This window comes from Larus michahellis, chromosome 2, assembly GCF_964199755.1.
Source record: "Larus michahellis chromosome 2, bLarMic1.1, whole genome shotgun sequence".
NCBI lineage: Eukaryota > Metazoa > Chordata > Aves > Charadriiformes > Laridae > Larus > Larus michahellis.
Window position 1 is genome coordinate 132,849,861 of NC_133897.1, and position 576,716 is coordinate 133,426,576.

The 576,716-nt window shown below is 40.9% G+C and overlaps 4 protein-coding genes and 1 long non-coding RNA gene across 17 annotated transcripts in view; 2 read left to right on the forward strand and 3 right to left on the reverse strand.

The window, feature by feature from the left end:
- Positions 1–22,048: 22,048 nt before the first annotated feature.
- On the forward strand, positions 22,049–34,910 carry LOC141739605 (uncharacterized). Its single transcript, XR_012585753.1, has 3 exons — positions 22,049–22,297; positions 29,064–29,295; positions 32,730–34,910. It is a non-coding gene; the product is annotated as an uncharacterized LOC141739605 (long non-coding RNA).
- Positions 34,911–62,357: 27,447 nt separating this feature from the next.
- On the forward strand, positions 62,358–216,879 carry SULF1 (sulfatase 1). 10 transcript variants are annotated; one of them, XM_074577243.1, is made up of 24 exons: positions 62,358–62,451; positions 73,131–73,243; positions 110,970–111,037; positions 113,307–113,404; positions 148,128–148,187; positions 148,510–148,744; positions 154,383–154,622; positions 166,439–166,590; positions 168,600–168,769; positions 179,456–179,606; positions 180,616–180,791; positions 181,350–181,478; positions 181,741–181,797; positions 182,796–182,925; positions 199,429–199,645; positions 202,567–202,813; positions 204,779–204,875; positions 204,961–205,055; positions 205,481–205,546; positions 206,032–206,204; positions 207,928–208,070; positions 208,177–208,300; positions 209,180–209,213; positions 214,454–216,879. In XM_074577243.1, the coding sequence occupies exons 6-24, from the start codon at positions 148,573–148,575 to the stop codon at positions 214,482–214,484; spliced, it is 2,604 nt and encodes an 867-aa protein (XP_074433344.1). In that variant the 5' UTR covers positions 62,358–62,451; positions 73,131–73,243; positions 110,970–111,037; positions 113,307–113,404; positions 148,128–148,187; positions 148,510–148,572; the 3' UTR covers positions 214,485–216,879. The 10 variants fall into 10 exon arrangements, with proteins under 10 accessions (XP_074433344.1, XP_074433338.1, XP_074433342.1 ...); XM_074577241.1 differs by lacking the exons at positions 62,358–62,451; positions 73,131–73,243 and adding exons at positions 88,839–89,179; positions 90,426–90,518; XM_074577237.1 differs by lacking the exon at positions 214,454–216,879 and having other exon boundaries at positions 209,180–209,412.
- Positions 216,880–220,889: 4,010 nt separating this feature from the next.
- SLCO5A1 (solute carrier organic anion transporter family member 5A1) lies at positions 220,890–307,377 on the reverse strand. Of its 2 annotated transcripts, XM_074577245.1 has the most exons (10): positions 307,267–307,377; positions 305,096–306,493; positions 271,695–271,827; positions 263,953–264,179; positions 255,283–255,447; positions 250,264–250,462; positions 236,677–236,836; positions 232,656–232,897; positions 230,408–230,472; positions 220,890–229,180 (listed from the first exon to the last, which is right to left on the reverse strand). In XM_074577245.1, exons 2-10 carry the CDS (start codon positions 306,051–306,053, stop codon positions 228,735–228,737), a joined length of 2,595 nt encoding a protein of 864 aa, XP_074433346.1. In that variant the 5' UTR covers positions 306,054–306,493; positions 307,267–307,377; the 3' UTR covers positions 220,890–228,734. The 2 variants fall into 2 exon arrangements, with proteins under 2 accessions (XP_074433346.1, XP_074433347.1); XM_074577246.1 differs by lacking the exon at positions 307,267–307,377 and having other exon boundaries at positions 305,096–306,553.
- Positions 307,378–382,651: 75,274 nt separating this feature from the next.
- On the reverse strand, positions 382,652–390,078 carry PRDM14 (PR/SET domain 14). The gene is made up of 8 exons (XM_074573633.1): positions 389,844–390,078; positions 389,544–389,744; positions 389,187–389,246; positions 388,949–389,106; positions 388,494–388,764; positions 386,750–386,952; positions 385,094–385,195; positions 382,652–382,879 (listed from the first exon to the last, which is right to left on the reverse strand). Exons 1-8 carry the CDS (start codon positions 390,076–390,078, stop codon positions 382,652–382,654), a joined length of 1,458 nt encoding a protein of 485 aa, XP_074429734.1.
- A 9,360-nt stretch (positions 390,079–399,438) lies between these two features.
- Positions 399,439–576,716, reverse strand: part of NCOA2 (nuclear receptor coactivator 2) — a 194,462-nt gene continuing 17,184 nt past the window's right edge. For 2 of the 3 annotated variants that reach the window (XM_074577248.1, XM_074577247.1), the window contains exons 3-24: positions 522,797–523,018; positions 477,039–477,140; positions 475,958–476,130; positions 453,639–453,742; positions 448,611–448,788; positions 446,991–447,176; positions 445,052–445,153; positions 444,821–444,961; positions 441,272–441,419; positions 437,963–439,232; positions 428,744–428,954; positions 425,486–425,695; positions 423,240–423,455; positions 422,452–422,581; positions 419,291–419,456; positions 417,056–417,334; positions 416,118–416,195; positions 415,352–415,586; positions 413,262–413,439; positions 410,763–410,961; positions 405,153–405,242; positions 399,439–400,301 (exon numbers count right to left, since the gene is read on the reverse strand). In XM_074577248.1, coding sequence (XP_074433349.1) covers positions 400,290–400,301; positions 405,153–405,242; positions 410,763–410,961; positions 413,262–413,439; positions 415,352–415,586; positions 416,118–416,195; positions 417,056–417,334; positions 419,291–419,456; positions 422,452–422,581; positions 423,240–423,455; positions 425,486–425,695; positions 428,744–428,954; positions 437,963–439,232; positions 441,272–441,419; positions 444,821–444,961; positions 445,052–445,153; positions 446,991–447,176; positions 448,611–448,788; positions 453,639–453,742; positions 475,958–476,130; positions 477,039–477,121 — 4,389 coding nt within the window. In that variant the 5' untranslated portion in view covers positions 477,122–477,140; positions 522,797–523,018 and the 3' untranslated portion in view covers positions 399,439–400,289. Of the gene's footprint in view, positions 400,302–405,152; positions 405,243–410,762; positions 410,962–413,261; positions 413,440–415,351; positions 415,587–416,117; positions 416,196–417,055; positions 417,335–419,290; positions 419,457–422,451; positions 422,582–423,239; positions 423,456–425,485; positions 425,696–428,743; positions 428,955–437,962; positions 439,233–441,271; positions 441,420–444,820; positions 444,962–445,051; positions 445,154–446,990; positions 447,177–448,610; positions 448,789–453,638; positions 453,743–475,957; positions 476,131–477,038; positions 477,141–492,546; positions 492,645–522,796; positions 523,019–576,716 lie in introns of those variants that run through there. The other variant, XM_074577249.1, reaches the window with a different exon arrangement.

Genomic DNA, 576,716 nt, shown 5'->3' on the forward strand with positions numbered 1-576,716 from the left:
ACAAGCATCACATCTGGGGCCAAATTCAGAGACAATGTCAGCTAGTATAAACCACACTTTGTTAATTTGCCTATGGTGCCTTATATTGATAAAATCTCAACCCCAGAAAGAAAGATTAAGAACACATGAGAAAGCGTAAATTAAAGGGTGTGGGTCTCATCCTCACTTACTCTTAAAGCGATTTACTTCTTAAGTCACTCTGGCAAAAGAAAGATGCCTGAAGGCATATGGAAGTACCCCCTGTAATTTTCCCTTATTCAGTGGGCTTTCTCAGTCAGGATAGAACTGAGAGAGTCAGCATCAGGCTGACACACAATGTGTGGTATAGCAACAGATAATGGATACACTGGTATGTGGCCAGACTGGCCTTTGCTTGTAAAGGACCCACAAGGAACAGAGCATGAAACCGAGCAATGATGAGGATATCACAGCTTTTACTAGAGGCAGGGCAGCCCCACGAGGTAGATCAAACTGGGGCGGTTTTAACTTCTCTAACATACCTTTACATCTAATCACATAAGCTTGATTTCCACTTTCCGTCTCACAGGCTGGTTTACTGTGTCTTGGGATTCAGCTCCCTTCATCTGAAGGTGCTTCAGCCCACCTTGTTATCCTTCCTCTTGGCTGGGCCTTGAGGCCACAACAACTCTAAACTATGCTCTTATTCCACACAGGAGGCAAAGGAGTTTCTTTGAACACGTGATTAAGCTTCAGGCATTTTATCACTCCTGTCAGATTCCTCTGACCACTTAGAGACATGAAGAAATCTGAACTTGCAGCCTTTCCTTTGTATTACAGTTGCTGGAAGGTAGGGAAGTAACTTGGGTTAGTCTTTAGTATTGATCTATTTACCTCTAATTCTATGTCAGTGCTAAACAGATGTCATTTTGTTCTTTGTAACAAAACAGGAGCTCTTTCACACAAAGCGACAGCATTTCCAGTGGACATACTGTTCTAGTTGGAAGTGTAGTTACACAGCATATCTTTTGGTAAGTTACTAAAGAGGATCCTAAGGAATTTTTTTGCTAACTAGACTCCAAAACCACACGCTATTTGATTTTAAGTGAAAGAGCAGAAATAAAGTACAAAATTCATTCTTACTCTGCTGCCCAGAGAGGTGGTGGAGTCTCCGTCTCTGGAAACATTCAAAACCCGCCTGGACACGTTCCTGTGTAACCTGCTGTAGGTGACCCTGCTCTGGCAGGGGGGGCTGGACTAGATGATCTCCAGAGGTCCCTTCCAACCCCTACCATCCTGTGATTCTGTAACAGAAATTTTCCTCAGAGTATTTTTCACAGTTTGAGAGCTGTACCTGGCTATCTCAAACTTCTTGACAACTTTAAACATAAATATTTGTGGACTTGCATTGTGTTCTGTCAGTCTAAGTATCACACTAATTATAATTAAGGTGCAGCATAAGTAGCGGACAAAGTCAACTAAAGCAAATGATTTATCCTTGAAATGACAAATTTCAAAGGCTAATGGAAATTCCATATTACCAGTGAGCACACAATTCAGGCTGAGAAAAGGAACATATGCAAAATCTATACTGTCGATATTTTTTAAGTGGTCATTTTTTATCCTAAGTGGCAGAAATATTTGTGAGGTACCATAATAACTTTAGACCTAAGAAGCACGAACACAGCCATGACAAAGACAGTCCTATTAGAGTTGTGTTGCAATCCTAAAGGAACAGTGTCTTCCACCTGTCTTTCCCTTAGCTCCACTTTTATTCACTTTCAAATTTGTACACAGATATTACCTGCACGAGCTGGTGAGTACAGTGTTAATGTTAAGTAAATGTCTGTGCAACTCATAGACCACTGATGATGTAAAAGGCTTTTCTTAGATTATGCTGCTGTAGAGTCTTTTAGGATTACAGTAGCAACAACTGAGGTAGCTGCATCCCTGCTCTCTTTGGGTAGCTGTGTATTCCAGCCAGATGAATTGTGTTCAATAAAAAAGAAATTGAGTAACTTTATCTCATCAAGTTCTACACAACCCAGTTTTGAGTGTAGTTTTTCTTGGAATACTTGTTTTATAATAAAATCGGAGACAATTAAGTCAACTATCAGATAATTTTATCAAGTTTTAACTCTTACATTTTCTCTCACTAGGCCAAAAAGAACAGATTTACACAGTGACATCTGGATACTTTAATTCAAATAGATCTAAAATACTGCAGTATTTTGCTTACATAGAAATCCGTAATCACTTGGAAAGTTAAATGAGAAATCATAGGTTTCAATTCCTAGAAATGAGCTATTAAGGGCATGTACTATAGTTAAATAGTACATATATCATAGTATAACAGTAATTATATTCCTAACTAAGCCAATGTGTTGGCTTCTTCCTTGTCATGAAATTCTAGCTTCACTTCCCAGGCTCTAGCATCTCCAGAGGATCGAGTGTGAAGTCTTCTTTGCACTCTTCAAGTGGAGATCAGGTAACATAGCTTAGTTGATGCTCCGTGGCAAGAAGTGACATTACTGTTGCTGGGGTTTTTTCTACAGTGTTCCAGTACCATCTCTAAACCAAAACTCATTTACCTCTTTGAAATTTAAATTTTCTTTCATTTTGTTTAGATGAATCTATTTATTTTCCTTCCCGACTTTTACGTCATAAGTGTATTGACATTTTGTCTATCATTGTGAAAGGTAAGACACACAGGACAGGTTTAGTCTCTTTTTCCTAATACAGTCAACTTTCTAGATGGCAATTCTGCCCATTGCCATAGCAGCATTCTTCATCCAAATGTCTACACAGAGATAGTCACATCGATTTTATTTTCATTTTGCCTACATTAGGATGAATCCTAACACTGGGGATATTATAATGCTACCAAATAGAACTTCCAAGGAGAACACCATGCTTCTTCTAGGGCCATTTTTCTTGGTGTATTACACCTCCTGATGATGTGAAAGGTGTACCCTTCCATTCCCATTCTGAATACCTTCCTAGCAAAAGATAATTAAGAAAAGCAAACACTTTCTTTTTAAAATATCAGTCTTCTATAGCTACATCAAAAGCTGAATGACTTCCAAAAACTGAAGAAAAAAAAAATTGTTTTCTTAAAGCTGAAATATTACCAATTCTTCTCAATAACTCACATCTTCAGAAAAAAAAAAAAACTTCAGGGAACTTAACTTTCTGAAACATCAGCAAGTTATTTTAAACAGGTCTCTTAGTTTCCTCCACTTTGCTGAGTATTGGGATATTTGAATCATTTAGCTTCTTTAACTGAATTATTTTGCACACCACAATCCAGATTTTGCAGTATCAACAGCTCATCATGAAAGAGAGCAAATGCAGCATCAGGAAATAGCTAAAGCAAGAAAAGAAACAGATTTGTTTTATTTTACACACATATTCCTTAGAAATCAGTGATCAGGGTAAAGAAAATTCAGAACACTTATAAGCTTTCCTAAAAAATGTTTGGATAAAATGAATTTCATATTTGTGAAGTTTTCCACAGACTGTTGAAGGCTTAATAGTAACCGTTGCCAAAACCTTAATTTCAGTCAGTTTTACTGCACTTGACCTATTCTGAAAACTATTTTTCAAAGAACAGATTTAAAATACAGTCAACAGTCAGGCTTCGAAAGTAGCAGGAATCATTATCAAAGCAGCATCTTTTTACAGTCCAAGATTGTGTTTCCTTCTGTTTAGAAATACAATTAACGTTAATGATGAATACTGGGTGTAGGTGTATATGTTGTATACATGTGTATGTAAGTCTATAAGAGCAAATAGTTTTGCATGCAAAATGCCTTCTGCCAGGCTTACAGGAACAACGAACAATCCAGACAGTCTTCACATTGTGAAGGATCTCACAGTTTCATAACTCTAGACAGTCGTACACTCTTGTAGGGACGTATGGGTAAGAGAGGACTTGCCCATTTTATAGCTCTCAAGGATAAGAAAAAACACTACAAGAGACATGAAAAAGATAACATACATAACTTACATGTGAAACTCTTTTTACTCTTTTTAACTGCTAGTACTGAGGATTGTAACCCTTATAATATCTAATTGCTCAAGCTGAATAAAAATGTGATTTTACAGAAGATTTGGGATGGTCAGACTCTTACCTTTCTGTTTGGAAAATCCAAAACGCACGATTTTCTCACAGCTAGAGGTTCCTTCTCACAGCTGTGGAATGGAAATGTCATCTTTGCATGTCATCTTTGATTTCTCTCAACTTCCTGGAGTTTGTTTATGTTCTGTGTGTATATCATAAATGTAGTACACGTCCCTTTTCTGTTCCCCAACTTTCCCTAGAATACCACATAGCTAGCACTAAATTAAAAGAAGCTTTCCTCAGTTTAAAGTGAAGTAAAGCTGGAGGGAGATGTGCTTTGGAGTAATAAGGAAAACATGGAGACTGAAAAGTATTTAACATTACTTACTGCCATGTTTGCAAATGTCAAAGACCACTAGCAGATAGAGGGTTTTTTCTGTGTTTAAAGACTTTATTGTCCACAAGAAAGACATGAAATATTTTCATGAAGATGTCAAGGGACAGCAGGATGGTCGTTAATACCAGGGTACTGAATGGGAAGGAAAAAAAGCAGCGTCAGGAATGCTTGTCATGCTGCAATGCAAACATGACCTGGAGTGCAGACCCCAACAGCAACAGGGAATATTGCAGAAACTGGGTGCACAAGTTAACTCCTTTTCTGCCACCTTGGTCTCTTCTCTTTTAAGTACCTTTTAACTCTCCCCAGCTGGGAGAAGCCAGGATGTCAACAATGAACACAGTCTCAGATATCACAAGTGTAGGGAAAGAATGAAATGGTGAATGACTGGCCTGTTAGCCAGCGGGGTGAAGATACACCTGCTCCCATCTCTTTTATAACACTCTCCTAAAGACTAAGGATTTTAAAGAATTGGGGAGATGTACCAACACTTTCTTACACAGTATTAAAGCACCAAAGGTAGACGCAGTCAAGTAGAGCCTAGTTTTTACTGTTAAACACTGGGAATGTTTCGGATACATGATCTTCAGGGAAGCTGTACAGCCCAAAAACCAAATCCAAAACATCTTCAAGGTGTTCTGGCCAACAGCTTCTGTATGGGAAACAGGAGTTCACAAAAACAAATCTTTAGACTAAATAACAGCAGCTATTTCATCCGAGAGATCTGTTTGACAGATACACTAAAATAGAGAACGGCATTAGCCAAAGACTAACAACCTGGCAGTTCTATCAAAAAAGACAGGAAGGGATGGGTGAGCAGGTTTTACTTCCATTGTGCTGGTTTCTGCCTTCTCTTAAAGATCAGAAAACAGTGAGACATGATAATTTCAAGCTCTAATGAGAGAACTCTGTTTTTAAGGCATTGGCGATCAGCTGCTGTGTTGTCTAGTAGCTTTCAATGTCAAACAGGTATTTCTTGTCTAGACCTTTGTATATGGGCTACAGCTGTGCTTTCATTAGCACGGTTTCTCAGTGCCTGCCAGTAACACTCCAGGGGACATGAGTGGCGTCTGCCACATGGGTTTTTTTCTTCTTATCATCTCCCCAAAGCGGAAATTGTTCATGAGGTAAAATTGTTTTGTCTGGAAGATTTTACTTCATCATATGTACGTGCTGCAATGTGCTTGTGTCAAGTAGAGCAAGGTCAAAGAAGTGATGGCTCCTAGTTCCTGTGGGAGTTCATTTCACTGTCTGGCACCAGAGCTGGAAATCTCTTGTCTCCTGCAAAGACTCTTACCCTTGGGGTAAAAAGTTGTATTGCAATTGACAGTCTGCCAACAACTTAAATGGGAATATACCTGTTTAGTAATATGCAGTAATTTTTAATTTACTGACTTAATTCATTCTTATTCTTCAATTAATGATCTGTTCTTTCTTTTTTTTAAACAGAATACATTCTATGAGGATTTTCTCCTTTTGATCAAAGCATCTGAATGACTGGATACACAGTGATGTGGTGAGATTTTACAACTATTCAGGGCTGTCCTGCAGAGCTCACAGTACTATTTTTGTTGTTTTACAACTTGACATCCATTTTGGTTTCCTCTCTACTCTTTTCCAGGAGAAAAATATACGTCCTAAACTGAAAAGGCTGAAAGGACTAGAGAAGAAAAGAGTTTCAAGGTTCTAAGTAAATAAAGATGAACATATGACAAAAAAGATAACTGAATAAATACAATCATATTGGTCCTAATTTTTGCACCACTTTTCATCCTGAGCTCACTTCTACTGATTTACTTATGGTTCTACACGAATAAAGCAAAAGATTCACTTTCAACATGAGGTGTTTACTGCAATCAGTAAAGATGGATATCACATACTATTAAGACAATTGCATAGTTATGTTGAAGAATTAATGAATCACTAAAACGCAGAGTGAAACAACAGAGCAGGTATTGTTATTGGATCCAAAGTACTGCAACTGTGGAGAAATATTGGGACAGAAAGATATTAGAGTCACCTTTCAGCTAATGAAAGCTGAGCAGCTTCCAAAAAAGAAAAAAAAAAAAGGAAAGAAAAAGTGTTAATGAGAAAATGTAAGTTAATCTACCAGACTTGCAGTTCCCAGCAAAGTAGCAAAGTATAAGCAGTGAGCACACATCTAATTGTCTCCTCGTTGTTACAGGTTTACCAAAGTAAAATTCCAGCCCAATGAATGCAGGCAGCACACTGTGGTAGGGGGCATTTATCTAAACGAAGACATGCTCCTGTATCACCACTGGTTCCTTCCTTACTTCTTATCCTGCAGTCAGGTTGAGTACAAAGGTTAAACACTGTGCTGTCTTCAACGTGTGCCCTGTTGAGAAAGAATGTCCATAGTCAAAACACAGGTAGATCACATCGAATATATTATACACGTACCCCTCACTCTATATATGAAAAATACGGCAGAAGCACCAGATTTCCTTAGCATGGACAGAGAAGGCCGTGAGACTGCGTGATACACCTTACTATGCACATCATACAGAATCACTCCAGCATCATAACAGACGTCTAATCAAAACTGTGAATCACCTAGATCTACCCTTTTCTCACTCGAAGAAGAGGTTCCTGCTTCTATACTAAAGAAAGCAATTATTTATTTCCTTTTTCTACATCTCTGAAAATACAACTTTGAACAGTGAAATAGAAATATATCACAGCCACATATAAAACTGTCTAAAAAGTCTTCTTTTCTTTCAAATATTTCAGTGTTTTATGGATTTATACTAATCACACCCGTTTGAACTTTGGGATATATAATTTTGGATAAATACCAATATTTTACTACCACTGTCTGTTAAGAGTTTTGATACAGGTCACTTTAATGTAAGATCTAGGGAAAATGAAGTAACAAAGACTTCATTTTTATAGGACTTTAGACTGTTTAGAATATGTTATTCATATATGCATATATAAAACAGTAGTCATAGTATTGCTATAGCAGAAGTCGGACCAAGATCAGACAGCTACCCTCATTTCAGTTATATGTAAGAAGTGATGTGCCTGTCAAAATCTCAAGCCAGGTTATAGCCAAGGAATAAAGGCATACTGTGAGTCTGCTCAGGAGGAAAAGTAGTTGAGCAGAGGCCTTTTCTGGCTGATGCTCTAGGTATGTAATAGAGGAGGAAGACAAGAATAAGAGACATGAAAGAAACAAGACAGAAAAAAAAATCCCCAAACCACAGTAGGTATTTTTACATTGTGTTTTGAGAGATGTCCAGATAGTGAACATAGAAACGTGGCTCCAGGTATTGCTTCCGTAAGAAAATGAGACACCATCTCTTAAGCGTAGTTAGTGGTTCAGTATACTGTTGACATGCTATTAGCTCAGCAGTAGACAGTTTGGGTGCTCTCAGGCACACCTGCACACGTAGCTGTAGGCTGCCTGCAAGCCTTTGTGCAATCATTATACCTCCTGCCTAGGAGCTGCCTGTGTAAACTGGAGGCAAGCAGACCTGGAAATATGCCATGCTTCTGGCTTCTTGGAGACTCCTTCTTAAGACTGATATTGACAAAGCCAAAGACTCTGGTAACAGGATCCCGAAAAAAAGCAACCCTCCAAACCCCTCTAGAGAAAGTTTTTGTGTTGGGTGGCGATTGCCAGAGATTTGGTTTAAATTATAAGGGATTTTTGAAAGTAAAAAAAGATGGACAAAATACCCTGAAATGAAAGCAAATCTTCTTTTAAGACAAATTAATCTGAGGCCAGGGAAAAAAAAAGGGTGCACAAATATCACTAATAGTGGCACAAATTTTGAGATACAATGAGCACTTTTTCCTACCATCTCACAAAACCAATAAGAAGTAATAACATTTAACTGCAATAAATAAATGCTACATGTGTCTTATAAAAATCTGGCCACAACTGTGCAAGAAAGGAGAGTGACACCCTCAGCAGAGCTATGCAGCTTTAGAGGAGCGCAGGGCCCAGAACCCGGCACACAAGACATATCTTGCCTTTCTCCAGCTTTGCTCCTTCTTGTGGGCTAGCAGAAGACAAAGGGATAGCATTTTCTGTGATTTTAAGGCGTGTAATTAACCTGCTTCTATTTACTGGATACACAAGTGCTCCCGTGAGAGTGAACTGTGCTCCTTTGAGGAGTGTAACAAATAAACAAAATGGACTGGCTGTTTAATCAAGTAACTGCCCTAACGATGCCCTCCTAGGCACAAACATTGGTGGGTTTGAGAGAGAGCTTGAATGTTGTTGACTTTTGGTCGTGTTACAAAGGCCATTTATTTACTCAGATTTCTTCTCAGCAAAGAGCTGAATGGACAGAGTCATTTCCTCTGATCATTGAGGAGAGTTTTTGACATTTTGGATAATTTGATTATATTTTACTACTCCATAGCTTTTCTTTTCTTAGTTTATTTGAAAAAGCAGTATCTTTTAAGATGTATTCCAACTCACTAATCAAATAAAATCATTTTAAGAAAAGTGTACATTTTTTCTGCGTTTAAGGATTTAGTCTGTAAGAAAATTCCAAAGAAAATTTAAATATCAGTTCAACGAGTTGCCTAATTTCAGATCAGCGTGGTGTATGGAGGGCCAAATTTACAGGGCATTCACTAAGCCAACATAAACCCGTGGCCAATTGTATTCAAAAGGAGAAGTTAAATACTCCAAAGAGAAAAAAAAGATTACTTGCTAAAAAAATACTTATTAAATTATGAGATTATCATGCTACCTTAAAAGAAACAACAAAACAAAACAACAAACTTTCTTCACAGGCTTTAAGCAGCTATAATCATAAAGTAAGCAGTCCTCAGCAATTACCCATCGATAACACCGCCCCAGCAGAAATGTAAACTCAGAGAGATTAATTCTTCACAGTAGCAGAATAAACACCACAGTCCTACGTCACCCTTCCTTCAACTCTGAAGCCTGAAACTAGTTTTTTTTTATGGCATAAAGCTAGAAACTAGCAGGCAGGTTCATAAAAGACAAATCAACCCAGTTGATGAGCGAAGAGGCAAGTTAACAAGACGGGCACCAAATTTTGCCCCCACAGAAGCTGCTGCTCCATGTACTGCTCCCTACCTACATCCCGCAATGGGTTGCTGTTGCAGTGTCTGTATCTGGAAAGGAGGTACAACATCCCGTTGTGCAAAGCTTATTAAACCCCTTGCACTGCTAATATCTTTCTCGTACACCTTTGACTGCATTTCATTTCTGTAGCTGCAATAAATGGCTCATAATCATCTAGTAATTAATGTAACACTATAATCCTTCTCCAGCTCATGAAAAAAAACCAACAGGTACTTCCTTAGGTAAGAACGATGAGATGAACAGCAAAGTTATCCCCAAAGATGCTTCTCCTCAGACAGCCGTCGTCATTTTCCTCTTACTTGGTTGGAGCGTGTCGCGTCTACTCTTCCTGTATCAAGCTTTGAAGTGGCTGATCTTAGTGGAACTGTTCACATGCTTGAAGTGGGCAACTGCTGAATATCTGCGGGAAGTGGGCTCTATGTGTCAGTAAGACTCAGACCTAGAGCTCTACCAGCTCCTTGTCACGTTTTAATCATTTAATTTCTAAGTGCTAGAATGCAGTACCAAGCTGTCTGTGGTCTGTCTGTGGTACCCTGTCATCAGTCTTACTCCATTAGGACTTGGGTCCATGTTTGCTTTTAATTGCCACTGCAGTGTTTTCCAGTGTGTAGCTGATTGTCTTCTCATCTAACAGACTATTGCACATAATTTAGGGCTGTGTGATAAATCTGCCTTCCCGGTAAATGGCTTAGCTAATGGTTCATCCAACCAACTGAACACAGATGCAGCTAGCAGGGCAGAGCCAGGAAAATGTGGTGGGGTTTGTTGTTTCTTTTTTTTATAATGTGGTAATTTATTAATGACGACTGCTCATATTCAGGACTTACATAACTCATCATGGAATCCTAAAGTATTGTTCACAAGTGCATATGAAGGGGGATATAAATATATATTGTCCTTAAACCCAGAGCGAGCGTAAGTCACAGTACAGTGTCCCAAAACCTGATCTCATCAACATTTTTGTCAGATAATGTGATACAAATAAAACAACACAAACCAGCTGCTTGCCATTGTTTGCAGACAGTTTAAAACAACTAAAAAAATTGAATGAAAACTTCCTGTAGCTTTTGTAAGTGGAGATTTTTCCTGTGCATAGTCACCCAGAGTAACGGTCTGTATTAGAGGGTCTGTCATTGGCATAAGGATAGAAGTTATGGTCTCTTCTGCCTATCCTTGATGGCTGTCCAGCAGGGGATAAGCCGGGAATTTGTACTGCACATTTGCTAAGTTTATGGATCAAGTCCGGTGGCTCTCCTGACATTCCCTCTTTTACTAAAACAAGTTGTAACAGCCAAGGTTATGCATAAGCTGTTAATGAGGTCATGTAATTGTTGCTCTGTTACTCTCAGATGTTACAGGAACCACAGTTCATTCTGTCCTTTTTGTAATGCATTTTGTGATAGTTTAACAGTGAAGACTCTACGTCTGACCAAATTTCATGCGGGCATGGGAGAATTATAAAAAAATATAAACGTCATTAGCAGTGGAAAAACGCAGTACAATGCCCTTTGTGTAGAGTATCTGTTCCTTCTCTCAAGGAGACTGAAAGATATATATTTCATCATCCCTAGTTTTCTTAATTTGTTTATATTTATTTTAGTGCTTGCTGACTGTTCTCTTCTCACACCAACTCTTAAATGACAATATTGAATATAAATATCATGTGAAAGTCTTCACATAAGATGATATCTACGTTTGTATTGCTCAGGGAGGTGCTAAAGGAAGCGGATGATTATTGTTGCTTATAATGGGCTCCATTCCAGAGGATCAGAGGAGGCAACAAGATTTATTTTATTTTATTATTTTATTTTATTTTATTTTATTTTATTTTATTTTACTTTATTTTATTTTATTTTATTTTATTTTATTTTATTTTATTTTATTTTATTTTATTTTATTTTATTTTATTTTATTTTATTATTATTTTTTTCCAGAGGGGAGATTGCTAACCACTTCAACAAACCTACTGCCTTGCTCAAAACCTTGGCACAAACTTCAAGGAGCTATTCCAGCTGCTTCTGATTGAACCTTACCATGAAGAGCAGAGATGAAATAGACTTTCTGGGATTATGAGTGTCTGCCTCCTTTCTTTCCTACTGGACTACACAAATGGCCTTTCACATTGGCTAGTTTTCAAGCATGGAAAGACAAGGTGTGCATTAATCTATGGGTGAAATGTATTTTATTGGACCTAAGTGTTTTGTCTATATAAACAGAACAAAAAGATCTAGCAAGGAAAATAAGCAAATACAGTATTTTCTTAAATTATCTTGACATGAGAATTTAGTGTATCCAAGAGAAGCTTTGTTTACTTTCTTTACCAACTCATTCCTTTCAAGTCAGCAAAACTAAAGGTATTTGATTTGTGTCCGATATTCCCAGAATAATATGCCCAGTTGCAGAAATCTTTTTTACATAATTTCTTTTAAACTTGCTAATGAGTCACGTTCATTGCTCTCATTTATGCTTTATGATGACATTTCAGAAGTTGTGTTGTACAGAGTCACACACTTAGGCTCACAGCTATGCAGAGGCAGTGCAAATTGGCACCACCATTATGTCTGCCAGGAAAAGGCATGTTTGCATAGCATATAGAAATTTATTTGCAGTCAACAAAGCAATACAACAAGAGGTGTCCACCCAGTTGGGTAGGATACTCAAAAAATACCTTTACATAATGAAAGGGAAACTGTGTCAGGCAGAACTTCATTTGCACTGGAGGCAAGGTTAAGAAATGGGTTATTGTCTTAATTAAATCCATTTGCAGGACTGGAGGCTCAGGATGTCCTGAAGGCAAATGCAGAAATTCAATTTAATTCTGACAGCCTCCAGAGACAACACTGAAGCCCAGGTAAGGGCGAAGGGTGTTTGAGGGTGTCGGGGTATTTCAGACACAAGTCTTCTCTGCTGTCTTTAGTTCAATAATTGCTCAACTCCCTGTACTTCCCGTATCACCACCCTTTTCTGGCAATAATCCTGGTTTTTCCTTATGGGACCATGTGTACCTTATGGGACCAAGGTACCTGGGACCTTCAATGTACTCTTGTCTTCCATGTGTAAGATGCCCACTGAGTCTACCATGATCTAGTAGACCTACATTTTTGTATCTCCTAAGATTAGTTTAATTATTTTGGCAGCTTTATGAATGGTACAATGTCAAAATGTCCTTTTTACCTATTGATTTCAATTACATCAGACTCATAGCTTAAAGAGCAGTGAGAAGAGATATGGGGATTCAATTTGCAATAAAAAGCATAGAGAAAAGAAGGCAAGCACTAGACAAGACTAAGATTTTGTTAGTACTGTTTATTACTAGATTTGAGAGTCTAACATAAATCTAGCTCAAACAAAAGGGAGTTCATTCAATAAGTTCATTGGCTCTAGGATCAATATCTAAAAACATAATCTTCTTATTTTTCAGTCTACCAGCCGGTTGAATTGAAACAGTTAAAAAACAAATCGACAGTGAGTGTAAATGAGGCATTGGTTCAGAGACACGTGAAACTAAAATCTAAGAAAGTCTAAACATTCTGTGTTAGCAAAACTTTCATGTTTACCTTTACAGCGTGTCCAACATTCTTAAATGTTGTGGTTTATGATATGACAAAGTGTTATGTGGGTCCAATAACATTTGACGTGCCACAGATGTCAGTAAAGATCTAACATGTTCTCTCTGTTAGCTTATTGCCATTTAAAACTACGTTATACTACTTACAACAAAATCTGAAAGTATCGTTACTGTAGTAGTACTGTACTATTTACTGTAGAAGTGGAAATAATTAACTACAGTTAATTCCCTACATCTAAGGTTACTTCATGACAGCAAAATCCTACTACTAAAGATAACACTAAAAATTTCCTTTATCAAGTTCCAAAAAAAATATGGTTTATCCAATGGGCATGTTTCTGATGCACTATTTGTCTCAGATGTTTTCTCTGATTCTGGGGTAAGAACCAGTTTCCAGAGGGTGCCCTACATTCTTCAAGAAAACAGCCTGGACAGTCAAGTTGTGTTTTAAAAACTGCGAGTCTGGCTGTGATGAAATCCCAGTGTTTACAGTCCAATACCAAGAATTAGAAGTGTTGGTATCACGGAGTTATGGCTGCTCAGATCAGTCACTGACAGTTAAAGGAAATAATTACATCTAGCTTAACTGGAAAAGATGATCATTCTTGTTTTGATATTACTGGTTTGGGTTGTTGTTGTGTAGTTGCTATTTATATTGTGTATTTTTTGTGTTTCCGTTCCAGTTAAGCAAACCTTCTCCCTGAAAAAAATGGAATGTTTTGTTTCTGAGTGAAGCACTGAGAATAAAATTGAAAGTGAAAAAAAATTCAGAAAGAAAATTAATTGATACTTGAAAAACTGAAAAAAACAATTTAAGAAATGACAACAGAAATCAGTGAGATCAGACTCAGTGATTAAATTGTCATTCTTTCACTGCAGAAAATCCTAAATACTGGGACAATTTCATAAAACATTTCAGGTTGAGCTAATTTTTGTTTCTTGAAAAGAATATAATAACAAAAGAATTTTGGCATAAATTTTGGCACAGTTCTACCAGTAGTCTTCTTCTGAATCAGCAGAAATTGAGTCCTCAAGACCAGAAACTCTATCACAAATGATCACAGTTTGAGGGAAAAAGTTAATCTTTGGGCCCTAGATAACTTAAACTTATAAAAAGACGCTCCAGTTGTGCTGAAATGGTTGTTTCCATTTGGAATGGATCAGCTGATGTGAGTTTTTTTGCTCTATTTTACTTAACAGTAGAAGGTAGGCAGATCTCGGAAAGGAACATTACAGCTTGGTGGAAGAGGCCAGAGTGCAATTTATGGTAATAAGAAACATAATTCCAATCAAGGGTGCCTGAATCCAAGCAGGCACCGACATTGTGAAACTTCTTCATAACTGCAAATAAGTATCCTCGCCAAAGGACTGGATATATAGCCCCTTGCCAAACTCCTGAAATGTTTGATTGTTTAAAGGGTGAACTTGCTTAAAAGAGGAATGCTCAGTTCTAAAAGCACATGGAGGCAGTCTGGATTAATGATCTTTGGGCCAGATTTAAAACACATTGATGAAGCCATGTGTGGAGTCTTGTACTGTACTGTCCCCATTCCTTGGCTAATGTAAAATTTCAGTCTCTAAGCCTCTTAATTTGGCACTTTTCATGAGATGCATATTGACTTTAAGATGAAAAAAAATAAGAGTAATAGAAACTTTTAGGCAATAAAAATAATTGCTGTTCAAGCAAGAATTTTAGAGTCAGTTACTCCTTGACAACTTGTCCCTGACCATTTAATTTTTGGCTTTAAACCATGCAGGTACTTTGCAAATTGTTAGAGTTTTTATGCACTGGGGCAATTTCAAATGAACCTATTTCCTCTGCTAAAACTAAAGAAAAATGTCTTTGTACAAAAATAAAAGTTTTTGATGCTTGTAGGAAAAAAATATGAGTAGTTATTTGAAGTAATGAACAATTTCTTATGTGCTAAAGGCTTAAGCTACTGTTGCAATCATTTTCTATGTTTTACCCTCCAATAGAACCATTTTTAATGGGGGTGTTTCAGACATTCAGTGCAGATCTTATTACCATGTTCAGCAGTTACTCTGGAGAAGCGAGCTCTTTGTCTCTTCTCCAAAGTCATCCATCGCTAACCTCAAACACTTAAACATTTCCTAGAGATCTTAGTATTGTATTAGTTCTAATGCCTCACTTAAAATGACCGGAACATTTAAAATGTGATAAGCATAAGAGAAATACAGGAAGCATGAATGATCTGGGATTTCCAGATACTACTAGATTATAAATGACAAAAAGCATAATTTGGAGAAAACCATGGGTAGATTGACTTTAACTGTCCCTTTGTTAAAATCCAGGACTTTGCTTCCTCCTAGCATTTCTTTAGCAGTGTGCTTGGCACTTATCATCTATATTAAGTTCTTCAAGAACTGGTGTTCTCTAAGCATTTACAAAGCAGCTGTTAAAAGTATTTTAATTCCTTATATTACTTTCACAACCCAACTTAAGAATTACTCATATTACAGCAGCACATTGTAATGAACTAGTCATTTTTATCATCCTGAAGTTATGTAGTGATACAAGCTAAAAACCCCGTAAAACTCATTTCTGTTTGCATTCCTGTACTGCTGAATTCTAACACCCTCCAACCTGCCAAGGAAGCATTCACTTGCAGCCTAAACCAGAGGCCTTCCCAGTCCTCTTTTTGGTTTTTGTTGTTTGGGTTTTTTTTAATTATTATTTTATTTTTTAAAATTTAACTGTGACGTCTGGTTCTTCTTCAACCTTCACTTATTCCAGGAAACTTGGAGATAGCAGCTATAATTCTTAAAGGAATAAATAAGTCCTAGTAGTCTCTTGGTATTTTATATCTCAAAAAGGAGAGAAGTGAATCTGGTATTACAACACTGCAGAGGTGTCAGATACCCAAATCCAATAAGATATATATTTCTGTTGCTAACAGGATTTTTCTCCTTTCTGGTTCTTCAAGTCTTCTCCAAAACATATAGTGTCTATTGTCCAAAATGGCATTTGGGTTCTGGCCCCTTAACTTCCAAGAATCCTATCTTAAGTGATTTGGGGTTTTTTTCTGGATACTTGGACATTTTCACATTTTTCAATGTAGATACAAAGGTATTTGAGAGCCCTATCCTGCTAGATGACAGTCACTTTCATGAACATAATGTTGGTATTTAGAAAGACTGGCTGATCTTTATGACTAACTTTTACTGTGTACATTTTGAAAGTTTCTTTGGAGAGATGGGTCTTGATAAATGCTTTCTTTTTTCTTGTGTGCTTTTCTTTGTGGGTGTTTTATGTTTTTTTATCATTTTACAACACTTAACCTTTTGTGCTTTAACCTTGTATTTATACCTCCAGATAATGTTTTAAATTTTCCTTTTCTTCCCAATCATAACTACTAGCTGAAGTCAGAAAAAAAAAAAAAAAAAAGGAAATGGTAATTCATTTTGATATAAACAGTAGATATGTTAATTAACATTTCCCCCTGAGGGAAAGACGTGTTTTCAAAATGATCCAAACATCGTTCTCTGGCCAGCTCACAATTCCAGAGTTCAGTAGATCCAGCTTTCATGGGATAATGCAGAAGGTATTTCAGAAAAGCTTAAATTTATAAATCCTTATATTTTGCTGATTATATATGTTTACTACCACATAGCATGAAGAGAAAAGGGAATAAATCTCTATGATAATAACTTATTCTCTGAATTGTAAATTGTTCAACTTTCTGTACTTTTTATAAGTCAATCAAGAGGTCTTTCTCTTGCAGGGGGTGGATTGCTCATACTCTTTTATTGCTGTCTCACTGATATCAAACAGAATGGAGTTATACAAAGTGATGTTATGCAGTGAGACACAGGGATTTATTAAGCGGCTATGTATGAGAAACAGGAAATGATATAGCTTCATAAATATCTAAGATCTTGTTCCCTGATTGGAACACTTTCTGAACCTCGCTTTCTTTGATTCTACCCACTGTTGTATCTAGTGATCAGCTGAAAGAAACCTCGATAAATATTACTGCAAAACACTATTATCTCAATACCTTCCGTTCCATTTGAAAATATTTTTTCATCTTTTATGCTCTAACTTTACAAAAAATTTCCTAAGGTTCAGATGATAATTTTCAGATGATAAACATAATTCTTAGTGTTAATGAAGGCAAACAGAGGTCATTATTATTGTGCAATTAGTCACAGAGTACAAATAATAAATAAGAATTCAAAGTCCATATTTCATTTGAAGTTGTGAGTAGTTTCTCTTGGGTATTTTTTGAGGGTAATTTTATTTATCTGTCATTAGCTTGTGTTTGTGTGATTCTGCATTTCATAGAGTTGTACAAACACACAAAACTCCCCATACAAAGCAGGGACCTGTTCCTCTTTTTTATCTCCCTCCATCTGTTATTTCTCACCTGAAGAAGAAAGCTTAGGAATAGTGCTTTTTTTTCGTTCTGGTGGTTTGTAGATATCCCCAGATAGTTTTAATGTCTTCTTTGGACTTTAGCAAAAAACAATAGTTAAAAGCACCCCCCTCCCAACTTATTAGCGAGACATTTAATTTGTTTTATTTGGCAACAAGTTGACATTCCGAGCTTGCACGAAAAGTTGCTCGCTGCAGCTGAGTGGGTGAGCGAGTAAAAGAGCAAGAAACTTTGTTTTTAAAATATGGGATGAAATACAGATCAAACAATGTTTAGTGCCATATTAATCCTTTAGACTGAGGCACGCCAGAAATGGGTCTTTCGAGCTGTGGATAGGAAGGAGGAGGAGAAGCAGTCAGCTAGGAGCAAAGAAGTTACCTGCGAGCAATAGAAAGAGACTGTAAAGACAGGTACATTTAAAAGACTTACTGGGATGAAATAACATCTGGGCAGAACAGCCATCAGGAAAACTGCTCCCATATGATATAACTGTCAACCCTTTCCCAGCACAGGGGAAAGATGGGTTGACTAGTTTCCAGAAAAAAATTTAGAAGTATTTTCTGAATTACAAAACCTAATTCATCTTCCTGGGAGGCACAACACAAACAAGGTTACCCAGTGGTCCATTGAGCAAGACCTTTGTTTCTAACTGTAGCTAATGTCAAACGCTGTCTGTAACAAAGAACCTTGTGGTAGGTAGCTAGCTACCAAATAACATAGCTTTAGGAAAAATTTCTTCCTGTAGACATTAGGCTAAATTTTAGTATCTTTTTTGAAGCAGCACTTTTATTTGCTAGTGGGTAGGTTAGTTTTTCCCCATTCTTTTGCATTTAAGTCAGGAATTCTTTCATCCATACTTCTTTTTTGAATTCTCCCAAGTTTTTTTACCTTAGTGGTACCTTGTAGTGACATGCTCTAGTACTTGGCAATGTAACTTGTAGAAATGTAATTGTTTTTACTGATTTGGGGTTTTCTTTTATTTCCATGCAAAAGATGCTCTCTTCTTCTATGGAAATGGGAACTCTCTTGGCTCTATCTGCCTGCATTTAGCCATTCATTATTTTGAATCTCTCCAACTGAGCCTCTCCTATTTTTCTCCTTTCTAAATAAAGAAGTCCCAGGCTTCTTCAATCACTCTTCATGTGGAAGTTTCTCCGCACCTCTGATGTCTCTTATCAGGCACTTCTATTAATAGAGAATTAGGGAACTGGAAATTTAAACTAGAACAAAACTTTATGCCTGGGTTCTTGTTTGTAAAAAGAGGGTAAAAAAAATCCCAACTTGCTCAAATATTTACTTAACAAATCTGTGTGTGGATTTTGTTATTTGCTCACACTTTTATTTCCTTTTTGCCTTTTTTTTTTTTCTGTATTGGACAGCCTCTGCTGTCTCCATTCCCGTGCACAGCCCACCTTTGGGCAGAAGCTACCAGGATAAAACTAATCTCAAGGGACGAATTTTCTCTTCCCTTTTCTATTTCATAACTGCCATAGCAACATCAGTGTTTCATAGGTGTCATTGGTGTTTTGTTGCTCTCCACCCTAGGGATTTCCTGGGAGGCCTGTACAGTCATTGCTGCTTCTCCTCTCCCACCCCTACCAGCTCTGTGCCCAGCAGGGGATGCAGTCAGTAGATAACTGCTGGAGCCTGACATTTCCAAACAGGAGGTGTATGGCCTGCTATTGCTGTGAGATTTCCATACCTTATCCTCTTTCAGTATACTCTCACCCTGTTGCTAGTATTAGTGTTGCTCGTGAACACATTAAAAGAAATGCGGTTATGATCAGGCTTTAATATGTCACTGCTTATTTTATCAAGATCATACGAGGTCAACAGAAGAAATTCAGTCACAGAAGTTAGATGTAGTCTCAGTACGCAATCCAAAATGGAAGTCCTAAGCAACAGGGGAGTTTAAAAGACAAAACGGAGGTTACAATTTAATACAGATATAATCCACACTGTTTCAATGAACAATGTACTTCCTCGATTCCTTGAGGACTGAGACTAAGTTTTTCTAAAACACTCAACAGATTTTCCTTTTGACCTGGTGCTTCATGGATCCAGTCAGCAATGCTAACTGAATACCACCCAGAAAATCTCAGCACAGCAAGTTTAAAAGAAGTACACTGCTAGCAATTTTCTTCAACACGAGTGACAGGGACAACATTCTCGCAGCACAGAAGAAGTGGACATGTTTCGTGGCATAGCCAAGACACTATTTTTTCCCTAATGCCTGCCAAATCATTCAAAACAAAAGGAGGCAGCTGGCAAGACTTCAAAAGGAGTTTTGTGGATGAAGTAACACAAGCTGCACTACTTTACCTGGCTAAGCTCTAAGAGACCAACAAAGATAAAACATACAGCTTTTGGGTCAGCCAGGAGCCTCTTTGCAAAACTACAGATGGAAAGTTGCCTGGTCATTGTAATGTAACAAGGTATTCAAAGCTGATTAAACAGTACATTGTGCTTTAATTTAGGATGTGCATTTCTTTAAGAGATAAATCAAAAGCATGCTTTAGGTTTGAGAAGAAATATCTTAGGAAAAAGCAAAAGAATCCTTACTCTACATGGATATTTCCTTGGTATAAGGGCTTGTTATCATTTTCTTCTGCATTTTATTCAGCCTACAGTTATTCTTAAGTATTGAAACTGATAGCTTAAAAAAGCAAGTATCTACATAATCAAGAGCAGAACTGGCCTGCTCTTCTGAGGAGCTTGTCCTCAATACAAAATTTTGACAACTGATTGTATTCCAAGTTGAACCAAAAAGGCATCTCTAGCGGTTTTGAGGCAAAGCTCAAGTAGTCACTAATAGATTAAATATGATCCCAGGGAGGTATGAAGGTAAAATACCAATTGGATCTGATGGTATTTAACCATATTCTATAGCCGTGTGAAAGGAGAAAAATCATTAAGACTCAAAAAAAAAACAACGGATGGACTCTAAAGGCTTATGATAATTTGTCAACATGGCCTGTTGTTTGTAGCAATGTCTTAAGGCAAGTAGGGATTTAGAGGACGGAGCCTAAAGGGAATAGTAGCTTCATCCAGCTTCAGCAATGGCATAGGGTAGGGCATGGAACAGTTATTGACAGAAAGAACAGGTTCAGATACCAGAGCACAAAAATGCTCAAGCCTTCATAAGGGCCACATGAAGAAGGCTGCTAAAATCAAGGAGAAACTTACATTTGATTGACAGGTAGAGAGAACTAACAGAAAAAGTCAAAGGAAAGTATTTTGGAGCAGGAAGCAACAGGCAAAGTAATAGTTACTGCTAACTTCTGGCTACCTTACAACAGCTGAAGGAGAGCTCCAAGGCCAGAGAAGTTACAGCAGCAACGTACAGATGCCTATATATGCACACATGCACAATGCACACGTACACACGCACATACATGTGCCGACACATTGCTTTTTTTCCTTATTGTCCCCTCTGGTAATTTCAATAATGTTGCAGGCCTAATAATGAAAAGCCTCCTGTTACAAAGTCTGGAAATTTGGCCATCTGTAGTTGATTTCCACTAGATGATATTTCTGCAGAAGAATGACAAGGTGAAGCTATAAAATCAGTTAATCTTATTTGTAAATTCTGCTGTGTCATATCTGTAATCTGCAAAATTGACCCAGAAGAGCTTTACAATGAAGTAATAGATCATTTTCCCATCATAAATTAGTGCAAACTCACCCAACGCCAAACATATTTCAAACTTTGTTTCATTCTTATAAAGAATTTTGTCTTTCGTTATGTTATAGCTACGTACCCTAAGCACACTTGGAAAAATCAGATTCAATATTTCCACCAGCCTTTTTCCCTGTCAAATGCTCCATAATTACAGCTAAAAGTTAGAAATAAATAGAACTCTTTTGAATCCCCTGAACCCATTTTGTGGCAGGGAGGAAGGGAAACCAAGTTGAAGAGCAATGTCTTGACCAGCAGGCTGGGGAGGCTTTCACAGACTGTGCCCTCTGTTAGGAATGGAATAAGTAGGCATCATAAAATACGGTCTTAAACTTGTGTCCAGCACACAATGTGCTCTGTCATATTCAGCAGACTGCCCACAGCATATAAGTAAATTCTTCAGATTTAGTAATAAATAGTTACATTTTTGACTAGCTCCTCTGAAGAAAAATGGCATTCCAAAAAATAACCGAGCAGCGCTTTGTATTTGATGACCTTGCTTATAGGCTCTTTTAGCACCACATAAATCCAGCAATTGCATAGGATTATTTGGCAGCATGAGTGCTAGAAATGGCCAGGCTGGTACTGAAAAATAAAGTCTTAAGAAAGGCTTTATAATATTTATGGAAGGAAAGGCTGACACCAGCAGAGAACTCTACGTGTCCTTTGACTAGTAGGAGAGGACAAAGTGTGTCAAGATGTTTAGCATCTTTCCCACCAGCCTTGGAAGAGGACCGGCGAGTCTGTTTCATTCAGTCATTCCTCAGCTCCTCCTTGTGCCCAGCCCTACGGTCTCCGATGACATAATTGAAATCCAAGAAGAGTCAACTGCTGGGGACATTGACTTGGGGGTAGTTTACACTCCCTTAAATAGAGATTGAGGGCATGGACTCAGAGTTCATTGAAATGAAAACGGAAAACTCTGCAGCTCTTAACATTTTTTTCAAGCACATTTTTTCCAGAGTTGGGAGAAGCGAGAGGGTTTTAAAAGCAATGTGGCCTTCTGCCAACATCAGAGACGTGTTTTAGAGTCACAGGACGACCTGGTATGATACTGGGAAGTATTCAGTGAAGCTCACAGGACTGCACTACAGCAGGTGCTGTGGTTGGGACCAGGCGTGACAGACAAGAGGCTTTGCACATGTAAGTCAAATCGGAATTGGAGATTGACTGTTATTCATCAGCAGCCTATCAATGTTAAGGTGAAAAAAATAATAATAATCATATGAGCTATTTTCACCCAACAGTGTGGGATGTCCTCTGGAGTGTTTTTGGAACAGGTTAAAATTCATATAAAACTGTCACAACTATCTGATTAACTTCTAGCCAAAATCTTCCACATAAAAAATTAAAGATGAAAGTATATACATCTTCAGAAGGGAAGAGCTTCAGAGACCAAGGGCACATGCTTTGCACACATGCATGATACTTTATTATGCTTTGATCAGCATTATATTATGTTTATTGGAAAAATCATATAAATATGTCTGAAAGGCTTTTAAAAGATGTTTGTCCTTTAGCTTTAGAAAGTGAGGATGGTTTAGAACTGTTCTGATGCAACGGGAAAGATTAGAAAGTCTAGGGGTGGCTTGGATGTTTTCAAACGGGTGCCTTTTTAACCATGCCAAACACTTTACAAAGTCTTGCTGAGATCACACTTTCACAATGGGGATGATGGTTCACATTGGATATATTTTAAACTTTTCTAGCTTTTTTCTGCATCCCCTCCACAAAATTAAGGGGTCCAGTGAAGTATAGCAGCATTAGAATGATGTAGGTGGAAAATCAAGCTCCTAGCTGTGTAAGGGTGACACTGATAGTTAAGGCAATGTCATGCATCGATATTGTGCTAATGACTATGTGTGAGTTGTGTACGTGAATAACTGTGCTTCAGAAAGGTTTAGCTTACTCAGGGACAATAATCCCTCCAAAGTCCTATAAGTCAGGAAATAGCTGTAGCTCAGTTTCCCTCCCAAGGTATCAGAGGAAAACCATGTCTGGGGGAGCTGGGGAAAGAGAATATTTCTTTGTTTTACAGCCAGTGTTTGCTGAAGTATATTGGTCCCCAGTATGGGGAAATTTTTCTGTCTTATTTTTGGACAGCATTAATTTATTTTGCTGTTATAAAAGTCCAACCCTCGTGTAAAAGATATTGCTTGGTACTTATAGCAACAGCTCTACCAATAAGCCTGTTACAGGCAAAAGTTTTCACTGAGAGAGTGACTATTGTAACTTTGATCTCCACTGGAGACTCTGCAAACAAACTCCTCAGGTTTCAAATTTACTGGCAGTCTGGCACATCACTGCCATAAACACTAGGACAAAGAGAAAAGATTTTTTATACGTCTGCATATAGAAGGATATTAATTATAAATAATGAGTTGAGACTGCCTGCAGAGCAGCTGTGGTTCTTTTAATGAATATTGTCTTCCAATGGCTGAAATAAAATGTCAAGACTGGTGGAGATTTGCAATTGGAAAAGCTATATAAGCTATTTATAAAAACAAATCAACTGTAAAAACACATTTGCTAAATGTTTCTGGCTTCTATAGTGCAGCTGTACACTGAATTTCTTAGTAAAACATCTATCCTCATCACTGGTATGACCTCCCAGAAGTAATGTATGTGCAGTTTACTTGGTGAAGATTCGAGTTGATTAGAGTTCTCTTCTGAAGCTGGAGAATGCCTTTGTATTTTCTATAAAGCTAAACCCAACAATATTAGCCACGCTGATGATTTTGAAGAGATGCATTAGGGGGTGGTAGGGCTTGTACTTTACCGAAGGGTTTTCCCAAAGGTGATATGAAGGTGATGAGGACAAAAGAGCTTTACAAAACAAACCTGTTTTAATGATTCAAAATTTCACTTAGACTAAACTCACATGAAATCACGTCATTTCAGTCAAGTTATCATATTTCTGCAAAATTTCAGCAAGATCCACCATGGTGCCTTAGAAATAAAAGGGCGAACAATATGACAGCGTGACTGTCCCACACTGCAGGTGTGCAGGTGGTGGGCAGGACGTGGGTGGGAAATGGCTGCTCTGGCCAGGGCGGCAGCCAAGGGAGACCACGGCCCTGTGAAACCTTTCCGTAACCTGCCGGGGGACGAGCAAAGGCTTCCCTGGCCTGGCATCACTGCTTTGGGAGAACCTTCTCCTTGTTTTGGTCTTCCTCAGCAGGCCCCAGCTGGTGTCTTCACCTGCCCACCAGGATGTGGGATGCTAGGGGTGCCACGATGTACCCTCCACTTGGCCCTGCCTCCACCAGGGACAAGGGGGAGCCCCAGGGGGGGGTCACGGCTCGCAGCGGAGGAGCAGAAAGTCCCATGGAGAGTGAGAGATTCCCATGGAGAATGAGATTGCTCCAGCAGAAGTTTGTGCTCTCGGAGCTTGGTGGTTGGGGTTGCACTTCAGCTCCACTGCCACCACTGGCCCCACTGCAATCATCCCCCCGGCTCCCCGTCACTCTCCCCGGTCCGGCTCCTGCATCCCTGCCCTGCATCCCCGATGCAAAGTGGGTCTGCCAGCTCCTTCCTCAGCATCCTCCGCGGTTTTGGGGAAGGTCAGCGGGATGCATCCCTCTGCCACGGCATCCACAGCAGCAGCGGTCCTCCTGGGGACTTCATGTACTTGGGAACAGAATTGGGCCTGTTCCAGCATGCAGTTATTATGCGTTTCTTAAGGAAATTCCCAGGCAAAACCTATAAACAAACAAGCAAAAAAAAAAACCCCAAGGATGTTAGCTTGTCCTTATTAATTGCCCAACTGAAAATGAACTTAAAGTAATGCTTATTATGGGGATGAGCTTAAAATAACGCTTAAAAGAGACAGGATGGGAAGGAGAGGGAGCACTGAGGGAGTTTTAAAGAATTGGATGCATTCGTCTTCATTGTGGAGAAAATTAAATGTTTCTGCTTTTTTTTTTTTCTTTTGGTTGGTTTGTTTATTTGTTCTTTTCCCAGTAAGTCACCACCAGATATTACATGAAGTTAGCCACAGCTCAGCACTCTGTTTGGTGGAAAATATTTTTGCTTCGGAGCCGATAAAAAATTAGGAGTGCAGTAAACATTTTAAACTTAGAACTCCAACAGATACAGTAAATCACATGTTGTCTGCGTGTCGGCGCAGGAATCCCTGGAGCTGCAGCAAGTTCCATCCCCACAGCAAGTTCACCTTGGGACAGTTCCCCAGGGCGACTGTGGCTTTTGTAAGGTGCCTTTTATGGTTCATTGTATTTTCCCCATGAGACACAGATTGCAGTACTGGCTGACAGGTAAAGCTGGCCGGATTTTAAGCACCTGAGTTGTGCCAAACGTAGGAGGTGAGTAAAAGTAAGGTCCCTGGCTGAGTTCCTTGAAGGTCAATGGAAACAACAGACAAATCCAAGTGTGACTCTTTCCTTCCAGATCTAGTTCTGCAGGTGGCTCGCTCTCTCTGATGTTTATACGGTGAACCACCACCCTAACACAGGCACCGCAGTTTGATGTCCTCACTCAGGTGACACCTACCCTGGCTTTTGTGACTCAGTGTTCACTACGGACGGTGGTTACTGCTGGTGCACTGAGTATCTCCTGGTCTGACAGCTGTCAGCCAGAGGACACCAGTCAGCAGGAGAGACCTGTAGCTGTCTCATTTCTAGATGGTAAATAGGATTAAAAAGAAGTTGAAAACCCCCATTCCTGTCTTTTTATTGTTTGGTTCTTTTTGTTTTGTTTGTTTGTTTGTTTGCTTTTGTTACTTCTCAGCTGAGTTCATAAACTCAGTTACTGTAACTATTTCAGAAATATTACCTAGTTAGTGGTGGGATGGGAGGTGGCCCGCAGTCTGTATGGGAGGGATGTGGTCTCCTTTAAGATGTGATCCACAAAATGGAAAAGTTTGTGTAAAGGGAGTTGTCTCTGTTCTGCGCTTTTTTGAACAGGTGCCCACATTACAAACACCGCCACAATTGGCAGTATTAGCAGAGAGGTTAATAAATTGGCTGATCCCAGCTATTCTTTCCAAATATCCTTGTACTTTGAAATGTAACAGTCCTGCTCAGTGAGAACAGCTCAATAAGATGCACTCCTGCCTGCACTGTCACCTCTTCTGCGTGTAAGAGAGTTTTAGTATTTGCTTCATTTTCTATATTAGAAGCCTTTATGTAGGTTAAAAGATTTCTTCATCCTTAAACTCCTTTCATATCTTTTTGCATTTTGGCTCATATTAATTAAGACATAGAGGGGCACCTCATCACCCAGTTTTACATGACCTTTCCAAGTTTGCCCATAAACTAAGATTGAGTCACACCACGGGGATGGGGGAAGAGGGAACAGTTCTGCGACAAAGCCAATTTAATACAGCCATATCTGTGTAAAGCAGAGGCTGGCAGGAGTAAGCGCCTCAGAGTCTAAGCTTGTTAATTAATTAAGTTATTAGCGAAGTTTTCAAGTAGGCTGTGCACTAAGGAAATGAAATGGCTGTGAAAGAATAGCAGGAGAGCGATCTTGTTTCTTTCCACAATTCAAAGAAATTACAGGCTCCTTTCACTGATGTTCGCACACAGTGAAACTGGAAGTTTCATCCCAGTTTGCTTTCAGTGCGGAAAGCATTAATTCTGACCTAGAATTGCTGTCTTCAATAATTTGAGCATAATATTTGCACTTTTTTTAAAAAATTAGCTACTATTTAAATGCATATAAACATACTGGTTTAAGCGTACTATTCAGTAGAACCCCGAGTGGGGGTTCTAACTTTTGCGGATAGCTGATCACAAATATGATAGTATTTTCTGTTCATTCTGAGTGCATCCACTGCTAGTGGAACATCTTTTTACACGCTAATAGCTAGTGCTAGGGCCATATGTATCTAATGTAGTATTGCTTTCCTTGCTTGCTTGCCAGAGACAGACATGTCAGAACTGTGAAGGCCATTTTTCTTCACATTTTCCTTGCCCTAACTAAATTCTGCTCCACTTGTTCTAAGTCCACACTTATTGGTACACATGTTGCTGAGACACATGGGATTCAGTGATGCTTTTGGGGTTGATGACATCCTCCTCTATACTTTTTTCTGTGTGCGGTGTCACACAGACAACACTGCAGCTAGAAAGAGATAAGCATGGGGAATGTAAAAGCTGCTGGCTCAAAACCACTGGTATGATATTATCTATGGAGAAATGAACTGTCAGGAATTTGCCAGGTGCTGGTTCTAGCACCCATTGTAGGTATCAGCTTTCCTGCTCCTTAAGGTGGTGTCCAGATTTGTGTTGGACTTTCAGATTCAGTAATAATAGTAACAATGATAGATGTCTCTCCTGTTCTTCTAAAGGCCAGGCACCACTGCCATTTTCTAGATGGAGACGTATTGCTCTTCAGGTTGAATTATTGCAACTCATTTTGTCACATTTATGGAAGGTAGAGCCAAAATAATTAATTACAGAAGAGAAAGTTAATACAAATGAGCTTAGGGTGACCACTCCCATGGCAGTACTTTGAAGGTTTTCCTTTCTGTTGTTCCTTAAGCAATATTTCTTCTGCTTATACTGCATGGGAAATATCTCACTGTCTTAAGTGAATTTTAGTTTGCACTTTTTAGGACAATTCGAATAAAATATGTTTCCACTAATTTTTTAAAAAACACACATTTAAGAATATTTTAGCTCTGATTTTCTTATTATAGAGCATAACATGTACAAGTATACATATTACAGCTCCGTGGTAAATGGAGACAGGATATTAGACACGAACACGGAGGTCACACAGCACTGGAAAGAACTGGCAAACGCATCTCTAGCCAGAGGAAGGAACCAGCTGATACTGGAAACAACTGCTGAAATCGGTATCTATCTCTACGCATTTCAGGCATGAGTAGCATTCAGAGTCATGTGAAAGCAGTTGATGTGATACTTTGGAGAAGAGGGGATCAAGGACAAATTAAGGACACTTCAGAGAATTTACTGTAACAACTTTGTTTTCTTTTTTTTTTTTCCTAAAAAGATCTGTCAGTTAAACTTAGATCACAATAAATCCAAAAATATCTTTGACAGAGTCAGAAGAGATTGGATGAGCTATGCTTCCAAAATACAGGTCTGGAGGCTACTAGATGCCAAGCAGGGAAACAAGAAAACGTAAAATTATATGACTGCAGCAAAGGTGCCAACACACCTAGGGAGGTCATAATTTAGCTGTCTGGATTCCAAGAATACACATTTGAGTAGCACATGGTTTCTTGTTTCAAGACAGGCATCAAAGTAGCAGTTCTGATATATTAGCAGACAGGCAGACTGAGGATGTCAGTAAATGCAGCAGTCTTTCATGAGATGCATTTCTCCGATGTGGCACGTTGATTAATATGCTAATTAAAAGTGAATGTACAGAGCAACAGGGATCGTGGTCTTGTCTACCCCACAGCTCCGCCATCGCTGGAGCTGGCAGAGCACCCTGCAGCACATACTGTTCAAACTGACAGAAGGAGTTTTTCTGGCATAGTTACACCACCTCCCTAAGTGATGTAAGTTGAGCCAATATAAGCTCTCCCCTTCTGGCAAAGCTGCGCCCGCACCAGGCGTTCTGCAAACATAGCAATATCTGCTGGGGACGTGAATATTTCACACCGGGAACTGACATAGCTATGTTGGCAAAACATTATAATTTACAACAGGCCTAGAAAAAAATGCATTTATCACCCCATCCTCAGCCATTTGTAAAGCATTAGAGTCCTAAATACTTAACTTTCTGATAATGCTTATACTTCACAGACAGAGATTCTGATTTCAGGGAGAAGGTTACCGTGTTACATTCACTAAAAATGCGGCACTGCCTAATTCTTGACGATTTCTATGACTAAGGTGTCTAGTAGCTTTGCTGATAGCATCTAGAGTATTTATAAAAGATGTAAATAACCAAATACAGTTTGCCTGCTCTACAGAAGCGTAACACTTCAAGTGACTGACTGCACCTTCTGTTGGACTGGAATCTGGCTCTCCCATCCTCAGTCGGGCTCAGCTGGAAGGACGGCGAGTACAGCCATGGTTCCTGGGACCGCCCAACCTAACTGCGTGTGAACCCTCCTGTTCAGAGTTACAGTCAACACCTGTAGCGAACCAAAAATGGGATTTTTTTGAGAAGAAAGTATTTTTACTTTACGTAATCTTATCACAGTAAGTGATGTAGCAAATCGTTTTTGCAACACAACCATGGTGATATTTGTGCAAAGCCCAGGTAGACCTGGTTTGATCGGGCACCTTCAGTCTGGAAAAAGTTCAACCTGTCTCCTTGCAGTCTGTAGTTCTCTTATCACCAGTTCCCGATTTCCATAGAACGTCAGGAGCAGGGAGGCAAATGTGAATGTTTGTATTTGCATTTCCCCTTCTGCAGCATCAAAGGTTACCACCAACTTGCTGGGGGTTACCCTCTCTCCCGCCAGCTAGAGGTGATGTGGCTGGGAGGGTTGTCTCGCCCGTGTCAGCCAGAAAGAGATGGGTAAGCAATAATTCACTGTTTAAACAGGCTTTAACTAAGCTGGCTCATTTTAAGCAGCAATTCTAGCAACAGCTCAGCCAGAAAATCAGGAGTGGGAGGGTGTGTGTAACCTCTAGGAAGAGGGTGGTGACAAGTAGCTGGCTGAGGGCTGCATATGGAAACCACTTCTAGTGGCACAGCAGCAGCCAGAGAAGAAAGTATGACTATACGGACGGTTAATACTGCTGGCGGCTTGCTACTGGCTTTATCTGGATGGAAATCCTCTAGATCCCTCACTTGAAAACTGCCTACAACTCTAACAACAGGGCAGGGGGTGGAATTTCTAATATTCATGGGATATCTCATATCTTTCACACGAAAAAGAGAAGGCAAGAAACTTTCTTAATCAAAAGTAAGGGCAGATGTGGGCAGGGTATCAAAAAGCATCTCTGCCAGCGAAACCCATTAGCCTTGAAGTAATCTCCTAAGGGAACCGAAGACGTTCCCATCACTTGGGATATTTAAAACTAGGTTAGACAAAACACTAGGAAGTGTACAATGTGGGACAATCCAGAATCAGCAGGGAGAGGGATTAAATAGTCTTAATAAGCCTTTAACATAGATGCTGTGATTTCAGTGCCAAGAATTCACATGTCCCCCTTCTCTCTCTCCTCCCTGTGGCTGCCATAATGTGAGATAATGAAATCACTGTAAATGTGGGCAATTAACTGTTCTAATAGAATTTAATAATGTAATGGTCATACATTATTCTTCCTCTTAGTCTCAACTAAGACTCCCCTACAGTGGATTTAAGTTGATTTTTAGCAGAACTATTACAGTCTTGCGGTACAGAGATTTAGTAAGGTTACTTTGTGCTTCTATCCGTTGGCTTGGGTTTCAGACAGTGATTTTGTTTTTAGCTTAGCGTGTCTTTTCACACACACCCTAAATTTCAAAATTCCTAAGTTGTGTATCTAAAACTTCCAGCTTTTCCTCCTGTGTTTAATCACTCTTTATTATTATCCCATACCCTTCTAAATCTGTAGTCTTTTAGGAGTGTAGAACAGACAAGGGGTTCATTTCAGTAAGATAAATAGGTAAAAGATGTACTTTGTAGCATAGAGATGAGTTAGTATTTATATCTCTGTTCTGTAAATGTTAGGTCACTGCTGAAGTATTCAGATCAACAATGTATTGTTTATAAACATTGTCTGAGAAGAATTTATTGTTTCACAAATACCGCTGTTTGCTGTGCTCTCTGATAATTTTTCACATTTTCATGGTGTGTCAATTTGATAGTGTGTCCTTAGGTCCAGACAACTGCTTGAATCATGTTCACACTGGAACAGGGTGTACTTTGTTTAGTTTCACTGGGGGAAAAGCCACTGCACTGCGGTTTAGAGGTCCTACCAGTACAGATAACTCAGTGAAACCATGCTTCATGGTGCAAGTAAAAATGACATACAGTGACTTGCAGTTGACACAACCTTTGAAATCCTTTCAGTTTATGCTCTGATGGAATTCCTGTGAAGAATTACTTTCTATCTGTATTTCCAAAAAGCCGAAGCCACAATGCAAAAGAAAGAGGCTTCAATAACATGCTTCATTCTGTGGCTTCTTTGTGTAATTTTGCGTGATAAGTATTGTGCCTGTAAATCACTGCTAGTCAATTTTGGTCTTTTGAGTATTTAACGAATTCTTTAAGTAACACATGACATTCAACTTGGTGTAAGGCTATCCGCAGATAGCTGGGAATTCATAGCTAAAGTAAGAATCCTATACAGAAAAATGATGTTTTGTAACAAAGAGGTATTTACCATTCTGTGGAGTTACAGCTGCTAACGTGAATTATAGATGTAGGAGTGGGGAAGGAATATAGTGATTGAAAAGTGAAGTGGGCTCCATTTTCTTTTTCACTCCCAAGTGGTGCTTACAGAGACAGATTCTGTTCTGTACCGTCATTTTCAGTGGGACTGAGCAGATGGCTACCTGCAAAACCTTTAAATGGTACACACATAAATCTAGAAGAAGCCCTCACCATAATTCTATGATCCAGATTGAATTTTCAGTATGTAACATTGTTAGAAAGAAAGCTCTGTTCTTGGTAATTGATTTTTTTAATGTCTTGAGAATTAATTTTCACCGGGAAAGTTTATGGCAGCATTTTTACAAATGAAGTAAACAACTATATTATACTGTGAGAGCTGGATCCTGACATACCTATCCATTTTAAGAGAAGTCATTCTTCTCAAACATCTTCAATTTTAACCTAACTTTTTGGATGACAAAGCATTGCTGAGAGTTTGTGAGAAACTTATTTTATATAACGTGCCAATATTTTATTATTATTGATCTGACATACAAATAAAGGTCAGTGAATTTTGAACAAGGATGAATTTAGCCTTTAAACTGCATCTATAACAATATGATTACCAGCGTATTTTTCCCTTGCACCTTAAAACCCAGTATAAGTTAATATATTGGCATGTATAGTTGTTTTTAACTTTCTGCATCCTATTCTCTTGAAAAAGAGAAAAGAGAACACATGGCTTACAGTTTTGCTAGTAAATTTAAAAGTGCCAGCAAATGCTCTCTGGCACTGAAAAGGCTGGCATGGAGCATCCCGCATCTACCCGATTACATTGTTTTCTGAACAGTGACCACCTGCAAACTGCCTGTCTCCACACTGTGCCAGCTCCCAGACTCTGCCCAACAACTGCTGGGAGAATTCAAGCTGGCCCAGGCTTAAAGCACTGCCATTTAAAGGTGTAAATTTGTGCATAACACTGTATGCCATTTTTCCCATGTTCAAAATGAGTTACGAGCTAGCACCAAGTCTTTAGAATTTGCTTTGATACATGGGATGGGAGATCGCAGATAACATCTCAAGCTCTTTTTTTCTTTTTCTTTTTTTGTTCTCTTGGTATTTCAAAAAAACTCCTAAAGATAAAAAAATAAGCCAGACCACACAGGTGTTCCTTTGCAACATGCTCAATGTATAAGAACAATTACAAAAAGACATGCAGTGATAACCTGTACCCTACTCCTGTATAGGTAAGTGACAACACTGCAAATGAGTTGATAGAAGGATAGTATTTTTTTAACGTAAATGGGCTGTTCTGTTTCTGTTTAGGTTCTCAGACATGGAAGCAGAGGATTTTCTACTTGTCTTAGTAAAATGGAAGCTGTCTTTGCCGCAATAAAGTGCTTGCTAGAGATTATACATCAATGCTCAACACCAAATGGAGTTATCCATTCTCTCCTCTGATTTTATTGAACTTAAGAAAGGTTGACATTTGAGAAAATACTTTATGTCTCAGTGATATTTGTTTGTCTTAAGACCCCCTGTCACCCTTGGCACCACTGCAGTGATTCAAGGACTACCTGAAGATTTTGCTGTATCTAGAAATCCCTCCTCCTGGAGAGGGATGCTCCTACCCATAGCCCTTTCTCACACCTACAGCACACACCTCTGGAAACAGCCCGCAGTAATATTACTGTTACTGTCGTGCCATTGCAATGGTGTAGTAATTTACTTAGAAGACAGATGCTTTTTGTGGTGCAAGTCAGGATCGTGCCTTTGGAAAAGCTCTCTTCGTGTTTAAAAGTGTGGCGAAATGAACTTTAATGGTTTTCTAAATAGCTTACTGATTCCTACTTTAAATTAAATGTAGTTTAGATTTAACTATTTGATATTATTGTAGATGTGATAATGAAGGATTTCTAGCTTGAAATAGTGCTGTCTATGCTAGAATTTCTCCTGAGTCTTAATATAAAAAATAAGACAAGAGCAGGCACAGCTTGCCTGTCTTCTGGAGAAGTGCCCTAGCGCTGGCATAGCTGTGTGAATCCTTGGGAACTGCCATGAGTTCAGGTGGCTCCAGGGTACGATGAAGAACCTGTCCAGGCACATATTTATTTCAGTTGGATGGTTTTGCTTACAAAGTTGGGATCACAAAATATCCATCTGGAAAGCATACTGAAAGCTGAAGGAAGCATAAACAGTGTTCCTGATGATTCTGGGAGAAACCGTCTAAGGAAATTTGGTAAGAATCCAACTCACGTTTGTATTTCTTTAACCCCTTTTCTTTAAAATGCTGACTGGTAGAGTAAGCCAGAAAAAAATCAGCTGGGGTGTCCTAGGAAATTTCCTAGATATTTAATCTAGGTCACTAAATCACATAGCAAAACAATGAACTCAGACAAGGAAATAAGATAAAAGTGGGTTAAATAACAAAATTAAGAAATTGGGTTTTAATCATCAAAAGTTCACTGTAAACTTAAGAAGCATGTGGAGAGTAGCTAGTCAATCATGATATTTGCACATGAAAGATCTTCTAACTGTATATGCAGCTAGAAGTGAGGTGATATTACAGTGAGGGGATCAAAAATCACCCTCCATTGTAGGCAGTCTTCATCTTGAAGAAGTCGCCTGCAGTGCCCAAGAGAATGAGGCTGCTTTGGGCATCGTGTCTTTCCTGTTAATATGACATAGCCAGCTGCTCGTGTACAGGGATTTTAGTATGATGGGACAGATGAGGTCTGCCTTGAAGGAACTATGCAAAGAACAGACCCACTCTGAGGGACTGGAAGGGTGCGTTAGGCTGCTCCTACGCTTGTGTCCCTGGCTGACCTCTGGTGCATGGTTGTTCCATTTAAACACAAAGGATATTTTGTCCTGGCAGCCCTTAAAGCCTTGTCTGGGAGCTAAGAATCAACCCACTACATCTCGTGCTCCGTATTCTTATGAGTGATCGTTCTTCGGCCCACACTATAATCACAGTTTATTTTCAGATCATTATGCTCTGCCACACTTGGACAACACAGTTATCCTCAATAGGATTTATATAGATGCCTCTGTGGCTTTCAGGTAGTCTTCTTCCAATGTTAGAGATGTGAGAAGGCGCTAAACCTATTGTTTTATTTTAGCTGTGCTGACTGTAGAATATGTAATTGAAGTATTAAAAATGTTTTTCCCTCCCATTAAAAGCATACAAATTTAAATACCTTAAGAGCAGAGTGATAATGGAAAAGAAGTCATTTTCATATAATCTGTTCTTGGAGTAAAAGTTCTCTTCAAGCAAGTTGGTTATTAGTTTTATTTTCTTTTTAAAAAAAAAATTCTTTGCATACAAAATAATTGAAGATGTAATATCAGTCTTTTAATAGCTTTAAAACAATAAGATATGGTAAAAAAATAGGAAAATGGCCCGATTATGTCATCCATTTACTGAAATAATACTACTTGCAATACAGGTGATTAAAATCTTTTTTTCACTGAAATCAGTGTGAAATTTTCCATGACTTTTAAACTGAGCTGTGGCTTGCATCCTTTTTCTGCTTTGAATGTTTTTCATGTTGCGTTGCTCGGATTTACACTTAAGAAGACTCCTGAGTTTTTCCAGCTGAGTAGATGTATATTTAATACACAAGTATGTGTGTCTGTGCAGAAACAGGCTCATAGAGAGTTGTCTGCTTGCTTTTTCGGAGAGAGTCATTAAAATGTCAGTGTCTGCCAGTGTATCAGAGAGTTAATCAGAGTTACCTCTGATTTCAGCGACTATAGACTGCTGTAGCATTGTAATACCACTACCTGAGTAATTCCTGGTAAACAAATGCTGGGTTGACAAGGAACGTTCCCAGCTTAGGTACCATGTTATATTGTTAAATTATTGAACAATCCATTTGTGCCACTCAGGGAAAAAGCTTCAGGCACAAGGGTGAGGTTTTTGGTAGCGTAGCACCGGTTTGCCTCCACTCTCACTGAAGGTGATGGGAGCATTAGCCAGGGCTTCAGAAGAGCCAGGCTCAGCAGTGCTGCTCGCAGAAGTCACATCCTACGATTCGCTCCTTCTACTTATTCCAAAAGGAAAAAAATGCCTTGACCTATGCATAACTTTCTTGTGCTTAATTTGCCAGCTGGTGAGTGTCACATGTTTAATTCGGGCAATGTAAATAGTAATCTCTTTAATAGTTAACATTTTCACTGACAACACAGTCGCTGAGCTTAGACAGCTGATCGCTGCTGCTGTAAAGCTAAGTCCTTAAATATTATCAAACTAATACCCTTGTATGGTCACACTGGATACAGATTAGTGAAAGCCATAATCCTATTTAATTTAACACAGTCCTAGGGATTTTCCTCTACAAAGAATTTGGTCACATGCATCCTGCATAATATTTTGCATAGTTCTTAAATATATGGCCCCTCTCTAGGAGCAGGGCTGTCTGCCAGTTTTAATGGCACTTATTAAATCCCATTGTACTCAACACCACAGTCCAGATGCAGGTATCTGCTAGAAAAAGCTCCATGGTTAGTAAGAATTTGTTGTGGCTCCCAGCTATGCCACAGCTCATTCTCTGAAGTCAGCTGTTTCGCCCTCTGAAGAGGAGGTTATCCCTCAGCAAAGTTAAGATGACGAGGGACTACAATTAATTTTACCCACAGTGCAGCCCAGCCAAGTCCCTGTCGTCTAAGAACTCAGACGTATAAAAACTGACTGTGCTTGAGCTGTCACGGATTCTGAGGTCTGTGGTTAAGCAACTCATTCTGAGTCACAGGAAAGGACTGATTTTTATGTGCTGAGCAGTAAGTCCATTTGCCTTCAACACTACGTGATATCTTTGACACTGCAGCAGATTAGACTTGTAGAATTAGAGATACCCCATGTACAATCTTCTTTTTTTCCCCCCTATGTAGAAATATTGTCTGAATGAAAAAAGGAGACTTAGGCCCTCTGTCAAGGTCTCTTAGCTAACACCATTGCTTATCATCCACCAGCTGTAGACTGCAAGGACCACATGCTGGGCGTCTCACAGGTACATTGCAGACCTTGCAGGGCACATGGGGGTACAGCTCTATTGGGTGGCCCTGGGCCACCAGAAGTCTAGAGGAAAGGAGGCATGCTGAAAGCAGTAAGCTACGTGGTCAGCTGTGTGTTCAGACAACAAACATCAAATCCCAACAGGCTGAAACCACAGGATGCTCTGTCACCTAGTCGGAAGCTGGATTTCCAAGCACAGCATCCATTCAGCTCATCTTTCAGGGCTCCCAGTTCAAGTTTATTCCTGTTATGCAATGTTTGGAGCATTTGAGAAACGCTGAAATTTTGATCGACAGACTGCCGGGTAGTGAAGCAGCTCCAGACAGAGAGCAATCTTCTACCTTCATTTTCCTGACAATTTCCAGGCATGTTGGGACAAATATGTGGCCTGGGTGGTTTCCATGTGGCCTTGCTCTCCTCAAGAGTGCTTGGTAGGTAAAGGCAGCTTAGGCACAGAGACTTCTCCACCTTCTCTAGCACCATGCTGGAGGTAGAAGCCTTCCCCTCCAGGAAGCAGAGCAGTTCAAGTTGATTAGGTTTCCAGGTTATTTTCAGTAACTTAGGCACCACCTGAATGGCTGTTGGCTTAATGCACAGAGTAATTATTAGTATTATTACTACTATTACTATTAATAATAAAATAGTGCTTCTTCCAAAAGCGCCTGAGGAGCAAGCTAAGGGAAGCTTCATCTTGCTAGGTGCTCTGCAACATTGGGCTGTCATTCAAGAACACAATAAATCCTGCTTCAGGGCTCCCACTACTGGATCAAAAGCACCAAAGCCACATCAGCCAAAATGCTGACGCTGTATGAAATAATTCTGCAAATTCAACTGTATTTTTAAATGTTGGTAATTTAGCTTTATATTGGTTGGCTTTATGCCAGCTTCAGTATCATCTTCCCCTCACCATCCAACGTTGTACCAAACCAACTGCCGCCTGTTTTCTCAGCACTGGTGCAGAGTCAGCATAAACCCCAGATCAAGTGCTCCCAAAGTGCAGTTTTGTGGCCTCTTCTGGATCAAATCTTTGCTACTCACGGATCAGGTGTTCGTATTTGTGGCAACATGGTCTCAGAAGATCCAGTGGTTTTCTCCTGAAGAGCTTGCAGAGAAGAGGCTGCATAGAAAAGTGAAGGGGACAGAAAGATTAGAGCAAAACTCATTGCTCATTTTTGGAAGGGCAGTAAAGAAGGAGTGAAAGATTATAAGAATACACACATGGAAAGGCAAGGGAGGGCGAGGGCACAGAAAAGCAAGGAGAAATAAGAAAAGGGAGGTAGATGGCAAAGCTGTTAAAAGGTCTGGTGGAGAAAGAAGAGAGGGAAGAAAGAGACAATCAGAAGGGAACTGGAAAGTTGGGCATAACTGTGGGAAGTTGCTGTACAGTGCATATCCCCTGCTGGGGTTCCTTCGCTTCTCTCTGCACTTGACTGCAGCTTTTGGCTTCTCCTCTTTGGGTTTCCCCTGAGGACCCAGAAATGGCACTCCTCTTGCCCACGGGTAACAGAAGTACCTCGCTGAGCCTCAGGACCAGCCTCTGCCACATCCAGACCTGTAGTCCCTCATTTGATCTACTCTTCTTGCTGGTCTTTGCTGGTTCTTACACACCCTGTTCTAGTCTGGTGGAGATAAGGAAGGCATAAAGGACAGCAGCTGCCTGAAGAGTTTGCTCATCACAAAAGGGTGAGCCTCTCTGTCTTCTAAAACTGACACCTTAGCAGAAACACAGAACTTGATGACATTTAGCTCTTGTTACAAATCTTTACACATATAGTTAAGACGTGTCAAATCTACTGCACTCAGCCATGCGTCGCAGAGTTTGGCTTATTTACAGTATGTTTTCACGTGTCATACATCTTTAAGTAGACTGGAGTATGGATTGGTTTAATTTTTTTCCATTGATGGTTTCTGCATGTAGATTAGAAGAACTGTTAGTGCTTTGGCTTATCTAGTGTCACACCATGAAGAAATTATTGGCAGTAATAATCATTATTACGCCCTCCAGCTCCTTCAATCTGATTATAAAAGTTTAGATTAGTGACATGTGTTTTGGCTTCTGTGTCAAGATCCAGCATGAATCTTTTTTTTTCAGTATTTCATGTGAAAACTAGAAGGCAGCGATGTGTATGCATCTTTATACTGAAACCTTTTATAATAAATAGGGTGATTCTGGATGGGTATGGTATCATCTGATATCAAGATTACTAGGCACCTTCATACAGTTATATCATCTGCAATACCCATCTTCTGCCCTGTTCTGCACTTCTTTTCCCTTACCTTCTTCCACTACTTTCTGCCCCCAGCTGGGGGTTGTGCTGTCCCACAGCTGCAGCTCCCCTGAAGGAGCGGAGAGCAGGTCTGGAAATAGACCATGCTCTTCCCTCACCCTTCTCAGGGGTGCATTGTAGCAAACAAGAGCTTCCACAAATGTGAGGCGTGTGGGCTGCAAAAGCAGCGTTTGAAGACCACACTGACAGCTTGTTTTCTTTAAAGCAAACTCCTTGTGCTGTTCCTTAAAGTTGTTGTGATATTACTCTCAATATCTGTATTGGAAAAGACTCAAGTCATAGACTCATAGAATCATTTAGGTTGGAAAAGACCTTTAAGATCATTGAGTCCAACCATAAACCTAACACTGCCTAAACCACGTCCCTAAGTGCCACATCTACACATCTTTCAAATACCTCCAGGGATGGTGATGCAACCGCTGTCCTGGGCAGCCCATTCCAATGCTTTATAACCCTTTCAGTGAAGAAATTTTTCCTAATATCCAATCTAAACCTCCCCTGGTGCTACTTGAGGCCGTTTCCTCTTGTCCTATTGCTTGTTACTTGTGAGAAGAGACCAACCCCCACCTTGTGACTACCTCCTTTCAGGTAGTTGTAGAGAGCGGCAAGGTCTCCCCTTCTTTTCTCCAGGCTGAACAATCTCAGCTCCCTCAGCCGCTCCTCTTAAGACTTGTGCTCTAGACCCTTCACCAGCTTCGATGCCCTTCTTTAGACATACTTCAGCACCTCAGTGTCTTTCTTGTAGTGAGGGGCAAATATTACAATCTGTATCTACAAGAGGCCACATTTTCCTGCCTACTTCATTTTCTCCTGCTAACCTGCTGATTTTTGTATAACTTTTAATGAGTTTAGGCATGCTGTCCCTGTTTCACAAGAAAAAAAAAAACTTCTAGTGGTGGCTCAGTATTTTCATCTGGCATCTTTTACTTTGCAAAATGTGTATAATCACAAAATGCTGCGGTGATACACATCGCACAAGGAAAACGTGGCTCCTGAATTGTCCTGACAAGCAAACTGAGGAATTGTCTTGTGGGGAAGGGGGAGGAAGGAAGAAGGGATCATGGCAAACAAATTACTATATATCTACCACAGTTGAAATATCTCTGATTTACTAAAAAGAAGAGAAAGGTAGCAATTTAATTTAGAAAAACTTCCAAATCTTTTTGAGTAATTCTAAAAATCTGAGGCAAGTAAATCCAAAAATAAAAATCTTTTAATAAGTAAATAATCAGTGATTTATTATGTGTGTTACAAAACACACAGAATATTACACTGCAAATAATGTCTTCTGAACTTGTGAACTAATAGTAAGACCATTAGTCCATATTCTTTGTTTCTTTTCTGGTTTTGCAAAACCCTCAGTACATAAACGTTTTTCTACATTAACAAAAGAACTTGTTTTACTGAAAATAGTAACTAAGTGTTAGTTGCAATTGGTCTGAGCTGAATGCCCTATAACTTTATTTTTTCTGAACACTGAAGCAAATTATGAAATTATATTCCTTGAAATATATGTGGACTTTTTTTTTGCTATCTAAACACTGATTTTACAGCTTTTTACTGCTTCTATTGGAAATGAAACAAAAACTGCAAAAGGTTAAAACTGAAGGGGTTTTGCAAGTTAAGAATAAGCTCAGAAGAAACTACTGTGATCAGGGTTATCTGTCATTGTGATATATATCTATATACACACAAACACACACATATATATATTCCTGTCCTCAAGATTTACATGGCTTTAGCAAAATTCCTACTCCTCGCTCCTTCTGGGTATTGAGGAACTTGTTTTATGTGATGGCCCTTTACCTTCCCTGAGCTCCCGCGTGTGTTTTCGGAGCGGTGGACCAGAATTTGCAATTCTGCGGGCTTCCTCCCCTCACCTCCCTCCTTCCCCCTGGGACTTTCACATTTTCTTCTAGAAAGCCTATTTTATTCAATAAATCAAGCTTAGATTCAAATGGGTATCAAAACGTGCTCGCAAAGCTGGGAGTGCTAATAAAAGAGCCTGCGGGTGCCTGAGGCGGTGACAGTGCTCTCCGGGGGAGGACAGGTAACTGGTCAGCCTCACGTACCGCCGTGATGCACCGCCGGCACTGAGGGAGAACGCGGGGGGGAGGAAGGAAAAGGGCTCCCGTCAACCTCTCCAGCTCGTGCTACAAATCCTGCAATAACATCTGGTCTTTACAGATTTGAAAAGAAAAACTTTTCTTTTACATAAGGATACAAATTGGGAAACATATTTCTTTACAAGCCCTTGAAAATGAGTGTCACCCACCACATATATTATGTCCCTGAACCGAGCTAAATTGAAGCCAGACATATATTTCTCTTTGATGACTCCATCAAGGTATGTTTTAACTCCTCTCCCCGGTCCTTTAGCCTCTCAAAAGATACATGTGTAGATAAGAAAGCAGCCTCAAACCAATGCAAAGTAACAGCAGCCAAAGAAGTGGCTTTTAAAAGAAAAATCCAGCTTTGTAGCTCTCTCTTCCTGCAAATAATTTCCTTCTCCAGTTATAAATTTCACCTTCTTAAAAATCTTCCCTGGAAGAGGCAGAGGAGACAGGGAGACAAACAGTTTGAGTAACGCTATGTATTCTGAAAGCAGAGAAATTTAACTCAAATTTTCCCGGCATCTCTCTCAGGTGTACAAATGATCACGTAAAGCACCTCTACTTTGCCTCGTTACGTGTAACTCAGACATTTTTGGCATCTACTTGTACTTGTCAAACACCTGGTGACGTTTGACAGACTTGCTCCACGGAGAGTCTGAGTATTGTACAATGGTTTGATAGCATGGTTAGTGTTAATGAGACTACTGTTACTTAAGAAATGCTTCTTATTCTCTATTACCCCTTACTGAGTGTCAAAGCCAGCCTACTAGTTTATCTATATTTGGCAAATACTGCCAGGTCTAAGAACCAACAACTGCTGTGAATTACACTTTGAAATGCTGGATCTGGTGAAAATATACCAGATACCCTCATTTGAGGCCAAACTTAACTTTGCTTTTGCAATTGCTCCCAAAGACGTCATCATTTTTTCAGATGTAGATAAATGGCTATAATGGCCCCTTATAAGATCTGGAAGACTTGGATGAATCGGGAGAAAATGCACTTCCTCACCAATTCCCATCTCCATAGAAACTCCGCGACTCTGCTCTGTCTTCTGCCTATACAGATTAGGCAGCCTGGTTTTCCAATAACAGACAGTGAAGTCTGACGCCTGCATTGTCTTGCAGAGGGGTATCTTAAAGAGCAGAATTTAAGGATAAAAAGAAAACTTCGCCAAGTGCTTAGCATCGCCTCCCCCAACTCTCAAATTCTTCCTGGGGCTTTTCAGGTTCCTAAGAAAATTTCTCGTGAGAATCATCAGTATTTGCTGCCAGGGTACCCACAACTACTTTTGCTCAAAGGATGCAGTGTCATTGAAAGACTAGTGCACACTACCCAGTATCACAATTGGTGTCACTTTTGAGGAAGACAGGGAGTCATCAGGAGCAGACTATGGGATGCCGATTTAAACACAAAGCTTTTTTTTTTCAAGTTCATCGAATAGTTTATGCATGAAGGGATGTGCTTTTTCAGCAGTTCAGATAAGCAGATAAGGATAGTATTTTTTTTAATGAAGTGAAATATACGGAAGAACGTATTCATTGATTATTGTTAGGAAAAGAAGAAGATATTAAACTGCAGTAGATAAACATCAGCATGCAAAGTTCTTTTGTTAATAAGAATAAATTGATAGATTTATAGACTTTAAATTCTGGCAAGATCATTTGATTGTCTCATCAAACCTGTAAATCAAAGCCATTAAATCTCACAGTATTAGCTCTGAGCTGAATAGAGCTAGACAAAACATGTTGGTAAAGCAGTACATGAAACAAAAGATGCAATTCAGCTTGACAGAAGCTTTATAGCTTTGGGTCAAATCCTTAAGTTTTAAAAATGGAGAGAACAACTAAAATTGAAGTGCAGTTTTCCCCAGTTTTTCAGCTTTGGGTAAGTGTACTCCATTTTGGTTTATCTGTGAAAATGGCATGCTTGTTTTCTTTGTTCTAGACTTAGTCCATAACACACACGTGGCAAAATCATAACTCTCAGAAAAACATGCAGTTTTGACATGAAGATTTCAAGCAATGAAAGTTTCTAAAACTTCTCTTGTTTCGGAAGTTGATCACCCATTCTGTATGAAAACCCAAAGTGCATAATTTCTCATATAAATATGTCCAGCTTCAGCTTTCAACCTTTATCATACCTTCTTGACCGTTAAAGGGCTCTCTATTTTCTTCTCATAAATGTACTCATGCACTGTAGTCAAGTGACTCTCAATTTTCTTTCTAATGGACTAAATCTGTTGAAGTATTTAAGTCTTTTCTAGGAGGGTATTTTCTATGGCTCTTGAACAAGTTTGTGCCTCTGCTTTTAAAAGCTCCAATTTTTTCCAATATATCTACCTGTCTAATGAATTCATCTTTGCTGTAGAGAAAAATAAAGTCGTCACCCATTTTTCCTACATTTATACATCCACGGATTATATTAACTCTTTGGCCACAGCATAACAGTGGAAGCTTATGTTCTATTGCTTGCCTATTTTGACCCTAAATCATTTCACAAGGGTTGTTTTTTAAGCTAGTCTAAATAAATTTCAAAATGCCTTTTTGATATATGCCCTCGGTTTCTGTCTGCAGTAGCCAACCTCATAACAGTTTTGTCTTTTGAAAAAAATTGTCTTATCCAGCACTTGAGATCACTTTGTACACAAGCTCTGTCCTCATTGATATATACCAACATTTGTGTTATGTGCAAATTTTATCTCCAATACTTTGTATTTGACGATTATTTTGACAATTATTTCCACTTTAGGAGCAAGAAAGTTACATACTTTGATTTCTTTACTCATGTGTATTTAACCCCAGTACTTCTACTGCTTCTTCTGCATCCTTTTCCCCAGTGCTCCTTGTGCCTCTGTGAGATGTGTTCCTTGTCCCAGGCTCTCTGATTCCTTGCTCATATTATGCTCATGTTCTTGTCTCCTCCACAAACTCTTCATCTCAGATGCATTTTCAACACAAATTCTCTTGCTTTTTTCTCATGATAGTATTTTCAGATACCTTCCCTGACCTGTAGTTCAAATTGCAATATAGAAATAGTATTGCTGGGATAAAAGATGAAAAGTTGTGCACTGATCTCACGCTTCACCTACGAACACTTCCCCCTCACGCCAGAGCCCCAGTGTGGGGCAATTTATGCTGTATTGATTCCAAAGAGGAAGAATTACTGTCTGACAGCTATACCACATCCTTTATTAGCATCCGAAGTAGAGTTGGGATTTCGCTAATGAAGCTTAACTATCTCCTTTTGCAGCTGCTGGAAGAAGTAGTCACTTCTGAGGTGCAATTAATATCAGGGCTATGTCCTCTTGTCACATTTAAGCACCTGAAGCACATTGTCCTTGGATTATCTGGGCCTTTGCCTGAACACCACGTGGGCAGAGTTGTTAATTATTTTTCTGTCTCTGCTCTGTCATTATTTCAGCATAATAAAAATATGGAGAGAGATGGGATTTTTTACAGTTTAGAAGAAATTCATTATTCTTTTTGCCTTTGCATACAGGACTTTTCCCCTACACTTTCTGCAGTACTGAAATAACTAGGTAGCTATGCAGTGTTACATGTATTAGGCACAAAATAAAGGATCCTGAGGCATCCAGATACCCTGATTCTTGGTATGACCAATATCCCCAAACCAGAAGGCATATGTAGTTGTTTCCAGCAGCAGCCATTGGACTATCCTTTGTACTTACATATCCATTAAGAGTTTCTCTCTGAGTGACCAGATAACATAGGACAATGTAACAAACTTTCTTCTTTTGTTATTTATGAGCAGCACATGATAGAAAATATTACAAGGCTAATATGAATTATTATAATAGTCTGCTTGTCTCCCTTCTCCCTCCTCTTCACTACTTAGCCTTTTAACATTACAAAATGTCTCTGGCACGAGCTGTCAGAAAGCAGTACACCAAAGCCGCTATCACACGTGAGACTGTCTGCACACATTAATAAGGAATTTGCCACTACTGTTAGATATCCTTGTTCTCATTCTTTTTTTTTCTTTTTTTTCTTTTTTTTTTTTCTGCTTAGGGAACTCTGGGGTCACTAGATGTTATCATCTAAACACGCTCATTCTTCGCACCTTCCCTCTGCATGCTCAGGGAATTCATGTGAACATCAACTTTGTTATTTCTCTTGCACAGCCATGGGTCAGCTCTGGCACTCCTTGCAACCAGGAGCAAACATGGGATTCATCACTTCTACATAAAAGTACTGAGCTAGATACGTAATTGTAAGCCTGTGTTAGAAAGCAGTATTTTCTGAATCAGTCTGATCATAAACGCAGCTTGGTATTGGCTTTTCTATTCCACTTTGTCTCTTCATTCCTGTTTTGCTCCATCAATGAGTACTGGGATTTATTTTTTTAAGAAGTGCTCACAGTATCAGGGTCCCTTTCTCCCTACCATGCCCCCTATGTAGATATCATGTCAGATTATCCCTTAAATCAGCGTTCTTTAAACAGCAGGGGACAAACCAAAGTGCAAAAGGGAGTTGGAAGGACATCCTACTCACAGATCTGGAATGTACTCCTTCCTGGGGATGGAGGGAAAATGGGAAGATATGGGAGGAGGGTATGGGAGTGAGGGGAAACCCTTCTGACTCGGAGTGGTTGGGCAAGACGGACGTGTAACCTGAAGTAGCTACTCAAGTGTTAGTTTTATGAGTGATTTTTTTTTCTGGTTCTATTTTTCTCCCATTACCTAATAGCAAATAAATGTTAATGGTTCTCTCCTTGGAATACTCCCCCTTTACAAAAAGGGTAAGCCGTGGAGGTGACATCACTGCTCAGTTTTTCACTAAATACAGCCAGGTTTTCGATGGAAAGTTTTGAACTGCTGGGCTCAGACTTCTGGGGGAATGTATGTAATCGTTGCCACAGGGATGGGCTAGGACAGAGGGAAGAGCTGGTAGTATTCCTATCCAGGTCAAAGCACACCCAAGTGCCTGGTATGATTCCAAGCTGGATTTAGAGAAGGTACTAGGAGCTTCCACTAGCAATCAAAAGTGATAGATTACATCACCTCCACCCAAAATATCCTGATTTGAAAGGATTTTATTGTGAACTGCAGCACAGGTCTATAAAAATTGCACTGTCTTTTTTTTTTTCCAGTGACTTGTTTTTTCCTCCACTTTACTAGTGAAAATTCAAACGGTCTTGCTTTCCAATTTAAGATGGCTTCAAATGTTTTTTAGCCTCTAGAGAAAGCTCAAACAGCAACCGTATATTGGTCTTTCCTCAGTTGATGCCTATCACTGCCCTTTCCTCATAGTGCTGCTCCTGCGCTCTCCAGGCCAGCTTTTTAATTTGTACTTAGAGCAGGCAGTTACCAGAAGAGTTTCTCTAGGGGAACCTAATCTACAGTAGTTCAGCTACTTTGCTAAGAAAGCTTTTCTCAGGTACTCTTTCAAGATACTTAGGAAAAAGGAAGATTTTTTTGGAAATTGCATTTTCCATAATTTTTTCAGCTTATTTCAATTTCTGCTTTGGAGAAAATAGTCATTAGGAGCTCACAGATACATATATGATTGCTACATTCCCCAGAAAACATTTAGCACTGAGTCAGTTATGTCTTTTGAAATATTTATCTTGAAAATGGTTGCAATGGACAACCAGAACTTGCTCTGAATATGCTACAAAAAGAGTTTCTTTTCTTTCTGTGGACAACTGGAATGGAAATCCTTCTATTGATTGGTTGGGCACTTATACAATTTGTTAATGATTTTCTTAAGGGACGCATCGGTGGTATTGATTTACAGCTGAGGAGAGGAACGGGTTCATTACTCTGTTTAAATGTGAGTGCCAAAAAGATGACTGTTAAAGGTACCAGAATTTGGCTAAACACAGTCTCTTCATGGCAGGCTTGCTTGTATGTTACTTCTCCCAGAAAGCTAACCTAAATGCTATATGCCCGATTTCCCGTGTGTTTTCATTCACCATGACAACTAGCTAAATGTGACCTTAACTTGTAAAACCATGCGTTGCCATCTGTACTAAAAGAGAGTTAAAGATGAAAAACTCCTTAGCATTTTTTCTCCCAAAGGAAAGGTAGGAGTATTATGTGATTTCCTCTACCTTTGGACAACGAGGTAGGAAAATACTATTTAATTAAAAATAAGACAGAAAGAAAAGAGGTGCATTTGGGTTTAAGGCATGAAAAGTCAAAGTCAATGTCAAGGCATATTTTACTAGGTAGTTACTAGGACTGGTCGAACTATTTCCATTGATACTGGTTTTCTATGGAAAATAGGTTTTTAACAAATCTTTTGTACCTGAAGTATTTGCTTTTTATAAAATTCTCTCCACCCTTCTTTTTTTAAGGTTCTCAAGTATTGAGTTAGAATCCATTTTCCAAATCAGGTTCACTAGAACTGCTGTGCAAGTCTCTTGTGTCCCATCTGAACCAGGTTTGCAGCCAGATGTCACCTCCTGTGAGCAATCATAGGGACCCCCAAGGTTCAAATTGCCTGGGAAGAGGGGAAAAAGAAAAGGAAATACCTTTGGGGTTTCAACTGCAGGTAACCAAAAAATGCCTTTTTTTTTCTTTTGCCCCTCCCCCCCCCCCAACTGGGGAAAGCTTTCAAGAAAATTAAAGTTAATGAAGGGGAATTTTGAGAAAGTTAAATGTTGGTAACTTCCCATATTTTTTTTTTCCAGAGAGCCTACTGGAAAGCTGGAATCAATTTTCTGATCCTCCAGAGGATTTTAACATGTATGTCCCATTTTCTAAAGCAATGTCCCAGCCATCAAAATTAGATATGGGATGTTCTTCAGCTAAAAGTTTTCTACTTTGCTAAAACAATTATGCTTCTCATATAGGGTATTCTGAAGTAAACACCCGTCAGTTGTCCATAGAAAATGGTCCCATCCTGCATAATGCAAAAGAAAGTGCATTTCTGATGCAAGGTGGGAGTGACTCAGGCTAGCCTTGCGTCAGAAAAGGGCTCTGCTATTCTTTTACCCAAAGCTGTCCAATTTTTAAGCCTTCTTAAATTGTAGTTTGAACACTCGCAGTTGAAACTTTGTAAGTGTTTGGCAACTCTGTTTCCAAATAATATTTTTAAATTTGAGTTGGATGTGTAATTGAAATAGACTGTTTTGGGCTGTTCAGACTATCAAATCCATTTAACCACGTCCTTAAGGATTTCCTGCCAGGTCCTGGCAACATGGAAAAAGAAGGTGTTGTATTTGAATGGAAAAGAAACAAGGCTTGTATAGCTGAGCAGCAATGGGAAAACTAGAAAGAGATGGCAATAGGAATTAAAGAGGGAAAGAGATTGGTTGGAAAATAATACTGGAAGAAGAATTGGAGTGGGAAGGGGATTTGGACCTAAGATAACCTGGGCTGACTGGGTTGCAGGGTAAAGAAGGTGGTGGCGAATAGACAGAGGTCTGTGCATGCCCCAGCGCACCTTTTTCTAGAGGATAAGAAAAGCTCACAGTGCGTCAGTCTCACTTGACTGCAGACAGGACACAGCCCTTACAGCCCGCAGCACAGCTGCCCGTGCTGGATGTGCTCCAGCTCGTGCAGATCCCATAGCAGCAAGCAGTTTTCCATACCCACAAGTATCAGAAGTTATTGCGATGGCACTAAGCCTTTCAGCTCTGGGGAGGTCCAGCACAGGTTTTGATATGAGAACAGAAGGGAAGCCTTCTATTTTCAATCAAGAGTTTTGTGAGTAAATTCCCAAGGTATTTTCTTTTTTAAATACCAGCTTGGAAGAATATAATGTTGTAAAGCTAAGCAAAGAAAGATGAAAATTGCCGGAAGGTAGTTTGCCTGAAAAACATTTCTCTGGTGCACCGTTCCGTGGCACATGGCCTGTACAACCCCATCCTCCTCCGATTCAACGGGCTCATAGGGGCATCCAGAGGTGGTCACACTGACTAACACTGGCCATCCACCCCACTGAGGAGTCCAGAAATGCTCTTTGGAGGTACTTACCTCTCTTCCTTGACTACGCAGGAGCTTGGTTCCCAACTGTAAGGTAGATGTTTAAGTGTGAAGGTATCCAGATGATCTTGACTCTGCCGTTATCCCACAGGACATCACCTTCACTATATAGAAAAGCTAGACCTTGTCTGAGAAATAATCAAAGCCATTTAACAAAGACACTGCTGTTTGTGGGACTCCTCTGTTTGCTAAGGGCAAATCGGGTAGGAATGGCAAGAGGAGGAAAATGAACCTTGTCATTAAATTTAGGATTGCTCTGTGATTTGTGGCCATTCAATGAAGCCAAGTTTTTTCAGATGGCCACTCATTTTTGGAGTGCCTTTCTGGAGGGTTGTGGGCAGATTTGTAGAGAAAAAAAATACTCACTCTTGGAGCTGAAGTAAACAGTTATTCATGCTTCGAATAGATGAAGCTCTCCTTGATGTGAAGTACTCTCAAAAATGTCAGGTCTTTAAACTACATGCCCAAAATACTTTTGGCCTTTTGACCTTAAGTTCCCCCTCTATGAAATGATGATAACACTTGCCTTTTGCAATGTGTCCCTGTCCTCAGAAACATGCTGTAAAAATAAACTCATTTTGTTCACAAAGCCTTTAGGTAAAACATTGTGAGTAGAGCCATGCAAAAGTTCTTGGGGAATTTAATAACTCTGTCTTTAGAGCAGGATATGAATTGTGTATAGTAAATAAGGCCTGCAGGCACAAATATTGCGTAGCTGCTCATTATTTGAACTCTGCCCATCCCATGCATTGAATGAGAAGAGAGGAATGGAGAAAAAAGTTGATTTTACTTTTTATATTTGCTTTTACTTAGACGATTTTATTCCTGATACTTCTCAGCTTCTGAAAGCTTGCCTTGCCAGCTCTTGTGGACTTTTAAGATATATTTAACACGTAATTAAAAGAGCGCTCTTCAAATCAGCAGGGGGTTTGCTTTGCATGTAGCTCCCAAATCGCTCCTGTCTACATCCATGTTTTGATTCAGATCAGATTCTAGGCAGCTGAAAAGGGTCCATAAATATATCTGTTCCTCAGAACGGGCCTTTTCACTGCTCCCCTGTCTTGATGTCAAGGAATCTCAGCTGCCGTCACTAAGAAAATCTGTGCTGATAAGAAAACCTTGTTGTATTTTTTGGCACTGAAAGTAGATACAATTCCTCATAGAAATGAGTGCTTAAATTAACATAAAATAGAATTTTGAAGAACACTTTTTTATTCCCCACCATTTTTTATTTTATTATTTAAAGTTATTTTATTCACTCCAAAGTTTAACTTAAAGGTCTTTGCTTGAAGTGTCCTCTTGTCTTTGACTTGTAGTGACCATCGTCCTGAAAGCAGCACTGTTCATGGTGCATCCTCTCATATGAAATAGAGAACTTAGCATTCCTAAAACATAGAAAAGAAATAAAACAAATAAACAGAACAAATCTTTCAAAAACACAACTATAACAAGGTGAGATGTTATTTCATGTCATTCTTTTCTACGATCTATTTAGACAGAAATCTTTCCATGCTCTGTATAGCTGTAAAATAGATGATACTGATAAATGAGTTTGAGTTAGTTTTCTTTCACTGGTCTTGCTTATTTTCCATCTTTTTTTTTTAAGTAAGAGTCAAAGATATACTTCTCTTTGGTCCCTGAAAAGGTGGGGAGAAGCCCTCTGCAGAAATAACTAGCTGATACGATGAGGTGAATTGCCTGCCTGCCACAAGGGTAGCCAGAATGACTGGGGGTGAGCCCTGCCTGGGCTGGTGCAGAACCACAAAAAAGTCAGTCAGGTTTTACCTGTTCAAATTTGAAAAGATAACCTCCAGTACAAGTTCTTATCTGAGGTATTCAAGTTTGCAGCCTGGTTTTCTTGAAACAGCTGCATCATGTCATGCATCATCACACATGCACCTCTCTACTGAAGGCGGAGGAATTTCTGTTAAACCTAAACCCCTGCTTATTATACACCAAGCCTGCTAAAGCCAAAGAATATCTTCCTCCTGAAATCCCTTTTTCCCAGTTAGCCATTTCAGACGTCTTCAGAAATAACCATCTGTAGCACAGATGCTACCAGTTAAAGATCAAGTGGTAGACTTAATGCTGAATTTCACTTTTATGTTTAGACTTGTACGACCAGGTCTCATTCTCTAGTGGATTTATATGATTCTATTTTCCTCTTAAAAATATGAGAGAGAAACCCTCACAGATCCTTAGCTGTGGTAGTATGAGTACACCACTATAATTAATGTCCTGGTCTACTCCCCTTTTTTTTTTTCTATTTTCAGTGTACAAGTCCTGTGGAGTTCACAGATTGATTCGATTGCAAAGTTAGATTCCCACTGTGATGGCAGTTTTCAAATCGCTGGGCCTTTCTGCCTGTCCTGCCAGCCAAGGAACAATGGGCGCTAATTAAAACCCTGCTTAAAAGGTTCCCCTTTACTTCAGCATTTGAGGCTTTCAGGGGGCAGACAGGGGAAGGATGCCTTGTTCTGTTTATGCATATGCAAGCACTTAGTGAGCTGGGGCTGACTGTGGGTCGAGAAAACACTACAAAAGCCTGGTGCTTATAGGAAAGGGCTGGATTTCAACCTGATGAGGTTAGTTACAGACTAGACTGAAGAGGGCCCAGCTGTATTTTCTTTCCAAAATTCGAGGCACATTTCAAAATAGGGCTTGCTTTTTTTATCATTTGCTTCTACTGAAATATTCAGATGTCTGTCTTGTACTAAGATGAGCAGTTTTCTTAAAGTCCAAGGATATGAAGTAATAGAGTTTTCTTTATTTTTACTAATGAGATTAATATTTTAAACAACTGGTTTTGCTAATCAACTGGGCTGCCTGTGCCAAAATGTGGAATAACAAAATATGGAATAACATGCCTTTTCTACATCAAGGGTTTGTTTCTTGAGCCACTATCTTTTTTGTAAATGGAAAAGATCCCATCAGACATTTCTGTTACTCAGTGGTATAACTGAATTCTAAGAAGTATGCAGACTTCTGCCATTTTTGAGGAGGAAAAATGAAAAATGAAGTCTACCTTAGAGCTTTATTTGTAAATGTATATAAAATTGCTCAGTACCCGAATATGGCAGATAAGAAGAATCAGCTTCATTATGTCAAGCAAATTCAATATGCTTTGGTTTTCAGCAAAAGCAGAGAACAGCATTGCAAATAAACTCATCAATAAGCCACACAGGTTTTTGTTTGATGTCATTTGTAACTGACAACTTGATCAATCTTACATTGAATAGTCCCTTAGAAATACGAGAGTAATAGGAGCAGAATCTGTCTCTCGTCTTTTGTTGAATAGCAGTTCGCTTGGTGGCATTCACAAACCTGTCCTAGCTTTCTTCAGCTGTTTTTCTTGTATAAAACTATCTCACCCATTGAGATAGCAGAAAATATTTCATGGGACAAATTGCATGTCATTGATAGTGAATGGTCAAAATGACCAATTCACAGATAACCTCAGAGTTTGACAGGTATTATTCTAAACTTTTTTTTTTTTTTCCAATCTCTATGAAGAATGAGTGCTTGTGCAGAAATCAGTAATGCCTTGCAAATAACTCACCCACCAAAAAGACTATTAGTTTACCTTTTTTTCCTGTCTACAAATATTGTCTAAGAGGTTATCTCTATAGCTATTTTAATTAAAGGAACCGATAAGATTCTTCTCATTTTTAACTTTACAGCCATATGCTGTATTAATTAATAATGCTTAATAGAGCTACTTGGATGCTGAAGACTGCTTAAAAGACTAAAGATGCCTAGGATCAGGGCATATGGCCTTTGTTGTGAGCCACATGCACCGAGGAATAAAGGCAGCTAAGCCCAACCTCCTACTCTTACTCTGTCACTCAGTGGCTGTTCACACTGTGATTCCTGCTGCGGGGAGAAGACAACTGCTTTTTTTCTCCTTTTTTTTTTTCTTTTCTCTTTTTTTTTTTTCGCAATTGTTTTATTTCTCCATAGAAATGGGGAGGGGAGTAAGAACGTTTGGGAGAAACCTGCCTCTGCCCCTGCATTTTCTTTCCCTATTTACCCAGCTGGGCAGGCAGAAAGGGAAAGTTCCTAGAGAAAAGGGGTCAGGGCCTGATCCAGTGCTTGCCCCCCAGCCACCCTTCTCATGGGCACAGCTAAATCCATAGGAATGCAAAAGCAAGGTGCTTCTGACAAAACAGCAGTCCCAAGCCCGTGTGGCTTTGTGGACTGGCAGGAGCTTTGCTGGTGCAACGCTTTACACGGCTATTCAGTTCTGAAGGGGTACGGCCGTTGTGCACCCTCCAAGGTCTGATCCCGTACCCACACACACCACTCTGCTTCACCAGGACAAAGAGACAGGAACTGCCTGAGGAACCTCTCAAATACCTACAACGGGTGCTAAGGACCAGTTCGGCAGGCGTCTCTGAAGACCTCTTGAACAGGCGCTTCAGAGGATGAAGATGATGATAGGAACACCTCAGCCAGGCTGTTACTCCTTTATTCTCTGGAGCTTTTTCAGGGAGGCTTTTCACTGGAGCTCTTTGAGTAGGAACTGAAATAATCAAATCATAAAGGCTGTTGCCAGACTTCTATTAACAAAGAGTGAACAGCATTTTGCCTGGTCACAGGAGAAAGCGGTGATTTCTCAGTTGCCGGGGCTACAGGCAAGAATCCAAAAAAAAGATTAACAAAACCCTGTTAGTGGATAATCCCTGGAAAGGTACTCTAACTGAAGACTTCTCCCTCTTCTGTCAGCATCACCCAGTCTTACCTGGCTTCCTGCTTTGGTAGTTAAACCTTGAGAAGGTGCTAATTTCAGCTAGGCAGCTGGCCAGCAGCTTACAAGCTTGCTGTAAAGGAGATGTACATCTTAGTGCCAGGTGCCTTCTGATCTCCTTCTCACCTGCTCATCTTCGCATCTGCTGCTGCCTCTTCCACCTCAGGAAAAGGCGATGCCCGCTCAGGGCTTCATTTCTCATCAGATAAATAGATCCGAACGGCCTAATTCGCCTCAGTCCATCTATCTCCATTTTCCTAAAGGATCATACCATCTGTTTCTCAGCTTGATGCTAGCTAGCCAGGAGCGGATAAGAAGATTTTCTCTGGAACATGCTACTGATTGCTCCTGGGAAACTAAGTCAGGGATTCCTGGGAGACTTCCACAAACTAGTCCCGACTGCAGTAAATGTAAAACTGGATACTGGATCTCATCTGTCCTGTGATCTTCACAAAGATACTGTGTGAGATGGTAGCAAGAGAGGGATTTTCACCATTTTCACAGCCATTTCGCACACAACAGTTGGACTGTCTTATCTGATGGGTCCCAATCACCAAAAAGCTCTAAAGCCAAACTATCTCTGTTACATACGCTCCTTCTCTGCTCTCTGCCAGCTGTGGACAGGTTCAGCATAAACCCGACAGTCACCTCTGGAGCAAACTTTCAGTCTTGAAAGGTGGGGAGAGAGGGGCGGAGGGGAAAAGTATTTCTGATTTCAGGGTCAGTCCATACACGAATGAATTTCATGATCTGTGAGCAGGGGACTACGCTGATGACCCAGGAAGTTGCTTCCAGACAGCTGTAGCACATACATTTGTTTGGCGAAGGAAAATAAACCAACTGTTAGACTTGGGTAAATCCAGTCTGATCTAAAGAGGATGCTTGAACTTTCCTGCATGATTGGCAGAATATTTTATTAAGATGCTGCACACGGGCTTTAAAATACTGAATTCTCACCCTTTTATGACATTCTCCAAAAAATGATAGTGTGTCTCTGATAAGTAAATCTCTGTTTGCTTAAGGACAGTAGATTCAAGGTTAGTCACCAAATTCTTTTCAAACACCTCATTTATACAGCGGCTGAGCTTCAATCTTGAATGAAGTGCACGGGTGCCACAATTAACATAATTATATGCCAATCAATTTCTTCTATACCCTGTGCCTCATTACGACTAAACTTTAATACCACCTGTGAGACTGGCAGGGGGGTCATGTCCACTCTTGGACAGGAGAACTTGTGCTGCACAGAACTGAGCCGGTCAGGAATCCTGCGGGATCTTTCTCTCGTCCCAATTACCTCTGGCTCTGTGAATCAGTGTGACTGCTTAGATTGCTTGATGGCAGAAAGGTCAAGGATGTGTGGAGCCTTCTGGGAGTCAAGGCAGCGCTGCAACATTTCCTAGCCCAGCTCTGAAAATGCACACACTTTACTGTGTGCTCGTGCTTCGGACTCTAATGAACTAAAAGCTTGTGATTACAGTAGTGCATATTTTAACCTAGATCTGTCTAATTCAAACAGGTGGTTAGATAACCTACCATTTAGCCCAGCCTTTGCCTTCCGATGGAGTCTATCCAGGAGCTAGATACGCTGGATGGTATTTGAAGCTGGCTTTGAAATGTTCTGAGTTTAATCACAGGCAACCACATCAGCCTTATTCTGGTAAGTGTAGTCCACAAGACAGATGAGCTTCCACTGAAATTTCCATCCTCTCTGTTCTTAGAGAAGGATCTGAAAAAAGTTCTTAAGGGTCTGTATGCCAACGGAAAAGTATTTATTGTCATTCCACTCTCTGTTATTAATTTTTACCTGTTGCCATGGAAGTATTCATGATTTTCAGCAACCAGTGTTTTGCTGGGTGATGGTGATGTGCTGTGAAGTGTGTTTGTTTATGTTTCTGATAGCCTTTGGAAGCTTATGCCTGAGCATTTTTAAGAACCCAAGAACGACTTTTATTTATTCTACAATTTGCTAAAGTAGTGCAGAAGAAAAGAGCTTTTGCACTGGAGCAAAATGTGGCACCATTTTGTGGCTTTAAATGGGTTTCTCAAGTGTATGTGGAGGAAACTTTCAGCAAGGAGTGACAGTATGTGGGTGGATGTTGATCAAATAGGTGAATAATTGTAATAAATTTACACTTACCACATCAGTTATAAGCATCCTTTCGTTAGTTGCGAAGAAATATTTTCAGAAACCGTGCCACTTAATTTAAATGTGATTTGAATACAGTTAAGTAGATTCTTCTAGGTTTGGTAACAAAATGCAGGTGATATGCACAAAATAGACGTAGTGAAGTCGTACAGCTTGCTGACAGTGGAGATTTCACATACCCATACCTTACCTTGAATTTTATTGTTTCGTGCTCTGGGAAGCCTCAAAAAATGTATCAGAGAGTATTTTGATAATCCAGGTGCATTTATACATAATGACGAGACAAATGCCCGTGCCTATAATGTCTGTAGAGCTTTGCATAGTGGAAGTTTGTTCAACAGTGACATCAGTAGAAGTTTTTACTAAAATATCAAAACCTGCTGCCTAAAACTGGTAGCAAGTGCTCAGACTGAAAAAAAGTCTAACCAAAAAATAACAAAAAGCTGCCTTCTGTTCCCTGTTAGTGCTGAGGACCTTAGCACTGCGCACATAGTATATAAATAAACCACTGTGATCAACACCTGAGAGCTTATAAATGTCTGCAATGTATGGTGACAATTTGCAGAACTTCTGCATTGCTCCCTCTTGCCCACTTACAAACTATTTGGATAATCTGGAACCTGTTAGGCAATACCGTATACCATTGTTTGCTGGTCTCCTCTAGGCTTGCACAGCGCAATAATAAACACTGCAAGGAATGCTTCAGCTTATATAGGGGAGCGGCAGAGACATGCAGCTCTCCTTCGCTTTTTGTGATGCAAGCGTGCCTGATAAAATGAGTCACAACTGAACTGCTTTAGCCACCTGGTAAAACCATGCCTGCTTCCAGCTACCAGTCTTACATCTTAGTAGTTCACTGTTTTCACCCAGATTTGCAGTATCCTTCATTCCATGCGTCTGGGTGTTTGTGTTACTGGGGTTTTATCACTCGGGGTCTGTTTGCTGTGGAAAACTAGGTCTAGAAAACTGTATACGTTGGGCTCAGTTCACCTCGACTATAACACTATGGATTCAAGCATATTTGGCGGCCAAATTCCCCTGAAGCTGTTTGCGGTGAGCAGATGGAAATTCCGCAGAGGTCTCTGGACCTCATTCAGAACTGACCTGAATGATTGTTACTCATCAGGTGTAACTGATCATTAAAAGGCTTTTAAGTGTTTCCAAGCTGTTCCCCAATTTATCGCACAGTTTGGATTTAAAAAAAAAAAAAATAAAATCAACTTCCAATTGAAGAAAAGGAACAGTAAACAGAACAAAGTCCTGTTCACCTTCTACACTCCTCTCTCCTTGCTTCTTTCCTGCTCTTTTCTCCTTCTGTGCTGTTCCCTATCCATACTCCCTTCACATATCCCTCCCATCACTAATTCCTACACCGTCTAAAATGCCTTTGAGTCCTATTTCAGTTCTGGTGTTCAATAGATGTGAGTCCCATTGATTTATGCCAGGGCTGAATTTTGTCCTCATAGCATACCAAATTGCTTCTGCACACACATGGAATGCCAAATCAGTGTACAGGCATACTACTTTGTAACTACTTTATTACTCATTTACACTTGGCATGAAATTTATACACTTATTTATGTCACTGCTGAGTCTGGACTATTATATAAATTTGATCCTGTATGAAGCTGGCTGGTTTAGAAGACCGGCAGTGGATACAGCACCCATCCCTTGTAAATTATTGGCTCAAATTCTAATCAAGTCATTAAACCAAACTAACCAAAACCTCTTTCTGTGCGATGCCGTTGTGAAAATGAGGTTGGTCTCCTCCCAGTTCCCAGTACATGTGTGTCAACACCACAGTTGACTCTAATTAGCACCCTTGCTGGCTACGAAGGCTCCCAAGCCAAGGATTTAAGCAGGCAGGGAGACAGAACCCTTTGTCCTGGCCTCAGGTCACGGCAGGTTGATGAACAAGCAAGTCCTACTTCTGCCTCAGCTATAGCTGCCTTCTATTTTCTGGGACTAGCAGCCTGGCACCTTCCTCAAGCGTGTTGTTTTCATAAAAAACATTTAACTCTAGTCTCATGGTATAATATAGGGACTTTCTCTCGTTTTCTCTCATTTTTAGGGAAGTTTTAGAGTTAATAGGACTTTGGTCTGAGCAGGGATTACAGGATTTTGACCCCTCTGGGATCTTTGTCCTAGATTTCAGCCTTGGCAGGTGGAGCACTCTGTAACCAGTTGACATTTTAGCGGCTAGTTTGTGAGTCAAATATCTTGTTTTATGTTTTCCTTTTTGGTTTGGATGAGTTTATATGGGTTTCTGAAATATTTGGGAAGTTGCATGAGCTTCGTGGTGCCACTGCACCTTCCTTGAGCCAAAGAAGTTGCTTTCCTCATTGAGAAATCTCACTTCAAAAGAAGTTGTGGTGCTTTTTAAATTACAGTTTCAGATGGCTTTTATTTCCAAATGTCTGCATCACTCAGAAAATCTGAGTTTATCCTGGTTTGTGGTACTTCTGATTTATTTTTCCTGTTTAGAGGGGTCTTTTTTTTCTACATGTGTCCACTTTCTTCATACACACACACACAAAAAAAAAATTGGAGTGACCTCTGGTCTTATTTCGGTTTGAGGAAAGAAAATAAGAATGTAAAAAGATTCTGGATCTCAGCCATTGCAATGAAAAACATCTGCTGAAGCCTTTGCAAGCATAAATTTATCTTACCATGGGCATGATTACTAATTAAAAGTCAGATTCTTTTTTCTAATGAGTTATTTTGGCTTTGTAATCTGAAAAAGAAAAGGTAGAAACCTGTTGCACTTTGGTGCTGCTGTAAAGCAGAGATGAACAAATTTTATTCTGGGCGCTACCTGATGGTGGTCCAGAGAGCTGGATGATCACACTGTGCTGGCTCCTTTGCTCTCTTTCTCACTGCTAAATTACATAAAATAGTTCCCTACTGTTGTGTTTCCATGTAAGCAACCAAACAAAGTACTATGGAGGAATTGCGGAGTCCCAAATCAGAGGAGCAGCTTCTATGACTCTCAGTGTGAAAGGCAGTTTGAGGCAAATCTGTAAAACTACTATTCATATTTCAACCAATCTATCATACCCGAGGAATGCAATGTCTCCAGAGTTGCAAGGACACCAAATTCCTATGGCCAAGGATAGTTTTGGCAGTCTGGCTATGAATGCGTATTACACAGTCTCGCTGGGATACCAAACTGTTTTGGGATATGTGTCGGAGTCAGGACTTGCCCTCGCCTGAGTCATAACAGCGGATCTGAAGAGACAGAAGCGGCCAGACCTGGAAGGGCGTCAGCCCTGCTCCGGGGCTGGGCAGGGAGCCCTCAGGAGAGGAGTCTGCGGAGGTCCCTGTGCTCTCTCCCCCCACAAGAAATTTTGGTGAAGAAACAGAAAAACACTCTTCCCCACAACAGGTCCCATCACACAGCTTTCTTCGGTGTGGAATTTGTATATAATTGCACTGATGAAACCATTCCCTGGGATTTATTTTCTGGGACTTCTACAGATTTAACAAGGAAAGTGAACTGTGGTGAATGAGTGCTCTGTATAGTTCTGTTCAAACTAAAAATGTATCTTTTACAGAAAATACCCTCTTCATGCCCCTGTATTGTTGTTTTGTATTGATGGGGTTTTTTCATCCCCCAAACCCATATCTATATCTAAAGGCATAAATCACTTTCCAAGATACACCAAATTCAACGGTGTGCTATGCTGCCTCAAACAGTTGGCTAACGAATCTGGTCATGGACTGACTTAGCAATGTTTGATAGAAATTGTAAATGATGCCTGTTTTTATTGGAATGAAGTAACATTTAAGCATAGGTAATACAGATGATAAACTTGCAACACCAGCAAACTGAAAAACACATGGGACCCATACGTGTGCCAATTCAAATACAGTTTTATTAAACGCACCTGATTTTAAGCTACCTTTTAGTATTCCATTTAGCAGTTTAATGAAAAACAGTTATAACATAGTTGGGGTTTTTTTCTGTGTTCAGAATTCAGCAAGCTACACAGCTGACATGCATATCGAGTTAGGCAGACGGCATCAGAAAAATACAATGAAGGTCTTTACTGTAAGCAAATATAGGACATCCATGTGGCCTTCTAAGCCAACACATCATTTGCACAGTCTGCTGAGAACATCCGAAGCAGAAGCTATCAGTGTTTCCTTGACACCTTTTAGCATAAAGACTGTATCATGAATTAAAGAGCTCAAGCTGTTGACTACAAGGGCTCCGGCATTCCGACTAGAGAATGGTACCTAGCAGTGTCCATTCTTACATTAACATCTGCAGCCATTGAAACGGCCACTTGCTCCTGAAGGCAGGGGAGCAGTCTATTATGGACATGTTACAGAGTCCTCTTTCAGCTGCTGTTTGGCTGAAGTGCCAGGTGCAAAAGATGTGCTCAAAAAGAGACTATAGAAGAGGGTAATGGTCACATCGATTATAAACTGATAATTGCTCACTCACTATTTCCTCAGCATTCAGCCGACTAGCTGTTTCAGCAATTATTTTCCTGTTCTTTATTTCTATTAATGGTGTGCCCAATATTGGGGACTGTTTCTCTCCTTTATAGCTCTAACCCGCTATTGAAATCCTGGAAGTGTAATGTATAGCATTAGCCCTAGTGCGTATGATTAATGTAATCACAAGCTTAGCTCTGGAAGGAATCCACCCTGTAGTTTACATTAGCTGTTAGATGACCTAAAATTCTCCCCTCTCCCCCATCCCCGTGCAAAGAACTGGTTCCATGTTTTTACTTTTCTGTTATCCTTACGATTTTGCTAAGTCTGATGAAAGAGCTGACTGCCTGCCATTTTCCACATTCGCAGTAACCTTATAGTTCTGAGTTCTGTTTTTAGATGCACAGGGATGATGAGGGTCACAGAGCACCATACGTCTTTGTTAGATTAGCTACTGCATCTGTGGCTGCTGATTTATATAGGTTAGAATACAACAGTTCAGAAAGATATTCACAAAAGCCTGCAAGCATCTCTTTTTCTTTTTTTTTAATTGACAAATCTTCATCTTTTTTTTTTTTTCCAGCTGAGGTATTATGAGGAGTGACACCCTTTGTGTAAGTAATCAAATCATTGCTTTTTAAAGATAGGCAAATCACGACCATTGAATTTTGTTAGTTATAATTTCTTTTCTCAAGTAAGAAATCTTGGCTTACATAAGGATTTCAAGATCAAATGTAAGTTGACTATATTTTATTTAGGCTCTATAAATGTAGATTCTGCTTAAAAAAAAAAAAAGTTATACAAAATTTAATTCCATGGCACCATATACCAGTAAGTAAAAGAGGCTAAAAGAAACAAAACCTGCAATTCCCCTTTCTCTGAGAAAAAGAAAATGAACTATTTGAAGAGACCAATTATGGAAGCTGAGATCAATATAGCATTAAAACTCAGTTAGGATGAAATGCCAGACGATGACAGATTATCATATGAATTAGATCTTTGCTAGAAGGAACAATTATCACAGCACCTGTTAGAAGCTTTCTGTTGTTATTTCGGTACAGCAAATCTCCTCTTATCGATGAACAAAAACCTCAATAATATTGACTAAAAAAAAATGCTGGCAGATTCCCTACTGTGGTAAAGAAGTTGGGGATCAGTGTAACAGAGAAAGTGCCCACTAAAATGTGGCAGGTTGCAGGTGGGAGATGAAACTGATCAAATTGTTTTTAAGATTTCTCTAGAATATGAGATTCCTCACAGTTATCCACAAAGCCGGTGACATTCATGAGCCCAGAGCAGTTTTCTCGATAGCTGCAAGAAGGCTTTGAGTGGCAGTAGCTACATACTACCGTGGGTAGTTTTGAGATAAAGACTGGATTCAGCCAGTGAATTAAGATACCATACAAATCCCCAACAACAACTGGAGTCAAAAATGATTCCCTCCCATACAGATTAAGCAGAAATAAAAGGCAAGGGTCTCTGGGGTTATTGTTTGTGCTGTTGGAAAGGGGACTGGTGAAACTCAGAAATACACAGAGTCCATGCTCTGGCCTGCCTTGCTGTCAATGTATGCTAATTGTTTTATTTCTAACCTTAGAAAACTCAAGGCTAGCAAATCTGGGGCAAGCTAATCTGTCTAATCCTGTGTTTCAATGTCATTCAGCCACAAACAAAATTTGCTGCGTGAATCATTTGTCGTTTTTGATGAGCGTTATTAAATCTATTCTGGCCATATCAGAATAAGGGATGAGTCTACCCCAAAGAAAGTCAAAGCAGATCCCTTTACTACAAGCACTGTCAAACACCTGCTTCTTCTCCAGGCAGGCATCTCCCTGCCTCCCTGGGCAGTCTGCTTGCTGTCGGATGATGGGGTCTTACTTTGCCCCTTCCATTTTGAAGTGCTGCTTTCTGATGGCAGCTCACAAGCCTGGGAGAAGCCAGCAGCCCTTCCTCATCCTTTCAGTACAGTGCTGTACAGAAATTCCCATCCGCACTGCCCTGTGAGGAGGACAGCATGTACAGAAAATAAACATAAATTTTCTCGTGGCTATTGCACCCAAATATAGGGCAGGGAGCACAATCCTTACCTCGGTGCTGTGGTGCCAGCGGAGCGGGGCTGCCGGAGGGAGCCTGCGCCGAGGAGCTGGGCTGCATGGCAATGCCACCGCCTGGCCGCTGCATTGTGTGAGTGCCCTAATTGGAAATGCCAGGTCCCATCCATCCAGCAAAGCGTGCTGAAAGCACAGTCGCCTGCCCGGGCTTGGGACTGTCATACCCTGCTCCTGGCTGAGACATGAACTATAATCACGGCCAGACAGTATAGGGGACTACTTGCGGTGAGTACTGCATGTGGCAATACGTGGGAAGGGGTTTAAGCCCCTTGTTGCAGTTACATAGGATGTTGTTCTGTGTTCGCTCTCTTTCCTGAACTTTTAACCTCATCCTACCTCTATCCATGCTCAAAATGACAGCCAACGAAAAGGGAGGGGGCGGGGGAATGCTTTCCATTCCTTTCTCTGTCTGAATATGCAAATATACAAATATGCTTAAGCTGGCCATAGGCTTTGGTACCGCTTTCTCCCCTGCTGAGTGACTCCATCCTTCCAGGCAATGTGGCGATCCCCATGAGTAAAAGGGAGATTATTTCAAGGTAAGGTACTTTATTGTAGGACAGATGCCAAAAGAAAGCAAGAAAGCACTTAGTTTTAATGGACAATGGTTTTACTGATGCTCTCAACTTTGAGCTAACATATGGGGCGTTATGAGCTAAGTCATCCAACTGTATGTACTCACATTTCCAAAAAAGAAAACATTTTAAGGAGTATAACCTCTTAATGTTACTGGAGAAGGCTATTCGCTTTCCAGTTCACTTCTTGCTGATTTGTGGATATTAAAAATGAAAAGCCAAAAATAGTTCTTAACTTTGCCAGCAAGATCCACATCAATGCATGTCTGTCAGTGCTACCCACTTAGCCTGTGGTTCCTCTGAGTTACTCGACAGAGGGTCAGAGACATTCTGACAGCTCCACAATGGGAGTAAGATGTGGTGACGAGCTCAAGAGCCAGAGATGTCGACAGGATCACCAAATATCCAACGGCCTTGAAAACCAGAACTCTGAGCTGTGGAAACACAGTAAGTTTGTCTAATGTAGGAAAGGCAATCTTGCATGAAATGGGTCCTTCAGACAGAATCAGAGGATACCTGGAGATACTGGGGTGCCTAAGCATTTATGCATCCTATTTATGGACTGCCGGCCTACCCAAAAAGGGCTGAAGTCACTGTGCAGCTGACTATCAAACTTTAATCCATCATATTTTTACAACCGAGAGTTGTTAAGTGGCAATCTTTTTACACTCCTCAAAGAAATTCCAGTAGAAAAAAAATCTAAATTAATTTTTCTCCATTTGGTATTTTCTCCTAGTAAGTATCTGTGGCACTGTATGGTGCATTTTCAGTGGAATAAAATTATTTTGTTTAGTTCACTACTTTCTTTCTCAAAGTACCTCATAGCCTGCAAGGAAGATAACAAAAATCATAATCATTCTTGGTTTATATTTCGCAAGAGCAGGGGTAACTATGGCTTAGGGTTAGGTTTGGAATTTATGAATATATACCTTGTAATCTGTATCTACACTTTTGCCCTCTGGACTTGTGCAGTTAAATTTTAGATGACACAGGCTTAGATTTCCTCTTTTACCACAGACTTGGTTAATTACGTAAGTCTGCTGTGCACTGGCTTCCCAAATGGTGTTGAACAATGATGGTGGGTCATTTCAAATTTCCAGAGTTACAAATGGGAGGTAATGGTAAGTTCATCACATGCTATGTGAAGCCTATGATTCTGTTAGCTGCCTGTGATACTGGCAGCTAAGCAGCTAAAAAGGCTTCGCATGTTGAGGAAACTTAGAATGGAAGGTTGGCATAAAGTGCACTTAAAAATCTATGATGTTTTGTCTAGATACTATTATTACTTCATGGACCCACTGTGAAATACCTAATAACTGTAGAGGGAAGGCTGAAAAAAGGAAAATTTTTTTTGCCTCCTGGGCACTCAGAGCGTAGCTATAGTTAGCAGCTACTTGTTGAAACTGAAATCTTGTCTTGGTTAATGAACTGCAGTATAAGGTATGTAAAATCCAGCAGGGGCATGATTCCATCATGGTTGCCGCATCTGACGGAGACAGACCTGAAGGTGTGGAGTTAGGTAAAAACTTCTCACCACTAGCAAGGAGGAAGGTCCTGCTCCTCTTTTGCAAGTCTCTCCGCTTGCCTACTCCCCACCATGTTATCCTGCCGCTTTATTTTGGCACTCTCTTCCATGAGCCAGCTCAGCTCCCCACGCGGACGGGAAGGGGAGCAAAGGCGTGGGCAATTCTCTTCTGGTTTTGGTGAGTTAAATCTCTCAGCTAATGGACTCTGCCATGAGGCAAGTGTGGGAGGAAGGCAAGAGATGAGGAAGGAAAGAGGCAGAGCGACAGCCCGTGGAAGGAGCAGGGCAAAGGAGAGCAAGCAGGAGGATGCCAGCTTAGCGTGTGAAACCACAGCTGGAACGTGGGCTGGGGGCGGAGAAGTACCACCATGCAACACTCTGCCCAGCTTCCTTGACCTGAAAAAAGCCTCTTAGAAAATCTGCCACTGTGTTGGGAATGCTTATACTTCAATAATAACATGTCTTTTGTCAAAAAGATGAGTAATTTGGATCTGGGACAAAGCAAAAGGAAATTTTGATTTGTCTTGCAGACAGGATGTGAGTGTTTATTTGAGCAACGGATACTTCTGTTTTTAAAGAATTGTGTGATACGCTTCTTGTTCCGCTATGGACTAAGGCAGCCAGCTACTCCTATATCTTTTTGAAGCTACCATACTCTTCTTTTCACCTCCTGACTTAAAGATGGTCCCTGGAATAGGCTGCAGGGCAAAACTTATGAACTGCGTGCAGAAAAGTGTAGGTGTCCAGCTGACAGTCCACAAGTGTGATGCAGATGTTTCAAATCATATTTATGTCCCACAAATGTCTATTGGATAAGCAGCAACTGAAGTGTAAAGTCCCAGATAGAGGGATTATATTGAAATCCATATGGCCTAGTCACCAAATCTTAAAAATACATATGGGTATTTCAGTCACAATTAAAAATGCTTTGTTTATGCTCTTATACTATCAGTTACGCACAAAGCGATCATGCGGTGCTTCTTGCCAAGCTCTGATTTTTAGTTATTAGAAAGATTTACAAGGAGAGGTAAAATACTGTGGGATCTTAAGGGTTAAATTAGACAGTTTCAGGTAAAATAGGCTAAATATCCTTCATAGATCTAGTGGGTGGAAAATCTGACCACCTTCCACCATAGTCTCCACAGAAAACTTGCTGGTTTCCTTTTCCTACAGAGATATGCAGAGAGCAGTAAACTAGCGCTAAATCACTCTCAGGCCCTGCCATTTACTTACTGTCCACGTTGCAATCAGAGGTACGTACATATATTAGAGCTAGAGTTAATCTCAGGTCCTGATAACAGTGGAGCATCGCTGACAGCAACTAAATAGGCAAAGTCCTGCTGTCTCGTTGCTGCGGTAAGTACCATCCCCCTCTCACCAGCGACTTTAAACTTATTTGGTATTCTGCAGTCGAACCTCCAGCTGTAGTGCAGATGTAGCCTCTGATGAGCCTGTTTAAAGTCCTGCTCCCACTGTCCTAGTGGCTTTTCCTGGGATGGTTTGTACTGCAGTGGTATCCTAAGCAAGAAATCATCCTCAGCGTTTGCCTGGATGCCTTTCAGATGGCACAATATTGGGAAATCTGGGTGACACTTCAGAGTTTCTGTAACATCTCAGCCCAAAAAATGGGTGAGGAGTAGGTGCAGAGGCAGCTGTCACAAGTCATCTGCCGCTGTCTGCAGAGGAAAGCAGAAAGGGTACCCTGCGCCTTTTCCCATTCCCCTGAATTTAGCCAAAGAAAATAACCTAGAGGCAGAAGGAAAGAAGAAACTGAGTAGTTGTTCCTGAGACTGTGGCAGCTAGCTGATTCAGTGAAGAGAGGAAGATACATTTCTTTAAACTGATAGTGGTAAAACACCATTATGGGACAGTAATGTAAATTGTATTATCGGTATGTGAAAAAACCACAATGAAGACAGAGCTTTTTGGGGTCAGAGCCAAGAGAAACTTCTACAACAAGGCTCCAGTGGGGCCACGGCGTTGCAGTGGGAATGGGCCCCAGCTACGCTTTCCCCACTGTTCAACAGCTTCACCCCAGTCAGCTGCAACCCCTCAGCGGGGTCTAGCACCACTGTTTGCCCTCTCCTCACTCCACTCATGTATCTCCAAAGCAGAAGCTGTTTTATGGAGGTCTCCAGGATCACAAGTTTTGTGTATTAGGGTAAGCATAACTAAGTCCCCAGTACAGTTTAAGAAATTGCAAGTTGGGTACTTAACCAAGGCAGAAAAAGTCAACTGCGAGGAAGGGTTAAACTGCAGATCGTCACAGACACCTATGGCTCCAGGCCTCATTTGGAAGTGTGCTGGGCTCAAATGCTGTGTTCAAGCACATGTCCATCAGACAGACTACCAGAGAGACAGCATTTGCAAAAAATATGACTGCCTGATTTTTCTGGGACATAGGATTCATATGCTCCTCCGTGAGTTTTAAATTAGTTGGAATGTCCAACTGCTTCCTTTCATGAGAAATGTTTTCTGACAAGAGCATTGCTGACCCATCCGTTTGCAGCTAGGAACACTTTGGCTGGATACTGTTATGATGTATAGAATAGCTAATCATTCTTCTGCACACAGTCATTTTTTAATGAGCAGCAAGATCCTGACAAGAATAAAATAATTCCTCCAAACCAAGAACTTAACTCACTTTGAAATTAAATCAGAAACCCCAAATGAATGTACCGACTAATCTGTATGAATGTTCTGCCTAGGATGGATGACCAGTTGGTCTAAGCATACTTCATTAACCGTATGACAGCAAAACCTACTGTAGATGGAGTATTTAAAAATTAAAGGGTCCAATATTTCCCAGACATTTTATTTTTTTTCCCTGAGCCTAGGTCCTTACTAATTAGGGAAGTCCAGTTTTATAGGTGGAGCAATACCAAAAAAGTACCAATAAAATTTTTAAAGCTCTCTAAAACATTTTAATACCTTATTTCATGTGGTATATACAGAGTTATGATGGTTTGTAAGGTATAAAGTTTTTTATTAGCTCTCCATTGGGAAGACGGCATAAGTCAATCATCGCTTTGCAACTCATTTAATGCACATCACCACAGCATTTGACTAGCATACATATCACAAATTGAAGTCAGTAAAATATTTGACTCAGCAGCCCATTACACACTTACACAAAGAGAGAGTTAACTACAAACTAATTTAGGGAATTAGTGGTCAGTTGCAAAACACAGCATAAACACATACACTTTTCTCCAGATTATGCTATATTATTCCCAAAAGCTTCTAGGTTTCACAGTGTTTCCCCCAAAGAATGTGTGGTACAAAAATGGTAAAAGTAAGTGACTTGTGCTTTAACATCTTTTTATGAAACAAATGGTAAAACTGATACGGGAAACATTCATTTTCCCCCTCTCCCTTTACCTCCTTCCTCCTTTCCTCATCATTTAGAGAGTTTCACTTCAAATAAGTTAAGCAGGACTAATAGGTTCCTCTTGCAGATGCCTGCTACTTTGTGTGCTTGATGTCATCTGACAAACTCAGAGGCTGTAAGACCTCAGTCGGCCTGGCCTCGAAGTGCGTAGTGATGGTGACACCACACATAGTGCGATCGTTTCTCAGGCAATCATTGCTCTTGATTTCCCTCTTACGCAGGAGGCTAAATGCAGGGGGGGAAATGGGGCGACTAGCAGAGCATCCCAGGAGGCATCTGTATGTGTCCAAAAGAGAAGAGAGGCTGGGTCATTCTCTGTTATTCTTTATGTCATCAGCAGAGCATCAGGAGATTAATCATGTTTTCAGCTGAGAATTTCCTCTGAATTACAAAGGTCTTGGTTAAAAACCTCCTCCTGTTTATCATGGAACAGACACAGATGGCTGTAGTATATAGTGTTTTGTTGTTTTATGATATAGCATACCAATCTTCTATAATGAACTTGAAGCTTGATGTGTGCAGCAGTGCAAAAAAAAATTTAAAAAAAAAGTACTGAACAGGAGCAGATGAAAGCCCCAGATATACAAGTGTTTGTGAAACAAGGATTTTAATTTAGATCTTCAGACATTTAAGGAGTAAAGACTGTTCCTTCTAGTAAAATGATAAGAATTATTTCAAACTATTTCTATTAATATTGGTCTGTACCAGCTGTATTTATAGAAGGCACACTTTTCAAGGCTACGTGTGGCCAAGAAGTGAAAATTTGCTTGATTGACATTGGAACAAACAAATGATCTCCTGGAGTTGTTTTCATGGAAATGTGAGAAAAGCCTGCTGGTTACATCGTTTACCTGAAATCTGGAACACCAGATTAAAAATTGCTATGCTGTCCAATTTGAAACAGGGATATGAACAATAGACTAGAGAAATGTGATAACCATTGGGGTTATAAAACCAGTCTTGCATTGGCTTGGATGTTCAATCGTTTATAGAAAACTGAATATTCCCAATAAGAGACTAAAAACTTGGCAACAGAGAATAAAAATGTATTATTCCTTGACAACCTTTTGAAAATCTGTCTACAACAGGCTGAAATATATATATATTTGAAAATTGCAGAGTTGCAAAAAATTCCAGTGCACTGAACATGCTCCATCCTCACACAGCTCTGATATGTCAGCTGGGTCAATTGCATACCTTCCCAGAGCTGCAAGAGAGGTACCGGTCTCCCCTGACATTACTTGATATTTACTAGACTGGAAAAAAGATTGCGTATGAATTTAACATATTGTTTGCCATAAAACAAAGGAGAAAGAGGAAGAAACAACCTAACTAATATAGAAAGCTACAGATTTTGAAAGAGGCAGGAATAAGCATGCAAAACATGCTTGTAGATGAATGAGACTTATAGGAGTCAAAGGACACTGGGATAGCTTAGAAATAGAAGAGCGATTTTAAAAATGGTATAGTTATGAACATTCCACCCCTCACTAGGAAATAAATAACCATAAGAGTATATTTGACTTCTCCGTCCCTTAGTAGCTGGTCTACAAAGGGCGTGATATCCTGCTTCATTTTATTCAAGAAGCTGGGAACCCAAATCTTCAAGAAGCTGGGAACCCAGACTTCTGCTGGGGAACATCAAAGCGTTGTCAGTTTTTCAATTTTCCTTTTTTCAAAAAATGGTCAAAAAAACAGGTAGATGTTACCAAAGCAGTTCAAACCACATAAAATCTCAGGCCAATTTGGCCTTTGAGCCACTGAAACCAAAGCCAATCCATCTCAGGCTTCAGCCAGAATGACGATAATATGAGAAACTTCAGGATTCTCTTGCATACGCCCAACTATAGTCTTAAACTTGTATGTGACCCATGCCTTACTAAATGACACCTTAATTTGAGAACTTCTAAGTTCTTTGAATACTTGATCATTGACTCTAAATGTTCTTTTAACTTCTTCTAACTTCCTTCTTAAAAAAAACATCAAAGTACAAAACATATTTCAAAGAGCCAGTCCTTTATCAGCAGTTAATAGCTCAGTTCTGCTGTGCATACGCAGACAAAATCCTCATTGAAGTCAGTGTCTAAGTTCAGAGAGTTCCTTTTCACTGGATCGCTTTAAATAAGTACGGAATTGCTGTCCCAGAAAGTATATGGCTCAAATTAAACTGCTACAGCAGTTAGGTTCAGGGGCTACAGCCTGGGAACTGGTGGGATTTATGACTGGGCGGGTCCATCAAAGCCATATGGTCTGGGAAGCTTAGGAAAGCCAGGGTAGATGTGGAAGAAAACTGGTGGCGAGGAAGGAAACTTGGGTGCCATTGTGGTGATTTAGAAGCACTTCTCATTGTGCTGAAGCAACAGCACATAGTGTATACTCTGGGTTGGGCTGAAGCTGTACGGAAGTGCCCACTGAAAAGATACTGCAACTCCATCAAGGCAAATGTTTGCATTTGCTTAGCAAAGAACAATAAGGAACCTCATCATCCAGACAGTTTTTGGCCCTGAGGGCTGACAGGTTGTCATCCCTCTAACTAAGGGTACCAAGAGGTGCCTGGAAAGGGGAGATGTGCATTGTGTTCTCCCCAGCTGTGTTCCACCATCATGAATATCTTGCAGGGAAGCTGGATATAGCTAGAATTTTAATGCCTTCAGCAGTGAGGATTTAGCTGCAGCTTGCTAAGATGCTACCCTATGACTGCCTGCAGCTACCTAACTCTCCACGTCTGCTGGAAACAGCCTCTTCCCACAGTTGCTGTTTGTATCTGAGGTTGTTGGAATAATGAATGGGGAATCCAGCACATTATGCCAAGCAGGTGGTGAAAGTAATTCAACATATTAGCCCAAGACCACAAAGAAAGTGATCTTAACTCCTACATAGGACTGTGAGCTGGGCAGATGAAGCATGGACCCGCTGTAGTTTCTCCCTGCAGGATGCTGCCCAGGGCAGCTGCCTGTGCTGCCAGTTCTCAGCCCTCACCTGGAAATTCTTGGGTGGATGAAGCAGTTTCATCTCTCCTTCAGTAATTCCCTGCAGGTCTTTGCTTAGACAGTAAACTCAGGGTTTCAAGTGAGTTTCACTCAGCAAATTATATTTAACACCATAATATGAAAGCCGTGCTTACAGTATGAGGACAGATATTCACCTCCGTGGTAAGCCATGGCTCTTTGCCATTTTACACCATGGAGAGCAATTTATAAAGAGAATGTATTCAATTATCAGATAAATAAATCCAGTGATATTTATAATCATTTAAACATTATAATCATTATTAACCTCATCTTCCTTCTGTAAATCACGAATTTTTTCTGAAAATAAATTTGCATGTGATCTTTCATATTTACTAGAGTGTGAGATTAATGCAAACATGTTATTTTTATATATGATGTATAATAGATGTCTTTTTTTTTTTTTAAAACTTGTGCTTATTGTATAACTCTTCCCAAATGACTCCATTTGGAAGCACTGCTTTCATAATGACCACATCTCAGATTAGGTTTTTCTTTAATGCTCAAGTTAAAGGACTACTTGGTGAACACTTGCAGTCAGATGGATTAACAAAAATCTTAACTACGAATCACCTTTGGAGTTGGCAACATCTTGTGCTCTATAGCAGAAAACTCTGAGGAAGCTTCTCCACAGTAGCAACAATATCAGCTGTGAATTAGTACAACAGGTATTTCCAAAGTCATACAATCATTTTGTGATTTTGGGTAATGGGGTTTTTTTTGTTTACTTGAGCCAATCATGGCGATGCTTTTGTTAAATTTAACTGTGGACTGAGGCTTGTGCTGCACCGTAGAGAACTTCTCCACTTTTTCCCTCTGAGAAAACATACAACTCCTATCCCACTTCATGCACGGTTTCCCAAGTTTGAGCACGTGTTTTCAGGCATGGAAAAGGCTGGTTTTGCCTTATTAAGACATTGACATGAATATCCCTGGAGGAGCAAGGAAAAGCTTAAACATTGAAATGAGGCTTCGGGATGAAAGTTCTCTCATTCATTTATTTGTTGGTTGTGTGTGTGTGTGTGCGCGCGCTACAAGGGAGATTTAATGAATACCGCAAGTCAGAGAGTGGATATGAATGTAGGTATTCACATACAGCGAAATATTTATATACTTTTCGTATGAGCTTAGTGTTGAATCAGAGGTTAGAGATGAACATTATTCGTTAGTGCCAAAAGATATCTACCTCCATTTAAGAAAACATATATATCTACTCTCTCGCTTGAAAGGCCAAAGAATTGAATTCTCTGTGTAGATCCCAGGTCACTTTTGTGCCTGCTATAATGCTTCTGGATGTTCTCTCATGCCCTGTTCTGTCCTCAACCCTCACTGCTCACACTGTCATAAAACTGTTACAGGAAAACTCTTCTTCCCATTTCAATGACCACTGGTTTTAAAAAAAAAAAAAAAAAAAAGAAGAAGAAAAAAAATCCTAAGACCTTTCTAGATTTATACAATTTGACGTGAACTAACAATCCTGTGTATCACCTTCTTCCCAACTTCCTCTGAACTGAGCGTACAGCGTACAGCAGAATTCGAGACTGGCTAATGCAAGTCTCTTAAAAGGGGCCCCTTGTGTTCTTTGGGACATGAGGAGATTGTAGTTTCTCAGTAGTGAGCTCCCTTGGTGAATTGCTTCAGCTCAGAAAACACGTGTGAAGCACCTTGCCAATTCACTTCCCGCACCACCCTCCAGCACTGCTCCTGATTCTGCTGGGGACTGGGGAGCTTTCTTCCTGGGGGATTCCTAACCAAAAATTGACCAGTCCTCTTTTAAGTGTTCTTTGTAATGAACTAAGCAGATAGAACTCCTTAAGTTTCTCCCTGCAAGCTGTTTTCTCTGACCCTTGATTTACTTATTCAACTTTTTCTGTATGTAAATGTCCTTTCTAAAAAAGTCACCTTCCAGACACTTACCTGAATTTTACTATAATTAGTAATAATCGTGGATGAGTGTTTTAAACTCAGTGGCTTGGGGTGTTTCATGCTCTGGGTGCCCAACGTGAGAGGACAGAAAGGGCCTGGAGCTTATGGAAACACATGCTTCTCCTTTTGAAAGGTCTAAAACTTATTTACATACAGCACAATCAAAACACAGTTAACCTCTGGTACTGATAACAGTGATCAAAAAGTCACATAAACAATGAAAGACTGGGGAAGAGGCCAAAGTTTTGGATATATACATATGAGGGCAAGTAATAGTTCCTATTAAAAGATCCCATGGTACTTTTCATATTCACTGAGACAAGACCTTATTTTTTTAAGCCTGCATCTGAATGACCCAAACACAGTAATCATGGATGCGTGTAATTTTTTTCCCCTCCTCCTGCTTGATCCCAAATTTAAATCATAATGCTGAACTCGTGACGTCACTCTCAATCATTTCCACATGGCTTCACTTGTAGGATCAAAAAGAAGGTGAAGCTCTCTCGTGCCAGCAGAAAGCTGATTTGGGGGATGGCAAGATAGTTCAATGAAATTTCTAGTAATGACAACAAGACTTCAAAGAAGCCTGCAGGTAAAGTACTATTCTTTTTCAGTAAATGTTTGTTCTGCCTCAAATTTGCCACGTTGGGAGAGGTTCAGTTTTAAAGCGGGCTGTGCTGGTAAGGAGATCCCAAATCTTCAGATGCTCCAGTTCCTTTAGAAAATCTTTCCTGAATTTAAAATCCACAGGTGAATTCCAGAAAACAAACCTCAGTGACAAACAGGGTAAGACAACAGCATGTTGGGTTGCCCAGCTTCATACTTCCATTTTCTCTGGTACGTTAGTTTTCTAAAGGTGGCATTTTGGCTCCGGTCGAATGGAAGGGCAAAGGTTACCGAATGTGAGGCTGTGGCTGCTGGAAAAAGAGAACAACCACTACAATGGTGGGGAAAGGCAGGCCACCAGCGCTCAGCACGGAGAGATGTGGGAAACTGGCAAGTAGGAAGAGGATGTCATTTTCTGAGAAACCAGGAAATGAGCTCTGCGTTCAAGCATTTCTATTTATGGTATAAGAATTGCAAATATCGCAGGAGATATTTGATACTGAGATGAGGAAATATGTGTCAGGCCTTTTAGATTTAAGCCTTTGTCTTTGCATGGGCTGCTTTTGTTCAAGGAAGCAACAATGGAAAAGAAGGGATTTGAAAAGAAAAAAAAAAAAATAGGCTTCTGCCACAGCATTTCCCAAACTATTTTTCCCGTGCCCCTCTCCCAAGTGAACTCTACCGTTCGTGACCTTTCTCTCCCCCTTTCCTCCCCAACTCATCCAGCATCCAGCATTCAGGATTACAGCCGCTCATCTCAGCTTGCAGCCCTGCCAGTACCTCTCCTACTCCCCCCGTCTTTCCCAGAGGGTGAGTCCTAGTTTGGGAACTGCTGTTTCCACTGGATTCCAGTTCCTGGCAACCTATCTGTAAAATACTTTGACCAAAAGGGAGCTGTTCCCCAGAGACTGCGATGCTAATTCTGCTGTGTGGCGCTGGTGCGAATTCAGAGTAAATCTCCTGGCCGCACACCAGCATTGTCCTGCTGGGCTTGTCCCCGTATGTGTAAAATGGGAAAACCTCTACAACGCATTTTTGAAGTGTAGCACCTCACTCTTTTGCCCCTGAGGTTAGCTGCACTCTTTGGTTAGCAAAATGTCTCTATGCTTATTTCTATTCTGCCACAGCCCAAAAATGTTCTCCCTCTTCTGCCAACAGCCTTTATTAATTCAGATACTTTTCCTTCAAGTTTCATTAGTTATATGTTTTAAAGACGAAATCAAGCATTACTTGGGGGGTTGACAGACACAGTTTTCACTGCTGTTTCTGGAAATGTGCGGGTGTAAACTGTGTAACGCGTCTATGCCAGAGTCTTTCCCAGAGCTAGTTCTTGTCCCCGCTTTTCATTTACACTGGTGGCTCACCAGAGCCACTGACTTGCCTGAGTGAGTGGCTGCACATCTCCTGGAAGCCACTTGCTCATCCCTTACAAGGCGGAGGCAACAGCAATCCTCAGCGCTATTTGTTTACCTATCCAAATATAGATTTTAAAGGCTTATTATAGTCATTTGACTTCGAAACATCTTGGCCCCAGAATACTGGGTAATTAAAACAAATAGACAATTTCATGGAAATTCTGCTCTTTTCTTCAAAGGTTTCTGAGTTACTGAATCATGTCCTCTCTAAACCAGTGTATCCTTCTCCCGGTGTCTGTTTATTATTTCAAGGCTGAAACATATGCATCCAAAACAAGGAAAACAATAGTGAGATGCTTTGTGGAGAGTATGGAAGTGGAGGGAAACGATTAGAAGCTGTGATCTCAGTGGTAATGCTTAGATATAAGGCACTTGCTTGCTCATTGACCCTGAAGGGGGGACACCAGTGTGACAGACACACCATTCCTGCATCTGAGACCCACTTAGCTTCCCTGCCGTGCACCGAAGTTGGGAGAAATTGCTAGGTGTCATCATGGCCCATGTCATCCACGGCACCTTGCGTGCTTCCGCTTTGTGACAGTAGGTGAATTAGGAGTATACAGAGAGATGTGGGGGTTTTTTTATGCCTGAAACCCGAGAGCTGCTGCTAGTGGCCGGGGATAAGTCTATCATGAACAAAATATGTCACAGTTCCAACCCTACGCAGATGAGAGGGTTTTCTGCCTGTCTCCCCTGCAGTACCATTTGTGGTGGGATGTGGATGATCTCCCCACACGCAGCCCGCGCTGCTGCTGTGCCAGAGCCACCGGCTCATCCCGGCAGAGGATGCGAAGTGGCTCCGCAGGGACGGCAGAGAGGACGTCCATCACAGCTCCTGTCAGGCCAGCACTTGAACTTGCCTGACATGTAGGTGATTGCTAAATTTGTCTCCGAGACTTCTTGCAATGTACAAAAAGACAGTGATAGAGCTGCGCGGAAATATGATCTGATGTAAAGCCCCAGCGGTTTTCTACTTTTTAGAAAGGTTTTGTAATGTGTTTGAACTGGCTGCCTAGCTATCTTTGGCTGCGATTGCTAATCCTTCAATGTCCTTACCCGGTGTCCTTGATACTCTAAATTAGCTAATATTTTTAGAAGATTTTCATTTTTATTTTCGATTATGCAATGGATATATCACCGGATATTTTTCATGTCAGTATGATTAAAATGCTTAATCCCCTCAGAGAAATTTGCAATGATTTAAACCACTGTTAGAATTCAGCTTTAAGTTTTAGGAGAGTAAAAAACCCAGTAAATTTAGGAGGCAGTGATTTTTTCCAAAAGGTTTTTTTTCACTCTCCTAAAACGTTGGGACAGATTCTTTGCAGAGGCAAACACGATGCAAGTGCTATATGGATACAGGGGGACGTCATGTGCATTCATACAACTGGGGTGTCCCAGTAGTGGGGTCCCAGGCCAGCAGAGGTTTTCTAAGCAGCTGAAGGGACTATGACAGCAAAGCAGTGGTGTGCCCTGATCCAGAAGTGGGGACAATCAAGAGACCATATAGAATCATAGAATCACAGAATCACAGAATCATAGGGTTGGAAGGGACCTCTGGAGATCATCTAGTCCAACCCCCTGCCAGAGCAGGGTCACCTAGAGCAGGTTGCACAGGAATGCGTCCAGGCAGGTTTTGAATATCTCCAGAGACGGAGACTCCACCACCTCTCTCGGCAGCCTGTGCCAGTGCTCTGCCACCCTCCAAGTAAAGAAGTTCCTCCTCATGTTTAGGTGGAACTTCCTATGCTCAAGTTTGTGCCCATTACCTCTTGTCCTGTCCCCGGGCACCACTGAAAAGAGCCTGGCCCCATCCTCCTGACACCCACCCTTTAAGTATTTAGAAGTGTTGATAAGGTCCCCCCTCAGCCATCTTTTTTCCAGACTGGAGACCCAAATCCCTGTCTTTCTTCATAAGAGAGGTGTTCCAGTCCCCTAATCATCTTTGTAGCCCTTTGCTGCGCCTTCTCCAGCAGTTCCCTGTCCTTCTTGAACCGGGGAGCCCAGAACTGGACACAGTACTCCAGGTGCAGCCTCACCAAGGCAGAGTAGAGGGGGAGGATGACCTCCCTCCACCTGCTGGCCACACTCTTCTTGATGCACCCCAGACATTCCTTAACACATGCATGTGTTTAGGAAGAGCCAAAGTGGTCCAGATCTCACCCTGTGGACAAGACCTGAAGCTTAAGTTGGGATGGGAAGCACTTTCAACAGTGACTGCTGCTTTGGCAAAATGACCAGAATTAAACTTCAGTGAAACAATCTTCAGAAAACCCAGTATATGAAGGACCTTGCCTGGAAGGTCTGTAATGTCATTCTGCTTGTGGAAATAAAGAACCTCAGAAAGTGCAATCTTTGCATACAAAAGATGAAATGACCTAATCAATACATTATATTCATAAAGGAATCCTTTCTGTCAGTCAACTTTCTCCACATTTTTCAATATTCCTGACTTCAATATGTAGTGGAACTTACATATGTTCATATCTTGATCTAATAACTATGGACCTGTATTAAATAATCATTTTTAATTTGCCTAGGTGAGGTTCAAATTTAGGCCTATGTTTCTCCAAAGTATTATTTGTATCACTTGTTTTTAATATGTTCTTTATTGTACAATCCGTATCAGAACACTTTCCAGGAAATTTCTATGGTCTAAACAAAGGTCTTTGTGATTATTAATATTCAAAATATAAAAAGATGCTCTGTTCTTTTTGCCTTTCTGTTTTTTAATTATTCTCTTGAGAGAGATACTGAAATTTCAGAATTACAAAGGACTTTCAAGTATATGGGAGTCAGATTTCTCCTTGGAATTGTACAGATAGTTATTTTCAAATCCAAGTGGCCTGTGAAGAGTGTCTGGGTTGTTAGAATGAATTGCTAAGTTATACGTACAGGTGCTAAGTGTTATTACGTCAAAGGGTAACTGCAGGAAATGAGATCACCCAAAGGTACCGCAGGCACTGCAATAATAAGAACTGGGTACTGCAACCCTATTTATCCTTTGGTTTCAAATCTCCCCCTGTTAAAACCACTCATTAACTATTCTGTTGAATGCTGTGAAGGAGACCAGGCTGAGGTGGAGGGATACAATGAATTCGGACTGAGTTTTCAATTAAAATCCACAGTCTGTTCTGTTTCTGATAATCTCTAAATTCTTTTGAAGAAATGATCATTATAACTGTGTTTAATCTGTTCTCAAAACAGACTGTGAAATAGCCATTGTGTATGCACCTTCTGTTTTTATAACTTCTGCGCTTTGATATTGTAATTGATGCAAGTGGGTGCAATTAAATCTTTATTTGGAAACTTGCACCAAAGCAAGTCATTCAGAAAAAAGCCACCAATGTGCTTTGACTCTGGATTCTCACACATATTTGCACTTACAATCAAAGCTTTTGTTCTGTTAAACTAACAAGGGCTGTTTAGCATAAGAAAGAGTTAACACAAGCTGCCTTAGGTTGTGCTAATTTCAGGAATAACACTCCAATGGCAAAAAAATCTGCAGGAAACTATGCTGTCCTAATAAAAACGACCAATTTTTATTTTAATAGGTAACTCACCCCAAGTGGAAATGTTTATTGTTAAAAATGATCAGTGATATGCCAACTACTACTGTCACTTAGTGATCAAACACCTCTCTCTTGATTTTTTTAAGTGAAAGAAAGATCACAAAAGAGCAGAGCAGATCTTTAGCTCAAACTACTTCTAAAATAGTCAACAAACTCCAGTACTTTCACTTGTTGGGCTTTTACATCAGCGTGTGAGACAGGCAGGGATGGAGATCTGCAATTAGCTGCAACTCATGGTTTGTTAGCATGTCTTTATCACTAGCGCTGTGACACAGCTATTGATCAACTATCCCATTACTACGTATGATTCAGGTACTGCTGTCTTAATACTTAGCTGTGGATTCATTTCCGTGAAAGGATATTTTGTAGAAGGGTAAGCGTGATTCATTTCAGTGAAATGATTTGTCTGCTTGGTCCCAACTGCAGGGCCAGGCTGTAAAAGTACAAAGCTCAGTTCACGCTCTCAGCTGCTTCTGGATCTGGAAAGACTACAGGTCAAAAGCTTTTTTCTTTTGCTCAGAGACTCTCAACTAAAAGGGAAAATCTCAAACACAATAAAAGATGGTATGTGTATATTTATATATTTATAAAACATAATTTCGTTTTCTTCTCAGCAAGTTCAGGTAGAACATTTTACCACCCATGAAGCAAAGTCATGATAGCACATAGTGGGTGTAGTCAGGCTTACAAGCCCTTACAGCAAGTTTAAAAACCTCTGTATACATTTATCTGGAAAATACCATCTTGGCCTTCTTGAGACCCAAAGAAGACAACTTCAAAAGGGCACTCTTTGGCAGAACACATCTCCAGCACAAGCCAAGGTTATTTATGGGGTTCCCATGTCAGGCTATCTTCCTGACAGGAAAGGTCAGCCTCCTCACGTCTCTCAAACAAATATGGTAGAGACGCTAACCTCAGTCTAAGTCTATTGCTATGAGGAAATCAAACTCAACTCCACTGAAAACTTCTTTATTGTCGATGAGACAGGTTTAAATAACACCTGGGCTAGTGCCTGAAAAATATGCTTGCTTTCTGATGATTGCCTTTTGAGGTAATTCAGCATCTCAGGAACAGGTCTCATCTCCTGTAGTAGCACAATTACCCATTAGCAGAGCACTTTCTTTCCCTAGTCCCATCCTTCGGTAGATGATGGTTCTCCAGTCTGACTCATGTGGAGTTTGTGTGGGTTCCAATATTTGATTTGAAGATCAGCCTAAGACCATTTAAGATGAGACTGTCTCCCAAAGGTGATGTATTTTTTCTTCTCTCCCTTGGCAGTATGTTTCTGTGCCCTTTCTTGTGTCAGCACTAACACTTTCATAGCTCTATGGTCTGACTAAACCTGACTGAAATTCAGCCATTTGAAAAAACAGAAAGCGGTCAGCTAATGTTTATGTAAAGGAGTGAACAGGAACAAGAACCGGGAGGGGCAGAGCAAGGGAAAAGGATGGATTGTCACTTCCAGTGGTTTGTGCTGGATGTGAACCTGCCCTCTGAAGCTGCATCATCTGCAGCTGGCGTGCAGCTCCCAGCTGCCTCTGCGGAGCCAAGTGTTGTCAGGCTGCATATTCTGTCACAAATTCTGATTTTTCAGTATAAAAGTGACTTTCTGATAGCATTCAGTTTGAAGAAAATACTAGAAAGGCCTCAGATTTATTAAAGTGTGGAATGCAAACAAATTTCGAAACTGGTTGCAAAAGGGCATTTCTGTCCTTTTTTTAGAACCACGTGTACAGCCTTGGGAGGAGAATGAGCCAACTATAAAAAATATTCCGAATTCTCCAGGACGGTACAGAAGGAAGAATGGCTCTGCCTTTTATACTAGGCTAACTAACCAGGTTCCGCCTTCCCACTGATCAATACCAGAACGAAGGAAGAGGAAAAATATTTTCCCTCCCTTCAACCAAATGTGGAATTCAAATAAAAACAAAATAAACCAGACAGGCAGATATTACAACTTCCTGCTCCAGTCCTTTTAAAATTCAACTTCACTGACACAAGCTTGGAAAAGATTCAGTGTCCAAAATTACCACTGAGAGTAAATAATAATTATATTTGCCATAAGGGGAGGTTTTGGGCAAGTGTCAGCCTAAGGACAGCAGATGGGACTATCTTTTGGGAGTTTCCCTTTGTTGCTGTAGTAGGTTTTGTTTGAACAGAGAGAAGAAGAGGAGAGGAGAGGGGAGGAGAGGAGAGGAGAGGAGAGGAGGGAAGGGAAGGGAAGGGAAGGGAAGGGAAGGGAAGGGAAGGGAAGGGAAGGGAAGGGAAGGGAAGGGAAGGGAAGGGAAGGGAAGGGAAGGGAAGGGAAGGGAAGGGAAGGGAAGGGAAGGGAAGGGAAGGGAAGGGAAGGGAAGGGAAGGGAAGGGAAGGGAAGGGAAGGGAAAAAGAAGGGAAGGGAAAAAGAGAAGAGCTGAAGGGCTACTCAGGCCAACAGTGGCGTCAGGAGCAGCAAATGCTTTTCCAGCCAGACTTCCATTTTGCCCCTTTCAATCCTGCCCCTTTCCTCTCTCCTGTGTCCCTTTCCCTTTAGAGGTTATATTCTGGGAAGTGCCAAGGGACTGCCTAAGTAGAGACAGGGAGCGTGACTGCTGTGTTAAAGGGCAGTGGGGGAGAGCTGTGGGTACCGAGAAGGGGGAAGCCATGAGGGTGAAGATCCTCCTGTGCCACAAGAATCGAACAGAAACTGAACAGTGCAGAGAGGGCCAGACTGTCAGAAGGGTCAGGAATCTTTCTCACCCACAGCCTTTCAGAAATGCCACAGGCACCAGCCTCTGCAGCCCAATGTCTTTTTTCAGACTCTGTCCTTTGTGAAAACCTCCCTGAAATGCATCAAACCCTGTTAGCATGCCTTTCCTGCAACTGTTCCCCTAAAACCTTTTGTTAACCCCTCCAAAACCTTTCCCCTTCTTTGAAGACCCTCCATCTCCTTGCTGCCCAGCTTGAATGCCCTCAGCCTCTTTTGATTTCCTGAAATTTGACTAATACCTTCTTGTTCTCCAAAGTACAATGACTTTTTCCATCCCGTCTCCCCCAAATCTTTCTGTCACTACTCCAACACTGAATTTTGCCTATCCTTTCTTCATCCTTGGGACAACACAATTGCACCTAGTCCATACAGCCAAACAATCTGCTGCTCACTAGGCCCCTTAGATGGCATCACTCACACCTGCCTAAACTAGCTCTGCTTGGAAAGAAATGACATCTGTCTTTATCACTGAAGACCCCCGTCAACATCAATATAGGACTTGCACCTGTTCTTCGGACATTTTATACATCCAGAGGGATTGTTCTAACCTGCAAAATAATCATGATGTCTTCCAGCAACTCTCCACTCCACGTTAACAATTCCCTCTTGGCCTTTTTCAATATTACGTTTCAGTTTTTACTCTGTCACTTTTTCAGTTTTCTCTACAATGAATTTTTTTTACTGACACAAGATGTGATGTTTTCAGGAGATGAACGAGAGGTTTTGGCAGTAGAATGAAGACATTCTGGGATTTTGGCACCTAGAAAGGGAATGACAAGTGGTTTGGGTCAGTGGGATAAGCACATGAACTTCCTTTTTTTCTTTTCTTAAAGTAGCCGTCTACATTTAAATTGTTATCTAACGGTCATGTTTATAAACGTACTGTTATATGATGTTTGTATTTGTTTTTCAATCTATCATAATCCTTAATTTAGGGCCAGCAACAAGAATTTAGATATAGAATTATATACATATGATCCTATACATACATATATTTTAGATGTGCATATATCTTTAATTCTACATGTCAATATTATCTATACATGTCTACACATACATTTTAGGGATGGATATTGGCATTTAAGTAATTCCCATGTGTAGGAGAAGATACTAATGGCACCCAAGACAACACTAGGAAAACTTGATTCCAGCAAATGCATTCTCCCATGTGATGAATACTGCCTTATCATTCTTTTGGTAACTTGGGGCTGTATTATGACTTTATGACTTATATGTGCTTCCCTTAGGTGTTATGTCTACCTCAAGATTTATGGTCAAGAGGGCCTTGAGTGAGTCTGCCAGCTATTACGGTTGCATTAACCTACCCTTTTACTCATAGGTGCTTATGTTAGGTGCCAGTTTCCTTGAGGTTAATTGCCTCAACAGGTGCAACTCTGAAGTTAATTATATATAAGAGGCAACCTAAGCACATTGGCCTGTTTTCTCAGTGAGAACAGAAGTGAGACTGAAAGGTCTCTGCTACCATATAAGAATTTCTATACAGAGGTATAGCTGGTCCTGCAATGTGTCTGGTCTTTCTGCTCCCAAATATTCTCATCTTTATGTTTAAGATGAGATCACAAAGGGGTTAAATGAAATATTTTACTAAAGTGTTATGGGATTTGCTGATGCTTTGTTGTTATAAAAATAAAAGGGCTACAGGGGCTGTTTCTTCCTTGACTCGCTAGGAAAAAATGAATCTGTATGTTAAACTATGTGTATTCCCACGCTCTGTTCAGAGCAACATCATGAACATAGTTGTTTTTTTAGGCAAGTGGTACCTTGACTATGTGCAACATTAGAGGCATACTCAGAGAGGGAAATGGTAAGTCTGAGCCTTTAGAATGAAAGTTTTACTGATCTTGATGAGTTTAACCTAGGAGTCATTCAAGTCCTTCATTCTTTTTCATTGCAAGTTTTTCAGGCTGGAAGTTTTGAGTAAAGGTGAAGATGAGAATGAGAATTATGTAAGAGGGAGGGACTTAAAGATGACCATTGGTCATCAGTTTACTAATAATTAACATTAAAAGCTATGAGACATTCTGGCTTCTAAATTGCTGGCATTTTTTCAATTTTTGTTAAGTATTGGATGGTTTACCTCAAATTTTTTCAGTAATGAAACTGAACTCTGTCCAAAAATGTGAAGTCAGCACAAGTTCTGAGAGCACATTGCTCGCTGAGTTCTCACACTTTAAAGCCTTATAGAGTCCATATATACTCTCCCCTTAGCACTTTCCCCACTGCTGAACATAGGATCACCTACCTTGTGCTGACTGGTTAAGTCTGTTGATTTTCCTGCCTCTATTTGCCTCTGTTTTCCAACTGTCTGGTGTGTTGAGCTCTTCCCAGACTCACTGATCACTTGTTTACTGTGTTAGAGTTGGAACTTCTGGCCAACTGGCAGCTGAGAAGGGAAGAACCACAGCTTCTCAGTGTATTAAATCGTCATATTAGGCTCTAGCTTGGAAAAACTTTTGCTGGCTTTGTTTTCTTTTTCCCTAAGCATGACATGACAAATATGTGGGGTTTTCATTTTTGGGGGTTTTTTTCTTCTTTTTTATTTTGGGATGTTTTTAAAAAAGTTTAGCTATGACAAATCTAACCAGCTCTCCTGCTAGGATAAGAAATGTCTTTTTTTCATTATTGCAGTGGCCTTGCTTGGTACTGAATTGCTATGGAACCACTAATAAGGGAGCTACCTCAGATGACACAGTAACCGAGGAGAATGAGTATTTTGGGAGGGGATGTAAGTGAAGCAATACAAATTTGGGACTGAAGTTCATTACAACCATTAATCTTCTTCTGGGGGCAAGTGATAGCGATGACAACAATCTGACAAATTGTAAAGCCCTGTAATGAATTGAGTCAATTATGAACTTTTGTCTCTCTCACCTGCACTCTATCCTCTGTTCTGGTTACCCCTCAGGGGAACTATTTTTAGCATTGCAGACCTGAGATAAATTGTAGTTGGGTATATCTTCCATACCATCTGATTCCGTTGCAGGGAAGATGGAGGGGGGCAGGAGAGCTTCCTTTAAAAACTGAAGAAGGCTAGTCTCTTCCATCCTACAACAGCTATGCGCAGGCAGTTAATCGTGAGCCTAGAACTGCACTCTTAATGCATTTCTAAAGCAGTCCTCAGTATGGATTCACACTGAGAGAGTAGAGTACATGTTTGTGCCTATATACATTACCCCAGAAAATATTGAAATTGTTCTGGGACACCCGAACTAGCATCCACGCTTCTAGGATACAGAATCATGCATTTCCCAGTACTTGCACTGTATGTAACTCACTGAATCTTTCAGTATTTTTTGCATATTAGCCTTATCATATTTTTAAAAGAGAATAGTCGTTGTTGGAATATTATGTTCAAATGAACGGTTTGAACAGGCACAGTGAGGAGAAAGCTACTCCAGTGGGTATTTGGTTCCATGTCCTACAAGTTATCTATTTCTTCTTATTCTGACCAGGTTTTAGAAGAAAGAGTTGATCTTTAACTATGCCACTCAAAGCTCTCCAGGTTTGGTAGGTGCACTCTGAGAGCCCAATGAAGCAATTCAGAGCACTGAAGTGAAGGAATGCCTGGCTCCTGAATCAAGTTTGGCCTTGGGCATGGGCTTTCAGCATGGGGTAATGCACAGAGGTGCCAGGGGGACGCTTTTAAAAGACCATGCCTCTGTGGAATTTAGGTGACACCAGGTTAGGAAGCAGCTGAGCAGAGTTTTGCACAGAATATAGTTTGGGATTTGACACCCAAATTTTACATGAGCCCATGTCTGATTTTGGAATGCCCACAAATGGAGAAAAATAAAATTAACTGCTGACTTCAGTAGCAGCTGCTGTATACTCAATACTTTTGATCAGACCATTTTTACTTAGGTTCCTGAATAGGGATTTGTGAGCCAACCTTTAAAAATCTTGGCTGAAGTTCTTAAAAGGAATTCATCTCTCTTATACTACCCATGATGAGGCCCCAAAACTACCAATGGCTAAATTCTTTAAGAAAGCAAGAACAGCTGTACCACACTAAATCATGGGTATACTGGGCTTGGCATCCTCTACTAGTGGAAAATAGTAGATGCTTGGGGTAGCATGTAAGAATAGGGCAAGCACAGAATGATTCTTGTCCAGGGTCCTCTCCAGGCAGTTCAGGCATTCCCTGTACCAGAAGTTCTGTATTTGTACTTAATTGCTTTGAGTAACTTTTTTTTTCCATTAACTTGCCCAAACACAAGTAATCTTTTTCATTCCACCGCATCCTGCAGCGAGGAGTTCCAAGTCTTCACTGTGCTCTGTATGAAGAAGCGTAACTTTCTGTGCTTCTTTGAACCTGCCATTTGCCGTGATCTTTAAAGAGAAAGATTTGTTGGTAATTCCTTATTTACCTTTTCTTTGCCACTAAGGGTTTTAGAGGCCTTTTTATTATATCGCATCAATATATCACCCAAGTTCAACATGAGCCTCTGCACGTGTACATTTTAGGCTAGAATTTGACCATGGACTTGTCTGTAGATTTATAGCCTTGTTCTAGAACCTCTCCTGTTCCTATATAAACTCTTCAAGACTAATTGAATCCAGGGTAGACTTATAATGATTTAAGGAAATAAAAGAACAGATTCTATTCATATTGGCAGCAGAGATAGACAGAAGTTGCTGCAGTAACCATGAAAAATCCCCTTTAATTACTTTTGAGACCTGAAAATGATGGAGCTGAGAATTACATGAGGTTCTTGAGCAGAAGTGCATGTGTGGGAATGTGTACGTATGTCCGCACAGACACACAAAACTGCCAAGGCCATCAGTGCTGGAGGAAAGGTGGCGAGTTTAGTCTAGGCAATGCTGAGTGAAGATCAGCGGCCTGGCTTAAAGACACTGCTGGCGACCATGGAAACTAATTGGAGCTAATAAGTAAAGGGACATATTAACTGTGGGAACAAAACAGGAACGACTATTTCTTGATATCACAATTACCTACGATTAATCTTGCATATTAGGATTGTCCTGAGTTTCTTGCGTAAAGCTTTATTCACTTTATTATAAATCTCATCTGAGTGGGTCAGTCTGACCTCAGCAGGAGTTCACGGGTTTGAGAGTCAACTTGAGAACCTGTTTTATGACGTATTATTTTAACAGTATTTCAGGTACTTCTCTTCTTAACAGTATTTCAGGTACTTCTCTTCCAGTGCAGCTTTCATTTCAGCCTTTAAAACCTAAACTCTTTGCAGATGGCAGTCTGGATAGAGGAGAAGCGGCGGAAAAGTCTGTTATAAGCTGTCACAGCAAACTAAATCTGGCTGCAGTCATCAGAGTAGCGGTTAAATTATCCCGCAACATCAGCAGTAGCTTTTATGTGAAAACATGATCATGTGCAATGTTTGAGGGCTATTGCTAACATTGGTTTTGGAGATGAAAGTTTGTATTTCAAGTTGTTGAAGAGTCTTTGAAGATAAGTGTGTGTGTGCATGTGTCTCTATGTACAAAGCACGCAATTAGGGGTCCTTTTACCATGTCAATTTTACACTTTTGTGACTTGACAGGCATCAGCAGAGGCATCCCTGACTTACGCAGGCATAAAAAATAACAGACCTAGGCCTGTACATCATATGAGTGCTCAGTATCTTGTTCATGTATATTTATACGCAGATAAAATACACAGCGTCATGTAAGCATGCAACACAAAATAAACTCATAGTACTGTACATAACTGTCGTTCATGTTGGTTAGAAGTACCTAGAGGTTAAACCTTGTTGAGTTTGCATCTCATCTCACCAATATGAAACAGAGCAGTTGTGAGCTGAGCTGCGTTTTAGACAGTGAGTCAGTACGCAGGATGATACAGCACAATTTTGGGGGCTTTTTGGTATTCCACATCTCTGATCACTATACATTTTTAATGCAGAGTTACTAATACAATACTGGTAAAAAGTACAGCTAAAGAGAATGCAAATTAGTTTTATAATGTCTCCAGGGCTTTCTGAGTGTGTAAGGTTATCCAGCCTGTTTACAGACCACAGTCTGCTAGAATAAAACAAAATCAAGCCAAACCCTTGCCCTGAAGACATAATTGGCAATGTTAAGAATCTTACGATACCCCAGGGACCATAGTTGCATCCCTACTTCACCACATACTATTGTTGAAAATATTGTTTAGGTGTTTATTTATCTGGAATTAGCAGATTAGGGAGCAGTGTTTTAGTGAATACTGAGCATATGTGAAAGCAGTTCCAGATTAATAGGTGGAAACAGACACCATATAATCACTTTTGTGAAGAATTTGAGTAAATGCAGTTGTGACTACAGTTTCTTCTTTTTCTTTTCTTTTCCAAGTCAGCTCTGATAACAGCAAACTGGGCACACAAACCACAGCTCTTTAATCTTACTTTTTATTAAGTATTCATTTTGCCACTCGTGATTCAGAAATAGCCTTGTGTAAGGTATTAAAGAACAAGTAAGCCAAATCAACATTTCAAGACTCTCATATGGCTTTCATATAGCTGGGGAGAGTGTGTCTTTTCACAATTGCAAACCTTTCTTCAAGTTGGATGTTAACACTTTCAGAGTAACTTTTAATGCCAAAACAACGTTCCTCCCTTTCAGTTCAAAGAAAACACAACATCTGTCATAATGTGAAATGTAGATTTAATGCAAGTGTCAAGTCAGGCACTTGGTAATGAGGTAAAAACCCTTGAGATTTTAAGTCTCTCTTCCATGCTATCCTATTACAGGGAGGGGAGAGAACTGTTTCTTTGGCACTTAGCAGCTTTTCTGCGTCCCTTATCTATCCTTCCCGGACGTCTTCTGTAAATTAGCGTATTTTTCCTGGCAGTGTCCCTGAGAGGGAGGAAGGTGGGATAACGCTCGCTTTGTGGACGAGGTAAACTGAGGTACAGACTGGACACAGTCCAGACCTGCCGGGGCACTGCCCAGAGCCCCCGGCCCCGGCTTGGCGGGGGAAGTGGAGTGGGGGGGGTGGGGGATGTGACGGGTGCCATGTCCGGATGGGACGAGCAGCGAGCCTGAAACTCTGGGACTGCATCCCGCAAGAAAGTCCGAGGCGGTGGCGGAAGCGGTGGGGAAGGCGCGGGGGCGGGGGGTGGCAGGGAGCGGGGGGGAAGCAACAGGCTGGTGGCACCGTTTCCCGGAGCGGGGCGGCGGGGGGGGGTGGCGCGGAGCCCGGTGCGCGGAGCCCGGTGCGCGCCGCGGCGCGGCGGCCGGAGCTGTCACGGCACCGCGGGCGCGGAGCGGGGGGAGCAGTCGCGGGGCGGGCGGGGAGCGCGGCCCCGGGCACGCCGGGGAGCCCGGGCATCTACAGCGGGTCCGGGGGAGCGCGGGGTGGTGGGAAGGACTTGGGGATATCTGTGCAGAAGTAGAAATATTCGCCCTTTGGATGCCCCCTCGCCACCCCCCCCCCCCCCCCGCCACCCCCCCGCGTCCCCGTTTTCCTTCTGCCTCTCTCCTGCCGTTCCCTCAGGAAGGCTGGAGGCAGCCACGGGGTAATCGCGGCACGGTAAGGAGTTGGGATTTCGGGATGCAAATGACACATTGCGGTGCAAACGACTCCCGCATTAGCACTTTGTCAGGATCCCGAACCGCATCTTTTATCTCTTTTCGAAAAGCGTCTCTCGGAGGAGATTGCCCTCAATAGACCCGCCATAAAGAGATTTTAGTGTTGCTCTTGTGCTTCTGTGCATCCCACCGTGAGGGGGTCCCAGTGGTCCCTTGGGAATACAAGGAGTTGTGAGAAGTAACACAACTGGCCACCAGACTAATCCACTCCCTCTACCTTCCCCCTGGTACCTCCCCCTTCGGCTCTTTTTTTCAATAGCAGCCCTTTCTCAAAATCTCAGGTTACTTTGCTAAAGAGTTCTCAGCCCTATAGTTTCTGCCCTTGTCTCTGCCTCCAGCTCCTTAAGAGCCACCCAGCCCCAGCGATTGGATTGGGCAGCCCGTCTTGACACACCACTGTGCCGAGTGCTTGAGGACGTGTTTCAACAGATGGTTGGGGTTAGTGTGTGTCATCACACTCGAGTGGGGATTAGGGGAGAGAGGCAGCCTTGCTGGAGCTGTGTGGTCTTCCCCAAGTGTGAGCTGCAAGCAAAAGGAGAACTACCTAGCTTTGGGGGAGAAGAGGGAGGAATCGTTTCCAGCAGCTCGGAGGGAAAAATAAACCCCCACACTTTGCTCAGGTAAAGTAAAAGGCACCTCATGCCTCTTTCTCTCGCTTTCTTTTTCCTTCACGGTTTTCGGAGGAATGCTAGCACAGCACACTTGTCAAAGCCAGTTGCTGCTGCCTTATCAATGCTGCTATTGTACGGCTGACAGATAACAGCGAGCACAGCCTGATGCTTGGCTGTCTTCATCGCGCTAACACTCTTAACGCGGCTAAGGTCACGCTTTTGAAGGTGTAGATTAAGCAAATCTCTTCTTGGAGCGGTGTCTCTCAGCACGGCGGGAGCCTCCTCTCTCTCCCCCTCTCTCTCCCGCAGGCTCCGCTCCCCTCTCCCGCACACACGTGCTGTGCCCGCACCTCCAGCGCCGGGCCAGCGGTAGCCCGGGGATGTTTGTTGCTGTGGCTGCGGGATTAAACGCCTTCGGGTCTCCATAGATTCGTGGAAACTGCGTGGTCGGGCTGGGGGAGAAGGGGGGGTTAGCGGAGGGGAAAGGAATCGCGGCAGAGTATTTCCTAGGTTTTGAGGAGGATGCTGGAGCAGCGTGCAGCCTGTCTGGGGCTCAGCTGGGAGGCAAACCAGAACGGTTTTGAAAGTGCATTTGAGATGTCTGTAAAGTTTGAAGACTCCTTTATAGAGACCTGGCTGGGCTTCTGATGATCCGTATCGAGATGGTTTGGCTTACACATGGGCTTAAAGTTAAGAGAAAATCAGGAAAGTAGGGAAAGGCAGGGTACAATGTAGTGCTGCTCCTGCAGCTGCAGCAGAGCAGATGGATGTAATTCATTTGCAGATCTGTTTGTGAAAGTTTTACAAGTCATTGAAAACTAAGTAGCATCACTATAATGGATCATTAAAGTCTCACTATATTTATAGATTCTACACTAGCGACCTGAAGTGTTAATTAAAAGTAAGCAAAAATTTATGTTTAGGAAGGAAAGGGGGGCAGAAATGTAATTAGAAATTAGTTATGGAAGTACTCTGCTATCATTTTCATTTAATTCGACTATTAAGTTCATTGATGTCAGGATGAGGGGAAGCCCAGCAAATTAACTAAGAAGTCAGAAATGTTATCACTAATTACAGTATGTTAGCTTATCAGAGAATTAAGATGTTCTCGTTGTTTTACTCTAAATGTTCTAGATGGAGAAACTAGAGGATGCGTTATTTTGCTTTTTTTTTTTAAATAAAAGATTTACAGTATAGATATACTATCATCCTGTGTAGAGTAACAAAATCATTTGTTTCTTTCGCACTATAACAGATCTTCACACTAACTCTCACATACCTGTGGTGCTTATGAATTATCGGCCTCCTACTTGTGAAAGAAATCTAACACTGTCCTCACCATTTACAGGTGAGATATTCTATAAATAATACTGTATATAATGTGTTCTGAAATAAGACCTTTTTAGTAGGCTGAGCAAGGGGATTTAGAGCTGGTGCTTTGTGATTTTGGCATTCAACTGTGTAACGATGCCCATAAAACCATGTTTCAGGTTGCCTCAAACCAACTTTTTTTGTTAACTTCTTTTTTTTTTTTTGAGCATGCTTATTTGGCTTCTTTACAGGTTGTTCTCAGCTTGTATTTTCAAACACACTCTTCAGTAAGAATGTGTCCTCAGAACTGACCCACAGCAATTTGAAACAGAATTGAAGCAATTTGAAACAGCATGACCAGACGAGGACGCATGTGAATAAATTTAACCGCTTTGTTTTTTCTCTCAGTTCACTTTTCCTGATTGTAAAAAGTGACGGAAACTTTTACAAGCTTAAAAATGAAAAGCAAAACCAAAGGAAACCCTCACTATGACTCTATGTTAAAGCCTCGTATATTGGATTTCCCCTCTTCAGTCTTCCCAGGGAGAAGCCCAGTAAGCCAGCTTCGGTGCACAGAGGTCTAGTCTTCCAGCAAAGCTAAGGTGCAGCACTGTGGCGTGCACCGCCTGCTGCTGCCACAGCCTAACTGAAATGCATCCCTCTCTGTGGCTATCGTCAGATCGCAGAGCAGATGATCTATAAGAAAACAGATTTTTCAAGAAAGTGCTAACTACACATGCCCAGCTTGTTATTGTTTTACTAGAAAAAAAATAACAACAACAAAAAAACCCACCCAAAACAACAAACGAGTTTCTCTAGGACTGCCAGAAACTCGGAACAGCAAATCATGTTTTTCCTTCCTTTATAATGATGGGGCTGTTTAAAAGACAATGCCCACGGGGCAGTCCAGCTTCTTGTCAAAATGTAATCTACTGTTCCAGATGGTAAACATTCAAAGACATATTTATGGTGACTTCTACATACCTTCCTTTGACATTGGCTTTTTTTTCCCTGAGAGCACTTGTACTGGGTACACACATGAAGTTCCCATTAGCATCCTAGCAGCTGTAAAAGTGTTCAGAACTCACAAAGATGTTCCTCACAGTGAGATAAAAATAATCTGAGGAAAAGATCTGAGACCAGTACGACCTCAGTAGATCCATGATACGCTCAAGGTAAAAAATTCCAGAGGTACAAAAAGATCCATAAACTGCTGCATGAAAGCTGCAACACATTTTTGTTGCAGCTAATTCATCTTTGCTTGATATGGAATGCTGAACATACCAGGCATGTCTGTACTATCAACTGTGTTTGTGATGGGAGGGAATCTGCACTGCACAAAAGCTGGTGGGTTTCTTTTTCCCCCAGCTAGTGAAGACTAGGTGGGATACTGGTTGTCTTCATAGACTTGTTTTCAAAGTGTCACCTTTTTTTTATTTTTTTCTTTTCCTCCTTGCTGCTCCGAGCAGTGAGGCAGACCCCAAGAAAACGTGTTCTGCCCTGAATTGTCTTAGTTATGTGTCAGTTTATTGCTCTTCAGGGGCTTCCTCTTCTTAGCACTTGATAATCGAGGTGGGTGAGCTTGTTCCATCATAATATGCAACTTCAATTTCTGCTGCTTGGCATGTCTCCTTGGCCTTTCATTGATTTTTGTCTCTGTTTCAGAGGGAAAAAAATTTAATTATGATTGGTGTAATTTCACATTGAAAAAAAAAACCCTTGGTGAATTTCCAAATGGCATGTAAATACATCTTCAAAAAGTAGGCTAAATGAGAGGTCATTAGGGAAAAAAATGCACATAGGAATCCAGAAATATCCTAAAGATGGCAAATATCAGTGTGAAAATTATTGTAACAGCTCTCATTCCAGTCAGGAACTGATAAAAACAGTTTATTAAAAATGTTGTGATGGTGGGGACAGTGTTTCCAAATGTGGAAACCATTATAAAACCCACACTCAGTGGAAGTTACACAGCTATGGAAAAAAATATTTTGAAAGATTTGCAAATTCTATTCTGACCAAATCACTTTATTGCAGACTATTTTCACAATTTGCTGTTTATTATCTTGCTTTGTTTAGCTGACATACTGTATTCGATGTTATATGTTTGTTCATGCAGGATCAGGAGTTTGGGCTTTGTGTGATGGCAGGACTCGTTCTTACGCAGGCCGAGGCTGGACACTTGTCGCAGATGTCATGGGAGTCATGGGTTCCATGATTTCCTGGGCTTTAGAAAGGGCTTTGGGGGATTTGTGTTTGAGAGGGAAGGCAGACTGATGCGATAACAATTGAGAAAGCTCCTTTCTGAGTGCCTTGAGAGCTGCAGTGTTCAACAGAGAACGAGGGTCCCGTGACAACTCTGCGGTGACACAGAAAGAATCCAATTAGTGGCCACTCCTGCTGTTGATACTAGATCTCTCCTAAAAAGTTTCCACCATTACCACCCTCATTGTAATCCCATCCACGACACTGATAATGGGATCAAGAGTGTGTTTTCAGAATGCCTGTTTAAATTTTAACTGCTGTCTTAGGAGATTTTGAGGATATTAAATTGAAGGCGCTGACTAGCACAGCTCACAGGAGATCTACGTGACACGCGTGTCACCCAGTAGTTGTCTTTCTCATACTAGGTTTTCCTAACACCTCCATGACAGGCAGAGTTGCTGTAAGCTACAGACGGAGCAAGGGGGCTGTATATCCATAGCGAATACTGCATTGTGTTGTGGCTGTCCCTGCACTGCCACTGCCCGCAGACCTTGTCCCTACGCAGTTACGCGTGCGGAAAGCAGCGGGAGGAGGGAATGGGGAGATGATACGATCCCCTTTGCTGTGCCCCAGTAGTGGCAGCAAGTCAGCCTGCTTCTCCCTTTAACAAATCCTAGATCATCACTGCCTTCCCAGCTGGGCCAGCAGCATAATATTCCCCCCTGCCTCCCTCTTTCTTTTTTTTTTTTTTTTTTTTGTCTTTCACTTGTCTTGCTCCAACACTAAATCACCGTTTCCATATGATCAGAACGCAGTAACTCTACTGTTCTTCTTACCAATCAGGGCACGTTCAACACTGTCTTATGCTTGTGGAGGACGCTCTAAAGCGGAAAGACTCAAGGCCTTCACCAGTGTCACCTCAGCGTGCAACACAGTAATATATGAATTGCCAAACCACACACTTTTTAGCTGAATTATTTTAGCGTATTTCAGTTATGTCAGTAGACTCCTTTTGAGAGCCCCTGCAAGATCTTTGCTTTAGTATTATTTGTTCATGCTCAAAAGTTATTGTTAACTGGTTAGACTAATTCCTTTTTAATTTTTGGTGTCTTAAGACTTTTATTGTCTGAGAAAACCAATACTTGTTTCATCTTCTGGTTTATGCGTTGCACACAGCAGATTTGTTATTGGTGATTTCCTAGAACTTTAATTCCCACTTTGAGAATCTGCTTAAAAGGTTTGGTAAGCCTTTGTTACTGTGTGTGCTCTATTGATCCTGGAGCTCTGAGCCTTCCCGGCCTTAACCATCACTGGAGATATGGTTACAGTGAAAGATTTTTGTAATAGTTGACCTTTTCACCCAAGATTCTATCATGACTTTCCTAAAATTTTGTTTCAATTTATTTTACAGCAAAAATTAACTTACAATTGACTATAATTCTACATTTCATCTTTTATAGTTTCCTATGAAGTTGATAATGTTGCTAGAACTCCAAACAAAAAGTACTCCTTTTCCTCAGTTTTATCACAGGCTAGTGTGACGATACCACCATTATATTCTAGAAGATTTCTAGATGTGGTACCATGCTATGGAAATCCAGACTGTTTTGTAGATCATTGCTAGATTATCCACAGAAAATTTCATGGAGTTTCTAAATGGAAGCAAAACACAGAACATCAATAATTGTGTGGGGTTTTTTTTTAATAAAAAAACCTCTCCTGATGTTGTCTGAGTTTAATTATGGCATTGCATGTTGCCATTTCTCTATGATGTGACTAACCCATCTTAGCAAGAAGAGGAGCTGCTCCATGGCAGCTGTATTTTTGTGGTGCTTCACAGGAGGTGAACTCTGCTTGGAAAGCCCACAGAGAAGATGGGGAAGCCTTTGGCACTAGAATTCTGGAGAATAAATGTAACAGGGAGCTGAACATAGGGATTGTTTTTTCTCAAAAGCATCCATAAAAACAGAAGAGTGGTCTGTTCCAGTATTGTAATTGCAATGTGCCAAGATGTTCATTATCCTAGCATGTGCACCGTTTTGTCTGTTTTCACTTAAAAACAGAAAAGTGTGTTAGCAAGCCCATAAACGTCTGCAGAGCTGCCAACTCTCCTGACTTTTATCAGTAGTCTCGTGATATTTAGCCTCCTTTGTAAAGCTTCAAGTGTTAGAGGCAAGATATAACGTGAGAAGTTCAGATCTCTCCTTTCTGTTTTTTTGGTGTTTTTTTTTTAAATCTAATCCTCCTGGTTGTTGAGGAAGCTGACTTGCATGCAGCTCCAGAAACATGAAGGAAACTAACGGAAATCCCAGATCTCACTATGTAAATGCATGCAGACTTTGGGAATAGGGTGGGTTTGTGTACGTTACGCCTGGCAATTAAAAAAAAAAAATCCAACCCTTTTTCCTGAGGTTTACTGTAATCAGCTTCCCCCAAAATTTCTGATCATTTGTCTGATAACTCCCATTTTGTTAAAGAGGTTTTATTGCAACAAGACTCCTTGACTCCACTCAGCCAGTGGAATAGCTTGGTGCCCTGGAGAAACCCATCCTTGATCCTCCCATCCTCTGCCTCCAGCAGTGTGTTCCCGTCTCCTCCCTCATGCCAGGTTTGGCTCTTGGCTCACCTCCTGGCATGCTGAAGGAGCTCACTGGAGCAGCGAGAAGCTGCGTTGGCTGCCCACTTAGTGAGTTGGTTCAGCTCAGCAAGCGGACAGAAGATCCACATTGTGCAGCGGAAGCAGTTGGAGCTGGTGGCTTGGGGTGAGGGGGAACAACGTGGCCACCCCCTTAGGGGGATGTGAGCTGTAAGATCACTCAGGTGTCACAGGTGGCACCTCACCCTGCGAACCAGGGCACTCTGTTTGTCTACAGGAGAAGGTGCGATAACAGTGCCAGTGTTGCCATAAGCAGAACGCTAAATGTACTCATTTTTAATGAAAGTGTATCTGTTTATATGGAGAGGATTGCTGCAGTGTTCATTGAGAATACGGAAAGGCCCTGCTTACTGTTTCTGACTTTTTTAAGTCAACAAGTAGGCTTTGGAGAGAAGCTAATAAGAAGTGTGGGTAGAAAAGAGGAAAGAAACACAGGTGGCTGCTGAGCTGCTGCTTTTAAAAGATGAATGAGATTCCGAGAGTGGGATCCAGTCTGCATAGCTAAGGCACTTTAGGTGCCCCTGAGTCTTAAATACTTATACAGTAGCTACCTAAAGGCATGCTCTCTCTCTGATCAATGAAAGCATCCAAGCACTGCGGTTGGGCAGGCAGGATTTCCTCTTGGAAACCTTCAAAGGCACTTGCCTCTTTCAGTTGCACATGTAGAGATGGAGCTTACACACTTGCTTTACTAGGATTGCTAAGGAGCTTAAGCTGGAGGCACTTGATATCATCTTGAGTTTCATGGTTGGCTCACAGATGAGCAATGCCATGGATAAACACTGTCTGTATTTAAACAGCTGTGATGTAATTCCTACACAGCTCTTTAAGGTGTCTCCTATACTTTCCACAGAAGAAAGCGCAAAGCAGGTCTTTCCTTTGAACAGCAGGACCTGTGATTCACTTGAAGAGACTAGGATGCTCATTTTAGATTAAACGTAGTTGAGGTACTGGCTGTAGAAAGGGGACACTGTACTTATCCAAAGTGTCATCCGTTTCAATGCTGGGCTATGCCGACAAGAAAAATGCATAGCCTTTTCTTTCTAAGTTATATAAGTTACAGAAATGTTTTAAAAATCACCCGCTGTTTCTACTTGAAGGAATGTCTTGAAGGCCTGTGGAGCAGATAAAACTTGGGGGGATCAGAGATGTTGATGGTGCCTGCAAGTGCTAAAGGTGTATTGAGGAATAATGGATGATCTTACAGGGGTATGATGTTGGACAAAGAATGGAAGAAAGACAGAATTGCAAAAGATTCAGTACCCATGTTTCTGGATTTAGCTATGCTAAATCTGTTGAGGACTATCTTCCACTGACTTGGCTGCCTCGGGGCATGCCGGTCACAAATTGGAGAACAGTAGTGCAATAATAATAGTGCAATAATGCTCTAGTGGCAGAGATTGTAGGTTGTTTGGTTGGACTCAATGATCTTAAGGGTACGTTGCAACCATGAAGAAGATTCTGTGATTCTGTAATAAACTGAACATGCTGTAAATAATCAGCACAGAATGCCTTTTAACTATAACTTTTTCCAAGGACTGCAAAAAAGCTAACAATACTAAATTTTAGAACAATATTTGGGTTTTTGTAACTTGTTATCAATAAAGAAGTCTGCATTAAGCCAACCTTTCTAGTAATTTTTAGCAAAGATTGCCTTGGTGTCATTCCCCCCTATGTTATTGAAGAGGGTGGCTGTAATACCTGAGTTCCTGAATGCATCCCTAGTAAAGCACAAGTGAATTTACCTTGTTGTGATTTATATTACATCTAGAGTCAATTTATGAACTGAGACTGTAACGCTATCTACTTGGCCACCATTGTGTAGGATTTAGGGAGACCATTACCGTAGTTAGACCAATAAAATTGTTCTGAAGTTAACCCAAGTTTATGTGCAAGACATTCTAGTACTTTCTTTTATCTCTGTATCAGTAGAGGGCTGGCATTTCTTATCTCACTGGAAACTTCAGTCCATTGCTGGTATATAGGCCCACAGCAGAAGGCTTCCTGTGCTCTATTGCTCTGCAACTTCTAAGCGCAAAAGGCCACTGAGTTATTTTTTTTGTTTCCTTTTGCTTGGTATGGAGAATTCCTCTAAAGCATGGATCCTCTGAAGTGAGGAATGGTAAACTGAAGAGACTTTGAGGGCTGCATGGTCCGGGATCACCAGGCTTCTCAAAAAAATAACAAATAGTTCAACATAGAAAGATGAGCAGCCACAAAGATCTGTTGAAACAGGTACGTCCCTTTTGCAGGTCTTTTCCATCTTATGCAGCTCATGTCCAGTTTTCCCTTTCACTAAATTGCTCTGCAAACTCTTCTTCTCCACAAATTTTGCAATTTTTTGTACCTCAGCAACTTGTGAAAGATTTGAGATGCAGTATAACCATATGCCAAGAAATAGGTCTGTTTTACAGGTACTCATTTTGGTCTTGGGTACCATGGGTACCTTCAACATAAAAAAGAAGTCTATCAAATCCTGTGAATCCTTTAGACCGGAGAATAGTTACCATGATGGGCTGGAAAAGCCAGGTAAAAGGAGGGCGTGGCTAGCGAGAACTGAGGTCCATGCTGTCGTGGACAAGTGACGTTGTGCAACCACATCCTGACCTTGTCCATTTTAAGGAACCCGGTGTACCTTGTGTGTAAGCCTGGAGAATTCACTGCTCTTTCTGGCAGCTGGACAGGATGAGCAGTGTGAGAAGACTATGCGTGCTTTGTTTATTGCTCCTTTTTTGTGTCATGTAAGAATCCTTGATTGTTGTCAGAAACCTGCATAGTTATTGGAAAGAACCATGTGCCGAAGAGCTTAGACGCATCTTTGTGTGGTGAGCGAGCTCTGTGGTAATACTCCGGAGCATACCTAGCACACTGCCGACTCTCTGTCAGTCTCCCTTTGGGTATTGGTTCAAGGTTACTTTGAATAAAACAGTTTTCTACATATTCTGCACTGTTTACTGAGCTCATTGACATGAGCATCAGCAGCTCCAGTTGGGATGAGTGATACTACTGCTGTGACCTGTCCGTTTCACTCCTCTGCTGGAGATTACTAATGGAGTGCATGCACACGCCTTAGGAGCGCCAGTGCAAAATCCAACGCAGGACAACTTTCTAATTTGCCACAAGAACATTTGCCCTTCAGTCAGAGACAGTTCAGATAACAAGCAACAGTCATTCAGCCATTCTACATTTGCTGCACTAATACAGCTGTAAACTGAACTGTGACACCGGTGCTACTATCACAGTGGAAAAGAGACATGTGAAGCATCAGCGTGTTGAATCTGGTAGATATTTGAAATATTCACTGTTTTTTTTAGTATCCAACTACCTATAGCTGCCAGAACTTCCACTTTTCTCCTGCCTGCAATAGAAAAGTATGCTGGGCTTTTTAGATTGGAGTTGATCTCAGTAATGCATTGATTTATGGGTCTGGTGTTTTTTGAAGTCATACTTTACTGTCAAACAACTAATTTTTAGAAAAAGTGTTGCAGATAGTTTGGATGACAGCCTCACAGAGGGCAGAGCAGGTCTCCAAGAATGCCTCACCACTCTCTTCCAGACACCTTGCTGAGTCACATCTGGTATGAAATGAGGAGTCCCTGTTTCAGCCCTTATCTTCAAAGCTCTGTGTGGGACACTCTCATTGTTTGAAGAAGTTCTTTGCCTTGCTTCATCATGAATCATCAACATCTACACTTAATATGAACAATGGTGGATGAAAATTCAGGTGGGCACTGAACTGCCATTCTGATGCTATAGATAGAGGCATCACAAATGAGCCTGGGTGAATAGGCAACTTCTAAAACACACAGAGTAGGAGTCTGAATCATGGCTGATAGATCTCCCAAAGGAATGTAGACCAGATTTGCCGAGTAGAGGATGGAAAGAAAATACATTTTCCCCCTCCCTCCCTCAGTGGCATTTCAGTGTGCTTCTTGCACACGTCCATTGATCCATCCACATGTCAGTCTGCTCAAAGGTATACTTACCTTTTCTCCCAGGAGAAATCCTGCATGTGGTTTTGCACAACCAAACATTTCTAGGGCATTTAACAAGTGTCATATTCTATTGTCCAATACCCATAGCTGCTATAATCCATTATAGTGGTAGGCCAAAAAGGAGCTAATCTGTTTTCTCAGCAGTTTGGAAATGACATGCCTGGAGACCTTGGAAGTCTTGGAGTGCTGGAGTAAAGTTCTTGCTTCCTTAGAAGCTTCATGTAAAACAAAAATCTTCTGCTTTGGTAAAGACACACATGTCCTGGGAGCTGTTCAGTTTAAAGTGCATGGAATTACATGGGATGAATGATTACCTTGGGCGTCACGTATTATATAATTTGCAAAGGCTAAAGGTATTATTTCTCTTTTGCTGTTTCTATGTGACCCTCATATTTTTCCCCATTTTGTATACAGTACATGAACTGTTTTCCATTTACGCTTTTATCTTTCAATTTTCCTACTTTAAGGTCTTGTGTTCAATGCTGTCAGGAAACTGCTTTAAATGAAAGTGTGGAGTGATGTGGAATAGTTATAATGAAAGCCAAAAGAATGTGAACCTAATCTTTTTCATAGGAAGTTTCGTTCTGTTCCGTCCCGTGCCCTGCTTAAACACATTGGCCTTTTTTGACCTTTTCCTTGATGAAGGTTAAGTGGGAAATATCTTGGCTGCAGCCTTTCCAGCTTAACCGGAAAGACTTTCCGTAGTTCATGTTTACTTTCCCTGCTATGGGCATTCATCTTTCCTGAATCAAAATTGTTAAACTGGGTTTTCAGAGGGAAATAAATAGCATTTGGTAATGATGATGAAGTGTCAAGCCTTCCTCTCATGTCTCCAGCTCTGTTTTGCTAGTGATGATTTTGCCAGTCCTCTTGCTAGAGATTAACAAATCTCAGGAGAAAATCTCGGTTTGGTTAATGGGTTCCTCCCAAGCATCGTCTTTGTTTGCATTAAGAACAAATGTAAAGAATTGTTACATTTGCAATTTATGAATACTGAGTGTATTGCTTCTGCAAAAACCTAGAAGTGTTGCCCTGTTTTCCATCTCTATTAGGGCATCTTCTGTGCCTACCCTAACATACACAGAGTGAGACAGAATGGTCTTGGCTCAATGGAGGGGACTATTCCTCATCCTTGTTGTGCTCGCTCCAAAATACTTTGGTCATCTACCTGTAAAAGAGTTTGAGAGCGAGCGGGATCTATGTCCTCAGGACACTGCTGCTTTTAATGGAAAGGCTGTCTTGTTCTTCAGTTGTCACAGTCCTGAGAGGAGAAGAGCTAGGTCTGAACTCAGTCCCAGTAGTAATCATTGCAGAATTTTGCAGTTTGGGATGTCTCCATTTGTTATGCCACAGCAAATTGTGCTCCATGGGGCTTTGTTATGAGAGATGCCACAATGTTCAGAGACGGTATGAGAGCTGACTGTGTAGTGCAGGGAAAGAACAAGCCATTCTTTAACCTCAAATTTCATTTTTGGTTTAGTTCTCAATTTAATCGAGCCACTTCTTGCCCCCAAAACCCCACAATCGTATGATTAGCATTATGTTCTTCCATAAATAATCTGAATGGGGATGTTCAAGTAAAGTCTTTAACCCTCTGTCAAGAATAAGGAAAGTCACCCTTTCCTGTGAAGAGAAGACACTCTCAAACAGGCTTCTCATAAACATATTAAACATCTCATATACTCACAGAATGATCACTGGAAAATTCAGGTTGGAAGGTTCTCGGGAGGTCTCGTTTCCTGCTCAAACTAGGCTCAGCTATGAGATCAGATCCAGTTGCTCAGGGCTTTAGCCAGCTGGATCTTGAAAACCCCAGGAGATGGAGAGTCCACAATGTCTTGGGCAACTTGTTGCGCTACTTGACTTTGTCACAGGGAAGAAGCTTGTTTTATTTATATCCATTTTGACTCTCTTTTGCTTCAGTTTATGCCCATTATCTCTTGCACTCCTGCCACGCACTGCTGTCTCCTGAATGAGTCAGCTCTATCTCCTCTATAACCCCATTACAGGTACTGGAGAGCTGCTGTGAGGTCCCCTGAAAGCCAGCTCATCTCCAGGCGGAACAATCCCAGGTTCTTGCTGAAGGGCAAGTGCTCCATCCCTCGACTATCTTGGTGGCCCTCCACTGAACTTGTTCCAGTTTATCATTGCTGGTTTTGTACTGTGGGCCCAAAAAGTGGGCACAGTACTCTAGGTGCCATCTAATGAGCTCTGAGCAAAGGGAGATGTGACTTCTCTCAATCTACTTGTTATGAGGCTCTTAATAAAGTCCAGGATGCTCTTGGCCGCCTGTGCTCCCTGACCACACTGCAGGCTTGCTGTCTAACATGACCCCCACGTCCTTCTCAGCAGAGCTATTCCTCAGCCAGTCCATCCCCAGCCTGTATACTTGCAAGGGGCTTCTCTTTCCCAGATGCAGGACTTAGCATCTGTCCTTGAAGAATTCCATAAGGTTTCTGATGGTCCATTTCTCCAGTTCACCTAGGTCCCTCTGAATGGCAGCCCTGTCTCAAGGAGATCCACTGCTCCCCCCAATTTGATGTCATCCTCAACCTTGATGACAGTTGCTTATTTTGCTTAAAACACTTGCCATCAAGTTACTGTTTTCATTCTTTTATTTTAAATTAAGTTTTATTCTTGATTTTTGTCCGGAGTTCTCAGTGTCTCTGAGTAAACTGGATAATTATAAAAAGCAGTATATTAAAGCAATCCTCCATTCCAGCTTGTAATTTGTTCCTGATATATGCAGTTGTTTTTAATTCACCTTTAAATAGCTCTTCCAGTCACAGGGAGCTGCAGGACAAATTTTTCTCCAAAATATATTCACATGGGATGGTCCTCTTCCTGTTTTTGGCCAGGTCTGTCACAATGGACATCTTTAAGAAGATCTCCTTCAAAGAATCTCTTTCAAATTTAATGGGTTTCTGTGAAGCCCAACTAAACAGAGTGTTGAAAACTACTATTTAAAACATGCAAACTAAAACCATGCAAGAATTTTATTTTGAGCTTAGGCTTTATTTTCAGTTATGGATTTTTATTGCCTTTTTCAGAAGTTTGAGAGGACTTTAAATGAACTTTGTGAGTCCTGAAATAGATCCTTTTCAAACAACTGCAGGCCACAGTCTGGAACCCTGAAACAGATTTGAAAATTTTGCATCTCTTATCATCAGTGGTATTCTTTCCTCTGAGTTCCTTGCTGCTCTTTAGCAGCACTGGCAATGCTGCCTTCTCTCATCTTCATGTTGCTTGAATTTCCTCCTGTAACTTCATTGTCAATTCTCAGTAGTGGTGGTTCTTACATGCCTCTCTAACTTTAGAACTGCTAATTAAAACAATCTAATTTTAGCCCAACATACATATCTTATTGATGCATGTATTGTCCTTATAAAGTTATTTTAGAATTCTATTTGTTGCCAGATGAGGAGTTAACCGACAGAGCTGAAATTTATAAACTTAAAACATACAAAGTCCAAAGCCACCCTAGTTTAGTGATCATTCCAGGTAATTTCGTTTCCCAATCAGCCTGTCTGATTTCTACCTGAATTTGCTCATACCTGCCCTCTTGAAAAGCTCCCTGCTGTCTGAGCTTAGGAACTTTGTGAGTGGCACTGAACATTCAATTCAGTCAACCCCAAGCATTTCATTAGAACATGTCACTTCTACCAACCTCTGGTAGTATTGTAGGAAACATAATTTTTGTGCAAAATATCTGAATCACTTTTTTAGGTTGTTTGGCATATAAGAGAGGAGATTGACAGCTGACTCGTACGTCATGCAAGTGATGTGACCACCTGCACCATTCAGCCAGTTCTTGAATATTTAGAGTGGAATACATATTTCCTGAAGCTCAGTCCACAGCTGAGCTAACTTTGTCAGAGTTTCACAGTGTGAGGAAATAAAAAGAGAGAAACCTTCATGGATTTTTATAGGGTTGTGGTAAAGGGGAAAACTTGTTTCTGACACTTGTTTATAAGGCTTAGCATTGAAAATACTCAAAATAACCTAAACTTCAGTAACATTTACTTTTTAAAACCTGGTTTATGTCCTGCTATTTTTGGCCTTTTCGCTGAATTAAGTTGCTAGAAAGCATGGTCTGATTCAGTTTTTATCCACCCTTCTTCGCTATCCATCAACTTGTATCTTCTCCAAGGTAACAACTATGTGATGGCAGTCATCACCACGAACCTGTAAACGTCTCTGAAACTAACAGCATTTCTACAATGGCATTTATTGACTTTTTAAATCAGTGCAAACTCGCTTGTATAGATTCCTTAAAACTGCCTCAGCATTCCTCAAATTAATATAACACTCGACCCACACCAGGTTTGTAGCTGTGTGGTAAAGGTACTCCCATAGAACAGGTGTGTGTGACCACTCTTATCTGGAGGATATTTCTAATTTCTTTGGCAGTGCTCTTTCAACCACAAGAGTTTTGACCATATAAAGGTTGAGCACCACCTAGAACCTCCTCAAGAGAATGAGTTGTCTATTCCTGAGCAGGGTAATTTGGAGAATCAAGCTCTGAGAGGCAGAGGTTTCCCTCTTGCTAGCTAGTTAGGTCTACTCTTTGCTTATCAGGGCTATGAGTCTGAAATGCAGTCTTAGACTCCTCACTTGCAGCTTGGAGCCTCAACACGGATCTTTATTCTGCACTGATCCATGATCTCTGATGCCTCGGAGCGATTTCAGAATCACTCCTCCCAGCTGTCGCTCTGTTAATCTCCTGGAGATTAGATGTGCCATTGCAAATAAAGCTGAATGTGCTCCATAGCATCTCTTCGACTACCCCAATCCATAGGTCCGCATATTGATGTAGCCAATTTTAAATGGTAGCTAATATGCCGGGCTATAAACAAGAAGCACTGGGGAGCTCTGCCATTGGAACAGACGTCCCATTCTGCTGTCTCTGTTAGAGGGTCAGTTGCTTTGGCCAGAGATGGGGGAATCGAAAATGAGACAGCTGGAAGAACTAACTTCTTAATTTAACTGGGTACAAATTTCCAAAAGAATGCATCAGGGCCTTGAGTTTTACTGGTGTCTTAATATTGTTCTGTCCTGTATACTGTGATATTAAGGGAAGACTGCTGATACCAATTTTCCCACTTTTACGCTTCAGGAAAAGTTAACAATGTACAATAGAAGAGCTGAATGAAAGAAAGCAGACCCAAGTTTTTTTAAGATCTAAAATAGCTTTTATAACTAAGAGCTTTCAGAGTCCTTCATATTGCTGGAGAAACTCAAAAGATACATGTTTAAAAAAATCTCCTTGGAAGAGGAGACTTAATGTAGCTGAAGCTTAACTCTAATCTAATTTAGATTTTGCGAGTAGGACATGGAAATAAATTGTTTTAGTGAGAACTAGTTTCACCATCATGTTTTAATAAGGGAAGTGAATGTTTGTTCTCTGTGTGTGTGTGCGTGGGAGGCACAACAACAGAAGTAAATCCCTGTATCCCTAGTGTTAGAATTTTTAACTTAGTTTTTCACTCTTTTGGACTTCAGGAATTGTACATTTTTCAGTTCATGATAAGGACTTCCATTAGTATAACAAATTGCACAGGTATGAGAGAAGCAGTGCAAACTATAGCTCCCGGCCAATCCATGAGTTCTTTTGCTTCCATCTTTAAACTAGCTATGCCAATATGGTAATATAACATTTCAACAAAAGAGGATTTTTTTTCCTGAGAACCAAAATTTACTAGCATTCTGTATTATATAATGTACTGAGGATGCAAAATGTCTCTGGTTAGACTGACAGGTCACCTTTTGACTGATAAAAATATATTCCAACTGATTACTACAGCAGTGTTACTTAAGGATAATGGAGTAATAGATACAAATTCATTCCATAATTCCTTTAACCTCAGTAAATGTATTGCATATGTTTAGTGTCTATTGTGGTAACATAAAGCAGAAGTCTTAATTAGTCTAAACAAAACAAATATATGGAGTTTTTAAGTGTGTTTCCAATGTCAGAAAAATTTCTCATAGATTTGCCTTTTTTTTTTTCCTTCACATCTTGGATCAGACGTGAGCAAATGTGTTTGTATGTGTGTTTTCCCCAAAGCACTGAGAAGAATGTAGTGTGAGAATTATCTTTTCCATTCACAGTCATGCTGCTATTTGGTCACATTTCAATCCACTGGAAGGAAAAAAGAAGGTAGGGGGAATTGAAAGCACAACAGAACAGCTTAAATGAGTTCAAACTTCAATGGTGCTGCAACCCTTAACAGAAGGCAGATCTCAGTTGTGTTTATGGAATGGTTCCACATTTCTCAATTAAAAAAAAAAAGTAATAAAAAAATTTAAAAGCAGTGACATTAACAGGATAACATAAAGTTTTATTTCTTATAATTATTTTTCTTTCTGTCTTTTTCAAGTAAACTTGTGCATTCTCCAAATCAGAAGCATAATTTCCAGCAAGTACTCTTTCTTCCCTCCTTCCTTGCCTTCTCATTTTCCACTTGCCTAAATTGCTCCTTAAATATTTAAATTAAGGTCATCTTGCTTTTTGATCCATTGGTTGTAGTGACATCGTTCTTTATGTTCAGAAGGTGATAAGGAGTAGTCAGGTTTCAAGTCACAGTGACTTTGTTATTTTAAGTGTTGAAATGTAGGAAAAGCCTGTTTTCTTAAACCCCTGAGTCATTCCTCTGTCTGAAGCAACCTTGTCTGTAGTTTGTGTTTCTTGCTAAACAAAAGGCTGTATTTGGCTGCTGAAAAAACAACTGCCAGAACAGTAAGGCAAAGGGAGATGCTGATATTTTATCAACTAAGAAAGCACACACATAATTGGGGGCTTATTAACCCTCATCAAGTCACATCTAAGAAATTTCCTGCTCCACCTCCCCCTTCATGTATTTTGAGTAACAGTTAACATTTTAAGTCTATTTTGTGTCTGCCAGAGTCTCCCAAATACCTAACCTGAGATAGACATCCTTTTAAATGCAGATATTATTTATTTTCTTCTCCCACAATTGCGTAGCAGAAATTCAAAAATATCTTACACCCTGAGGAGTTATAACAGTTTGTATAGAAGTTGGTTTCGAGGAACAAGTGCCTGTCAAGTTCAGTCTATTTCAAGAAGATTCTGCCACCTTTATGATATTTCTGAGATCAGTCATATTTGCTTCCACTTTCCTCAGCGATTAATTCCATTGGAATAACGATAACGGAAATATCCCACTTCTGTTCAGTATTGGAACACTTACCAAATCAAACCCTTCGGTTAAATCAAAGTAGGAAAAATTGCAAGTTAAATGTAAAGTGACTTCTTGTGTCAGAACTTAATTAAATCTTTTCTATTATTTTACACTATTTATTATATTTTATTGACTACTACTTTGGCTTTATTGTATTTTTGCTTCACTTCACGGTCAAAATTTTAGTTTGGCTTTCTACTTCTAGCTTAGAAAGCAGAATTTGCCCTTTGTTCTTTTGAAGTGTGAGAGCTGTGTCCAGTTTTGTCACTAGCTAGCTAGCTAAGCACTTGGAAGTGGACTTAAATCCTACAGCCAATGTGTTTTTACAATGTAGCAAAATAGATTCATGCATCAGGCTAACACATTTTTCCAAACGAAGGATGAAATAGTAAGGTAAGTTTTTAGTCACATCCACCAAAATCATGATGGAAAATTAAATGAGCAGAGTCTGTTGTCTCAGGAAAAAAAGACGTATGTAGATTAAATTTATTTAATTTAAGGGGTTTGTTCATGACTATTAAAAGCTGTATTTCTAACTTCAAATAGGTGACACCAAGAAGTTTTCTTCTGCACCGTTTCACCCAGAAGTGCGGGCAGGAGTCATTGTGTGACTGGTGCTGAATTGCCCTTTGCACGTCCATTATGTTGATGACGGAAAATCTTTAGCAAGGAATCTTTAGCAGTAAGTGATAGAAGCCCTTTAGAAGTTAGTCTACTGAGATAATCCCAGTGAGTTATGAATATCTAGGAGCATATGAGATCAGTTTGAACCATCACTGTTTTGTAAATAGAAATAGGTGGTGTGTTGATCTGCATAGGTGGATCGGCCTTTTTTTTTAAAGAACAGATGTTTGCATTGTTATGGCAATACTGATGAATGGGTGGTGAAGCCAGTAAAGTTCACAAGTTGCTTGTATTCTGTGCCTTTTTACTCCTCTGTCTTCTGAATCTATTATGAGCAAGGCTAGACAGCATGGTAACAGTGACAGGCAGCGGGAGAGCACTGTGTGTGCTGGAGCTCCCTTATGTGTCAATAATGGAGCTGCAGTTCTGAGAAATATTAGGATATATCCTTATTCAGAAATACTTCTTACAGTGTCTACTGAAGGCAATGAGAAATACAAGGCCAGAGGAGAATCGAACACTTACATAAATTGTTGTTGCTCAGAATACTCTGCAATCATTCCTATAGATGGTCCAGCAAAAAAGTACCAGATAACTGAAATTGGATTCTCTTGTCCATTTATTGGTATTTGTGAAGTCAGCCACCAAAATGTTTTCCAGGTTATTCTGTTATCAGTGCGTTACAGCTTCAATCATCTTGCACTTGTAGCTTGTGTATAGAATATTTAAACCCTGGAAATACAAAAGCACTTCAAGCGCTCAGAAATCACTGAGTTCTCCACTGGAATAAATTGTTTCCGGATGAAATGGGAAGCTGCTGCATACCCACATTCTTTATGCCGCGCTGGTCTGAGGAAGCAATGAACACATCTCTGGCTGAGTCTGTAGGAAGATGTGGGTCTAGTGTATTTTCCTGTTGTCTGAAAGACCTCCCTTCTGGCATGAAACTGAGTACGTAAATTCAGGACTGACTCAGAGATGGAGTGAGTCACACACAACACTCCCTGCAGTCCCTCAGGTCTTCCTTGGAGGCTTTGTGACTGTGTTTCTTTTGTGAAGTTAAGTAAGATCATTGCAGCCCCAGGACATAGTAACAGTCATATATTACCGCCTCTGGAATGATTCGGAAAACTCTTTATCACCAATATGTCCCAGGTATGGGAAAAGTCCTGCACAAAGTAAACTCTCCTATGTTTTATTGGTTATCTTTGTTACATGGGAAGGATTTCTCTCACTATCACACATACACCTACACTCCCCAAAATTCCCAAACTACGCCATCCAGCAGTATCTAAACACCTGCTGTTCAAAGGCTGAACAGTAAATACTAATCTTGCATTGCAGCATGCTGTAAGCCTTTGCCATCGTGAGATGCTATTAAGTCTCTATCTGTACCACAGTTTGGAAATGTGTTGTGGCAAGGTTCCTGAGTAAGGCTGTATTCAGAATGTAGGTAGTAAATGGTGTACAGAAACCTGAAGAAGAAAAATGAAAGAAAGAAGAAAATTGAAAATGCTCCTGTAATTCCTTTAAACCAGCAGCATTTAAAGAAAATAACGGGTCCTTTTTCCATAGAATAAACTTATGACATAACATCCTCTCTTAAGTCATAATGAACTCGTTTGTGCACCTACAGGAAAGTATTGTACTTTCATATGCTCATGAATGTGGAAAACAGGGATCTGGAAACTTTGACAATGGTAGCTACCATCTCCATGTGTATTTTTCTGCTCTGTAATGGACCAGTTCAACGCCCATTAAAGTTAATGGAAAGATTCCTGCTGATTCCAATGTTGTTGGACTCATTCTTCTGCAATATCATCCGATGGCTTATTTCATCACCACTCTGCCTCATCATCCAATATTTTTAGTCTTTTGTATGTGTAGACAAAGAGGTTCATAAAGCCAATGTTTCACTCCAGCTGGTGATATTAGATGATTCTTGATGTCATCTTATCACACATATTTGAAACTAGCATCTTAAGTGTGGTGGTGAACAAGAAAGAAAAGATAAAAAAAAATCACAATAAAAGAAGGAGATATTTTAAGAAGAAAAAAAAAGAGCTTTTCTTGTCCACATGCAGTCAGCATGTTGATTGTGAACAGGAATGAAGTGAGGATTGTGTTTTAAACATCTTCCCTTGGTTTCATTTGCTGATCTAGCCATTGTTTTTTTCATTAGCTTATTTTCTTGTTGATAATGTTTTTCTTTATTTGCTTTGCTGTTGCATTCTTGGCCATTAGAAAACACTTTCCTTCCAAAAGTTCTTTGCCCAATTTGTTTCCCCTAACAACAACAATAATAGGGAAAAATACTCTTTTTAATAGCAATTCAACGGCCAAAATTCATCCTTTGGTACTTATGTGCAGTCACAATTTCAGTGGGATTTGCACTCATGTTACTGAAGCTAAAAATCTGGCCTTGTGCATCACAGACCACCCCTCCACGTTACTGCAAAATGTAAGGCTTCATTTATGTTTCAAAATTGAGGGAATAATATGATTAATCATCTTCTAGTGTTTGCATGCCTATCGTACTGGGGCTCCTTCACATCCTCTTGTACTGGGGCCGATGGCTAATCTTTCATTGCATCATGTGCTTGAGACTTGGTCCAGCTAACACAGTAAGTGGAAAAACTACGTCAGCTGTGACTTCTTGGCCTTTCATTATATCACAGATTTTGCTATGGGGAAAAAAAATGCTGTAACACTACTGTGCATTCAACCAGCTCTCCTGTGGGAAGAGCTCTGGTGCACTCACCCATCCCTGCCACTGGTCACCTGGGAGTTATTGCACTCAGAAGGTCAGCAGGGTGTTGCTGGCTCCTATGATGTGGTCAAAGGAGGATTTACGTGGCCATTGGGACAGATAAGTTGTGTCGAGTGTGATTGATGGTGGGACTGCTTTTTTAATTCCCAAGCTCTTGGCCCAAGCAATACGCATGCCCAAGAGTGCTGAGGGTATCCACAGAGAAAGGCAAGTCTTCATTAGTTGCCCATAACTTTACATGACATTAATGGTGAGCAGAAAGGTTCAATGGTAGCTAGTGAGAATCACAAAGAAACCGTTCAGTCTGGTTATCCTAGCTATTACAGCACTGCGAAAAAATTGGAAACCAATCAACAAAAAATACATTATTAAAAGCTGGAGAGATTAATCTCTCAAAGAAATAGAGCCAAAACCCCATATTAGGTAACACAATAATAACATTATTTTTCACGTCTCCAATTATTTCATACCTATGTATTTTTATTGTACGTTAAGAGTGTTCAATCTAGATTCTGGGCTTAAATTTTGAAAGTGAAATCCCAGAGGACCTATTGGTTTTCACAGCCACTACCAACTTGAAAACCTAACAGCACATTGGTTTGTTTTCTGATTTATTAGGAAGCAGGCTTAACTGAACTTACTGGCCGGAATCTAAATAAGTCTTGCTGGATTTCTGTTTTGCACCTGCAGAAGCAGCTTTAGAGAGCTACTGCCCTCTGTAGATACTGTACACAGTCAGTACAACCTTCTCAAGAAAAGAATTAAAGAAGAAAGAGAATTGTTGATAAATTAAGGAAATTGCACTTTGCTGTTACCCTTCTCTGCGGAAATTAGAGGCAATGGTCCCAGTGAGGCTTATGGGACAGCTCAAAAACCCATTACTTACGCAATATCTGTCTTATTGTGCTGGAATATTTTCCTAGAAATAGTGTAGAGATAAATACAAGTGATTTGTTCAGGTTTTTTTTCTTTAAAAGTATTATTAAATTTATTGCTTAGAAATTGTCATAACTTTCTATTGCTTTATTTATTACAGAAAAAAAAGACTGAACTGACGAAGAGTGGAAAAATAATGACAATATTTCTTTCCTGCATAAGAAAAAGGTAAGATTTAGAGTACTATAATATTGCAAGTACTTATTTATAGCATAATAGTAACTATGAGGTGAGTTGTTAAGTTCCCAGATACTGTCAGCTTTTTATTTAAACTTATCTAGATCTTCACAGTCTTGGACGCCTAAAAGCGGGTCATTTAAAATTCACAATATTTTCGGAATAACTGAGACAATAAGTCCACTGCCAGGCACTGTATATGCCACTGTATTGACCTGTTCTGCATTAGAGAAGCAAAGATTACATTTCATTTTGTAGCAGCATATTAGGGGTGCATGTATTTCACGTTCCTTGTTTTACACTATCTCCATTTTGGGTTTGTTGAAAGGAGGGTTCATTCTTTTGTGGGTTTTTTTTTTTTCTTCTCACTCCATTTCCTGGAAGCTATAAATGCCCCAGTTTTTTCTGGAATTTTTTTTTTTTTTTTGGGTCACAGGTACCCAGCTGTGCATGAAATAATGCTCCCCATATGTGTTCATTGTTCCCATTGCTGGTGCCTGTGCAAGTCACCAGAGTTTTCCTAATAAGGTTGGGCTTGACCTTTCAGAAGTTCTCAAATGAAGAATCTAACTGCGTTCATCATCCTCACAACAGACAGACTTCCTTGCCACTGCCCTTATAAAACTGCTCTAAGAAACAGTAAAGCATGATTGTTCCAAAACCAAAGTCAAACCACAGAGCTGTTCAAGAGTGCACAAGTATGAGGCAGCCAGGCATACTTCTAGAAGAGTGGTGCACCGGATGGAGGGAAATCCCGAAGAAGTGGAGCAGATGATAGACTGACAGAGAAAGAGAGTTCACAACAGAGGAAACTAAAGCCTAGAGAGAGGCCTTTTCGACTGATGGGCTGGCTTAGGCAGGAAAACCCCGTCTCGTGGTCTCAGTGCCCCCATGTCAAGGCGAGGGTTTCATGATGTATGTGCTGACTGCTGGGGTGGTGGCCCCCAGTTCTGCTCCTTTCTGCCTGCTCAGACAACACTGGCAGCAGTGTGACAACACAGGGAGCCAGGTGACAGAGCTGACCCATCTGAAAACTAATCTGCTTGTCAGTTTGCTGGTATGCTTTTGGCTAGCAGGATTAATACTTGGTCAGATTAGTTCTTTCACCTGGCTCCCTTCAACCCCAAGAGCGTGCGTGCTGGCACACGCCGGAGAGATGTGCTGCCAGGATGGGAGGGGAAGGTGGTGTCTCTTCTGTCAGAAGCTTGTGACTAGTGGAAGATAAGGGAATGTGAAGCTACTGCTCATGCCACCAAAATATTTCCTGTGATCGTGAAAATAAATGAAGCAGAGCTCTTCCGTCAGTGAAACTTTCTCCTGACTGGAGTCACCTATAAGATCCTGCATCTTTGTAGTTGCTCAGGTCAGAAGAGGAGAGAATAGATATGACCGATCCGTTCTTGTCAAAGGAAGATGATGAGTGAGGAATTTAGATGAATATAGTAGATACTGGTAGTTACGTTTCAGCTACCTAAAGACAAAATGGACTCATTTGTGCTAATTTATGCATGATTTCAATATTACCTTATTTTAGAAAAGAGTAAATAAAAGAATGAACAATTATGAAAGCCAGGACAAGTGAAAATTGAGCCAAAACTGAAAATTCTATTAAAATATTGCAAATATTCTCAGCAAATATCCTGCCAAGTTGCAGAACTTAGTGATGGACATCTAGCTATTTGAACCATCCAGTACAATCTGAGGCTGGAGACGTAAAACTTTTGTTAGCTTAACCTGAAGTACTTTTGTACGCTTAACCTGAAGAGGTACAATTCTTTCAAATTTGATAGAGCTCTCCTACAGGGAATACACAAGGAAAGCGCTTTCATTTGATTTTGACAGCTAAATAAAGTATAGCTTATAATTTCGGTCCAGTTATTTTACAATAGTAGAAATGAATAAATGATTTTTTTTTTTTTCTTTTTTTTTTTTGCTCAAGTAGAAGAACATCCACTATAAGTTTTTTTGGCTGTATTAAGGCACGGAAAAGGCAGGTACACATTGATAGGTACTTCAATAATGAACAATATGCTCTCTAATGTTTCAATTATTTTTACTATGGCAGCTTGCTGACTCGTAAGCAAGGTAATTAGACACGGATAAACTTGGATCTGCAGGGTGATTCAGCAAACTAAATAGGAATGAATAAGTTTAGTTTTGCAAACAAATTCTAAATCCAGTATGAACACAGCTTGTGTTACAACTAAAATGTATGATTCCTAGCAGCTATAAGTATTAATGTGTTTTCCCCTTTTTGCAGGTTTTGCCTATAATAAATTCACTGAGCAAGACATACAGACTTCTGTGCAATGCTATGAAAATTAACCAAGGCACATTAACTGCAGGAAATCTTCAAAGGTACAAAAATAAAATGCTTATTCAGTAATTAATTAAATCAAACAAGCCATCAGCATGTGCTACATAGCCTAAGTATTATGTCAGGTCAATAATTAAGCTGTAGTAAATCTTCTGGAGGTTCTATCCTGCCAAACTTTAAAGGCTCAAGACTAACCCAAGGACCCTTAAGATTTTAGTGAGCCAGTAAATGATTACACAGATAGCTTCTCAATCCAAAGCTTGCTACTATTAACTTTCTATTTTTTAAGACATCCAGAAATTGTATGTTTTGTGGTTGTTGAATAATAATACCCTGTGAACAGAATGTATGCCTTTCTTGAGCCTATGGAAAGGAATGTTTTATAGGCTTGAGTTATGTCAAGATAAAAGTGCACTTTTCTTGCAGAGAAAGACATACATTAAGCAAAAAGTAATGGTTTGGAATTTTCCCTTGTTTATATGAACATGACGATTGCGAAAACTTGAAGCTAATCTCACTGTATGCAGCTGGTCACGGTAAAGAAAAGCACTATGCAAGCTGTCTTATGCGTCTCTGCCAAAGCAATTCCAAAAGATCTGCGCTAGTTATGTGCTTTGAAAGCCTGGCTGACTTTTAGGTGGAATTAGGAGGTCACAGCAAGTTGTGTGGTGACCTTGTGATGCGGGAATTATGGCACCAGGGTGAATATCAAATCATACATCTCAACTTAACAAATAAAAATATAAAGCCACATGGAAGCTTGAAATGCTCTGAGATTCAGTTTTCCCTCATCTGTATTATTTTCTGTCACCTCATTTACATAAAATATTTCTGGTTAAACAATTTGCAAATGCATTTGATTTAATAGCAGGTATATGCGTGACAGAGGTAAATTTGGATTTAAAATTAAGGCATGACTAGCAATGAAAGACAGCTGGTGCACATCAAGTTTATTTCACGTGCGAGTCTTTGCATGGAATTTTGTTTGGAACCAGTTACCATTTTGACAAGTTAGCTCATAGTTTATTTTAATTACAGAATATTTAAATTACCAGATCTTCAGATAACGTTTCATAACAATTAGAATGAATATAAGATTATCCAATCTGCTTTATTTTCCCTCCAGATGTGTTGCTGTATGTTGGTCTCATATAAAGCCCATATTGTTTGCTTACATACAGTATATGAGGATATCCAGGCTGTCCTATACCATCGATCTGGTCATTATCTCCAGTTCTATCTTAATGTTCTCTCCCAGCTTTATCTAAATTTTTCGTAGGTTTATCTATCGGTTTATCTGTATTTTTTCTAGGTTGCTCTTAAAGACCTTAACTAGAGTAGGGCTAAGAAAACACATGCCTTAGATTTCCATAGAAGTGGAAGTTATGAAATAACACGGTTTAGATGAGTGATCTTGCTTTTGTTGAAGAGAATGAATTGGATTATTATTTGCAGTGCCTTCCAGTTCTATTGAATGAAATGACAAGTGATCATTTTGGTGATGTTCCCAGTCTACCAAAGGGAGGAAGCACAAATAATCTTATGAAGAACTGTTTATTGGAAGATTTCCAAGCAATTTTTGCAGATCCAAAGGTTATTTTTTTTAAAAAAAAAAAAAAAGCCCAACTTTGATATTGTTTATCTAACCTGAAACTTTAGAGGTTCACTCTTCATTGACTACATCATGTGCTGTTGTAGAGAGATTTCTCAAGAGAAATTTATAAACATACTTAGGTTGTGGTATCACATACAATGAAACTCTAACTGTGAAGTATGCATAAATTTAATTCATATTTTTCAGTATTAGGAATTCCTTCAGAATATTTATTATGAAATAAATGTTATCACTTGCACCATGGATAAAATGGTCGAAAAGTTCCAAGGAAAAATGAAAAGGCAGCTTTTTGACCTGAAGCTTAAAAATCATGTCTCTTATGTATATAATCTATTAATGACACTCTCAGTGCAAAGACTTTCCTGGCACATTATCCGCTGACATTCCAACAGCCAATTTCAGTTAATTAAGTCGAATACAACTTAACCCTTGGGGTCAGATTTTTTTAGAAATGTCGTTTCATTACTGCACGCCCACGTAACACAGTCCCAGTTCCAAACAGGCTTTTGGATCCTAGTTTATTTGTGGGAAGCGTAGGAGCTTGAAAAACCATTTCACATCATCTGAAATGAGAATGATCTTGAACCAAGAACCGGAGAGGTTGACATTATGGCATTTCACTCCAGATTACGGGGTTTAGGAGAGTGAATCTGCATGACGCATTGATAGGTCAAGAGTACTGGGCTGACCAGTGGTGTCTCCAAGCAAAACACCTGGGTAGATGGTCAAACAGGTCTCACAGAATAACTTGGAAACGGGCAGTAGATGGTTAGGAGAGGCTGGGAAGGTGAGCAAGAGAGACATACAGCAAGTGCAAGAAATAGTTTTTTACAGTTCACTACATCACCCTTTATTTTACTGTATGGACAATGAGGGCACAGTCACTGGTCTATCAGCAGAAGGTATTGCTGAGCGTCCTGCTGGGAGGCATACAGCAGCTTTTTGTAGGGTTCCTCTTTCTATGCTGTGATATTTCATTGTTATTAGTTGTCTACACAGCCAAGCCATGCTGAATCTGTAATCAGGCAGCTTTTCTCTAGCCAGGATCTTGTCAGGCATTTTCATCTCCTTGTCTGGAGGCTTTTTCTTTCTCTCTTGCTAAAAGGTCAGAAGGAAATACCTACAAAAAATAGAGAAGTCCCATGGGAAAAATCCTCTAACACAGAGGTACATCTCTGTCTTGCATACACATACACGTTCTGACATGCACCCACACAAAGATTATCTGCTAAGAAGCATGTGCTAAACTATTTGCTTCTGCATCCAAGTGATCTCTGCCATCAGTGACCTTAGTTCTATCTCATTAATACGTTTCACTTTTGGAAACAAAACTGTTTCATTCTCAACTCTTTTTTGTCCTCTCATGCTGTCAAGTGTCTCAGTTTGGAAAAGAGGATTGTGTAGAAGGGGATTATTCGCTGAAAGATAAGGGGGTTTCCTCCTAAATGCATTAGAGTAAATAGCTTTTAATGACAATAGATACATCTGATAAAATGAGGTATTCCAAGAAGACACAACTTTGCCCCTTCCTTGCCTCTCTATTTTGTGACCTTCTTGCCCGCAGCACGTTTCTGATCTGACCTGGTAAACTACTGCCCTTTCCATTTGGATTTCTTCTCCATCACCCTCTCGCACATAAACCTTTTCTATGTTTTTCTATATACACCACTGATTAAGACCCAGAGGGAATATTTTACAGCCTGTCAATACAGTAGAAAGTCTATGATCTTGGAATTTTCCTTTTAGAAGCTGTGAAAGTGAAGATTCTGGGATTCACCTTTAGTTTATATCCATAACCTACCACATGTCACTTATATGGAGCAACAGGCACTTGTTTGCCTTTGTGGCTGCCCATCCCTATTAAGTTAGTTCACACCAGTAGAGCTCCAAAGAGGAAGTATGAGGTTTTTCTCCTTCATTACCTCCTGCTATTTAGTGGAAGGGGTTCTCAACTGCTGATTACGTTGCTTCATTGCTTTTCTTACTGGCGTGTTTCTCCGCACTGTCTTAGTGAGGAAGAGGGGGTCGGCAGTTTGGTGGGGAGGACGCTGAAAGTATGCTCAGGAAAACAGAGTCGGGCAAGAGAAAAACAGATCTCAAAAAATTCCTCCCCCAGCCTGCACCAAACCGAAGGCAGGAATTTTTGTATAAGTGGACTCTTAAGAGTTCAAGATCAAGCTTTCAAAACGCCAGTCTCTGGAAGTATTTATGAACCTTTTCCCACACTTAGGTGGTGATTTTTTCCTGTAAGAGCCAGGTCACTTCCTTCCTACCCAGTATCAGTCGTATTACCACGCCTTAGTGGAGAATTGGTGCTGTGCAAGGGCATCAGAATGAGACATTCACAGCCTGATATAAATGCCTCTAATATTTCATGTAAGGAATGTTTTTAAAGTAGGTTTTGTAAAAGATTGTATGTGTCATTATTTCCTCTACCCCTTCCAACTATTTCCATTCAGATGGATGTTTTAAGAAGAATGGAGATTTTTTTCAGCCACACGCTTCTGTTGCCAGTAACTTGATCCAGAATATCTCACTGTTTTTCTTACAAAAATGCAAAATGTCTTTATTAGGAAGTAGACCTATAGCATCATTAAGATTGTCATGATATAGTCAGGGAACGGAAAAAATAATACGAGAAAGATAACTCTTTTCTGGCTTTATGTATTAAGACGAGAATGACAAAAGAAAACAGCTAAAGCAAAACCACGCAAACAAACAGAAGTGCCTAATGTGACACCATTAGTGAGATACAGTAATATTAAAACTGTGAATGCTTTTTGAGTGAAGTATATGGATAAGATTAATGTTTCTTCACAGTGGACCTTTTTGGTCATCTAGAAAAAAATGACATATCTGCAACTGCTTAAATCTACTTGCAGTGAGAAAAGCGCTTGGACGTGTGTTTATATATGTATATGTGCTATTGACATAGCAATGAAGCAGCTTACTGACTTGGGGCCAAGAAACAGTAATGAGAAAACTTTCCAGCATTTGTTGTTGCCTTGCAGATTTACAGATCTAAGACAACATTTTTTTGCCCATTGTTGCCTCAAGTTGTAATCATTTTCCCCACCTCCTCCTCAATCTGTTCCCAAAAGGAAGAAGAAAATGGCCTATTTTCCGTGTCACACGAAGGCCGGGTATGTTTCGGTCTTGGCAAGCATCCAGATTATGTACCGCAGCGCAGTACATAAGCGCAGGCTCTCACCTAAAGAAATGTTGAGAATGAGGATATTACTTCTGGGGAAGAATTCAACCGTGTTTTACACTTTATTACTCAAGTGGAAGAAAAATGTATGAGTTTCCAGCCAGTTTTGCAGTTCTAAATATATAGGAGTTTGTACAGCCAAGGGAAGAGGTGTACATGAGATTCTCTAAGTCAGTTATCACCCCTTTCTTATCTCCTTTGGTACCACACTGCAATGGGAAAGCTGGTGCACTAGTTAGTTGATTAACCTGGTATTTAGAGGAATTTAGTCTCAAGTCCTTGCTCCAGTGAAGACTTCTTGTATGACAGTGCTACAGTCAGCGCCACAGGGAAAACATTGCTTCACCATCTCACAGGAGAGCTGCGGAAATAGATACAATTTAAGATTACGGAGTGCTTGGATAATGCAGTAACGGGATGCTCATAAACGCCGTAGAGAAATCCCAGGCTTCACGGCTCAGCAGCTGTGTATTGCGCAGTGGGCATGTTTATCTCTAGGAACTGATCCTGGAAGCTGAAGGCCACGCCGGTTCCCACTGAAGGCGTTCTCAGACCCGTCGCTGATCAGGTCCAGAGCTTCTACGGGATTTTGAAATCCTGTGAGAGGTAAATTAAGATGGCTAAGGCAATAAAGTATAACCACTGATTAACAAAGCAGGTCTTTATAGCCATTAATTCTATATTTATAAATAGCCAGAGACATGACTGAGTGACGGTGTTCAACCATGCAACTAATTGAAAGCAAATAAAGATATGATGACACAGTAATTGTAACTGAAACGAAAACATTCTTCACCAGCAATTTTAGATTCTTATACACACATTAACTTTTTCTTTTAGGTAGGGAGGCCTTCCCCACAACTTTTCATAGTTTAAATAGTACCAAATTAAACCATCATGTATACTGTGTGTTCCTGAATGTTTAAAATTATGCATAACTATTGAAATCATACAGGATACCATAAAACAACACAAGAATATCATTTTTCTATGGAAACTTGGACTTTGAATTTATGTTGTGATTTTGATAAATTTGTAAATACCCCAACTAGTGGCCACTATGTCATGGAAGTGGTGAAATGTGTTTGCAGGACCTCATGCTTAGGTTATGCTTAATATTCTAGAAGGATTGTATTCTGTAATGCTCAGAACAAACATAGTGGCTGGTCTTTACACCTCAAGGTGCTCAGCTGGATCATGATGAATTTTTAATCTTATGAAAGAAGAGAAATATTTTGAGAATATTTTGGGGTGGTGGTTGTGTTTTTTGTCTTTTTCATATTATTTGTCTTCCAGTCACTACCAAGTGCTGTTGTACCACCTCCTGAATGCATAATCTGATTGCCAGGTGCACTGAAATTTTCTGCTGGTTCTCTGCTGAGAGACTTTCCTCCTTGTCTGAGTATTGCATCACACACATGGGACAGGCTGGGATAAAAATAAAGGGAGGTGATGCAGAGGTGAAGGTGAAGCATAATGCTGAAATGCAACAGCAACAAAGATCTAACTATTAACATGAAGGATATTAACTGGAATAGGCAGCACAGGGATGCTTATAGGTGTTTGTTGGAAGAAAAGGTGACTACATACAGCTGAGTGGATCCACATCATTCCAAAAGTAGAGCTGTTATCATCGAGCTTTCAGACTTCTGAAAAATTTCTGGTGATTTTTATTCAAGTGCAGCTCTGTCATAAGACCAATATCATAAGGTTCCCATGTCTTCTGTTATTCCTTACGGTTACAGTGAATTTATTAAAGTTATACAGTTCGTGTTCTCCAGCAAGCAATTTTACAAACATAACTTCTATCTTATAAATCATTAGTACTAAGGGTATACGGGCTATATTAGACATTTTCTTTTAGCAAAGATTTGCTGTCTACAAACTTTAGATGCCCTAATACAGTTACTCATTAGATTATCACCATTGTAACATCTGAACAAGCCTTTTACCTCTGGAGGACTTACTCCAATGTATCTGATGGAACGTAATTAACTACTGAGTTAATACACAAGGTGACATAAAATCCTGTTTAAATTTTTAACATTATTGGCCAGAAACAGATAAAGGGGTTAAAAAAAATATACTAATATTGTCTCCTTTTTTGCTGTTGAAGTAGTTTTGAAGTTGGTTATTCACTACGCAAAGATTGCTGAATAGGAAGACTTCACTTTGCAAGCTGACTTTTCAGTGCAGGACATTTCTATGTGCATTCTTGATGAGTGTATTGAATAGCAACAAAATACTTCCACAGATCAGAGTTTTAAAATACAAATTGAAATGTGTGTACGTTCTATCTAAATAACACTGTAAGAGATTCCTGGCTCTTATGTTTCACTGACTTTTTTTTTTCTTTTTGCAGACTTATGTCTTTTCTATAAGGTATAATAATAAAGAATGAGATTTTCAAGTAGCACTGTTATTTCACTATATGAAGAAAGTAAGAGGGATCATTTCACCAATCATTGGAACGCAGCCATTTCAGGGATATGGAATTTTATTGGTGCTAGCAAATTAAACAAGAGTTTAGTGAGGAGTAGAATAATATGCGCTGCTAAAACTTCAAAGAAAAAAGTAAGCAGGATAGAATGCAGCTACTTAATTAAAATATTTTGTGTATGTCTTATAGATGTTTATTTTAAATAGTAGGCATTTTCTTTAGCTGTATGAACTCATATGCTGTTTCTATAAAGGGAGATGTTTGACCTGCTTCAAGCTATAAAAGAAGATTTGTGATTGTCCTAAGTCCACATGCCCTAGATTAATGTTAGTGTCAAACCGATTCTACGTTAAGCTCATTTAATGTACCTCTGGGCTATAAGATGTTACTTTGCCAGCAGCAAAGGTCACATGTTTTCAGGTATTGACAGTGCAAGTAATGACAAGTTGTTTCTGTGTTTGAGTGCATCAGGGTCCTTTTAGCATTCATTCAATGAATCTGGCAAACTGTAGCCTCTGCCCAAGAGGGCTCTGTGCCTTTGAGCATACAGCAGAGGGAATTATTAAACCTCCAGCTCTGAAATCTATAGCTTCTTTTAGTTAAGACCTCCCAAAGGAATTTTTATGCCTTTAGCTACATAGCAAACAATTTTGAAGCTGATTTTACCTAGGTAGAAAATTTCTTCTTGATCATAAGAAGAAACGGAAAGAACTTTTAATATACTTATTGTTTTTTAAAGCACATTTTTTGTTTTAATATATTTAGGTATGCCAGGTCAAACTAGCCTTACAACAGCAGTTGTAAAAAACAAATGTCTCTCTTAAACTTTGCAAGCACTGGCCCTAAGGAAGGAAGCCTGATCAAATAGCTGAAACTCAGGAGCAGAGCTAAAGTTCCTGGCTCCTTCCCAGGTTGTTGAGTGACATAAGAAAGTCGTGTGACAATACCGAGATTTACACAATGTTGTCAGTCATCTTGAACAGGTAATCATAAAATGCATTAAGCGGCTCGGATAGGAGCTTGACATTTCCTAAACATTCACAGAATATACATGTCTTCTCCTGTACATTCCAGTGGCAAAAAACACTCAGAAAAAATTATTTAAGGCAAAAGGCAACAAAGTGTGTTAATGTTATGATGCTCTGGGAATAGAATTTGCTAAGTATTATCAGATACCTACTATCTGTGTGGTAGATTTTTTTCTCCTAGACTGGGATCTGAGCAAGGGGAAATGGAAACAGCTTATAAGGGGTGGCAAAGGGATGGATACTCGAGGCATCTCTCGCACCAATGCAGAGACCTAGGTCAGGGCTTCAGTCAGGCTTCTCAGGGAAGCAGCTACTTGGAGCCTGAAATAATGTCCTCAGTCTCAGTGTTTGCTGCTAGGTTGTTTATACATTATCCCAAAATTGTTATTTGATAAAGAGCAGAAAGGTCTCAAGAATGCCAGCACTCCCTCCCCACATCAAGTCATCTAACCTGCAGAACCAAGCCCTCCTCCTCCCCAGCATATGGATCTTGTCTGGAACAGCTTTCCCAGGAAAGGTAGACTGAGCCTTTTGTCACCATTGCCTGGTGACCAAGGAACTCTCCTGGGACTGGGGCTGGAGCTCCCGACATCATCAGGAGGAGGAGGGCTTGAATCTCAGACTTCCAGTTTCCTGGTGGATCCCCAACATCCTGTGAATTTTCCATGGCCAACGTGTGCCTCACAAATTGGGCTCCTCTGGAGACTTATGCCTGTTTTGCATCTCCCAAACAGCTTTAGCTAAATGGGGGGATCTTAGGCAATTAGTGCAACAAAGACAGGGTGACAACTGAGCAGACCCAGAAGCCTAGCATTAGGTCTCCAAGGAACTTTAGGTATCTTAAGCTGTGCAGCATGATAGATATGGATTATTTTAATTGCTCTTCTGAAGTTAAGCTCCTAAATTTCTCTGAAAAGGCATTGATGTGATTTGTTGCATGTCTGCTGAAAAGCACATTGGTTCATGCTATAGTGACCCAAGTATTGTTAGAGATTGTTCGTTTGTTCTCATATGTGTCACAGTTCCCAGAGGGGTCCGTGCGGGAGTTTAACTGAACCTGATTAGCTTAATCAGCACAGACTTGTGCATGGACATGCCTTTCTCACATCTGTGCCATTTGTTTCACTGCTTCCCTTCTCCCTTTTCTCTCATCACATTTTTCCTTACCAAAGTTTCCCGAATTTTAAACACTTCCCTGAATCTTTTTCCTTTTTATTCCCTTCCCAGTTGCCTTTTTATCTTAGTAGAAAGCTGTGGAAGGTGTAAAAATGGCAGATGGGAGATGAGACTAATTATGATCTGAAAATGCAATATAGTTTGCCTCCAAGATCTTCACAGCAAAATTTGGGATCTGGACTTAGCTTGCTTAGCACAGCTGAGCAGAGGAAGGAGAACTGTTGAGTAAGATGATATATTAGGCTTCAGAAGAAAGTAAAAAAGCATTAGAGCGCAAATTGTGCCAGGCTTTCCCTCACAGTAGCACTGGGCATTCAGGCACAGCTTCCCTTAAAAGCATAAGGAAAAGCAGTAACTGAATACTTTTAGTGTTGCAAGTGAAGTCTTATGCCAATGTCACTCTTCCAAAGGCAACAATATTGGCTTATATTGTTAAAATTCAGGATTACAATTGATGCTTCTGAACACAAGTCTATTTTTTTTCCTCCCAACTGCAGATCATAGGACAGTAATATGCTTTCTCTACCTTTATGAGGAATTACGTGTACTAAGTTTTAAATGCGTGTATAAGAAAGGAAAATAATGTGTATGTGCGTGTGTGTGTGCGCGCGTGCCTGTAGGTAGATATAGATGGAGACATAGAAATAATCTCTAGCCTTGTCTTGTTATGGTGACTGTTGACTCCCCAGACATAAGCTGAGAAATCATGAAAATTTAAGAAACCCTCCCCAGTGTGACTCTTTCATCCTCTTCCTCTGTACCTTTTGTAGTTGTACAATAGTTGTACCTTTAAGTACAATTGAAGGAGGGTCTCCAGGGAGATTTTAGTCCATGTATGTACAGTAGGTTGATTATATCCTAAACATCTTTCAAATCTGTTCTTTTCAATATATTTTCAGTAAAGGGGGATTAGCAGTAACTCAGAAATGACACCAATTACCTGGTTTACTGGGTGGGATTCAGAGACCTAGTTGTAGGCATTAGTGTGTGAATATCTGGTCTCCCATTATAGGCAATAACATTTGAATCAATACACCCAGTGGGGCTTGGAGAGTTGCACCTGGACAGCCAAAGAGTTTCCAGGTTCCCTTAACTGTAGAGACTAGACTCCCCTCAGACTATCACTGGAGCTTAGACACCTACCTCATGTAGTGACACTGACATTTTGAGAATTAAATCTAGGTGTCTACAACGTGGAGGTGAATCCCACCCAGTGCAATTATTTAAGTAGATGCAGATGTGTGTGTGAAGCAAAGACAGTGATTGGATTAAAACTGCTGTGATTTTGACATGAATAAATTCCAACCTAGTCTGTTATGTGGCCCTCAGGGGTAAGTAAAATCCAGCGTATGGTTAACTTACTTTTATGTGCATTAACCTATCACAAAAGGGATATATATATTCATAAGGCAAGTAACTCTATAGAGTATCTTTCTCATGATTATGATATTCAGGGTGCTCAGTAAGTGTTTAGCAATGGTAACTCCCATTAAGCATTATATAAGTCAATTACATTTACCCATTTCCAATGAAAATATTAAAACCAGAAGGTAGAGAGCTGGTCCTGTAGAGTCAGAACAATTCCAAATAATGATTAGTACTATAAAGTAAGAGCACTCGTCACCCTTAGAAGTTGTTTAGCACTAAGCAGGGTGGAGTCCTCAGGGGCACGTTCATACCTTGAGAGAGGCTCAGCCTAAGACTTAAGAAGCACTGACAAGTTGTCAAAACAGACCTGAAGTGATTCATAGGTTTTTGTGCTTGATCCTGTGCATGAAGGTGAATCTGACTATAAGTAATAAAACTCCTTCCTCTAAATAATAAGATTCAGTCTTGTTTTTCTGTGCAAAACAAGTTGCTGACAGCTTAGAAATAAAGAAGGGTTTGAATTTCTTTTAGGCTCAGAGCTCTTAAATTCTTCTGTCTCGGCGCTGCCTCACTAGATATGTTGGTTGTGCACCCATTCAGAAGCAGGATACAGTCAGCACTTGATTATCCATGTGTTACAGATTATCCATGCCACAGATATTAGCTGAAGCTCAGAGCTACATGAACGTGGCTACACTGCTTCCAGGAGCATCTCAACTCCATAATCAGTACAGCTGCTTTTGCATTACACAGAGCTGGCGTTAACAAGCCCATCTGAATCTTATCTGGCTCCATGGTTAAGCCAGTTCCCTGGGAACACACAGAGGTTCTTGATGGTGTCAACCTGTATCCAGCTGGGCTTTATTAATGCGGGCTCAATGGTGCTCTGCCAAGCTCGTGGTGAAGCTAGCATTGGCGGCAACCCTGAGGCTGGCAGGTGATGAGGGACAGGGGGAGTGAAGCAGTTGTCTCTGCACCATGGTCCGTTTTCCTAGAAAAGGGGCTTGCCGTTTATTAGTAGAGGCACAGTGCCACAAGATTTCAGATGGTTTGTTCAGTTTTTTTGGTTTTTTTTTTTTTAGTTTTAACTGATGCATCTTTCTGAAGTGCCAGGAGGAGTTGCATGGACCTGTGTTCAGTCAGAAAGGCCCACGTGTTCTGAAATTGACTCTGTATATTTATAGATTGAGGGGTTTTTAGGGCTTACTTAGGTTTAGTAGAGTACATGTTTTTAAGTTGTCAATATAATAGTGATTTTAACATTGTGTGGTCATCTCTAAACTGTACTTCGCATCAGGAGACTCTAATGCATCGATATCTGACACTCGCACTATGACCTGGGAGGCTCTTAAAAGCTTATGGCATGAAATAGTGCTCCAGCACTGATTCTTTCAGTTTCTCCAAACCTTTAACATTCTTACACATCTACTTTCTTCATATGACAGTAAGACACATACGTTCTAGAATAATCTTGAAAGCCTAGCCTCAGATTTATTAAAATCTTAGTGGCTTAAGATTGCTGTGAAAATAGCTGCAGTTGAAGCATGCTGTTTCCCAACCTGATGGAGGCACTTCCGAATGAAGTTGATCTTAGTTGCCCTTGATTTTGCCTTGTCAAAAAGCAGAGAATTCCGGACAATAAAATTTTAGGGTATTCCCCCAGCTTCTTTATGATTGTATACTCATTTATTTATTTTTACTTTTCTTTTCAAAAGTCCTATTTCAAGTAGTGGAGATTCTGAAACTATAATGTTAGCTTGTGTATAAATGAAATCCAGAAACCTCAAACATGCTGTTAGACAATGGAAAAATGACATCCATGGATAATTAGAGAAAACGTAACAAGAAAAACATCTTAATGGTGCTGAAGCAAAGGTTTCTATGGGCTGCAAATATTTTTCATTTCTATAGCAACTTATGATCAAAAACTTTCTTAAAATATGTATTAATTAAGCTTCACAATTTGAAAGGTAAATAAGAGTTATATTGGGATGGTTGTCACTGGAATACAGTCTGATCCGTTTGTGACTGATATTTGACAGCATATAGCCCTATTGACCCAGATGGTAATAATCACATACAAGAATTGTTTCTAGATTATTAGAAATGTAGACAAGATGCTGACCCAAATTTCCTGGATATTTAATGTAAACAGTGGCAAAATTATGACACAGCCTAAACTGCGAAGGAAACTACTGTTGGTATTGTCTGTTAGGTGCATTGGGAACACCCATAAATACAGGTAGTTCCAACCATGTCTTGCTATTTGCCTGGGCAAGTCCCTTAATCTTTTCTTATCAAAACAAGGACCAAAGACATGCCATGTGGAACAGATTCTGAAAGCTCTATGGAGCCAGTAAAATCTGTTGCTTGTTGCCTATGACCCCAGAGAAAACTCCATTAAGGACATTTGGTAAGACTTCAGTTTGCTTGTATTCCTTTGAGCCTTTCTGCTATAAGTGTTGAATTATTTGAACTATGTCAATAATTGCCCGAGTTTTTCTACATGAGCTAAGTCACTTAAGAAATTAGTTATCAAAGTAGTGAATTTGATGAGAGCATAAGTTAAGCTAATTAATCATCAGTTAATCATAGCTTTGTATCTAGACAAGCAGTCTTGCAATATGCAGTGCCTGGGGGCAATAACTAAGAATATTGTACCTCACATTAAGCTTTGGGGGCATTTCTTTTTTATTTCACTGTGATTGCGCTAGCCTATAGACGTACTATCAATTTATTAAAATGCAAAACGCAATGTATTTTGTACAACCTCTATCCTTCCAATGGCGTAGTCCAGGTACTGTATTCTTCAACTGAATTTCCTCAGCCTGTTGGAAAAAGAAAGTCCAGACTGCAGAAGTCCCCGTGCCACAAGCGCGCTGCCTATTCTCTGTTTCACAAACTTGTGTTTTTCCCTAAAGCTTTACCCAGACGGTAAACTAATCTATCTTCAAGGTGTCCCCATAGCAGAACTGTAATTCAGGAAAAGAGGTGATCTGTTCGATACAATGCTCAGAACTGTTTCTTTGTAGATGAAAATCAGTGCTTATCACATCGTCCAGAAATGGCTAACCAGAGCAGCGTTTCTCAGTGCATCATTTCTCTCCTGTAACTCGCCTGGAGTCGAATGTTCTGCAGCAGCTTGACAACCTTAGTGTGATTTTAACTCATAGCCACACATGTTATAGTACTGTAGCTGAGGGTTGATGGGATGAAAGTTTTGATATTGATACTGGGGTTTTATCCAAGAGGAATTGTGTTGCTGTTTTTGTCACAGAAAGCTTTTAAAAAGCCTTTGTGGTCTCTAATGTTATTTTTACCTAGGATCTAATTTAAGGGCAGTTCAGCGTACTTGGCTTTCACAGGGCAGGCCTGTGACATGTCCTTTTTCTGCTACCAACACTTCCCTACCCAGGGGCTCCTTTCAGCTCACCTGAGTGGACTTTCAGTGCGCTTGGGTGAAACCCTTTCAGCTGCTCCTGTGGTTGCTTTCTGCTGTGCTCATCAAATCTAACTGAATTGCAACAAAATTAACAGGGCTAAAAACAGAGCAGTAACTGGGAATTAAGAAGCTGATAGTATCGGCAGGGCCAAATGTAGTAATCACAAAACAAAACAATAAAATTTCAGTGCTCGAATGGCAGCTTGTTTGCTATGCTATAGCAGTTCCTGTGTTTTACACGCTTAGTTGAAGATCGCAGAAATGCCTCTTTTCCAGGGGATGAGTCAGTTCATTCATACCATAGCCATAGGTGAAATTTCTCAGTACGCTGTATTTTGCTGTGAGAATACTCATGTTCTGAAGTCAAGCTCAAACGTTCAGTCACTTCAGCTATTTGAACAAACCAATTGTTTAACATTTCAAGTCACTTTTTAACAAAGTCAATTTCTATACAAAAGTGCTCCTAGTTAATTCTTGAGTTTACTTTGCTAGGCCAAAAAGACCGAACTCTTGAACACCCAAGGAGTAGGTGCAGTAATATGAAAGTACAGTAAAAACACATTACTATATTTCCCTTCAGCAAATTAACTGTATAGGAGGCCCTGCCTTAGCAGGATGTCCAAGGAACTTAAGGTCGTCGTGTGATGCAAAGCTGTAGTAGCAATACCAATGTTCCCAACTTTGCCAGCACACAGTAAGAAGACAGTAGGTCTTTCTATTGTCTGGGAGTAGAAACAACCCTTCTGCCTGTATCCCTTTTCTTCCCTTCTGCCCTATGAAAATAAGTACAAGCAGAGGATCCTCACCAGAACGGTCACGTGTGTAGTGCGTGGTGAGGGGAAGTCTCTTATGCAGGAGGGACCAGCTCATGTCTTGGTAAGGAGGGCTGCAGAGCTGGGGAGACGGGTTGAATTTTCAGCTTCCTATGGTTCTGTGTCTTCTTAGGTGGGCCCCCACCCTTACGGACGTGAGATTAGTTTATTGTAAAGAAGAGAAACATAGAATTATAAACTTGTAATTCTATCAAAATGAAAACTGTACTTCAGAAATGTATGGCTGGCCTGGCTCTGTATATAGGAGTGTTCCCTCCTACTCTCTATCTTTAAAGGAGGCACCAGGGAGCATGGATTGGATGATTAAATCAAATCAGCTAACTAATTATATTAAAACAGTAAGTTGGGTAAAATTATTTGGTTTTGCTTTACAATATTGTGAAGGTAAATTCCCTGTGCAGCTTCACACATGAAGTAGGAAAGACTCTTATTTAATGGGACTTGGCCACAGGAGTTGTGCAAAGGATCAGAGCCAGAAATAGCAGTCAGAAAGAAATGATACTTCAGACAAAGTGGAGCAGTATTCCCCGACAGTTCTGCCAAATTTGTTAATTTATTTTAATGATTTTTTTTAAGCACTGAATGATACTTTGTTTTAGTGGAGGTAACCTGCCCAAGCCAGCAGGCTACATGACACTGAAGTCATGTTTTGATTAGCATCAAGATTCGTACATGCCTAAATCAATTCATTGTGCAAAGGTACAAGAGCCAAAAAAAGTAATACTCAGAATTAATGATGTTTGGTCATCCATTCTCCACTGAGGCTGGAAGCACAGATGAGTGTGGTGTCCTTCCCATTGCATGTCATCAGAACTCTCTTTCTCAGCCCCAAATAAAACACATTTTTATCATTGCCAACTCTGCTTTATCAGACGTCTCATTTTTGGCATCATATGATTTTAGGAAAACTTATCTCTCATTTGGAAGAAAAAATAAATGTTCTTTAGGATTTAGGATTGCCAAAAAAATCTTTCAAAATGCACAACCATAGAGGCTATGAAGCCAAAAGATAAGTAACACGAACACAGCATTTATTATTTTTTAAAATATCATTATCAATATTCTTGATTTATCTTGGGGGGTTGACTCATACCTTTTTTATTTAATGCTTGCTCTTAGCAGGAGTCGAGTCTCTTCATTTTTCAATGGTTCTCCTGATTTCTGCTGTTCAGTAACTTGAACATCTCTGTCATTTTCATCTGCATGGATTCCCTTCTTTCTTTAATGCTATTGCTACTATTGAAGTAAGTGAGAATGTTGCCAGTAACTTCAGAATGGAACTTAACAAAAATACCTTTGGGGAAATTTAAGCAAAGTCCTTCAGACTGTTTCAGACTGGACCTATTGTGCAGCATGGTTAAATCATTGTTGTTCTTTTATTCCCTCTGTATAAATATAACAGCAGTATAAAAATCTTTTTGATGTCTCGGATAGTGTATGGCATCACAGGAAAACTAAGGAGGTCTTCTAAGCTGATTAAATAAAACCAACAAGAGTCACAGGAGGGAAGGGAGGAGGGAAAACACTTGCTCGCCTGATCTGAGATGTTTGCAAAAGCTGCAGCGATTCTCCACCAGTTAAGGACTGAAGTTTCCCTGGTGGACTGATGACCTTTGATGTGATAATTGCTGGTTTTCCTGAAACTCCGAAAGAGAGCATGTATAGTAGGGTTAGAAGAAAAAGGGATAAATATTAATGAAGCATTGGATTTTCATTCAAGAACAGCAGGAGCCAAGCAGTTAAACGCTTCTTTTCATCTTATGAAGCAGGATAGAAACTAAGGTCCCTATAATATTTGCCACATAAGTTACATACCTTAATCTCTGAGCAGTTTTACAGAGTGTTGTGTATCTCTATGGGTAAGAGCTTATTCTGTTGTGGTAAAGAGTATTCATTCTCTTAGGTTTTCCTTCTTTTGAAATTGTCATATAAAATTTAATTTTAAATGTTATTTTAGGTATTATTAAGTTTTTACCTCCGATGTAACACATACATATGTGTAAGGGTATTGATTATCCATTAATTTTCCGTTACTTCCATTAGAAGTTTTATTCTTCAGGTCAGGCTGGGTAAGGTGCTACATGTCAAAAAAAAGATGACAGTATTATCCTTCTTGGGTTATAATCCATGTGAAAGTTTCTACCCTTTGCCTGAATCCAAGTGGATCCTAAGTTACTACCTTTCAGCATCTTCTTGCACACAGTTCACCACCATCTGCTTGATCATAGAAAATAACCGGTAAATGTGCTATAGTTAGCATGTAGTTCGCTTGCTCTCTCACAGGCTGTGTGAGAAGAAAAATGTTTGCAGAGCAAAAGAGGGACAACATATAGCCCATTACTTACCACAAAGACTTTTTCTTTTTTTTTTTCTTTTTCTTTTTTTTGTAATAGAGAAGAAAGCGTTTTATTTACCTGGTGAAGTTACTTTCTTCTGGAATTAGGTGTTGCTTTAGTTAGTAGGTGAAAAGATACTTAGAGTTTGCCAAAAGGCTTACCATCTCCAGTCAGATGTTAATTTGCATGTCTGTCATGGCTTGGAAAAGATTAAGTATTAGCCTTTCTTCTAGCATGTCAGCCGTATTGTGCTGTTATCTTGAAGTATTTTAAAGCCAAATAAAATCGAGATTTTCAGACTGATTAGCTGGTGTCACTGCAAAGGCATTTTTGTATTCAAGAAATGTCTTTGTTATAGCAGCCATCATATCTGACCTGCTCCCTAGGTCAATAAAGATGAAGGGCTCTTGGTCTGTTGCAGAAGGAACTCATTGTGGCCCACGACTGGGCCTGCTTTCGTATGCATACACTTACTGCCAACCTAGCAACATACATGTTCTCTTCAAGTGATTAATATAGCATCAAATGAGACATACTGTTTCTCTGGAAAACATCCTTGTAAAGCTGACTGAAATGGGAGGTTAAATATCAAAGGGCTAATACAAAGAAAGGGAATGATCAAACAACTAGACTGTTTTGTGATTTACATGGTTTATTTTGCTGATGATTAGGTAAAGAAAAACCTGCTGAGATGAAGAGTAAGCAATTACATATTGAGGAAACTCATACTTATTGCCTTATTAGTAGTATTCATAGACTGGAAGACCCTCCACAGGGTGATCACTTGCTAATTCCTTATAGCCAACAGCTTTGAAGTGCTTACTTTATGTGATTTTCTTGGAGGAAGGGAAAAGTCAGGAAATATTCACTGAGCATCAGATTAAAAATGCTGAATTCAGGAAACATTTGTAAATAAAAAAGGTTCTGTGCTTATTAATGGCTGCATCCCATCGTCAACTGTCAACATCCTTTCCTAGAAGGCTGGTTATTAAAAATAATATGTTAATCATATTAATCTTAACCATTGGTCATTGCAAGATACAAAATAATTCCCCAAAGTGATAAGGAGATAGATACTTCATTGTTGGCACAGCTGACAACAGCAGTAATAGTTGCCTGGGGAAGTAGAGAAAACTTTGATTGTTGGACCATAAAAGCTTCCTTTTACTAAAGTTTCAGTGTTTTACATTTATAGAAAAGACTTGGGAAAATGATACTTAACATTTTCACTGGAATAGTAATTCCTGGTCCCTCGCATCTGCAATATGGCTTCCTTTCTGGTAAGGAACCTTGCCTCTATGCCGACAGTCATTTTAAGCTCCTTTCCTGCTGCTAGGTCAGGGAAAAGGTTCTTGAGCAAAAATTAGGTTCTGATGTCAGTTGATATTGTTAGACAGATTCAAAACCAATTCCAGTAATGGTGGATAGAAGAAAACATCTTACCTGTGTCTGTGCCAGTAATGACACAAAACATCAACAGATGGGCCCCTCTGTACGAGAGGGACATAGAAGTGCTGGAGCGTGTCCAGAGGAGAGCTACCAGGCTGGTGAGGGGTCTGGAGACCAAGTCGTATGAGGAGAGGCTGAGGGAGCTGGGCATGTTTAGCTTGGAGAAGAGGAGGCTGAGGGGAGACCTCATTGCCCTCTACAACTACCTGAAAGGAGGTTGGAGAGAGGTGGGTGTTGGCCTCTTCTCCCAGATGAATAATGACAGGACCAGAGGAAATGGTCTGAAGTTGCGGCAGGGGAGGTTTAGATTAGATATTAGGAAGAATTACTTTACTGAAAGAGTGGTCAGGCACTGGAACAGCCTGCCCAGGGAGGTGGTTGAGTCACCATCCCTAGAGGTGTTTAAGAAACGTCTAGATGTGGCACTTGAGGGCATGCTCTAGTGGCAGAGATTGTAGGTTGCTGGGGTTTTTGTGTTTTGGGGTTTTTTTTGGGTTTTTTTGTGTGTGTGTGTATGGTTGGACTCAATGACTTCAAAGGTCCTTTCCAACCATGAAGATTCTATGATTCTATGATACTGCTCAAATGCCAGCAAGTCCTGTTCCTTGAGGCACAAGCATGTTAAGAGGACTTATTTCCTGTGAAAACAGGACCTGTCATCTGGGGACCTGTGAACAAAGTGTCAGGATAATAACCATGGGATCAGCAAGTTCATCTACTGGCACAACTGTGCGACTTTGCAGCTGTTCAAGATGTGCTGCACTTGCTGCAATGGATGACATGCCCAATTAACAGAGGATGCATCTGCCATGATAGTCCACAACACAGCAGCCAGTAATATGTCATATTTTAGTCCCTACTGATACTTTCATTATCAAAGCCTGAATGCCCTGCAGATTATGCAATTTAAATGCCCTCTGTCTTCAAAGAAAGAAAAGACATGGTGTTGAGGAGCATTTAAATGTAGAATGTCTGACAGTCGTATACTTATATATGGCATATATATATATATGGCATATATATGTGGCATAACACAGATGAAGACTGTAACATGAACCTGTCTGAAAATTTTGTATTAGTAAATAAGTACCTATCAGTAAATCTTTTACAATTCCCTTACTTAGCTCCTAAGGTAAAAACAACATACATTACTGAAGAAATACAGTCTGGTTTATATTCCTACAGGATACTCTATGGAGCAGTAAGTGAAACCATGGTTTTATTTTGAACGTTGACCCAAATATGGCATTGTCGGCTTATCATTTCTCTTAATAATTCCTGAATAGTGTGTGATCAGTTTACAAGTAAAGAGACGAATTAAGTGTAAGACAGTCTTAGCTCAAATGCAAGGTTGATGAATGGAAACAGGTAAAAAATAAATCTTCAAGGAGGCTTACCTGGATGATCATTAAGGATCTGAGCTCATGGTCCAGTCTAGCTTGATATGTCATCATCCATAATAAATTACAGAATGGCGTTAATTTTGGAAAGCCCTTCTGGCGTAACGTCCTCAGTAGTAATATCATCAGGTTTTAAGGGAGGCCTTGTACTTACAACTGTTGTTATTAACATCATAGGGATGTATGAGTTGCACTGTATCTTTCATTAAAGGTAGAGCTGGCCAGAGGATGACACTTTAGCTTTCAAGGCTTCAGATTTTTTCATTTCACACTGCAGTGAAAACAAAAGCCATCCAGTGTTTTTTTGGTTTTCTTTCCACAATATGAAATTATGTTGAAATTTATTTTCAGATTGAAAAGTTGAGGTTTTCCATCTGAGCCTCAAGTCTGTGAGAAAGCAGAAAGCTTTGCCTGGACCCAGAGTAGTGGAGCTGATCCTTCTCTGCTTCAGTTTCAATTTTATTTTGCTGATAACAGCAGTAATCAATTAGCTAATTCTTTGTACAGTGAATCAATGAACTTAGATGAAAGACGTTATGTAAGAAAACATGCAAAAGTACTGAAAGTGTTATATCCAACATATAGTTTGCAGAGAATGACACATTAAAAATTTGTCCAAAAGTCCTATGCAACAGGATATTTCCATAACATATGGCATAAGGAGTAGTTTTTCAACCATAAGCCTTAGGCAGGTATTTATTAGATGCTAACTTGTGACATTCATCACACTGTCTAGGAGACGCATATGATTCACACCAGTCAATCAGCTGCCTTGGTTTTAACCAATTTCACGCTAAAAAGAAAATGTATTAGCAAAAGGTCCTTGCTATTTGGTTACGGTTATTTGCTTCCTAAAATTGCCTTCCCACCGTGTCCTCACCTGTAAACTAAAACCTGTATCATTTGACTGTTAACAGTTGATATATATTTTGTATGAACTGCTGAACTGAATGTTAAACCATAGCAGATAGGATAATTTATAGTAAATAGACACCACTTTAACATACTAGTGAAGGTGATGGTTCGTGACATGCTCCTCTCTACTGTGTCACAGTTTTTTTGGTGTTGTTTACACCCTTCCCTATAGAATAGCTGATTCTGTGGATTTATCCGCAGTAATTTCCTGGTGAATGGTACTTGTCCATTGCAACTTTTAGGGTGACATTTCTGCAGTTATAGATAACAGGGTCTGATTCTCATTCAGCCGGATGGATACTTTTGCAGTCATTTACAACCGATGCAGTTGCTGTCTGTGTATGTCATGGCCTTGTCCCCATCCCCAGGGAGGTGCCCAATGCCCGGGGCTGGGGCTGCCCCTGTGCCTGCCGGTGTCCTGCTCCTGGCCAGGGATGGGATGGGACAGGATGGGCTGCCAGACTCTGCCCATCTGCTCCTGGCCGTGGCCCATAGGACCCACGCTTTGCCCTGAAAATGTGGCTAGAGGTGTGACATGAAGCAGAGGAGGATTTCATTTGCAGGCACATAAAAATTACATTACTGAACGCAGGACACACGTGCCAACCTCCGACATTTCGCTGTATCTCTTTCCCAGCTCTATTCTGTGAAAAACTGAATATGTAACTCAATAAAGGCCTAGTCTGGGGAGAGAAAATCATGCAAAGAAACGTGGAAGAGTCTTGAAAATGGTTGCAATGTTAAAATAAATGCCTCTGATCAGGGGTCAACAGGGTTTTAAATGTAGGAGATAATGGAAACATAATCCGGTGCCACACGATACTTTAGCATAATGCATTTTTCATTTCAGATCCTTTCTCTCTCTTTATACCCTGAAATGTTTGCTATATTTTTGTCCGAATTTTAACATGTCTATAATCTAATTTACCAGCTAGGGAAGAGGTAAGTTTCTAGGAGCTTTCATTAAAATGGAAAAACAAGAAGGCAGGGTAACTTGAGCAGGCGACTGAGCGGTGGATTATGCTATGAGCTACATGGGTGCTCTCACCCCTGTCCTGGGGAGGGGATTTAGGGTATGTCATCTGCTGGAAACCACTCTCCTTTTAAAGGAGATGCTAAGGAGAGCTAGGAATTTTATAAAAGCACATTATAAAATTGAATAAAAGAACAGAGATAGGAAAATAATTTTTTTTTTCAGGGTATCCTCCTTTTTCTTATCTTCAAAGTCTTCTGCACTACCTCTCTGTTTAACACCACCACCACAGTAAGCGGTTTTTCCAAACAGTGTTTGTGCTTTTCTTTAGCTGCAAGTTACAGTTTCCAGATATGCATCAGGACACTACACATGAATAACAGAGCATTTTCAGTCTGGAAGTTTTTCTATGTTTACATTCGGTGTTGAATTCTTCTGCCACAAAGGAAACCGTTTGGGCAGAAAACAGAGGGGGATTATGGCACGACCTTCTTGTAGAGTTTTTCTGAATCTTCTGTCCAAGAGGCATTGTTTGCTCTTCACTGTAAGCCATGGAAGGCACCTCTAATTTTGGAGGGATGTTATCTGGAGGCTGTGTTAGTCTAAGGAACCTGTGACCCTCAGTCTCAGAGTATGTGTTACTAAGAGCTTGTGATCAGAGCTGCCTACACAAGTAACCCTTACTATGGGGAAGATTCTGTGGGAACAAATGCGAGTTAATAACTTCGTTCCTACTGGAGAAAAAACTCTGGGAAACACATTAATCATTGTGATGCTAATAATCATAATGATATCTTACAGAATAATATGGCTTTTGATAGATTTTAAGATATTAAGAAATAAAAAGGATTTGTAAAACTTAATACATGCAGGGCTGGTTATGAATAGCCTTTTTTTCTGGGAGACTTTTCCTGTAAAACTGCTTTATTGTGGTTATAAACCTTCCATTAGAATTTCTTAAATTAAATATAGAAATAAACACATTTTGCAAATGCAGTGCCATTGTAAGTAGAGGCTTTGGAAAATTATCATTATTCACTGTCTGCAGCCCTGTGTTTAGAGCTTTGCAGTCTTCTAAGAAACTAATAAGCAGTCTGAATGTCACTTTCAGGAACAATTGTAACTTGTTGACAGCGTTGAAAATTTGAAATTCCATATTTTAAAGCAATAACTGTTTCACATAGTGAGACAGAGGATGTAGCATTTCGGCTGCCTGCATTTAGGCTTTAAAATCAGCCATATGGGACAGAAGGGGTCCCTCTGGAAAAATATTCGTTTAACTCCTGATAAATTACTCATTTTTGCTTGTTTATTTTAAAGGACAACATACACAGGAATGTATTCATGGCAGATGAATTAGCTCCTATATTATGAGTGTGCAGTGTGGTTAGTGTGAAACATTTACACCACCCAGCTCATCAGAAACCAGTCGGATCATTTGTTTCTTTCCAGCTGTGCTCTTTACGTTTACATGGGGCCTGGGACAGAGGGGATTTCAAATCTCTCTTTCCTCCCATATAAAGTTGCACTTCTTTTCCAAATCCTGACTGCTTTAATCACTCTGTTTTATTAACAAACAAAAAAAAACCAAAATGATGTCTTAATCAGTTTTCATTTCTGCTGAAGAAATGACCACTGAAATAATTGAAAGACTTCACTCCAGTTCAAAGGACTTTGGTGAGCCTGTCATTATAGCAAAATCACCTTTTTTAATGGCACTATTAATTTCTGGTCCTGAGAATAACACAAAAAGTTCAGAAATAATCAGAAACAGAAAAATCATGTTTTCAGTCAATCCAACTATTTGAAAATCTTCACTGATTCGTTCATTTCACAAGCGAAATACTGTGTGAAATTTCTATTTCACTTTGTTCAGCTCACTTCTCCCTCCTTAAACAATAGCAAAGCTTCTTTAAACAAATCTTAAAATGTATTTGACTCAACATTTGTTACCATCTAACAGTTCTGAGTATGAGAAAGACATCAATAAACTGGAGCGATTTCAGCAGAGGGTCATCAAGATGGTTGGGGTTGGAGCCCTTGCCCTGTGTGAAGAGGCAGTGGGAGGTGGCTTGTTCAGCGTGGAGCACAGACAGTTTTGGGGGGGTCTAACAGTAGCCCCCCAGTGCTTACAGGAAGGTCACTGGGAAGACGGAACCCCATTCTTGGTAGTCATGCCTGGCAGGAGGACAAGAGCCAATGGGCATCAATTGAAACAAAAGAGGTTCAGACTGGATATAAGGAAAAACAAATTTCACCCTCAGGATGGTCAGGCCCAGTGGAACAGGGCCCCAGAGCATTTGGGCAGTGTCCATCTTTGGGGGTTTTCAAGGCCTGACTTGGTAAAGCCCTGAGCAGCCTGGTCTGACCTCACAGCTGAGCCTGCTGAGGACAAAGAAGTGGATTCTCTATATGTTGGTCTAGGCATTTCTGAATTGGGTCATTGACGCAGTTTATGAGACACCTTTCATATAAGAACATCTCATCTACATTTAGGAAAAAAACATCCAGTAAAGCAAACATTGATGGTTTCCCCACAATAATCACTCTAAACCGGGATGCCTTTCAAATTCCTTCCTACACAAAATGAAGAAAAGCACTACAGTCCTGTCCTCTGCCTTTCTCTCTCTGCGAGTGATTTACGATACATCCTGCTCCTTCCCATTCCTGATCCTTTTGGTATTGTTCAGAAGCTTCTATCTAGTGATTATCAACTTCCATTCCTGTCTTCCCTCTCTGGGTGTAGTGCACAGTCAGGTGCTGGGACATAAGGTTGACTGCCTGCTCCATCACTGCTAGAGAAAATAATTCAATGTGTGCTGTGTCAGGCATCTTAGTACGATCTCGGCTCATGAGCAGGCTTACAATTAACTGTCTATAAAGATACAAGATAGATATATATATATCGTTTATAAAGATTGTATAAAATCATGTCTCTTCATTGCTAAGTAGGAACTTTGCTGAATAAGAAGTGCCTTGGAAATAAAGATATGTGTGCTTGAATGTATTCAGCTTCCATGCTTTAAAACTGCTCTCTCATCTACAGAAGCCAGGACTGTGAAATTGAAAGTACCTGTATGTGCACTTGAAAGATGAAGAAAGTCTTTCCGCAGGCATTTTCAGATGGAAAATGAAGGCGCATTTATATGTGCTACCCTTTCAAAATGTTTTCTGAGATAAAAATATTCAGAGAATAATTTCAACAAGTCATTCTTGAGTCTCTTAGATCTCAGGCTGAAGATTATTTTCAAACAGCTCTTTGAGAACAGATTTCCAGAACTCGGGCTAAGAGAATTGGCATTCCTGGGACAGATAAGCTGTATATGGTATATTCTGTCCTTGAACAGGGAAATGTGACTCTAATTTCAGGCTTTTTCAATGGGAATACTAATTTTCAGATTAAATTTAGTACCCAGATGCTCCCTACTTTTTGGCTTTTCCTCACGTGCCACTGATGGTTATACTCTTTTGAAATATTCAGCAAAGATCTCAAAGCATCCTTGCACCAGGGATGTATTGAAGAGCCTGCAGGAGGTTGTTTTAAGGAGCTGAATAGTCCATTGAATCCAGTACACATATATATTTTGCACAGCAGAACACCTGTATCAGAGTCCAAGGAAGGACTTGGACACCTGATTTGGCAGCAAAATCCATCAGTTGTATTCCTTGCTCATATTTGCTGCCATTCCTCTGCAAAACTTTTTTCACCTGGTAGGACATGGCCAGGTGGAGATGACTTTCCGAGTTCCCTCATGGTGGGTCAGCCACAGGTCACTCTGGGAACCCTTGCCAAGCATATGCAGGCATGTGCTTGAGTGGGGACCATGGGACAGCAGGTGACAGGAGGCGAAGGGACTGGAAGGATTACTGTGATAGCAGACACAAGCTCCCCACATTCCTGGGCTTGGGCTGTGCCTTGTGACCCCCCAGGTAACGCAGCTTGGGGAACACAGGGGCCTCCTGATTGCAAAGGCAATTAAAAGTAAAATAGCAGTAGTGATGTGCTTCTCAGCCCTGCCTCAAGTCACTGCAACTTCCTCGCTGACTAGTCTTTATGGAAAAGGATATGAAGCATCTGTTTTTTGTAACAGATTGTTTTGTTTGGTCTGACTGTCTGTTTACTATTATTAGTAGGCTGGTTTCTCTATATTACAGGTTTGTAAGGGAGGAACTTATTTAAAAACACATTTCTTGGTCTGTCAAGGAGCTTTTACATGTATATCAGTGAAGGTAAAATTTATACTGTGCCAGGACTGGAAAAGCTACTTGACAAAGAGAAGCAACCTAGTAAGGAAGATCTTGCTTGAAAATGGTAGTCAGGACCTGTGGCGGTGTGCAGGACCTGATCCATTGACTCCATTTTAGCAGTCCTGTTAAATTCAGTTTGAATTTCTTGAGAATAAAACTTATTTGAATATAATGGGACTACTAAAAAAAAAAAAAGAAATTATTAGGCTTGATGGCTTGATCTCCAGACCTGGAAGTGAAAGTCAACAGACACCATATGCACTCTGTAGTGGATCTACGTGCACACGTGCACACTCACTGGGCGTGTATGCACTCAGAGCACTGATGCTATGAATAAGTTCACTTTCTGCACTGAAGTATAATAGAATAAGTTTTTCAAAAGCACTTAGAGGAACTGCCTGACTCTGCTGGTCAGCCAGGGCATGTCACCTATCTAAATTCCTGTGGTGTTTGTGAGTAGTCGATCCTTCTGTGTTATAGCTAAAAGCACATCTGAGATCCTCTCCTAGGAGTACAGGTGCTGTGTTTACATACATACACTTATATAGATTCATACTGCCAATTCCTCACTCTTCGGTCCTTACATAAAGTCCTCTGGTCCCCGTGAGCTCCTGCCGCTTTCCCTGTGTGGTCAGCAAGGAGAGTGGCCAGAGCAGCCGTGCATTAGGCTCAGCTTCCACCCATCCACATGATGGCACAACCTACCTTAACCTCTCCCTGTGATATTGGAGGTGTGTACATTGCCATGGGCATGGCATTGAAAATGGGCATGTCCTCCAACTTCTCCTACATATGTAGATCCGTAGATATTATATGCTAAAGATGCTGTATTCATATTCAAAGAATCATAGAATCATAGAATGGTTTGGGTCGGAAGGGACCTTAAAGACCATCTAGTTCCAACCCCCCTGCCATGGCCATGGACACCTCGCACTAGACCAAGCTGCTCGAAGCCCCATCCAGCCTGGCCTTGAACACTTCCAGGGATGGGGCATCCACAGCTTCTCTGGGCAACCTGTTCCGGTGCCTCACCACCCTCACAGTAAAGAATTTCTTCCTAATATCCAATCTAAATCTACCCTCCTTCAGTTTGAAACCATTACCCCTCATCCTATCGCTCCACTCCCTGATAAAGAGTCCCTCCCCATCCTTCCTGTAGGCCCGCTTCAGTTACTGGAAGGCTGCTCTAAGGTCTCCCCAGAGCCTTCTCTTCTCCAGGCTGAACAACCCCAACTCTCTCAAGATAATCATGTCCATTTATTTAGGAAAACGAACAGCTTACCAAATAAAAAATCAAAAATCCCTCTTTCAAAGAGAGTTGCAGGTCTTTGAGGGGAAGTAAACGTATCTAGGAAGGAAGCTTTCTAAATTGAAAGAGTTCTTTATCTAAAGGAGACGTGAAAAGCTATGCTCTTGCACAGTTTCTAAAGCCAGTGGACTTAAATAGGAACTTAAAGAAATGTTCAAACTGTGTCACTGTTGTTCACCTCTGTGATACGATCTCCCAACTCAAGCCTACTTACTGGATCACTGAACCGTCAGTGTGTTATTTTACGGTATGTTTTCATAATGCCCCACACTGCTGAAGTGAGCAGGGATATAGCAAAGATGTGTGGGTTTAAAACGGAATTTTAAAATTACCTGAGATTCCTTCATACACAGAGTTTGCTCTTCATATTTGAAAAATGCTTGGAGTCTTTTAGCAATTTTATTACTTGGTAGCTGGAAAGCCACTTTCTTTAAAGATAAAACAAATCTGATATCAGAAGGTTGCTTGGAGCCCAGAGCACATCTAATTATCTTTCTCAGTCTTAATTATTTAGAAAGTGCTAATAAACTGCACGTATCATGACACTCATGTTTAATAAGCATATAAATTTAATTGATTTTTTTTCCCTCTCTTTGAAGACTACAGACACAGAATTCAATCACACGGCAATGGCATTATAACTCCAATATAACATCAGGTTTTAATAAGCCTCCTGTTTGCTGCACACATGTGCTTAAGACTGCCTGGAAACCAAATCAGTAGAGAAAAGGGATTACTTTAGATTACTTTGAAATGTGCATTGTTTGAAATGGCCTCTGGTGACCAGCTTTCATGAATGGCTGATTTTACTTGTGGGGCACGTCATCTGGCTCAATTATACCAGGCTCTTTTGTATGACAAGTGCACTTCTTGGCTGTGTTGAAATATGAAATTCTAAAACAAAGTAAATCAGATGGTGAGAAATAAATTTAAGTAACTGTATATTATTAGAAGTTTGTAACTTAGCAGCAGGCACTCACACTGAAAAATATGTGGGAATTTTCTTTTAAAACTTTTGCAGATTTGAAGTTAATCTAAAAATAGTATTTTTAATTTTCTATTTAATTTAATTTAACAGCATTAAAATCAGACATGTTTTCTTTTTCTCCAAGACAGGTAATTTCTTCCACAGTTATGTATTTTTAAAATGTTATTGGAGTTTGTTGTTTTACTCTGACATATGAAGTGTTGGAAACTTTGGCCTACTAAGAATATCCCTTAACCTGTGCAAAGTTATAAAAGTGTGTTAGCAAGTGTGCATTATACTTTCAAGTCACTGCAGGCTTCTTCCTTTCCTGTCTGTAACTGTTTGCAAAATTACAATGTAAAAACGTAATATAAGGTTATGATTCTCCCTGCCTGCAATTACTTTAAATTGTAGTTGCTTTAAATTAATCTAGCCTGAGGCACTGGTGATACATCATTATAATGCACAGATTACATTTGGAAGGTGAGCAGATAACTGATTGATTAGTAAAGTGTGTGGAAATCCAATAGATAATGATTAGATTAGACTGAGATAGGAACTACATTCTTTGTGTTCACTGAAAATCCTATACTTTACAACTAAGATTAGGGGATTAACCTTTAAGAAGAGATGGTAGGTCTTGCTTTTTCCTGACTTCTGCTGTACTGTAAATGTGTTTCCCGTGGCTGCAGGCTCAATATTCCCACAGGAAACTGACCCGCAGATTTACGTGGTCATGTCTGGTAGTCTAAGATTGCAGTGTTTGCCTTTTAAATACGGGATAGAAGTGTAAGATGTGAGAAGAGCATTAACATTACTACACTTAAAACAGTCATCTGTCAACAGCTTTTTCCACTTTAGTGCTTCACTGTATTAGTGAAATTGAGAGTTGTTATTGTTGTTGGAGGGTGTTACAACCCTCTAGTTGTCAAGGCAATGTGATTCAAAGAGAGATTCAAGACTTCTGAATCGCTAGATTGCTTTGGTGCAGATGAACATCTCGCCTCCCTGACCTTTTATTATGTAATTTCAATCTGACTGCACAGTCCTCATGCAATTACTAATGTCATGAAATTACTAATTTTGTTGGGCCTCTAACCACACACCTGCTATGATTCAGACTACGTGAGACTATGAGAGGTCCATCCACCTTTTGACACAAACATCAAAGATTCACAGAAGCTGTATGTGTGTGGTTGAGAAAACCCCTTTCATTCCCTTTCACCTTGGAGTTTCCATGTATGCAAAGCGTTCGTGAGTACAGCAGCATTGCTAAACGGATTCATTTCACTTTAAAGCAAAGAATTGAAAATGGTAGGCGTAAACCACTGAATCTGACCTTTGTAGGGGCGCTGGTGGGTGAAGACACCTCCAGTTATGATGATGCCAATGACGGTGATTTCTGGCACTACAGGCAGACTGGCAGGTTTTTGAAATGATGCTGTCGAGGTGCCCACCAATGTGACCAACCTGCAGGGTCATATTGGAAATTACAAAACGCTGTCAACAGCAGAATCCCAACTCTGTGTTTTATGAATGATGAGAATTCTTCTTATTGTTCTTTGCCTTTCTGCTTTTCTTATGGAGAGTCTGATTTTAAGGAAACAGAGAACGCTGGGGTCATATTCCTGTGGAAAATCATTCATCAAATCTAAAACTGTCAAGTCAGCAGGTCATAAGTAAAATACATAGGAAGATAATGCTCCTTTGCTGGGGGTGAGGAAAGAAAGCTCATTTTCTTGTGGTGATTGATATCAGAGGTTTTGTTTGTTTGCGAGACTTTATCCATTTATTTATTAGAGAAACCCGTATGAAAAAATTATCCAAGATGGTCTTTTGCTTAAAGGAAATGAGGCAACTTATCACTTGCAATGACAAGACCTTCTGCTTCTTTTCCGTGCTTTTGCTATATTTTTGTGCAAGTTTCTAGCACTTGTCAGCAAATCTCAAAAATGTCCTAAGTAGCAAAATGTTAGTTTGTGGACTATATCTAAGTTATATACCACTATGTCAATTTTTGGAGGCAGGCAAATCGAAGTACAGAGAAATAATCAGTAGGATACTGGATAGTAATGAGGAACAAAACACTTGACCACAAAATTGCTAGCGTATTTCTTGAATTAGAATCCCCATGGTACCTTACATTCTTAATTCACTGGACACATTTATTGCCAATATCAAGGGAATAAAAACCGGAATTCTGGTTCTTAAGCTCCACAGTCGCAGTTCACATTATTACCAGTATTCTTATTATTACTGATGTTTCCTTTATTTGCCGGAGACGAGCCATTTTTGTTTCTAAGGAAAGGCCACTAGAACAGTGAGCCTTAACCTATGACTTTGGATAATGTGATGTCCTCAGTGTTCATGCTCTAAAGAAAACACCAACGCTATGATGCAGAGAAGAAAAAGTTGTCTGCCGTTTTTTACGACTTCGCTGTGAATTACCTATGTGGGGCATTGCATAGCCCATGGTATTGGGGCTGGACATATGTCCAGTATCCTTACTCATTATCCCCACATTTGATTTCAGATTTACAAACAAGAAAGAAATCTGTTCATGTAAGCCAGAATCCCTGTGCAAGAATGTCTGGAAGCCACATTTGTAGAATATTAAATATGAAGAAGTCCATACGTCTTTGAAGCTTATAATGGAGTATACTTGTGGATACCCACTGTCCTGTTTCCAAAACAAAGTATATGATTCTGGACAGATTTTTATTGGCCAAACACAAAGTGGCACCTTAAGTGAACATAGTAAAAAATGTGGACACGAAAACAAAGTGGAATTTCAAAAGGAAAACGCTCTTTTTTTGAAAACTGGTTGTCTTTTGTGTGTCACAAATTAAGCACTTTCAGCCAATGCATTGAAGAATCCTAAACGCTCCTTGGCCAAAAAGAATATAAAATGTATGAATAGTTTCAAAAGATACTATTCTACTTTTTGCTTTTCTCTCTAGTCACTGAAAGGTATTCTCTTAAGAGAGCTAGAAATAAAGTCCTACAATTTTTTATGCCACATCACATGAAGTGGCACTGTAGACCTTCTTTGCAGTGCCCTGCCAATGTAATTCAAGTTTCACGGGTAATTAATTCTCCATGCCAACGAGTCCTTGAACTGCCTGTTATAATACTAGCAGCATAGAACCAAGTTTTCATATTTTATCCCATGAAAGGTGAACACAAACTATGATTTTGTGCTCCTGTGAAAAAAAAAAAAAGAATGACTGAAAGAAAAAATTACATCCAGATGAGGAAAAATAGTTTCTTTGGATTTGTCTGGTTTCATTTATTTACTGACTACTTTTCAGTTGTTATAGGTATGTTCTATAGGAAAAATATCATTTAAATTTTCCAAATAACATATATAGATGTAATAATCAGCACTTATTTACTTGGCTAGGGAAAAGCATTTTATAGTACCATCTTGGTTGCTGAACACCACACCAAAAGATTTAAGTTTACTTCCCTATGTGAATTTGAAAAGGTCCCTTGTAGAATTTCTCCGATTTTCATCTATTTCTCAAGACAAATAGCAGTGTCTGTAGGGACACTTGTAGACTATCAACCAGTATCCAAGACAAACATTTCAGCCTTGTCTTCCCTATCAAGCCTGTATTTTGACAGGTTTTTTTACTTCATTTCCTCTAGGACTGGGAAACAGGCTGTAAAAGGACAAGCTGTCAAAGATCACCTCTTAATAAAGATTTTTCATATGCAAAACTGAAATAGTTAGGAGCAACAAAAGGTGGCATTACTGTGCTCTTGTGCAAGAACCATTCAATGAAACTTGGATAATTAATTATGTCTAGATCAGTCCTGATATTTTCCTTTATCCATCAAGGGGAAAAAATCAGAGTTGGAAAAGAAATCCGTCATGCTCTTTTTCCTAGAAAAGACTTGCCTAAGGTGGGCCTAACTTGCTAAAGCAAAAGAGTTTTTTTAAAACTACCCAATATAGTCCAAAGAGGGAGAAATGAAGAATACTTGTTAATGTTCATTTGGATTAGTGTACATTTTATTAGCACTGAGGTGCAATTGTCAGGAACTTGTAGTTTCGTACTGTGGGGGATTATTCAAACACGTTGGTGCCAATGTTTGCTCAGTGCAGTCAGGATGACTGCACTTTCTGGGTCAACATTATCTGAAAAAGTTTGCTGTTCGGTACAACTGAGGTAAGAAACTAAACATTGAGTCTGACTTCACGTAGCCTTTCGTGCTTTGTGAGGTGAGTCAAAGTTTTTCTATTTAAAGATCAGACCTTTAGAGAAATTGTATTTCTGCTTTTGCACCAAGAGCACGTGGTGTCTGGTGTCTGTCAGAAGAAGGCTGACTTCTCCAGTAACCCTGGTGTCTTCAGGGCTTTTGTCAGCTTTTATGTGACTTAGAACAAATACATGGAAATGGAAGTATTTTTAAAAGTCAGTCCAGGCTAATTACAGACTTCCAGTCTACTTACCTGAATGTTGTGTAATCACTGAAATGGCATTTAAGGTTGAACGCCAATCCCCCGTATTGGCTTTGCAGTGCTCTAATGTTAGTGGGAGGCTGGACTGTTTGTTGGTGCAGAGACAATGAAAGACAAGATTTCTCTGCAACAGACACTTGGATTTTCCTTTTAAAGACGTTCACACTCTTATGGTGTAATTACAGCCTGCCAGAGTGAGGAGCATGAAACTGTTTAGCTTGCGAAGCTTAAAATAAAAGGTGTATGTGAAAACAAGAACACGATCCTTTTTCTAGCAGTCCAGCACCAAGTCCCATCCCCTCCCTCTCCTTTGGATCCCTCCCCTGAAATTTAGAGCACCTTCCTATTAACGCATTTTTAGGTGAGTGATGGGGCCCTTTTGTCTTCTGCGTTGCTCTCATTAAATTATTTCTGCTAATTCATCTGTTTGTAGTTCATGTTGCATGTCTGCATATGAAGTCTCAGGTGTGGGTGCACCCATCTCCCCATGAATTATGCTCCAGTCTAATCATGCACTGGGGTCTATGAGCACCCCAGTTCCCACGCAGGCTTCCCCTTGGGCAGACTTCTTGAATGTTCTCGGGCTTGGGTGGGTTTGTGGTTTTGGGGGTTTTTTTTGTTGACCAATGTCACCGTGCTTTATCCATAGTCCCAAAATAAAACCAGAAGGAATGTACGTGGCAGGTCAATACCCTGGAGGGAGCAGACGTGACTCCGCGGTTTCTTTCCCACCCCCTTCCTTTTTGCCCCCAGATATCCCCTCCCTTCCCTTTTGTAACAGGACGGTTTTGCAGAGCTCCAGTCAGTAATGCCAAAAATGTTACGGTGTAAGTGGCTACCCATTCCTCCCCGGACCAATCCGTCATTTTCAGTCGCAGGTTTAAATCTGCTGCAGCAAAGCCAAGCCTCTGTGCTTGCATCAGGTCTTACAAAAGCACGGCTGTGTGACTGACAGGCAGGGAGAGGGGGTTCTGATAACGTACTGAGCCGAGGCTGGAAGCGGAGCATCGAGGACGGGGCTGTGCCAGAGGTACCGTGCATTATGGATGAGGCACTCAGGTCCGTCGTTGATTGATTGAGGGACAGTTACGCTCTTTCACAATGCTGGGTAAGATCACCTGGACTGTCACTTAATATGAGCTTTCTTGTCAGTGGGAAGATGACTTTTCACGTAGTGATCCAGTGCAGATTGCGAATGACAGCCATGCTGTCCCCTCTGCTCTGTAGGGGTTTAGTCAGTCGTGCAGGTGAGTTAACCTAAAATAGCTTTATCGCTCACCAGGTGCCATACGCTGGAATTAACTCTTATTCTCAGAATCTCAGGCTGACTATAAATGTTGGAAAAGCACCTGCGTTTGATGATTTGATATATATGTCCTTTATCTCTAGCAGCCAAGGTGCCATCTAACCGCTGCGTAGGTGTGGTATTAAATTAAGTAGGGGAGCTGGGGGAAATGCAAATATTTTCCACTCTTTTCTTTCAGGACAGAGAAAGAAGCCGTAGCAAACAGTTCTGGAGACTTTGAAGCACAGCCACAATACTGAGGTCTTTGACTGACAAGCCTTCTGCTTTCTCCTTCTTACAGGGCTCCTCCTACAGATGTTCTGAACACGTCTGCATCCCGGCAATTTTTCACTGCGCCCAGGTACTGAACGTAAGGAACAAGCTGCATAAAAAGAAGCGTGGGGTGCAGGAGAAGGAGCACTGTGAGGAGTATACCAGAAGTCATGCCTATACAAAATGCAGGCAGTGGCATGACTTCAAGCAAAAATTATTTGAGAAAGCGTAGTTGCAGAATGACCGAGTTTATTCTTAGAAAATGACAGAATAAAGCTCTTATTCAACAATATGGCTTATAATCATGTTAAATGGTATGTGTCAGGCTTGACTTCCCTAAGTGTCATCCTTTCACTGTGTGACTGGAAGTTTATTTATTGCTTGAACAGAATTTCTTTTCCTCCCTACAGGTCTTGAACACTAGAGCTCAGGCACTTCTGGATCAGTCTGTTCATCGGAATACTGGAACTACTATGAAGTCTTCTTGGTTTGCACTCATCTTGGCAGTGCTCAGTACCGAACTGCTAACGAGTCACTGTTCCACCGTCAAGTCCCCGAGGTTCAGAGGACGCGTGCAGCAGGAGCGAAAAAATATCAGACCAAATATCATCCTTGTACTCACAGATGATCAAGACGTGGAGCTAGGTGAGAAATAATTGTTATTTGCTACTTCCATTTGTCACGTGTCTTTCTGTAATTTCTGCCAAGCAGGAAGTACTTTAGATTCAGAGAAGGTACTGGTCCTGGAAAAATATCAGAATGCAGGACAAGTTCGGAAAATGAGTTAACAAATATTCTTTAATAGCATTCATCACATTTAATTACAAACTTTAGGAAATATATGCTTATCAAAATCCTCCATGGAAGGCTTTAGTCACCACCATAAAAGGATTTAATAACACATGCAAGGACATACATGTAAAAAACCTGCATCAAAAGCCCTTTTTCACTTTGTGACTCTCTGTAGCATTTAAAAATTTGAGATTTATGAGGTTAACATTTCCCTCAGTGAGTATCTATATTCTCTACGTATTTGTCACATGCATGTATGTCATCTGACATGTTTATGCACACAGACAAACTGGTCTGGTTTCAGGACATAAGCTTAATATTTCTGTGAATTGTTAAACTGTTTAAAATCCATCTGCTTTAAAACTATGCTATATGTATAAAAATAGGATAGTTTTACTTTCACACATATACTAAATATCTGAACACAACCTGGACATACCAGACAGAAGTTATTTTCACATATTTTTCTAAGGGTGGAAAAAGTTAAAACACTTGGATGATGTTCCAGGAGGCCTTTGAATGTTTTCCATTAAGTAAGTTAGAAAGATATTAATGGTAGTTTTGCATATAACTGATTTTTTGGTTCACTGCCCAAAGTGAAAAATCAAGGAGAGAAAGAGGATCATTTTAGGTTACCCCCAAGCAAATATTTTAGGTTTGGGGGTGGGAGGTAAGATCAAAAAGGTAAAAAATTGGCAAATCAATATGAAATGAAATCTTGCATTCTTAGTGTTTTTTTAATGAAAGGCATGTTTTTAATAAAAGTATAGTAAATTTCTAAACAAAATGCCATATGACATTGAAAAATCAAAATGCTTCATTCCAGAAAACTTATAACAAAATAGTTCATTTGTTCTAAAATCACATACTTTCATCCAGAAAGTTGCAGACAATAAGTGGTCTAGATCTAAAAGCAATTCTTCAATTGCTAGCATTTTTGTATTTGTCCTGATGCGATAATAATTTACACAGTCCTTCAGGGATGTGAGAACGCAATTAATAAACTATATTTCGTGACGGAGAGTTAGTTCTTTTATGCAGCAGAGCTCCAAGACCAGGCCTTTAGATCGGAGCACGTCTTATCTTTTTTATTTCTCCCTCTTTCTAACGTCTGCTCTGTTTAGCCGTGCTGCATAATGAATGGCTGTTCCTGGCTCTATTGTTGGCCTAAAATACAGCTGTTACAATAGGGGTGCATTGCTTCTTGATAGAGTTGTCGTGAAAATTTTGTTAAAAGGGTCGAGTCATGTCGTCCTTTTTGTGGTCCGAAAGAGCCTGATTTTTCCAGGCCACTGGGGAAGGCAGGTCAGCAGACACGTCTCTGAACGTCGTTACCGACTTGCTGTCTTCAGTCTTGTGAGAGGGTTTGCAAGTGGTGAAAGAGGAGGAAGGATGTGGCAAGCCACTTTGTTCATATTGTGGAGCTCCTCTCTTTGAAAGCCACTCTGGATGTTCGCAGGGCGCTCTGGCTCCTATTAGCAAGCCGTTGAGCAATAGCCTGGATGCGTGTGGATTCCCGCTGCATTGAATGAAGACACAGGTTTCCCCTTTTCATACATCATTTCACAGGAAACAGGATTCAGCCCCAAGACTTACTGTACTGCATTATTCACACTTCTGCTAATAAATCATTCTGCTTATTTGAAAAGTAAAGCCATACTGTTTTCCATGTGTGAATTATCCCCTTGCCCTTCAGTGATTCCTGCGAAAAATCTTATGTTTCCCAAAGGTCAGTGGGAAGTAACACTTTCTGCCACAAACAGAATAAAACTTCGGCATTGCTATCCAAAAATCACAAGACTGGAAGTCTCTCAATATGGATTATTTGCTATTGTATTCCCAGCACGAACATTTCCAAAAACTGTTCTAAATGAATGCTTGAACATAAAAGCATATAAGGTACATTATAGACTTCAATCAGGAAGGATTTGTCTCCAGAGCTTGTATAAGCATTGAACCAAAATATTCAGCTGCCTGAGTGCAAATTGTATACAGGCGAGTTATCCAATGTAAAATTTGCAGGAGGCAGGGAGCTTGCATTTAGTTAGTGCTCAAAGCATAGCAGTATGCACATCTTCCTATCGATCTCCGCCATCCTCCTGAGTTTTGCATTCTGAATGCAAAGAAGTTAAGCAGAGCTGCTGTCTCATTCTACTTATCAGATGAAACCCAAAAATTGCTCCACAACTCCAGTCAGTTCCTACCGATGCTGGGAGGAATGTGGCACGGAGGAAGGGTGTTACTGGTGGATGGCAATTTAAGCAGTATGAAGCAGCCTGGCCTACAGCTCTTGAAGAAACTCAGCAAATACTTGGGCCCAGAAGCTGGGAAATGACTGATTAAATTGTGCCTCTGCACACTTTCTTTCCCTCACCAAGATCCAGAGGGTAGAGAAAGAACTGCCCAACACTGAGGCAAATGGGAATCTTGCTCAAAGCAAAGCACCAGCTCCCAGAACCCAGAACTGCCCAAAACTACCGCCGCTCTGGAGACAACGTACTGCTGCTCTTCAGGGCAGTGGCCCCAGCTCCCACTGAGGTCACGTCTATAGTCCATTCAGGCATGAATGCAGGTATTTCCAGCTTTTTGCTCACTCTTTAGTCTTTCCCTCTGTCCTGCAGCTCCTCTATCGTTTGCAAACATTAGTACCTCAAACCATGACCCCCAAATCATTCTCATAATCCTCACTGTGAATAATCTCTTGTATAATGTCAGAAAGGAGTCAAAACTAATAAATATGTTAGTAGTTCCAGTGTTTCTAACACAGAGCCTTATGAGAGAAGTGGAAAAGGTTATTAAAAAAAAAAGTGAAAAACCCATTTGACATAATTACTTTTTTCTGTATCCCTGTTTACAGCCTAATGCACCACCGAGTGAAATCCATATAAACCATCCACTGAGTACTCCAGTGGGTGAAGAGACCACAGCATCATCTAGATATATTATATCAGGCACAATTTGCTTGGTTTGCTTTCCATCTTCACTAGAACTTTCAAAGCACTTAACAACACAAGCTGAAAAAACAGGGATATGTGCTGACATCTGAGAAAGTCCATCACCTTCCTGGGGCCTTGCATATAAGCCAAATAAAGACAAGGTGGCTCTAGCCATCCTTTTGTAGAGATGTCCACCTGTGTTACACCTGGATGAAAATCCGTAGCAACTTCAAGACTTGTTATGAAACCTTGGTTACCAAACATATTTCTTGATGTATGAGAATAGACTGAGAAGTGACACTGAATTTCTTGGCTGACAAAAGTTGCTAACTTCTGCGTCCAAAGTGGCTGTTCCCGGTTATCTGGTTCCCCTCAGGTGCTCCCCAGTTGGTCGTGTAGAGCGTGAGTGTCCTGCTGTCAGACAGCGCCTGAGTACGTGTGCCCTGAAGACTGTGGGCCAGATGGTAAAGAGCACAAGCTGTGAGGAGAGCTACAGACAGCAAAGCATTATAACTTATATCAGCAAGTTTTATCTCCTACTTATGTTTTGTTTTCCAAATGAGGAAGTCTCACCTGCTTTGAAGTGCCTATTCCAGAATTTCCAGAGGGGCTAAATCTATTATCAGTGTCAGTAAGTGCATACCTGGAGGAAAAACTTACTCATGAACAGCAGGTTTGCAAGAGCAGAGGGCTGACCAAGCAGAGGAATGAGGAAGCGCACTAACAGCTACTCATTTATAATGCAGAGAGGCATGAAAGTGCACAACAGCTCTGCTGCTCTTACCGTGCATTAGTGTACCTGAACTCTTTCCATCTGAGGACCTCAAAGCACTTTGCAGCGGAGCTCTCAGTAATAAACGGTGACATTTCAAAAACGGGAGAGCTCTGGCAAAACAAAACCAAACCAAAACAAAAACTAAAAAGAAAAAGTCAGCCTGGGGGCCGAGATAAAGACATGTAGAACAGGGATGATCTCTCATTTGACTTTTACTCAACAACTCAGTGAAATGCTCCCACTGATACAAATGGAGACCTTTTGTGTTCGGGGACCTCTCAGTTACTCTCCTACTTCTCTATATCTCTGAACACATGGGTTTTGTCTGTACTGAGTTCAGGAAAACACAAATGCAGATGCTCTACTTTTATAAAAGAAGGAAGAGTCCAAAACGATGGTGACTGATACCAAGGGTACTAAATGTATCCTTAAAGACACAGACGTTGGCGCTACACAAGGGAATGCTGAAGAGCTAACTCTTCTTCCTGTTTTTAACAAAATCATGTTGATGCAAAATATTTCATATTCAGCACTGACTCCTTAGACCACAAGCAAAATAGAGCATGCTTAACTTTAGTAAGATAATTTGTAAGATTTTGCTGCTTACACCCAAAGTTAAGCCTCCTTGGCAGTTTTGTGGTTTTACAGTCACGTCTTCCATTGTTTTAAAACCTTTATTTTTTTTTTAATTTGATTTTGAAGTGATGAAAACAAAACCACCAAGAAAAACTCTTGTCATATCAGTAGAATCAATGGATTTAAATTTAAACCTGCAACTGTCAACCATGCAAAATTAATTGTAAAGCCAAAGAAAAATTAGAAAGGATAATTCCAGAAACCTCTTTTTACCACCAAAATGGTGCAAGTATTACAATTCACAAACTTGTTTCCTGGGCACACACTGACATATTCACGGTTCACCCTGTCCCTTCAATCTCTGCTCTGTTGAATAACAGAAAGAGCAAAGTTTGACAGGTGTTAGCAAATACTGACAGACCCTACCAAGAGCTGCTCAGTCTTTCTGCAATTGGAAATGTGTGAGCCCTGCCTGTCCCACCTTGCTGTTGATGAAGATGTTTTGAAGGATGCAAAAAAATGTCTTTGTTCTTTAAACTGGATCAGTGCAATTTCTTGAGAAAGGTGCTGAATTTTGCCAATATTTTTCGCACACAGGTTTATCCCCAAAAGCTGATTTTGAGCACGGTGCTTTAGTGTCAGAGTCAAACATGCTGATCCTGCATCCACAGAAACTTTCCTCAACAAAAATTGTTACTGAATTCTGTGTCTCCTCCCCCATCTCTCACTCCCTCCTTTACTTCCTTCCTTTCTCACTCTCTCTATCTCTCTGATTATCTGATAAAATGGAAAGAATTGCAGCAGATTCGTTGGTAATCTAAGCATTTTACATATTTTACTGGCACTTGGACTAATGATGTAGTCTGTGTAACATACTGTTTTCCTACAGCCAGGTTTGAAGAGCTGTTGACCTATACATTTGATACAGCTCTAAAGCTTTAACATTGTATTTCTAGATTAGACTGTATTTTAACTTAGTTTTGAGAAAAAAGAACTCAGCCTTTATGGAATCCTGAAAAATATTTTTGGTGCTATAATAAAATTCTTACCCTTTCTCCTAAAATTACTTAAGCAACAGGGTAGAACAGACTGGTGTCCAAAGGCAAGCTAGTCACTGATACTTTACTTTTGATAGCATAATAGCAGCCAATATATTCTGACTATTTTTTTGCAGCACAGTGATGATCAGTACCTCTTATTGCAGGGTCCTTGCAAGTGATGAATAAAACCAGAAGGATTATGGAGAATGGAGGGGCCTCTTTTATCAATGCGTTTGTAACCACCCCGATGTGCTGCCCATCGCGTTCCTCCATGCTGACTGGGAAGTATGTGCACAACCACAACATATACACCAACAACGAAAACTGCTCTTCTCCCTCATGGCAGGCTACTCACGAGCCACGTACCTTCGCTGTGTATCTCAATAACACTGGGTACAGAACAGGTAAGAGATAAATCAACAGTAATTCTTTGTTTAAGGTGAAGGTGGCAGATATTCAGCAATGGGTCTCGAATCACTGCCTAAAATGAAGTATTGTCCCAAGTTGGGTTTACAGAGCAGAGGTTTAGTGTTATGGAGAGGGAGGGTCGTACTGCCTGCTGGTCTAGATCCACAGCTAATGGCCACATAAAGGAACTCACTTGTGATGGAGCAGCATATTTTCACATTTGGATGTCCCAGGTGGGAAATAAGCTGTTGGGCAGTTACACCTAGTGCGAAAGAGGTGCATTTTAGTGGCATTGTGGGTCTGAACTGGCAGTTCCAGGCGTGATTATGGTCAGTATTATGACCTGCTTGTGGACAGCCGCTAACAGTTATGGAAGAAGATGTCCGGGCCAGGCTGGGGACTGGTGCCAAAGACCTCACAGGAGCGAAGTGCCTGTCATGGGAGTGAAACAAGGTGAATGGTATAATTTAAACTTTGCCATGGGGCAATATTTCATTTGCATTTTCTGAAAAGGAATAGAAACTTGCCTTTAAGAAGGATTGTTCTACTGTGCACCAATAAGATTTGATAGTTTTCTTGTAAATTCCTGGTGGTTTTCCGTAGTCAGGAGATCCCTTTCCTGTCTACAAAGAACTCTTCTTATTCCTCTCGTCTATGCTTCAGCTTGATGTAAAACCTGATTCATTTCTGCATCACCTATCCCCTAAGATTCAATCCGTAGACACATTAGGCTCCAGCCTGACTTCCCCTTCGCAAGGTACAGGAGTTGTGCGAGGTCATCAGGGTGCAATTTGTCCAGAAGCGTCGTTCGACTACAAAGACTCCCCTTTACAGGACCAACGAGGCACAGATTTCGGTGCCAACTGCGTTCCTTACAATGTAATTGGCAGCAAAGAAATTTGTCTCTATCAGAGGCTTAGCACAAGAACGGATTGCTTTCAAAACATATAGCAGGCGAATGTCTCCATGCTGTCTGCTTGTCCTAATTCTCTTAATGCTACTATATCCAATGCCTCAGTTTTATCTGCCTGTTTGCCATCTTTTCTTCACCACACAGACAGCTCGCTCTTTTTTTCTTCTGTCCCTCTGTATCTGCAGTTCTGGAGAGCTTCTGCAACCTGTTTAAAAAGCAAAAAAAACAGATGAATACTTAACTTCTTGGGACATGGTGTTGGCTCTGCAGTGAATAGTACTTCAGTTTCTATTAAGCTTGTTTCAGTGAAGTTGCCATGAGTAAGGGTCAGCATCAAGGCTTTGGAGGAGAAAAAGAGGGGAGAGAGAATTGACAATCACTGCTAGAAAAGATACTGAATTCGCTCTAAAATATGAGCTTTGTCTCATGGCTTATGACTCAGAAGTCCTTTCTGCCTTATCTACGGCTGCTTCATGCGGGACCTGGCTTTCCTGTTCTTAAAAAATTTCATATCTTGTTGATTTGTAATCTCATACTTGCACAACTAAATGCCTCATGCGTAAACTGGATAGCTCTGTCACTAGCCCTCTCTAGCCTTCTGGGGGTAAACACTCTGCTTTGGGTATATCTTCTGCACTGCCTTGCATTATGAAGGTATGTGGAGATGTCTACTAAATGCAGACTCGGCCCTATTAAATAGAAAGGAAAAAGGGGTCAAAAGAAAAGGAAAAGGAAAAAAAATCCCTTTCCAAAGGCAAGCAGAGAGAAAATCAGTCCTAAAACTGTCAAGGTAGGTGAGTTTTAACAAGGGGCAGGAAGGAGAAAAAGGAAATGGAAACAAATGAAAAAGCTTGTATGAAACTCCTGACCAAAGTATATTGTTTCACCCTATAGTAATATGGCCCCAAAGAATTTATCCATTTGCTCCTTGTAAGATAAGCCTACCTTCTAATTACCCCACAATTTTTTTTGAAGTGGTAGCTTAATTAACAGCACATCTTATAATACATTTTTCAAGGACAGTGTCGCCTCATTAAAAAGTCATCAAAAGTCCACTAACCAACTAATAATCTACACTTCACAGCTAGAAAGTTTAGTAAAATTGTAATGACTCAAGAATACCTGGGAGTCAAGAATAATTGGGAGTGAAAAAGAGGGAACTGGGGAGAGTGGCCACATGCCACATAGTGACTCTGTGCTGATACTGCAGACACTGAGTATTTACCCTGTGCATTTCTACATACTTTGAGAGGAACTCAGTATCCTCCTCAATGGGAAACTGAGGCGGAGAAAGAGAAGTGAGTGACCCAAAGCCACTCACAGTTTGGTGACAAGCCTGGTAAGACACTGGCCCAGAGAGCTCCAGTCCAAATGAGACAACGTGCAATACCTCCATCCTGGTTCTCTGTTTGAAATTATGAGGATTTAGCTCTCACTTTTTGCATAGGCTTAAATTATTATATAAATCGGTGGAAATAAAGGGGTGGGGGAGTGTTTGTGTGATGTCCTTACTTCTGTTCACTCCAAGTAGTTCCCAACATCTATAAAGCGTCCGCTGTCTAAACCTGCTGCCGTCTTAACTAAACCCTCTGTGCTGCAATTGATCACATGTGGGCAGACTGCTTATGAGGGGAGTCCTGCTGAAGCCACGAGGACTCCACACAGGCACAGCAGGCCATTTAAAGAGAGGTCTGAAATGCGCTCTAATAAACTGCGGTCATAATTAGAGCCCACTGGGAAAACCCGGCAAAGAACAGAATGGTTTTTTTCTTTCCTTTTTCTGTTTTACTTTTCCACTCCTCTTCTACTCTGATGTGACCTAATGGAGATGTTGCATTTCATGGAAACATCCCTTTTTGAAGATTATATGTCAGTGCTAAATCATAGGCAGGAACTGTGCTGGGTGCTAGCAGGGCAGACAATATTCAGAAACAACACTGCCAAACCAAGATCACTTTTTCATCTAATTATCATCAAAAAAAATCCCCAAACAATTAAGGATGTTTCAATTTTTACAGTTTCCCCTACTCACAAGCTGCATCCTAATGCATCAATGAGTCAACTGCACAGCATCCTGATCGTTGAAAGTCCACAGAATTGGTAATATTAAAGTAGAATTTGTAGGAAATAGCAGGGAAAGACACTCTAAATAGGTAGAAAGAGAAAACGAAGAAACTCTGGAGAGCTTCAAAGAGATGAGACATTTGTTCTAATTACATAGGCTCCAGCTGCTCATACTGGGGAGGAAAAAAGGGTCACCCTAATCACTTTCAAATTTTGTAGAAACTGAGAAAATCTTGAGAAGTTTTCTTTCATCTGGTAGCTTTTAATGTCCGTAGGTATCCCTTCAGCTATTTAGATTCAGAAATTTTATTTGTGAGATTATTAGATGCAGGAGTTAGAGGTTTTGCTTTGTGCTTTCCAAAGTATTGGCTGTTTAGTTGTTGTTCCTTCAGTCCTCCCCGCAGTACTGTTGAAGTCTCTGACTTTCTTTACCTTATACTTTTTTATCCCAGCCCTGTGGTACATAGTCTTGCCTCTCAGACGTGCCCTTCGGTGTTGTCAGTTCACACTGCCATTCACAAAAGAAAACTCTGGGAGTGTGCTACCCCAGCCTTGGCTTCCTCCAGTAGGAAAGGAGGATCGTGCTACATCTTCATAACCGAGCAGTAGCCAAGCACTATCTCAGTGTTTTAGAGGAGAGATCCATGACAGCAGCGCAGCCAATGTCCAGGAGACATAAATGCAACAATCATTTTATTGTTAAATAGTGCGTCACACTTTGTGTACTGAGGGATTCTACATTTTTACCAGCTGAAGTTTCAGCCCTTTGCAAATATGAAGAGAAATGTAAGTTGAAGATTCTCCCCCTGACTTAACATGCATTTGCATTCAGAGCCATCTCTGCTTAGCATTAGTTTAAGAAATTACTACCTTCTAACCCTCGCTCCTCTTAGCCCTTCACAGCCAGAGTAGCTGTGCAGGAGAGAACAGGAGCCTGTCCTGGCTCAGCGCCCATGGGCAGCCTCACAGCAACACGACAAACTTCGGACCCCGCTCTCCCCATATGGAGTCCCACCTGAAAGAACAGAGATCCTCGAACTAGGCAATTATTTGCTTGCATTTTTCAGAATTGTCTCTGGGAAGATGTATTTCCCAATATTTTATTTGTCGCTCGGAAGTATCAACCAATCAGAATAACATTCAGGAATCACGCACGCAACCGTCCCGATGGCACTCTCAGCCTTTTGTGGGTCAAAAATGGTAACATAGCAAAGTTAAGCAACTTGAACATTAATTTCTAAATGCTTGCCTTTGTAAAAGTCAGAACTCAAGAAGTGACTGAACATCAAGATGTCACTATCTGGCTTGTTTTGACATTAGTCGCAGACTTCTGTGCGGTGATGAACAGAAATGGTCACTTGCTTGACATCTAGTTAATATGTTCAACAGTTCCCGTCAGCTTCTGATGCATGTCAGTTGACATCTGTCACTTACGGGTGCATTTCTTAGCATAGTGACCAAAGAACTAATAAAATGCCGAGATGCCGGGAGACTGAAAGCTAAGGAGTATTTAAACTCTCCACCATTCCCTTCTGACGCATGGGGACAAGTTAATCTTTCATAAAGGGAGCAAAAGCTGTGCCTCCTGAAGGTGTGGGCAGACAATACATTTCCTCTGGAGGCAGAGCCAGGGAGTTTCCTGTTCACAGCCTTACAGTACAATTCGCTGCCAGCACACGCTATTTTTAATCTGCATCATTTCGGTGACCTAATTTGTATCCTGCTTCATGCACCCTTTCAAAACAGAGAGGGTGGCAGAATATGGTACAGGGGTGGGTGTGAGTGTGCAGGGGAATGAGTCCTGGTTTTCAGAATATTTCTAAAGTGAAAATAAAGAGAGAGAGAGACCGTGAGAGGGAGTGCTCCAGGTTCTTCCTTAATTGATATAAAAGAGGCCAGGGCGCACCAAACACAATGTAACTGGGATTTTAACTAATTAAAAATATGCCTCATTTTTCAGAATAAAATTGCACTTTCAGTCAAACTAAGAAATGTATAAGTAAAAGTGAAATACACTGAATATATTCAAATAGTCTACAAAAAGTGAAACATAGAAGAGGAAAAAGGCCGAAAAGGATAACATACAGGAATTTCTAGTTCTATGGTATCATGTGAAGTGAAACTTTTTTTTGGTTTCTGTCCAAGACCTCATCAAAAACCACAGCATGTCTGCCTACTTATATTTAAAAACAGAATTCTGTGCCATTAAATATTGCACAGAAAACCGTACACTGAAAGATTTTTAGCAAGTTTACGCATTCAAGTGCTTCATTTAGGAAAACCTGAGTAGAACATTGTGCAACTATTTCTCCTCTCTTGTTCATGTGGCCAAATGAGAGCTTTTAACTACATAATAACATATTGCTTCTTAGAGGGTGAGATTTCCTCAGTTTAAAAAGACAGACCAGTTCTATCAAAAGGCATCTGCACCAAGGATGAGGGTCTCAGATCCCCTCTGCAAAGCTCCACTGCTTTCTTACTGAGTTACTAGGCAGTGGGTGTCACACATATGGAGGCTGGGGGGCAGGCAGCTATAGGTTTTCAGATGTCTGCTGAAAAGAAGGTACCAGGAGCCCTTTCAGTCATTGTTGTGTCCTCCCCACTGTCCAAAAGCACTCCTGGCTCCCTTCATCCCACCCCGTTAAGGCAGAGCAGTCTCCAGTCCTTAGTTTTCTCATCCGAGTTTTCTGGCCCTGCAAGACCTCACCTCGGCCTCTGCTCTGAGCCTTGTCCCCCAGCCTGTCTGTCCTCAAGTCGTTCCCACCCTCCCTCCCCTCCTGGCTTCCAGTCAGCCCCTGACAGACACGTCCTGTTCCCACCGCTTTCCCTTAGCGATCTCCTTTCCCAGCCTGATCAGCAAACCCGCTTCTCCCACCCGCCTTGCCCTGTCAGTCAGCTTCTTTCTCCTTTCTGCACTTGCTGTCCAGTTTCTTGGTTTCTTAATTGCCAGTCCCAGGCCCCCAAGCCCCCACTGCTTCCCCCTCACCTCCCCCCAGCTCCTTTCCTGTATCTCCTGCCATTCCCCAAACTGCTTCTCCTGGTCACCTCCCACCCTCTGCGTTCTCTGAGCTTTCTCCCACTTACTGACACCACTCACAGTTGGACAGGGAAAAAAATCCCACGGTTCCCACATCTCTAGCACATGTAAACTGCAGGTTTTGGTGTGTTTTTTTTCAAAACTGAGCAAACTTTGGTCAGATTTTTACCAGGGTGATAAAAGATGCCTCCTTGACAGAAAGTCCATCACGTCTATGGCAGAGTTCATGCTCTCAGTGCAGAACATGGGAGTGCTATCAAATGAAAGCTCGCATAATTTTTTTCAGATGTTAAACGTAATTCCTTTTCCATTACTGCGTTTCTCAAAGATGGCTACTGTTCAGGCTACGAAGTTTCAAAAAAGTCAGCCTGAGGCAGACATCCAGTGTGGAAAATTTCAGTCCAAGTATGAGAAAGTTATAAGCATCTGAAAACAGGGTCTTATAATGAGAAGTGTCAGACAACATCAATACTGGAAAGTGCTACCAGCTTGGCCCATAATGCAGGCTTTGTTAAAGACATCACCCAGGCTAACGATTGCTATATCAAGTTATAGGCTAATGCCTTTTGCAACTGCTGAGTTATAAAATCTTTAATGCTCTTTTTGGTTACAATGGTAAACCTGGCAGCAACTGGGAAAGACCCACAAAGCTGGAGAAAAAGTAGAAAACCTGAGGTTTTCTACTGCGGTTAAGTTACAAGACTGGGAACTGTGAAATCTGAATAATATTCTTGGCAGTGCCACAGAGCTTCCTGCGTGACTTAGGTCTAGCTGAAGGTTAACCTCTTGGTGCCTCAGTTTCCTCACCGCATTTTTTGGGACAGTGCTTATTTCATTTCTAGGCAGTGCTGGCGTACTGACCTGGCTTTCTGCACTTTAATGACGTGATACGCTAATTCTCTGTAATTTTTCAACAGCAGGGGAAACTTCTTGGGTTTGAATCTGTCGCTTGCATAATGGGAAGAAAGCAAGGAGGAATTTACTGGAATAATCCGGAAGTTGCAGTTTTCTTGGGCTCTGTCCCCAGAAGCACAGAATCACTGTGTGTCAGCCCTGAAATGTCATATAAACAGTGCTTCGCAACTCCTGTAAATGGTTTCCTGACTTTGTTAAAGGAAGTGGGCTGTCCGCTTAAAGCCCTTGTCTGGGTCACGGTGACTAAACCTTACTGCAGCATGCCTTTTTAAAGGTTTGGGTTAGTTTTAAATCGGAAACATTCCCCTAAGCCTCAACAAATAACAAGGGCGTTAGAACATAATATACGCCCTTTGATCCGTGGAAGTGCAGCGGCGTCTCGCCAGTAGCTGTAGCCCAGTTCACCTGTACACTGATCCACTAATGCTTACAGGAGTTAGGGGACTAATTCTATTGTGTAATACTGTAAACATTAGTCATAAATGCTTGTAGAAAATACTGGGGGAAAAAGTACTGGGAATTATGAGAATTTGAATCATATTCAGCTATCAATATCCTGGCTTCAAACCCCAAAGATCCTCTGGGTCAAATTCTCCTTGTCTTGCACCCGTTGCAACCCTTTGGATCTCTTGGTCCAGTTCAGAACTCATTAGCTAATTGCTAAAGGCAAAACAAAACCACGTATTAAGGCATCTATTCATATTAGGTACCAAATATGTGTATTCTGCAGCCACTCCTGAGACACATAGACGTCTGTATAACTGTTCACCATGCCATGTGTTGTTGTTTGCATAAATTTAATTAACATACTCACACAGAATACAATTATTCTGATATACTAAGCTACTCTACATGTGATTAAAAAATAACAATGTGTCCTGGGAACAGTTAGCAAAACTGCCAGAATGCAGATAAAAACTGTCTTATTAAAATGCAAAAATTGGCATTTACCTTTCTTGTTATCCCTGTGGGGGCCATTACATGCAATAATGAAAAGATGTCCCTTGAAATGGCATTACTTTTTAATAAGGCTTTTACCCATTGAGTCATAATCTCCGTTTTATTAATTACAAGCAGAAATGGCTTCCTAAACCCTGTAACTGCTGAGTGCAAGCAGCCTTCACAGTCAATACTCAGGCTTGGGCAATTCGGCAAGTGTCAGGCAACAGCTAAACTAAGGATATGGGCTGACTCTACAAGCCAAGCACATGAAGATCCAGCAAGGACATTTGCACGTCACGGTGACAGCTCTTGGGCAGTTCCATGACATGTTCCATAGCGCTTTGTTTACAATCCTCTGGTTAGCAAAAAACAAGTAGGACACCCCTCGTGATTACTTGCTGATTATTATTTGGCCCCATGGACACTACTGTGCTTTCCTTTTACTTTGGAACTTGTCTTCATTCGGAGCATGAAGAGCCAGACACTAACTGCTGGTGCTGGGCTCCAGCTCTGACTCACTTGCCCTATCCTATATTCAGTGGTACTCAGAAAATACCACAGAGAAGGGACTGAACTCCTGTGTTTCAGTAAAAGCCTGGCTTTTCCCTTCATCTGTCTAATTACTCTCATCCTCCCGAGCTTTTGACCAACAAACCACTCTTGGTTGAAGCAATTTGGCAAATGTGATCCACTACCATGGCTACCGCTGTTTCTACTAGTAATCAGGGCTCTGCTGTACATTTGACATCAGAACGGCTTTATTCCGCAACAGGGGGAAACATCTATTTCTGCAAACTGTCATTCAAGGAGCTGTTTAAAACTTGACAGCTCTGAGATTTATTTTTATGATAAAATACTAAAACATTGCCAACACAAAGGTGAATGGTTCGGGCTGTCAATCCAAAGTCTCATAACATGCACCGAAATATGGGGTTCAGGGGGCCAAAGAGGAGCTAACGAAACATTATTAAAGTTGTAAAATTAAGCAATCTAAAGCAAGGAAATTCCAAGGTGAATTGGCCCTCACCACCTCCAAGCCTCCCTTTTCTTTTCTAAATTCGGTTTGTCTTTTCTCATCCTTATGCCCCAGGTCATTTCATCTCTGCATTTTATACTGGTGGCTTTCTCTCAGGTAATGCCTGAATATCACAGAGAGAGGAGAGAAGGAGAGAAAGAAGCTTACTGTTCTTTATTTTAGTGCCAAAACTGAAACTGTGGAGACTTTCTCAGGTCCATAAAGGAACACCCTATGGCAACATTAAACTGAGAAGCTGTAGTAAGTCTTTCCTGATCATCTGTGTGCTACAGTTTTTCAGAGCTTGACCATTTTGAGACAGATTTTCTTAGCCACCTCTGTTATTTACAAAGGCAACATGTCAAAACCTACAGACACTAGAACTTCTTAGAGAAAAGCTTGCCGATGATTTTTAAATGGGCAAACCCATGTATTTTCCCCTAGCCTTTTTCTTGGAAATTGCTGAACTGTTTGGCTAAAATGTTCCGTGGAGCAAAATGCAGCCTGAGTCAGATAGCATGGAAACTATCTTCACTAATGATTGAAGTTTGGCAAGACTGTAAATAGCAGAGTTCAGGTCTCAGCATTAGTCAATTTAATTATAGGTGGGGCTATCAAACCGTCCTACGTGATAAATTGCCATAACTTCCATTTCATAGCCTGAAAGCCTCTGATCTTTGTGGGAGGCAGGTTGGCAGTGGGGTCCTTTACAGGTTCCCCAAGGTCATGCAGTAGCTGCTGACGGATCCGGGATGGCATTCATGAGGGCTGACCTCAGATCTCCCCTGTAACCACAGACTGTCCTTGATTTTGCTTGGCTCAGTAATGCTTCCTCTCTCTTGGTCACACCACTCTCCCACAATTCTCTTCACTGTTGTCTCACTCTGACTTGTCCTGCCCTTCTTCCCTTTCCTTGGCTTCCCTTCCCACAGTGGTTCAGTCTTTACCCTTACACTTTCCCTGGATGTCTGACTCCCTGAGAGTTTAACCCAGTTTGGCTGCCGAGGAGAAGTATGGTTTCCATTCCGGGACCAACGGTGCTGGGCACATACTCCCTCCCCACAGTCGCCCTCTTCACCTCAAGCGTCTTGACTTCTGGTTGGCCTCAGGAGAAAAAAGGAGAGCAGCTGGGTTGCTTTCTGACTGGCTGTGGGAGGAAGAGCTGGAAGTCTGGTCTAGTGTCTGTAGGACTTGTTTATATGTCACATTCCACATGGTATAGGAAAGTAACATTATATATGACTGTAACCTCTGGTTAGTGACAGTTGGCAGTTATATGATCCGATTACACCATAGTTATGTTGCCTCAGGCAAGTTTTAATTATGAACATTTTGATTTTTCCACCAGTTTTCCCAGGAAGTTCACCACCATGCCCGCATCAATCAGATCTGAATTATTTAAGCCCTCCCACAAATGTGCTTTTTTGGTTAGTTTGAATGTGTCTAGGTTGAATGTGAGGTTTTTCAAAGTGATTTCATTTCCTAGTAGGAAACAAGTAGCGAGGTTTGACGTGTGTCCTGAAGCCCAGCTGAGGAAGCAATGCTGGGCAGCAGCACTCCATGGGCTGGACCGAGCTGGGGTCAGCAGCGAGGGCAGCGGCTGTGTACCACGAGGGGTGCAGCGAGGTGGCCAGCTATCACCCAGAGGAGCTCTGTCCCTGGAAAGACAGAGGTGTCTGTCTTTCCCTCCTCTTCAGGGGTGTCTTATTTTGTGAGCACCTTTTGTGCTGACTGCTGGGGACACGGGCGACAGAACTGCTGGCACAGGGGTGACCCTCCAGGGGCTTGTAAACCTCAAGAAAATTAAAAATGCAAACAGTGAAGTTACTCAGATGTCCCAGTAACTTGCTGGGAACTGACCTGGAGCTAATAAATCCCTGAAAACCCAAGTTGCAGGCCCAGACAGGTGTTTTGTCACCAGAGTTTCCAGGCAGTGCAAAAGCAGGGCAGAGCGATCCAAACTGGCTTCTCTATCCAGGCCAAAGACCATACACAAGCAGCTAAATAGCTTCCATACCAATTTGTCCCTAGAAGCAACATGGCTGCATTTGCCATGGTGCCATGCCAGCATTAATTCACCCTCCCAAAGCCAGTTGGCCAGCTTTTGGTGTCTTTGTATCTTTGGCACAAGTGATTCACAACTCCCAGACAGCTGGCCACATTGTGAGATTGTTTTCCTTTTTACTTCCTTCCAGAGGAATTGTCAGAAGCACCTGCAAACCCTCCTGGGCCTGACAGCAAAGGCTGAAAGTTTCAATCTAAGTGGGTTCTGACTTGTCACCTGGAGCTAATGGAAAAAAAATAGACTTATTTGGCAGGCCGGGTGGAGGTAGTTGACCTCCAAGTCTTTGTCTCTTCATCAGTTTTGCTCTAGAGAAGATATGGTAGCAAAGCAGAGTGGGGATTCCCTCTTGCTCTACCCAAACGTGGGCCCAGCAGGACGGAGATCTGAACTTCCCAGACCTTTTATCAAACCAGCAAATGTAACCAGGTTACTAATCCCAAACTTTCAAAAGTCAGAAGCCAGGCTCCAAAACATCACAGCACTTGCTTAAAACCACAAGGTGTTTCTCAGATGTTGCCTTGCGGCACTCAGTTTTTATTCCATTTTCAAGTGGAAACCAAGAGAAACATACTCATTCTCAAAAAAAAAAACCCTGAAAATATTTCACGTGAGCACTACATTCCAAAAGATTAAGAAGAAAACCTAAAGTCTCGAAGGCTTTCAACTCTCATAAAAACTCTGGAAATAACTTATTTTAATTTCAAAACCCTGTAAGGTATAAAAGGAACATTTTTATAAAGCAGCTCTGACTCATTCTAACACATTTTGTCTTCATTCATGCATGCTTTTGACTCAGACTAAAAGACTTGGATTGCAAAGCCTCATGTATGTGTGTGTTCTTTTTTTTTTTTACCTTCACAGCTTTTTTTGGGAAATACCTCAATGAATACAATGGCAGCTACATCCCTCCTGGGTGGAGAGAGTGGGTTGGATTAGTGAAGAACTCTCGCTTCTATAATTACACCATTTCTCGTAATGGTAACAAAGAGAAGCATGGATTTGATTATGCAAAGGTATTTTCCAGACATATAAATGCTGCATTATTAAGCCATATAAAAATCGCTTTCAGATAATTAATTAACCAGATAATTAATTAATTAACCAACTGCAACCAAGAAATTGAGATGACATTCTCTCTCCAGGGCATTTCAGATCAGTTTCCATGTGAGAGTATTAATTGCACAACTGAACAAAGTTTCCAAAGGCTCATCAGTGCAGCCTGGTGATTCCTCTCTCCCTCCCTCCCTCCCTCTGCTAGAAAGTGATGGTTCTGTGGCAGAAGCAAATAGTAAATAAAAGCCTTTCCCAAAAATAATTGTGCACTTGCACTACTGAACTTTAAAGCTAGTGTTGCCAGTTGTTACCCACATAAGAAGGCTTAGTTCATGCTGTTTTCCATTATACAGTGCACACACAAAATAAGGCTGTGCGCCTGTGGTGTCGGACCGGATATAACTATGAGCATAGATAAGCAGGAGAACACGGCCGTTGGAAAACTTCAGAGCTTGTTCCTGCTCTTGACAAAGTTTGGAAAGTATGCCAAGGTGACCTGCCCACTGCCGTGAAGTTTCTCGGGAAGGCTTAGGAGTGCAGATCCCAGACTTTCCAGCCTGCAGAAAGCAATCTGGAATTTCCTCAGACTGTAGCTCACAGAAGATGATACAGATGTTGCAGCTGTGGTTTCTGACCCATGTAATGAGATTTTATTGGAAGCTCCCGATGCCTGTTTCTGATTTCCCCACCCGTAGAAATTACATGATACTAATTATGTATTTATATAGAGTGGAAAAAAGAAAATAAAGAATATTGGTTAGTTATTCCTTACGCACCCCTGTGCGCGCAGCTAGAATAAATAGGAAAATAAGAGGGGAGTGGATGCTTTGGGAGAGCAGTCATACAGGCATTTCGCTCGAACCGGCCACAAACCCAGAAATTATCACAACACCGGTGCCTCATTACCCATTTTGTACACCAAAAGGTCGCTTGCTGTCTCTCCCACATCCCTGCAAGGATGGTAGCAGCCAGGGCTACCGTGTGTGCTGCAGGAGAGCGGAAGGGGCAGGGGGGACAGGGAGCGGGCGGGCGAGGAGGTCACAGCTGGTTGGCTTGTCCTAGCACCAACAAGCGACACAGACCTTGTCCCTCAGGCTCTGCTTTTGCAGCTGTTCGGGGCCTCGAATCCACAACATATGATTAGTCATGCCTGGAAGTGCTTGAAATTACAAACATTGTCTCAGCACTTTCTCAATGAAGCTCACACTAGACCTCCAGGCCAACAGTGAATGCTCCGAGGTGGCAGGTGGTTTAATTTAAGTTTTCATCTTTTTTTCTCAGTTCCATTTCCTCCCTTCCCCTTGTAGGCTTCCATTTGCCACCTTGGCTGTGGGTTAAGCCAGTTTATTAGCGAGTCACAACCTTAATCTCAGCAGCTGCACTGCTTAAAGTTGCACAATTAAACGAACAGAGCCTCCAGGAATTCAACTGCTCCCTGCATTCGCATTTGCAATTTCTTTGATAAGGATTTTTGCAATCTGTTGCCTGTTGTAGCTTTCTCCCACTTTGTACCTATGCAAAAGTATGATCTGAACAAAGAGCACGCAAGAAATATTTATGTAAACAGAAAAACAATGTTAAGAGTCAATGATTTCTTGCAGTTAGGAGGCATTATCTTGTGAAAGGGTTTTATCAGTGAAATTCAAGAGACAGTCAGTAGAGTCTGTAATTTTAAATGTTACTTAGCATTATATTACAAAATCTGGTAATCATATTTACTTAATGCCTTCTGTTGTATCTGATTTGCAAAATACTGTCTCATTTTATGTGGCATCGCCTGCTTAAGAAAGTAATTACCGCTCAGTCTCCCCTATGCTCCCTCGAATCATACATCTCTTTGATGGTATGGTTTTACTTCCTGATCTGAGCTTTAATGAGGGACTTGAAAATAACATAATAACATGATAGTATGTGATCTAATTAATCATGCACTTTGTAACTTTTGCTTTGTGTTAATCGTATGTTCCAGGACTACTTCACAGACCTAATCACTAATGAGAGCATTAATTACTTCAGAATGTCTAAGAGGATATATCCCCATAGGCCCATAATGATGGTCATCAGCCACGCCGCGCCCCATGGCCCCGAGGATTCGGCACCGCAGTTCTCAGAGCTCTACCCCAACGCTTCACAGCATATGTAAGTCAAAATCACACCCTGCCAGACTCGCTCCTTCGATCTGCTTCTTGTAAGGTATTTGTTTATGGAGACGTTGGAGGGACAGAGAATTCAAATATAAGAAACTGAGAGTAAGCCATGAATGTTCGCTTGTTTCTTTTGCCGTGCTTGCTCCTTTCGGGGAGGAGAGTGACAGCTCTGACCATTATTAAAACAGAGAGAAGCTTTTTTTCCTCCTGGGAAGTTGTGGGAGATTAAAAGGTCAGTATTTGGCTTTGTAAGGGCAGCTTCTTACAATACCCTGAAAATATGTAGACACAGGTCAGGATCTGTTGGAAAGATATTACTTCCTTCGTCTTCCTCTAAGATATGCGCTTCCTGGGCTCTAACTGACTGAATGTGTTGAGAGTAAAAACACCCTTTCATAGCTTTTGAGTGCACCAGATTTGTTTATAGACTTGATACCAGCAGATTCCCAAAATAGCCTATTAGACTTCATTTTTAAATAGCGTGCTTAATCTTTTCTGGTGATTACTCTATAATAAAAAAAAAAAAACCAAAACCAACAACTCCTCATTTTGTTTCTAGAACTGAGGCTAGCTCCAGGTAAAAATCTGAGGATAGGCCTGGATTACCCTTCTTGCTTTATACCTTGAATATTCTGCGTCCTTTTCCTCATAGTGAGGTGTTAGGGAAGCTTTCCATTGCCCTTCTCTCTGCCATGGGCATATGGACCACTCTTTCCATTTGTGCTTAAACAATATCTTTGCACCTCTTTCGACACAGAAAAAAATTAATAAGGTATTTTATGTGGTTTGTACATTGATTTAGCCTCTGAAAATGAGGAGGAATCGGCTTCATCACACAGTGGCAAAGCTCTTTGGTCTACAAATTGCATTTTGGACACCCTGCAGTAGCTCACACACAGGGATGGTCTTTGTAGTTACATTAACTAGTTTAAAATTGCAAGGAGTAGCAGTTACTGCATAAACTGGATGCATTAACTCATCACTCGTTGGGACCAGGAAGAGATTTACTGTTCACAGCACATGGTTAAATATTTGTTAGTTTGTATTTTTTTATCCTCTTATTGACTGCCACTTTCTAGATATGCCGCTTTCCCTGACCTTACATCTTTAACGATATTTTTCTTATCCTATATTCTCAACAATCCTACATTCCTGACACTAGACTTTGCAAGTGACACAAACCAGTCATCAATGGTTCATAGTTATTTAGATATTCAGGGTAATTCCTACCTGAATACAGAATTTATGAGATTGATACCTTAGTTTGTAAATATTCACTTAAAATTGGTTCTCAAGTCATCATGCTGAAGAATTATTAACAACTTTTTATGTCCTACAGATAAAATAAGATAGACATGAACCCATAGAACCTGTCCTATAGGGTTGCATGAAAGACCTTTCTAACTCAGTATCCTGAATTATGTGCTCCTGCAGAAAGCAGCAGGGAATGCTTAGGGGGAGAAAAAAAAAAAAAAAGAGAGAGAGAGAGAGAGAGGGGAATCCTTTTTGCTTGTTTTTCCAGCTTCTGAAAATCACCAGTTTAGGTGAAGCATCCAGGCCACTGTGCCCCATTCTCTCTCCATCGGTGTGCTCTCTTTTTGAACCTCGGTGGCAGCCTCACCGTCCTGCAGCAAGTTCCATAGTGCCACACTGTGTGTCAGGGACAAAGCACCGCTTCTTTCCTTCTAAACCTGGAGCCTGTCCATGCCACCGGTGTCCCCTACTTTCCATTGTCTGAGGAATAATGAATAGTCACTACATCAAATTTAATGGACCTCTCCCATGTCTTCTTTCAATCACCCCTTTTCATAGCAAGAGAGTTATATCTATTCGTTCTCGCTCTGTTCAACAGATTGCTTCCCGTTTAGTGGCGCAGATTGCCTGGCCTCAGGCAAGCCATCCTGTCTGCTGGGGGACTATCCATCATACAGGAGGATAGGATTCAAACTGTTTCCGCTTAGCTGGGTGGACCGCGTCTGGAAGAAAAGCACTGAATCATTGTATCTTGCTCTACCTCTCCCCAGGCCAAAGCAACTCATTTTAGGCTCCGTGCTCACTGGCTTCTCATAAAAGCGTGCTTGTAGGAACTTGCATTGGTTTATCATCCTCCTGACGCTTTCTGTTGCCTGATGCTTCCAGCCTACTGGTTTTCTAGCTTGTGCTGCTAGAACCAATGGGTTTAGTTAGTCTCCAAAATTTTAACTGCCTCTCCACCTTTTACAGGTTGCGTGTCACCTGCAAAGATCAAGCAACAATCCTAGTTATCTATTTGCAGGCTTAGTGTCATTTGAGTACTTGTGTAAATTATTTTTTGTTTGCACGGATTCCTGGGGTCTAAATACCTTGCCCTGTTAGGCTACTTGTGAAACAGCCCAGAATATGAGACTCAGCTGTGCTGCTGCTTCTTGTCTTCTGGTGTTGTTGATTTCTTGGCAACCTCCTTGCAAAGAGTGTTTTCTCTAGTGACCTCAAGAGATCCTTGCTGGGTTGTTTTGTGTTTCCTATTGCACTGACAGACTGCATGTGTTAGAGTTCAGTCTACAGACTAAGAAATGAGACAAACTGAAGATAAACTGCCAATTTGGGTGGCTGAAGCCTCCAAATAACTGATTTCTCTAGCAACAATATTAGCAACGCGCTCTAAAAGATATAAGAAGTTCAGTTCTCACAGAAATATTCGGTGCTCCCTGTGAAAACAGCACAAGAACAATAAAATCCCTCCTGCCAAGGTTTGTGTAATTTGAACGTTTAACCCTTAGGTTTTCTTCCTTGGTGGTCAAGCACCATTTGAATCTCTTTCTTTCTGACCTTGGGTGAAAGCCATCTGACCTTGGATTTTGTTTTTAAAAATGTAGTTGCTATATCATGTTACTGTAACGCCTACCTCCAACAAAGAAGGGAAACCAGGTCAAAAGCTGCTTGCTGGCTTTACAAACTGAGATGGAAGGTTATACCTACAAACCAAGGATTAAGATAGCCTGTCAACCACATGTGAGGGGAAGTTTTGCTTAAAAGGACAGTAGCTGAAGCAAGACCTTAAATTATGTGACATTTCTTTGCTGGTAAAGTGCCTAACATTTGATTGAAATACTGTCTGTATAAATTTTTAAAAAACACAAACCGTAAGTTTGTTTAGAAGACATTTTCCACAGCGTGTATGCAGAGGGGAGCTGCTACACCAGGAAATACTCCCATTCAGGGAAAGGTCTGCCCTCAAATGGGAGTGTCCATTGGTCTCATTTCCCCACTTAACAACGTGGAAAGAAGAAAATCAAGTGAATGCAGCAGCAAAGTCCATAAGATATATGAAAAACCCATCAAAGCCAAAAAGAAAAGGAAGAATTACATACCATCATTACTTTACCGTCCTGTCCTCCTCAGCACAACAGCCTGCTGGAGCGGCATGAAAAGTCTTACAAGGAGAAGAAGGGTAATGGTGTGTCCACTGTTTTATCGTTAATTTTAAGTGAACCCTGCTAATTCTCATTAGCTCCAGTTTAACAGACTGTATCATACTGGAAGCAGCAGACACTCTCTATTGTTTTTAAGCATCCATTCACCCTCCCACTCTCCCACCTCTCCTCTCCTTAAAACATGTCCTGTTTCTGACACCTAAAAATATTTCTGAAAGTTTATGCTGGCTGCTGTCTCCATAATGAGTGATATATTTTCTGAAAATAAATCATACTGATGCATTTCCTCTAGTTATGCCCAGAAGTTATTTCCGTGGAAGAAAATGGGACTGGAGAAGATGTACTAGATGAAGGCATTACATGGATTATTGCTGTGGTAATGAACATCGTCTGTTGGGGAGCAGGGTTGCTAGACCTTTGGAAAAGCTGTTGTTAAATATGAAGTTACGACACAAGAGGTGGCTCTCTAGGTGCCCCTGGCAGCTGTTACAGGGGAATCTTGTTCCATCAGACGGCTGAGTAGGAAAGCTCTGACTCAAAGGATGCTCTAATGAAAGACTGAATTCTCAGTTATGCTCAGGGCCTCTGGCACTTTAACTTCCCTTTACCTTCCAGTGTGAACCAGTCCTAGGGGAAATGTGAATCAGATCTAAGCTGTTTATAAGCTGTGAAGTAAACAAACATTAGAAGCAAAAATCTGCGGGAGGCAGGTTTACTGAAGAATGTAAAAAATGGAGATCTGAAACACTGCTGGCTGTGCTGAGTTAAAGATCCTTGGGCTGGCAGGAGGACTGACAACCAGATTTTATGGTTACCTGGAAGCAATCCTATTGCCACGCTGAATATCTTAGGAGGAGCAGCTAGAAATGGTATGTGGGAAGAGAGCGGAAAGCTTCCCAAGGTAATGTGAGAAAAAGTAAATGGTATGAAAGGCAGAACTTTAAATTTCCATTTAAAGATGGTATGAAAGGTGCTGAAGGACCAGGTCTGGCGGTAGCAGTGAGTTTGCAGTAGTGAAGCATGAAAAGCAATGCTATTGCACCTCCAAATCCCCAGAGCAGCCTTAACTGCGAATTTGAGGTGTGAGAGGGGTGCCGTCAGGGTGCCTTCTAGTCACTGAGGCTGAGTCGCGAACATCTGCCAGTTACAGTGGTATTTCTTGTAATGTGGACACTTACTCATTAGAGTAGGATCACACATTTGCATCAGTAATAAATCTTGACATGTCAGTGTGTCTCCTCACAGCTGGCCTGAGGCCCACTTAGGCTCCTGACTTGGAGGTAAATGATCAAAATCACCACGTACGTCATTGCGAGTGTGACTTTAAACACGACTAGAAGAAATAGTGTGACATAGAAATGTGGGAAGATTTTAGTTACCCAATTAACTTCTGCATCAGCAACAAATATTTTTTCCTAAAATAAAAAGGTGTTATATTTAACGGGTAACAACTTTTTTTTCTTCTTTATTGTTGTGTTACACTTCAGGGGTGAAACTTTCATACCTCACATCCCCTGATATATAAATATCGCTGGGTTTAAAAGATTCATCTTTTAAAAGGTAGGGAAAGTAGACCCAGAACGGTGACGTTCAACTTCACATTAATACTGACCACATCACTTGTCATGTTTTTTTGACTTTTAATTTTGCCCGGAACCTAGGCTTCCTGCTTTCCAAGAACAGTGTCTAAAACCAGAAGTCTCCTTTCCCTGAAAACAAAGGATTTGCTTCTTCTGTTTATTTACTCTTTTTCTGAAGAAACATGACCACTTAGGCAACGTTTGCTAATCATATTTCAAAGAATAATATAGGTGTTAGTTTTGTAAAGAAACTATTCTTTTTTCACAAGGAGTTTTGCCATAGGTATTATTTTAAAATGTTGTTGACTTTTATTTTTATGAAAAGAAGATGTTCTTGGGGCTTATAAGTACTTTATTATTTTCACTAACTGGAGGACTCCCAATGCAAACAGATTAGCCAAACACTTTTGGGATAAAAACCCCCGAGAACTAAATGGAATTATTCACAATCAACATTTTTGGACAGTATTTTTGTGGTCATAATTTTCCTTTGTTGGATAAAAATAGGAGGGAATTAGGAAATTGTAAATAGAGGCAGGTTTTTAGTATGAGCAATTGAACAAATGTAAATATGCTTGTTTCTTTCCATGTTAACCCATCTGAAAGGGAAATGTATATATTTAGATCAAACTTTTAGAAAACAAATGTTAATTTAAAGTTGCACTGAATTCTGGGAGCTCTTAAAAAATATTGTGCCCTGCTTTATTCTATTCCACGCAGATACCACAACGGTGTAAAAAGCATTTGCCAAGCTGAATCTCCCATTCTTTTCTTAACCTGCAAAGTATCTTTTTATAATAATGATTTGCAGAAGGGCTTCATTCCATGTGTTTCATTGAATATCACACAAAAAACAGTTCAGTTACTAGTAGAAGATAGGATAATTCATTCCTGATCGATTTGCTCTTTGAGGGTCCCATTTCAATAGGTCCTCAAGTACAAGCATCCATTGTTTGGGGTTGCTGGTTTGGTTTTTTTAATTTCTTGTCTAACTTAAAGTTGTTGTGGTACCTTAGAAACCAAATGAGATGCATTGCCTATTTTAAACTTCAAATTTAAATACACAAATAAAGTAAGATTAATTAAAATGTGTGATATGGAATGCTGATTGTTCATGTGGCTGAAGGTTAGTGAGGCCTTTTGGACTCAAGCGACAAAGCTGAATGCTAATATAATTCCTTTCCTCCCAACATAACTTTAGGTATCTATTTGAACCAGTGCTTGCCGATAAATAACTGATAATTTCATGGTGAATCTTTCTTTAAAGAGAAAAGTGTACTAGTGCTTATAGATAACCTACTCCTTCCATAACCTGTAGGACACTTTGTTATCACCACTGTGGGCTTCCCTGCTGCTGTTTAACAGGTGGTAAATAGACAGTGGTTGCAATTTCCATGATAGGGCATAAGCAAAACGATGGACATTGATGCAGAGACGTTAAACGCTAACAGAACTCATACCCCAAAACTCAGCCCTTTCCTGAGGAGACTGTAATCTAAAGCTAGAGAAGGTTAATACTATTTTACTTTTTCGGTTTTTTCAAATATGCATGTAGAATGGGATGATTTCTCTGTAAATTTATTCACATAGGTGTATGATTACAAAATCTCGGGGTGAATTTTTTTTCTCATTCTGAGAACATGTTTATGGGAAAGTGCCTGACTGGGTTCGGCATTTGTTACTGTTAGGCATTTGGGATTTTTTTGTTAGTTAAACTGGGGGTATCAATTTGAAATTTTATGAATCTGACATCTTCCTGTGTCCTGCCCAGTGCCAGAACAGACCTGTGACAGAGTGCCGAGAAGTTTCTGTGTAGGAAGTTCTGCATAGTGTGTGTTGGACAAATGTAAGAGAGCAACTGAGCAACCTAGATTTGCCCAAGGTAGTATAGCCTACAAGAATGATAAATACTATACATATTTGGTAGAGTAATCATTTCCTCTCTCAATCCTTACCCTCTCTACAGATTTAATATTCATGTAGTATGTTGCTGGTCATTTTAGAACCATCCTACATGTGGGGGAGCACTTTTCCATGTTATCTATTTTCGTAACATGTAAAATGAACTCTCAGTCAGTCTCCGGGCACACATTCAGAGGTTTAAGTGCTTTACTATTTGCTGATCAACTAGCAAGATTGACCTTGAAATCGGACACTGCTCCTTACTGAACTCTGGGGCGGCATCTGAGCTGCTCAGGGTAAGCCCAGCAAAGACCGACAGGCAGGTATCTCCTTGCCAGGCTTAGAGGCCATGGACAACCTGAAAATGATGAGGTACCTGGCACGGTCTGCTGATCATGGATCAACAAATGGGCTCAAGACAAGATAGCCTCCATGACTGAGAAAAGGCAATAGAAGACACAGTACATTTCTTCTATCCGGTATTCCCAGTGCTAGGAGGAATCAAGGAAATGTAGATGGCTGTGTTACTTTACAGTAGTACTTGTCAATGCAGACCAAAGCTGTTCCCAAAAAGGGAAGAATAGAAACAGTGACAGACCGTGTCATGATGACTTTCAAGGGCTAACAACAGCTGAACATTTAGCTGATATCTCCTACTGCTGTGATAAACAGTTATTACCGACAGTGAAGAAGTCTGCTGGCTTGGAAAGGTTTTCAGAAATCAGCAACATTCTCCCCAGAATCCACCTCTGTTGTGTCTGTTGTGGCATTTTTTACCCCCACAAAAGGTAGACAGATGTGAGGGCAATGTCAGGTCACCTCTCACCTATGTGCCTGGCAAGCAGTGCCGTTCCGGTGGAATTCTGCAAGGTACAACAAAGAGGGGTGGGCAGGGAACACAGACAAGCTGTGGGCGTTTTGGATTCCTTTCTGTCTCTTCCCTAGCACTCTTTCCCCTCCACTTTGGGCCCCCATTTCACATTTCTCCATCAGCCACTGGCATTGGATATTTCGCAGAAGGTCCTGTTCCTTGACTTGCCTGGGAGGAAAATTCTGCTCACTCTCTGCCTACTGCATTTCTCACCCAGAAAATTCAAAATGCATTTAGGAAGTGTCTGTGAAAGGTTTTAACCGCCCCGCTAAACCCTTGAGTGCTGCTTTTAAAGACTATCCATTATGTGGAGGAGGCTTCTGACAATGGCCTGGGAACGTGAGACCTGAGCCTGCTTCAGCAGCTGGCTCTCCTTCCTGGCACAGCGGCAGGCTGTCACAGCGCTGCCGGCTGAGCGCGGCTCACAGCCACCTCATCCCGCCATGGCGGGGGCACTCAGGAGTCTGCTGGAAAAAAAAAAAATAAACCCAGGGTTTTGCTGGAAAACACTGATTAATCGAAACTGAGCTCTTTCATGGGAAAAATCTCATTTGACAAACTTCCAAAGAAGCAGAGGAAAGTTTGCGCTGGAAGTATCCTTCCTTTCTGTCAACGTGCCTGATACCTGATAGGTGACCAAAACTCCTAAGACTTGTTTCTTCAAAGTCTAGGGCTCCATCAGTCCATCTGCTAGGGCTGCTGGCTAGCCAACGACCTAGAGGACTGTGCTCCTGGGCTCAGTTTCATTCATTTTGTGGTAATATAAACATTCCTTTAAAAAATCAGATTTCTACCATGGGAAATGTCAAAATTTTGACTTTTCAACCCGAAATGAAAGACTTTCCATCAGAAAAGGAATTTCACTTTATGTTTGTCTTTGTTAACCTTTCCATACATCTTAGGAAGGAAGTACTCAAGGAAACGTTCACAAATCCTGTGTTACCATTGTCTCACTTCTGTTTTCCATTGATGATAATTGTTAAGTAAGTTAATCAAAATGATCTGTATATACTAGAAACATATGTACTTCACAAATTCTCCCTAAACTCTCAAAAATGTGGACTCCATTAATTTATTGCAGTTGACTATCAGTCTATTACCTTTCCCATTCAGACAATTTTTATCCTCGGAATATATAGTTATAGGTTTTGCATACTATAGCAGATACAGTAAAATCAACTGCTTCAGTAAAATCAAATGCTTACACCATTCAGTGATCACGTACAACCACGTCAAGAAAAATGAAAGCTGAATGAAGGACTGGTCAAAGGTTATCAGTATACAATGTTCTGATATTGTTCAGTGCTACCTTTTACAAAAGGACAACTACACCTAAACACTTCTGTGGGGAAAACGTACTTTTGCATAACGCACATTAAAATTGTCAGTATCTAAACAGTAAATTAATATTGAATCGGATTTTGGTTATAAACTGAAAAGAGAAACATAGGAATCAAATCATTCCGATCATACAGCATTTTTTCATTTTCTATTTTCATTTCTTTTTTAAAGGTAATGCTGGGATACATGTATCATACTGCAGTGTATTAGAACGGGGGAAAAAATAAAAACCAAAGAACTTCATCAAAATGGCAAAGCCTAGATTCTCAAAGCCTCGATTCTACAAGTGTTAGAGAAGGAAGGTGGTCATATGTAAATGAGACTGTTACAGGACATGGATTTCGTTTGGTTTCTTTTCACCTTTTTTTTGTCATGTATGCTAGGTATAAAAACAGGATTAATGGAAAGCTTTTGTACTGTGCATAACTGTACAGCAAATTTACTGGGCATATTTTTTGCAGTACCTTTTCTTCAGAGGCGATATATATGTGAATGTATTCTTGTTTCTCACATGATATCCTTCAAAAATTCACTGTCTGTGGATAGAACACCCCTCTTAAATCTTTCCTTTGATGTTTGTGCAAACTCCTAAAGCATCATTCTTTGCTTTAGTAGGACTCTGCGCCATACTTCTTCTTAGCGCTAGCATCGATAGCAGTATTAGTTCAATATTGTTGTCATAGTTCCAGTTAAACTGGTAATGCACCGTGCTTTGTATTCACACACACAAAAAATAGCACCTCAACTGGATTTAGTGTATAAATAAATGCTATTTTGGTATGGGCAGAATTTGCACATCTACCACATCACCAAGCATCACTGGGATGTAGCTCATGTGAGGGCCAAAGGCAAGTGATAGAGCCTGAATGGGGGTCTGGAGTCAACAGCGCTGGTTGCAGCACCTTCTCAGCTTTCTCCTTCAAGGCCACAAGCATGGCTTCCTATCGGAGCTGACCCTGTGCCCAGGCAGGCGGCGCCAGGGGGATTGCACTCGGGTCCTGGCAATGCTTGCGCTCGCCTTTGGTGATGGGGAGGGGAAAAAACTCTTTGGAGCCTCTTGAAAACTGGTAACACCAGAGCTACTGTTCTTATCTCAGTACCTACTACTAAATTTCTTTATCCCACAGGAAAATAACTTTCTTGTGAGTTTCATTGAACTTGTGCTAATATAAAGGTAATTTCCCCACTGGAAACATCAGGGCAATTTACATGATACTAGGGGGAAGTAGTAATCTTTGATGTTTGACTTTCTTAATTTTTCTACTTATCTTTATAGGATGCATCATTCAGATGACCTTTTCTAATGATTACAGATCTAGTAGTGTTATTTGAGCCTGAAAGAAAGCTCAGAAAGCAAGTGGTTAAAAAATGTTGAGGAAGTAATGTAGGAACCAATGAAGCCTGGAAGCCACTGAAGTGATGTTTGTGATATTTTACATTCGGAATACCAGCTCCTACATGGAATATGTGATTTAACTGTTTGTTGGCTATTCCTGTGCTAGAGGAGTTCCCACCTTCCTCTGAGGCCTGTGATGCTGCACAACTTTTCAGATCCTTTCTTTTCCTTACAGCACTCCCAGCTATAACTACGCACCAAACATGGATAAGCACTGGATCATGCAGTACACGGGGCCCATGCTGCCTATCCACATGGAGTTTACAAACGTCTTGCAGCGCAAAAGACTTCAGACCCTGATGTCAGTTGACGACTCTATGGAAAGAGTGAGTTCAAGAAACTACTCTGAATGCAATCTTTTTAGTCGGTTGCAAAATTAAATGAATTCTTTCTTTACCGTCACAAGCCGCAGCCTGGGGAAAGCCCCTGGGTACAAAGAATTACTCCACATATTCTCAGTAGAAATGAATTCTGTTTATGTTGTCTGCAACACAGTGCCAAGCTCCTCGCTTGCTTCTTTCAATCGCTGGGTGAATCAGCTGATGATTTTTTAAAAAGGAAAAAGTCACTGGGCCTAATATAAAGCCTGGTATTAACAGAAGATGCATCACCTGTGTGTACACATGGATAGACACAGGTGCACACACGACAACTTCTATTCATTTCACACACTCCCTTCACAGTTCATCCTTCAGCTGAAATCTGGGAATTGGCAAATCACAGCAACTCAGGTGTCAGTCTGCTGGTGTTTGCAGAAGTTAGGCAATGCAGTGTACAGCTAATTATAGGTAACGTGATACATGAACTATTAGGTGTACTTTGCATGACTTTTTGTTCAAAAATCAAGCACCATGACCAAAGATCTTCCCCCAGAGACATTTCTTTAAACTTTAATAAAAATTTACAGCCTTTTCCCAAGCCCACAACTGTAAGGAATGAGAAAGTTGTAGACTAACACAGTAAATCAAATACGAGTACTGTTCACCCTAAAGCTGTAGCAGACTTTTTCCCAAGCTGTGTTTGAGTACACAATGACTTTTGGACATACGGATACAACCATATTAGTGTTAACATATTTTGCTATTTTAATTTTCTGGACTTGTTTAATTTTCCTCTCTGTCAAATGTGAAATTAAACTTGTAAGCTGAATTTTTTAACAGCGCAGTAAAGATGAGATGTAAAAATGCCCATCCCCAGAGTGTCTCTTTTAACAACCTCATCGATGTCATGTTTGGTTCTGTGTATTTACGGAAGTAAAATTACAGTTATACATGATTATGCACAAAACATATTTTGCTGCATTTAATTCAGACTTTTTCCTGTGCTGTGTTGCAGTTATACCAAATGCTTACAGAGATGGGAGAACTGGAGAATACCTACATTATTTACACTGCTGACCATGGTTACCATATCGGGCAGTTTGGACTGGTCAAGGGGAAGTCAATGCCGTATGACTTTGATATTCGAGTTCCTTTCTTTATTCGTGGTCCAAGTGTAGAGCCGGGATCAGTGTACGTTCTCTTATGTCTCTACCACAGCTGTTGAATCTAATGTAAAATTTTTCTAAGAGCATGTAATTATCACTCTGTCTAGTTTCATTTCATAAAGGATGTCCTGTTACTGTAGAGCAATGAGTCTTACAAAGAGGCACGTCTTTCATTTTGTATATTATTAATAAGTTATGATGCAGATGAGAAGGTCATATAATGTGTAGTCCTGTAGGCTTTGGGTTTTGCTTTTTAAAAGTAGGTGCTCATCTTTACTGTTCATCTTGTGGTTTAGAAGAAGGGATGGTGTCACGCCCTCATTGTCAATGAGGTAAGAGTTGTGGCTACTGCACCTCCTTGTTTTATTGTGCTTAGCTTTTTCTTTGTGATGACAGTCTGCCGTACTGGCCTGTCGTCGTGAGAATCGTAGCCTTCAAAGGGGATTTTCTAAACTTAGTGCTTCTGTAGAGCTTTACATCTTCAAAGCCCTGATAAACATTAATGACCATTCTATTTCCAAGAGAATGTGAAGACTTACATATTGAACACATGACAACCATGACCTTTTCTGTTGATTTGCAGAGTGCCTCAGATAGTTCTCAACATTGATCTCGCTCCAACAATTCTGGATATAGCAGGACTTGACACGCCTCCAGATATGGATGGCAAATCTGTCCTAAAGCTTCTGGACTTGGAGAGACCAGGAAACAGGTGGGTCCCAGCATATTTTTTTTTTAGCCAGTTCAGAAGCAAACACCTAAGTAAATCAACAACTTAGTGGAAAAAGATTCTGTGAAAATGAGCTGTGTCATGCCAACGACCACAGCTTTCGCATTTGAAGAGTCTCTTAAATAGCACATCTATAAAACTGCAGGTATATATAAGTGAAGAGGTGTTTTTTCAAAAATAAATTGTTAACACTAGCAGTGCTATATATGGGTGCCAGCAGTAAATATTATTGTTTTGCTTTCAGGTTTCGAACAAACAAGAAGACCAAAATTTGGCGTGACACATTTCTGGTGGAAAGAGGGTAATTATTAGGGGTGAGAGAGTTTTGGGAGAGCCTGCCTGTTGTGAACACTCTCTTGGACATGCTTTCCTTTCTGGTCCCTCCTCTGCCTTTTTATGGTCAGCAAAGCAGTAAATTTTGCAAGCAAACTTACAGGCCTGATTTGTTTCCTAGTTTCCCACCACTGGCTTTGCAAGCGGCTGTTCTCCCAAATCCCTGCCTCTGAAGAAATTTGAAAGCATGCTTTTCTGGCGACTCTCCTAGCCTGTACCTCCTCTTTCTCTAACATCGTACTTGTGACCATTTACATCATCATCTGACTCATTTTCTTTCCAAATATCTGTTTCAAATCCAGCTGTGCAGAATCCTCTTATCAACCGATTTTGTATTTTCCATCACATATTGGAAACATTCTTTATTTTTGTTCCAGCTAAGCAAAGACTTATGTGTAAATGAGATTTATGACCGTAACTGCTCCTCTTTTCACTGATACCTCTTTACGCCCTCTCACCTTGCCAATTACTGCTGTGAAAATTTTCTCTGAGTAAAAATTTTACAGCAATTTCCGTGTGGCACTTTACAGATTATGAAAATCTTGTATGATGTAGCACTTAACAGTGCATATAAGACATATTGTAATATAAAAGATATAGCCGAGGTAGGGCTGAATGAGTATGGAAGCCCTTAAGTCTCTTCATCTGGGCTTTTCAGCCAGCCGAGTACTGCTTCAGCGTGTTTTGCTTTGTGAAAGAACATACATTTATGTATGAATGGTGCTGAACTGTATCAGTTAGATATATTTCAGCAGCCCTTATTTCTCTTTGGGTAATTTCCAGCAAATCACCTGAGCCTTTTTTTCACTACATGACCTACACTGAAGGTCAGTAACAGAAGTGTGGGGATTTTTTTTCCCTGAGAAGACATTAAATCTTCAAGTAGCTTTGCTTTTTCAGGTGAATTAATCATCTCCAGAGTTTAGAGGAATGTACCTAAAATAGTCAACTTTATTTCTTTCAAAGCAAATTTCTACGCAAGAAGGAAGAATCCAACAAAAACACTCAGCAGTCTAATCAACTACCAAAATATGAGAGAGTAAAAGAACTATGCCAACAAGCAAGATACCAGACAGCCTGTGAACAACCAGGACAGGTAAGCTACAAACAACTGCAGTCTTCCATGTAACACAGGGGAATACCTATTTTTCACTACTGATCAAAAGAATTTGAAGACTATGGCATTTGGAAGATAGCTAAAGACCATTATTCTGAATATCTTCAGAGTGAAGAAAACCAGACACAAATGGCTGTAAGCAATGGTCCAATTTAAGGTGTTGGAGGGCTGGTCCTTAGTTTGCTGTTCCAGTACAGGGTTCATAGTAAAAATCCCATGCTCAAACATAACAGAAGATGACTACTTTGACAGACACAGTGTATTTCTAAATATGCAAGAAAATTCAATGGTAATTATAAATAAGGGAGAGAAGATTTTTGAGCAGTGAAAGCTTGTACTCACTGGGCTAATTCAGAATTACGGAAGCAAACTAGTGAGTCCTATGCTTACACATGAGGACAGGCTGAGAGAGTTGGGGTTGTGCAGCCTGGAAAAGAGAAGTCTCCGGGGAGACCTTACAGCAGCCTTCCAGTACCTGAAGGGGGCCTACAGGAGAGATGGGGAGGGACTCTTTATCCGGGAGTGGAGCGATAGGACAAGGGGTAACAGTTTTAAACTGAAAGAGGGGAGATTTAGATTAGATATTAGGAAGAAATTCTTTACTGTGAGGGTGGTGAGGCACTGGAACAGTTGCCCAGGGAAGTTGTGGATGCCCCATCCCTGGAAGTGTTCAAGGCCAGGCTGGATGGGGCTTTGAGCAGCCTGGTCTAGTGGGAGGTGTCCCTGCCCAGGGCGGGGGGGTTGGAACTAGATGGTCTTTCATGTCCCTTCCAACCCGAACCATTCTGTGATTCTGTGATTTGCTGGGATGAACAACTGGACAACACACTTGGTAATCATCATGCTTTATAATATATTGAAACACCTTTAATAGAAGGGTCTCCTTGCTCAGAAACACTTGCTTGTTTAAGGTCACTGTAAGGATTCAGACAGTGATACCCATACCCAAGCATTACTTTTTCTTCTTGTAGCCGTAATAATTTCAGTGTAATGCCTGACTGATACCAAGGTCTAATTGCCTGCTTTCAAAACCAGAAGTTACTACACCCCTGACTAGTATGCTTGTACCTGCGGCTCTGTAGTGTGTATACAGGGAGGGAGATAAATTAAGACATAGTGAGGCTGACACCAAATTCTTTTCAATCTGTTATGAATTAATGCTATACCTATAGTAACATATGGAGCTGAATTTACTGGGAGGGAGCTTTTTTTTTTTGCTATGGAGGGAAGCTGTATGCCTTCCCACCGACACCACCTTCGACCAGGCACACGCTGGGGGCCCCAGGCAGCGGCTCGCAGCCTCCCTGCCGTCCTCCCCCTCCACCCCTGTCCCCACACACCTCCCCGCAGGAGTGTGAGGCGATTTCCCCCAGGCAGGCGCTTGCGCCTTTCCCTCAGATGTTTGCTCAGACCGCCGCAGCCGGCCATAGGCCTGATGCTGGAATATCGGTAAACTGTTTTGAACGGGAGCATAAAGCCTCTCTGTGCTCCCCTTCCATCTGCAGCCACCCATGGTGCTTCACCCAGGGCAGGCAGAGCTGCGCACAGCAAACCGGAGGGCGCTGGGGAGAGCTCGCGCACTTAACAAAATGCTCCGTCCCTACCTTTCCCCTTCTCGTTCATTAGAGCGTAGTGTTACAGTAAATCTCGGTTAATCCCAGATTGGACTGGAATATGTTTTGGCTGGCACATCCTCGGCCAGGTCCTCTGCCACAGCTCTCACCTCACACATGCTCCTTAAACGTGGCTACTTTTGAAGGGATATACACAATATCACAGAGTCAGCCAAGAGCAAAGTTTTCAGGAGTTCAAACACTGCCATTGTAAATAGAGATTAAATTTGAAAAAACTGAACATTTTTATAAAAACTACGGGAGATCAATGGAGTCATTTAGCCTGTTAGACGCTAAAATGTTTAGTTTTAAAATACCAAAATATTTTCTTTGCAATTATTTCTTATATTTATTACCTCTTAAGCCAAAACTCCAGGCTTGGAATAGCTTTACTTTTCCACGTGTGAGTAGAAAAGGTTAAGTGTCCTGACCAGGTATCACACCTGAAGCAGTAGAAAACACCGGTCACAGCCGCGTTCCCAGCCCACTGCGGTAGACTTGTCTTTCCATCCCATATTGGTGAATCCCATTTGATCAAAGGGCGGAGGCAGAAGGCCTTGAGTCAGCAAGGAGCTTACAAGAGCAATGGTGCTTGATAGCGGCTCTCCCACCTATGATCCCCTCATTTAGGTCCTTTAAGTTCAGAAGATACGTTGGCTCCACAGAGCCCAGCAGCCATCCCTCATGGCTGAATGAAGGACAGGGCGGAACTGACCTTTTTAAGACCAATTTTCAGACCTAGCCATTGGTGTGTATAAATGACTTTCTTAAGCAAAGGGACCAAAGTTAGCCCTGATACTTCTAACATCCGGAAGGCTTCTTACAGGGATGCCTTTTTAACCCCCCTGTAATGCTTACATAGGTGAAGGGGAGAGAGGTAAAAGAGAGCATCTGTCATTTGTTTTAGTGGCCAGCCCAGCCCAAACCATGGCACAAAGTTAAACATGCCCACAGAAACCTCCCGTCAGACAGAGCGATCACAATTTCTCTCTCAGGGATGGGCCATATGCAGTTTTCACAGGAAATTCAACGTCGAATAGGAAGGGTGTGAATTTAAAGAGCGACACTGGAAATAACATGAATATCAGCAAAGCACTGCAGTGTGAAATAAGTGTCCGCAGGATTTTTTCCATGTAGAAAAGTTCTTAAAGAAAATTAAAAGTTAATAGGCCAAATCATTTTACTGTAGCCCAAATGGTTTTCGATGTGCAATATGAGGCATCGTAGTTCAACGTGAGGTTCTGCCAGCAGATTCCCCCTAGTCATTTTGCACCTCTTGGAAAAGAGAAAAAGGAAATATTGTTATGTGGGTCTTAACTTGGTTTTATCTTTTGAGATTAGTATCTTTAATTTAAATTACATAGATGAATGCATAGAAAAAAAATCTTCATTTTAATTATGATGGTTTATAATACTTCCTACATTTACTCTAAGCGGTTGCTGTTAACATCACTTAAATTAAAATCACCTTCACAGAATGAGTGATTGCTGACAGATTTTTAAATAATGAAGTTACTGGTCTGTGGGAAGTTGCTGCTAAATGTCTGGAACTAAGAATAAGCATTTGGTGAATTAATACACCAATGTAATGTCTAGTACATTTAGAGCTTGTTCTTCATTTTAATTTACTTTAGTCAATATCTAGTTCATTTGAAATGGAGAACACAGTGGGGAGTTGAAAAAGAAGAAAATTTGTTTTTCCTGTATTAAAATGAGGTGTGATCCTGAGACCTGCTAGTTCCAAAATCTCCAAGGATGTGGTGCTCAGGAAAATAATTGCTTCAGCTTATTTTGTATTTCATAAGTAAAGTCTAAAGAAAAATAAAAAGGAAAAGAAAAAAAAAAGAAAAAGCCTGAAAAAAAAGAAACAAGAAAAACAAAAAGGGGAAAAAAAGAACCTAGCATAGTAAAGACATTTTTTTAAATTAAAAGTTTCAAAATTTCAGGTTTTTTCTATTGCAAAAGTCTATCCAGGTAAACATAAAAAATAGAAAAAAAAAAATTAAACATCTGTATAATTGCTATAATTATTCCATAGTTTTTTAAGTTGTAAATGAGTGTTTGCCAAAAAGGGATAGGAAACTTATATTATAGATTGTATTTAGCTGCAAATCAGTAAGGCTTAGGGATTACCAAAAGAAAAAATAGTTACAAAACACATAAGCAAAATTAAATTCAACTAATTTCACCATGATTTTTATTTTACTTAAATTTTTTAGCACCATTGACAAATTGCACCTCTTTCATTGTAGAGCACGCTCCTCTTGCTATTTTTTCATAATCCCCGCTATGGGAGGAGAGTTTCCCAAAGTTCACTCACCTCCTTGAGAACATATCAGAAATGAGATGTGCACAACTGCCTGGATATGTTCACTTTTGAGTTACGTTCAGGCGGTCATTCACTTGGGTCGGCAGTGAGCTTTTGCAGAGGAGAGGACGGCGCCTGCTGAGCTGCGTTAGCAAGAGCACGGCTAACAGGTCATGGGAAGTGAGCGCTCACCTCTCCTTGGTGCTTGTGGGCTGCAGCTGGAGTGCTCCATTCAGGTTGGCACCTCCACTAGCAGAGGGACTTTGGTAAACTGGAGCAAGTCCAGTGGAGGACCCCAGAGATGGTCAGGAAGTACTGAGGAGGGGCAGAGGTTAGTTTAGCCAGGAGAAGGGAAGGCAAAGGGGGAATCTAATTGCTTCCTTCAACTAACTAATGGCTAATTAGAGAGCAGACAGACCCAGGCACTTCTTGGAGGTGCTCAGCAACAGAGAAGTTGCAGCAAGAGAAAGTCTGACTAGGTGTGTGGAAAAGAAATGGTACCATAAGAGTGATTAACCTCTGGAGCCCAAAGAGGCTGTGGAAGGTCCATCCAGGGATACTTTCAAAACCTAATAATGTTGCTCCTACTTTGAGGAAGAGGTTGGACTAAATGACCTCCAGATGTTCCTTCCAGAAATTGCACATGCTCTTAATTTTTTCTTGCTTAATACCTGGACTTGTTTTCTCCTTCCTCCTCAGCTTCATAACTTGGGGAGTGCTGTTAATTTTGTCCATCTTGTAAGTGAGTTATGGGTCACCTGCCGATATGATATTTGGACACAGACTAGCTTTCGGCTCCCGCTCTGCCCCAGCTGTTGACCTGTGCTCACCCGCAACACAGCAGGTCCCATCGCACCCAGGCCAGGTTCACTCCCCTTGCAAAGGGAGCAGTGGTGGGGTGGGCTCTTTGATCATCTTTGGGGCTTGGGGCAGGGTAGAAGTTTCCTTTGCAGTCCCTCTTTCACATCCCGGAGACCACTGCAAGAAATTATGATGGGAACAGGAGGTTTCCTTTGTAGCTTATATGCCAAATTTGTCACCAGTTTATGTGGTGTAACTTACTGAGATCACCTGATTGAGCCCAGTTGGTTTAGTAGTGACTATTGATGGGTTTTAGCACTTAAATTGTTTACAGGGGGGTTTTATATTTCATTGATACGTATTTCCCCTATCAGCTTTACCGTAATAAGGTACACAGTACAGAAATATCTATTCATTTGCAACATTGCTACCCCTGCTGTCGTTTTAAAATGGGAAACAATCAGTACGAACTTTCAACTAAAACTTTGTTAATTTTCCAATAGACCAGAAATAATAGCATGTGAACAAGCGTTTCTCTGGATTAATACAACCTTATCATGACACAAATCTCCTCTCAGATTTCCACTGAAATAACCTGAGATGAGAATATATGTTAGTTCAGGAGGTTTAGAGGCAAGCTGCTCTTAAATCCTCTGGCAGGTTATTTTTGTTGAACTCACTCCATCTTCTCACCCATGAAATTCCTCTGGATACTTAGCAAATATCAAATAAAAGCATGTTAACTGTGTTTTCATTTATACTTTTTCTTTCTCTCTCCCCTTACCTAAACATGTAATTAATGAGTTGAGTTAATTCATAAGTATTTATTCTTTTTCTCTCCAGCAGTCTGAGTCATAGGAATTTTCCTGAGCCATAATTTTGACTTCTGGGGCTTAACACTGTTTCCCAGATAGCAGTTACCATTTGAGGTCTTGTGACTGATAGGCCGAGTGTCTCCAGTGTACTGTTCAATCCATCATTTATAATCAGTATCAAATCCATAGCCAAACATGCATTTTTATCCTCTTACAAAAATTACACAAAGCAAAAGCACAACCTTATTTCAAAATTTTCCCAACGGGGGTGGGAGGGGGGAAGCCACCCTCCCAAAATGAGGACTGTGACGCTTTGTGTTTAAAATTTTAGCTCTTAGGTTGGATGACTCAGCAACCGAACCCAGACACAGGTCTGTTTATTTTATGGGCATACATCTCCTACCATCTGCTCGGCGCTACCTGCCAGTTTGTGAACAGCACAGGTCTGAAACTTGTAAAGATCCGTGGTCTGCTGCCAGCTCCAACGAGCACTGACAGTGGGCAGAAGGGAAAAATGCGTCGTGCTGCCCGTCTTTGCACGACATGCATGCCCATGAACTCAAACCGAGCTAGACAGGTATAATGCCATAGCCGCTAACCTCCCTTGTGCTCTTTTTTCATGCACTTCAGCTTTAGAGACCCAGAATACTGTGTTTCCTCCCGGGGAAGTGTATCCCAAAACCACCCTAAAGAACTAATGTTCTGTTTGGAGAATACGCCTGAAGAACTGCGCAGTGAGATTTTAGTTAGATTAGGTCTCAATGTATTTTACAGTGATTTAAGGCTTTACAGGTAGTCACTGGAGACGTGTTGCTAAATCCAAGCATCAGCTCTGCGGTAAATGTGCAAGATTCTTCTGGCTCTGGTCCAAAGAGCATGTTATGTAGTCAGTACATACCTCTTATTTCTATCCTTCGCCATTTAAAAATCCAGCGTAAGAATTTAATTTTATTGTTCGTATTTATCACAGTATCATATCAGCATTCAGTCGAAAGCACATCTATTTGTAATGCTAAAAGAACACTTGCCATCCATCAGCTTACAGATAATATTGTAAAGGAAATTAGAATGGGGCTTATTAGGTGTAGTCTGGTTTGGCTCAAGTATCTATGTTCTCATAAAATAAATATCACAGACCATACATTTGTAAAGGTCAGCTCTACGACCAGCTGTGGAGTATGAATAAAAACACATAAGCCGGTAAGAGCTGGCCAGAAGTGTCAGATGTCTGGCCAGCCACTGACAGCCAGACCCCGAGCACCCACTAAAACCCAACTAAAATTATGATACGGCATATAAACATCACTCATGGATCCTCCCGGTTTCAGAGCAACCTCCTGATGCTTGCAGGGGTCGGAAGATGCTGGTGATCAACCTGTTCTAACAGACCATGGGTTTGAAGATGGCTCTTCTTCGCCATCTGCCCATTGATACCACCTTTTCTTAGTCATAATTCAGCAGGGCATCTACACACAGGCTTAACTGGAAGCATATGTTTTTGGGATCAGTCATGTGCTTAAAACTAAGTACATACTTCAGTGCTTTCATGAACAGCTCTTGCAGCTATTGCTCACTTTAGACCCTGTAGAGTCATCCCTCACCGTTGACAGAAACAAGCCTGCAACTTAGTTGCTCAAGAATTCATAAGAATTGCCAGAATTTATGATATCCCTTGTTAAAATACCACTCTGTTTATGAGTTAAAACCAAATATGAAGATAAGTTCCTTTATCTCTAAAAATAATCGTTCAAAGCATGGTATTTCATATTTCAGCCTAAATATTTCACATTTCAGCCTAAATATTTAAGTTTCATATTAAACAGAGGGCAGCTTTTTCCAGGTCTGACAATTCTGCAAATTTAAGCAATTCTTAATCTGAAGTACCAGTTCTATTCTCGATAAAATCCAGAGATATTCCAGTCTAAGAAGATTGGTTTCACTGGTTTCAGCTCTTTCAAGGCACGACTATGTTCAGCATTTTTACCACCATCTTATCAGTCTTCTCTAACAAACCGATTTTTTTGGTAGAATGGCACCTTAAGAAGCAATTTTATGTACCAAAAATTTTTAGACAGGAAACACAGATTATGCAATAATCATTTTTAGCACTTTCTGTAGTACTCCTTTAAGGTTCTCTTTTTGCAGAGTTTCCATTTTAAAGTATCCAGTGAAATATAGTATAAACTAAGTCCTCTGCAAATTAAATGTATATGACCCTATAATAATGGATTATTATCGGTATTGCTATTTAAAACTGAAAGACTAGATTTATCCTTTTCATTGGTTCCTATTTGCACCTGAGAGTGGACATATATTGGATAATAGCAGGAGTCTGCTGATGTTGAGTTATAACTACAGACAAGCTAACAGATTTGGTAGAGAATGCTATGGAGATGAAATATTTGATACCTCAGCCTAAGTGCCTACACTTCTAGAGCTGGCAATGCAGTCCGTGCATTTTTAATAAACTAGAGAACTGCTATAACCGTGATACTTAAAATCAGTCTTGTCTATATGTCAAGAATGCAAAATTGTGTAGTCTGTAAACTTCCTAGGCTATTTTCTCTTTCTTCCATTTCTTGAACCCTGTGAAGTAGCCCAAAATTGGCAATTTTCATATAGTTGTTTCTGTTATACAGTGATTAATTTCTTCATTCTTTTTTTTCCTCCAGTTCTATCCCTGTGCGTTTAACTGAATGTATTTCTAAACCCTGTCATACATTTCCCCCTGTATTACATCAGTTCTTACAGGACAAATTGCTTCCCTATCTGGTGAACCACTGACCATTCCACGTTTCAGGAACACTTTCTCAGGGACAAAGGCTGTATATAAATAGCCATCTTTGAATATATTCACGTCAGTAGCCTCTGGAGCTGTGCATGATTCAATAGAAGGTGGTCCACTTATGAGGGAGTGGTGCAAAAATTGGGATCTGCCCTTACAGGCAGCGTCAACCCAGTTCTAAAACAAAGGAGGAGATTTTTGTTTCAGAAAAATTGCAGTGATTCCAAATTCCCTGAGTGAACCTGGCACACTATCCCTATTAAACAGCTGCACTCGCGTGCAATGTTCAAATACTACTGAGATATAACAACACAGATTAATATTTCCAGGAGCATTTAGGAGCCTCGGTCAGGACCGGGGTTCATGACTGCCCTGCAGGAACGCATAGAGGAGATGGCCTTGGCCCCTAAACATTTCTCAGCATTCAGGTCCAGTTCAGCAGAAATAAACTGCTGGTGCTCTGTACTATTTACAATAACCAACTAATTACAGGGCACTTTTCGATATACCGTGTGACATGGCCTCTTTGAACGGCGCAGAGAAAGGAAAAACAGGATTTGGTTCTTACTGCGGTAGCACAGTCCCGAATCACACTCCCTCACTGGTATTATCACATCAGGTCCCCTGACACTCATCCAGATCTGGCTACTGCTAATAGAGGAAAAACGGTGCACACATACACGGCCCATGATAGTATTTTCATCTAAACTGTTTTCAAATTTAGATCATACCTTTTGAAACCGGAAAAAAGGGAAATGACATCTTGGGGAGATGTTTAAATTCATGAAGTCTTCCTTTTTATGCCTTATCTTAACATTCCCTAGGCTGAGCAATAATACTCAAAGTCAGTTATACATTACCAAAATGAAAAAGCACCTGTAAAAATGTTGTCGCCCTGTTATATTTCCGGTTGCATGTTTTTCAGGGTTTCATAGCTTTGTGATAAAATCTGACAAGATATTTAACACTTGAAGTGTCTACTGCAAATACTGGGTAATTACATTTCATAGAAACCCTTAGCTTGCCTACTCTTAAAACACTTTTCATGAATTGTCTAATTAATTTCCCTTCTATATAAGGGGGCAGGAATTCTCTCAGAGCTGTCACAGCCTATTAACTAAACAAAGTTGATTTGAAATCCTGCTTAAGTGGGTATTTACAGAGCAGCACATCACAATGCTGTATGTATATTTTATGCCTTAATTATATTCAGCAATGAAACAGACTTACTTAATTTTAAGGCAGTGGCACAAACTGATTAATACCAGGAAATTGAGACACAAGGTAGTTATCAAGTCATTTGCTGTTGTCTTGCTTATTTAGCTCTAAGTCACAGGAACCCTGCCAGTAGCAGCACAAAGCAAAGCCACCAAGTATGAACAATACCCTTTCAACCGGCCCATTTGCTCCCCTTTGCCTTTGAAATGACTTTATAAGGGCAAACTTCTACCCCCAGAAAAAAAATGCATTGTGCCAATGACATCATCTGCGGAAAAGCTCCTGCTGCAGTCTGGCTGCAGTCTCGTTCTTGCCTCCCCACCGAGGAGCAGGCACGTGTACTTCTGTGTTTAAACTTCAGGTTTTGCAGAGATTAAAGTAGCTTGAGCTCCCAAAGAACGGAATAGAATGGAGTGGAATAGAATAGAATAGAATAGAATAGAATAGAATAGAATAGAATAGAATAGAATAGAATAGAATAGAATAGAATAGAATAGAATAGAATAGTTCAGTTGGAACGGACTTACAACAATCATCTACTCCAACTGCCCAACCAATTCAAGGCTGACCACAAGTTAAAGCATGTTGTTAAGTGCATTGTCCAAATGCCTCTTAAACTGTGACAGGCATCAACCACCTCTCTAGGAAGCCTGTTCCTGTGTTTGATCACCCTCTTGATAGAGAAATGCTTCCTAATGCCCAGTCAGAACCTCCCCTGGCACAGAAGCAGGGCAGAAGCATCTTGAAAGGGATGAACGCTGCAGGATGCATTAAGGAAGGAAAGAGATTGAGCAGGGGAACAGAACAGAACAGAATAGACTATTTCAGTTGGAAGGGAACTACAATGATCATCTAGTCCAGCTGCCTGACCAATTCAGAGCTGAACAAAAGTTAAAGCATGTTATTTAGGGCATTATCCAAATGCCTTTTTAACACTGACAGGTTTGGGGCATTCACCACCTCTCTAGGAAGCCTGTTCCAGTGTTTGACCACCCTCTTGGTAGAGAAATGCTTCCTAATCATAGAATCATAGAATCATAGAATCATAGGGTTGGAAGGGACCTCTGGAGATCATCTAGTCCAACCCCCCTGCCAGAGCAGGGTCACCTACAGCAGGTTACACAGGAACACGTCCAGGCGGGTTTTGAATGTCTCCAGAGTTGGAGACTCCACCACCTCTCTGGGCAGCCTGTTCCAGTGCTCTGTCACCCTCAGGGTAAAGAAGTTCCTCCTCATGTTTAGGTGGAACTTCCTATGTTCAAGTTTGTGCCCATTGCCTCTTGTCCTGTCCCCGGGCACCACTGAAAAGAGCCTGTCCCCATCCTCCTGACACCCACCCTTTAAGTATTTATAAGCGTTGATAAGGTCACCCCTCAGCCGTCTTTTTTCCAGACTGAAGAGACCCAAATCCCTCAGCCTTTCCTCATAAGAGAGGTGTTCCAGTCCCCCAATCATCTTTGTAGCCCTCTGCTGCACCCTTTCCAGCAGTTCCCTGTCCCTCTTGAACCGGGGAGCCCAGAACTGGACACAGTACTCCAGGTGCGGCCTCACCAAGGCAGAGTAGAGGGGGAGGATGACCTCCCTCGACCTGCTGGCCACACTCTTCTTGATGCACCCCAGGATGCCATTGGCCTTCTTGGCCACAAGGGCACATTGCTGACTCATGGTCATCCTGTTGTCCACCAGGACTCCCAGGTCTCTTTCAGCTGAGCTGCTCTCCAGCAGGTCTGCCCCCAACCTGTACTGGTGCATGGGGTTGTTCCTTCCCAGGTGCAGCACCCTACACTTGCCCTTGTTGAACTTCATAAGGTTCCTCTCTGCCCAACTCTCCAACCTGTCCAGGTCTCTCTGTATGGCGGCACAGCCTTCCGGTGTGTCAGCCACCCCACCCAGCTTGGTGTCATCAGCAAACTTGCTGAGGGCGCACTCTATCCCCTCATCCAGGTCATTGATGAATATGTTGAAGAGGACTGGACCCAGTACTGACCCCTGGGGAACACCACTCGTCACTGGTCTCCAACTAGACTCTGTGCCCCTAATCACAACCCTCTGAGCTCTATCTTTCAACCAGTTTTCTATCCACCCCACTGTCCATTCATCTAACCCACTCTTCCTAAGCTTCCCTATGAGGATGCTGTGGGAGACCGTGTCAAACGCCTTGCTTAAGTCAAGGTAGGCCACATCTACCGCCCTCCCCTCATCTATCCATCCAGTCACGCCATCATAGAAGGCTATCAGATTAGTCAGACATGATTTCCCCTTGGTGAATCCATGCTGAGTACTTCTGATAGCTTTCCTTTCCTCCACGTGCCTTGAGATGACACCCAGAACGAGCTGTTCCATCATCTTTCCAGGGATGGAGGTGAGGCTGACCGGCCTGTAGTTCCCCGGCTCCTCCTTCTTGCCTTTCTTGAAGACTGGAGTGACATTGGCTTTCCTCCAGTCCCCAGGCACCTCGCCTGTTCTCCAGGACTTTTCAAAGATGATGGAGAGCGGCCCAGCAATGACTTCTGCCAGCTCCCTCAGCACTCTCGGGTGCATCCCATCAGGGCCCATGGACTTGTGAATATCTAGATGATCTAATTGGTCCCTCACTCGCTCCTCCTCAACCCAAGGGAAGTCGTCTTCTTTCCCTGTTACTTTATTCAATGCCTGGGACTCCTGAGGGCTGGGCCGAGCAGAAAAGACCGAAGCAAAGAAGGCATTCAGTAACTCTGCCTTCTCCACATCCTCCGTCACCATGACTCCTGCCTCATTCAGCAGTGGGCCTACAACTTCTCTGGTCTTCCTTTTGCTTCCAATATACTTGTAGAAGCTCTTTTTGTTGTGCTTGATGTCCCTAGCCAGGTCTAATTCCAAGGCGGCCTTGGCTTTCCTTGTTTCATCCCTGCACGCTCTGGTGGCATTCTTGTAATCCTCCCAAGGGGTCAGTCCCTTCTTCCACTTATTATAAACTTCCTTCTTCCACTTGAGCTTTTTCTGAAGCTCCCTGCTCAACCATGCAGGTCTCCTGCGTCCCTTGGCCGATTTCTTTCTCTTAGGGATGCACCGATCCTGAGCTTGGAGGAAGTGGTCTTTGAATATCAACCAGCTTTCTTGAGCCCCTTTGCCTTCCAGAGCCCTAGCCCACGGGATCTCTCCAAGCAGTTTCTTGAAGAGGTCGAAGTTAGCCCTCCTGAAATCCAAGGTTGTAATTTTACTTCTTGTTGTTGTTTTGTGCGTAGTACCCATGATCCTGAACTCAATCATTTCATGATCACTACAACCTAGGGTGCCCCCAACCTTAATGTCCTCCACCAGTCAGAACCTCCCCTGGCACAGCTTTGAACCATTCCCACGTGTCCTATCGCTGGATCCCAGGGAGAAGAGCTGAGCACCTCCCTCTCCACCTCCCCTCCTCAGGAAGCTGTAGAGAGCCATGAGGTCGCCCCTCAGCCTCCTTTTCTCCACACTAGACAAGCCCAAAGTCCTCAGCCGCTCCTCATAGGATGGCCAGTCCTCTTACACCTTTACCTCTCCTAAGCTGCCTCTGCAATTTGCTCTGGGAAGGGCTGGGCAGTCACCATATGTGGAGCCAGCTGGGGCCTCAGGCGCACGTGCAGGACAGACCCCGCTCGCTTTGGGGCAGCTGTAAACCAGTAAAGTGGCATAGTCCCACCAGCTTTCAGATGGGGGGTTTCAAGACTGCATCGGCGTGGGGGTATTAAGGATCTTCTTCTATGTTCGCTTCCCCTCTGAAGTTAAAGGAAAACTGGAAGGGGGGAGCTAAGGTGAGAGGGAGTTAATTGCTGGAGGGTAGGTGATGAAATGAGATGAAAGAAAGAAAAGATGAGTCAAGGACAGGGAAAAAGGCTGACACGGGTTAAGATTCACAACATGACTGAAATGATAAAACGGCTTGTTGCAGCCAAATGGCAGGGTCCTGCTTTTCCTCTCCCATTAATCTGTGGGGTTTTTTAATTCTGAGTTAGTCCTCTTTTCTCCTACCAAGGGAGAGAATAAATCGGCGCAGTTGTTCCTGAGTCAGCGTGCAGCCAGGAGCAGGGACTATCCCTATTCATATGGCAACAGTGGATCATTAGGTCGGCTAGGTGTCCTGTGAAACTTTGCCATGAGAAGGAAGATAAACACTGGGGAAAATAAGAAAACAAATACAAATTAAAATTTAATGAAGTCATATTTAGTTTTTGTATGTGCCAATATTTTTTGTATTGATGGAGAAATGGGGACCGAGAAACCAAACCTAATAGTCCTGGATTTCAAAGAATAGTTTGGTATTCATAACAGGAAGGAGGGTAGAAAACAGGGGAGGGGAAGGGGCAGCGCGTCAGTCAGAATCTTCTTTTAAGTGCATTAATGCATTTTGTAGATCTGAAGATGAGCAGAAGGACCATTAGGACTTACTGCATAATACATGCTCAGTGCCCAGTTACGCTGGCTTGGGCAGGGAATCAGGAAAGTTAGTCTAAAAATTCCACGTTAGAACTCTGGAGCATCTTTATAATGACACATTTTAAAGCAAAATTAAAAAAAAAAAAAAAAAAAAAAAGGAAAGAGGAACTGAATCACATTTAATCCCTGTTTTAAATAGAGAACTATTATTGGCTTGTACTAGACACAGAGAGTCTTGTTTCAATGTTAGTCATAATACTGTTAAAAATGATCTAAACAGCTACTGAAGCCACTCCTAGAACCTCTTGCTATAATTAATGTTAGACAAAGAGAATACTTATTTTACTTCAAAGTGGTGCTTTTGAGACTCATTAAAAACTAGTGCCATATGTTTATAAACGTTAACGTGTGCCCCATAAACACAGGAAATACAGTGGTGCGGTCAGTTCTTATCCCGTAACAATCTTCTGTTACTGCAATAGGAAGAGCGCACACGCTAGTGCAGAACCAAATCCTGCAAAGCTTTCTAGCTCTCAGGCACATTTACTTGTCGAAAGCCACCTTGTCACTTGTAGGTCTAGGTTTACCCCGGAAGCCTGGGCATGAATGTAATTTCTCAGGCGGCCGTCAGCTGTGCGGAGGCCTATGGCCTTTCACACGTAGTTTACTCTTCTGGGCTCAAAGTCATGCCCATCCACAGGCAAGGTCTCTGAGCATGGGATCCGTCTTTTAGCTCAGCCCGTGTGTTGGGCCGGAGAGCGCTCTCACGCTGCTGCAGTTCAGAGCCACGTCAGCTCACCCCTCAGGTTATCAGGTCAGCAAATCTACCTAAGGCTTCATTTTCTTCCTTCGTTCTTCAGTCAGCTTGACAGCACCGCCAAAACAGTCCAGAGCAGTCATTAGTTAATGGAAGAGACTTACCGAACTCTGTGTGCTCTGATATTAGTGTCCATTTCAAAAATTAAGCTGGGGACTCCATTATGATCAGCATCTAGCCATCTTGCTATTATCAATGAGGCAAGAGAAGGCTGCACTGTTCAGTCATGGGAACTAAAAAAGGACACATTATAGAGAAACTTAGCTGAAACTGCAACTAACAGGTTCCAGTTATCAGCAGCTTTAGTGAATTTAGTTCCCTACACTATCCAGCCAAACTTAATTCCTTTGTATGCAAAGTCTGGTCATTGTGGCTTAAGATGCACAAGTGAACAAAGCTCACTGGGTAATAGCCATTTATAGTTGTATTCCAATTATAAATAAACATGGCTATTTGTAGTTCTCCCTGTTGTTATTCGGACTACAACTGACTTAAAATCTTCATGGGCTTCTTAGCTTGTGTCGGGTGTTACAAGTGCCAGCTATAAGCCAGCAGCCTTATACGGCAAGCTCCAGGCATGGGCAAAGGAGCTGTGGCCTGTCGGCACCTATCCATGTTTTTTGAAATACGACATTTTGCTTTTTAAAGACAGTTTGGTGTGGAAGAGAAATTAAAGTCCCAGTTGCTTATTAATTTGAAATGTGAGGACAGTGGGATCCACTGGAAAAATCCACCTGGAATCTTCCATCTGGTTCAGTGATGTTGATAATCAAGTCAGACAGATATTGTGCAGACAAGCTGGAAAAAACTCCGTTTCCTCTCATTATCCCACACTTGCTTTGATACTCAGCATGTGTACGATGCCTTTTACAGGTGTTCCTTCCAGACTGCACCTTTTTCTTCCAAGTCTTTGTATCAGACTCAAGACTCAGTCTCAAGACTTAGATGTCCAAAGGAGTATATCCAAGCTAATTTATTTGTTTAGTGTCCCTAAGGTTCTGCCCCTCTCTTGCACCTGCTGGTTGTAGGGAGGGTGGTCAGGGGTGTTGCGCTTTCAGGCTTCTCCCTTCCCACACAAAATATAAAGAGCCAAAAATATTTGCAGGTCTGAGTGGCATGGTTTGCAGGGGCATGTCTTACGGTGCAGGTCCTACCTCTGGCCACTGGTAAGGAGATAAATTGCATGTTGTTAGTGGTTTATGTATTTTTCCATAGATCACACCCACAATTCATCCTTCTCTTTGCCAAGGAACTCTACAACTGAACAATTCTTCATATGTGGGGATTTTTTATTTTCCCCTCTACCGTGTTAGATATTCCAAGTCACAGAACAAAGACACAAAGTTTGTTTTTTCAATGAAAAAAAGAGATGGTAGAAACAGCCCTGACAGCTGTACTCTGTGGCTCAGTAAATTAAGACTTTTTACTTGCTCCTTTCAGGGATGTGTTTAGTCTAGATGCTCTTGATTTATATATCTTTTTTGGCTGGGTTGTAATTTTTTATGCAGATTTGCAGTGATTTCATTCAAGCTTATGTTTGCCTAGCATATGAGAGAGATGTTCAGAAGCATGTGAGTGAATTCAGTCCCTTAAAATGTTTTCCTTCTCAGTTTGTTATTTAAAGGACTGCTTAATTGTTAAAGAGATTTGCCTGTCTCTTTTCACAGTCCACCTGAAAGTAGCAGGGGTTTGGAAGGCTGCTGGGAAATCATCTTTGTTTCTCTCTCTCACAGAAGTGGCAGTGCACAGAGGATGCTTCTGGCAAACTTCGAATTCACAAATGTAAGGTACCTAGCGACATACTTGCCATCAGAAAAAGGACCCGCAGCATTCACTCCCGGGGATACAGCGGTAAAGACAAAGACTGCAACTGTGGAGACACTGATTACCGAAACAGCAGGACCCAAAGAAAAAATCAAAGACAGTTCTTGAGAAACCCTAATGCGCAAAGTAAGTGTTATCTGATCTCTTGGACTCCGAGGCAAAGAGCAGGGGGAAATGGCTAGTGGAGTGTTAGTTTACCAGTACGCTCTTGTTACCACCTCTGTGTCTAATGAATACATCTGTAATTGGCAGTCAAGTTCTACATAATTGCCTCTGTAATAGCAATAATAGTAATAACAATATTTATCCCTTGGATCACAGTGAGGAATAGTCTTTAGGCTGGTGCTGGTGGTGGTGATGCTCTGGGGCCACCTATCGCGCTGCTTAGACATGACAACCTGGCGGCATCCGCGGATGAATCAGTGCCGTGATTTGCTAAAACGGCCAGAGCAAGTGGGTTTTTTTTGCATGGTTAACACTGAATTCACATGCTGTTTGATGATATCCCAAAAATATCTTTTAGCTGAGGCACTGCCGTGCTGTGACTGCCGTCGGACTGAAATTCTGCTCGGCTGTAACTTGCCGGCAGCTCAGCAGCGGGATCCCCGCAGGGACACGCGTGAGATTGCAGTGTCCTCTAGTGGAGCGTGGGCTGAAGGGAACGTACAAGAGGGTTTTAGGACAGCAGTACTTGAATTTATTTCTGCTAATGATTGCTACAGAAGCACACTATTGTAAGAAGCCATTATTTTTAACGGAACAAGTATTTTCATCTGTCTGCCCAGTGACGACAGTGAAATTCTGTAGCTATAGCAATAAAAGCAGACCCGGATTTCAGACTGTGTTCAAGAGCAGGCTGTGTTCTCCTGCTCTCTGTCTAGAATACTAGAATGGGGAATGAAATAAAGTTAGGTCTTAAAAACAGAAAGATAATGCAGTCGTATGAGAAATGTAAAAGTTAGAAGATGCTGCACAGATGTCTATGAAATAAGAAAATAATGTCAGTATAATCCAAAATATTTCCTGATTCCAAGCCTCCCCCATTCTGCATGTGAAGAAGAATCCCTGGTATTCTTTGTACATTCAACCACAATATTATCTGTCTTGAGTTGTCTCATTGTTCAGATTAAATGCTGCCTTGATATAATTTCTTCCATTTATTTAGTATGATATAAGGAACTTCACAGTGTGTACATGCAGACCTCTGCTGAAAAGTCAACATGTCACAGGCTGCCAGGGTGATTCTCAAACTGGGGAATGTTCCCCTAAGTGATATTTTCAAGGGGAGATACCTGCCATGTAACTTGGAAAGAGAAGGTGTCGCCAGCGCACTAGCAAGGGCTGAATAGGGATTGCAACTCAGGGGAAAGTGACTTGGGGAGATAAAAAAGGAAAACATCTGAATGGAAAACATCTGAAGGCAGCATCAGAAAGAGTCCTTTACAATATTCTTATTCCTCTTCCCTCTTCCTCTCCCAAATCCACCTTAGCACTCATCCGAGTAGACCGGGGAGAGTCATGATGGTAAGACATTGTTAAGGGATTGACTAATTCAGGCCTCAGTTTTTAGGTGGCACTTGGATAAGATGCTTATATTCCAGACTCTTTCAGTGACATGATTAATAAGTAATATCATCAGAGACTGTTACAATACCGGAAATTGTCCCATCTGACCCTATGAATCTGTCTGCATCATTTTATTAAAGAGTAATATGGTTATAAATCAGAAAGACGCTTTGAAACTAGGGTTTTTCTGTTCAGGAAGATGAATATCTTCATTGACTTGACTGGGAAGCCTTTTTTCACTTGACAGCAGGCAACCACTGAAACAGTTTAGAAGGATACGGTGGTTTTGAATGAAGAGTTGAACGAGGCTCACTATCTGCACTTCTAAAAGCTTCCTGCGGGAAAGGTTCAGTGTGAGTCTCTCAAAGACACTGACATAAAAACTGCAGTAGAACCGACACTACCTGCCAAAGGCAGTACTTTCTTAGAGCTCCCATTTTATTCTCCTGTATGAATTATTATTAACTGTTAGATGACAAAGGTGCGCTCAGCATAAATGTAACAAATGGAAATGCTGATTTTTACAAGCTGTAAAACTGATTTTTACAAGCTGGATTATGTATTTCTAGGGCTCTGTGTGTGTGGTTTTGCTTTGTGTGGTATTGACTGTGGGTTCTACCAGCTTGATTTGGGACAAGTGCATTTAGCAAAAGAAGTAAAAATTGTAAGATCTTCCAGACTGAGCCCAAACACAGGTATTCTTGAAAGTAACATTAAAAAATCCTCAAGGAGTTAACTGTTTTAGTTAATCTGACTCATACACACTGCTGTACTTGCAAAACTCCAAGACAGTAGCTCAAAGAGCTGTAACCCTATTAAACTCAGAGCTTTCAATGGGTAAGGGTGACACAATAAATCTCACTGTAGCTCTACAATGCAGCAAGCTTTTGGGGTCTATGACTTGTACACACAGATAGAGATGATGTGTGTGTCAAAGTGTACATACGTGTATACATGTAGATGCATATACACTGATATGCGATGGATTCTTGCCCTTTTAATGCCTACCTTTAAAAAGGAAAAGGTGTTATCTTTTTAAAAAGTCATTTTTATTTTAAAACATAAGTCAAACTTATGTCACGTGCCAATTTACAGGTGGTGACCTTGTTTCACAGTACTGAACGGTTTTATTTTCTAAAATGGCTTCTAATCCTATGGTCTCTGATTTTTTGAGTGTCACTGGCTAAATATCTGATTTTGAAGATACTGACTTTTTTTGTGGATATAGATGTTAACTGTGGCATAAGGTCAGACTAGCATGAAATGCAAACCTCTGAGCAATCAAAATTTAATGCTACACATGAAAGTGTGGGCCCCGATGCGTCAAAAAAATCATTAAATAAGTTTCTGTAAAACCACGGAATAAAATAAGCTGTTTTTACTGAACAGCATTCTCACTCTTTGGAGTATGCTGTGTGTTCTTGGCATGGATCATGTATATATGTTTATGCAACCGGGAACGTTTCTGCCTTCTGCTTCAGAATACAAACCCCGATTTGTTCACACTCGCCAAACCCGGTCCTTGTCTGTGGAATTTGAAGGTGAAATATATGACATAAATCTGGAAGAGGAAGAACTGCAGGTGCTAAAGACCAAAAGTATCACCAAGCGTCACAATGCTGAAAATGAGGAAGAAGCAGAGGAAACCGACGGTGCTCCTGGCGACGCAATGATTGCTGATGGCACTGGTGCCATAGGTCAACCCAACTCTGTCAGAGTGACGCACAAGTACAGTTGCTTTTTCTGTGTTGTTTTTTTTCCTTAAAATTAAATCTTCATTTTTTAATTGTATTCTCTTTCTTTCCATTTTTTACAGTTCTATGGTACCAATATTTAAGATCTTAAAAATATGGTTGTAGATTTTAGATAAACCTGAGTTATGTTTGTTAGTAGGCGGAATCGTTTAACTTTAGTACGTATATTTTAAAGGGAGGCATCTAGTTTAGATTTTATTTCTGAGGAGCAGTAGTCATCTGCAGTGGGAGATTCATCCTCTGTAGTGACACATCCATCTTCTGATGGTTTAACCACCCTGTGAAACTGACACTACTGCTGTTCTTTATAAAGCCTAGGCTACCAATTTAGCATAGAGGTCTAAATCTGAGATGTCTGAAATCCCACTCTAAATGACGACAGATTAGATCAGTTACATTATCTTTCTTAATGCTTAGTTGTTTGCAGCCACTAACATCAGCTAGGATACTTTAGACCTCTTTCTCTCTGAAGAGACTTGCAGTTGTTTTTCCATTCTGGAAGATGCTTAGTTTTCAATTTTTAGCCCTACCCTAAATCTGAATGAAAAAGCTCAAATATCTCAAAAATTCTCAAAATATTTCTTAGTTTAAAAAAGCTAATATGATTGATCTGAAAAGCCAGGCAGATGCAGGCAACAAAAATCTTCTATTTTAACCTTTTTACTGTGTTTAAAATATAAATAGCATTTCCTTTCCTTTCCTTTCCTTTCCTTTCCTTTCCTTTCCTTTCCTTTCCTTTCCTTTCCTTTCCTTTCCTTTCCTTTCCTTTCCTTTCCTTTCCTTTCCTTTCCTTTCCTTTCCTTTCCTTTCCTTTCCCTTCCCTTCCCTTCCCTTCCCTCCAAAAAAGTCAAAGAAAACATAAAAATTAATTTTGAATAAGTAAAATTTTTCCTTTTCTTACATTGATAATTTCCAGCCATGGCATTAATAAAGCCTTAAATGACCTTCTGGAAAAGTTATTATTTTCCATAAAGTGTTTTGACTATTTACAGTATTGCTTTCAGATTTCTTTGAGTGGGGAAAAAACATAATAAGAGAACATGGGAAGAAATAAGCATCTAAATCTTCCTTTCTGCTATTCTTCTCAAAAACATAAAGCGGGGTTCTGATGAAGCAGGACCCAAGAAAGGCTGTGTCTATAAAATTGGAATATTTCCTTAATTAAGGAATTTCTGTTTGTCATCATGGAGACTTTGAAAGCCCAGCTGGTGTTCTGCTGGATTTTCTGTCTCAGTCCACCTCCTTGGTCTGACACATGTTTTTTCTCTTGGTAGAGATGTTTTTTCAAACACTGGTATGAATGTTTTTTGTCAATGCAACACTTTTTAACTTCAGTATTCTGTTGGCTTTTTTTTAACCATTTATTTGAACTCTTTTTTCTAAATTTGATTCTTATTCATCTTCAGTGATTATATTGATCTTTAGCCCATTGACTGTATGTTCTGTTCTTGACGGTTTTGCATACTTGAAAGATGAGTTGCATTCATGTGGCCAGAGGAATATATTTCTCAGCAGCTGGTGGTTAAATAAGAAATGGCACATTTTGTACAAGAGGCTTTAAATTCTGAACAGATTTTTATTTCACTTTCAATTTCATTTCTGATTGGATTAAGAATCTCCAAGATGGCATTGCCATTCCATTTTTGCTTAGCAGGCCCAGAACATCTGTCATGGATGAGGATTTCTTTTTAATTTTTTTTTTATTTAAATTTAATTTTTTTTTATTAAAAAATTGGGTTTTTTAATTTTAAGAGAAAACAGGTTGAAGTAATTATTAATATTGTTAAATCAACATGAGAAGACCTTGTAGACTGCATTTATTTCTTAACAGAGTGTAGCAAAGAATTGGCTTGGAATGTTAGAAGAAAGAGCAGAAATGGGTAAGCAATTGGGAAATCACTGACCTCCTTTTTCCTATTTGTTAAACTCATGTCTACAGATGTTTTATTCTTCCAAATGACACTATTCACTGTGAGAGGGAGCTGTACCAATCCGCCAGAGCCTGGAAGGACCACAAGGCTTACATTGATAAGGAGGTAAGAGGTATTTTAAAATCTGAGTGAAGTCTTTTCGCTGCTACCTTTTCAAAGAATAATTCTGACTTGGAAATATTCTCTGCAGATCGAAGCTCTCCAAGACAAAATTAAGAATTTGAGGGAAGTTAGAGGACACCTAAAAAGAAGAAAACCAGATGAATGTGATTGTAGTAAACAGAGGTAAGAGAGACGACATTCAACACTGAAAGCTACACCAATTGCTAAGGTTTACATGCTTACCAGAGTTTTTTGAGATGGAAAAGAAAGGACATAACCTCTATTGATATTTATAACCACTGCAGGTACTCATTTTAGTTAGATTCCTTTTAACAGTAGAAGCTACTGTGAATAAAAAGAAGATAAATCTTAGAATTTTAAACTTAAATATGTTTGTATTTTACTAATGTATTTGAACCCAACTGTAGTCTTTTGCTATAATCTAGCATAGGATCACTCACACAGATGTTACTTCTTTAAATGAAGTGAAAATCATAAGTCATTCTGTATAGTTCCTTAAGAAAATGTGAAAGATGGCATGTTTCTGCTTTGGTTTTGTGTTGAAAATGGTTTCATGACTTTATAATTCCTAACAATGTTTCCTGTAGCTATTACAACAAAGAGAAAGGAGTTAAGGCCCAAGAGAAACTCAAGAGCCATCTTCATCCCTTCAAGTAAGATTGTTATTAACCCCTCACTCTTTCAGCTGGCTTTTTGGTGATTGGAGAAATATAATTTGGGTGGCTTGGGGTTTTTTGTGGAGAGGGGAAGGGAAGAGGTGAGGGCAAGAAAAGGTCGCATAAAGCAAGCTCTCACAAGAGACCTTCAGTAGTTTTGGACAGACTTGTGAAAGTTCATGGATAATAATTTTTAAACCTATTGATAGAAAAAGGATGAAAATAATAATTTCAGAAGCTGTTTGACCTCTTGATTGTTAAAAAAGATCCAGTTAAACCTAAATGCAACAGTGCACAGTTTCTCATGCTTACTGAAGAGAACACCTTGTCATAACAGCTGGGATGGAAGCTGAGCTAGAAGAGGGGCATACTCTCATCCCCTCGTTTTAAAGAAGCCAGAAAGATGTAAAAACTGCTAATGCTGTTGTTAACCAAATAGAGACTGTTCTTTCTCAGCCGTGCCCAACTTTCTCTCTGAACAGAGAAGCAGCACAGGAAGTGGATGGCAAACTGCAGCTGTTCAAAGAGAACCGGAGAAGAAAGAAGGAAAGGAAGGGGAAAAAGCGCCAGAAGAAAGGAGACGAGTGTAGCCTCCCTGGACTGACGTGTTTTACCCATGACAACAACCACTGGCAAACAGCACCATTCTGGAACTGTAAGTCTTACGCCCACGTGCAGATGTGATCTAGGTTATCCTCTGCTGTGTTAAGGAGTTCCCACTTCATGCAATCAGAGCATTATTTTGAAGAACTGGCACTTAGCAATGCTGCTTTTGCCGCTATTCTAAAGTACAAAGGAAGAACATCACCTGAGTATGTTGGTAATTGTTGCATTACTTATTTATATGAAATTATCACAAGAGGCTCGATGCTAAACACTGCAGAAGTAAAAGGGGAGTTGGCCTCTAAAACATAGACTTTCACAACCAGCCGCTGAGATTTGTGTCATCTCTTGGAGATCAAGATGACCAAATATTTCATAGGAATTTTAATTAGGTTTCCGGTTATTAATAAAAACCTTATTGTTCCAATTTCCATAAATCCTTTTTGTTACTTGACTTTTAATTTTGTCACAAATTACAGCACAGAAGAAGTCGACTTTAGTTTTACCATTTTGCTTTCAAAGTATATCAAACAGCTCACCTTGCTGTGAAGCAAATACAGATATTATCCCTTATGAATTCTTCCCCTATTCCTGTTTTTAATATTCTAAAAGAATTTAAAAATCAGAACTACAGAACACTCACCTGGTGCGTAAGAACAAAATTTATAGCTGGAAAATATTTTAAGTTCCTTTTAACTTCAGGGTATATAAATAACCATCCTATTGAGGCATGCTTCAACATTTCTCGGTATTCAGCATTAACAAAACACCTTTCTCATCTTTGGTGGCGGAGGAACGAAAGTGACTGAAAACTTTACTTTCAAAAACTTGAAGATCAAACGATGATTAAGTTACAACATATTTGACTCCAAGTAGAAAGTTTGCTAAGAGCAATTTTTCATTTGGAGAAAGATGTTGTCTCCTGGTGTAATCTGTTCTGAGTGCACTAGAACAACTGTTAATATGCTTTTTACATTTTAAAATGTTCCCAAAGCAGTCGTATGCATGATTTTTGTTTTAAAGACAACAATTAAATTGGCTTGTTAGTTTTCAACTGTGGAGTAACAAACAGTTATGAAAAGCGTTCTCATATTGCTGTGGATTCTGGTAATGCTCCAGCAACAGCCATGGGGTTAAAAAGGTGTCCCTTTGACACAGTGTCCTGGTTTGAGCTCAGTCCATAACTTGAAGAAGAGCTAATGTATTGACCCACGTTACACAGATAAAAAGGTCCAATATCATTACTATTTTTACAAAGTTTGTTCAAAACATTGATACTGTTACAGCTAGTCACAGTACCGATAACAAAACTAAATAAATCCAAATAAAAATCTAAGGCAATATTAATATTTTATTATTGGAATTAAAGAGACATTCTTCTACAGCCAAGCTTTGTTAGCAGTTCATTTGAAAATTAAGGGGGATACCTTTCTTACAGCCTTTTCCACTGGCAAAACAAGATTACAAACAAGATATACCCGGGTCACCTCTATGGCTGCTGTGACACCTGGATCCAGGTGTCTTCAGTTTGGAGTGGAATCCCACTCTAGGTTTCCCCAGCTTGAAAAGTGAAAACAAGATGCAATCCAGTTACACTCTTTGGGATAGCAACATTTGTTCTGTTTACGATGAGAATCTAGCATTATTCAAACAGAATATTTCTTTTTAATTGGTCTAGAATTGAAGTACAGGAAAACCCATAGAAGTTTGACTAGTAGAAGAAGAAGGCATATTATCTTTCACTGAAAGCTAATAACTTGTTTCTTTAATTACAGTGGGCTCTTTCTGTGCTTGCACAAGCTCAAATAACAACACTTACTGGTGTTTGCGAACAGTTAACGACACCCACAATTTTCTTTTTTGTGAGTTTGCGACTGGCTTCTTGGAGTATTTTGATATGAACACTGATCCCTACCAGGTAAACCCCTTTCCCTGTTCCAAATTGTTCTTCCCCAAACTCCTCTAGGTATTTTTTTTATTTCTGTTAACAAGTTATTTTTTCCCTCCATTCCTCTTTTTCTCAGCTGACGAATACAGTACATACAGTGGAAAGAGGCATTTTGAATCAATTACACATACAGCTAATGGAACTGCGAAGCTGTCAAGGTTATAAGCAGTGCAATCCCAGGCCGAAGGGACTTGAAACAGGTACAAGAAAATAGAAGTGTTTATTTCCATTTTATTCAAAAATCCTCTTAATTGCTAATCGTATCCGTGAAGTGTGGCGCTCCTTAGTGTTGCTCTGAACAGTTTGGAATGATCCATATCCACCATCCTGCACAACCGCATGACAAGGAACCTTCTTTGTGAGTTTGCACAGGTCATTCTAGCCAGATACTGGTGGCAAACAACAACATTTGACAAAAATGCTGCAGAAAGCTTATCGTGTTATTTGAGCTAATCAATAACCTTCGTAGTCATAACTCTTTTCCCTGTTGCAGGATTTATTTGGTTAGTTTTTGCCTCCCAGTAGCAGGTGAGGTATTAAATCCTGTGTTTATTCCAATTGCTGTCTGCCTAGATGAACAACCTCAGGCTCCACACCACAGCTGAGACTTAATATTGCAAACTTCTCATCAGCGGTAGACTCCTCTATTTTTGAGGAAAGCTGTATTTCTTTACAAGAGTCTCTGAGTACAAAAATAGCTGGTATTTATACTTCATAACTCTGGAATTCATTGCACTTAAATTTGGTTGATTGAATACTGTGATTTTTTTTTACAGGAATATTCCCTTCTACATAACTTGTGGTGTTGCATCTTTGTATCTCTTTCTTCAGCTACAAAGGTTTCTCTTTTTTACAATATCTAATTGTTTGGGGGTTTTATTATTTTTGAAAAACTGTGGTTTTTCAGTTCTTTTATATAAAACTTCCAGGAAATCTTTGTTGGACTGCAGCTCTGTCTTTATTTAACACAGTACATTTCTTTTTAGGAATTAGATGCTGTGCATGGAAAGCTACATTGTGAATGGTTTTTACAAGTTCTAAACACTAACAAAAGTTACTCTTGTATTTTCCTATATCAGGAAATAAAGATGGAGGAAGCTATGATCCACACAGGTATCCACACTTTTTTATTCTCCTCAGCAGCTTCTTTCCAAATAATTGCATGACTCCAGTCCATTTCAACTAATGTCTGTATCCTGCCATGTTGCACACAGCATAGCTTTTGATGCATGCATTTTCTAACCACTCTACACTGAACTTGGCCATTGTTTTTCAGATCTACCATTCCGCATTTAACGTAGCTCATTGTCATAGCAAGACTTCATACAGCTCGTATTTCATGCCTGTATTTCTTAGATGTTTACACAAGGAAAACGACACAAAAAGAATCCCCGTTTTTGGGTTGTTTTCCTGTTGTTGGGTTGATTTCGGATGGGTTGGGGATTTTTTCTGGTTTTATTTAGGAAGTCTACACAGCTGCTTTTTAAACGTAAAACAAATGTGCTTAGAAAGTTTTCTGAGGTATGTGTATCCAAAGAGCCTAATCCAATCTACAGAAGGAAAGTAAAATCTTCTCACTGGCTTTAGGAAATGTTGGCAGATGCTGCTGTAAGCAAAAGCAGTGCTCAGGGTGAGCAGCATGTGCTGCGAAGCCAGCAGGAGACAGTTCAATAAGTGTGGCAGAAAGATGAGGCTCCTTTTGGCCGGGGGGGCTGATGTTTTCAGACCAGATCACACATGCATGAAACAAAATTTCTTAGAAAGGTTGAGCTAAGGAAGGGCACCAGGTGAGGTTTTTTTATACTTATTGCTTGAACCTGAGGAATACACGAAAGGCTGCTGTTTGCAAGTATATTTATCTGTTTGCAAGTGTATTTATCATACCTACACATTTGTCAAGCAGAGCCCAGTTCCTCCTAGTGGAGGAACCTGTCAAACATAAAGCAAAAGCCTGAAGAGACTGAAAAAACTCAGGCCTTAACAGTACTGCACTTGCTGTTCAGTGAACAATACAGGTACTCAGGGAAAAAAAGAGATTAGAAGTCTGTCAAGTGTCAGACTTGGTGTCTTCTCATGATATATCAGTTTTATACACTTTCAACTCCATGCACTTTGGTGGAGTAGCTCCTGATAAACATTATTTGCCTGAGGTGTAAACTGGGTCCAAGGAGCATACAACTCTACATAAAACTGTTTTTCACAGGGTCCTCTGAAGAGAACCTTGCCATCAGCTCCCAGCAGCCAGGGAACAATTAAGATAATGTATTTCAATGTTTTATAGATCTCCAATTTACGCAGCTATTTTTTCCTTGGAGCTAATTTTGTGTTTTCTCACTAGAGTAGTTTTGAGATCTAGGAGAATGATAAGCTTTCATTTGGTTATATCCCGTTTGCTTGCATTACTTGTTACAGCCTGGTGGGAACTGGTTACTGCAGTGATAGAAAGCAATCCCTATAATTATGCTTTCATTAGAAGATGTCCTTGTAAGCTTTCCTCATTTTAACTACAGCTCTAACAGGCATTTTTGAATTGTAGGATTGCATGAAACAGTAGAGCACACAGGATTAATCTTGAAATTATATCTTACTACACTATTTAGTAATGAAAACATTTTAACTTCTGATACTAAGTCAGTTAACATTCTGCTACTGGGATAAACAGCAGGTATAGTATAAAAAACTGATATTACTCTGTGCCATTAAATTCCAGACACTCTGTTTCTCAGTATACACAGATGCTTGAGTTCAACCTTTTGTTTGAAGTCCCATCCTGGTGGAAATTGCTGGGTTCTTTTCTAAAACAAACAAACAAAAAATTAAATTAACAGAAAGCATTTCCCAGGAATCATTAAAAAGATCTCTTAAGAGTATCCTTCCCTTGATGCCTACAGAGGAAGCAACAGGGTAAGAAAGGAAAAGACCCGTGCTGCTAAATCACTTGAACTGCCCCTTAGGCTTCCTTCAAACTGTATAGTTTCTCCACTCAGACCTGTTTCTAGTTGAAAACGTCCTGAGTTAGTACAGCACTACCTGTGTTGCAAGCACAACACTGGGACAACAGGCCTGTATGGAAACGGCCAGTATAGTGCTGTTTGCTGAACACACAGGGAGAGGGTTCAGCAGGACAGGACGGGTGTCTGTCCTTTGATGGCCCTGCAGACTTGGAGGATGACAGGAAGTGGGAATTGCACTCTCCTCTCTGCTCTCCTGCTTCTCTGAGTTTTTCCAAAGCCACCAAGGAGACGACTGCAGCTACTTGTCTTTCCTCTCAGTGGAGATATATCCAAATCTCTTATTAGTTTTGAGACAACGCAGACACGGATGGCATCATGGGACTCTGGGGCACAAAAATCAGAGAGTGAAGCTTAGCTAATCCTTGATTTTTAAAAAAAAGGAAAATATATTACTGTGAACAGTTAGCAACAATTTTTCTCTCTTTTGGGTTTATGACATAGCTGAGAGATTCCAAGCTATTGTTCAAGAAAACCACTGCCATGCTGATACTCAAATGCAACTTACCTGCGCTTTCCTGTTTCACACCTATTTGTAATGAGATTTCTTACAGGGGAAAACCTTTTCTTTCCTCTCTCCTTCCCCTGTATGCTTTGATTTCAGTGGGAAACTTTTCATGCTTACTGCTAAGTTGTGGAATTAAGCTGTGACTCAGTCAACCAACATACAACCAGCTCTAGGACCTTAAAACTTTGCTTTCTTATTTGCTTAACGTGTATGAATACAAGTTACCACTGTCCCATGTGTTTAAACAATTTTTTTTCTGCTTGACATGAAGAACATGGAACAATTCCCAATGCCTTCCTGGCTGTGAAACTCCTCTGAGGCTGCAGAAACAGCCTCACTTAGAGGGGGGAAAAAAACAGATCCAGTATGAAGGACTGTGTAGCTCTTTGAGCTATTTTGTAGGAATACAGCAAACCCCTTGCTGATCTTACTTCTGTGCAGCACAGCCCCGTTGCCCTGCTGCTGAAGCTGATGGAAACCCTGCTCCTCCTCACTAGCCCCCAGACCTTCCCGCTGCCCACCCTGCCACCCCAGCTTGCCCAGCTCAACCACTTGTCCCCCGCTGCCTGGGACAGGCAGGAGAGGCTCCTCTGGGCCCAAAGGCACCTTTCTGACCCCTCCTTTGACCCTCACTGCCCTGGTTCATCCCCAAACCTCTTACCGGTCAAATGGTAGCCTACCAGTTTCAATGTCTGCCATCACATACCAAACCGCTTTGGCCACTGGCTGTTCCTACAGCAGGTTGTTTTGCTATACAGGCTCTGATTTGGCAAAAGAAAAAAAAAAGTATGAAGCTATCAATATAAATAATAAGATAGCAAAATTTAAATAATGTTGCATTTGTAGTGTGGTTAATATTTTACAGGGTTTGGTGACTAAATTCCTCAAAAATGCATCCCTTCCTACGATGTTCTTTAAGGTTCTTTGTGCCTCTAAGCACGGGAATAATAAGATTTCTTTCTTGAAACCTCTGCGGTATTTAATTATTTTTTGTTTCAGGAAACAAATTATCCATAATTTGACTTACAAAGATGGTTCTCATGTGGCCATGCCATGATATCATTTCTCTTGTCTACTTCAGGAAAAGAAAGAAGGAAGATATTCTGTTACATCTGTCCTACGAAATCCAAAGAGCTTGTGTTCCTTCCTGTAACAGGGAGTTTGCCAAGTGTTTGCAAAAACAATATTTCTAGAACTTGCTTTAAAAAAAATAAGATACTTAAATTTTACTTTGCAAAATACTTACAGCTGTTGTACTAAGTGAAGAAATATAAATTAAGATCAAAGACTTAGATGTTTCCAAGTAAGGGAAGCGGTTGTCCTCTGGTGGGAGCAGAATAAAGCCCCTCATCATAGGAAAATCTCAGGCTTTTTTGTGACCATAATGGTATTTTTCTGACTTTCCATATGATGGACTAAATATTGGAGAAATTCTTTGTACCGTGAAATCCCAAGCTAGTAAAGAAGCAAAGAATATAAGCTATGATAGATACAAGTTGTTTCACTTGAACAATGAGAAAGGCCATGTTAAAATGCAAACAAATTAATGGAGATGCCAGGAACCCATTGCAGGGCTGAAGGGTTCGATACAGATAAACATTTGTGCTCAGTTCATGCTGTTGGACTGTTGCCACTTGAACTTCCAAGGTAATTACTACTAGCCTACCTGCCTGTACAATTTTCAGAAAGAGAGTAAGTCATCTCAGTGAACTAATTACTAAATATTGCCTACAGCATCGTTTGCAAGGACAAATTTGCCACTTTGCCTGACAGGCTTTTGCATTACCTGATTATTTTTTCCTTGTAGTCCACTTTGTTGATAAAATCTTTGGACTGAACACAGTCTGCACAATGAATTAAATAAAATAGTGGTGTTCAGTGTTACTTGTCAATGTAAAATTTCACACTACATTTGATAATCTGGGTCACTATAGCCACTGTTGTGACTTTTAAAAATCTTTTGGAAATGGGTTTCCTTCATGTCTGATTTTTCTGGCTATAATCAATACAAAACGCAGCTCCATTGCTACTTATAGGCTTATATGTATGCCCTTTATTCAAACTTATTATTTGATAAAGCTGTTAGAAATTTTCTTTGAAAGCTTTTTTAAGTAAAAAAAAATCAAAACCTTTAGGAGGTTCTATATCTATGTATATTTTAACACTATTTTACAGAGCGGTGCAGTCCTATAAATTAATTCACACCAAGCTTTTACAGCTTTTATTTCTCCTAATTGCTCCATGTAAATTAAAATGAGTGTTTACAAAGTAAATAAAATACTACCTTTGGCTATCATTTATTAAATAAAATGTGTCTGGTTGGTTTGTAGACCATATGTCTTGAGCTACCCAGACACCAAATTCCTGTGGCTGTTGTTGAAATTCAGGTCACTAATGGCTTTCAGAGTTAGTCCTATTTTTTATTCTTAGCCATTGTTCATTTATTCCATATTTTGGTGGAGTGTTCAGGAAAGGCGAATGGAATATTTGTGTATTGAAGCACCTTTCCTGGTCTTGAAAAATCAGAGGAAAGATTTATCTCTGTTTGTCATCACAAAGCCCCATTTAGATTAGATTTTGCTCTTTTTTACTCAGTCCAAGGATGTTGCAGAAGACAGGGAGTTTCTTGCTGTGTGTTCAGCAGGAGCTGTGAACACACCCCTGAGGCCAGAATCATTAACGCGATAACAGGAGATGTGGAGCGTCTTACATTTTGAGTTACACGTGTTATGAATAGTGGTGCTTTCAAGCAAATTGCAGTAGAAACACATGGAAGCTTAGCTTGCACATTTAAGCTGGTGTTCACCATTAGGCTTTATTCTCTCTTTCAACAGAGGACAGTTATGGGATGGATGGGAAGGCTAACCTGCCCAGTTTCACTGGTGACATCGACTGGGAAGGACTGGAAGACTTGTACAGTGTGAATGAAAGTGTATATGAATACAGATACAACTATAGACTTAGTCTGGCTGACTGGACTAATTACTTGAAGGATGTAGATAGAATGTTTGCACTGCTGAACAGTTACTACCAGCAAAATAAAACAGACAAGGGTAACATTGCTCAAAGCAATGGGGATGGGGACGAATCATCCACGCCTTTTGCCTTGGTGGAAATGGCCTCTGCTGAAGAGTCGAGCGGCTTGCCTGCGGAAGAGTTGCAGCTTATCGTGCCAACGGACTTCGCGGCCCTCGCTTTGAGCACGGTGAATTTAAGTCAGGAGAGGAAACTTGAATTAAACAATGATATTCCTGAGAAAAGTAGTTCGAATGACGCACACTGGAGAAATAATCATCAAGCTGAAAATTGGATGGAGGATAAAGAATCGGACCGTTTTGATATGGATTTCAGTGGAAACGGTTTGATAGAGTTGGAGTCCCGGCATAGCTTCATGCTACAACCCATCAGCATTCCTCAAAAAGACACTCATCGGGACAGTGACGCTGTGGAAGATATATTTGAAGATCAAATATATCTTCCCGTGAGGTCCGATGAACCCCTCGTTCATCAGGCTGTAAACATATCCATTAGGGATTCATCTATCGGTACCCAGAAAACAGGAACTTCCTTAAAAAAAACGGAAGAGAGTCTTGCAGGGGAAACTTCACAAATCCTAAATGTAGAAGGCAGTGCCTCAGCTCCACTCTCCTCGGATTAGATCAAGTTGTAAACCATTAAATAAGTTCTCCTTTTTCTTATTAGCAAACTAATAAAGGTAATCCTGACAGCTGACATTCCATGTTTATTGTAGATATGTTTTGCAGCTAAAATGAGCCCCGTTCAGTATTTGTCTGTGTGCATTTGTTTTATTCACACGCACATATTTTCACAGTAATTCTCCCCACTGGGAAGCAAGATTTCCAGTTTTTGATGAAAAGAAACAGTGTTAACTTTCAAATGCAGTAGCACATTCTCCGAAAGCTAAAAATTATTCCTGTGAAAAGGATGTTCAAGTTACTTTCTCTGTTTCCAAGTGATCCCACCATGAATGAATGTTTCAGTCCACCCAATCTGTCCGCATACTGTCTTTTTCATAAATTATTTTAACCACTGGAAATTCCTAATGTCACGCTTTCGAGTAAAATGCACTTTTAAAACCTGTATGCCATACCATTTATGAATCTAATGCCTTACGTGTTCTTAGTTTGCTCATTGTCTCATGTAATTGTGAAACCAATAAATAGTTTGACAGGAAAGAGGTAATCAGCATGGATTGTGGAAACAGACTCTGAATATTATTTTAGCAAAAATATTGCATGTTTTTGTTACTTTGATTTAACCAAATTTACTCTCAGAAAGGTATGGCTAATGATTGTTAACTGTAGGAGGATTTGTTTAAACTGGATTGTTTCCCTATATGTTGATATTGTCAGTATTAAAAATCCATGAGGTTTTTTGACTTTTTTTTTTTTTCCTTGCTGATACTGGTAGAAAGGTTTACATCAATACATATATGCTTTTGTCGCCACATCTGATTTTTATTATCCCAAACAGTATCTTAAAAGCATTACTAGAATTCTGAGACTTAAATTCTTTTTGTTTTGTTTTGAACAGGCCTTAAAGGGAATGATAAAATCCTGTTAGATTTACATTGCTCTAGATACAAAAGGCACATGAGGTAAAAAATAGTAGTTTAGATAATTTTTGTTGTTGTATTCTAAATTTTTTCTTGAACTTTACCAAACATTAAATTTTATAAAGTATAATAAGAAAAGGAGTTTGAAAATCTGTTTTACTTGAACTTAGTATCTTCCCTTGCTTGTTTATAAATTTCTAAACAATTAGTACTACAACAACAACAAAAGAGAATTATCTCAAACAGATGTAACTCCATAGCGTCCAATTCATGGGTGTGTTTCCTATCTGTTACATGTTATTTAGCGTAGTGAGTACTTTTTGGCTATTGCAAGCACTGCAGGTTAAACCTACATTCATTGCATTGTATTTTAAGTTGAAACTTTTTAAAAAGGAGATTCTTTTAGTAGGATTTTAATAATTTTAAGAAGCAGTCTTTTTGATGGACTCTGTACATATGTTAAAACTACTAGCTCTTTACCTGATGTATGTGTTACGGGCTGATTGATAGAAAAACGTATTTATGGTCATGAATGATGCTATTTGTACATAGGTTTTAAGTTACTAGGATACAGACTGTGTTTTTAAATCTTGTATAATATTTCTGTGATACTTTTATAGAACAATTCTGGCTTCGGGAAAGTCTAGAAGCAATATTTCTTGAAATAAAAAGTGTTTTACTTTACCTGCTTCAGAGAAGTCCAGATGATCCAGTTTTCCTGCTGATTAAGATTAATTTTTAAATTGTGTTAAAAGTTTCATTTATAAGAATCCATCCACATTTACAACAACGGGTACCAAAATAACACACTGCATTCCGTTAGTTATAAATTATTCCTGGAGATTGCGAATAACGTATATTTTTTGTTTGAGACATGCTGTGATTTTTTTTTTTTTTTTAATTTTCAGTTCATCTGATCCTTTTTTCTCTTGAAGTCAATGCACTGAGCTGCAGAACGGGTGGCTCCCCGAAGTAAAGCGATGTTACATGGTGCCACCCCCTGCTTTGCTGCTTTCCCTCCTCCCTGCAGAGCTCTCCCTCTGACAGCAAAGCGCAGCAGACCAGACACACGCCAGGGCTTAACGAGAATGGACCACAGATCTCTAGTTGGGAGGAGTAACTCCTCGCACAAATCCTCACAAAAGGGGATTTAGATTTCAAGGTAAACTCTCTTTTACTTGCGCTCTGTGTTTCTTTGGTGGCCTATGAATAAGATTAGCTTCATAAGCTAAAATCAGCCTCTGGAGCTATGCTTCTTGAATTCTCCTTTCTTCCATACAGTCCTTGGAGAGGCTGATGCTCCTGCAGATATGAAGTTACAGGTGATCATTGTAGGAATCAGGAAAGGGGATCAATGGTTAACCTAAGTGTCCAAAAATCAGTCATTGCACTGCTAGATAGACCTCTGAGAGGTGCCTACCCCTGGGCTACCAAGAAGATTAGGGGACTGGAACATCTCTCTTATGAAAAAAGGCTGAGGGATTTGGGTCTTTTTAGTCTGGAAAAAAGACGACTGGAGGGGGATCTGATCAATGCTTATAAATACTTAAAGGGTGGGTGTCAGGAAGATGGGGCCAGGCTCTTTTCAGTGGTGCCCAGTGACAGGACAAGGGGTAACGGGCACAAACACGAAAATAGGAATTTCCATCCCAACATAAGTAGGAACTTCTTTGAGGGTGGCAGAGCACTAGAACAGGCTGCCCAGAGAGGTGGTGGAGTCCGTCTCTGGGGACATTCAAAACCCATCCAGATGCATTCCTGTGCAACCTGCTCTGGCAGGGGGGTTGGACTAGATGATCTCCAGAGGTCCCTTCTAACCCCTACCATTCTGTGATTCTATGAAAGCACACTGGCAAAGACAGGTTGTATTTCAAAACAGGGTGCTGAGCAGGCTGAGCCATCAAGTTTGGGAGGACTTTAAGGACAAAGGCAAGTTGAAGCAAGGTCCCATACAACTACTTCACTCATATCTTTGTGCAGGGAATTATCCAGCACCATTCTTTAAAAGAGCCAAGCAAGACGCGTTCTTCTCTCTTAACACTTGGGTGAGAAGGGAATGGTGCAATAGTATGGTCCACCTGTTTGCCCCACTTGACCTTCCTCCTTACATGACAGCTTGAAGTACTCACTCAGGAAGTGGAAGAGTTTGCATCCTCCTCAGCTTGAAAGTGGTCAACCTTTCTTCTTCCAGGACAGTGCCCTGTCCTTCAAACTATCAGATAGTTTAGGTGGGAGCCTTTTTTACAGCTCTCTTATAGGAGTGCGGCGGAAAAAAAATTTAAAAGGGACTTATTCTGTAGCTAAGAGGTACAAGGAGCAATGAACTCTGATCCTTGCTCTCTGGCAACATGCATCAAATATTAAACCGTGAGCAGAGCATGGTGTGACTGTCAGGAAGATCTTACAGGCGTCGAGCAATTGCAGGCTTGGGATGCCTAAATCTGACTTCATGAACAAGCGCTCCTCACGGCAGACAAACAGAGGCTTGAGAGGAAGACCTTCTTTGCTTTTTCTGATCTGCGAAATAATGGCAGGTGTGTCTTTTTTGAAAGGCAGTACATAGTTATCTACTTTCTGAAGAGGGCCTGCAGCTTGCACATCTTTGGGAGGTGTCAACATTATTTGGAATGCTTCCACTAGGATTTAAAACAAGGCTGCCAGTACTGCCCTCAGACCCTTGGACTGTGTGAGACACTTTCTGAGACCTCTTACCACCTTAAAGACCTCAGGAAAAGCAAAGATAGGTAACACTTCATTTCCAGAACTTCAGACACAAGTTAATTGCTGTTATGGGTAAGTAAAACCTCTTGGTCCTGAAGTGTTAATGCACGCAAACAGCTGGGAAAAAAAAATAAAAATCTCTTGGGTAACATTTGGATCATAGCATCATTCTGGAATTCAGGTTTATTTAACAGCTGAGTGAAGGGTTTTTCAGAGTGCAGGCCTGAGCACAGGCAGCCCCCACCCTCCCCACCAAAATCCCTTTAGATGCCTGAAGCTGTCGATGCTGGCAGTCACTGAATCACAATGGAAGAGGATGTGTGTGGTGAAACAGTTGGGGCTGAGAAGCCAAGAACTGCAGCAGCCCAGTTCAGGGAGGATTTGCCCAGGACTGGTCTTGAGGCCTGAGGACCTGTGGGTGGCTGGTGACCACTAGTTGTGATGCTGTAATAAAACTTCCTCTTTTAGTTTCAGCAAAAAAAGCAATCTGGTTTGTGTGCTCTGACACCACTTTGCAGTGAGAACCAATGTGCAGTAATTGCAAGAGGGAGAGTAATTTCAAAAATGTCCCACCTAAAGGGATGCGGTCACAGCCTGAGCCACCTTGGAGCTGCCTGGGGTAATTCTGCTCCCGATCTGGCAGCAGATGTCAGTGCAGAGCCACACAACAGGGCCTCTCCTTGTCCCCTGCACCACCCTCCTGTGCTTCTAACCCCTTCCAAGGTAGTTCATTTATTCCATTTTCAACTAGAAACAATATGCTTGATGTGCTGGAAATCTGATGATCATTTCACCCACAGCACATTCCTCAGTTTAACAGTTCTAGACTTGGATACCGGTGACATTCAGGGGGATCTGCAAGACACCTCTTTTGTGTGGTTATATGTATTGGAAATGAAAATGGAGAAGTCTTACTTTGAACATGGAAGTCAGAGAGGATCTGGACCCCATAGATTTCTCTGCTGTCCAAGACACTGTAGCTCCTCCCTGGTTGTGCACATCGGCTGAAGCTGCGCTGCTGGCCAAGGACTTGAATCTGCCGGGTGCTGTGCACAGCACCGCAGCTCCTGACTGCGGTCTGAAACCAAATGCACTTAGATACCTCAGAAAGACAAGCTGCATTCTGAATCAATGCGAATTCACCTACAACTTGGAAGAAAAGTTTTGTATTCACAGTACACCAAGCAGTGAGAAGGTTTCATAGAAACAAGCCACAGCTCATCCAGCCGTGAAACATGCACTACAGGTCAAAACATTTTCACTGTGAAGGCTCAATAATGAAAACACGTCTAGAAAAATCAACCTGCTGTTCTTTTGATCTTGGAAGACCAGGCTGCCTTGGGACAGAATTTCCACCCATGGATACATCTATACTTTCAAATAAAAGTGAGTCCAGAGAGTGGAAAATCTAGCTCCAAAACCAAATTGTATGAACACCCACACTGCTAGACCAGGCTGGCCCCATCCACATTATGTAGCATTTAGCCCTGGGTCTCCCCTTGGTTTTATGCTGATGTTCCTATGGACCCAAAATGTAATTTCCAATTGTTTTAATTTTAAAATGTCTGTGTTGAAACCACTAGAGCTCTTACGGCGTGATACTGCAGTGTGTACTGCAGCCCCTGTGGTGTTGCATGAGGACACGGGGGGTCCCTCACCACCCTCTGGTTTTGCACGGCTGCAGGAATGGGGGGAACCAAACCTGTGGCACAGTCATTCTCCACAAACTGCATGGAGGTAGTTTGTTGGCCTGGCCCATCTCAGGGCCAAGGAGTGAACTAAGCGCTAAGCAGTGATGACCTCAGGAATCCGGTCCTTGGGTTCATGCCCTGGTGCTCTTTTATTGAGCAGCGTAGATGCACGTAGACTCGTACCCTATGTATTTTTTTGAACTGTCAATATCCATTTCAAACAAATTTGTATTTCTTAGCACATAACTAACATCAACCAAATTTAATGCTAAAGGAAGCTGTGGAATTTTACAGTTTATTTCTGCATGATCAATACTTAGTTGTGATGCCGTTGTCACAGAATTCAGTGGAAAGATTTGGTTTTGTCTGACTATGCACTAAAAGACAAAATACTTCATCACCTGATCCAGAATGATTGCTACCAACATACCTTTTTTGTAATTTTCTTTTTTTTTGTCAGAAATAAAACACACGGGATATGCTATTTTTTATTTCCAAATATCAAGTATTGAAGAGTTTGTTTTGTAAACACATGTTTACAACAGATGCTGACAACGGATTTCATTAAATGATGTGTTACACGGCTTTAAAATTATTCTAAGCTCTGCTGAGAAATAAATATCAATTAAAAAACCCCATAAGGAGCCTAATGTATGCAAAACAAACCGCATAAACCAATTAGTCTCTTTTTACCACAGCACAGCACCCACACACTCATACAGTCAGACATCCTCTACAAATTTCCTTAATACTCTACACATTTGCTTAATAATGAGTTTTTTTTAAAAAACTAAACAGTTACAGGCAGTGTGCCCACTCCATGCTCCTAACATATTACCCAGACCGTTGCTGTTCTGCTTAAAATTGTTTGGTAGAGGTATGCGCTGCAGCCAAGGGCAAATCTCCCGTTTGCTCAACTGGGGAAAAGAGCGGGTCTTCTTTGAGGAAAGGCTTCAGTCAACCGTGGATCACACTGACTCCAAATTCAGTTGGAGTCATCCGCAATTCATCCGAAACTCAGTTCCGGATGATTTTGTACCTTTTTTTTTTTTTATTTTGAAATGTCCCGCCATGTTTTCAAATATGGAGTTTGTTAAAGAGGTCACATTTCTGGCCTATCAGTCGGAGGTGTACCTCTCAGTGCTATTTAGGATACAGATGCCTCTTCCGCATAATCAGTCCAGACACAACACCACAAAATAATTACCCTTCAGAATTCAAATTGGAAGGGAAAAATTTTTGTCTTCAAGATTTTAAAACCAAACCCCTCTGTTTTAAATCATAGCTCACTAGAAAGTTGAACAAATTTGGCCTTTTCCATTGTTAGAGGTAGAATTTGATCTTATTCTACCCCTCTTTTTCTGGTATTCCATGGAAGAACATTAGTATTTCAGATCTGAATCTCAAATTAATTCACACGCTTATTAACGTGGCTTGGTTAAGGGGTCCCAGAATTTACTCCAGTGTTTCTTGTCGTTACTGTAGGATTTATTTTCAGTTTCTTCAGTTTTATTTCAGTAACATGCTACAGCAGGACGAATACATCCTACATGTATTTCTGTGGTCTGTATAGCTTTTACCTTAGCTGTCAGCGCTGGGCCAAATCCTATACTGCCTCCTGAAACGACTTTCCCACAGAAGAGCTAGGTAGGAATTGGCCCACCAGGAATTACAAACACTGTCTTTGCTGGAGCAGTCCAGACTTTAAGAACAAAAACACATGCAGTTGCATCATTGACATGCCTTGAATATGTCATTTAAGTCATAGTGAATACATCATAAAATACTTCAGTACCTATTAGCACCACAGCGTTGTTTAGTCATTTGTCCAAAGATTATCAAGCTGTCTCACCCTTCCTCGAGGTGAACAATGTTTTGGATGCTTTTTGTAGCCCTTCATGAATTCCACACCTTTTCACCTAATCTATATCATGAACAAAACGTTGTTACAGGATAACATTGTGACAACTGGTTTGAGATAGGAAAAATAAGAAAATACAGTACACACAACAGATAATATAATAACCGGAAGAGTAGAATGGAACCTGAATAAATAAGCATCTATTTCGTAACACTTAAAACCAAGAAAAGTTTGGAGCTACTTTGAACTTGCAGAGCTACGTCTGTGTTTAAGACAAAATAAAATAGCTTATCTAAAGTCTGAGGACTGGGGGTGTGTGTGTGCTAAAAACTACAGTTACTAACTGTAGTTAGTGTAATGGATATGACTATGGGACATGGATATTGTTAGCTGTCCTCCTTAATTTATGTAATATATTCTGTGGAAAGGATAGGGAAACTTTCCTTCCTGAGGATCAGGTAGGCTTCCAAACCTTTGGCCACATCATAACATGTACTAGCGATGTTCAGTGTAAAGACGATGAATCATGTGAACCCTGGACATACCTAGATCCGATACTGAAGGCGCCACATCTCTACTCTGTGACAATGTCTACATGTAACCTTTTTGAATTGTTATTTGTAAAACAAGACATTATAAGAAAAAAAGAAAGCCCTAATTCTATACCAAAGAATGAGTCTACCACCATGATGTCGACCGTCCATCTGCTAAGCACTCTAAAGGATAAAAATGTCTATAAAATCAAGTCCAATAGGTGAAGAACCTGAAGTGTGTTGATACAGATTGAATCTACAAGGGGCAAACACTCTGTCCAAAGCTATGCCAATTCGGATTGCAGTCCGGGTAAATCTCTGTTACCAGGCGTTTTAAGCTCCTGGAAAGCAACCGCAGCTGGATGGATTCAACTGGGGGAACCCAGACACTGCAGCGTGCAGCGTGGCATCTCCTATGCCATTACAAAGGACACATTATTGAGAAAACAGAAAAAGATAAACTTCTTTAGGAAATATTTTGTCTTTGATCTCTGAAAACAGCAGTTGTCACCAGTGACCAGAGTATAAAAGCTAAACAAGCACTTGATATCACTTAGTTCACACACGCTTGCTGAAGCACCAGCTTGTTAACGTAAAACCCAAGGTACTGGACCACTTCTTCAGCATCATCATCAGACCGATGAGGCTGAGAATCTGGCTCCAAAATTGCCGTAAGACACTTTGGACCTATTTATCATCAGTTTTATGTCAATATAACACGATGAAGAGCTGTGCTATTAGACACAAAGAAAGTGTAGTAAGGCAGCAATACTGCAGGCATCTGGGGGGAAAACCCGCAAGAACAGTACAGAAGGTGGTGAGCGCTCTCCCAGCCATGCTGGCTGGAGTTACACAGAGCAGGCAGTGCTCCGCTCCGTTTGTGCAGGATACTGAAAATTTGTCATCTGATCCTCTAGGTCCAAATTTTGTGAAAGGGCACAATCAGAACCTACAGCATTACTTGAGCAATTTAATTGGACTTAAGGTCAGGAAGATACCCTTGTTTAATTTATCTCCCCACATAATGCACAGATTTTCACCCCGAAATTAATAAAACAAGTGAATGGTGGAAAGAGCTAGAATGCATCTTTGAGCATGTCCAGAAAATATTTTGAATTCTATTTGAAAATTAAAGCTTTCCTCCATTGACAAATACATAAGCAGCCACACATGAATGCCACGGGGGAGTACTTGAGTGCTACTTTGTGCTATTCTGGTTACAATGATCCCTGACTCCGTGGTGAAAAAAACTCAGCATGGAAATTACTCTTGGGTAAAGGAACTCCTTTTTGAATGCAGATGGGATTTGGTCCAATACATGCATTATTTTTAAGTGTGTTACTTAAGTATATAAACTTACACACATATTTAAGTGTTCTGCTGGATCAGAGCCATAATGAATGAATAGTTAATGCTACAAATTAATAAGATATATTTAAAAAAAAAACAAACATATTTTTGAAAACACTATACTCAAGTGTTTGTAACTAATTTAGGGACTTTCAAACTTACTTTTCTAATACCTAGGAGGAGATTTGTGCCCCTGCTTCACTTACAGAATGGGAAGTTCTGAGGAACTGCAAGTTACTACCTGCACTTTTACAGATACAATGGCTGGTCAAAGAACTGAAAGTTTCCAATTAAATATAAATTGCACCACAATTTTCAACAGGTTTCTTTCAGCTGCTTGCACTACACTGAAAGGACATAAAACGCCACCAGTTCCAAATTGTACCATATTATATCCGGTACGTTCATGGGGAAAAAGAAGGACCAAAACCACAGGGCTTTTGCCTAGACTTAGAAATACAGAGTCCCACTCTCCAGATATTCCAGCCAAGACCACAACCCCCGAAAGCTCTACCATCTCCTGAGGGTGCTACACTCAAGCACTCAAGGACATGGCAATGCCCTTTCTGAAGTTTTCCCTTTTTAAGGAAACAGGGATAAGTGGGAGGCTAAGCAGGGACGATTACCTGTTCAGCCAAGTCCATATATTGAGCATATTTCTCATGTCCATCACTCTAAATCACGAATAAGCGGTGTAAGAGGATATCTGTCCTTGTGATGGCATGATGGCACTTTGTGGACTTGTAGTTAATTGTGGGGTGTTGCTGCTCCATATTGTCCCTGGCTGGTTAACTGCAGGTAGATGACTTGGGTTTGCTACCGATGGCAGCCTGTTGGTGAGCAGGACCCCTGCTTTACGTTTTCTTGTGGTCACTGATATCCAAACTTTAGTGTTTGGGGGTAAAAAGGGAAAGTGATGGAAATTACAAGTCAACAGAATTTTATATTCCCTGGTCAGAGGGTTTCACAGCAGAAGGCAGCATGGCCACCTTCACTGGGTGATAAAGCTCCTTCTTTCTCCTTGTGAGTTGACTTAGAACCACACGCCGATCATGACTGCCGCTAGGGATGGATGCACACAACTTCTCTGGCCATTTTGCTTCCTTCAGCAACGACCACCTCAGAAAATAGTGTTTGCTCAGCAGGCCTCAGTCCATATTTCAGTCAAGGTTGACAATGCTGAAATTGACTTCTTCAAGAAGTTAATGTGTTTCCCCTGCGTGCCATTATTGGCTTAGGCTGGTACAGCTTACTCACAATAAAGCCTCGTTCAGGAATCAATCAAAAACTGGCCAGAGTTTGGGGTTTCTTTCTTTCAGAGGATGCCAACTTAATAAGTGATTTTGTAGAAATATATTCACATTGTCAAAATAATCTATAATCAAAAAATACTAATGATTTTTTATGTTATGTTATGTTTTGTTTTGCATATAATTTTGAAAGGAAAGTTAAAAGGCTATTGAAAGTATGTAAACAAGGCTTTTTAAGTATTTCCGAAGTGAACACCTTTCCCTCCACATTCCAGTTTCTCAAATGTTTCAAAAAAATGAATGTTTTTCGAAGTGTGTCAGGATTTCCTAAAAAGCCCATTCCTAAAAAGGAATGGTCTCCATTCCCACAAGCTCTGAATTTCCGTGAAATCAGATGAGAAGTGGCAGCAGTTGCACATGTGTCACTTCTACCACTCTCATTCTCTGCCATCAGTGTCAGCTCCTGACAATCCTACAAACCTAATCTGCTCTCCCTTGTTATTCGCATGGAACAGAAGTGCACACGCGGCATGAAACAGAATAGATCAGGATAGATGATTCATTTCCAGCCTTTTACAATTCCCTAAATGCTCTGTTTCTGAGGTATTTGAAAAGATTGTCGTTCTTCATCTCATCCCATGCTGATTAAAATGGGTGTGTGACTAAAATGGATGGGTGACAGGCAATTGCAGCAATTACATTTTGTCCTACTACTTTGCCTCAATTTTTGACATGGTGCAAGAAGCATTTGAGACTGGAGCAAAAGGAGACACTTTTATCATCTATTTTGATCTCCTATGGCAAAAAAATATATGCCAAATACCTCTGAGCCAAAGAAATTTATTCCTTGGGATGAGAAGTCCAGAAGCTAACAGCTCAGCTGGCACAGGACTGAGGATGTGTTGTGCCTGGTGGCTTGATCCCAAAAAGCTATTAATATGTATCGAATAGCAGGAGGTGATTAAAACAATATTCCTCTACCTTGTAGTTTGGAGTAAAAGCATCTGAGTTTACAGCCACAGACAGTGGAAATCATTACAAGCCACACAAATGGACTGAGACGTTCTGAAATAAGCAGCCACCAATTCAAGCAGGGGAACCAGCCCAGTGGGTAGCCCCATGTGCCAGCCAGGGTGAGCCAGGAGATGAGGGAAGGCAGCCGGCAAAGGAGAAGGAGAGGGAAATCTACTCTTCCCAGGATAACGCAATGGATGCCAAGGAGAGTACTGTCTTTAATTTCAAGGACTTGGTTCCATATAATGTTTGTTCATTAATAAATGAAATCATTGCTAAATTAAAAAAGAAACTGGGAATAAGTCTGTTCGAAAATACGTAGAAGTTCTGCTCTCTTCTATTTATTTCACACAAGCCCCTCACATCACAAAATCCAAGCCTGCCTATCACTGTGTCCTCTTAAAAGACTTTTAATTTCCTAAACTTCTAAGACTTTCCCTGCAGGGCAAAATACAACTTTGACTTCCTAGTGTCCACCTGAATTCATTCTCTGCCCTTTGAGACATCATTAGTACATCATAAGCATGGCACCACAAAGCCTCCAGGGTAAGAAATGAGATGCCAACTACATTTGATTAGAAAGTCTCAGCATTTCCTGGGGAGAAAACACTACAGTAATTTGGAATAAGCAAAGGCCACATCATGTCCTGTGGGTCCACGCTTGCAGACAATTTCTGTTCTTAGCTCTTCCCCTGGAAGGGCAAAGGAGAGATGACCTGCCCTTCACCTTCAATGAAGCTTTCAATGAAGCTGAGAAAAGGAAAGGCAGCCACGTGTGGGACAAACCACGCAACTAGGACCTCCAAACCTGTCCCACCAGCCTGCCCAGCACCGGGCAGCGGGAGAGGCAGAAGAAACGAGAGAGACCCAGAGTTTGATCTGGTGTCCCCTCCCCAGCTGTCCTCGGTGGCAGGGAGCACAGCACCCCAGTGGTGCCAGGAGTGGAGGGGAAAGCCTCGTACCAGGCACGGCAGTGGGCAGGCTGCCTGCAGCCCACTTGAAGGGTCTCTCTGCTGATTCCTGCATTGGGCAGCGAATGGCACCCAGCCCCGCACTGTCGCCGGCTGCAAGGGGACCACCAGGTCCCAGGCGGCCGCTCAGACATGAAATGAGGCCATTAGATCTCCCTCGAGATTTGTTCACTGAAGCTGAACTAGACTGGCACGCATTTCTGAAGGACAGCCAATCTCTTCTTATTGAGCTATAATTGGTTATTTTTCTTCTTGAGGAAAAGTATGGATTTGGCGCCAGTAACGGCCACCCAAATAACATTACAGAAATATGCACATATCTGCTCTGGTATGGGTGCACGATTCTTTCATCTTAATGTTATTATAAATTAATACTGAATTTTTTTACTGTAAGCATTATACTTTCCTAGCCTGTGTACTTTGTGAAGAATGACTACATCCCATCAAATGAAAACTAATGCACATTTTGACAGGATAAAGATATTACGACTCAGCATTTGCAAACGTTACCTGATGCACAACTTTTGTATGGCTTAACGTGTTTTAACAGTACTTTAAACCTTCTGTTCTTTTTTAGTTTAATGCTTATGTCTGAAAGTAGCCCCTTTCAAATTCAGTTGCAGTAATGTCTTTAAAAGCAAACTTCAAACTTAATTCGCTGCACATACAATTATCCAAATAAGTTGCATAGTTTAAACAAGTTCAATTGTGCTTTGTAGCAGAACTCACAGTAATTACACATCTCTTAAAAATACGATTTGCGAATATAAAGTTGACAATACATTTAAGCATTTTTGTGACGTCTAGACATCAACGATATGAGTTTTTGTCACTCTTCCACTGACTTTTGCTGTTCATAATACCTCACCCTTACATTGTATTAGATCAGAGCATGGACATTTAACGGACACATCTGAAATAATTACAAACACAATTTTTAAAACTCCATTGTCGGGAGGAGAGAAATAAGAACTTGGGTTGGTTTGAGGTATCCAGCCCTCAGGAACATACTATGGTTGTTTGCATTAAGCTTTGTTGGTTTTATCATGTATTACATTTAGATTAAAAATAGAAGGCACAGGTGTTTTACAAGGCGCCGTAATTAAGTCAACCAACAAAACTAAGTATTACATTACCAAGCCAGGGGTCTATATCTCAGCAGTGACTTCTTCCAATGCATTTTCATTTGAGGAATTTATTGCTTCTGAAAAAGGGCCGGGGTACGTCTGTGCTACGCAGTTCATTCCTTGTGCCACACTGATGTCTCCTCGGGAACTGAAGGTAGGGCAGGATCTGGTCCGTGCATAGTTTTGTTGGGGTCCAACTTGCCCAACCATCTCACTCACAGTGTTCACCGGCGAAGCCCTCCATCTCTGTCTCTGCAGTTGCTCTTCTTTACACTTAATGGAATACCAGGCCAGGAAAATAAAAAAGAATCCCACAAACTTGAGAGCAGCTGCCAACCCAAAGTAGACAAAACGAAATGAGGTGACATCGTATTCCCAACAAGATCCTTGTACGCCACAATCCTGTTGCCAAAGCATGCACGTGGTGTCAATAACAGCCCCAAAATAAATTGGGGTGGGAATGTAAGCTGAAATAAAAAATAGCAACAGAAATAATACGTGTCAGCATATAGTGGAAAACTTCTAAAGAAACTATATGCCTCACACAAACAGGTCGAGAATTCTTCAGATTTCTACACTGCTATTCTCACATGAAATGTAAAATGTGGAAAGCTGGTCAGCTGATCTTTCCACCAACACTACTTATCCCACACACGAAACGTACCGCAAATGGGAAAGAATTCAAGCAAAGAAGACAGTGCAGCAGCACCTTACAACGGGTACTGCTTCAATCTGCCGTCCCCAGATAGCTCTTCTTGAACTATGTGTCCCCCCCAAAAAAAAATCCAATGTTGCTCTCAGGAAATAAAATACAGGAGAGGAACAAAATACAATGCTATCTCCAGAGCATTACTTGCTGAACGTCAATTACTCACGAGTTGGGAAAGGGCGGCGGTTACTCCTTTAGACTAAGGAGAAAAAGCCCCAAAGATGGCAAAATGTTTCTCTTACTGCAGATGGACGGAAGCGGTAAAACCACTAAAATTGTACATTTTCTTTTGAATAGATCTTCCTCAGAAACAGACTTTAACTTCTACGGCTGCTAAAAATGCAGCCAGACCACTGAATGCTCCTGCTTTCTCCAGAAATACAGCACCTTTAAGATAAGTCAGAAACACCCTTCCTCAAAGAAAACTTCCAGATGCAGCTACACGGGCTTCTCCTCATGCTCTCTTAGCATAGTCCTTACCTGCTCTAGTCACATGCCTCATAGTAGCTGAATACCTAGAGTGTTCATAGGCAGGATTTTAGAAGTTCATGAGCTTCAAAGAAACTACTTCGTGGAACAGACTTTTAACATGTACCCTTTTTGCTTTGAAGCATTTGAAATTAGGCATTAAGTAACAATTGGTTCTTATGTTAAAAAAGCAAAAAGCTATTGTTATCACTGAAAGCGATAAAAATCTGTTTCTAAAAAAGAAAAAATCCTTATAAAACCGTATTTAGTAACTATTAATTTTTAAATTAAATTCAAAACTGGGACTTTCTGGGACAAAAATGTTGTTCTAGAAAGTTAGGAATAAAAAAAAAAAGAGAAAAATAAATGCATTCTCAGCTACAACATTTTTAGAAGCTGTTAATTTTATGTTCCTAATACAGTTAGTCAGACAATTAGTTGCAGATTTATGGAATTTTAGTACTTTTATGGTATATTTAAGCGGAACGTGGAAATGCTGAGTAACTGTAAGACTTACCAAGAGTTCGTAACAGAACAAACTGCATTCCTAGTGCAAAGGGCCTCTCCCCATCTTCCACAGACCTAGCAGGCAAAAAAGAAACCTCCTCTGAAGAAACAGTCAAAACAGATAATCATTGTATTACATTCTGGCTCTACCTCCTGGCTTTTTCCTGAGCTATAAAAACCCTTGGTCTAAATTTCTTCCATTTAGCTTCTAATATTATTAACTCTTATGCCTAGGAAAAAATATATCCAGCCCGTCCTGTCCCTGTTTAATCAAAATCTCAATCATGTCTTTTAACCTTTCTTTACCTGTGTAAGGCCTGAAGACTTTGATCCAAACCCATTAAGGAAATGTAGAGAATTCATCCAAAATGTTTATGGCTTCTCGTGACAGTTTCCTGTTATTTAATATAATGCCTTGCTTTATTTTCTTAATTTTTTTTAGATAAATTAGAATTAATGGAGAAGTAAGTTGCTGAAAGCTGGACTCCACTCCTGAATTTAACAAATCTCTGCGTACCATAAGCACTTTGGAGCTACTTTAGGAAAACTATCAGTAGAAACATCCAAACAGTCTCTTTAAACACTGCTCCTTTTCAACACAAGTAATATCAGACTTCTTCCATTGATTTCAAATGAAAAGTGTCAAGCTTTCAAAAGACTAAATGCAGAGTAATGATATCCCACAATGCAACTACAATTTTAGTAAACCACAGTTTTCTTTTGATTTAAAAAATATTTTTAAATCTTAATTTAAAGGTCTGAAATTAAGATAGGCAGCTCCTAATGACATTGAAATACAAGATAAAAACACACAAAAAGACTGCAGTCAAAGGAATGCAGCTGAAAAATCAAGGTTTTGAAGTCAAGCACTCACTCAGAAACTGAGAAATCGGGGAACAAACTTGGGACACAAATCTCGGACCAATGCGCTATGCACAATATGTGGTTTGAGACAGTGGGTGTCACTGTTCATGTGTGTGAGCCGCCCTTTTTTTTACTGAACATTACAAAATCCTGATGGAATTGTCCCTTATGCACCTCACTACTGTGTGGCTCACTGCAATATTAATGTTCATTGATTGTAGTTTACCTTTGCATAATTGCAGTGCAATGACAATGGGTTTTTATTATTGTAGAGGTGGAAAACCCGAAGAGAGAAGGAATAAGGTCAGAAGTCTCTGAATTATAACAGAGCTGTGCAGAGTAGTTGAGCTAAAGTTGCATGAGCAACTGGAATTCTGAGGTGCCCACTCCCAAGCACTTGGCTTCACAGTCCTAACAGTGATCCCTGCACCCATTTTGTAGATTTTTTGAAAGGCAAACTGGAAGACAAATTCCACCACATGACACAGCACAGACCTCCATGTGTCAGCAGCAGGCTCCTGCATAAACCTCAGCCACCTGAGCCGAGAAAAGGACAGCAAGAGAGTGCTCGTCCTTGGTGGGGATGACACAGGTGCCTCTGGGTTCCAGAGTTGGGCTCGCGGCTGAGGCGAAGGAGACCAAAAACAAGTTCTGATCTGCCTCCTGTTTTCTAAGGCTCCATGACATGTTACAAAGATTTGCCATCATTATTTTTACAGGGGGCTAATTGTGAGCAGCAGCAGAACATCAGTAGTTTCAGAATATTAGAGCGAAGATAAAAAACCAACACTACCAGGAGAAAATCCCAGACCAGACGGCACAGATGGGAAAAGCCAATCCAAAAACCTGAACACTTTTTTTTCCAATGGACAAATAAGTGACACTACCTTTCCCTATAAAGAATGTCTTGTTCTCTATCCTTAAATGATCATGGTGACAACGACATTACTACAGTACAAGTTCAAAATTCTTGTAAAGAAAAAAACGGAAGATTCAAAAACAGGCATGTGGCAGAAATGAAAAATTTTAAGAAAGAGAAAAGGATAATTTTAAATACTAACATTTTTTCATTTGCATTTGAAAATTCAAACCGACTCTAAGGATGAAAATTTCATCAGCAGTAATCATTTTCTCACATGATGCTTTTACTTATTCTCTCCTTATAGCACCTGGAAATCACTGGGCACTTCATGTTTCCTGAAGTGGATTATCACCTTACACATTCTAAATACAAGCAAGTTCCACCCTATCCATGTCAGGCCTGTTCTATTCACTTTTCAAGGATACATAAGCTTGAAGGAGTTTGGCTGCATTTGCCCCAGCCTCTTCTGACACAGGCGCTGGTGATAGTGGGCACAGCAAAATTACTTTAAAAACTATAACTGAGTTCTCACCTGAGTGTCACTATGATTGCTGACGGCTGGGCGCACGCTGTTATAAGGGTAACAATGAAAAGAAATATCAGGAATGGGATAAGCGTGTTGCAGGTTCGATCACACTTCCCAGAAACAGCGTAGCCATTCTCATTCAGGTAGGTTTTGACAATAACCAGGCGGAGCTGACTGCGCTGGCCCACCGTCGGCGGAGTGATCACCTGGCGACTCTGGACACAGGCACATTCTGTGTAATTTCGTACCTGGGGAGAGTGAAAAAGAACATTCCCACATGAAAAACCCGTGCAAGAAAGACATTGCGCAGAGACGTGGTACTTCTCAATCTTTAGCTTCATTACCCCAAGTACATGCAAGGTTACCACTCCAAGTACTTTTAAAGCTGGCCAGGACTTCCCGTGTTGAGACTGTCTTTCCATTGCTTACGACTTCCAATGTTTAGGCTGAGGTTAGAAAAAAATCTGGAATATTTTGGGAAAATTTTGCTGAAACAATTCAATCGCTTCTGACAAGGCGGCTGGCGAAAAAGATTGTTTCTACTGTATTATAAAAACAGCAAGAAAACGCTCCTTAAGCAGCACTGACAACACCATATTCTGGAATTTGGCACGTTGTCAGCATCCATCTTCAGGAGGTGTCTTCTGACATCTGAATGAAAGTCTGCCCAGATTTGGCTAAAAAGCAACAAGCTGCACTTCATGCTTAGAGCCCAGGACCTTCCAGGTGGATGTGGATGGGATGCATATTAGAGCAAACCAGAAAATAAGGAGAAATCAGAGACTTAAACAGTGAAGACTAAAGGACATGAGGGATTCCTGAACGGACAAAGAGGATAAAATTAGGATGAAAGACTGAATAATGAAGTGGCATATCATAGACAAAGGGACTGTGATTGAGAAGAAACAGGTCAGGACCCCTGTGATGTTACAGCCAGGAGGTTTTGGTTTCAATCTTTGCTTTCATAAAACCTAGGACCACACATGCACAGAAGCTACATTACAAGACCATCTTAAGGTTGCAAATTTAAGCACTTGGACATCAGGAAATAACAAAATTATGGTTGCTTGTCAACTTTAATGTATACCTTTGTATGTGTTTGTGCTATGACATAGCCTCACATTTTTTTCCCATGGGATTTAGATGAACATCTTAATAATGTATCAATTTATCCAGTATTTTACCTCTCATTTTCAAAATGTGGCTCCAGGTATTTTTTTCCTCACACTACACATATTGCACTACAAAGACAGAATGACTCATATTTCATATGGATTCTTCTATCACACTCACATTATAGCTTATTTTTTTCAAAAAGGAGTAATTTATCTTTAAAACAGTTATGAGATGAGGTGCTGATGTTGTCACCGCTATTTTGTAGCTAAGTAGCTGAAACAGATCAAAAGTTTCACAAATGTGGGTGACTAATTTGAGACAATTGGGATCCGTTTTTTCAGAACGTGTTCCATTATATACAATTTAATATATTCTAAATGTAATTTTTCATGCCTTCAGATACAGATTTAGGCACTCCGTGCTTCTACAAATGGCACTTCTGGTTATTGCTCATGTCCATCATACAGAATATGAAGAATATGAGATTAATGACTAACTGGGAGAAGTTTTGTTTAAGTCACTTGCCCAGCATCACTTAGGAATGAAGGCAATGACAGAATCCAGTTTCCCAAGGTAGCACTCCACTCTCTAATACCACATGAGTATCTGCTTTCTTCCTACCTTCTTCACCTTAATCTCCTTATTGCTTCCAAATGCAAATGCCAAACAGGCATCCTAGAGAAAACAGTCCTCTCTACTACACAACCTTGGTTCATCACCAGAGAAACCAAGTCTGTGTACTAAATGAGACAGACATGACACAATAGAAATCATAGAATCATAGAATCACAGAATCATAGGGTTGGAAGGGACCTCTGGAGATCATCTAGTCCAACCCCCCTGCCAGAGCAGGGTCACCTAGAGCAGGTTGCACAGGAACGCCTCCAGGCGGGTTTTGAATGTCTCCAGAGTTGGACTCCACCACCTCTCTGGGCAGCCTGTGCCAGTGCTCTGCCACCCTCAAAGTAAAGAAGTTCCTCCTCATATTTATGTGGAACTTCCTGTGCTCAAGTTTGTGCCCGTTACCTCTTGTCCTGTCGCTGGGCACCACTGAAAAGAGCCTGGCCCCATCCTCCTGACACCCACCCTTTAAGTATTTAGAAGTGTTGATAATGCTAGAGTACAGGAATATATATATGAACTGTACACTGGCATCCTTTTTCTCCTAATTCCAATTTTTAAAGGGTTAATTTTGAAAACACTATAAGTTATAAACTTAAATCCAAATGTTATAGTTTAGCAACATTTTGTGCATTATACAGTGGGACAAGATTACATTTGTTGTTTTTAAAAGTCCGCTATGTAACGCATTATTTAATGAAGAAATGTTTTTTCCTACCAATGTCAGACTATTCTATTCACCATTAGCTACCAAGTTAAAACTTCAGGCCACGAAGGATCTTTTCTTAAATTGTAAGAGGAGATATAGAAGAGTACATACTCTAAAAGTATCTCCCCGCTAAATGAATTAATAGTGCCAGTCTGATATCAGATGAAATGTAGCAAAGGTTAAACCTATGTCTCAATCCAGCAAAGCACAAATAAGATTTATATAGACAATGAAAATTAACCACACTCTTTTCCAATTGGGCCAAAGTGATTTTCTATTAAAAAACAGCAAGATACTCTAAAAAAAAAAACCTGTAAGGGAACCAATCTATTCTCAGTGGCATCTATGTATGAACCTGAATTTTCAGACCATTATCCAGTCAACCTGAGAAAGCAGAACAGTGGACCTAGCATTCTCTTGCTTCACAGGCTGCCTCAGGACTGCAAATCAGGAGACTGATACATTATAAATAAGCTTTCTGGAAAGCACAACCAAGTCCTGAGAAAATCAATGTTTGCATTACTTCCTGTCTTTCTTAATTAATCCTTTTTTAAAGGACAGTTCTGTAACAGAAGAATTTAAGAGTTCAGTTTTTTGTATAAAATGAGCATGACCATAATGCTCTGTTGCTATTTAGGTCAGATTCTACTTTTCAGCTGTTTTCCAGTACCCAGTCCTGGAAACTGCCAAATTTCCATGGTGTGATTTTATCAGCAGGATGCCCTTCCCCACCCCAGCATAACTGGAAGACTGGGCTGTAACAGGCAACGTATTTCCAAAAAAGTAAGTGGATTATTAACATCCTTTAAGTTCTAGTGACATGAGTTCAATGACATTCAGTTCGCTTAGCCTGGAGGAGGGTTAGGGAAGGGCTATGAGAATGGCCAAACTATTTTACAAGAGCAGAATGCTTGGGCAGCCTTTGTCTAGCCACACAAACAAAAGACCTATCAATATACTGGTGCAGGTGCAACAGCTACTCATGCAAAATGATGAGGCTGACACAAACACCAATGACTTTAAACAGGCCATAACTACATGTAAACAGGAGTTTAAAACACTTCCAACCTGAAGAGTTAAGTTCTTCATTCCATTCAGAGAGGGAGCAAAAAAAAAGCCAAAACAACTCTTAAGAGTAACACTGATGAGCTCGCAGTAAGACAGGACGACATGGCTGCCTATGTTAGCAGAAAGCCGAATTAGATGACACTGACTCTAGGCCCCCTCTCGGAACCCTGTAGGAACATGAGACGTGCAGGCCACTGCCATCAGGGGCTTCAGCGTCTGTACTGGAAACACCAGCCCTCCCCACCCCGTGGCACTTCGCACTCACTTGGGTGGAGGATTCACCTGGTACAAATGAACTTGTACCTCAAATTTGTACGTAACTGAAAGGAAGGGGGGTGCGACCAGGCAATAGTAGCACCAGCAGCCTTTCAAAAGACTTATGCACAAGTCTGCTTCAGAGCAACTTCTCTGGAGCTTAGCAGGGGGATTCTCGTGCTAGAAACAGCAGTCTTCGATCTGCATCAGTCCCGAACGGTTACTCGCGGGTTGTATGTGGGTGGGTGAAGGACTTACCCCTGTGCTATGGTTTCCACCATTGATGCAGCCAGCTAGGCAAGGATTAAAATATGTTATTCCATCTGATCCACAGACAGGCTCGTACTCATGAATCTTACATCCACAGTTAACATTACAGCTCCCAGTCAGATTCCTGTGGGCCATGGCAAGAGTGGGACTGAAGAAAAGAAAAAGAACATGCTAGTAGAGCAAGCACAGATATCCTGCTGTTCAGAGGGAGAAAACATCCTACTCATTACCTCTGGAACTAATAGTTGATTATCAGAGAAAGACTGCATTAACTATGTACATGATTTAAAAATCATAGAACAACATCCAAGGCATCCCTGCTATCAACTATAATCAATGCAATACAAAGATAATTCCAAAGTTTAAAAACAGTATCTTTTTTGCCCGGATAATAGTTGTATTTTTCCTTTAAGAGTTAACACAACACTATTTCATATGTCTATCCTAAGCTGCAGCAATTTGTTGACTACTAGTGAAGGGCTCAGTGATGAGGTATAAGCACTATGTGAACTATTAGGTATCTCTTCCCACATACCAACAACTGTTCAGAAAATTTAATGCTTGCATTATTTATACATATATGTGACATCTACAGGAATCTCTCTAGATCTGGATGAGTGCTGTGCTTCTACTAAATGTCTGTAAAAGAACTGTTACTCTGCTTGCCTAGACAATTCCCCAAAATCTTGCCAAAGCACAACTTTCTAGGTCTTCCCCAGAAGCATTTGGCGGTATGCTCAGAAGGAACTGAAGGGAATTTCAAAAGCTGAAGGATATGCAGACATGAAAAAGCAGGCTCTTCACTCTCTGTCACTGCTGCTCTAAACAGGTGGCTGAACAGATCTTGACTGCTACAGCAGGGAACTGCATCAATTCCTCACTGGCAAGCACCATGCCAGCCTGGGCACGTCCTCACCATGGCATGGATGAATATGCAAAGGGACCCCAACCAAAGCAGTAGCCCATGGGACCCATCTCAGCTCAGTGGCTCATGTAACAAGGCCCGAATGAAGCAGCTACAGCTCTCTCCTGATGCACACTCTCCTCCAGCTAAGACCTCTGCATGGCACATCTGGGTCCTGTCTGGAGAGAGCAGGTCATCCAGAAGCAGTTTTGGTCTCACAAAATGGCACTGCCCTGGGTGCTAAGGACAAACTCCTAAGAACCAATACCTGATAACCTGAGCCGCCAATGGGTAGCCAGTATTTTCAATGCCCCTATGCAACTGTGCCCCTGTGCAACTTGTGGCTGGAATCAAGATTTTATAAACATATAATCCCACCGTGGCTCTACTTTACTGTATCAGTTAGTATCACAGAATTGCCTAGGTAGGAAGGGACTTTTCAGATCATCTAGTCCAACCATCAACCTAACAAAACTCTGACAAAAATCACCACTAAATCATGTCCCTAAGCACCACATCTACCCATCTTTTAAATATCTCCAGGGATGGTGACTCAACCACTTCCCTGGGCAGCCTGTTCCAGTGCTTAATAACCTTTTCAGTGTAAAAATTTTTCATAATATCCAATCTAAACCTCCCCTGGTGCAACTTGAGGCCATTTCCTCTTGTCCTAGGACTTGTTACTTGGGAGAAGAGACTGACCCCCACCTGGCTACAATCTCCTTTCAGGTAGTTGTAGAGAGCGAGAAGGTCTCCTTTTCTCCAGGCTGAACAACCCCAGGTCTCTCAGCCGCTCCTCGTAAGACTTGTTCTCCAGACCCCTCACCAGCTTTGTTGCCCTTCTCTGGACACACTCCAGCACCTCAATGTCTTTCCTGGAGTGAAGGGTCCAAATTGGACACAGTATTTGAGGTGAGGCCTCACCAGTGACAAGTACAGGGGGATGATCATTTCCCTAGTCCCACTCCCCACAGTGTTCCTGACACAGGCCAGGCTGCTGTTGGCCTTCTTGGGCACCTGGGAACACTGCTGGCTCATATTTAGCAGCTCAATCCAGAAGTGACAAAGGCCCTAGTAACAGCAGAGTCCATATCTGTAAGATTACAGACTCTTCATCGGAAGATAATGGGGGGGAAAAAAAACCACACGGATCAAATGGTGCTTTTTGGTATCAGTAGAAATAAATCAACTCTGGTTACAACTGACTGCCAGCTGTCGCCATCACAGGTTTTGACTCAGGTTGACTAAGTCACACAGCCATCAAATTAACAAGCTCCTGCTTTACCTACCATATCATTTCAGCCCTGCCCAAAACAACTCTCAGGTCATTTAGAAAAGCCCAGCTTTGTGCACAAACCCTGGAGGAGACACCCAGCTACTCCCAAGGAAAGCCCAAGGTGACACTGGACTTTTAACATTCCTGGGTAGAATAAAAGCTTGGAGTACAGTGCAAAAGGGGAAAAGTGTTAGCACCTACAAAGGCAACCTCACTGAAAGAAAAGAATAGTAAAAACCTGTATATACAAAAAAACTCCTGTGTATACGAATTCTGATTATAGAGAAACAGAGAGACTTAAAATGAAAAATTTAAAGAAAGACAGAATGGATATTAGTTTGTTTGTTACCAAACTAAAAACAGAATGGCATGATTGGACCCAGTGTATGTAGAGCTAATATCAGATGATGTAAGATGTCAATCTCTATTATCTAGGCGCTCTTCATTAATCAGGAAGTAGTTGATGATATCACGTTTTTCTGACAAATAACTGGTCTGAAAAGCCATTTACTTTTAATGAGCATATTTTCTTGAAAACCTCGGACTAGTTTATGAAGAGCTACTATACTACCTTTGGCCCTTTCAATTACTGGGATTGCTCAGATGAGTTTTGTAGCATTGCTTTTCTGCCTTGGCTGGTTAAAGACTAATTGTAACTTATTCTTGTATGTGTACATTTTCTGTGAAAACCTCTAGAAACATAAAAACGTCTGTTGAGACCACGGTTGCCTCTTCACCAGTATCCTATCTCTAACAGCAGCCATAAGAAGATGACTAGGGAAAAGCAAGAACAGGGCAAGTTAACTTCCCCCAGAAAAGTATTCTCTCAGCCTCTAATGAGTCTCAGCCCAAAATGTTTTCTAAGTTTGATGTGGTTTTTTTAGTTAATAAACCCCATTTTTTCCCCTGTACTTCTCCTGCTAAGATTAAATTTTTTTGCATCTACAATATCCAACCGCAAGGATTTTTCAGTAGCGCGCAGCCTGTTACATGAGCTGTTGTTTGTTTTGAATCTGGCTCTTCCTAGCTTTATCTGACAGCCCCCACTTCTACAACTTTGCTTGTAAACTCTGAACACATGAGAGCTCCTCAAAAAACAAACTTAAGGGGTTCCTATGGCCAACAGGAAAATATTTGCAAGCTCTAGTGAGATCTTGTAGTTGCAATTAAATAAGCCACATCTAATATTAACTAATCTAATATAATCACATCTAGTATTATCTGAAGGAATTATGCCGGAAGGTATAGGCATAAAGTATTATCTTTTATCCATGCTATTACTCAACATGCTAGCTCAGGTACCAAAACGAAAATAACTGTTCTGCTTAGATATAGATGCAGACACCTTGAAACCTAAGTTATCTTCTGCTGCCATTATGCAGCCAAATTATAACAAGCATGAACTTTTAAATGGCCCATATCATATTTATACCTATTATTGCTACACTTGCCATGCTCTCTGTCTTGTTTCAGGTTGCTAAATTAATTTAGTAAATGGAAAAGCAAGAGTCTGCAGTGGGGTTCAATGCTCTGCATCTCATTTGGAATTTTATCTGGGTTTAAAATACTGCCAGCAACATGAATGCATTAAGCCAATGGAAAAGTTACCTGGATGACCTTATTCATACCCATCTATTTCCAAGTGATACGGTTGTCTGAGGCTAGGGGCCCTAGCTCGTATTTTCTAAATAACTTTCTGGCTAAAGAAATCACGGTTCCTGAAATCTGCACCTGCGCTCCCTCTTCACTGCATAAGGCGATAGATACCAAGCCACTGACAACTGAAAAGCAGCTGACATCAACGTTTTCACCTGAAGCTTCTCCCATTACTTAGAAAAAACACCATTTCATTATGTTTTCAGAACTGCAATCTATAGTTTCCTGTGATGCTTAAATAGCTTTCTTTTTCTGGGATTTGCTCTTAAATGTAAGTCTTAGTTTCTGTCATAGCTCTACTCTAGGCTTGTAAATGCTATTTTGTGTCTCAAAGTACTCAAATGCTAGACACTGCAATATTCAGTATTGCAATATACAAGTTTTTCCGAAGATAGACGGCCAGTTTTAAACCACATACTTTATGCGTTGTAATTTGCAACCCATGAAGTTTTGAAGGAACCCATAAACCCTGGAAGTTTTGTCCTTTCAGATACCAAAGTCAGAAAGACAGCTTCTGGAAGGATTCAAGACAGCTGCCACTTCTAAGATCTCCAAAAATTTAGAACACGAAAGTGAGGGCCCGACCTCCCTCCCTATGACTTTTTGGCTGGCACCCTGGACAGGGAAGGTGAGATGGGAGCCGAGAGCGATGGCAAGACCAGCTCAGAACTGGGTCCAGATACAATGATCACAATGATCAGTCCAGTGATCACACAGCAAGTCCAAGAGAAAGGAGGGGCAGGCCCTCCTCTCCAGCTTTGATCACAACAGCTCTTATCAGTGACAGAGCTGACCCCGGACTCAGCCAGCTGAACTCCTTAACTCAGGTGATCAAGCTCCTAGAAGAGGGGAGGACACACACTGCACCCTGACACTGTATAGGAATATTGGTGCCCACTGCAGACACCTCAGTGAGTTCCTACACACGGAGCAAAAAGCTGCCCCTTTGTGCTGATAGCCTTCTCCAGAAATACCGTACTTCATGGATTTATAACAGATCTCCTCTGACGTGGAAGAGGAAACTTCCTCTTCTTCATCAGTTCTACAGTTGCCCGAGGTGGGAACACTGGGGTTCCAGGTCCTCCTCAACCTGAAGGGGTTCAAACTTACATCTCCTTGATGACGTTCTTATCAGCAAGCTCCAGAATGGCATCTCTTTCCATCCTTCCTGCTGAAGCTGAACATGATCCCAATCCTATCCATGTCTCCTCATCAATAATTCTCTACTGCTGTATCTACAAGCAAGATCTGGAGCAGGGACCAGGACTGAAGCCATTTCTTCCAAGGGAAATCTCCTTTCAGAAGGTTTAAAGTTAGGTTCCCCTCTTGGGTAGTCTTTTTTTCTTCTTCATCTCTATACATTCCTCATTTTTTCTCCTTTCTTTTCCCCTATATCCACCATAGCAGTTATGATGCTCTTGTAGTTCTGTAGTAGACATCAGTAGTTCTGAGTCAAGATTTTCTCTGACTAAATAGCTAGGTAGAGGCTACCATGCATACGATGAGCACCTTTTGTAGCAACCAACTTCCTGACTTCCTAGCAAAACCACACTATCAGGCAGTTCTTACCTTCTCCGCAATAACTGTTAAATATAGTGGCCAATGCTAATAATGTGGGTATCAGTGGGAAACACATATACATGCCTTGTGGATTTGGACATATTTCAAATGCTTCCTTTCCATCTTTGAGTCACAGCAGCTTGAACACCTGCACCTACCTGGCTCTCTAGCATAGGATCTTCTAAAACCACACAAGAGTCTATGCTTGGTTACTTGGAGGCCTCTGAACAAAATACAAACAATAGTTTATTTCACTTCAGTAGTCCTTGAGAATAGGTAACTATACTAATCTCTGAGATTGAAGAGTCCAAAATATACTTAATCTGGGTTCTGGAAAGAATTAGTTATTTCAAACATGTCCCAAAGTCCTTCTTCTTCAGTCAATGCACTCCTCTACCTTCTCCACAGTGCTCACAAAGGCAGAGACCTAGTTTGGCTCAGAAGACAGGGCCAGGCCTGCCACCTGCATGGTTTTGGGACTCTTCATAGCAAGAGAGTATGGTAGCTGAACAGTGAAGAAAGGTGGTGCTTTGAGAACGCTGTTTTAGATTATTTTTTTCTCATGGGTTTTATTATAGTGGTACCAGAACCTTTTGGTGGGTCATTAGCTTATTTACAAAGGTTACTTTGGATACTCCATGTGCCACCTTTCACCAGCATTTCACAGACTGCAAGATGCTGTGGCTCATGGCTACAGTCACTCTGGCCGTAACACACAGAGGGGCACAGCTTCTGGATCCTCCCCCAGGAGGTGGGATCTGCCTAGCTCCATGACACAAGGCTGTCCCTTCTTCCTCTTACTGCCTGATACTTTTAAACTAGCTGACATTTTTTTCACAAATGGAAGCAAAAAGTGTCCTCCTCATTCTCCAGTAGTCCACTGATTAGATATGAAAACCCGGCTTCCAAAGAATATTGAAGTAATCTATGAATGGATGAATGCAATAAAGAGGAGAGGTTGCAGGAGCGAAATTTAAAGGCCTCTTCCAGAGAATAGAATATATGTACAAAAATCCCCAACTCCAGCAGAAGACTCTGCCCTTTACCTTCTCACTCTTAAGTGGTAAGTGGAGCTGCAGGCACCATCCTATCTCTGCCTGTGGTCCCTGCGTACCCCAGTCCAGAAGACCTGAATTTCTGAGAACAAATGCCAGTTTGATCCCTGCAGAATCTGCAAAACCAGATGGAGATAAGTACTGAGCTCTGTCGGGGCACGAGTACCTGTGCAAGCGCTGTAAGCAAAAACCTTGCCTCGGGAATTATGTTGGTATGCACAACGTCTCCACACCGGGCACTGCAGCGTAATATCGAATTAACTGTGCTGCCTTGTTTGCCCGGCTCTCGGTCTTGCTCAACAGTGCCTCAGAGAGGCCACTGCTGTTCAAAACTAGCTCAAGTATCTCTGCTCTAAGCAGATCAGTAGATATCCAGGGAATTTTAGCACCTCCTCAGCCAGGCAGGAGCTGAACAGGAATGTGGATTGGGTTTGTGGCTGCACCCCCGAGACCCTGTGCACAGGCTCACAGACTGCCAGGGTTGCAGAGCCTCAGGAGGGCTGCTGTTTGCTTGCCTTCGCATCTGTAATGTGCGGGCAGGACTGCTGCAAAGTTAAACAGCTAGGATCAGACTTACTGCATCCTAGCTACCCCACAGACCACAAGAGATGTTCTTCTGCCCCCATCTTTGGCACCCGAATAGATCAGAGACTCAGCTCAGGAGCTACTCTACACACAGCGACTGTCACCCATGTCATCTGTCACCTCATCTCCTGTCATCAGTGACACTACGCAGCACGACTGCTGCTTAGTGGCTTCCACTTTACTCATTTTTAATGTGTTTATACACCCCTATTTGCTTTTGCTGCATATGCTTGTCTTTCCAGCTGGGCACTTTTGCAGCCGGTAAGTGTTACGAACTCGCTCTTAAATATTTATTGACTGCCTACTGATCACACAAATCAGGTTCACGAATTTAGCTCTTGAAGCAACTTTACACTTTATGGTCTAGTTGGATGTTAACCAAAGCCTTTCTGAGTGTTTTCTTTCTTGCACCATAAACAAACAAGGCACAGTTTTAGAAACAAGTCACAGCTTGAGCAGGAAATTAAATATCCAGGACTGATATTGGTTCTGTCGCCTTCTCAGCTATCAGCTGAAACTTGTCTTATTATATCACGCTGGATTCCAGAGAGCAATATGCAGCAACAAGTCATATAGCAACAGGCAGACTTTTCTCCAGTAATCTCTCAACAGAAGCTCTTCTTTGATGGAAAACACCGAATCATCCCAACATTCCTCGGGAACGTGCTGATTTCAGCAGCGCAGTGACAGAAGTTTTTCACGCCAACAAGAGAGGTAGCGTTTTTGGAGTTTTGCAAGCTCCTTGGCAGCCTGCTGGGCTGGATGTCCCAGATGCCTGAATACTTGGGGTAAGCAGTGGCTCCCCAGCCTGCCTGGGAGACCCTCGTGCCCATGCCCCTGCTGCCAGCAGGGCTCTGCCGCCCTGCACATGGACAGGTCCGGGGACAGGCCAGGATGCCGGGAACGGCACAGCTCGGGTTCCCCTCTCCAGCCTCTCCCACCCCGTGAAACGCATTCTTCTGCCCTCTTATCCCCCCGTCACGTAACACCCTTCTCAGCAGCAGATGGGTTGTGCTGTTCCAGAGGCAGGACAGCCGGCTCCCCGGCTCACTCCGCTTCCGTAGCTAACTGGCTTCAGCTGCACTGCAGAACATTACCGTGACACGGAGGTTAGGAAATCAGCTTAAAAATAAAGGTGAATGAAATCAGGCATGCCAGAAATGAGAAGCATGAAACTGGAAACTGAACCGAGACCACTGTGACAATTTAATCTCAGGGGAATTTTTTTGTTTGCCCCAGAAGAAGCCTTAAGTTTACAGACACGCAAAGCAAATATGCTCAAATTAATAACAAGCTACTGCAAGCTGTGTCGCTCCAGCTTTCATCACCTTTTGTACCTCAGTAAATCACTGTAAGGTTTATTTGGGGGAATTTTTTTGTTGTTTACAGTAACTGCCTTGCACTCAAAGAGATTTTTTTTTCATCCTGTAATACACAAAGTCATCTATTAACTCTGTTTCCAAAAGCTCATTATCAGACAGTTGTAAAAAGTTCATGCTTTCATGTTTATTACCTTCACTGTCAACTCATTGTTCCCTCTTCTTTCGATGATGGGAAACTAATGAAGGATGAATTAATTCAGATGCTGGGGACATGAAATCTCTACTGACACATACCTATGTAACCCTATTTTCATCACATGTGATCTACTATATTATACGTATTATAACAGATTTCTATGAACACTTGTCCCAGGAGGGGATCATTTTTTCTCGAAGCTACGTACTTTTCCAGCAATAAGCTGAAGCAAAGTGCTCTACCAATCCTGCCTTCTGACACTGTGAGGCCGCCTACTCTCCACGAAGGAAAACAGAGCACCGATCCCTGAATTACTGCACAGCACATCACAGATTTGCCGGCACGGGTCAGAAAGAGCAGGGTCTTATGGAAATGAAGCTACTTAGTCTTCCTCTGGGAAACAGCTGCCCCGCTCGTTTCAGCGGCTGCAGATGCTGTCAACTTGCAGCGCTGCTGCACCTGAGCGGCCAAGGACACACACCCGTCACCCGGGAGCACGGGAACAGAAACCAGCCCCAGACGACAGCGTTTCCTGAACTATTCCTTCCATTACAAACAGTGGCGCCGCTCCTTTCATTAGTGAGATTCAACTGCAAGTTTGCTAAACGTGTGTGCTGGGACAAAACCCAGAATCCCATCTGACAAATCCCATTTGTTCAGTTCTCGGGGAAACTGTTCTGTGTCTTCATGACACAATGCTGGTAAAGCTAATAAAGAGGAGACCTTTATTAGATGTGACTAATGATAAAAGGGACTCTAGTTCCCAACATTTTTTTTTCTAAATCCTGTTCTGCTCTCCAACTAGTACTCTGTGGAAGGCTTGTGGTATAGGAAAAAAAGTAAGAAAAGGGAAAGTATAAGGCAAGATTTATCGCCTGGAGTTTTTAGAGCTGTATGACCTGTTATTTCAGATACCCACACTTGGACTGAACCCTCATTGTGCTGGCAGTCAATGCACACATACTGGAAAAAAAAGGTGGACCCTCTTCCCATGAGGAATCTAAATGAAGTGCAGTTTAAAAAAAAAAAAACCAAACAAACAGTGCCTGACTCTATTTTGATAACATCTAAACAAAGAATTGGTTTGCATATGGTTTTATTCTTATTTATTTAAATCACTCTAGCAACCTACAGGGCCAGGGAAATACAAAGGAAAGGAGATAACCCCTCACCACATAATTTCTATAATCTTAATATTGGCCTCTATGATAAAAAAGATTATCTTAAATTGATAGTGATATTTTTTGGTTTGGTATTGAAGGACATTCTGGATGGCAGAGATCTGCAGCTCCTTGTTGGCAAGCAGCTGGAATCACAGGAATGATGCAATTTTTGTGTAGCTGTCAAACAAGGGACCCTCTCACTGTGTTAGCTGGATTCCTTCTTTGTTGTTATTGTTCTGATCCAATTAGTCACTGCTTTCAAGTTAAGGGATCCAACTGGCTGATTGGACTGAAAGAGATGGAAGAATAACAGAAACCCAAACTGGTGGTACAAGAGGAAGCACAGAATTATTTTTTTTTATGCAAAGTGCCTCAGTAAGTCAATTGCATGCTTTAACTAAACCTTAATTGCACCAAAACAACAGAAAGCAACCAAAAAGGGTCTGTTTTGATTCATTACATACCAGAAATGTGAGAGACGGAACGTAACTAATCCAGGAATCTGTCACTATGAGTAAGTTCCCCATGGAGCCTGTTTTAGTTGCCTTGCACCACAAAACATGGAAAAGACAGGTCTACAAACAACCAAAAGCAGCTGATCTCTGCTGTTTCCCCTTTATTCCACACTGGTGAGGCCACACCTGGTGTACTGGGCCCAGTTCTGGCCACCCCAGCACAAGAGAGGCATGGACAGACTGGACAGAATCCAGTGAAGGGCCGCTAAGGTGCTTAATGGCCTGGAGCATCTCTTCTTTGAGGAAAGGCTGAGAGAGCTGGGACTGTCCAGCCCAGAGAAGAGAAGGCTCAGGGGGATCCCATCAATGTATATAAATATCTGAAGGGAGGGTGCAAAGAAGACGGAGCCAGGCTCTTTTCTGTGGTGCCCAGTGCCAGGATCAGAGACAATGGCACAAACTGAAACATGGGAGGTTCCCTCTGAACGTCAGGAAACTGTGAGGGTGAGCGAGCACTGGCACAGGTTGCCCAGGGAGACTGTGGAGTCTCCATCCTTGGAGATCTTCAAAAGCTGTCTGGAAAGGGAGACAATTCACTGATTCAGGACTTCCCATTTGGATGCTGGTGATGGTGCAAGAGAAGGGATGCCATAATGCAGTTTGACATAAGGCTCCTTACACTGTGTTCAAATATCAAACATGCCTTCAGAGACAAGGCTGGGGCACGGAACAACAGGTTCTAATATGCTGAGATGTATATAGAATACAGAGGTGCCCTTGACCTTCCTGATAACAGAACTGCTGATGACACACAACAACAGCAAAACTGCTTGTGCCCAACATAAACCAGCAGAAAATCCTTGCAAATGTATTCTAATCTGTGCATGCCTCCAGGTCCCATCCACATCCTCCCAGCTGGTACAGTTAGAAAAATACTGAGTTATGAAACATACTGAATTATGAAATATCATTGCCTACTTTGCTGAGTACTGCTACGCCCATACTTCTATGTTAACTAAAACCCAGCTTATCCCTCTCCTCTGTACTGGTTTATGGCTTGGTTCATCACAAAAAAAAACCCCAAACCAACTACTTTTTAAATGTAAAAAAACCAAACAGTAGAAATGAACATGTTTGTCCAGAGAAGATTCTCCTGCAGGGTATGTCCCCACTGCCCAATGCAGCTGAGACGTCTGGGCTGCTGCCAGCGCAGGTAGCTCAGACGTCAGACCCAGCATAGCCGTGTTACGGTAGAGCATCATGCAAGGCATTTATGCTGAACCAAGTAGCTATACTGCTTCTCCTCTCCCATCTGTCCTGTTCAACTGGCTTTGATGTCCATCACGCTGCACTGCACTGGAACCGGAGAATGAAGTATGTGTTTTATTAAACCTCAAAATGAAAGCAATGCTTTTTTGTTACAAGCACAATAACTTTCTTTGATGTCTCAGTTAAAGAGTTGCCTACCAAGTAAAAGATTTGAAGCTATCAACTGAGGATACTGACCATAAGGATTAAGAGAATGTTTATCATGTCCGATATTCAAGATGAATTTATGTGTAGTGATGCTTCTTTATTATCATTTTGATAATAAATTTGGATTTGATTTCTGCATTAAAAAAAATCATATAGGGCTGGGGCTGCAAACTCCTGAACCATGCTTTACAACATGCCAGTAACTCTCAATTTCTGATGACATTACAGTCTACGCATACTGGTTTTTATACTGATTTCAAAGAGTTGACATACCTCAACTCTTTCAAGAATTTTGCTATTACCATCCCTCACCTCTTTTCTCAATACGAACAATTAGATGAAGATGGTAAAGAAGTAATGCTGCCACAAACTTTGGAAACAGCTGTGAACAGATGCCTTTTTCAATTTATGCTATGTATTTACTGCAAATGTTATTACTTACTGGGGAAAAAAAACCAAAAAACTAGATATTCTTACAATTCCAGTGTGAAGGTTATATGTTACGTAGCAATAGTTCACCTTGTCTTCAGGTTAGAAGTAGATTTAAATTAAATAGCACTTTTTCACAAACAGAAACTACAGCCTTCTCATTAGCCAGGCAGAGACATTCTGACTTGCCACACAGTTCAATTAACTGCTATCTGAAATTTATGTTTTAACTCCTAAAAATTTTCATTTTTTCATCTACGCCCACAGGCTGTCACAAACATCAATAGAAGGTGGACAATGACAGCATTCCACCCCCTTCCCACCCCCGTTCTCTCCTTCTTCAGCCCACTCTGCTCAGACGAGGATACATCGCCATGCTGCTCCCCTCTACAGTCAGCCCCTCAGCACCAAGTTTTATCTCTAAGTATTAAGAACACAAAGCAGTGAACCAGCTTTCCATCAGCTCATGACTTTCAGTTGCTGGTTTTCCTTGCTCTAGGATTAGGGTTTGACAGCAATGTAGTAACACCCAGCAACACGCAAGGCAAAATATTCTCTGTATAAACAGTGCCTATTTTCTTCCTCCCTTGCTTCCCATTTTTCCTCTTTGTTTTTCACTTGGCATGCTCACTGCCTCACTGCAGTTCTTTTCTTTCCCCATTTGATCATCTCTTTTCCTGCTTTTTCTACACTGTCTTCCAAACCCCAAAATAAGAAAGAAAATAAAAGCTCATGATCAGGCTTCTGAGGAACTACCTTCCAGTGAAACACCTTCCCACAACTTTTACCACACTGTCTTCCTTCCAAATATCCCTCATTTTTAAAAAATGCCCTTCCATGCATTTCTTAATGTCACAGCCTAAATCCCTCACTCCCAATTCCTTCCTACATCCACACCTTCTTTTTCATGACAACCTTCGTCATTCTCTATATACCTTTAAGGGTTATGATCTAGCCCTAGTCTTGATGATGATCCAGCAAGCACTGGAAGGCATTCCTAAAACTAGCAAGGGGTTCAGAAGCAGCGTACACCATGAATATTGATAGCACATGTCCAAGTGATTCCTCTTAAATGGGGACTGTAGAACCAAGACAGTATTATGGTGATAATAAACCTATTCCGAAATAATCTTTATAATCCCTTCGGTATTTTCACAATTTTCAGGAGCAGAAAAGAAAACATTTTGAAACACCAACTAAACTCTGAGCAATCTACAGAGGATACTATTCTTATTTTCCTGTAAAAGTCACTGAAATCCATTGTAATGCATTTTCCCATCCCTCGAAAAGGTGAGTTGTTGCATAAGCTTCATTATAAACTAGATGCAAAACCTAAGGGCCACGCAGTAACAGTGTGTGTTTATATCACAATACTTAACCAAATTCTCTTTTGAACATGTGGCTTCTTCAATACATCAGCCATCAGCATTTTTTACGTTTCTTTATCAGGCTTATTGGAAAAAGCTGGTTTTGCTACAGGTGATTTCAAGATACTTACCCAGTCGTGTAAGGTATATTTATTCCCCCTAGATTAATGCTTTCACATCCAACAATGAAGAGAGTTGAAAAGCAGAGCAGAGACACACCGCTGCAGATCATAGCCAACTTTGCAGACTCTCTTGCACCGAGTTTCAATTTTTTTATAATGTAGCCGCCTAGGACAATACCAACACCAGCACTTGGTACAATAATCACACCTGCCAGGAAGAAATCGAGCAACATTAAAACAGGACCTATAGAAATGGTATAAAACATAAATATTGGTTTCATTCCCTAATTAGATGACTACAAATGCTGCACTAAGATCCCCATTGTCTGATTCTCTGCTAGCAAACTGAGTCAGACTTTTCAAACCTCTGGAGTGTTGTCAAAGAATTAATAAAAGCCTCCTTATGATATTACCAGCAGCCAAAGCACTATAAGAGAACTATTGTACTTACAAGCAGAACCATTGCTTTGTATTTATTTTAGAAGGGGGAGAAAGGATACACATTGCTTCAGTTTCATCACTGAAAATTTGAAGAAATCCAGATTTGGCTCGAAACCTTCCTCTTCCTACTCTCATGATTAATTCCAGCGCAGCACAAGTGCGAACCCTCAGGCAGGACCCCAGAAGCGTTCCCACTTGGGAGCTCACGCGTGAGCCTGGCTGCAAATTCTGCCTTCTGGATAGTTTACTCAAGCTGAATAGCACTTGCCTACATTGGCAGCCCCATTCATCTCAGCACAGCCCTGTGGAGTGTGAACTGATCAAACACGATTAAAGGAATGGAGATACTAGAATTAGTATTAGGGTAAGTTTAAGGCAGAAAAGACACAGCTATGAAATTTCTGTCACTCTGCTGCTGCAGTTTTAAGGGGGCAGTTCAGCAACGTGTCACGGGGCTGTCCTCACCTCCCAGAGCCTGAGGTGGTGTTGTCAGTGAATGTCTTGCACTTCGTCACTTCCCTTGGCTTTTGCTTCTCACTGACATGTGAGAAGGTCTTTAAATAAGGTCTTTGTTAATAAAGATGCATTCCACATAAATATGGGATTTGAACAACTTTTGGCAGCTGCATCTAGGGAGAAGGAGCTAAACCTTATAACCCAAATTCTTAAAGATATTGGTCTTGTTTTTAACGAAGCCAGTGAGACTATCACTTGCAAACATCTTTAATATTATTGCAAAACATTGTCATTCTCTCCTAATTTGTTGAAAGGCGAAGGGGACATTATATTTATTAAAATTTTGAGATCATGAAAGTAAAAATAAGAGGTAAAAATAGTTGCCGTCTTAATTATACTGCCATCACCAATAGCATTATAAAATAAAATGTCATTTCATGAGGAAGATTCTTAATAATAACCCTTCACAGACTCAAAACTCTTTCTCGTAAGAGCAGAATTTAAATGTACAAGTCCCAGGGGAATTAAATGATTTTCACAAAGTTCAAAGCTGTTATCTCTCCCGAGCTGTTATAACTCTCACTTTCAATGACTGAATAAGAACAAGGGAAAGAGAGAATGCAAATCCTTTCACTTGCACTGAAAATGTTCTCTCTGGGTGAAAATGGTAACTCAGCCATCTGAGTCTACCAGGCATGCCCTGCTCTATGAAATCTGTGTCAGAGAAGCCCACATCCACGCTGAAGGCAGCCTGCGATCACTTGCAATGCCTTCTAAAACACCCCTGTCAGGTGAACCAAATTCCATGGACCAATTCCATGGCCACATCAGTTATACGAACCAAGGATCTAGCCCACGGTAAGGGTTTACTGACAATAAATTAACCTCAGTGTTTTATTCTTCTTCCTTCCATCTTACAGCTTAGCTTTGAGTTCTTAACCTCTTTTGGACCTGAATTTACCTTTTCTTTATTACCCTCTTGAGGGCACGGAGAATGGAAAAGCCTCTCACTAGAACTGAGAACCTGTGCGTCTATGTCTTGTACCTTGTCAAAACTGAGAACGTAAATATTCTGCGAGGCATTAGGTTAGTGGTTCTTCCATTAGTGAGTTATATTGCGCTGCTGTTTTTATCCATCCTCTGCCACACGATGAAGATCAGAACATTAAAAATGAGAAGAACATGAGAAAATTGCCCGCCAAGGCATGCTATCATTCAGGAGGCTGGAAAGGTAAAGAAAAGCCTACACAGAAGAAGATAAAGACGAATTCCTCCATGCAAAGCGGAGCTGGGGATGGAAAAGCTCTCTCTGGGAGAAACTGGAAGGACAGGACCAGATTTCACTGTTTGTGGTGAAGGCAGCAGAAAGAAGTGCTTGTTCCTTCTTACATGTCAGGAAGCCTGACAGGTTTCTTTTGCCCTAGGTACAAACTCTTCATCCTTATGCCCCTCTCTTTCTGCAGGGGATGTGAAATCAGAAGTGATGTATTGTCAAAGAAACGCAGTTACTACAGGGCGCTTCCAGAAGAGCTTCCAGGGCAAAGCAAAGCATGTACATCTAATCAGGACATGCACTCTTCTTTTTCAAAGGCATTTAGAGGAGTAAAGCTTAAGATCTGATACTAAGCTGTTACATTGCACTCTCCTTCATTTTATGACAGTTTGGCTTACAGGAATTGTGTGTGTGCCAAATACACTCCTGGGTACAAGTGCTCCGAGGCAATATCGGCTTTCAGTCAGCAATTTTCAAGCTTTGTCCTTTTTGCTGTTGTCAGGATGCTGCGGCACTTGAGGCTTTCCACAGCAGCAAGATGATCTTAACAGCTACTAATAGACTGGGAACAGAAATATCTGCTAAGCGGGCTACACTTCCAAAGGGAATGTCATGGAGATCTTCAAACCAATTCTGTCTGAGCTACATGTTGTATCTTTTCTAGAACTAAAGGTAGGTCCAATGTGTTCATAACCATTTTAGCAGAAGTTACCAGAGTGGTGCTTTATAATATATAGTGTGCAGTTCTTCCAATTACAAATTATTTGAATTGTAACTCTCTTTTTTCACAAGTAAATCTGCTAGCAAAGCACTTGAAATTTTAACCTGGATTTGTCGAAGATCTACCTGTAACCAAAAGTCAAAGTTCATTTTTCTTTGGACTTGAGAAAGCCTGGAGGCTGAATGCCACCTGCTCTACACACCAAAAACAAAACTCCAAACAAGACAAGACTGCAGCACAAGAGGGACGAGTTCAGGACGTCAAGTTTAGCACAGAGCATTTTTGCTGATGATTAAGGTTTGTTTAAAAATAGAAACAAATTGAGACTTGAATAAAGAATCCCTGCTTATGCATTGAGATGGAAAATGACCAATAAAAAAATTACATCAGCAACATAAAGAGATTCAGCAACCACATGTACTCAGATGGCAATGTACATATGAATTACAGATGTAGTAATATAAATAACATGTAAGCCCTCCGTTTGCTAACCAGAAGTTTGTAGCAATCTAGTAGCAATCTAATACAGAATCTCCAAGTTTCCTTTTCCCATTTTTTCTACAGAAAGAATTTAAAAAATTAATAACAACTGTTGACTTTAATGCTAAGTTTAGGCTTTGGGGTTGCAGAAGCAGTGCTCACTTGTCTGTGTTGCACATCCAGCTATTTTTTCTTCTTCTTCTTCTGGTTTATTATAATAGTCTTTATCAAGCAATTTATAACAGGGAAAACAACAGGTGTTAATAGCTTCACACCCTGGATAGGGTCATGTCATTTTTTCCTCTTTTGATGTACTGACTGTTGAATGTTTCGCCTGGCAAGAATTTTTCTGATTCATACTGAGAATGAAGCTAGTTATGGAGAAGAAATCCCATCAAGACTCATTACAGCAAAACTCCTATGCGTGTGTAGCTACCCTAAGCTTCAGACAGAATCACGGCCCCATCAGTCCATGTTTCCTCCTCATATACAGAACACAGGGATTTCATGGCCTGAAGAAAATCTCATCGCAGCAAGTTCTCAAACAGAAGTCAGCACATGGTGCTTCTCTGATATTTCCCCTCCGAGCCCTAGAAAGACTCCTTGCTTTTCTTCCAGCCACCACAGGTGACAAGTGATTCCCTTGTGAGGTGTCTGTGTCTTTGTCTCTCTCTCTTCTACTACTTCCTGTCTTTTCCTTGACTGATGCCCCTGGGCATCTTCACCCCATACTTCACCCCTGTTCCAACAACTCACTCTCCACTTCATCACTCCTTCTCAGGTGCGATATCTGGAAGCATGGGTGAGCAAAGAACTAACCTGCCTAGCAATTAGCAGCTATTTTATATGGGAAGCATTATGGAGAAGTCAAAAAGATGCTTATAAAGACAAGTGTCTTCAATGCAGCTAGGAGAGAAGGGAGATGATCAGCATGACATGGGCCCCAATTCTGCACAACGTTTTGGCCCCTTTGCCTATGGAAATTCATATCCCTCCCTCCTGTAGAGCAGTACGAAGCTTAAAATTTTGTGGTTTGTAGCTCTGTTAGAAGTTGGACATTGCTAGAGCAGCAGGGGAAGTGCCATTCCCGCAAAAGAGGGGCCTCAGATGTGCAATGGCAGGTGGGAGAAGATTTGGGGAGCTCTCCTGACTAGACTAGATCGTTGTGCGCTCAATGTTAATAAGTAAATGAGAAAACCACCAGCCTGGAGGGGAGAGATAACTGAAGGATGGGACAGATAAACAACTCATCACTGGGGAAAAAGAAAGATTAGTATATTTTAAAGATCAAAGACGAAGTAAAATTCACATAAAATAAGAACAGCTTTAAAAGATCTTTTAAGGCACACAAACCGCAGTAATGCCTGTGGGTTTTCTAGCTTGTTTTTGTTGCATTTTTCCTCCCTGAAGACCATTAACATGTCTGTCTAGGCTTATGTAAAAAAACCCAGCCCTTTAACAATATAAATGGGTTCACGTTTTACTAAACACATATAGCAAACATCAAAGAACAGCCTGAATATCTAAGCAAACACACAAGGCTGGATCCAATCACCTGTTCTGACAAGCACGTTTTTGGTTCATTCCTACATTGATTCACTTCATTAGTCAAAGAACCCCAACCCTTTCAACATTACACTACGTGGCAATGCCTTACCAGTGTAGATGCTGGCATTGGAAGCTGGGATGCCAAACTGTGACTCGATGAACTTGGGAATGAAGGTAATAAAAGCTGTGACAATGGCACTCTCAGCTGTGTATGACAAACTCACAAAAAGGAATGTCATGTTGCTTAAGATCCTGACAGCTGCTCTTGGAAGCTCTATAAAATGACAAAAATGACAAACGAATGTTATAAATAATGAGCGAGAAACGAAAGCAAACTGAAACAAAACAAATTGATTTTCTTTGAGATGGCCTGGCAATAATGGCTTGCTAGCATCTGGCTACATTTGCTAGGCGGAAGGGAGAGCGCATATTTGGGATTGCAGCCTTCGCTGCCTGCTCTTGCCCTATCTCACTGCACCGCCCCACGGCTGCAGTCCCACTTTTCACAAACACAACTGAGGTCTGTTTTAACAAAACCCTCTGAAAAAATAGGGTCTACATTGTAACACTATAAAGGAGAGAAAAAACAGCGATAAAATGTAGTGGTTTGGGAATTATTCTCATGTCTTATTTTGAAATTTTCTATGAGATAATGCGTATCACACTGCTGAACTGACAGTACTGAGTTTTGCACTCCACAGGAGGAAAACAGATCACGTACTCCCCCTGTAACCCTCTCCTTCAAGGACCACGCCTGGAAAGCTGGGATAATACTACTTCAGTTTGAAACGGGAACCAAAAGATTTTTAATTAAACATTTTTTTACACGATTTAGAAGTATTTACAATAGATGCAGACAAAGCATACTGACAAAATGATGTCAATGATATCAATGAATTTCAACATACCTTACATACAACTCATATTCTCGGTAGGGATAAAAGCAATTAAAAATGAGAGCACATCATTAACTTAAATTGAAAAAGTATTCATAGACATTGCATTTATCCTCAAATTAAATATCAAAACCCCATGACACTCAGCACTGTAGTTAAAAGAAACACTTCAATGCTTCTAATTCAGTCCTGTAGTAAGGTCAAAGTATCATCACAAGATAATGATAACTCTATTCAAGACTTAATTTTTTCAGATTAGATGGTGTGATTTTCAATATGTCTTTATTTCCTTGGCTCTTCCACTGAGATCAGACTTTCTGTTCAAGTATTCTATCTAACCTACTACGGTTTGGGTTCTTTTCATTTGCTTTTTGCTTTGTACAGAAATTGAAAGCTGCTTGTATCAAAGCCCATTGAATTCAATGACAAGAGCGCCCATTAGAAATACATGTTGAGTAAGAACTCCTGAGCGAGAATTTTATTGATGTTAAAAGATGTCAAGTCGAAAATCTGTCTCACTTTCTCCATTGACTCCAGTAGGTTATCTGTATAAAAGCAAACAGAATTTAGACTCTCGTCTTGTCAGAACTTGTCAGGCTGCTAATTAGCACCTAAGTTGTCTGACTGCACCCAGTCTTAGCTTATGCCAGTCGTCAAAATCTATACTGCATTCATTATGAGTACAGGGTTTATAATTTTAATGTAGTCAAATGCTCTCTTGCTGCCTCAATGAAGAAACATATTCAATGTTAAATACAAAATTTGGTGGAAATAAGTAATGAATAAATCATATTAAGAAGCACTCATATATTTGAATCTTAATGTTTTTTACCACCTACAGCTTTTTTTAAAAAAAAATGTGGCACTGTTTGCAATAGAAGAACAGAAAGAAACAAGATAACTGGAATATGAGACCATATAATATCAACATGAATATGGGGAAACTGTAATGCAACTGTCCACCTCAGTAACTACATTACAGTAGCATGTACAAAGATAAAATAGTATTTAGTGGCAAATATGCTGTATGTTCAAAATACAGCTAAATTGAAATTTATCTCATTGTTCAAAAGGAAATGAAAGAGAGGAAAAAAAATGAAAGATCTACAATACCATCAGATGTCAGCCCTCAAACCTCATCAGCTTCGGCTTTGTGTCTATTTTTGGGTTGCCTTGGGTTGGGTTGGGTTAGCTGATGGGGGCTTAGATGCAAAAAGAAACCAAGATGCTCTAACCCAGCTTTTGCAAAGCCTTTCATGGGGCTAGATAGCACAGTTTAAGAAAAAGGTTGCCATAGGGATGCAGTGGGGCTGTTCCCTGGGATTTTCCTGGGCACGGGGCACAGGATTGAGAGCTTCTCCCCCTGCAACAGGAGCAAGCGGCGATGATTGTGCTGCTGCCACCGTGAGAAAGGAGTCAGCAAACAGAAAGAGGGGTGCCAGGATCGGCCCTGCTGGAAACTGAGCTATTTGGTGGCAGCTGCTCACCTGTGCTGAAAACACGTGGAAGAAAATAGTAAGAGAGTAACTTTCAGAAGACTGGACATCACAGAGAGAAACATCATTTTATTAGGATGATGAACAAAGTGCTCTTTGTAGAAATGAACTGGAAGTCATTGGACAAGGGCTGAGTCCAAGATCTTTGCTAAATCCATTATTTTAAAGGGCCTCGTCCAAATAACACATCTGGTAAAGTTTTGGTCTTCCAGGTAAAACTGAGCTTCAGGGAAGTGTGTGGTTTAGAATTTTTGATCTAAAGATACTGAAGAACTACTCAGGTAAAGAACTGCAGAGCTAACGAACATTTTGCTCTGGTGTTCAGATGTAGAGCTGTACTTTCTGTCAACTCCTACTTGTATCTAATCTCAGCACTCAGTTTAAAGGTCACTATTAATTTCAAACCTAATTAGTATTTTCAAATTGGATTTCTACTGATAAATAGATAAAACTCAGTGTCTTGGAATAAGCACAAGTTCTCTTACACCCGTGTGAAGGATTCTTCAGGGAAAAGCTCTGCTGATTACTGTAATTTTTGGCATGAAATAAAGAGAGATTATTCCTGCTTGCTGCACTGATACATACCACTTGCAGCAGTTGAGGGCTGAAGCTCCTTGTGACTTATAAAGCACAACTGTCTGGCATACAAGGAAAAGTTGCTATATAGTAAAGAAATTTGCAAATAAAAATACATATTCAAAATTAGCTTTTCCCTGATTTCCACCTACGATTATAGTCAAATCCTGTGTGGCAGTATCTGTTTTACACTTCTGAATTTAAAAATCTACAGTAAAATGGCACTATATCTTTCAGCCACACTAATTCTAGTAAAAAGCAAGAATGCTAAAAATTTCAAGGATCCTTTGTACTACATAATCAATCATGCATTTAAAACATTTTGGTGTCACATTATTTTTGTGTAAGTAGCACAGGCCTAGGATTTGTTTTCAAGGCCATTATGAAACCTGTCAGGTTCTGATTTTTAGGAGGTCTTCAAAAAACATCTCTTGTTTTTGCAAGCGTGCATCAGAAACAAACCTTTAAGAACTTGCAGTTTCCCTCATTCTGTCATTTGAAAAAATACATCTCTACCGGTTACTTTCCTAAAACTGAAATGATCTTTTAGTATGTCTGCAAACATGTTTACTCTTCTGGACAGTAATTCAAATCTTAAACATCCTCTTCCTTTTTTTTTTTTTTTTTTAAAATAACCTAATATGTAACTAAGAGTAAATTGAAACCTGTCTTGCTGACTGGTTTGCTATTCTACTGACAATTTTCTTCCTTTCATGTCTTTGACAATATTTTTTCCCTAGTCAGCATTCATTTTCTTTCACTAGCGTGCTGGACAACTGCTTGACTCATGGTGAGGGAAAAGCATAAGAAAAATACACGAGCAATACAAATATTCGTAAATACTGTTCTGAGCAAAACTCTTAAAGCACTGTAAACAGAATTTCAATAAAAACTCAAATAATATTGACTTCATCTCCTTTTTCATAATTTAATTTATTTTCTTTTATCCCCGTTCCTGTGCATCTAGCCCAGGATTGTGCAACGAATACAACCAGGGGAATAAACCATCCCAGTCTACAGCACTGTCCTCTTGTAGCCCATCAGGAAAGCCCTTGTTAGGGTGACGCAGATATCAGACAAAAGACCTCCTTTCTGATGGTGTTCCGTGCCTGGACAGCACTATCTAGGTCTCCAGCTTTGAAGGAGGCTGCATCCACACTGAGGTCTCAGGGGCAGCTTCTGCTCTCGCGCAGTACAAGGCAGGGTCAAGATTTGAGACAGGATTTCTGGTTTGTTTATCAGAATGGAAATGAGCATTTTCAGTCACACACGAGTACTTCAAATATATTCTGCATGGAGCTAATCACTAAATTCTAGAATAATATTTTGCCATGTATTTCATTTCATTTCAATCTACTCACATACCATTTAAACCTCATTCAACTCAATTCCTCAAGCATTTTCAGGACATAGAATTATAGAATCATAGAATTGCCTAGGTTGGAAGGGACCTTTCAGATCATCTAGTCCAACCACCAACCTAACTCCGACAAAAACCATCACTAAACCATGTCCCTAAGCACCACATCTACCCATCTTTTAAATACCTCCAGGGATGGTGACTCAGCCATTGCCCTGGGCAGCTGGTTCCAATGTTTAATAACCCTTTCAGTGTAAAAATTTGTCCTAATATCCAGTCTAAACCTCCCCTGGTCCAACTTGAGGCCATTTGCTCTTGTCCTATCGCCTGTTACCTGGGAAAAGAGACCGACCCCCACCTGGCTACAACCTCCTTTCAGGTAGCTGTAGAGAGCGATAAGGTCTCCCTTCAGCCTCCTTTTCTTCAGGCTGAACAACCCCAGTTCCCTCAGCTGCTCCTCATAGGACTTGTTCTCCAGACCCCTCACCAGCTTTGTTGCCCTCCTCTGGACCCGCTCCAGTACCTTTTTTGTGGTGAGGTGCCCAAAACTGGACTTAAGTACTTAGGTGGTGGCCAGACCATTGAACAGCCCCTAATACCCCATCAAGAGTAGGGAGGTTGGGAGCGAGTTTGATCTGATTATTACTTTTGTTAACTTGATTTACAGCAGCTCCACAAGGCTCCCGCTAGCACTGCTCATCACTGCATGGGGCCATGCCAATCTCTTCTATTTTGAGCTCTGCAAGATGGCCTCAGAAAGGGCGAGGGGGGAGCGACTCGCTCAAGGTCAGTGGCATAGCAGGATCTCCAGCCCACGGTCTGCTGAACTCTTTGACATTTACTGTGCTCACCAAGCGCCCCTGCACACAGACCACTGCCTCCTCCTCCTCCTCCTCCTCTTCCGATCCCTGCCAACTGATCTTCAGGTACTGCTGAAACTCCAGTCCGGATCCTGTGATGGGGGAGCACTTCAGTGGTCTTACCCTACAGCCATGAGCCCCTCAGGAGCTTCTTTTACCTTTGCTGATGCCCTGACAAGCATTATTATCCTGCCTCCATCCCTGGCAGGGACTGACTGGAAAGGGCATGCGACAGCTGGTAGATGTGAAAAGGCAGACAGGAATACTCCACATTTAAGAAAGGACTGCACATAGGGACAAAACTCAAAACATTGAAAAGAAAACCAAAGACTACAAAATACAAGCAATTAATTATCACCCTTCAGATTAGATCAGTACATTTTAGGTAATATATACATCGGTTTTCTTTACACTGCTCCTTTATCCAGTTGCACAGCAAGTTTCATTATAGTGGTAAGTAAAAGGGACTGCAGATACAATTTCCACGGCACAAAACCCTAAGGGTATCCACGTAATAAATGAAAACAGTGGTTTTGTCTGCTCAGGTTCATGATTTATCTGCATGTATGGGATTGAACTGTGGCTTCTTCATGATAAATCTCCTCTAGCTTATGTTATCTACACTACCTCTATTTCTCCCAATAAACTGCATCCAATTTTCTTCCTCCCATGACCTATTTAATGTTTTATTTAATACTTTTGATACCTGCATAAGAAGCAATCTCCCTCTTACTTTGTTTACTTGCAACACAAATAGGAAAAGACTGAATTCCAAGCCCTTGCGTCTTGAAACATGAGAAAAAGCAAAGGCGCGTATCTGCATTTTTATCTGATCCCAGCTCTACCATGGGCCAAAATAAAGCTCAGGTCATTGAAGTTGGAGGTTTGCAGCCAGAGCCAGTTTTGCTATACTGGTAGCAATTGCAAGACCCCATCCCTCTCCTGTCATACCTTTTCAGTTCCTTTATCACCTAGAGAACTAATTAAATCACGATGAGTTACAGCAGGACAAGAATCATTTTGCCAGGCTTCCCAGGTAAGACAACATCATATCAGAAGATCAAAACAAGCAGCTTCTTCCATGAGACCTTCCTTACCAAAGCTGCACAGATTTTACAGATTTAATAGATTTAATGGCACTGACCTCTGTCATGGCAGACTACAACATCATTGATATTTATTAGTACAGAACAGAAGACATGACCTACTAAATCATCGGTCTCCCAGCTACTGCCTAAGTGGAGTTTCTGCCCATCGTGCTATAAAAAGATGAAGCCCCGAAATTCAATGGGAAGCATAAAATGTACATTGCATCTCAGAAGAAGCAATGCTAAATGACTTAGACACATGTGATCCTTTTTTCTTTCCCATTATAAACTAAATTACCTCAACTGAGAAGCTTGAGGCATGATCTCATTCCATAAAGCTCACTTAAACTTGAAAAATAATTAAATGATAGTGCATTCCTGCTGCAGGCTCTCTTTGCTAGGGTAAATGACACCTAATGGGAAAGCTATTATCAGCTTATAGCAAAATACTTTTCTCTGCGCTATCTCAACCCGCTTGGTATCTTTCTGACATGCGGAATACAATGCTGCTTTTCACTGTTCCACGTGGTGAAGTTTCTCCTCTAGAGAAAATGAAAAGTTTTGATTATGAGAAGCTCTAATTTGGTGGCTCCGCTAATATATTAATACAGGATTTTGTAGAAGGTATGGTACACATTTAGGCACATATATATTATAAAATACATGCTAAAATGAGATATACAGTAATTTTAATTTCTGTGAAAAAAAGTACTAGAAAACATTCTCCTAAGAGTATACTTGTTTTCTGTGTATCTGCTGTGCCTGTAGTGACATAACATGACCTGGAAGGTGAGATTCTGTACAGAAACAGAGAACCATCATTAGCAAACTCATCCAGACACAGAGTTTGTCTGAACATCTGTACCTTTTCCAGGCACGCCTACAGGATGAAGCAGTCCCTCTGCTGTTTCATTGCCCACAATGACGAAGGAGAAGCCCAGCAAAGACTGAAGTCCCCTTTCCCACTATCCTAAGTTAGGGAGAAAACCTTGACAGGAGTATCCCTGAACTACTTTTGCTTATCAGAGGCCAGTAGGTTTTAAGGCCAAAAAAACCCACAGCTAACTTTATGGATTTAGGAGAAAACACTACGTACGGGGACTCACAAATATGGGGAACAGTCTTCAAAGAAGGAAGTAGACAACACGCTTTTCTTGCTTTTCCATCACTTTCTTAGGTACTTTGCAAACAAAGGGAGAACACGGTTCTGAAAGATCCGATATTGCAGGTTTACCTTGCTTGCTCTGTGCTTTGATTAAGATGCTGTTTTGTAAGCTAATAAAATCACCAGAAGCAAATCCCAGTCTTCTGTTTTTTCTTTACTTCCATAGAAAATAACAGTAACTTTTAGGTAACCTAAGAGTACAGATGTAAATGCAATGTAGAGCAAATCAATATGCATGTGGGTAAACATTATTTAAAATTACACTGGTTTTAGTCTAAAACCAGCACACTGGTTTTCTAAGCCTTGTCCACTCAATAAAAAGAGTGATCATAAGTGTGTCATTAAAAAATCTGGCAATCATTATTTCCTGGACTAATATCTAATGAAAAAGTAATACTAATGTTCATGTCAACAAACAAACACTTAGAAGTTTTGAGTTTGAATTACATCTAATGGTACAAATGACATTTCATGGTTTCCCCTGGTCCAGTTGCATTCATCAGGCAACCACAAAATGGCACGACCAGAATTCGTGTCATGGAATCCAGGAGGACACAACAGCATTGACAACACAACGGAATTAAGGCACTTTCCTTCTTGTCCTATACTATGCAATACTATCACACTGTTAAGCCTATATTGTCAACTCCACGTGTATATGCTTTGTTCACATTAATTAAGTTTTAACAACACTGCCCTTCTTCCCATGGCATTTTATCAATGATTACTACTTACTGTTAGATTTCACATTAATGGTTTGCTTCTTGAATAAAATAAAAATTTCTATTACTTGTCAATCTTTTGATCTCCTCTTGTTTCAAAATTAGCACAGGTTTCATTTGTCATAGCCTTCTGAAAATAAATAGCTTGCAGTACAAAATAGCTAGGAAGGGCATATGAAACAAATAATCTTTCTCAATTAACTTACCCAAATGCATGAATGTAATTGAACCCACATGCTAGGATTCTTTTTACTTGTTTCACATGTATTTTAGAAGAGCACTTTATTCTATGAAGGACAGCTTAAATAAAGTGTGACAGTTAGAAACTGCAAGGTGCACAAATATGTCTGACATTAAAGGTCCAATAACTATAGGAAATAGGCTACCTGTTTGTTACAGGTGCACATTAAACACTTCAACAATTTAAGTAAATGGATGTCTTAACACTCATCACCGCATTTTGTAATTTTAGAGGATGACCATCTATTAAAATCTCAATAGCAAAACTAATATTAAATACCAGATGTCAAAACTCTACCTTTAATTACACTCATAAAATCCTAGATGACCCTGTGTACAAAATTTTAAACATTTAAAAATTAAAAACAAGCTTCACCTTTAACATTCTTTCCAAATCCCATAGAGGCAGGAACTGCACTGTCTGCTTGTATTTTGCTATTTGTTTTCTCTTTCATGACTTCATCATCACTTGAAACATCATCAGAGTTCATCTTCTTTTTCTTTTTCTTTTTTTTATGTCGAGGAGGGAGCTTTTTCGGAAAGGTAAACATGGGAAATATCACAAGGAGCATTGCAATGGCACAAAGGAGAAATCCACTCCACCTAATGCCAGGAGACAGGAACAGAAATGAAAGCCAACACATTACACAAAATAAAAAAAGCCAAAGTGATTATTACAGGCTGTACTGGCTGGAGAGACCTATTTGCACAATATAGAACATTGACATTAAGAGTAAAGGACTGGAGAGGGGGAGAGCCTTCCCTGCACTAAAGCCCTCAATTACAAGATGTTTCTGTTGGCTTGTCTATTGGCAAAGAGATTTATCCAGAACCCAACAAATATTATGAAATAGTGTCAGCTTTGAGCTCCCGTAAATTTTCACTTTTGGTAATTATTCATTACCAAGTGCTGAGAAGTAGATACTCACTTTTACTTTGCCTTTCTTGGATAATTCCCAGTAAAGCAATACAGTATTCCTCTGGAGAACATGAAAAAGGTTATGCATGGCATGAGAAGACAAAATGTCTAGATGGATATATCAGGGCTAAATCTGTTCTGCGTTCCAGTGCCTACCTCTCACTGCCCTGACCATCTGATTCTCTCCCTTCCCAATGAAGAGCTCCCTAAGCCTGACTGTAAACAACTGTGTTGCAGTTCATGCCAGGGTTTATGCCTAAAACTTTGCAGCTCTGCTCTGTGACCACAACCTGAAACATCCCTTCACAAAGAATTCCCTCTTCTCTCCCTCTGTCTTATAAGAACGGGATATAAACAACCCTTCAATGATCCCTTGGCTCACACGGGATGTCTAGGGACTTACCCACAGAAGGGGCAATGTATGGGATGCCAGAAAAGTGTTCTTCAGATCACAGTCATACTGTTATCCTCCCTGAGGCTAAGCAGCTTAATGAACTTCACCACAGCAACACAGATGGTCAAAAGGGCCTTACTAGAAAGTACTCTAGAGTTAACCTTCTGCAGTCAGAAAGCTGATAGTAGAGCATCAGATAACATAATCTCTCCTCTAAGTTCATCTTGCAATGAAAGACTACAGGTAAACATGGATAAACTCACATAGATGCTTCCATAAAGAAGGACAACCCCAGAATTCACCCCTAGAGTTCCTCCCGTGTACTGAAAGTGCAGTTTTCACTATATACTAATCTAATTGTACTGGGTTTATGTGGCAAGGTTTTGGTAACCGGGTGGGGGCTGCAGGGGTGCTTCTGTGAGAAGACACCATGAGCTGCCACTATGTTGGGCAGAGCCAGCTCCTGCCAGCTCCAAAACAGATCCACCACCGCCCAAAGCTAAGCCCACCAGCGATGCTGGCGGCACCTCTGTGGTAACTTATTTAAGAAAGCTTAAAAAACGTTGGACAGCAGCTGTGTGACAGGAGTGAGAAAATGTGAAAGAAGCAGCCTTCCAGACACCAAGGTGAGAGAAGAAGGAGGAGGGGGTGCTCCAGATGCTGGAGCAGAAAGTCCCCTGCAGGCCCAGGATAAGACCATGGTAATGCAGGTTACTCCCCTGCAGCCCACGGAGGAGCAGATATCCACCCTGCAGCCCATGGAGAGCCTGTGCTGGAGAAGGCTCCGGCCAGGAAGCCTGTGGAGAGAAGCCCACACAGGAGCAGGTTTTCTAGCAGGACCTGTGACCCATGGGGGACCCACGCTGGAGCGGTCTGTTCTTGAAGGACTGCACCGCATGGAAAGGACACATGCTAGAGCAGTTAATGAAAGACTGTCTCCCCTGGGGGGGACCCCACACTAGAGCAGGGGAAGAGCATGAGGAGGAAGGAGCAGCAGAGACAAAGTGTTATGAACTGACTGCAGCCCCCATTCCCCATCCTCCGGCACCACTCAGGGTGGAGGAAGTAAAAGAGTCAGGAGTGAAGTTGAGCCTTAAAAGGGAGGACGGGGCAGAAAGCGTTTGTAGTTTTGTTTTTAATTCTTACTATCCTACTCTGTTATTAATTGGCAATCAATTAAATTAATTTCCCTAAGTTAAATCTGTTTTGTCCATGATGGTAATTGGTGAGTGATCTCCCTGTCCTTATCTCGACCCACAAGCTTTACATCGTATTTTCTCCCCCTGTCCTGATGAGGAGGGGGAGCGCGAGAGAACCTTGGTGGGCACCCAGCATCCAGCCAAGGTCAACCCACCACACTAATCCACACTAGTGTTTGGAAGTTTCAGTGAAGTCAACCACATTACTGCAATATCAACCTGTGACAATGAAAGACTGAAGCTCTTTGCCTTCAAATCACAATTTACAGAACTGTGGGGGATTGGTCCTGGCTGGACACCAGGTGACCACCACAGCTGCTCTATCACTCCCCTCCTCACTGGACAGGGGACAGAAAATATAACAAAAGGTTCATGGGGCAAGATTAGGACAGGGAGATTACTCAGCAATTACCATCATGGGCAAGCTAGACTCGACTTGGGGAAAATGAATTTAACTTATCGACAATCAAATCAGAGAGAATAAAAATAAGAAAATAAAAAACAAATCTTAAAACACCTTCTTCCCACCCCTCCCTTCTCCCTGGGCTTAACTTCACTCCCAATTTCCCTACCTCCTCCCACTGAGCGGCATAGGGGAACAGGGAATGAGGGTTGCAGTCAGTTCATCACACGTTGTCTCTGATGCTCCTTCCTTATCATGGGGAGGACTCCTCACACTCTTCTGCTGCTCCAGCATGGGGTCCCTCCCACAGGAGACAGTCCTCCACAAACTGCTCCAGCATAGGTCCTTCCCACGGGCTGCAGTTCTTCACAAACTGCTCAAGTGTGGGTCCTTTCCATGGGGTGCGGACATTCAGGAACAGATTGCTCCAGCGCAGGTCCCCCATGGCTCATAGGTCCTGCCAACGAACTTGCTCCAGTGTGAGATCCTCTCTCCACAGGGCCACAAGTCCTGCTAGGAGCCTGCTCCAGCGTGGGCCCTCCACAGGGTCACTGCCTCCTTCAGGCGCATTCACCTGCTCCGGCATGGCATCCTCCATGGGCTGCAGAGGAATCTCTGTTCCAGCACCTGGAGCACCTCCTCCCCCTCCTTCTTTACCAACGCTGGTGTCTGCAGAGTTGATTCTCTCATACATTCTCACTCCTCTCTCTCTCCTGACTACTGCTGGTGTTGCGCAGTTGGGGTTTTTTTCAGCTTCTTAAATATGTTCTGACAGAGGCGTCACCACTGTCACTGATGGCCTCAGCCTTGGCCAGTGGTGGGTCTATCTTGGAGCCGGCTGGCATTGGCTCTATTGGACACAGGGGAAGCTTCTAGCAACTTCTCACAGAAAACACACCTATAGGCCCCCCCACTACCAAAACCTTGCCATGCAAACCCAATACAAGAATAATTTTTACATTTTACATCAGTAGCTACAACAGGAAGCTACTAATTATATAGTTGTTCAAACTTTAAACATACATTGAGTAGACAGGATCACTTGCACAAGAAACAAAAACATTTGGCCTCATATTTGTAATGCAAAAATATTGCAAACTGTATTTTTAAATGAAGGCAAATTCATAGGCATGTGTAATGGTTTGTGTGGTAAATGATTATGCAAAGGCAAACACACAACAAACAGCCATGTCTACCACCATTTTTGTTAGAAAGATTGTACAGGAAGCTTTTGGGAGGCAAATCTAAGAGACTGAAAGTTTTGACTAGTTTTGATATTACGCAAACAGAAAATCCTCTATTCATTCATTTTAGCTGATAACATACACGGATTAGAAAGCAGACTTTTAGGAGGATTAGTCAGCGCTATCAGACAGGGAATAAATCGGTAGACTGTATAAAAATGTAGTAACATCCCTTACAGGATCTCAAAGGCAGAAGCTGCAAAGGCAGTGATCAAAGAAACCATCAGTGGCAATAATACACAGAAATCTGAAACCACCCACTCAGCAGGAAACAGTGAAGGAGACGGGGGGGCCTGTGATGTAGCACGAGATGAAATTCAAATCCAAAGGGACCATTACGGTAGCACACCGAGTGCTGGAGATGTCACAAATGCAGCACTGGATGCAATTATCTGCACCATCTATGCTTCACATCTTCCTGGAGAAATATCAAAGACTTGGAAAACAGGCAAAAGACAATATCAAAAATAATAAGGACACCTACGATGGGAAATGAGAGGTCAGAACAGGATCTGTATTAATTAAAACACCCTTGATTTTCTGTCTGTCAAAGAAAATATGCAGCAGAATACCTCAAAGGCATCTAAACAAGCCTTAGGACCTCAAATAAAAGCAATTAAAGCTAAGGAAGGACCAGACAGCGCTGGAGGAATTCCTTTAAACTTCTTGTGTGGAATGCCAATGAAAGACTATATGGGAAGATCCAAGTATTAAACAGATTCAGAAATAGGCAAACACTCAAAAAAGTGTCAGCAAAAGAAAATTTGATTCAAAGCACCTGACAGACCGCCAAGGGCTACTCCACAACTAATGAGATCCCTATACAGCAGATTAACAGTTCTCAAAGACAACAACATGATGGATGATTTCTAACAGATATCCCTACAGTTATCACAGTTGAATAAAAAACAGTTTTAAACATTTGATGGGCTGGCATCGACAGCTGTGCTGCAATGTAGCCCAGAGCACCTACAGAAAGCCCAGGTGTGCAAAACCCAGGAGCACAAACACGAGTTCTGTGAAACTCAAGGAAAAATCAGATCAGAAACATCCCTGAGAAATAACTACTTACTTTTTTTATCAGGTTTCACAAAAGATAAACTCACTTACCTTTCCTGCCTATATGCAGTATACATCTTAGAAAGGAACAGCTTAAGTGAAAAAATAGGCTTTACTGTAATTTTTGTAATTTTTTATATCACTGTTGTTGTATTTACTGTTTTGTCTGTAATCATTACCTCCTTTAATAACAGAATTTTTCCACTGGGTCTCTGCAATAAGTTATGTTAGAAACCTTACAGCGCTAATAAAAGAAAGATGAGAATCAAAGTCACTTCAAAGGAGACGAGGCTGAGAAATCTCAAATACGACTGCCCATTAACTCCTCTCAACTGCAACCTACTTTTAAAAAGCGTGTCAGCTAAAGTGCTAGACTGCTCTTATATTTCAAATTGTTAGATTACATAAATAAAAATAATCTTGGCTATGCGGCACTTCCCTCCAAGGAGAAAATGTCACAGTCCCAGAAAATAGACTTCAGTGGAATGAAAGTCTACACTTTCAGAGCCCTCTGCAACTGGGCAGCCAGTGAGCAGCAAGGGACGCAGGACCAATCCTCATACCGTCAGAGTCTTCACTTTAATGGGTAGACAAAGCTTCAGAAAGAGAAAAGAGAATGAGGTGCAGATGCTATGAACACCACCGAACTTTTATGAGAGGCCACCACAGATTGTGAAACAAATTACCAGAGATTTCGTAGCCGGGGACACTTCTTAGACATTAAAGAGACAAAAAATTGAAAGAGCCAAAAAAGAAAAAGTAATACAAGGGCCTGGAACACCCTTCAGGGAAAGCCAGTCGCTACAGATTTAATCAACATGATGGAGAAAGGAAACCAAATGACTTTTACTTTTCTATGCTGGCTAGAATGTGACTCGCCTGCTGAGATCCTATGATAGCTGATTTCCTGCCCTTGCTTCAATCGTATTTGCATCACTTCTGTTGACACACAAAGTAACACCAAGATACTTTCTTCAGGTGACATTAAACATTGGAGATGATACATAAAAAGCATTTAGCAATGTGACATAAAATCTTCCAAATGCCCAAACTAGGCTCTTTTCCCTATTTTGCTTGCAAGGTGCAGTAGATGTTCTAAAAGCCTGCCCAACAGAAATGGTTGTAAGAGGTGACTTCTCACAACTCTTGCCATGGAGCTCAGTGGTTACAGCATTCCTGTAGGATGCCAGGGATCCACCCCTGGCACTGGGCACCCATCCCTGCCACTCACTCTTTTGAGGGAGGACAGTTAAACTTGTAATCCATAAGCAAGGACAGGCATTTTTTTGCCTGATCTCTGATGCATTTGCCTATGTCAACAATGCACATGTATCCAAGTTAGCTTTAAACGAGCAGTAGTGGCTGCCCATCTGCTCTAGAACAGAGCTTGGTGCAAACAGCCCAAGAAGCGGCAAACTGATGTGTCCGTGCTGCTTTGGTTATTTTACCTTCAGCCGAGCTGTTTAAGTTAAAACACAGATATGCCCATGCTATAAGGCAGCTACATCAGTGGCTGCACTATAGATAAAGTCACAAGTAAAGCCTACCCCACATTCATACAGCCCCACTGATTCCAATTATTAAATATATTTATGGGCCAGTTTATGATTTCTGTTGAGAAGTACTGAGCAGATGCTGACTACCAGTTCTGACATGTCCTTAAAAACACATGAAACATAAGAGTTTTACAAAGAATGTATAATATTTTGCTTTGATTTCTAATCTTTTATTCAAGAATAGCCAAAGCATGTTTTTAACACTGCAGCACATTCACATGACAAATCTTTTCTGTGAGATAAGTCAGTACATACATGAAAGCACAGAGAGTCATTAATCCCAGGGTCATAGGTTAACTGAGCACTCAGGTTTGCCTTTCTCTCACTGAAAATTCAGCTAGACAGTCCTGTGCAGCAGTGCTTTTGCACTAAGTAAGACAAATAAAGCAGCGATAAATCTTCAAAGGCTTAAGAACACTCCAAAGAGGGAATTTTTCACATCAAGCTGTCAGGAGAGATCACTGCAGGATAAACAGAAACGGATACGATCTGACTGCGATGGCACAGTGACAAAAACAAATCCAGTGCACGAGAACTGACACTGCACCCTACACATCGAAAGTACAGGTCTCCTCCTGGGATAATGAACTTAAGTCTTTTCTGGGTTTGCACAAAAATTTCAAGGCAGATTTATGAATTATCTGAGAAAAGCCCGTTAGAGCCTCCTCAAGACCTGCTTCCTCAAAGAGACATTTCCAAGAAGCCCATATATCAAAGGCTGCCCAAAGACATCAGCTAACAATTATGGCTGTTACATCTCAGCACTGCTGAAAGCCTACTATTTACTAGAGACTAATATGATGGTTTACATCATCTGCTGCCTAAACACAAGCCATCACCCTGAGAAACAACACTAGGAAGGCCATTCTGACCCCATCCTACCTTCTTCTCCTCGACCAGGGTAAACACAGTCTACCATTTCTCATCTGGGCAGCAGAGTCAGCGTTTCATGCTGCCTGCTCTGGAAAACCAAAGAAGGGATTAATCCACCTTCCAGCCGGAGGGGCTCAGCCCTGGGCAACAGAGTGATCCTCAATGGCCTCCTGCAACACGGATATTCTGTCCTGCCATCCCTGTGCCGAGCACTGTTAGTCAACACCCACCATAGTCAAAGACTGTCCTGGAGCAGCCAAAAGCAGAAGGTTTTCCATGCAATGTGCCCATTTGCTTCTGTGGCAAGCGTTCCCTCTCTGTCAGAGGCTAGTGTGTAGTCGACAGAAACCTCCTCTTCCTTGGCCTCCTTCTACAACCTTAAACAAGCCCTCAAGAGATAGGATTTCCCAACCTGTCTCAATTCCCCACCCACAATTTAGAAAGTAGTTTTGAAAAATGCTTGATGCTTACCAGTTTCCAATGAATCGGGGATCACTCTGATCAATATAAACAGTTGTCCTAGGATCAACATAGAAACCAATAAGAAGTCCTCCTAGCAAGTATCCAGCTGCAGGACCGAGCGCTCCCATTACGTACATGATGGCTGAGGAAATAAAAAGTCAGAGTCGTACATCAATAAAATGAATGTTTCATTAGTTATTTACATGTAAAACCCAAAAGTAAAAGATGCTTTTTAAAGCAGGGAGTTTTGTACCCTAAAACCTTCAGAGCTGTTTTGTGTAAGACACCAAATAATTGTGTAAGACTCCAAAGAACAAAGTACAACATTCCAACTTAGTTACCATCGGACTAATACTGGCTTTAAAAGAATTATCAAGGTCAAGAAATGAAATATTCCTATTTCATAGATTGACAGAATTATGTTTTTATCAGAGTAGCCATGGACTTGCCCCTGGTTTAGATTCTGATACCAGCAGACCAAATGTACCATATTTCCTGCAAGACTCCTGCCGTATTCAGAACACTTGATCTTTTAAATTAAAATCTTAATGCTATTTTAAGAGATTTCCTAATTTAAAAAGCAAGTAAAATGAAAATACGTTTCTCATGTGCAACCACACAGACACACATTTTACAACATCATCACGGTCTGAACATTGGATGAGAGCAAAATCCTTATAAGTCGGAATAACAGAGTAGGAGATACCAATAGAAGGCTCCTATCTGCTGTGTCTTCTACAAGGTACTCGTCAGAGTCCTGTCTCCAGTCCTGGTCCTTCAGCCATCCACACCAGGGCACGTGTGAGAAAACACCGCAGCTCCCCTTTGGCTTGCCTGCCAGTGCTGTCAGGAGCAAGGGAGAGACAGAGGCAAGGAAAGACTACATCTTAGCATGGGGACAAGCTGCAATGGGACCTAGGACACAGGAAACCTTTCTGCCTCTCCCAGTAGAGGCATAGTTGTGAGACACCAGCAAGAGCAGACAGAAACATCTGGTCTGTTTGCTGACAAGAAATGAGTGCTGAGATTCAGGAATCCTGCTCTTTCCAGGTTTTGAAAGGTACCCTTGCCTTTAAGTCACGACAATTCCACTCCTTTCCTTTTCTACTTTTGCAAATCACAAATCAACTTTTGAACTAAGCCAAGGTCAGTTATCACAACCTTAAATTCAGACACCTTTTACAAGAGCCATACTATCTTGACCACAACATCAAGACAATAGCCATCTTCCAAGGATTGTTCTCTTGTAAGGGACCAGCTGTATCAGCTGAATGTTCACAAGTCCATGGGGCCTGATAGGATTCATCCCAGAGTACTGAAAGAGCTAGCAGATCTTATGGCAGGACCCCTCTCAATCATCTACCAAAGGTCTTGGGAATCTGGGGAGGTCCCTGCTGAATGGAACCTAGCCAATGTTATTCCAATCCACAAAAAAGGCGTGAGGGAAGACCCAGGGAACTACAGACCTGTTAGTCTAACCTCAGTTCCTGGAAAAATTATGGAGAAGATTATACTGGGTACTGCTGAAAGGCATTTAAAGACTAATGCAATCAACAGGCACAGTCAGCATGGATTCACAAAAGGAAAGTGCTGTTTAACTAATTTGATATCCTCCTATGATAAGGTCACATGCCTAGTGGATGAAGGGAAGGTGGTGGATGTCATTTTTCTGGATTTTAGTAAGGCTTTTTCTGGATTTTAGTAAGGTTCCTCACAGCATCCTTCTGGACAAGTTGTCCAACTATGGGATGAATGGGTTCACGGTGCACTGGTGAAGAACTGGTTGAAGTGTAGAGCTCAAAGGGTTGTAGTGAATGGGGCCACATCTGGCTGGCGACCAGTCACCAGCTGTGTTCCTCAGGGTTCAGTTCTGGGGCCAGTTCTCTTTACTATATTTATCAACGATCTGGATGCAGAAGTTGAATGCACCATTACAAGTTTGCTGATGATACCAAACTGGGAGGTGCTGTTGACTCTCTTGACGGACAGGAAGCCCTGCAGAGGGATCAGATAGATTGGAGCATTGAACAATGACTAATGGGATGAAATTTAACAAGTCAAAATGACGATTCTACATCTAGGACAGAGTAATGCCAGGTACAAGTATAAACTGGGAGAGGAGTGGCTGGAGAGCAGCACTGCAGAAAGGGATCTGGGGGTGCTAGTTGACAACAGGCTCAATAGGAGTCAACAGCGTGCTCTGGTAGCCAAGAGGGCAATCTGCATCCTGGGGGGCATCAAACACAGTATAACCAGCTGGTCAAAAGAGGTGATTATCCTTCTGTGTTCAGTGTTAGTGCAGCCTCACCTTAAATACTGTGTGCCCTTCTGAGCTCCACAATTTAAGAAGGATGTGAAGGTCCTTGAATGTGTCCAGAGGAGGGCAACAAAGCTGGTGGAAGGGCTGGAAGGCATGTTCTGTGAGGAGCAGCTGAAGACTTTGGGCTTGTCTAGTGTGGAGAAAAGGAGGCTGAGGGGCGACCTCATGGCTCTCTACAGCTTCCTGAGGAGGGGAAGTGGAGAGGGAGGTGCTCAGCTCTTTTCCCTGGGATCCAGTAATAGGACACGTGGGAATGGTTCAAAGCTGTGCCAAAGGAGGTTCAGACTGGACGTTAGGAAGCATTTCTTTACCAAGAGGGTGGTCAAACACTGGAACAGGATTCCTAGAGAGGTGGTCAATGCCCCAAGCCTGTCAGTGTTAAAAAGGCATTTGGATAATGCCCTAAATAACATGCTTTAACTTTTATTCAGCTCTGAATTGGTCAGGCAGCTGGACTAGATGATCATTGTAGTTCCCTTCCAACTGAAATAGTCTATTCTGTTCTGTTCTGTTCTGTTCCCCTGCTCAATCTCTTTCCTTCCTTAATGCATCCTGCAGCACTCATCCCTTTCAAGATGCTTCTGCCCTGCTTCCCGTACTGTCTGGCTGTAAGCACAAAAGGCAAGAGGGGTGGTAAGGGATGGTCTCTGCTGTCCACTCACATGTCTGGTAGGGCCAAACCCAAGCTCCAGCAGCACACCACCACTCGCTCAGCTGCTGCAGATCCACCACGTAGCACATGAAAAAACAACTGATTATCTAATTCTCTGAAAACATCATCTTCACCGCAAAATCTCTGTCTCCACATGGTCTCTCTGGACCAGCCACTCTCCATGGCAGTATGCAGACTCCATCCCGTTTGGTCCCATCCTCAATCAGACCTGCTGCATCCTGGACTGCAGCAACTGGGGAAGTGTAACTGAGTTCTTTGAGCTTGGGCTTCTGCATTACCAGTTATAGTTAATTATATCTCAGAGACAAAACAAGCAAAAAGAAATCACTAAATCTGCCTGATTAAACCAAAATAGCGTGTACATTTTCATCTTATGTTTTGAAATAAGAGAAAGAAGAACATTCTCATGAGCAAAAATGGGCTGCTACCTGAGAGCTATATTGCAGGAGAAAAAAAATCACAGAAGTTACCACAAAATGCAAACTGTCTATAGTAAAAAATGCGTCCAGACTACAAATTGATTAAACAGATTTATCACTTTTAAGTTACTCTTTCTTAAACACATTTTCAGGTTTTATGAAACTGCAATTTCAAATAATTAGATTTGCTAAAGTCCTTTTTGCATAATGGTTTCCAGAACCGTGTTCACTATTTAAATTTATTCCAGCCATGTTCCCTTCTGGATTGACTGTAAACAATTCTCTGTATGCCTAAAATGCTCCATCAGACATTGCAACACTGCTCCTTAGCAGTAAGTGGTTAGATAAACCCCACAGTAACTCTTATTTGCAAAATCCGCATCATAAGGAGGGGGGGGAAAAAAGCAACCTCCATCCACTATAATAAATTTTGTTCTACAAATGTTTTCTTAGAAAATTGATTCAAACAACTACAGCAAACTCAGATCTCTAAAAGTTTACGGAGGAAACACAAAGGAAGTAAAAGAGTGACCTAATCCATTCATTTCAGTATTCAGAAAAAAATACTTATGCTGCATTTATTCAGCTTCAGTTCCACCACTGAAACAGGCAAAATGCAGCAACTGCTTAGGCTTAGAAGCACTACCCAGGCAGTGTATTTTGTACACCTGGTAACTTCAGAGGGTTTTCTTCATAAGCAGAAATACTGTACAGCAAAGATAAAAATAACACTGTACACTCTGCTCCACTAGAGGAGGGAACGCTGTTCACCATTTCAAAAGTATTTTAAAATTATTGTAGGCTGTTCAGGCTTCAAGTTTGGATTTGGGTTTTTTTTTTAATATAATTTACAGACAACATGTAACTTTATGGATCTTTCAGAAAACAGAAAGCCCCCATGTACCTGGTCCAGGGCAGAAGGTAACCTGTGAGCAGAAGAGTTCCACAATTGCCATTTCAAGACACTTTGTAGCATCTTCCTCAGCATCTAGTAATGGCCACTATCAGAAACCAGACAGCAAGTGCAATAAACTGATTTGGACTTCTAAATAGGACTAAAGATATAGCATGGCAATTAAAAGATTTTGGTATTTCAAAATGAGGTACTTGAAAAAAATCTGCCCCAAACCTTCAAACCTTGCTGTGGAAGTGAAGGGAAAGCAATCTCCAAGAGTCACCTTGGCAAGCTGCTCCAGGCTCCTGGACCCTTGAAAATCTGGTCACAGCCCTCACAGCTATGCACCCCAATATCCAGGAACAAAGAGGTTCCTGATTCCCAAACAGGCCACCAAGATTACTGGATGATATGGAAAGGATACTAAACTGGAAATTTAACCCGGCATTTCAGCTAGTTCTTTTTGGTCCTCCCTCTTTGGGCCATAATCTGGGACTTTGATCTGGGGAGTTGCACTGATTCAACAGCCAAGAAGTTTCATCAACAGAAGTAACAAACATTTTTATCAGGGAACATGCTGGATTAGGTCATATGGTATCCAGATGATTTTTCTAAATTGCCCTTAAGGAAATCCAGGATTTGTCTTTTAACCTCCTAGCCATAACCCTGAATGGTGCTTTGATTTGCAAGTTGCTTTCAAATTTCTTAAGTTATAAAAAACTAGGCTACAAAATAATAGTAATTTCTCCTTTCCCATGATAAAATAGAGATGAGGTATATTCTACAAGTTATAGCTCTACTCCAAACAATAAATCAACTTCAAAAGACAAAATTAGGAAACTATTGTTAATATAGACATACAGGTTACAGGTTACAACATTCATCTCATTTTCTTCTGATTGGTTTTCACTGAAATGAAAAATTGTACCCCTCAGTTACTGCATTAGCCATGCATCTTCAGCGCTGGCAAGTCACTGAGTACACTCCTCTTGAAATGTGGGTCTCTTTAGGAAAGTGCATATGTAGGTCACCCACCCCTAGCGGAATTAGAGCCATCTGAGAACTACTCATGGCATTCAACACAACCAGCTCAGACTGGACCTTGCAAAAGATTTTTCCCCAGAAGCCTGTCGTAGCTTGCTGCTGCTGGGATGTAGGATCTTAAGGCTTCAAACCAAAGCACAGGTTAGTCTACTAAAATTACATGGTATTTAAGACAATTTCAAAGGCCAAAGACCTTGCAGATTCTTTCAAGTTTCCCTCTTCCCTGAAGAACTCAGCCTTGTGGGGAGGAGTTTGCATTATCAGGGAATGGAGTGATAGGACGAGGGGTAACAGTTTTAAACCGAAAGAGGGGAGATTTAGAATAGATATTAGTAAGAAATTCTTTCCTGTGAGGGTGGTGAGGCACTGGAACAGGTTGCCCGGAGAAGCTGTGGCTGCCCCATCCCTGGAGGTGGTCAAGGCCAGGCTGGAGGGGGCTTTGAGCAACCTGGTTTGAGCAGAGGTTTGAGCAACCCTTTGAGCAGGGAGGTGTCCCTGCCCATGGCAGGGGGGTTGGAACTAGATGATCTTTAAGGTCCCTTCTAACCTGAACCATTCTATGATTCCATACCTCTTCCTCTGGGTACAGCTTCTCTTCAGTGATGAGGGATAGCCTTTCCCAGCTCTCCCAAACCTGGGCTTTCAAATCATAGTTCCACCTCTGACCTAGACTGTAGACAAGTAAAATTGTCCTGGTTTAGACACAGTTAGTCGAATGCCCATTTGCCCCCATGATATCCAGACACGGTTCTTTTAATTCTTTTGAAGTTTGGTACCTGAGGAGCTTCTCTGCCTCACTGAGTATGCCCTCAGCATGGCATATTATCTCAGGCATGATACCATACCAGCAAGGCTGTCTAGTTTTGAAACTGCAGCTGGCTATGGGTAGCCAGGCTTAGTCACAAACGTCCATCAGAGCCAAGATGTTGGATGGGAGAGAGAGAGAATCAAAGCAACAGTAATTGAATTACACATGGAATTTACCTACCAAAGCAAAATAAGAACAAGCAATGTCATTCTTCACTGAAAGGTTTATTCTGGGACATGTTGCAATGAATGCTGCCATTTTTACAACATTTGACAAAATGATAATATTGTCTATTACTTCTATTCATAGGAGATTTTTCTTCAAAAGAAAGCTTTAGGTAGAGCCTATTGCAGCAAAGTCTCTATGACTACAATAAGATGTACTGAATCCTCTGCGGGTCTGAAAATCCCTGTGTTCACATCACATGCATGAAATAACTTCATTGCCAAAGATTTATTTTTTTTAATCTACTCACACTATAAAAATATACTGAGACAGAGGTCATAAAAATACTTGGAATGTCCTTTTCCTCCTCTAATCACATCAAGCAACAACTTCAATACATTGTGCATACGAGAACATGTAACACATGTCCCTCTGGCATCCTCAAATGCATACGTTGTTAACCCTCTGACTGTGCCTTTTTATATTAGTAAAGTTAGTACCAATTAAAGTCGCAGGCATCATATTGTGCCTAGATGAACAGAAAGTACACAACACTAGTGGGTGACAACAGGCTGCCTGGTTTCTGGGTTCTAAAAAAGCCACTTTGGTTTAAAAAGTAAAAACAAAGGCATATATTGCTCAGTGCCTCTCATCTCTGTGTGCACACACATGCCACCACACAGAGTTTATCACTGGATGAGGAGGAACATTTCTGAAACACCCCATTGTTCAAATCTTGGCAGCACGTCACCGTAGTACAACTGTTCATTTCATACATGTGTAAGGCAAGCAGAATTTGAACTTTATTCTATTTTCAATGAAAGTTTAGAATTTGCAATATCCTGCAAAAGCTACAGCGTGCATTCTGGAGGTTTATATATATATATATATATATACACACACACACACATACACACATACATATGCATGTTTTTTCCTGTCAGAATAGTATGGCAGTTTTGCTAGATTTTGGAGGATACTTTTTAGTGACATAGAGCCATAAAAGAGCCGTATAAAAGATGTATAATCCTTTTATATCTGTAGACTTCAAATTTTTACTCCAAAAACTTAACTGTCATTAGCATGAGGGTATCGATTGGGAAACAGAGATACAAAAGATAAATTTAATCCCTCATAGTCATGCAGTAGCGTAGAAAGTCCAGGTGTATAATTTACTTCACCAAAGCAGTAACTCAGTGTCCTACCTGCTTAACAACACTCATCATGACAGAACAGCACAAAGGAGAATAAAAACAACAAAAAAAGAAAACACTCATGAATTTGCAAGAAAAGCCTCATGTTTATAAGTTAATTGTCTACAACCTGAGGAGTGAGCTTTACCAGAAATGGCAAGATGAACTTTATATAATCCTGACTGTGTCTCTATGCGTCAGGAAATTTAGGGGGCTATAGGGAAAAAAAAAAAAAAAAAAACAAAGATAGTCACAGAGGTTACTATCTGGGATTTTGCAAGCAAAAGAAGCATCACCATGCTCTGGTACCACAGCATCCTCTCTAGTCCTACTGCAGCACATTTCCCTGGAAAGTTGAGCTACGCTGTCACTGGAGACTAAGCAGCAGGATATTTCTCTAGGGTAGAGAAGCAGGTTTTTATTTCCCCACAGAACAAAGCTGACAGGCAGAGGTTCCAATGGGGAACATGTCTCAACTCTCCCCTGTTCCTCTCACGTCCCAGCCCCCCGATGGGGTACCAAGGGACAAGCATAAAGCAGCTTTCAAAGGAACATTGGTCCCATTCATAAAGGTGTATTTACCTCATCCGTCTAATTCACCCACACAGAAGCTACCCAAAAAACGGTAAGTTTTAACCACTCTTTGGAGCCTGAGGGCACAAAACTGAGAGGAGTTATGAGCAGAGGCCAGGCATACTTCTCAAAAGCTTTTAAGTCAGGAAATCAGTTCACTTCCTTCTTTTCTTCATGAACACACAGACAAGCCTATCTATACATGCTTTAGGATTTTTTCTTTAATGTGGTTATTTGCTCAGGAAAAAACAATGCTTTGAGCATTATTGCAGTTTAGATAACAATGTACAGATCAAACCTTTAAATCATTTCCTTTCAAAATCTATTAGCATTACCATGACTTTAAAAGTCTCTCAGATCCAGTGCTCCGCTCAAAACAATAAATAGAGCAACAAAACTACTGCAGTACCCTCCCTTGATCTTTGTATAGAATATATTTGTCACTATTTTCACAAGCAGATTCCACAGATGCGGGAGACAAATTTTTAGAGAAGCATAACTAAAGCATAATTTTACATGCCTACCATGCAAACTAAAACAAATGGTCCAGCTTACCACTCCATTACAAAATGCTGAAAGTTAAATTAAGTACAAATATGTCCAGTGACTTGCCAATGCCAGACGAAAAGCATTACATTTTTTATTTTTCTCTTACAGGTTTATTACTAAGATATGATTTATATCAAAACAGATATTCCCTGGCTTAAAGAAGTTGCTTTATGCTTTGTATTCTCCATTTGTGGTCATATTCTAAAAAACTATAATAATTTTCACAGGATACAATTCTAACATCACCAAAAAAAAAAAAAAAAAAAAAAAAACAAACAGGAAAATAAGCCCAAACAAAACAAGCTAAAATAGGCTGCCTATCCCAAAGTGTACTTCTCATATATGCTCTCACTGCAGTGCTGCTCCCAGTCACTTGCTATGCTGTGGAGCCACAGCGACTACAAAACAATTCAACTTAAATCAAAATTTCACAGGTCTCATAACTTGTCTCTAGGTGACGCTATCAACAGGTGTGTGCATCCAATCCAAAATCTGAAAACACTGAAAATGTTTTCATTTTGAAAACAAAGAATAAAGGCTTGCACTTGTAACACATCATTTCAGCCTTAGAGATACTTGGCTTAAGAAAAGATTGCCCCAAGAAAAACTACTCCTGTACTTAAAATAGAATCTTTACTTCCTTATTCCTAAAACCTGAGAACTGTGGAAGTAGAAACCCAACAGGCAACTAGAGACTGTCCCATTCTTTAGAGACAACTGTTTCATTTGGAAACACAAATATTACTTCTTTTTTTTCTTCAAAATCTGTCTTTCCTCTCTTTATATTCACCTATAAATAAACATTTGCTGATAATATTAGCAAGCATGACTTGTGGTTAGCAAGTAAATATGAAAAAGACACATCAGCTGTAAGAGTTCAGTGAAAACAGCTGCAATTTCTGAATGCAGTTTCTATATCAGTGTGGTTAACTGAATTTAGACAACATGCATGAGGAAATTCTTAGATCAGATAATTAAGCAAATCAGGCTTTATCAGCCTTATCGGCTCTTAAACCAATTTGAAGGCAAGAACCTTCTGGTGATGGTATTCCAAAAGCACACACAGCTATCTCTAACTTGAAGCATATGGAAAGTCCCCACTGATGCGAATGGTTTGCGTGACCAAAGATAAGCTTGTCTATACTTGTATGATCAGAACCTGAACTGAAAACAAAACGCTCTGACAGTCTTTCCACGGACTAAGAGGCATTGGTTCCCTGAGGAAATGTTTTTTAAAAACATAAGTGTCAATAACTACTTAAATGCATGAGTACGAAAGCAATCAAAACTGTCTTTCTTAAACCTCCGAGGTGTTTTTCCACACATAGGGAAATTTGATTCGGAAATGTGCTGTTATTGAAATGTGGCTCTCAGACAGATGCACACACTAGTTGTGCTGAACGCAGTGAGAAAGCCCAACGATGCACTGAAAGGCAAAACTTTGCTCTGGGCTGTTATTTTCTGGAAATCTGTTCTCAAGAAAAGCTCCACATGTTACCTTCCCGTTTTTCAAGTCTCTCTCAGTATGTTGTATTATAAACATAAGACAACTTAACCTATCGCAAGAAGGTCACTAGCTGTGAGTTCCCAAACCACAACTTTTCAAAAGAGCATGTTTCCTAAAGGTGTTTTCTTTTGTGGATACCTTTAGCTAATATGAACTAGGCAGAGACATTGGCTCTTCATGTAAATACTCACTGAGTGACTCCTTGGCTCCTTCTGAATTCTTGATCTGTGGGCATCCCAAAGTCACCTTCAATGAAACATCATAAATGTAATGTTCATGTCCATACAGAAAATGATCTACTGTATATAACCACTAACCTAAATCCTAAGCAATTTACTACTCCAAATTATTTTAAAAGCCTTTAACATCCCAAATCCAAGAAATAACAGGTTAGATAATCCTATTGTCTTATTTCCCATTCATTCAAACACTGAAAGCTAAATCCACAGTAGTGAATTCATCACTTGCGCTAGTAGGATCCTACAAGTTAGTGGGGCTACTCTCATGAGGCAGGCAGGATTTGGCACTTCTGCCCTACTACTCGGTGATGTTCCGACTGAGAGGACACTGAAGATGTTGCTTGTCTTTAAGAGATACTGAAGCAGCCTCTTGACTCATAGTCATTCCTTCCGTTAAGTCATGTCAAATGGGAATATCTCATCTCTGCCTATTAATTGCTTGGCTTTGTTTTCTTTAACGGTTTGGCAGTTGAAGGCGCACACACACATTTAATTTTCATTGGGGACTATCCCCAGGCACGTGCTTACGGACTTTGTTGGTCTCAACTTCTTAAAACTAATTTTGATTTCTCTAGTATTACTTCTAATTAAACTGGGCCTCATCCCCTTTGCATCTCATCCCCTTTTCTTTAGGTTATCATAACTAAAAAAAATCAAGCAGTGAAAGCTGAAATTTGGCCTGCAAGCAGACCTCACCAGGTAGATCAAGAATAATCAAATGAAAGAAAGGGACTGAAGTATTTTCAAATCCTGTGAATTTAAAATTGCAGTGACAAAGCCCAGGTCCATAGCTACAACAACAGCAGAACCCAACCCAGAGGAGTATTTCAGAATATTTGGATCTGTCCTAGTTTTATATCACGTTCAGGCAGAGTAACAGGATAAGCAGGCAGGAATATATCGTTCAGGTCCTCTCGTTTCTTTTTGCTGGGAGAATGTTTTTCTTGGAAGAAAAGCAGGGGAAGAGCCTGCTGAAATTCGTCAGGCACAGGACCAGATTTTAGAGTATGCCATCACGTACCATGGGAAGAACCAGGAATAAGTACCAGTTCCTTAGCAAAGTCTATGTACTTTAAACACCTACTGTCAACAGATCTGGGCTTTACTGGTTATTGTGCACAAACCAGGTAACGGCACACATAAATATATGATTTTCAGAGGCGGGTTTGACACACATTTTGCATACTTCCTCATTATCCAAAACCAGACCCTTTGTGCCAAGAAAATAAACTTTGAGGAAGAAACAAAGACAGACCAAGTATCTACTGAAAGGGAAGGTTAGGTGCTAACAGTCAAAAAATTTCTATATAGACTCATTTTTCCTTTGTCCCAGCAGCAAGACAAAAGAACGAAGAAGGTGGAAATTATTTCAATCATGTTCTCTCAGAATTAATTTCCTTTCAAAAATTAGTTTCTGCCTAGGAGGCACAGGTTAATTATCGAAAATGTTGGTGATTGTTTTTCCCTTGACTACCTCTTGCTAATAGATTGCAAAGAAGGGCAAGCCAAATAGCATTTCTTCTTGTTTTCTTTGTAAATTGCACTTACATTTTCATCTTTCAACTGAAACAACAGGAATTACAGTTCATTACTCATATCTGACTGAAAATCTGCCTGTAAGCAAAAGGACATTATTCCAGTAATTTGCAGATGACCCTGTTAGTTTTATTAACATTTATTGTGTTGCTAAAGAAGTTATTTTTCTACTTTCAGAAAGGCTGAAAGCTGCAATAGGCTCAATAAAAAAAAAATATTAAATAACAATTGGCAAAGTGAAATGCAGAGACATAGAGCCATATTTGAAACCACATTGAAAATATTATTACAGTTCAAAGAGTCTGAAAAACATTTCCATCCATGTGTAACAGTTATAAATAGTGGCAGCTATTTATTTTGGCTATAGGACAACACCACCATCTTATGACAACCTCCAGAGTTTCAAAATTTGCTCTTTATTCTCACAGGAACAAACATTGTTTGGGCATTTTCATTAAATTGGAATTATGCTGAAATGTTTGTTTCTGGAAAAAAATTTGAGCTTTGGGTTCTGGGTAGGGGGTCTGTCCTTCTCCATGTCTCCACAGAGGGATCATAAAACAGACATGAGAGTTCCTTCAACTCCATGTTCTGCTTGGCAACCTCAGAGTGTTCTGCTGCAGCACCAAAGTTAATTTCACCATTCAAGCACAGTCTCCTTATCAACAGATGGATGATGAAAATCACAGGCTTCCCCTGTCTTCTTCACCACTGCCCATAACAAAAAAGCTTTTGGTTTTGATGCAAAATGTTCTCAATAGCTCTAATTACAAATTCTAATAGAATTAGGGCAGGAGAAGTAAAACCACTTAGAAGGAAACAGTGCTTAGCCAGATCTTTGACAGACAGGTCTAGATAGCCAGGTCTTAGATCTTAGATTAATATTATCTAACAAGACTTGCAAGGAGCCCAGGCCATGACAAGCCTGACCACGGACCACATGGCCTTAGTATCAGCAAAACAGAAGAAACTTCTGTATCTCCCTACGGCAACACCAAATACCAGCATCACTGTGACCTTGGATTCACTGAACTAAAAGACTCCTGGGATTTAATACCTTGAATTAAAGAAGAAATAACCTTAATTTAGGGAAAGGGTTATCTTCACCCTTGTGTAGACATCCCAGCCTATGGAGAAATGCCATCAAGAAATACCCCAGCACCTCCTTCCTTTCCCATAGTTAAGGAGCTAATGGGTGCCCCCCCGGAGAAACAAATTGTTCCCAAGAGATCCTGGCACTCTTGACACAGTCCCATGCAACAGGACACAGGAGCACAGAGCTGCTGCTGTCAATCCCTGAAAAAGCCCTGCTAAACCCAATAGATCAAGGCACGTGAATTTTCATATACAAGAAATTTAGAGAAAAAGAAATGGAGATCTCAGAAAGTCACGGGGAAAAGAGGGGAATACAGTTTTCTAAGAAACCTAAAGGAAGGAAATTCATTCATACTTTTGCTTCAAACAAAAAACCACCACAGACACCATTTGTTAGTAACAAACTGATTCTATAAAGACATACAATAGTTAGGGTCCTGAAAGAAATGAATGTGCATCTCACAGGGAAAAGTAGGTACTGATATGCAAAGTCAATAATCAAACAAAAATTATGAAAATATTTTGATTTGACATTATTAAGTAATGCGTTTTACATGGTTTGGTTTAGCTTGGTTTTGTCTATGTGTCAAGTAAAAATAACTTGATTTTTTAAAATGCTAACCGTTATTCCTACATAAAGGTCAAAATGACGCAATGTGGGTTAAATATTTCAACCTTATCAAAACCAAATCATTTCTCCTACATGAAAAAAATACTAAATCAATATATCCCAAAAATCAAGATTTAATTGAATCATAATTTGCCAGAGCAAAACCATCAGAACATCTTTATCATCGCTACTAAATGGCATAGTTTAAATACCAAGCGTAGCATTGAAAAAGTAATTACTCTTACAAAAGGTTCTCCTTAATGGTAATATTATAATTACATTTGTCTTCCTTTTTAAGATAGAAATTGTCACTGTGATTTAGGGCTCAATTTGCAGCTCATTCCCATTCACAGTAAGATATGCTAATATGTTAATAAAATATAGAAGTATTACTGACTTGCAGTGCTAGCATTTCGAAGAGAAAATTATTTATTTTACAGGGATCCTTCCAAGATATTTCAAAACACCATACATGGTTGATTTACAAAAACTGAAAAATTTAAAATCAGCTTTCACTAATTAGGTAATTTAATTATTCAGCTGACATGTTTTGGGGAAAATTGGCCAACATCCTTCTATTTAGTCTGCAACTTTTTTTAAATAGAGACTGTTCATTCTGTTTCTTTCTGTCTTCTGTGAGTAGAATTACACATGACAGCTTTGTTTCTCAACTATTTAGATTAGCAGATTATTAAGCATATTGTTATTCTCCAATAGTAAAAGATGCTTTCACATTTAGCAGACAGACATGAAAAAGATGGTGGCTAGAGGCTACGTACAAATGACTTTCAGCCAACTTTAGGGACACTTTCATAGCAGTAACTTTTTTTACAGGATAATGAACTATATCATATTACTAGGGATGTGGCAGACTCTCTGTAACTGCGAGTGGTTCACTTTAAGCTAAATGGTTTTATATAAATAGAGCTTTGCATAGGGATAACGCTGTAATGAAATCTGATTCAACACAGATGTCAGAGTAAATGAACATAACAGACCTTTCTGGCCCAATAAAGCACGAAATTATCCCACAAATTCTCTTTACTTCTCTAACACAGTGGATCTTGAAGAAACAGTCATCATCCTTTGCAAAGAAGGATGCCAAGAGACAAGAAACTACTTCACCTTTCCTTCCTGGCCATGCTGCCTCAAGACATCTCTGAAGCCCTTATGCAGGTAAGGGAAGGACCAGAGCTGGCCTTTACATATTTCACTGGTGTATCAGTTGAGTGTTTAGCAGAGGTAGCCCAAGGATGGGTGGCCTCGGTACAGGCCACAATAGCCAGGGAGCCTTCAGGCTGTCCTGAGCCACCCTGGGGCATTCCTCTCTGCCAGGCTGACTCTGAGACAACCAAAGAGCAAGAACATCCCAGAAAAACAGGAGCTGGTACCGATGCCTGAACACATAGAAACTCCTCAGTCAGGTTTAGGAAATAAGGTGTTAAGTACCAACGAAAATAAAATATATTTCATGACTTAGATTTTGCTTACTCAAGCCATTCAGTGACTTTTTTTTCTAGTATCTTTGTCCATTTGAATCCCTTCTCCTAGGGAACGTGTTTTTGGTTAGTTACGCTAGAAAGATTCAGTTGGAAGATTACACTTATGTACACAACCTGCAGCCTATCACAGCTTTCAATCAGTTTACCACAAGCAAGTCATTTGTTGAAACTTCAGGCTTATGTTTGCAAAGAAAATTATATTTGAGCCCTAAATCCCACTGAAATTCATTGAAAGTCAGATCCCTTCACTTCCTTAGGCTCCTTGGGAAATCTTAACCTCAGTTCTTAAATTATTCTGACAGCAAGAGGGAGAGATTGACGGGGAGGTCCTCAAAGAATGATACTGGAGTTGCTTGGAATAGCCATGATTGCAAGTGTTACCAGCGGTCTCTGCTGCTGTCAGAGCTTTTCCAAGTCTAATGAAAATCGATCTGGCATCTTTCCACTCTACGGGAGTTTTTTACAACATGTGACAGAAGAGAGATGTCTTGACACACTGCTGGACCCTTAACTACATTTTCAGATTCATACTGATAGATTTGCCAACAAAACAAGGGGAAGCACACACATCATAGGCAGAGAAAAAGAGTAAAAATGTTAATCACCAAAAACCATAAACTTCTAGTACTCCTTCAATGGGCAAATATAAAGCATGCAATATATTTCTATATTGCAGGTTATACTTAACTGCAATTGTAATGCATTGTACTGATAATTTTAACAAACTATATGGTCATGAGATTAGTCTGTGATAGTATAGAGTTTCGTGATGGTACAGAGTTTCAATACAGCTCTCACAAAACACATATACTTGAAGATGCGGTGTAAGCCTTAGTTTTGTCTCCTACAAAACAAGTAAAGTTATAATGTGAAAGTTAAGATAATCAAATGTGAGAACACTAGCAAGAAAACTCTTAAATTTTCAATCACTCTTTAAATCATACTTGCTTCTAATAAACTCCATAAATAAAAATACAATCTACAATAAAACATTTGCCTTCAGAACAAAAATCTCTCTGGTTATCACATTCTCTTGAACTAAAAATGTTATGTAAACTATTTATAGGTTAATATAACATGCTTAGATCCGTATTTTTATATCATTACACAGATAATTATATTTGACACTTTCCTATCCCTAAATTGCACATGTATAACAAATTTTAAGAAAACATTCAAAGATTACAAGTCTACTTCCACCATCAGCGCTGACACTACATGCAAACCATAAATGGCTCAGACAAAACAGAACAAGTCAAAAAAGGGGCTTTGCAGAACTTCCGAGAAATACAGACCTTCATCTACTCTAACATCTTATACAGGTGAAGTTCTTCAGCTGTTCTATAAACTATATCATGGTAAGCCTCATCCACACAATACAGGAATCAAAGATCACACAGTAAATTCAACTTTGAGATACCTCTTGCCATAATTTCCTCCTCTCCTCAACCAAGCAGCTCACACATTGTATCACTGAGGTCACTGTATGTTATACCGGAGTAACACATCCTTGTCTAGAGGCTGATTCTAACCCCCAAAACTGCATAAACCCTTGTCAAACATGTCACGGCTGCTCATTTGTGCTCCCAAACAGCACGGCAAATACTACTTTGCTCACCGCTTTGTAAGTGCTTTGCGGAGATTTTCAGAGCTGGAGACGTACTTTCCGAACCAAGACTCTTGCTGGATCAAGTGTAGTTAAATCGCCATCTGCTAATTTGTGTAATAAACCACTCAGGCAAATGTTTCTTTCAAACATGAAAACTGTTGGGAAAAACTTAGCAACTAAAAGATCAAAACACTGCAGTGACAACAGCAGCAGAGATATGGCAGCAGAATCAGACACTTGTTCTTAGCAAATGTAGCTGAATAACCAAACTAAAATGTTACTTCTCTGTTTCACACATGTAAACAATGTGTAGAAAACTAACAGCGTGCATCTCCTTTTCCAGAGGAGGAACAACAGCCTCCTACCTTTGGGACTTTTCGCACACAGCTGACAGACATTGACCTCCCTAGCCTTTTTTATTAATCCATCCCTTCATTTCAGCTGTACCTTTATAAGTGCCCAGAAAGAAAATCTTTTATTGAAGAGTATTTTATTTATTTTTTTTTTTAGTTTTTACTTTTCATATAATCAGAGAAAATATGTTTCAATCATAGAAGAACTGGCTCAGGAGACAAACTAAAAAATAAACTATCTGCACAGGCCTAAAAATGAAAGTAAAAAGCTTAGATCACACTGTGTTCTCCTTTACACTGATGTGATACAGAAAAAGAAATCCATAGAAGTCAATGAAATGTCTTCAGATTGTCACAGGAAGAAACAAAATTAGAAAATACCTTTCTCTCCTTATTGCTCAGTTTCAGGAATATCCTGAAGACTCTTGGGTGGAAAACAGAAGCGCTGATCTGGGATACAACTATTTACCACTGTTTTACCAGCCAACACTTCTGCAGGACCACCTACTTCCACTTATTGCCATTTCTAAAAAAAAGATAATACATTACTGTATTTTCTCTATCTTCCTATTTTATTAATTTTAAAATGAAAATTCTTTGACCTTCCACTGTAAGAATATTTGGAATCAAAAGAAATACCTTATTAGTCTGTAACATCCACCCCCCTATGTCCTACTCAGTGAAAGGACAGTACTTAATCTCAAAGATTATTCTACACTATTTTTTAATATTTTTTTTTTAGATCAGATTCATCATTGCAGTATCCGAAAGCAGATTACAGTACAGACACTTCAGCATGAATTAAATTTCTCCTGGTTTTCAGAAACAAAAATGAAATATCCGAGATAAGGGAGAAGGTGGTTGAGTTTGGCAGCGTCCTGGGGAGACGTCTGCTTGTCTCTGGGAGATGCTGGGAGAAACTCTTAGTACAGAGGAAAGAAAGGGAGCATGTCTATTATGGGGAGTGATAAATCCCTATCACCTTTTTTTCATTTATCGTTTTATCATTTATTTTCAATATCCAATATTGCATAAAACCTGCAGAGAAAATTTTCCACTGAAAGATGTGCAATAAGGAAGACGTCATTCTAAATAGGATTGCAAAGAAAAATCCCCTTTTCCAAAATACTAAAAATACATGAGCTATTCAGCTAAACACCGCTCATTTCAAGAAAGTCTGTGACTAAAGGAGTGAAAGTTTCAGGCAGCTGTTAAAAATTCCGATGTTTGTTGCAGCTGCCCCTCTTCAGGCCGCTGGAGAAACCACCACCGGCAGCCTGTGGTTCAGCCGCTGCGTGTGGTTTCCCCCAGGTGCCTGCAGGCTCCTGCCCCAGGTGCTCCTGATGCCACCCACTGCCCGTGTGCCCCGGCTGTCCCCCTCCCACCCGCTCCCCAGGATGCCTGGTTGTCCCCCTCCTTCCCACAAGGGTCGGCAGCCACCGGCAAGCTACAGGAGGGAGTGGATCTGGGATGAACCTGGCCCTGACACTGGAAGTGAGGGAGTTTTCGGAGGCAATCCACGCTGCAGTCACAAAATCGTTGAACCCAGGGCCAGGGAAGCGGCAGCAGCACACACCCATGGCCAAAGGAAAGGAGCGGTGCGGTAGAAGACCTCCCTCCAGGCAGCACGCCACGCCGACACGAAAACACATCTGCTGGCTGACAAAAACTAGGGAACAGCCTTCAGGGAAAAGGGTCTCCAGATCCAACTCAAGTTAACACTCACCCTTATTTTTTGCATTACATTAACAGCATATCAATGCTATTAAGGGTATCCAGAAGCCTGTAATACAGAATTCAACTCCTTATGCTCATCTACCAGACCTGTAAGCTATTACCATAGCACTAACAGCATTCACCTGGGGAGTCCCAGATGATTAAGGAAACCAAGTACTATACACTTAAAAATCCACCAAAATAGCAAAACCAAATGTTTCTGTTCAGCTTTTTTCTTGAGACGTAAATAATCATTAAACATTGTGACTCTAATCCAGTACTTTTGATTTATTCCTTGGAGGAAGTATACACTACCTTGATATGTATCTCTTGGACCATACAGTGATGTGCAATACTTTAATTACACAATACCTGCAAAATCTGAATATATGTAGAAACAGACAATCAGTGCGATACAACAATATATTAAATGCAATTTGACAGGGAAGTTTGCTCCCAAAATGGAACAATAAAGCTGTTTGCACAGATAACCATCGGTAGAAGAGGTGACATAGGGTTACCTAAACACAGGCAATCTCTAAACAAAACTGAAAAGTCTGCGGATGGCCCCTTACAGTTATCCAAATTGTCTGTGATTACAAATACAACTCAAACTGGATTATACTAGTGCTCCTGCACAAAGAGTAAATCATCACAGAGATCGTCCTCTTATTAATGTGCACTGCTGAAACCCGTCAGGGAAACATTTACAAAATGTCAAAACAGGTAAACCTGAAGCCACAGAGCTGATATTCTCAGTGGGAGCAAATGGAAAAATTCACACTCTCCAGCCTACTGGAGTCTAAATATGTCTTGAGCAACACACTGGATGAAAACAGGAGGGAGAGGAGTTACACAGAGAGTGGTCTTCAAACAGGGACATTACACGTATTTCCCACCTAAGAAAGAAGGGAAGCTGAATAACAGGAATTGGAAATAAAAGAGCAAAAATGCATCTCAAAATATCAAGCTATGCAAATAAGTACACACTGATGGCTAAACATTTTTCCAACAGAAGTACTCCTGCTATCAAACTCAGACTAATAAAAATGAAACCGGTGCCCAAACTCCTTTCACAATGGAAAAGAAACTCTGTTTTATTTTTCCCTAATTGGTTTGGTGACTTGAGAAATGTTTAATAAACAACATGCATTTTCATTATTTCAGATTACTTAAATAAATTTGGTACAAATATCCCAAGAGGACTTATTATTTGATTAAAAATGAAAAAGCTTTACAGACCGGATCCCACTCCCATCCAATATCAGGCGTACCTCATTATCTTCAGGGGGAATATGAATGTGCCTATAGTTAGCTGCGATTTATTAACTTTTCTGCAAAGCTTTTCTCAATCTAACGTTCATTAGATGCCAGACTTGGGAACCACAAGACCAAGGCAGCAGTAACCTATCATGACTCTGGCCTCCATAAGCACAAAAGCATTAGTATTAATTAAATGCCTCCAGACCTTCCTTTCTGCTGTGACTGCGCTTGCTGCAGAGCTAATTGCTTCTCTGCTCCAGCACACGCTTCTCGTGCCTGCCCTGCTGCACAGCAGCCAACTTCATGTTTTCTAAATGGGATGAACAGCCTGCAGATTGTAACTCTGATTGCTGCACATCTTTTCAGGGTGCCTCGTAAGACAGTGGAAACGTTTCATGCGGACCAAGTGACCCTACAGTTGTTCTTCAACTGAATTTTTCATGTTAGGAAATGAGCTGAATTATAAAACTCAAAATCTCAGTGGCCTTTTTAAAGCAAGTGCATCAATTAGGAAGATGAATAGAAAAGTCTTGATTGCAGCTGACATTACGGTTGTGCAACATTAACATTTCCAGCTGAAGAGAAGGACTTAGTTCATATAAAGGTTAAGAAGTACTAAAGAATCTAGGAGATACAAATGACAAATACGTTTATCAAAAAAACAGCTCTGAACCGATGGCACTGACTTGTGCTCTATTATTACTTGCTTCACAATCCCACGTAAGAGGATTACAGTCTATTTTGGCACTATGTATAACAAGAGTATACAGCACATCACCAAGGGGTTGTACGAAGAGGCTGCCTCGTATCATCACACCCACACATATATTCTTCGAGGCAAATCCCCCACATCAGAAAACCACCAGCTGTCAGTTCCCTGAGCTCCACACCATTTTGTTACTCAAGAAAACGGGGAAAAACAAAAAAGTCAACAAGTCTTTTGCTTTTAATTTAACAGGAATGCAATATAGCCTACATTAAGGGCAGAATTGTATTATTTTTCAGTCCTCTGCATACAAAAATAACCATGCTGCTCCTCACACTCCGTATCCTGATTCAAAAGAAAAGCAGCAGACAGCAATCCTAAGAGCATCCAGGGACTCTCTAACACAGTCACAAGGGTTACGCTAGTGTCTCTTCTAATGCTACGCTACTAATTCTTCTAATGTGTCCAGACAGGCCATGCAAACTGGGATTAATCCAGCACTAAAAGAGTTGCTTAGCCCAGCAGTTGTACTTTGGAGAAACCTTAATGCTTAGACCACAAACTAACTGATATGAGCATCTTATTAAACTAGACAAGGGAAATTCACTACATTCCTAATACACTACACCAGTTTCTTCCTGTCAGGCACAATTCAAACAAAAAGCAGCTGGCTCATAGTGTAGGATGCCTATCTGCTAATATAAACCTCATGGCTATCAAACTCTTCTACCACAACCATTCAGCAGTCCTCTGACTGTCCGTACCAGTTACATCTTCCTCTCCTACAGGAAAGTGGTCAACCTTGACCCAACAGTTAGCAAAAGATTCTAGTATGCCAACTTGGGCAAAAAATGGGATGTCATTTCTCACACACCCTGCAACTATGACATTTGATAGGTCCCTTCTTCAGTCTTTGTAATACTCAAGATATGCATGAATATACAGTACAACTCTAAGAATTAAAACATGGGGGCTTCCTGAAAGCATCACACTGCATCAGACCCACAGTAAGCTCTTCTTTTTGTAGGATTTAAATTTGGAGTGTGGGGATGCAGGGGAGGATAAAGAGGGGAATAGGGATGAAGGGAAGTTTATTACAGATCTATCTGATCATAAACAGCTCATTTTTACCTTATCCGAATACTTAAAATATTACTACTTACCCAAAAGAGTAATAGCTGCTCTAACAACATCAGTGTAGGAACTCTTAGAATTATATTACTTCATATATTCCTCTATTTTTCTCTGATAAATTGAATCTCATATTCTTACTGTAGGCTGAGAAGGGATATACGTACCCAAGGCTTCTAACTCACCAGATTTAAAAGCTTTTTTCAACTCCTTTCCCATTAGCTAGGCAATCAGTTTTACCTCATTTCTCATAGACAGCTGATCTTCTTTTAATTATCACAAATCCATGGGTGCAGTAGCCTTACCCACTCTTTTTATTTTGCCTTTCAAGGTGAAATACCTCCCTACTTGCTGTCTCTGCCCTACTTGATTCCGAGTGTTCAAAGCTGGAGCTTATAGAGTTTACAGGTTATGAGCTGGAGCTCCAGCTTTGGACACTTATAACCCATAAACTCAATAAGCGCAAAAAATGTCCTAATCAAACCAAAAATCAATTGCTAGCAAATACCAAGTAAGGCAAGGAGCAAAGATAATGAAGAAAGGTCATAGCATAGGCCCAGGCACAGAGGTACTCCAAAATGCGAAGAGTACTCTTTTAGAAGCGCTCATCTTCCTTCTCCCAGAGCTTTTGGAAAAGCCATGGGAGTAAACATACGGATATCATTGCCTACTTTGCTTCTGCAGCCAAAGGAATTCACACTGCCTAGCTATATCTTTGGCATTATGATCACTGTCCCAGTAAATTATTTAGTCACTGAGGTCAATGAATATACAGAGCTTCCACATACCAAGAGAGTGCATTTGCTATTTAGGAACTATAATTTAGTGTACAGCTCTTCCTTCAAGCATCAATTCAGTCCTTAGCTCTTCCTTTGAAAAATTATTTACGGTATGGCATTACACTACAGTGATGCAGTGCTGAGTTACAGCCTTTTTACTCTCTTTGTACAAGGGGACCTCCAGGTGTGGTAACAAACACCTACTTGTTTCAGACAACCCCAAAACCCCACTTCCTGCCCTCAGTCATGCTATTAGCACAAGAAACGCAGTTTTCTGAAATTCCTCTTTTAGGCCAATTATATAAGTTAGCAGATAAATGCCTGAATTTGTGTGCATCAGCACTACCATACTGCAGACTCAAAAGCTCATGTGTTATCTGTATTCCTCCATGACTATAAAATTTCCCTAGGGATCTCCTCACTATTTCTGTCACTAGACAGCTGTATTAAATCAAGTTGATATAAATTGCCCATCATGTTTACAGAAATTACAGACTCTAATATTTTGTAGCGGTCTTCTGTGAATTTTTTACTTTTTTAAATGGGAGGGTTATTACTGAAGCTAATTCACTCCAGAAGGTCTTCACTCACTTGGATGAAGTAACAAATGGAAATGTAAATTCAGATTAAAAATCACAAAGTGGCAAACTATTTTGTTATTATTTTTTAAACTCCAGCTACTGAAATGGCAGGGTTCACTGAAATGAACGGCGTGGAGAGGCATGTTGGGCAAAAGCGGGAGATGCTGAGCTGCGGGCCAAAAAAAAGCGTAGGCAGAAACAAAGCTGCTCTGTTTTCTCCATCTCAAAGACTCCCGGGACTTGCCAGGGGCTTTCCTGGACTCCACAGACACTTACAGCAGCACCTTCAGCCCTTCCCATGGACTCCATCTGGAATCGGCCCCAGGACTCCTCTTCTGGCTCTGCCCCCCACCACCTCGGAGCGCACCAAAGAGGCACTGCCGGTCCCACGCCACTGGCACTAAACCTCCCCTTCTCCTTCACCTTTTCTGGTTTCTCTTCAGCTGAAAAGTCCCACCTATCAGCATCCTCAGGGGATTTTGCTCATGAATTTCACATGGTTTTGACCTGCGAGCCTATATGGGCTCATTCTTTTGGGGCCTTTGGTGGAAAAGGTAGTGTTTTCAGTTGTCTTACACATAGCAAAATCTACTGAGTCAACAGTTCAGCTGAATACAGCAATTTCTCTTTAAGTACAGGGAAAGCTTAACACCCAGCAACATCAGATAATATCTTACAGAGTATTTCCTTTAGATATTTTTAGATGCAAATGGGGCTTGCTTAACACATTTTGTTTGCCTAATTACAGGTTAGCAGCCACCACAGCAGTGCTCACAACTATTTCACTATCTACTTTGGTTTATCTACAAAAACACATTTCTTAAAATGACTTCTGGGGAGGTCGGGTATTTAGATTTTAATCTAACCAGGGACTGAAAAAAAGGAGAAGTGGGATCTAAGGTGTCATTGGGAGCGCTTGACCTCAGGAGCCCGCTGGCACCTTTGAGGGCCCACATGACACCCGAAGGAAAGCACTGTGAACAAATCTGTGACAAACACTGGGGTAAACTACAACTTGAGCATGAAACAGCAAATACCATGCCCTGGCTAGCAAAGCATCTATGAGAAGATACGCTCAGCTAATACAGGGATTATCTGAAATATTCTGACTCTAGAGGATAGCTTAATTAATCCATAAAGGAAAGGATACAACCACAGGAGAATCCATCCAGGATCTACTTTTTATCACTTAGAAGAAGCTGATTGAAACAGACAGATAAATATGGAAAGTAGTTGCTAATTTACAAAAGCTTACTAAATTCAAACAACCGAAGAGCTGGTGGATGGTTTCACAGCAGCACTGTATTTTAAGAAAATGAATGCTGAGACGCCCTTGAGGCTTTCATTCTAATCCTGTAAACACCAAGGGTAAAAGGCAGAGAGGATAACAGTCAGATTGAGGTCCTACTGTGCAAGGTGCAAGGCAAAGAAAGTGTTAATGTACATACATGCAAGGAAAAAAATGGGAGCAACCAAAAAATATCCCAGCAAGATAATGAAAAGAAAGCAAGCTGCTTAAAAAGAACCTGTACTGAAACTGGAATAGAAAATCAAAGAGGAACAGCACAGGAACATACAATTAGCGAACACGCAGTACTGTTTTGCAAGTTCTTCAAATGATACAATTCACATTTATTTTCTTCGAATAATTTTTGTAACCACTTGTTCAAATTACAAGTAAAAATATACTTGTTTTTTTTTCCAACTGCGTCTCTCCTACAAATTTACCATGAAATGTAATTCATACCAGTGTACGATGTTTTTCACTGGTGTAATTTGTCTTTGCTGACAAGTAAACTGTTTACCTACATGAGAATTAGTGGGTTTAGATTAGACTATCAGGTCTAACGGCAGCGTAAAATAGCACTTGAGTTTCTCTGTTCACGCTTCCCCACTTCTCAGGTAAGAACAAATTCCCTGTGGCAGAAAAGGAGGGAAGAGGAAAGACCCTGGTTCATTAGCTCTCCCGTTAATGCCATGCAGTGTGTCTGAATTTCTGGCCTTGTGACAGCACAACAGATGACCAAACTCCCAACTGTGCGGTGACAAAGCAAGACACAGCCCATACTTCTCCGTGCTGCCGGACACTGACATATTCTTTCCCATCATGTTCTGGTTTTTTCTGGGCATTTGGAAGGAGTTGGGGTACAGATCTGGCTGACTCAAGTGAAATTAGCTGCACGCACACTGCAGAGTTGTCTGCTGTCATAACTTTGCTAGCTTCAGCCCATGTGCTCAGATAGTCCAACTGAGCCGTGGTAAAAGCACCACAGTGCTTGAATAAAAGCATGGATGCCAGGACTCAGAAGGCCAACACAGTTCCTAGACTCACAGAATTACAGAATGGTTTGTGTTGGAAGGGACCTTAAAGGTCAGCTAGTTCCAATGCCTTTGGCAAGGGCAGGGACACCTTCCGCTAGACCAGGCTGCTCAAAGCCTCATCCAGCCTGGCCTTGAACACTTTCAGGCATGGGGCATTGACAGCTTCCCTGGGCAACCTGTGCCAGTGCCTCACCACCCTCACAGGAAATACTTTCTTCCTAATATCTATTCTAAATCTACTCTCTTTCAGTTTAAAGCCATTATCCCTTGTCCTATCACCACAAGCCCTTATAAAAAGCCCCTTTCTGGCTTTCCTGTAGGCCACCTTTAGGTACTAGAAGGCTGCTGTGATGCCTCCCCAGAGCCTTTTCTTCTTCAGGCTGAACAACCCCAACTCTCTCAGCCCGTCTTCATAGGAGAGGTGCTCCAGCCCTCTGATCGTCTTCGTGGCCCTCCTCTGGACTCGCTCCAACAGGTCCATATCCTTCTTACGTTGGGGGCTCCAGAGCTGGACACAGTACTCCAGGCGGGGTCTCACAAGAACAGAGTGGAGGGGCAGAATCACCTCCCTTGACCTGCTGTCCACGCTTCTGTTTATGCAGCCCAGGATACGGTTGGCTTTCTGGCCTGTGAGCGCACATTCCCGGGACATGTTGAGCTTCTCATCAACCACAAGTTGTTTGCTCCTTGTGCAGAGCTCTCACTTCCACAGGTTCCCCAGGGAAAACATTTCCCTCTTCCGACTGTGCCACTTCAGCGCCTTCAGATTACAGCCCGAACGATTCCCAGCATCTCCCAGAGCTGCTGAGGGGAAGTTGCAGAGGCACCCTTGGACTTGGAGCTGAGATTTTGACAGTTCTTCCAACGATTCACACAAAGGCAGGCGATGGGTTTGCGCTGCCCTCAGAGTCCACGTGGCACCATCCCATCCATCAGCAACGCGAAGCAGAGCTAACATTTACTTTGACCCCTACAGTCAACAGAGGCAACAACTGCCAGAGGGGACTAGCTGAAGTATGTGCCATTTTTGCATGGTAACTCCACAACTGTTTTCAGAAGAAATGGGAAAGGCATGTAAAAACAAAAAAGGAAAACTGAGTTCATGCTTCCCAAGTAACAAGGGGTTTAAAATGCTATCAGGGTGAAAAAGACTTAAAATGGGATTAAAAAGAGAGTGCGAGACTGAAGAGTCTGATTTGATTGAGTTACTTTTCTGCTCTTTTAATATCCACGCATGAAATCCATCCACCTACTTTAAAAATCAGAATTTTTAGATCCTGGCCTTCAGGATGAAACAGCAGGTTGAGCCTCATTTCTACCATTGTCCATGTTCCTTGCACAGCCAAGACAGAAACCCAGGTATCTTTGAATGATGGTAGGGAGAAATCCGGTCTCCTCTCTTTTGACTGCATAAGCACTTTCACAGCAATTAAGTCCTCCCAGGTGAGTCACCACTGAATGAAAGTTAAGGGAAAAATGCAGGAAACACAAAGCACCTCTAATCCACTTGCAACAGGAGTAGTTACAGTGACCCTTTACAAAATAGTCACGGTATCCAGCAGAGAGCTAGAGAGCTAAAGTTTCCAGCCCTGGGGTAATCAGACACTAGGTCCCAAGCCTTCAGTTCCTGGGAGAAGGTACAAACAAGCTGCTACTTAAAGGCCACTTTCACATCTAAGTTTCCAAGTTTCTCCGGGGACCGCAGCAGGTTCAGACACTTGTCTGCCCAAACCAGCCCTGCAGCAGAGCTGGCCAGAGAAGAAAGGAGCTGATCTCCGAGAAAACACCATTCCCAAGCTCCAGCAGGTGAAAAGGGCACTGTCAGGCTCAGAAATAAAACGCTGAGCATTTTGACAAATGCTAAGCAAGGAACACAACCAGGCCTGAGACTTCAGTGCATTTCAGACCCCTGGACCCAACCCAGTTTTTCTCCTTTCATATAAAAGTAAAGAGACAAACAAGGAAGTACATGCCTAAGTCTCTTCTTGCTCCTAAGAAGGGCAAAGCACATTTTGCCAGTAACTTCATGCCATGCTTTGTCAATCCAACTGCTTGTGAACAATGACACAGCTCATGGCAAGGACACCGCAGGAGAGATGCAGGAAGCATCCCTAAGGGACGTGACACTGGCAGGGCAAGTGAAGGTGTATCACTCACAACATTAAACCCCTCGGGCAGAAAACTTCAGAGGAAAGGCTGCCCCCACCTTTCATTGAACTCACTGTATGCTCACACTGCTTACACAGACACTAAACCCTACCTTCTCTAAATGCCTAAAGAAATTATATATAGGATAACAATACAAAAAAAAATTATTAGTCCACCTTTGGAGCAGGAGACAAAGTGGAGAAGAAAAGTAAAACCTATCTTTCTATTTCCTCAGTTATAGGAACGGATAATAAACCTGCATAGCACTACTTTAAGTAATTATTAGGAACTGTGCCTGCTGCCTGATCAGCGTTTTAACAAAAAAAGATGTTACAGAAATGGCAGAGAAGCACAATACTGAACCCTCTGTGTGCTAAATCATCTGTGTGGGAAAACAGCATAATCCACAGGCACAAACAGACCTGCAGTCACTTCACCTGCATCCCAAAATGCTCCCTATGCCCAGCCGAGGGCACAGCGCAGCTCTGCCCAGCTGGGTGTGCAAACAAAGCAATGACAAGTCTGCACAAAAAGGATTTTGCTGATGGGCCAAGTCTTAGTGTTAGCCTATGGATAAACCAAGACATGGCTTTCACTCAGATAAAACTAAAATCCTGTATTTGAGGAATAAGCTCAGCACGCAGCTCTTTTACAAGGGAAATACAGCAAGCAGTAAAAAATGCTGGTGAACAGCATTGCCAGTTTCAGCTTCAATGCCCTTTTGCTTCAATTTTTGATTCATAAAATCCTCCCTCCTCACAGGCATGTTGTAAAAATAAATGTACTGTGTGTGTAGGGTTTACTAAGTATAGGGATCAATGCTGAGAAAACCCTGTAGGAACTAGCCTTTTCGGGTACCAAGTATCAGGAAGCGTATTCAATGTAAACCACAAGTGATCACCGACTGAATGATGACAATAAAATGAAATGCTGGTCAGCCGTTTTGCTGCTTCCAGACAGTCCCTCCTGTTCCAGCCTTGGAAAACCTCAGTGATCTTGCAGTGTCCGTACAGAGGACCTGATGCCCTTGGCAGGCTCCAGCTCCTGTCCTCCGGTGGCATCCATAATCCCAGAAGGGGCCAGACCAAGACAAATCAATCCCAGCGGCACAAAAATCCTGTGCTTCCCGTGCCAACATCCAGGCACCGGCGCATTACGGAGACACAGTTCATTCAGCAGCTGCACTCTGCCTCAGGACCCAGGCAGGGGCGGTGGGTTCCTGATGGAGTATGTGAAACTACTCCTTCTGCCCGCTCCTTCCAGGTGGGACATGGATATAGGGATAGATTTAACTAGAAATACAGTAAATACAATCTACATACATACAGGTTTGGGGGAATTATGTAAAAGACATGAGGGGTACACAGAGCATCCAGCTGTAAAACACTGGTAAGAAGGTGATTTCCAAGCAGAATATAGTCACAGTGAAATGGTTTACCTAATGCTAGGAACAGCAACCCACAAATGATCCTCATGAAAACAAAGCTAGAGTCCAAAACATTTCTGAAACTAGTCTAAATATTTATTCTTTTTCCAGGTTAGGAAAGGATTTTCTTCCCTGGCTCTCAAGCCATTATCTGCACCAACCCATTTACACAGGTTTATCCAATTTTTCAGCTTTTATGTCATAAAAGCTTTATCTTTGTGTTTTGTAATTACAGTTTGTTCCCAAAACTATGGAGAGTCTCCATGAAATTAAACTGGCTTAGACCCTTTTCTCATATCATATCCTGACCAGCCTATATCATTCTGGAAACTGAAACAAACTATCCTTAGCACAATTACTAATTAATCCACTATCCATTTTTGGGGTGTATTGGTTGAAAGCGATTCCTGAATGCTCAAATACTCTCATTAATGTAATATTTCTGTAAAACCTAACGTTGACTTTCTATGCATGAATTTTCAATGCAAATTCCTTTTTTTATTATAATAAACATTTGCTAAAGAAGAAAAATAGTTAAAAAATATTCCGGCATTGTAATTGCACTAATAAAACGTCCCTTTCAAATTGCCACACTGAAGAAAACTGCTTTTAAAATTCCTGATACAATTACGAGGTAAATTCACATTCAAGGCAAATTACTGGATCCCTACTAAAAAAAAAAAAAGTTTCGAAAAAGCACAAAACATGCTGTAAGTGCTAGAATTTGACAAGTAGTAGAAACACCACCAACAGTACAAAACAAGGCTCACGAAGTCCAATTCGACTCCAACTTAAATGGCAATTAATTCAAATAATTAATTAATTAAAAGGAGAACCTGCACACATTGAGCAGCTGACAACAGACATGCTACAGTACAGCTGAGCACAGAAGGAAGAGACTTTAGGAGCTGACAAAGACAACTTAGTGATTGCCCAGTTTTTACAGAAAGCGTGCAACTTCCATTTTGGATTATCTGTGATTAAGGGAGCTGGTTCTTATATTTCCTAGGCACCTGTTACAATCACGACTTGTTTCCAAGCCTGATGTCATACATTTTCTCAAAGTTAGCATCAGGGCATCAAAGCACCACCAGGTTTAAGGGGCAGGAGGACCCGGAGGTGGCACTGCCTTCACGAGGAAGAAACATCCCACAGAAGAGTGAGCTCGCACATCGCTATGCCAGCGGCCCAAATACACGTCCCCGCTTGGCACCTTTGTCCTACTAAAAATGACATACCACCTTGTAAACTGGCGCCGTGCCACCCTGACAGATGGACTTAAGTGTAGGCAGCCAAGAGACTATGTATAAGCATCAAATATGTTTTTTGAGAGCTGGACTTCCAGCCAGGAATGTTAAAACAGCTGTCCACATTGAGCTCGCATGCCTACACTTAAGAGGATATGCTATTGCCACTCGAGCCCTGAGCTGGATTAACTTGGAAAATAAATAAAATAGCTTCCACAGCCACATAAGGTGAGTTTTTGCAGAATCAGGATTAGCGATACTCAGGGGGGCTTTACTGACCTACGATTAGTGGGCACACTGGCGGGGCTGAAGAGCTCTTCAGTTCTGCAGCTCGGTGGAACTTTTACCATGTGCATGATTGTAGACAAACGAACACATCTTTATATTAATGTTACTTTTCTTTGGGGAAAAAAAAAACCAAAACAACATAGAATACAATAGCAGCATGATTACAATCACACACATTAGCAACCTTCCACTTTGTGTTAGAGGATACTTTGTTTTTTAATTAACTGTCCTTGCTCAGATACATGTATCTGTGTGACTGGGATCTGTTTCACTGGGCTTTCCTCTCTTTTCAAAACTTCAGCTCCCAGGCCCCACTCCAAGACTTTTTGTTAGCTCATGGCTACACGCATACATACCTTTTACATTTTGACATCATTTGCATAGCTTGCCCTAGTAATAAAATCCCACTGCCTTGAGAAACAGGCATTGCAGGCAGGCACCATGCCCTGGCCACCTCTATCCCATCGCTGTGCCCGGCTGAGCTGCCTGCTCCCCACAAACTGCTCTCCTCGAGGACATGAAACATTCCAAACCACTGAGAAGCTAAAAAAAAAACCCCATGTTTGTTCACATCAATGTGCCAAACAATGATCTTTTTTTTTTCACAGAACTCAGGTTTTATCCCGCCCCTCAAAAAGTCACTGGCCTAAGTCTAAATAAAGTGAGGTAAATATTCAAACCTGAACAAGTTAAAAGTTTCCTCAGAATTTCAGACTATTTAAAAAAGATAATACCAAGATTTCCAATGGCAAGCAACATTGCTTCCAGCCCTGAGTAGCTTAAAGACTGAAAGGAGGTGATGGTACATTTCACTCGATGTTTGAACATGCTTTGTGTTCATTTTAATTCTTCTCCCTGTGGACACAATCAGACCACAGACATACATTTTTCATGTACGCTGTAGCTGGGTACCTCATCTTCACCTCCTCAGTCACTACATAGGAACTTCAGCTCTACGAGGGTACTGCCGGTATAGATCAAAGCTGACTTAGTGCCTGGCGACAGGGTCACACACAGTCTTCCAACAGCTGCTAGTGTCTTTTACCTTTGTTAACTTTAAGGATGATCTTTGCTGCAATTAAAAGTTACCTGAGTCACTTAATTACAATTTCCTGCGGTAGAAGCGCTTCGGTGGCAGGCATCGTTTCTCCTGCAGAGCGAGGATTTCCGACCACCGACCTCCTCCTTCCTCCTCTCCCAGCGTTCAACTCTTTTACCCTTCATTCCTCCCCTACAGCGTTTCCATTTCCCTTTTTTCCACGTTTTTGAGGACTGTTTGCAAAAGTTTCAGTCCCTTCTCTGCTGCTCCAAACTACAGTTACTAACCTCAGCAACAAGATTCTTTGCTTTTTCATACTGCCAATAAAGTTGTTTCCAGGTTAATCTAAATTTCCATACCACTTAACCTTTCTCAGAGGGGAGGAAGAGCAGGAAAACACTTTGTCAACTATTTCATCAGGCAGATTAGCAATGCTGTGAAAACAACAGAAAAAAACCCCGCAGATAATACCTCTGCCTCCTTCCAAAAACCAACAGTGCCTCAGGCTTTCTCAAGACACCACACTTAGACTGCACATGGCTTTAAAACGGTTCAGGGAACAGCCAAATTGCTGAAGAACAGGTCAAAAGGAATAAAAATACTGATCCGGATCACTACTTCTGCTTAATAAAGTAATTACACACACACCCTGAGTGTATTCCTTTTGTGCACGTCTATTTTACATGGAATGATTATCTCCACGGTTATCGTAAAGCCAAAGTAAATTGAACTGCAAATGGTAATGCTGAGCATCCAAAATCCCTTGGCAGCTCCCTCAGCCCCGTAAGTGCCTCTCCTTATTGGAAAAGAATTTGAAGGAGTACATGAGGCTCATTTCTTACAGAACCACGTAAGATACTAATGCAAATTCAGAGAATAGTCAAGTCTTCTTACACATTACACAATCAAAAACGTATGGTGTTCGTTTTCATGTTCAAACTCCCAAAAAGTTTAGCACTCAGTTATCTGAGAAATCCCTTTCTCCCATCCTAAGAATGACTATCAGGAAGACCTGTCTGTACCTGCTGAAAGCCAGGTGCCAGATCGGACTTTGATTTTTTGAAACCCTTGAGCTCCTGTAACCGAGCTCTTAACCCTGAAGGTTTTACTTGCTGTTTTATCAACCTTTTTTTTAACTCTTTCTGAGTTGCCAGATAATTTATAAATGCCAGCCAAAAAGTCATTGCTAGTTAAAGATAAATGAATGCTGGAAAAGTAAAATAAAGCATGCCAAAATCTCTCAAAGTGCTTATAAAACATTAACATTATAGATAGAGACTCTAGGCTAAAGGGATGATGCAGAGCTTCTGTATTAGCAAAAAAGTAACTTGAAGGGGCACGGCAAACTTTTAACATTGCTTTCTGAAAAAGTCACTGGCTAATGCCAAATGCTGAAAAGCGTCAGAGAAGCCGACCTTCTCTGCTGCCCCGTTCCCCATGCAGGAGGGTGTGAGTGCAGCTGCTTTTACAGACACTACCTGTCATGGCTCTTCACCACTCTGCAAAACATTTTAAAACAGGAAAGCACGGCAATTTTACTTCAAAAGTTCACTTCAGAAGGAAAACTTAGCACAGATGTTGTGCAGAAGGAACAGGGCAGAAGTAGCTGTAACAGGTCCCTCAGCGAGACCTGGGGTTCAGCCTTCAAAGCACCCTGGTACTTAGATGCCTTACCTAGGTAAAGCGAGGCGTTTTCTTTCTTGACATTGTCATCTAGGTAGGTTGGTCCCAAGGTATAGATGGGTGTCGAGCCCATGCCAATGAGGATTTGGGCACAAATGAATAAAGCTACATAGAGAGAGTGGTCGTTTCCGCCAGAGTCCTTGACACAGGCCGGCGAGTCCCACTGCTCTTTGGCGGTGCCATTGCCAGTCACGCACAAGCCCTCGTTACTGACGGAGGAGTTCAATTCCTGGATCTGGTACGGCGGAGAGATGAAATGAGGTAAGGAGAAGAGCGCAGCCCCCAGGGCGATGAAAAACCCCCCTACGGCCAGCCAGAGCGGCCTCCGTCCGCGCCCCCCGAAGTAGCTGATGAAGACCACCACCACCAGGCTCCCGATGTCGAAGCAGCTGACCAGCAGCCCCGACTCCGAGCTCTTGAGGCTGTATCTCCGCTCGATGGTGGTGATGACGCTGCTCAGGTAGCCGGAGACCATGAGGGACTGGATGAAGGTCAGGAAGCACATGCACACCAAGAAGAAGCGGGAGTCAGCCAGCACGGCCCGCAGGCACGCTCTGCCCGGGGGGCCCGCCAGCAGCAGCGGCGGCGGCGGCGGCGGCGGCGGCGGTGGCGGGGGGCCGGGGGACACCCCTCGGCCGGGCGCCACCGGCTGGCCGCGCTCCGTCCTGCCGGCGGCGGCGCTGGGGGACCGAGCAGCCCCGCCAGCGGCGGCGGCTCCCCCGCCCCGTCCGTCCCCGGCAGCCGGTCCCGCGGCGGGGCTCGGCGGGGCACCGCCGCCGCCCCCCCCGGCCGCCAGGGGGGAGCCGAGCGCGGCCCCGCGGCCCCGCGGCGCCGCCCCGCCGAGCGCGGGCAGGCTGCGGCACCGCGGCGCCTCCGCCCGGCCCCCCCCGGCCGCCGCCGGCCGCTCCGCCCCGGGGCGCCGCTGCGGCGGGGTCCCCGCCGAGGCCATGCTGGGTCCGGCCGCCGCCTCAGTGCAGCCCGGCCGGCTCCATCGCCGCCGTGCGTCGAGCGCGCTGAGGGGCCCGGCGGGAGCGCAGCATACCGGGGAGGGGAGGAGGGAGGGGAGGGGGGTGGCCCTAGCCGCGGCCGCCGGCCGCCCCGCTGCACGTGTCAGCCAAAGTCCTTTGTGGCTCCATCCTCCCTCCGTCTCGCTCAAGGGGCCGCCCGCCCGCCGGGGCGTCCCCGCTGCCCGGCGGCTCCTGCTCCCCGCCGCCGCCGCATGCCCGCGGCGCCGCGCTCAGCAGCCGCCCGCTGGGGCCCCGCCGCCGGCCCGGCCGCCGCGGGGGAGCGCCGCCCGCCGCCGCTCCGCCGCCCGCATCCTCCTCTTCTCTTCGCGCCGCCGACGCCGGTGACAAGAGCTCCGGGAGCGGGGGAAGGTTCGCTGCCGATCTGCGGGGCGGAGAGCAAGCGCGGGAGGTCAGCGGCGCCGGCCCCTGCGCCCCCCCCTTCCCGCCGCCCCGGCTTCTGCCCGCCCGACCCCGGGGTCTGCCGTGAGCCCTTGAGCTCCGGGGAGCGCCCGCCGCCCCACGGCCCCAGTGACCGCGTCCTTGGGGACAGCAGACGGATTTACATAAGAGCGGGGACGGACATACACGTCCGTGGGCCCCGGCCAGAGCGCGACCCTTTTACTTGGCGCCGGGTGCGACAGCCAAAGGTCGCCGTGCCAAGCCTTTTATTTTCCAGCCTAAAAATAAACACGCTGAAATAAATACTCCGCTACAACTCGGCGGCCCGTGGAACGGCAGCGGGCGGAGGAGAGGGGAACAAAGACGACGCCGGGGCGGGGGGGGCGGGTAGCGGCGGCGGGCACCCCGGCAGCCGGCACCCCGGGGCCGATCTCGCCGCCCCAGCTGGCCCGTCTGCTGTCCCCCGTGGCCCGCGGACACGCGTGGCCGCCGAGCGCCGAGCGATGCCCGGCCCTGCCTACCCCGGCAGCGAAACACGCGTTTTGCCTCCCTTTGTCCGCTTTTGTCTCCTCGGTGCGGCCGCGCAGAGGGGCGGGCGGGGGAGGTAGCGGCAGCCCCGGCAACCGCGCCCCGGCGGCGGCTCGGCTCTCCCCCCACCCCCGGAGGGTGGGCAGCGGGCAGGGCGGGGGAGCCGGCGGGGCGCACCGGGCTCCCTCCTTGCTGGCCGCCGCGGGGAAGAAAGACGGGGCTACTCACCGAGCCTGCGGCGCGGGGGGGCGGCCGAGCCGGCGAGCCAGCCGGGCCCTGCGCCCCCGCCCCGCCTGTCACCCAACGCCAGGTCCCCCTCGGCCGCCTCCGCCTCCCCGGGCGGCTCGGCCGAGCGCAGGCGCGCCCGTCGCCGCCCGCCGCCGGGTCCGGGTCGCCGCCGGGGCGGGCGACGCCGGCCGGTAACTCGCGTCCCCCTCCGACCTCCCCTCGCCGCCGGGCAGGGAGCTGCTCCGGGGCCCCCGCGACCCGCACCGCCAGGGCAGAACCATAAAACAATAAGTTCCATCCCCTGGCAAGAGTTCGCGGAGGGTGAGCCGGGCGGCTGTGCGAGGGACCGGCAAAAAGCCTTTGTTTTCCTCCCCCCTGGAGCTGCAGCTTCGCGGCCGTGGGTGAGAAAAGTCAGCGGACACCCCCCTGCCCCGCCAAGAGTCGGCACGGTTGCCCGTCAGCCCCAAGGCTGCATTTAGGATGCTCCGTGGTGTGATGTGTTGTGGGAAAGGTAATGAAATATTCGGAAGACGAAATCTCAATTTCAGCATCTGCTGAAAAGTGAAAGGAAAGAACAAAGAGATTTATTATTTTAATTATTTAATTTTAATTTATTTTTTTTTTTAGGAAAATAGAAAGCCAGGCCACCTGATGATCCACTTCATCCAGGCTCTTGTCTCCAATGTGAGCCACCTCCAGAAGTGGGAAACACACGCAAAACCTGGGAAAAGTAGTTTGGAGTTTACTCCTCATGGAGCTTCCTCCTAATCCCCTTCTCTCAGTTTGTGTAGTGTCTTGAGCTGCAGTGGTTTGTTTTCCTCTCAAGCCTCTGTTTTTAAATCTCTAGTACTAAAGTAAGCCTAGATAGTCCTGCAAATTATTACATTTGTTATGGTTTGATAGAGAGTGAACTGATCAGGTGTTCCTCTTTTTGCCCTAAGTTTTACCATGCCAAGGAATATACCAAAGAGGTATAATATCCTACACGTTTCTGAATAGCTAGTGCTTTTCTGGCAGGACACAGGGTTTATGTTTGATTTCTTTCCCCTCCTTTAAAAAAAAATAAGTGTTTAAGACTGACTCACCACTTTTGTTTACTTATTTATAATCTTGATCGATAAGATAGTTTCACAGGATACCATATTCAATTTTTATCAAGCTTGTGCTTGATACCTCTTTGTGCTTGCTTAGCACTCAAACAGATCAATCTCAACACAGCCAAAACAATACTTTTTTTTCCCCTAGGTTTTCACCAGATTTCTCCTGTCGATAAGGTACCCAAAGTTCTGTGGTTAGCTAGGCCTGTAATTTTAGTATTTTTTTGATTCAGGTAGGTAGGTTTTCAAGGATTCTTGAGAAACTCATCTCGATGATTCTTTATTTCTACATAAGGTCCCTAACATGTTTTTTTCTACCCCATCATCCCACAGCTTTTTGCTGCAGCTCCTCTCATTCCTCTTCCATTCTCAGCCCCTCATGGCCGCAGCTTCCTTCTCACCGGCTTTGGCACTCAGCTCAGCCCTCAGTAAGCTGAGGTGGCAGGAAACCAACCCAAGGGAAAGAAACATTTTTTTGCTGGTTTTATGAGCTGGATCACTTCAGCAAGGATGGGAGCACAAGAACTTGTGAAAAAAAAAAAGGGAAGGAAGAGGGGAAGTCCATGGGGAAAGAGGAAGAGACGATAGCCCCTTTCAACAAGGACAAGCTCTTAATTAAACTCAGTCATCTCACTGAGCCCCCCCTGAGAACATGTGTATAATTTAGCTGGTAGGCAGCAACCCATTAAACTTCAGTAACTCCATTGCACTTGAACTGGTATATGATGAACCAACAACTGCAGTTTGTAAGCCTTACGGATCATGTATTTATACAACCGCTTTGGGATCTTGTTCTATGACCAGGATTCCTAGCCATTATTGTAAAAAACCAACAATAATTTTCATGAGATCACAGAATAACAGCAGATATTAAAAAAGCGTTCTCCAATCCCATGGGAAAATATAAGGGTGCAGCATTCCCAGCCTTCACAGCAGTTACAAACAGTACAGCCTGCAAACAGGTACAATTTCAGTTCTTTCTGCAGTGGCCAATTTATCAAGAGATAAAATTGTCCTTGGGACTAGGTGAAGATGTTTGTTTTAGGAAATTACTCCAGCTGACTACAGCTGCCAAAATGCCTGACTTCCCTGCTTGCTTACTTTTGGCTCTGAATACTTAAATAACAGGTTAGCTGAGCAAGGACAGTATTTGTAGTCTGCAGTGGGTATGAGCATCCAGTGCCAAGTGGTGAATGGGAAATCAATATTACTCTCTTCACTTGACAGGTTGATTACAGAAGGTGCAACAATGGTACCCGAGTTCACGATAAAATATAAATGCGTAAGACCTATTATGCAAACTTCCTACTTTTAAAGTTTCACCGTAGTGAATTTGAAATATATGGTATCCCTCAAGCACAAAAGCAATGACTTGGTGTTTACAGCTACGTTTGTTTACGGCTACAACCGCGAAAGAACGTAGTTCCCATTTTGCTAGATTAAGGACGTGGGCCGACGTCTTACTTTTGATTTAGCTGTGTTGGTGAAAGACATTAAGTCAGGACTAGTGGAAGATAGGCCCTTCATCTTAGTGGTTCCTCAGTTCCCAGCTGACAACCTCCTTCCCGTGTGGTGGGGAGGGCTCGCACAGGGCTCTCGGCTGCTGTTCTTGGAGGGACACGACCTCTTGGCAGAGGAACAGTTTGATAGAGAGTCAACTGATGAGGGGAAGAGCCCCTCATAAGGGAGAGACCTTAACTCAGTCTCATGAGCTGTTATTAGTTTCAGAAGACAACAGAGCTACAAAAGCATCATCTTTTTAAGGTCACACTTCAGTTGTGATGGATCTGAGGCTTTACATGTCCCTGCTAATCCAGGGAGCTGCTGACATCCAATGAGGTGCCTCAGCCTGGTCTATTCCAGGCCACGAAGAGAGAGAAGAACTCAGCTGAAAGGTGGCATGAATTAATGGCTCTGCTTTTTCTTCAGTATTTCACACTTCCAGCCAGGTTTTCCACTTGATGGTATGCCACAAAAGCAATAAATCTGCACACTTGTCTTCCTTCCCCTTTTCCCTAACACTGCTGCCATTTTTGGGCAACATCTGCTCTTCATTCCCAGCCCAGTATTAATAAAGCAATAAGCAAAACAGGATGTGCATTAGGAGGCTAATAGGCTGTAGGTCCTCCTGGAGCGTAAGCGTTGGGAAGCATAAAGCGAAAGGACAAGTAACTTCACTCCTCAGGGACCCTCACAAAGCTAGTGTCCTAATGAACTCCCGAGGGCAGCTCACTGCTGGGAGAGAGCTGCTCATTATTTTTATTTGGGATGTCAGAGAGAGCACTTATAACAGCAGCTCCTAAACTAAAGAGCTCATTTAGTACAAGAAATGAGCTTAACCACACTCAGATACTGTTCAAAAGAATCCACCTTAACATTTGCCAGTCTCCAGAGAAGAGCTAGCTACACTTTCATGAATGAAATCAAGAAACCGTGAATGTGAGGGAGGCAATAGGAGAATGGAAGAAAGGAGAAAGACAGTCTCAGAAATAATGGTTAAGCTTAGGGGTGACAGCTATCAGCATTAATCAGTACCTATGAGAGAAGAAAGGGATACCTCTTCTCACCGAGGTCATTCTTCTACGTGTGCCATGCCCTCCCATCCTGGGAACAGCCCCATGGTCCACAGTGGGGCCAGGGCAGTGGGAGCCATGGGTTCAGTTGACCATCCAGTGATCATCGGGCACAGAGAGGCGGTGAGGTGGGCTTGCATGAGTGCGGGGGCCCAGTCAGAAGCAGCAGGTGATAAGGCCACCGTGCAAAGGGTGGCAAAGGGAAGGAATCGGACATTCCTTGCCCATTGCAGAGCTGAATCCGGCACCATGCCTATAAACACGGGCTCCCCTTTTAGTGCCTAGTAGAAGGGTAAAGCCCATGACACCGAGATGAGTCATAGTGATGATTCTGTAGGGCTTACTGTTTTGTTTTGGAAGATGCCAAGTCTCAGAAGGTAAACTATAGTGAATCTACTTGGGATAATTTTAACAGTCGTGTTCAAAATTAGACCTTCCTTCTCAAGCAAAAACCCAATGTTTAAGTGTGTTTGTCTGAACAAGCTAGTTAAGCATCTTAAAAACAGGACTGACTCTCAATTATTTATGTGTCTCCTATGCAAGTACACACAGAAAAGCTCTTATTTTGAAAAATAAATTTGAATGTAAAAAGTCTCAGTTTTTTTTAGATGTAAGGAGTATAAAGAATAAAATAAAATTGAAAAAATAAAAAACAAAACTAGAAGAGAAAGCATAGAAGAAACAAGGAGAAACTGAAGTACATTTTCTTGTTCTACATACCATTAACCTCTGGAGATCATATTGATAAATGATAAGTGACAAACTAGGAGGCAGGGGCTCTAATTCCCAATCCTGCAACGTGTCAGACTGCACTAGGAATTTGTCTGGTGGGGCAGAGGGAAGGGGGAGGATGCAGGAAGCTTTCAGGGTCAGCACAGGACCTCTATATGGGCAGTCTCTCAGGTCTGGGGAGAGTCATGAGGGCTTCCTCCATCCCTGCACTGGGGAGAGGAGTAGGCCCTTTCCTCTGCTCCGGAGCTGGGCTGGAGCCCCTCACTCAGGCACGGCAGGGTGACAAGGCTCCGGGTGGCTTTGAGCCGCATCTCAGCCTGCAGCGCAGTGCTGTAAGTGCTGCACTCTAGTCCCGAGCAAGGAGTATCTGAAGGCAGATAATCCAGCAGCTAATCATCAAAGATGTCTTTTTTACAAGTTATTTACAAGTAAAATATACCAGATTATTAAACACCAGGATACTTTGTTAGGAATGTATACAGGGCTGTGGTAGCCTAGCAGCAGTAAGGTGAGATACAGTATATGCCTTGAATGCAAAGGCACATTTAATGCTTATAATTGTTTCCTAAGATCTATACCTCTGGTTTTAAGCGTTTTTTTTTCCCTACAGTATCAGGCATTAAGGAGACATGAGATACTCACAGACTTTACATGGGAGAGGAAGAAGGGAGTTGTACTGTGCCTTTCTATGCCATTTCACTCTTTACGTTCACATTTTTTTCCCCAGAAGTCCCTGTTCCTATACTACATCCCCCTTTTAAATGATATAAGCATTCATCTGAAAGCATGGAAGCATCGTCTGAACCTGGGATCAAAGCCATGAACAAAGACTAAACCAGATTTTTCTCTCACTCTCATTCACAGAGATCTTGTTTCTCAGCATCTGCCGCTTTATTTCAATGTCACCTTTCAGCGGCCTTTTGGCAAGAATTCTGTATTCATGTATAGGCTAATGCATTTATATTTGGTTAATACATGCATTATGACCTTAACCATCCTTAAACATTATTCTCCTCTCTACACTTATATGCCTTTAAGTGTGCGAGTTTTAAATGTTAAGTGACAAAGTCAAAATACTTCGAAATAACAGTTTGAATCTGTTTGAATTCTTTGCCCATATCCGAATTCAAAATTCCATATTAAAATAGAACATTTGCTCATTGTTTTCCCCCCCCACCTGATCATTAGTTTCTCTCAGGGGAAACACACTGGCAAAATCACAAAATATCAGTGCCACAATAGAAGAAACGTGGAAGAATGCCACTGGGTAAAAATATCCTCTCTGAAAGTCAGTACACAGGAACATAAAAATGTCTGGGAACTCCTAAGTCATCATCCCCCAGTCCCAGTTACCACGACACAATGGGCTTTTAGTCTGCTGTGGGCCACAGCAGGCCCACACCACAAACATCACCAACTGCAAAACATGGGGAATTTAGTACAAAACGGCAAAAAACCCCACAAAATCTATAATGCACCATTAAACAGAGAGCAAGAAAAAAAAATCAATTTCATTGCCAGCTTCTAAGTAAATCTACAGTGTATTTAAAGGTAGACACATCAAATACATCTTTCTAGACTGTGCCCGTGTCTGAGTTGGTGCTTCAAGGTGTCACCCCAGCTCGTCACCTAGATGGGAGTTAGCGATGTGCCACCTGGAATCGGAGCTTGTGCCTTCACACCAAGGGAAAGAGCATTTGTCCAGGGGAAGTGCGTGTCATTCAGAACCAATACATTTAAATAAAATAATGAACAAGTTTAATTAGTGAGTAGCAATAAAGTAATTGAACACTGAGGAATATAGAAAAAGGTAGCACAAAATAAGAGTAACCCAAGAAGGAGTCACAAGAAGAGATGTTGAAATACGTTGCCATCCAAAATGTGATTTAACATAATTGGTTCAGTAAATCTGAGAATATTAAAAATGTTCTTCAATTGCCAGTACAGAAGCTTCCTCCTATTTCAATAGACCTGAAAAGGGTGAAATCTACTGAAATGAGGAAAATTATAGTCTGAAATAAATCCATAAGACTTCTACTCCCTACCTCTGCAGTGGTAAAGCCATTTCAAAGCCCTGGGTCTACTGTACCTCTCCAGCACTTAAGTTAAATTCTCTACCTAGGATATGAAAACCAGAAAAGAATGTAGTGAGCTATTTACAATTATCTGGTCTGAAGCAATACAGTCTAAAAAGCGAAGTTACAAAAAAGTAGCCAGGAAAGCAGCTGGTAAATACGCACCAATGTTCAAAACAGATTTAGGCCAGATATGAGAGCAGGGTTTTGTTGTTTTTTAGGAAGAATATTTGCCAGCAGGGCATATTTTATAACCTTAGGGTCCCTATACAAATAAAACCCGCCGATCTCTTGGAGGAATGCATGCAGAATTATCCTGAAGTTATGTATTTATTATTATAAGGCTGAAAAAAGAACCGAAGGAAATGCTTTAAGAGGAACCATATGCTGAAACAGTATTCACCTTTTATCCTTGAAAGCATGTTTTTAATGTGGGCATACTGAAGGCTTATTTCAGCAAGCAGTAGCCTCTGCAGCTGCTGACCCAAGAAAGCTTTCAGGCATGGCAGTCATGGAGGCTTAGATATGAAAGCCAATGGGAAATTTAAACTATTGCAGCCTCCCATTCCATGTTAAAGACCACCCGACTATTGCCCTGAGCAATCTGTGGCCCCAATTCTCATCTGAGTTATAGGACAAAACGATTCCCCTGGGTTTGGGAAAATACCATTGGGTTTGTTCTACCCATGGGACTGAGAACAGCTGTCCAGCTGCCACCGAGGGTGAACACTGAGTTTAATCCAGAATTCATCGTTTGGGCAGGGACCGGGGAAACTTGCTGCACTGGAGCTGAAGTGAGAGGCAGCAGAGCAGAGATGTGGTGACCACTGAGCTGGTGGGTGCTCTGGTGGTGTTTCTTGTGCCTCCTGGGTGTCACCAGAGACAGGTGGAGATACATCAGGCTGGGAGGAGACCTTCTCAAAGCGGGGAAAGCAAGCCAGCCCCATTTATTCTCCAGTGAATTTCCTGCCCTGAGTCTCCTACTGCAGGCTCTACTGCTGCCTCCTGATGTGATCCAGCTACCTCGTTGTTGTCAAGACGAGGAAGGTGGCTGTTGCAGTGCCTCTTTAAATGACAATATTCTGTATCAGCTAAGCTAAATCACTCGCCTGTGCAGCTCTTCAGCTGAGGGTCACAGATACTTGTAAAATGCTTATTGTCATGACATTTTGGGGAGGCCTATTCTCATTTTAACTTGAGTTATCAGGCTAAATCTTAGCAGGAGGGTGGGAGATTCTCATGAGAAATACTGGCTAGAATAGAGCGAGGCATTGCCAGAAGTAGAATTGCAGGAGGGCCTGAGGGACTGCAGTTCCCTCTTCTGCATATGCGTTTTCCACTTTGCTGTGGCGGGAGAAGTCTCTATCTGCCCCTTTCCCCCACTCACCCCAGCTGGGAACTGGGTTCTGCCTTAGATACTAAGCAAATGTTATTTCGTCTGTTATGTTTGTGACCAATAATACAACTTGAGAAAATTTAGGGGTTGAGCAGTGTTGACCTAGGTGTGCCGCAGAACATGAGTCCATTCAGCCAAAGCCAGGCACCCAGATGGTAATCTTTTATTTTCTTATTCAAAATAAATGTTTTTTCTTAATTGTTAACTTATTACTAGATGTCTGTAGGGACCAGTAGGACATGGGCGTTGTGCAGTGGTCAAGGACACACTGTGGAGTGTGGCCTCAAGGTCCTCATGGTAGGCTTGGAGTCAAATACAGCATCAGTGGGACTGCTGCTCCCATTGTCAGCAGCAGCAAACACTGAGTTTCTTATTGTCCTTACTGCTCCTCAGAAACCCTTCTCGTCCACAGGGACATTGCTTGTGTTTGTACAAGAAATGCTGCAGCGCAGTCACTCTCAACGTGCAACATTACCTGTGGTGAATGGAATTAAATTATTTTACATATAAAATGGCTATGCAAAATTAATCCTCAATAGCTTTAAAAGGAAAGCCTGTCTAGAATCATGCTAATAAAGCAGATTTTCACTCAGAAGTTTTTAGTCTGTCATTGCTGTCCCTGCAGCTATTACTTTGCCTTTCATGCCATGACACTGCTGGATCTGAAATGTCAGAAATTGAGCTTCCTATCTGTCACCTAAAGGAAGAGCTGCTCCCAGCATGAGGACAAGGCAAAATAAGTAAAGCTTCAAGGGCAATGTTAGCAGGCTTCTTTAAGTATTAAAAATCTTATTTAGAAATACAAATATTACTCAACAAAGTGAAAGAGAAGACCAGTAAACACTATTAATACTTAGGTGCACACCTGCGTGCATACGGGCACATTCACACGCAGACTATACTCACACTAGTAATAAATAAAGGTAAAGACCTGACCTGAAGACTGAAAGAAAGGGCGTGAATTCGATGGAGCTGTATAAAACCACTGGAGAAGGAAACCAAGCTGCAGTAGGCATTCCAGCTCTCTCCTTATATGGTGCCCAATGCTAGCTCTTTTACTGCTCATCGTGTAAGCAGAAAATCCCAACAAAATGTGTTGGTTTGTGTTCTGTGAATTAGTAGGTGGGGGCAGTGGTGAATTCAACGAGGGTTTTTTTTTTAAGTGTTAGCTACATCCAAGAGATGAAATGCTGTCCAAAGTCAAAGTGTAAAATCCTGGCCCCACAAAAGCCAATGGTAAATTCTCCATTGCCAGGCACTTATTCTCCATGTTATTGCCTCACTCAGCCCATTTTTTGTCTTCTGAGAAACAAAGAACCCACATGCATCCGAAACCTCTTTTGGAGTGTCTTTGACTCTATGTCTGTGGGATCCTGAATACCTGGGGAAAAAAAATATGGTCGTCTTCTCAAAGGAGAACAGACTGGAGAACTGAGAGTGCCAGCCCCGTCCTCCCAAACATGACCTCCAGTTAGTGTCTCTGTAGAAGTTAGTGCCAGCAAAGAACTTAACCCAACAGTCTTGAACCGCCAACCCTACTCAAACGTGGCATTGACGCACTCTTACCCACTGGCAAGGGCAAAGGCACAGGCTGCCGATGCCAGGGCATACGTGCTAACCACCACTCGAGGTGCCTGTCCCTGGCAGCGGGTCCATGACAGGGACAAACAGTGGTGGGCAGCCCCTCTTGGAAGGTGTGTTTTCCAGCAGGGCTTTGTTAAGAGAGCCCCTGTGCTGAGAAGTTTGACACCCCTGTCCCCCTGCCAGCCTTGGACCAGCAATTACGTTTCAGCGGAAAGCATATCATTCCAACAGGAAGCGAAATATGGCTCCCAGAAGGATAGCTTGACAGCAAAAAGCCAAAATACCTTTGCATTTTTCAACTGGTTAAAGATGGTAGAAGTTAAGGTTTTATGCAGGGGTTGTAGACTAAGAAATCACATTGTCCATCAAGCCTTGAAAGGATGAAATCCTTAAATTCAGCAGTATTTTGAAATGTTTAGTATCATTCAGAAATATACAGTAGAAAAATTCTCTCTCTCCACACATTGATAACAAAAAGCTATTCACACTCAGCTACCTGAGGGGAGAAGTTTTATACGTTGGGTCTTCAGACAGAATTCAAACAATAGTCTTCAGAGGCAAGTGAATTTCTCCAAGTGCCACCCTCTCAAGCTCCACTGCCATCACTTACAGTTTGTCATGTCTTCCTGCATATTTTCTACTTTCCTACCTTGCACCCGTAAAAAGGGAGGGTGAGAGAAGTCCCCAGCTTTCAAATACTCCTTCTTGGAAGACCAGGAAAAATTTTGGAACAGAGGACTTGATAATATGCCCATCATTCACATTCTAAATGACAACATGCAGCATCAGCTTTTAAATGTCAAGGTCATTTGTGGGTTTTCTATTTTGAGTAAAATGGCTCCTGCTGTTTCCATGGTTTCACCTGAAATATGTACTGAGCCTCATTGTTAAGAACCTTGAAACCCAACCATTCTAATAAAAAATAGACATCCTCTTCTGTAGGTAGTTGATTTGAATTTAAATACAAAGCAGTCTGTATTTACCCTTGATGGGTTTATGGATCTCTACATTGCATTTGTGAACAAAAACAGATGTCTGGATTATCCAATTTACCCTTCTTTTTGGCATATTGCACAATTATAGCTTTAATTATTTCTACAGCATAGATTGTTCCTGCAGTAGAAAGATCAGCTTTATTGTTTACTACACATAAGGAAAGATCAGCTTTATTAAAATGAACTATTGAGAAAACATAGTAGCTTGCAGTCATAATGAAAATGCAAAAGAAACACAATATTCTTTAAAGAGAGATTTCAAAAGGTTAGCATTGCTTCAGGTTGTATCCTATATGTTCACATTCCACTGTGGAAATACTAAGAGTTATTAGAACTGCTACATTTTCCAGGATAAAATAGTTGTTTTCACATGATGGGTGTTACTACTTAATAACTATTAATCAGAAACAGAATGCTGGAAGGAGTTTGAAGAATGACTCAGATGAATAAGGCAAGGAATAGTTTAATGAATTTTAAAACCTCAAAATGCAAAATTAAATCTGCGGATGCTGAAAGACAGAAGATTTCCATATTAAGGCCTTCAGCACTGTTCATGTTGAGTTGCCAGTTTCAGTATACTCATCTTTGCGATAATACTGGCATAAACACTGTGTTTTGTCCTGAAAATGAGGCTACAGAGATGTAGCTCCACTGATTTAGATAAGATTGGAGCAGACACTGCATAGCAAGGAGGTCCATTTTCTCATTAATTGGACACCTTTACAGACCAATTTTAAGCAGTATATGGAATATAATCAAGTGGTGAGCCAGGTCATTATTTAAATTTGTCCTTCCTTTCTTCCTTCCTTTCTTTCTTTCTTTTGAAACATATCTGTTAGTAGACTGTCATCAGCTGAAGCTGTCATCATTCACATGACATCGGTCTGTGGTATGTTTCTCATTTGCTAGTTACTGGTTTTGCAGCTGCAGAAGACACAGAAAATGTAAGTACCTAGAAGAAAATTGCCATTTTATCTCTGATAAATTATAGTTTCATGTTGTTGAAAGTCTGTTCATTTCCCCCTTATCAGGCCAAGGGATTTTAAAAGCAGTGAATGGGATCCAACTCACCTAACTGTAGTTGTCTAGTATGTGGCCATCCATGCTGGGTTCAGGGACTATCATCTTCAGGAAACACACAGGGAAGGCAGCAGTTGTCCTCTAGATATCTTTTGCTCTTTACTTCATACACGTACAGTGAACAGTTAGTTAATCCAATGTGAAAATGCTTAGTACGTCTGTACAATGACATAGCTCTGAACAGTTTTGCTTAGTGTCAGTGGGATTTTGTACAAAAATAAAATGGATGAAGGCTTAAGACTTTGGTTACCTTTCTTGTATTATCTAGACAAGTTGCGACTATCTCTGTACCCTTCAGTGTTACTGTTTGGTTGATAGATTTCTCATATATAGGATTTTTTAGTTATTAGGGGGAAAAAAAAAACAAGATTTGTACACCTTGTGTATTTTCCTACTCTTATTTAGTCAGAAATCCTGAAGAAAATTATTTTTACAGTACAATAATTAGTGTCAGGCTTGCTTCCATTCTCCATTCCTCCTATCCATCTCCGCCCCCTTCTTCATCCAGCCTTCCAAAAAGGTCTGTCCCATTGCTCTGCCAGCTGTGCTGGAAGTCACCCGGTAGGTGTGTAGGAGGACATCCGGCTCCTGCAGCACGTGGTCTCTGCATGACAAGGGAGAGGGTGAAGACCACAGAAGGATGAATTGTTCCTACCAGCTTCGCTTTGGCATGATGGCACAGCTCCGTACTCTCCTCATCTTGTTCAGCCAAACGAGCTGGCCCAAATCTAGCTTTCGGAGCAAAACTGCATCATGCAAGCAGAGCTTGAGCCAGATCATCAAGGAGACATCGTGATGTAACAAAGTATTGCATCTGTTACAGCAAATGCATTAGTAAGCTCTAAATTTTATTTTTTCTTTTTTTTTTTTATACGGACAGACCTTATAAACACGCAAGTTCTGTTATATCTGTTCTTGTACCTCAGGATACGAGAGAAATGCACAAGTTAGAAAGTATTCCCAGCACTTAGATGCTTCAAATTCCTTAAGTTTAATAGCTTTAATAGCTGAGAGGTTAATGGCTGTAAAACACTATCTACAGTGCTCTAAAATAACAAAATGACTGAAGCCTGCCATATCCTAGCACATCCAAATAAAAGCACAGAAAGGTACAACCAGTTAAGACTATGGGAATAGCATGAATGTTTCACAGCCTGACCTACCCTAGACAAGCCTGCATTTGGGGCAAGGTGCTCAGAAATCTTTTTTTTTTTTTTTTTTATTCCCCCACTCTTCAGCTGCAAAAAGCTCTTTCAGCTCTTTCTTAAAGCTCAGGATATGCACGGCACATCGGTATTGAAACCTCCTATCTTTTGCTAGTTTTGCAAAAGGCCATACATTGGGTTCTTTTGATCAGAATTGCTGGCCCTGGGAGAAAGAGATTTTCTACAGTCATTTATCTTGTCTGGCTGGCAAAATAAAATCTGTGCAGTCAGTTTCTGTCAGGAATTTATAAGGAAAGCTTCAAAGTCCTGTAGGCAGAGAAGAATTTCAGACACCTCTTAGCTATACAGAGCCCTTTCTCTTCCCTAAAAGAAGCCCATACGGTCGGCGCTCGGCTGCCAATTCAGTGAGTGGTAAGGAAGCACAGATTTTTAATCAGCTGTGCTAAAACTCCGGCAAGTCTCTGTTGTTGCTTTTAGTATTAAAGAATATAAATATTTTGGAATAGATTTCGTATGGATAACATGAAAATACTTTTTGTAAATGTTGATATTTTCCACCCTATAGAACATTTTAGTGTCTAAATGTAGGTATCTATGTATAATCTAAGTGTAGAAGTTCCTGCTCTAGTCACTAAAGATAAAGTACTTGACTCACTTGCCAAGTGTAGATGTCAAGTACCATTGGAGGTGTCTCAGGACTCCTGGGAGCACTGCACAAAGGTGGCAGATGTGACACGAGCTACAGAAGAGACCCATGCCTTTCCAAACTTCTGCAGGAGGTCAGGAAGGACATCCAAAGGGCATTAGATTCTTCCATTAGGCAAATTCAATAGAGTTTGGAGCTTCTTGTGTAGACTGCTGTTTAGGGGTGACTTGAAGAGCACGCAGCAGTGAGCAGTCTGTCAGCTGCATTGGTTATGTTTCCATGGAGCGTAACACAGTTTATACACCTAATTCCCATGTTATTGCCTACATCTAAGTCCCTACATTTAAGCAGAGGAATTGCAGAGACAGCAGTAAAACATATTGTGCAGCAGGTAACGCTGATATTTCAGGGAACAGCAATTTCCAGAATTAGACCCCATCTGGAATAAGTTGGTGGGCAAGGTCCCACTCCAGCAAAGCATTTACCATTAAGCATGCCACAAGTTTTCCCTTTATTCAATGAAGCGTTGTAGCATAGTCTGGGAATTTAGCGCGCGCCTAACAGGTCTGCTGATACAGGACTCGAGCTCAGTCTATTTACACATGATGTCCTACGTTAAATCTCGTGCTCACGTCCAAGGCTTTGCAACTCCTGCCTACCGTGCACAACCTCAGTGGAAATACGAAAAAGGAAAAAAAAAATCAGCTAAATGGATTTGTGAGCACAATCATAAGATAAATACGAAATCACGTCATCATCGTGCTCAGGCGTTCACGGTAGCTGCCAGTTTGCTGACATACGTCAGCTGGTGAAATTGCCTTTACATAAGCAACACAGGGGTTTTGTCTTCAGGGGCATGGCCTTAGTTCTGCAGTGCGCATGTCTTTCAATGAGGAGTATTTGAAGTTGAATTTAATTTTAAGAAGCTTGCAGACCATAACTGATGGGCAAACGAGATAAGAAACATGTCTTCCCAGAGATTTTTGTGGGTTTTTTGGAAGCTATGAAATAGGCTTTTACAAACTAATTTATGAGCATAAAGAAGCATTTGAGTACTGCATGCTTCTGTAGCCGATGGAGACTTTGTAATAAAAATGTTCATTTATTTTCAGATCAATCAAAATTCCAGGACTGTGAACTTAGATAAAACTCAGATCTCTTCACTCCCAAGGCTGGAATGAAAAGTTACAAAAATAAATGGTCATGTTCTTATGGAAGAACCAATTTCTGGTATAAAAAAATGTGTCAAGGAAGAAAATATTAGTATTTTAACCTCTTTATAAAAAAATACACTGGTTTTGTTATCTAACCAAAGTATAACTCCTTACCAGAGCTGGAAGGATTCTTTTCTTGAATAAGTTCTGTAGACCTGTCTGAGGTCTTATACCTAATTTACTCTTTCAAGATCTGTGTAATTAGCTTAGAACTTGGAGGAAAAACTGGCAAACTTCAAATAGAGATCTTTTATGTCATGTTAAAAAAAAAAAAATCCTTAGCAAAACTACATAGCAAAAATGACAACTTTCCCAAATCAAATGTGTGGTTATTTCAGTTGCTTTTTAAACTAAAGGCAAGTTTAGCTTAATTTGGTCTCATTTTTCCAGCCATCATCATTTTCTTTACATTCAGCTGAACAAAGTGTGCCAAACGCATTTTCAATTAATAAATTATTTGTCCAGAAGTTTTGCTGGTATTTCCACTGAAATGACTAGAGGATGCTGACCTGCTCACCTTGCTAGTATATTCCGCAGCTTGGTTTTTGCCCAAACCCAGCTGCTCAGACTTGGTAGGAGACACACACGTCTGTAGTGTAAATGGGCTGTGTATCTCCACAAGAGGCTCCACCACCCTGTCCCCTCCTTTTGCCCCGCAGAACCAATGCAGACTGACCCCAGGAAGCATGCTTCATCCTCACCAGGAGGGAAGAAAGAAAAGCTGCGAAGTCAGCACTTTCCAGCGCACCTACATTTGCATTAAGTGTTGCACCTCTGACTATTTTACAGACTGAAGTAGGCAGCTCTTTTCCAGCTATTTGGACTTTTTCTTTCCTCCTGTATAATGGGTAGAGGATGCTGTCCGTCCATTTTTAAATGTCTTGACTGTAACACCTATGTATCCCTGTACTAAAAGCACACATCAATCTAAAGACCACTTTTGTCACCCCGCTCCTCTAACCTACACCTTTCAACAGTTCCTCCTGCCGCTGTTGACCTCCTGGTTATGGGGTCAACTTTAAATATCTGCCCTCCCCTCCTTTACCCTTCTCAATCCCTTCTCCTTTCCAATCTCCTTTCCCAGTACGGCTTTTCCGTTCCAGCTCAGTGCCACCGTGGTACAGGGGCCTGACCCGCCAACTCGTCTTCTCCCCACAGCTCCTGATCCCTCCTGACCCCAGAGGTGCCTCCTGACCCCGCTCCCTGCGGGGACCACCACAACCAGTGCCCCACCAGCACCAGGGGCTCGACCCAAAAGCACAGCTCTCACCTTGCAGCACCCGGTGCTCCCTGGACATTTTGTACCCATTTGGTAGAGGGACAGAGCCCCGGGCAGGCAGGACCCAGGCAGCTCTGGGCACTCTGGAGCCCGTCCTGAAATCTGCCGCTAAATACAAGGAGTGAATTCTTTAAATGTTTTCTTGTCATGCAATCTTCCTTCCCAGGGGCATCCCAGTTGTCTGGTTTGGGTTTTTTTTTTTTCCATTAAGAAATCATTTCTCTAATTTACCTGACTCATCCAAACATCAGGTTGTTTCTCAGAATGTATTATCCAAAGCCATGAACTCCGTAAGCATAAGAACAATGATCAATATAATTTTGCACTACATTGCTATGTTAAATCACTAAAACACTGTTAATAAAACCCAGAAATACACTATCAGTTTAACTGCAAAAGTACAAAAGCACCCAGTGACAGATGGAGCTAGCAGGACCCAAACATCATTAATATCCAGAAAGGTTCAGATACCTAATGGGAGCTAATTGTGGTGTGCTGTCTACTGTATTTGATTAAATCCTGGTCCTGTAGCTGTGGCTCTGGCATTTTCAAGCCAAAGCCTGCATCGGTGTTAAAAAGTTGGGCTCCCCATGTAAACTATCTGTCTATCTGATCCAAACTGAACCTACAAAAGGATTAACAAGTCCCAAAAGCAGCAGGAGATACTTAGAATTCGCCACTGTTGCTATTAGTAGCTGATCTATTTGAGGAAAGATGGACCAAGTATGATGAAGAGCTAAAAATAAGTTCAAAGATTTGCGTGCTTGGCCACTCTGCTTTCCGTCCCTGTTATCTAACGTGCTCACCTCGGAAGAAACCTCTGATTTAATTAGAAGTACCAATCTGGGATCCGTGCACTTACATAACAAAGCACCTTGGGAAAGAATTAAAAAAAGACCATTTTACCAAGAATACTCTCCCCAAATACTAATTATTCATGTTTGAAATAATTACAGCATGGAGCTGCCCAACTAGCCAGCTCATAGTTTTACATATGCTGAATTACAGTTGTTGCAGGCAGTTAAGGCCAGAACCTGTGTGATGCTGGTCATACTGCAGAAATATTATGGGATTCCTTTAGCTTTTATTCTTGACTGCTCTAATGAAACTTTTTCTGTTTCCTAAAATATATTCTGGCCATAATTTTTTATTTTTTTTTAGAGCCAGATGATCTGCCATCTAGCCAGAAAGTTGAAATTGTTTTAGCTTCTATTTTTAAATCTCTGCATTTGAATGAGGGTTTGGTTTGGTTTTTTTTTTTTTGAAACTCACATCTGCCACTTTAAAAAAAAAGGCAAAGGCCACGGTTCACTTCATTTCAGTGGATTTATCTTAAATCCTGGCAGGTTGGCTTGACATGTTTTTGCAGAACACATAGGACATCTGGGATTAAAGTTACTCCTTGTAACCATGTCATTAGCATCGTAGCAGTGTGCAGGCACTGATTACGTTCTCTCTGCCTCGGTCCCACACCTCTAATCTGAGAGCTGACCTGATTTGTATCACCAGCTTTACATGGGCCTCTGTATATTGAAATCCAGAAGAGAGGAAAGGGCTGAGATTCCCTGAAAATAACTCATCTGGCAAAGAGATTAACCCATTTATAAATGCGTTTTTGCCTGTTGCTGAGTGTGCAGAGTTTCATCCATTTAAGGAACATAAGCCTAAATCCAGATAGTGACACTGCTTGGGAAGGGAGAAGAAAGAAACAGATGAAGTAGTAGTCCAAAGGGATTGGTCGCCAGCGCAGCAATTTAAATGATTTTGGGATCTTTTGGGAGGGGGAAGAGTGAATTAAGAGGTAACACCTCAGAGCCATCATTTGCAGTAGTTAGTATAAGAAAATATTCTTTTCCTTTCCAAGTATCACTCATTATAGGTAACTTGGGAAAACTTGATGTAACCTTAAAAGGATTCCCAAAGTAGTCAGTCATCAATGGCAGAGATTTACATAATCTCACATTTACAGTGAGGAAAACAATTTTTATATATTTTTATATATATATAAAAACATGAGACATGACACCCCTCAGGCCTTTGTCAAAGGATTGCCAGCAAACAACTCAGCTGACACAGAGATTAACCACTTTACAAGTGTACTCATACGCTCCTGAGCATGAAAAGTTTTACCTATTTGGTGATCCAAGGTCTAAATCCAGATTCTTCTAAACTTGAAAATACAGAACACTATTTAATCCCATCAAGACCATTCTCTGCACTTCTATAAAAGGCTTCTGCTGAAGTATCAAATACACAGGACTAGTTTTAAAAACAGTGCTTTGGGAATTACATTCACGCATATTACTGGAAACAGCAAAAACGTGTGTAGGGTATTCCCAGGGCTGCGTGGATGAGATGCGTGGGTGCCAGGTGTGTGGATGAGACCTCTTTGCACACGGAACACCTCAATATGTGGGGAACCACGGCCGGGCGGGCAGAGCATCCACGGAGCTTCAGCTGGGCTGCCAGGGGCTCAGCTCACTCCCACGTCTGGCTCTGCTTCCCTCCTCTGAATGAAGGCAAGTCCAGAACGTTTATAGATCTGAACCATACTTTAGGCACCGTGATGTCCACTCCAGGAGGACACCTGGCTGTAAACCTTGGAGGCTCTGCTTGGTCAGCCAAGGTGCAGCTTGTGGAGGAGAGGAGGGAAATGTCCTTTCCTGGAGCCCCGGGAGTCAGGCAGTAGCTGTGCCTGGAGCAAGCACACTGGGCTTATTTGGTGATTTCTTACAGTGACAGGGCAGCACAGGTCATCACACCAAAAATACTGGGGTTATTCTCATTTTTTACCCGTAAATATCTAGCAGTAAGGTCTTTTTAAATTCCCAATAGTCCAAAGCAGGAGAAGGACTTCAAATCAGATCAAAACCATATTAAAATTAATATAGGGTTAGGGAAAATTGAATATGACCACAAGTCTTATCAAAATCAATTAAATCATTCAGCCTGAGACTGTGGGAGGAATCATCCTGCCCTTGTCAGCCAGAAAAATGTGTTGATTGTATTCCTATCAAATCTCTCACTAAATAAAAAGTGTCAAGTTTATTTTTGTACCTGTTACTATTGCATGTCTGGTATGTCATATTAAATACGTGCAAACTTCCTTCTCAAGAGAAACTCCAATTAAAAAAAGAAGAAAGAAAGCAAGGTGAGTTTAGAAGTTATACAACGAATAACGAAAAAGAAGAACTGGAGGAGGAGAACAAGTAACATCCAAGTCACGTTCCATGTGATGAAGGACACATTTTGTCATGTGTACATAGCCAAGAGGTTTTTCAGTCAGTTCCTTGGTATATAAATGTAAATATCCAAATATTATATAGTCTCTGGTGGGTAATAGAAGAGACAGACAAGACAGTATAATGATCACTTCAGAAATCTATTCTACATTTAAGTGGATTTAAGGTTGAAAGCACTTGTCAATAATTCAAGGGTAAAATACATTAAGGGACTATTGTAATTATCCAAAGCTCAGGCAACATAAACTGGGAAACTGAGAATCAAGGAACTGATTATAAAAAATCCAGCCATGCAGTCGTCAGGATTTTGTGGTTACTGTATAGTATTATCACAGGGCTGAGTTAAGGCTGCCTCTCTTGTGCCCATTTTGTCTACATGTATGTTGATTATTTTAAATGTAAAATAACTATATATTTAAATGGAGCTATTTTCTGACCCTGGTGCCTCTCTACTAAGAGGCAATCAGCCCCTCCAGGAAAGCAGCACAGTGATTGTCAGAACACAAATAAGGTTATTCCCCCATCCATGCAAACGTAAACAACATACTTCAGTGAATTAGAGCAAGAAAGATTAAATTAAAAGACAACCCCTGGCCCCTGACAGCTGTGTCTCCCTTCCCGCACACAGCCCAGAACAGCACATCTCGTGCCTCTGAAAACAGCCTAGAAGAAACTGATCTCTGCGTAAAATCGTGGCAAACAGGCTGAAAGGGATCTCAGGAGTCCTGCCTAATATATTGCTACACCCTAACTCCATGCAATGACTCTTTAGTAGGTCGCTGTCAAAGACACCAGCAAAAAGGATTCAGTATTTAAAGGAAATTACTGTCTCTGTTTCCTCTTCTTGTTAATGCCTTGCCTTCTTAGCTGTAACTAGACTTGTAAAGCAATAAGTGTTCACTTAGGCAAAAATAGCTTTAAATATAAAGACGTGAAGAAGCCCTCTAGGGAAAGTGCTGAAACTACAGATGACGTAATCGAATGAAATAAAACCTGTGCTATGGGCATTAGTCCATTAGTCACCCACCCTGCATGTGCCCAGGCTTTTCAAAATGACAGAGGATGCCTCTGGCACAATTGGCAGTAGAAAAGAATTGCGATCCCTCTTTTGACTAGTTTTCTTAGTAGTTCCGATGGTGTCCCTACCCTCAAACAAATCTGGACAGCTGAAAAAGAAGGGAGAAATAACAGACAGCTTTCTGCTCTGCCCACCACCACCACGCACTGCACATCCCAAATCAAGGCTGATTAATTCTTACAATTCATGTTTTCTTCCTAGAGAACGTACTGCTGGATCAAATCAGAACAAAGAAACAAAAAATCTCCACCTGAAAGGCAGCTTCATTCAACAACGCTGACAAAGATTGTCCCTGCAAAATGCCATGGCAGCTGCGTGCCTCATGCAGAGCGTATAGCTGATGGCAAAACAGAAACAGGAGGGACAAAAATTAAAAACCATCCACTCCGTTTTGTCTGTGGCTGTACGGTTATGAGGATTTAAAAAAAATATTCTGGATGCTTTCCTCCCTGCTATCTTCACCCAGGACCCTTTTAACGATGGCTCTGAAGCAGGTTGCCACAATAATGGATGTTTTCAGTGCTATCTGCCTTCCAACCACTTGCTGCTCGCCAAAGGGATGCCTGCCAAGGAAAGCTTCCCTCTCGGCAGCGGGTAGATGACCTCCCTGGTCCCCCAGCCACTCCAGCATCCTGAGAAAGAGTGCTTTCACTGTGCCCCTCTCTCTGTCCCAGTCTAGGTGGTAGGAAGTTTAGGATAGGCCAGCTTGGCTGTAGATTTGCTGCTCCTACCGTGTTTGTTACAGTACTTCGAGAACACCTTTATTGCTAGATGTTCTTCTAGGAACAGACTAAATCAATCTTATGCTATTAAAGCAATGAGTTAAGGACTGGACTGATATTCTGGATGATGAGTTACAAAGAGATCAAACAACCAAATGGATTACAAATTTCTAGCTAATATGTTGACTTCATCTCTGCCAGGCCACAGTCATAGTAGTGGACAGATCCTTGGTCAACAATTTCCTTGATTTTGGTCCTCTATTTTGTATTCCTCCTAACTCAGGAACACAACGAGTACAAAAAAAGCATGAAAATAAATCTCAAAATCCTCCTGGTCCTTTGCGGATAGGACTGCAGTCTAGATTCATTTGTGTCTTCTTCCTTCCCTGAGCTTCTGCTCAGGGAGATTGTTGTGTGTGTTAATGGAAATAGAGCATTGTTCTCCTCCTAAATCAGGCAGTCTGAGTGATGCTTAGCCTTTAGTAGAAATGCTGGGAAAGGATTCTTGATGCTTCATTGTGCTTTTTAAACCAGTTCATTAACCACAGGTCTTTATTTTGTCATAGGACATCAGAAAACATATAAGGTTTGCCTGGGCTTAATCCAGTGGAATTTCCCATCACAGCAGCACTCCACTTTGAGTCTCAAAGAAATTATGATCAGCATAGTGAAAACTATGTTCATTGTAAAACTTCTTGAACAAAAAGGAAAAAGGTAGATACGGAGACAAATATGAAGGCATATATGTGAATCATTGCCTCAAAAAGAATATTAAGTTCTACTTACTGGGTAACTATATCACGTGGGTAGATTCTTTTGTTCTACTGAAGTTAAAATCCTTTGTATGAGGACTTAGGCTGGAGAGAAGGTGGAGTGGTTGCACCTCCTATTACTGTTATGTGTCACGGTACATGCAAAGTTGTGGGCTACCACAGCTGAGCATCTCCACAGCCACCACTGGGGCTGAATCCTGTCCTATTGGTATGTTACACATTCTTATTGACAGCATTAGTAACAAACCCTTCCAGCTAAGGCTGACCAACACTTTCTGTCACAAGCCCCACATGCAAGCCCTTATAAATGTACATAAAGGGCATGTATAAACGTATCTGTACAGGATTTTCCATTTCATTCAGAACAAAAAGTAAAGGAAGAAAAAAAGTCAGTGTCATCGGCAATAAAACATCCTGATGCAGAAAATCGTTTAAATAGCAACTGAGAGTATGGAACTAAGATTGGATGTAAGTTACTTAAAGCATGAACTTGGACGGTTGGCTTCAAAGAGTGGTTCATTTGATTCAAAGAATGGTATTGCTGCTTTGGAAAGCACCCAACAAAATGTGCCTACCAATTTAATCTCCCAAAGGAGACAGCTTGATTAACATTACAGGCAGGAAGTCAAGACAGTGTAGTAAGGCTTTGCTCCTGAGCATCTATCGCAGCTACAGTCACAGTGCCAGGTAGTCTGAGGCTGCTCCTTCCCTGCAAAACAGGAGTCCAGGACTGGGCAGGAACAGCAGAAATTGGGCTGAGTCTGACTGTGCTGCCCCTCGGGTACCCATGCCCAGGGTGAGGGGACCAGGGATGACAACATGCCTGAGAGACAACAGCAGAATTTACTCTGCGCTCACAGCACTTGCAGTGACAATCTCCCCATTAAGTCCAGTGATTAAAAATAGCATTTGTATTGATTGCAGGTAGTGATTAAAATTACATTTCAAAAACATTACTTGGCGTTTGACTATCAGGTGGTACAAACTTGGCTGAGTTTATAGGAGCCATGTCAATCAATTAAGCTGTAAATCTGGCCCTTTGACTATCAGTAGCCCAAATATTGAGTAAACACAGAAACTATGTTAATACACATCGATAGCATTCAGAAATGCTGAGAAAGACCTGGATGAGTCCAGCTGCAGCCAGTTTTCTCCTCCCTGTAACTTCTCTAACATACTCTGCTTTGCAGTTCTGTCGTATACCGTTTTGAAAGTTGACCCCACGCCCTTGGCTCTTGCTGCACTGTTTAATCCCACAGCCTCACCTCCAAGAATCAAGGGAAAAATAGTTAAGATGAGGCCCCCTCTAATGTAGCCATTAAGGGTATTAGTCATACATTGTTTAATGGGCAGTGCATTTCACCAATGCCACAGAGATGCCGCTAGAAAAACAACAGGGCTGATGCTACGGGCCGTTCTTGTTTCCAAGAACAGCATTTGAGATAAGCTGTTCCTCCAGTGGCCAGAAAATGTTTAGTAGCTGTGAATCCTTTTTGTGCTTGGCTGCAGGTACATTACAAGAGCTCGCAAGACTGATTCAGCGAGTGGTATCCTCAGGGGTGATGCCTTCCAGAAGGCATTCACTTGAGCCGTGATAATAAAGAAGGCCACAAATAAGCCGGTGACTACATTACCCTGAACCTACTCTAAAGACACAGTGCAACCAAGCAGAAAAGAACTCACAGCTGAAAATAACACAGACAGATTCAAAGTTGGCAAATTTCAAATTGGGAATTTTCTCTGTAATTGCATGTCCTGACAGTAGATCCAAAGTCCACTGGCCAGAAGCTGCACAGGTAGAGTTGAACCACCTGCAGCTCTGAGACAGGTTTGCCTAATCAGGTTTGATTGATTAACCAAGCCCTCTTTTCTGTACGTGATTAAGAAATGGGATTTATGTGGTGTGGCCATGAGACCTCATGCCCTGCAAGGCCTGTGAGTGCCTCCCTTACTTACTGTCTCCTATCCCTGCCTTGCCAGCTGCTCATTTAGCTTTTCCCCGTGCAGACTCCAGTTTCACACCTGCAGACACTCAGCCAGAGCATCTATCTCTAGCAAACTGTGGGCCCAGGGGCTCACAGATGCATCCTGTCAACAGATGCGACAGGACAAGGGGCAACGGGCACAAACTGGAACACAGGAAATTCCATCCCAACATGAAGAAAAACTTCTTCACTTTGAGGGTGACAGAGCACTGGAACAGGCTGCCCAGAGAGGTGGGGGAGTCTCCTCTGGAGATACTCAAAACCCTCCTGGATGCGTTCCTGTCCAGCCTGCTCTAGGTGAACCTGCTTTGGCAGGGTGGTTGGACTAGATGATCTCTAAAGGTCCCTTCCAACCCCTACCATTCTGTGATTTTGTGATTTGTGGGGGACATGGGGACTTTTTATGCAATTTGCCCAACTTTATATCCTTTTCTCTGCAGTCAGATAACACAAGCCTCCACTATGAAAAAGCAACTGTTCTGCATTTTTAACTCATTGTTAATAGGAATCTACCACTTTTATACTGGTGAAAGTTGTTCCTCAGACCTCCAAGCAGAATTAGTCCCAATATTTATTCCAGATTATGTAGCAGCCCTTTGTGATGCTCTGTCATGTTTCATCAACCATGTAACGTGGGGTTGTCTAACTGTAATGGACAGGTCAGGCTGAAATGTGGCATGTTAATAGATCTGCTACAACCCCAGAATTCATAGGTCTGCCCTGCATGATGCCGTGCTCCCTAGGGATGCTCAAACCAGGTCCAGCATCAAATGTCAGCTAGATCCATAGCAGGACTTTCTACCTATGCTTATCGATCCGAGTCCCCAGAGAAAAAATAACACCCAAATTCCCGCCCAAGTAATACATGAGGAAGAAAGAGATTCAGGAGATACTTGTTCAGGTTTAGGGAGGCCAGCATGGTGCAGCAGTAACACAGATAATGCTCCTAGCACAGACTGCTTAAGGATCACCTGCAGGAATAAGATGATGAAGGATCTGGGCCTTTGGGCAAGATCCAGCATCACCAGTGCCAACAGAAAGCTCCTGCTCACCTCAGTGGACTCTAAATTAAGCCCTCAGGCCCTGAGAGGCAGCTGCTTAGAGAGTTATGCTAGGTCATGGCTAGAGACCAGGCACTGCAGTCCTTGGGGTTACTGAATATTTTATGATTCAGTTATTAAAAAACATGTGTATCAGACATCTATCAGTGTGGGTATCCATAACCCTGGCTGCTCCTGGGGAACTGAGGGAAGATATTAGCAAAAGAGATATTTCAGGACTGCGGGAGTCTGCCTCCAATAAACCAGTAGTTAAGTGCAGCAAGGGACTTTACTGGATGCTCTTGTTGCTGTCGGTTAGGCATGGGGCTGCCTCACTCTCGGTGGCAGTAAATAGCCATAACAGATTATTCAGGGCTGAGCTGCCCTGAGGATGTCCCCAGCCTCCTGGGGACACATCAGGACAGGCACCTGTGAACAGCCGCCTCCTCCCAGGCTTGTACGCACACAGGGTCGGGGACTTCTGGGTGTGAAGCAGAAGGAAAAAGCTTCTGGAAAGAAACTGTCTGCAAGGAGCTGGGCATAGTGAGGGCAGGTTTTAACAGGCAGCTCAGGGTACAGCTGTGATTTCAGCAGTCAGTTAATCCACACTGCATCAAGCTGGTCCCAACACAACCTTGGAGGTATTACCACTGAAGAGCAGCTGGATAACAATCTACTTTAAAATTAGCATCAACAATAGCACAGTTTCATAGCATTTCTTCAAAACAATAGGCAAACAAGCCAAATCACTGCTAATTGTTTTTTAATGATTGTTAAAGCCTGCTATGGTATGAAATGCCAATCAGTTCATTGTTTCTCATACTCTTGATGAGAACAGCAAAGTCTACTTGATTTAATTCTAGTCCTAACCTAGCTGATTCAAGGTGAATAGCAAAGATGATGTGGGAACTGAAGTGTGTATTTACAAAAAAAAAAAGTTCTACAAATTTTAATTACCACAGTTGGTGAATTTTTCTTTTTGCTGTGTTAGTCTTTGTACCTTTTATATCAATGACAATGAAAGATTTCACATGTAGATGGATGTAGTCAAAAACCTTGTCTATACAAGAGCTGATAGTACGCAAGTGCAGTAGAGTGCCTCTGATTTCTTTCCCAAGCTGACTCACTGAAAATAGAAATGTTTGGGATAAATATCACAAGAACAACTAAGAACTCCACCTTGAGATCGCCTGTAGGAAAACCCCATGTGCCAGAGGAAGGTACAACAATCTGCAATGTCCACTAAACCAAAAGTGATATGGACAGTGTTAAAAAGACTCTTTCATCTGGTAACATTCATCTGTCTTGTGATTTCCACTTCTGCTGAGGGACAGTTACAGCAAGCAGTAGTACTTTGGAAATTGTGGCTAGAAGGAGTGAGGAGCACCATACTGACAGAAGTGGACATCATTTTCTTCAGGTAGCGCTGCAAAAGAAAAGAATCTGACACAGTATCTTTATTATAAACCACATAGTAGTAATGCTATGTACTCTGATTCAAACGTACCACCACAGCATTGCAGTCATCCTTATAACTGCATTGTACTGTCTGCCTGAAAGGCAAAAGGCAGAGAAAGAGCAGGGGGTCAGATTCTGCTCCCGAGTGCCCTACTTTGGAACCAGCTTTGGTTCATTACATTGATCAAACTCCAGCCCTGTGAGGACAGTGCTTTTACCTACAAAAGAAAGTGTTCAGACGAGCCATGCGGTGCCAGTGCAGGTGGGGTTCCTGTCCACCCCTCATGCCAGAAGACAAAATAACTCCAACAGTTAGCAGCCTTGGCTCTCCCTGTACACCAGTGTGTAGGTGGAAAGGAAAATGAAACACGCTTCCCATGCACATATTGAACAAGCCGGTCCCACATCGCCACCGGACTCCGTGCTGCCTTCAGACAAGGGGCACCCCTGCGTGTGCTGCCCAGCATGGCTAGGGGCCACTTGGGACAGGCCTTCCCCTGCCACCCCAGCACAGAGGGATACGAGAGCCTCCCTACACAACCCCCCACATGGGAAAAGGGTCTGTCCCACCCCAGCAAGGGCAGGCAAATCTAAGCCAAGACCCTGTTAGCTCCAGATGCGGGAGTGCTGCGGAGCCGCAAGGGCTGGTTTCACGCCAGCCAGCCCAGGGCAAGAAGTGGTGCAGCCATGGCTGTGTGGCATTGTGTCTCAGTAACTAAACCTGTAGACGCAAATATACTGAGTGTCCATCTTAATTAAACTGTGTTTTAAAGGTCAGACAGTACAGTTCCCATGTGCAAGTCCTGGATGTCAAAGCTCATCCTCTACAAAGAAATCCCTTAATGACCTCCCTTGGTACCAGTTACTGCCCTCGCACAAGTTCCCCGGCTGTTCTGGCTGGCTGAGATGAGGCAGATAGCTTATCCATCTGGACACCATCTGCCTCACAGGAGTACCGAGTCATGCTAGTGAGGGCTGAAGAGACTCCATACAAGCTGTGATGTGAAGAACCGCACAGGCAAAGAAAATCCCTCAGCAATCTCTGCAAGGACACCACAGACTTTGTCCTAAATCTCTGCTGCAACTGTTGGAGTTACACTGACTCGGGGCACCCGAAGGGTCTTGCCCTATGTCTGCAGTGATGCAGGGAACTCCATGTCTTTTGTCTGGTTCATCATGTGTAGGATGGTTCACCATCACCGGATGGCAGGCCAGTCACTTTGAAACAGGTCCTGGTCTGCCTCACAGCCGACAGGCAGGAAGGAGAATTGTTCATTTGTCAGATGGAAAAAACAGGAATGAGCCTCTCTTGCAGTCACTAAGGAGGTAGCGTGTGGTCTTAATTATAGCCTCCAGACCGGATCATTACCTGGGAAGCAGAGAACAGGAGCATACATATACATCTACTTGTAAGTCACGCTTAAAGTGATTCTTTGTGGGCCTCTGTGGAGACAAAAACAAACAAAAAGAATAAACTAAGGTGGGGATATTGTACATTTTATTCGCTGTAGCCTGCATTTCATTGTAATTTGGATGTGCAAGAGCCACATGGAAAACATCTCTCTTTCAGCTGGCATTTGACTTCTCATTGCTGCGATGCCCCTCGCCGTGTCATGCAGGAGGAAGACAGCCCTGGCCACAGCACAAGCACTGCCCTAAAGTCTCAACCTGACCCAGCAAGGGGAGGAGAGGGAAATCAGAAATTAATGCATTTGGAAAGTCTGGTTATTTTCAGCTGACTGCATTAAGGAAAATGAAGTGTTCTCAAAGAGTATTTTTAAAGCTTGTTTTCATTAAAAATGAAAACCTCTGTCATCTTTTAAAGGGCAGTGGTAGTGTGGTAGAGACATAACTGGTCAATAACTGCGATGACAAAACAGAGTCCTTGTAAATGCTATGAATGATTTAAACCAACATTAAAAAATAGCATTATAGCAACACTTCCCACTTCTGGAAATATTAATGAGGAAGGAACTTAAAGTGCAGTTAACTGTCTGCTGTATTGTAATCAGGGGAGCCAGTTCTCCTGGCGCAGGAACTGATCAAACTTTTGCCAGTACTTTCTGCAACCTTTGCAATCCCTGCAAAAAGGGTCTGTGCACCACAGTCACTCCCTGGCTTTGTTGGACAACCTGGAGAGGATCTAACTCACCTAATTCAATCCATCTATAAGTTAGGGCTGCAGCTTGAGCTGGTTTTGTGAACTTCTTTGTCAGTCAGTGGAAAGAAATAGGCACTTGAGGAAGGCAGTTACAGTTTAAGATAGGATGACGCTTCCCATGGAGTTGCTTACCTGCTTCTGACTGTAGGCTCTGGATGCTCCAGCTGATTTTTAAGGGGAAAGATGAACTAGGTAAGATGAGACCCTTCTCTTGATAGCCTTGCAAAATGGTGGGAATCTCGGGCACAAACGAACAGCAACAGCGCGCAGCTGGGCAATTCGTCCTTCAGTACTTTCCGTCTTGCACTGCTCTGTCCTGCCAGCCCTGGCGTAAACCCAAAAACTGAGCCACCAGCCATGATATTCCATGATGCCTACAGAGCCTTGTCTCCTACCGTTTCTGTCTTCTTGGCTGGCCTCTGACCTTTGTGTCAGGGCAATTGTTCTGAAAGTCCCTCACTGAAATATAGTACCTTCCAGAAGGGGCAGGAAGCGGCTAGCTGATTTACTGGTTCCCTTGCCTAAGCCAAAACCTAAACGACTGCTTTGGTGTTAAAAAGTGCTGGTATCTTTTTCTGAGCAAACTGATTTTCTTTGAATTTGGATCTTAGGTGTGAATAACTTTTGATATCAAAAATGTGAGTGCTGACAGAAGCATCTTCTCATGTCCAGCCACCCAGAAGTTCTTTCCACTTATGTGTTCCCTGTGTGAGTACACAGCATAGCTTTCTCCTGTTCAGGCTTCCCTAGGCAACACCTGTCTTCATGACTTCTGAGATCACTACCTGGCCAAAATCAGGATGGGATTCAAAAGCTGCTAGGGGAACATGAGGGAAACATGAATACACACCCACATATGTATACATCACTGTTTAAGCCTTGTTTGATCTACTGTAAAACAGGGTAAACGTTAATTTCAGGAGGTCTAAATGAAATTGTCTCTCAACAGAAAAAATCTGAAACGTTGCTCTGTAAACAGGCAAATGAAAAAAATTTACTAATTTTTTTTAATGAGACCATTGCTCAATGGTCTGAAAAATGTAAATAATCTAACATGATTTTGTGAGTTCAAATATGCATTTTTCAGAATAAAAGAAAAGGGAAATACCTGGGCAGTATTCTTCCAGTTCTAGCTTCTATCCTAGCATTTTGTCTGAATTTCTTTTTCAGACTGAATGCTGTATTTCTGCACAAGCCACCCAACCCACTCCAAGCAAAAAAGTCACATCCCACAGAACCATCTCTACAATTATTCCATAGCTGGTCTCAGTCAAAAACCAACAAGAAACAGCAGGGACATGGAAACACATTTTACATAGGACTTGATGTCCAGATTTACTGCAGAGCAAACTTACGTTCATGAGCAAAGACAGCAAGTCAGAGAAAGGATCTTAAACATGCCCGGAGGAGTCATGTCTCTTTAAAGTGTATTGGTCGCATACATACTCTATCTGATCTCAGAAATGTATCTATCTGCCTCACAATTGTCATCCTTTGCCTGCTTATACGTATGTCCAGAACCCATGTCAATGTTTTCATTATGCATATATCACATATGAATGGTCAAAAAAATCAATACCATTGTTGTTTGTAACTAAAGTTTATAGCTAGGTTGGAAAAATGTTTTCTCTTTTCCCTCATAAACCTTTCCCCTTTCCGTGCTTAGATGGTGGGTGACTTCCATTATTCTGATCTATAACCAAGTCTTAATTACTGTAACAGCTCTTTCCTATCAACTTATTATATTATTGTGCCATTATTTCATTTGCTCTAAATCTATACCTCGCTGGGATCCAGAAACACGAGCACTTCTGCATGTTTGAGTGTGCACTGCGGAGCAGGGCAGAATAGGAGGACAAGAACAACCCCAATTTTCTGCTCTATTTCAGAAAGTGCTGGTGTCCTTTCATCCCCTCTTTCTGCTGAGTGGTAAGAAACAATGATAACCCTCTTTAAAAACATTAGAAAGTTGATTGCACTGCATTAAATATACCCTTCCTACCCCAGCTGCGGTTGTACCTGCAGCTAAATACTTGAACCATCTGTCCTACGCTGACTAAGAAAATGAAGACATGAACAGACATGTTGACGAAATCAGCAGCTGCTCTAAGTGGGCCATTTGTTTGCCATCGCTGACTGTTTGTGAAAGATGTGCAAATCCTGGCATTTTCACTAGTACAAACGCCGTTCAGGAATATGTACCAGACACATTTCTAGCTATTATTACATTTTGCCATTTATTAGATCTAGATCTAATAGATCTAGATCTATTAGCATCTGGTCCAAAAGTCTGGTCTCAGAAGTGGCTCTGTCCTCTTTGCTTCCTCCCCTCAGGTATTTACATACATTGATGAGATCCCCAGAGCCTTCTCTTCTCCAGGCTGGACAGTCCCAGCTCTCTCAGTCTTTCCCCACAGGAGAGATGCTCCAGTCCCTTCAGCACCTTGGTTGCCCTTCACTGGACTCTCTCCAGTCCATCCATGCCTCTCTTGTGCTCTCATACTGGGCCAGAACTGGACCCAGTACTCCAGGTGTGGCCTCACCAGTGCTGAGTAGAGGGCAGGATCACCTCCCTGTGCAACGTGCACATCCTAATGCAGCCCAGGATACCATTAGCTGCCTTTGCTGCTTGGGTACGTTGCTGGTTCATGTTCAAGTTGATGACCACCAGGTCCACCAGGTCTTTATGCAACGCTGCTTTCCACGTGGGTGGCCCCAGGCTGTACTGGTGCATGGGTTGTGCAGGGCTTTGTAGTGCTCCTTTTTGAACTTCATGAGGTTCCTGTCAGCCCATTTCTCCAGCCTGTCAAGGTTGGATGGCAGCATGACCCTCTGGTATTACTGGTTTTCCTTCCCTCATAAAGAGGGAGTGCTCCGCCTCTGTCACCATGTCACTGCATGCAGCAGATGTCTCTTTAACCTGCACATACAAGTGTGTGGTGGGAGCCTGTGTTCACATGGAGCCTCACAACTGCTGCCAGACTTGGTGCAAAAGTCTTTCCAGACAAAGGCTTTAAGATATGATTCTACAGGACTTCACCAGCCCAAAAAACCTTTGAACATCAGTGGGAATTCTGCATGCTGTGGGCTTGAATGTTAGAACTTATATAAATAAATATGAGCAAAACCAATGACATACGTACAGGCTAAGTGTTTGCTTTCGGTACTCTGGATGGGGGGGAGATGGCTGGATGAGTCCTGGATCTGTGCTGCGTTTTGATCTCATGGAAATCTGAATATGGGAGGAAAGATGCCCAAAACACATCCTAGCTCCATAACAGGAGTGGACATCTGGGCTCGAAGTAGACATTCTCTCTGGTCTTGCTGTTTAGATGTACCTGCAGTGACCTCCATATGAACACTGTGATTAAACTACCAAATAACTTACTAATTCTGCATTTGGATTATATACTTCACTCCTCATTTTTTAAGACTTGTGATATATGTATTAACATGAATTTCCACAAAGTGATCCCCCTTCCAGATGCCACTCATCCAGTGTTTCGGATTAACTGTGTGTAGGTACAGTTGCAGCACGATCGCTGAGAAAATGCAAAAAGGCTGTGTGATTTAAAGCCTGTGGGATTTTAGTAGCAATTTATTGGAAGTCATTATTCGTGCAGGACCTGCAGCCCACCTCAGCTAGGTGATGAAAGTCTTGGCCACTCCATCTGCCCCGGGAGCTCATGAAAGGCCTTGGTAATAGCAGGGCACCAGTCCTCTGTGACAGGCAGAAGCCTCAGCACCTCCTGGCAGCATCTTGGTGGCACTGGCTGTCTGACTGCAGTAGTGGAAGAAATCCTAGATTTAGTCCTTCACTAGAGAAGACTTCCTTCTACAGCTACTTGCAGAATGGCTCTGGTCCAAAGCAAACATCTCTGTTGCACCTGAGTTCTGTTTCCAAGCTTTCCTCTGCTGCTGCAGTGATAAAAACTAGCCTTTTTGTTACCAAACATTTAAATTATGCTATATACTCCAAAAGTGAGACACAAATCAGAAATTCATCTTCATTCATACTGGCAGGCATGTTCTACTGTATGCAATGGCAAGTATTTTCCATAGAATGTTTTCCCATAAACTTAAAAAACAAATAAATAAAAAAAGAGAGAGAGGGAATTTGGTTATGAGCTTTAATGGGCTCTGCTGCATTTTGGGAATAGCGTCCATGTGGGTTGTGCATATTAAATGTAATCATAGTCTTGAAAAAGGAGAGTACATTTAACATTCTGCAGTCCAGGGCTAGAGGACAGACAAGGGAATGGTCAGGGACAAACTGACCTCAAGTGTAAATGAACAGCTTAGGCTTTTTAATAATGCAGGTGATGCTGTCAATTTTCCCAATTTTAATGCAAGTCTCAAGATTTTATTTTATTCATAAAGATCCATCTCTTGAAAACAAGCATTCTGACCTTTTTTTCTTCTTATGGCAGTACAAAATCTTTTCCCATGGAAAGTTTAGGATTTTTTTCTTATAGAAAAAAGCACTTAAAAAGCAGAAGGCAAGAGGAAGAAAAAAACCCCTCAGTTTATAACTGTCACTGTCCTGATTTTGTGGAGCTTAACTTAGGCTTTCCAGCACTTATGTCTAGCAACATTAATTTGTGGTTATTTGCAACAAGTGCTTGCATTTACGCATAGCAAAAGCACTGTGCAGTCCAATCTTAGTTATCTAAATCTGGGATTTGCAAAGTTGAGGTAAATCAGCGCCTGGGGCTGAGGAGCCACCAGATGCGAGCCGTGGTGAGGCGTGGTGACCAACACTGGTGCATCCAAGCAGCGCTGCGACAGGCGGGGTTACAGAGCTGTGGTTGCGGCTTTCTGCACTCTACACTTACCACAGAGGCCTCTTAAGCTTAACTTAACATGTAGCTGCTGTCGGCCAAGCCGTCCCGTTTTCTCACGGGCGCAAGACTTGACTGTACTCTTTAACCCCAACGAAAAAAAGACATTTCGATATTTGGCCAGAAGAGGGCAATATTACGTCACCTAAAACACCCAAAGGTCATACTAGCTCCATACAGGCCAGAAATTCATGCTATGAAATAAAGGAGGGGAGAAAATAACATTTTATATCCATTTAATATGGCATTTCTGCTCCTTTTTATAACTATATTGTATTTCGCTGCTTTATGTAGTTTGCGAGCGTGTCCTGTCTGAGCCCTGCTCACCAGAAGACCTCTCAGCCTCCTGACTGCAAGTCCGCTGAAGCTTCCACCTGAAGGTCTGAAGTGCAGTGATTTATCCTTAGAGAGCGGGGGTTAATTTAAAGCACATGTGCAAACATACTCGAAGAAAGGCAGAGACAAGCAAATAAATATATTTGAGGTTTTTGAAAGTTCAGACAAGAGAAATCAGCTGTGTAGAGGAGTTGAGCTCTCACACTGCTGCACTGGCATCGCAGACCGCATGTGTGTGAGAGGCGGTGGCTGCGTGCACGCAGCCAGCACAGCGTCCCCGTCATCCTCCCTGCTTCTGCTTTCTGCCTCTTCGTCTTTCTGCCCTCCATTTCCAACCAGTGTGTCCTGCTGGTCTTCCTGGCACAGACGTGTGTGCGCTCTGGGTGCATCTGCTTCTAATCTGCCTCTGTGTTGCCTCTGCATCCAGTTTAAGTGCTTGTAGTGGTGCCACTCGCTGCTTCTCCACTTCCTCTGTGAACTGTAAACCTGTGGACATAGGGAAAGTCTATTGCTCTGTGCTTCTCCCTGCCCCTTCTTCTGCCTCCCTGCTTCAAAGTTTTGGGGGAAATATCTCCCTCACCCACCCTGAGGAACAAGTTCTGAACCACAAAGCCACCCTGGGGGGTGTCCTTTTCAAGTTTTTTCTCAAACCCTCTGGGTGGTATCAGTGCACCATTACATGAGAACTCTTGGCAGCTCAGAAACCATCTCAATTCACTGAACTAGGAAAGTGAGTAAAGTAGTTTCTATTCCTATTCTCAGTGCGGTGAGGGCCAAGGGGAGGTTCCCACGGTGGAACCAGGGGTTAGGAAGGCAGCCGAATGGCACAGACGAACACAGACACTCCGCACACAAATGTTTCTTTGGAAGCACCTCATATTCAGAGAACTTCTGCCAAATCTGGGGCAAATTTCCTGGCAGATCATGCCGGGGCGTCAGTCTAACATTCATCCACCACACATGATCTTTATCAAGAAGATCACCTGAGAGTAACGCAGACAGACAGCATACTCCAAACAATTTACTGGTTTCAGTCCACCTTTTTTTTTTATATATATATATATCAAAAAGTCAAATCTTGCAAAATTTTACATTTCCTACAGAAATGTTGCTTGCTGGCTAACTATAAGCAAAATACCATGGTTAAATTCTTCTAAAAAAATGCTTTATATGACTTTTAGTTGTCCTGAACAGCAAGAGACCAAATAGCCTACTCCTGCAGAAACACTGTACACCATAACAGCCGTGGCTTGGGTCATTGGCGCTTTATGTGCTTCAGAGAGCTGAAAAGAGCTTTACAAACACTAAAAAATGAACATAAGCTCTGCTGGATCATATAGCCAAGGAAAAGGAAGGCTCAGCTGACACACCACAGAAATTCACTTCTGGAGAGCACAGCATGCACCAACTGCACATTGGTTCAAGATAAAGACAAAAAAAATACTATCAGCCCTGGAAAATTAAGAGGGACTTTAGTTAGTCCAAACACATGCAGTTTGACCTAGATATTCTAGGTCTAGACCTACTGTAAAACCAAGAACCTACTCACTTTGCATCCCATCAGACTGACCAAAGGAGTCATTGTGGGATAGTGGCTTACATGGAGGAGAGCTGCCTATTGTGTCACCAGCTGCCACAGCATCCCAGCAAATACACAGGGTTCCGCTAATCCATCAGCTCTCACAAGGCCTCAGCACAGGCAATAAAGCTGCTGCCCAGAACTTGGGAAAGCAGCATCAGCCAACATTTCTTTAACCATAGTACTTGTCACGGAATAACGCAGCAGAATTTAAACTGTCAGTAAAGTCAGGTCACACCATCATCGGTTGTCCCATTGTCTCTCCAGTAGTCACGGGAACGCCTTCATAACAATGCCTTCACCAACAATGATGTTGCTGTATTTATGCGTTTGCACCCGCATAATAAAGCACTCAGCCAGTGTGGGCTAGTTATAAACCACACTAACAGAAATCATGGCATATCCCTGGCGAGGTTTGCACTAACAGAAAACTCAAAGTAATCTTGATAAAACCTGGTCTTACCTCCTGCGTGTAAGGAGGGTATGAAAGCGCTCGACTTGACAGCATTCTCATGATGACACATCTGGATTAGAGTGCCCGAGAGGAGACCTCACCTGGAAATGGTGCTGGCAGCAGCAGCACAGCAGTGTCAAGTGCTGGTCATAGCTACTGAAGGGTGAACAGTTTGCTGGTCATTCTGGTAGACAAGCCCACACAGCTCATACACTCTTCATCATTTCCACTCTACCAAGGTTTGCGGTTTGCTGGACGCGCACTGTTATTACACAGCCGTATAAAAATGTTCAGCCTGTTGGTGAGAAAAAAAACGATCACTAGGCGGAGCTAATAAGTTGTTCTCTCATTTATTTTTTACTTTCTTTTTCTTAGGAGCAGGAGGCATAATACAACCGCAATGTCTGTCTCTCTGTCAGTCCTGTCACTTCTGGTTACATCTGAAATTCTTGGTCAATTGTACTCGTAACCGAGAGAGGTAAAGGTCTCAAGGATTTTACATTGCTGCAGTTTGCACAAGAACTGCAGCGTGGCTAGAGGGAAAAGACCCCAGCCAATGTTCCTGCAGAGGAAAGGCAGCACCCAGCAGCTCCCGACCAGGAGAAGGCACTGCTCTTGCCCAGCAGGCAGGGACTCAGAGCAGCGACAACGTGGAAAGGGTCACTAGTGGATGTGGAAGATTGGAAGACCCAGGTCACACCTCCATTGGAAAGCAAGCTTAGGGTTATTTATAAAACCTCACTATCCCTAGAGGGGGTCTTTTTGCCTTTGATTAACACAATTTACGCATTTTTATTGGTTTTTTGCATTTTGCTTTCCTTATCCTGACATCCAGCACCTGAAATCTATTTTACTGGGTTTTATCTCCTAGTGCAATAAACCTCTATTAAATTTACTGGAATCATGAAAGTTAAGTTTGCCTAAAATATCTCAGTTCCAACTTTCTTAATATTTAGAGGTTGGTTAGTGCCTTTATATATATAATGAGCTAACCAGCCACATTAAGACAGCCAGCCATGTGTGACTCAGTGGTACACCAAGTATTTTCAGGCCTTTGAAAGACAAAGACAACATTTTGTATACAGCACAGATGACTCCTTACCACTGCTAATTGCTGTTTTTCTGGTTGGAGACACCTACATTTTCCTATCCTCCTATTTAGATCTGGAAAATCATTAGTTTTCCTCAAATAGTTCAATGATTTTGAGTTAGCCAAAGCAAACATCATAACAACCCAGTGTCCTGACCACGGCTCGCTGGACTGATAATCTATGATTCTAAGATTCTATGGCTGCACAGGGCCTCGGCTGCAGTTTATTGCCATGAAATGTGTGGCAACAGGGAGCTCCCGTGACTCCCTCTTCTGTACCCCATCGTGATTGCTCCTTAAGGCTGTGCAGTGTCCAATTGAGGGAACCTGACAAAGATTAAATGGGAATTTCTTTGAACCTGAGATATGGAAGCTATGGTCAGAATCTCCATACAGAGGTGTAACTGAAAGGATATTTGTTAACTGATAATAGACAAACTATTATACTATAAAATATTCAGGACAAAAAAAACACATGCAAGGAAAAAAAATGTAATTAGAATTCAAGTAATTTTCTGCACAGATGAGATTGTATTGCAACTTCAGCAATTATAGGATGAAAACTTCAAAGCAAATTGCCCAGAATCAATGGAAGTCAAGTCCTTGTTTTTCCTTTTTTTTTTTTAACATTTTCTGCATATGTTTCAATAAAGATGTAAAATTTCTGTTTTGTCGTGGCATAATAGCCATGACAGATAATAAATTATTTCACAGATTGAAACAAATATATTTATGAGAGGTCCTGGTGTAGTGGTTTGTGGGAGCCAGGAAAGTAGTAATTCCAATCACACGGAACCATTGACCAATGTCTGCGGTCAGATCATTTGACCTTCTTGTTCTTCAGTCATCTTAGCTGGAAAGTGTATTAAATGCATCACCCCTGGAAAATGACAGTGTGCATTCATGCATTAATGTGTGTTTTACCGCATATAGGATATTGTACTTCTCCTCCCCCTCCAGTTTGTAGTTTCTGGTTTCCTAAAGTGTTATGCAGAATCCCGTGCAAGTGATGTTCTACATTTCCTAAACCTTTTATATCCTTGAAGTTTGAGAAATTAGAGAGTATTAGCTTTCCTCTCTTGGATTTCTAAAGACATTTCAGGCTTGTCTTTTACCTAAATCATTTTATGGCCCATTAATTGAATAGATAATGTTTCTCCGCAAAGTCTGAAGGGTCATTTAGCATTTTCAGCATGACTACAACATGAACACAGTGTATTTTCAGCCAGAAGGTTGATTTTTTTTTTTTTTTTACAGTTTTAACAACCAACAAGTGAGCCAGCCTTTGATATCCACTGTTCTTGATAAATGTAAATCTTTCCGTTGATATTTAAGCAGAAGAAATAGGGTTTTGGTTAAAATGGCATAGCGTCTAATAGAATCATAGAATCTTCATGGTTGGAAAGGACCTTTGAGATCATCGAGTCCAACCAAACAACCTACAATCTCTGCCACTAGAGCATGCCCTGAAGCGCCACATCTAGACGTTTCTTAAACACCTCTAGGGATGGTGACTCAACCACCTCCCTGGGCAGGCTGTTCCAGTGCCTGACCACTCTTTCAGTAAAGTAATTCTTCCTAATATCTAATCTAAACCTCCCCTGCCACAACTTCAGACCGTTTCCTCTGGTCCTGTCATTATTCACCTGGGAGAAGAGGCCAACACCCACCTCTCTACAACCTCCTTTCAGGCAGTTGTAGAGGGCAATGAGGTCTCCCCTCAGCTGCGTCTTCTCCAAGCTAAACATGCCCAGCTCCCTCAGCCTCTCCTCATACGACTTGGTCTCCAGACCCCTCACCAGCCTGGTAGCTCTCCTCTGGACACGCTCCAGTGCTTCAATGTCCCTCTTGTATAGAGGGGCCCAGAACTGAACACAGTGCTCGAGGTGAGGCCTCACCAGTGCGGAGTACAGAGGCACGATCACTTCCCTGCTCCTGCTGGCCACGCTATTCCTGATACAAGCCAGAATACTGTTGGCCTTCTTGGCCACCTGGGCACACTGCTGGCTCATGTTAAGCTGGCCGTCCACCAGCACCCCCAGGTCCTTTTCTGCCAAGCAGCTTTCCAGCCGCTCTTCCCCAAGCCTGTAGCGTTGCATGGGGTTGTTGTAACCAAAATGCAGGACCCAGCACTTGGCCTTATTAAACCGCATACAGTTGGCCTTGGCCCATCGCCAGCCTGTCCAGGTCCCTCTGTAGAGCCTTCCTACCCTCGAGCAGATCAACACTCCCACCTAGTTTGGTGTCATCTGCAAACTTACTGAGGGTGCACTCAATCCCCTCATCCAGATCAGTGATAAAGATATTAAACAAAACCAGGCCCAAAACTGAGCCCTGAGGGACACCACTGGTGACCGGCTGCCAAGAGGATTTCACCCCATTAATCACAACTCTCTGGGCACGGCCATCCAGCCAGTTTTTTACCCAGCGAAGAGTACACTTGTCTATGCCATGATTCGCCAGCTTCTCCAGGAGAATGCTGTGGGGGACGGTGTCAAAGGCCTTACCAAAGTCCAGATATACAATGTCCACAGCCTTCCCCGCATCCAGAAGGCGGGTCACATGGTCATAGAAAGAGATCAGGTTGGTTAAGCAGGACCTCCCTTTCCTAAACCCATGCTGGCTGTCCCTGATCCCTTGGCCGTCCTGCACTTGCAGTGAGAGCTCACTCAAGATGATCCTCTCCAGAAAGTTCTGAAAGGGCAGTGGAGGCATGAACTGTCAGTTTTAATAGGACAGAATAAAATCCTCCAAAGGCCTAGCCACTAGCTCCCATGAAATGCAGAGCAAGGTTTCATATGCTAAGTAATAAAATATGTTTGTGTTTTTAAAGAAAAATCTAGTTATAATATACATTTCAACTCAAAATCAGTTTTGTAAACCCATTTAATCTCTGCTAAAGGGCTTTGCTAATCAACCTGTTGAAAGTGCTGCTGAAGGAATGACTGCCATTAGTGGTCTGGTGGCTCAAGTAGCCTTATTGCCTCATGTTACGCAAGGCCACAGCAAGTCAAAAAGCTAAGTCAAACTTCTTATAATTATTGGTGGTATTCTAGACACTGGGTAGTATTCAAATTGGTCAACCTAGACTACTTTGAATCTACTGGGCCATTATGTTGTGTAGCATGCCAAGGAAAAGTGAATATGCCCCCTCCTTGGGGTCCTTCTGCCATTGCAAAGTGGGACCCACTCCTGTAAGGTCTTGGAAATGTGTTGAGCTGCACACACCCCTTTCAGATAGACACAGATGGGAAGATAAAATCCTCTTGATTGACTAGGCGGATGGTTGTGTTTGGAGTGTGTAAGACTTCTTGGCTATTGGGGAAATAGAAGGAAAACTAGGCCTAGGGCTCCGAAAATATCTTCAGGTCTAGCATTAGACCTTTTGCTAGTAATCAGCCTTTCTAAAGTTATTGAGACTATTTACATTCTACAGTATTTCTTCTGTGGGCAATCTTTGCACCTGAGTTGGCGTAATTTGTGGTCCTTCTTTAACTTCTTAATTTTTTAGTAGCTACTTGTGTGCAGGATATTTTTTAATGAGTTTGCACTGGGGAGGAAGACAGGGAGTTGGTCATTCTTATATAAATACCTGTAACTAGTAGTTAACAGGTACTTAAAATCTTCGTGGCCACATTCAACAACTACAGCCTAAGTATGGCATATTATAGTCCATTATATGGTTTTAAGTCATGAACACTTTGGAGTGTGTTTTGAAAGACTGTATGCTATCTTGGTGAATAGCAAGTAACTACACTTAATTTTTAGAATTAGCCCCTATTGTTGCAATTCAAGCAGCAGAGATCATAATTGTGTACTCACTTTCCTCCTCCTTATGGTACAGTTGCTCCAGTGACTATTTCTGAATTCACACTGTTTATTAAACAGATCACTTAGAGCATGCCACTTCTATTTCAGTTCCCGCCTTATTACAAAGAAACAACAGGGTAAAACAGGGAAGAAGCATCATAACATATGTAATGTCGTTTTCTCATTCATGAGCTGCAGGTATTAACGTAGGTTTTAGATTCTCTGTGAAATGAGAATAGTAAGTCGGCAAGATATGCCGAGAAGTGTCTGAACTGCCAGAAGAAAATTCCATAGACTTGTGATCTTGTAGAGAGAATGAGGGAACTCAAAAGAAATAATCAGCTTTTAAAGTCATCTCTGCTCATCCCTCAAGCTACTGCAGAGTCAGAAAAGAATTTAAAAAGGGCATCTCCTGCACATTTGTCTTTGAGTAGCACCAACACAAAAGGAGAATCTCAAAGGAGCATTTGTCTCACACAGTTGGAAATCTTTAGTATAGTAAAAAGACTTTGAACTGGTACAAAATACCCAGAAGACTACACATGAATTAGGGCCTTATGTGGTACTTTCTACTCTGAAAATATTACTTACGTCCCAAGGGACAGGAAAGTCTCACATTTTTGAAATATTAGTTATATGACTGCATGTGCAAATTGGAAGCTCTGCAGTTCATCTTCAAACCATGAGCTCACCAAAAGCACAGTCTCCTCCTTGATTGTCACTCCAGCCATGAGAGAACTTAAGTAACAAGTTATAGAAGGACAGTTCAGGTTATTGTAGCCAACGACTGCCCGAGCATAACACGGGACAGATTCTTTGTGAATGGATTCTCAGCAGCCACTGGATTTCACGTAGGATTTAATGCCTGGGTGATGAAGGAACTCGACATGGCAACACAGTTAGTTAGTGCCTATGATAGTCCTTTCAGAAATGTGATTTAAACACTGTAATCATTGAGAGAACTGAAGGACTGACTATGTCTTAGATTTTTTAAACTATCAAACGGTTCAGTTTTCTTTCGAAGAATCCCCTGAGCATCTAAACAACCACTGGGCAATAAATAACAAAGACTTCATGTATAATGTAACTTCATATAATATAATACAAGAATAAGAACTAATAAAGGTATCACAGAAATTACACAAGATGCTGCCTGCATGAGAAGGCCTGGCTTTCTGAACACGGGCTGTGGCCAAATGCCAAGCAGGTAGATACTTCCCAAGCAGAGGAACATAAAAAGTCACAGGATGAACTATTATGGTGATAGGAGGAGGGTAAAAAAAGAGCATTCATGGACTCCTACACCTATTGTACAAGCAGTGGAAAATGCATTGCATCTTCCTTTACTTATAGTGCATGATTTGGGATAAAACTAGGATTCGGGCAGTAGATGGAATCACAAAAGCAGCAAAAGTCACTGAACATCCAGAGACATCTTCACAGCTGTGTGCATATTTACCTCTTTCTGCTCATTGGCTGTCTATTCTAATCCTCTTCCTTTCACTCCCTCATTTTCTTTCCCTGTGCTTTGCTCCCCCCACGCCAGCCACTGTATCTAATAATGTTTGCTGCCATCCTGCAGCTCACTGTGCTGCCTCATGATTTCCATTTCCTCCTTGTGCACTTATCTCATCCATTTGCATTGAAAGGTCTCTGGGACAAGGGACACTCAAATATTGTGTTTTCCCAGCACCTTTAGGCCAACTCTGGTTCCTGAACTGATTTATAAGGTGCTAATCTACTCACTATAAGAAGCCACAGAGTATCTTAACCGATAGTGCTTTTAAAATAGATTATAGCCACTCACTGCTGAGTTTGAGACCAAAAAAACACAATATAGTTACTTCTTGTGACATGCATAAGGATACTTGCAATGTACCTTTCAAATGCCAAAATAAAACAGGCTCTTCCTCATAATTTTTTATGTGCATATCTCGATGGAATCCCATTTTTTTTTGCAATGAGCATAGAGGACCGAAGATCTTTTGGGGAAATATTTATATTTTGGGGAAATATTTATATTGTGAAATGAAACTCTTCTCTGTTTCTCAGCAAGCACGTTAATAATGTGTCCGTGTGCGCTATTTTAAAAATTAAATAGATAGATGATTTGTTAGTAATAAAGTAAGGGCTTGGAACTGAACATTAAAGGTTTTGGTGGGAGAAAAGCTTTGCGACAAGTCAAAATCAACATACTGAGAACCTGGGGGGAGCTTGTGGCTTCCTGGTGAACACCAAGTGAGCTTCTGGACTGGGTGGAAGCAGGTAGATCCTACTGTAAGTAGGTAGAATTAAATTAGAGGTGAGCAGCAGATAAAACAGATGAAACAAAAGATGAGATAAGTGATTTTAAGAAGCAAACCCATTCCATTAAGAATGCAAAATAAAAAAAATATGGGGTCAAATACATGTTCCTTTCTAAGGATAAATCTATGCTGCAATCAGAATTGTGTTTGCAGCATGCACAGACCTTTACCTTTAGACTAGCAAAGGCAGATGTTAATATCCTCGGAGTCCAGCAGGAGCCACCAAATAGCCGGAACAACACTGAGTTCACCATTCATTCATGACACCAGTGGTCTAAGCTAACACAACAGTGAGATCATTGTTCATTTGTTACCCCAGTGGTCTAAGCTAACACAGTAATCTATAGCTAAGAGATTTGAGAAACCATGATGACATCCTAGAGACTCTTCAGGTTCCTCCGTATTGGAACTCGTGCCCCCAAAAGGAGATGAAAATTGAGAAGGAATGATGGGGAGAGCATTATGCTCAATTTATCTGAAACTGTGAATGCAGTTATACTATCATTTTCTCTGGTGGCAAAAAGGTCTTGAGAATTTCCTGGTTCTCCTCCTTTTTCACTCCTCTCACCTGCACACAATTTGCTTCACATGCCACAGTTTAGAGCCCACTATGTTGTGCTCATGCAGCTCTGGGGTAATATGGCAAACAAAATCACCATGAGGAGGAATTCCAAAATCACACAAGGAGGGAACTTCCCAAACTGGCTTTTCCAGCACAGAAAGCAAAGTACCTATACCATATGTCTACTTTCTCCCACCAGAACTGTTGCATTTATATGAACAGGGTTTGAAATAGATCAGCTTTTCTGTTACTGTGTGAGCCAGGATAGGAAATCTTGATCCCCAAATTAAACCATTGTTGTAGATTAATTTAACTTCTATAGTCTTATTTGTGCTTATCTTAACCAAGCTAGCAAGCTCAGGCTTGCCTGTCCTATTATCCCCAACCTATGAACAGGAAAACAAACGTTTACCAGAGAACAGTGTATTCGGATAAATAAATGAAGACTTTGTGAAATGCAGTATATTAGTACCTATGGGTGCAAAATCCCACACCAGGAACTGTTTGGTTCATCAGAAAAATGTGACATAAGCAAGGTCTTTGTATGCTCTGTATACACACCCTCCCCTTTATATCTAAAATGCATTCTTATTATTTATAACTTTATTTCCATATTATTGTTCAACCATATCTTCTAACTCCTAGAAGCTAGACTTGCATAAGCCTGTGGGATCAAAAATTTGTCTCACTGGTATTTCTATAGCTTTGATAACAAAGATTTTTTTTAAGGTATGTAAATAAGTATATTGTGTAAAGCTGGGCCGTACACAAGCTTTATGATGAAACCATTTGTGTTGTGTCCTTATTTGAATTTCCATATTTACTTAACAAAAGGTTTCGCTGGGGCTTTTCAGTCCATATTTACATAGATCCATCAAAGATGGCATAGTTAGACGCAGGATGTAGTTGAAAGTCGACAATAGCACAGCAGGGTTAAGGTATTGGGCTGCAGCTAAAGTGTTTTGTTAGGAAGATCTGATAAGTGCTTAGACTTTTTGCTAAAATAAAGACCCTAACAACAGTGGGAATTCAACAGGGTAATCACACTTAATGCAGACTGTTTAGAGCAATTAGAGGTGATTGGCAGTGTCTTAAAGCCCTTAAACAGAAACAACATATAAAAAGAACTGACCTCAATTGGATTTCAGCTTCATTGCCAGTTTCAGCCTAATGCATTATATCAACTGGGTTAATGCACATAGGAGTAAAGTATTTTTTATTGGTCCTGTGGCTGTAAAGTATTATTCCTGAGACTTCCTCTGTCGTGGAAATATTAAAACGCTTCATGTGATTCACAGACCTATCAGTAGACAATGTAAATAAAGTGTTTGTACTTGCCAAGGGATACACCTCTCTTGCTTGATGTCCATGAAGTATTTATCAATTAATGGATCAGGAATGCCACAGGGCAGGCAGGGAGACAGTGACAGATGATCCAATAGCAGAATGGACTCCGGAGTGTGTTTTTAATGCAAAACTGAAGTTTGCAAAGGCTCGTTTTCAAACAACCGTGGATTTGTGCCTATACATAACACACAGAAGAGATATTTAAACTACAGTGGATGCAATACTCTGATTTAAATCTATGCAGACATACTGAAGTCACTGAAATAAGGCTGACTTTTCATTCCCCAAGGCTTTAGTTCATAGCTGTAAGTGGAACTAGCTGATGTGATGAGTCACCAGGGCAGTCACACACACCTTGGGGGCTTTGGCAGGGTATATTTCTATCATAGTGTCTTTGGACCCAAATTTGTTAAGGCAAGACACCCACTGAAATTACGAAAAGTTGAGTAGTAGTCAGCCCTGGGTAGAAATGCTGTTTGAAATGACTAAGTCCTGCCTATCCAGCTAGAGACAGGGTATGGCCAGAAACACAAACAATCTGCCTGGAACAGTTTAAATTAGAACTCTCCTTTAGGAGGCAGTAACTTCTTAAACCACGCTGTCCTGGACACTTTTGAATCTCTAATGCTACCCAATTTTTGTCTGTGTTTTATATATTCATATTTATACAATGCTTTAGTGTTGGTATAAAGACATCTTGTATTGGTCTGACTTAATCTCTTCTCAAAAAAAATGATCTATATTAGTATATTGTTACCATTGTAGCAATATATCTGTAACTATGGGTGTTGGAGTGGTTTTGAAGAGGTGTGGGGAGGGAACAACCAGTTTGCCATGACAGTCACCCCGGCCAGTGCTTTTTGGGCTCAAGGAGGAGGGGGCAGTGCTGAAATACGCAGTTGGATATGCTGCTTTGGCAGCAGAATATACACAGTATAACTCATGTATTTCAACAACTTCAAAATAATGACCAAAGGTAATAATAATCTTCTACCAGCTTGAATGCAGAGTCGGGTGGGCATATGCCAAGAGCCCCCTTCTGGGTAAAATCTACATAAAATGAAGCTTTGCCCACAGACTTTGCATTATGACAGATGCCAAAGAAAGATGCTGGTTTAGCTTTCTTAATCAGAGCCCTAGGTTTTATCAGTAGTCATAATAATCCCATCTACACAAGGGTGGGAATTGCCTCTGGTCAGCCACCCAACAGATAAGCTTCTGGTCTAACCCACTCACCCGTACTCCCTCTACGGCCAGTGGAGACAGAATAGGCACCTCCACAGAGATATTCCTCCCACCCCAAAAAGGTATGCAAACCAGGTGGGACAAGAGGATGTCTCCAGTGACTATCTACAAGAAGGCCATACACGTTAGTTAACTCATCACAGGAATTTAGCTTTCAGTGATTAAAGTTTAGATGAATGTTTGCGCAAGGTGTCTGGCACGGCCCAGAGGTCAGTAGCATTGTGCCCATCTTCATTGAAAGGATCTGCCCTTCAGGGCTGGTGAACAACCCACCCGCGCACATCCTTCGTCCTTCCATTTCAGCTACAGACGCTGAAAAGCCCTTCTTCTGCTTTCAGATCCAGTAGGTCCGAGTTTTCTTTTGCAGTTATATCCAAACCTCCCTGCATATGTGGGTAACTCCTGAGCCATTTGCCTGTTCCACTTTGCTCTTTACTGGTCATAAGTCAGATGTCTCAAATCTCTGCTTATGCATACATTTCACCAATAACAGAGCAGGTAAATGGCATTTTGTATGGTTTCTATGTTAGCGTAAATAAAGTTCCATTAATTTACTATGCAAGAAACCAGAAAAAGTGAAATTGAAATAATCTCCCAAAGGCAAGCTCTCAAAAATCAAGAAACATGCTAATTTTGGTTGCTTGGCTGGTAGAATAATTTTTAAGGCTTTGTGCTACACAAGAAGCTTTGCTGTAAGTTTTGTTTTCATTTTTTAAAACATAAACTGCAGGCAGAGGCTTATGGCTACTTAGAATATTAGTTAATTAAAAAAAAAAACCAACAACATTAAATTAACATCCTTTCCCTTGCCATGGGGAGTAAACTGCCAGAGGATAATGAGTTTTATTAACTCTCATAATGTCAGTGTTGATTGCATCCAAATATTGGATCCATTATTTGTCAGTCCCCAAAGAACCACCTGAGAAGCAAATGGGTCAAGGATTAATCGATCGGTGCAAGGTTCTCTCCTTCTAGTCACGGTTTTGCTACTTTGCCATTTATATGTGCAGGATAGGGGAGACAAGGTGTTTTGAGACCAGGTTATTTCTGCACAGCATTTACCTTCCCTTTGCCTGGCTGTTTTGTCAGTGACATTACTGCAGCCTTTCAGCAGCTGCTAAATACTGTTTCAAAAAGCACTGGTCTCAAGTGGGAACTATTGAGGAACTTTCTCACAAAAGTTTTGGATTTTTTGTTCTGTTTTGTTTTTTAAACCTCATGCTGACTTCTGGAGATGGAGACATTACCTGAGAATGTACCCCCCTCCAGGAAATTCTCACCAGGAAAGGACTCTCCAGCACAGGAATTTGGAGAGACATCTCCACCCCAGACTAGGGAATAGATCAGTGATTAGGACACTTGGCTGGGATGGTGAAGACCTATTCTTCCTCTGCCCCAGCTTTGTACTAGCCTTGGGCTACTACAGGAGGAAAAGAATTTTCCTGAATCTTTCCCAAGGTCTTTCCACTTTGGGTAAATAAACTGTAGCTTGCTGGGTGACAAACCCCCTGTTATTTCATAATACAGATAAATTTATCAAACATCTGGTTGCTATTCCTGTAGCTGCGAGGCAGACTTTTCTACAAATTCCCTCTTGCCTGCACCATCACTGATATTTGTCTGGGTCCATGTTCATGGGTGAGACGGGCAAAATATTAAGAATACAAAAAGGAGGAAAAAATAAACCATTCCTGCTCCCTAAGTTGCTTCTTTGTGGGGGATCCAAGAAGCATCGGTAGCGGCACAAAGGAAGTGGAGCACAACCAGGAATGAAGGAATGAAACTGCTGTGTTTGATAGCAGGTAGCCATCAGTTCATGTGCATTAAGTGATCAAGTCACATCTTCATATCTCTTCTGCCCTTCTATGCCTCTTTTTAGGGGGGAAGGGGATTGGATTATGATTTCCTTTATTCTTTTAAAAATACTTGGTTCCACCTCACTGAGGATAAGAAGGCTGGGAAGAAATATTGCTTAGCAATTTTCCAGACAAGAAATTCTGGGGGATTTTGTCCCGTCTTTATTAGAGACAGCCCTGAGCTGGAAAGCAAAGGAGCAAATCCCAGTGAAGATCCCATTGGTTTAGCGTCAAGATATTTTCTAACCTGTTGTCCTCATTTGAGAGGTAACACTGCGAACTCTAAACTCTGCAAACTCTAAAAATGTCACAAATTTAGAGGAAGCAGGTAAAAGCAACTGCTTCTGCCGTGTGTTTCTGTCAGCTGTGGGTGAATTTTCAGGAATTTGCCCCACTCCCCACATCAGGCCCAACCATCTCTGTTGTTTACATGTTGACTCACCCTTTGACTGGACTCTGTGGTGCGCCAGCCAGCTCTGCAGCCGGGGCATGGGGGTTCAAGGACAGTCTGTCTCACCTGTCTGAAATTAAACAGATATGCATTACTCCCTACCCCTTTAACTCTCCATAAAGTGAATTTCATTTCTGATTTAGCTCATGTTCAAAAGAAATTTGAGAAGCAGAACTGGTTGAAGGGAGAAAAAAAAATGTTTAGGTGGTATTTTGCCATTACAAACTCACTTACCAGTCAGCATTTCCTAGCTCTTTAACAGAAAACTGGTAAAAAAATGATGTTGAAGCAGTTGAGTCCTTTAGATATGAAGAACTGAAATGCTCAGTTTAAAAATACACTGTGATGCTAAAAATAAGCAGTGAAATGTATGCATATAAAAAATTAAAAATTATGCACAAAATCCTTCAGAATAAGTACATTTTGAGAAGCACTGGATTTTACAGCACTTTGCACTGTGTTCCAACACAATAAAAGTCACTGCAAAACCCTGGCAACAGAGCTAAACACAGGTGTTCAAGGAATATGTCTGTTGGTTGCACGTCTTCTCCTGCTACTAAGAACTGAACAACATGATAATAGAATTCCTGAAGTGTCTAAATGTAAACTTTTTTTGAGCTCATTTCCAAATGTCAGTTTGCCATTTCCTGAAACAGTTGTAGTTTAACGTTGTCAATACGAATGGAATATACTTTGTGCCAGCTTTGAAACTCAGCTTATTGGGTTCATACAGCTGATAAAGTAAATCCCCAAGAGCAATGGGAAGTTGTGTCCTAGCAGTGATTGGCACAAGCATTCGTGGTTCCGGTATAAGGTATCCCCCTCTTATCCATTCATTGCGGTTCCTACTCAATGGTACACTGCTTTCTCAGCTGAACTAATGCAGCTGCTTGTGGGCATATCCTCTGCACCACACTGGAAAGCTGGCCTGGTTTTCTAAAAATTAAACAGATGAAAAAATGCTTGAAAAAATACCGAAAAAGCACCCATAAACCAGCACCATGACTTATATCAGGATCAGGAACACTGTAGAAGGTAAGACAGAGGGGTTTAATGCAGTTGGTGTAACAAACTTTGTGCTTGCTTATTCTCAAGAGGCTTAGCAAATCTTCTACTAAGTGCAGCAAGCCAGCCTCTCCTTAAAATAGGTGATGTTGCTGGATATTAACACTCAAAGCCATCTGCAACTTGGAAAGCTGCATGTATTTTAGACCAGGCAAATCCTCCAGGGTAGCCTTGTTTTGCTAAAATGGATAGAGAAGCAGGTTAAAGGGTCTGAAGATAAATAATAAATGAGTGACAGCTCAAGACCACAATTAGGCCAAGGTTAATAAGCATCAGTTCCAAAGGATAAGGGATTTCTCTTTAGAAGTAACCACCAGATAATAAACGTGCTACTACAGACTTAATGGATAAACTCACTTGCTGTTACAGTTGATTACAAAACAGGAAAAAGGTTTTACAGAGGAAAAGCGTAAGTAAAAGTCAGATGCCTAGCTTAACCTTTGATAAAGTCAGGCAGTGGGGTTTGTTTACCTTCTTCACTGTATACTCTTCCCGTGCACCCAGCGAGTGCTATAAGCAATTACAAGACACATCTGCAAACATTTTTCTCCCTTACTTTTTCTCCCCCTTGCACTGCCTCAGCAGCAGCCTCACAACCATACCCACAGGGAAAAAAGGCCTTCTGTCACACAACGCTAATCTTCAAGAAGGGATGGATCTTCCAGGCATAACTAGCTTTGCTCTGTGTATGACTGGTACCCCTTTCTGTGGCAATTTAAAATTTGCTAACTAATAGGAACTACACTAAATTCTGTCCCAGAAGATCTTCTGGGATCTGGTAGATCTTCTCAAGGCAGCTGAAGCAACCTGAAAAAAATAACATTTCCAAAGCAAAAATGGTGAGTTAAATTAGATCTTGTTTGTTTGGTTGGTTTTTTCCCTTCCTCTCTTCTATTCTTACTGTTTATTTGATCAAACCGTACTGAGTGGCAAAACATCCTTCTGATGTGTCTGGCTCCTCCTGAGCATATTAGCTTATCTGCCTCTTAATCCCATCTTTTACAAAATCAAATGCTGTGACAAATCACAGCATCTCGTACTGTTTTAAGTTCTTCAACTCTAAATGTCTTACTGTTATTTTACCTTTGTTAAAGGACACAAGTCTTAGAGACACGATAATGATAAAGTCCAGATTTATTACATGAGATCAACACAGGACAAATAATGACTGGTAAGAAACAGAACTTTAATACATGATTATAAGAAAAAGACAACACAATGTCAAGAAAGACTTTCAGAAATGAGGATGTAAATCACATAATTAGTCAAGACTGACTTTATGCCTTGTCGACCCTACAGCAGTGGAACCATAACTTGCTTCTAATGCTTTAGAGCACTTCAGCCAGGTGCAAGTATTCATTATGCTGACTCCAAAAAAAGCTAATTCCATGGTCCTGCCACAAGCCTGTTTACCATAAGTCAATAGAGTTATCCTCCAAACTCACATTCCGGGTCTAGCAGGTATCAAGCCGATTTTTTTACATGAAGCATTGGAGTTGGGAAGAATGGCTCAAAAGATACAACATAGCGTCATTTATGTGGGAATCTAGCAGCACAAGTACTTCTTTTACTGATGGAAAATAGCACTGCTTAAGTAACATAGATGTTCTTTTACCTATCAGATAGCCAGGAAGAGAGTTGGTCTCTAGTCATGAAGGTGTCTTTGCCTAAAATACTATTTTTCTGAAGGTCATTCAGGCAACAACTGTTACTGCAGTCATTGTTTCTGTTGCTGAGGCAATGAAAGAGATAGATAGTGGAGGAACTACTACACCTCTTTGAAAGAAAACAGTCTGGTCAAGGACGTGGCACAAGGCTGTTATGCTACTGGCACCTCCAGAGAAATACCAGGTGGTATCAGCTCAGGTAACCAACATATCTCAGCTGAGTGATTAAATGGATTATGGCCTCATTTCACAAACAAGAAGGACATTTACCCAACACTCAGAGACTAAAAGATTTAAGTTTCCACTCTGTTAGAAGCCCAGTGATTCTAAAATACAAATTAATACTGCAGATAATAGATCTATTTTCTTACATATTTAATTTTCACATATCGTTTAAATGATAGCACTCTCTGTACAGGAAATGGGGAGTAAAAAGCAGACACCACCACTAAACTAGGCATGACCAGACCAAAAACATTAACCCCATGCTATGAGCACCGGCTATTGCCAAAGCAGCAGAGATAATAGTTACTAGATATAATTTTGAAAGGCTAACTCTCAAACTACTTTGGCAATGAACAATTGACACAGTCTATTAAAAGCCTGCTTGACGTCAAACAGCTCTGCTTCTCACTGTTGTTCCAAGTTTTCCGTTTTCCTAGCTCACACCACTGTGCCCTGCCTCCTGAGACAGAAGACTGCAATAATTATTGATGATTACTGTGATAAACTCAGCATTAATGATGTACGATGGTGTCAGCTCTTATGTTCATGTATCACCTACCTATAGACCCTACACACTTCCAACAATAATGATTACATTCATGATTGATACATTTGCTTTATATCCTTTTAGATCAATTCAAAAGACAAACACCTACTGGCCATCTTCATTATATACCTGGCTCATGAAAACCTTTCTGGTGTTCTCAAAGATTAATATTTCCTCATGCTGTTTTTATTTTCTCCAGGTCTTTGAGCAATGGGTTTGCATTAGGCCATGTATCCTATATAGCAGGAAGAATGAACGTATGGACATTACTGCCTCTATATATTAACAGCAGGCTGAAATTCAAAGCTCTTTCACCCAGTCTACATTCAGCTTTTATGCTATTGAAATTCTCATTAAATCAGTTGGAGTTTTACCTCAATGAGGGCGTGAGAGTGCATGCAGGGATGATTTGGCCTCATTTGAGAGGTTGTTTGGGTGAAGACTGTACATTGTTGCTCACCAATGGATGAAATAACTGGATAGTTGAGGGACCGCTAATGTTTTCTTAAGGTTTTCAGTTCTGGATTACTGCTGTCTAGAATATGACTCATGGTGGCACCAGGGAACAGCTGTTCTGTGACCCATAAAAAATGAGCTGGTAGAATGTGTCAAGTCCTTGGGGACCAGACATCCAAGCGGGAGAGGTGAGTGGTGATGATAGCAAACCCATCAGAGTCCTGCTGAGTGAATGCCAAGCGCACACTCCCAAAGTGATCGCTTCTCGAGGGCAGGAGGGCCCTGGCACCCCGCAAAGGAATTGTCCTACTTGCTGTTACAGCCTTTTATTTTCCAGTGCTGGTGGAAACCTGTGCTGTTAATTAACCTCTTATTTACAGCCGATGAAATGGCTCCTTTGCTGCTGTGGGGGCATAGGTACAGGGCACACTCTGTCCCTTCCTGATGTCAAACCTGGTGAAATAAAACCAGCCACATAAACCTTGGGATTACCTCTCTGTAGCATGTGTGACCTGAAGTAGATTCTTCTGTTTCTTTTACAATGAAATTGTTAGGGAGCAGGTTTAAAAAAGCAGTAAAAAGAAGAACCTTTCCCACAGGGTATAATTCCACTCATTGCCAGGGAATTTTTTGGGGGTGGCAGCAGTAAAAGTTGCTCCAAAACCAACTTGATAAACTCACAGTAAAAACGTTCCTCCAAGGACTGTGTAAGAAAAAAGAGCTGAATGCAAACTCAGCTCACTAAACCCCTAAAATCCAGGTAGCAGGGAAACTTGAAGAGTGTATCAGGAGTAATAGTTTTCTATACTTGTCTTCTTTTTGTATTTTCACTAAACATGGAGAAATGACCACTCAGAGATATAATTTCTTTAACCGTAGATCTGAACTAGTACTTATATTCTTGTGTTACCTCCCAAGAAAGATAAAAATGGTCTTAGGACCTCTTTCTGCTTATGAGTAAACGACACCTGAATTATTTCAGGACATTGCGTTTGCCTGAACTTGAAGATCTGATAAAAATGTAGACGGTTTTATTTCTTCCCCACCACCACCTTTGGAGGGTATCAAGGATGCTTTGTGAAAGACGTAACATTTCACATGAAAGAAGTATTGATATATTTCCTCCAAAATGTTAGCCAGCAGAACTGATGTATTTATTATGGACTTCTTTCAAAATATCAACTAGCAGAGCCGGTATATTTTCTACAGACTTCCTCCAAAGTGTTAGCCAGCAGAGGTATGTAGGAGTTAGCAAACATAAGCAAACGTATGTAAAGATGTCTTCATTTTTAGTCTTATTTTTCAGTATCTAGCTCTTTGAAGCCACTATTACTCCTTGGCTCATACTAGTGAGTTTTCCTAGGCAAATAGTATTTGAAATGTATGTGAGTGTACATGTGTAGGACAGAAAGGGAGCCTTTAAAGATAATATCTTCTTTACAGACAGACAGTAAACATCATTGTATTTTCCTTTTTGATTTCAGTAATATTTTAATCTTAATTTCAGTGATTGTGGATTAACAGGCTCGTTTCCATTTTACAGGCAGCAAGTATTAGAAAGGCATGTTTCAATATAATCTTGATAAACTCCCTCCAAAAGAAATACCATTCAGTCTAGGTTACAAGTCCAAATGTGAAACAATGTGTACTGTTAGCCGGATTTTTGCTGGTATCTTGAAGTCTTTGTTCATCAGTGAACAATGAAGCAAGGCACAACCAGACTTGGGTACAGGACATATGACAGGTTTTGGCATGAGGCGAGTGCTTGCTTTCTCTTCTATGAACAAGCCTCATGACTGTCGAGTGCTCATCAAAACACAGAGCATAAATTCAAAACTTGACACCATGCTAGTATTTTGCCCTTTCAGTTCCATCTAAAAATATAGGCAAGATTACCTGAACACTTTTCCTTCATGCACAGAATACTCACTGCAGGCTAAATTCATAAATCAGTGTCATAGAAACATATGGATTTGATGCCCTGCTACAGAATTAGGTACAGTGTGATTTTATCTCTCAACAGCTGGAAAAAAAAATAGGCAAAAAATTAACATCCAAGTCTCATACGTCACATCCTAGGTATGGGTGTAATTGATATATATATATGAGAACAGAATTTAATTTCTCAAACTGCACTATTCCAAAATACATATTTAAAGATCGTTACTGCATTAGTGAAGCACACTTAATCTACACTTACTTTCTAGCTGACTAATCTTCCTTATTTTTCTTTGTTATAAATGTTTTACTACATTATTTGAGGATTTTTTTGCTAGGCACTTGCGAAACCAAAATCCCCTCAGGTAAGGACATGGGGTGAGAATGTCAGCTCATGAAAATTCAAATGCTTCACCTACTCCTTTACTACACTCCTTTCTTTAGTGTCAGTTTCTTTAAACACTTCTCTGGATTTCCCTCCAAAAGATTATTTTATTTATTTTTTATGATAAAAAGATCTGAATATGAAAATTTTGGTTTTGAAAACATAAATTACTGAAAGAAAATATTTCCAGCAAAATAACACATATATTGACACTGGATATTAGTAAGCTGCTACTTCAGCTCACTGTGGCTAGTTTGCATCAAAACATTAGATCCATCAGTGACTATAAATGTGGAAGACACATATTAAATGCTGGTTTTAGGCCATTAGCGGTTATTTCTTGTATATTTTTTGCCAAAAAAACCCACCTGCACTATCGTTAATCTGACAGCAATGGGCTGCAAAATACAATCAGAAAGGCTATAAAACCTGCTTCTTAATGAAACCACTAAGGTTTTTTGTGGTTCAGAAAAGCAATTGAGTAAAGAAAGTTCGAGATCCAGCCTTCTGGAAGCACTTGACTGCAAGATAATGCTTTCACATGAATCAATTTTGCCTTAACAAACTTTTTTTTTTTTTTTAATTAGGTTTGTAAGCCATGTTGCTTCATTCCACATCCAGCAACCTTGCGGTAACAGTCCCAGGCAGTAAGGAATTGTGCTGCAGGCCTTGATATTGCAAAAAAAACCCCAGCCTCTACTAGCAAACATAGATTTCTTGGCAATTATACTAGCTGGACTAAATTCCTCTCTGATGTGATTTATAAATTCATCCAACTTAATTTGCTGATAGGAAGCTGAGCACTGTACCTGGGTCATTTGGTCTGATTTATATCAGAAAAGTGTACAAAACAAAATGAAGCTTCTCTATCTTGCTCTTGTCCTCTCCTAGATTCCTGTTACTATATAACAGGCATCCTTTTCCTTTAATTACCTTCTTCATGGCTTGAGAGCTTTGATGACTTGATTAAGCCTTGCAGTGCAGTTCCAGTCCCTACCCATCTGATTAATTAGCCCGAACCTTATTAACTTCCTAATTCCAATCAATAATGCACTGATGCTGAACTGTGCAAGGGCAAACTAAGGATAGCAATTTTATCTGAAGACAGAGCCAGGTACCGTTTGTTCTTTTACCTATACTTCTTCATAGCTGCAAAATTAAAACTACGCGTCACATTTGTACAGGGATGCGTTTTGTCACCACCTGTCACACCTTAACCACAGCTGCAATAAAATGTATACAGATAGAGGTGTATTGGTGGCACCTCTGTGCTGAGGTGCCTTTTTCCAAATATTTAGGTGTTGCCGGTGGGGAATGGTACCCAGCATGTAGGGGTTGCAGTCCCCTGCACAAAATGCTAATGGCACTGGGAAGACATGGCAGACCCCTGCCCTCTCCTACGCATCCTCCCTCAGCGTGTTCAGAGGCAGGGAGAGCCAGCTGGTACATTTTACTTTATTTTAATGATGCCAGTGGAGATATTTCAATGCTGAAGGGTTATTTCAGCAACTGCCAGCACAGACAAAACGGCACCCAGCTAGCTCAATGCAAGTTTAACTACGGGTGGTTAAAATGGAGCTGGGGAGTGGTGGCACTTCTCCCATGGCCCTCAACATCTGTGCCCCTAGTTCTGCCACTGCACTGGTGCTGGGGGCCTAAATGCTACCCAGGTCTTGGGAAAAGGAAATAAGGGGTGTTTTTCTTCCCCAGCATCATCTGAATGTGTGAGCAGAGAATTCAGCATGGCCAGAGCAGCTGCAAAATGTGTCAGGCAACTCTGTTTCTCAGGCTGCCACTTTCTCACTTAATGATTGACCATCGCTGGCATTTCACGTATTTTCATTACAAGTGTATGTTAGACCAAGCTTTCACAGTCAGTAGTTTGGTTGTGGGGTTTTTTTGTATTTTCTCACGGCAGCATTGACAGTGAAAATGGCATTCAAAGGTCTCCGAAAGTCTGATTCAGCAGAGATTGCACATTAAAGTAACTGTACCTGTTGTTATGAAAAGCATTACTCTTGTCTTCGTTCAGTTCATTTGAGTTGGTCTAGCTTTCTTCAGCTCCTCGGGGGGGAAAAAAAGACCATTCTCCCATCTGCAGTAGATAGTCCTGGCAATAGCAAAGCTAGTAAAAGGCACGGCTTACAGCACGCTTCTCAGCAATGCAAACTACTTCTGGTTGGCATCGTTGGAATTTAGTGTAAGAGTCGGTACCTAAGATTGATGCTTGCTTCCAACTATCCACCATTTATTCTCCAAATAGAAACACACAACTTCCAGACCAAAAGCATCTGAATAACAGACCTTAAAAGCACTGTATTGTGCTAAGAATGTCTGCAAGAGTGGAGCTGCACAGGTAGGATAGCCAGTGGGAGGACACAAGGGCTTCAAATTAAATGCCATTGTTATTCTTATTTTCACTGGGTTTTCATTTTCTGATCACAAGAGCAGCTTTTTTCTTCTCATTAATGTCTGCCTTTCTAAACAATCTATAGTACCAAGTACCTCCATTACGCTTTCCGCAGGCCACTGACAACAAACCACAATTCTCTGTACAATACATTGTCTCGGAGGTAGTGGGTATCAAGGACTCTTAATAGTGCTGTGGCGAGGATCAATTGTTCAGCTCTATAGTGCAGGAGTGTCTCCCGAGCCTTTCAGTTGCCTGCCTTTGTGTACAGTATCACTGATGGGGAGTGACATTTCTTTCTTAGGGAACCTTCCATTAGAGAGGCTGCTTCCAGGCAAATCCGGTGGCGGAGTGTTTGGAAAACAAAGCATGGGCAGAAGCGGGCTTTTATCACATTTGGTCATGTGGTTGATAAGGAATCAGACACTCTTCCTGGTACTCAATAGGAAACTCTACAAAAGCATTTTTCATTCCTGAAGTATTACTATTTTTCTGACGTTTTAAATTTAAATACCTGGCATCTCTACCAGGGTAAATTTCCTAATACAGAATTTAAGAAAAAATCAAAAAATTCCTTCATGTCTATGCATTTTCTAGAAGGTTTACATTAGCAACTAGTATTTGGGTATCTGGCTTCAAGCTGCCACCTACAGTTTCCTAAATGTATGAAATCACGTTTTTCATGTCTCTGTGCTGAAATTTACACAGTAGGCAGAGTTAGGCCAGAGTAATACTTGTGTAGGGGTTATCTTGAAACAAAGCTGCAGAGGAAGTTTCAACCCCATGCAAAAGCATATCTACGCTGCAAGAAAATCTGGTTTTGAGCAACTCCTGTCGTACCTATGTAAAATCCTTCCGCATATGTGCTTGTGAGTTTTGAGCCCAGCATCATGCTAGGGGTGTAAAGCAAATCATGAAGATTTAATCTTTACTGATGATGGTCTTTACTGAAGAAGCAGAATGTAGTTTTTGTCTTGCATTAACACAGTCCTCCAATGCCATCCCACAAATCGTTGGTTGCTAGCCTCTCTTAGGATATTAGGAGAAATCAAGCTGTAGCTGGGGACAGCAGTGGATATGTGAGATACAGAACTGCCCACTTGTTAGTATTTTGAGTCGCATTACCCTGTAAGGAACTTATGAGCAGCTTAATGTCACAGTCTTGGTGGCTAAGCACCAGAAGTGAGGAGGAAGCGTCCATCTGAGAGGACGCAAAGCCTCGCTGTTCCTTAGCTTCCCATCTGTAAGCTGGAAAGAAGCGGTAGTGCTAATACACCCTAACAGAGGACTATGAACTGCAAGAAGGAGGTGAGCAATGTCACCAGCGGGCAGTTCTGCATAGCTAGAGAAGGCGTGAGGAAATAATACTGTTGCAGACTTAAGGTGCAAGCGGAATTGCACCTTAGCGCAGATTGTGAGCACCTTCTCTCTCCTGCTAAGGTTCCTGAACGTCTGGCCTCAAGTGGGAAGGTGTTAAGCCAGTTTTTGCTACCGACACCTGAGCTTTGTAGAGGAGTCTCGGGCCCTGCCACCGCCAGCACAAGGCCCAGAGGGTGGCAGGCAGGACACACCGCTCGGCCTGGCCTGGCTGCTCTCCCAGGGCCGGCACACGGCAGGGGGAGGCCCGCTTCGCTGGTTGAGATAAGCATTTAAGCAGCTTGCAATAATCCTTTCACTCATTAAACCGCACTAAGCAGATTTGCGTGGTCTTCAAAATGAAGTCAAACCTGAGGAGAAAGGAGAATGCACCTAGACTGGTTGACGCCTGCCCTGGGACGCACACCGAGGCACAAGGCTGGCTGCAGCAGCCAGAGTGTCCGTGCTTGAACGGGTCGCCCAGGCCTAATGAACATCCCTTGTGCCCCGTCACCAAGGGGTGGTGAGAAGCAACGTGACTGCAGGGGTCTTGGCACTCACAGCTTTTGGAGAAGTGCATGGCCCGCCAGACATTTTTGACTTCCTGCATTTCTACCTCGCTCAGTCAGTCAAGGACTTCAGGCAGACAAGGCCCAACACCCATGGAGTCTCCAATCCACCTCACCTGGTTATGCCCACTGCCCCGTCTCCCTTCTGTTCTGTCAGACATGCTCTTCACCTTCTCTCTTCCCTCCTCTCCTCTCCTCTCCTTGAATTGTCTTCTATTTTCTCCCCACCCTCCATTACTACCTTGCTCTGATAAGATGCCTAAAAAACCCAACCTCATTTTCACAGGTATTCAGCTGGCAAGTGATACCTTCTACCTGCCCTTTTTTTTCATTACCTGTTCTTCTCCCTTTCCCATTACCCCTCACCCCACTCAGAAACATGCAAGCCAGATAACCATCACAGGACACAGACAGCAATTCAGCCGGCAGACAGCACTGAAAGAGCAATCAGCTCTTGTTGCCAAGCCCTTATATACACTGCAAAGTGCTGTGGAGCTGAGAACAACTGGTCACAGCAAGAGGAGACGACAATAGGAGTTTGGCCAGTCAAACAGAGACTGCCATCCCTTCCTTAGACTCACTTCAAGAGGTTGTTTCATCGACTCCTTCCCTTCTGCTTCTGCGCAGGCACCAATTTGCAAGGATGCTCTCATTGTCCCAATACTGCCATGAACATGGTGGCCACCACCTCTGACATTGGGCCACATCATTGCTTCTTAAGGGAGCGGTGCCCTCAAGGACTATATGGTGAGGCTCTTCCTGATCACAGGCTCCTGACACCATGAACGGCATTATCTGATCTGGTATGCATTTCCCTGCAATGTGACCAGACCTGCCAGCATCAAGTGATCATAGAAAAGTCATTATGTTAGGTCATGCAGAAGATTTCTATCTATCTAGTGTAACAGGGGAATGAACAGCTCAGGAGAAGGCTTCAAGGACAGCCCATTGCTGCCCAGGCCAGAGGTGTCAAGATGGCAGGAACCACAACATGGGGCTGACTCTGCCAGCCCAGACCTTCCTCTGGGCACCCCTGGACTGTATGAAAATCTAAGTAATTACTTAGTAGTTACTCAGTAAAATGTGATATTACTATATTGCATTTGTTTTCTCAATACTCGTCACAAACTATATATCCCATTCCAATCCATGTCATCCTGTTTCAGTAGTAGCTGCTGAAATTCTTTCCTCATGTTCCTTGGGACTGCAACAACAGGCTAGTTAAAACCTGCCTGGACCTCTAAATAATAGTAAAGCTCCTCCTTGAATTGTACATTATATCAGGTGGTTGCCAAGCATTCCTAGCTTAAATGGGGTGAACCTGCTTATCGAGTATGGTAGCTCCATCATGTGTTAAAATCTTTTTCATTCTTCACATGTGCCTACAGGGGAAAAAAAGCCCAACACAACAAAATCCAGCAAAGTAGGAAAACAGCTGGTTAAATATAAAAGAAAGGAAAAAAAGCCTTTTATCTTTTATTTATTTTCATTGCATGCTTTCCTTCAAGTATGTGGAAATGTCATTCGGAATTACATATAAGGGATGAGATTTAATAAAAAAAAATGCAACAAGAAGGAAAGATTTGGTGAGCGTGGTATCGCCCTAAAAACAAATTAAATATTTCAGATTAGGATCCATCTCACTCAGTGTATATTTTAACAAATGGATTGCAGTATGTAGAGGACAGTGAAATTCCCCTGTTCCTGATATCCCAGGGGCCTGAGCTATAGCTTTCATTCTAGGACATTAATGGAAGATTCCTAACCAGGCTGAGTTTACTAAAACAAAAACAACTCAAGGTCACATTTCTTAGGATGAAATACGTTCAATAGAATCACTGAAAAGGGCACATATGCTCCATCCAGATGTACTTACAGATGTCAATCATATATGTTCTTACTTTTTGAAACCTGAAGTGTAATGGGGGTATATTTATGTTAAAAGGCATTAAAAAAATCAAGAAATCAATTTCTGGTAAGAAGCCTTCATATGAGAAAGAGCAAATGTTCTTTCCAGCTCTTTGGGTCATATTTTTTTTTTTTTTTTTGGCTTACAGACATTGTGGTAAAGTACAGCAGGGGCTTTGTAACAATTTATCGATGAGGACTAGCCAAGGACATTTGTGGTCTCGAAAACACACTACCAAGGCAAAAAAAAGCCAAACCCAACCTCAAAACCATGAACTGAGTTTTAAAAAGACCACAAAAAGCTCCAGTGCTCTCCTCCTGGGGTCTCCCATGGGAATCTTTCAAACATTGCCTCTTTTTTTCTGTTGGGATTTCCTGTATTAGTAAGAAACTAGTTGATCCTCTGGAGCCCAGAAGAATTCATCCTGTTCCTTAGGTAAAACTTGCCATGACCAGAGGAAGCAAAAAAACTCAAGTGCTGTACCTGGAGCACTATACTTTTTCATAAGAAGAGTAAAATTTTTCAAATATGGAGACGCTGGTCTTTCAGCTTGTGCTGACCCACAGGACTCCCTAAGGCAAACTTCGGGAAGTCTGGTCATGGAGGGCCAGTTGTAAGATTTAGCCCTCAAAGTTGTGTTTTTCTCCAACAGAAATCTGCACTGTCCTGACCAGCGTTGGGCAGAGAGAGACAGTTTTCCTGACTTGCTGATAGAATAAAATTCGGAAACTGAAATGATCAGTTAAAATGATGAAGATTAACAAAGGTCAGAATGGCAGTCTGACCTCTGGCTAAAACATAAGAGACTGAACTCCAAGTCTAGCAAAACAGTGATTTAAAAAAAAAATAAATAAAAATTATATGTATACACACATACACCCCCTCCCTCCAGTCTTGTAACTACAGACTCATTATAATACTGTCGCAACAGCTTGAAAAGGCACTGATATCGCAGTTTTATTAGACTTTATTTTCTACTTCATTTGAAATAGAAAATTGCTGAAAATGAATGTGTTGACATTATTTTTAGCACCGTGAATTCCTATATATCAAAATATTTATTAAAAGCTATCAATGTACTTATTTAATGAAGTATATCCTGAGTACTGCAAAATACAAAGGAAAGCGTGATGTTCATTTCGCTTCAGGTTTCGCTTCAGGCTTCAGGCATGTGATTTGTTATTCTGTTATTGCAAGTTTGGGCTTTTAAATCAAGTAACACGAAATGTTGTGTGTTTTATGCAGCTCTGGTGAACTGCAAACCTGAAAATATATAACATCCCCGTTCTAGCTTAGACATTTTTACTGTCCTTCCCTCATCATGCCTTTCTAAATACACACACATGCGTTTACACACAAGAGAATTAAGAATCCAAGTGGTCAGCAGCAAAGAAGAAAATAGTCATTTCAGAGCTTAGGTTGTAGTGTGGTGAGTATTAAATTCAGAAATAAAGCAATGAGATAATGAAGCTTTCCTCTTTTAATGAATGCTACCTTTGTACCGTGCGCCACTGTTCTCGGGTGGGAAAGGAGTACTGACAAGGTTATTGTCTCCCATTGCCCCATCCCTAGTTAGCATTTTAACCCAATCTCATATGTAAAACAAGGCTAAAACTTTGGTGATTCACTGAGATGAGAATTATTTGCTTTAATTCTTCTGTTTAATCTCCTTGGATTCTTACAGCATGTCCATCATGGTACAATCTGAGCATCATCCAATGCAAGTTTTTTTTTCTATAGGAACCTCCCCACACACCTGTGGGAAGTATTAATCAACTGCATGTGTTCAGCAGTAAATATCATAGTAAGAAGGTTGAAATACAGGCCAAATACTAATTGGAATATCTTCATTCATCATTGGTTTTCAAGCTTGTGTTGAATTTGTCTTTCAGCCAAAGGCCCCACTCCATCTTAAATTACTCATGTTCCACAGGTTTTTACATCTGAAATATATAAAGCAATATGTATAAAGCAATAGCAACCAAAGATTATGTGTCATGTTGGAGCTAAATGCTGTAATATTATCACTCAGAGGAAAGTCTGGGCCCCTCGGCCCTAGGCTATTCTTTTTTCAATGGCTGAGGTGGAGAAAACACTTGTAACTCAAGCAAGTGGCTTTGCAATGGATGTTCCTCATGTATCTGCCTTCCCACCAGGCCCTTGAGTGTGAGTAGCATATGAAGGAAGTAGCTACTGAATATTACTGAGGAAATAAATGGTATAACAGTCCATACGTATTTCAACATAAATATTATTTTTTTTTTCTTTTTTAAGAATTGGATGATAAGGAGTAAATTCTAAGAAGCAGAATTGGTGTAGCAGACAGTAGGGTTTTAATCAAACAATTCAGACATCTGTCCTTCTTCTAAAGATGATGTATGTCTCAGATCTTTTCCCATATATGTGCTAATTATAATCTTGAAAGTTTAAGTAGGTACAAAGTCGTGTCAATTTGTTCACTATTTAAAATAACAAAAGGGCTTCGTCTCCAAGGAGGAAGTTTGCACAAAAGGAAATTCAGCAATGCAGGCAAAAGAAATTCCAAGTTTACCTAAAAGTCTATAACAAATAACTTCATTAAAAACAGGGAGAAATGCAACTGAAAGCAACCTGCCTGGGATATTCTAAACAGCTACTAGAGCCCCATATGAAATGGGGATAGATGCCCTCCAATGACCAATTCCAGTGGAGGGAGAGCTATTAGCTTAGCAGACTATTCGATGGGATCCTGAGCATGGTTACAGAGACATACACAGTGATCCTGTAAAAGGCATTATCAGGCATATGAATCCAAGCTCTGCCCTTGGAAGCCAAAAGGAACTGAACAAGATTAGGAAGACATAGGCAGCAGGACAAAGACAAGGGCCTGGCAGAGACTAGCACACCAAGATGTTCAAGAGGGAAACTTTCCTTGCTTTAGACTGAGCCAAAGAAGAAATAGCAAACAGTGGTTACAAGTGTGTTGATCTGCTGCTTACAACACTGAGATTTAGAATAGCCTGCTTCCACTATGATGTTCCTTTATTGCTCTTTTTTCCCCCCATAGACAGGTAGAGGAAACGTGTTGTAGAGCGCACAAAGCAAAGGCTGGTCCCAAGCAGCCCATAGAGCTGACATGTTGCAGCTCCCATCTAGGCCATGCACTGAGGTTCCTTCCCTTGGAGAATAGGCCACAATGGGAGAAGGAGGCAAAGCTGGCCACGGGAAGTACATGCTTGTGTCTCACTTCTGTGTAGTAATTTTTTGAGGTCCATTAACATGGACTTGGGCTTTATTCTTTGCATCAGTCTCTGCAGCGCAAGAAAAATCATTTAGCTGAGCTGTGGCTCTTTTTTTCCATTCAGAAAAATAAGAATTGCTCTCCCCATCTGTCTTTACAAAAGCCTCTGAAGATGTAAGGACAAAAAGTGTGAATTGATATCACGTCAGGAAATTAAAATATTCTTATTCAAGTTCTCCCAAACTTCTGACTGTCCATCAGACCTGCTTCCACTTTTACTGCTTTGAGAAGACCCTCTTTCATCAGAGAAATCTCCCAGTAACAGAAGGTCACCAAAATACCTCCAAGACCGCCCTCTGTTGCAGGCTTCTACCTTGTCCTGGCTGTTGTGACAGGGCCTTGGAGAAGGTTTCAGTCAGAAGCCAGCAAGAAATAGTCTTGGAAGAGACCAACCTGCACCAGAGCCTGCCCTACACAGCTGGGAGCCAGAGGTGCTGCCAAGACCAGCCCGGCCAGAAACTCCAGGATTGGGGTAATTGTGCTGCAAAGGAGCCATTGTGGTGAAATCAATAGGGACGTTTTAAAATACCTTTACATGTCAATTCTAGTGTCAGAACAGAGCAGGTCAAAGAGGGCTGACCCCCATAGCAGGTTAAACTCCTGAGGGTGGAGATAATCTCACAGCAGGAAGGGAGGAAAGTGCTGTGCCCGCCTGGGCCAAGATGCTTTCACACTCCCCATCGCCAGCTTTAGGCTACAGAGCCGGCCATTATCAGAGTCATTGTCATTATTATCTTTAAATCTGCTGCCTTGCATTCAGGCATCTATCAGGAAAAGACCCAAGACCCTATTAGTGCAGGCAATAAACCCTGAGAAGGAGGGGAGGAAACTCGTTCATAGATAAATTAACGTTCCTGCTGGCTACATTCCTATCAGCTTTGTTAATTCTGAAGTGACATTTATTGATAAATCAGATTTTATCACCCTTTCCCATCAATCAGCTGGACGAGTCTCCTACCAGAGGTTGTTTTTTTTTTTTATTGACATATACAATAATTTGCCAGACACAAACATTTACCATCTGCTGGGCCGGGGGGAGCCGAATATCAACCCTCTGTATGAAAACCTGTATTTTCAGAAACCATGTGCTCAAAAGGCACTGCTGCCAGCATGTCCTGGCTGCATCCATGATATCTGTCTTTCTGCTCTCAAACTACAGTTCAGAAAGTCAGCATTTTCCTGTTTAATGTATTATTCATCTGTGAAAGTATGTCACTCCCTCCCAAAATGATGCTTCCAAAGAACAAGGTGCCTAAATAATAGAAAAATCCTTTACCTGAAGGAGAAGCTTCCATTGCAAACGCACGTTAGAGATCTGAAAACAGTGGTTGGAAAAGCCTGTTTATTTTACCGATGTAAAAAACATGTTAGAAAAGCCAGGAATATTCATCCCTCACCTCAGCAAGTTGAGAAGTCGAATTCCGCAGAATGGTTCAGAAATGTTTCACCCTGGTCTAGATGATCAGTCACAAAAGACAATATCTGACAGGTTTTCATTAGCAATTTTAAGTTAATTGAATATTTTACCAGCAACTGCATGAAATACAACAAGAAGTAATAAATATACTCCCCTTCTTCTCACTTGTTCTTTTGGGAAAGGGAAATATTTGATCATGATAGACTCTTTAAAGATCCAGGTAGAAAAAACAATTAACTTCTTGATATATTGTTCTCCAAGTGAATGGCAGTGGGTGGAAGCTTGCAATAATCCCACAGATGTTCAGAAAAAAAAGAATTAATCTCTAAATCAGATTCAGGTTTAAGTAAAATACTCAAACTCATGGAATTGGGTGGGAAGACCTTGGTCTTTAAGGCGGTGAATAGCGCTAAAAGACCTCTTTACTCCTCTGAAGGTAGTTAACTGAGCTGACCGCCTCAAGCTTTGACACTTAAATATCATGTTTAGCAAGGGAAACATGGATTGAATTTGTAAAATGTTTGCCCTTTTTCTCCAGTCATACATTAATCCACTAAACCGTGTGATCCTTTTGTTTTCTTTTATTCCATGCCCTGCAAGTGATGATGAGAGCATCGAAGAAGCACCTGACATTGAAGTAAAGTGGGGAGGTGGATGGGGGGCTACTGGGTGGCAGCCGCGCATCAGAATTGTTACAATAGTGGGTTAAAAGATCTTTCTTACAGCCCCCGGGGGACTGGTATGTAGACAGCAACATATAATGCCCCTGAATCCCACTGAAGCGCTGCCCAAGGAAGGGACCTGCCTAGAAACAAGGAGAGGTGGACAACTGCATCGTGTTGGACTTTACACGCAGAAGGGTTGAGGAGAGGCAGAGCTGTTGGCCTGGTCTTGTCAACCACCCATGCTGGCCCCTCCATGGTGCCCAGGATCTCGTGGGGCCACCTGGCTCCAGCGGGACTCAACTGTGCTGCAGCTACGGCACCTCAGATTAAAGTCCGGCAGGTTAAACTTCTGATGAGTTTCTAATGACTATAAAAGCTCCCCTTTGGCCTTCGGTGTTATAACTATTTATGGGGTTGACCTTTAATTATTCTCTCGTGTAGAAATCTTTGAAAATATGTCTTTGAAAGCTTGACAAATATGGACCTACACAGCACACAGATCAATACCAATATAGTAACACTATGAAGTAGAGAAGCTTCCACAAAAGCAAATGCTAAAACATATTACCAGCAAAGCTGCTTCAAAGGACTTACGCCTTCCGCTGGGCGCTGTCAACTCTTACAGAAGGGTCTAGAAAATGTAAAACAAATATGCAAGGGATGCCAAATATCAAAGCAGTGTAAAGACTGGAAAGGGTATGAACCATTATCCCACTGGGGCCCAAGGGAACCACAACCATCAGCAGCAGCAGGACAAGAGAGGCTGCCATCTGCCACTGCTGTAAAGTCTTCTGCTCATCCTCCGTTCAGATGAGGCTGGGAAATAAATAGATGGTGTTGAGTACCTAGTTTGAAAGTCATGGTATTTGTTGAAAAGAAGGTCTAGCAAATTCCTTATCTTTTGCAACAATAATGACATCCAAAGGAGTAATGAAACTAAGAATGGATAATTATTAGTCCTCTGTTCAGTTTACTTGATTTTTCAAAAGGACATTTTTAGTAGACATTACACATAAGCATGGGCATACTTACATGTACATGAATACACATATATGTGCATATACATACACAGGAATACAAAATAAAGAGTCACTAATATTCTGTTAAAAATGGTGACTATGCTTGGAAAATACCTACAGAGTGTAGAGGAGGGGGTTATCGATACAACCATACGGTTATGTAAGACAGAAGGCAAGAGGAATCTCATAATCTGGAACACTTTGTTTTGATTTTAACCCACCTAGTATAAATCTATTATTATAATGCAAGTTTAATACCTTGTGTCATAAGCATTATGGAAATAAGTGGGTTTTTTCCTATGATAATGATTAAAAGCATGAACCTGTATAAACACAATATGCATCATCTTTGGCTGTGGCTATGCATTAGATAGAACTGCCATTTGTTCTAACGTAATGAAACTCTGCTGCGAGGAAGAGGAGGCCCAAAAACATAGATTAAAGAAAAAGTAAAGTTAAAATTTAAAAGAATTTCTAATAATTTTGATTTCCTTATTGCTGCCAGAAGTAGTGATCCACCTACCAGATGATAGGTATAATTAAAGAAAAGTGGCACTGAGTAAAACAGTTCCATGGATTTGGGGTGAGGTTTTAAATGCTACCAGACGCTTAAGTTTTCTTTCTCTTCTGAATTTCCCCCAAATTAACTGACTTTCTCTTATTCAGAAGAACAACTGTTCTCCCTCAGCCCTCCCATACAACCTTTTTGTCATAACAACATCCTGGCGAAAAGAGCTCCCGTGAGACAAAATCAATCAAAGCCATAAAAGAAGACTGGTTTTGTCATGCCAGGCCCTACTGCTCATGCCTTACAGTTACAAAACCGACAGCAACTAAACTGGGTTGGACAGACCATCTGAATAAATCCAGCCAGTTGCCCCAGCCAAAATTAACATACCTTTTGAATTTGAATGTTATACAGTTAATAAAAACAAACAAAAAACCACAACATAGAAATAAGCTGTATTAACATGGTGATAACGGTGTCGTAGTGGGGTAGAACCACAAAAGGAACTTAAGAGCCCTAAACCCAGGCGCCTTCCCCACACGCAGTTAGGCTCAGCGTGTTTTTCTCTGAAGCTCCCTGCCTCCTTGCCTGCCTGCAGATCCAGCAACTGAACTCTCTCCTTGATGGAAAGAAACCCCCCAAAAATAAACTACCTGAAAGGATCCCTCTCCATCCCTCCTTTCTCAAACCTCCAAAATATTAGGCTGAGCACACCCTTAGGAAGGGAGCTGATGGGACAGGCGGAAAAAACAGATGCTTGTGTAAATAACCAAATATCCCTTTTCCAGTAATTTTCCCTTTGCTGACATTTTTTTTTTCATGCTGAATTTTGTTTTTTGTATACTAGAGTAACTGTGTGTGGGATCCCTCTAGTTCTGACACTAACTAAGGGAAAAAGGCTCAGAAGAAGAGGCATGGGTTAAATAGAAGCCTACTGTGATAGAGTGATAAATGTAGTAATATCCATGCAAGGTTTCATACCACCCTTGACTGTAGGTCCGTCAAAGTGGAGGGAAAAAACTCATTTGGACTAGCAAAGGTCCAGATCAGCCTCGATACGCTGTGTGGAGCAAAGACACCCAGCAGAGGTCTGTCTCACCTTCGCTGGCTACAGAAGCCATAGTGTGAAACCTCCTTTTACTGCCAAAGTGGGGGAAGAAGCCTTAGAGAAGGCAGCTGTAGACACACCAGGAAAGCAAGATCTAAACATTGCTGCCCTCTGACTGTCTTTCTTTCATACTACACATCGTTTAAGGAGGGGAAAGCCCCCAGCCCCACCAGTGTCCTTCAGCAATGCCGTCTCCAGCACTCGCTGTTCCTGTCTTGCCCGTCCCCAGTACCAGCAAGAGCAGGATGCTGCCGGCCTATGTTCCTGCTCACTGATGGGTGCATGGGTGGGAAACAGCCACGAATCAGTCTGCAGAGGGAGGTTCAAGAAAGTGAATGGATTCCCCTTTGCTTGTTTCCTTGGGGTTTTCACATCCATGGAAAAAAAAAATAAGAAAAAAAAAAATTCACTTTTCATTAAAAGAGTCTTTTGAGTCTGTTGGTGAAACTGATACTGCAGAAATATGTGTTCCTGTGTGCTGCCTTCCTGCTCCATAATGGCTCTTGCATTAGGGACCGGGGAGCGGGCAGGGGAGGCTGCTGTTGTCCATTTACTTTAGTAGAGATTGCTATTGAATGAAACCTTTAATGGGGGGTTTATGCTCCGGCTCAGCTAAGAGCTCCGAGCTTGTGGCAGAGTAGTCTTTCCCTCCACCTTGACAGCTATTAGAGAATCGATATAGGTAACCCCTCAGCTGGCCGTCAGCACCCGACGGCCACGGGGCTGCCCTGGCCACTGCCGTGGGGTCACTTGTGGGAAAGTGAGACTTCTCTGGGGAGCAGCACCCCACCACATCCCCACCGCCACCGCGGTGGGCCAGTATCCTCCAAACCGCGAGGAGCCCTACAAGTCTGCAGGGAACACCACCGATTAAGGCAAAGCAGGGACTCGACCCTTTCTCCCTAGGGAGAACAAGATCCACAGCTTGATTTGATTTCAGGGAATTCCAATTTTGGGTCAGTACAATGCAAGAATTCATCCCTTTCCCCTACCTAGATAGAACAGAGGACATTTTCTCTGCTACTGTGTTTCTGCTAATGACCAAGGTGTCTCCTACTGGTTCTGCTCAAGTCCCTGCAAGTCAAAGTGGGAGAAATCGCGTTATTTCACTGCTACTTTGCAGACTGATAATCCCATAGTTTGCAGGACTGCGTTGGTATTCTCATGCTAAGGCATGTGACAGCGCTCTCTGCACTGCTAAATTGCTGGGCTAGCCAGAGTTAGTCCTCTGAATTTAAGCCTGGTTTGCCACCGCCCCAATGCAGCTAAACTGAGGTTTCCAGGACAGTCCCTACAGCAGGAGCTGCTGCAGAGTGACCAGCTGGGGATGGAGATGGAGTAGAGCTGCTCGGGTCTCACTGTAGGATAGGCAGAGGTGCTGCGATACTTCTCCTCCAGTGCTCCCGCACCCAGCCCCAGGCACCCCGAAGGGATGTGCTTTTCAGAAAAGGCATTCACAGATGGAGACTAAGCCTTATTAAAGCTTGAGTCAAACATCCTAAAAACAGTTGTTGGTCCCACTGAAAATCTGGATGCGTTTCACATGGGGTCAAAAAAGAAGGAAAGCAGAGAGCAAATCCCTCATGCCTGAGGCCCTGCACTACCTGCACTAAGGAGAGCCAGAAGGGAGAAGGTGCAAGGAGACGTGCATGTGTGAGGACAGAAAAGGAAATGAAGGTGACGGCGACTGTCGGTAGGGGTGATACAAACCCCCAGCGCTTGCTGCAGAGGCAGGTAAGAGACTGGGAACCCTGAGAAATGGGTTTCTGAAGGAGGGGACAGCCAGTCAGGGCTCCCCAGATGAACGATCTCACTTGTTTAATGGACAGTTTGGCTCTAATCAATATTTGTTTGTGGCATTATCTTCAATTCACTAAGCCACTTGCTGCTTTTTGCCTTCCCTCGGTGGTTAACCACCTCCCTCTCCCCCGAGTTCCCCAGGGAGCGCAGCAGGACAGGGACAGGGGCTGGAGCAGCAGGGGGATGGGGACCGGGCATTTGAAGAGTGGGGAGATGCCGGAGGCAGCAGATGTCCGTGGCCAGGCCTTTTGTTCCCTGCACTCGCCAGCCTGAGCTCTGGGACCACCTTTTTGTTTTTGTCTCGCCATTGTCATTCACCAAGGAGGGGCTTTTCAGGAGTTAGCCTCACACAGGGCTCTCCCCACTGCCCCAACAAAACAGCCAAGATTACCCTCATCCTCTGGTTTCTATTTAGATCACTTTCCATTTAACATTTAAAAAACCCTGACTCAGTTAATGCAAAGCACTTAGATTCAGCTAGTGTCTTACAGGGTTGATCCATCCCAAGGGCTTGACTTGCTGCTCCCTTTGGCAGAACCATTTTTAATCCTAGTTAGGAGAAAGAAGAGGGAGGGTGCACAGGCCAGGTACGGTTTCTATAATCCCTTGCCTTGGGGAATGCAGTGAGAATGAGCCCCCAGCCAGGGAAGCCACGCTACAGCCGCTGCGTGAGGAACACAGCCGCTGCATGAGGAACGTGGGTACCTATTGCACATAGTGTATTACTACAGTCACTGGCATGGAAAATGCCAAATGACACTTCTGTCCCATATTTGATGATGCCAAGAAATGGGAGATGCAGATCAGAGCATGCAGAGCCACAGCCCAGTCCCCTGGAGAGCTGTGGGAACATCCTCCTTTCTGCAGCCTCAGCTCAGAAATGGCCGGCGGGAGCATAGAATCATAGAATTGTCTAGGTTGGAAGGGACCTTTCAGATCATCGAGTCCAACCATTGAATACTGTGGTGTCTGCTCAGGAGGGACCTAGCAGCTGTGGCTTCCCAGTGAAAAGATTGAGCTTGGTCAGTTGGCTTGGTCACCAACATTCTCCCTTCAATTGAACTTATAGTGCAGCTTCCTTCATGCAAGTGGCTTTCTGCACTGTGCGGTCATCCCCGGAACCTGTCAGATGAAAAAACACAGTGTGCACACGCGCTGCCCCTCTCTTCCCTTCTTATCCGTGTGTACAAGTCCCTGAAAGCCTGCTGAGCTGGCCAGAGCTGCTCCTTCACTGGACTGCCAGCAGCATGGCCACAGAAGGCACAAGTAAATGTGGAAATCCCTGGGGAGGGAAACATCAGCTTATAGGATGCAAACAGGGAACATGTACACTATACAACGTACAGCGGCATTCCCTAATCTAAATCTAATCTCTCCTAAACCCTGTCCAACAAGGACAGCAGTATGTTTGCACTGACAATCACTGCATTTTCCTCGCAGGAGGCTGGAATCTGCGGGGGGCTGGCGGGGCAGCAGCTCAGCCTGCCCTCCCTCCTGCTCCCTGCTGCTTTATTTCTCCCCACCCTGCTGGGAAGTGTGCTGCTGGCCAAATGACACCCCCACTCCCCCCCAGCCCCAGCACAGCTGGCACTTGCCATTCAGAAGGGAGAGGAGGATGCTACAGGGTAGTTAAATGCCTTTTTTAGTGCTCAATCCCGACCCATCATCTTGCTTGCAAGTGGGAGTGAACTCAATCCAGGACTGAATGGCCTCAGCTTCTAGGAGCTATTTGGACACTCAAGGCCCCATCCATCAAGACACTGGGTGCCTTTGACTTCTACTGCAGTCAGCTGCTACCTGGCAGGACAAGGACTACAATTCCCAGTAGGAGACAGTTAGACTCTGTAATGACTTGCAAATAACGCAGAAAACACCCTTCACCCATTTGCTAGTACCACAAATACAAAACTCCAATGCATCAGGCAGAAAACAAATCTATAGCCTATTAGTGTACACTGCAGCCTCCAGTAATTTATTTTCATTCTTTCTATGAATCTCATTGCAATAGTCTTAATAATTAGCACCAAAATTTACATGTACAGGTTTAACGTGCAAGACAACCAGTACCTTCAATCACGAGTACAAGCGAAACCCTTCACATACTTTTACAGACAACTCATCAAATACGGTAGAAGGGTGTTAATATTTTAGTACAAGATATTTAGGGATTCTTCAAGCAGAAGAAAATGCACAAAGTTAAAAGCACTATAGAAGATGAACCACTTAAATAAACAACCCTCATTTGCAAGAAACAAGATTACCTGCATGGGAAGATAACCATGCATTTCATAGCACTTTGGAGTCATTTCTAGTCATAACACTTATTTCACCACTAAGTAGCTGATGATTTCACCAAATCCTGAGTTATTTATGGGACTGAACCAGCAAAGCCTTCCTACACAGAATTCATGTTTCCGTTGGCCAGGGTTCTATATGCCTGGGGAAAAACACCTCCATACAGGCAGACAGCTGGAAGAAAGGTTCAGTTCCCCCACCCGTACTTCAGCATGGTTTGTAGACATAAATATTGTGAGAATTTTCTGCTCAGGAATGAATTTTACTTATTTAGAGATCACCAGCTCAGGCATCAATATGTACAAAATTCAGACTGAGGTATTACAGGAATCTTTGATATTAAGATAAGCAAAAAAATTAAGACAAAATGTGATATTCATTATACCCAAAACCCTACATGTATGTACAATATTAATGGCTTGCTTATTTCAGATACTGCCTAGTGCTGGGCCTCAATATTTTACTTAAAAGTAAGTGGATCTATACATATTTTTAATATTTTTACCATGAAAACAATGAGGACAGAGCAACTTAAGGTACAATAAACCATAGAAAATTAGTGCAAATCAATAGATATTTATAGATACAGTATCTGCATGATAGAATTAAATGTGCAGGCAATATTTTTTATAGTTCTAGGCTGTACTTATAGAGATTGTTAAGGTTGGCATAAAATATAAGCTATTGTCTCTGCTACTTATGTGCAAAGTCTTTGTTAATCCTATCTGATCTAGGATATTAAGAGAACCTCATCAATCCAGTAACATCAAATCATCTGTGTTAATTACCCAGCTCCAGCAAGGGCTTCCATTATCCCTCCTGGATGCAAGACACAGCCCCACCGACACAAGGGAGCCCCTTCTCAAGTGCACAGCCCCCTCCCCATTGTGCTGGACACTCTGTGAATAAGCTGCTTCTGCACCAGTTACAGCAGTGGTTCCTATACTTAGTGGTCCCTCAGCACAGGCTCCATCAAGATGAGATTTCACATTGCCAGTGAGTGCTGTTCGTTAATGATTCTGAAAATACTTTGCAGAAATCAGGGTCTAGTCACCTTGGATTTGACACTGAAATTCCTTTATCAGGTGTAGTATGCAATAATGTAATATGTATATGAAAGGACGGGATGTCTGAGGTGTTATTCTGAGTCCTTCTCCAAAGTCAGAGGGCAAAAGAAACGGAGCCAGCTTTCAAGAAAAGGATAGCTAAATGAGCAGCTCTTTCTATAGATAAAAAAAAACCCATGCAATTTTATGAGAAAATACTTGCCTTTTGCTAAAAACGAATCAACAGAAAACCTGCACAAATCGCTCCCAATTTGCTTGCAGTGTCAGTGAGATTTGGGGGGTGAAACCCTCCAGTCCTCCCATGGAGCTTAGGCGTTGCTGCAGGCTGGGGAGGGAATTTCAGGTGCAGAGCTTTAGGGGCTGAGGCGTTCTGGCATTGCCTATCCTACACCTCAGATCCTAAATTTAGGATAGGAGAAGGGTTTCCCCCTTCCTAAAGAGGTATCAGAAGAGCCAATTTTAAAACCTTTGTGCCTTAAGAACTAGTATATGGTGCATTTTTAAAGCATTCGGGAGTGACACCACAGCAGCCATCCTGTGTAGAGCCAGCAGGAGGAAGCAGAGGAGCCCAGCCTTCATGTCAGGAGCCACCACTAAGGCCTGACTGGCCAGGAGTCCCAGTAATGGCAAATACCTACACAAGAGAAGGTAACAGGACAGAAAAGCTCAAAGGTGGGATCATGCTGGCTCCTGGCCTGTGCCGATCCCACAGTGCAACACCTCTACAAGGCAACGTGACTGTTAGCAACCCATAAGAGCTCACTGGTGCTTGGGAATATCTTCACATTTGGTCCTCTGAACTGTGAGAAGACAGAGCCCACCTCCAATATATCTCTGTGTAGGCCTGCAGCTATTTCATCACACTCTGCCCCTCACCCCCTGGTCTATCTGGGGTCCAGCATCCTCTGGAAGAGTCAGTCCCGCTGCTCTGGAGAATGGAATTTAAATACCCTTATGCTGGTCCAGCAGTCACTATCTCTGAGGCAGTTCACATTCAAATACAGTCATTAAAAGACTTGCACATTAAGGGGAAGTAGACCCCATACCTGGTCATACACCCAGAGAAAACAAACAGGCTAAATGGGCTTTGGGAAATGCACTTGATAAAAATGTCCCTCACACAAGCTTTGTTACAGACTGCACCAGGCAGCCCACCGACATGGTGCCTTAGAGGCACGGAAACACTCCTCACAGTGGTATTTGTGCACAAAAGGTACATGGGAGGTGAAATTCCCTCCTGCCTGCATTTGCCTTTTGTGGAAATTAGGATATGGGAGGCAAGAAAGGGAAAAGTTGGGTAGCGCATGTTAGACTTCATCCCAGTGTGTCATCAGGGCACCCAGGCAAGAAACGCCTGTCCCCTGCACTCAGAAACATGCCCAGGGTCCAGGGACTGGCTGTACCCAAAGAGTCACCGCAAGGGTAAATGTCACCTCCTGTGGCATGCACACAACCACGCACAAACACTTGCACATAGACCGATACACACGCAAAGCCACTCAAGGATGTGTCCATGGGGCTCTTGACTAATGAGCAGCGTGCATCTTCATGTGGAAGTGGTAATCCTCCTGCTCCGGGAAGTGCTGGCCGCACACCGAGCAAGTGCAGCCCTTCTCCTTGCTGTGCGTGCGGCGCACGTGGCTGTCGTGGGCTGCATGCGAGGCGAAGGCTTTGCCACAGTGCTTGCACTTGAAGGGCTTCTCCCCCGAGTGCTGGCGGATGTGAGTGCGCAGGATGCTGGATGCCGTGAATGCCTGAAAGGGCAGAGATTGGGAAAGGGGGGAAAAGTTGAAATTAACCTATTTTCACATGTATAATCCCCAGGTTCAGCTGACCCAGACCCCGTCGTCAGGAACACTGTGCCCTGAGAGTAAGTCCTCAAATAGCTCACATCCCCAGCCATCTGGAGAAAAAACAGTAACCCCCAGCAATGAGGAACCAGAAGCCAACAGCTATCGCACTCAGCTACAGAGATGGCTGAGTCCATGGAGTCGGATGAAGCTCAGAGAAAGATTTCTGACCACAGACACCAGTAAATATCTTCTACATGTCAAAGGATAAGAAGTCAATACTGTCCTAATTAGCTTTGCAGCTCCTTTATGTTTGGGAGACATAATGCAGGTTCATTTTCAGAGTTAAAACCTTTCATGTTTACATACGCTGGCTTGGGATTCAGCTGCCTGAATTCACCCATGCAGTCAGTCCTGCATCCATCTTTTTGGGTTTCGTTTTCCCCTTCCATCATGCTCTGTTCCTCCTTCAGACAGACATTCCAGCCTGGTTTCCCTTCTCAAGAGTATCAAAATGCACACAAAACACTTTGTCCCCCTTGTAAAGACTCCTCCTGCATTTGGGGAGAAATCTCTCCCACCAAGACCTGAGCAGGAATGTTGCACAGTAACCTGTGTGTTCCCTGTTTTTTTCTTTTCCCAAGAGACACTTTCAGGCCCTTCACTATTTGCACACCACACACACACACACAAAAATCCTCTTTAATACAGTTATGCTGCTAAACTATCGCAAGTAAATTTTCACAGCGAAGAGTAAAATCTCTCAGATACCTTTTAACTAGGAACCTTAGAGCACAAACAGATCTGAGATCCCTATAGAGAAGTGCCTGGAGATGGTTATCAAGAGGGCCAAAGTGTGTTTCAGGGCCAGAATGGTGATCTTGGCCCAACACTTTTCCTTTGATCTCACTGAGATAGCAAGCAAAGGGGCAGGGAAAGCAAAGCTGCCCTGGAGCAGAGCTGCTGTTAGAGGCAGAAGAGGCAAAGAGGAATTGTGATTGTGTAGGAGGAGCAGGTGAGGATGCTTCAAAGTAGCCCCTGGCTTCCCAGCCACAGAAATGATGGCTTATGTCCCAGGATAGCTGCATCCTGCAGCCTGAGGACTAATGGTTTCATCTGTTTCAATCTGCAACGGTCCTGTCAGAGCAGCTGGGGGCCCATCAAGGATCCCATGTGCCCTAGAGATCCGTTCACAGAGCAACCTGTAAAGCTCTGCCGCCTCTTGCTGTGATCAGAAGATTAAAGGATGACATTTCATCCTAAACTCTGCCTACAAGTGTTCAGGATGTCTGGGTGAGAAAAAAATATAATGGCCAAAAGGAGCTTCTTCTAAGGTTCTTTACTACGGGACACTTCAGCTCTGTGTTAGTCCAGCCAGTCATAAAGAAAACTCCCTCTCCAAAATCAGGAGCACCTTACTACATGCTGAAGGTGCTTCTGCATTGCAGGGACACTCCATAGCACCTGGAGCCCTGCCGATATTCACCCAGCAGCAGCCTGCACATCCACCCTCCATCTGCTGGGAGAACTGTCACTGATCTCACAGGGAGAGCTCACCTGAATCCTCCCTGTGGTGAAGGGTAGCAATAGTTGAGCACATTTATTTTTGATCGTGCTGTATGGTTCTAGTCATGGTCTTTTTCAAATGAAACCTCCACGCCCAGTTGCACATCAATGGCCCAGTTACCTTAAGGTAAGCATGCACAGAGATATCGTGCAGGTTCAGCTTATGGGACAAATCTGTTCATTGCGCTCCAGAAGCAGTGTCAGTAATATCAAAAACTACCTATCTATCTAATGAAAAAGGGGAACGTTGGATGTAGCTGCATGCCTTGCATGGTATCCGAAATGCTCTCGAGCTTTCCTAGACCTTATCCCTGCAGCAGCTCTCTGAGCTGGGATGAAACACAGATTTCACATCAGATGGAGAACAGACTCTGTTTCTTCAGTCTCAGCCATCCCTGTCACTTCAACTCACAACTGTGTCCAAAATATATATATTCACTTGTCTGGTTATCAATTTAAATAGAAGACATTTTCTTGAAAGAAAACAAATGAAAAAATTGAAAAAGAAGACAGAGCCACCCCTCCACCCCCCCCCCCCCCCGCCCCGAGTTGTGGTGTGATGCTGAGTGCAGCAGGGGATGGCTGGAGGGACAGGATGGGGCTTTGCCTCACCTTGTTGCAGTAGACACATTTGTAGGGGCGCTCCCCGGAGTGAACCCTCATGTGTTTGTTCAGGCTGGAGGACTGAGAAAAGCTCTTCCCACACACTGAGCACTGGCGGTGAAAAAAAAGGAAGGATAAAGTTAAAAGGAAGCACCCAACAGCATAGCTGAAAAGAAAAATTAAAATTAGGTATGTGGATGATGTGTGTCTGTACTTTCCTACATATATTTATGTGTATACATATATTTATCTATATACATATATTTATGCATTTATGTATATACAAACACAGTAGTAATTAAAGCAGTAACAATTTGAAATAGTCATAATCTTAATCTGGTTTTACAGCAGACCTTTTTTTTAACAGGGAAATAATGCAAAATTTCAAAGCTTTTTTGCGTGCATAGTCAAAAACGTTTCATTAAAAATGTCCTTCTTCAAAACATTAACAGAATATATTGGCTTTCACTAACCAAAGCATGAAAATTTCTGTAAAATCATCATTTTCTTCAAAATGCAAATGAAGCTCTAGTTGCCATTAAAAATTTTTATTTAACAAATAAGGTAAATATTCCTAAAATAACAAGTATTTAAGGAGACCTTTTAAAATAGTAACCATTTTTCAGAGATGATGAGTCAGTCACAGCACTTAGCCGACAGCTTGATCTGTCAGAATTGTGTCTCCTTAGAGGAGTGGAACAAGCAGTACTTCATCCTCCGACCCAAGGAGCTGTGAAGACCACCGCATGGCATGCGCTCTGCGGCCGGCAGCCACAGGGCAAAACCCAATTCAGAGGGGGCGGAAGTCATTTGGGAGACTTGCACTGATTCAGTGGCATTTGTATGAGCCCCAAAATAATTTTCCCCCTACAATAATTTGACAGAAATGATCTTTTGCAAGTTCAAAATAAGGTAAGCTATAACTGATCTTGAAAGGTTATTTTTTTACTGACACATTTTCCATCTTTGCTTTCCGAGTTGATCTGTTCTCCTATAAATGTTCAGAGTAAGTATCTTCCTGCTGTTCTGAAGTATTTCTTTCAAAGGATGGGAAAGGGAAGGGAAAGGGAAGGGAAGGGAAGGGAAGGCAAGGCAAGGCAAGGCAAGGCAAGGCAAGGGAAAGGGAAGGCATAATTAATACTTCATATTTGACAGAATTATATTTTTCACCAGTTACTAAATCAATGTGATATTCTGACATAGCAATATTGCTGATATAGTTAGAAAAGCTTTATCTTTTCCTGAAAAATTCACATTATTCCAGGATGATCGATAAAAGAATAATTTGGAGGACTGATTTAATTATGCCATTTCAAGCACTGGAACTTGCCCTTCCCAAGCCTTTAGGAAGTCTGATTTTCTACTCCCTGTGCTCCTGGAGAAAATGGGTGCTACAGAGGGTGTTCAGTGGAGATGAGGCAAGTATCTCAGCAAGGATTTGCTTTGATCAACTGAATCTGCTCCACATCGAATGTAAAACTTATAACTAAGCTCTGCTGAACAGGACAAACTCTTCCTTTACAGACAGAACGGTCCCACCAGGGAACTGCCAGGGAAACTAGAGGAGGCGGAACAACAGCAGCATCTTACCTCGACCAAAAAAGATTCCTTAATTAGCCCCCCCGAAGAGCCAGTAACTGCGGCGAGTCCCGGGAGCAGGCTCACCTTGTGAGGTCGGTGCTTTTCGTGAACGTGGAGAATATGGATCCTCAGCCTGTCTCTTTTTTCAAAGGATCGGTTACATAGGTGACAAGGAAATTTGCGGTCCCCTTGGTCCACGCAGCGAGTGTATTTGAGGTGCTTGTCCCGGTAGTACTTGTAGGCAAAAACCTTGCCGCAGCGCTCACACTTAAAGCTCTCCCCGGCTTCTGTACAGCAGAAGGGAAAGTGCCACCTCCCCGTTACACCACAGCAAAAGGGGCTCATTTCAAATCTGCTTCCTTGGCAGAGCTGGCAGCCAATTGGGAATTTTAAGTCTCCGGGAGGGTAATAACGGTACATGGATTATGGCAATATAATTAACAAAATACACGTCGGATCTCTGAAGCGTTCGCACCGCTCTCCTTGCCTTTCTATTGCCTTTCTAACGGAGGGGAAAAAACTAGAGTCCACAACCTGATAAAATCATCGGTTTTAGCCACTGGCTTCAGCAAAGACAGGATTTCATCCTTGTATCTCCATAAACAACGAGCGCATATGTGAAAAACCAGCGCAGAATCCCACAAAAAAGCGTCTCCTCACACGGAAACATTGCCAGGTATTTATTATCAATATTGTCCGTAAATTTTACCTCCTATCCCAAAAAGAAAAAAAAATTGCACGTCTTTTCTATCGTTTTCAAAACGCTATCGAACAAAAACACGTTTATTTGGTTTTCTTTTGTGTTTCACACTGTTCTTAACAGCTGAATTTAGGAACAACACAGGAAATTTTTCAAGCGTTTACACATCCTTTTCTGCCTTTAATGAAAGTAACTTTCGCTTAAGGCTTAAACTGAAATGAACAATTTACCAGCTATCTGAACCTGAAGACAACAGCTATAAAATTTTCCATGCCAAATTTCCATGCCAACATGCCAAATGCTTCTCTCCCTTTCCAGTTGCACCCGGCTGACCCATCTCTCGCCCGCTCCAGCTTTCCCTCCGTTGGCACAAATTTTCTTCATGCATAAGTATTGCTTATAAGAACGTCAAATTTCCTGCACGTTATAAGCAGAACGACTCCTGGAGTAAGTGCATTTGGCGTTTCTTCTGCAAGCAATATCAGTGTTATCGGATCGGAACGACTTCAGCCTGCCTTGTTTACCGAGAGTGTTAATCGCACGAAAAATATTAAGCCAAGAGTGTGCAGTCGTAGGATAAAACAGGATCAAAACACGAATGCCGCCCCCAAAAGCCCCTCTCCTCCCAAAACAGGAAGCCCCCTCGAACAACAGCGCTGCGGAGCCGGTGCAAGCCCAGCCCAGCGCCACCAGATGTTTTACGATGGTCAGATGAAGACTTTTAACCCCCCGAGGAAAGGCGAGCTCGGGGCCGGGCGGCGGGGCAGAAAAGGCTGCCTCTTGCACCCCTCGCCACCCCGAGGTGGCAGCAGCCCGCGGCGCAGTCCCCGGGCTGCCCGGTGCCGAGGGGAAGCTGCTCTTTGGGGTGCTGGAGGCTGCAAGGGGTCCTGGTGGGACCGGGGCTGCGGGGCCACCGCGACCCCCAGAGCACCCCCGCAGCAGGGCCGGTCACCCCACCACTGGCTCGCTGCAGGGACTGGGGAGCGTTTAAAATAAAATACAGCCTTAAAAAGCAAAGGTGATGCCCGATTTCCTTTACCTCCCCTCCATGCGAAATTTAATGCCGACCGGACACAGATCCATGGGAATCGGGGGCATTGCCCCTCGAGGGGTCGCTGGCAGACTCACCTTCGGGGTGCTGCGGGGGTCTCTTCCCCTCCGGCATGCCTTTCAGGCTGATGGGGATGCCCAGGAACTGGACGTAGCAGTCGCCGTACCACACCAGCAGCTCCTGCTTCGGCAAGATTTCCTTGCAGCTCTCGTAGAAGATTTGCCCCTGGCACTGGATAGCCGTCAAATTCTGCTCCTCGGGGAACCTGGCACAATTCACCAGGGACATCCAGTTGCCAGAGGCGCCCTTCCCGTCTATGAAGTGGCTCAGGCGCCCGTATTCAAAGATCTGGAGGGCAACGAGAACGGGATTTAAGTTAGCCCGGTCCTTCCCCGACACGTCCCGCTCGCACCAGTCCCAGCACCCGCACTGGGCCGGGCCCCTCTTGCAGGCTACGGGAGAGGGGCGGCCGAAAGCCTCGCCCCGGCCCCGTTTAGGGGGTGCGGGGGGAGCCCGGCGGTGCCTCCACTACCTCCCACATCAGCGAATTGTCGTCGTAAGTCTTGATCTCGCTGGTGTTGACCACTTTGCCTTGGAAAGGGCCGAAGCGGACTCCTTTGGGGATGGGGTCCGTGCAGAAGACTCCGAGCTGAGACACGTCCCCGTACGCCACCCGCAGCACCGAGAGCCCTGCGGGGGACAGGGCGGGCTGAGCGCGGCTCGGCCGCGGCTGAGGGCGGCGGGGGGCGCAGGCAGCGCCGGGCCCCTACCTTCGGGTAGCTGCAGCGAGTCCCTGTCGAGCAGCGGGGCGGAGGAGGAGTCCGCAGCACCTGCAGAAAAGGGACCCCCATTTCAGCCCGGCGCCGGCCGTGCAGGTGTACCAGAGCAGAGGGAGCGGGCCCTGCCGCCCCCGATGGCGGCCGCAGCCCGAACCACCCCCCGGGTTTTCCCCGCTGTGGGCTGGTAACGCAAGAAAACCGCAGGGAAGGGAAGCCCGACGTGATGCCGCGATATCGCCTGCAGCCCTTTTGGGGACAGTCCCCAAACCCCACCGCACGCCCGGCCGCAAGGAGCTGCCTTCTGCCTCCCGCCCCTTGCCCACAAGCCGGAAACCCCCTTACCCGGGCTGGCGGGGGGCACCCGGAGCCCCGAGATGGCGTGGAGACTGCCGGCCAGCTGGCTGCTCCGGAGGGCCCCGTACAGCACCGCGTTGAGCTCCTCCTCGGTGAAGTGGTACCTGTAGCTCTGCCCCGCCGCCCCGCCGCCCCCCGGGCTGCGGGCAGCCCTGCGCGGGGGGCTCGGGTAGGGCGGCGGGGGCGAGCCCGGGGCCCCCGCCCCGCGGGGTGAGCCCTCCCCGGTGGGGAAGGGGGCCGGCGGCTTGGCGTAGAGGGGCAAGGGGAGGCCGGGGAAGGGCTCGGCGGGCAGGGGGGGCGGCTGGCTCAGGAAAGCGGGGACCCTGCTGAAGGTGAAGGGGGGCAGAGGCGGGGAGGCGGGGACCAGCCCGCCCAGGGGTTTCAGGGGCTGGAAGAAGTCGGGGGCCGCCTCGAAGTATTGGGCGGGAGGGAGGAAAGAGGGGTAGTAGGCAGCCAGGCCGGCGGGGCTCATCCCGAGGGCGTCTCCGCCGTCTCCGGGAACCGACTCGCCGGCCAGGGACACAGCCATGTCGGACCGGGTTGGGAAGGGAGGGAGGGAGCTGCCGGGAAGCGGAGGGGCAGACACCCGGGGGCTGCCGGGGCGGGATGGAGGTGCGGGAGTCGCCGCTCGCTGCCCTCCGCCGCCCGGCGCCGTCGGGGCGATGGGGCCGGGCCGCCGCCGGCCCCCCGCGGCTATATGGGCCCGGGGAGGGGAAGGAAGGGAGGGCAGGCGGGGGTGGCCCGCCCCGGGGGTCGCGCAGCCCCGGGGGCGGGCGGGGGGGCTGCCCCGACGGGCGCCCCTACCCCGGGGCGGAGCCGCGGCTACTCCCGGAGCGGTCGGGCCGCCCCTGTCCACGTCGGGGTCGGAGGGGGCGGCAGGGTGCTCCCCCCGCGCGTCCCCTCCCGGACCCCCCCGCCCTCCGCCTCTCCAAGCCCCCCGGGTGGGCTCTGGCTCTGCCCGAAGGAGGAGACCGGGGATGGCGGGAGCGATGCTCCCCACGGATGAGCACCTGCTGCAGTAGGGGAGCACCCTGCCAGCGGGCCTCCGTGCTCCCCAGCAGGACCCACGGCCCCCACACAGTGTCTCGCGGGTTGCAGGTGTGGGGTCTTGGGTATGGAAAGTCATAAAACGCCTCTGAAACTCCGATGACCTGAACACGCAGCAGCACACCCGCAGCCGCTGCAGGTTTCACGGGCACCGCTGAGGTGATTTTACTTTAGCTTGGGGTTGCCTCTTGAGTGCCTGGCAGGACACTGGGCTCCTGCTGGGGTTTCCCAGGCTCCATGACCAGGCCTATGGCAGGACCTGCCCAGAATGGGACCAGAGGAAGACATCTGGCCCTTTCCCCTTGCAGAGGTTCTGGGTGATCCCCTTCTGCAGGGTTTCATCCTGGATTTTTGTGGGGTTTCTCCTTCTTCTACTCTCCCCTTCCTCCCAGGTGGCTACGTGCTGTAATTGCTATAAAAAGGGGACCTGGAAGGGGCTGCAGGACCCCGGGGGCCCAGGTGTGCACCTTGCCATTGCAGGATATCATCCCTGCTTGTGCAGGGAGATGGAGAAATCTTTAGTTCAGGGCAAAACCCCTTGGGAGGCAGGGCATGAGTGGGATGGATTACTGCAGAGCCTCCCCTTGGGCAGCTCATTCCCTGCCGGTGTCCAGCCTGAGTGACGCCGCACAAGCAGGCGTGGAGGGAAGGGACGGGGTGGGCAGTGCTGCACTGCACAGCGCTTGGGGACTTGCACCCACGGGTGCCTCTCAGAGCAAGGCAGCACAGGGCTTCCTGGGGCACATCACAGCAAGAGCCAAACTGCTCACAGATACGGTTGGAGTGGGGAACAAAGACAGCCAGGTCTGACTCCCAGAGGTTTAGATGCCATTTGAGTGGTTATGGTGTGTTATAAAAATTAATTAACATAGCTCCATGTGATCTTCTGTAAAACATTGCCTTCATCCCAAAGAAGGGATGTATCAGGACTCACGTGAAGCCAGACACAGTCGCAGACTGCACTTGACCAAAGGTGAAGCCACCCTTCCAGTCCTTGTTTCTTATCTGGCCTGAGTGAAGTGCTTTGAAATAGAGAATTTGAGAAAGGATCACTGACTGCCTGGGGGAATGAGGGTCTTCAGATCATAGGACCTCAGGCTCTGTAATTCCTCCCTACCAAGAGCTTCGATTTGGAACTTCCTCTTATTTTTTTCACACAGGACATAAACAGTAAGACAGCAAACACAAGCACACAGCACTATCAAGGGAAATCTATCAAGAACTGATTCAAGCTGTCCAGACTCCCAAGACCCTTTCCATAGTCAGCCCAGTGCCGCTTTGTCTCCAGACTTGAGTTCGAACATTTTTGTACTTTGCATTAAATTTATTGGGCTAATTCTCCTACTTACAGCCTCATTCTCCATCCTAACCTCCGTTTGCAAGACAAAAGTACTGAGTACACCAGGGACAGCAAATATGCACAGGGAGAAGGTGCAAATATGCATAGGGAGAAGGTAGGAATGCAGCTTTCCGAAACTTGCTTGAGATAGTTCCTTAGCTTAAATAGCCTGATTTTTTTATTAGACTTTTATTTTTTTACTTTCTCTGTGTTGTTCCAAACCTGTTATTTGTAAGACTAAAGTGATGCTGCATTGCTTTAGGAAACAGTTTCAGGCAGGCAGTTTAACATGGTTTCATTGATGCAGCATCAGTAGCATAAAATTAGTATCAGAGTTAATTGGATTTACAAGAATAAGGCTTCGTGCTCCAGTTGCACAGAAAAGTTCGAGTTACCCTTAGAAATTAAGTGTTGCCAGACAATCTGGAGTCCTCTGGCTACCTTGTGCCCAGGTAAAGGCACAGGAAACGGGGCTTCTGGAGGAGACGTGTTCACATCGGAGATTTTTGAGAAATGAAGACAAACAAACAAAATGTCAGATCTCTAAATTCCCATCATTAGTTAAATTGTAGACATGCCCAGAAATAAAAATATCCCTTTTTCTAGAAGCCTGATGAAAGAGAGCCCAGGAGAAGAAAAGGGCTTGAGGCACCACCGTTGTCACTGTATTGCAGATAATCTTTAGAGGCTTTCATCCCCGAAAAGGTTAAAGGCATTAATTGCATTAAAACAGTCCCGACCTCAGGGAGAGATTCCTCTTGGGGGGGGGTGGGGGATGGGGGGTGGTGGGGGGTGGAAATCTTTGGCTCACACACGCTGTTCAGCACGATGCCCCTTGGTGTGGAGCATCCCTGCTGCCAGCAGCGGCGGGGGAATAATTTGAAGGAAAAAAAATCACTCTGGAATTATGGCTACAAAAAGAAAAACCTTAAAACGAACCCTGGGGACTCCCTCACTGCCCAGCAGCCCCCCGCTGCTGCAGCTGGTATTTAGCGCCTTGCTCAGTGGCACCTGACATGTGTCCCCAAGGCCAGAGTCGCCCATCCAGAGCACAGGGCTCTCCGCAGCCTCCAGCCTTCGCGCTCCCCCCATCAGAGCAGGTTGCCGTGACCAGCAACGTTCGTGTGCCTGCAGCGTCTGGCTTTTGGGCTACTGCAGTGCCGCTCGGGTCTTCCTTTGGGACTTTGTTATGATTTTATCACAGCAGTCTGTCAGGCTCCCTCCCCTGCTGAAGGATTTTAGATGGTATTCCTTCTCCACTCTGATGTGGAGATGTCAAAGATCAGCAGCGAGGGACATCCCTGCAGGCTGCTTGCGTAGCATTCAGTCGCCTAAGTGGCCTAACACAGAGCTCATCTCCTTGGATTGATCCAGATTTCTTGATCTAAAACATTACATCCCAAACCCTCCCATCCTCCTCTCGGGCACAAGTTCTTCATCATCACTCCTACTCCCACTCTACACCTTCCTCACTCCAAACTTAAAGCGCTTTGTCTCCTACAAATTCCCGAACACACAGGTTACACCTACGAGCAGCCCCCTGATCCTCCGAAGACCACTGTGCCGCAGCAGCCCCTGGTGCCCAGCTTCCCACCCACGGGCTCCCTGTGCCCCAGCGCTGACACTGACAACCAGCTGCAGCACGGACGTGGGAATCCCTGTCACGGACCAGTTGCTGTCATGGAAATAATCCAAATAATTACAACTTTGATCAGGTCAGAGCAGAAGCAGTTTATTGCTATGGCTATAGGAGAGGACAGAGAGGACAGCCTCTGCTGATGTGGACTATTAAAAAAAGCGAAATCACACATTAAAGTGATCTAACTTTTCTTTTTCAGTATTAGCTGCGTCTTTACATATAGCAGCTTTTTAATGATGTCGTCATTAGCTCAGTAGCTTTGCTAAAGCAATCCATTGCTCTCATCCCATTCCAAATACATTGAGAATAGATAAATAACTGAAAAATACATGTGTGAAAAAAAGTCGGAGCAAGCCAATCTAAAATCTGGAGCAAACCAATCCCATCGTATAGCTGCAATCCTCCCCCTTCACTGGGGTGAGCCACTGCGCAGGCACACAAGCAAGGGCAGGAGTATCTGTTATTCGTCTTGTTGCCTCTCAAAGCCACTTTGCCTGCGGTTTGCAGGGAGCTGAATAAATTGCTCTGGCCAGGTTCACCATGAGTCCTTCCAGCCTCCTGAGCAGTTGTAGTACAACTCGCATGAAGTGATGAAGTGAACTATAGCCTGAAACTGGGGTGGGAGAGACATTTTTGGAGCAACAGGAGAGTCTCCCCGCCTTTTCTGCACTATCTGCTCAGGAACATCTCCTAGGGAGAAACCCCTGGGCGCATCGCAGGAGCTGGAGCAACCCCATCTCCCCAGCCGCTGTTACGGGGCTGGGGGTATCGGTATCTTGGTGTCAGTTGATTGACCCCCACCTTCTTCATCCTTAAATATCTCAATTAGTGGTGGGCGAGTGGTTCATTCAGAGCATATCGTGTACGAACTGAAACATTTAAAGCAAAGTCCCTGCTGCCCTGGTGAGTGAGCCTGACCGGTGGAAGGAGGGTCTGAATGGTATCTCAGCCCCTTCATCTGCGTGGAGCCCCTTTCACCACTGAGTGCTGCTGCCTTTAGTGCCCAACTTCAGGGGAGGTGGGGGAAACACCACGTTCTATGGCATTGAAACTGTCCCTTGTGCCCAAACTGTTGTTGTTCTTAAAGTCAGAATCTTTTAATGATCCCCAGAAGGGTTCCAGCTCCTCAGGGGAGGAGGAAGTTAAAACCCATATATTCCATTGGATCAGGGAGTTGGATTCGAGCATCCTTGTGGACACATGGACATCTTGTGCCACTGACAGTCACACCGGCTGACGCTGGGTTGTCCTGCCCAGCCACCCATTATGCACAAGCAGGATGATATGCATTTGTCTAATGACAGCAGCCACAGGAGATTCACGTTTCCACTGAGTACATTATTTGCAGAGTTGGATGATTGTTCCCCCATGATTAACCAATTTCCTCTGTGCTACTCGGTTCTACTACTCAATCAGGTTTAAATCTCTGTTAGTTGAGGTTATTCCTTTGCAACTGTGCATTTCCCTTTCTACCCAATTCTTCACAACTTTGAAAGTGCAGATTGTAGAGAGCTCAGCCGTAGCTTGATTCTCTCAGTTCCCTCCTGTTTTATAGCCAACACCACTTACCCATTTGATAGTTGGAAGTGATCTGTTACTTACAGGAGGAGGGCTTGTACATACTCTGGTAACTTGCTTTTCGTTCCCCCCCACTACAAATTTGTATCACTAGGCCTTCAGCTTCAGCCATTTACAGCTCTTATTGTTCTTCTAATGTTGTATAAACACTTCTTTTCCAATCCACTCGTTCCAATTAACCAGAGGATTTACTAGCACAGGTCCTGTCTGAGTGCCCCCATAATGCTCTAGAAGTTTGCTTACAAAATTAACACTATGGGCACATTACCGAAGGATCAGTCTCCCATCACACAAGGATTATATACATTTAATGTCGGGAATACTCACAACTCAACCAGATCCTGCTGGCTACAAAACTGCTAAGGGATGCTAGAAGCAGCCGCCTCCTCCAGCATCCCCAGCCCAGGACCCTCCTGCCTGGTGGCTGGGGTCCAGCCCAGCGCCCAGGGACCAGGGGTCCCTGCTCAGGCGGGGGGACATGGCTACCACTTTCCTGTTTGCAGGTTCACCCGGTAGCGACGCAGAGCACAAATCCCAGAGACACACAGACACAGGACACACACAGAGAGGACACTGACATGTCGGGTCACACAGAGTGCCACGGATGAGGTGCTGCCCTCAACAGCACCCGCACACAGGACCAACGTAAGACACAAACACAGGCAGCCAAAGCACTCGCACCCCTCTCTAGGTTCACACGCACACCCATTTTCATGGATGCCTTGAGTATGGTCACAGCCCTTCTGCCCATCTGGTACCCCTGCCCACATCCCAGCCCTCCCACCTGCGTCACGGGTCCTTCACCGGCTGCCTGGCGCAGCTGGGTGCACCAAACGGGAGCACTCACTCCTCCCTCACACACTCCACGTTCTGGTCATCCTCCAGCGTACACTTGCCAGATTTCACCCTTTCAGGCAGAAGGTAAGCCAGGCCCTGGTTCAGCCACCATCAAGTCTTTTTCTAACTATCCTTTAAGATGCTCTGCTTGATCTTTCCTTTTTTTTTCTTCCCTTTTTTTTTTTTCTTTTTTCTTCCCCTGATACCTAAACCACGACAGTCTCTCAAACTTCTGGCTTGGGATTCCATTTTATTTTTGGTGGCCTCCTCATACCCATCAGAAAATACATCCCACTGTAATTCAGGCACCTTAGGCCCTCTGGTCTCCAAGGCGCTCCTTATGCTTAATCCCTTCAATGCAATCAACCATGTTTTTTTCATCCCCAAGGTAAGTATCCAGAGGCTGACGGGAAAGAAACGAGGCACACGAAGGGTCCCTCCTGGTCACAACTGTTTTAGTACTGCATCTTACACCCTTCTATGAATAAATGAAGACACAACAGAAACACGTTGAAATCTCTAAAGCCATGTAAAACCCGAAGGCATTAAAATTTATTAAATGATGCAATAACAACAGAATTCTTTATTTACAATAGCATTATTTAACATCAAATAAGCAAATAGCATCAGCAAAGCAATATTAACTTGCATAAATGTATTTAAAATTTCTCTGAATATATCTACCTTTGCATAAACTGCTCACACTAGAAATACAAACATCAATGCAGGTGAACAAAGTGATGTTCAGAGTCAACTCCGTTTTGAAAATAAATCACAACCTGAAACACTGTAAGCTTTCTCCTGAAGAACCATAGTTTATATATTGCTTAATTTTACCCTTGTATAATCTTTTCATATACACACATCTCAGATGCAACTTCATGATGAACTGTACAAATAAACCCCACAAATGACATAAAGGGAAAAAATTAAATGACAGTAAATGTTTGAAGAAATGTGTCCATCATCCCTATTGAACAACATAAAGATTAAGTGATGATGCACTTATTCCAAAATTGTACACAATTCACTATACAAATATAATACATCAGACAGCTATGTAGGAATATACAAGACTTAAAAACAGATCTAAGGCATTATGCTAGATTTTAGCATTTTGAGGTTCTTGCACATAGCTTTTACCTGTAGTAAGAAACTTAAAAGATTTTGTTTTAGTCTACAAAGAAACACCAGGGAGAAAATTCTAATTAAAATCAAAGCCACTACAGTAAATTTTCTTTTGTGCAGAGAATGCTTTTGCTCTTAGGCAGCATACTACCATACAAATACTAGAAAACTTTTAAATTCACACCAACAATTAATGGCTTAAGTTGCATTTCAAAACTGATTGTGTATCTTTGGGTTCTGCAAGTGGAGCTGTGCCACCCATTTCATCTGTTAAGCCCATATGAATTCCGCTTTTAAACAAAGACTAAAAAATGTATTGTATAAACTGCAAAAACATTGCTTTTAATTAATACAGGCCCAAAGGGATACCGGTGTGGGACAATATTTTAAAGATCGAGTACAAATTAATTCATTGTAGCAAAACAGCTCACTTCACTTTTTAACCTTACCACATTACATGAACACTTAAACAGGTCGTACGACCATGTATATATGCTTATTTTTCACATTATGCGCCTTTCACATTTAGTAATGTAAGTAGAACACTGATTAATTGTTCTGTTAAACAAAATCCAAGTACTTTCTCCGACAAATTTACTGTATACAGGATGAAAAATACTGACAATGAAGGGAATTGATTTGGCTTTTTTTTTGTTTCTATAGTGATCAATATGATCAGAAGATTCCTTCACTCACTTTTCTCTTTCATTAGTTAGAAGACGACTAAAGTCACGATAAACCCAAACGGAGCCAAAGTGATAGGTACAATCTCCTTTCTGTCAAAATGGCAATGGATGAAGAATATCACAATCACTACAGATGATAAGGGTTTGCAGGTCTGTCATGAAACCGGACAAATTTAAACTATTTTTGTCCACTGTGAAAAAGAATAATCTATCTGCAGAGGTTACGGTTAATAATCGAAAAAGAACAGAATAGAAACAAAATTGTTTTAAAACTCACTTACAGTTTGTGGTGCAGGAAGTTAATTCCTTCGATTTATGCATTTCTTATATAAATAATTTTTTGTCAGATATATAACGCAAGTTTAACACAAATGGCATTGTAGTAGTAATGAGGCTGCAGAGCTCAGGGCCGACAGCTATTTTGGTTTCCCATCAGCAGGTGAGAGGATGGCTCAGCTGACTAAATATTCCGTCTGAGTTTGGTAACAGAACGGTGACAGCTGAAAAACGTTGTTTCTCCGGAACGGTGGCACTGCCCTCCTTAGGGACAAACACAACTGTACATTTCCCGGGCTTTCATCAACAGCCTTCTACAGAAACAGCCCATTTCGAACCACCTTTACCATATCTTCCTCATCCTTAATACAGAATAGCTGCTACTTTATCTGAACTCCCACCGGAAAACCAAAACAAATCAAATGGCAACAGAACAAACCTTTCACTCCCAAAAGGCATGGCTGATGAGAGATTATAAAATGCATTGCATTTTACATGACATCAAAAAATCTGCATTCAGGTTAGAAAGTTTGTGGATCGGGGGTCAGCGGAAAGAAAACAGAGGTCAAAACCATCAATTTCTTAATATTTCAAGTCCTCAGAAACTGATGTCAGTTTAGTAAAAGATTATTCCAACCACAGTGGGCAAGAAAAAAAAACACCCCCTAACAGTGGCCTGCTTAGTAACAGTTTTTCTAAGATTTGTTACGAAAGGATATAAACATACAAAAACCAAGAATCGGTTCCTACAGTGGCTGCATATAATATAGGTTAGTTAAATGACATTATGAGCAGAATCACAAGGTTTAGAAAATGAGAAGTCTCAAGCCTACAAATTAGGTCTAATCAAGGCATTGTGATCCTTTACAAAACACTTTTCCAGGAGACACACACGGCTAAGAAGATATCTAATTTAATACTGAAGTACCTCATTTGGAATCAACTTCACAACATGTATATCTCACAAAAATTATACAAGTAAAACACTTAAGTCTTCAACTTAAATTATTGCTTGTTTACATATAAACTGGATTTTATGTACCTTACAAAACGTCCTCGTAGTCCACACTGCTTTAAAATAATCAGAAACACACGATAGTGGTGAAGTCTGTAGTGATATCTGCTATAGGTTTTACAGGAATTGTTATTTTCCCAGCTAGGGGGATGGGAACCAGAAATTATCATGCTTTAAAGCAGGTATCTTGAGCTTTTTGATATTATGCACCAATTCCGCCACTACCATAATCAGTACATGCATAACCATCGAACTTTGCTGTTCAGCATCCAGTAACTGGCCGTCCAGATTGCTGGAAACACACCTATGGAAATAAAGGGGTAACCTGTTTGGTTTTTTTTTTTCCATTAGAAAGAAGAGGAAGATGACAGAGGTCAGGAGAGCCAGGTGAAAAAAAATCAGGATTTGCTGTGATTGTTAGGAATTTAATTAAATAAGAATGTAACCAACTTGTATTTTTGGATCCATGACTTGCATTACAAACATTACCACAAAACCCAACCGAAACGCCCCTTATAAACAGCCCTCTCACAGGGGAATTTTCATCTGTTTTACAACTTTAACCCCATTCAAAATTGGTCTGTGTAGTTTTCTGCATCGGTTCATCTTCTCTGACTTGTCAGTGGACCGCGCTCGTTGGAGGTCTCTGTATGTACCAGACATTGCTTCTGCACCCTCCTCCACGCCTCCTCTCCGCCCCAAAATGCAGGCCTTAGTCTAAAACACCAGTTTTCAGACGGAACTGAATCCTTTGCACCGACTGAATAAGCCAGGGAAAACAAAGCAAAAAAAAACCCAAAAAACAACCCCAAGGTCTAGAACTAAACAGAAACAGAACAAGAGCATGGTTGTTTTTCCTTAAATACATACATTTAAATACATTCAATCTGACATGGTTTTATGAAAATTGCCTGTCAACATTTACTTCGCAGGAGAGATCTAAGTTGCACTAAGGTGAATGCAGTGAACAGACTGAGCGACTGTCTGTACGCTAGCTTCAGACTGTCAAAGAAGAGGCCGCTCTTCGGCAACGACCGCCCGGCTCCCCTCGGGAAGGACGGGCTGAGTCCTGTCGGCCGGCGCCGGCAGCTCAGCTGGGTCACGACAAACAGACGCAGCTCTTCAAACCGGTAAGGATTTGGGGCCGTAAAAGCCCAGTCAGCTGAAGAAAGGAGCAACCGAATCACCCGCAGGGTCAGCAATATTTCTGCAAAAAAAGAGAAATTGGGAGAAAAAACAAATGAGTTCTTCCTTCGGCGACAGCAAAGATGGGTAGGTGAATGAGAGCTAGGTGCTGGACTGCAGCATCCACCGTCGATCGTACGTTGGTGTATTATTGTAAACCTGGAAATCAACTTGAATTCATAAAGCTAGACTTTTCTTTGTGCACACGGATACAACCGACCTGCGATTTAATTCCACTGGTATAAGCGGGGGTTTAATTTCACTGCATTCTTAGGTCCTTAATTCATTCCAATTGTCATGGACATTGTAACAACTCAGGACCATCTGCCTGTCATAGACCCCAGCTCAAGGCACAGCAATACAGTTCAAGAATAGTCTCCTATTTGGAGTATGTGCAAAATCTCCCTGTGCTACTGCTGTATCAGTCTCAAAGGAAACAACTGCCTTGGTTCACTTTCTCCTCCAAGAATCGTAATAAAAATGGGAATAAATAAGTAAAAAAAGATTCAGCTACTGAATCCTAGAGAAGTTCTTTACCTCATACTTATTACCCTTGCAGTGTCTTTACACAAACAGAATACAAACTGGTTTCAGCTGAGTTGATTATCTTGTACTTTCTTATTTAAAAAAAACCCCTCAGGATGTGGTTTTGACAGTTGTTTTAAGGCCATCCCTTCCAGTGACTGCAATCTGTGCCTCTCCGCCTTCCTCCCCTTGCAAACTCCCGCTCCCGTGGGGCTCTGTGGTCAGTCAGGTCAGAGCCAATCCAGCCAAAACCCATTTTTCTCCTCCCCTGGGGGTGCTTTTCACTCGCATCCTGTGGCTCTTTGCTCGCAGCCTCCTGCCGTGCATGAGGAAGGGCCTGTTCACTCTGGGTGCTGGCAGTGGGCAGCTTTTTTGCTAGCCCATGTGCACGCTGCTAGGCTGCCTTCTGGAAGCTGTCTACACCATGCTTTGGACTTTACCGCACTTTCCTCCGCCATCACAGAAGGCCTAGAAATGCATCTCTATCGCCAAATAAAGTCAGCATCAAGAAGCATCTCATGACTCAGGAAAGCAAGGTCCTATGTTTTGTACAGCTGCTATTCCCAGCCCAGCTGGTGCAGCTGGAGCTCTTTGGGGGTGACCAGCCATGACCATGGTCCACAGGTCACCACAGTGAGTCCTGCTCCTCCTCGCTTCATCACAGCACAGAGACACCACATTCGCATCCGTCAAATCCCGACTAATACGGACAAGCTAAAGTTTGGCTCTTCTCCCTGACACACTGCGAGGCAGTTTGGGGACCCTCTTAGCGCTTTTTGGTCGTACAGTGTGGAACAGAAGTGAAAATCCAAAGATGTCCTTATTTTCAGAGTGGACGTTTAGCAAACGGAGCTATCTACAGCGATGCTAAATAAATGCTTCCAATATAGCAGTGATCTGAAAAAAATCATGCACTGTAAATATTTTTTTTTTAAATAATTCAACAAAGATTTGAGTCACAGTGTGATAAAATATATAAAGGAGGGAATAAGACAAAGAAGGCGCAAGTGTACCTCAAGAAAAACATTCCCCCACTCTTTTTTATTTGGTTATAACCAAAGCAAATAGGACTTTAAAGAAATATGTCAAATCACTATTTCCAGGCTGATAGTGAATGTGGGAAAAATTGCTCAGAATAACTTCCATGGCTGATGTATGAAACTTCAGAGTAAAGAAGTAATCTGAAAACCCTGAAGATCATTGACTGTAAGATTACTGCTATACTCTATTAACCTAAAATGGACACCCCTCACAAAAACTCAGCTACATACAGTATTCTTCAGACATTTACTTTTAAATAGGAGCAGGTTAAAAATTTTCTTTTACCACATGATATTATTTAATATAAATTTGTTCCAAAAATGGCAAAATAATATATTAAACTATTTTCAGCTCTACAAATGAAGGGTACTTAGCGCCTTGAAAGAGCGAGAAAATTCTCTGTCCTCTAGTTACTTTAAAAACAGCTTCTCTGATAAACATCAGTAGCATCCTTGCAAGTCTTAAGCTGTAGAAGTTTTATCCTTAACGTGTTAAAACAAAGTGAAACAACATAAAGCAAACCAAGTAAAACAGCAAATGCAGAGATCTGACATCCCTAGTGCTACTGATTTCAGCAACAGCATGTTATTTCCTGGTTGCTCAAACAGAACCAATCCCTTTTACATACAGTTGTTGAGATCAACTTTATGAAATATTGAAAAAAACCCTCAAATTTTTCAGATGAGTTTCTCAGTTTCTCATTTGTCAGATGAATTTCTCAGCTTTCCTACACTAAAACCACAACTGCCAAGGCATGAAGCACATTAATCCTCTCAGTTTTCTAATTACACAGCTTGAGCTTTAAGAAAAGGTTATGTAGGAGTAGTTTATAGCACGGACTCATGAAAATAGCAGCTACTTAACCTCCATTACAGTTCAAAGTTCAGTGAAAGGTATTAATAGTGCATATGAACCATCTACATTTTCCTTGTCAGTCAGAGCTACATTAGTAGAATTAAAGTAAAATCACAGAGTGCAGTCCAATGTACCCTTACAGAGCAATTCAAGAGGTTTTAACAAGTTACTTTTCTGCGGGTGAGACAAAAACTGCTCTCACGCACGGCCACTGTCCAGCTCACTGTCATGGCACCGACTCCATTATTTTAACCTAAAACCCCACAGACTCCCTGTCCCAAGTCCTGCCACTGCACAGTCTTCCCCGACTTCTCTCCACCCTCTCTTGTACCCTTTCTGTCACATCCACTCTCTTTTCCTTCTCTCTTCAACCGTTCTTTAAAATCTACCTCCTCTTTCCTCTTCTTCAGTCTCCTTCCCCCTCCACAGCCTTATTCCCTTTCTTTCCTCGGTGCTACCTGGTATTTTGTTCTCTGACAGTCTGGCTTCTCTCAGCATGTGATGTTTAACTGGTTGGGGAATGCACTAAGTAGGAAGATAACGCCTTGGTATATGACAGCTTCCGCTAAAGCAGAACATCCTACATCTCTTTATTGATCACCAAAGGGACCACGAAATGGTTGCAGAAGAGACTCTCTACACAATCATAGAATCATAGAATTGCCGAGGTTGGAAGGTACCTTTCAGATCATCGAGTCCAACCATCAGCCTAACTCTGACAAAAACCAGCACTAACTGTGTCTCTAAGCACTGTGTCTGCCCGTCTTTTAAATACCTCCAGGGATGGTGCCTCAACCACTTCCCTGGGCAGCCTGTTCCAATGTTTAATAACACTTTCAGTGTAAAAATTCTTCCTAATATCCAATTTAAAACCTCCCCTGGTGCAACTTGAGGCCGTTTCCTCTTGTCCTATCGCCTGTTACTTGGGAGAAGAGCCCGACCCCCGCCTCGCTACGACCTCCTTTCAGGTAGCTGTAGAGAGCGAGCTGTAGAGATCCTCCACTCTCGGAGACAGGCACTTGTTTGTCGATGTGAACGATGATGGTGCGAAAAGAATTGGCCTCCAGGAAGTTTTAAACACTTATGAGTGCAAGTAAAAGGATACAATAAAAGACACATACGGTTACTTTTCCTCAGTACTTTCACATTCTTCAATTTCGTTAAACTTGATGCATTTGCAGTCAGATTTTTTTTTTTTTTCATTTCCCTTCCAATTCCAATTTCTTTTCTCTAACAGAAAACTTTTAACTTTTGCTATTGGATTCGGCATAAGAAAAATCTGTTAATTTAACGGCACCTTTCTGATTTCAACACCGCGGCCAAGGCGATGACAGCAAACGATGGTGCAAGGGATGGACCTCAAGCCGGTTGTTGCCGTGACTCCAGGGGCAATAACGGGTTAGATCCGCCCATTTCGCGTACAACAAGGAGCTCGGGGAACGGCCGACTCAAAGCCTTAATTTTAACGCCTTCCCGTCCCCATCCTCTGGACCGGCAGAGCGGGGGAGGAGCGGCGGCACGCGGCAGCCGCTAGATGGCGCTTCCCGCGCGCGGCACCGGCCCTGCGTCCCTGGTGACGTCACAATGCACGCACAGGTTTGTGTGCGAGGCGGCGCAGCGGCGTCAGCGCCTCCCGCTCGGGCGGGTGGGCCGGCAGGGAAGAGGCTGCGCTGCAGTTCCAAACCACAGCAGGTCTCGGAATGCCGGGGTCTGGTGGAACAAACTTCATCTTCAACGAAGATTATTTCCATTAAGAAAAAAAAAAAAAACAACAAACCAAAAACCAGCCAAAAACCCAAACCCCAGCGCTGAGGAGGGGCACGTAAAAACCCACCTCCTCTACTTGGCCGCGTGCCAAGAGCTCCACAATGTCTTTTCCTTTAGTGCTGTTACTGTCTGGAATACAAATCGCTTTTCACCTAAGCAAATCACTAATTACCCTGTCGGTTGGAAATCTGTGTGAAAATCAGTTCAGTTCTACCGCTCTTCTCAGAAGCAGCACTGTACAGAAAGTAATAAATAATTCATGAGATTTTTTTTGCCCTAAGTATAATGCATCCAGAAGTGGAAAAACACTTAGGCAGGATGAAACATGAAGTGGGTTAAACATGCGGCAGTGCGAATATAAATCAACAGTAGGGCTTTCCCATCATCAGCAAATAGTCATGTAATTGCTCTGTAAAAAGCAAATACAACTATACTGTTAATTCAATAACGTATTCTGGTAATGTAAATGTATTTTGTATTATTCACTTCAGTAATGCTAGTGGGATGTAAACAAGCAACTTAATACAGATGTCACCAAAAGCAGAATTTAAAAAATTAACTGCAAAAAACTTAATTACTATTACCCTGGGTATTTTTAACTCTGTAAGTAAAAAGATACTGTATCCGTTCTATAATTCTAGACATTCATAGTTGCCTCTGTATGCCTAGGTATGTCATTTCTCACCCGTGTTGCATCTCCGTCCTGCTTTATCATATCCATTCCAGGCAGCTGGTTTGGAAAAAGATTGCCTCCCCTCATAGCAGGATCATTAACCTATTGGTAACAAGATATGAAGAAGAACAAATTAAAAAAATAGGTTGGGAAGAGGGGTGGGAATTAAAAAGAAGCATTAGAAACCACTACGCTACTTGCATATACCAGCATTCACTTTTGATATGATCTTGCAGTCGGGGAAGTGACTATATAGCTGAGCACCCTTCTTGTGCAGCGTGTGCTTGACTCGTATTATTCTGCTTCACAGTCAACAACAAAGATTTCATTCCTGATACTATGACCCTTGTGCATATTTTACAAAACAGGCTCCATAAATTAGGTCAGTATTATTTGAAGAGGACATGCCTGCTATGAAAGCCCTGAAACCAGAAACGCGTAACTGCTTTCCTAACCTCAATAACACACCGCTTTTCTGCTTGCAAACCACCACACAATTTTTTCAAAGCCTGATGAGATAACACGTAGGCTGAATTATACCAACTATTGACTTAGCTTTAATGACACTTTTCTACTTGTAAGGAAAGGGAGAAAGATAGCATTAAACAGGAAAACCTGCAGCTGCATGCTTTCCTAAAGGGATGGTCTCAACAGTTTTCAGAACACAGCCACGGGGAAGTACTGAAGCTGTGCGTTTCTGCACAACCAAAGGGTCTGTCATGCTTAGTTATGTGGAAAGAGTGGCTTGCCAAATTTACAGCATTGCTTGCTAAATCAAAGGATTAATCTCACTGTGTAGGAAACTGGTATAAAATACAAAACACAGCCCTTCAGCACGGTTCTGAAAGATTAGAAAATCCAGACTTCTTAGAAGTTTTACAGGGAAAGAAACCTTTTCCTAGGGAGCCTTTGTTGACTCAGTTCTGTTACTTCCCTCAGACTAGATGGATGTGCTGATAGTGAAGATACGCCCCTACAGATTTTGCTGGAAGGAAAAAGATGTTTTCTGTGTCACCTGCCCTTTAGGAGGCTCATGTTGCCAAGGAGAGGAGGTTCTGCCACTGCACTACCTCGCTTCAGCTACAGCAACCTGCTGCAGCAACGGGGGGGGACTGTCTTGCATGCACCACACCGAAGCCGTCTCATTTCAGGTCCTCCCGACTGCTGTTTCTGTTGCTATTCACCAGTTTTGCAAATCGTCGCAAAGCTAAATGCAATCACATGCAACCACCTAAAGAGGTGGTTTCAAATGCTGCCGGAGACAAGACTGCAGTTCAACAGGAAAGGTTAAAAACTTAAATATTTTTGCCATAGGAGTTTCAACTCTGAAGAAATTGATTGTTCAGCACTGCATGCCTTCCAGTGATGCTTTCTGCTTAATACAAATGGCCAGATTTTTAAACCTGAATCTGAAAATTTAAATCAGAAGGGAAGAGAACCACACTATTTTGTTCGGTAAGAAAGGAAGTAGACAGCTTCAGAGCTTTATCCACATGCATTTGACTAAGCAACAGAACCCATCTTTGGAAAAGTGTTTTCTGCTATTGACCAGCATTCATCGGAATGCACGGGCACAGATGCCTTTTCTGTTTGTTCAGCAGACAAAGGAAGGAAATAATAAAAGGCAGAAATAAAAAAATTTGTATACTGAATCAACAGCAGTTTTAGAGCAAAAAGATGAGTGCGTGATTTGCAGAGTTAGGACAGGTATGGAAAAGGAAGATGGTTCCAGGCTGCATGCCACAAAAGCAGCAAAGGCACCAGCGAAGTTCCTATCACAGAATCTCTTTGCTGGTGATGATGCAAGAATCCTGACTGGCACAGTAACAGATATAAAAAAACCCCACCATTTTGTTATATGAATACATTTTGCTTCCTAAGTTCCTGAAACAAAACACTCCACATTCACACAGTAACTTTTCTGACTGCAATAACAATTCAATCAGAAAAGTATGGAGAAGGATAAAGAAACGGAAGGGGTTTTATCATTTTCTGGAGACAGGTCAAGTGGTGTTATCAGATATGAAATCTGACTGAGACAGAAGATGTTTTACAGTTCCTTTGCAATTAAGCACATTAATACAGCCTTCTGCTAATAGAGCAGAATTACATACAAGGTGTCTAATAAGAGAAGTTTCCTACCACTCCAGAGCTCCTTTCATCCAGTATGCTGAACAAAATCAACACACTGTTTCAAGGTAACTCTGTGTAGATGCCATGATAATTTTGGCCTGGGAAGTCCTGCACCTGTGCAGATTAATAAACATTTACTCTGAGCGGACATCCAGATAGCGGTTTATTTCAAGCAAAAGCAAAGGCTTTTCTCTTGCATAGGTTTCAAATCGCTTCTCTGACAACTCCATAAGTAACATGGATCTGTGATGCAAAATAAATAACAGGCAAAAAAATATGGCAACGGTCCATTGTGCAAACAAGAAGACGATGAGGACAAGGAGACAGTAAGTTGTGTGAATGGTGCGACACTGGGAAGGTTTAGACTTTCTCGACGCCTGGGGAAGCTGTTTTGGACAGAAGGAACCTGCAAACCTGGCAGCCAGCGTTTCAGCATTCCTGGTATCAGCCTCCTAGAAGACACACTAGTAAGAGCAGCCTAGAAGCTTTAACGTAATTTTAAAGGAGAAGAGATGATAACGAGACAAGATCTGTACATAAACGAGTCTCTAAGCATCATAAATAGCAAGCCCAGGGGAAACACAAAATTTTGGAAAAATCTTCATTTTCTACTTGGCAATGCTTGGAGTCTAGGTAGTAAACAAGATAAGCTGGAGATAGACCAGTATGAGCTGATAAATGCCAAACTTAGTATTTTTGAGCTCTGGATATGTCTCTATGATCCCGTGTAATGCCACAAAGAGAGACAGAAGACACAGAGAATCTTCATGGTGACAGAGCCAAAACAACCTGTTTGGTACCAAAGATAATATACTTGCTTCTCACCAGGTAAATAAGCTGGCACAGCTTTCTAGTAACAAGTAATATATATTAATTCCAAAACCATCCAATAACATATGAAGTGTTTTTTTTTTTCAAAAGCTGGAACACATTCGTAGTATAACCACTGTTACTCACTGTGGTTTGAAAGAGATGAGCATGTGAAGTTACAATTATGTATTATGGAACAAAAAAATGGCAATGAATAAGTAAGCAAAAGTGTAGGTGAGAGTATAAAAAAAGCCAAAAGAATGAATGAAATGGCAACAGTCAGCAGAATTAAAGAAAACTTAGTCGTTTTGAAAACCACCAGTTACAAGAAAAAGTGTAGCACAGCCTAGGTCAATTGCTAAATAAAGATGCCAAATTGTAAAACAACATGCCCTGAACACAGAAAAAAACCACCCCAATTTTAGTATTAACATTTTTATTTATTCCTGTCTCTCAGAAAAGAAAATGTGAAGCAGCACAGCAAACATTCCTGAGGACTAAAAAGTACTGTCCTGTGGCCCAGAAATGGCCCCTCAGCTGCCAGCTGGCCACCCCTGACCTAGATGAAACATAAAACATTTGCAGAGTTTGCAGATGACACAGTGCTGGGGTGGTAAATCAGGAGGAAAACAGGTTACTGTTACAGAATGAGCCACAGCACTTAAGGAAAGTAATGCATTTTGGGAAAAAAGAACATAGTTTTCATCTATGTAGAATGCGCTGAGGAGGATTTGGGGATCATCGTAAGGGTTTTAGCATGTGCTCTCCAGTGCGACATTGTCACCACCAGAGCCAAGGCAACCCGTGGATCGAAAGAGAAATTACAAGCAGAACTTGACTCTACACAGCTTTGGTGCAGTCACTGTTAAATCACCGTCTCTGATTACTCTGTTCATGCTTCTAGAAGGAGGTTACAACAATGGAGTTTAGAGTAGATCCACAAAAGGGACTGATGAGGTGGATAAAGACCCTCAGCCTATTCAGCTTACTGGAAGTTAGATAAATGCTATCTTGAAAAAAGATCTTGTGGTCTAACAGGAAGGAAAAGCAGTGTGACAACTGTGCTGGTGGAAACAGTAGTCTGCATGGAAATACTTGAAATAAAACCAGATCTCTTTCTATAATGCACATTTCTCAATACAGGTTCCTGGGGAAAATTCTGTATCACGGGCATGCCGAGAAATCAGACTGGGATGTGACCTCCAAATCCCCACTACTTCTTTTTTGGTTTTACTATTGGAAACTAATAACAATAAAAACTGTCTTCTATAGTTGGGCGTAGCAACTGGGAATATCAGAGAAGGTGACAAATTTGGGAGTATCAAAATTACTTCAGGTCACCAGTATGTGGCAGCTGTAAAAGACAAATGTGATCTGGGGCTATATCTGTCAGAGTATTCCAAGAGAAATGGGGAAGAACTAGTGTTACGTACATGGCTCTGGTGCTTAGGAAATAGCGATTCAAACTGGAACAGGTGCGGAAAAGGAATTTAAAGCCTAGAAGAAGAGACTGAAACATTGTGGCTTGTTTAACTTACAATAAAAACCCCAAGAAACCCAAAACAAAACAATCCCACAACCTCAAACCAAGAAAAAAAATCATGTTGATAAAATGGCTTTCTAAAATACAAGAAGAGAAAAGAGCTGTTTAAGCTAAAGTACTTAAAATACTGTAAAAGTAAATACTCTGTTACCAAATTTAGGCTGGAAACAGGACATACATTAACAAGCCAGTAATACAACCAGCTTTAAAGTGGAATGCTGTGGTCTCAGAAAAAAGGTTTATGATATTGTCCACTATAGCAAGAGATGCTGCCTGAAGACACAAGAGGTACTTTCCTGCCAATATTTCTAAGAAAAGTCCCTAATTTCAAGTCTGTGTGTTGAACAAATGGGAGTTCAGCTCTGAAACAAACATATGAACCTGTTAATTAAGAGGACTTGCTTGTCAAAGACTTATTAATATACTGTATGAGTTTAATTGCAGGTCAACCAACAGAAATGTTATTTTCCTTATTTCAGATACCCTAAGTAACAGTCTCAAATAAAATCGAGTGCGTAAACCTTCTCTCAGCAGAAAAGAACAGGGCACTTACCTATTGATTTGGCAACCTATTTTATATGCACCACATTACAAGAAGTGTGGATTTTGTGCTTATGAAGGTGCCAGATTGATAGTTCTTGAAGTTGGCTGTCTATTGTCTGGTACTACACACACAGTGGCAGTAGAAGCATCTTCCACGCACTGCCCATGCCAGTCCTTCGCCTCTTACCTCTAGGAAAGGAAACAGCTGCCTGCCATTCAGTCCTAGCCTCCACTGCTGAGAAAATTAGCAAGGACACTGGTGACCTGCAACTGTGCTACAGAAACTTACCTACTGAGAACAGGAGCTAGACCAGCACGCGCTTTCCATGGAAGTCCAGGAGCAACTACATGTGCTAGCTAAGGTGGTGCTAGGTCAAAATGGGAAATTTAGATGCAAAGAGTGCTCTCTACCTCATCGTTCACCTTGGTTATCTGAGTGCAGAGCTAAAAACAAAGCCTTTTTAACATCATCATTTCTCAAGAAAACTAGTAAAAGAAATGTAATGGCTTACAGCAGTTACAGCCCAACGCAGCGGACCTGAAAAACTACTGAAAGTCACAGAAAATCCTCTCTGAAGTCCTTAAATTCTCACCTGCTCAGGACCCATGGAGGACAACCCTGATGTAGGCACAGAGGTCGCTGAGGTCATGCTGATCTGCCCTGTCATCTGGTTCATGTTGTTCATACCACTTGTGTTGGTTGCCATGGATACACTGATGTTCATGTTATTATTGTACATGCTGGTGCTTGCTTGCTGCCCAAAATGTGGTGGGGACTGTTGTGAAAACATGCTACAGCAAGGAATGGAAAAAGCAATGTGTCAGACTTAGAATGCTGAAGCCACTAAGAAACTACTCTCTTTTTAATATATCTTAAGCTAGAATTTGTATATACTCTCATTTATTCCAAGTTAAAAGGAAAAACTAGTTTTTCAGCTATATTAACATCTAAAGAATAGATTTTTCAAAATTTAAGGTCCCATGTCTGTGCACAAAAATGCATGCCTTTGCGTGTGAAACTATGGCAGAGTACAAATCTGTTATGTGTGTGCAGTAACAGCCAATTAGCTGCACAAATGGGCTTTGTTAAACGTGTTAACTAAGTTTGGGAAAGTAATTTTTGGAAGGAAAGGAAAACACCTTATTCTCCCTCCAGTGTTACCACAGCACAGGATTGTTGAGCTGAAATTGGATCTGATCTAATAAGCTTTGTTTTTGCAAAAGAGGTTGTTTGCACATATGAATACCAGATTTGCACATACAGTTATGGCAAGTGGGCTCACAAATATAGACATGCAATTGTGCAGAAATTGATTTACTAAATCTTAGCATCAAGTTTTGAAAATGTAACACTGTAAGAAACAACATAAAGTCTAAGACAATTACCCTCCGTGTTCCTTTAAGGCCATTTCAGAACAATTTATGGAGGAGTAACTCTGGAAGCTCTCATCCCAGTTTTTATTCAAAGTGCTTTCTGGGTAGTATGTTTCTTCCCGTTATGTTCAAAATCATGTGAGAGACTTTTCTATATTTCTTAAAATGCACTTCACTATTTACACATCAGTCTTTTCTACTCTTTGAGCATAATCCAACAGTCAATGGAGTATTTCTTACTGACAGCGTGTCCGTTTAGAGGATCTGCATTAGACTGACATACTGTGGAAGGGCTGCTGTGTGTCGGATGGCACACAGTAAGCCCCTCCGTATCAATGGCTGACTTTTACTTCCCTGCGAAGCACTGCTCCCACAGCTGAAGAAATCTTTCAGGGTTAATGCTCAACCTTGCACTTGGGTATGCCATTAGGCTACTGCCGCGCACTGTGAGAGTTGGTGGAGTGCAACGGCATTCTGGGCACAGGACCAAACTCGGAAAATCCCACCATTCTCTTCCTTCCAATTCCACGTCTTTTCAGGCCACCTAACCCCATTTTTAAGTTGTTATCTGGATGGCTGAAACAGTACACTACAGATCATTGTGAATACTCAGTGGCTTGTGTAAACGCATTTGACATGTCTCTGCTGTAGAGCTGCAGTTCAGCAAGCCAACCACTAGCCTTATCGAGCTGTCCCTGCTGCCACTTCAGCAGAAGCCACAACAGCAGTAGGTATGTCTCCTGCAAATGCTTCAGGAAGACAGTGAGGAAGAGTCAGGGACAAGGATGAGGATGAGAGACAAATCAGTTGCTTGAAGGGGAACCTGGATCAGCCTCATCATGGAAATACTGTTTTTCCGGGTTTATTAGATCTTTGTCAACCAGTGGGAAAACTGTCTGTTGCTGGTCTGGGATAGTAAGAGCAGCCTGAGAACTTCAAGATGACAAAAGCACTGTGCTAGAAGACAACTGTGTGCACCCCAGTGTCAAGTGATACAGGCTGGACACCAACCTGATAGCTCCTCCTGTCTTGCAGTGAAAAGCACAGATCGTTGCCATCTGGAAGCTCGCTGCTGCCTACTGATAACGTTCAACACCCAACCCACTCAATGTGGACAGACTGATTATTAGAGCGGTACCAACTGGGGCAGGGGCCTCAACTGAAAAGGTGACTGCATGCACGAGGCATGCTACAATGCTCTCGGAGAATGACAGTTAATATGCTGACTCCCAGTATGTGCAAGCACTAATGGACTGAACCTGGTTGCACTCCGGCGTTTTGAAGTGGGAAGTGATATCCAGTCACTGCAATTCCTGAGCGGTAGGGAATGGCTCAGCTGGTCCGTCCGTGTGGAAAGCAGCATGGTGGCACATCAAAATCGTACGCAGAAGAAGTGCATCCACACAAATGTTAGGGGCTGGAGCTCACTGTGCAGCAGTTGTGCTTCTTAAGGACACACAGTGTTTCATCAGTTATCACAGACAAAGCAATGCATTGTGTGGATGCAGGTCTTTTAGCTATGCACTCACTTTGCCTGGTACGAAGGCAGAATTTAAACCAACCCGTCAAGCCAAATTGAAAAGAAATCTCTTTTAGGATAGATAGTTAACAACAAACAAACAAGCAAACAATTACATATAAACAACCCCATAAGTAAGCGTAGACAATAAATGACCCCATAACTCTGTGTGTTCATTTTGGTTTTGTTCTGGATTTACCTGTTTCCACCCATATTCCCTTGTGCCCACCCATTCATCTCCGTAGAGGACTGATAGGCAGGATTAGCCTGAGACTGCTGAATCATGGGGCTTTGCGTATGAGCCAGTCTTGGGGACATCAGTGGACTCTGAGGAGTGGTGGCCCCCGTGAAGCCTGGATCGGGCTGCTGACTAATACCTGAAGAAAATGAGAAATTTAGCCACCGTACATTCAAAGTCAAAACAAGCCAAGAGCTCATACCTGCAGACATGTCTTTACACAGTCCTACTTATGTCATGTGGAACTTACAACCTTGTGTCTTAATGTGGGATCTAGATTAAAAGCAAGACATCATCAACTAATACTTATATATAACCTTAAAAAAAATAATTCTGCATAACTGTGTTGGCTACCTGTGTGTTGTAATCACACAAGCGGTCTCTCCTCTCTACAAACTGAAAGAAGAACACTAGTAAATTTCTTTTTTCAGAAACTGCATTCAAAACAACAAATAAAACATTTTGCTTCTGCCTATAAATCCATTTTGGTGAAAGTTATGCATGACCCATTTACTGCATGGCACTACCTTTTAACATTTAGGCTATAATTTTCAACTTTTTCTAAAGTTCCTAGTACCTTCGTATCTCTATTTCTGTGTCCCTGCAAAAACAGGTAATGACATTTTGTGCAAGCATTTAATGACTTTGTAAAATCAAAAAATAATCTAGATGCAAAGAAAACCTAATTTAAGCTGTTAGATGCCAATTGTGTGCAAAAATTTTGTTTTAAACCAAGTCACTTTGGTCTTATTTAAGTTCATCATGAACACCATACTCAACAGAAACAAGCCACCCTTAATGCTGGCATAAGAATCAGGTGTATGAAATATATTCCTATATTCACTGTCTGCATGACTTACTGGTGTAAAGGATAACAGATCAATATGAGCAGACAGCAAATTTAGAATTGGATGGGCGTAATTTGTTATATCAGCAGAACTTACACATTACACATTATGTAATGTAATTGTAAGATAACTTAAATAAAGTAAAAAAGCTGTATAACAATAACCGTATGGAGGTAACGGCCCCATGCACCCCCAGAACAAAGCAGTGTACAGCTTTGTAAAACATACAAGTAAAATGGTATTAGCTATCATATCACACCCAAGTTCTTGATGGTACAAGGGGTAATGGTTTTAAACAAGAAGAGGGTAGATTTAGACTAGATTATAAGGAAGAAATCTTTTACAATGAGGGTGGTGAAACACTGGCACAGGTTGCCCAGAGAGGTGGTAGATGTCTCATCCCTGGAAACATTCAAGGTCAGGTTGGACGGGGCTCTGAGCAACCTGGTCTGGTTGAAGACATCCCTGCTTATTGCAGGGGAGTTGGACTAGATGACATTTAAAGGTCCCTTCCAATCCAGACCATTCTATGATTCTAAGTTTAAGAGCAGGGAAGGGAATACCTAATCTGAAACGAATTTTTATTATTTAAACTCAACAGTTAGATGCTAATTTTACATTATAATGCACACATGAAGTATCATCTTTTTGGGCGAAGAATCTAGCTGATACTTAAGCAATACCTCATTACCAAAATGCAAAAAAATCCCCACCAATATAAAAATGATTTAAAAGGATTATGTACAACTTTGCTTCTGATGAAGCTTCCGGTCACCTTATGCTGTTTGCCAGCATCAATTCTTATCTTTTTCTTCATTTGCACTTTTTACTGTACGTATTGGCTTGTTGAGTTTAGGCAAAATTCAGAGTCCATCAAGCCAATACGTACATGTATGTGTGTTCCTGTGTGCATACACACTTGTATGTGTATATATGTATAGATATATGCAAATAAACACATCACACTTGTGCTATTGCTCAAAAAAAGAGCGGTGCATGGAGAATACATGGTACTAGAGCCAGGAAAGTGGAAGGTACCATGTTGCATTTGAGGACTCCCAAGGGTCCTGAAGCTCCATGTTTCCTGTTGTTCCCAGGGAGACAGGCAAGAGGTCTGTCTCGGGGGGGGGGGGGGAACTTGGACCCAGCACTGGGGGGCACATGGGGGACTGCCGAAATGCCCTGAGGAGGTGGAACCAGTACCGTAGTTTGGAGGAAATGGAAACTGCTGCGCATTTGCCTGCGGGATCCGCGGATTGCTCATGGTTGCTGGTATGCCACCAGTGGCCACCATGCTGGGGGTCATGCTCAAGCCCTGCCCTCGCATCATCAGTGTCCGCTGCTGCACCTGCTGCTGCTGCTGCATCTGCCGCTGCCGCAGGTGCTGGCTCAGGATCTCCCGCTGCCTCTGCGCCAGCATCTGCGCGTTGATGGGGCCCTGCAGGGAAAACCACCGCCACCTATCAATAACCACGTCTAAGGCAACCTGACCAGTGGAGGCACCTCCACTGGAGCAAGCTAGAAGATTCCAGCTCTTTCTTTCCCCCACCACACAACTAACAATAATACTAAATGCAAGAAAATAATCCTATTAATACTTCTGCTGGGAAAGACTTCCAACAGCGCAAGAGTCAGTAACTGAAATAATACCAGTGTTTAATGTTGCAGTGATTTGTAATTGCAAATAGAGTAGCTCATTAAAGAAATGCATCTTTCGGAAATGAGAAGCTTGGTTAAAAATGCAGTTATATCGTATCTCTAGCAAACAACCAACCACCTCATGTAAATATGAGACAGACTCTCAGAAATAAAACAGTAAAATACTTCTTATCATACAGACTGCATTATTTGTACTCAAGCTTTAGAATTTATTGTATGTATTTACCACATGGCATTACAACTGTTTTGAACTGAGGGGAGAAAGAAGAAAACAAAGTGATTTTTTTAAAAAAAGTACTATTTATCTCACCTGTGTTGGCACTCCAGGTCTCAAAGACAGATTCATATTGGAGACACTGCTGATCTGATTTATCAGTGGCTGCCGATTCTAAAGAAAAAAAACCCCATAAGCAACACCAAAACCCAAGGGTTTTAGAAGGAAAACAAGAAAAAGGAAATGTTATATACAGAGGTATATATATCAACGTCACAACCAGTTGGTCTGAGGACCTAGTTTTACATATTCAAACAGGGACTAGTTTTCCTGCTCCAGTCCTACTATCATTCACAGAATCCTGTTTCTTAAGGAGGTAATACACCATACAAATAACCACTAAGCTGTTTACCAAACATGCTGCCTTTACAGCTCTTGTCCTTTTTGAGTTTGGCATTGGACTGTTGAGGTTTACTCTGAATTAGAGCCTATCCTGATGTTTGAAGGCAGAAATGATCTTTCCTCCTCCACTAGAAAAGCATTAATATCTTATTTATAGCACTGTGAACCCGTATATTTAAAAACGAAATAAGAAACAACAACTTAAAGTGATCCTCAAAAGTAGATGAAGGCCATGGACTAAAAAAGGATGTTGGTATCAGGCAGCAATAAAAGCATTTAGATTGCTGGAATAGTCAAGATATAACAAAGAGAAAAAGACTTATATAACAAAAAGCACCACTGCAGCCTTGCTTGAAGAATTAGTGAGACCTAGGCTTAAATACTAGGCACATTCTTATAGGCACAGTATTATAGAAATAATAACGGAAAGGTGCAAAAAAAGACCAAGAAAGAGACTGCGCAAGGTACTGTCTTGGCAAAACTCATTATGGCTAGTGTTTTCAGTTTAAAAAGTGGAACTAGGCTATAATAAAACAGAGTACGCCCTTCAGACCCGGTCTGTTTGGAGCAAGCTGACAGTATGTGTGCGTGCGCCTGCGCCAGCGTGCAGCCGGGCACGGAAGGGGACGTACCTGCTGTGCCTGGAGCCTGTGCTGCAGCTGGAGCCGCAGCTGGTTCGGCTGGTTCTGCACGATGCCGGCGGGCCGCAGGCCGGGCCGGGGCTGCATGCGAAGGGCTGCGTAGCCCGGGCGCTGCCCCATGGGGTGGAAGCTGGGGTCCTGCATGGGCGCGTAGCTGCCCTGCGCCATCTGAGCCTGCGCCGCGTACTGCTGGGAGAACACCGGCGCCTTCTGCTCCATCAGGATGCCGGACTCCTGGCTGGGGAAGGTCTCTGGGTCGACAGCTTGGCTCTGCAGAGAAATGCGAACAACAGGAACAGTTGGCGGGACGCGGCTTTTCACAGGATTGTACGAGACTAATACAGCCACCCTGCAAAACCAAACTTCCAGGATGTGAATGTTTGTAAACAGAAAATTACAGACATTTTCTCTACTTGCATGTAAAACTTAAAACCAAAGAGAACTGCATTTTTGAGTGTCAAAACATATTAATGGAGATGAATTCCTCCTCTCTTTTCTTTTTATTTTAAAACAAAGACCCACAGTCTTTGTCGTGTTCTTAACATAGCCATTGTATTATCCTGCTAACGAATAAAAACCTGAAATGATAAATGCTCTATCAAAATCTGTAAATGAAGTGATGCCAGCATATTTTTGCCATTGAATCCGAGATAAATTCAAAGACGTTACAAATGAATAAGGATAAGAAAGTATATTTTTATCAGTATCTTCCAACAAAATAATGACTTCAAATAAAGATGCCTGAAACTATTACAGCAGCTAATGTGAACAGACTGCCTAATTCTTTCAGGGCACTTTCACACAAACTGATTATCCATTAGCATAAAAAAGCTAACACAATTCTAAACGCCATTCTAGATACTCCCCTAATATTTGCTCTAGCCAGAATAATTTTATAGCTTATTCCACACTGACCTTGGAAATCAAGTTAATCTAAATTTCAGTGCCTCATGAAAGAAAGACTTTAAGCTCCTATAAAATGTTTGATGGGTATTTTAGAAAACATGTTCTGAGATGCGACAGTTCCCTTATCTGCAAAACTCTTTAACTGTTTCCATTGAGATATTAATTAAATAGAAATATATGTACCACTTAGTTTGAAAAAACACACTATTCCTATTTTTTGGTGGTGGTATTCCAAAAGCTATGTAATATTGCATGGAAGTTTCACACTGCAAAACTGAAGTTCACCAATAAATTGTATCTCCACCTTAACACCTCACTGAGTTCTGCGTTGTACTAAACAGGCTTGGAGATAGTTTTCTCAGGTTCAAAACAGGATTTCGTTTGTTCTCTTTTGTATTTAAAACGCAGAGTTAGTTCAGAAGTTATGCTCAGGATGCTGATGAGTGCTGGGAAATGAAATGGGTATTCTAGGCTCCTCTAAGAATATTACATCATTATCGAGAAATGTACAGTTGTTTTTGAAAATACAGTTTTGATGCCACAAACATCAAGAACTAACTTTTCCCCAATTTTTTTTTTCATTTTTACCAACTTTTTTTGCACCACATAAGGCTGAAATGGATGAGAACCAACTGGAAGCCAAAAAAAAAATAACTCGGGGAAAAAAACGGATGGAAAAGAACAGAACAATTTCATGCTGCAAAGTCTAGGAAGCATGTTTGTAATTAAAAAAATAAAATAAAATTACAGTTTTAAGTGCTTGGAATGAAATCATCTGCTTCAGGTGAAAGTCGTCCCTTAACATACATTAATCAACTGAGGGAAAAACTACAAGTGAAATTACACGTTACAGGTTTGCTCATCCAAAAGCTTGCTGCCCCCATGACACAAAGGTCTTGATCTTGCTCCTCTGCTCCTACGTCTTCGTATTCTTTTTTGCTTCTTTCCTATACCCTGTCGCTGGCTGTGATCTTGCCTTTCCCCCACACAGTTGTTCCTCTGACCACCAGATAAGCAGAAGCCTGCTAATTTTTTGGCTTTGGTGAGGTTAGTTGCATGAAGCGAAGTGGCTGAGCACAGGTCAGAAGAAGTAGAGCTCGGTGAGGGTGGCAGGGGAGAGGAAGGAAGACTAAACCTGGGGCTGAAGGAGGCTTTTCAGGCGACACTGAGCCGTTAGATGGACTCCCACCAAAATATGTAACTCCATCCTAGCTTGCAAGAAGTGTTTTATAATCCCCTTCTTCAACACACATTTTACCACCTTGACAACATATCCTTTAAACGCAATACCTAATACATGCAATGCAATGTCTGGTATACCTGGCTAACTAGTTCTGGTATTCCGAGAGCCCTGTCGATTTCTTCTAAACCATCAAAATTCCTTAATGCCATGTAAAGCTGATCCAGGAGAGCACCCTCGTCGCTTGGTGACTCTGATGAAGGATGATTACACAAGAGATCATCTGGTGAGCTGCCAAACGGTTGCCTGTGAAAACATGAACCCAGCGTTAGTAAACAGCTGCTGAAAAACAAGAAAGAATATCAGAGGATTAGTACTCAAATGGAATTAACAAGTGGAGACAGAAATTATTTTAATCGCTGCCAATTTTGTTTAGAAAACTATTCTGGGTGAAAGTTATGCTACCCAAAGAAATAACTAAATAGCGTGATTAATGCCTGTCAAGACCCTACAAGCACGGTGTATCCGGCAAGTAAGCGAGCACACCAAAGGTATGCCCAAGTGCCAATTTCATGCACAGGGTCAACAGAATAGAGAAGTCAGTATAGAATACAGTCACTGAACACAGGAGGTTAAATAATTTTTTTAAAAACTAATTGTAACTTTGAATTTCAGATGTTAGATTAACTATACTACATATATATATACACACACACAAGTAGAAGAACTCATTTCCATAGACACTCTTCTTAACTGGTTTTCTATCAGACTAAGCAAGCGTAAGAGGTCACAAAGGGGTCCAAGGATTGTCTGAACTCGCGCAAACTGAACATCTGGAAGAGCTGGCCAGAAGCATGAGGGAGCAGAGAGAAAAGGACACTCTCCTTTTGTTTGCAGCAAAACACTGCATCAGCTCAACCTGTCTGACAGAATTGCACACTTGGGTACCAGTTTATGCACTTGGTTATGTGCCTCAGAAGGGTGTCAGCAAGAATTTGGATACTGTCAGGCAGAGTGTGCTGACTCTATAAATCCTGCCTACCTCACCCCTGAATTTGTATGCAAAGCACGCTCACAGTTACAAAGGCAGAATAAAGGTTTATTCCAAACCCAAAGGACGAAACTTGCTGAGAAACAAACTAAATCTGAAATAACACCTTATCTGCAGCCAAATGACATATTTTTGTTTTGCAGTTCACACACAAGCCCTACCTCATGCGCAAGACTACAACAGAAAATATAAAGAGCAAAGCATTCTGCAAGCAAGGGCAGCTACTATATACACATCGTGGCAGAATCTCATCCCAGATAATTACTCAGAGGTAACAAAATCCGTCATACATGGAGGGAGGTAACAGCACCGTACGTGCACCCTTTTTACATGTCTGTTTGGAAAAACAAAGAAACATGTTTGTATATTTAGTTTCCATAATGAGATATATGGTTGCCATGGAAGTCTAATCTCTATGTCAGAGCTAAGCAGAAGGAGAGAGCTGCATCGTCAGGCTATACACCTAAAACCCCAAAGGATGGCAAGCAGGAAAACTAACAAAAACATATTCTTTTTAATTAGCTCTCGGACTGCAAAAAACAAAAATAAGGATATATATATGACGTACCTTTAAAACACCGCAAAGTATTAATCTCATATATAGGCAAGTTTCTATAACCCTCACAAATGGAATTACAAATCAGTAAAAGGGAAGAGCAGAAAAAAAAATTCTTTGAATCAAATTACTTGCAAACTTCAAAGATATCTTATAAGAAGGGATCTATCATCTGCAAAAATAATCAATAGGGCTAGCCAAAAAACCTCACTAAAATTGTAAATGGGCATGAATACATATGGTACGAAAAAGTTTAAAACATTTGTCTAATTCTCTATACTAAAGAATGACAATTACTTTGTTTTTTTCCCCATTTTGTTTCTATAACACAATGATAATGTTATTCTTTTCTCTAAAAATGTAATACTCACTATGATAATGACATTATAAAAATACAAATCCCAGGGATTAATAAAATAAGAAATGGCAGCACCAAACAATTCACCATTTCTGTTTGGGTGTAAATGACTGAAATGTGATTACTTTCAGATGCACTGCAATGGGAATTTTTTCACCATCTTCAGCTACAAGGAAATTATGAGAAACGCAAAGGTAACAAAATGGAAGAAATATCTGCCTGGCTTGCTCATCAAACATGGCTCTGTATTTTATTTTACGGTGTCATTTTTTTAAATGAAAAATTAAGTTGTGCAAACAGTGCTTTTGGCATATGGGCACCCTAACTGGAGGGGAATTAGCACCAGGAAACATCTTGAAAAGCATAAAAAAGTTAGGAAAGTAACGGAGAAAATGCCACACTTAAATTTACAGATAATATTTTTGGACATCCTTTCATAATGAAAATTAAGAGAATGTAGTCAGAAGATTATTCTTTCTTCAAACACACTTTTTTTCAACTGCTTCCTCTCATTATCTTTTCAGCACTCCTCCCATTTACTTCTGAAAAATATCCCAACTCATGCAATTCAAAATATTTCAACATTTATCCTTTATCTGTCCATTTTGTATCACTTATTCAATCCGTAAATATGTCTAGTTTCTCTAATTTAAGCAACAAACTTTTTGGAGAAGACGTGCCTTTTTTAAAAAAAGTGTAAATTGCTTTTCATATTTATGGCATTCTTAAAAAGTCTTAATGATGAAAAAAGTTACTATATTACATATGAGTTAATAGCTTGTGATCGACCGTTGGTTCTGGATACCAGAGAAGGAGCTAACTTTAGGGAAGAGGCAGGTCTGTTTGACTTCCATCTTTCCTTCCTCGCTTTTACGGAATTTAGGTCAATTAAAAAACCCCAAACAAAACAGAAATTAACGATGTCCTGCACTACTTAAAACAGTACCTCGTTGCAGAAAAAGACAGCTATAATTACAAAGGCTCTAGCATTTTCCCACATTTAGTGTTAAGTATAATTGTTAACAGTTAAAACCAGCAAACCCAGACAGAATCATGCCCATGTTAATGCTCGAGAGGTGAAAACGATGCAATTACCCAAAGCACTGGCAGCGTTCACTGTGACACAGAACTTCCAATGCTTCCAACACATTAAATGGCAAAGAGAGCATTTATAAGTATTACTGGAACATGCATAAATTTCAGGAGCATAAAATACCACAAGCATTAAATTGATGTATATTTGGTGAATATTTGATGTAGAACTTTGTTTCCATGAGGTGTATAAAACACAGGCCTGTAAAATGTCTCCAGGTTTTGATGCAACAGTAAGACTCACCTGTTTTGATTACCAAAAGTTGCCTGATCTATAGGCAAGATGCTGTCTGGCCACGGTGCAGTCTGATTTGGAGGTGCCTGTTGTTGGCTATACTGAGGTCCTCCTATGTTCATCTCCAACTCGGATGGCCCTAATAAAGGAAAAATAACCACGTAACTTTTGTGAAAAACATCTACTTTCCTGTTACTTCTTTTCATTGACTACTCATTATCTATTTACGGTAAAAGCAAACAAAATCATTAAGACTTCAGTAACGTTACACTTAAAAGCGTCGTGATTTTTTTGGTTAAAAACTGCTTTTAAAATTTGAGAAAACAACATGAGAACTCTGAAAGCGGTTCAAAACCATAAAACAGCAGATATGACATCAGAGATTCAAAAAGTTAGTAAGATAAGCATAAGAAAAGGACAGCATATAGAGTAAATATCCTAATGTATTTGCTTTAAAAGTGACCAAGAACCATGATAAGGTTCCCAGCATTTCCTCTTAAAAAACTGCCCAGTCTTTAATAAACAAGAGCATCTTCCTATCCTTTTTCTTTGGCCGCACCACTGTGGAGCGACAGAGTAGCAGGAATTGTTCATTTCAATATATGCGTTGAAAGTTAGTGTTTTCCACACCCTCCTTCCCGCTTCCAAAGGAAACTTTTCACTGCGGAATATGGTTCGCATCAAATCTATAATTGAAGTGAGTCTTTTTTTTTTTTTTTTTTCTTTTTTTTTCTGCTTCATCTTTCAACAATCCAACGCATGCCACAAAGCACGACTTCACAGGCGCCCTGACTTACCCATATTCATGACCTGAGATGGAAGCATCTGCCTTGGGCCAGGCTGGTTGCTGGGTCTCAAGGGGATGCTGGCCGTGGGGTTGCGGATCATGCCCGCTTGCACCGGCCGGTTCATGGCACTAGCTGTGGGGGCGCAGGTCACCCTCACAGCAGGAGCCTGGCTTCCCCAGTCTCCAGATGTCATGGCAGGCCGAGGGGCATTGCCACCGATCATTCCTGCACAAAAACCAAACAGACTTAGGTGCTGACACATGCTTCAGAACAGCTTCGGCATTACAAATGCCTGATGAGTTGCGTTTTTTAGCGACGAAAATGCAGTAGTTTCACTCAGAGCACACTGTACCACAACTGTCTGTCCAGATGTGCAAAGCTACAGAATGATGCCTTACGCTGCTTAGTCAAGGGGCTGGAGATTATTATACATTTTACATGAGGAAGATCCTTTTATCATTTCCGAAACGCTGTTCAGAGTAAGCGTTCCCACATGTAGTCTGCGACAGGTGCCGAGGGTGTGTGGATAGCCCTAACTTCCTTCCTCAGGAAATGAATCACGTTTGCTGATGTGTGTGTCAGTGCTTTACTTTCCAAGCGCTAAGTGAGAATGAAGACTTGAGTAACAACATGTTATCGCTACACACGCTTACAAAATGAGGAGGACTGCATTTAAATCCGCATTCTGCAAACATATCTCCTTTAATTTGGAACCGAGAGCCTTCTTAGCTTCAAGGCTCACCCAGACAATCTCAAACCAATATACGGTGCAGGGAAATTACTCACAGGAACTTTCCGATAGATGCTGAAGTTCATTACCGTTATTTTAGGGGAAGTCCTCCTACATCTACTGTAAACAACTGGTACAGTTTATTTACACTTGGAATATATAGAGTACTACGTTCTGACAGTAGCCAAAAAAACCCAACCAAACCCCAACACAAAAACCCCCCAAACCCAAAGATACGCATTCACAGCATTTATATGTTTCAATTTTATACAGTCAAGAGCAGATAAAACACTGATTTCAGATTGGACTAGTGGTCTCTCCAGTTGCATTTTGCAACATCCTCAAATGAATACTAAAAGCCACACAAATAATTATTACTCGTCAGTTCAATTATTTGTTGATATATAACCAAGGAGAAAAACCCTCTGAAGAGGGTCATTGTTTCAGCTGCTGTACAAAATTTGCTTCGGTGTTACATCCTCAGGTTTGTTCTATTTGTGTACATATTCTATCAGCTGAAATATGTAGTGTGCTAGAGCAAATGGCAGGAACACAGATAATACTCTAACTTGTATACATAAGATGAACAACATCCTCTAATATGTATACAGAACATGAAAGTAATAGGACACTTGAAAGACTACAAGTTGACCTCTAAACTGCTTAAATAGCATATTTCAGTGTCTGGCAGCATGTCTTTTTTAATACTGTTGCAAACTAAACATAAAATTTTCACAGTTCATTTTGAAAGGACTTACAATACCCATTTATTTACTCGCTCAGAGTTCTTAGCAGTTGTTGCACACTTGGACAGTCTCAGACCATGTACTAGTTGAAGTAAGTCAATCAGCCAGACTTTTCTTGCGAACCCCCCCTGTAGTATGTGTCTTTGTACAATATTATGGCAACATGAAGAAATCAGTGCACCACAGTTCAGGCATAATCCATGACAAGAGGTAATACCACCACAACATCTGATGGTTCTCAAAATGTTTATGTTTCAGAAAATTATGAATACACTAGCCATTTCTTTAATTTAAAATGAGAACTAAGGACAATAAATAAAGGATAACTAAAGGCAAAACCAAGGTCTGCCGAGATACATATCATGAGGGCAACAGTATTGCCCACTATTTTGTTAGAAAGATGCTTTGAGACAAGCGGTTAATGTATTTCTTTTCTGAAGCAGAAAAGATTGTTACCCAGGATTGTAACACATCTCACATCTGAGCCTCAGGTGAATCTGGAACGTATATGTGAACAGACTCTAATTGCCAATACACTGTGTTCATCTAGAAGTTTTCAGGTAGGTGAAAAGCAGTGCATAAAGAGCAGAACTAAAAATATGCAGAAACAAATTCAAAATAAATATGCCAATACGTAACAGCCCATGAAACATGATTTTTTCCAGACTATTTGGAAAGTACTTATAATAACCTGCACTTGTAATAACTCCAACATTAAGTTACACATGCTATAGGCTGTTCCTCAAGTATATTAAATAAAAAAAGGAAAGTCATCTTACCTGTGCTACTGTTGCCTAAAGTTCCTTGATTTCCGATCATCCCTTCATTCCTGCCCATCAGTCCCGGCTGAGGTATCACCGAATAGGGGCTACTCGTTCTTATGGGTGGGAAAGTTCCTGCACCTGTTGGGTTCTGCAGCGTGATGTCAAGTGGTAAATTCTGGTTTGGTAATAACCTGCCCAGTTGCCCTGCTCGTGGGTTATTAAAAGCTAGACAGGAGGAGCAAAGAAAAAAAGCAAAGTTACAAGAATGGAAACTTTACTTGTTGAAAAAAAAAAAAAAAAAGAAGAACCCAAACACACTTTAAGCTCTTGGGCTGAGCTATTTAATGCTGCATAATTTACCCACTCCCTATCTGTCTGAGAAACATCCCTTCTTGACATTTTTATGTAAATTTCAAAATGGAACATTCTGACACTAAAACAGATATGACTTATATTTTTAAAACTTTAAATGATGCAATTTAACTGACAGAAGAGCCACTACAGCAAAATATACCACTATGTGATGTGCATACTACTGCCAATTAATCTTATACCTAGTAGGACTGTAATTGCATGCAGATGTCATCCTGAGGCAGATTGTTAAGAATTACCTCAGTTTTGAAAGTTTTCCAGCATAAGCTGTGCCCCTGAAGAAGTTACCAAAATTAAGGACAGAATGAGGCTATATCAGCTCCTGTAGCACCATTTCAACATCTCCCTCAATTTTGTTTTTTTACATTTTTCTGTCATTAATAAAAATAAGTACTTCCATGATTCAGCAACAACAAATAAGCAGTCCAGAATTAGAGCTGTGCCACCATAATATTCTGGTAAACAGAACCACGTTTGATGGTTACTGTCACCTTTATATAATTATCTTCTTCTCTTGAGGTGTTTTGTGCTCTTAAAATCAGCCTCTACAAAGGAAACTGCAGACTGTCTCAGAAAAGTGAGCAAACATCTGGCTCAGCTGGTTCCAGTGCATGAAAGCATCTCCTGTGTGCACAACTATTTCTCAGACATGAATCAAACACTGACCTTGTGCCTGTGATTCCATTTCCAATCATACCAGTAAAATACATACAAATAAATTAACCATTTTTCTGAAATTATTATTTGCGATACTTCTGTATAGCTTCCTCTAGGAGAGTCTCTGATATAACAGCATCCTTAAAGTGACTTCTGCATTTTTATATTCACCAAATTACAAAGAAGTTAAAGAATTTCTTCCTTATTTTAGATCAAAGTAGTGATACTTTTGAATTTGAGAACTTAGATGAAGTTTATTAACAGAAACATCTTATTACAAAGGTCTCTGACTTTTCTTCTTATTAAGTAAGATTATTTCTTCTTCATAAGTAAGTGACCTTAATAATAGTCACTTAATAATTAATAAAATGACCTTCCCAAGCTTAGGGGCATCATAAAGTCTATGGATTGAACCAAAACCAAACTTCAGTGACAGTTCCAGAGCAGTTTGCCCCAGAAGTCTGAAGAATCACACAGGTGAATAAGTTGTTATAGGAGTAGCTTTGCCAGCACTCACTGATCCTACAAAAAGGAAAGCTGTAAATGCAGCACAAAATAGCAACACAGCTGATGAGATGTGATGGTGCTCGAATCACACGTTCTGCTCTTGGTCAGGATGGGACTGAAGGAGCCTCCCTGTCCCCCACGCAACAAACTCTAGCAATTTGACAAATCTACCAGCTTTCAAGTCTTTTATTTATATATATATATATATATATATATTTAACAGATAACAATATTTTATGTGTTTTCACATAAAACCTGTAAAATGAAAGCTGGTTATTTCTTCAGGAAAAAAATATTAAAAAAACCCCAAACCTCTTTTGAAATTGTCTGTGATTTGACATTCATTCTCCATTGGTTTTCTGTGAGCATATGAGAAGCCACACACTATTTCTGTGCACTTGTTACCTGTGTGCGCTTCTCCTGAGAACAAGGCAGAAGTTCCCTAGGGGAATCAGGCACAGACACAAGACTGAGCTGGGGGCAAAAGTTTTAGGGTTTTAATTTACATGGGAAACAGGACGCTGCTTTTACAGAACTGCTGCTAATCACCAGGATGCTCTCATTTACAATCATACTGTTACTGTACTGCCAGTAGCTTTGAAAGCAGATTTAAAGCCAGGTTAACCCTGGAAAGCTAAAAGGCTCTAGTGGAAGGAACCAACAGACCTTGCTTCAGAAAGGATATGCTGAAGATTTCAGATGCACAGAGATTTCCTTCTGACTTATGTGCTGCTGCTGTGAGTACCCCCATACTTACAAAAATGAGTACGTTAAATCCAAGCACCTTTCTATGAGCAGCATTGATAAAAAATGATAACTTAAGGATCTGTAGTGGTTTTAATAGGCATTTAAACATCAATATTATTAATATTAATATTTATTTAAGCATTTATACGTAATAATTTGAGTTCATGTAAAAGTGGCATGGTGTTATTTTAATATCATTAGAATGGCTAAAAACATTATCTAAGCCCTACGGTTTATAAAAAAAAACCACCAATGGACATTTAAGGAAGTAAACAGACGTTGCCATCTTAGCCAACAGGAGAAAAAAATGAAGCAGTAGCTTTTTATGCTATTTTCTTCAACATTCGTAGCTGATATCTGGGAGGATATGAGAGCAAGGACTGCTGTCTTGCTCACTTTCCATTATTCTATGGTGGTAGACCAACATTTCAACGCTGATTTGTGAGTTAATTAATAAAGTTAAGGAACACTGTCAGCTGGAAGTGACTCAATTAAAAGCCACAATTTCAAATTAAACTTGGCCATTCCTCTTAATCATAGGTCTTTCTATTAATCTTGTGGTTTTAGAAGACGACTCTCCTTCACGCCTAGAAAAACCTCTCTCGTCCTTTTTACTGAACGAGCTGCTGGAAAGAAGCGATCTGCATCACAACAACATGCGCGTGCTTCTCCATCCCAAAGCCATGGATGCCAACAGCAGCATCACCTATAACCCCAGCAGGGGACGTTTCGTTTATTTTGAGGGTACCCCTTAAAACTCCTCAGAGGGCAGGGACTTCCAGGGCGCTGAGTGAAATTAGACAGAACCGCCACATCTGTTTCAAAACGGGGCGACCGCAGATGGCGCTATGTCATCACACAAGACCAGAGCAGGACCAGGAGCTGCCCAGTTCCTCCCCGGCGACCCAGGGGTACCACCACCACCACTGCCGCCGCTGCTTTGGGGGTTCGCAAGCTCTGCCAACAACGCGCGCGGAAAGGCGGACTCACTGCTCTGTGAAATCCTCATTGCTGGTTTCTGGGTGGCCACAGCCGCGCCAGGGCTGCTGTCACTGGTGAGCTGCATGAGGTCATTGATGATGGCTTGCTTGTCGACCGAACCCGCTGGCGCGCCTGGGCGGCTTTCTGGGAAAAGCTGCGGTAACTGGCTGTTCTGCAGGTCATCCAGAATCTCCTCCAAGTTGTCCAATTCACTGCCTGGCTGCAATAGAAAAAAAAACCAAACACAAACCCACAGTACAGGTCGCCGCTCGCCTGCTGTCGGCGTCCTGCTCGTGCCGAGCCAGGCAGCCCCCAACCGTTACGCCCGCACCGGCTTCGGATGCTTCCTGCAAGAAGCCTGATGTGGAGGAAGCTCACAAAGTTGCTGAAAGGGGACTGTGCAGGCTCCCCAGGGCCCCTCTGCCTCGCACTGGGGGAGCCCAATGTGGCACTGGCATCCCTTCAAAACCCTGGCATCGGGACATACAAATCCACAGGATCCGTACGTCGGGCAAAGGGGAGATTCTCCCTGTGAACTCTGTGATTGGTGCAGACAGCAGGGATAATTTGGCAGGGGAAGAGATCCCACAGTGATGAAGATGGGGGCTGATATAGGTATAACCTATATTCCTTTCAGCAGAGTCATATTTCTAGTCTCTTTATGACTTGATTAAAAGCATACAACGGAAAAGTTGCTTCATGGCTAAAACAATTCCCCATATGCGTTTTATTTGTTACATTCAAAACCTTAACACTGATTAACTCTATAGAAGTTCACTGGCAAGAAATATAGATTTCAATGAAGTTCTATAAATTAAAACCTGTCAACTAGTTACTAGATTTAGGAAATTATTTTGCTCACAAGTTCCCAAATCACTGAAAATAACTTCTCTACGGTAAGAAAAAAAAGAGAAATCTAGTTACATTCAATTCAGTAGAAAATCATCATGAAATAAAGATGTGAAAAAAATTAAGTTCATCCTCTACTAACTGACCCGCATGTTTTTCTTAAAAGTGTTGATTTTCACCAGTATTTTTTTTTGGTCAGCTTCTCTGCCTATAAACCCTCAGAAGTAAAATCTTTTTCTGTCTGAAATTTGGAAATTATTACAAGTATATGCTCCAGTCCTAAGCTTTTAGACAGGGTAAAACTCTTTCGGCTAATAATTACCAACAGGCAGTCCAGTTTCAGTTACCACCAAGGTGCACGGGAAACATTTCATGACAGCATTTATAAAGAAAACCTACTCAAAATCAGCGCCTTCATTAGGAAATGTGCAATGACGCAAGAGAGGCAGAGAGTGAGCAGCCAGCCGTGAAGGATGGGGAACCGAGAAATACCACCACGAACATGCACAAAACTGAAATACAATTCTTCCTGTTCTTTTTTGTCCTACCGCCACATTGTGAACTTGTTATTTATTGAGCAAGCTTATGCTGCAGATCACCGGATAATGTAGAAATACCTGAGATGGCTTTTAACTACCTACCGAGGCGCTCTCAGCCTAGCTAGGAAGCAGTGCACGTCAGTCTGTACTAAACTTCTGCTGCCACAGCTAACCCGCTCCTAGGATTGGGAGCTGGGAAGCCCAGCTATTTTATTCAAAGGTAGCTAAGATGCCTCGAGGTTACATCTCTACATACCTTTTTTGGATGACTGGTTGCAGATAAACACGGTATTACTCTTTACTCCTTCCACATCACCTCCTAGTCTTACATATTGGAATATATGGTGCAAAAGGGGAAGGATTTTACTCGGTTAAAAACCAGCATGTGGGTGATCTGGAGGCTGGTGTTACTGGCAAAATGGTAGGAAATGACAGAATCAGAGGACTGGAAGAAACTTAAAGCCTCGAGGCAAAATCCGTGTAGGCCATTCCCTACAGAAGTTCATATAGCCTCTTGCTAAAGTCATCCAGTGACAGAAAACTCACAGTTTCCCTGGGGAATTGGTTTCAGCACTCTGCCATCCTTACTCTTGGGGTTTTTTTCCTCAGTGTCGACGCAAAATCTCCGTCACTGAAATTTAGACCCTTCCTTCCTGTTGTATTTTGAATCTGGAGAACAAATTGTGCTCCCCTTTCTTTTTCTAACCTTTTCTGTATTTGAAAACATATGCTTTTTGGGGTCTTAAGCTAAAGGCATTAGGCAATCTCAACTTGTTGAATTTCCTTCAGCATATAACACGTTTTCTAGACCTCTCATTACTCTTGTTGCTCCTGTTGTTGATTCTGCTCAGTTGATCCACACTTTTGCTGAAGTGCCATGTCCAGAACAGGACTTATGATGAAGCCTTACAACTGCTGAGTAAAGCAGAAAATTTACTTGATGCATAGTATGCTCTGATGGCATATTCCAGAAAAGCCTGTGATTTTTTTTAATTCCATGACATTACTGTCTGTCACTCATCTTGTGCTAACTACGATCCCTAGACACAGCTCTGAAAAAGTCCTATCTAGCTAGTTGTCCGTTGTCCGCTCCTTTTTTTTTTTTTGTTTTAAAATCTCTGACATTAAACTTGACTAATTAGAACAAACAGCATTTGTTCATCCTGAATGTTCTCCTAAGATTTTTCCTCCATGACTCCTGGTTGCAGCTGAATTTGAATTCTGTCCTCCAGTGTACCGCAGACATCCAAGCGCCACACGCCACTTTATCCAGCATAAGCTCAATTCTCTTGCCGGGTCATTAAGGTTAACTAAAACACCGAGCAGCTCTAGATGCTGGCACAGACTCCTACAGCACCTCCACTTTGACAGTGAATCCTTAAATAACTACTTTATGTGTAAGGCTTTCCAAACAGCTTCATACCCACCCACAGCAGTTTCGTCTTGACCATGCATCTCTGATCTGCTTACGAGAATGCCATGCGTAAGAAGGCCAAAGAGCCTTACTCAAACAAAGACACATGGCCTATGTTGCTTCTCTTATGCCAAAAAGCCCACTTGCCCTCTTGCAGAAGGAAAACGGGTTGCTCCCACATTCCCTGCTCTTGACAAATCCCCCTGCTGACTCGCTGCCTTCCAGGCACTTAACACGCAGTTGGGTGGACACAGCACACCGACAGAAAAGGTAGAGCCAGGAGGAATCAAATGTGATTACAAGAAACCTAAATCATTGTGCGGGCAGGTGAGAAGCAGATCCAAAAAGGTGCTCTGAGAGAGAGTTGTAAGCGATTTCTACAGGAGCCACATTTTGAGCACCGGGAGATCTGGTACAAGAAGACTGCAAGAGCCAGTAGAGGAGGCTGATGTAGGGTATCATAAATTATAGAAGGATGATTCAGTACTCTTTGGGGGAATTAAAGACATATGGCCTTCATTAAACATATTTGAGACAACAGTGAAGGGAAGTTTTATATGTTGCAGGGTTTTTTTTGCTTGGTTTTGTGTGGGACTTTGTGTCTTCCCTCCCCCACCCCCTTTTTTTAACATTCTGGCTACTGCAATTCTTTGTTTAAAATCAGATGTAAAAAAACCCAAACCAAACCCAAACCAAAGCCAGAGAAGAACATATTGATCCAAATGTGTCAGAAAACTGCACTCCCCAAGATGCTTTTAATTCCTCTCAGGAAGTGGCAAAGAAAGGCCAAATATAACAGATGTATTATAATAACACAAATATATAACCTTCCTCTTTTTTTGCTTAACATAATCAATATAAAACATTTAATCTTTTTTTTTTGATGAGATGAGGGTTCTCAACGGTTGCAAAAGCTCCAAGATAGATTTAGAATTAACACCGAGCTGTGATGCGAGCCTAAGTCTTTCCAGACCTACCCTCAAATGGCACCATATGCACAGAAACTAGCATTAAAATATTTACTCAGTTAGTTTCATGGGCTTTTTCTTATATTTATATTCTGTATTTATTTTGTTAATGGTCTAAATTGAAGTTTATGTAAATAGAAGGCACACCCTAACCTCCCTGTAAAACAATTATTTGTCATGAATTAAAAAAAAATCTGCCTGATAAAGTGCTAAGCATCACAAGAAAGTTCTTGTTAACATATTTTCACTATCTTTAAGCAATGCAATTACAACAATCTCCACAGAGCTTGGACACTAAGTGCCAGAAAACATACGACAAATTGTGCTTAGAAATATTTTTGCCTCTGAAAAAGTCATCTACTTTTGAAGTACTTATCACTGTTATGTAGAGAAAGGCAGATAAAAGTGTTAATTGATTGCAGAATCTTTTCAGCTCTACTGAAAGGCAGTTACACCTCAACATGAAGTTTGGTTTACAGAAGTTGATTATGTCAAAGTCTAGCTTCCATGGATTGTAAAGGACTGGATAAGATCCCAAACTCTCTGGAGATCTCTTTTACACCACAGGGCAATGCCCATGGCTTGCACTGAGACCCCGTATTCCAAACTTCACACCTGTATACATTTCATTTCCGACCACGTATGACAGAGGCATCTAGGACTTTTTCCTTACAACAGGATGTCTTTTGGTGGGGACACAACTTGAAACTATACCTGCCTTGTGCAAACCCCAAGTCTGCTCATTAGCTACCTCTGTAGCACAGGCAAAACATTTGGCCATAAGAAGTAAACAAAACCAAATCCCTGCTCCTGACTGGCCATAAATTGAAGGATTGTAAAAAGCAGGAAAAAGTAAATCAGAAGTGGCATCAAGATAGTCTTTTTCTCCCTGGTAACTGGAATAAACATACAATTGGCTAGAAATCCTGTTATCAAGCTAATCTACTACTAATTTCTGGAAACAGAACTCTAATTGAAAGACATTCAGAAAATCGAATCCCCATTCTAAGGTTTTGATAGAATTTCAAGAAGAAACCAACGTCCTTCATTAATTTAATGGATTCTGGACATCAAGAAACAGGTTTTTGGAAGATGAGAGGCACGTGTAAAGAAAATATTTTAGTATTGGGAAGATACTGGTTTCCACATCAAGCAAGAGGACAGCAGAGTTGATAAAGTGTGTGAGGAACACCAGAACAGCTTCTGAGTTTTAGGACAAAAAGGTACACCCTTAAGATGATTTGTGGAACAGCACTGGTGGAGACTGTGGCCTTGCAAAGTCCCTATCAGACAAACAGGCTGTCTATATGGTCTACTGGCTAAAAAAGAGGAGATAAAGCTTTTAATTCCACACTATGCCAAGTACTTTCTCAGAGAATAAGCTACTTCAAATTTCTACATCTTGGTTTCTTCACCTGTAATATGAATATAATAATCCGTATCCAATTTTACAGAAGAGTTTGGAATGCAAAACAATACAGCTAAATAAAACGTTTCTTTAGCAAGGCAATACCTGACATTGTCAGGCCATGACGTTTCTCTGACGTAATCCTACACTTTCACTCTCCTTCCCCCAAGCTGTTAGCTGGTCCTTGTCAGATTTGACCATCTGCTGACCACTACACGGGCTGCTCCCGACCAGCAGCACAAAGCATGAGGCGTTTTTTGAGAGACAGCAGAAGCAGTGGGGCAGAGGGAAGGAAGGTGCGGGATGAAGTTCCATCATGGCAGCTCCACAGTCGCTGGTGGGCCAGCAGGCAAACGTAGGCTTACTGCCAAAGGATGCCCTATAAAACAAATCTGTGGCAAATCAGGACTCGTGTTTCCACTGCCTTCCCTTTTTAATAGTGAGAACGACACAAGCACTCGTGGTGCTTGATACCAACAGTCCTACTACCGTTGGTGCTGTAGGAAAAGCTCCGCTGAGCCTCCCCAGCAGGTCTCTCTTTCATCCTCTTCCCCCACAGCTGCCTTAACTGGAATAGCAATCAGCCTGATAGAGCTTGATAACCATCATCCCACCAAGGAAGGGAAAAAAGGTACGGCAGCACTGGAAATATTCTCTGCTATTTGAGAAAGGCTTCCTGTCAGTTGCTGCTCTCTGCAGAAGTGTATGTTTAAACACACTACCTAGAAGACTGCTATTTTTAGCGCAGTGGTACACTTCAAAGCATTTCCTGCTCAGAAAGTCACACCAAAAGTAAAAGGAGAAAACGTAATGGCTCTGCTGCCTCCCAACGCCCCGATCCCCCTTGCAGAGGCCATCCCACTGCCGCCCTGCTGCAGTTTCCAGAGAAACTGCACACTCCAGTGACTAATTACTTAAAAATACAGCATTCCTCAGGGAGGAGAAGTTTTAAATAAACCTGCAAAATAGGTAACACAAGCACACGGCTAATTTTTACATACGGGAGGAAGAAGGGGGGGGGGAAGGACGCAGGAGGATGGAAGAATTTAGCACAAGAATCTGTGTTCTAGTCTTGTACTAAATAGTTCCAGCTTTGATCTAAATTTAGGCAATGAGCACTTCCTGTGGGAGACCGTCTTCCAAAGCTGAAGAGTTTTTGATGCTAAATATTTTCAGTGATTTTATAATTGGGGTAAAGTGGTTATTTGTTTAAAGGCCTGGCCTTCAGCTAGATAAACGCTTACATTATTTTATATTCCCCACCATTTCCTCTCCTACTCCACGCTGGACTTCTCCTGTTTATTCAGCTCCAGGTCTCACTGCATTTTAAGTAGGTTTTAAAACTCTATTTACAACCAATGGGAGCAACAAAAGCCCTTCTGTCATTATCCAGCAGCCTTCCATCACAGCTGTGGGACTGCCTTCTCCTTACCTCGACGCTGAGGAAGCCCAAGCGCTTGAGCTCTTACCACTTTATCACGACTCCTGCGTCGCTTTGTGGTTTTCTGAACAGCCCCAACTCCTGGCCCTTCCTGTCCCTCCAGTTCCCTCTCTCCTGGGAGATAATCCCCGTCTTCAAATTTTAAGAAAAGGCAATTACACATCCATAGTCCATACTCCAACCCTCTCAAATCCCTTCCCTGACCTCAGAAACATGAAGCCTAAAAATAAAAAATGAATAGGCTATTCACTTTACAAAGTTCATAATACTGGGGACCTGATTTTAAAATGCTTGAGGTTGCCAATGCTTGTAGACACTGAAGTCTCTTTCTTTAAAGTTAGTCTTATAGTTACACATTCACATTTAGGGTGAGAGGCAACTTGCCTACCTTTCCTCATGAAAACGTAATGCAGCTAATTTAAACTAGCCATCTAGGCTACCATCGGTCAATGGGAACATCACTAGAGAGCAGCTCCCTATTTTAGACACACATTAGGATAAGATAAACCAAATCCTGGAGTATTTTTATATTTTTCCATCAATGATAAAAGGAGCTCGTATGACTACCTTCGACTAGACAGCTAACTTCTAGAAGGAACAAAACCTGCTCTATGTGAATGGGTTCACAAGCTTTGTTTCTTCTCTACTCCACAGAGATTGTCAAAGAGGGAATTTTAATTCTTTTAGAAATTTAATTCTTGGGGAATAAGCCATCTGAAGGCTATGATTTTGATCTACTTAGACAGACGTAATTTTTTTTGTGATTACCAAATTCTACCTTGTCCAGTATCAAATACTAGGACTGAAGGATCTCTGCCTTCAATCCAGTATTAACTTCAACGTGTAGGATTCCTGAGCTAGTAATTGGAATCTATTAGATATTTTAAAAATAGTTTATTCTTGCCAGTCTAGCTGTGAATTTCTTGATATTTGAGTTTTGCTAGCCTAACAAAGCATAAGTGCTGACAGAGAATCTAAGCCCTCCCTCTACAGGCACTACAAAATAGCAGCTGTATTCAGAACTAAACTAACATCCAGGCTTGAGGATAAATCCCTGTAGAAATTAGTGTAATTTGGCTCAGTTTCCCCCTAAAGCATGGGAAGGATTGAAAAACCACAATTACTCCTACATAATGGCAATAGCTGTCAAATCCTGTTGAAACAGAAGTGGTGAAGTAACCTTAGGAGACGCCTGGATAACTGAGATTTTAACAATGCTGCATCCACACTGTAGTGGCACGTTTGGCCTCTATGTTCTGTGGTTATAACCACTGTTGAAAGAACTGTCTACTAGTAAGAGACTGCCGAAAGGGCAAGGTGAAAAAAAAAAAAATAATCCAATGCTGTGACTTAGGGCTAAGAAAATGTTGTCTATCCCTCCTCAGCCTTAATATACAATATAGAAGATATAAAAAAATTATGTCTTTATATACACACAATAATAAAAATACAATAGATTCACAAAACCAAGCAAGCTCAAACGCACTGTTTTAACAGTGAAGGCTATGGCTGTGAATGAGAGAGTCACGAACGTTCACGGAGTGTATGATCTGATCATGATTTACAAACTAAGGCTTCATGCACAGGGCACTGCCTAGGGATTAATGACCAGCTGGGAGAGTTGATAGTGTAGGACAAAGCTAAGGATCATTAACTCCACCTAGTTGTAAACTCCCCAGAAAATGCCTTATGCTAAAATTGATATTGTAATTACCCATTTTATAAATAAAATAAACGGTAATACTGAAGTAGCAAATTGCTTTTGCTGCCTCCCTTTTTCTTGCAAAGCTCTGAGAACTAGAGCATTCTGGGTGATGTGAACCTGGTGCTTCTTGAAAGTGAATTCCGCATGAAAGCCAGCGAGTTAACACTTTTTAGCATAGGTCCTAACGACATACAGTTTATTAGTATGTCGGGCAGCAGAGCAACAAGCAGCCTTGCACAGAATGCAAAGAAATTCTGAACGCGAAATTCTGAATGCAAAGTTCCATGCAGATAACCTTGCACAGGGAGACACGATCTCTGCACTGAACAATTAATCATCCATGGGAACTTGGGGTTGAATATAAAACATTTTTAAGTAAAAAGCCCCAAACAACAACAATTCTGTGCCCCCAGCTGGCACAGAAATTTACATTTGCAGATCAAGTATAGCACAAAAGACCAGTAAAAAAAAAAGCTGGTATCAGTCCTTTCAAACTACTTCTGTCCTCGAGCATGAACCTGCTTTACATGGGAGAAGTGTAGTTGCTACGCTGGGGTAGGTCAAGAGCCCGTGTAGCCCATGGCATTTCAACAACAGCCTAGGAAAATCTGTAAATAAGTTATCATTAACCAATAGTTACAAGTATTTTCCTTTTGTCTGACTACGCTGGGAAAGGTTCCCCAGCATTCAGTCCCTCTGTTATCCATCTCCTCCCAGTCTGTTCCTCTAGACAGAGTGATGATCACAACTTAGTAACACCGACTGGCAAATTGAGTGAAGACTGGATTTCAAAAGACAGGTAATAGCCTCTTGAAGTGTCAAGAAATTACTTTTAGAGGAAGTCAGATGTCAGAAATGCAGGCCTAGAACATCTCATTCACACGTAATGCAAAGATTTGCTTACCTGTTCGTTAGGCTCAAAGTTTATCTCTTCTTTTTCTGTCCTCATAGCTATTAACTTTGTGCTACCGGAAGGGTCTGTCTTACTGTCCAACCGCTCCAGTTTTGGGGGTATGTCTGGTAAACCAATATCTTTAGTATCATCTTTATCTAGCAAGTAGCGAAGTAGTGCATTATTATTCTTCTTAGGACTCGCGGGCTCCTGTTTAACAGTCACCTCTGAACCAGGAGCTGTGCTACTGGACTCCTGGTTCAGTTCTTTGCCTGTGGCCTCGGCTGTGAGCTTGGCCAAATCTACAGGAGAACTACTGTCCTGCAATAGTCTGTGCAAAATTTTATGCTTCTCCTTGAGCGAGGTTCCATGTGCTGAACCAGACCCAGGCAACCCTCCCGTGGAGTCCTTGCTAACGTCTCCCATGGTACTGGACAAAGGCGAAGGCTCCATCTGATCCGATTTGGTGGTCAGCAATTGTAATAGCTTTGTCTGGCTTTTTCCGTCGTGCAGTTTATTCTGTCCATCAGGTCTCTCGCCACTGACAACCGGTGGCATGTTGCTATCGCTGTTATCTTTCTGTTCTCCTGAATGGCAGCTGCTCTCTGCTTGTCCAGTTGTACCTTCTGATTGCTCCCCGTATAGTCCAAAGCAGTCTTTAGAGTCCAGACTTCCCATCTTGCTTAGCTGGGGAGGATTCATATTCACAGGGGAATTTTGTAAATTTCCCATTTTTAGGTCAGGTGAAGCCAACGACGATCCTAGAGAAACGCCGTGGCCCTCGCTGAGGGCCTGAAGTGCGTTCAGGGAACTGTTGGTGTAGTTATGGCTATTTCCTGTGCTGCTGCAGACTCCCACGGGCGAATGCAAGCTTCCTGCAGGGGAGAACTGACTGGGTGGGATGCGAGGACTTCCTGCCACTCCAGGGCTCACACGATGCCTTGGGGAAAGCATAGAGTTTGGCTGCCCTGGGTTCATGCCGGGGCTGCTTTGTGAGGGGCTATTCATTTTTAGTGCATAGTTACTACCCTGAGGAGTGGATGCTTGTATGCTCGACACATGGTTCATTCCCCCTGAACCACCGAACCTGCCTGCTGGCATGCCCATTTGTTCCTTTGGGCCATTTATGGCAAAATTTATATTGCTACTGATGGTCATATCCTGACCTGGGTTCCCACTGCACATGGCCTGATGGGCAGGGCTGCTGGAGCTAATCGGGTTCAATATCTTCCCCATCCCTTGTCCAGTCAAATCCTGATTCATTCCACAGACGTTCTGCTCTCTATGTGGCAAGGGGAAGAAAAACAACCCATTAGCTAAAATGACAGTGGCCAACTTGCAATTACACTACAAAAAAAGAAGCAAAACCCCAAACCTCGCTTTAAAATAACACAACAAACCTACAATTAAAACAAATTGACAATTTGACAAAAGTGATATGCAACTCTCTACATGGCTGCACATTATCAGTATGGTTTTTCAGTACCTTATTAACAAATCAGTGGAAGAGAGGAAAAAACAAAATTATACCTCATTTAAATGACAGTCATCAGAAATGCAGATAGGTTACAATTTCAGACCCTCTCCCTCTAACGTATATCTCTTCTCTATTATTTGACAGGAGCTAACTTCTAGAACTGACAGAAATCTCATCTGAAACATATGACCCAAACAAATACATGTTTTACAAGACAGCTGTGGACAGCTGTTTGCTGGAGTTCTGAATTTCTCTGAGTTAGCCCCACCACAAGGCTGGAGTGGGCTATTTGCCCACCAAGTTCATAGTGAAAAGAAAGTTGAAAAAGTCACATTTCTACACTGCCAGAGTATTGCGATACCGCTCCAAAACAGCATGTGAGCCAAAAGAACTACTGGATACTGCTTCAGGACGGGAACATAACTGGATACGGCTTCAGAATGGGAACAGGCTGTTAGCAATCCAGTCCTGCATGAGCATTGAGGAAAAGAGGAGAAGAAAGAAAAAACCCACACACATAGGAGCTAAAACTCATGTTTTGGAGATGTAGGCTGTAAGATGGAGGAAACAGAAGACAGACATACACGCAGAGAAAAAGCTCTTGTGAGAGCACCTGAAGGTCACTTTTCTTCAGTAGATTTTAATTAGTTTATGGGAGGATGCGATATACTTTTTACTTCTGTGCTAAAACTTAAATCAGAAAAATCAGACATATTCCCAAAATGTCAAAAGCTATGAAAGAGACAGTCTCAAATACATTAGGAAGAAAAAAAAAAAGAGGTTCTGAGAAAAATCAAAACAATTCTGGACTTCCAAAACCAAATACTAATGGAACATTCCGAATATGTATTTTTGATGAGACGAAAACCATTCTACTTGCACAGGGTAAGTGCAGATAAACCTTCGGGTTTTGCTAACGCATGAAAAGTAAAAGAACTGAAGCACGCAGAGTAGTGAAGCTTGTTACTCTGTATTTGTTACCGTAGGTAGAAAGGCAATGGTGAACAACATTAACTCTAGGAAGAGAGAGAGGTGGATTTTTAAAATGTTATTACACATACAATAGTACCAGTGTTCTGCTAAAAAAAGCAAGAATATTTGCAAGTACCATTCTTAACCTAATGGTGCTTTTTTAAACTTAAAATTTAGCACTTCATGAAATACCAAGTATATTCAGCAATCCAAAGAAAACAGATTTCCGACAGCTTTTGGTCAGGTCAATTACAAAATCTACGATTTCTGTAAAATGGTTTCAGTTTTAATTATGTTTAGAGCGGTTTTCTTCCTCTCAAAAAAGTGATACTGTGGACACAGGGAAACAGCATTGTAATTGTAATCAGCAAATAAAATCTGAAAAAAAAATCTGACATGTGACATGCAATGACTTAATTCAAATTTTACGCGGAAGTTCTGAGGTCAGGGATTACTTATCCTTGACTTTAACGTATTACTGCCTGTGCCTTTTTAAAAAAAAACTAATAGTGGTGGCGTTTCTCAGGATTGGACATGTGAAAGCCACTACTCCAAGCACCAGAAAAGACAAGGAATGAAGAGAGACAAGGAGTTCAAATATGCCGTTTGTCTAAAATGCAGTTCTAATAATCAGATCATATTCTTTAAAGAACGCTTTTGTGAAAATCCAGCATGCCATTTATAAGTCCTGAAGTAATCTTAGAGTCTTTTCCTGCTGTAAGCATCAAATTAAAAAACTTTCTTTGTTTTCATGCTATTAGTTCTAGGTCAACCGAACGTCTATCAGCCTTAAATAATCTATTTGCTTTGGCGACTCGTTACTTTCCCTATCTCTCTGTAGACCGTGGATGTAACAAACCAGTGAGGATTACCTGTGAAGCATATGCAAGGAGATTACAAGCTGAGGTTCGCTAGTCGTCTGAGAACGGATGAGCTTGCTCTTCGTTTGGGCAGAAACAATAGTGCCATCAGACAAGGAAAACCGATAAACAGGACTAAATGCTAGTCCCTGCCTTAGTACTGCAAGCAAGCAAAATAACAGAATTAAATTAATGAGAAACTACAGTACAGGTAGCTTAGTTGCTCAACATCTTGATGTTCCAAATCCATCAGCACTGATACCACAGACACTGCGTAAAAAAAAATAAAAAAAAGAAAAATTTTGAGACTAAATAATGAGCTGTGTATAAATTAAAGGATCCCACATACTGTAAGGTGATCAAAAGAAAACTTATAAGGAGTGACAGCAATCACAGGACAGATACTATGAAATACAGAATATTTCAGGAGTAGGCCAAGAAGTCCTTGATGTCCGCTTCACTTTTCGTCAAATATGTGTCTAACTCCTTTTGTTCCTCCTCCATTTTTTCATCTGCACCATCTCCATCACGATGATTAATATATATACCTTTAGTTTCTAAATCATCTGTTTCCATTAGCCTGTATCTTTTACTCCTTATTGCCTGTTTAAATTATCTTGCAGCAGTTACTCTCACTACTACTTTAATTTAAAAAGTACATAAATTTCCTACATGGGAACAATTCTTACAGTGGGAACAATTAGAAATAAGGAGATCTGGAAAAAGAAACGATTACTTTTTAAAGAACAAATACAAAAAAATAGAGCTCAAACAAATCACAAATACAATTACCCAAACCAAAATTGGGACTGTGCTATCCTTCCCCAGTGTTAGATATGACTGTGTTTCAGGTTTGGGTTTGACTTCACTGCACACATTCTGCAGCCCTGAAGTTTTCAGTGTAAATCTGAACTTCAGCAAATTCAGTTCCTTAACTTCTGTAGACCCCTGTGACATTTCTTTAATTAGAAATTAAATTCATGTTAGGGAAAATAAAATCTCCAAACATTTAGAATAAATGTTCACTCTTCACCATCAGTGAAACAAATCTGATCATTTTCAATTCCTAGTGCAAAAGTTATTACATTAGGATTGCAGATATGGCAGGAGGAAAGTACTTAACTTCAAAATTTTCATATAATTGTTTAGACAAAAAATAGGAATGAAGTACTACAAATACTTTTAATTTCCTACTTTTTCATACATACACATTTTCTGTGGTTTTAGTTTTCTTCCCTTTTTTTTTTTTTAATTAATAATATCATCTGATCTTCATTTCGCTGCTTGTCTTTTAATATTTCCTGTTGTAATGAAATGACATGGTTTTCCGAGTGTGGCTTTATTGAACAGTCTCCTCTACAGGGCTACGAGATTTTCAGCCTTGCAGGACTGGTTATGATTGCTTTCCTTCCCTGTCCCCCCCACTGTTATATATTGTTCTACAAGGTTTTAAAGTATTATTTAGGCAGTGAGAAAACAGGAAGCACAATTTAAACAACCAGAAGGGGTTTTTCAGAGTAAAAATGTAAAGAAAAACAAAAACCTACAACTGTGAAACAATACAAAGCAAAATTTCACTGTTAGGTATGTCATTGTTTCAGTTTAACCTTTGGGCACCAGAAGGTCCAAAGCTCTTAACTTTAGCATATACCACATCAGGAAATTCCAGTACTCAATGCCAACAGGATACAAGTGAAATCTCTACTTAAATCATTTTCCAAACTAATTCTTTAAGCAAACAAGAATGTTTCCGTATTCCTCTTGAGGAAATGCTCTTTTTCTGACTGCGGCCAATAAAAACTTACCATATATTTTGCACTTTACGCCGAGAGTTAATTTGAAAGCTCTGTGGTTTTTATTGTTTATCAAGCTAATGCTGATTTTTTTGCCACACTGTGACACTGAATTATATGTAGGAGACTGTTACTTTCCTTGCCTCTATTCTCAAACCATAATGACTTAAAAAATGCAAGGGGTTCCTCAGTCAAGTGCAAAGATGCCACTGCCCAAGATATGCCTTGTTTTTCTTCTCCATGCTGCAGGGCAGGGGACGGAGACTTTTCAGCCATTTCTCCTCTCTAGTACTGGATCCTTTGCAGAAAAGCAACTTCAGAACTTCAGAGGTTTTTCCTCCTCCACTCTCTTCACTTCCACAAGAAGTAAAGAGCCCAACCTCATTTAGACTAATTCTACAGTTCATACAACGATCCTAAGCCTCTCCTGCAAAATGATACGGCGTAAACTCCAGAACGCGTATATTTTTATCACTTCACAGGTAGCTTAGAGAGGACCCAACTCAAACCTCGGCACTGGTGTAGGAACTGCTAATTTGCTCAGGAATCATTTGAAGAGGACTGAAATAATAAGTGGCTGGATGCCGTAACAGAAACTCCTAAATCAGCTTTGGCAGAGACAGGTCCTTACCTGAAACTGCTCTCTAAACCCCTGCTGTAACTTTAATTGCAGATTACCTTCTTTAGTTCTGTCCGAAATCACAGCATAAGGCTGTGAACTTTTAGCACTCCTACTGTATATACCCCAAAAGCTGTTATCTAAAATATCACAGTATTTTTGTGCCCCCACATTCCCAAGATGAAACCTGAAGGTTTCATGAAAGTAGAACATACTGAAGAATATTTAACTAAAGCCGCATGACTAAAGCTTTTCTTTTTGTGTATGCGGGTGTATTTGATGGAATAATTTGAGATTCCAGTTACAACTCAGTTTCCAAGACAGCATGCCAGCTGTTTAATGACCATGGCAACTATTTGTTACAGGCCAACTGTAAACCCCGTCCTACAAACATGAACCTAAAGAATGATGCTCTTGCACTGGAAATGTTCTGGTTATTCCCCGTTGGTTTTGAAAGGACTTTCCTGTGGACTATAAAGGGTTATTTGTTTTTAGTAATTTGGACCTGTGTTACTAGGATAAGCAGCATCAGGGTTTTATGAAAAGAAAAATCCCCACCCAGTCACTACCACAGAAACCTCATGGGGAACCTTTCGCAGTGCAGCACCCTCCTAGATCTTACCTACCATAATCTTGAGTGAGTAGACGTGCTTGCGGTGTATCCTTTAACGCTTATCAGCTAGATACAGTACAACAATGTAGGTTTCCAGACAGTATGAGTGCTGCATCTCTGATAATTCACACTGAGTGTTTCTCACAGGAAATGTGACAATAAAAGTCCATTTTTGTAGAGAAAAGGAATGCAGGTCAATGAACTGCAATGTGTGAGCTGAGGTTCTGAAGAATAATGGGTAGTGAATGTTTTGGTGTGCAACACGCGAGGGTCTTCCTAAAATAATTGTGACAATTTGAAGATTTGAAGCACCCTCCAATATATACAGTTATAACAGCAGGCTAAAACGAACACGGAGATATAGGTGCAAAACCTCTCTAGAGAGAGCCATCATATGTAAGGTAAATCAGTCTGAAAAAGAGAGAGCGTCAGTAGCCCTTGATTGTTCCATGTAAACATAACAAAGAGAACACAAACAAGAGATACAAATGACAAACAGTTTAAATATAGAAAGTGCTAAAAATATGAAACCTAACCTTCCTGGTGATGCCTCTTGGCAAAAGATATTTCTCCCTCGTGCTGCGAATGGAACCTCTGAATGCATCTTCTCACCAAATCCTCCCAGCCAGGTTTCATAGCTGCTCGCATGGTACTTGTGTCCAGTGAAGTTATTTTCCCTGATATCCGATAAAACATTTGTTATAGCGATTTCCCCTTTGGGGGCGGGGAGGGGGATAAAAAAATTAAAAACTCCTGTTTTACAATACCTTGTAGATCCTGGCGAGTAGTAAAACTCTCTGAGGAAGGAAGAAGTGGTCTTTCCTTCATTGGAGCTCTTCTTGCAACACAAATCAAGCAAGACTGCAAATCTTAAAGAAAAATGTTACTTCAGTGATTTGTATAGAAGAGGAAGATTTTGCTTCCACAAAGAATTCAGAAATATTTTTAAAAAAATTCTTTAAATCTGTTTGGACTCAAAGAATAAATTTTGTACCAATAAATGGGTGGATAGAACTCAGTGGTTTTATATCTTCATTATTTCCTACAACATTAAACAACACAGGAGAGGTGGATTTATTTTCTTTTTTAGAAGAAAAATTATCAAGGACTCCACCACAGCCCAAAATTATCGGCACGTGTTTATGCATATATCTGTAGCAGCTCAACCACTCAGGAGATGAAAAGTAACAAAACAGAATATACTGCACGCTCAGAGAGCATGTTTCTTCAACACTGACTGTTTTATGCTTTCTAAGCCACATTTCTTAAACATGCCCCAAATGCTTGCTGTCCCTGAGAAAGCAGCTTCATAATAAGCCCTTTTTAGTTATCTGAATACTTAATATACAATCTCAGGAAATTTACCTGCTGAAGTAGTAAGTGGTAAAGGAAATGGTAAACCACGATTGTCTTCAAATTCCAAGAACTCAAAAAAAATTGCCCATTGAAACTTTCCTCCCAGTCAGCTACATTGTTCAATATATTCATTAATGACCTAGATGAGGGGACAGAGTGTATCCTCAGCAAGTTTGCTGATGATACCAAGCTGGGAGGGGTGGCCGACACTCCAGAGGGCCGTGCTGCCATCCAGTGTGACCTGGACAGGCTGGAGAGCTGGGCAGAGAAGAACCTAATGAGGTTCAACAAAAGCAAGTGTAGGGTCCTGCACCTGGGAAGGAAGAATGCCAAACACCAGTATATGTTAGGGGCGGACATGCTGGGAAGCAGCTCTGAGGAGAAGGACCTGGGGGTCCTGGTAGACAGCAAATTATCCATGAGCCAGCAGTGTGCCCTTGTCGCCAAGAAGGCCAATGGCATCCTGGGCTGCATAGGGAAGACTGTGGCCAGTAGGTCGAGGGAGGTCATTCTCCCCCTCTACTCTGCACTGGTGAGGCCACAACTGGAGTACTGTGTCCAGTTTTGGGCTCCCCAGTTCAAGAGGGACAGGGAACTACTGGAGCGAGTCCAGCGTAGGGCAACCAAGATGATTATGGGACTGGAGCACCTCCCTTATGAGGAAAGGCTGAAAGAGCTGGGACTCTTTAGCCTGGAGAAGAGAAGGCTGAGGGGGGACCTGATTAATGTTTACAAGTATCTAAAGGGTGGGTTGAAGGAGGACGGAGCCAGGCTCTTTTCAATGGTTCCCAGCGACAGGACAAGGGGCAATGGGCACAAGTTAGAACATAGGAAGTTCCGTTCAAATACACGGAAAAACTTCTTTACAGTGAGGGTGCCAGAGCACTGGAACAGGCTGCCCAGGGAGGTTGTGGAGTCCCCTTCTCTGGAGATTTTCAAGACCCGCCTGGATGCAGCCCTGAGGGATGTGCTTTAGGCAATCCTGCTCTAGCAGGGGAGTTGGACTAGATGATCTCTAGAGGTCCCTTCCAACTCTGAAGATTCCGTGATTCCGTGATTCTTCTTACAATTACAGTGATATAAAACTAGGGTATCTCTTCAAGGTAAACAGAGTTTCTCTCAATTTCAATTATATTCATTTAACAAATAGATGCATGCAAGTGTATACACTCATAAGCCAAGATGAAAGTACACTTCTACAGCTAAATGAAAAAGGAAAAAACTTACAATTTTTCAAGATTTAGAAGCCACTTTATCAACTTTACCTCCCTTTATCAACTGCACCAAAACTGCTGGCCCGCAACAGCATGGAAAGAGAAAGTAGTAACACAAATTGGAAGCTTTAATTACCTTCACCATCCTCCTTGAAGGAATTTGGTTGAGAAACAGCAAAGCACTGCATAGTTTCATATTTCTGATGTGCTTCCTGGTTATCATGGCCTTCTTCAGAATCAGCAAGAGGTTTTACCAGCATCCGACAATTAAAGGTATGGCTATTACGCCTAGGAGTGTCACCAGACCAAGATCCCCCGTTCACTGAGCAAAGCAAAGATCATATAGTGAGATAAATCTGGTAGCAGTCATTTCTGCTGCTTATCCACACGAAATTAATCAAGGTGCTTTGCAGACTGGTTGGGAAACAAGCTCATTTAACAACAACAGTCTGTTTTTAATATTAGGGCCCAAACCAGTACATAACAAGGTAATTTATAAAATCCTCAGATTTTAAGAGCACTGCTAATTTGTTCAGCTATCATGTTGTTTTCAAGTGACTTTCAAAGACATAGTAGAAAAGCAGGATAAAAGTCTAAATATTGTGTGTGTAGAAGTTATACAGCATAGCGAAAAGCCTACTGGGTAGATCAAGTTAATTGATGTGCCTGCAAGAAAAAAGACAGTATGTGGGATCTGTGCAGTGAATTTAAAAGTGATTAATACAAAAGAGATGGCAGCATTGTCTAAAAATCTGTGTCCAGATTAGAAATAAAAAGAAAAGAAACTAACATGCATTTATAAAAATAGGAAGCAATAAAATCAGGAAAACATATCGAAACACAGTCTCAGTTACAACGGGAAAGACAGAAGGGATGAGAATGACCTGGGTGCAGTGATCGATAAACCTAAAGCCTAACACAGTGCTTAAGACAAGTAAAAAAGGAAACAAAATCCTGAGATGCACAAATATAGGTACTGGACATCAGTCAGAGCAAATTAATGTAACACCACATAAGGAAATAGCAGGGTCGTATTTAAAATACTCTTCACTTGCCCTTTTCAGTCATAAAATGCAATAAAGGCAGTAATTTATGGGGTGTAGCTGTTTACATTTTTGATTGTTTAAGGGTTTATAAGTGAAGTCATAAAATGCTAAAGTGAATTGCATAATACTTTTTAAATGGCTATTGCATAATACTTTTTAAATGGCTGTGAGTAAATGAGGTGCTCAGTATTGACTTCCTCTTTCACCTCCTCCAAAAAACCAATGACATTAAAACCGGTATTAATATGAATCCAAAAATGGTTGCAACTAACAGAAACCATTTTTTAAAGGTAAGGATAAATATTGGTGAGACTATAAACATTGAAATAAAAATTCTAACATAAGGAGTTTTCTGATTTTTCTTTTATATTCCCCCTTTCTTGGGCCATTCTTAGAATAAACAGCCTAGACAGAAAACTACCGGAGAGTTCACATAGCTAATGCTGTCTTCTAGTGATTCACTCTGGAGATCCATTAAAAATATCAGCTAACATGAGTTACTAAGAGTAATCTTAACAAAGAGGAATCTGAAAAGAGTGGAGGATGCTTTTGAGAATAATATTAATCATTCATACAGCCTATACATACATTAAAAATAAATAGAGTGTATATGATGAAACTGTAAGGACATTAAGTTAAGTTATTGAAATGCTGATTTATGAAACCAAAGTTAAATAAATAACGGTATGAAATGAAGAAAAGATACATACCTAAAGATTTTGGCAGCAGGATTTTGACAAATTCATTGTGGTCCCCTACATGCAGAATGCTATATATGCTTGTGTTCATCAGCTCTTCTTGGTTGTACCTTAGGTACTGTGTCACATTCTCAGAAACAAACACAACATTACCTTCTGGGTTCACTACAAAGAAGAACCCATCGAGGGCCTAAAGGGGGGAAAAAAAACAGCAGGCAGGCAGAGAGAGACAGACACATTACCAAACAATCAGATTAACAACAAGGTAACCAGAAAATAAATATTCCCTTCAGAAGACATAGCTGAATCTTTCTGCATCCATCCCAGTTCTTACATGCTTGTCTGTAACAGCAAAGGACACATTTCAGACTGAGCATCTAATCTTACTTGTACTTAACCAGTGTAAAAGCACAGAAAGGTTCACATCTTGCAAACTAATGAAACCCACACATGAAAACAACCAAGTCCCCCACCCCAAACAAACAAACAAAAATAACGGAAGAGGTTACTACCTCTCTGCCTGCCTATGAAGTAAGAAACCTGGACCAGAAGCTGGCTCTGCTAAACCTGGAGTCTGTTCACTCCTCTATGCAGCACAGGGAGACGGATCCCAGGAAAACATCACAAGATGTGCTGGCACAAGGCAAGGAAAACACAGGCAGAAAGAAAGAGAAAGGCTCTCTCCCCATCCCCAGCAGTGCATCTTCATAGAAGTGAGGCCCTGTGCAGCCAGGAACACGAGGGATTGAAAGCAGAGAAAGGCAAAGGGAGCTGAGGGCAGGCAGTGAGCGGCGAGGATGGGGCAGCTTTCCTGCCTACTCCCAGGACTGCTGTCATTTTATTTATTTGACACCAGTTTCATTCAGTCCACACATGATCCAGGGAACAGGAACCAGACTTTCACCGCTCCAACTCAGCTCCATAGTATTCCAAAGGACTTAAAAGCTTCTTTGAGGAAGTATCTAAATTAGTCATTTCTGCTGATTGGTTTCCCCCCTTATCTCTTGTGACGGTGGCAACCTAGCTGCAGCATTCTTTCCAAGATATCTGCTGTCTGTTATCTGAAGCCTAAGCCAAATACTACATCACTTCTACCTGATGAGGATAAAGTAAAATTTGAGTATCAGCAAGAACTTCTCATGCAAACTTTCTTTTCCTTAAGATGCAAGCGTGATTGTGGATGGTAGAGATATTTCAGACTACATCCCTCCAACTTTATTTCATATGAGCAGATAAAGGGGGATACATTTAAACTTAAAGCACCAAAGCTTTTGGTCTAAGCATTCAATTAACAATTAACCCATACAGACTTCTGCAGCTTTGCCTGATTTATTCACCTCTCTAAGGACTGGTAGGAAACCACTAGAACAGTAGTTAGTTTTTGCATCTCCAGGGGCAGAAACAAGTCAGAAAAACAGGCAACGCATGATTTATTATGGGTTAATTAAAAGTGAGTGGATCCATACTAAACCTGAACTCCGCTCACTGCAAAACAGTCTAACAAGGTGGAGCTGCTATAGCAAGTGTATACAGGCATTTGCATTTTTGATATGACCAAACTTGTATACTGTACAACTTGTCTGTGGGTCTTAGCAGGCGGGTCTCAAGTCCTCAGGCTACAGACACATATTAAAAATATCCTACGCTACTGAGCAGTTCGCAAATCCAGACAGTACAAAAGAGAAGGCTAAGGAGGGATCTTATTTCTGTCTTCAGCCCCTTAGCAGAAGGCTAACGAGAAGACAGAGCCAAGCTCTACTCAGAGGTTCATAAGGGAAGGATGAGACACAAGAGACACAGGTTGCAAGACAGGAAACTTCAGGGAGATGCAAGAAAAAAAACAATTCACCATGAAGGTGGTCAGATATGGGAAAAGGCTGCCCAAAGAGGCTGTGAAATCTCCTTCCCCATAGATATTCAGACCCTGTCTGGACTTGGACCCGAGACACCTGCTCTATTTGGACCTGCTCACTGTGGAGGTGGGATTACACAAGCTCCAGAGGTCCTTTCCAAACTTAGTTAATGATTCTGCTAAAGGGGAGGGATAGTGAAAGCACAACATGCAAGCAGAGTGGCTGAGCTAATGGTTGCCAAAGGCTTTGTTTGTTCTATTTTTAAATTACAAAATAATAAACACAAGTAAATGTACAACTATATACTTTTCCTGACGGCCTTTAAATTAAGATAAATGAGGTCTTTTTCTCTCCTGTTAATTGTCACAAATGCTAATCTCTGTTTTTTATCATTGCCTTCTTTTTGTTTCTGATCATTCTTGGTTCCTCCAGTTAATTCACTTTCTTTGGAAAGCTCCCTCTGCTCCACGTGCCTTCATAACATTCAAGACATTTTCCTGCTGACTAACAATGTTTTACAAGATTTAATTAATTGAGGCCCTACTACAATTTTCTATCAGCATCTCTGCTACAGATTAGTGTCTTAGACTGCATTTCACTCCTTGAAGCCGATGTAAGCATGACCTCTTTGGTTTAGTCCTTTCTGTATCACGAGAGATCCCTGTACTGCCTGAGGATACGGAGAGTTGGACCAGAGAACTGAGCTGGCCGAAAACTAATGCAAGAAAAAAAAAAAAAAAGATGCTAGCCACATCAGTCCTCTGAACTGGCCCACCATGAAACCACATGGCCTTTAGAGCTGGCAGAAGGGTGTGGGTTTGGCTGAACCATTCTGCCTGGCAGCGGTCCACGCTTACATCAATTCAAAGGGATTGCAAAACCAAAGCCATTGCAGATGTTTTATCAGAGTCCTGAGGAGGAAACTTTCAAAGACAGAGATGGGAAGCAAGAGATTATGTGAGTTACTGGCACCCCACCATAATCTTTGATTTTCCCTACTATTTTCCTTCTACAGCAACTTCTTTGGTGAGGACACACTCTGTGCTGTTTCCTCACAGCTGCTTCTTGGGTTGACCACAGAAGTGGTCATCTGAGCCTAGAGTAACACAGGGCCTTATATACCAGTCTCCTATTTCTTTCTATTCTAGTAATAAAATAAGCTTGTAGGTAAGCAGCGGCAGGCTTTTGAGGAAGTTAATGCACCAAGATACTTAAATCTTTTAGAAGCTTCCACTTTTGCAATAATTTCTTAATTCTGTCCCCACGTGCATGCGACCCTCATAAACAACTTTTCTTCAGAGCTATTGGTACAATGGGGGAACAAATAATGGATAACATGCTGGAAGAGAAATCAAGAGAACAGATATTATTTTAGATGATATTCTGGAATGGAAAATACATTTGTGTTCTTTGAGCTGTTGTCAGTTCTCTCTTGACTATTTTTTCACCCACTTTTCCTATCTACTTTCTGCTTTAACCAAGAAATATGTTAAAATATTCCTCAAAGGCAGCTGCATGATGAATTTTACGCTCTTTTCAGCTGGAAACACTCGCTATTTTGAGGATTCTTCAGTTTTATTCTTTAATAAAAGCAGACAATTACATTTCTAAACCAAATCAACTAATAAACTGTTCATCAGCATTGCCATTTTTATGATTGTTTGGCAATGGAAAAGGGTAGGTTTTTGAAGAGGTTATACAAAGGGGTTCTGTAAAGATGAAATAACTTAATTGCATTTCCTTAAGGAGATAAAGACACAAAGAAAGTATCTGTAGTCTTTTCACAGTAAACGTGTAACAACTTTCAGTCTTTTTATGTTTCTCGGTGCAAAGGGACCACGGATTATTAATTTAGTTCCACAATCTTTCATTGTTAATATGCAATGGTTTTACTGCAAAGGAAAACTAAATTAAATGGAAGAATGGAACAGACGGGTGATTTTACATGTCATGTTTGCTGCAAAAGCCAATCATGCAAGATAAGCCAGAAAAAAATAATCTTATCCTTACTTTCCCTGTGATTAAAACAGGTCCTTACAATTAAATTAATAGGAAGTTAAATTTTAGCGTAGCAATGTAAGAGATGGATGTTTAACCTTGTTTGATAGCAAAACCAAAACGAGAGTATGTGTAACAATTATTAAATTAAATCAATTAATTTGTTACCCCACTTTTCAAAGAGCAATGTTTTTACTCCAATCTGTCTAATCTTCCTTATGTTTAGTACTGTGATTTTGGAGCCTTTATTTCCTGTGTAGTACAGAAAGCTATGTTTTCATCTAACAGATCATGAAAAATAATGCAAATACTTAAAACTGTTATAACATACATCTTGCTCCTGCAATGTTCAGAAATGACAGAACAAATATGCTTCTGCCAAAGTTGGTTCCTTTAGCTTGACTCAGAGTTTGTGTTTTGTTTTATCTAAAGTAACATTTATTCTTCCTTACAGATAAAGTCCACAGTCAGAACATGAATAAACAGTTTGCAAGTGAGCTTAAGCAGATAAAGCAGTAGTGCCAAAGGACAGTAGCGTATGACATTAGGGTCCCAGATAACATACCTACCCAACATTACTATTAATACACTTAGAAGCTAGGTTTTTAACCATGCAGCCTTTTGGGATATCAAAATAACAGCTAAAATCAGACAGAAATCTTAACTAAACAAATGGAAATACACGTCTTGAATAGCTCTCCTAGATTACTTCCATATTCTAGAGGGAAGAGTCATGCTGTAAGTGCTGAAATGATAAGCCATTAATACAGTATAGCAGTGACATGCAATTTTAGAGGAATTATTATTCATGTGTATACTACTGTATATGTAAGTCAATGTATAGGTAAAACAGGTTTTCCAAATCTGTCATGGTTTAGAACAAATAAAACATGCACACACAGACCCCCAGGACTTGCTACTAAATGAAGTCACTCAAGTTGTCTGCATTAGAAAGCAGCAGAGTTCTCTCTTTCTCTGCCTCTCCCCACCCCACGTTAAAAACAGTTTTATCACTGAATCCAACAGAAATATGCTGCCTTAAAAATGCTCTCAAATGACATAATCCTAAGTAGCCAGGACGGTTTGTGTCTCTTTTACAGCGACCTCCAGCTGCGCTTTTTCATTACACTGCTCTTCATTCTAAAGGGGAGCAGAACTGGCTTAAATAAAGGAATTTTGTGCTCTTTACCTCAAGCATCATTGGTCCAAGTGCATCCTTGTCGATGACACTCTGACCCGTAGATGATACATCTGCTTTTTGCACTTCATCTTCATTAGCTGCTGCTGCTTTTTCTGCAATAAAGAAAACTATGTGTTAAATGACAGAGCAGTGCCCTCTGATACAGTGAGAGCCCACAGAGCATTGAGATTAGCTATAAACGGTTACAGTGCAACCATTCTGAAAATGAGATTAAATAGTCTCCCATAATGATTCAACAGAAGCATAACTAGTACATTTGCTTCTCAGTTTTGAAGTTGTATGACACAAATGAAATAATTTCTGCTCTTCCTCTGCTAGACATTTTACTGAACTACAAAACACAACACTGGGCAAAGACAAGGATTCTTCATGGAGGTGCGATGAGCAAGAACCAGGATCAAGGTGTATTAAGAGGCTGATCTAAAAGAGCATGCAAAGCTCACAGCTGCACAACTTTTCCACAATCGCTATATTTAGAAGGAAAAACATAAGTCCGCAATCTACTGTTTCAGTACTGAGAAACAGCAGTCTCATTTTTCTGTTCCCATGCCTCCACCCACATTTTTACTATCACATAATTCTCATACAGCCTTATTTACGAATATGTTATTAAAACTACACACAATTTCAAGTGCTGTATTTGAAAATTACAGGCAAGAAAGTAACGATTTAATGTTTCTGTAGCATAATGCCACATGTTACAATACGTTATATACAGTACCAGTGATCAAATGTAAGAGATATTCATACATACTGGAACTTTCAAATCAAGAGGGTTTATAATTCTTGTCAAGCAATGGACTGTATTCATTTTTCTATTCCAAGAATGATATTGGTGTTTAAGGGAGAAGTAATAAAAGTAATAAAACCACTGTACAAAATACATATTCTACATCGTAAGTTAATGAAACGAGTAATTTTTTAGTTGCTAGTTCTACACTCAAAACATTATATTTTTTTATTTTTCAAGCAATTATGTGAAAGTTAGGGCTATACTGCAATCAAGAATATTAAAAATCATTACAGATTTTTTATTTTTAGTATTATGCAATAGATTATTATAATAAACATGAAAGCACACTGAAATTACGATAACAAGAATTTATGGCTTCTACAACAACAAACCAGAAGAAGGCTCATACTAGGAATTACTGAAAGTACCACGTGCAGGTGGAGCAAAGGGCCTTTGGAAAATCACCCTTAGTGAAAATTAAAGCATCAGTCATACAAATTAACACGTATCCAAACGCACAGTATTTTCCCGCTATCTGTAGATCTGCAATACTGCAGCCAAAGTTCCTCTGAACTCTTTCCTTGGCAGAGGTTATAAGGTCAGTGTGAATATACGTTACTTTGACATACAGTAAAGGAACTGCTTCTGAGAACCCGTGGGTGTTCTCCTATCAGCAGTCACCTGCTGGCAATAAGGCTTTGGTCACTCGGGCTGTCTCATCCTAGATTTCTAGTGTTTCCTGCTTTCACGAAAAGAGAGTCACGAAAATCTTAGCTGGCTCTTAGGGTGTGTTCATACACAATATAACACCATTGTGAATCACGATGAAACAAATTTGCTGTGAAGATGGACTGTTGCAACTGATGGAATAATTTGAAATCACTTTGATTAGCATAATCTAATAGAAATAAATATGCTAGAAATAACTATTAACACTTCCTCTGCCACTTAAACTCACCAGGATACAAAGTTAGTGCTTCTGGTTTGGACTGCGGACTGCAATGGGAATTTTGGGTTTTTTTTCTTTCGTCTTCTTTTGGCAAAAAGCAGAGATTAGGTGTAACAGGAGAAAAAAAAAAAAAAAGAACAATCCTTCCCATACTACAGTATAGCAGAGGTGGCACTATACGATGATACAATACCGAGAACAATTCTAAAAATTGTGAAAGAATTCTAAAAGATTCTAAAAATAGGGTTGAGTTTTAATGAAGTCAGCGGTAGTATTTGTTTCCCATCTGTTCCTGGTAGCACAAAGTGATCCCTGGTTTCACACTGCAAAATATTATAATGGATAAGGATACCAGCCTCCTGCCTTCATCCCCTCACTGCTTCAGTCATTGATACCACCTCGAGTGTCGCGGAACATGGGATTATACTCCATGTGCCAGAAATGGAGGGGCTGCAGATATGGCACAGCAACGGTGTGCAAACACATTCACTACCCAGTATTTCCAGGTTTCACTGGTTGCCAGGACTACTTTTACTGATTATTTTTCACATAAAACAAAACATTTGCGGAAAATTTTTTTCACTCTTAAAACCACAGTCTTTGTACAAGCCACCAATAAGGTATCTATAAACACAACTTTTACGCACACAGGTGAGGTTTTACACAAAGAAAAAGGAGAAAGTTTTTAGTTACTATAATGGTAATCAACACAGAAGCTGCAATACCAGGATGGACCAAGGATCTCTTGAGCCTCACATCCAGTCCCTGACAGTGGCTGCTTTCCCCCCTGGTTCCCCGTTTCTCCATTTCCACCCTTTCATCTCTGACCGCTCCCATTCCACCGTCAGCTGTCCCTCACAACCACTCGACCTCTCCGTTTTCTTTTCCCTTTAGACACCCTTTTCCACAGAGGGCCCAACACCTTTGTGGGGTCAATAAACACAGTGCTTGCTCATGGAAAAAGTGTAACCAATGGAAAAAATAACTAAAACGCTATTTAGACACAAATGTTGCCTCTCCCCGTGATGGTGACAACATACGCTACTCATGACATTTGGTTAGGCATTCTGAAAAGCTTTGTAAAACACACGTGCTCCTACATTATGGACTTCATAATTGGATCTGCAACTTAATTAAGAACTTAAGTGGCCAGAGAGCTTAGAAGAGGCTACACATTCAGGCCACAGGTCCCTATACATTTATTTAAGTGGCATTGTATAGGAAACCATGGCCTCAGACAGCCTCTGAGTAGGACCTGTGGTAACTTATGTCATTGCTATAAACTGCAGCTACTGATAATGTTAAGCTGCGCAGTGAATTATCCATTTTTGACTGAGCTACAAAGCCCCTCGTGAAGACTCTATCAGCACATACAGGAAAAGTAAGCGCAAACCCTGTCAGCAGCGTTGTCATGACAGACAGGTGCGGGAAACGTCTTGAAACACAACTCTACTCTTCAGTGATACAGCACGTGGGGCTAATTGAGAACAAAAATTTGTTGCAGGAAGGTTGGAAAAAATCAACATCCGATACACGAATTTCTAGTGCTCACAACAACCGTGCATTTTTCACAAGTCAGTATTTTTTGTTTTTCTTAACAGTTCCAGCTTCTGGCGTTAAGTAGGGGTGCAAAAATGTGAAGTTTACTTTTCCTTTTTTTACTTCTCCTATCTTTTTTAGGTTCACTGGGGGCCCTACAAACAAATCAAAAGCACAGAGAGTTTATTATTTCTACACTAGATTAATGATTTTTGAATGCTAGGGGTTAGGAAAATAGCTGCAGAGGCCCAACCTTGCAAAGCCTCTCAGAAGCCTTTTTTCCAGCCCCACGGGAATTGCTGGTATTACCCTGTGACTAACCACAGCCGCTAGATTTTTCCACTGCGGCCACTAAGACGGAGAGCGGGAGCCGGTTCCCTGCTCTCGCACCTTCTGGCGATGCCGCCTCCTAGAACAGCGATGCCCCTGTTCAAATGTAAAAAGGCTGGGAAAGTGTTACCAGGCACCCTATGGGCACGGCGGCAAAAAACAGAGTGGAAAGAGAAACACAGCCTTGTGCCGGTGGAGGAAGTGAGCAGGGTGGAAAGAGGCTTCCCACGGCTTCACCTCCCCACGCGAATTCTCTGCTGGAGGTTCAGCTTCGGCATCGGCCCCCGGCGTTTCAACAGAGAGGGAGCGTTAAATTAGAAACCGGCCCCATCCTTATGAATATGGCTACCAGGGATCAAGCATATTTTATCTAAATTACAGCGGAATAAACTTCACGCACATGAAATAATTATTAGCTCCGCTCAATTAAGAGTTTAGCCTAGAGAGAGAAAAAAAATTTAAATAAAATAGAAGTGCTCCTGAGAGAGATACTACAAAGAATATATACATCCAATTATGCAGCATTTTAGTGATGTGTGTAATTTAGATTTTAAACTGTGGATATGTTTACAATGGTATAAGCAGTAATATACTAAAATACATATTAATATTTTCAATTTGGCATCATCCTAGTGATCATAAACTGTATTTACTTTTCTATGTTAATATACAGAAGAAAGAAAAAAAAAAAACGCTCACAAATATTTTCTGACGAATTTATCAGTGGGAAAGCCTCAAGCTTTATCTGAAGCTCATTCCAGTTTCTGAAAGCAAACCTTTGTGAAATCACATTAGTTTAACAGAAATTCCTAAGTCAGAAAAAGAGAAGCCAAAAGCAATAGTTTGAAATCTCCTGCTACATTTTAACTTAGGAAGCCTTCCTGGTTTTCCATCCTCCCCACTCAAGCTATGTTGGTTCTCTCTGGGTTTCTGACAGCAGACTCAGAAGTGCTACTGACGGGCATCACCTCTTGGTTGCGTTTCAAACCCTCCCTTCCTACAGGTGGGCAGGCAGGACCAGCTAAACCACCCAAAAAGCTCTCTCTGTCTGTATTCAAGCTCTACTCCAACTTCCTTAATGAAACTGGCTACAAAAATATTTCCCCCTTCATGCTCTCTGCAAAACCAAAATACATTTTCGAAGTAAAGAATGAAACTGTAGCCTCTGTAGGGATCACAAAAAGTTGAAGCATAATCTGAAAGAGAAAATTTGCAGCAACACACATTTAGTTTATTTTTCATTGGAGAAACACTTAAGGTTTTCATAGAACAAGAGGAGCAAGGAAAAAGGTCAAGAGAAAAAAACCTGTAACAGGCAGAATAAAGTTTATTATCCAATATTGCTTAAAATGGGTTTTCTTAGGTGCCCTATATAATTCCTGTTCTTCAAAATTTTCTGAAATAGCTACTGAAATGTCATACCCACCTCAAATCGTATGCCCTCATTTATATCATAACAGGTAAAAAATACAAGCAAAGAGATTTATTAAGAGGAATACTAGAAAGCTCAACTCTGCACGTTAGAAAAATCACACAAATCAAGAAAGATCCTTGTAACAGTAATAGCAGTATCACCTGAAAGTGATTGTAAGTGCTATAGAATGTTTAAATACGCAATTAAATTTTACACTGCAACTGTCTTGAAAACAACTTATCTTCACCATTTTTCGTACGCATTAGCGAACTACTTTTGTCTCGCCTCACTCATGTTTGTGAGTAAGTTTACCCTGTGTGGTCCTTCTGATCTCTCCTGAATTGTCATGCAAAAATAAAATCCAAACAATCAAGGAAACAGTAGAAGTATGTAACTGGCCAAAGATAAGGGTAGATATAGTACTGAAAACTAATGTTAACATATCATAGAAAGTATAATTAGCAAACTGTTAGATTTTAGATGACATTACAGTTTTAACTATTAGATTTAATACCATTTGAAATATTACATTTTAGTAACATCTGTGTATAACTATTGCTAGGTAAGGATATTGACAACGGTAACGGACAGGAGGTTTGTAACATGAATAGAGCTATATAAAAAGTAGCTTCAAATGTATTGACTTGAATAAAAAACCAGAAAAAAACAACAAAAAAAGGACGCTTGTATTTGGTAACGTGAGTAGTTTTGGATCACTACACATGATGAAGCAAAGCAGTGAAGAACGTGTAAGTTATTTTGATGCTTGGTTAACCACAGGAAAGCAGCTCTGCTGTGTAGCTGAGTAATTCAAAGCACTACAATCCATGGCTCACATGGAACTTGATATCCACATGCACGTTTCTTAGTTCCCATTGCCTTGACATAAGTTGTTTTTTCTCCCTGAAAGCAAGTAATTTTTCAAAAGACCAGTGCCTAAGAAACAGCAACTATTTCAGCAATCAATTTTAAGACCAGCTTATCCCATCCCTGTGAATAAAGTTAGCTACTATTTTAGGGAAGCGATTATGTAGTGAGGTTGCTCTTTCATCATACAGCATACATCTGTCCTGAGCAAAGAAGCTATTAGACTCTTGAATACATTTTTTCCCCTAGAAACTATAGATCAAGTCTTACAGGAAAAACTATGCAACATCTCAGGAAGGTTTTAGGAGGTAAAACAAGGGAGAATTATGCATCTGCACCGAACTAAAATTAGAAAAGCTGCCATATGGCTCTGTGAAGCCAGCAGCACGTTCTTATTCATTAGGAAGCATTCTGCTAACATAAAAACACAAGGCCTTCCTGTGCTCTCCAAATGTGTTTATCTTTTCAACATTAATGCACGATATATCATCAGGCTGCTGAAATCTCCTGCAGTGCATATTAAAAAAAGCACAGCTGCACTTTTTCTCAGCACGTTTATTCACTGCAAGCAATCTAAGAGCACGGCTCTGCGCACCTCCCCGACACACAGCCCTCTTGTAAGCACGGCTTGCCTCCCCTTGGGGGTTGGAAAGGGCCACGCGCCCACCCACCCGCTCGCCCGCCCAGCCCAGCCCAGCCCAGCCCAGCAGCGCCCCATGTGCCTCCCCACGCCCCGCTCCACTCCTCACACCCTCATGGTTTAGCTTCATATTTACTACTGCTGGTGGAAGCCCACTTAAATGGTAAATGACCCCAGGGCTTAAGCTAAAAGCCCTTGGAAAGCTGTAAACTCAATTACTCGCTCAGGAGTAGCAGCATTTACAACACCGCGATTTCACCACGGTTTTAAACTGAAATAGGGGAAATTCAGATTAGATATTAGGAAGAAATTCTTTCCTGTGAGGGTGGTGAGACACTGGAACAGGCTGCACAGAGAAATTGTGGATGCCCCATCCCTGGAAGTGTTCAAGGCCAGGCTGGATGGGGCTTTGAGCAGCCTGGTCTAGTGGGAGGTGTCCCTGCCCATGGCAGGGGGGTTGGAACTAGATGATCTTGAAGGTCCCTTCTAACCCAAATACGATTCTTCTTTGCAGTGTTTTCAACTTCTAATTGGCACAGCTGCTCTCCCGTCCCACACATGCCTGCCCCACCTTCCCACTGTAAAGAAGCATCAGAAAGAAACTAGCTCCTCAAAAAGCTTTGCATTCTCATAAAAACATCAAATGCAGGTAAGCATTCCTGGAGCTCTTCAAGCTTTGAGTGGTCTGCTCTTAGAAAATTCATTAACGGTGGCCAGCGTATAAAATTTTCATGGACACTGAAAGTAAAACAAGCACTGAAAAGCCATGATGGATTTAGGAATAGCAACAAACGGAAGTAATAATACATAAAATTAATACTAGTTTCATTTCTCTTAATAATTTTGACATTTCTCCATCATTCTTTTTTTGTACAAGTCGTCATTTTTGTCACCCAATACTACTTCTGTAAGAAGTACTGCCTGGGAATTAATTGCCCCCAGCTAAGTTAAACTGGAGCAAGGACAAAAATAATGAAATTCAACTCACCAAGAATATTTCACTGCTGGACAGAAAGAAGCCCAGTATTTCTGTATGTTATTTTTGCTAAATACTTTAATACTCGTTTTACTACCTTTTCCTTGGTTTCTTCGCCTCCCCATTCTCATTTTGCCTGTCTTTTCTGTCATCCCATCTACGATCCCTTTTTTCTCTCATTATTACAAAACTCAATGGCCTACTTCTTGGAACCGAGGAAAAGGACAGGTGGCAGCCCTGGAAGTGCCCCCTCCTTCCTCCCCTCGCCCCAGGAGCCGGTCGGCTCCAAGCCCCATGAGCTGGGGTATTGCAGTGCCACACTCCTGGCACACGGCTCCACTCAGAGCACTGAGGCTGAGTCTCAGCCTCTATAAATACACTTAAATACCTCTTCTAAAGATTGCTAACTCTTGGATATAACAGTGGCAACTAAAAGTGACCACACTGTTTACAGAAATAGCATTATTTGCAGAAATATGTACCTACTATTCCCAGATTTATCTGCTTAATGCAGTGGCAGAGATTATTCACACCTGAGATGACCTCCTAAGGTCACTAGCTTCTGGTAAGTTAAGGACTGGGCAATGAAGTAAAACCCAGAATTACAACCCACTTGCTGCTGCTTAACTGAAGAATAAAGCGTCCTATGTGCGACCCCCAAATCCACGATGGCTTGATCCATCCCCAGCACGCAATAAAAATACAAAACAACACAGCAAGTAAAATAATTTCCCTGCTGAGATTATTTCTAGTATTTTTATGTATCAGTAAAGACACAGAAGGACAACTGTCATCCTACCATTTAAGTGAAATGTAAACTAAGACTAAAAGCAACCGAGGACCCAGAAACTATTTCTCACACCATGCCTCATTTGAAACTTTAAGGATACGTCAAAGTACTGTATGGTGAGTGGCAAGTTGTTTTTCATTAAGATCTCTTGAATGTGGAATTAAGCTCCCATCACAACCTTCACCTGTTGACCCCCTGGACATGATGCAACATTGACCTTTTCCACTAAGTTTTCAAAAAAAGTGGAAATAAATATAACTGGGTGTAGTTTTACTCACGCAGAATTTTTAGACAGCTCTTAGCTTATTAAAATGTTTAATTAAGTTCAACATACACTTTTATATAAAATGAAAGGTTGTGCTTAACTTGCAAACTGATAAATCCAATGTGTGTGTGTGTGTGTATTCCTATGTTTTTAAGTTCTATTCTTTCTCTTTTCTCCAAAAAGACAACTAACACTGTCTTTCCAGCGTACACTGACTAGCTAGAGAAAGAGCATAAATAAATTAATTATCAAAGGTGCTGCCTGCCCAGGAGACTTCCCTACCAAAAGGCCAAAATCCAGGACAGTGCCGAGAATGTATATTTTTCACTGGTCTAAAATGCTTTTTTATATGCTGGGTTTTTGTTGGGTTTGGTTGGTTTTGGGTTTTTTTTGGTTAGTTTTTTTTTTTCATACACACTTCCTAAGAACATGTAGTAACTGGTATAATCTCAAATCTCTGGTTGTGGTGTAATTTAGACTATTTTATAAGTGTCTAAAATACAGTACCTAGACAACAAAGGGGTACACATGGTAGATCAAGTACATTGGCTGTCAGTGCCTTACCCCAAAACACACTCAATTTAATCAGTCACTTATTAGTCTATTCTGGAATCAGATAAGCAGATTCAAATCTATGTATCTGTAGCTGTATACACAAACACTTACATATCCAGGAAACAGTTTTTACTCTGTTGGTGTTTAGATGACTTCAAAACACTCATGTAAACTACTCAACTGTACATGATAACAAACACCACGCATCCATCAGCGTTGACTTAAAATCCATTACGTTAATATGGCTGAATTTCAAAAGAAAGAGCCAAGCTAACTGACCTCTGCACTAAAATATTAGCTACAAATATTTGGCATCACTCAGCTTAACAAAGTAATTATTTTTTTTTTGGTACGTACTGAATTAGGACAGAAAAGTTTACTGTATTTTTTGGCATTTACAATTTTATAAGTGTTAGATATTTACTTAATGAGTAACCTCATCTTGTTTTGATAATTCATCTCTAAAAACAGCGTTAATATGAATGTCTAAATGGTGGGAGCCTGATGTTCTTTAACATTTTGGCTGAGCCAGTGTTTTCAAAGACAAGAAATATGGCAAGATCTGATAATTTTGTTCAAAACAGAGCTCCATCCCTGTCTCAGAAATAATATATTGCTTTCACAAAAGTTAACAGCTCTCCAGTTGGTTCTTTGACACGTGAAAACACAGGCAAGATTTTGAAAATAAAGACACAGGGTTAACACTCTTTAGACTAGAATCTGCAGATGCAATTGCCAAGCTAATTAAACTTATAGGTTTCCAAAACTTAGGCCAAAATAACATACTGCAAAGGAATATTAATCTAGCCAGACCCCATTTCTTGAAGCCTTACTCTTACGTACTCAACCAACTGTTAAAAGGAAACAGATGACTCCCTTTCTTCGAATGCCACATCGCCATGATTACAAAATATCTTCTTTATTTTAGGATGCTGATGATAAATCTTTGTGACACACCAGATCATTCGCAACAACAGGCAAAGATCTTTTTGCTTTATAAATTGCCATCAACGACTGCAAAACTTTTCAAGAGACCTAATATGGGGCACCAAAAAGAAATATGATAGATCATGTGCTCCCTATGAGCCCACAAAAGAAAAAAAAGTTTCCATAATAAAGCATAGGCCAAAATGGAGCACAGATAATTGGAGACAGCTAAGGAAGAACAGAAACAAGTTTAATTTAATGTGTCCATGCTAACATGGATAACAGGGCTCCTACTGCTTCTAATAGTCCAGATTAGAGTAGATAAATCTTTTACGAAAAAGCTGTAAATCATTAAGGACAAGTAAAGTTTTCTTCCTTTAACAGCGCAGTGTTCAGAAATAGAAGCTGGGGCCCCTCTTCTTGCTTTTTAAGGATGGAATTTTTTAATGCAAATCCTTTATGAAACTGTGTTTAAGATTCATTTAATATATTTCAACAGTGGCTACATTATTTCAGGTACATTATGAATGCAGCATAGCTGCTGGAAGGATGGTAATGACTATTAACACGTATCCTTTAAGATGTTTTCTAAAATTAAAAGATCTTTTTTCATTACCCTAGAAAAGTTTGGCTTATCTTGTTGCTAAGATTTACATCCAGACAAAATCACTTTTAATCTCAATTACATTAATTTGTTCTGTCACATTTTAAAATGCCTGCTAATAGAACTGATAGGTACAAATGGGCTCCCTTCAATAGACTGAACCATACTTACAACTTAATTAATTAGGCGTTATCGTTTCTTGTTCTTTTATTTCAGAGTCATGAAGCAGGGATCAGCACCTAGTCTTAAATCAGTATAATCCATAAATAGCAAAATAATTAAACACAGACACTATTGCTTTCTCTATTTTCTTAGTAAGCTTTATCAGTTCTCCTCTGAGGGGAACCTTTGACCTCTTAACCATGGACGACTAGGAGCTCGTTGGAAAGGATGCTGCATGTCGTGGTCGTGGCCGCTACCGTAGCCGACTCTGTAGCTTCCTTGCTCTTCCCCAGCCCCAAGGTCCTGACGCGGCGCAGGCTGGGAGTGAGGTGCCCCCAGTTTGGCAACTGTTGCATTGAGCTTGCTGAACAAACGTGGCTTTAACCAGGAAATGTTGAAGGTTAAGGTCTGACTCCAGTCAGGTCCCTCCTTGGCACAAAGGCTGGCAATGCAGGTCTGCCGCCAAGCCCGTGCACTGGATCAGAAGTGATAATCCAGAACCTTTTCCTCCAGTCTGCAACTTACTTACTCGCTTGCAGAAAGGAACATGGGTGCCTGCTCCTCACTTCACCCATTAGAGCACCAACACGGGAGACCTTTTAAATAATAGTTGTTATTTCCACAGGATTATGGGACTGCCTCGGCCTAAACATTTAAGGATAAGGGGTTTTGAGCTAAGTATCTAAATCCTAAGCCATTTGTAGATCTGGGCCAAAGTACTTATTAAAAAAAAAAATCAGCAACAAAAAACCCCAACAAAAGAAACCAAACCCCCACCTTTGGAAAGGGTTTAAACTGTTGAGATAAAGGATATATGCTCCTTGTCTGAGCTTCACAGAAAAAAAGAATGACAACGCCTGTGACCATCACAGAGCTCAGGGAAAGGAAGAGTATTCTTTACGCAGTAACTCACAACGACCCTGAGAAAGCCAATATCCTCCCTCAGTTATATTTAATAAAGGTTTTATGGACTGGCTTCTCTGCCTGTATCACTGATACAAAACCACATCAACAAAAAAGCTTACTGGGCATCTTTACATTTTACATTGCCAACTGCAAACACATAATTATATTTTGAACATTAAGTACAATGGCCTGACAAGCTCTATTATAACGTCCCGTTAAAATTGTCATCTCTAGTAGTTAGATGGTGACTCAACTTCCAAGCTTAATGGTAATCACAATAATCCTTGATATTGATCAGTGTAACACTCAATGATTTATTAGTAAGTTCGGTCACATTCCCTAAAATGATCTGATGATTTCTTACTGCAGCACTAAGAGAAAAAATAGTTATCAAAGAGACAACAGTGAATGGAATAAAACTGTCACAGGTACAGAAATGCTGGTCCCAGTGCTACAGCTAAAGCTACGCTGAAGGCAAGAGGGAGCGTAATTGGGGAAGAAGTGGAAAACAAAATGCAGGAAAATTATTAGAAAGGAGAGAAAAGAAAACAGCAAAGGCTGAAATACAAAGAAGATCCATTCTATGTAAAATATCACTTTTGACAGCTAGTGACAGAGAGTAATGGATTCGGAAAAGGGGGATATTAAGAAATAACTAAAGATATAAAAATAAACTCAAACATTCAAATATTTCCTCCTAAGCTAAGGAGGTAAAAGGTTTTGTAGAAAAGGGAGACAGGAAGAATTTTACGCTATGGGCACAAAATACCTTGATATTTTTCCACCCAACACCAAAACAAACAAACCAAGAAAAATCTAAATGAGGGTCCCTCTGAGTTTTCCGATCTATATTTAGAATTTACAACCTTGACATCTCTTCCTCCTCTTTTTTTTTTATTTCCAAGTGAATCAATTGTTGTATTTAAGCACACTTCCTCTTCAATGTTGAACATAGGCCCAGACCGAATTTGACATAGAATAACCTGTCTCTGGAAGACACCTCCCTCAGAAGGATCATGGGAACTGCAGGTTGTTCCAAGTCTTTCTAGGAAATTGTGCCTCAGAAGAAAAAGTACCAGTAAAAGGCTAGTTGTCTTCATGCTCACACAGTTTAAGATGACAAGGGACTGGTTGTCTAGCCGCATCCCAAAACGTTTCACCAAGTGACTCGTGCACCAAGTGAACATCCACTGAATTATGATACATATTTTGACAGACACACAAATCTGTTCAGGAGGGTTGACAGAACCTAACAATTTCTTCCTTAAGTTGCTTCTAATTTTAGTTAACTTTCCACTAAGAATTTGCACTTTATTTGGATTTGGCCACCGATTCCAGGTGTCAGGCCGTATCCTGCTTTTGCCTGTTAAAGAGCCCTCTGTGGCAGGCACACTGGGTAGTTCCATTTCGCTTTGTGTCGGTAAGCAAAGCAAGCTTTGCAGGGACATGCATTTCTGGTTCAAGATGAATACAGCCCCAGCCACAAGAGGTACCACACTGCTGCTTCTTCCAAAGGGGCACGTGGATACTAGTTCAGATAACACGGCAGTATCTGGAGCACCTCCAGTTATGGAGCATCTACTTTCAAAGTTTTCTACTTTAGTTTAACTGAAATTTATGTACTTTTCTGTCTCTGTCTTCTGACACCTGCTGCGATCTTGTGCAACCTAAAGAGTGGTCTGCTTTCAGAGGGAAGGGGAAAGTGTGTGTGTGCGCAGTACACACACGAGAGTACCCATTGTCTTGTAAAATACATATAGATGTGCCAACACACTTTAATGATGAAAGAAAACAGAAGGCATATATGTCTTGGCTCTCTAATCATCTGTCTGAGGACATTCACTACGAGCTCCACGGTGTACACAACAGAGCAAGTAACTGATCGTTTACCACGTCATCCTTCAGACTTGAGTCTACGTTTCTTTCCCCAGTTGCACACTGTGGGCTTTTATAAAAGAAACTGAAAGCTGAAGGGAGTAATTGCTTTTCATATCCTCAGTCATTTCACATTCAAGGACCCCTATTTCTAACTAACTGTGCAGTTGTCCGTATGTAGAATCTTTTACAGAAATAACAAAATGCATGATTTAAAACAGATGCAATTATCTTGGTTCTAGTTTGAACACAGAGGAGCCTTTGATCAATACCTCTTTAATGTGCTGTGAATCCACGGGTTTTCAGGATTCAAACATGTTATGAAAGACATTGCACCCTATTGTGAGTAAATATTATATTATCGCTTTTCAGGCTGCAGTCTTTAAAAAGAAAAGATAAAAGCCGTGTAACAAAAGCTAGGTTCCTTATAACAGATGATCTTATTTTAACTGAAGTATCATCACTACTCTCAGTAAATTAATTTGCTATTCCATAAATTAAGCTCCACAGAGACAGTCAAGGTAACATGAAGTCTCCTTCTTCATTTACTTGCTTTACATGCTGCTGAGATCAGTACATTGCATTCACTAACCTAAAGCACACCAGCAAGCCCTGGTGTTCCACAGTCAGCACCTTCTACACTGCACACCTTCCAGGAGTAAGACACTACAAACACAAACATTAAGACTTGAATCAGCAGCCCCCAGTTCTTCTTTAGCGCTTAAACTCAGTACTTCTTCTTTAGCACCTAAACTCAGTATTTCTTATTGACCAGATACCTCTGAAGACAGAGCAACTCGTGAGAAACACTAGACGCAAGACCTTTGCTCACACTGTGGAAGGCTGGATGTCAGGCTACATTTCTGTATTTTATTCTTTCCCAAAACTTAAAATGCTAAATGCCTTTATGATGTTTACAGTTCATAAGAGATTACATGATAAACTGCAAAAGAAAAACTGTAAAGTTTTGAAGTTTAAACTGCTCAGTGACAGTTTAAATGCAGCCTGAGAACAATACACTGTCTGCAAGGAGGTAGCCTTCAAAATCCTAAATTTCAGGAAGAGATGTCTCCATCTTTCTTATACAAGTCATTTTTACTACACTACCAGAAGTAAAAAATAGACAGACCATTCTATGATTGCTAAATATTGAAGTAACAAAACCAAAACTTTGATGAAAATATTCCTGCAAAGAACAAATAGGGAACACTTGAGACATATCCCCCAAAGCATGTTAAACACAGAAGAAGCAGCTCAATCCTTTATAGCATTCCCCAACATTGGTATTATAGACCTCTTAGATTGCAACCATCTTTGCAGCTACAGAACATAAAATAAACAAGCAGCTCCACGAATCTGAATGATTTTCTCTTTTGGTCATTTAGAAGTTATGAAAGGAAAGAAAAATAAAAGAAAAGTAAAATACAAGTAGGATGCAAAACAAACAAGCAAGTTTTCCTGCAACACCTGCCAATAATTACTATTTTTACCTGAAAAAGACCACTGTCTCAACAATCAGGAGTGAACATTTAGTTTCTCTTCAGCTTCAAGCCACAACTTGGAGTCAGAGCTTAGATTTCCGGTATAAAACTCCAAGCAAATTATCCCTGGAACTGAAGTCATCCATCATCGACAAAGTTGAAGTCCACAGACATGAGACATGTCTTGTTAAGTGACAGTTATCGCCCGACACCCTGCGATGCCCAACAGCGCCAAGACAGCTGCAGGCGTTACCCACAGCTCAGTCATTGCTGGCATGCCTGGACCCACGTTGGAGGGGCCCCACCAAGGACCCGTGGAGAGACAGATCCTCTCCTCCCTCACCAGAACAGCCATATCAAAAATACTGCTCAGGCTCAGTACGCAGCCACGCAAATGCTACTGCCAGGCCGAGAGGAGGGCAGGGATGGTGGAACCGGGGCTTTCAACAGCTGCCTCATTTCCCGCAGGTTAGTCTGCACATCAACATCTTTAGGACCACTCTATTATTGCTCTTAGTCAAAATAAAGAAAACTAAAATTGACCTAAATCTCCTAATCATATGATGAGTAAACAGTCTCATTAACTTTGGGGAACAAGGCTATATTTATTCTAGAACGGCAGATAGGACTTTAACCATGATTAGGAAGCAAAAAACAACAACAATTCACTAAATCTTGTTAAGTGCATAGATTTTAGACTGGTTTCACAATTTTGATTACCGGTTTGGTGATTATTTTTGTCTGTTTTCTTGAGGCAAGAGAATCACAGAATCAGAGACTGGTCTGGGTTGGAACGGAGCTTTAAAGATCACTTAGTCCAACCCCTGGACATGGGCAGGGACATCTTCCACTAGATCATGTTGCTCAAAGCCCCGTCCAACCTGACCTTGATCACTTCCAATCAACAGCTTCTCTGGGTAACCTGTTTCAGTGTCTCATCGCCCTCATAGCAAAAAATTTCTTCCTTATGTCCAATCCAAATCTACCCTCTTCCAGCTTAAAACCATTGCCCCTTGTCCTGTCACTACAGGCCTCAGTAAAAAGTCTCTCTCTGTCTTTCTCTTAAGTCCCCTTTAAGTATTGAAAGGCTGCAATAAGATGTCCCCAGAGCCTTCTCCTCTCCAGGCTGAACAATCCCAACTCTCTCAATAGTTTGAGCCCAGTGTGGACACAGCTGTATGTCATAAAGGTGTCTTTCAGCTACTCCTCTCATAATTCACATTAATTAAATTACAACACTGCTTCCACAGAAAACTATTAGTACAGCTAAAAAGACATAACTTATGTGTAGATAACGCCTAAGCCAACTAGTCTGCGTGATACACAACTCCAGCAAAATAAGCAAACCCAAGGAAATTTCCCACTTGATGGGTCTGCTGGCTAATGACTACTTTTCGTCAGAGCCAGAAGAGAAACTGATGGTCTGCATTACCTAAAACCAGTTTAAATTCATCAGCAAATCAGTAGATCTCTGGAGGCATGCAAGTAGTCAAGTCAATATAACTGGATATTTAGCCAAAAAGCCTTACAATGTACAGAGGAAGATCAAAGCCACTTTCAGTGCATCACTCTCAGCTGTAGGTAGAGGAGACAGCAAAGCAAATTCAGTAATAGATTTTTTTGTAAATGTTCTGCATAAATTGCTTGACTTCACAGCACAAATTCCTCTGACACTTAATTCAGTCTTAAAATCCTATCAGGCTGAAAGTACAGCACATATAAACAATAATAGCCATGCAGAACTCCTTTGAAAAAAAAAAAGATTCAAAAATTGGCATCAATTTTAAATCTCCTGCAATCTCAAAAATGATTAACATAAAAAATATAATTACAGCAAAACAGACCAACCGAAATATTTGCAAAACAAAAACCAAACAAAAATCAAGTCTGCATACGCTCTCTTGTCTTAATATTCTGATTTGGTAGGATATTTATGCACATAACTTCAAACCTTTAAGTAGTTCCACTGACTTAACAGGGATTACTCATTTGTTTAAAGTTAGGCAGTTGCTTAAATACCTCGTGAAATATGAATCTAAATTCAGATCTGATAAATTCAAAGTAGCAGCAGCCAAAGTAACTCCTCATTACAGCTTTAAGACCATGCTGTTTTCCTTTAGCAAGCAATTTTACTTGCATGCTGGTGCTGGAGGCAATAATAGACTATCTGCTGGAGTGACCCCATGATTATAAAGTAGTCCTGCTACAGGAAAGTGAAAACTGTTTTTGCTATCAAATGGGAAACCAGAAAAAGAAGATATATATGATTAACAACAAGCCTTCTGTTTTAATTCATACAGGTTCCATAGCTCTTGCGTGTCTCTCTTCTCTCAGCGCTGTTTAGCTTTCACGTGGTGATTCATTCCGTCCAAGGTTTGTCTTGTAAGGCTATTCTGAAAACAAGATCTGACAACTCAGAAGTGTACATTAACAACTAGACTGATAATCACCACCCTGATATCCCTTCCCTGTACTATTGTAAAGCTGATCTACAGAACACACAAAACCTCTTCAGAAATTGGCGACACATGAAAGCTGGACTCTGCAGGAAAATGGAACTGAGACATAAAATCACATTTGGGGATACTTCGGCACAGTAGGTTATATCTCACTGTATGTGAACCTAAGTAAGACAGGTGGATGCCATCCTAAAAAAAGGCTCCGGAAAACAGAAAGGCATGGAGAGTAGAGGGAGAAAAATAAGAGATACAGACCTGGAGTTTAATAAAAGGTACTCAGGGGACTTGAGAAAAACCCCCCACATCTTGTACTTGAAGTCAGGACACATTCTTCTGCACTCCTACTGAAGGGGTCAGAGGAGACTGCTTAGCTAGAGAAACTGCTGAAGAAGCTTACGGTGATCATCAGTGTTCTCTGTACCTACTGCATTGCCGATATCCAGAGAAGAGGGTAAAAGCACAACTAGATAATGAAGAAAAGGAGGTTTCAAAGCCTGAACTGGGAGATTTTCAAGCAGGGAAGTGTAACAAATAGTCTCTGCTTTAAAATGTGAGCTATTTACCTGCTGAGACTGAGGTTAGCATGATGGATAAAGAGCTTTAAACTAAGGACAAAGGTTTCATTTTTATATCCTGCCTAATACCTAGAAGGAAAAAAGAAATCAGCTAAAGGGGGAGAAAGCAGCCAAAAACAATAATGAGAAAGAAAAAAGCTAACATGATGAGAGGAGTCAGGCAGATGACAAGATTCAAGGAAAAGGAATACTATAGGTATGAAAAGAAATTAGATTGATATGAAACAGTTCAATTGATTATAAACTAGGGAAGAAGAGAATCCAGACTCCTTTTATTTGCTGTCAGAATTTTGTTGTCTTCAGATATGAGGAAATATTTTCAGCAGTATTTATACAACCAAAACGAATCTGTCTTAAGTGCTGAAGTTGTTTGTTAAAAATAAGGTAGGATCCTAAAATCAAACACTATTTTACCAAATGTATTTCTAAAGTACAACCAAATGGCTTTATAGCTTCTTGGCTGCCTAGCCTATAATGGAACATTTATCCCCAGTGGTCTTTACACTTGCCTAAACCAAGCTTTTTTAATTAAGCACGTGCAAATGGGAACTCACTGTGCTGGTACACATCTGTGTACATTACAAACACATCTGCAACATATATGACTGTTATTCTTTCAAAGTAACAACATAGACTGCAAGGAACAGGCAAGCTTACACTTTCAGTACCATGTAACACAACCATAAAACTACCATTTCATGTCACTTCTATACTATAAATAAAAAACTGAATTTTTTTTTTTCCCCAAGTGCTTGAAACACAAGTCTCAAATCCCCAGCAGAAATATGCACTTTAGATTTACATGAATACAACTTCTGTTTCATCTTCATGCTAACATCGCAATTTTTCATCTCCTCTGGACATCCACAAATCTCTATCCAGTCACTGTAAGATAATTTGGTAAAAGTCCTCAGTAGAAAATTAAGCTTTTGTAAAGAATCTTGTCTTCATTTTCCCAAGTACTAAAAACATTTCAAAACCCATTTAAAACTACACACAATGGTTACATCTTCCAAATATCTTTTAACTCTTCTAATGAATTCAGTTACACGCATATATTTATAACTTGCTTTCAAATTGTAGTAAACCAAATCTCTGACATACCACAACTAAAGAATCTTTGAAGTATATACTGTGAGAAACGATATAAAGATAACAGTTATAGTATTGCAAATATGTATTTGCATATAAAATAGATCAGGATAACATTGTACTAAATTACATAGTATTACTAGAGCAAAAAATCTATTACTTTTTTCAGCTACCAGCCCAGCAAGCTTGACAGGGGAAATGAATATCAATCTGTACTTCTTCCTTCCTCATTTTCATTCCTAGAACCTAGAATAAAGTCTCCTTGTCAAATCTCAGCAGCAGCTCTAAAACCTGTTGCTTTCAGTGGCTTTACAAGGTATTTATAACTGACTGCGCTTTTGTAAGTAATTAGACCTTAATGTGCAATTCTATTTATAGATGAAGAAGAAAATTTGTGAAGAATTTTTAGTATTTATTTCAAGACCCCCAAGTCCTTACTAAAACTTCTAAGTAATAAAACTGTAAAATAAGTTTTCACTAATTTAACCTAATCGGGTTTTGAAGAAACACAGAGTGGACCCACTGTGTAAAAACTGAGTTATCTCAATTTGCCCACATTCACGTAGAATCACACAGGAATTTCAGGACGTTCATTCAGTTTTCTCCCACAGGTATTTAGTGTAACACTCAAAACCAACAACACAACTGTAAGAAAATATGATTTTTAACCTGAGTCTCATGGCACTTCATGCAAGTATAGTATTATTTTCATTACTTTATTTTAGAAACAGATATTCTTAAGATAATGCAAGTGTTTGACCGTTGCAAAGGTGTTCTAACGCATCTCATCTGTGGAAAAGCAATCAGAAAGATTTGGAACAACCTAAAAGTTAATGCATTTAAATGATGAATATATATAAGCGTAGGATTCCCAATGCAAGGTGATAAACTACCTAAAAAGCCATGGGACAGCAACAGCAATAGCCTCTCTAGGTCTTCAATCTGTTTGCCCTGCTTAGGTCAGTTTTTTTGTGGCACTTGACAGAAGTATACGTGTACTGTGCTGTTTGTGCAGTTTGAATGTTTACTATATGTGAGCGCCATTTATTAATGAAATACCTGTTACAAAACAATGTTGTGTTTCAGAATATGCTGTCATTTGAATTTTTTCTTAAAAGGAAAAGCCTTTTAAATATCTTATGAAAACAAACAGATGTAGCTTTTACATAGAAATTGGTATAATATTTTTAAATTACTTTAAAGGAATAATTTCAGATATTCTGCTCTTTGTTTCTAGATCCTGAGATGCTATTAATGACCACCTTGAAGGTCTCAGTGTTTTGCAATGCCTCTTAGAGAGGCTTAAAGTCTAGTCCATACCAGATATTAGTTTTATGTAAAGTCTCAGTTATTGGACAGTCTGATTGTCCTCAGCTGAAGAACCTTGTGCAACAAAGCAACTTCGTAAAGAGTAATTCAGTATCTTCATTGCTCAAGGGTTGCAAACTACTTTTACTTGTCAAAATAAACAGTATTCGTAGCATTTTAGTCTGTCTTTAGAATTGTATTTTCAGTTGTTTTTGCAACAAAACTTCATGAGCTTAGAAAATGAGGTGCACATTTAGCTCTGGTACGATTCTGGCCCATGACAGCTTAAAAAATTTACGTGTAACCTAGTCCGATAAGTGTGAACATTTTATAACAATATAAAAACCTGGTTTTATGATATTGGTCCTGAACAACAAAACTCTGGATTTGCCAAAGTGGACATTAGTTAGAGACAGATTTTCAGACCAGATGTTCTAGAACCGCTGAGAGAAATACCAAGTGGACTAACAGACTTTTCTCTGTGCACCCACTTCCCAGGAAAACATAATTTTTTTGTCCTTTTTCCTTCTCAGGTAAGGATAAGAAGAATGGAAGGATCAGGATAAGAGAAAAGGAAGAAGAAAAGAAAATCAGGAGAAAAAAAAATAATCTCAAAAGCCAGCAAGGTGCAAAATGATGATGGACACTGTGCCAGGTTATGAGGTATACTTCTAATATGGGGCATAGCAACTTCACTAGAATATAAATTTTAAAAATTATGGCAACCTAATATCAATAAAATGACAACAAGCTGAGAAACAGGAACACGCCCAAAGATTAATCAATTAGAACCACTTTGGAGGCAGTTGACACAATCTGACACTTCCCACTTTCCATTTAGCTTTGAATAGGCTCATGTCTGAAACTGCAGATCTACTTATTTACTTGTTTTAGGAATAAATCTGTATCTAAATTATGCAACACGTAATCTCCACTTTTGTAACTTCACACATACAGTATGGAAAAGGAAGCATTATTTTCCTGCAGAAATCACAGAATACTGAAAAAGTGCAAGATGTTAATTAAAGTGTTTGAAAAACCAAAGGAATCATTGTAAAAATAGTTTATAAAGAGATTGCAGTCTTCTACGTTGAAAGAAAAACGATACGCACCTACTTTAAGAATTTGAATCTGCCCCAAACACCTGCAGTGCTATTCACACCTGCCCACATAGACCTGTGCCACAAAACCCACTTTCAAAAATGTAAAGTTTCTAAAATATTTGGGGTTTCTTTCCTTTAAATAGGAAATATATCAGAAGAAAAGAAATACAAAACTAATCTTCTAGACAAAGAACAGGAAGAAAACTGTCACGTTCTCTGGTTTACATTTATAACAGGACCCTATCTAGAGATTAGAATAGTTGCAAATCCATTGTAGTTGAGGATATGATGTCATCATTTAAGGGACGCAGATAATTTAGTCCACAATATCTATTCATACCAACAAAAGAAAGCAAAAGGGGGGATGCAGAATACTTTCATACCCCACTCTCCTGAATTATTCCTATTTTACATGGATCCATCATCCATGTAAGAGTATATAAGCAGTCTTTTTATTTCCCCCCAAAGCCATCTGCTACTGTAACTTCCGCAAAAGCACAACTGATTTCAATTCCATTAGATGCACACATCGGACCGACTTTCCCTCTCACTAGGCAATTTCTTAAATTTTCTGTGAAGCTTATTTTTAAAAATACTGAACATGATACTTAACACACTCCATCTACATGACATTACAGCATTTTTCGTTACTGATTAAAAAAACCTGGTAATTTGCTAAAGAAAAGCTGAAGAGACTTTGCTAAAAATAAAGTAATAACACAGAAAATATTCAAAGTCAATTAATTACTCTTCTTACCTTGTTCTTTTATCTGACGAATTTGCTTCACAGTTTCTTTCAAGATTGCACATTTGTCAGGTTTAAAGTTAAAGTTGTCAATATCATTAAAATTTGCAAAAATCAGCTCTGCAAGTTCTTCTATGTATTTATTCTCTTGCTCACGATTGCGTTTCTCAGTGCTTCTTTTAGGGCTGAAAGAGGAGTTTATAAAAATGTTGTATTTAATGTAAGCTTGTTTGCCTTCTGGTCAGCTCAAAGATGATTTCAAATGGTTTGAGAGCAGTTTAACAAAACAAGGGAGAACTGCCCTCACTCACTACAAAAAAAAATAATTTCCAAGTTTCTCAAGCAGAAAGGTTTCCTCTGAAACAAGCAAAGGAGCATTTAAAAAGACATTACTTATTTTTTCCCAGTAGTCATGTTTTTGTTTCAAAAGAGGTCTGGGATATGAAGTTCAAAATAGAGGATTAACTGGTGGGGGGTGAGATTTGAACATTTACAAGTATCCTTCCTCATCACGTCAAGAATCCAGGGAGTATGAAATAATGACAGTGTATAAAAAAATAAAACAGCTTAGACAGTTAAACCAAACAATCCATACTCCCTACCTCCTTGTGAAATTACAAAAGACAGCTGTAAGAAAAAATGCTGAATGAGTGGTTATGCTTTAAAAATTATTTGTGTTGGTAAGGCAAATACTACAAGACTGCAAAATATTCTTCAAGTCTCTCATTATGATGTACAAGAGAGGTGGTAAAAAAAATCTTAAGATTGACAGACGAATGACTGAAGACTCTCTGCAGTGATTAGCCAAAAAATATTTTTACATAGCTCCTGTATTGTCACCCGAATTGTGTATTTTGGCACTAGACTGGATTTAAAACAAACAAGAAAATAATAAGAAATGACAACACCTCCCCACTCCCCATCCCCAAACCCACAACACCACAGAATTACTGAATCAGAGTAGTTTGGTACTGACTTCTCTTCGCAAGAATAGCAACTCTGTCATTTTCTAATGAATATGAAACATATGTGCACAGGTAACATTTTTTCTAAGTCTTTCTCTTTCAACATCTTCAGACATAAATGGTCTAACCTGGGTCCAAGCTGATCGGGATCCTTGCGCTTTCTTGACTCTGCCCTGGATGGGTCAGAGGTGTTTTCTCCCATCCCACTCATCTTGAACACATATCAGCAACTAAAAGGAAGAAAGTGCAAGAAAGGGTTATGGTGGAAAAGTCACGAATTCTTTGTTCACATTCCTAAGTTTATTGTTCCATGCTCAACTCAGTTTGTACTTGGCAAATCTATCATTTGAAATAGAGTTTGTTTGAAAGGTACCAATAAAAATACTATGTTTATGACCCCACAAAACACTACACAAAACTCCTTCAGAAGAAAATTTGTGGTGGGCAAGTAAAATGTTACCATCTCTTTGATTGTTACCAGTTATGTAAGAACAGATAAGTACGTTTTGTGCCAGGGTTGCTGAATTTTCATGGCAATTTTGCAAGGTTGAATGAGGAAAGACAAAGGAAAAGCCATAGTGCCACACAACAAGACAAACACAACAGAATTGAAATACGTGAAATGAAACGTGTATCGAAGCTACATGAAAAGGCAGCACATGCATCTTTGGTTAAAATTCAGAAGACAATGCTTGCACAAGTACACATACAATATCGTAGAAACAGAACATCTGTCAACACTAGAGATCACTGAGGAACTGATAAATATTTTGTACATATAATCTACCTCATAAGGAAAATAACTTGTCACGCTGTCGTGTTAAAACAACACCAGCTTATTATAATGTGTGCAATAAAGGGCCCGTGGAAATCCTGCTCTGCTCCTGGCTGGCTGTTGTCTTGTGCACCACAAGGAGCACACGAAACTTGCCTGCCCCTGATTACATACCCCTCAATAAGTACCGATATTCTAGAGGCAGAAAACACTATTAGAAAGGGCATAGGGAGATGAGGGACATGATCAAAAAAAACTCATGCAATACAAGGCAGTCCTAGCTCACCATCTGCCTAGCTGCTGCCGGTTTTGTAAGGATCATGGCACAGAGACGCTGCCAGACCTTTCAGAGAGCTCCTGTATTGTTTGGGATTAACAGAAAAATAAACACAAGGGCCATGAAAGAGGTGAGTATCTCCAGGAGGTGATTAATACCATGCTAAAATAAGAGCTGGAGCCCGTAATTCCATGATCACTTCACACCAGCATAAAACGGAAATCAGGTATCAAAACAAGGGGGTCCACCACCTCTTCCAAGACCTTCATTTCTGCCCCACCAGTTCCCTTCCCTCTGCTGGCCCAGTCAGCCATGCGTTGAACTCACTGAGGGAACTGCTGGGGGTTAAAACTGCGATCCCCTTCTCTTTTTCTTTTTGACACTGTAAAAAATCTAGCGGGCAGAGCTTGTGGTGGCAACAGATGTTCACACTGTAAATCTTACTTTTCCCAATGAACTGGCTGAATGAAGATACGGGCAGAAACAGCCTGGCGAGTGAGATCTAGGCAGTTCTGCAGGGATGCTGAGAAAGGCTATGTACTGAAACATGCGCAAACAAATGAAGACTTGGAGCCTTCTCAGATTCAGAACTGAACACCATCTAACATTTTTCTGAAAATATTTTCTTTTTACCCAGTTTGCGGAGAAAGTGGAGTCATTTCCTTTTTTGAGATACTGGTAAATTTTCATGAAACACACTAGATCATCCCTGAAACATATAGCTCCCAGTTGGTCTTTGACATGCATAGTATCAGATCCTATTTGAAAAATACCTGGATTATCTTTTTATCAATTGTCTACACACGTATATGTTTATCTACATGTATGTACATACTGCCAACGTTTTGAGAACAACCCACTTCAAGAAAAGCAAGGCGGCCCTGGTTCTGCAGCAAAGCAGAGCTGAGCTCTCAAAGGGAAGATGTACCATCACAAATGCCATCATTCTGTACTTGCCGGGGAACTCCCAGTGACCCCAGTCAGGACATTCACAGTGCCACACCAATGCTGACCTTACTGCAGAGCGTGAAACACCTACCACAGCCTCCAGCGTGGCCTACGACACCGGCTGTTCTTAACAATTACGTATCTTCACTGATTTCTAGTCCCAGCAGCCACTCACGTCCTAATTTATCTGAATACAAAAGTAGAAATATACTTTTGTCTAACTGGCTAGGAGCTAAACACCTTCTTGAAAATACACAATTTCACAAGTATGCAACAGTAGAGCTCCAAGGAAGGAGCAATACATTATTAAAAAAACTGTGATGATAATTAAAGAGAAGTTGTGAGGAGACAGTAGCTCCTGGCCTCTGCCAGTGCAAAGCTGGATTTGTCCTTGGGGCTCTGTTCCAATGACTGAATTTTTCACTGACCGGGGTGAGAAAAAAATCATCAGCATGATGAAAGCTGTGCATTCCCGAGATCATCTGATCTCTGAGCCAGACTCAGATGGTGACCTAAAGCTCAGAAGAAAAATCAGGCTGGGGAATCCCGTAGTTTCTTACGTTTCCCAAGTAATACCTGATTGGTTAACTATTTTTCTTGAGAAAAGCAAGCAGAACTAATGAAAACCTGACAAGCATTTAATAGTCATCCTCTCCCCCGAGAGTAGTAAGAATTAAAGTCAGGGGTAAGCATTCTGGGGGAACACCCCCCTCCACTCTCCCTTCCTCCCCAAGAAAGTAAATAGGAACCGTTATTGACAGTCTTCCCATGTACTCTGTCAGGCTTACTCCAAAGGGAAGTTTATTTTTGCAGGAACCAAAGTTTCACTGGTGGCTCCACCAATGCATAGCTCAATTCTTCTTGCATTCACACTGATGCTGTTCTGTGGGAATTCCGCTAGGTCTACAATATCAGCCTTTGGAGATCACATTAAAACTAACCTCCCATCTGAACTTCATCCTTCTGTATTTAAGGGAACAAAAGTAGTACCATTATTATCAAACTAGCACCTTCTGCTCCCCATATTAAACATAGTAATTGGGTATAAACAAACTATTTACTTATTATTAGTATTATTTTATTTTATTTGCACTTACAGGTCATTACCACTTTTTCTCAGCAGCATTATCAGTTTGTTCTTAGAATGAGTTACCCGTTTCGTTTTGCCCATCATAAAAGTTTTCTGGAAATCTACCACCTACTACCATGTTTGCTTTCTGCTCTCCCTATGTCTTAATTAAAAATCACATTGTACACCTCCAAGATCTGTATAGGCTCTGCAGCTCCTGTGCTGTAGGTGCCAGTGCTCCAGAGCAGAATGCAAAATCCAGAGTTAGGTACCTTGGAAACTGGAGAGCTAGACAGAAGACGCTAAGTCAATCTAAAAAAATCTCACAAACTAAAATGACCAGTACACAGTACTAAAATCAAAATTACGTGCCCCCAAGCTCTACCTCCCTAGGGGTTTAGGGGCTAACTGGTATAGGTAAAGTTCCGCTATTCCCTTGGGATTCAGAAACTAAAATCCTCTCCTGAGTTACAAGAAATGAGGAGGAATCACCTTTTAGAAGCTGTGGATAGATAATCTGCTGCCCTGCTCTTCCATAATACTACGTACCAACTAAAATGGACAGAAACTAGGCAATGGAGATAAATTCCCTCTTTACAGAGGGGTTCCAAGCCTGTATTTTTCAACACGCAGGACAGCCTCCTAGGTGGTAGGCTATCTGCTTGCCAAAACTGGGTGTTTATGAAGCAAAAGAGGGTAAGGTTAATTAACCCTTGCAGGGCAATAGGAATCGTTAGGTGTGCAGCCCATACCAACCAAACTCACAGGTAAGTAGTTCAAACACTGTCTCAAGACACAAGGGACTGAGGTTTGAATCCCTTAGGCTGAGGAGGAGGAGAGTGAACCCACATCTCCCATTTCTCAGCAATGACTCTAACAAGTCGAGTCAAAGAGGTGAGCGTCCTCCCAGTTTCCTCATGTCTTTTAAAAAGAATGCAGCTATTTCTTTTTTTTTTTTACATGAACTAATTCACATTCAAGATCTATGCGTACTACTAGATTAACATCTCTGGAGGATCTAGGAACCTCTACAAATTTAATGCAGCATAAGCAAGGAACTAAACCCACATTTTTCAGAAGAAATTACTTCTGGGCACATGTAAGACCAAAGAGCAGGCGCTTAGGAAACTTTCAAGTAAAAAGGGGAAAACCTCATGAATTTAGATTGAATTGATAGACGAATTTTAGACATACAAAGGTATGTGGGTCAGGAGCAGCTGAATTGCCTATAGTGGTTTCTAGTTCAGCCCTATCTCCCTCCAGACACATTAATTTAGCCATCTCAAAATCTCTTGGTTATTCATTATTACTAATAGTTTTATAATACACAAAATTTGATAACATTAAATAAAACAGTATTTTTAAACAAGATCATTTAGGAACTTTTAAAGTTGTTCTAAATATTCTTAGCTTCCTGAACTACAGGAATAGCTTCTCAGACCAAAAAAACAAAACTCCCAAACTTGAAGTCTGAATTTTTCCAGGAAACATGACAATTCAAAACTGAAGCCACTGCGAGTAGAATGACAAGTTAGAGGCTCAAAGTTTTGCTCCAATAAACCTCCCCTATAGGGAATTACCTTAGATTAGAAAGCAGCATTCATCCTGCTCCTCTGATCTTTTTATACATCTCTGCAGGAATTTCCAGAAAGAAGAAAGATAAAGAAATTGAACAGTTTGGTTCATTTAGTGCTTTAGAAGAATGGAAAAGTAATACTAGCTCTACCATATGTCTTCTGAAACAAAAATCAGGGAAAAGCGGGTAAGGCTTACTTAACGTGGTATAGAATAGGAAAAGGGTTAACCCAATTGTGAATTAGTAAAAATAAAACCAGCAGTAATCACTGCATTGAGGAGAGAGAGATGGAGACATATGAAATAGCATCATGATATGTCAGATGCTGAACTAAACTGATTTTTATTTGAAAGAAAATGTCTTGCAAAGCCGAATTTGACTGAATACGTGTCTTGCAGAATGTACTGTCATGCAAGACCAGGCACTCCCTTTTTTATTGTGTAAGTTGTTTGGGAGTTGTACTGCACTCCAAAATACAAACACAACATCCCACTATGGGATTAGTATTTTGCCTTCAGTGGCAGTAGATTTTTCTCTGCCTCAATATATATTAAGGTTTTTTCCATTTGTCCTACAAAAAACCCTACAACGATAACAAAGGGCTGAACTTCTAATGCTGACTCAGATGCCCCTCAAGCTTCGATTCCACTGGGCATCAACAAGGCGCAACGGAGCAATGGAAAGATAAATACACTCACTGCAGCATTTTCATACCAGGAAGGAGATAATTAGAGAAGCAGAATTCTTATTACTAAAAATACCTAAAGAACTAGTTTTAGGCTCCAACAGATGACCTGTACCAACAGGACATCTCAGGTAAGTAAATACTTTCTTTGCATTTACATTTAGCACCAGAGGTGTTTTTTCCTGTGCTGTTTCACTACCACAGGCCTAAGCATCAAAAAAACTTGTAGACAAAATCTGTCTAATTTTTCCAATTGTTACATGTAAATCACTCACTCTGAAAAATTAAATGAATAAACTCTTGGACGGTATATGCTACTAATTACAGTCACTGAGACCTAACCAGTTTCTACCAGATGTTGGGAGACTGAAAAGACAGAGCCTGAAATAGGCTTCAATTCATTTTTTCTTGCTATCAGTAACAGAACAATGGTTTCTGCTCTCGTCATGACAGCACATCCTCCTTCACATCCTCCACCAGCAACCGCTCTGAGAGTACACAGAGAGACTTAACCTAATTATAAAGCAATAGTAAACATGATATTTTTACAAGACATTCATCTTTCAAAGGGGAAAAAATAAAACAATGTAAACCCAAAAATAAAACACATGGGAGAAAGAAAAAAAGAAAAACAGAGGCCTCGTGAAGGAGGAGAGAGAAAAAAATACAGCACAAATCAGTTGCATGAATTTGTAACATCTTCTCCACTCCTCAAATGCCACAAAGGAACATGGCACACAGCGTAAGCCTTCCAGCACTGATTCTCAGCATCAGTGAATCCAGTTAATCATCCAGAGTCAATGTAGAAGAAGATAATGTGCATTTTATCTCTTATCAGGGCAGGCCATCTTCCAAACAAGGCCTGCTAAACTGTCAGATTTATTATAAGCCTAACAAATGCAGTTAAAGAATAAATGAGGATTACACCTTCAAAGCTGCTATTTCAATCTGAAAAGCAGCAAACAAAAGGTAAAGTACTATATAGCGGACAATCAGGTAGCAGTACTGTACTACCACCCTTCCAGCACACCAATACATGCGTTTAGTGTAGATTCAACTGATAAATACAGAAGTGATTTATTAAAGCCACTGTTTTATTGAGTAATAAACAGCAAAAATACTGTTTACTGACCAAAAACGTTACAAGTCAGTGAAAAGTTTGGCAATCATTTTCTCTTAACAGCCCAATTTAAAAATATAAACCGCTCATATTCCTGTGGTTAATTATAAACTCAAACATACATCCATTATAATTCATAGTTTTTTCCTGTGAAGTTCTCATGACTAGAAACTTTCAGTCTCGGTTTCAAAATTACTGATGTACTCCGTGTAGCATTAATTCTGGTAGAAGCCAGAGGAAAGTTGGAAGTCACATGCAATTTCTGATTCTTCACATTTTTTCCTGCTTATGAACTCTTCTTTCACTCGCTCCATTTCTGAATTGGAAAATATAATATTGATACATATTGCAATCTTCAGCCCTTTTGAAGACGGCAATACTTGCTAGCCACTTTCCCAGGCATTGAAAGGAAATCGCTGTCAGAGGCAGGATAAGATACTAGATCAGAGACTGGAGCCACTGGAGTTTAAAGGCCAACCTTTTATTGGTGAGCCACAGCAGTTCAGGAGGAAGGGCGGCTTTCACTTCCAGCACTTTTCATTGTAGCACCCGTCAGAATCCCAACCAGCTAACTGAGCCCACACGCACCGCACCGCGCTTGGAAAAGCTCAGCCTCCTCGCGTGCAAACTTTCTCTCGCACAAGTATTCCAACAGATCCAGAGAGCCATGGATAAAGGCTTTGGAAATGAGTAAAAAAATAGAGGCGAAAATCAAGGGAAATAAAAGGAGGAGGACCAAAAAAAAAAAAAAAAGGACTGTATTGTCTGGTAAGATTAAATTAAAGCAAGAGATCCACCACTAAAAAGTTTGACAGAAAAGCAAGTTAAAGATATATTAAACCATCCTCCTACATCCCTGGTATACATAAGCCACATGTTCTGCATCCAACTACTATATCCATCCTTCATCACTGAGCACCTGGAATTAGGACATATATCCCAAACGAAACAATGCCAGTCTGCCAAAATAAGCAAGGTGTCCAATACCTCAGCTGGTGATAGTAACCTTGTATTAAAAATACAAATTAACTTATTCAAGGGTGTGCTTTTTTCCTGAAGCAGCACTACCACTTTCACTATAGATGGAACTGCCTAAAATCTTTGCCACCTTACAACAGTCGTGGAGTATAAAGCAAAAACAGAAAGCAGAGCTGCTATGAGGAAGGTGGTAACGACAAGCTGAAAAACCCGAGTTGCCTTTAAAGGACTTGTACTAAAATCTTACGTGCACCTGTAGCCCTTTCTATCTGACAATAACGCTTGTTACTTAGAAGATACAATTTCATTTGAAAGAGAGCCTATTACAGGTAACATTAAAACAAGATTTATGGTAATATTTACTAACCTCTACTTTATTTTTGAACTCCACAAACTAGAACTAGGAAAAGGAACATAATTTCCTAGCAAACGCCATTGAGCCCATGTATAAAAAAACCCAGAAAACTGCCTCCAACACCTACTACTCACATTTTTGCTCGGTCTACAAAAAGCTGTAACAGACTATAAACAAATGTTTAAGCCAAAGGCTCCTTCCTCAACAATCTCTTTTCCCTTACTCCTGTGTAATGGCTTTAGAGTGGTGTATTAGACAGTAAGAAGAAGACATATTCCATTTGCAGCCTGAAAGCCAATAATGCTCATGAATTTTTTAGCTGAAAGACACTTCAAGATGCCACTGGGAAGACCGTCTAATAAACACATTAGGCTGCAAATGGGCGGCAGCAGCTCTTTAACACATGCTGTAACAATCAGATAAATGGCTAATGTTAATGTTCTGTGTTACAGACTGGTATTTAATAGGACTTTCTTTAAAATCCACCTAAATCTTGAAGGAGAAGGAGGTTTTTCTCAGCAACTCAAAACCATAGATTTGAGAAACCCCCGGTTCCCGCTTGAGACTTTGCAAAACCCCCTCCAGGCTGACCCCAGCACTGTGAGACGGCTCCTACCTTCCGTATTCCCACAGGCTAAGGCTCTTAACAGAGCCACTCACTCACTCAGCTGCTTACGGATTAGCCTATGTCAGCCACCTCTAATATGCCCAGGAATAGCAAGACTAGGCTTTAATAAGCCAACAGAGAAAAAATATCAGATGAAGAAAGTACCGTTTTTGATATACAAGAGGTTTGCTCCATTTCCACTTTTAAAGACAAAAAGGTCTGCTTTCACCAAAACGTTGTCAAAGAGGAGGCAGGTGGTACTAGTGCAAAAAATTGTATTCGAGACTCTGTATCGTAATTTCAGGTTTGGCATTCTACCTCTCTCTTGTTGTCAAGAATTGTTTCTAATTCTTAATGTTCATGGACGAAAGAAATGCAGCTTAATACCACTAAAGCTCCCCTTAAAACACCAGATTAAAAAAACAAAACACAATGCCAGAATGTTATTTGTATATATGCCAGTCACTCTTGCATCCTTTTGTTTGCGGTGGCTAGCTAGGTTTAAAAAAAGAAAAAAGAAGAAAAATAAAACAAAAGTAATTCTAGAACCCTTTAGCCTTTTAGGTTGCATTTGAAAAGCATCAAACTATGGCTGCAGAAAATATTAAGCCTGCAAGCAAGCATTTTCACTGGCAAAGGTGGAGTCCAAATTCTCACATAAGATGTTTATTTAATCTAGAGTTTTTCTTATAGTTCACAGTTATTAACAACTTTACTTACGAGACTGATTTAGAAGCATAGTATTTCAAATCTACTGAGATTTCAAGTAAAACTTTGTGAATAGCATAGCTGAGAAATGAAGCAAATCTAACAACATAGAAAAGGATAATATTATAGGGAACTTTGTATTTAAATAGCTTTCATTCCCAATTGATGGTACTTCTGGAACAGTGAGTTAAGCATATTTTAAGTCCTACTGAATCCTCTTCTGCCAACCTCAGTTTCAAAACTGCTATTTGTCCACTTAAATTCCCATGCCAACTTTTCCCTGCAAAACCACCAAAGAGCAAGGGGAAAACCCAACCAGAGAGAGGGGAAGAGCGAAACAACTGCTCTCACAAGTGTAAGGTACCGTGGAAAACCTCAGATTCAGAAACATTTTCTACTCTCATAAATATAACTGATACAAATGTATACATTACTTACAATACCAGTAAGCTTACACAGTTCAGTATGATTTTCAAGATGCCTATCTTAGCAGTGAGAAAAATATGACTGATCACAATAGATAAAGGCATTTACGCATCTCTGCAGCGTGGGCATGCCTACATGAGGATTTAACTCCAGCTAACTAACTGCCTGTCAAGTACCAGTCTGTTTACTTTAGATAAAACATATTCCATTAATAAAAAGCTCAGGAAACTGGGTTCCGTAAGGGTAAAAAGTAAAAAGCAGAGGGCGAGCCAGAGAGCACAGCACTGTGTTTCCGCATCAGATGTATACAGTAAGTAATTCATAGAGTTATTGAACCTATACATAGAGATATCAAACCTATCATATTTGAATTTCAGTACTGTCACTTATCAACCTCAGTTTCAAAGACTTAACGCAGCTAGAGAGGTGTCCGTCCTCCTGGTCACTAGGATCAACTTAGCGTCTCTACACGCTCAAGTGTGATGTGCAACCCGAGCTTGCTTTGGAGCCTCAGCAAGAGATGCTTATGTTGCGTGCCGCCTTTTCACAGCTCTAACCTGGTCATCAAAATAATGTTCCTTCAGTCATGGAGTAGATACTGTTACTGGAAACGCATGATCTTACTGAAATTTTTGCTGCAGTTCAGAAAGCCCAGCTCTATGTGTCTTCTCTGGTGCCTAATCAAAAAGTGAACTCATGTTTCTGACTTCCACATAGCTGCAGCACTAAGAGGGTTTGTTTTTCTCTTCTACCCAACCACCCATTACTAGGAAGCATATTGAAACCTCAGGGTATTCTTTCGAATGCCAAACATTGAATTAAAACTCTGATTTGCAGGAAGTGTACCTAAACATTATCTAAAGCATTGCTACACATTTTGACATTGTTATCACGGTGAATGAATAACCTACTCCACACATATCTATAAGATACACTTACATACTCCACACTTCCTTCTAAAATATTGAGATGCTCTCATAAGCATGCATTTAGTTTAACATTGTATAACAATAAAGTTTCAATTTAAGAATCATGAATTCAAATCTCTTTCTTCCAGAAGGCTGCAAGTTAACAACAGACCAAAGTCAAACATACCTACATTCAAGTTAAATAAATGCTAGTACTCAGCTCCACAAATGGCCATGGCCATAGTTGTGTTAACAGCTGGCTATGAGGTGAATCTGACTTCACATTGAGGTACTCTGTCAATCAGGGATGCAGCTGGTACCCACACAAGGTTCAAAACCCTGCACCGCTTCTTGAAATTGTACACCCAAGTCATCCTCTTCAGTACCATGCCTGCCTTACCCATCCTCTCTGCCTCGGTAAGGCATTTAGAGCATCTCCCCTGGAAAACTCCGTGTCCTCCTCAGCCTAAGGTGGCTTACCTCAGCTCTGGCCCCAGAGGGTGCCCTGGCAACAAGGATGTGGTCCTGGATGCTACGGGAGAGATCATCTGAGGTTTGCCCTCTATTACTAGCCCATGTTTGCATGAGCAGGTAGCTCCCTCAGCAGGTGCTTCCTGCTGATACTGGTACCCATGCCAGTATCATCCGTTTATACTGGAGCAGCAGTGTAGAGTTGGGAAGCAGAAACAACTTTATTACTTTTTCTTATTAAAGTTGGAAGACCAACCGATTTAATACATGCTTTTTGAGAGAATACAGCTATATGCACAAAAGATAATACTTGTATCTTCTCCCAACCTGCAGAATTACAGTGTTGTACTTAATACAAATGTGTGTGAGATGTATGTTAAACTCTTGGCTAAGGCATTGAGAGTACTAGCTACGCACCTTGTTACTAAGCACAAAAATAAAAACTAATAGAATAAATTATGTCAGAGCCACACACAAGTGTCTTGCACTCATAAAGTATGTTTAACTTGATAAAAATTAAACATCCATAGTAGCCTGTACACCCTAATCAAATACATTAATACACCCACGAGTTTAAAAACTGACCTGTGAACACGAGTAATAATTACTAATTACTAATTACTTCAAATTTCATGTCTGTCTTCATTCATACTATTCATACTATTCATTCTATTTGCTTTAGTAAAATACGGCTATCAGCAATAACAAAAGAAGATGAAAGTTTAATTGTCCTTTCAAAGCATTTAAAAGGAAAGCACAACGCATAAAAATCTTGTTGCTTTAGTTAGTCAACTGCCAAGGAATATAACCTTGTGGACATAAACTTTGTACCCACAAGTGTGTGTATATATATACACACGCATATATATGAATATAGACTATGACCAAATAAAACATACATATGAATGGCTGTATGAGTTAAATGGAAGAGACATTTAGCTAGTGGCTACTCCGTCATGGAAGCTATTAGCAGATGCCTCAGGAAAAAGTACAAGGCAGCTGCAGAACGATCCTTCCCCCTGATACCTCCTCTCTCTGCCTCTGACAATCAGCAGTTCAAGCTTGGCCGTGGTGTTGCCGTCCCTCCTCCTCCCTCTGAACCTATCTTCAGTTGTGCCTAATTCCTTCTTAAATCCATATATACCTTTGGCCTCCATAACGCTTATGGGCAACACCCTATAAGCTTTACCACAGCTCCCTTAACAGCAGAAATGACATACTAGAAAAAAATTAGAGAGTTCCAAGGGGATGTTATGACTCAACTTAAATAAATCAGAATTTTATCACTGACTTCACTGAAGCTCGGATTTTCCTCCTAGTCTACCAGAGGAAGATGTCAACCTGTTATTTCTCTCTTCTGTAGGACATAAATCACTCCATGGGCCTGACACAACTATGTTTGTATGCTGCAGCCCAAGGAATCTACTATTAAAGCTGAAGGTTCATTATCAGCCGTTTTATTTTCTTTGTAAAAATAAACTGAAATTAGTTTGCGTTAATAATGAAACGCTTTATGGTAAAGAAGAATCCCAAATGCTAAGAAAGAATTAGCTTATATTCCAAGTAATTTTAATTTTAGAATATAATGAAACATAATTACTAAAGAGGGGAAGAAACACCCGCTACATTCATAGAAGGAGCTGACCAGAAGACTGCAATACGCTGTCCCGGAGTAAAAAATAACACATTTAAAACTAGTTAGACTGAAGACCTGGAAAAACTTCAGGAAAAGCAACAAAGATAATGTTATTACCATGCAGTTCTAGCAGTGGTTACTTCACATGAATCTTGGGTTCGATGGTTGCTCAATCACAACAGCCTGTGCTATCAGGAATGGAAAATCAGAGCACTACAGTATCTTGATGAAGTCTGGGGACAGCATGCACAGGAGAAAATGAAATGGGAACAGCAAAGAGGAGATTCAGGTATAACATACACTACACATTAAGTGCATTTATCTTAAACATTTGGTTTGATTCTTCGTTTAGGATTTTCATCGAATTCCTGCAATCTTCCTTATGCTTTGCATCCTCAAATCCCAGCTGTACAATCCCTCACTGTACAACTCCGGCTACCAAGGAAACTACCTGCAGGATCAGGCACAGACTCCCGGCTATTGAGAGCAGCCCACTTCTTGAAAGACACAGGCTTTCAAATCCTACCCCTCGCCTTCAGAGACTAAAGGTTTACCTGCTAATAATAATTTTTAGTCCAATTCAGGCATACAATTCTAGGCATGCCACAGCTGACCGCAAGCAAGAAAAGCTGAGGAGGAAGGGAGGCAGTAAGACGACTCCATCAGGGTTTCCTCGCAGGTACAGTCATTATCAACTTACAGTCTTCTCTTTCACTCAGCTCAGACAGCTTGGCTTGTAGATCCAGTCCTCAGTCCTTAACTCAGCTTTCTTATTACATTATGGGGCTATTCTATAGTAGTGCGCTAACAAATTTATTCCATTTATTAATAAACTAGATTCTGAGAATCAAGGTTATTTTCACACCTTTCCTCATTTTTTCCCCTGTTACTAGTCTATGTAAGTAAATAAAATAGCACTGCAAAATCTAACCAGCCAGTTGACATCCTAATGACACTTGTTATTAAATACCGTGCTAAGAACTTTGGAGTCAAATTAAGTATTTCAAAGTACTCTTCAAGCTCAGACTTTCCAAGAAGGGTTTTTTTCCTTACAACACGGTGTATTTTACGATGCAGTCATGTTCCCCTTCTTCCTTGTACAATAAATTTACCTTACAGAGATGATAACAAAAAAGAAAAAAAAAAAAAAGGAGAGCAACACCATTTGAACATTATCAGTGTAACCTCATTGACTACAGTTGCACACAGAATTTTTAACAGCGGGCAAACAAAATTACTCTGGTCAAAGACAGTGCTTGAAGTTTTATATATGCTACATGCTATACTTCTGTATGAAATTGCTTATGAAAGAAAACACCGCAAGTTCAGTTCTGTAAGAACACGGAGCCACCTGAAGAGCACAGTTTACACAAAAGGTTGATTTTGTTCAAATTTCCCCCCTTAATATGTTCCAAAAGGCATCAGGCACATCAAAATGACTGTACAAGCAGCAAAAATCTATTTTTCTACAAAACAGAGGTGCCAACATTTCAGTAAGCACTACTCGGCCCCCACTATCTTGTTAGATCTTCCGTAATGAAATAAAGGAAGAAAACACAAGAAGCAGAGAGGAAGTTTCATTGTTCTTGCGGCTTCGACATTTGGTGCCGCGAACGTGACGGGCTCTCAAGCCTCTACTCGACGGCACTGCCTGCCCCAGGCCTCTGTATCAAAATGTAGGTATACTGCTATTAAAATAATCAAACAGAGACAAAAGAGAACAAGCAAATAAATAGCACTAACTTGTTTATGTTTCTGGCTCTGCCCTCACAGTATGAAATAAAGTCTCTTCAAACACATACTACACTAATTCGAAAAACAATAATATTTTCCTTCCCTCCTCCTATCTCAAAGTAGCATGAGTTTTTCAAAGGCCTAAATAAAATAAACTAAGGCATTTCCTGTATGCATTTAGTTAATTATTAAACGGATCCTAAGCATGATAGTCACCACCAGTATTTCAATATGAATCCGGGAAAACACACTTTCAGCAAACTGCCCCTGCACTGCAGTAATGACCGGTTACATGCATCTTTGCAACCCTGCCCTTAACTTTGTCTAGAGAAGTGACGATCAACAACACCCACGCAAACTGAAACACCTCATCTTTTTTTTTTTTTTCGTGGTCCAGGATTAGTATTACTGCTGTGAGGTAAAGAGCAATGCTGGGCGTCTTAATGCTGTGTACGACAGGAAAATAAAGCCAACAAGCTTGCAAGAACTTCCCGAGCAGGGGAGGCAGCCTACTGTCTTCACTTACTACCACAGTAACCATCTATAACCTTTTCCAGGGGATATTATTTTTTAATTAATCTGCAATACTAAATGTTGCCCTCCCAAGGTTAACAGAAAGTTAAATACTGCCAAGATATTTAATGACATCAGCACGCACAACCATGAGATAAATATGAGGTCTGAAGATTAACTGAATGTCATTCTGTTTACGGGATCGCATACTTGTAAAGAAAACTATTAAGATTAGAGAACAGGGAAAGCTATATAACAACAACAAATGTTTCAGTGTGTTTTGTCTTCTTAAGCTCTTGGTCCAGAAAGAGAAAGCTTTATTGCAAAAATGTCTCAATCTGACTTACTCTGTACTTTTTCATGTGCATAGAAATTACTGAACAGTGAATGGTAATTACTGCAATGAAAAAGATACTCTCAGGCTCCACCTCCTCTTGGCAGTGGGAAAATATAGATGGGTTTGTATATTATTCTGGATGCCAGAAAACTTGCTTACAAAAATATTTCCTGTGCACTGACTTGAGATATATTTAGCCTCATAAACCCATAAAACTGTCACAGGCAACCACAAGTACACCTGTAGCCATTAAAGGGGGGGGGGGGGAGAGAAACTAGAGAATCAAATTTACATTATTTCTTTGTATTTGTTATTTAGAAATATAATCTTTAAACTCTCTTGCTCAAAAAGAAATTAGCTCTTCCTTCCACTCCCCCAAGCAGACACCCCCCTCGTCTCCCCCCGCCCCCCCCGCCCCCAATATCCAGACATCTACGATGCACACACGGGAGCACGCATACATGGAAAAAGGGAGCGCTAACAATGAAGTCACGGCACTTCAGAATCACACACCTTGTCGTCTTCCAGCCTTTGCAGTTGAAGGCAGATCGCACTAGTTTTTCTGCGTCTTCAGATCAAGATGTAGATAAATTCCCCATCCATCACACTGGCTTTTTATTAAAAACAGGACGGGCCAGGGGGAGGGAAAAAAAAAAAGAAAAAAAACAAAACAAAAAAAAAAGGAGACAATTACCAGTAAATTTACAGCCTTAAAAATATCAGCTCTCCATTATCCCAAACCAGTGTTATGTCTTGATGTAAACCAAAGCACATGCTGAGTGAGGACGTGCGCACACAGCAGCTTATCATCTCTGTCATCTGCTTCTAATGACAGCTGACAAACTGGCCACGCTAATCCTTCCCTAACTGCTGATCAGAGAGATCCCCCCTTTGACAATCCAGCATGGTGGAGTACTCGAAAATTCCTCCTGCTTCTGTTCTGTTGCTGCTCTAAAAAGCAGTTTCCTTTTCATTGAGATAATAGCCTTTTCTGCAGTCACGTGGCGCCCGGGCTACATTAGCAGAGCTTGATGATAATAGACGGAGCAACTCCCCTCCCTCCCGTCGGCTGATTTTAAGGGTACAACTCCAAGAGAAACCCAAACCCGGCACACTTGAAATCGTTTTGCGTCTTCCTCTATCGAAAAGCAAATTGTGCAGTCGGTGGAGAAGAGGAATACGTGCGCCCTCTCTACTTCTTGCACCAAAACTAATTAACAAACACATTTTTAGGCAGTGCCTTCGTTGGGGCACACACACTGGTCATAAACATGTCATATGAGACTAAACTGAATATTAAGCATGCTTAACACTGAATATCTGGCATGCTAGAATTACTCTTTTTCCCCTAGAGTACTTTAAATTTCTTGCCTGTAATTTTAGTTCTGCTGCAACACTCTTCTCTCAGCAACATCCTATGGTTCAACCCCTCCCAGCACCCAACTACCCCGCAAATACAAGAAAGCATGAACAACAAATGATTAGCCTTACAACCTCCAGTGTGAGTGCTTCCCTTTTTCTTTCTTTTCTGGTTTTTTTTTTAAGTAATTTCATTTATCTTGCTTTAACTCAGTACCCTGACAAACATCTTAAGCACTTTTTAAATATGCTGCCCCGTGGGGAAACCTACCTAAGCTTCAGCTTCAGAGTTCCCATCCCTCCTGACAAAGAGTGCCAAGCCCTGGGTGGGTTTGCACCTCGCTGTTCAGAAGGTTTCCTACTTGTAAAAAAGCAAAGTATATACGCAACCACGCTGTTCTGTCCTACCTTCACTGAAATATTTCACAGACTGAAACCTTTCCTCTTCTGCACTGGCACACTGGTCCCCTCTTACCTTGGCACACAGCATAAAGTCGTCAGATTTATTGCCCCCCGCCCCAGGTCCGTCCATCCCTGAGACCACTGGGCAACGCAGGAGGGCATGGACCAGCGTAGCCTTTCACCTGACATTTCAGCGTATGGGTTCGCAAACTGTTTTTAAGAAAGCTGTGGAGGAAGCATCTTAAAGTACTTATCAAGCCCGCAAAACAACTTTTGCAGCTTTGTACCTCCTCTTTTCCAATCTGAATTGGGAAACAGAATTACCTCCTTTTCTCCTTCTACTTCCATCTTTCCCACTACACCAGATGATTCTCCTTGATCATAAACTTACGGTTTCTGCAGAAACTGAAAAGGTTAGTGTTAGAGGCTGGGGTTGTACTTATAGGAAAATAAGGTGGAAATTGTGAGGAAACAGTGGCTATCCATCTTTGGCACACACCATCTTTGCCAGTGTTGCCCTGTCACCTTTTCTGTTTACTCCTCTCCCTGGGGACAGCCTGACTGAGGGAAGTGTCCCTGCCCAAGGCTCTGGGGGATCCCGGCTCCAAGGCTACCATCGCAGCTGAGGCCCGACCTTTCTGTGGCAGAGGAGCTGGAAACGGAACAGGAATGGGGTTCTTTCTGCAGCAGCATGAATCCTTTTTTCTACCCTTCCCTTTTCCACACTTTAGAGATAATCCAAATACAGGAGGAAACGATCTGGTTCTGTAAGGAGACTATATAATACACTATATTCAGAAGAAAAACACAAAAACATATACACTAAGTTGAGTAAATTTTTTTGCCAGTTCTTTCTAAGTATGTCCTTCCATCTCCAAGAGCCACACTATATAGGGTAAGCAAAATGAACGTTATTCAGAGCTACGTAAAACTCTAAGCCAAATAGAATAAAAACTGCTTTGTGATCTTAACTTTCTTTTATTAAAACAAATTGCCACTTGCATTTTCCGTATTAACTCCTTCACTGAAGGAAGGTGCATCAAGCATACTGGTTAAATTGGAAAATGATACAAATGTGGGAAAAACTGTGCAGATTACAGAGAGCATCTCTGATATTCAAGAAAATATATTAATAGACAAGCACCAGAAGGAAAATGAGCTTTCACAAGAACACACACACAAAATACTTTACTTGTGAAGTACAAATATAAGCAAAACATAAAAAATGGGAGCATACAGTCAAATACCATAGCTAGAACCGTACCACTGATATTTACAGGAATCGTAAGATGAGAAATTCAAAGACAACACAATGTGGTGAGCACAAACACAATAAACATAGCATCAAGGAAGGAATTATGTATAAAGAAAAAGGAGGTAACAGAAAAGGGTCATTGTAGCAATAAAATATGAATTGAAGACCAGAAGGAGGGAAAGTATACAGACGTTGATAAAAAGACTGCTTAGTGAAAAACGGAGTACAGATAAAGTGAACGGAAGAGAGGGAACATACCACTGCAGTGCACAGACTGATTCTAGACAAAAAGGGAAAAAAGAAATGAGTGAAAAAATATTCCTGTTAGAAAGTAGGTCTGAATATAAATAAGGAAACACACGACTGCAAAGGAGGAATGGCTTTTTGGTTTTATCAGGCAGTGAATACCTGCTTCCAATGGAAACGACAGAATTGTTGCTTCCTTTTAAATAGAGTTTCACAGGAATCATATACATAATTTGGAGATGAGGAGGTGACCTTTAGAACTAATTCTGGCACTACAGATATTTTCATATTGGCATAGGACAAACATCTTACACAGCAGAAGAGGTTCATCTAAGTTTTCTCCCAGAATCTATTCCATTAATACATCATTTTGTTTGCCCAGCCACAGGTGGCTTTGCAGTAGACACAGAGAAGGTGTACTTTCACTAAAACATTTACAATTAATGTTTTAACACAGTCAAATAACTGAAATTGATGAACAGAAAACTGCTTTCATTGCATGCATTTCACAGTTCTCTTGAGTTTGTATTTTCTTTTTCTTCCTTTATTTTCTCTTAAGAAAGAGTGAATTGGGCAGAGACGAGGACATGCCATGACACACTCTGGCGTTGTTTGCCCTCCTATCATAGCCCCACCTCACGCAAGGACTGGTAAAGCAATCCCAAAACAGCTTTTCAGTCTTTTTAGCCCCAAACCATAATTTTTTAGTCCTTTCTCTCACCCTCTATCCCATATTCAGGAGTATGCAATTCCACCTTCATAATCCCTTCAATCCTCTCAGTTTGGAGTACCCAAAAGGGGTACCATAATTGCCAGCTATAGAGAAGGCCCTTGTTTACCCTGCAGAATAGTAAGGCACTTCAAATGTGTTTGAAAGATTACAAAGCTGAGTCGTCAGGCTTTATTCCAGGCAAGAGGCCACTGACTTTTAGGAAAACTGACCAGGCAGCACTAAGTACCACTTGTGAGAAAGACTGGAAAGGCAGAGCTCGCACCGGCACAGAGAACAAGCAGCAGAAACTACTAGGACTGATTTCCAGGAAGCGCAATAAGCATATCACCGCTCAGGTCAGGCACAGACAGCGCAATAATTTTTCATGTTGTTACATTTTAATAAATGTAGAAGCAAGCATACAGATTTCACATATTACGTCAATTTCTTAAATTCCTCTACCTGAACACTAACAAAAACGTTAGGGTTTTCAAGTCAGAACTGAAAGCCTGTTGACTTACATGTCAATGATACCAACATTTTACCAGTTCAGGAACTCCTAATCCACCGCTACTTGAGAACTAAATAGATTTTTCTTTTTCCTTTTACCAGCTGAGGAAAAATAAATAGGATACTGTAAGTAAATGTAGTTTTTCTGACCTTTGCATCTCCTCTTGAGGGACACAAGAATCGTATCAAATGTACTTCCAGTGGAATTCGGAGCACTTGGCATTTCTCAGTCAGTCTCTGTATTAGCAGCACATATAACTACAGTGCTAAGTACCTTGCAACTTCTGTCCATATGGGGGCAATGAAAAGACACTCCCTTCTCTCTCAGCTTCTCAGATATTACTGTTGACTTCTCTTCATAGTATGAAAATCTTCATGCTTCTTGAACACAGCTTACCAAGGCTCTCATAGCTTCATAAGCACGCACCCAGCCACTCAAAGTATTCTGTGTGCAAGTTTCTGCAATATCTAACTGCAGAATTCAATACTGCGGTGTGTGCTATATATAGCAATAAAGTTCTGTATGGGCATGTCCATTGACAATTGTGCTCTTTTTTTTTTTTTTAGTACAAATTTGATGACTACAGTTAACTGAGATTTTTAAGTAATGGTTGGTTAGGATTTGTTTATTTTCTTTTTTAAAAAAAATAAAATCATAGAATCATCTGGATTGGAAGGGACCTTTAAGATCATCAAGTGCAACCATCAACATAACACTGCCAAAACCATCACTAAACCACGTCCACCCATCTTTTAAATACCTCCAGGGGTGGTGACTCAACCACTTGGGTGACTACCCTGGGCAGCCTGTTCCAATGTTTGATAGCCCTTTCGGTGAAGGAATTTTTCCTAATATCCAGTCTGAACCTCCCCTGGCATAACTTGAGCCTGTTTCCTCTTGTCCTATCGCCTGTTACTTGGGAGAAGAGACCAACCCCCACCTCGCTACAACCTCCTTTCAGGTAGCTATAGAGAGCGATAAAGTCTCCCCTCTACCTCCTTTTTTCCAGGCTAAACAAACCCAGCTCCCCCATCAGCTCCTCATAAGACTTATTCTCTAGACCCCTCACATTGCCCTTCTCTCAACACGCTCCAGCACTTCAGTGTCTTTCTTGTAGCGAGGGGCTCAAAACTGAACACAGTACTCGAGGTGAGGCCTCACCAGTGCCCAGTACAGAGGCACAATCACTTCCCTAGTCCTGCTAACCACACTATTCCTGATACAGGCCAGGATGCTGTTGGCCTCCTTGGCCACCTGGGCACACTGCTGGCTCATATTCAGCTGGCACCAGCACCCCCATGTCCTTTTCCCTTGGGCCGCTTTCCAGCCACTCTTCCCCATGTCTGTGGTGTTGCATGGGGTTGTTGTGAGCCAAGTGCAGGACCCAGCACTTGGCCTTGTTGAATCTCATACCATTGGCCTTGGCCCATTCTATGAGATTCAACAAGGCCAAATCTCTACTGCTTCACTCCCTTACATTTAACTAAGAAGGAAAATGAGAGAAGAAAAAGGGGATCTTTCAGTGCGATCTGTAAATTGCCAGCTCCTGGCTCAGCTCTTTCTCCTCTTGCAAACTCAAAAAAGGGTCGGATCCCCTGCTCAAAGTCTCTGTCTCGGGGTGCTTGCCGGTGCTCTCTGTGGGTTATACACCACGAGGTGCTCTCTGGTGGAGATGGGCCTCAACCCACAGAGAGACAAGTTCAAGACAGCCGGTTGCTTTCATCCGCACTGACAGCACGAGAGGAACCCAGCACAGGAAGTTGAGCAAGCAGAGAAAACCAGAACCAGAATGGAAATACTACAGCATAGAAATAAATGTTGTATTAACACAATACATTACAAAAATGTAATAACATCTAGTGCTACCACCGTTTTTAACAGAATGTAGCTAAATTTTGAGGAGTCCAGGATTATTTTTTTTTTAAAGAAATGACTTGTAGCTCTACAGAACGTGCCTTTCAGTGAATATGTTCTTAAAATCAGCTCAAACTCTTTATTTCACCTCATCCCAGAACAGAAATACTCATACGGGAAAAGACTTTTGATAATAAAAGGTTCCTGAAACCTGCAGACCAACAGCTAGCAAGATTCAATGGCTGAGATTTAAATTAGATGAAAGTTTAAATTAGACAGAAGTCAGACTAGAAAAGGTTTCTTATTAATATTGGAACAAAATCATGCCAGGATAAGATAGCTTTTCTTTCATGTAGTCTCAGATAGAAACAAATATATTTCTAAATGACATCATATGACTCAATCAAGGTAGAGGATTAAGAAAGAAATCATTTGGTAAAATTTCATGGTCTCTGATAGCCAGGCACGGCAGCACAGTGTAACACTCCATCTGGCCATAACAGCAACGCTGTGTGAACTCAGCAAGATTTGATACATTGCCTGTGGTTTTCCTTGAAACGGAAAGTTGCTGTTGTGTTTAATGCAAGTGGGACCTCTACTTTTAGTTCAGGATACAGCAAATTACTCTACCATACCTGGTGATGAATACGAGGGTCTCCGCACCTAGACCTCTCTCTGAATAGAAAAGTTAACATTTCCCATTAAATCATAAAAGTCTCATGTCTCGTCTATGTTCAGTAGTCGTCTTCTAACTGCTAGTGGCTTGCAGACATTGCCCTGCATTTGAAAAGCCAGTTCCCGTAAGCAGCGAGGAGGAAACACACACACAAGATTGCATCTCGCAGACCCTGAAATTCTAGGCTTTCACATCCTTCCAAGAGATCTCCCTGAAGAAGGGAGACACTACAGATTACAACTAGCTTCATGTGGGAGAAACCGGAACGCAAGGACAGTTGCTCTTTACGACTTTGAGAATAAATAATTAGGTAATTTAATGCTGCATCATCCACTCTAGCCAAATCTTACAAACACATCAAACAGCACTAAGTCAGTGTAAATGCTGAACAGTAAACAGTGATGAACAGTAAACACTGAGACTGACCTCTTGCCTTAACCATTAGGAAATTAGTGGACAGGAAAGCAGGGTCACGGCCCAAATTGTGGTATTATTAAACATCCAGAATATCAGTGGAAGATACAACGTAGAGAAGTGAAACTAAAGAAAGTTAGCTTTTCTATTAAGAGTTTTAAAGTGTTCTGGTGATAATTTCTATCGGCATCGGGCAGAATAATGAAAAAAAACCACCCCTGTTTAACTGAGCCCAAGCACAAATGCTCCTGCAAACTTGTAGTTTGTAGTAGGGCTGTCAGAGATAACACCACCCGATGAGAAAACCAAGAGCCAGAGACTGCAGCCTACCAAGTAAAACAAAAGTGAAAGGAAAAGTAGCAGCAGCTGGAATTCATTGGATTTACAATAAAATAATTAAATACTCAGATCTGAAATAAAAACCGACTTTAGGACAATTGGTCTGTGCTCCTTTTTATAATGAGGGTGATGCAACAAAATTGAGATTTAACTGAAGTATTGTGAAAACTCAAGAACTTTCAATTTTTCTTGGTAAGGGTAAAAGATAAAAAAACCCACTTTGTGTTAACACAACAGCCAACACTGGATTTAAGGAAAATTTAAAACAATGACAGTTATGTGTTCAAGAGAAACCAGACTTGTTCGCTTCTCGTCCGACAAATGTGCAGGTTTGCTACCAGTGCCAGTAATAACAAATGGCAGCTCTAAAACATGGAAGACAATACTCATTTCTTCTAAATAAAGAGCGAGCAAAATTTAGGTATGCATGTAATTATTTGCAGTAGAAATGAGATGTAAAATTCTAACAGAGACCTAGTTCTGAGCAGAAAAGCTACACTTTCAAATAACCCCCAGTGTGGTTAGCATCGAATATTTAAGTCTATGATAAGAGAGGAAACATGTCAGGACTTGGGTTTACTGCTAACTCTTAGAGAAAACTCAACAAACAATTACAAACCAGAAATCTATTTTTCAGCTTCAGTTTGTTCTAGGTTTTCCCTAAAATTAACTGCGAAGTAGGTGTATATGTATGACTGATGGGAATGGCTCGGACACAGCACACAGCTCAATCGTTTAAAGCCAAAATATTTAGAACATATGGCAAATCCTGTCCCATCCTGAGAACTCCACACACACACATATTGATGTTATATTGTACATCAATACGAAAAGTTAAAGTCAGATGCAACCGTTGAAAATAGATGGCAGATGCATTACAACTGGTACCAACTGCAAATAGCAGGGCTGACAGATCTTCCCTCAATGTAAAATTAGCTGCCCCTACCATGTTTACACATTTTAGATTTTCCACAAATGCAATCTCAAAAACGTTACCTTACTCTACTCTAACAAAAATATCAACAATACGGACGGCGTGTTTCATTTTCTCACAGACTGGGCTTGAGCACGTTGTACTGAAGCACAAGATGATAAAAGGTCAGTTAAATGGGGAGAAAAGTCAAGTTTGGAAGAATACATGGCTATTTAATTGCTTTGCTTTTGGCAAAGAGACTCCCGTCTTTATCTTTCAAACACATGGTTGTCATGACTCTCTCATCTTGAAACTGCTGTACTTCACAGTTCACAGGACTATTTTTTTAAAACCCGTAGCAAATCACCCTTAATATGAGATCTATGAGTTATTCAGATTTTTACAAATTGCCTGTCCCAAGGTTCTTAAGAATACACATCTTCTAAGCTTCAAGTTAATAATGTAATAATAAATAACATTGTACAAGCCATTTACCTTGAGTGAAGAGGGTATCCTGAGAAGAGGTTAGCCAAGTGCCTGAAATTAACTGTCCTTTCTCCTGTGCAATTCTTTCCCAAAACTACAGAGAAAGTAGGCAGGGCATGCAACACATCAAGACGAAAAGGCTTCACAGAGAACATTCTGCGGGCAGTTTTAACAGCGGTATGGCAAAAGAAGACAGAGATGATCTGTGAAATAATCTGGACGTAAAGTCATATATGGCTTTCAAAAGTCAGAAATTCAACCACAAGCCAGCAGACAAACAAAGCAATCGTGAGAGAGGACTGACGCGCTCTGTGCTTCCAAACTACGCCTCCACCTGAGAAGCAGGATGCCCCATGGGGCCACCTTCAACACCAAGTGTAGGGCCAACTACTGTGGTCCAAGGGCAATCCAGCCAGCCTTAAGCAACATTTCAAGACCATCTTGTGGCTTTGTTCTATGACATGCATTTTTATCAACTGATTGACAGATGATGCTGTGGTGCTAATTTTGACTGATAAGGCCATGTAGGGTCCTGGACACTGGAAGGTTGATTTTCTCTTTATTGCATATGAGGGAGTTGAGGGTTTGGGATGCTGTTGTTTTGGAACATCTACACAGACACTGATAGCCACTCAGACTTTGGAAATTGCTTCAAACTTAGCTCAGCAGAGCCATGGTTCAGGGACAGTCATTTATTCTCCCAGAAAACAGCCTAACAGGTAGATACAATATAATTTAACTAAGGCCACTAATGAATATTAAAAGGTGTTCTGCTCTCAAACTGGAGTGATTCTCTTGATAAGCATGTTTGACACTGCATGTGTTTGCTGATGTTGCTTTTGAAAGAAAGTTAAGGTATTAGGGGGCAGCTGAAGGATTTTTTTTTTCTTGAAAGGCCTTTGGAAAAAAAAACCCAAACTTTTTCATTTTTTAATCTCACACGGGAATATGTGATGAACGTCCAGAAATGCAAGCCCTTACAGATCAGTAGGCAAAAATATCCAAAGTAATTTTAAAAAAACATGGAAAGAAGCCAATAAAGAATGGCAAATCTATGTCCCTATTAGCCAAGAGAGATGCATTTTCTTAAATTATCTGCTGTCTGGAGAGGAGACTTTGTATTTAACACAATTCTGAATGCTAGCTGTACATACTATATATAGGCATATACTAGTTGGCACTGAGGAGGAACATAGGCGAGAATACTTTTTGAGAGGAGCAACAAGGGAGAGCCCCCAGTGGGAGTAATGGGTGATGTGTTGGGAATTCAGGAACGGGCTCAACTAAAATGCCTCAATTTTAGAAAACCAGGGAATATGAGATTACAGCTCCTGGCAGCAATGTTGTTCTTCTCTACTAAAGCAGAGTTTAAAAAAAAAAAAACAAACCAAAAACCAAACCAAAACTTCTGTGGTGGCAATATTATCTTATGAGTTTAAACATTTCATAATACGAAGGGAAAAAAACAGCAGAGGGAATATTGAGCCAGGTATACCCCTACATAACACTGACGCCAACAATGTATTTGCAATGGAGATTACTGAGAAGTATAAGGAGAAAGAAGAGGAAGTGATAAAGTACCCATTCAGGTTTTACATACTCTAAGAAGCCTCCATGACACAGGATCCCTGCAATCTTTAATATATCACACTCACTTAATATCTATGCTATATGTAAATCTATATAGATTAATTACCTTTATTAATATATAGCCTGCAGTACCTCAGCCACTCTCAGAGTCAGAGCGGTGGGCAGATAAGAAAAATCAGACTAGCAAAGTCCTATAGCTGTGAAGAAGGCTAGATGAAAGTATCAAATAAATACAAAGAACAAGCAAAACAATGCCTAAAGCATAATGGAAGAGAACCAAGATGGAGGGCAACATGAAGGGAAATATTTCCAAGCAGATGGCTCCTTTTAACCAGACGATTTATTATGGCCTAAAAGTACAGGCTTCTGAATCAACTGTATTAAGACACGCAGAAGTAGTTTTCCTTCGAAAAATTTTCTCAAAAATCTTTTTCTGGGGCATAGCACTGCTTCCCTTCTCCATCACAATTTTCTTTCTAGTAACATCTCCCTAATCTTTCCAACTGGACACAACTTCAGGTGTAAAACTGCACCTCATCCAATAGGGCAGCAGAGAACCAGAGTTATCCAGCAGTCTGCTATCCCCAGGGGAGTTTTAAAATCTGTGCAAGAACTCTCTTGCCTCTATTGTCAGTATTAGAAAGTCTGGGCCTAACCCAAATAGTTAAAGGCTCTTTTAGATTTAACTGGATACAATTCTGACCTAATATTTGGACTTGGATTAAAGGCCAAGCGCTTTCGGTTTATGCTAATATCATGAATCTCAGTGCTAGATCATTTAAGTGTGCTCTTCTGAAGACCATTTCTTAAACTCTTTCAGAGGCCAAAACTGATATAGAGAAATCCAGTTATTAAAGTAGCATATCTCAGCAGGAACCTGTATACCAATTCTTCAAAATCTGTTCTAGTTGGCTACTGATTTCCAAGTACAGTTGAAGATGTTAACATTGAAGTGTAAACCCCTAACTGTCTTGCAACATGCCTATTCTTGCTTTCCATATGTTTTATATCTATATCTACATATATATATATAGCTTATCTTGAATAACACATACTTAAATTATTAAAATAAATAATATAAATAGTAGGCAGAGAACACAACTTTTTTCTCCTTCTATACTTTCATGACAAGTAGGGCCTAAAACGAACCCTAGAAAAAATATTAGAAGAAAAACCATTTTATTTCAGAGCATACTGCTGGCATTTCAAATACTAGGAAATGGATAATGGCTAATGAGTATTAGTAATCACCTGGAAGTCAAGTGATCTGTTACCCTGTAGTACCTCTACAAAAATTTTGATGTCATGAAATTCTGATTTCCTTACTTTAAAACCCAGTCTTCCCCCCACCTCTGACTATTCTTTCTAATCTTCTCATATTGATTTTTTATTTTTAAAATGCATATTATTTTGAAAACTGCCTTTACACTTGTCAGCAGAAGCTGGATATTAACACTAGAAACCTATTCCTTGGACATACCAAAGTTTCAATATTATCGCATACTCATAAAGATTATATTAGATTTCATACGATGAATACTTCTTCTCTAAGTAGAGCTCTGAAGGTATGACTTCTATTCTCAGGGGAAAAAGGAACAGACAGGATTTCTATAACCCTACAGTCTGCATGCTGTGCATGTCATGTAGCAATAAATAATTCATATTTTGACCTTATGGGATACCTTTTACTCATGGATTTCAAAAAGCTTTTGCAAAGGTGGATATATGTTTTATTATCTGCAGTTTATAGATCTCAGGATGAACAGAGAAATAAAATGACCTATTCAAGGTCAGTCAGTAAGTCAGGTGTATTTAAGTGGGTAATACCAGGCACGCTGCCTTTTTACCCAGGTTGCAACTTACAACGACACTATGAAAACAGCCAGATACCGCCTTGAGCAATACCCGTGAGAAAGCACGATGGATGTTAGCTCTTTTAACAAATACAGAAGTCTAAACGTATTCATGGCGAAAAAGTTGAAAAAAAAAATACTAACTCTAGGAATGTGGTACTGGGACACTACGGAAATGCACTAGAACCCCCTTGTGCGAACACTCTGGGAAGGGGCATTGGCTCCACAGGCAGAGCTGTCTGGATCTGCTGAAGAGGGATCAACACAGCTTTCTCTTGGAGACCATATCAGACACCAGCTTGAACGTGAAGAAATCAGTAGGAGTTGTAGTACCCTATGAATACAGTATAGTATATAATGTACTATATGCATTGTACAGAGAGGTACTTCAACAGATTATTTTCTGATACTGATTTTTTGATACCTTGTGAACAGTCCAACCAGAAAATGATTCATTTTAGAAAGACCTATTCTACTTGCAGCAACTTTACCAGAAGAAAATACACTACAAGGACTTAAATTATGTAAACCAGAACTGAGGCACTTTAAAAATTCGACTCTTTCATGTTTTCAGGAGCTAAAAAGTGGTGGTTTTCCTGGTGTTCATACTTCACTTTAACTTTCAAAAAATACTTTAAAAAACAAAAAAGTGCAAAAAGCTTCATATAGAAAACTGTCTACTTGCAAGCCCAAATTGATACATAACTATGAGAATATTTAGGAGAATGTACCACTGTGGGGAGACAGTTTATGTGTTAGTTAACACCACAGCAATAATGCTTTGGATTAAAGACTTAATCTTGCAATTCTCTGAACTGTCTTACCTAACGTTAAGTCCAAGGCTCCATTCATGTCCTTAACTGTAACGATTATGTGTAAATGCTTTCTTGGAGTAAGGTCAGAATGTTCTTTACTTTTAAGGATGGAATCCTTATGTTGTCTCAGATCGCTGAGGACTTAGAAGCATATACCATGCCTAAATTATCTGTTCAGCTGCCCTCTGAAGTGCAGCAGTAGTAGGACCCAAGGTCCCTATGTGTTAGCCAAGAAAGATAACAAAGAAATAAGCCTTGGGTTGTTTCTTTGTTTTGCTTGTGTTTGTTTCTTTTTCTTTTTCCCCAAAGAAAGAACATACAACAATCGGCCGCAGAGGGTGCTTACTCTTTTCAAATAACATGATGTTTAAACAAACCAAAGATTTATATTTTACGAGGGGGGGGGAGGGGGGTGGAAATTACCACCCCTGTTATCACCACTGGCATGTAACAATTGGTAGTAAAACACTATTTCATAAAAGGTCAGCACTTCAAAGCTAGATTTAACTAATGCCACCACTGGAATGCTTCCTTTACAGAAAACATGTTTTTAAAAAGAAAAAAAATAAATCACAAACCACACACAGTCCTTATTCTGCGTGTGCTAAAATGAGGTAAACCAAAACCTGGCTATTGACAAACCAAAGTATCATTGCAAAAAAAACCCAACTATTTTTTGTCTATGCAATCAGAATGAAATGGAGTTAAAAGACGTACAGCATGCACTAAGAAAAGACAGATTTGCCAGAATTTTCCTGGGATTAATTAAAGGGGAATCACTTTAAATCCCTCTCTTCTTCCCAAGCCTGTCCAAGCTGAATTTACTTTATTTAGGTAACAAATGCAAAGTAGAGAGGGAGGCAATGTGCTATTTTCCAATCAAATCATCCACAGCAAGGCAATCTGGTTTAGGGAATAGAATTTTTTAAGCTTTCAAAATATGAAATAATTCAGAAGACCATATGAAACATAGTCTTTTGTAGAAATGGCATTCTTCAGACAGTAAAACAAAGTGTGCATATGTGTCACCAAAAAATTCTGGCACGGGGTTTACAAGAAGCCGTCAAAAGCCTTGACACTTATGCCCGACTGCAAAAATATTTTAATGGAGACATAAATAATGCTTCTTGGTGGAGTTCAGTCTCCGATTCCCCTACAGCTGACGTGTAAACAGGAATATCTGCATCGAGGTCTGATGTCCTCGATGTGCTCACCGATGGATGAACAGAAACCCCCGTGTGAAGGTGATTACCACACACAGCACATGTTTCACCACAGTTTGCCCCATACCTTCTCCGTATTTAAGCTCCTTACCTTTTTTTCTTTACTACTTTCACCACCTATGCTTAAGCAGAAATTATTATAAGCTTATTAGCTGTAAGTGTTCACGTCTACAAACATGGGAAGGGCTGGTGCTTGGTGCCAATCAGCTTTCGCTAATCTGCACCCTACCAGTGCTCGGGATTGACTGTCAGGAGGTCAAAATTGTCCCCCGAGCCAACAAGGGACACAAAAATCACGTTCCTGTCTCCCTGTCCTCTGACAAAGGCCAATATCAATCTAATTCCCATGTCTATGGAAAACGAACGTGTCTAGTTACTTTATTTTATTTTTTTTCATTTTCAAGATATCTGGTATGTCACATACGTCATGCAAAGCCAGAGATCTCCACAGCTTAGGCGGGGAGTCGTTTGAAGAGAAAATCTGCCTCAGAATATCACACACCTTGGGAGTGGGGATCTTCTAGAAGTCCTAACTCATTTGCAAATTGAGAGCACCAAATTCTACACTGTCTTGTAATATTTCACCTTTATTTCGGTGCTTTATTAAATAAATAAATAAATGAAAGTCTAAATTTGCACCTTGTCTGCTATTCCAGTAGCAAAATAAATGTATCAGAAAAAACAGTTCTTTTCACCAGATCTATATGAGCAAATTACTACTTTTATTCTCCAGTTACACAGCCAGCACTTAGCTTTATGAGCAGCATGCAAATAACTATGTGTTATACTATATCCTATAGCTATACTCTATGTATTAATTTATTTGTAACAATTATACAATGGTTTAACAACAGGTTAAAAACATCTCAACATCCAGAATATTCCTGTGACTATAATTCACTCGTAGCAACGTGAATATTACTGGTATAGTGGTGATGGTGCCCTTTTGCCACACTAATTTCAAAGCTGAGTTGGGCCAGGTAAGTGTGGACACAGGTGAGTAATGCTTTGATACGGGACAACAGGGAAAGATTCCCCCAGGTTTGGAAAGTTGTCTTCTGAGAGCAGAAAAAGCCCGTCATGCTTTACTTGTATCCGTACGCGAGATGCAGTCTAAGAAATGATAGCTTTTGTCAGTTACTCTCTCAGAGCACATACAAAGGAAAACTAAATTAGATATTTAGATAACACCGAAAGGAAGCTAAGCTTACACGTATTGCACACAGGCGTTTCACCTACTTACCAAAGGGTAGATAAGAACTTTTTGTGCAACTCATAATGGAAACCTTCGTACTTAGCTTTGAGTGATACCAGAAGAGTCAGTTTAACTATTTTATTTCCAGTGGCGATTAGAAACTATGAGTGCCTCTGTTATACGGTGGCAAGAAATAATGATCAGAATTTAAAAGAAGAAAATGCAGGCATGTGTCACTGGTAGTATACAGTACATACATAGAGTAAATACTATATATAGAGTACAGAGCCTATTAAAATTTTAATATATCCCTCAGTTTGTTCGATGTGTTAACATGTTTTACGTTTTATAGACACATATAGCGTATTTATTAAGTAGAAGTAATTGTTGGAGATATTTCAGTTACTGGAATACAAAACTAGTTAGTCTATTATTTACAAAATAGCTGTGAAAAGTGCACATCCTTCAATTAGATTTCTATTTTAATCACTGAAACTACGGAAATAATCCCATAATATTTCAATAATGTTTCAGTAATAACATTGCAGTAATAACATTTCAATACTTTTTTTGTACTTCAAAAACAACATGAAAGAACGTAACTAGATAAAATCACTTCCTTTCTCAAGTACGAAAACCATCTCTTTAATTCATTTTCCTTTCTACTCCATAGATTAAGAACATTTTTTCTCTACTGGTTTTTGCATCTCCCAAGCACAAGAAATCCAGAATACCTGTGCGAAGTTGGTACTTAGGAGGCAGCAAGCTGGCAAGTTATCAACACAACAGAGACAGCCACCTCACGTTGAAGAATTACGCTACTACCTGGAGATCAAGATTACTCAATTACGTTTTCACGAGGTCTGTCGGGTGACTCTGCCAAGCCACCACCTCTGGCGGAGGCCGGCTGCGAGCCCCGCAGCCCAGCCTGGGCAGGCAGCGCCGTGGCTCACGAGCCTCCTCGGAAGAGCTGGGGCTTCAACAGGTCCAGGCAAATTTCGAGTGCAGCTCAAACCCGGGTATCTGAAGGCTGCTCATCAGTAAGAGGGGAACGCATTTTCAAATGACTCAAAGGTTCGGTTTGGTGGTGGGGTGTTTTTTGGTGGGAGGAGGGGCTACAAAACTGTAAAAGGAATTAGTCTACGACAGTGCGTGCTGTTTGGCATTTGAGAAGAGTAGTTTTTGTTTCACTGCATTTAACAACCCAGAAAGTTCCAAAATCTTATGTGACCGGATCAAACTCATGTGGTAGCAGTCACTGAGCCGTTTAAGTGCCTTAAAGCTTTCAGCAGCAGCTCTCTGCTGCAGGTACAGGCATGGCTAAAATGAATACAATTTGTCTCCAAAAAGAAATGGAATTAAACCCAGCAGTCTATGCACAGTGCAAGCTTCAGCATGATTTAAAAAGAGAAAAAAAACAACCACCACCCACCCTTTATTTTATCAGTATTTGAAAACTCTCCCTTCCTCCAAAAAGCATTTCTCAGTATCTTATTTAGCTTATTACCATATGCTTGCAATTTCTACTCTCCGTAGAAGCCATTCTGGAAAACTGAAGGAAAATTTTTGTGAACCACAGATATAATAAAATAACCCCCTCCATCAAATGGTCTAAAAGCTTGGATTGCTTCTGCTCCACCTCCCCACATCTGGCACACGCATCAGATTACAGGCCAGAAGGCAAGGCGAAGAGACGGAAAGGGAGATAGTGGCTGGATCACAACTAGAAGGAAGCATGCCTTCTATAATTCAGACTTTTTTTCCCAAATGCCTATACGTCAAAGCGTGATAAATAAAACCAAACATGGGCGAAATCCACACACGTGCATGAATGGATGCACAGACTTTCCCCCTTGCTTCAATCAGTTCCTTGAAGGGCAGTGAATTACATGAAATATGCTTTGATGACTGCAGAACTACCACTCTATGCCAAAAGTGTAACTGGGCTTCTGATTTTGTTAACTGACAAAGTTCACAAGAAAGTGGCAATCATTCATCTCGAATTCACAAGACTCTTTCACTTGTTCGAATTTATGAAGTATTTCATAGTTATGAACAAAACTGAAAGCCAATGAACTGTCTAAATACCACAGTAGTGTCAAATAAACAGTTTATCAATTGGTCCTTCTGCTGTTTAAACTTTGCAAACTTAAAAACTCAACCAGAAGGACCTACAGAAAGATCTAAGGAGCTGGTTTGGGAGCATTGTTTCCCAGACCTCTCTCTGAAGCCACATTCTCCTCATCCCTTCAACCCCACATCAGCAGCACAACAGCATAAAACCTTCCCCGAGTCTTTCAAGCTTAGCAATAAATCCGCTGCAGTCTGAATTATCAAAATTATTCAGACCGTTCAAATGATTTTTTTGTTCCAAATGGACTTGGCACGCTGGTCAGGAACTTGTCAAGTCAAACACAAGCAACAAAAGTGGAATTCTTCTTGCTAAGCTAATTGATGGTCCTACAAAAACGAAACACGCAACTGCATATTCAAAACTTTCAAAGACGCACTGTATTACAGTTACGGAGCGCTTTCCCCTCTGTGCCTGCTGTAATATGATCGTAATTGCTATGAAAGGGCGAGAGACCGACTATATGTTAAATCCTGCCATCTGTAGGTGCTTTACACAGTTCCATTTGCTGCTGCCGGGTCAAAAGTTTACCCTATTTTCGCTTGTTCATAACCAATCACACAAGTCTCTGCTATGTGTAATCTTTGACCCACTCTCAAAGCAATTTTTGTATTATACAGTCATATGATTACACTGAAAAAACCCACACGTTTTATTAAGAATACGCTTCTTGTTGGTTAGCTTAATAATTATTATTATTTCCATATTCAGTAAGCGTACTGTACTGACCTTTTTCTTCCCAGTTAACTCCCTAGGAGCACAACCACAGTGCCATGAATTCTCCCCGCAAAATGCTCCAGCATTTCTGGCTTGCTGCAATCCAGAACCACATGCAAAACAGGGCTGCAAAGCATTCTTGCTACCTGTCGTTTTAAAAGTAGGGGGAAGCAACTGCTCTGTTTGTCCTAATAGGGAGATTAAATAGGGAAATTAATATTCACAGTGAAAACAAAAACAGTCTCTGAAAATCAGGTTTTTCATAGGAATATCTGTACCTATTTACCTTAAAAGTTAAATATGCAAAAAATATATTGCATGGAAACATTTATGCTATTGATATTATTATTATTATTATTATTATTATTATTATTATTACTACTACTACTACTACTACTAAGGAACAAGCAGTCCCATGAACAACAGAATTAATTAAGCCTCATCTCCCACAGATTTACACCTCCTGGTTGGTTGACTTTGGTGTCTAGAAAGGTGAAAGCTTTGAATGAAGCTTTTCCCACAGTTGGGACATTTGTTTAACGTCTCTTCTCCCATCACTAGGATTCCCAGGCAACTAAGAAGATTATTTCATGCTGTAACCTTTCCTTCTGTCAGGGCACCTTTAGGTGCTTCCAACTATACTCAGCTACTTATTTACACAGAACTTGTGGGATGTGAATTTTGAGACCTCCGCTGTGCCAAAAAAATGTGATCGAAATCAACAATAGGTTTAAAAGCTACTGAGGGGAGATGAAGGGACGTTTGTGCATGTACACAAGTGCCCGGTGTGACCTCACAAGCCTTGTTTCCATAGGAAATGAGGCTAAAAATACAGCAGAATATTTCAGCTTATTATAATTTCACGGAAAGCTATTTTAGATGGACCAAACCAAACAACTGACTATACTAACAGATCACCTACAAGTAGTATCTCAATATTTAAATCCATCTCATAGATTTTGCTAGACGGTTTTCAAAGGAAAACAGACACACAGGGCCCATTTATCTTCTAATAAGATATATAGATAAAGAAAGAAACACATTTCCATAGACATGTATTCATGTATTTTACTGTAATCTATGAATTGTTGTAGATTTGCAATCCTTTTTTTTTTTTTTTAATCTAGCATTTATGCAAGTGTGTTTTGTCTCCTAGGATATAAACACAGGTCAGCACTCACGTGAGTAGCTGCATTGCTCCATTTCACGTTTGACTCTTAGATGCTCAACCCTTCGTAAGCGTTAACAGGGAACAGAAGCAAGCCCATGCCACGGAGAAGTTAAGTAATATATACCAGAGAACAATCAAACAATTAACAGCATTAAACCATTTCTAAGCAGGTCATAAAATATGTTCACATACAAAATTCAAATAGTTATGAAATCCCAATCATTTACTGAAAGACAGAATAAAAACTACCCCAAATAAATAAATCAAAATATAGATTCTAAGGCCAAAACAGTCCATCCTCTCACCTTTTGTACAACAAAGACCATAGGATTTTATCAACAGCTCCTAAAGCAAGCCTGATATTCTGACATCTGCCAGCAAATTTCATTGCATTTATGCATTGGTGCCAACAATGTACACATTTCAGACCTGACCATGTGTCTGGACATACATATACTGTCAAAGCAGAAAAAACAAACTATGCACTTCTAAACCAGCATCTTGTGCTTGGAGACACTTCCATGGCTCTGTTCTACAAACACAGCTAGAAAAAAGTTCCATTCTCAATGAGCCGTCATTCGTGTCTAAAAGCTTTTAACAAGCTTCCAGACAAGGTAGACCTTTGATCTATATGCCTACCTAATACTTGAACAATTCTCCACGTGCCTGTAAAGATTCTGAATTTTTTCTCATTTGTGTGTCCTTTATTAACAACAGCCACAGAAGATTAATTTAAAAACCAGAAACAAACAGAAGTTTAAAGTGTCACAACCTTACTGAACCCTGCATTTTTTCTTGCTGTAGGAAAATGTAAGTACTCTATCTGAAATGGAAACCAGATTTGAAAGAACAAACAGCCACAAAAAGCTGGGTGAAGCTCTGAGACCACCTTTTAATTATTGTAGATAAGAACTGGACCCTTAAAGTATAAACATACATAAATCGTCTACATGAGAATATTGCTAGGTAGGAGTCCCACCAGAATAAAAATAAACAAGACGTGAATCCAAGCTGTTACACACTCTTTCATGATGCACAACTCTTTAAAATGCTGTCTTTCCAAGTCACACTTGGAAAGCCACTACTTCCGTAAACTCATCAGTCTCTATCAATGCGTTAGAAAAGAGAAAAAGCTACTGGTAATGTTGTATTTCTTCTAAACAAAAATAAACCAGAAATCAACATTTTAAAGCAATGAAACAAATTTATCCAACTGGAAAACATGTTGGCAGATGTTATTTTATATATAAATATACAATAATGAATTATAAAATAATTAATACCAGACATTAGCTATTACATACTACTTACAATTATACCAACATAGATTTTTAATTTATATTTTTTTAATTATCATATACATAAATATAAAAAAAAAACCCAAACGTGTGCACATATCCACACAGCATTCACACACCTGCTAACAAGATCGGTGTCACCTGTGACCCAGGCCAGAAACAAGTGAATAGTCTTTCATCCAGGGGAAAGCAAGATAGATGATATTTAGAGGAAACACGCTCCACTGAAATTAGCAGCAGCAGAATGGGCAAAGAACAGTGGGAAAAGACATATAAAAGAAGAAATAAAGAAAACAAGGCGACAGAACCGACTCTTAAGAACAGAAACGGGAAGGCTGAAGGTACCAAAAGGTATCTACATGTCTGAACACAGGGAAATTTTTCACCTTGGCAGAAAGGATTGATCAAGAGCAGAGCTCAACCAACTGCAAGAGATGACAAGACTGAAGGAGTGAAGCTGGGAATTCAGGAAACCTGACTCAAACCCCAAGGTGATCCAGCAGCATGGAAACACTATAAAGCCATTTGCTATTTTGTCTAAGTTTGTGCATCTCTCCTAATTTTTCTACGATGCAAAAGGCAATCTTCGTAAGTTTGCAACTGAGCATGAATTTCTACTATTCTTTATATTACTGGGGCAATTTGCAGACTTTAACACTGATCTTAGTGATTTGGTTAGCCGACTCCGGCAGGCCCCATTCCTGATGGGGAGAAACAATCTGTCCCCAGCAAACAGATCTTTCATGCCAGAGACAGAAACCTTACAGGAGTCTGATGAAGGTCAGGGGAATTTACAAGTACCTGGATTTCATGTAGGTCCACAGAGGGAACTGCAAAGCAGGAGAATTGCTTTCATTCATTTTTATTTAAGAACAACAATTCTGCCATACATATTAGAGGCCAGGCTAATTGGAATGACTCTGTACAACACTGCATATATTCCTCTATTTGACTGTATTTGAATCAAGTGATCCAGATTATTTGGATAAATACACATACACAAAAGTAACTTAAAGCTTCTTCTACCATCAGCTGAAAGAGAGAAATACAGTAATTCTAGATCTTAAAGCTGACACCCTCTTTGTACCTGATTTTTCTATTTCGTTTTCACTTCAACCATCTTCATTATTACAAGAGATTAATGGCTTCCTAAGTGTGAAAATTCTTAAAACAGTGAATCTGAAAAAATGTAAAAGCTAAAAAATATAAATCATATAAAAAACTAATTCTACATTTAGTATTTAACCTCATGATGCTCAAAACAACCAACCAAGTGTGGAGATAATTTTTAGAGGCATTTGTTTTGGACAACTGGCATAAATTAAAAAGGTATTCAATGCTCTCATGCAATGGGTATGTGTCCTATCTCAGGATAATAAAAACTTTATAGACTAATGCTGCATGTTGACATGTAATTTTTTTATTTTTTTTTTTATATATGTATACAGAGCTTTCCAGCTTCCCATGCTCTTTTCAGTTTTAGTAATGGTCTCAAATTAATTTCAAAATTCTCTTAAAAAGCAATATAAAACTATAATATCAAAATCCACTCAAAAATCAGTATTTGACTTCTCAAATGGCAATTAGAAGTTGGAATCTGAATTACTTCTATGCAAATAAGATACATTTTATATAGGACGGTAGCTTGTAATTGATAAAGGCACTTTTAATGAACTGTTTTAAAGGATGTGGTTTTCTATTAAAAGAGGCTGCTTATTCCAAGGGGTTTGCAATTATATTTCGGTGGTTGGATGCAGATCCTCCCGGCAGCTAATTCTCACAGACCTCACTTCCTAGTCCTCAGGGTAATCACCAGCCTGAGCAGCCTGCACACAGCACAAGTAGCTATCCTAGAAACTTTGTCAAGATGTCATCATGGAAATAAGACCAGACCAGGACAGAAGGGAGGCTCTTCTACCTGGCCCCTTCCACTCCACCTTCTTCCACTCCTCTGGAGGCAGCCCTCTAAACTGGATTGTGGCAAGCCTCCAATACTGTCCAGTTGCTGGGCAGCATTTGCTGCTGCAAAGCTGCTCTCCATCTCCTTTGGTAAAAAGCCGAGCAGATGGAAATTTCCTGTAGCCTGGTCTTGGCCCACGGACCACCGTTTGGACCATACTCCTCTACGAATAAGAGCAATCTATTCATTGCATCGAACTGACTGGCCCTACTGTCCTCTTTTACAACACAACCCCCTCCAATCCCTTAAGTCAGTGATAAAACACAGCGCAATGTGAGCACATTTCATCGCCTGTGCTTGGGCTAGGAACTAAGCCATGAAGGAAAATACGGCCATGTCACGCTAAGCAAAGAAACACATGAGTAACTCTGGCAAGCACCTAAGATAAGGCTCTTCCGAATGACTGAAGGTAATGTTATATTGATGTTATAATAAATTATTACCTATACGCGCAGACACAGAGTAAGCAGAAGCAGCAGTGGAAGCTGTGCAACCATCCTCTTCAGAGTGGCAGCTCTATGTTCTCTTAAAACATTGGAAGACAAGAATAGGAAGGAATCCTTTACACAATTAAAAATGTTATGAACCTTACTGTGTCCTGAAAGCTTCCAAATTTTATTTGGAATGAAAAAACCACCTCAATATATCTAACAACCATAGCTTTTCACAGGACGCAAAGGAGTTCTCACTTTCATTGGTCTTCCCTTGTCCCCCCTACTAAATTACAGCTAAAACCACGAGGGACCTCAAGGCAGAACTGTCCTGATTTCTGTTCCCTTAGCTGTGGGATGTATCTCAGTTTTTACATGGAGGCTGTTAAGACTGCTGTTGCTTTTAAAACTCCATTCAGAAAGATGAGTCAAGGTTCTGGTCATCGATGTAGCTCTTCTGGTTGTTCCAGTGACAAAACCAGCTTTTCCTGAAGAAGGGAAAACCTTTGGTAGCACAGGAGGAGATAGTCCCTTTAAGGACTATTACCTTCCTTGCAGAAGGTCAAAAGATGGTCACTGTGAATGTATGATATACTTCATAAGGTCCTGAGTAAGAATTCTCCACTGTTTATCTGATAGTTGAAGAGGAAAGCTAGGAAAGGGAAAACTGCCTAAAGGTTTCTTACAGGGATTTACAAAATGCAGTGCTACCTCTTCCCATGAAAAAAAGCCTCCCTCCAAGAATCTGTCACAAGAAGAAAAGGTCCATTCTTGATTCCCACATGCAGCAAGTGCTACAGCTTCAGTAACCAAGCAGAGCTTCCCTGGAGAACCTCTCCAGGGAGAGCTCCCTTTCCCTGGAAAGGCTCCTCACTGGATCTTCCCAGCAAGCAGAGTACGTGGGGAATATTCAGTAGGTATTTGCTGCTCAAGTGCCTGATATCAGCAGAGACAGCGAAGTGATGACAGGCCCCTTCTGGATGAAAGGTTAGGGCTCTCCTCAAGGGACCCAAGCAGCCTAAAATATATTTGAACCAACCTGATAGCGTACAGGGGCAGAAGAGGAACTCTTTCTTACCCTTTTGTACCCACGCTTTTCTGCCATATAGTGCATGAGCAGAGGCAAAGGCAGGATGGGTGAATTAACTCAGAAAAAAGCTGTCCAAAAAAGCTGAGCAATCAGTCCTCAAAAAATTAATGATAAAAGACTTTGAATAAAGCCAATTTGTAATGGAATGTAAGAAGGGAAGTCCCTCAAGAGAAAAGCTGTCTACCAGCTCTGCAGCAGGTTTTGCTGCCCCATGCAGTTTACCATGGCAAGTAGCCAACTTGGCAAGGCTCGCTCCTCTCCAAGGAGCCTGGCGGGGTGCCAGCCACACTCACGGGTCTCATTTCTGCTGCCAAGCTTGAGGGGCAACCGAAGATCCTGTTTTGTGAATCTGCAGACCCGGTTATGACCGAGAATATTTGTGTTTTAAAACGTTCCCAAGCAAGTCAAGTTCCTTCTATTTATACAGCGACTGAACAGGCGAAACAGAATACTTCACCCAGCTAGAGAAAATGAGCCACAGATTGTTAATTATATGGCTATTTGCACTTTGACTGGAAGAGGAAGTAAGCTGGTTATAACTACTTTGGGCTTTACTCCTGCAACTGCATTGAAACCACATTTATGACAGCTGAAACTATGCAATTTTATATAAATGTGGGCGCTTCCTGTTTTTGAAGCAAGTCCTCGGCTGCTCGCCCTTACCTCATGGTAATGTTGCTGGAACCAGAATGCATTAAATGCGCTTAGTTTCGAAGACTGCTCTTAAGATCTTACTTAACTGTTTTAAACATGTAGATAAAATGCATATATTGGACTACTGCTGCCAAGCATCTCTATTTCTAGGATCTAACCGTATTCCTTAGGCATTAGGAAACACGTATGTTCTCCACGTGTGTGTCCGAAACGCCCAGCTGTCACCCGGGGCGTGCTCAGTCCTTGGTGACGTGGTCACGGTCACTCTCGGATGGGGAGGCAGGCACCGCGCTTTCCCCCGAGCAGGCAGGCTGCACTCCAAATTACATGCACCACCAGATCTATCTTTTTCCACTCAATATGCAGAATTTCAAGTAATTTGTAATAGCAGCTTTGTTATTTTGATCATTATCAATTCTTCACTGTGGCAAGTGTATGTTCAATTTTATAGACAATGAGTGTGGGGAGTAACACAGTCCTCCTGGCATAAATCAAAGAAAATCATTATTTAACTGGATGATAATTTTTAAAATACCATTTACAAACTCTAATAAGCAGCAGTATGTTTCCTGTGCCTTTTCTCTTACTTTGCTTCTTTATGTTAATTGGATCTCACAAACCAAACTCCTGCAATGAGTACAATTACATAAATCAGCACTCTGCTTTTCCACTGACAGTCATTTTCCGAAGAGATTACAGCAGGAAGGCATCTATAGACTGATCATACTGTTCAACTGAAAAGCAAATGCATATCCAGTAATTCCTGATGATAAAATGTGGTAATTCTTACTTACAAAAAAACCCCACCTACATTTAATTTATAATGTATTCCTCCTGATTTGTTTTCTGACATACTGCTTGAGAGTTAAGTACCCCCTATAAATGCAAGATATTTACAGTCAAGATCACCAAAATCCTTAACATAGAGAAGTGTCAGCCTTTGCTTTGCACTCCAAGACCACAGCCTCTTATTTTTGACCAATGGATCGAATCCTCTATCTATGAAAACTTGCCAGCCTTGCAGTGCTAACAGAGCGAACAATTACAGACCTCTTAGTCTCAAACTGGAAGATTAACTAAAGATTCAATTTAAAAGCCCTTATGCAAAACCCTCCAACTAAAAGAAGCACTAAAGCCAAAATTTCAAATTCAATTACACCTGATTTATTGATTTCTCTTCACCTAACTTACAAAGTAAACACAGTATATGGTCCAACTCATGCACTTCTTTCAAAGCACTTCCCTTGGTCGCCCTCTTCCTGCCTCAACTCAAGGCACGGTTTCAAAGTGGCAGACAAGCCAATTTGCAGCTAGAAGAGGCTGGTCCTGCCGTCCCTCTTCCAGGACATCTTCAGCGCTGACGTTTGTCCAACTCTGGAGTTAGCAAGTTCAAAGAGCTGAAGAGCCAGCCAAGTAACCCAACCAAAAATGTGGTTAGCTGCTCACTGGTTTGGCTCCCTGAGCCGACTCACCCCAGGGTTGTGGTGGCAGGGACGCTGCCACGAAGGAGACGGGGTAACGCCTCAGCAGGGAGGCTGCAAGCCACGCTTCTAGAAGCCGTTAGACCAAGGTTAGCTGCAACGCCGCTGCATTTTCATGGTTGGACTAGATAATCTGAAAGGTCCCTTGCAACCTAGGGAATTCTATGATTCTGCGATTTGTGACGTCTCCACAAAAACTGGCCCCATGTTCAGCCTCTATCCTCCAAACAAGGGAGGACACAGAAAAACCCAATTTAAGGGGTGCAGTCTAAAGCTTCCCAATTACCTCACTGGGCTACAGACTCAAAGTCTCGACTCCTCTTTTGACTTTTTTTTTTTTGACTGAAGCCTACTGTTTCTGACATAGAAGCACTCAAGTCCAGATCTTTGCCCCAAAATCCCACACTTATCCCCAAAAATAACGTTAGCGTTTCTAATAACGCGGATGTGGGGGTAAAGACTTAATAAAGGCAACCCAGATTAGCTAAAAGATACATCATAGTGGAACAATTCTGCTGTTAAAGATCATGCAGATGTTACGATGGAGGCAAAGCAAGCCTTTCTTTAGCTACAGCACAGCTGCTGCATACAACTTCAAAAAGACTTGGCACAGGACTTCAGCCACAAAACTTCCCCTTCATTTCATGCACGTCATCTGAAACTTCAGCGAGCTGCACCAAGGACAAAACTGACACAAGGGTTGTCTGGAACATCTTATGAACAGTGGGGAAGCTCCTTGTGCTGACGATGCTCACATGCACCTTCACAAAACTCAACTATACACCTCCATTTCTCCTCAACCCAGCAATCCCTCAAAAGCAACGATATCCCACACTGGTGTCCCTCAAATTTGTACTTGCATTATCTGCTTTAAAGACAACTGAATTACCACCTAATGAATATACATCAAAGCTTCAAAAATAGCCATAATAAAAAGTGAAGGAAATTATCAGTTAAAGTAACATTAGAAAGTATTACCAACTTCCGTTCGCATCCTTCATTACCTATACACTGAGCTGCTCTGAACAGTCAGACACCCTGACCACAAAGCTGAAAATGCCATAGCTTAGTCACATTGAATGTCCATGCTTAATGTCGGTCTTGTATTTTCCACATAGTAGACGCACTACAAGGAAAATATATATTCACTGTCTAAAGTCACAGTTCAGCTTTTCCCTTTAAATGTGTCCAAGTGTTATAACTAGTTACATGCGGTACACAAGAAGAACATGCACTGATTTTATACATTTAACAGTAAAGCACACAGAACTTAATTTGATCTGCATACTAACATTACACTTACTTCTGATTTCCTTTCAGTGATTACACTGATAGGACATGTACCCGAGAAACCTAAACTACTTTAACATACATGTATGTGTATGAGATTAAATTAGAGCATTCCTGACGCATGGGAACAGACGCTTAGAAACTGCTTTTAATTTCTCCCTTTTTCTTCTTTTATTAATTCACATGACATCAGCTCATTGACTCTTATGACATTCTTAGCTTCTACAATGTGAAGCCATAAACTGATTTGTCACCTACAATATTCTTCCCACAACTGTGAAGTTACAAAGAATAATTAGTTCAAATGAGAAAACCGCAGTAGGAGCAACTAAAATTATGTTAACATTCAAACTTTGTAAGTAAAACAGCATAGAAAAAAACTGCAGAAACAAAGAAATATGAACAGAAATGCACTGAAAGAGGTTTTTTTAAAAACTTCCTCAATTACTTCATTATTAAGAACTTGATAAAAAGCTGGAAACCCACGACTTTAGAGAATATTAGTAATGTTGATTAAAAACAGTGAAGAGAGCTCATTAAAGCAAAGGTTAAGGCATGAAATACTAGAAATATTAACCACAGTATTACTGTATTCATGAAAACATAACACTTCAAAATGACCTACTTTAATAATAGTACAAAAATGAAAGAATATGGGCACTAACCCCCCGACTCTACTGGTTTTATAAAACACCATCTACTTCTCAGAATTAGTAACAGACTCATGAAACTGAACCAATTTGTTCAACAGATGTTTCAGTTAACCCAAAGGAATTTTACTTTTCTATTGTAGAAATAGAGCACGCGGAACAAAATTCCACTATTCTTAGCAGCTTTCAAAATATATTAGCTCAAAATTAGCTTTCATTTCCATTCTTTCTTTCTTTCACATAACAGAAAACATTTTCCATACCGGATTAGACGTGCCACCGAAATAAAGTAGGCACATTGATAAAACAAGTCGCCCTCCCCCGCCCCGTTTTATGGGACACGCAGGAACGGCAGAGTTTTTATTTTTCTTGGCGTTCCTCTCTCCACATTAGCCGATAATCTTCCCCCGTGTAGCTCTGCCAGCGCGCTGCCCCGCGGGCCCACAACACCCCTGCTGTTCCCATCCCCGGCTTTTTCTCCAGCCGGCTCCGCGAACCGGGCGATCCTTTCGTAAACGTGTGCTATTGCATCAGTCTAATTGCAACATAATTTTCAATGCTCTAGGTAAAGCAAATAATTTCATTTTTTAACCTCTGCTTATAAAAATGCAGATTGGTTTTCTCCCCCCTCCCCTCCCCCCCCCCCCCCGCCTTTTTTTGGTTATACGTTTAAAGATTTAAAGAATGACTTGCACTGCACAACAGTAGTCAAACAAAAATACCTCAGGTTTTCTTAGAAAGCAGCACTTAAAAACATTGCTTGGCGCCTAAAGCATTACTGCAGCCTTTCACAGAGCCATATGTAGCAGATCCCCCATGAGCAGGCTGGAAGGGGAACGTGCATTCTTACTCTGTGTATTTAATATAGTATTTAGCCATTACCAAAGCCTCATAGCTTTTACTGTGTCCGTCTCTCCTGCAATAGAGAGCAACAGCTTATCTGGCAAACACACTCACTACGTTTCTAGGCACCAAAGACAAGCTCTTGGTTAATTCATAAAATCTGATCTAATGTTAGATATTTTGCATTCAGGTTAGCTAAGTTAAAACAATATTTAGCTTAACCATGCCTTGTCCAAAAAATTCTCTGTTATCTACTGATTACAACAGCATTGTAGCTAGCTGTGGACATCACACTGGGAAAATACAAATCCTGAGCCTGAAGAAATGCAGATGAAATTCTGACCTCAAGCCGTTCTGATAGTGGGCATTACAAACACTGTCTACTTTGCATCTGACACAATAACCAGGCACAAGAGGCATGTGCCTGCGATGAACGACGAATTTACGTGTCATTTTGGTTTTATGTACATACATTATCTGAGTTGACAGCATTAAAAATGCCGTGCTTCTTGCACCCCAAATCATATTATGTGATACAAACTTCAACACTAAAACCAACCTGCAGAGGCAAGCACCGAGGAGGAAATGTCAGAAGTAAGTTTTAGAGAAACTTAAATTTTGCCTTTGTTTTCTTCCGTGGCATGGTATACACCACAGTTATGTCATACCATTTCCACAGCACCTCTGCTTCATTCAGCGTACAGAATTACCACTAATCAAACAGTAATCTGTTTTGCTCTTGGTATTTGGCGTATGGTCCGATACCCTATTTACTGCATGCTACTCAAATTTTTTTTGGAAGATGGAACAAGTAATTTCTTTGTGAATTCAACGGTGCAGCTGAGTGCTTCATCAACATAATGGTTAGTCCTACTGTTACTCTTTTACTGCTACCTTAGAATAACTGTGTTTTTCCTAACTTCCTAACTAAAGCAGTGACAGCTTTAAGGTCAAAATGATTCTCCAGTTCTGAAGACAACTTTGTCTCCAGCTTGGCATAACTCAGACCTAATTTCTTCACAGCACTTAGCATTACATTGTGCTTTATATAGCACTTTCAACCCTCAGCCCCCACTGCTGCACTCACAGTTATCAGTGCTCAGCGCTTTTCCAAATCAGATCCAAAGATCTCAAGTCATCCACAAGACAGCAAGACACGGACAGTTAGCAGAGACGTGAGAAAAGCCAGGATCCAGCAACTTACCTAGCATCACCGAGGAAGTCTGCAGCACAGCCAGGAAGAAAGTCCCGTTCCCCAGGGCAGCATGCAGCTGCGCAGAGCATCCGAATGGCCTCTGCCTCCCTCGCCCGCCACGCACGTCCCGACTTCTGCTGGAAGTGAGGCAGGGGTACTACACAGTCCACCACATCAACCAGATTCATTCCCGGAGCAGGTCCATCCTGTGCACGGAATGAAGCAGGGGACCTATAGAAAAAAAAAAAGCACATCAGGGCACAGTTAAATACCGTTAAATTTTAAGGCTTCCTCGCAAGAGGTCAAATTAAAGAGTTTTGCAAAGACAAGCTCAGTTTTGACGTTCCTTGACTTGGACACTGCCGCACTGCAAAAATGTTTGCATTCATCGCTTCTAGAAAAAAGTAATTGAGACATCAGACCTTGTACGTGGGGTCACACTGACACCTACAAAAAGCAGCAGTGGGGTTGAAATCTTTAGATATGCGGTGCAGCTCCGGTGGCAAAGGAGTAAACTGGTTGCAATCACAAACCAATTCTCTGCATGGGGACTAGCCATAGGCGATGGTTAAAAACATATTCTCAAGGAGCTTCTATTGAAATCAAAGAGTGTTTATTTATATTCAAAGATCTTTATACAGAAGGACCTTCCCGAACAAACTCCTCTGCCTGTTTTCCTCAAGCCATATCCTCCGGCCCATGTTGATTCAAGCCCTAGTCCTTCTTCATTCCTACCTCCAGCGCCCTTGCCAAGCCCCTCCTCACCCCAGCTCCCCAAGGCTTTCCATCTCTCCTGGCTCAGTCACTTCCAGGCTTGGCTGGCAGTGCCACCTTGACTCCCCCTCCTTCATTCCCCAACACGTTGTATGAACTCTCACTCTCACCTCAGGTCTGCCTCCCCTGTTCACAGTCCACATTATTTTGGGTCCGGGACCACACCAGAGCCCTGTGCTTGCCAGTGCCCCACGGGTCCGCTTCTGGCTCTCAGCGTTGGGGTACAAGGCATCGGTTTCATCCCCCACCTCAGTCTCCCCCTCCCCACCCAGGCCATGCAGCTCTCACACGCTTCAAGGCGGCATGCGAGAACTGTGATTTCTTTAAAAGGTTACAGTTTGGTTAGATCTGAGATTTTCGCAGTGCTGACAGAGGCAAAGCCGTGACTCATAAGCTGCTTTTCTTCCCCTGTGCCTATCACCAGCGCTTCCCGCACTGCCATCTAACTCCTGTCTCTGCTTCAAGGGGAGGGACACAGAGTATTTCCAGAAAAGGTTCTTTATTTAAAGAAAGAAAAAATCTACAATGAGAATTAACTTTTTCCACACGTTCTTATAGACAGCTAAATAATTTTGGCAGGAAAAAAAATAATAAATTAAGCTAGAGGCAACTGCCTGGCCCCAAAGGCTAATGTTTGACAAAGTCATAAAAAACTCCAACCAGCATCCCACACTGGGAAGCACCAGGCAGCCTTCCTTACTGCAATTCCTGGCACTCCCTTTTTGGCCCTTAATAGCCTCAGTTGTTCAGCTCGCTGCAACAAGACCTGTGTAAATGTTAACACCTGAGACCAGGGGTCAAACTGAGGAGTGGTGGCTGTGGGTGGACAGTGCCGGCGTAAGGGCGATGCAAGCTGCCTTTGTCATCACCTCCAGTTTTGTTGCACGTCTACAAGCGCCGTTCGAACAGCATCAGCAGACAACAGCACACAGTCCAGCCAGGGCTTCTTCAGATGCCACCGTTTTCATCCTAGAGGTACCAATGCTTGCTTGAAAAGCTACAGCTGCTCACAAAATACTTCTAGGCCACTGAAGTAAAATGGGTTAGCTTCATTCCCGATGAAGGTCACACACAGCTTGCAGAGATAATTTAAGCAAATCCATTTTACTTCACATTTGCACTAAATTAGAAGCAGTCCTATATCAGTTACAAAGAGGAAGGGTAACTTCGTACCATATTATTGCTGGTGATCATCTGCCCCTGCCTGGAGGGGAAATAACTTTCTTGCATGAAACTCTGGGAAACTTTTTCTTTCCTTTTCTCTATTTAGGAGTTATTTATCTCAGCATGAAAAACAAATGCAGCACACTCTCATGTAATATACAGAAAGAGGAAAACCTCTCAAAACAGACAACACATTCTTTTAGAGCAAAATCCAATTTACAGATTTTTTTAACTGAGCTCGTAATAAGAAACAAGACAACAATTTCTCGATGGCTCTTGTAAACACTTCTGTACAAACATGGTCCAGAAGAGCAGATCAAGAAAAGAGAAAAACAGTGTGTCACATGCTCACGGATTGATGCAAATTATAGTATGGATTAAGTGCACTATGACACTTACTTTTCAATATGAAATAATTATTTCCAAGGAATGACTAACTATTCCTGTGAAATCGTATTTAATGTGAAGACTTCTGATGTACCTCATTTTTAAAAAGCACTTATTAACAATGGCAAAAAAAAGTATGTGACCCACATGCACACTCCTAGAGCATCCATGTTTATTCTTATGAAAATAAACTGAGAAGCTTCAACATCAGTGTGTAAAACATAATGACGCATTAAAAGCACATTTCCATTTCCAAAAAAGACTAATAAATAATTTTATTATATCTTGAATTCAATTTAAGTAATGAAACTGGCTATCGAGCGTCTATAATAGCTAGATATATTTTTTTAAGGCCAGAATAATTATCTGATCAGTAGTTACAGTTAAGATGAAAATATAATTAGGTTGAATGAAACTTCAGTACTTCAATGTACAACCATGGAAACTACATGAAACCTCTTCCTTAAAAAAGAGAGCAGAATGTCATGCGCTATTTCATTTGGCAGATTATAACATATTTGCTGTCAGCAAAGGACTTTTTTCAATGAAGAAAAAGGAAAAGAAAGTATTTCCATTCATGCAGCATTGCCCACCTGATTGCAAGTATCAGGCACTGGTAGTTGTCTCTCAACTGTAAGCAACTGTAATAGATTTTGTTGCTAAAAACTCATCTGAAATCCAGCAGACGTCCAAAAACACTATCTGTTTGTCTAACATAAACTAACCTAATTATTTTGTCATCGAAATCAATATTTATGGGCTAAAACACTACATCAAGTAGGAAAGCTTCAATGTAAAACAACTCATGAAACACAGATCATAGAAATGCTTGAAAAGGCTCTAGGACTGAATGTGTTTATGTAAGATTTGTGAATATATAAACACTCGGTTATATACATCAAGAAAAAGGTGAGACTCAGTGCAGTGAACTAATCATCAAAAAGACTGATCTTCTTACGACAAGTGTATTCTTACAAGGACTTAAGCCAGCTGGCTGAAGTGTATTGAACATCTTACCCAACAGCAAAGATTCATCCAAGACCATTCATTCATTGTAAGGTAAGATTCCCCTTTTCTTAAGCAGTTTCCAGCATTTTTGAAGTACAAGTTATTCCCTGAAAACCTTCAGCAGCTTTTTGTTACTAATACAGTTATCACAAAAGCCACACTACAATGCAAACAGCGCATTTGCTATGATCAATGTATACTGGCATCATTTGATGAGGAATTCATCTCTGTATAGTAAAATTAATTCTGTTATTACGTTAGTTTAGGGAAGTTTTTCATTAAATCGTCATAAGGAACATAACTTCCTACAATACTACAACTCTCAGTCATCAAAAATCTCAAAATCATGCCTCCCTTTTTAAATCTAAGAAATATCTCAAAGAATTGTAATATCCTATATAACTGACTGCTGCTACACTAGCATCAGCACAAAAACTACTTCATGCATCGATCAACATGTATAGTGTAATTTACTCTTTTATTTCAGCCTGTTCAAATAACATGACACAATGGCTCAGTATACGACATTATGGTTCTTATGCAAATAAACAGACTCCCACATTGAGGTTACTGCTCCACAATACATTGCACACAGCTGCTCACGGCTTGTCCTCACTCTGAAAAGCAGTTTAAAATGGAATAGCAACCTCACACCTGTATTCCATTGATTTTTATTGACTTAGGGCATATTATTAAAAAAATATAATAATAATTAAAAGAAATCTGAGTTACCAAGACAGACAACAGTGCCTAAAACCTCCCACTGATGTGGCACAGCGTGCTTAATTTTGTGGCTCATCATCATATGAAAAGAAGCCCGTGTCTTGGAAGCCAAGTCTGACACAGGAAGCACCCACAGCATCCCATCCTCTACTGCTAACCCCATCCCCAGCGCCATCACAAGTTCAAGGGAATTTAGCGTCAGTTGAATATTTTAAAGGTCGAATGCCTCTTCCGTTCTTTATCAAGCATCTAGGGAAACACCGGGCGAGTCAAAGTATTGTAGCTTTATGGACATCAGCTCATGGCCCCCATTGACTTTCTTAGGATCTGGGGCAATTTCCAGCACCTCACGCACTCTTCTAACTGACTAAAAGTGTTAGTCGGTCATTTCATAAGCACTTATTTTCTACCAGTATTTAGGCTCATCTCATTTCATGTACTCTACAAGAGAATTTGTTTTTCTTAGTCTATGAATGACACTGCCAAAAATAGCTAGAGAGCAAATAGTAAAGGGTATATAGTAGCATGTCATGCATATGGTATCAACTAAAATAAACCTACTTACAGTCTATTATGTCCTCAAAATAATGCACTCTCAGAGAGTTATAAAAGCAAAACTGGGTAACAGCACAGATAGAAGGGTTATCTTGCATAGAAAGCTAACAGAAGGTGCTTAGATTAAATGCAAATACACCTGTAGTATTCTCTGGCCACCGAACTGGCTCTTAGATCATATCTCAGAGTGAAGATGACTCCTGGCACACATTTGGCAGTACTGTACCAAAGCAAACCCTTTAAAATTACCCCCCTCTTATTATCATGGCTTAGAACAAGAATACACTGTGACCATTTATTTTTGTGAGCAAAACCCTCTTTTTGCTACAGGGTTTTATGACTGGTTTTAAACTAGGCTTTAGTTTTCACCTAGGTAACTTTCAGAAATTCAAAAATACATGATAAAATTCCTACATTTGTCAAAGACACAAGGAAGTTCCCCATAGAGCAGAGAATAAAAAAAGAGAACTAAGAAATTTTATTGCTCCTGAACATACAAAAATGCATGTCATGCACAGGTTCCTTAATGAAACAATGATCATTAAACTCTATTATACTGTTTGTGCCTAACTGGTCAGATTCTTTGAAGAAAATGTTCTTTTTTACACCATCTTGCTATTCCAGTAGTGTGCTTAGCTCCCGAAATGGTAGGTTTTGAGCCTGAAACCCATGATGAGAAGGAGCAGAGAATATTTTCTAACAGATACGCTGTGAGTAAACGTGGTTTTAGTGCCTCAAAGCTTGACAGCTCTGATCTAATATGCTGATTTCTCCTCTACCCCCTGGGCTACATTTGTAAAACCTAATAATCTCCTTTTCGAGATCTCTTATTTGAACCCACAAATCCTTCCTCTCATGGAACTACCCCAAACACCATCACGTTATTCCGGACAGAAATGTTCAAAGTGTGCTGTTACACCAGGGTGCTGAGCCAATGTGGCAGCTAACTGCTATTAAAAAGTTCTTGTGTTCCTGTCCCTTTCCTTGTATTCATCCTATTCTTTAGCAAACCTGTTTAACTCACTAATCTCGCATAAAACTGGTCACTTTTTTTTTGTAGATTAGCAAACTGAATCAGTTCATCAAGGGCTGAGAAAAGTTTTACAGCCAGCAAGACAGGGGAAAAATATGACAATCTGGCGTAGACTGAGGAGAAGACGATGGGGAAAAGGAAAAGGACTTTGATTTCCAGAAGTCACCAGTTTTTTTGCCCCTACCAGATCAGCTCAATTTATCCTGCCATACCAAACCTTCTCAATCACCTGTTGATCCTTCTCCACTTTGCATAGATAGATTAACACCTGCTAGCCCAAAGACTAAGAAATCAGGCATGTTTGCTCTCGCATGAGTGCATTTGTCTAAGCCAGACAACCCCTCTGAACCACGTCCCTCTGCCTCTACAGCCCGATGACTATCGCCATCTCCTGTCTCTGTCCTACTGAGGGTGCAGAATCTCTGAATAGCCCAAACAGCAGTTTCCAGACTGTAATCCATGGTTGATAGCCACGGTAAGTGTTCTATAGCTACTTTGGTAGAACTGTATCATACACCGTAATTACAAATCCCTAAATTTCACAGGGTTATAGCAGTAGACAGGGAGGAAATTTAGTAACGGGGGCAGGGGGACAACACCCTCAAAAACTTAGGGAAGCACCTAGTGATAAAGATTGCCTGGCCTTAGTCCTTCTGCAAGAACCGAAGAAAGGCCCCAGTACAGTCAGCGGCCAGTGCAAGCCCCATTCTTAAATCTATGGTCTCAGTGGTACTTCTCCCATCTTCAGCCAGTGTGGCTGGACACCATGAACACCACACACTTAATACACTTCAAACTGGACAGTGCAGCATTTATGGAAGTTTTTCTAAGTCCTTCAGCAAAGAGGAAAAAACCAACAAGAATAACTTCCTCAGAAAGGAGACAAAGAGATAAGGAGATTTACAAGTTTAGAAAAAGAACTAAACTACTTTAATGAAAATAATAAGAAGTAGGAAAATAGTAAATAATAATAGAATAATAAAAATTAAAGAAAAAAAGTATACAATATATACAAAACCATATCCAGCTCCCAGAATGATGATTGTGTCACCAGCAGACACAGGGAAAGTCCCTGGAGTCAGCGACGGACAGGAGCTGAATTCCGGAACTAGAGTCAGGAATGCTCAGATCGGGATCAAAGGCAGACGAACAGACAGGGTCCTCCTCAGACGTCAGCCATTGAAGAAAAAATGAGCCAGAGCCTCCTTTGCCCCTTTGATGCCTCAGCTTTTATACTGAGCGTGATGCATATGGCATGGAATACCCTGTTGGTCAGTTTTGGGTCACCTGTCCCGTCTGCTCCTCCCTGCAGGTGGGACCCCTCCACGCTTCTCTGCTTCCAACCCTCTAATGGGGCAAGCAGCGAAGTTAGCTGACCTTGGTTGTTATAGCAATAAGTCTAAGCAAGAGCCTCTGTGCATACCATTCCTTGGTATAATCAGGTCTTATCACTCTGAGAGTGAACAGTTTCTGAACGATATACTGTTAATTTCAGACTTTAGTCAGTTAGAAGAGGCCCAGCTAAAAAGTAAAATTACAAATCAGAAAATTGGTTCTGTTTTACCTCAAACCAGGACAGCAGTACTTAAAGGGGGCCTACAGTAAAGATGGGGAGGGACTCTTTATCAGGGAGTGCAGTGATGGGATGAGGGGTAACCGTTTTAAACTGAAAGAAGGTAGGTTTAAATTAGATATTAGGAAGAAATCCTTTACTGTAAAGGGTGGTGAGGCACTAGAACAGGTTGCCTGGAGAAGTTGTGGATGCCCCATCCCTGGAAGTGTTCAAGACCAGGTTGGATGGGTCTTTGAGCAACCTGGTCTAGTGGGAAGCGTCCATGGCCACGGCAAGAGGGTTGGAACTAGATGATCTTTAAGGTCCCTTCCAACCCAAACCATTCTATTATTCTATGATTCTATGATTCTATATTAATCCCATGAATTTCTGAGTCAAAAAGAACATACAGCATTTATATGCAAGTTTAAAATGAGATAAATCTACTAAATTTACTAAAAAATCAGGTAGCACATACTATGCATATACATTTATACAGATATACATATATATATATGAAACTATAAAATGTATATAATATATATAATTTCTAATGCTGGCTAAAAAAACTGCCCTCAAAATGCTACTCAGTTCTTCTAAAAATCAAGAGAGCTCCAATTTTATGACTAAATTTGATGACTCATTTTCTTCTTTGGTTCCAGGATCCCTCTGCAGACACCCCCAAAAATGAGGAAACCGCTTTTGTTCCTGCTGAACACAAATGGAATAAGTTGCATCCCTCACAAGAGAGAAAATATTTTAATTGTTTCAAGTGTTCCTGAAGTGGAAGTCAAAGCAAATGGAAAAGCTGCCGTATCTATAGCTCAGTGCAACTGCAGTCCACAGCTTTCACCAAGTTAAAGTAATTAATGCTCTCATGCAAGGAAGGGTGCAAAGAAACTCTGACTACATGTAAGTTAAAAGAGGTAAAGAGAGCTTCACACTTTGCTATGACTGTCAGTCACGCTCATTGCACCTCTTCGGAGCGCCCTGAACACCCCCATGCCACATTTCCATCCTCCTCTATTTCACAGACTACTGACCGACCGCATCCGCTCCTTGAGTCAGATGAGCACTACTCCTCCCTTCGGCCACTTTTTGGGAAGCCTTATATACCTTTTATACATTTGCTACCTGACTGGTTTCTAACCAGGCAGGCCAGTTTTACTGCTGTCTTAATGACTGCAAACGAGACAACTGAATTTTCCAGTTTTCTGAGTAGCCACTCCACCAGGGGATGTGTGGAAACACCTGGCCATGGCCCTGCAGACTCCTAGCTCTTGCACCGCATCTGTGCCGTATCCTTGGCGTGGCTGGTACCATTGCACATGCGCAGGGCATCTCAGCCTGCAAACCAAACATCTTTAGATGCATTTCTTTTTTTTAAAATAACCAGCCAGCTGGCATGCCTAACCCTCTATTTTTCTCCTCTCACATGTCAGCAGGACAGTTAGTCTCCTATTCCTATCAATAGCCTGCAAAAGGTTTTGTAAATCATTCTTTGGTAATACCAGGGCTTCCCACCTCACATTTCTTCTACCTTCTCTTTCACCCCACTTCCCATGCACCCCAAATCCTCATTCCCATTTATCTTCCTTCTTTTCAGGAGGTAGGTCTTTCAGAATGCCAACTTTTTGACCTGCACTCCTGCACTAGGAGGATGGGCAGAGAGGGAGCTGGGGATATTACGCTGGAAGGTGTTAACGGCCACCATCAAATGGTTCTTTGATCTCCAGACAATTACAGAGCTGGGCCTGCTAACCAGATGCAAGGGGCTCCCTCTTTCCCCGGTTTCTTCCTTCTGCATCCCAGACGGACAGAAATGCCATCAACTTGAGTGCAAGGCCCTATAAACCAATTATAGGTTTATTTTTAATTTAAAAAGAAGAAAAGGACTATTTTGCTTTCATAGGAGGAGATGTCAGAAAGAGTTTGCAAACCAACGGTTTAACTCTGAAAGAGACTCTTGTAACAACTCCTGTCTGCTTAAGAGCTGTCTGAAAATGTGCAAGTTGATTGCTGAAGTTTAACAAAACTTAAAACACTTAAAGTCCTCAAAAGTTCTTACCACAATCATACAGAAAAAAGATTTTTTTAAAAAAAGCTTTAAATACTAGACAAAAAGCATATGAGATTGTTTTAGTGCCTTCTACTAATTAGTACTGCTTTTATTATACAGGGCAAGAAAATGACAATTTTTTTTCCCTAAACTGGCAGTGAACAGCCAATTCAGTAAGCTGCGTTTTTGTTCTCTGTGACAGGGCAGTGGAAAAATCTCTTTCATTTATTAGGTCTACAGAGACCAAAACTGGCCGGGTGTCAAACCTGCTTTGTAAAAGCCCAGATCCATTCAGCCATGTGTAGATTCCATAATTCTTTACAACCTGTTATCAGTATCAACTTCACAAAAGACAAGCCTTTGGTGTCTTCCAACTAGTGTTACTGCAACCCTTTATAAAAGGGAGCTAAAACCTGAACTGACAGTGCAAACCAGAAAGAAAAAAAAAAAAACCTAATGGCAGTGCCAAATTAAATTCTTATTAAAATCTAAGATCTCATTTATGTTTTTTGCTAGAAGACCTTTGCATAAAGATGTAAAACGAGATCTCCTACAACGGTGGATAAGCAAGCTGGATAACTATTTAAATGTTAGTAACTCTGATCGCTCCAAGCCCCACTGCGTGCACCTATGCTACTTAAAGTGCCAGTTTCGTCACCTCACTGGTGATTGCAGGGTAGCCAGAACTTGTCATGGGGACAGACTGGGCAAGGCCTTGAGCTGAAGGGGTGCTGATGCCAACCTGAGATAAAGAAATGAACTTTTCTTTAGAAGGATGGGCCTTTCAGGAAAGAAGAAAACTAGCAGGGTAACTGACTTGCTTTTAGCTACAACAAGGATAGACTCCTAGATGGCTTCAATGAATGATTAAAATGTGCTGCCTTATTAAAAAGGTATTTCTCGCATCGAACCAGGTGCACACTATATTACATCCAGGGAAAAACATAAAACTTCCAATTTTCAGTAAACACACCCAGCATCACATTCTTACATCTTCTATAACAGAAACTTATATTTTCTATACCAGAAGTTTATGAATAACAGCAGCCACAACACTTTTTAATCTCAGACTTTAAAACTGAAACAACTAATTAATCATTTCATTCAACTGAAGCATTCTTGCTATGCTAAGACTGCTCTGTCTCTGTCTCTAGTGACAGCATTTGGTGGAATTGTCCCATTTTTTTGTAATTGATTCTATTGCATTCTTCAAGATAAAAAGAACTGCAAACTAACTCACAAATTATTAAGTACTGTAAATAATTATTTTACCATTAAAACACGTAATTCTTGAGAAACATTTGGTACGCTTCACATAAGCTAGAAGTCTATTGCCCTCATTCAGTCCTAGGTTTGCAATGCCACAAACTTGCATCTGACACAAACATGAGCATTAGCAGTCTTAACAACACCCATCCGTGCAAGTTACATATATTTATCAATACAGATAAACATGCCAACATGCATGTGATTTTCTTCAAAGTTTAATAAAAGCTGCAGGGTCTTTAGGTCTCTCCTTTCGCATGTGTGAGATTTATCACCACCACATACACAGTCCTCTTTAATACTCCTCTCCTCACTACACAGTCTTGCAGATCACAGGAGCGCAGAGACTCTGAGCTGAGTTTTATTTGCACAAGAGCGCAGGGAATGTTCCACAGCAGCATTTCTCATATGGAGAAGGAGTGAATCTCTACTCCTCGCACACAGATTTGCCACAATTCAAACTTCAGCCATAACGCTTGAGGGTAAGGAGTAAAAATTTTAGAAGTAAACGAACCCCGCGTTCACGCATACAACGTAGAAACTATTTAGCACCGTTTTAGGAATACAATGACAAATATGGCTCATCTACTTTTTAGAAATCTGCTGCAAAACATTACAACTCTCCTAATCTTTGTCCCTGGCTTGAAGCAAAACAGCTTTGTGTTGCCTCTAAAAATAGGGAGGGAGTAGTGGGGGATGGGAAGGGGAAAGAATAAGAGGATAAGTGGGAGTGAGAACTGATACACCATACTGGCATTAATTTATAAAAAGACCAGTGAATCGTATTCTTAGACTATGGCTTTCCTAACAAAGTCAGGCACATTCTCAATTATCAAATAAAAAAGGTCATCCTGTACTTTTTATTTTGTACATGCACATGCAAAGGAAAAAAGGAAAAGTTTTGTTTCATCTGTTACCAAAACCATCATTCTGCAGTCAACACCTTTAATGAAATACAGGCCAAAGGATTAGTCAGAGCAGATTCATGGAAAAACAAAGGAAATCTGTATACAAATACAAGGCTATCACAGTAACTAAACCCAAGAATGAATCCTGCTTGAGTGTCTCCAAATACTGTCCTACAAGGCTCCCTGCAACGGCTTCCACTCACCCAGCTCCACTGCAATTCCCAGCAACTTTAGTAGCCACTGCCCTGAAGAAGACAAATGGTACTAAGATCATCATTAAAGCACTAACTTAAGTATTCTAAATATCAAATACGTCAGAAATAGCGTCCACATGTCTTAGAAGTCTTAAGAAGATTCTGCTCATTTTTTTTAGGGAAGGAGCAGACCTGGCAGGGAAGGCTATAGGGGAAGCTATAGGGGAGGCTACTGGGCTGTAGGGAAGGCTGCTGCAGAGCCATCGCCCAGCTGGGAAGACAAATTATTTGAAAGCTGTGGTGTTACAAACAAGCAAAGAAAGTCAAGTGATCGTGCTTGTCGCGGGAAAACCCGGCTGTTGCGATGAGCCAGGGGCTGGCTGACGGGTGGGCAACAAGGCAGCATCACTGGCCTTACAGAGGCGGAAGCGGCAACTTAAGCCTTCCCATGGCTTAACGTTTGGCCAATCTCAGATGGGGCTTTGCGTGAGTAAATATGACTCTAAAGTTTTCTCAGAGGGTTATTTTTAAATACCTGACCATATGAGCTTCCTTGGAATAGGAAAAAAGGGGAGGCAAAACTAACCAGTCATTACATATATGTTTAAATATAACATTAAAAAAACCACAAGATATTTAAACTGACTAGAAATGTTCACTTTCATTTTAATTTTAAAGTTGGCAATGGACCTGGACCAAAAAAAGGTTATATTCTGACCGAGATGAAGCCGCGTGGAGTTTCTAAAACCAGTCTTTAAAACAGTTCAGAAGAAGGGGGGGGGGGGGGAAATCTGCTCAACATCTCTCACTTAGAAAAGTAGCAATTTGGGTTTGAGTACTTATTCAGAGATGTGCTAGAGTGACCCAGAGCTAGAAGAGAAAGCTCAAGTAGCAAAGGCAACAGTAGTAAGTTCACAACAGAAGTATGCAGCTGTACAGAGTTCAGTTAACAGCAGCAATATCAACAAATAAGGTTGGGAGGTTTGACCCTGAGTTTTCTCAATACTGCTTTCCCTGCAAGAAGCATCTGTGCTAATGCCAAAAAGGCACTTGTAAGTCTTTATCTGCTTCTGTTCCAAAATACAGACACAAACACATCTAGGTCTGTGTAAATCATCTCAAAAGACGCAGTGGGAAGCTCAGAGAACACACAGTCACAAGCACCAAGCGTTATCAAGAGAAAAGGCTGAGACCCAGACAGAAAACACACCTGACGGCACATTTTGGGAACATTGATACCGTTTGACTGCTGGGAATCTAAGAACTGTATTTTTCCAGCAGTACTTGTTAATATATTTAGAATCAAATTCCATAACACCATCTGAAATTACAAAGCAAACAACTGCTTGAAAACATGCTTTCAGTATAGAAGAACCGTATTTTTGTTTATAGAGAAAAGTATCTGTATATCAATTAATCTCCTGTCATCTGTCCCCTCCTGTTTACTTGGGATTTTTTGGCTGTCATTATCAATAATGCATGCAAAAATTTGCATAGCTCTGCCATAGTGCTGGTTAATTATCCATTTGCTAAAGTTCTTCTGAGCAAAATTATTTTATTTGTCAAACAAAATTGTCTTTTTCATAGAGTGTTTTGACAACGGAACAGTAAAATTTTACAATTGAACAGCAAAATTTAAATATTGAAATTACATTACATGATCTCAATATATGACAGTGTTAGCCATTGAAAGAACGGCACTTCTTCCAGTATGCACATTACCTTTCATGGTTACTGTAATTGCTTACTCCCTCATCTTCTCTTGGCTTTCTAATTTTGTACTTTTATAACACTAGAGGAAACTGATTTTTTGGTTTCAAGAAAAACACACTCACCCCACATCTCAGAGTGGAAAACACAGAGATAACTAAGCCTTCTTTCGAGCAATAACCCCCTAAAAAAACACCAACTCAAACCAACTCTCCCTTTTTCCAAACCCACCAACAGAAGAAAAACACCAGAAAGACCCAACCCCAAGTGATACTAGTTAATACTTACAGGTTTAGTCATTTTAATGTTTGGATATTCAGTATGTTTTAATTTACTATGTCTACATCTGGATCTGTGAAACTGCAGAGCTTCCCTTCACATGGCAGAGCACAAAAGATATTCTGCACTATCTGCCCCAGACTGCTTTACTTTTTGCTACGTACACACCATATATTTGAGATGATCTGATAACTCACTTCTGGTTGTGCGCAACTACTGCAGCTAATGAAGTTTTTTGTTGTTTATTAGAGGGGGAAGGAAGAGATACATCGACTGGTAACCAAACTCTGTGATGCTGTATGAATCCTTCCTACAGTGGCCATTCTTAAATGTCCATTTCCGTTCTAAACCAGCAATTTTCCTTTTGAGCTGGTAGGATTTCTCTCAAAGTACACAACTTAAAAAAAAAAAAAAAAACACCCACAAAAAAATTTGAAAAAGAGCATAAGCATTCACACCACATGTGCCACGTGTGCCTTAATTATCCACAGAAATAGAATGCACCCCTCTATTACATACACTTCTGAGCATCATCAAGTTCTGTACTTACTCATATTTGCAATACCCTTACGGGTCCTAGTTGCGTCCCAGAACCCTTGATCTCAGGCAGTGCATTTTGGGTTCCTTCACCCCAAAGAGCTGACAAAAGGCTGAAGGCAATGAACTGAGACTGACAGGGGAATGAAATAAAACATTTAATATTTACAAGAGAAGATTTGGAGTTCCAACCATAAATAAGCTTTCTTTAGAGTTGTTTTATCCCTTGGTATTTATAACCAGTTACCAGATAATAGGTAATTTGGCGTGAGTGCAACTGAGTATCTGCAGGAGACTAAAGCCATTAAAACCATCTGCAGACAGCAAGTGGAAGTAAGTGATCACAGGGGTACTTCTTGCTGCCATTACCTCTGTATCTTGAAGAGACGCTGCTTCCTTTCCATCCATGTAAAAACTTGTAAGTGTTCAAGAGACTTATAAAACCACGAGAGGAAAAAGCATGTATAAACCCCCACAAAATCCCTTAGCACCATCAAAACCAGGTTTCACATGACAATAAGGATTATCCTCATTCACTTTGTTTCCATGTTAACGTATCCAAAAAAAAATCCTCAAACAATTAGAGCACAGGAGTAGAAAATCAAGGTCTTGAGTTAGGATCTAACTTAGTTTGCCTGAGCAAATCAGTCTCTTCACATGGATGAATTCTACCGCATTTAACCACACATGTGCCCTTTTCTAACTGTGCTGCCCTTGGTACTTCACTGCAATATTCACTATATTCAACGCTTCCGTCTTATTTTCACTGCCCATTGCATGACTGCACGCACCATTTATTGCACTATTCAGAACTGTTTGGTGGCAACGATTATTTTCCTGAGAGAACTTCCCATGAAGTTCATGAGTAAGCTGACCTGCTTCACTTGCAGCATCATTTGTGTTTAGGATTAGCATTATGCCCACTTCCAGCATGAGCAACAGGCAGTATACAAACGTAGGTGGTTATTATGGAAACGTAGGCCCTTATTTTCCAGAGTACTTAGGAAATACATTTATTTAAATATTCAAAGCACATCATCTCCTGACTCAAAGTACAGCTTCTCCTTGAGAAGACTGAGTGCTCAGCATTTTTGCAAATCATCTCAAAGCTGGGCACATGCAAGCAAGACGCGTATTTAGTGCCGACCTCCTAAAAAGCTGAGTGACATGCGAGCATCACACAGGAAGCGGGTGGCAGAGCCCGGGGCAGCATTCAGTTATTTACTGTATTTACTGCTGCCTTGGTCAGGAGACTATTTTCTGACTGTGGTCCTTGCCCTATCACATTCGAAACATCCATTTTCTCCTACCAGTAAGAAGGCACCCCTGTGAAGAATGGGTCCATCATATGTGCTAAATAAAACAAGGGTCTAGTAGTAAAATTGTATGCAGTGGCAAAGCCGAAACCTGTGGCGTCATGCATACTCAGCCAGGGAACAGAGCTACGCTTTCACAACTAACCTGAATTTTGGCATTTCTAACTTCTGCGCCATTGCTTTTGCACCTTTAGGATTCTTTCAAATTTGTATGTCTGGTGTGTCATTTATTGCGTTTTGGAAAAAGCGACAGCAACAATAACAGATCATCACTTGGCATCATGACTGCAAACATGACAAAGATGCAGCAAGCGAACATCTTGCAGTCTCAGAACAGATCTCCAGCGCCTTGAGCTCACACGGCAAGCAAAAGCTAGACAGCCACCTTCTAATATGAGTTAATTTCACAGATATTACAAAAAGCAGCAAGATGGTAAGTCTCTAATATTTGTTTTCATTCCTCAATAAGACTATTTTCTGAAACTATAAGCCCCCTGCCTCCTCTTCAGCACAGCATGCAGTACCCGTATGGTCTGCTAGGCATGATGCCTCTCCATCTCCTTGACCCAACGTGGTTCTCCCTCCCACCTCAGCCCCAGTCCCAGCCACCAGATTCCTGGCCAAGCACCACGTCCCCATCTGGAATAAGAAATGTAAAGAAAAGAGGGCAGAGCCAGTCCATGCAATAATGCATTTATTTTGCACAAGAATCTGAGCGAAGCTGAAGTATACTTGTTGAGGACAACATCTTCTCATGTTTAACCTACTGATGTCAAAGTGTCTTAAAGCTTACACTCTGGCCAAGTTTGCTTGTTTTTTCACTGGGACAGAAAACAACGCATCACAAAATGGTTGTTTTTTTTCCAAAAAAAAAAAAAAAAAAAAAAGGAAAAAGCCTTCACTCCAAAGCATACAGTCCACAGAACTGTTAAAAAAGGACACAATACAGATTTATCCAGTCTCATTCACAAAAACAGCTATAAATTTTCCACTGAAAAATACAGAACAAGTATTTATTGATTCAGCTTTAGGTATACACCTACCACGAAAAACTTGGTACAGATGCAAGGAACTGAAAATCAGATTTCATATCCATATTGAGATCTGGCAGCATAAATTGTAGGTAATACACTAACAGTTCGACTTAAAATACTAACTTCTCCAACTCTTTGCCCCTTTTATTTGGGTTGTCAGCTTTACAGGCCACAACTTTTTATGCACAGAGTTTTATTCTTATATGTATATGTTTCTCATGTTTATATGTCTTACATATAAATACGTTTCTGTGTTTTATATATATATATAAAAGACTACAGCAAAAATTTTATTTAAATATTAATAAATCATACATTGGGGAGGTGGGATAGGGAAGACAATGTTTTATAATTTAAGTAAATGAAGTGTGAAAGAATAAAGCATCCATTTCTGAAAAATTGGCATTCTATTAAAAACTTCTCAGCTAAATGTGAAATACATTAAAAATATACTGCAAAGGCAACTCTGGTTGTTTGGCATCATATTTGTTGCTGAACTGTTCATTTATGGACTACTAGCACAAGTTTGAATACAAATGTAATGCGTAAATTACACAGCCCCAATTCAAGATGTCTGTGAACTAAAAATAATAAACTAATTCAAGTCTCATATGAAGAGCCAGATGTTTATCATGCCGGGGAACTGTGGATTTCATACGATGACGTTTTCCACCTTCCCTTTTGGGTTCCCTTAGAAGGAGACTCAGGCTATTAGCGTGTGTAGTAAGCAAACACCTGATCACATTACAGAGCACAGATTAGTAAACCAGACCTACTGTGATCCGACAATCTTACTACAAGCAGTAAAACTATATTAATATTTGAATTAATCTTTGAAGGAGTGCTTTTCTTCATAGAAAGACATCTGATCTTGATTAAAAATTGCTGTGAAATCCACTCCCGTATATGGCAATGTAATGGTCTGCTGTTGTTACCCTTCCTACAAAAACACGCACCTTTAGTTTTGAATTAAATTTATCTAGCCTTCCTGCCCCTGGATCTGCTTATAGATTTGTTTGCTTAACTTATGGGCCTGCTATCGCAGAACTGTTCCTCGTGTAGGAAAACAGAGGCAGGCGAAGGTCATCTCTTACAACTTTAGCCTCGTCTTTTTGAAGGGAAGCACACCCGGGTTCTCAGCTCTTTCCGCTCTTTTCTGATTCTTTAATCAAAAGATCTGACTTGAAGCAGCTCCAATTTATGAACTCAATTTGTGGGTGCCAGCAAACTACATAATTACAATAGCTTAAAATAGAAATTTTACATCCTGACTACTGCAATACATCTTTCTTCTGCTCTATGCTTTCTGTTTACACAATCTCATTTGTATTAGTCGTCCTTTTCATCTGGATTATTTGGGAATTCCTGGATTCACCGTCACCCTTCCAACAGCCATCTTTGTTATTTTGTTTCTGAATGTAGGACTCCCTATTTGACTGTATTCAAATGCACATTTTGTTAGCTTGACAAGTGACATGTGGCTCTGTAGCACTTGCTTGTTCTCTTCACTGTTCATCATTTAATTCAAACACTTTTCTATCTTTTTTTGCAGACTTTTTTCATATAGAAAGTTCTACTTCGTATCACAAATATCAAAGGGCATATGACCAAAAAAGTCACTCTGTTTTCTCCTAAACTAGTTGTTCAATGGTTCCCCATATAGAACATATTAATTAGCCAGTGTTAACATAGCGGGTATGTATCACTTCAAGTTTGCCTTGTTCCAATGTCTTAAAATTCTGTGTAACACCAACTCAAACTGTACAGTGCACAGGGCCATCTAAATATTTATCCAGAATGAACAGCAGTCATGGTTCTAATTATACCTTGAATCCCTGAAGTATCCAAATCCTTGTCATTTGCTGTCTCTGTATATGTATTTTATTGTGCAGAATAACTGGAAGAAACATGGGCAAATGATAAACATGGGCAAATGATAGCAAATGGGGTTTTTTGGGTTTTTGTTTGTTTGTTTGTTTTACTAGAGTTAGGGAGTCCTTTTACAGACAACAAAGTCCCGATTCCAATTCTTTATTCCCAGGTCCGTTTCTGTTCTGTTTTTCAAGGGCGCTGGATTGAAAGAACAAAACAGAAAATATTTTTAAAGAAGGCATAAGGGAACATTGTACCGTCCTTGCAGAGCTACTGCTGGGGAGAGGAAGGAGGTGGACAGCACCCTCCGCACTCAGTCACCTCGAGTTTATCTGAGCTGCTTCTGGAACATCCTGTATCTTAGCATATTACATGAAAACTACTAATTGTTCCTCCAGATAAAAATCAGAGATGATCTTGTCAAATAAACTATACTGGCCAGCATTAATTATATTATTTTAATTCCTGGTTAATCAAGTCCTTGGTCGGCCTTTTCAAGATTGTATCTAAGGTTGGAGTCAGGCTGTTACGTCTAGACTAAGCAGCTCATTCTGCCCAAGACAATATTAAACTTCTTCCAAGCATACCTACATTTTCCACATGTGAGAAGTTTGGGGGGAGGTTGCGTGTGGATGAAATAAAAAAGAAAAATCAACATTATCAGCACAGATAGCTCAGCAGATAATGCCATGAAGTCAGGGATAGAAGTCAGCAGACTAACTCAGTATGCCCAGTATGCGTAATTACTCTGCTGTTCCAGAGCCTGCTGGGCCAGTACAGGAAAGGCAAGTGTTTCACCATCAGGTCACGATACCAAAACATAGTTGGTTGGGGTTTTTTTAAACAAAGATATAAGAGAAATACATTCTTCATTTTCTGTATTGTTAATTGCTAAGTTACACTTTTCTCCTTGTGTTGCTTTGCTTTTTCTTTTGCTACTTTCTGCAATCACAAGCTTCTGATTTAGATTAGTCTTCCCTTCCCATAGTCCCCCCCACCTTTGATTTGTTACTGCCTTAATTCTCTTCATAATATTGAAGGTTTCTAAACCATGATTTTTCATCTGTTGTTTTCATGTTTCAAGTGTTGGTTTGTTGTTGTGTTTTTTAAAGCAATTTAAAGCATTCTTTTTCAAACCATGTGGCTTATCATTTATGTATTACACACTTTCTGCAGTGTAAAACACACAAATATATAGAAATTTATGTGCACCTAGCATCAGATATGTGCTTCCCCCCTGCTCCCCAACTGGTTCAGACTTGATCATGCCTTGAAACTTGCAGCACTTTTTGGCTGTGCATTCAATCTTTCTTTATTTCACACAATGGGATGTAATGCCTTTTTCTTAGAGAAGGGTGCAAAACATCTTCCATAAGGAAATTGCCATCGCTATATTTAGAATGCCCAAAGTTATGGTACTACCATGAGACTGAGTATGTACTCCTCAGCTTGAAACTTCCCATGATATCCTCCTCTCTTCTCCTCTTCCTCATCTCTTGGAGGGTCAACCATTCTCATCTATAGCATGACTCCAGCAGATTTTCCTCCTACAGTCATAAACATTTAAAATTAATTCCCTCAGGGTTGTCTGAAAAATCACAGATAATTACTGACACAATTTCTGACAAAGTCAGATGTCCTCAATAGATTTACGTCTGTTTCAGTTTTCCAATCATAAATCTCCAAGTGAGATGAGGTTTTTTTTTCGGTGATGGTGGTGTTTTGGGGTTTTTGTTGTTTTGTTTGTTTTCCAAATATTTTCTTATGGAAGCAAATCTTCCTCAGAGTAGATTTTTGGGTCAAACATTATTATATTTTCGCTCACATTTCTCACAAAAATATTCACTGAATTTGCAGTACTGCTTTTCTTCAGCACACTATCCTCCAATTTCCTTACACCAAGAGGTGAACCTTAGAAGTCTACTTTCACCGAGGAACTGAAAAGAAGGAGACAAAATCTCTAATGGTCATGGTTTTTTCTAACTACTGAAGCTTCCTCACCTAAAAGAGTATCAGTCAATAAGCTAAAAAAGAAAAGAAAATAAAAAAAATAAAAAAAAAAAAAAAGGAAAAACCCCAAAACAAATCTCATCAAGTGCTTTTTGATCTTTGGATTTTTTTGTGTTATAGAAATTGTTCACTTTTCTAACACAGGAAAAAACTAATCAGTGTTTGTATACATACTTTTTTTCTTCTTTGCTATATATTTATAACCTGGATCAGATGTCCACTGGCAACAGCACTCTAAGAAGTCCACAGTGAATTCCCAAGAGATGCCTTAACTCGATCCTTGGCTCATTTCCATCTAGCTGCCTTTTGGGGGAAGAAAGTTCACTTCCTTCACCACCATCTTCATTTTATTGGAATGGAAAGTGAACCGAATGGAAACAGGAAGATTCCAGCCACAACACAAAGGAAAAAAAAATCTTCTTCAAATGAGAAGCAGAAAGGGAGAAAACTGGAGACTACTTCATATTTTTGTAGCACAAGTTAATCACAGCTGTACTCAAATTAGCACAGCTACAGAACTGCCATCTGCATAGCAGCACGCAGGGCACGAGAACTCCATCACTTCGCTCGAATTAAAGACCAGCATTGTTAAAACCCTCCAAAATAATTTTACTTTTGCTTTGAAGATACATTAAATCCCTAAACTTTGTCAACATTCTCTGTGGAATGTGGTCATAATTCCATAAAAACGAGGCTGGTTTGGTTTGCTGATGGCATTAGTTAGGAACAAAAGTGCTTTGGCTTGGAATGGCTGGCACCCTGCACCTCTGCTCACCAACTCCAGCATATCTTACCCACCCCAGTCTGCTTCCATCATGACTCCTCATGTGCATAAATATCTGCCATGCATAAAAGGGGCATTATTAAATTAGTATCATAACCTGGCTCTGACCCACATAACTTTAAAAAAAAAAAAACAAAACAAAACAAAACCAACAAAACCAAAACAAACCACAAACCAAAACCCCAACTTCATTTTCCTTATTAATAAAGTGAGTAAAACAGCAGAAGCAGGACAATGAAATAATCTCAGTCCACAGAGATGTAAACAACAGAAGCCATACTGATCCCTTTCATTAATTAAGCAGAGAGGAGAAATAAGGAAAAATGAAGCTATGCTCTCAAAGTAGAAAGAGACCAATTTTAAAAAAGATGGTTTATTATAGCAGTTCCAAGACATTTTATACATTTTTATTTTTATTAAAATTTCGACAAAATTGTAACTAAAAGCAATAAATCTCAGTTTATCGCTTTTGCAGTTCTGATTGACATAAGAAATGCTTTAAATTAAAACCTTTCCATGGTAGTGACAATGTTAGAAACAGATATACGATAGTTCTGAGATTTGCTAAAGAGGCTTTGCCCCATCACACAATAAATGAGTTCTGAATTAACAGAAAAGACAACACATTTGCAGGCAAAGAAAATTCCACTTCTTCCCAATTATCTAAACAAACAGATAACATTACAAATATGAAGCAGTATTCTTATGGGAAAAAGAAAACAAACTCCTCATTAAAAAATGCCCTTTGCTAAGCACTTCTACATACATTGGAAAAGTGACCAGCCTACTGATACCATTATGCAACCCTTATGTACATATACATATTGATTTCCATACACAGTGAAGAGTGATAAGATATAATCAATGATCTAATTGGTGATAAGACTCAAAGAAGTTTTATGCATGTTCCCAAATAGAGAAAATCAAGACATCAAGTCACTCTGCAAAAGAACAAGGATATGAAAAATTTATATTAGCCTACCTTCATATTCCATCTCTGACTGTGATGACAGACTGATGCTTCCCAGAAACCTGAAGCATCTTTCACCTACAATTGCACCTACATATTTTTTCCACTATTATATATAGAAAGAAAACCTCTCTGATCTGACACCTTGGCACAAGTTACTTGTAAAGTCTTGTTCGCAAAAAAAATAAAATCATTTATATGGAGGATTACACTCAAATAAGAGATGTTTCAATCATCCCACAGAATGACTTTTAAAGAGTCTACAAAATAACATTAACAAATAAATGAATTTGCAAGCCTGTTCTGAATTAATTTTTGTTCTGATTAAACTTTAGTCCATCAACTCAGACTAAGCTTTGGGTTGGCTAATGACAATGTAATGTATCTTGAATGCACCTCTGAAATATAAAGTAAAATTAATTTATCAGTTAATTCAACATGTACACAACGAATTGCTGACTTCCAATAGCCACCTTGTTTAATGCAGATTGCTTAAGGTAAAACTATTTGTAAAGTAATACGTGCTGGCTAAACATAGTCTAAACATAGTCATTCAACAAGCACTGTGACTAACAAAGCTTGCTCCAGGTTTGTGCCATGTGGTTGACTGACTTTGGTCAAATTCCCATGCCTGAGACGTTTATGAAATCACCCTCACCTACCCCAGCTCCTTTGGGTCTAATGCCTTTTCTTCCTCAGTTCAGGTACTAATAAAGTCTCTCTCCTTTACTTGACTTTCTGTTGTTATAAACGTCGTTGAGACATTTATTCCTCCTCCCTTTGAGATATTTGCCAATATTTATTTTAAAGTGGTAATAATTCAAAACTAACAAGTGATGAAACCCTAAGACAGGCAGACAGCCTAATCATCACCATTGTTTTTAACGCAAAACAAGTTTAAACATTGAACTTCCAAGTTTCAAATGGTCATTTATTCCTTTCTAAGAGAAGGGTATCTTGGTATATGGAGAAAGCATAGCACCTTTCGTCATATTTGCGTTGTACTACCCACAGCTCTCAAAAGCTGATGAGAACAGAGAAACTGCACTGAATCACAGAAAGCCTGAAATTCTGGAAGCACACAGTTAAGGCACCACCTTGCCTGGAAATTAAGAGTGATGTTGGATCTATTACCTGTTTTGACCTAATTAACTCCTTACTAAAACTCTAGCAAAGACAAAGCAATTGTTCTTCAAAAAGTGCTAAACCCTCATAAGTTAATGCTTAAGCTTCCCCCTAGGCTTTACCTCCATTAACTAGAGGTGTTAATTAGATTGAGCTAGGTAAATCAATCAGGATCACACCTTTAAAGCCTGGACTAGACAAGGCCTAACCCTTATATATATTGAGTGGATAGATTTATTAGCATGCTTATTAGCATAACTGCCTAGAAAATATCCCACTAGGCTTGTAAGCATCAATGCCTATAAGGTACAATAATATAAACAGATTAAAGTTTTATTGTAACGAAGAAAAGTGGTGACACTTACGTGGGGCTAAGTGAATACACACCAGTTAAACTCAACATTCACTTTTCCTTTAATTAGATACAGGCTACCATCTTCCAGTGTTACTTAAATGACAAAGGTCTAGTTCTGATATCTCCAGATGAAACCTTCAGCGAGATAATATCTGTAACTGGGTTTGCTTCTGAACTCGTGATGACAGTTCTGTAGTGGATGTGAGGTCCTTGTGGCCAGCACAAACAAAGTTCTGGTGTGTGGTATTACACCCATAGCACCTTGCCTTCATTGTAAAATAGCCTGGCTTTTTACTGAGGGATAATCTACACTGTACAGTTACCACAAAGAATGGCAAAGGGGAATACATAACAGGGTAAGAGCATCCACAGAAAACTGAGGTTTAACTGACAAACAATAACTTGCTCGCACTGCAGCAACACAAGTTCCCTTATTTCAGACTAAGAATTGAAACTAATTCTAACCGAGGGAAAAAAAAAAAAAGGCAGCTTGTTACTCCTTGGCCATTTGAGCAACTTGAGTGAGTAGTTCTGGAGAGGGGCAGGGTAGGTGCCATGCAGGCATAACCTGTATTTTCTTCTTACTATGGCTTCAGGTGTAAAGATCCCAGAACAGCAGGATGTAAGAGCATCCACAGTGTACAGGCTACTCTGGAGATTATTACAAGAGGGATTTATTCATTTCATATTTCTATTTTTCAAGAAGCTAGATAGAACAATTCCAGATTACTTTCTGCACCAGGAGTTCTCAGGCTTTTTGAAGTTGAGCACTTTTATTTGAGGTTATCACACAACTGGGAAATCTTGCTGGCTGAAACTTTGAGCAGATTAAAATGCTGTGGTTTTTCTAGAGCTATCTTGCTGAAAACAGTCCTTACATTCATCCCCCTCTGAAGATGTTAAGCATGTGCCAAGTCTCCTATTTTAGGCTCATCTTCCATCCACCTCCCTTATAAGGGCAAAGTTTTCCAAGTTTGATTCAATCCAAAGCACTGATTATATATTAAAAGTGTCATGCTAAGATCCTAATTAACATTATTAAACAATTATTCAATTATTTCCCCTTAACTTTTGCAAAACCGTGTAGAGGGGAAGGCAAGATCCCAGTTTCAGTCTCTCTCAACCAGCAATACCACCTTTCAGAGTTTGAACCCAGGACTAAATGCAATAACCACACTACGCAGAGCTCAACAAACGCATACTTTAATAGTTCTCTAGTTTTTATCCTCATCCAACAGGTACTCCAAATACACTGCAGATTTTATAAAAGGAGACTTTCCAATGGACTACGGTAAAGCTATGTCCTGATAGTTCTAAACTACGTTTCAGAACAATCGGTATATCTAATAATTTTCCTTCAAATTTGCTTTGGCACTGCACACGTCAAACAGAAGACATAGCAGCATTCTAGGAAAAAAAAAAAACCAAAACAGAACACCTATTTCTACAGACTGGCCTTCTCTTACATGAGTTAAGGCAAGATACCCATTGTATGCATGTACCTCCTCAAGAATGATGTAACCAACAGCAGAATTCCGGTCTTATCAGAGACTTGAATGCTTTCCTGAAGACAATGTACTCAGTTTTTCTTACTACTGAATCTTTCTTGCCTTGGCAAGTCATGAAACTTTGGATCCAACCTCATGAACGTCTAGATTTGATTTGATAATATTTGAAAATAGCCAGATTTTCCAACACTGACTTTAACTTCATGAGTCTTATTCATGAAGCAAAAAATAAAACAACATCAGGAGTAATGTGAAAAAGTAGAAAACAAAACCTTTAAAAGGCACTGTATTCATCACCTTGTCATTTCTTTGCAGATTTAATATCATTCTAGGAAACTTCAGAGATGCTAGATACGCATATCTCATTCCATTAGCGGGAGGCACCTATTTATAACTCCAAGTTACAATCTGAAGCCTAGCAGAGTTTTGGGGTTGCGGCAAGGGGATGTTGGTATTTTGATTAGTTTTTGTTTGGGGTTTTTTTTTGTTGTTGTTTTTTTTTGTTTTTTTTTTTTTGTTTGGTTGGTTTTTGTTGTTGTTTTTTGGTTTTTGGTTTTTTTTTTTTAATATATTGGTCTACAAAGTAGAAAACAAACCAATAAAACACCAACAATTCCAAAAACACACTCAGACAAGACCCTAAAACAGTAACCTTTTCCCATTCCTGCCTACAATTGAAACAGCCCACTCTTATATTCCTCTCCTCTTCAACATACAGAAATTGTGGCTGTAGCTAAAAAATGCTTTAGTCACCTGCAAACAAAAGAAGGATTCTGCTGTATTTTTAATTCGGCCATATCTTTACGGCCAAACATTGCTTGCAACCTTTATAAGTCAACTGTTTAAAACAGATGGGAAACCAACACAGTATTCAATAGAAGGCAAAAAGTTGTTTTTAAGGCAATAAAATGAAGAAAGCATTACTCTACTGAATCACAATTAGGCTAGCAAGCACTTTCTAAAGATCATATCAAAGCTAACTAAAAGACTTAAAACCTGAATAAACAGACAGACTAGAAGGATAGGCATCTTGCCATTTTGCAGAACAATTAGGAATATTAATTTTCCAATCTACTTCCAAAAATCCAACTGTCATATTCTAACTCGCCCACTTTTCCAGTTCTTACCTGTGATGAATTCACCATTTCAACATCTGTAGCCTTCTTGCCAAATAATAAGTCTACTTAACTATTTAATGTCCTGGTTTTATATGCAAAATGTTGTTATATATTTTATAGAAGAAAAAGCTGGAGTTAGGGTACTGGGAGTTTCACTCCCTCCACAGGTGAATGTAACTGGGAAAGCTATAAATCTGAAGATGTTTGCATCATTCTACAGGATCACAGGAGGGAGGTGGGGGATACTAAAGAAATTTCAGATTCCCTCTCGTATTAAAAGTTTATTTGAAAGGTTATTTCAGAACCACTAGATAATCCTTAAATGTCACTATGGTCTAGTAAACCTGCAGAAAACAATGACATTTTGCCACGTAGCCCAAAAGCAGACAACAAGTACACATTTCTGGTCTGTTTCAGCTCTTTGCAGGAATATTCCCTATTTTCAGGAAGGCCAGAGAGGATAGGCACGCTATAAGGGGATGCCCTTGCTCATCACTACTGCTTAGTACATTCTCTTTATATTTCGTCTTCATGAAAATGAAAATCACAGGCGTTCTCAATAAATGAACGCTGCTGAAACTAGATTACTTTTTCTTGTGAAGAAATGAGGAACGCAGAGGAGGCATACCATGGAATTGACTGTACACACACCATAACAACAACAATCTGTTCAGGCATGCTTGGAAACCTATAGGTTTTGATCTTTCCATTTACATTTTTGCACCAAAGGGCACGGCTTAGAACATGGAAGCACATAACTATTTGAGTCAACATGGGGAGGCAACGTCTATCATGCGAATAATTACCGTGTCCTCCATGGGATATTTGTTTCCGCAGAACTGAACTATCCTCATTATCCTCTGTGATCATGGTTGAGGGGACGGTCCTCAATGCAGTTAGATATAACAGGTCAGTAAGTAATAAAGTTTTCAGGGGATGCAATGCTTAGTAGGAAGACCAGATCTTGTGATGGAGACTTAAGTTATGCTCTCAACCCAAGCAGCAGCCCCAAAGAGATACTTCGGCAGGGGTTGTATTTCCACAGACAACTTTTTCCTTTGGACAGATAACAAGTAATCTAGGACCTTCCATAAACATCCAGCATACTGCACAGGTATTTAATTTAGGAAGACATGTCAACATCACCTCAGTAAAGTCATCTTGCTTCTCATCAAACATAAACAAAACAAAATTGCTAAGAAACACGAGGATCCTAATATTTCAGTTAAATGAATCGCAAATCTAGAAATCTTTTCTCTAGTCCCCAATGCCAATTCTGCCCTACCCACACTTCTCTGAAAACTTAGAAATACAAGCCAAACGGGCAAGAAAGTCTCACAGCAAGAACATTTGAGCTTGGCATACATTAACTGCACTTCATGGCAAACATTCTATTATGTAAACATTTATGAATAATTTCTTTGTATTTAAATTAAAAATTAAAATGGAAATGTAAGGCTGCATACCACAAGGGTTGTTTTAATTAGTATAATGAAATTAATTTCTGTTAAGTATCAGTCCACTTAACCAACCAGAACCTGTGTGTCCAATATATTTTGAATAAAAATGCTATCAGACAGTACTGGTGACAGAAGCCAGACGCCCATACCAAACACCCTCAGAAATATGGAGAAGCCTTTTTATAAAAAAGATATTTTATAGTTTTAGAAGTAGTACTTTGGCATGGGCGGAAGTGAAATAGCACTACAGCAAGCGAGTAAATTAATCTGAAAAGCAAAAGCTACAGACATGTATTATTAGCTATGTTACATACCAAGTTGTTCCAGCAAGACCTTGCCATTTAGGACATCGTATTTTCATACTCCAGACACACAGATCCCAAGGCTCAACCCACATTTCCTGATTTCTACAACAAAGAGTGTCATTAGCTACCAGCATCATCAGGAATGCAGCACTACAGTAACCATACTTAAAGGAACCTTTCATCTAGTTTGAGAAAAACAAAAGTATGGTGAGACTGGTATGACAAGTTAATCAACTTTTAAGCTATTAACCATTCGCTTCAAACAAGACAGCTCAACTAGTAAGCACAGAGACTTACACATACAGAACCTGTGCTGAACTCAAGTTAATACAAGTATTAAATGTTCAGTTTAGTCTGCTTATTCTGATTCTTGACTTCAGTTTAGTCTGCTTATTCTAATTCTCCACTTCCTTTTGTTTTCATTTGATTCATTTATCAAGTAATGCATAATTTTATAAGATTTAGCTGCTAAACCAAAGTCTGAAAGGAGGGCTTCCCTGCTACACAATTCTACCACTGGATTTTTATTAAGAGCACGGATTCAAAAATTATTTTATTAATATGCTGCTGCTCAAAAAAAAAATAAATATCTGTGCTATTGAGTTGGGGCTATGACTTTTCTAGGTCTCACCTTTTTCTGCAAGTTGTGTTTAACTGTTGATTTTATTAAAGCTTTAAAATATTCTTCTATACATGGACTTAGTCGAGTCTTATAACATGACTTTTAATTCCTCACATTCCTGTATGTAATTTTGCCATGCCACAGCCAGTCTAGCTGCAATGGGAGCCAAGACCTCTGTATACAGACCCTCTGACTATGCCACTAACTGTTACATCCTTTGCCACGGGCGGTCTGAGAAACAGAAAAGGCCTTGACTCTGTGTTAAGCACTGCTCAGCAATAACTAAAACATCCCTGTGTTATCAACACTGTTTTCAGCACAGATCCAAAATATAGCCCCATTCTAGCTTCTGTGAAGAAAATTAACTCTATGACAACCAAAACCAGCAGAGTTTCCTTTTTCATAAGGCATACACCTAGAACATACATCTGCGCACAGATGAGGAAGGAACATACAGATATAAACAAATACAGGCCCTTAAGCTTCTCATGTAAAATACACACAAACTGTACAGTATTTAGAAAAACTCATGTGGAAAAAAAAAACAACACACAGCTACTGAAGAGCATCGTTCCTGCTTCACCTGACTGGATGCAGCATAAGCTGGGGGATTCAAGAAACGTCTTCCAGCAATCCCACAGTCAGCTTGCCTGGAACAAACCTCTGCTTCCAGCTCTGCTCAGACAACCAACACTTCTTGTTACGTGCCCGGGCTGGCTGTGGTACTGCCATTGATTTCTTGACAACACATGTGCACTGAGCTTCTAGAGATCACAGGTCAAATATTAGAGATAATCCTGTTGCAGTTATCTGTAATTTGTTCACATAAATGTTGATTATATTGGCCAGGCTGGTGGAATAAAACCACTTGCTATTCTACTGCATGACTGCAGAGCTCTGTGTACAGAGTTCAGCTAAAAAAAAAAACAAAACAATGAAGGTGGTATTGCTGGCAAAGAACTCCATTTTCTTTACCTGCAATTCCTTCTGTATTTTGTTTACCACTGGCATTGATATGAATGGCTGCATCAAGTAAAAACTGCAGCCTTCAGCAGTATTATTTTCTGAAAAAGCTTTTGTTTAAGTAGTTAAGATTTATTACAAACATTTGTATCTCTGCTTATTTAACTTCACAGAAATATAAAGGAAAAAATTACTGAAGGATAATTTATCTCAAGTATCGTTTTCAGAAATCCTGATTCTTTTTAATTTAATATATTTTTAAATGAAAACTGGAAAGCTCCTCAGTCTTCAGCAGCACTCTCCTCATCACATTGCTTTTCATTGACTGTTTGATTCTTAGATCTCTGAAGAGCAGCTCCGGAAGTCAAGCTACAATTAGTCACTGAAGGTGCTCGACAGATGAGATTAAAGACAGTTCCAGTCATACCCTGATTAAATCTACATCCGCCAAACAAATTAACTTTCATTACAAAGTTATCAACTGTGTTTGCCTTTTACAATTTCAATAAATTGTTCGTTTTCAGCATGGACACCCAGGGAAGCAACACATTCAAAATTGCAATATGCCTGCCAGTTGCAAATTTTGACCCAACTGGCCAGCATCCATCAAGGCTGAAAAAGAGAGAACACCACCTCAGATACCTGAGAAGTTTAATGAAAATGAGGAGCAGGCAACTCAGACCTCATCAAACTCCCTTTTTTTTTTTCTAAGCAAGTATTTCAGTTGTTCTCAAAGACCCTATTTAGAATTAAAGCCTTGCTGTTCTGCAAGCTGCACAAATATAAGCTGACAGCCTCTATCTTGCAAGGTTTACCAGGAAAGTTAATGGCACCCTGCAGGAGTTTCCTATTATTCTCAAGACTACAGTTTGCAGGGTAGCAAGAATCTGGTTAGAATTTCTGTAGATTTATAAAATACTATAATCTTCTAGTATACATAATAATAATTAGTTCCTTGTCCAACAGTTAAGTATGTAATGCACACACACTAGAATGAAGACATCTAACTCCTAACAAATGCATTATGCCTAAAAACTTCAGAAACTGTGGATACGCGAACTCCTGTAATTTCAAGATGTGCTTTTGAAAGAATGAAGTTTCTAGTAATTTCAGGACATTTGTTCGCCAAAGTTGAATTTGGCCCCGTATGAGCCAAGCCACTGAGATGAAAATGCCAGGCATACCCAAAAACATCAAATCGCAGTATCTTTTCAACACAGTCTCAATGTCAAACAGCAACAATGAAAAAAAGAAATAAAACAAAGACCTATTGAGGTCAATGGAACATTTCAAATAACACTGCTATGTACTTTCTAATGAGACTTGTTAGTAACCCTTATACTTCAACTGCCTAACTCCTTTCATCATAAAGGATCTTGAAACCTTTTCAAGCAGAAGTGCCTACACCTCAATGGTTTACAGTATATCTTTGATACTCAGCAGAGGAAATCCCCATGGGCTATATAACTTTTCATTTTGTCCCATGAAATTCCATTCACTTTTGGATGATGTATAAGCTGTTAAAGTACAAATTTTTCTCCTCTCTTGCATTCCTGCAAAATTTTTGGCAGCATACCATAGTCATAACCAGAGGTTATAAAGCTGGGCTCATTTCACCACCAAAGCAGCAATGGAACTGCCAGAATCACTTTAACTGGTCAGCAGAAAGCTCTTTCCTCCCACATCCTCTCAATTTACCTTCCAAAAGTCACCATATAGGTCAGAAGATCCCTTACCTCCAACCATGACACAGTGATCCTAAAAAAACAGATTCAGCACGCAGCTACAGCAGCCGGTATTCCACAAGGGGGTAACAACGAGACTAATTTTCTTAAATCTTGGACAAGGGAAAAGGCTGCATGACCAGTCATGACCAGAATTTTTCTTGCCCATCCAAACAACTTAAAACCTAAAACAAACAATCCATCCTACCAAAGCCTGATGGCTGACAATTTTGTAGTTCGGTCAAATGCTCTTAAGACATCAGTGCTGCAGTTCAAAATTACAACCTTATTGTGTCCCATTAACTAGACCCAGGAATGTTCCTGCACTAATTATTAGAGAATGTAATTTAGGTTACACACTCAAGATTTTGAAACATGGGAAGTGGTAGCTTGACAGTGATCGGTGCTGCTTTGGATATTCTACAGTGTCATGCAAATGCATTATGATTGAGTTTTTTACTTATGTAATACCATTCTTTAATTAACTTTATCTTCTTCACTGTGAAGAAAAACAATATACAAATGTCTGAAAAAGGCAAATGAGTACAGCAACCAAATACAAGCAGACCAGGACCCTCCCATTGTAGCAACTTCCAGATGAAGAATGTACTCTCATTCACTCTCAGTTCATTGCCACAGGAAGATTTCTTCTGGTAATACGTTATTCTTCCTTAAGATGCCAAATACTTTTTTGGTATTAATGAGAAAAAGCAGTTTTGGTCTAGGCAACCTTGAACTCTGAATTCCCTTTTGCTTTAGTTTTTTTCCTCCTGCTTCAGAATAGAGAAGCGCAGACCAAGGATTTCACAAATGACGGTCGCACCAGAGCAGAATGCAAATTACATCCCTCCACCTCAAAAGGAAGGACTTACATAGCTTCACCACGCTTTAAATTAAGAACTATTGCTAATTTTTTTTAGTGCCCCTAGTTCCTGGACTGGCAGGAAAAAAAGAAAAAAACCAACAACAAACCAATGGACAACTGTCCCCGTTTTAATCTCTCCATGTTATTCATAATCTTATCAATCTCTATCCTGTCCTTTCTGGCCACAGGACAGACGACTCTTTCTTCTCCAGGCAGAAGATTCAGACCCAAAAGAACAGCTGATGACAGACACCAAGTGAAATAAGAGGGACATATGGTGGGAAATAGTCACAGCCCTCATCCACAGCTGCAGGTTTCAAATGATCCTACCCCAGGAAGGATCAGAGATGCAGATGTTACCCAACCAAAAAGATAATCTTAGAGAGATACTGCCTGAAATTTTCTTCTTGGTGCTTCAAATTGCATGGAGTTACCCCTGTCATGCTATCCTCATCCCTAAACTGGGTAAATTTACACTGGAGTCCCTGTGACACAATCACAGGAAGGCGGACGTTGGAAGGCACCTCTGGAGATCATCTAGTCAAGCCCCCTGCCCAAAGCAGGGTCAGGTACAGCAGGCTACACAGGACCGTGTCCAAATGGGTCATGAATATCTCCAAGGATGGAGGCTCCACAACCTCTCTGGGCAACCTCTCAAGGCAACACTCAAAGTCTGTGTAGTTTTTCATTCACGAGGAGCCCACCCAAACGCTATATTTGTGCATTCCTGCCCTGCTGCACTTCGGAACACGAAAGATTCATCTAACTTTGGGATTATACATGCCTCAAAGCCACTTGAAAGAAACAGACTTTCCTAAACACAGTCACAAGACTCTCCAAGTAAAACTTCTTCCCAACTCTATTTATATTCACGTTATCTATCTACAGGCTAGAGCTCAGTGGCTCTGTATGGTTTGATTAAAATGCTCAAACAAGTGTTTACACCTTTTAAGAGAAAAACTAATAACTGCTACCTGCTCTTCTGTGCAATTCTAGAAGGGAGACAGACCTGCTACAGTTCATAGTTTGCACATTAATGAGAATAGCTGAACAAGACTTGAGTAGCTGGGTAGCTCACTTGTGGAATATCAAAGAAAATTGAGATCTTCCCATATGATATCCATGATATCTCAACAAGAACTTCCAGAAAGCTTGAGGAAGTCCTGGCTACAGCGATCAGAGACATAGCCTCAGCAAACAAGATCTTGGAATCTTCCTAGACCTTTCAAAGATGACTGATTTTGCTTTGGATGGAATTGACCAAGAAGCCAAGGAGAAAGGCTGATCATTTTGCAAGGCAAACAAATTCAGTCCTGTGTTCCATCAGCACTTCTTACGCAATAAAAGTATAAGAAAGTGAGAAGACTTCTCAAAGTAAATAATCTTTAACAAGATTTCTTCAGGGGATGCCTAAGTGAAGGAGGAAATCCACTAAGAGAAAAAAGCAGTGGTTTTTTTTATTATTACAGATACTTGAGATACATAGAGAATAAAACTACCTTGGTGGAAGATTTCAGACCTGCACTGGACACCAAGCAGTCTCAGTAGAAGAAAATATCATCTTTACCAAGAAGTACCAGTATGTCAACATTACCTTCGCAGAAACAGCCACACTTTGACTCACTCAGAGATGAAGGATGCAAAGTACTGACTCCAAGGTATGCAATCCTCCAGCCTTAATAACCTCACAGAACTGACATAAATTTTGACACGACAGGTGTGCCTGCTTAAAGAAACCCTCATGAAATCTCTTATCGCCCTGTTTAGCCAGCTCTGTGAAAGCAAATAATGCTGGGCCACACCTGGGAATCTTTGATCTCTCCTGCTTCAGGGAGAAGGAGTAACCACCAGCCCAGCCAGATAGATGAAGTGGGTCAGAGCATTTCTTCATGACACACCGTTTCTTTCAATCAACAGATCTCCTGTCTCCTGGAGCTGGCTCTTGCAGCTAGAACACGTGACAGAGACAACTTCAAAGCAGGAGTCTGCTACTAAGACAGAATCTCAGAGTCACACCAGCTTTTCATGACCTTTTCTATTAAGAATCATTTTAGATGTGCACCATAGACTTCTCAAAAAGCCTCACAGACTTCCCACAAAGTCTCCATTGAGAATTTAGAAAAGAGGAGGGGTGGAATGCTAGAAAACAGGCCCTCCGAAGGACTATCATACAGCAAGAGGCGTTTCAAAGACCAAATAGTTTGGTTTTAACTACCCTGCTTCTTTAGGGCTGCCCCAAGGCCACCAACAAGACTGGACCTGCTCGCTCTGCTGATAACGAGATACAAAAATCAAGTGCAGTCAGAGAGCACCCTCCAGCACACACACACAACCTCAAGCACCTCGGCAGCTGGCGCCTGCTCAGCACAACAAGATATATGTCCTGGGCACCTCACCAGACAGCGATGTGTTAGGAAAGGGGAGTCTGCAGGGCAAATTGTACATATGGACATTCTCAGCCTAAGCACCTCTGATTGCCATCAAACACTGACCTTGGCACCAAGAAACAAAAATAAAACCCAATGATTGCCTTACATGATGGTGAAAACCAAAGAGCTTAACTAGAACTTCACTAGCAAAACTAACACCTAATTGCCTTCAGGTGAAGAAGCCAGCACAGCTATCTGTGACAGAGACAGCTGACGCTGCTTCATCTGCTCTGTCTTTGTCAGAAGGCAAAGCACACACAGCAGCCCTGGGCAGTGGCGCACATCTGGTACTGTGGACACACAGCTACCATGGACAATCTGGGCACACACACCTGGTGTGCCAGGTTTCAACTCAACGAAAACACAGTGAAATAATTATATATCAAGAAATGGACTTTAAAAATTGAGGCCAAAACCCACCAGATTGAAGAGGTCTGCTAATGTCACAGAAACAGCACTACAGTTAGACTGAAAAAACCCTACTTAACTCACTGCTGCTATTGTCAAGTATTTATGGTCTTCTCGATGAAATACACGTAAGAAACCATCAACCAAAACCTGAAAGCTTTCAGCATAAAAGCAACTCAGATTTGATTCAACCCCTTTTTAGCCTGAACATTAGAATAAATTTAACTATACTGACTTTTTTCCACTACTGTTTGCAATTCTGCAATTGTACTTTGATAATATCCAAGTTGATATGTCCGTAATAATCACTAACAAAAGCCAGGCTTGCTCACATTTCATAAAGACCAAATCAAAGAAAAAGTTAAGCAAGTTTTATTTCCAGCTCAGGAGATACCTCTACTTAACAAAGCGTACATTAGTCTGTTAAATGTTATGTAAATGTTTTCTTTAAAAAAGAGCATGCATTTAATCGCTGTTCTGAAAATCAGGACCCATGAAAAGTCCATATGTGGAAATGTATTTATTGTTATTTTTAAATGATTCCACATGTACAGTTACTCAAGTGTAAAAACTTACATTTTCCAATACAGCAGATCAAATATGAAAAAGCTGGAAAAACGCAGTAATAGTGGAAGATTTATCTAAGAAGAAAATCATGACAGTCAGTGTTATGATTTTTACAGTACTAACACTATTAAAACACATGTTCATACTGCGGCCAAAAGAGTTATACTGTAGGCTTACAAATAAATATTAAAAAGCAGCAGTTTCCAAATGGTGGTCCAAAAAGGCCATGGTTGGCACATGGTCCTATTTACAGTATTCTCCCTGTAAGTCTCTATTAGTAGTGCATGGTGGTCTTGAATATATTGAAGGAGGCGAGCTGTTCCATTGCTAAAAAAATTATGGAAAACTCTGTCCCAGTTTAAGTTTAAAAAAAAAAAAAAAAAAAAGAAACAAGTATGTTTAAGAAGTCAAGCAGTTAACCTTTCCTTTCATACTTATTCAATACCGATTACAGGTTTTATAGAAACAGTACCTAAGTTGAAACTAGTAATTATTTCATAGTGTTTTCAAACATATCCAAGCTATTTTGGCAAATTGGTGTCTTTGGAGCTATGTTCCTTATTTATAGTCTGAAAGACAGAGGCTGCTAGTACTAATCAATTATATAACCCTTTTTCACATCTGAAAAGCAAATATAAACTCTCAGGGTTTTTCAAGACCTGAAGGCCCTCTTCTTAATTAGCTTTCTAAGCCAATTAAAAGATGTTTTTTTGAACACTGCTCAGACAAGCTTTTGTTTAAATAACTGCTTAGGAAACACCATTCTATTCAATATTCGAATTCATAGTTTCAACGACTAACTGGAATTCCATAGCAGAATTTACTATCCTTGGCAAACAAATCAGAAGCATCATTTAATTCCTTAAGTAACCTTTAAACTCTACACCGAAGTTAGAATGTAAAGTAAGAGATTTGTCAGAAATGGACTGTCTTTCATTTACCTAAAGTCAACCATGACACACAAGCACAGGAATCAAGCAGGAAGTTACCCCTTAGCTTCAGCCAAGCCAGAGCACAGGGGCCATTTCTGGCCACTGCAGAAACTGAAGAAACACCTAAATCTGTATTGTAACATGTATTTTTGCGCTAAGCTGGCACACCAGCCTTTCAGGTAGACATCTAAACGTGGCATGAAGCTATATGTAGTCTAGAGTGTGTAGTGGACCACAATTTTGTGCATAGCTGACAAATAAACCCATGTTAAAGGGTCCACCTTCAGAAACAGTAAAACAAAAATACCCAAAATACAACATGCTCCACTAGTATTTCACATTCAAAACCTACCCATGGCTAAAGCCAACTCAGTCACACAAAAGGCAAGCTTGTTGCAAAGATACTCACAGACCTATAAGGAGAGAGAATGATGCTCTTTGTATAGTCTCGCCCACCTCCAGATGGGTTTCAGGGATTTCAAATTGCTAACAATATCACTATTATTATTGTTATTGAACTTACTACGGCCTCATAACGACTACATCCTGGTGATAATATATTGCTCCAGAACTGAGCTTCTCATCTTCCTGATACCTACTAAGTTTACTTTTTACTTCGTCCACCTGATAAAAAGCCAATGCACTTTGCCAAGACACACGTTAAGACTGGCAATAAGTAGGTACGTACATTCCAGACTGTATTTTGTACAGAATAGTCAGATTTACACTGTACTGTCAAAATCTGATTTTTCTTCCTAACTCAGCTGTATTTTAGGCTAACTTTTTGCCATTTGTAACTTGATTGGCACTTACATAGTTGTACTATATATAAAATGCTGCTGCTACCAACCACCCTCTACGGCCAACATGATGAACTATTATGCTACAGAGGGGGCAAAACCTTTGCATATGCGTATAGTCTACCCAGAAACAAAACTGCAAAATAAGAATAAAACGGTATTATTTTTTTTTTTCTAACAAGTTTCAGAAGGTGTTTATTTAAGGTTAAATTGTTATTTTCTTCCTGTAATGGCAACTTTTTCAAAGTTGGTTAAAATGTTTGCTGTTATAATCTCTGCAGGTTGCTAAACACTTTCAGGGTACAAAGTCACAAACTGTGTGGAATGCTGCTCTGTGTACTCTGCCACCACCAGCACAACTTCCCTAGGTAACACATGCACCGTACAAACACCAGCTATAACCAGCTATAAGTGCAGGGTTAGACATCTGTGCTTTTAAGTTTTGTTAACAACAGAACACACAGCAGGTTCCACTTTACCATGCAAAGCATTTTCTTCTGGGTTTCCTACGACCACAGCAAGTGCCAAGTTGGTGTGTCCTTTCCGTGCAGCCAAAAAGGTTTAAAAGATAATCTGGGAAGTCAAGAAATCACAGGATTTGCGCAGAATGTAAAAAACAGAACAGGGTTTCCCTACTCTGTGATACGGTGAAAAGGTATGTCAGTAATCCCTCAGTTTTAGTATTTGTAATTTTTTTGTGAAAAATTGTAAAGAAGATTTTGTTTCCCTCAATGTTCTTTGAAGTAGTATTGTTCTACATAAAATTGTACTTCAATTTATGCTATTAGTAAGCAATTATAATGGTAGGAAATTTATTTCTATTCCTTGTCACACAAATGCAATAAATTTCAGTTCTTGAAACAAGTGTTTTTGTGAACTAGGATTTCAAGTAACAGCTGGAAACATTCAGGTTTGTCTTATGTGTTAAAAAGCTAAGACAACATATGTTAAAACTTAGACAACTGAGATTACCGGCTGAGCATTCCTGCAAAACTTCAATTGTGCTTCGTAACGTTTGGAAAAGGCCCAAATTGGAGAACAATGAGCCTCCTGACAAATTAGCCCTCTTCCAGGGCAACATATCCCACGTCTGACAAATTCTGCAACGTACTGAGGGGCGACTCACAAAGATTGCTAAACACCCTAAAGATCAATACCTTTGCACAAGCAGTGTGACCTAGGGAACTGAGCATGGAAGTGGTATCCAGCAACTCTTCAGTTTAATCCTGGTGCAGAAACAAACATGGAACTTCCTGATTCCTTAAATGAAAAACTGATGGTACTTAGTGATGCACAGTTATAGTTACAGAAGTGTTGTAAAGTTCTCTGAAGAGATACATACATCCCAGTGGAACACAGAAGTTTCTCAAGTAACAAACCATTACTGCCTCCATTTTTAGGAACTTTGGCAGTAAAGAAATAAAATAAAAAATTAAAATCTGTTTAAAAAAAAAAAAGGCATTTCTCTAGTGTTTCTGTTAGGTCAGCAAAGAGAACACATCTCCAAAGGGAAAAGCTTCAAAGAAAAAAAAAATGCATAGATGAGTAAGCCAAAAATAAATAAAAAGCTCACACAAAACCAGATATCATGATAGGGGCATTAGAAACCCGGACAATTGGAGCAACCGCTCCAACTGTCAAACTTACAATTCTTATTAAAAAGATGGCATAAGTTTGTTTTGCTTCTGTGAAACAACAATATAAAACATATACTTGAGTCTTCTAGACACCTAACTCCACAAAGCAAAATTTAAGTAGCTACAGATTATTATCAGAATTTTTTCTTCTGGCTTATTTTGAAACAGCTAATGAGAGGTTTTAGGAAATACCATGTACAAACATCATGAGAGACAAACTATACAAGTGAATTTCAAGAACATTTCTCCTTTCAGTCATTCAGAACACAAAAATCACAGATTACTTTACTAAATCAGGCCTAAAAAGGTCTTCCATATATACTGGAGGTGTCCTTAGAATTCATTATTTCTTCTAATTTCCTCATTAATTTCAACAGGATTGGGAAAATCTTGACTGGCTGACAAGTTGTTTGGTTGTTTTTTTCCTAGACATTGTACAATATTTTAGTATCACAAAAATTTCAACTAACACTTTAAAAAAACCCCGAGCAGATCTTTATCTCAGTGAATCTGCTCAAAATGCCATCAGAAACAAATACTATCACACCCACAATTTATAATCAAAGAAAATACTCTTTGTATCTAATTCACCTAAAACTTAAAATACATGGTTCTGCTGTAAAGTTGAGGAGTACCCTGACCTCTCAACTCTAGAAGCCTCATTCATTAAGGTTTTCTACATGAACACACAAAAATAACAGTAATTTTTAAAAAGGGAGTTGGAGGAAATGAATAATAATAATAAAAAAAAAAGCACAAGCTTTCAAGGCTGTAGCCTTGAACCTTGTTTTAATGTGAAAACAAGGTAATATAGTTCTGAAGTACTTCTGAGAGTAAGCAGAAAATGTTAGCCACCCCATCAGCTGAAAAAGATACCTGGTTTGGCTGAGGTCTTTCCCTCTCAGTATTGTTGACGTCTGCCCAAGAATTAATTCAAAAAAAGCAAGTCATATCTATCAAAAGAACAAAAATACGTAACAACTACAGCTTAAGCTGAAGACAGGTAAATTTGTATTGATTTACAGAAGTAGGTCTTCTTTTTAACCCTGTGAAGAAATTAAATGTTCTAATCGGCAACTGAAGGCAGACAATTCTCAAACCTGCATGCACCCAAACACACAAATGCAAAGAAAGGAGATGCAGTAAAACCTGTTCCAACACGCTGTACATTAGAAATCTGACTCTCATATTTCATAGCAGCCAAACTAAAAGAAAGACGCAATGAAAAGCAGGTTAAGAACAAGGTAGAACAAAAACCGTACAAAGCTTCCACACACCACAGTATTGAGGAAACCCATTAAAACACATTTTTGTAGTTTAAAAAGGTCAAAAAGAAAAAACCCAGAGGATTTATTCTTAATTTTGTCTTTGAACACATACACACAAGCCCTTCATAAGTGTCCTTGGATCTTAAATTAAGCATACCTTCCCTACAGATCATGAAATTGGCAGTATCAGACAAAAACGTTTGGCTAAAGCAAGATAACTAAACCAAACATCCATAATTCAGCAGAAAACATTAAAATGTTAGAAAAAAAATGGACTTAAGAGTACCAATAGTTTACCACAAGGATTTGAGCTTTATGTATGGTCGTCTTCTGAAATTACAGAACCGAAGAATGACAGCACAATGAAAAATTCCAGCAAAAAGTAATTTCAAATACAACCAAACGCACAGAAAAAACTACTTGTCCTTTTGTGTACAGCTCATTCAAAGCCGGCTGTGCAATCACAGCTCTGCTGGGCTATTTGTAGGATGACAGGTAATTATTTACTCACAACTTTTAGGAGCAAAGATGGACAGAACATACAGTTAAGGCAGGCAAACGAAAGGCAGCTGAAGCCTGCGCTGATACTCTCCAAAGCACTCCCAATGTGGAAAGCTTCTTTCACAAGAATTTCCACTAATTTACAAGAGCAGAGGAATCAAACTCGGACAGCTGGGCTGCAATTTTACTCTGCTATTGGTTATATTACATTCCTGGTGACAAAAGTTGTTGACATTAAGGGTGAATAGTAGAACTGGTGCGAGAATAAAAAGTGTCTTGCATATCCTTCCAACATTTTTTCACTACTGACAGCACTTGAATGGCCCAAGAACTTTGTTTAGAAGTTTAAGTAGAAGACAAATTTCATAAAATGTGATCAAGGACATAAGTCTTATACTCTGCCTTACAAAAGGCTGATATTTTATTTGCTTTTCATTGGTGTAGGCCAGCAGTACTTTGTCATTGCCTTTGAAATGACCCACCCATTTCTTCTTTACTTTCCAGTTCCTAGGAAACTTATAAACTCCAGGCCCAAATGTTTCAGGACTCGTTTTCCCCGAGGGCCGTTCCTTACCGGGACAAGCTCGTGTATGTGGCCAACTGCTATATTAAGGAACAGGATTAGTATCTGAAAACCGATCAACATCTACATCACCATTGAATGGAATAATTGAGATTACTGCACTGTCATTCATCAATAGGCCCGCAATGAGCTCCAAGCATTGCTAACGTGGTGCATGAGAACAAGAACGGGGCTTTAAAAACTCAGTTGTTTTCCTAAGAGGGTTGTCACTGTTGCGAGACGTGACTTGGAAAGCTTATGAGGTGCAACTGAGTACTTACTCAGCTGGAAGTAATAGAGTGATACTTTCACAAGAGCATTTAAAAACCAAGTGTGCAAGTGACGTAACACCAGTAGATAGAAAAAGGACAGGACAACAATGTGCAGAGGAGCGGAATAAAACACATTTATGTGAAAAGTGGAATTGTTACTCAAAAGGTTTTTTTCTCATAACTCTTTTGCCTGGTAATAATAGTGCATATTTTAGTACCATCCATTTGTGTATTACACTTGGGAGACAGCTAAACACTCATTTAATTTGTAGAACAGCACTGGATGCAATAGCCCAATCTTTCCACTTCTGCCAGTTTATAACAATTTATTTATTTACTTGGTTATTTGAATCGCAAGAGGCTGGACTTTTAACTTCTTCTATTGACCAAATCCTGAGATATACAGAAAGTATATAAACACTTAATTCACATCATTACATTGAAACAATGCCATACATGTTTGTCCATACTAAAACAAACACCGAAATTCGTAACTATGAAGTCACCATTTTTGTTCTCAATTTAGGAGATGTGGGACCAGAAACCTAAATGTACTTGCGCATGAAAAATAAGAGTATGTCTTAATTTAGAATTTCCTGGCTATTACTGCTGTAAACAGTGCAACAGAAATTTATGTACTTTTTTGAGACTGCAATATTTTAAAATAAAGTATGTTCTTAAAGGATGGTTATAAAAATATCCATCATAGCATTTGTAGTCAAATATACAAATTAATATATTTACAACTGAACTAACATGCCATAACAGTTTCTTTGCCAAAAACATTTGTCACTTGAGTAGTATAAACAAGTATCTTAAGTTTTAAAGCCTTCTGCAGTTCAAATTTCTCATTTTATTGCCCTTCTACATCCACATGCTTCTCTTCATTTATCTCCATGACTATGTTGTATTAAAATGCACATAAATTCTGCAATTGGGAAAGGGAGATGAGAGAAGATTTGTCATAAAACTAAAATTCTGAATGGTGTTCAAATATATGCAGATAACATTACCAGTTTTGTAATGCCAGCAGAAATTAGGTCCTATTCATTTTTATAGTTTCTGCTACCAAAGAGAAAACAAAGAATGAGAGCACTCCATTTGCCTTCTTAAATGCGGAAAAAATGAAAAGTATCAGAAGCACAATTCAAAGTGGTGCTCATTTGAAAGCTGAGGAAAATATTTTTGAAAACGAGAAGTGTTAACATTTCAAACCATTATTTGAAAGCTGTTAAGGAAGAAGTCAAGAGAGGGAAGGACCGGATTACAGCAATGATATTACACAGAGAGTCTTGTAAAGTACAGTGGAGCAAAACAAGTGTGTGTGTGGGGGGGTGGGACATTATGTAAAAGGAAATACATAAATGAGTCAACAATTATATTTATTATTTTAAAAATACCCATGAAATTTTGTTCCATCATGTTCAGCAGACTTTACTGGAGTTCCTCACCATCTTAGGGCTGTAACTATGGGTCTTTTTCCTGCCATTTTGTTTTCTCCAGGATCAAATCTCATTTGGAAGAAGATCATAAACCATTAGGGCAAAAGCAATGGCACCCAGTTTCTGTTCCTTTCCATGTACCTTCCCTCAAAGAAGCAGGGAGAAGGGGGCACTGCTGCAGCTGCAGACTGCTCAACTGCAGATTGGCAGCACTCGGATTTTCCAAAAGACAGTGTTCATCAAAAAACACTAACTTACCAAAACCAGTTCCTTTGCAAGAACATTCCAGTTCTAAGAGTCCCGTGGTAACAAGATTCAGCACGAATCTCCAAGTGAGAATGATCACCCCACTGAACAGTCCTGGTGCTTACGACAGACGTTTAAAAACCCTAACTTGAATTGGACAAGCACTCGCTATTTGTTACTTCAGAATCTCTCTTTCATCCACACAGTCTGTGGAAAATTTCTAAAACCATAATCTCATCCTCATATATAACAAACATATATCAGGTATCTCACTATTTTCAAGAGCAGGAAAATAAAAATATGGCTTAGCCTTACCCTGCTTAACTTCTGACAGTTGTTAAAGCCTTAAACCATGTTTCTTACCCTTCACTCCCATTTCCTGAGACACTCTCATGAAAAGGGGCTGACAGCTGGTGTGAATGTATAGCAGGAGCTATGGGACCATGGAAGGACTCCGTTACGTTTAGTTCCTCCTTGGGAGACGCTTCCCAGATGCATTAGGAAACCAAGTGGCAGAATGGCCAAACCCAAGAGACAACTCAAGCTTCAGCAGTACTTCACTTGTTTGTCAAGGATTCAGAGACTGCCATAAAATAACGTATATCACCAGAATCTAGCTAAGTCTGTGCAAAAATTGAAATTATACACTCGATTATGGATAATAGGGCTCTGTCTGCTTCTTAAACCAGCATCACAAGAGTTTTTCAAGGGCCACCATAAGGCGATGAAAGGAAAAATACAGCGTTAAGCTCCTCAGGTGGTCAAAAGCAGCTCTATCAGAATAAGATGGCTTTCAACTTCTTTTTCTAAGGCCTAAAGAACAGTCAAACCTTTTTAGGTCATCTTTGTGGTAGGCTTTACTTTCTGCACTGCAATTTAAATTACAAGTACTTTTTGTGGTAAAATTTTAATCTACTAAAATACAAATGTGTATAAAAGAGAGACAATTAAGCTTCATCTGCAAAAAATATTAAAGCTGCCAAAGTAAAGTGCACACATGAAAAATCAAGCCTATAAAAATATATAATGAAAGACATCTGGCACAAATGTCAGCCCTCACATGCTTGTTTTGTCAGCTGTCAAATCATGGTAATATACGATGCTAAAAGGCACGCTGACAGCAACATTCCTGGTATTTTAAAAAATAATCATAAAATACAAGCAGCTTTAAGAAAATACCTGCATTGCTACCAAAGTAACCGAACAGGGCTGGTAGTCTTTAGAAAAATATTAATGCTTAATGCTTCTGACTCTCAAATGGAAGTCTGTGCAGGACAAGTCCCAAATTATTTCTTTTCCACACAAACCTTTCTGGGAAAGTTACCTGGAGTTCTGAACAATTACACATGCAATCCTTTATAGAGTTATTGTAAGTAAATACTGTTCCCACGCAGCAAATGACGTAGGGTTGAGAAATGCTATTCATATATACTTACCTTTGTCAATAAAAATGCCTTTTAAAAATATATGTAAGAGAAAAAAAATACTCCTAATAATTCCCTGTTTGATTTCATCTCAAAAAGTGAATTATTTGGGTATGTTTTACTGATTATAAAAGTCAATGTTTTTCTTCCATGTAAAACACAAGTTCCAGATACGCTTTGTACTTGTGCATATGAAGCATTAAAAAAAAAAAAAAAACAAACACGACAGGACATGGTCCCATTATGGTCCTCCTGTGGTCCACCCAGACCAAAAACAAGGAGTTAGAAGGAAAACTAAAATATTATATTAATACAGGTTTTGAATTTAATACCTATCTTTACAAAATAATGATTGAGCAGTAATATCACGGAACAAAAAAGAAAATTGTCTGAGATGATGCTACATACCTGAAGATTTTATATAGCATTATAGTCGTCATCTCCTGGAAACGAAGGGAGCAGTAGTAATAAGAGTTAGTCATAAAGACTGCAACCTAGTTTCCTGTTAAATATATAATCATGCTGCAACAAAAACACATTGCTTTTAAATAACCATTCCTTAAAAAGCATGCCTGAATTTTTTTCTGCTGTAGTCAGGAAGCTAAATCAGGCTTGCCTTTATTCACATACCAGGCACACTGTGCCATTTTACTTTTAATGCTGAGGAAGGTGAATGAAGGAAGTTTTCACTAGAAAGTAAGTTTATTTACAGTTTGATTGTGGTTTTTTTTTCCTTTGGAAAGTTAATTTCTGCCTTGATGTTATGAAGTAAAAAAGTTGTAGCCTTTCTTACGCTGACTCTGCAGTGAGAAAGGGAAGGAAGACAGGTGAGACGAAAGGGATGAAACTCCTGGCTAGCAGGGACTCTGCAGTGGGCAACGGACCCACTGAGTCCCAGTAGGACCTGGCAAGTGATGGGCTTTTCTGGGGAAACCTCAGTATAATAACTTTATTAGGAGTCATTTTGGATGAGAAACTGAAGCAAAGCCATCCAACCACTGAATTTAGGAATTAACGAAGCCTAGGTTAAAGCTGGCTTGCAATCATGCTGAAGAATCTCTATTCGGAGCAAGAAAGAAGACATGGCATTTTCTAGTTTTCCTGAAGTACAGCTGGCCTCATCGGGGGCATCAGACCTCACCAAGGGCATCTTCTACCTCACAGAAATCTCTGATGAACTCGAAGCTGGCCAGTAACAGCTTGAGTTCGTGACACTTGTCTATACCACGCTACCATGCAGAGAATTTTTTCCTCTAACTTTTTACTGAGTTAACACTTAAAATAGACTAACTACATAAATCTCACTGCTTTCACTCATCCAAATAGGAACTAAGTACACAAGAATAAGTTCTCATAGTGGTTTATGTCTACAGTCACTCATGCTAAAAGACATATACATACATATATATATATACACATACATATATATATATATATCCAGCTCACTCTTTTCAGTAAGTTTTTGTTATCACCAAGACTATTAAAATGAAGCTTTCCACATGAGCAGTAGCTCAGTGAAATATCACTGCCATTTCAAATGCTTTCTGTATAATATCAAATACTGCCAAGATACTTAATCAGATTGATTATCTGAGGCTGAAACAAACAACTTGCAGCACTGACAGCCAAAATCATTATGGTAGACGTGAGGAAGGACAAATGAAGGCCTGCACTGCCCCACTGCCAGAGAATACTGTATTGTGCCTCTACCTTGAAAATCAACGGAGACGTATAAAAAAAATAACTGATGTTAAGACATGGTATTATGGCTAGCCCATAGAGGAAAAAATAAGACTACAACTATCAGCAATAACTTTACTTTAGTACAATGAAAGGATCTGTAATCTGCATATTCAACCTGAATATAAAGCTTTTCATGCCTTTTTTTTTTTTAAGAAAGAGAGTTCTAAATTTTAATTATCCATATATATCTCAGAAGATTATATTAATCTTGTACATGACCTCTATCAATAGATTTTGAAGTACATAAGACAATTTCTTGATATAACACATCTTCTGATTTTTAGTATAAGTCTTAAGCCTCACAATTCCTCTGCATCAAAAGCTGTTTCAATCTCCAGCTGACAAGCAGAAAGAGACAGGCGCATGGAAATGTAGTTTGACAAACACGCCAACACCTCTGCACTTGACCGACTTTGTGACCTCAGCCATCCATAATTTTGCTCTCCCATAATGATTTCGTGATGTCAAATCAGGGTTGTCAACAGGTAAGGTCCTTCTTTCACTAAGAGCATGGCAGTCAGCTACCTGACCACGTATTTTCTCGCAACCTGTAGGAGTGAAGTGTCTTTGGGGAAGAGGAAGGAAACGGCAAACACGCTACCCCACAAACGCACATAAACATGTTTTGTCTCAGTCATAATCACATGAGTTTCATTTCCTTTAGAAACTAGACTTAAAATGAGGAGGGTAGAGAAGATGAATAAAACACGTAGTTATCGTATTCATTTATTCTCACACCTTTTTCTCTCTCTCCTACTCACTTCCTCAGTAATTTTTGGTCAGCCTTCCCTGTTACATCGTACCAATCATCAAAGAGCAGCTTGGGAAACATTCTGGCATCCATGTAATTCTTGTAAAAACAGGGGGACGAATAATCCTCTCAAAACAAGGATCCTAGGGAACTAAGGAAGCAGTATTTTGGCTTTTCACCAACCATTTTACAGCAAAAGTAATTAGTAAGTTACATACCATTGTAAGCAATACCAGCACAAATCCAGCTTCCCTCACCGCTTGCTCTCTCTTCTAATGATGCCAAGATCGTGACAGGCTTACTTAGCATGGTTATTGTTTCCAATTTCAAACCCTTATACTTAATTAAGTTTCAGCTCTACATGATCTATCTTAAACAGCCAAACAAACCAAAAATACTCCAACCCCATTACTTCACCTTTTTTTCCCCTCACTATAGCAACAATGCATCGGAAGCACTTCAGGAGGATTTTGTTTGTGTTGAATGGCTAAGATTTGGTAAGTGCATGTGACAAGCTACTTTTGAAATAAATTACACAGAATAACATAAGTTTCAGTAAGTATCCAGATCCTGGCCAGTCTTGTCATATCAAGAGAGAATTCGTGACAGAAGTCATAAGAAAAAAACAAAAAGATGACTAATCAGTTGAGTTTCATGCATATTAGGTACCGTCTTCCATCACCTGACAAACTGGAAGAGCTGCCTCTCTGTCTCTTGTACAGAAACCTATTGCCTTGTTGGATCAAAAAAGTATCAGACATTTGCGACTGCTTTTAAAGTTTTATATAATACATAATTACACATGCATGCATACACATACACCCTGCCCCACCCCCCCCCCCCCCCTCACCCAATGGAATTCCAAGATTTCCATTCAAATGCAGAAAGAACAGCTGAAAAGATTGGGACAGTGATCAGCATCTCAATACTTCTTTCAAGAACCAACAGGAAATGATAACTAATGAAAAATTCCAAATATTATTAATACAGGAAAATATGTCCAGCTTTGACAACCAACGCAGTCATGGAATACACACTTCCATCTTCAGTAGCTGCTAAAACAAACACTCTTTTACAGGCTTTGACAGAGAACAGAATTCATTTCCCCTTTACAGCTGCACTGCTTCAAAGTCAGTTAAACATCAATGTGACAGCCTTACTTGTGAGAGCTCAGACATTTACTATATTATCTTAGCCGGACATGAGCAGAAAGCAGAGACTGTGAAGGCTGAGAAGGAGGGGGAGGAGAGAAGGAAATCAAGATTGTTTTTCTTAAACACCTTATGAAGTGTCCGCCTTAGTTGTTGCCAGAGAGTTATTTTTCTTGTTCATTTATTCTGTATTTAAAGACCTGGCCTAACACAAACATAGCACAGGTCTGAAGGCAAAAAGTTCACTAGGATAGAGCTTGTTTACACAGATACTACTCGGTCACCAACTTCTCACTCTGCGATTACAGTGTGCTTCTGCAAATGAAACTCAGTTGACTGAACTATTAACAGTGCTTACAAACTAGACTATCTTATTTGCAACTAGTCATCGCCCTATTGATTTTCTCATTAATATCTAGGAGACACACAGTTTAGGTTCTTATCCTAATTTCTGCCACCAACTTTCCTGTGCGACCCCTCCCTCACAAGACCATCGTGAAGCTTAGTATATATTAATTTCACACAGAGGAGCAAGCACAATAAGTACTTAATAGTAAGTAGGAAGGAATATTACCCAGATATCAAACCGTCCCTAACAATGTATACAGGCCACTAAATTGAGTACCTTGAACAAAAAAATAGACACCAGAGTAACTTTAGCAGCCATTTGCAAAAAGCAGTCAAGAGTATTTCCTGAGACTCTGTAGAAAGCTGGCTGCTCACATGACAATGGCTCTACTTACTTCCAGATGTTTAATTGCATTAAAGGAAACTAAGGGTACATGAATCCATGTTCTGCTACTGGTTTCCCATGAAGGCAGTTGATGCCATGGGGGAAGTGACGTGATCACAAAAAGAAGATGTCTTATAAATTACCTACCAAAATACAACCCAAACTACTAGCAGAAGATTTGCCAAGTCACTAGTTCTTTCATGGCAAATGATCCCTCAAAACCGCAACTCAGAAAAAATTCCTACAATACTGAAGAAGTTTTACCTTAGGACTTTGAACACATTTATCACTTCTCTATGCACGCTATAAGTGAGCTTGAAAAAAACCGTGTATCTCTTCCATTATTCTTAGTGGTATTTTGTACATAAATACAGAAGAGGAGACATATCTGAAACACAGCCTAAACCACCAAGCTACTATTAAAAAAAACATAGAAAACAGCAGCTAATAAAAACAAAATGATGTCACACGGACCAGTCCGTGTAAATTATGTTAGTAAGTGCTGTTCTTTTTTTCTTATTTCAACACCACCTTTGGGCCAAGTTGAAATTCTAGAGCAAGCCTGATGATTTGCGGTGATACAACTTGGCAACACACGTAAGTTTACGTTCAGGAAATCTCCAGATCTCAGCTAGTAGGAGCTTGAACCACCTTTCACCTTCTGAAGGGTCACCTCAGGGTTAAAGGAAAGACAAATCAAGATGTACTTCAACTACCAATAATAAAATCACTCTTCTTCACACTTGATAGCGGCACCGATCTAAAGATTTTTAATTATTTCACAACGATATTTTGCATTTGAGGTTTCTGTCTGGAAGTTGTCTGTGAACTCCCATACTCCCCTCCTACAGCTGCAATCAGAAGACACTTCAGATTATACTTCTCCTCTAGGAAAAAGAGAGGCAAATCGAGCATTCCCTACGAAAGCTTTTTTACCTCTGCATCTTGAATCCATCCTCTTTCCAAATAGCTCAACTGAATGACCTTCTGGGCACACTGCAGAAGTTGGCCAGTCTGCCAGACTCAGGAGATGAGGTGGCCAGCAACTCTGCCTACCATGGGGAGATGATGTGTTTCGTTTAAGCATTTACTTGTGAAAGTCTTCGTGTTTGAAGAGTTAGGGTTTTCGGTGCTGTGCTGCTGGAGTCTCCTTACTCCAGTAGCACTATTTTTAGCAACCAGCAAATGGGTAGCTGTAGGACCTCTCCTATCACCAGAAAGCTATCTAGTTGAAGTGGCGAAGCAGCCCAACTCATGCATGCTAGCAATTCTTCAGATAGAAGCTTGCGAGCCTGGCCCTGCTTGCTTCTGCTGCAACTAGCCCTTTCTTATATGCACTTTAATGCAGCAGACAAAAGAAGGGCTTTTTTGCCTTTGCAAACAAAGCTTTTGACGGAAATATTGCAAAATAAATCTGCATATTTTCTATCTTCGTAATCCTTATTGTACTATGTTATTTATACCTCTGTCAGCTCCTAGAAAGCATAGAAAAATTTTCATAGCCTAAAAAATTTCCCTCCTCTACACGTGTACAAAACTGATGACTATGTTGTTTTGCCCAGTATATCCTCCCCAAACTGCAGGTCCTGAGACCTGGTCAAGACTTACATTTCCATAGCTATTATTGACTTCAAAAACATGCCACAACATGTTGATATATAAATTAAAAATTGATTACAAATTGATACACATGGAACTGTACAAGAATAAATATACTTGTGTTCTTAAAAAAAAAAAGGACAAAACAAAATTCTCAGAAGCAACAGTGAGTAAATTCTGTGAAATATGCAATTCAAATGATGTACAGGCACAGTTATTCAGATCAGAAACCTTAGGTGAAATACAGGCACGTGGTACGTGACAGACTGGCAATGGAAAGTTCTGCAGGACAGGCAGCGCTCAGAGCAGCGCTGGAGCTGAGCCCACGACTCATTTCAAAACGTCTCGTGAAATTTGTATATGCAATGCACACTGCGCAGCTTGTCTCCATTCAGTACTCCTGAAGAGACACTAAGTGCCGTTAAAATGATGTATTATGCTAAGCTTTTCACTGCATTAATTTATACCCTATGACATCACAAACTATAGATGTTTAAAAACTCCATTTAATTTGTAAGACAGAGAAATATGTAACCTGCTAAAATATGACTAGGTATGTTATATGGCTTTTAAAGGTGAACTGCAGCTGAGAAAAAAATTATAAGAGCAACATGCACAGAATATCCAACATAAAATAGAATGAAAAGTAAAATCTTGGCATAAATTCACTGTTAACTGAAATCTTGCCTTTGACCCTGCACCCCAAATTCAAGTTACTAATTAACTGCCAAATACTTCCTTTATGTATGACACAGCATAAAACATTTGAGTACATGTATTTCAATACTTTGCAAATTAATTTTAAAGGTTTTGGCAGGATAAACGTTACATGCGTAGACTTGCAAAATATTCAAGCTGTTTCTTTGTCTACTTACAAAAAGCAGAACTTCTCCCTTCAGTTCCACAGTCACATGAATGTCATTTAATAAGCAATTTTATTATGAAAAAAATATAGACTCTTCTTGTTGGGGCACAAAACATATATGCATATAAAAGAAACACAAAAGAAAAAACTTTTCCATGCATAAATAATGCTGAAGACAAAAAAAATACTAAAACCCTAACCCCATCCCCACCCCTCAGGTAAAGACAACATTTTCCCCTTATTCCTCAATTATATCAATCTCCAATTATACAGCTGATGGTAAGTAAAAGAAGGAAAAAACAGTGCAACTTTCAACCTCAAGACAGACCTTAGAAATAAACCCCATTCATACAATTCCTTAGTCATCAGGTGACAATCATAATTTAAAACAACAAATTCTCCTGTGTGGCTCCATTATAAGGTGATAGTAGCACCTCTAGTAATTTAAAGACATCCCATTTTCCTTGAGGTTAACCAGACAGCAAATCAAATAATCCCACAGAGGATTCCGAGCAGGCTTGACCCATTACTGAGGTGTTAAATTAGAATTTCAAAGAGTAACTCCATAGTCACCCTTCACAGAGATAATTTTTAGTTCTTCCTCTGTGAAACGTGAAGTTAAGTCAATACTCGATGTTTTATCTCATAACCTAAGCAGACAAAAATACTGCTAACTCAAAGCAATCTAGAGGTTGATTCTTGTTTAATAAAACAGCAAAAGGCCATTGCTTCAACATTTTAATAGGCAAGTTCTCTCTAGAATTTTTTACTATTTTAATATTAATTCACAACACAGATAGAAGCATTTTATTTACATTTGAGGAAATTAAATACATAAATATGTTTTCATTTATTTTCCTTACACAATCCACACACAAACCAATGAATCTGAATTCTGCATATAGAGAAAATAATGAGGGTTCACCCCATTTTACAGCTAAGAAAGCGAGGGAGTTACAGCTCAAGTGACTTGTTAAGCACACCTTTGGCAAACCCAGCACTGATGTGTAAGCTCCCGGCTCTCTAGCACAAGGACTAGCTCCATCCCTGTCATTACCCATGTACCATCATTCCTGCGGGCATAATTGTAGGGAAATTTCCATCACATGCAGGGGCAAACATTCCAAGTCCCCAAACTCTACAAATGCTTCCTGCCACCATATCTAAAGTATTTGTTGATTAAAAAAAAAAGAAAAAAAACCTGAAACTGTCCAAGGTAACAATATGTTCCATTTTTTGTAGCTTACCCTGAGCCAGCCTGAATAAATTGTTTTAACTGCCTGTTCAACACAAGAACAGGAGAACCTTGGCACAGTTAAGACCACAGAATCCATCCAGCATGGCATATGAGTGCCTGATATTGCTCGGTACCCTGAACAAAGCAACAGGGCAGAAAAAAAAGTGGTAATACAATCAGTACAAATTACAATGTAAAAAGAAACGTACACACACAAAACCGCCCAAATTTTCAATTATTAAAATATTAAATAAGAAAATGCTCATGTTGTTGCAGGCATGCACCCTCACAGAAAACCACACTGCCTTAACTTATTCTGCTCCTCAAGATACTGTCTGTGTAAGAAAATACCAGTTCCCTCTTACTGACTTCCTTCCCTGCCAGTGGTAAGCAAAATCAGTTAAAAACAGTAAAACACGTTCTACATTCAGCTAATGCAAGTGAGAAACATTTTCAATTAGCAGAAGAAGGTTTGACCCAATATTGGATTTTACGTTTCCATCTTTCCTGCACTGCTAGTTAGCTCAACCTTTCTGCAAGAAACCTTCTTATTTCCCTTCTCAGAATCTCACCTCTCTAAAAAAGTCCCTCCTCCCCCGAGGAAATTCTAAGGGCAGGCTCACCATCTTCCTTTCTCAGCTTCTGCAATACAACTTGAGCAAAAATTATTTACACAAGCGTAACAGAACAGAGTACAGCTCATTATGAAAAAGTTACCGCTATGCCTATACAACAATATTTCCACAAAATCAGAACAGTAAGAACAGTCCCCAAATCATGTCAACAGCAAGAAAAGTTATATGTCCCTTCCCACCATAACACAAAATACTCACTTATTTGTGGGTTTAAATTTGTAAGGGTTTATTTCTACCTTTGACAGACACGTTATATACTGTTCACATTTTCACTTCTCATTTGCTCCGAGAGATCTAAATATGTCTCATTTTGATCTTTTCAGGTTTTCAAGAATTCATCAGGTTTTACACGGTAAAAATACTTCACACTGACCTTATCAAAGGATTTGGAAAGAAAGATGGCATACGCAGTGGCAACTGTGTGAAAACCTAATTTGTATTATATCTTTGTAGTCAAACGTATCCATTTAATTATGGACAATTATACCTCTGACATGAGGAACAGAGCTGTGCCTATAATGGATTTTTCGTTTCAGCCACTGAACAG

Excerpts from the sequence above, each read along its gene's own strand:
- SULF1 (XM_074577244.1), top strand. The coding sequence starts at position 148,573 with ATGAAGTCTTCTTGGTTTGCACTCATCTTGGCAGTGCTCAGTACCGAA. Across the intron at positions 182,926-199,428 it reads CCTGTGAACAACCAGGACAG|AAGTGGCAGTGCACAGAGGA; the intron begins GTAAGCTACAAA and ends TCTCTCTCACAG. Across the intron at positions 206,205-207,927 it reads AACAGCACCATTCTGGAACT|TGGGCTCTTTCTGTGCTTGC; the intron begins GTAAGTCTTACG and ends CTTTAATTACAG.
- SLCO5A1 (XM_074577245.1), bottom strand. The coding sequence starts at position 306,053 with ATGGCCTCGGCGGGGACCCCGCCGCAGCGGCGCCCCGGGGCGGAGCGG. Across the intron at positions 271,828-305,095 it reads AAACGCCTCGCTTTACCTAG|CCATCATGTACGTAATGGGA; the intron begins GTAAGGCATCTA and ends TTATTTCCTCAG. Across the intron at positions 255,448-263,952 it reads ATTTGGAAAGAATGTTAAAG|AGCTTCCAAGAGCAGCTGTC; the intron begins GTGAAGCTTGTT and ends GTCATTTTATAG.
- PRDM14 (XM_074573633.1), bottom strand. The coding sequence starts at position 390,078 with ATGGCTGTGTCCCTGGCCGGCGAGTCGGTTCCCGGAGACGGCGGAGAC. Across the intron at positions 386,953-388,493 it reads ACCCCCGCAGCACCCCGAAG|AAGCCGGGGAGAGCTTTAAG; the intron begins GTGAGTCTGCCA and ends TCTGCTGTACAG. Across the intron at positions 385,196-386,749 it reads AAAAGCACCGACCTCACAAG|TGCTCAGTGTGTGGGAAGAG; the intron begins GTGAGCCTGCTC and ends TTTCACCGCCAG.